Raw genomic sequence first — 523914 nt, forward strand, 5'->3', positions numbered from 1 at the left:
AAGATTGGGAAAATTGTGTTTATGGATTTTTGCTAAAAGAATGTATAGACCTTGGATTGGGCGACATAATTTCATTTTAAAATAAGTTAAGACTGGATTCCAGCGTTTCCCTTGTTCCTGATAAGTTTATGAGAAGATCCAGAATTTCTATAAGAGAAGTCCGACGATTGGACGCCAAAATTAGTCTATTGACAGATGCACGATTTGGCGACAGAATTTGTCATTTACATAACCGCGATTAGGTGCTAGAATTTCTTGATGGATAGCCTAACTATTGCTCAGCATTAGTTCTCGGCCTTCAGAAATTCTTTGTGATAAGTAGACATCGGATTTTTGCTTATTTTCGGAAATTATAATGTTAAGATATTTGAAAATTAAATGTTATGATATTTCTAAGGTTTTCCATTGTATTCGATTTCTTTTGGTCTTACCGAAGGTTTACATCTTTGCTAAATAAGACATTTTCGCTAACATGAACTTTCAAAATTTTGGTCAGGTGGCCCCCCCGAAATGAAATCCTGGCTACGTCCCTGAGCATGTGCAGCAAATTGAAATAGCTAAAAGTGTTTATGACCTCTTCATAAGATTTATTTTGCTTTCGATTACGTGATTGCAAAGTAGACCTATATATCGAATTCTTTTCGTTGGTAGCAGCACGAAACTCCTGAGCATGGGTATACCTAACCGAAAACAGAAGTCGAAATTTGTTTTTTGCCAACCGAATGGAATGCAGGACCAGGCGCTCAATTCTTGTACTATGAAAATTTGAAATGACAAATTAGGTAGAATAGTCGGACTAACTCCTGTACATCTTGATCTTTTTTATTTCCCTCCTTTTCTTTCGGAAACGTGATTTCTTCTCTCTTTTATTTTTCCGACACCTTTTAATTTTAAGCATTGTTTTTAATTGCAAAGTAACCCAATATGTGGATGACATTGCTGCTCCAAGCATAATTTCTTGACTGATCCTATGTTATCTGGAAGAGGAGTCTGTTAAGTACATATTAGCTGTGTCGCTTTACTTACCTGAGGTTACCATTTTTAACCTGCAAAGCGTTCCTTAACCCCAAAAAGTGGTTAAACTGGCAGCAATTTTTAAGAGAGAGGAGAGAGAGCATATGCCTTTCTTTTCTACCACAGGCTACCAGACAAATTTCTTCGTGTAAAAAATGGTAGATCTGATTTTTCGACATTTGTTTGACGATTATTTGACAATGAAGAAAAAATGAACGAAAAACAGAAGAAAAAGTCGAACGCTGACAAAACAAAATTAAAAACTGTGAAATGAAAGAAGAAAATCGCTTTTTATGTTTCTTTTTGACATTGCTACCAGATCTACCATTTTTTCGTTCCCTTACTTTTGTGGTAAAAATTTTCATGAGAGCAATTTTGACACTTTTCTCTTTTACCATTAAAAAAGTAAAGGAACAAAGCTATTGATGATAAATATTTGGTATTTCCATATCAAACATGGCAACCCTTTTTCAACTTACTTCTTGTTTGAATATCTGGGGTTGATACTTAAGAGACTTTCATAAATTTTGGAGACTTAGGTAGTCTCCACTTTTGCGCCACAATAATATTTGCCAGATAAAAACAATAACATTGACCAAGCAACAGTTTTGTTTTGTTTAGAGAGGAATTCTCTTAACTTGTTTGTGGATTAAAAAGAGTAACATGTGTATAAGAGACAATGAAAGAAAGAGAATATAACTGTTACCATATAACGGGGGTAACTGTTTTTTGGGAAAAATCATTTATGTCCGTAGTATGGGTATTAGGGAGAGGGTGTGTCTTGTTAAAAAAATATTTTAAGAGAGTGGGGTTTGTAAAAGAGGAACAATTTTCTCTTTTCTTGTATTGGGGGGTTTTGGGTGGTATTATATTGTTGTTGCATGCTTTTCTGGTCAAACGATTAACCATGTGTTTTCTGATTGTTAACGTATAAGAGTTTTGGGAGTGTTTCCTCTCTTTTGGGGGTTAATAAAGAGCAATTGGGTGCATGAGTGAGTGTTGGCCATTTGATGTGTTGTCAAAAAGGTTCTTTTTTCTCGTGTTCATAGCACAAACTTCGTTGTTGTTCGTTGTCTTTTCTTTTCATCATCATTATCGTTGGCCCTCTTGTTGTTGTTGCTTTTGCCCGCATCGTCGTGTATTTCTTTTTTGTTTGTTGTGTGCGTTTTCCGTTTATCTTTGTCGGGCTATGACTTCAGTTCGCGATGGAACTTTGAACATTACGGTTCATGGGAAAAATTATTTGTTTATTATCCGAAAAAATTTAAAGAATTGAAAAGAAAAATAAAAACAAACCACACACATTTTATTCTCGTTAATAATTCGCGCATACCTAACTAATACACGTTTTCGGTGAATAATAATAGCAAACAAAAATACCAAATATTTATTATTTGTGCAGACGACTACCGACCAACTAAACCAACCTGGTGGCCAAGCATCTGTGTGTGTTTCAAATTGCAAAATAAAAATTCAAAATATTTTTTGGATAAATACAAATTAAAGAAGAAGAAGAAAAAGTGCAATAAAATTTCCACAATTACAAAATTAATTTGTTTTTAATTTATTTCGCCCCCCTCAAAAAAATTCTATTTTTTGTGAGTCAGAAATTAATGAAAATTTTGTGCCTAAATTCCATGTAAATGTCTAAACAAGAAAAAAATATCTAAACCAAGTTTAAGAAAGAATAAAATTATATTATATCTACAAATATTTTGTTGTGGCAAAACCTTGATTTCCCCAAGAAAATTAAATAAATATAAAATAAAAATTATAAAAACAAACTTAAAAGTGGGCTTATTTGTGTATTGGCTCCTAAAAGTATACTTTGAGTTTAGTGAAATTTGCAATTTCAAATAAATTTGAAATAAAATCGTAACAAAACCCAGCTTAAAAGTGTGCTTTAATAAATTGCAGAGCCTAAAAGTATACTCTACATTACCATAAAAACTCAAAATTCAAGTTAAGGTTTCAAGTGAAGAATTATTAAAAAATACAATATATTTTCACTTCATTACGCACAAATCCCTCAAAAAGCGCACAAAAATTAAACCGCTAAATGTGAAACATTTCAAAATTTCGAAAGATTTAATTCACTGCAAAAATATCACGTTACCAACAAAATATCCATAACTCCACTTACTGCAGTATCATCTCAACGTAAATTTTGTGTTTCTGGGCAAAAAAGAAAAAGAGAAATATTAAAATTTAATTAAAAATCCTTGTGTTTGTTATTTGGACAAGAAACGTGCTGGAAAGCCATTTCAAAGGATTTTTCAAAAAACCAAACGGGAAAAAGTTTTACTCCCGCCATACACACAATTCTGGAGAACCATAGTAAAGTGTTTTCCGAACACTAAATGCAGACGACGATGATGATGATGATAGTGGCAGAAGAGTAAAGTTGATTTCACTTCTGTGTTTGCATTGTACACGACGTGTCACATTTCCGTACAATATAACGTAACGAGATCCAACAGCAGCAGCAACAACAACAATTACAAACAAAAAGAATCATCTTTCGTCTATCCAAAAAAAAATTATATTCATCCTTGTATCTGAAAAAAAGGATAACAAACCAAACAACCAACACAAACAAATGAAAATTGGATTAAAATCCGATTATAACACCCAACAAAAATTTACAGAAAATAACAGAAAAAATAATTCAAAGAAGAATAAAAAATACAAAAAATAACAAATTAAATTCTGAAATATTTATTAAATCATCACACATTGAAATACATATAATTGTGTTAAGAAAAAAATCATTGAATATAAAAAATATTACAAATCGTGACAAAATCAAATAACCAAAAATTCTATTTGAAATAACTCTTCCCAAATTGTCTCCATATTGAAATAGTGACACGTTTCTGTTTATTATTTTTTTATTGTTGTTAAGTATAACAACAAGATTTTCCACTTAAAAAAAAACACACAACAACAACTCTTCAAACAAAAACATAAACAATGGTGGTTTTAGAAACAACCAGCGCCCTATTGGGCGGACCGTATGCTCAAGGAGCACCGGCATTAAAATTAGTACAAAAACGCTATATTGGATTACATCAATGGCTGGGACCACTTACACGCACCAAGGATCTTAAGGAACAAATTGTAAGTTTAGAACACAAAAATAAATAAATTAAATTTTGCAGCAGAGAAATTTTGAAAAATGTTGCAAATTATTTTTCTAATATCAGTTATGAGAGTGGTATTGGCTGGACATCAATATAAGCTCGAGTTATGGAATTGCAATAATCTAAACCAGCTGTGATACGAGTTTTTAAGTCGCGTTAATTGTCTTGTATGGTAAATTATGAGTATGCAATTTATGTACCGTGTCTTAAAATTTAATACTACGAAATCTCTTGAAAAAGTCGCAAAATATGCGACGAAACGTCGGAATGAAAATCTCTGGTTTATTTGCTCCTTCCTACATATCTAAGTTTTTTTTCGAAAATTTTGCCTATTAGGGCGAAGTTTATTATACCCTCAGCATTTATGCTAACGAGGGTATATACACTTTCATACGGGCAAAATGTGCCTCATCGAAATAATGGCTTAAGAACCCAAGCATGTTTGGGCGAAATCCGTTTCATACAATTTGGAGTTGATTTAGCCATGTCCGTCTGTCTGGCTCGAACGGACCAACCGATTCGGCCCAAAATTTGGCTTTCGTAATGTTTTGTCCAAACTTAGTTTAAGTTCGAAGACAGGTATATCGGTTCACTCCTTCCCACAAAAGTTCGGAAATGCTGGGAAATTTTGTGCACACGATAACTCTTGAAGGAAGTAACCGATTTGTAACCATACTTTGCACATCGTGAAACTTTTACCAGACTTAGATGGGTTCCAACATGGACTCAATCGATCCACTCGTTCGGGTACCTACCGCACAAAATTTCGGAAAAGTTCTGTTTTGCACCTGTTCTCGAATCGCTTTGATTTTTGTTGTAACAACTTGTATTCACCGCTCCCATACAACGGTACAAGTCTGGGGCAAGTCCATATTTCCTGAGAAGGTGCAAAAACCCCTATGACACCGTGTGTAGTGGTTGGAGCGCAAGATAACTCTCGAACGGATCTGCCGATTCGGTCCAAAGTTTGGCCTTCGCAATATTTTGTCCAAACTTAGTATAAGATCGAAGATGAGCCATATCGGTCCAATCCATCGAGTACCTCCCCCACAAAAATTCAAAAATATTCGGAAAAATTGTGCCCACGATAACTCTTGAAGGGAGTGACCGATTTGGTCCATACTTTTCACATCCTAATATATCTATCAAATACACATCAGTTTTGAATATGGACTATATCTGTCCACACCTTCGGGTACCTCCAAAACAAAATTTCGCTCTCGAATCACTTTGATTTCTGTTTTTCAGTCCATACTTCTTGAGAAAACAGACCGAAAGGTGTAAAAACCCATATGGCACCATATGTAGTCACTGGACAGTACGAGAACTATCGAAGACAATGGGGACGAAAGAGGGAAACGAATCAGTTTCAAATTTAATCCAAGCGTGGCAAATTTAAAAATCGAAATACTTCTATTCCACTTCTGTTCATTCTATCGATAGCTATCGAAATACTTTAACCGATGTAAAAGCTATACCAATTGTAAATAGAACATTAGTGGCGTTATTTATTTTATTGGGATATCTGTTACAATTTTGTTTTTTTTTTTTGTCAAAGTAGTCTGGCTTAACCCATTGTTGTTGTTTTAGTATTTTAAAACAACTAATTTATTAGTGGAGAAAAATTGGCAATGTTCGCCTAGGGGTAAGGCAGGGAAGACTAGTTTCGATCCACGCCATTGGATCTCATCAGTTCCTTTGTGTGTTGTTTGTGGATATTCTGCACCGAAGTTATTTTTCAGAGAATATCCATACACAAGAAACAAGGCAACTGATGAGATCCTGTGGCGAGGATCAAAACTGCCTTACCCCTTGGCGAACAATGCCAAACTTTCGCCATTAATAAATTAGTTGTTTTAAAAGATTAAAACAAAAACAATGGGATTAAGCCAGATTATTATAAAAATAACTATTTTGTAAAAAATCCACGATTGTTATAAAAATAAATGTGTTTTAAAAAATCCACGATTGTTACAAAAATAAATACTTTTTAAAAAATCCACGATTATTAAAAAAAATAATATTTTTTAAAAATCCACGATTTTTATAAAAATAATATTTTTTAAAAAATCCACGATAGTTATAAAAATAAATATTTTTTAAAAAATCCACGATTATTAAAAAATAATATTTTTTAAAAATCCACAATTTTTATAAAAATAATATTTTTTTAAAAAATCCACAATTTTTATAAAAATAATATTTTTTTAAAAAATCCACGATTATTATAAAAAAATATTTCTAAAAAATCCACGATTTTTATAAAAATATTTTTTTTGTAAAATCTACTATTATTACAAAAATAAATATTTAAAAAAAAAATCCACGATTATTATAAAAAAAATATTTTTAAAAAATCCACGATTATTATAAAAATAATTATTTTTGAAAAATGCACTATTAATTTAAAAATAAATATTTGTTTTTTTTTAAACAAAAAAAAAAAAACAAAATTGTATTAGTTCGAAAAATAAATATTTTTAAAAAAATCCACGATTACTGATCATATATTAAAAACTTCTAACGCTGGATTAAGCCAGACTATTTTGAAAAACAACAAAACAAGTGCATATACTTTAAAAAGGAAATGAATAGATCAAAAACTCCGTCCATTGGCCGGACTGGAGCGCACGCATGATAACTTTCCAACGGATCTGGCTCAAACTTTGGTTCTCGTAATATTTTGTCTAATGTTAGATAAATTTCGAAATACTATTTCGGGTATCTCTCCTCAAATGTTCAAAATATTTCGATAAAATTGTGAACACAATAATTCGCGAAGCGAGCAACCGATTTGCACATGGTATTATTTCTTACAGACATTGATCAGGTTTGAAGTAGTACGTAATCAGCGCCCTTCTTCGGCTACTTTCCACACAAAACGTTGTCGTAGAAAAGCAGTTAATAATCTGCTTCGGATTGTTCGGATGTCTTGCGGCCTCTATTAGGACGGTTAATTTTTATTTTTTGTGGGCAAGTCCATACTTTCTGCCATAACGGTCCAAAAGCTCTAAAATCCCCTGCGGACACCAACTAAAAAGAACGATGAGCATAGTAACATACGAATTGAGTAATTACCGGAATGCACATCGTAAAATTTCTTCCAAAAGTACACTAGGTTCCATGACGGTATATATCGGACAACACCTTAAGGGGCTGTTCGAGGATTGTTTTGAAGGTGGTCCTTGGCACTTCCAGGACCGTTTTGAAATTTTAATAGCTGGTAGTCATTGTGCTCATGTCTAGAACATATATTTTTTTTTTTTTTTTTTTTTTTTTGTTAGCCAAAGACAATGCTTTCTTAGATGTGGGCACTGAAATGTTCCAATACTTAGAGCCACTCCTTCATAAACTTTCGCAATAAAGTTTTTAGTAGGGGCAGGTTCCGAATCGTCAGTTGCTTTGTATTCGTGCATAAAACTAGGTGTTCTTAAATCGAATTCCATACTAGAGTAATTTTATGAATTTGCAGTAGTGGGGAACTCGATCTAATAACCCCTAGTTTCATGCACGAATACAATATGGTTCTATCCGTGTATTTTATATTTCCTTTTAAACAAGTATGTGATTATTTCCTCAACTTCAAATAAAAACCTGCCTATAAGAGGTTTTTACAATTTCGTAGCCGTTTTGAATAATGCCTCCTAATTTAATTCAATGCAATGAAAATATAAAAATTCCATTTCACATTTTCCACTCGATCATTGTAAAAGATATCCGCTTGCTTTGTTGCATTTTAGGTTTATTTTTTGTCACACAATAAAAATATTTTAAATAATTTATTGGTCAATTAACCTCAAAGACATTCACATGAACGTTGAAAACGTTTGGGTGTTGTTTGTGCTGTGTTTGATGCTCAAAAATTTGAACGTTAGTCACCTTTTTTCTAGTCAGCTAAACATTTGTTCGTAATATTTTTTGCTTTTCAAATGCAATAAATTATTGGTGGTCATGTTCGAAGAGAGAGAGAGAGAGAGAAATATTAAATAAAAAATATTTGAGAGAAGAAAATTTTGTATATAAAATGAAAAAATACTGTGTTATATGGCATCTGATATTACTTTGAACCTTGCATTCAGGAATATTCGTATTGAGAATTACAAAAAGTTGTAACATTAAAATAATCGGATAGTTTATGATACAATTAATCCTGTACTGTAATTATAAGATCTAAATAAATAAATAACAAGTAAAACAGTATCAGTCGGCTTTGCCGACAGAGATATACCCTAGACACTTGAACTTGCGGACAAAAATGTTGATTAGGATTGAAGTTAAAAAGTGTTGCGGAGAAGGTACTTGAAGGAATGGACCGACATAATCCATTATGGAAGTGGATCTTATTTAGGGAGTCATATCTTTTCGATAGATAACGTCATTTCACACGCAGAGAAAAAATATTTTTCGCTTTTGTTGGAACAAAAATATCTGTTTTGGTTCCAAAAATGTATTTGTTTTGTTCAAACATTGTAATCCAAATCCAAAAATACCATCTTTTGTTCCAAACATAGAAAACAAAAACAACTTTCGAATATCCGCAATATTGTAAAAATCGTTAACAATACCGATTGTAGGAACTATCATAATCTAATTTTGTTTACAAAAAGTATTGTCAACCCAGAAAACCAGCCCAGAAATTTTTGATTTGAGTGCATATACTTCTCATATACACTTTTCGCATAACTTTGAATAAATGTCGCGTATAATATTGCAATCATTGATGAACACAATACATAGTTTCCTGCATTGGCTGACAACAAAGACAAACAAAAAGCCACAAGCACCCACCACAACATAAGGAATAATTAAACACCATAACAAACTCCGGTATAACAGCAAATCTCAAAGCACAATGAAGATAGAAGAATGAAACAAAACAGAAACAAATAAAAACAAGAGTCTCCTTGTTGGTATACATACACACAAAAACAAATATAAAGGCATCATGTCATACAAAAAAAACTCACCATAATTGTTTTTTTCAACACGGCATCGAATAGCGAGAGAAGAGAAACAATTGTCGAAGAAAAGAGAGAACTATTGTCCAGTTGACAAAAACAATTTTTGGATTTAACAAAACCCAATTGTTGGAATCACAATACTACATTTGGAATTTAACAATATCTTTAGAATACATATTTTGCTCTTCGAATATTGTTGGATCAATCATATTTTTTTCTCTGCGTGCAGTGGGCCATTGTATCAATTTTGGACCAGTATGCCAGGAAGCATGGATTTGTCCACGGAAAACATAATATCGTTCTAAATAGGACCACAACGAACACAATCGGTATACATTTACAAACGATCTTCAAACAGAGCCTTAGCTGCACTTAGGCACAAAGGTTGAACTTTTGCGGGAGAGGTACCCTAAGAAGAGAACCTATATGGGCCATTTTAGAAGTTAAAATAAATTTGGACAAAATATTAGGAGATCCAAAGTTTGGACCAAATTGGATGATCGGTTCGGGAGTTATCGTGCTCTCCAGCCACTGCATATGGTGTCATAGGGGCTTTTTATCCCTTTCGGGCTGTTTTCTAAAGAGGTATGGACTTGCCTCTGAAAAAAACTTTAAACGTCGTAATTGAGGCAGCAAATTCAAGTTGCTTCAACAAAAATCACAGTGATTCGAGAGCAGGTCTTAAAGTGAACTTAACCGAAATTGTGTGTGGAAGGTACCCAATTGAGTAGACAAATATAGTCCATATTCAAACCTGACATATATCTGTTAAATATATTAGGATGTGTAAAGTATGGACCAAATCGGCCACTCCCTTCAAGAGTTATCGTGGCCACAATTTTTTCGAACATTTTTGAATTTTTGTGGGGGAGGTACCTGAAATAGTGGACTGATATGGCTTATCTTTGAACTTAAACTAAGTTCGAACAAAATATTATTAAGCCGAAATTTTGGACCGAATTGGCAAATCCGTTCGAGAGTTATCTTGCTCTCCAACCTCTACATACGGGTTTTTGCGCCTTTCAGGCTATTTTCTCAGGAAGTATGGACCTGCTCCTGATGAAACTTATATCGTCGTATGGTGGGCAGTGAATACAAGTTGCTACAACAAAAATCAAAGCGATTCGAGAACAGGTCCTAAAATTAACTTTTCCGAAATTTTGTGTGGACCGATTGAGTCCATTTTGGAACTTCATCTAAGTCTGGTAGAAATTTCACGATGTGCAAAATTATATAAATTATCTAGGTATGAAATAAACGTTACAAATTATAAATCATCGATTTCTGTATTATACATTTTTAATAATTATTAAGTTAATTAATATTAAATTAATTAATATTTAATTATTAAATAAATTTTATAAGTATGATTTTGTTAATAACTTAGTCCCAGAACAATATTATTTAAGGTTATGACAGTCACACCTCTTCCCTCTGTAATTATCGGTCTATTTAAAAGTGTTCCAAAAAAAACAAAAAGGAAATAACAATTATTTCTATTTGAATATTTTGTTCTACTTGAACAGTCAACCCTTTTGTTAAGAGGTAAGCAAGCACCTCTTGACACCTTCCTCCCCGCCCACATAAAAATTGTTTTGACAAGTGTTTAACGCGCTCATACAACAACAACAAGTGTTCATTTATTTTTGTTGTTTCTGTTTTTGTTTCATAAAATAATTTACACGAGCATTTACTTCTCCCCAAGATTCCATTCATGAAAGTTTTCATTTACGTTTTGGTTGTTTTTTTTTTTTTTGTTTGCGCCGTTTAAAGTGTTACCACTACCGCCGCCGTTGCTGCCTGTCTCCACTTTTGGGCTCTGCCTCAGTTACTGCCACTTCCCATACAAATTGCTGTTGAAAATGACGTATGAAGTGCATGACACTTGTTACGTGTGTTTCTTTCGACTCTCTATGACAATTCCTACGCATGGCTGCACATCTAAATTACATTGTCGCGTTGGGGAAGGGATGCCGGCGGTGGCGGCGTCAATGTTCTGCCGTTTAAACAGTCGTTGCCTTCATCATCATCGGTATCATTATAGTGGCTTGCCACCAACATCATTATTATCCTCTTCATTCGTCATCATCGTGGAAATGTAAATATAACCAAAATCCGCTTAAAAGTCTAAACAAATATACAATGTTTACAAAACAAATAGGTACCATACTAATTCATCAATTGGATAATAATGAGAGGGGGTGAAAGGTGGCTTGGATGGGTGGTAGTAGGTGGTGGAAATTGTTGAGGTTTAGCGCCGCGATCCTTTTGGTATGAAACGTGTACTTTTCACATCTGTGTTTTATTTTATTTTTTTTTTCTTTAGTTTTCAAGACTTACACAATGTCTATAGATTTGTGATAGGTTTCTTCTTAGGTTGTAGTTCACCCTGGAGCAGATGGAAATTAAATAAATATTTAAACATTTGAAACAAAGAAGACATTTCTATTTTAAATATAGAAGCACATGGTGTTAGATTTGGTGTATAAGGTCCTAATTTGAGATGACCCTTGCCCCAATAAATAAATGTTATTCAACAGTTTATAAATTAAAGGAATAGCCTTATGGTGGGAATTTATAAAAGTCTCTCAAGCGACAAAAAAAGGAAAAAAATGTTTTAAAAACATTTCCATACAATAGTCTTAGAAACGGTGTCTCAATACATTCTTGGAAAATCATATTATTAATTTAAAACAAAAAAAAAATTTAAAAATATTTCCATAGAATAGTCTTAGAGTTTCCTATTTGAGCTCTAATAGTCCTTCAAGGAATACATTCTCATTATTTATTTTATCTTTTTTTTTCATTAAATCTTTTATCATCATCACAACCATCATCATTAACATCTCCAGCTGTCATTACAATTTTAATTAAGAATCTATACAAAATATCCTCATCATTAACTCTTGTCTTCGCTAAATATATTTTTCCTTAAATGGCAAACAAAAATTCCACACAAATCAATAAAAAAGACAAATTGCCTCCGATCATTAAGTAACCGAGGAAAGGCTGAAAAACCCCATTAATTTTCTTATGAAACAGATAAAACAAACTTGTAAGAATTCATAAAGTCAAAGTTAGTTTGCCTGACAATCATCCAACCAACCTACCCGTCATAAGAAACGTTAAAGGTCAATAGCAGCATTTAACATAAAATAACAGCAAATCATCAATCACTTTTTGAAACGACACCAACAAAAAAAGTGTGCGCTAAAGAAATATTTATTTTAATATATGATGACCAATTATCAGCAACTACAGCAACAACAACAATAAAGAGGCCTGGTGTCCAGCACCATTTTTCCACCATTTTTTGTTCTTGATTTTTTTATTTATTACTTTTGTATGTCGCCACAACGAAATTGATAAGAAATATTCCGCTCTGCAGGCCACACAACAAGTGGATTGGATGGCAAGCTAATTGTCCGGCAAACCAAGTAGCCAACCAACAATCCCACCAGCCATCACTTTATTGGACATGGAGGAGGAGCATATTGTTCTAAAGTGATAAGAATTTTGTTATACAGGGTGGAAGAATTTTTTTCAGTTGGAGTGCGATAAATATAATTGAGAAACAAATTAATTAATCATCTAATAACATAAATAATGAAAATAACAAAATTTTATTGTGGAATGCATACTTTTAGGTGGTACAAAACACAATATTGTGGACCACCTTTAAGAGGTTAGGAAGAAAGTAAACAAAATTACGTGTTAGAATTCGGCGATGTGAACCCAACAAGCGTATAAGGTTTTCTATTAGAAATAACACATGTTTTCATATGTCGGGTGCATACTTTTAGGCGATAGATATGATAGTGAAATGACTTGACAATCTAAATCCACGATATTATTTTAAAAAATCTACGATTATGAGCCTGAAATTTCTTCAAAAATATTATTTAAACAAATCCACGATTATGAACCTTAAATTCATTCAAAAATATTATTAAAAAACCCAATATTGTGGACCACCTTTAAGAGGTTAGGAAGAAAGTAAACAAAATTACGTATTAGAATTCGGCGATGTGAACCCAACAAACGTATAAGGTTTTCTATTGGAATTATGAGCCTGAAATTTCTTCAAAAATATTATTTAAACAAATCCACGATTATGAACCTTAAATTCATTCAAAAATATTATTAAAAAAAATCCACGATTATAAACCTGAAACTCCTTCAAAAATATTGAAAATCCACGATTATGAACCTGAAATTCCTTCAAAAATATTATTTAATTTGATTTTGATTCAATTTTTTTTTAAAAAATATCCTCGATTATGAAAATCATTCAAAATATTTTTTTAAATCCAAGATTATGAAAATCATTCAAACTTTTTTCTTTTTAAATTCACGATTATGAAAATCATTAAATTTTTTTTTTTAAATCCACGATTCTAAAAATCATTCATTTTTTTAACTTCACGGTTATGAAAGATCATTCAATTTTTTTTTTTAAATCCAGTATTATGAAAATCATTCGAACTTTTTTTCTTAAAAAAATCCATGTTGATGAAAAATTATTAATTTTTTTAAATCTACGATTATGAAAATCATTAAATTTTTTTTAAAAAAAATCCAAGATTATGGAAATCCTGCAAACTTTTTTTTAAATCCACGATTAAACTGTTTAAAAAAATCCACGATTATGGAAATCATTCAAATTTTTTTTGTAAAAAAATCCACGATTATGAAAATCATGCAAACTTTTTTTGTTTAAATCCACGATTATGACAATCATTCAAACTTTTTTTTTTTTTAAATTCACGATTCATGATATCATTCAAACTTAAAAAAAAATCTACGATTATGAAAATCATTCAAACAAATTTTTATCTCAACGATTATGAAAATCATTCAAACAATTTTTTAAATCCTCGATTATAAAAATCAGTCAAACAATTTTTTTAAGAATCCACGATTATCGGCCTGAAAATCCATGAAAAATCTTTTTCAAAAATTCCACACGGTTAGCCCCTCCTTCCATGATTAAGAAAATCATTCAAACTTGTTTTTAAAAAATCCACGATTATGAAAATCATTCAAACTTTTTTCTTTTTAAATTCACGATTATGAAAATCATTCAATTTTTTTTTTAAATCCACGATTCTAAAAATCATTCATTTTTTTTTAACTTCACGGTTATGAGAAATCATTCAATTTTTTTTTAAATCCAGGATTATGAAAATCCTTCAAACTTTTTTTTTTAAATCTACGTTTATGAAAAATCATTAAATTTTTTAATCCACGATTATGAAAATCAGTCAAACTTTAAAAAAAAATCCCCGATTATGAAAATCATTCAAATTTTTTTGTAAAAAAATCCACGATTATGGATATCATGCAAACTTTTTTTTTAAATCCACGATCATGACAATCATTCAAACTTTTTTCTTTTTAAATTCACGATTATGAAAATCATTCAAACTTAACAAAAATCCACGATTATGAAAATCATTCAAACAATTTTTTTAAATCCTCGATTATAAAAATCAGTCAACATTTTTTTAAAGTCCACGATTATGAATATCATTCAAACACTTTTTTTAAGAATCCACTATGATCGGCCTGAAAATCCATGAAAACTCTTTTTCAAAAATTCCACACGGTTAGGCGTTCCTTCATAACTATTTTTTAAAATCCACAATTCAATTCCATAAATCAGGTCCGTGAAAATCCTTCATAGCTATTTTTTTTAAACCACGTTTTGGTCCTGAAATTCCTTCATAAGTATTTTTTAAAAATACACGGCTTAAAATTTCTTTAAAAATATTATTTAAAAAAAATCACGATTATGAGCCAGAAATTCCTTCAAAAATATTATTTTAAAAATTCACGATTGGCATTCGGTTATCTGAATTCGGTTCTATTGGAAGTAACATATGTTTTCATATGTTGCGTGCATACTTTTAGGCGATAGATATGATGGTGACATGACTTAGCAATCTAAATTTCTTTATATTTCATAGACTTTTAACAGATAACCCTGATCTAATTTATATAAAAAAATAAAATGTTGAATTAGGTGCATATTTTTAGGCTTTTCTAATAAAGCAATAATTTTCATAAATTATATTTATTATTTTCTAAAATAACGTTATTTCTTCGTGACATTTTCAATGCTATTATTAAAAAAAAAGGAAAACACAAAACATCTACAAAAAATAGACAAATTGAAACTGATTTCTGTTTTGATATCTGATATTTTGCCTCCTCTGCTCGTTGAGCCGCATCCGAGAACAGTTTTTTCAACAGTTGCTGACGTCTGTTCTTTGATTTGAAAGAAAAACAATAACAACAAAATTAAATGCAACAACCACCGAAAACAACAAAAACAACCATTTTTGTTGTTTTTTGATATTGTTATTAAAAACAACGAAAAAAAATAATTTCATTTTGTGTTATTTATTCCATATCTTTCCAAATGAATGAATATGCCGCTGCAATGAATGCGCTTAACAAGCTGACAAACAACAGTCAGACGGACAGACAGACAAACAATCAGAGATGAATTGAACAAACGTTGCACTAATTTTTTGACGGGTTGCAAAATAAGGAGAAAAATTACAAAAAAATACGAAATTAAACAACAACATCAAACAAAATGCAAAGCAATGAGGGCGATGACGTTAAATGAATTTGATGGAATGAGTTTTGAAAATAAAATAACAAAAGTAAATACTTAAAGGTGAATTATGTGTGTTTTCTAGAAGTGTTTCTTAAGTGTGTGTACAAAATAACACTGGGGAACAAATTAATTTAGGCACTTTTTTAGGTAATAAGGTATCAAAATAATAAGAATAATCAAAATAATAAGATATAAAAAATAATAAGAAAAATAAAACTTAACAAAATTAAACTTAAACACATTATATTTGTATATTTAATATTTTAATATATTTTTTATAATTAAAGGGCAAAATTTCAAAACCTATGATTTTAATAAAAAAAATATTAAAGAGAAACCAACATATTTGAAAAAAACTCAATATTAAGTCCGAAAGCTGTTTAAAAATTCTTCAAAAACCAGAATGAGCCTTAGAAAATATTTCATTGCTCTTAATAATTTTAAATATTTTTTTGATTCTAATTTTGAAAATAATTTTTTTTCTTTTAACTTCAAAAAAATTTTTAAAAAGAAACTATTTTCGTTTTCAGTTGTCTTATTATTGCATTTTGCTTATTATTTTGCATACTTTGAGGCGATGATGTTAAGTAAATATAATTTACTGTGGATGAAAGTGAAATTTATAGAAAAAAAATATAGAATAGTACAGTAGTACCGCGATAATTCGTACTTCGATAAATCGAAAATCTCGATAATTCGTATAAGCTGTCGGCCCCTTCAAGCCATTTCCTTCGCATTTTAACTGTATGTACAGTAGAACCTCGATAATTCGTAATCCAAGAGAGTTTTATACGAATTATCGAGGATTTCGATTTAACAAGGTTAAAATGCGAAGGAAATGGCTTGAAGGGGCCGACAGCTTATACGAATTATCGAGATTTTCGATTTATCGAAGTACGAATTATCGCGGTTCTACTGTATATTATAAAAGATATTCTTTCATTTATTTCAAATAGGAAGATAGGATTCAAAAAGCTTGAATAGAATACCATAATGATTACGAGGGTTCATTAGGCTTAGTGTCGCATAGCAATGTTTACTTTTTGGGGACTCAGAAAACATACCACGTTTATTTAATAAATAATAAAAATATACCATATATGGTAACATGGGGCGCCTTCGCCACGTTTTTGTTCAAACTGTTCTCATATCGACACCGTTTAAGTTTTTTCAAATATTGTTTTTGGTAAAAATATAATCATATCTTGGCTATAAATTTTGATATATAAATGGTTACAATTTTGTTTATCAAATATTATTTTTGAGAATTTACAAAATGTCTAAAAAGTGGCGAAGCCTCCCCATCCATGGGGCAGCTTCGCCATCGATATGGAACATTCTTCAACGGACTCTAAAACTGTAATTTACGATACTTCTCGCTGTAATATCAACATTAGGAGAAAGAGGAACATGTTTTCTATTGAATTATTTAAAAAAATCTAAAATTCACAAAAACAACCAGATTCTAGTACTAAATTTAAATATGTACCTTGAATTTAGGTACACCAATCATAATATTACTAAAACAAGATACGTTTAGGATATTATTTGATTTAAACTTCACATTATAGTGTGCTATATCTATGGCATAAAGAATTTAAGTTAAACATGTCAAATTTCTAACATTAACCCACCACACCCCTATAATGGCGTAGGCGCCCCACCCCTTACATATTTCATAATATTAACATATTGACATTTGTAATTGCTTTTTACATGCGAATTATTGGGATTTGTATTCTTCAGTAGTTGTCTTCTAACGGTACAAAATATGTTTTTGATATCACAAAAGGTAAAGAAGATATCGCAAAACATACCTACAATAATTATTTTTTCCAATACCCTGAAAACACAAACCAGCGTGCGTCCGCTATCATACCTATGACTCAACTGATAACTTTTGGGAGATGATAGATCTTCATTAAAATCACAATTTTGCCTTTAACGGATTTTTTCTAGCACTTGTAGTTTGCGAGAAAATCGGCACTGGCGTAGCCGCCCCAGTGGCGAAGGCGCCCCATGTTACCATATTTTAAATTTAAATTTAATTTAAAAAAATCCACGATTATAGGGCTTCAAAAATATTTTTTAAAAAAATCCACGATTATAGGGCTTCAAAAATATTTTTTAAAAAAATCCACGATTATAGGGCTTCAAAAATATTTTTTAAAAAAATCCACGATTATAGGGCTATAAAAATATTTTTTAAAAAAATCCACGATTATAGGGCTTCAAAAATATTTTTTAAAAAAATCCACGATTATAGGGCTTCAAAAATATTTTTTAAAAAAATCCACGATTATAGGGCTTCAAAAATATTTTTTAAAAAAATCCACGATTATAGGGCTTCAAAAATTTTTTAAAAAAAAAAAAAAATCCACGATTGTAGGGCTTCAAAAATATTTTTTAAAAAAATCCACGATTATAGGGCTATAAAAATATTTTTTAAAAGATCCACGATTATAGGGCTTCAAAAATATTTTTTAAAAAAATTCACGATTATAGGTCTTCAAAAATATTTTTTAAAAAAATCCACGATTATAGGGCTTCAAAAATATTTTTTAAAAAATCCACGATTATAGGGCTTCAAAATATTTTTTAAAAAAATCCACGATTATAGGGCTTCAAAAATATTTTGTAAAAAAATCCACGATTATAGGGCTTCAAAAATATTTTTTAAAAAAATCCACGATTATAGGGCTTCAAAAATATTTTTTAAACAAATCCACGATTATAGGGCTTCAAAAATATTTTTTAAAAAAATCCACGATTATAGGGCTTCAAAAATATTTTTTAAAAAAAATCCACGATTATGAGCCTGAAATTCCTTCAACAATATTTTTTAATAAAATCCACGATTATGAGCCTGAAATTCCTTCAAAAATATTTTTTAATAAAATCCACGATTATGAGCCTGAAATTCCTTCAAAAATATTTTTTAATAAAATCCACGATTATGAGCCTGAAATTCCTTCATAAATTTTTCTTAATAAAATCAACGATTATGAGCCTGAAATTCCGTCAAAAATATTTTTTAATAATATCCACGATTATGAGCCCACAATTGTGGGCCTTAAATTCCTTTAAAAATATTATTTAAAAACAAAATCCACGGTTATGAGCCGGAAATTCCTTCAAAAATATTTATAAAAAATCCTCGATTACGAGCCTGAAATTCCTTCTAAAATATTATTTAAAAAATCCACGATTACGAGCCTGAAATTCCTTTAAAAATATTATTTAAAAATCCACGTTTATGAGCCTGGAATTCCTTCAAAAATATTATTTAAAAAATCCACAATTATGAGCCTGAAATTCCTTCAAAAATATTCTTTTAAAAGTCCACAATTACGGGCCTAAAATCCTAAAATCCTGAAAATATTTCAAAAATATTTTAAACAAAATCCACAATATTGGGCCTGAAATCCTTCAAAATAATTTTAAAAATCCACTATTATGGGATTGAAAATCCTTCAAAAATAATTTTAAAAATCCACGATTATGGGACTGAAAATCCTTCAAAAATAATTTTAAAAAAATCCACGATTGTGGGAATGAAAATTCTATAATTTTTTTTATATCCTCGATTATGGGCACTAAAAGTACTTCAAAATGATTTTATTATGGGCCAGAAAATTTTTGTTCTTATAAAACCATATTATTAACAGTTAACATTTACTGTGACCTTATGCTCCCAACTCACACCACCATGGTGACATCTTTCATTTTAGTATAATTTAAATACTATTACGCACACACATGCACCGTATTCAATATAATTTTCATGCTTTTCATCGGAAGCATTTTTGTTTTTTTCCTTCTTTGGCCACTCACACCCTCATTTTCAATTCCATTCCATTCCAATGTTTTTTTCAATGGTAACTTGATATCCATATAGGAGAAAAATAGAAATCAATAAGGAGTTAAGGGAGAAAGAAGCAAAGAAAAAAAAAAAGAAAGCAACAAAATTCGATCAAAGCAAAATCAAATCTATTGATGGACGGGGATTTTTGTTTGCTTTAGTTTACTGTGAAGGGGTCAATAGCCCCCCGTTTGACATCATCACATTATAATAAGAAGACATTGACATGAGACATGAGATGAGTCTGACTGGGTCTGTCTATTTAAATGTCCAGTCACGATGATGCTTGTCATGATGAGTATTTCCCTCCCTCTGATAGACATTACTGGACTTGTGGGACTTCTTTGCATGTTGAAGTTTCCCTTGTTTCTTTCTTTTTTCTTCTTCTTCTTGAGATTTTAGGAGAAAGGGTATTAAAGTTGTGGGGGCGGGAGGGAGGAATATTTAAAATTGTGTCAAATATTTCGATTATTTTTTATTTCTTTGTTATTTCATGTTGTTCTTGTGTTTTCCACTTTATCCACTCGCCTTGTTTGTAGGTGGACCAAAATGATTGAATTGAAATCAACAGCATCAACACAGCAGCAACAGCAGTAGCATATGTCAACATATGGTGCTTGAAGTATTTGATGTTTTTTCTGATTGGTTGTTTGTGGGAGGGGGTTGTGAAGAAGAAGAAAACGTAGGAAAAAATGTGACACAGCCTTTATGACCTGGTGTGTTGAATGTTAATGTCTGGTTTGTCCATTGGGATATAGGCAGCTTTTTATTTCAAAGCCTCCACCTCCCCAGAGAGATTTACAAGAAATTTGCCCCCAAAGTGACGAAAAGCTTATATTTTTGAATTTTAATGATGTTTTTTCGGCTTGTATATTTTTACATTCCAAACATATTTAAATCGATAATTCTTTTGTTAACAAACAAAATTTGTCTCATGGTTTGTAATGGGGATTTTGGGATTTTAGCGGTGATTGAAAACTAAAATGACCCATCGAAATTTATGTATATTTGGTATAAAACCATAAAAATTTTTAATTTATGTTTCATTTAAAACAAAAATCAATTTATTAGAAATTCTTCTAAAACAAAAGATTTGTCTTATGGAAGCCTCTGACACCCACCTTAAAATACCGCACCTTCCATTTATTGCTGCTAGTTTATTTCTTTATTTTTTATTGTAGACAAATTTCATAAATCTTTCCCAATTTCCATCATTACACCTTTCAAACACATTGTAAGCACTTTGTGCACACCTCGCCGACGTGTCGGTGTGTGTGTGTGCGTGTCTAAATCTTTATGCAAATGATTTTTTTCTGTTTTCTTTTTTAGAAGACCAAACACAAAGTACACTTTTTTAATGTACATGTGAAGCTATTTCCGTTCCGTTGAAAAACGTGTACTGTTGACGGCCTCCTCTAGGTGCTCGAAACAAAAATTAACACTTACAGAATTCATGCTCACGTTGCAAAAATACACACGAAGCAAAAAAAAAGCACACCGAGCATAGTACTTTAGACAAATTGGGTCAATTAAAAAATCATAAAAATAAAGAAAACAACAACAACAAAAACAGCAGTGGCAGCAGCTCATTTTTGCATATTTTTTGTTTTCAAAAAGAAAAAAACTTAGTTTTGTGTCTGAAGTCGTCTTCGAATGTGTTGATGAGGCGGCAGGGAGGCAGCCAGACAGACTCATCAGACAGATGAATAGACTTGTGTCAGTATAACGGTGTAGCAGCACTCACTATCAGAGATGACCTGTCTACAATGATGACGTATATGACATACATTTCTGACGTATATTACATACGTCGGAAACGTCGTAAACCTAGCCAAACAAACAAGGTTTTTGACAGAATAAACAAACGAATTTTATATCCTAAAAATCGATGGTTTTCCATAATAATAAAACTCATTTTATTATTTTTTGAGATCCTATTTTATTACAAAACAGGCATAAAAAGATTTCCCTTTAAAATGTACATTTTATATATATATATTTTATATTATATGGGCATTATACATATGTTTGTTTAATAGTCCCAATTTACATTGGGCGAGTTTACTTGCGGCAATTGTCATTTTGTTGGAGAGAGAGGTGAGGCATATGGAAACCCTTTGCCTCTCAGCACCCTCTCTCACCTACAAACTGACAGTTGCCGCAAGTAAACTCGCCCAATGTAAATTGGGACTTACTTCACTCGCAAATTCTTTGAATCTACGTAAAGTAGTGGTAGTGTTCGGAATATATTGTAGATGGCGTACTAAGTGCGTAATCCAATTTATCGTTCAATTATTTCAGTTATTTTAAAAATTAAAATATTAATAAAAATATGCTGTTATTTTCAAAAAGGGTACGGACTCTCTTCAATAACAAAGACAGGCTTGCAGAATTAATATTAAATGAAAAATATGATGGTAACATAAATTTTTTGAGGTTTATGACATTTACTACTTTTTATACGTTTTCTACGGGTATATGACGTTTTCGACGTTTACAACTTTCTTACAGTCGAAAACCTAAAAAATCGTCATACAGACCATCTCTGCTCACTATAGACAGCCATTATACACTTTACGCTTTTGCCTTATACTCCTCCCTCTCCATCTCCGCGATGCAGGCGCGGCACTTCATTCACTCACTTATTTAACACTTAAAGTCTACTTTAAGTAGCAATTTGCTGCTGCCACTACCGTTGCCATAGCTTTGGTTGCAGCAGCAGCAAATTTATCAAAAGACCAACTACAGAAGTACCCAAAGCGAAGAAGCTTCACTGCACACACACACTCCACATTCTCACTACTTGGGTGATGGAGAAAAGTATGAGAAGAAGAAAAGTTTTTCAATTAAACTTTATTTTTGTATAAGTTTCACTCAATGCAATTTTTTGTTGTTTTTTGGTATTTATTGAATGAAAAAAAAAAAAAAAAACGAAAAAAAAAACTGAGGTGAATGTTTGGCGAGTTGTTGCTGTCTTTGTTCTTTGTTTCCGGTTGCTTTTTTTGCCATATTTGTCAATTTGTCTAAATAAAACGTGTGTCTTATGACAATAAAATAAAATTTGTAACGTGATCGAAAAAGGTAAAGCAAAAAAATAGAAGCAAAAAAAAAAAAACAGACAATGAGACCCAATCTTTTTTTTTTCTTTTTTTTGTTGAATGGAGTTGAATTGAAAATATTTTTATTTTCATAATGTGAAAGTATTTACGGAAAGAGGTAATCAATAGACGACAGTATTTTTTTAGAAATTATCAGTAACTATGTTACACTGTAAAAAAATTGTTAATTGTTAATTGTTTAAAGTAAATGATAATTTTTTTTTTAATTTTTATTGGTTGGATGTGTGTGGACTTCGCTAGATATCACTTTTTTAATACAAAACTCCTTAGGTCATGATAGCTCAATTAATTCAATAAAATAAATACTACTTTTTTAATTTAAAATCTTGGGAAATATTGGCTTTCTCCAGCAAAAATGTAAAGTTAAAGACAAGATCTCAACGAATACTCTCTATTAAGATTTCAGTACGCTTTGAGAAGATGCCTTAAACTGAATTAAGGCATAGAAATATTGAACTTTTACGGAAGAGGTACCTTAAGAAATGGATAGACCGATGGACATAATCCATTCTGGAACTGAATATAATTGTCGGCATCTTTTAGGCATAAGCGAAACGATTTTCGGTTAGTCGACTCTTTGGTTTGAAAGTCCAAAAATCGAAGTTGACTTTTGTTTATTGAGAAAATCAACTTTTCATGGTCGACTTTCAATTTTCCTAGCTCCGATTTTTCATGTGCCAAACTTGGAATTTTCACTCTTTGTTGTTCTAAAATTTATCGAAAGTCGATTGTAGACGACTTTTGAAAGATCGGTTTTTCGACTTTTTTTTAGTTATTCCGCCATTAAGCAATTTTGGTTGGCTACCGTAACACTTTTTTTTAGAACTTTTGGGTCATTATGTCAAGAAGCATGGACTTGCCCACGTAAGACGTTATAAAAAATTTTTTATCAGAATCACAAGGACACTTACAGCAATCCTCGAACAGTACCTAAACTGTATTTAAGAGAAAATTTTGAAGGGCATGCCGAAGTAGTTATCCAATATGCTCTTAATCTTTGAACATATGGTCATATAAGTTACAATATTTATGGCCACCATTGTGCCTAGCTAGACATGATCAGCTCAAAAGTTTCGATACTTTGGTCAAACATAATCAGATTTTACAGCCCCCCGCTGCAGAACTATCTATGGTATTAGGAGGTCGTCTTCTTCTAGAGGACTTCATTAGAGAACATTTTTAGCAAGTCTTCTATTGAGGTAGATAACAGGACTTCTATCTACAGAAGACCAGTATGCGGGTCGTCTGTCTGTAGAAAACCCCTTCTGAGGTCTTCTATATATAGGAGGTCTCTTTCTATCCAAAGAAAGGGAAATATGTTATTTATAGAAGACCCATTTAGGAGATGCTCTATCCACAGAGGACACCTTTTGGAGGTGTTCTATTCATTGAAGACCCCTTTAGGAGATGTTCTAACCATAAAATATCTCTTTCGGAAATCTTCTATTCACAGAAGACCCCTTTAAAAGGTCTTATATTTATGGGTCTTCCATTTAGAATGCCTTCTATCTATAGAAGACCACTTTAGGATTCAATTAATCTATAGAAGACACCTTAAGAAGGTATTCTGTCTATCCATAGAAGACCCCTTTAGGAGGGCTTCTATCTATTGAATACTTCTTTAGGGGGTCTTGTTTGTATAGCAGACCCTTTAGGAGGTCTGTGTCTATAGAATATCCCTCTAGAAAGTCTTTTACCTGAAGAAGACTCCTTTATGAGATCTTCTATAGTTAGAATATCCTTTTAGTAGATCTTCTATAGTTAGAATACCCCTTTAGAAAGTCTTCTATCTAAAGAAGAACCCTTTCGGAGGTCTTCTATCTTTGAATACCCCTTTAGGAGGTCTTCTATCTATAGAAGTTCCCGTTAGGAGTTCTTGTATCTATAGAAGTCCCCTTTAGGAGGTCTTCTATCTATAGAAGTCCCCTTTAGGAGGTCTTCTATCTATAGAAGTCCCCTTTAAGAGGTCTTGTATCTATAGAAGTCCCCTTTAGGAGGTCTTCTGTCTATAGAAGACTCCTTTATCTATAGAAGGTTCATTTAAGAGGTCTTCCGTTTATAGAAGAACCCTTTAAGACGTATTTTTAAAAATGTCTACGCCTATGGAAAATATTTTTAAAAATATCCACGCCTATGGAAAATATTTTTAAAAATATCCACGCCTATGGAAAATATTTTTAAAAATATCCACGCCTATGGAAAATATTTTTAAAAATATCCACGCCTATGGAAAATATTTTTAAAAATATCCACGCCTATGGAAAACAATAAAAAACGCCAACAACGAAAATATTTTTAAACATATCCACGCCTATGGAACATATTTTTAAAAATATCCACGCCTATGGAAAATATTTTTAAAAATATCCACGCCTATGGAAAATATTTTTAAAAATATCCACGCCTATGGAAAATATTTTTAAAAATATCCACCGCCTATGGAAAATATTTTTAAAAATATCCACGCCTATGGAAAATATTTTTAAAAATATCCACGCCTATGGAAAATATTTTTAAAAATATCCACGCCTATGGAAAATATTTTTAAAAATATCCACGCCTATGGAAAATATTTTTAAAAATATCCACGCCTATGGAAAATATTTTTAAAAATATCCACGCCTATGGAAAATATTTTTAAAAATATCCACGCCTATGGAAAATATTTTTAAAAATATCCGTTTATAGAAGACCCCTTTAGGACGTATTTTTAAAAATATCCACGCCTATGGAAAATATTTTTAAAAATATCCACGCCTATGGAAAATATTTTTAAAAATATCCACGCCTATGGAAAATATTTTTAAAAATATCCACGCCTATGGAAAATATTTTTAAAAATATCCACGCCTATGGAAAATATTTTTAAAAATATCCGTTTATAGAAGACCCCTTTAGGACGTATTTTTAAAAATATCCACGCCTATGGAAAACAATAAAAAACGCCAACAACGAAAATATTTTTAAAAATATCCACGCCTATGGAACATATTTTTAAAAATATCCACGCCTATGGAAAAGATTTTTAAAAATATCCACGCCTATGGAAAATATTTTTAAAAATATCCACGCCTATGGAAAATATTTTTAAAAATATCCACGCCTATGGAAAATATTTTAAAAAATATCCACGCCTATGGAAAATATTTTTAAAAATATCCGTTTATAGAAGACCCCTTTAGGACGTATTTTTAAAAATATCCACGCCGTTGGAAAATATTTTTAAAAATATCCACGCCTTTGGAAAATATTTTTAAAAATATCCGTTTATAGAAGACCCCTTTAGGACGTATTTTTAAAAATATCCACGCCGTTGGAAAATATTTTTAAAAATATCCACGCCTTTGGAAAATATTTTTAAAAATATCCACGCCTATGGAAAATATTTTTAAAAATATCCACGCCTATGGAAAATATTTTTAAAAATATCCACGCCTATGGAAAATATTTTTAAAAATATCCACGCCTATGGAAAATATTTTTAAAAATATCCACGCCTATGGAAAATATTTTTAAAAATATCCACGCCTATGGAACATATTTTTAAAAATATCCACGCCTATGGAAAAGATTTTTAAAAATATCCACGCCTATGGAAAATATTTTTAAAAATATCCACGCCTATGGAAAATATTTTTAAAAATATCCACGCCTATGGAAAATATTTTTAAAAATATCCACGCCTATGGAAATTATTTTTAAAAATATCCACGCCTATGGAAAATAAATATTAATTGTTAAATATTTTATTTTAGTTAAGATACTAAGGTTGATAGTTAGTTAAGTTCCTAAGCGTGAATTGTACGTGACTTTGTAATGTAGATAGTAATGAGATGTCATTACCTTGTAATGTGTTTAGAAAATTAAGCTACCAATTTTTCTATTTTATTTTTTGTTCGTAGCCATGACTGTCTACAGAATACCCTTTTAGGAGGTCTTCTATCTATGAAAGACCCCTTTTGGAAGTCTATAAAATACCCCTTTAGGAGATTTTCCATCTATAAAATACCTCTTTATGGGGTCTTCTATCTATAGAAGACTTCTTTAGGACGCTTTTTATCCATAGAGAACACCCATTCTTCTATCAAAGACACCTTTAAGAGGTGTTGCATCTTTTGAAGACCCCTTTATGAGATCTTCCGTCTATAGAATACCGCATTATTTCGTTGATCACATCAACGTGTATATAACCTCGTTAGCCTATATGTTAAGGTTATAATGAAAGCCAATACATTTCACATAACAAACTCAAAGTGTGAAAACTTCTAATTAACACCAAAGCCCATGTAAAATTCTTATAATTTGCTCATTGTGGCTTTGTATTGGTCTTGCATTTTTCATCTTCTTGGCAACATATGTTGCTCTAAATGTTAGCAAATTACCACAAAGAAAATTGCAAAGAACTTTGTTGATGGCCAAAAGAACAAACTCAAAAAAGAAATCACCACCGCCACCAACTTGGCAAGATTAATTTTGTCATCATCATTGTTGGCTCGAGTAGTTTTGATGAAAAACGTTTTCAAAGGCAAGGATGAAGAGGACAACAAATTTGATGACAACATTTCCATGACATTTGTGGGTCTCTTTTTATTTTAATTTTAAGAAGAATTAACATTGTTACATTGCAATTTAAATTGGGATTTATAGAAATATCTAACACAGTGATTGTCCCAGGGACTCAAAGACTTTCTAGCTACTGATAATTCAAATTTCCAAATGACAACCAAATATTAAATGTAGTCAAAATCATCCTTTAATATAGTTACACGAAGACATCCTTTATTGGCAACAGGAGTGCCCATATGCGGAAAACAAATATGGGGAGCGCAAACATATTTATTTCAAAATCATTTTGTTAATTTGTGGCACTAAATCTGTTTGGAAATTAGCAGTAACTCATATAGCTATCTACTTCTTTTTGCCAGATGGCACACCTCATTAACTTTTCCCAGAAACTATGTGCATTATGAGATTACTACAAAGATTAGGCCACAGAAAAAATCTAAGGATCATGTTTCACTCCAACCCAGCAGCATTGCAAATTACAAGGAAATCTAACAAAAAAAAAATGAATTGCATCACGTGACCTCTAACATGCAGCAGAGATAGTAATTATCTTAGATGGGAAATCACCCAAAATCCAGGCAAAAGCCGAGGAAAAAAAAAATTTTTGGTTGATTCTTTTTTCAAAATGCCAACACAAAATGAAACCCAAAAGAACTCTTATTTAATTTCATTTTTTTTACTTATGGATTTCAGCTAACCATTTTGGCGTTCTTGTTTCGCCCCATTCGTGCTTGACTTCTCATCTTTAGCCAAGAAAAAAAATAGCCAACTTGATAATTTGTAGTTTGGCAAAACTCATACGAACATCACGAAAAAAATGGTTTCCAGTAGTGACAAAAATGTTGGCCAAGAAATGTGTAATTAAGCTACAGAAGAGAGAAAGAATGGAAAACGAAAAATAAAGCAATATAACAATAATAGAATTGACAATTTTTAGGAGCTATGTTGTAGGAAAAATTGCTTTATTCCAGCTAAAATTAATTAAATTTCGTGCCGGGCATTTTTAATAAGGTCGTTCTTTTTTCCTCTACTTCTGCAACATTTTCCCATGAGGGACGTTAAATGAGAGTAATGAAAGGACAAGAAGAAGAATGGGGGGAAATAAAATAATTAAGTAATTTAATAACTATTGGGAAGAAAGCAAGGAGACTTTGATAAATGTTGTCTAACATTTTGGGAAGTAAGGAAAGAAAATCGAAAATTTAGTTGGGCTGGTGAATCATGGCTACGGACAAAAAATAGAGAAGAAGACAGATTGGTAGCTTAATTTTCTTAACGCATTACAAGGTAATGACAACTCGTTACTATCTACATTACAAAGTCACGTACAATTCACGTTTAGCATCTTAACTATCAACCTTACTATCTTAACTAAAATAAAATCTTTAAAATATTTTCCATATGCGTGGATATTTTTACAAATCAATTCCATAGGCGTGGATATTTTTAAAAATATTTTCCATAGTCGTGGATATTTTTAAAAATATATCCCATAGCCGTGGATATTTTTAAAAATATTTTCCATAGGCGTGGATATTTTTCAAAATATTTTTCATAGGCGTGGATATTTTTAAAAATATTTTCCATAGGCGTGGATATTTTTAAAAATATTTTTCACAGGCTTGGATATTTTTAAAACTATATTCCAAAGGCGTGGATATTTTTAAAAATATATTCATAAGGCGTGGACATTTTTAAAAATATTTTTCATAGGCGTGGATATTTTTAAAAATATTTTTCACAGGCTTGGATATTTTTAAAAATATTTTCCAAAGGCGTGGATATTTTTTAAAATATTTTCCTAAGGCGTGGACATTTTTAAAAATATTTTTCATTGGCGTGTATATTTTTAAAACTATTTTCCATGGACGTGGATATTTTTAAAAATATTTTTCACAGGCGTGGATATTTTTTAAAATATTTTCTTAGGCGTGGATATTTTTTAAAATATTTTCTTAGGCGTGGATATTTTTTAAAATATTTTCTTAGGCGTGGATATTTTTTAAAATATTTTTAAAAATATTTTCCAAAGGTGTGGATATTTTTAAAAATATTTTCCATAGGCGTAGATATTTTTAAAAATATTTTCCATAGTCGTGGATATTTTTAAAAATATATCCCATAGGCGTGGATATTTTTAAAAATATTTTCCTAAGGCGTGGACATTTTTCAAAATATTTTTCATAGGCGTGGATATTTTTAAAAATATTTTCCATAGGCGTGGATATTTTTAAAAATATTTTTCACAGGCTTGGATATTTTTAAAAATATATACCTTAGGCGTGGATATTTTTAAAAATATTTTCCTAAGGCGTGGACATTTTTAAAAATATTTTTCATAGGCGTGTATATTTTTAAAACTATTTTCCATGGACGTGGATATTTTTAAAAATATTTTTCACAGGCTTGGATATTTTTAAAAATATCTTCGATTGACGTGGATGTTTTTAAAAACATTTTTCACAGGCGTGGATATTTTTTAAAATATTTTCTTAGGCGTGGATATTTTTTAAAATATTTTCTTAGGCGTGGATAGTATTAAAATATTTTCTTAGGCGTGGATGTTTTTTAAAATATTTTCTTAGGCGTGGATATTTTTTAAAATATTTTCTTAGGCGTGGATATTTTTTAAAATATTTTCTTAGGCGTGGATATTTTTTAAAACATTTAAAATATTTTTAAAAATATTTTCCAAAGGCGTGGATATTTTTAAAAATATTTTCCATAGGCGCAGATATTTTTAAAAATATTTTCCATAGTCGTGGATATTTTTAAAAATATATCCCATAGCCGTGGATATTTTTAAAAATATTTTCCTAAGGCGTGGACATTTTTAAAAATATTTTTCACAGGCTTGGATATTTTTAAAAATATTTTCCAAAGGCGTGGATTTTTTTAAAAATATTTTCCTTATGCGTGGACATTTTTAAAAATATTTTTCATAGGCGTGTATATTTTTAAAACTATTTATACAAATATTTTTCACAGGCTTGGATATTTTTTTAAAAATATTTTCGATTGACGTGGATGTTTTTAAAAAGATTTTTCACAGGCGTGGATATTTTTTAAAATATTTTTTAGGCGTGGATATTTTTTAAAATATTTTCTTAGGCGTGGATATTTTTTATTGTTTTCCATAGGCGTGGATATTTTTTAAAATATTTTCTTAGGCGTGGATATTTTTTAAAATATTTTCTTAGGCGTGGATATTTTTTAAAATATTTTCTTAGGCGTGGATATTTTTTAAAATATTTTCTTAGGCGTGGATATTTTTTAAAATATTTTCTTAGGCGTGGATATTTTTTAAAATATGTTCTTAGGCGTGGATATTTATTAAAATATTTTCTTAGGCGTGGATATTTTTTAAAACATTTAAAATATTTTTAAAAATATTTTCCAAAAGCGTGGATATTTTTAAAAATATTTTCTTAGGCGTGGATATTTTTAAAAATGTTTCCAAAGGCGTGGATATTTTTAAAAATATGTTCGATAGGCGTGGAAATTTTAAAAAATATTTTCTATAGGCGTGGATATTTTTAAAAATATTTTCCAAAGGCGTGGATATTTTTAAAAATATTTTCCATAGGTGTAGATATTTTTAAAAATATTTCCATAGTCGTGGATATTTTTAAAAATATATTCCATAGTCGTGGATATTTTTAAAAATATTTTCCAAAGGCAGGGATATTTTTAAAAATATTTTTCATAGGCGTGGATATTTTTTAAAAAGTTTTCCATAGGCTTGGTTATTTTTAAAAATTATTTCCATAGACGTGGATATTTTTAAAAATATTTTCCAAAGGCGTGGACATTTTTCAAAATATAAATATAAAATATTTTGCAAAGGCGTGGATATTTTTTAAAATATAAATATAAAATATTTTCCATAAGCTTGGATATTTTTAAAAATATTTTGCATAGTCGTGGATATTTTTAAAAAATAGTTTCCATGGTGGTTGGTATTTTTACAAATATTTTCCATAGGCGTGGATATTTTTACAAATATTTTCCATAGGCGTGGATATTTTTAGAAATATTTTGCATATCCCTTCTGACAACAACAACATTTCATGAAAAAGGATTTCGTATTACCCATTAAATCCGCTGAAATGGCAACTATTCATTTATGTGTATGTGCTAAGAGCTCTCCCTCTCTCTCTTTGAATTTCCAATAATCTCAACCGCGTAAATTGCCAAACAAAAAATCAAAATTAAACCAAATCACATTACCCATTTTTTACGTTCCAAACAATTTCCTATTTATGAAAAATAAAAATGTATATTACTGAACCCTATTGTTGTGACATGGTTTTTAATATCACAACAATCAATTTTGAATGAAATCAAATTATTTTCTTTTCTATAAGAGTAAAAATTACTATGTTAATGGGCGAAAAATTATAATCTAAAATTTTTGCATTTTATTACATTTAATAATAATCACAATTGCAAAAGAGAGTGCAACAAAAATAAATGTATTTTGTTAGCAATGGAAAATGCAATTGAGTTGGGCGTTAGCGCAGAGACTGACGACATAACACTTTACAAAGTGAAAGTAAATATTTTCCATTGAGTGATGGTTAATTAATTAAATAGCAACAAATAATAAACACAGTTGTTAAACACATTTGCAAATAAAGAGATTGTAACAAAAATATTGAAATTATTTAATATGTATTATTACATTATTGAATTAAGTTTGAAATTGTTGAATTAATTTTTGAAAATAGTGCTAATTTTTAAATGAAATTGTTAATGGGTAGCAACAGGGAAAATTTATGTAAACTTATTTTATGCTCTTCTAAAAATAATGGGTGACAATGTTTTGTATGCTTTCGACATATGTTTTACTATTTGGGCCTTCGAATAAATTTTAATAAGTTTTTTGTATTTTTCAAAAATATTTTCTTAAACGTAATTAAATGTAATGACCGTTTAAAAAATTCTATTATGAACATACATTTTTTTATTTTGAACTAATTTTATTTTAATTTTTTTTATTCTCTCTTTTTAGGTAAGTTTTGGGGAAAAATCAATAACAATTCAAACTCATTTGGGTAATGTATTAAAATATATAAATTTAACTCTAATTAAACTAAACAGAAATTTTTATTAAAAAAAATGAAGAAGTTTGGACCTTCGACCTCTCACAAAAATTAAATATAGCCACAGAAAATTCGAAATATATATTGCTATTTCTGCGACTAGAATTCTTTAATTCGTGAATTAACTAGTTCAAGTGTACGATCCTTTGAAAATAGCACATGCACTATGTTGGTCTGTATGGTTCATTTATGCTCGTGGAACTAAGATCAAAAAAAGCAAAATGATCATTACATGTAGTTCAGAATTAAATTTATATGTAAATAACATCTTTAATAAAAAAATACTTTCTATTTCATTTAGCTGATTGCTCCTTTTAGTTAAGTTCTTTTAATTGAAATTGATCTCTCTGTTAGTTCAAGAGTTTATTTCAATAGTTCATTTTAAAGTTCTATTTTATATTTTGGTCCTTCGGGCAATTAAAATTTGAAAAAATCTGAAAGCACTAATATTATCAATAACTGTTTAAGAATATTTTTTTTTAAATTTTTAAAAATATTTCTAATACGTTTTTTTCCGTAAAGAAAAATCTTTAAAATATATTGGGTTCAAAAATGTTAAATCGAGCAAATAGAATTTTATAAAAAAATAAAAGTAATATTTTTAACAGTAATATAATAACATATTTAAGACATTTTACAATCTGCTACTGACGAATAATTAAGAGCCGAAAATAAAAATAGCAAATATTTATTGGTCCTTCGATGTTCGCAGAACTGAACCACAACATAATTGGGGTCATTCTGAACGAAAATTCCCAGTGAGTTTTTTCACTTTCTCCCTTAAGTTGAAACGGCGGAAAGACAAAACTCATGGGGAATTTTCGTTCAGAATACCACCCGATGAGAAGAAACCCATATTTTGTTCCTTCGAGCTACATAAATTTTATAAAAAATTTAAAAGAAATAGTTTTAATAGATATTAAAAAAAATTTGTTTTATTTTTGTCCTTCGAGCAACTAAAATTTGATAAAAAAAATTAAAAACAATAATATTTTTAGCACATTTTTAAGAGTATTTTTTAGTTTTTTAAATAACTTTTTATACCCTCAGCCTTTAGGCAAGAGAGGGTATTTACACTTTGATACGACCAAAAATGTGTCTCATCGGAATAAAAGTTTTAGACCCCAAGTATGTTTGGATGAAATTCGTTTCAGACAATTTGGAGTCGATTTAGCCATGTTCGTCCGTCTGCCTGGCTGGCTGGTGCGCACGATAATTCTCCAACGGATCTACCGATTCGATTCGTAATATTTTGACCAAACTTAGTTTAAGTTCGAAGATGGGCCACATCGGTCCACTCCTTCGGGTTCAAAATTTTTTCTGTATATTGGTGTGAACGATAACTCTCGAAGGGAGCATTCGATTTGGTCCAAACTTTGCACATCATATTATTCCTTCTAGATATAGATCGGGTACCTCCCACACAAAATTCAGATAAAGTGAGTCCTCTCGTTTTGAATTTTTTTCAGTAAGTTGTCTTTGCGGCTGCCTTTGCGACCGCACAATTTTTTGTTTGCGCAAGTCCATACATCCTGAGATATTGGCCTAAAAGTTCCAAGAAACCCTGACGGCACCAACCAAAATGGCAAATCCGCAAGATAATTCTCGCAGTGAGTTTCTTATTGGTGCACATCGTATTATTTCATCCAGTCAGGTCCACTCCTTCGGGTTCCTCCCACACAAAATTCGGATAAAGTGAAGTTTAAGAGCTCCTCTCGCATCGTTTTGATTCTTTTTTCAGTAGTCTGTTCTAGCGGCCTCATTTACAACGGTACATTTTTTCGGAGTAAGTCATACTTCCTGAGATAGAAAGCTCCAAAACTTTGCCGGTACATACTAAAATGGCTATTGCGCAAATAACTCTTAAACTTTTTCAAACATTTTTTTTCAAATTTAGTTTAACGTAATTTAATATTTCGAGTCCTTTATGAAAAAGTCCGCCTTGTACTCACGTCCGCCTTGCACTCATAAGGTCTGCGGTTCAATCTCTGACCAGAACATCACAATTTTTGAAGGTGGCCTCAGTGTAATGTCGGCTTATGTTTCTTGAGCATTTTAGTCATGAAAAACTTCCCTGCAAGTGGTGTGGTAAGACACGCCGTTAGGACTTGGCGATAAAAGTAGGTCCCATATCATTCTGCCAATATGAATCGGCACGCCCTCACTGATAGAAAAATGATTCAACTAAAATAATAATTAATGGAAATTCCTCTCACCTATGCTTATTCCGAATTTGCAATCCTGTTTCACTGAGCTAAAATTCGAGCGTCAGTTTTCTCCATGACCAAAGTTTATTGAGTGATGATTTTTGCAATTAAAAAAAATGAAAGCCGAAGATTCGGACCCACACAATCAACATTATGTGACCGGGTTCGCCGTTGGTAACGCTCATCAGATGTATTATTTTTTATTTTTATATTATTTTTTATGTAGGTTTTTTTATTCAAAATGATTTGTTCTAGTGACTCTGAAAAGTCTCCTAAAGGCTCCTCAAATAAAATGCTTTTTTGATGACGAAATTTTTCTATAAACTTTATTTTTTATTTCTTTATAAATGTCTGCAAGTTTTTATTTTAACTAAAATGTTCAAATTTCATTATTTGTGAGATATTTTGAACATGGCCTTTTGTTTCCATTGGGCGTGTGGGGGCTATTCATCTTTAAATTCTTGATCCCCACAAAACGTAGATAACACTAGGAATAATCTCGGCTACCACCTCATTATGGCTAATGTCGCAAAAGAAAAAAAAAACAAGAAAACCAAAAAAAAAATTAACAAGCATTTTTAGCAGTTGCGTGTGTTTACCCTTCTGGCTATGCATTTTTCAGTACGAAATTTATTTGAATAAAGACTTTTTCCCATTTTTTGAGGAAATTCTATTTCGTTGTTTTTGCGGGGTTCATCAACTAAAATGTTTACTTTTATTTTTGCTTTTATCTATCACAACAATCCCAAACTTCTTCCTCCTGACAAAACGATGAATTATTTTTGTTTGAAAAATATTCTCATATTACATTCGTTCTCGTTCTTTTCTTCCTTCCTGCCAGCAATTGTCCAGTTAGCAGAGTTCAGTTTTGATGTATGTTGTGTTCCCTTTAACCTTTGGCTTGTAAACATGATGACGATGGTGATGATGATGTTGTTGTACTGCTCAGTTTTCAATGCGGAAAATTTTATTTGTTTTTGTAATGAAAACTTTTTATTACATTAAAATATACAAGTGTGCTAAGGGAGTGGAGGCGGGGGTAAATTGTTAGATGAGCCGCCGTGAGTCTGTTCATAAAATATCAATTACAAATGTTCCCTTTCCTCTTTCCCTTTCCCTTCTGCTCTCACACCCCTTTTTTGCATTTCACATGTTGGACATTTTAAGTTTTTTCTTGTTTTTCTGTTCATCACTGTGACAACCATGCTGCTCCTGTCAAATGATACGAGCTATCTTTGTACGCTTGTCATACAGGATTCTTTTTTTGTGTTCAATTTTGATGTCCTTACTCAAGTTGTCTATCGATTCTCTTTCGTTCACCCTTTGCAATGAATGTACTCTTCAAGGACCGACACGTGTCATTAACATGATTTTATGGCTGAATTGGGAAAATATGGTGGAAAATGTTTTTCCTAGCCTAAATAAACATTGCCGAGAAGGAAAGGATGTAAGGGAAACTAAAGGGTGTTTTGGGTTACTTATGCTGCCAACGGCAACCCTTTTTGTCCGATCGTGTTTTTCATTACGATTCCATTGTTGGAAAAAGCTGGATTCATCATTAAACCGCTGACATAAGTGCCAGGACATTTAGCATCCCCCCTCCCACACTCCCCTTTGGTTTCCTTTGTCCACCACTTAGTATACTTTTATTTGCTGTGCGTGATATTTGGTACTTGAAAAGCCATCAACATTTATGCACGTTTGCACCCAACCAACCGACAATGAGCGTCGTCATCAGCAAACAAACAGGCAAGCAACCAAACAAGCAACTTCGACATCAAATGTACCTACTACACATGTTGCTATTGTTGTGACCATTACCATCCATACATCCATCCACTTCATCATCATCATCCACTTTATCCTTTTATTTCACATCTAGCCTTTCCATCATCAATAAAACTAACATATAGACACGACGACACACACACGCACATATCAATTTTCAATTTAATGCATTTTTTCTCCCGTTATCAGTGGGAAACAAGTTTTCATTTTGTTCGCTCGGTCGCTCATTCATTCTTTCATTTGGTTAGTTGGCATATTTGTGGTCTCTTATCATGTTTTACGTGAGGTTATGATTTTTCCTCTTTCCATTTGGTGAGTTTTTTTTCACGTCGGAGGGAGGGGTATCAAAGGGTTGGTATTGCTTCTATGCATTAGCAGTTTATTACAAACAGTGGCACAGTGTTCCGAAGAAACACATTCAATTTCATTATGTTGGCTAAACCATTTCCAAATGTCATGATTTTTTTAGATCACCAGTCACTACCCTGACGACGTTTGGTATCCACAGGAACCGAATAACCCATTACAAAGTAATGTATGCAATCTTTTGGTTCTCAAAAATATATTTTGTAAGAAATCAAGGATTACTGGTCTTTTGTTTTGGTCCTTAAAAATATACATACATATTTCTTAAAAGATCAAAAATATTCAGAAAATATTTTTAGAAAATCCACTAGTCTCGTTGGGCATCAAAAAATATTCTTTGAAAATCGACGGTCTCGTAGGGCATCAAAAAATATTCTTTAAATATCCACGAGTCTCGTAGGGCTTCAAAAATAGTCTTTAAAAATACACTCGTTGGCCATCAAAAAATATTCTTGGAAAATCCCCGGTCTTGTAGGGCATCAAAAAATATTCTTGGAAAATAAGGGGTCTCGTAGGGCATCAAAAAATATTCTTTAATCCACGCGTCTCCTAGGGTATCAAAAAATGTTTTTTGAAAATCCACGAGTCTTCTAGAGCTTCAATAACTATTCTTTGAAAATCCACGAGTCTTCTAGGGTTCAAAAACTATTCTTTGAAAATCCACGAGTCTTCTAGGACTTCAAAAACATTCCTTGAAAATCCACGTGCCTTCTAGGTCTTTAAAAAATATTCATTTAAAATCCACCCACGAGTTTTCTAGGGCTTCAAAGAATATTCCTTGAAAATCCACGAGTCTTCTAGGGCTTCAAAAAAATTCTTTGGAAATCCCCGAGCCTTCTAGGGCTTCAAAAAATATTCTTTGAAAATCCAGGGGTCTTCTAGGGCTTCAAAAATATTCCTTGAAAATTCTCGAGTCCTCTAGGGCTTCTCTTTAAAATTCCACTAGTCTTCTAGGGTTTCGAAAATATTCTATAAAAATCCACGAGTCTCCTAGGGCTTCAAAAAAAATTCTTTAAAATCCACGAGTCTTAAAAATATTCTGAATATTCTGCTCCAAAGGTCCTTCTAGAATATTCATTAAAAATTCACGTTTTTACATCAGAAAGTCCTTCTAAAATATTATTTAAAAAATCCACGTTTTTACATCAGAAAGTCCTTCTAAAATATTATTTAAAAAATCCACGTTTTTACATCAGAAAGTCCTTCTAAAATATTATTTAAAAAATCCACGTTTTTACACCAGAAAGTCCTTCCAAACTATTCTTTAAAAAAATCCACGTTTTTACACCAGAAAGTCCTTCCAAAATATTCTTCAAAAAAATCCACGTTTCTGCTTCAAAAAGTCGCTTCAAAAAAAGTGTTTAAAAAATCCACGTTTTTACTTCAAATATTCCCAAATAGTCTTTAAAAATCCACGAGTCTTCTAGGGCTTCAAAAAATATTCTTTGCAAATCCGTGAGTCTTAAAAAATATTCAGAAAACCGCGACTTCTGCCCTTAGGGTCCTTCCAAAATGTTTAAAAATCCACGTTTTTACATCAGAAGGACCTTCTTTAAAAAATCCACGTTCTGCTTCAAAAAGTCCTTCAAAAATATTCTTTAAAAATCCCCGTTTCTGCTTCAAAAAGTCCTTGCAAAATATTCTTTAAAGAATTCAAGTTTCTGCTCCAAAAAGTCCTTCCAAAATATTCTTTAAAAATCCAAGTTTCTGCTTTAAAAAGTCCTTCCAAAATATTCTTTAAAAAATCCACGTTTCTGCTCCAAAAATTCCTTCCAAAATATTCTTTAAAAAATCCACGTTTCTGCTTCAAAATGTCCTTCCAAAATATTCTAAAAAATCCACTTTTTACATCAGAATATTCTTTAAAAAACACGTTTCTGCTTCAAAAAGTCCTTCCAAAATATTCTTTAAAAAATCCACGTTTCTGCTTCAAAAAGTCCTTCCAAAATATTCTTTAAAAAATCCACGTTTCTGCTTCAAAAAGTCCTTCCAAAATATTCTTTAAAAAATCCACGTTCCTGCTTCAAAAAGTCCTTCAAAAATATTCTTTAAAAAATCCACGTTTCTGCTTCAAAAAGTCCTTCCAAAATATTCTTTAAAAAATCCACGTTCCTGCTTCAAAAAGTCCTTCAAAAATATTCTTTAAAAAATCCAAGTTTTTACATCAGAAAGTCCTTCCAAAATATCCTTTAAAAATCCATGTTTTTACCTCAAAACGTCCTTCAAAACTATTCTAAAAAAATCCACGTTTCTGCTTCAGAAAGTCCTTCCAAATTATTCTTTAAAAATCCACGTTTCTGCTTCAAAAGGTCCTTCCAAAATATTCTTTAAAAAATCCACGTTTTACATCAGAAAGTCCTTCCAAAATATTCTTTAAGAAGCCACGTTTCTGCTTCAGAAAGTCCTTCCAAATTATTCTTTAAAAAATCCACGTTTCCGCTTCAAAAAGTCCTTCCAAAATATTCTTTAAAAAATCCACGTTTTTACTTCAAAAATTACTTCCAAAATATTAATTTTAAAATCCACGTTTCTGCTTCAAAGAGTCCTTCCAAAGTATTCTTAAAAAAATCCACGTTATTACCACAGAAAGTCCTTCCAAAATATTTTTTTAAAAAATGCTCGTTTTTACATCAAAACGTCCTCCCAAAATATTTTTACATCAGAAAATCCTCGTTTTTACTTCAAAAAGTCCTTCCAAAATATTCTTTAAAAAATTACGTTTCTGCTTCAGAAAGTCCTTCCAAAATATTCTTTAAAAAATCCACGAGTCTTCTAGGGCTTCAAAAAATATTCTTCGAAAATCCGCGAGTCTTAAAAAATATTCAGAAAAACGCGACTTCTGCCATTAGGGTCCTTCCAAAATGCTCTTTAAAAAATCCACTTTTTTACATCAGAAAGACCTTCTTTAAAAAATCCACGTTTCTGCTTCAAAAATATTCTTTAAAAATTCCCGTTTCTGCTTCAAAAAGTCCTTGCAAAATATTCTTTAAAAATCCACGTTTCTGCTTTTAAAATTCCTTCCAAAATATTCCTTAAAAAATCCACGTCCCTGCTTCAAAAATTCCTTTTAAAATAATCTTTAAAAAATCCACGTTCCTGCTTCAAAAGGTCCTTCCAAAATATTCTGTTTTAAAAAGTCCTTCCAAAATATTCTTTAAAAATCCACGTTTCTGCTTCAAAAGTTCCTTCCAAAATATTCTTTAAAAATCAACGTTTTTACATCAGAAAGTCTTTCCAAAATATTCTTTAAAAATCCATGTTTTTACCTCAAAAAGTCCTTTAAAAATATTCTTTAAAAAATCCACGTTTCTGCTTTAAAAAGTCCTTCCAAAATATTCTTTAAAAATCCACGTTTCTGCTTCAAAAAGTCCTTCCAAAATATTCTTTAAAAAATCTACGTTTTTACTTCAAAAAGTCCTTCCAAAATATTCTTCTGCTTCAAAAAGTCCTTCAAAAATATTCTTTAAAAAATCCACGTTACTGCTTCAAAAAGTCCTTCCAAAATATTCTTTTAAAAATCCACGTTTCTGCTTCAAAAGGTCCTTCCAAAATATTCTTTAAAAAAATCCACGTTTCTGCTTCAAACAGTCCTTCCAAAATATTCTTTAAAAAAATCCACGTTTCTACCTCAAAACGATTTCTCTCTTATAGTCCTTAAAATATCATTTTAGAAAATCCACATTAATATTTTTGAATAAAAAAATTAAAATTGTTTCGCACCACTGTTGCAATTTATTTAGTTTAAACGGAAACCCTTGTTGTTGTCGCTGTTATTTTATTATTTTTTCTATTGTTTTTTTTCTGGTGGCTGTGATTGTTTTTCTCGTTTTTTTAGTTTTGCGATAAAATTTTTATTTGTTTTAGTGAAAATAGAAAAACCTCAGCTCTTGTTATCGCCCTAGCAAACCTAACGACGGAATATCACTTGTGGGTCAAACCAACATACTAGCGGTCCGGCATAACTTCCTTTACTCAAGGGTAAAGAGGCGCAAACCGTATGTTATACAGAAGGAAGGAGTAGTCCAAGCAATCACTAGAGTGTCATGAATTTTATTTATGAGCATTTTTGTGGTTGTCAATAACTTATGGTCACTTCTCTGTGTTTGCTGTTGTTGTTATTGTTTTAATGTATTTCACTGTGTTTTTGTTTTTTTTTTCGATAATTTTTTATCGCCTAAAACATATGGGGGTAACCCCAATCCTTTCAAAAAATGCGTATATATTTTTGGGTTCTCTTTGTTCTTACAAATCCCAGCAAGAGGCTAAACGGTTTAGATAATGATTTAGCTTTTTGGTTCTTGCTATCGGAACATTGTTTTGTTTTTCGAATTGACCATAACCGCAGTGTTCTTCCGTTCCTTAAGGGATTTGTTTTGGTTTAGTGCTGCAACAACTATATTTTCTTTCATTTTTTCAACTGCATTTTCTTTCTTTTAGAAGGAACAATGGCAAGGAAATTGGGAATAGCTAATATCCTCTTTTGTACTTGTTTGCCTTTTTTTGCAACAGCAAGAAAAATGGGGTTTCCTGCTAGCCCTGGAAATACATGTTCCTACATTTATAAATGTCAGCAATTTTGTTTTCATGATGCCTTTTTTTTGTTTGCTTCTCTGTGTTAAACAAGCATTTTTTATGACCATTTGATAATATCAAATTCATGTTGTTGCTGTTGTTATTCTTATATTCATGTATGTCGTGTTTCGTTCCGTTATAAAACGGTAGCAGCAGCTACTACTGTTTTAAATTCATAATCTTTATGCATGGTGGTCGTGACCATATTTGTGGGTGATATTTGTACTAATGTTTGTATATTGTTTAAACATCTGTGTGAAGCTACAGTGGTGCGAAGAATGTAGGCTAAAGTAGAGGAAATAAATTGATATATATTATCCGAAAATTTGTTTCAAGAACCAGTTATTTAAAATTGAAAGATGTGTTTTATTTCCTTCAGACTCTCCAAAATATTTCAAAATCGTCCAGCTCTTTTGATCTTAAAAAATATTGATGCAATATATTTATGTATACGAAGTTCTTTCATGACTGAATTTTTACTAGTCCACGGTAATTACACGTCCATAAAATTGCAGGATTTGCCCTTCAGAATAATCTATGAATAATTATTTTGTTATTGCTCGACAAGTTTTTCGAAACAATTCTTCAAAAGTCCACTGAAAAAGTCCTTACAACAAGTTCTTTAAAAATCTACATATTTTTTCCTCTAAAAACCTTCCGGAATATTCTTTGCAAAGCTACATTTCTTCGTCCAAAGGTCTTTCCAAAATATTCCACGTTTCTACCTCTAAAACGCCCTCCAAAATATTATTTTAAAAAATCCACGTTTCTACATCTAAAATTGCTTCCAAAATATTCTTTAAAAATCCATGAGTGTTCTAGGACTTCAAAAAATGTTTTTAAAAATTATTGATAATGTCATTTTCAGCAATTCTTCGTTCTTCGATAAGAAGCAGCAATTTTTAGCGCTTAGAAACAGCAATTCTTAGGACCAAAGTATCAATTTAAAGAAGGACTAAAACTTTTATATAATTTTAATTTCAATCTTATCGTTATTTACCCCAACCACTGTTCGTTCTCACGAAACTCCTCGTTTCATTCCATTCATTGTTACACTAGTAGTTTTAGCTTCTATGGAATACCATGATGCTGTGATGAAGTGTCAATTCATATTTTGTTTTTATGTTACCTTTAAACGAATTTCGAAGTCTTTTTTCTGCTTCCTATGAATTTATCGGCAATAAATGTGAATTGTGAACTACTCTGCCTATCATCTTACTGCACTGTTTCTCAAAATTTGTTTCTGATCAACATCAAATTTCATTTTCAATTCATGTTACAGTCAAAAAACTCACAGGGAATTTGTTGTCTGTCCATTGAAATGATGACAAGTTTTTTGGGGCTCGCTCTACTGCCTGCCCGAAATGTTGAGAAAATTAATGGTTTTTTGGATATTTCACATGTTTCTGTTCACACTTTTCACACATAAGGCTGTGGAACAGAGGTCTGCAAGAATGGCTAGAAAATTCACTTTTAGTCTAGTTTTCCAGAATGGTTTACTCTAGAAAATGATTCGTTTTGAGAGCTCCACGTTGCTTACTTGGTGCTGGTCATTGACATCATTCGGATATGAAACCAATGTTATGAATACACAATACAATTCCTTAAAAATACACGAGTCTTCTTGGGCATCAAACAAATTCTTTAAAAATCCACGAGTCTTTTAGGGTATCAAAACAAATGCTTTAAAAATCCACGAGTCTTTTAGGGTATCAAAACAAATTCTTTAAAAATCCACGAGTCTTTTAGATCATCAAAATATATTCTCTAAAAATCCACGAGACACTTCGCCTTGCAAAAATGTTCTTTAAAAATCCATGAGACAGCTTCGCCTTGCAAAACTATTCTTTAAAAATCCACGAGTCTTCAAATAATACTCTTAAAAAATCTACGAGTCTTCTAGGGAATCAAAAAATATTTTTATACCATCCACCATAGGATGGAGTCACTACGTTTGTAACTACTCGAAATAATCATTGTAGACCCCACAAAGTATATATATTCTTGATCGGCGTGCAATTCTACATCGATATAGCCATGTCCGTCCGTCTGTCCGTCTGTGGAAATCACTCTAGCGTCCGAACGGATTGACGTAGGTTGATGAAAATATGTTATATTTACGTAGGACTTTTGGTATTGAAAGCGGGCTATGTAGGTCCACGCTTTCGTATAGCCCCCATACAAAATGACGCGTGACGCGTCGTCGTTTTAAGGAATTTTTAAGATATTTGGCCCATTTTACCACCGAATTGGTTGTAATTTGGTACTTTGTGTCTCCAGAGGCCAAAAAATTTCCTACTAAAGTTGGGTTATATAGGTCCACGTTTTGGTATAGCCCCCATATAAGGCCCCATATAAAGTACGCGTCATTTTAATATATTTTGAATGTATTAGACCCATTTGACCACAGAATTGCTTGTAATTTGGTATTTTGTGTCTTCAGAGGCCAGAAAACATTCCTACCAAAGTTGGGTTATATAGGTCCACGATTTGGTATAGCCCCCACATAAGGCCCCTTATAAAGTACGCGTCATTTTAATATATTTTGAATCTATTAGACCCATTTGACCAAAGAATCGGTTGTAACTTTGTATTTTGTGTTTCCAGAGGCTTAGAAACATTTCTACCATAAAATGTTTATATAGGTCCACGTGTTGATATAGCCCCCATAATACAATATCTCCCGATTTTCGATATTTTGAACGTTTTAGCCTCATTATCACACCGAGATGGCTGAAATTTGTTATTTAGTCTTCTTTAGGCGTATAAAACTTTCCCCCAGAAATTTGTAGGTATAGGTCCACGCCATCATATAGCCCCCATAGAACGGTACCTTCCGAATTTCGGTATTTTGAAGGTTGTGGCCACATTAATCCACCGAAATGGCTGAAATTTGTGGTGGAGGGTATAAAAAGTTCGGCCCGACCGAACTTAACGCTTTTCTTACCTGTTAAAAATCGACGAGTCTTCAAATGATACTCTTCTAAGGAATCAAACAATATTTTTAAAAAATCCACGAGTCTTCTGCATTCAAAAAATATTTTAAAAAATCAACGAGACTTCTTGGAATTCAAAAAATATTTTTTAACAATCCACGAGCCTTCTAGGAATTCAAAAAATATTTTAAAAAAATCGACGAGTCTTCTAAGGCTTGAAAAAATATTTTTAAAAAATTCACTAGGGATTCACAAAATACTTTTGAAAAGTCCACAAGTCTTCTAGAGATTCCAAAAATATTTTTAAAAAAATCCACGAGTCTTCTAGGGATGCAAAAAATATTTTTACAAAATCTACGAGTCTTCTAGGGATTCAAAAAATATTTTTAAAAAATCTACGAGTCTTCTAGGGATTCAAAAAACTATTTTTAAACAATCCGCGAGTCTTCTAAGGATTCAAAAAATATTTTTAAAAAAATGCAAGAGTCTTCTGAGGATTCAAAAAATATTATTGAAAAATCCAGGAGTCTTCTAGGGATTCAAAAAATATTTTTGAAAAATCCACGAGTCTTCTAGGGATTCAAAAAATATTTTAAAAAATCCACGAGTCTTCTAGGGATTCAAAAAATATTTTAAAAAATCAACGAGTCTTCAAGGATTCAAAAAATATTTTTGAGAAATCCACGAGTATTCTAGAGATTCAAAAAATATTTTTAAAAAAATGCACGGGTCTTCTAAGGATTGAAAAAAGAATTTTAAAAAATCCTCGGATCTTCTAGGGATTTAAAAAATATTTTTGAAAAATCTACGAGTTTTCTAGAGATTCAAAAAATATTTTTACAAAATCCAGGAGTCATCTAAGGATTGAAAAAAAAAAAATTAAAAATTCCGCGGATCTTCTAGGGATTCAAAAAATATTTTGAAAAATCCACGAGTCTTCTAGAGATTAAAAAAAAAAATTATAAAAAAACCACGAGTCTTCTAGGGATTCAAAAAATATTTTTGAAAAATCCACAACGAGTCTTCTAGGGATTCAAAAAATATTTTTTAAAAATCCACGAGTCTTCTAAGGATAGAAAAAATATTTTTAAAAAATTCACGAGTCTTCTAGGAATTCAAAAAATATTTTTAAAAAACCCACGAGACTTCTGAGGTTCAAAAAATATTTTTTAAAAAACCCACGAGACTTCTGAGGTTCAAAAATATTTTTAAAAATCAATGAGTCTTCTAAAGATTCAATAAATATTTTTAAAAAATCCACGAGTCTTCAAAAAATATTTTTAAAAAATCCACGAGTCTTCTAAGGATTAAAAAAAATATTTTTAAAAATTCCACGAGTCTTCTAGGGATTCAAAAAATACTTTTGAAAAAGCCACGAGTCTTTAAGGGCTTTAAAAAAATATTTAATATTTTTAAAAAAGCCACGAGTTTTCTTGGGATTCAAGAAATATTTCTAAAAAAATCCACGAGTCTTCTATGGATTCAAAAAATATTTTTAAAAAACTTACGAATCTCGTAAGACTTCAAAACATGTTTGCTAGGATTTTTTTTAATCCACGAGGCTTCTGGACCTTAAAACATATTCTTAACAAAACATGAGTCTGTTGTGTTCTAAATAAATGTTCTTAAAAAATTCCTTTTGCACAGAGAAATGAAACTAAACGAATGATTTGCTCTAGAAAATGATTCGCTGCTTATAACTCCATCCACTGCTTGCTTGATGGTGCTTATTCTCATTGCAAATGCAACGAGTACAAAAGTTCTCTGCTCACACTTTTCGCCATAAAACTGTTCATGGCTGTTAAAGAAAAGTTCGAATCCGCCTTTTTCCCAAAAACAAATGGTAACGTGTTATGCAAAAAAAAAAAAAACAATCGAATGACTCATTTTAGAATACTATTCGCTGCTTACAGCTTTTTATTGCTAGATTGTTCGTGGTTATTCGAATCATTCATACATCCAACGAATGGTATGAATATCCTCCTCTGCTAAGCTAGGAATACCACGTTTGGAGGGCATTTTATTAAGATTTTTTTGTTATATTTTTTTTTTTTTAGAACTGCATACATTCCAACAAATAGGTTTACTATATTACTTAGTGCAGTGACCTTATGAATACACACCGATTGCAATGCATATTTTTATTGTTATTATTGCTTATGACAACAAATGAGGCAAGCAATGAAGGCAATTGAGCGAATGATATAAAGCAAGTAATACACCTTTAAAAGGGATGGTAAGCAATGAATTATCAACAAATGCGGTAATATACATTGAAAGAGAATCAGCTCTTGCAGATCTCTGCTGTAGAGTGTAAATATTAGTATGGTCAAAGGAAAGCACTCTTCATAGATTATGCAAGAATATCATATTTTATTTTATTTATTTTTATCATATTAACGTGTTTCGGGGATATCAAAACATGCAATTTGTATTTGAGATATTTTTGGATCACAGGAATTTCCTCTAGTTATCAATTCAAAGAAATTTTAATTAATTAACTTGAATATAATCCGTAGATTTTCCACCAATCTTTTTTGATTAAAGATCTTCTTGTTAAGTTTCTTTTGATGTTATTAATTTTGGTAGTTCTAATTTTACTCAAGGGACATAACCTTGAATCATGGATGATCAGTGCTAAACCCAACCCTGTGCGAAAAGATATCTGTGCATCAGTTATAGAGTCCTCTCAATATTATTTATTTTAAATTTATTTAAAATGGTTTAACATATTTCTCAAACATTTTCGCAACAAAATACCTAATCTTCCAACAAATAATCATTAGTTTTTATGATGCTTTCTATATCACAGGACCATTTACAATGCATAATAATAAAACGAAGAGGAAAAAAATATTGAAAATGAACCATCAAGTTCCTTAACCTTCAAGTCCTTCTTCTTTTTTCTCCCATTCTTCTTCTTACTACATAGAGTCCTTAGAATTTTTCTGCTGCCGTCTACAGCAAAAACCACCAAAAAAAATGTAAAAGACGAGAAACAAGGAGAATATGACAAAAGCCATCATAATTTCCACTTTTTGTTTGGAGAGTCCTTTGTTCTAAAACTTAACAAACCTAAGTAGAGTACGGAACTCCAAGGCAATTTGCTTTCATGTCATTACTACACGTTAATAGAGTTTCTAGCAACAAGAAAAAAAAATCATTTCGTTACAACGTTGTGGTGTTCTGTGCAGAAATTTGTATTTTTGGAAGAGAGAAGGTATTGTTCAAAGTCAAAATGGAAACTTTCAAGAGGAAAGTGAGGACTAAGAGGCTATTATGCTAGATGAAGAGGTGACAGTTGCAATGAAGTTTAAGATACAAAGTAACATGAAAAATATTTCAAAGAAATTAGTGAAGGACTCTTCTAAACATTATCTATTGGTAGTGGACCTTACTGGCTGCATTTATTTAAATATTTAATATATTAATAAATTAAATTAGGGAGAAAATCATTTTTTATTAATTTTATTTTTTGCCTTGAAAATGCGTAGCCACCTATGTATTCCACTTTGGTAGCCAATAAAATTATCCTAGATATGTATGTTGGTTTGTGATGAGAGAAAAAGTAAAAAAAAAAAACAAAGTATGGAAATGGTGAAAAATCCAATTGCAAGTCCTTTAAAATATGTTGAAGCACGCACTGCAAATGAAATTCTGAAGTGGCTCATAACACTTCAAATAACAAATATGTATGTTAGCCAGATAGGGGGCAGAGGTCTGGGATGAATGAAATTAAAAAAAAGAGTAGATAGGGTGATTATGACCAAAAGGCCTGGCAAAAGGAAAAAAACAAAAATGCTGTTTTTACAAAACTACAACAAAATTTTTTGTTTATAATTTCTAATTTTATTTTTTTCAATGGCCCTTTTTAGCCAAAAAGGCCCCTTTCAAATTAAAAAAATTAAATTGGTCAAGAGTTTTTCAGTCTTTATTTTTGCAAAACCTTTTTTGGAATGCAAATGTATTGCAGCTACTTTGTATATCCTTTACATGTAAATATCGTGTGTTTGTGTAAATTTGTGTACGACTGCATTGTGAGTATTTGTGCATTGGTGTGAACAGAACTCAACTCTTAACACTATAAAAGTGTTCAGAGTCTGTTACAAAAAATACAAATATCTGAAAAAAAGGAAATGCTTGAATGAGTCTACAAAATATACAACAAAAACTTTTGTGTGTGTGTGTTATTTCTTTTTTCATTCATTTCTGGGCCATTTTCAAAAACACTTGCATTTTACAACTATGATCCGTTAACGGCTTGACTGGCTGGCTGGGCTTATTTTGAAAATGTATTTTTGTAGTAGTTGTTTTTATTTTTAAAACAGACATTTCAAGTGTTGTCAAAGCAATAAAAACAACGGCGAAGAGGTTTTGTAAAATATCTGTTGATGATGTGTAGCCAGGATAACATTTAAATTTAAATGGGAAATTGAAACATAACATATTTTATGCTAAAAAATGGTAGAAATATTTTTTATTTTTTCGAATGTAAAGCTGACAAATATTTTTTACGGTTTTAAAAAATATTTTCCAGCTTGAATTTAAATATTTTTGAATTCATTTTTTATTTTTAGTATCATTAAAACCCCTCTTTGATCCTTTTAAATTGTTTCTTAAAAATAGTTTTATATAAATTCGATCGATTATTCTTATTCATCAAAAAATATTAAGTGGTATTTTGAATCAATTATTTTTCTTTTTCTATTGTTATAATTTTTTCTTATTTTTGAACATTGATTTCAACACTATTTGTTCGATCTAATATTTTCCTTCACATTTTTTCCTATTTTTATCTATATTTAGCTTTCAGGCAATTTTTTACAATCAGTGTTTATTGATACGTTTATTGTAAGGATTTCAAAGGACTTCGCCTTAAACCTTTTGGGTGTCGTTCTTGTTATTTAGACACAAAAAGAGTTTGGCAATTGTGGTGCAGGCATCAGCTATTTTTTTTGTTTTGTTTTTGGAAGTTATCTGGAAAACAAAGCAAAACTACATCCTTGGTTATTTAACAAAATATCCAAGTAAAATTTTTTTCACTAGCATATCCTTTTTGTGCTAAATTTCTATGTTTTTATAGTTTCTACTGCATTGCCGGCCGCACCACCAATACAATGTTGAAATAAAAATCAACAAAGCATAGATGGTCAGAAACGACAAAAGAATTAAAACAAAAAAGCATAAAAAGAAAAGAAAAACTAAAAATACAAAGGAAAAAAAACCAACGAGAACATAAAATGAACAATCTGCAACAACCAAAACAGCAGCAAACTCTAAAGCTTTGGTAAACATCAGAGAACCTTTTCTGCTTTACTATTCATATGGCCACAGCAAGCAAACACATCGACCTAGAACACGCTCTTCCCAAGCAAAGAAGTAATGGCACAGCAGCAAAGGATAACAAAAAAACCTATGAAAGCATGAACGTCGTAAATGTCATATATTGCTATGCCGGCGAAACACCGTATCCAAAGAGGTAGGCAAGCAGGCGGAGGCAAAAATATCCTCTGAGCAAAAAAAAATGGAAAAAAATCTGCATGTGAATTAATAAATCATATCGGCAAACAAAGGAGCTTTGACGTGTATTATGTTTGTGTTGTCGGCCATGTTGACACTTTCCCTTTTTGTGGCGTAGCCAGCCAACCAAGCAACCAACTAACAACGACGTCATTGCGCCAATACCTTTTCACTCTGCCCGAGAATAGCCCCGCTGACTGGCAGAATAAAGTAGTTTGGCTGTCACCCTCCATACTACTACAACAATAACTACTACTAACACTAAAATATCGCAAATGAAGGACATTTGTGGTCAGTGTAAATGCCAGAAGATTTTATGAGTTGGACAAAATTTTTGAGAGGTCTATTTTTTAAAGAAACGGAGGCAAAGGGTGGTAGCAAAGTTGAAGAAAATAAGATGGGTGAATTCTTTAAAGAATATCATCCGTCTCAAGCGTAGATTGGATTTTTGGATTTTGGATTTTTCGAAGAACTTTTTTCAAACCTGGATTTTTTTAAGTTTTTTTCTAACGTGGATATTGTAAGAATCTTTTTTCTAACGTGGATTCTTTTAAGATTTTTTCCAACGTGGATTTTTAAGAATATTTTTTCAAGCTTGGATTTTTTAAAAACTTTTTTCAAGCGTGGATTTTTTTAAGAATTTTTTCTAAGGTAGATTTTTTAAGAAACCTTTTTCTAACGTAGATTTTTTAAGGATTTTTCAAGCGTGGATTTTTGGTTACGAATTTTGAAACGTGTATTTTGTAAGAATTTTTTTCTAACGTGGATTTTTTAAGAATCCTTTTTCTAACGTGTTTTTTTTTTTTGTTAAGCGGATTTTTGTTGTCTTTTTTCAAACGTGGATTTTTTAAGCATTTTTTTCCACAGTGGATTTTTTGAAGAGTTTTTTCAAACGAGGATTTTTTAAGAACCTTTTTTCAAACTTGGATTTTTTAAGAACTTTTTTTGGAACGTGGATTTTTTAAGAATCTTTTTTCTAACGTGGATTTTTTGTTGAGACTTTTTTCAAGAATCTTTTTTCTAACGTGGATTTTTTGTTGAGACTTTTTTCAAGAATCTTTTTTCTAACGTCGATTCTTTTAAGATTTTTTTCCAACGTGGATTTTTAAGAATATTTTTTCAAGGTTGGACTTTTTAAAAACTTTTTTCAAGCGTGGATTTTTTTAAGAATTTTTTTCTAACGTAGATTTTTTAAGAAACTTTTTTCTAACGTAGATTTTTTAAGGATTTTTCAAGCGTGGATTTTTGGTTACGAATTTTGAAACGTGTATTTTTTAAGAATTTTTTTCTAACGTGGTTTTTTTATGAATCCTTTTTCTAACGTGTTTTTTTTTTTTTTTTTGTTAAGCGGATTTTTTTTGACTTTTTGCAAACGTGGATTTTTTAAGAATTTTTGCCACAGTGGATTTTTTGAAGAGTTTTTTCAAACGAGGATTTTTTAAGAACCTTTTTTCAAACTTGGATTTTTTTGGAACGTGGATTTTTTAAGAATCTTTTTTCTAACTTGGATTTTTTGTTGAGACTTTTTTCAAGAATCTTTTTTCTAACGTGGATTCTTTTAAGATTTTTTCCAACGTGGATTTTTAAGAATATTTTTTCAAGCTTGGATTTTTTAAAAACTTTTTTCAAGCGTGGATTTTTTTAAGAATTTTTTTCTAACGTAGATTTTTTAAGAAACTTTTTTCTAACGTAGATTTTTTAAGGATTTTTCAAGCGTGGATTTTTGGTTACGAATTTTGAAACGTGTATTTTTTAAGAATTTTTTTCTAACGTGTATTTTTTTAATATTTTGTTTCAAATGTGGATTTTTTAAACGTGGATTTTTAATTTTTTTTGAAAAGTGGATTTTTTTTAAACATCTATTTTTTAAATATTTTTTTTTCAAACGTGGAGTTTTTTTTTAAATTTTTTTCAAACGTGGATTTTTTGTTAAGATTTTGTTTCCAAGCCTGGATTTTTTAAGATTTTTTTTTTTTTTTTGAAACGTGGATGATTTTTTTAAGTCATATTTTTAAGATTTAAGAATTTTCTTTCAACGGGTTTTTTTTGAGAATTTTTGATTCAAAACAAAATGAAAGTTTTTTTAAAAAATATTAAATTTCAATGACCGCAGATCCATTAAAAATTACTGGAAACAGAATCCTCTTTAAGTCCTCTTAAATAATTATCTTTTTCCCCCAACCTCAATTCTTTTACTATAATTGTTTTCCTTGCTTTCACCCTTCTATACCCCAATGCCTCAGTCATCTTTCAAGAATTACTGGGAAATCTACTATGAGAGCTCGCGCGATTGGTCCTCTTGAATAATCAACTTTATTTCCAAAACCTCAAATTTTTTGCTGTGATTGTTTTCCCCGCTTTCACCCCTCTTTTCTCATGATATGCATACTTACAAATATGGACATACCCAGGGCAATCTCCGTCCACCTCACCTCAGACGATTTTTTTCAAACAAAATAAAATGTGTTGAAAAAAAATAGCATTACGATTTCGAATGCAAGCCAATATGTTTGACTGGGAATGTGAAACCAAATGCTTGTTTCCGTTTCCGCTATGGTAATCTTTTACTTTACTCAAAAATACATACTTGCTTTTATGGGCCCCAAGCTATGCACACTTGTGCATACATACATACAAAAGTCGTATCTCGCGCATATTCTCCCTATTATGTCGTTGAAAAAAATCACCCACAAACCCTTTCTCCCCCACCTTTCTCGTCCCTGGTTCAATTTGTTTTTTTATTTAAGTAACAGAATTAAGAGTTGAAAGCGGAAAAATGGAAATTGTATCTTCAAACGAGCGAAAGAGTGAGTTACAAAACCAACAAAAATTGTTGGCAGCAAAATTGTGTTAATGTTTAAACATATGTTTGCAGTGCCTTCAAAATACGCAGACAACAATCCTTAAAAATTGAGCCAAATGGAGGAGAGAAATGCAGGCAGTCAGTACTAGCATTTTTATGGCAAGCATTTTCCCCACTTTTGTGAGGTTGCGGAATGGTGGGCTGTTTGTTGTTGTTTTTTTAGGTTTGTTAACATGTCCTGAATATTGTTTTTTTGTTTTGCTTTTTTACATTTTATCATCGAGCCGCCGCCGACTATGTGTGTTAGTGATGCGTACGACTGTAGCCAAGTGGTGTTGAGTTTATGATGAAGCTTTTTGCAGATTTTCACACCAACAGACTACACACTCACACAAATAAATAACACGGCAAAAGGACCCAAACAACATCAAAAAGTGTTGAAGGTTTTATTTATGTTATTTACCACCAAGGAAACAAATGGATAAGTATGTGTGCATATGTGTGTGTGTGCCATATAATATAATATCCGTCGCTTATGTCTGGATATCAGACTCTGCCGCCTTGTTATATCTGGAAACTCCAGCAACCAACCAACATTTATGGTCAAGTGGAAATTTAATTCAATTTTGTTGTTCATTTCTGCTTCTTCTTTTTATGGTCTATTTCCACCTCAAGATGGTTGCTGTTGTCGCTGTACAACATATGCCGTGTGGTTCATTTACATCCCAACAGGATTTCTCATATTCCGTGTTTTTGCTTCATCATATTTCTCTTTATGATGGTTGTTGTTGTTTTTCTTTTTTTCTGGAAAATGCATTTTTTTCTCGGCCATGCATAGTTTAATATTTTGTTGTAGTTCTTCTTGTTGTTTTTATCGCCCACATCCTTTATTGTGTCCACATCATAAAAATACTGGCATATGAATGTCCTTCCTTCCGCTTACTTGCTTCCTTGCTATTTTGCATTGCATACTCATGCATGATGATATGCTGCTGCTACTGCTGCCATGTGATTGGTTATGTATTTATGTATGTATGTTTGGCAAGTCATGTGGCCAATCCATGTGAAAATTGTGCCACCTAAATAGAGGGTAATCAAATTGGATTGTTCATTACAAAATAATCTTAAAAACGGCTCCTTTTGTTGATCACAAAAAATTCTTAAAATCTAGACGTTTAGTTCACCAAAAAATATTCCTAAACACACGTTTTTTCATTAAAAATATTCTTAACAACTCCACGTTTTGTTCATCAAAAATATTCCTAAAACCTGCACATTTTGTTCATTACAAAATATTCATAACAACTCCACATTTTGGTCATCAGCCAATATTCCTAAACACTACACTTTTTGTTTATGAAAAAAATATTCTTAAAAACTACACGCTTTGTCGTCAAAAAATATGCTTAAAACATTTTGTTCATCATAAAAATATTTTTAAAAATCATATTCTGTTTACCAAAAAAAAAAAATAGTCTTAAATACTTCACCTTTTGTTTATCAAAAAATATTCTTAAAAAGTCCACGTTTTGATCATCAAAAATATGCTTAAAAATAATCTTAAAAAACTCCCCGTTTTGTCGTCAAAAATATTCTTAAAAACCACACGTTTTGTTCATAAAAGAATATTCTAATAACTGCAGGTTTTTTTCGCCAAAAAATATTCTTAAAAACTCCACAAAGTTGTTCATCAAAGAATATTCATAAAAACTGTAAAAATTTGTTCATCAAAAATATTCCTAAAAATACCACATTTTGTTCATCAACAATTATTTTTAATAATTCCATATTTTGTTCATCAAAAAATTTTCTTAAAAATTCAGTATTTTGTTCATAAAAAATGTTCTTAAAAATTCAGTATTTTGTTCATAAAAAATATTCCTAAAACTCCACGTTTGGTTCATCAAAAAATATTCTAAAAAACTGCACTTTTGTTTATCAAAAAATATTTTTAAAAACCACAGGGTTTGTGCATCAAAAAATATTCTCAAAAACTCAACATTTTGTTCATCAAAAAATATTCTTAAAAACTCCACATTTTGTTCATCAAAAAATATTCTTAAAAACTCCACATTTTGTTCATCAAAAAATATTTATAACAACTGCACGTTTTGGTCAAAATATATTCTTGAAATCTACACATTTTGTTCATAAAAAAATATTCCTTAAAACACCACAAAACTCCACAAATTTGTTCATCAAAAATATTCCTAAAACACCACATTCTGTTCATCAACAATTATTCTTAATAATTCCATATTTTGTTCATCAAAAAATGTTCTTAAAAATGCAATATTTTGTTCATCAAAAAAATTCCTTTAGAATTCCAAAAGTTTGAATTTTCGTCAAAAATATTCCCAAAACTCCACGTTTTGTTCATCAAAATGTATTTAAAAAAAGTCTCGCTTTGCTTGTGAAAATTTTTCTTTAACACTTCAAGTTTTGTTAACCAAAATATTTTAAACACTCTACCATTTGTTAACCAACAAATATTCTTAAAAACATTTTGTTTGTCAATAAATATTCCTGAAAACTGCACATTTTGTTTATCAAAATGTTCTTAAAAACTCCACGATTTGTTCATCAAAAAGTATTCTTAAAACTTCAAGTTTTGTTCATCAGAAAATATTCGTAAAAACTTAACGTGTTGTTCATAATAAAATATTCTTATAAACTGCAAATTTTGTTCATGAAAAGCATTCCTAAAAGCTCCAAGTTTTGTTCATCAAAAACATTCGTAAAAACTCCGCACTTTGTTCATCAGGAAATATTTATAAAAGCTACACATTTTGTTCATCAAAAATATTCTTCAAAACTCCGCGTTTCGTTCATCAGAAAAAAAATCCTAGGAAACACAGAATTTGTTCATCAAAACATATTCTAAAAAATTTTAAAAACTCCACATTTTGTTTGTAAGAATTTTTTTGATGAACTCAGCGTTTTGTTTATCAAAAAATATTCTTAAAAACTCAAATTTTTGTTCAGCAAAAAATTCAGAAATATTATTTTATTTCATAACCCTTTAGCTGTCGTTCGTTTGCTTCCTTCCTATATCAATTTAGCATATATATGCTTAAGGGATTGGCGAGTCTTTCGTCAATATACGCTTCAGTGATGCAGAAATATTGCAATGGATGCATAACAACAGAAACAGCAGCAGCAACAAGAACAACAACAACAAACCATAGTTTAATTCCTCGTGCAGCGATTATCCTTTCATCACTTGATATTCCAGAAAGAAAACAAACAATTTTTAGAATTTTTTTCAAACAAAATTTAATAAATATAAATAAATACTGCATTTTTGGGGTATTGTAAGGAGTTTATTTTATTAGTTTACATTTATAGACTCTACTTGGGCGCCAATTTTAATGGATCATATAATATCAATCGGAACTTCCTAATAGTTCCAATATTAATATCCTATAATAAATGGTAAATTTGGGAATTTTCTGGATTTAATATTAATAAAATTTAGATGAACCCTATTTGGACGCCAATCGTTGACCGATCCATCTATCACTAGATATTCCAGCGAAAATCACACTTTTTGAATTTTTTTAAACAATAAGGGAATTTATTTTATGGGTATATTGTTTTGACTCTACTTGGGCGCCAATATTACATTTTTATTATATTTAAAATTTACAATTCTGTTCTAAATTGTTATCCAGTTTGGACATATATTTTATAAACATATTATTTTTTATTTATTCCTACATTATTATTTTCTCTTGTCATCATTTAATTAACTTTCAATTTTTCTTTTCTTTTTTATTCTCTTTACAGGTAGGTGACAATGTATGTATTATTCCATTGTATTTATTTCAAGTTTCTTTGTGAATAAAACACGTAGGTAAATACATATTTATTTTCAAGTGTATACACTATTTTCTTAGGTGACAGAACCCACTCAACCTATCTTTAAGGATGCTTTTGGAAACAATGTTTCCATTCCCCCTCCACAGATTTTTCCAAATAAAATTGCTTTATGACTAAAGATTACCCATAATCCACTTGAATGAATTTATGTTGAAAATTTCACATATGTTCCTATCCACTTCTACTAAATCCAAGAACGCCAAATATTAACCGTGCAATATTTTTAGGTGACCACAAAATATCACCATAAAGAAAAATACTCACAGAAATTGTAATGATTCATCGAATATTAGCCATGAAGAAAGTTTGTTGGCTGTTTATTGTATAAATCCATAAATAATAATAAAAACCAAAGAGTGAAAAATAGAAAAATTAAATTGTTGTTCATTTTCTGCATTAGATGATGAGTAAATTGTTGAAAAAGCAATAACACTAGCAGCAACAACAACAGCAACAAAATCAAATGATTCACATTATATATTTTTGAATTTCTATTTTTCATTTCGTTTGCTTCGTTCGAACGTACATCAATGAAAAGGTGAAATATGGAAAAGTGAATATATAATTTTTCCAAATGGACAGTGGGTCAGAATGTCAGTAAAACTATAATTTTGGATTTCTTCGATCCATATTAAAGCAAAAATTCTCATTACCAAATATCAAGCTTATATAATACTCTTTGGTTGTCGTAAGTGCTTACAAATAAACCTCCTAACCCATTATTTTGACAAGGACTTGACGCATCAAATAATTAGTTATTCAAAATAATTTTTTAAAATTTATTTTTTAAAAAAAAAGTAAAAAAATCATTTTTTAAAATTTAATTAAAAATGTATCACATTTTTAACAATTAATTACAAAATATTATTTAATTGGCACAATAATAAATAAAAAAATAAGCAATTTTTAAATTTTAATTTCAAAAGTTATTTAGCTTTTAAAAAATAAAATTAAAAAATTAATTTTTGATAATTAATTTAAAGAAATCAACTTTCATAGTTAACAATAACAAATTCGTTCAAAAAATACTAAATTCTAAAAAATTTATTAAAATATATTGTTTTATTTTTATGAAATATTTAATTTTTAACATCTAAATTATAAAATATTTAATTTTTAAAATTTAAGTTCAAAAATTAAATTTTATAAATTTAAATTTGAAAATCGATTTAGTTTTTTAAAATAATAAATTTCTGAAAATAATAAAAAAAATAGTTATGATTTTTAAATTATTAAAATTAAATTAAAAAATATTAAATTTTAAAAAATTAATTAAAGAATATTTACTTTTTAAAATATGAATTTAAAAATATTTATATTATTTAATTCTTTAAAATTATATTAATAAATATTTAATTTTTTTAAATTTAAAAGAAAGGTAATTTTAAATTAAATTTAAAAAGTGTATAATATTTTTTAGTTGTTCAGATATAAAATTAAAAAAATTAACTTTTCAAAATTTACGTTAAAAATTTTGTCAATTTTTAAATACAAAATAATTAATTAAATTAAATCTGAAAGAATAAAAAATCAAAAATATCAAATAATTTTATTATTTTAATTAACTTAATTTTGAACTTAAATGTACATTTTTAATATTGAATTTTTCACTTTTAAATCTGAAAAACTGAATCATTTTAATTATATATTTGTTAAATTTAATTTAAAAGTATGTTTTTTTTTTCAATTTAAAATAAAAAACTACCTTTTTAATTTAAATTTGAAAAATCGAATTTAATAAATAGTTTTAAAAATTAAATTAAAATTAATTAATTTTTTAAATTAAAAAAATTAAATTATTTTTTAATTTATATTTTAAAAATCAAACAATAGTTTCCAACAAACTTTTAAGAATTAATTATATTTTTTATTATTGAAATTTAAAAAAATTAAATAATTTTAAAAAATTACATTTTTTTAATTTGATTTTTAATGAAGAAATAGTTTTTTAAATTTTAATTTTTTAATTTAAATTTTAAAAATTAAATATTCTTTAAAACAATTATTTGAATTTTTAAAATTAATTGTATAAAATATTTTTAAAGATACAATCTAAAAACCTGAATAATTTAATTATATATTTTTTAAATGTAATTTAAAACAATTTTTTGTTTTTTTTTTAATAAAAATAACTTTTTAATTTAAATTTGAAAAATCAAATTAAGTAAATAGCTTTAATAATTAAATAATTAAATTAAAATTAATTAATTTTTTAAATTTAAAAAATTGAATTATTTTTTAATTTATATTTTAAAAATTAAGCAATAGTTTCCATTAAACATTTAATAATTATATATATTTTTTATTAAAATTTAAAAAAAGAAAAAATTTAAGTTTATTTTAAAAATTTGATATTTCTAATTTGATTTTTAAAACGAAATAGTTTTTAAATTTTAATTTTAAAAATTAAAAATTCTTTAAAAAAAAGTTATTTGAGTTTTTAAAATTAAATTTATAAAATATTTTTAAAGATACAATATATTTATTTAAAATCTAACAAATAAGTAACTTTTTGAATTTGAAAAATAAATTGTTAGTATAAGTTCGGTATTTTGGCGGTTTTAGCTTCATTATCCCACCAAAATGGCTGAAATTTGGTATTTAGTTATCGTTGGGTGTATAGAACTTTCCACTTGAAATTTGTTGGTATAGGTCCACGCCTTCATATAGCCCCCATAGAACGCCACCTCCCGATATTCGGTATTTTGAAGGTTTTAGTTTCATTATCCCACCAAAATGGTTGAAATTTGTTAATTAGTATTCGTTGAGGATATAAAACAGTTCCACCTGAAATTTGTTGGTATAGGTCCCCCCATAGCCCCCATAGAACGGTACATCCCGATATTCGGCATTTTGAAGGTTTTAGCTTCTGTATCCCACCAAAATGGTTGAAATTTGGTAATTAGGCGGAGCTAAGTACTTTCGTAGATGAAAGGAAACTAATTATTCCATTCTCTTTCAATTTAATTTTGGTGGAGGGTATAAAAAGTTCGGTCCGGCCGAACTTAACGTTTTCTTACTTGTTTTTAGTTATTTTTCTATAAATTTTGAAAAATTTAACAAATCTGTAATTTTTTAATGTTAATTTTTAAAAACTAAATATGTTTTTAAATTTAAATTAAAAATTAATTTTTTAATTTAAATTTTAAAAATTTATTTAATTTAATTTTAAATATTAAAAAAAATATTTAAATTTTAAAAATTAAATTTGTAAAATAGTTTTAAATATTAAATATATTTTGAAACTTAAATTTTAAAAATTAAATATTTTTTTAATTTTTTTGAAATTTTAATAATATTTTTAGATAGAACTATTATTTTAAATAATTTTAAAAATATATATATATTTTTAAATGTAATTTTTAACAACTAAATAATTTTTCAACTTTAAATTGATAAAGTGAAATTTTTTAACTTAAAATTTAATTTTTTTATTTAAATTTTGAAAATTAAATAGTACTTATTTTTAATAATTTTTCTAAAATTTCAATATATAATTTTGTTTCCTATTTCAACTCACTGTCCTAAACAATAAAGTAGCGACATTTGTGTAAGAAGCATCACCAAATTTTCTTGAGTGCTTGGGGCTGGGGGGGATCTTCCTCACAGCGATACACCTCATCCGAAGGAATGTTTTATTTGGCTCCTAGCCAAAAATCTGTTAGCGTTGATAATGATAATTATGCGAGAACGCAAACAATTTTTGTCAAAATGACAACAGGTTCCCACGTCTCAAAAGTTACCTAAGCAAGAGGGCAGCCGCCGAATGGATTTGATTAACATTGCGGCAAAGGTATCTAAAAACAAATTCATTAGAAAAACAGGTAATATAAAAATTAAGGGTAATTAAATTATGTTTTCAAAATAGAACTTCTTTTAAATAAAAATAAAATTAAAAAAGAGAAAATTTAAATTTTGTTGCTCTCATCATATTAAAACTGCCATTAAAATGTTATAATGAAATTTTATTAAAAATTTAATTATGCACACAACGAATTTTATTATGAAAACAGCCTTGAAATTTGTAAGCGATGCTTTTAAAGTGATGCAATTTTTTCCATTATCAAAGCTGGTTTATGAATTTGTTGTTGAGTTAATAACAAGTTTTAGGCCTAAATGTCATCTCAAATATAGTGGCTATGGGCAAACCGAAACGAATTGCAAATTATTATTTTTCTTTTAATATTTCTGTGGGAAAATAATATATTGTCACGTCAAAGAGCCTAAACTATTTTGATGGATTCATTTGCATTCCATTTCCAACATATTTTAAGTTTTTAAAAGTCTATTTTTCATATGTTAAAAAAAACTTGTTGGCTTTTTATATATTTTTATAATTAAATTTTAGTCGCTCTTCTTAAGTCAACTCAAGATTATAAAAAATGCAGCATTGAAAAATATATATAAAAGTAAACAAAACAGCGCCATAAAATTGTATGCATATATTATCAGAAATGCTATAGTTTTGTTATCACAGCTCGACTTTGATTTGTTTTATTTTCTTTCTTATTTTGTTTTTTTTTTTAATTTTTTTATTTATTTTTTCTCTTTGCTTATTTAGTTGTGGCTTTAATTTGCGTTGTTATTTTTTTCTTCGGTTTGGTTTTGGTTGCGGTTTCCTTATTAATTAAATATTAAATGGCTAGAGTTATATCTAGCTATATCTGCAGTGAAAGGTTACTTGCTAAAGGAAAAAATAATATTTTTTTCTTGAACTAAAATAACGAAATTATCCCCAATGTGCCATTAGCCGAGTACAATAGCGTAGTTGGAATACTCAATAAACTTCTAGCAGAAATATTCTGCAATTAAAATAATAAAATAATAATCCGAAACATTAAAACATTTTCTTTTGGTCCATAGTGAAACCACAGCTACTATTTGTAACCACCTATTATGGATTTTCCATCTAAATTATTTTATTTCATACCTCTAATTCCCATTTCTCATACCAATGATTTAGTGCCTACTGCAAATATTTTTGAATTGCTTAAACAAAATGTTTCCCAATTGTTTTGTTTTGTGAAATGATCAATACGAAATTGCTGGCTCCTGCTGTTCATTATTTCACTGAAAATAATTTACGAAATAGAGCAGCCAGCGTTTATACATACCAGCGACCCATTAAATTGTTATAGACTCTGTAGTACATTCGATTAGAGCGAAGCGAGAAAAAACACATTCGAATTGCTCCCAAAAATGTGTTAGTAAATTAAACACACAGCTAAAAAATATAAACAAAACAAATTTTAAATTTGTTGCGAAGTGTTTTACAGATGTTCGACGTCAAAATATTAACTTATTAAATATGCCATCATCAAAATCAAAGGGTCCATTCAAACAATGGATTATTTTTTGTGGATGATATCCAAACAATTCTTTTGAAGATGATCTCTCTACCAGAATTAGTATGCGTATTTTGCTGTGTGCATTGATTATCTTTCGGGGTAATTTGTTGACGTAAACCTCAAAAGAAATAGCCACAAATGCCGCCGGACAAAAGCACCACACAACAACTGCGGGTGAACTGATGATTTCCCTATTTGAAATATATCTATCTTTTAACAAAATGTCATTTAGAAGACAGACATACTGTCAAAGGTATTGAGTTATTATTTGTTTGGATTTTCATTTCGTATAACAGATGTTTTTTCGGGATTTAACAAGAAAAATAAACAATTACCCTTAATAATATTTGTTCTAATTTTGAATTTTAAGTCATTTGCATTCATATTTGACAGTTAATCTTGTTTGATGACAATGAATATTAATTAAGGAAAATATCTATTTATATGTATAATGGAATATATATACAGACATTGGCAAAATGAAATTAAAGGATCGATTATGGAAAGCAACTCTACTGTAGCCGCGTTGCCAGAAGAAAGAAAGTCATATAATTAAAATAAGTGAAACAGCAGAAATTTTTGTCAAATTCATTCAATGCCAGTGTTTTGAGCTTGTAGCTATTAATTTAATTGTAAAAATTTATAAAATTCGATTCGGAAAAGAAAATTTCTAGTAGTAAATTTATTCTCGGTAACGCATCTGAAGTTGGGTTGCTATCCATAATCGACCCCTATGTGAAAATCAGTAGTAGGCACCTACTGATGAAACGTCTGAAGCTACAATTCGAATATTTTTCATGAGAGAGTTATTATTGCGTACAAAGTTTGCAAAACTAAACTGAAATTATGAATATTCTCCCCCAGAAGTTACGAAATTTGCAAATTATCATCTATATTAAAAATATATGATTACGCCATCTATATTTCAAATTCTATGTTTATTATTAAAATAACTTTTCGATGAAGACCAGTGATGCAGATTTATCGTCATTTTGACGACATTTAGACTAAAAAAGCAGAAATGCCGATTTTTACCCCTAAAATGCCGATTTTAAATTATGGCAACTTTTTCACATAAAATTAGCGTTTTGTGTGAATATTGTGAAAAAAACTATACCTAAATCTATCACCTTATTATAGTACGTTTATATATAACCTAATTTAATAAAGCCATTAGGTTTTAAATGTCAATATCTTAAAACTATATTTGTATTAGTTTTTTCTAAAGGGTCTCACCTATGTAGTCGTGCAGCTCAAAAACATAATTTTATGATTTTTTTGTTTCTAAGAAAAGTTCCAGACTTTTTTAACAGATATTTTTTCATGAAGAAAGACCCATTTTGATCTACCTTCCGCAATTTTTTGTTGAAAAATATTGCATAGTTTTGTAGAAAATTACCAGCTACGACACACTGTTAAAAAAAGACAAACGTCTTGCGGTGTCTTCTCTATCTTGAAAACGACTGGACGGATCATAACATATTTTTATTGGCTTATTTATTAAGTATCAATAATCTTGTCTTTAGACGAGGGAATTTGAAAAATATTAATTTAAAAAAAAATTAAAAATTGGGTTGTCTTTTGTTGGCCAGAAGATGTTCCAAATTTTAAAAAATCTCTTCTTCGTTTATGTATTGGTAATTGTTTTCTTTACATAACATTTTATTTGTTATCTTAAATAGTAATAATTAGAACTGGAATACATGTAATTGTATTTGCCGATTTTTTGACGATTTGAAAACTGACGATTGTCGAACAAACTTATCTGGCATCACTGATGAAGACGTATTTATTAACATAAGCGAAACGTCTGAAGCTACAATCCGAGAATTTTGCATCCAACGAGATTTACTATTGGTGGCAGTTTGCGAGATTACATAAGCTACGAAACTTGCAAAATGATCTTCTAAAGCAAATATGTACTGATACGCCATCTATACTTCAAATTTATTATTTAAATGGGCACATTTATTAGCATGCATTTAGGAGCAATAAGAAAATCGTTGTATAGACCCAAATCAGATCAACTGTAACATAAAAACATTTATAAATGACTTAAATGTGGCCAATTGTTTTATGAAATCCGAAATGTGTACAAATATGTTACAACGCCACCTATATTTCGAATTTAAGCGCAATTGCAAATTTATAATAATGTTGCTCATATTGGTCTGTTTGTGAACTTAAAATTGTCACAATTGTCAAGCACGTTACGGAGAGTAAAAAAGACGTTTCTTGTACAAAATGATGCTCTAAATTAAATATATCCTACTACGCCATCTATATTTCGAATATAGCTGCAAAAACATTTGTATTTATTAGCCTAGTTCTAGGCGGAATAACGAAATAATTAAATAAAGGGCTCAAGTCAGATTAATGGTGACCTTAATATATATATATATATATATATATATATATATATATATATATATATCACGAATATTGTCAATTATTTCATATTCCATTTCAGAAAAAAAGGATAATTTTTTTTCGGTCGCGAGCCAATTTTTGGTTGTTGCGGACAAAAGTTATGGCGGTTTTATTTCGCTTTTTAAGATAGAAAATATTATAAAAACGCTAATTATTTTAATGAGCACAATTGTTACAAAAAAGTTCTCTCGAAGTGACTTCAGCGAGTAGATTGCATAATACCTGAAAAATGTTACACAGAATTCGCGGAATGTACATAAAATTGATAAATTATTGAATATAAGTCTACTTTTTTTCAAAATTAAGGCCCATTTAGTGGTCATAAAATTACATAAAAAATTTTTGTGGATCCAAACTTCACGGCAAATCAAATGAGACTACAATCATACAGATTGGTGTTATAGTTTGGATGTTACAGCCAAAATAAGCACATATTTTGGTAAAAAAAATAATTTTTTGTTTAAAAAAATATTCTTTCACATGCATTATGTAGTAGAAAATATTGTAAAAATTTATAGGAATACTTCCTTCATTTTGCTTAAATCTCCCAACAAAATAGACGGATTTTGCTTTATTGACATTCATATTAAAGTTTTCCCATTAGGGAAGCTAATTGGGTTGATGCGGATATATGTCAAAGCTTCTGAAATGGAAATAGAGGTCAAATAACCCATTTTTATTTATATGCATTTTAAAATACGTGTAAATCGCGTAATTATCAAAATCATTTTGTCCGCATGTGATTTTCATGTACAGCAAGACTATATCTTTTAATTTATATATATTTTTCGAAATTTACATTGGAGGCTAAGGTGTAGCATCGGCTGCATCCTATCATTAAAAAACCTATAAAATATCGCTATTTTGCGCAAAGTGCATACAATTTTTGTCCGCATCCGATTTCAGTGTTCACCATGAAAATCTATATCGATATATATCTATTTCAAGGCGATCAATCAAGAACCGTGGATGTAGCATCACACACTATTTTTTGGGATAAAATGAATGTAGCTCCATTAACAGTGAAGTTTTCAAATCTCTGTTTCCGCTAAAACGAAGATGCTGTATTAGTTGTTTTATTGCAGTAGAAACGAACCGCAGAAAACGCGATAAAATACGCGATATTTCCAAAAACAATTTTATGTGATTTTTCTACTTTGGACTTTCTTGTAACTCGCGTTTTAGTAGATGGATTTTTACGGGGAATTATTTATTAGATCCGGAACGTAAAAAACTAAAATATGCAATCAAGTACGAGGAAATCGAATGACAATTGTAAAAATTAGGCCCAAAAAATATGTTTTTTACAAAAATGTTCACACAAAATTTCCGTATTTGGATGTAGATTTCTATGAAGCTGTGCAGACTACATTCACATTATTCGTATCAAATAACTCAGAATCGCAAGTACTACAATCCTATATATAATTTTTTGAAAAACCTGTTTGCGGAATGAAATTAGAAGAAAATTTCAAAAAACACTGTAAATCTGGCTTCAAAATGTCAGCATCATTTAATGGTAGAAGCAGTTCAAATTTTGAAAAGTAATACATAAGTGAGATGATCCTTATTTAGTTTGTTCTACTTTTACTTTGACAGGAAAATCGAGAGAAGTGTGGTTTACTCACAAATCGAGAGAAAACAAAAAAAGACATGTTGGCTTCAACCCATTTTTACCCATTTTTTAACATAAATATAGCCACAGCTTCCACGCAAATTATCTTTTAAGGCCAATATTTTTTGCCACGTCCAAAACATTTCATTTTATCCAAAAATATTTAATTTGTATAATATAGAATCACAAGTCGCGTGTTCTAAAAGGGTAAACCTTGGCTTCAGCTATGTTAAATTTTCAAAAATATTGGTGATATATATATATATATATATATATATATATATGAATTAATTCATCATCAACAAGTAAAACTGTTTTCTGAAAAAAACTCAATCGTATGATCATACTAAAATCGGACTAGGTGCTCAACTCGGTCCATCGTAATATTGACCTTTGTCCTCAACTGTTTTGATTTTTACCACCAATGGTTTTTTTAGAAATACACCCTTGCTAAGTTACAAAATGTGAAAAGAAGAAGTTTCAACTCCAACGAGAAATTAATCAGCCCAATCAAGAATATTCCTGCGGAATTCAATTCCCATGGAATTAATTTTTCTCGAAAAAACATTCCTCCAATCAGAAATTAATCAGCCCAATCAAGAATATTCCTGCGGAATTCAATTCCCACGGAATAATTTTTTTCGAAAAAATATTCCTCCAATTATTGAATTTGAAAGCACTGATAAAAAAGTGAAATGAATTGTGAAATCGAACCCTCGGCTTTCTTCCGTAAAAAGCTACGGCTATGTTTTCCGTAAAAAGCTACGAAAATTTACAACAGAAATTTCTACCGAAGCTAACTTAGTGCGAATGTCTTTCTGCAAGACAAATGCAATTACAATTTCGATTTTAAAATAGTATTGTTTAGGAGAATCAGAAGACCATGCATGTTCTATTAATTAATTAAATAAATAATACCAGAAAATCATTTCATTACTTTTGTGAAGATTTTACTTCATTCTGCAGGAATTTAACACTCGCCAAAAACATTTTAATTTTATTTCTTATTTGTTTTTTTTTTTCATATACTATATGAAATCATCTATGATTTTATCTTAAAAAAGTGTGAATATTTACAAATACAATTTTCAATACAACCATTGGATTTTTTTTGGCATTTTGTGATTCATATGTTTTGGATTTTTTGCGTTTTTGAAACAATCCATTGTCACCTTTGTGATTTTGTGAAAATTAAGTCATCGTCTAGTGAGTTATCTCAAAAAACCGTATCTATGTATTTCTGCTAATGACTTAGGCAAAACAGAATTTGAATGTTTTTTTTTTTTTTTTTTTTTGTATGGAACAAAAACTTGAACGGTTATGCATTCATGTGATTTTGCTGCTAAGTTGTTGAGGTCAGTTTGTTGTTTGTTACTAATTATTATACAAACGTTAAACAAATTAAAACAAAAATATGCTTATTTGAAAAATCATATGGTCAATATACACATATACATATACATTTGCATACACATATGTATATGATTATTATTCATTAACTTTTGGAAATTTTCTTAAAAAGCCGTCGTGGTTATTAGTAGTTATAGTCTATTGGTTTTCTAAGTGATCTCAATTTAAACTTTAAGTCATGATTTTACATACATACATTTGAATACGGAAGTAATACGATTAATCAACATATTTAAGATTTTTTTAAATTATATTATTTGCCTTACTTTACCTTGAACTTTCTCGATTCTGTAAAAAATGACAATATCTTGTCACTCACTGCTGTTGTCTATATCTATAAAATACCAATGTGATGAGTAACTCAGAGACTAACCAGGTAGAATCTTTATCATTTTTCGTGATTGGAACTGGGTATTGAAAATTATCATGGAAAGTTACCAAATGACCAAAATAGAAAATATTTCCCGCTTGGATTTTTTGATTTGGTAAAATAGCAATTTTCCCTTTCTGCTTACTAAGAAGCGGTGTTTGCTAGATCCATATTTATTTCTAAACTAGGGATTGGTAATGGAAAGCAATAATCGATTTTTCGACTTTTCGATTTTAGTCTTAAACTAGAAATGCGATTTTTCGGTCTGGCAATTATTGCATTTGTCCTAAAATTCGCTTTCGACTTTTTCATAACCGCAGAAAATCTTTTATAATCGACTATTCGTCGAGTTTTCTTTTGAAACTGTAAAACCGCCAAAAGTGTAAAACCACCAAGTCAACAATCTATGGGCAAACTCGAAAATCGATCACAAGATAATCGATTATGCGATTTTCCCTCCAGACAAAAGTCGACTACGATTTTTAGACTTTTTACTTCAAAAAGTCGACTAATCGAAAGTCGACTTACCTATCTCTATACTAAACTACTTGTTGTCGTGTGCATCAAATAAATTTTAATAAATTCAGATTTAAAAAATTCGGTTTGCTTTGTTCCGCAGTTTGACTTATTTTAAAACACCTGCAATATAAATCCAAAAATTGATTAGGTTTTTATGCAAATTGGGAGGTGTCAATGAAATTGCCATAATGCTATTATATGCAATTTTTTTATTAATATATTTTTTTATTAACAAAAGTGTAGGTGTGGAATATCACCAAAAAAAATTATTAGACTTTGCATGACAATGGCATTCGAAATCTAAAAAACAGGTTAGAATTTAGTCGCAACCATGAGAAAACCCCCCAACTTCTCAAAAATGGACAATAGTGCTTTATTAAGAATATATCAGAAAGTGGAACTATATTGAGGTTCTACCAGAAATTTCTCTTCTCTATAGAAATCTTAAAACACAAATTAGGATTCGTTCCCTTTAAAAATTTAAGCACAGTCCGGTAAATTTTTTTATCATCAATCTGCCTACACCATTATATGGAAACTATAGCAAAATGTAAACACATAAGCTTTGTTCCTTTATTTTTTTAATGGTAAAAGTGGGAAAATAGAAAACTGTCAAAATTTTACCAGAAAAGTAAAGGAACGAAAACATGGTAGATCTGGTAGCAATGTCAAAAAGAAACATACAACTTCACTTTTTTCTTTTATTTCACAGTTTTTAATTTTGTTTTTTTTTCAGCATTCGCTTTTTTCTTCTGTTTTTGTTAATTTTTTTCTTCATTGTCAAATAATCGTCAAACAAATGTCGAAAAATCAGATCTACCATTTTTTACAAGAAGAAATTTGTATGGTAGCCTATGGTAGAAGATATAGGCATTTCCGCCCTCTCTGCTCTCCCTCTCTGTAAAAAGTTGCTTCCAGTTTTACCACTTTTTGGGCTTAAGGGACGATTTGCAGGTTAAAAATGGTAAAAATGGTAACCTCAGTTAAGTAAAGGAACACAACTATATTTGCACTTTTCAGCATAAATGCCCCTTGTGCATTAAAAAATTCTCAATTAAGGATATTTAAGTCGACTTTCGATAAATCGATTTGTGACCTTTTTGGGTTGAGATATCTTTAAATCAAACATTTTTATAATCGACTATTTATTTTACCATGATTTTTCGCTAGATAGGTTTTGCAATAGCTCCCTCTGTTGACGAACAATTTGAAATCGACATTCTTACTGAAACATTACAATCGAAAGATTGAAAAGTACCTTTTAATTCGGTTTGGAAATGTAGCAAAAAAATCAAAAATTCTTCAAAATGGAAGGAAAAAAAAAAATTCTTCGAAAGATCTACGGACCAATCTGCGTTGACGGTGAATATCGACGTCGCATGAACCACGAGCTGTATCTGCTATACAACGACATCAATATTGTTAAACGTATCGAGATGCAGCGATTGCGTTGGCTAGGCCATATCAAAAGAATGAGCGATGATGAACCCACTAAAAAGGCGTATGAATACATGCCACATGGCGGTGCACGCAGAATTGGCAGGCCAAGGAATAGATGGCGCAAACAAGTGGATGATGAGATGACAAGGCGCGGTATTCCAGAGAGCAAAGCAACAAATAGAGAGGAATGGAGATCTCTTCTTAGTTCGGCCTATAGAACAAATGTTCTGTAATGGGCCAGCTAAGTAAGTAAGTAAGGAAGGAAAAATATAAATGTCAGGAAATGTCATTTATTCTGCACTTTGTTGTGTAAACAATTCTTAAAAAACGGTAAGAAAATACATATTAGTTTTTGAAGAAAAATTCTCCAATACACCAATTGTTACATCTTTTTTTGATTTCCGTTTCACAACATCATACATAATTTGTAACAATTTATTGTGGGTCTAGGTCAAAAATTTACATTTTCATATCCCTTCGAGTTTTTGTGTTTGTTTTCAAAATAAACATTTCCTCCTTGGTCAGCATGCTAACCAAACGAATAAGTGTCTTGTAACTAACATTCCCATGAAAACCCAACCAGGTGTTACAAATCCCCTGTTGATATTTATAGGGCAGCGAGCTTTGTTCTTGTTTCCGTTTTCAAAACAATTGTAAAAAGAACATGTAAATTAATTTCCATTAAGAATATACTGTTGTAAAATGGCTGGATGGCGGGCTGACTGGATGTTTGGGTCAACAATGTTCTTCCACACCAAAAAAAAAAAAAAAACAACAACATTAACAACAATAGGAGGGCAGGTATGGAAGACGACTTCCATGTCTATTTTTGTCCTACATTAGTATGCTATGGTTTGTAGGTTGAATGGTGACGACGACAAGCTTAACCTAAAATATTCAATGGGAAGAACTTGGTCGTATTTGTTGTTGTTGTTATTTTTCTATTTTGCTGCTTGTTGTCATTACCCCCTAAAATCTACAACGAAATTGTAAAAATTAATTCAATGCACGCTCCAGACATTAAGTAAGAGATATTCAAATGAAGCATAGAAAGCAAGTCACACAAAAACAACTTAGACGGGGCTAGTAAAGCTAGCAAAAAATATGTATCCGACGACACTCAATGCCCCCTCAAATACTCAATGCTCTGTCTTAGCCATAACATCATTAACTTAACTTACCTTACTAAGTTGCCTTTAGAATTCATTCATGTTTGTGCTTTTTGTGACTGTCCCGCGCTCTTCTTTCTTATGTGGTTTATGGCCTGGTCCGCTTTGCCTGTTGCCTCTACAAGAAAATTGCATTAATAAATACCGCGAACGAACACCATCATTATTTTTCATTGTGTGTGCTGCTGTTCTAAAAGAAGACAACAAAAAGTAGAAGAAGTTGTTTGAAGAGAAGAATACTAATAAAATAAACTGGTAACATGTTATGTGGCCGCCACCGCCAATGAAGTTTAAGAACAAGGCAAGAACAAACTGAAAGAAATACCGTTAAAATAATCGGTCAACATAACGGTATTTCATACAACACGTACAAACATATACACATAGTTACATTCATATCAGCATTTCATAATCAAGTCAAACATTCTCCAACGAAAGAGAACAGTGGGCCTTAACAAATGAATAAAAACCGAAGTTTTACAAAAGGTAATTTTTAAGGAAAAAATATGGGCTATTAATAATTGTTACAATATATTTCACTGCCTTGATTCGATGCGCTTAACCCTTTGGTCTAAAGAAGAATATTCTCTTATAAGCATACCACGAAATTTCATTCCAAAATTGGACCATATCGCGCCTTTGTTCGCAACGAATCTCCTACGACGAAATTTCTGCATTGATCCTCAGAGATATTTCAAGTCCCAGCCTTCCAAGTTGATCCTCATGAGATAATTCAAGTCGCAGCTTTTCTAGTTGTTTCTAGGTGTTCAGGATCTGAGGATCATCACCAAAGAATTTTTCAACATTTCGAGATCTTAGCTTTTGGAGTTTTTCTTAGACGTTGATTGTCATGCAGTCACTCATCATCCAAGAATTTAATATACATACATATATTTTTATTGTTTAGTTTCGTACATTTCCAGAATGAATTCGCACCAACAGTAACCCTTATGATTCCGACATCATCCGTTTTTCCTACTCGTTGGTGATTAAGACTGTCACTCATCACCAAAGAATTTTATAGATATTTTTGGTTTTTTCGTATCCTTCCAAGTTGAATTTCCCAGATTTATTTAGAATCTTCGCCCTGATATTTACCCTCATAAGAAGTTTTAAAATCCCAACTTCTGTAGTTTTTCCTGGACATTTTTGTTCAGTCAGTCATTCATCACTAAATAATTTTATAGATATTTTTGGTCATTTCCCACCCCACTATGATGAATTTTTCAAAACCCAGTGTTATAAAGCCCCTTGGCACCAACATTGACCGTCATGAAAAGTTTCAAGGACCTAGCTTCAGCAGTTTTTTCTGATCGTTGATGATCAGGTAGTCACTCATAATCAAAGATATAGATATATTCCAGTATGAATTTCTACAAACGCAGTCCTATTTATCACCTTTACGCCAACATTGACCTTATAAGAATTTAGAAGATCCTAGCTTCAGTCGTGTTTCCTGAGCTCAAAAGAAATTTGATGATCCATGGATCTGCAGAATTTCCTATATGTTGACGGCTTGTCAGTCACTCATAATCATAGAATTTTATATATATTTTGGACATTTTATTGAGGACAAAATTGCCAAAACTTAGTCTTATCTAGCACTTTTGCACCAACCGTGATGCTCAAGAATAATTTGAAAATCTTATCTTCAACCCTTTTACATGGCCGTTGAAGATCAGTCTGTCATTCATCGCTATAGAATTTTGTAGATATAGATATGTTTGGTCAAATCATACCCAGGGTGAATGTCCCTAAACCCAATCTTCTTTAGTCTCTTTGAAGGAAACGGTGAGTGTCACTCTTAAAAAATGAAGGTCATAACTTCGGCCGTTTTTTCTGAGCGTTGATCTGCCAGTAAGTCATTCATCACTAAAGACTTTTATAGATATAAACAAAATTTTATTCATTGTGGCATCTTTAACGGTTTTTTACTTTGTAATCAATGTGTTCATCCGCTCATGTGACTCCTAGTATTATTTTGCACTGAAAAAACCATAAAATTAATGGACATAAGGTGTGTGTCCATTTTATGTTTTTTTTTTTACACAAAAAAATATATATGAAAAATTCGAAGCCTCAAAGAATTGATTCATCTTCTTCCTATCTCTACAAATAGCTATCTCCAAACAATTGGCCTCATATTGCTTTTTTTTGGACTACTTAAGTCTGGAGTATTCCCCCAATACCTTAACGTTATATTACTCTCTATTACAAAAAAAAAAAAAAAAAAAAAACAAAACTGCCCCACTGTGCCCGTATTACCTTTCTATTCCGACAATTTCGCCATGATTGTCATGTTATTGTTGTAAATCTCTTTGACAGTGACCGCTGGTTATTACCTTTCTCCAAAGGCCAGTCACAAGACAGTCGTAGCTGTGTTCATTCTTGTCTTCAATATGGAAATGCTTCGCAATTCCTATATTTCATTTGTTTTTTTTTTTTCTTGTTTTTTATGGAGCATTTCCTTCCTTGGCAATTCTTCGACTTTAACAAATTGATTTTTGCCATTAGCTGTTTTTTGGTTATGTACTTTCTTTCTCTTTACATTCTAATGAGAATTCATTGGGGTTTTATTAAGCAAAACTGGTTCTTATGTTCGGCTTTGTTCTTGCCATTTCTCTAACAAATGAAGATAAATTTTATGCCGGATAGGAAAATAATAAAGCTCCTGAACCTGAAGAGGGCCTAGCGAAAGTTCTCAAGGAGATAGCTGATGCCCGTCCAAGCATATTATTGGACATGTATAACCACTATTTACTAGAGGAAATACTTCCAAAGCAGATGAAATATCTAACTGAAAAAGCTACGCATATCACAGCCCAACTCAGCAAATTGATGACAAATGTCGGAGGACTTCTCCCCTATAAAAGGAATCTACTGATGGAGCTGTGGATCAGTATACTCCTCAATGGATGCGAAATCTGGGCACGGAGTCTGTCAACTGTACAAAAATCCATCAAATTACTAGCAGTACAAAGAACAGCGGCATTGCTAGTTGCTTCTGCATACCGCACGGTATCAGGACCAGCTGTTCAAATAATAGCGGTTATAATACCCAACCACGCGAAATGGCAAAGGCGCTTATTCCGAACATAAGAAGATGGGTGAATAGAAGACATGGATATGTAAACTATTACATCACACAGATGCTCTCCGGTCATGGATATTTCCGGAAGTATTTGTTTAAACGAGGAAAGTTCAATTCGCCATTCTGCCTACACGAGGAAGAAGAAACATACGTTCTTTTCGTGCAACCGATGGCTCGAACTCCGAGCGATATTACGGCCGAAAATATTGTGGAAAAAATGCTAACAGATCAAGAACGCTGGAATGCAATCGGAAAGTACTGCGAAAAGTTGCTGAAAAAGAAAAAGGTAGACCTAGATAACGCTAAAAGTAAGCAAACCTAAAAGGCAAAAGTTTTAAATAAATAAAATCAGCTGAGCCAGGCTGGGGTTTGAACCCACGTCCTTGAAAAACACAAAAAAAAGTTTTGTCACGGCGTGTTAGCGTTCAAAGGTAGCGCTGCGTTTGTCATGAAAGCACAACTAAATGGGCAAATATCCATTTTTGTTGTAAAAAACAAACAAAAAATGCATTTGAAAGAAGTAAAGTTCGATGACAGAGAAGCCGCTCCACGGGCGATATGTCTGAAGAGCCTCTGCCAAAGGCGAAACATGCATGTCACATAGTGGTGATTGTGTGGTTTCGAATGTTCGGCTTTCCTTTTTCACATGCATCATTGGCCATTAAGCTCGATTCCAACAAGAAATGAATACAAATTTATATTAAAAATGATCTTCTCCCTAAAAAGCAAAATTGTTAAATAAGAAAACAGCGGAGCTTTGACGCAAGCAAAAAGGAGAAGAAGGCCGCTCGCCTGGGAGCTACCTCGAAGTAATACGAAAGTGGTACCGAGGTAGACGTAGCTCACAGAGGTGATCGGATGGGTTTTTAGACGGTATAACGATCGAGCCAGACATACCACGATGATTCACCGTGAATGCGTAAAAGCATTTTCCCACCTTAGCCGAAAAATATTATTTTAATTATTATTATTATTATTATTATTATAACTATTATTTTATTTCATTATCTTCCAAAAAGTTCATTTGTGTCGCAATTCTGTCGTTACACGATCCTTGAATTTACAATGTGAACAAATTGCCTACATTTGGGCGTCAGCATATAATTAGAAAAAACATAACCTACTCTAAGGAACCTTATACCAAAAATGTTCGTAAAGTGACGATATCGGTCAATTTTCTCCTTTAAAAGTTCTTAAATTCACGTACAAATAATTGCAATATTTTGTGTGCCTTCCACTTTGAAGCATGTTAACAATGTTCAATGAATTGCCTACTTTTAGGGCGTCAACAAACAATTACAAAACCATTGCCTACTTTCCTTTTAAGGAAAGTTAAAAAGTATATCACAACATGTTGCCTAGCCCACAATCACCATAACTCCCATTACTATTTCTACGCGATTTTACGCATTAGCTGACAGCTGTCAACAGTTTGATGTTAATATAACAGAGAAAAAGCTTAACATTTTTCCCCATAGATATTCCACAAACAACTAAACAACGAAAAAGAGTGAGGGAGAGAGAGAGAGTAAAAAAGAAATATTTATAATCTCCATTTTTAGAAAATTGCAAAACGAGTGAATGTTGACAACGACACTTTTGTCACTTTTCAAAATGACTTTTATTACTTGATAATATTTCCAGCATATTGTGACATTTCGTTGAAATATGTATGTATGTGTTTGGTTGTTGAATGCAACAAACAATTCAGGACATTATAAAAACGAAACTGAAACATGAAGCGTGGAAAAGATAAGACAAGAATTGTTGCATTAATCAAAAAAAGCAAAACAAAAAAACTGGAAATCTTGGTGGCCCAAGAAAAACCAAGAGACGGGTTGGTCCTTTTGATGAGGGTGGAAAAACACTTTAAGCTTTATCAAATCCTGTCTTGGCACTCTTCAATGTCCTTTTTTTTTGAGGTATCCTTAGTATTTCTTGTTTTTGCCATGCCTTGCCTTGAGAGTGTCTTAACGCTTGTCGCTTTTTCTTCTTCATTGTACTCCCTCTCTTGTCCTTAACAACTTAGGTGTGTTTTTATTATAACAATCTTTGGCTGTGAAAACCATTTTATATGGATGATGGCCATAATAAATATACACACATACAAAATAGACAGTGAGACATATACATACATATAAGCAATGACATTGATTGATGATGATTAATAATGTTGCATTTTTATTGCTTTAATTTTATTTCGAAACAAAATATACCACCACTATCTTTGTTCTGATGATGCTGAGGCTGTTCCTTTCTTCTCCTGCTTCCATAAACATGATTTGCTTTTCATTTACTTGAGCAGCAAAATAAAATATACATCATAAGAGAATGAAAGCTTTTCACTTTTGTGTATTTTTTCTTTGCCTTTGAAATGTTTGTGTTTTTCTTTGCCAAGTGATAGATTGACGTTAATAGTTTTTAGATTGGAAGGTGTTCTCTGAATTCTGGGAGAATTGAAATTGAAATATGAAGATACAAAAAAGCAGGTTTTAAATTCTAAATGTGCAAAGGGTCATTTAATGAGATTTAACAAATCGATACTCCTTAAAGTATGCACAAAATATACTTGAACCTAAAAGTGCACTATGATTTTCATAACACGTGAAAGAGTGATCGTAAATATGGCGACATTTCGTAGTCCATATCTCAGGAGGAATTCACTTCCTTTGTCAAAAAAAAAAAAAAAATAAATTAAATTAAATGTGATGTTGTAGTCAAATTAAGTCGCAGTTTCCATAGCATGTGGAGCCATTCCGACAATTCCTTTGAGTTTCAGCTTTGCAACCATACTTCCCCTGGAGCCTAAAAGCTTTGGTTTCCCAGACATGGACTGAGAGAGACATAGCAACCAATTGCTAGCTGGTATCGTTTATGTTTAGAACGTGGACGGTATCTGATCGTCTTCGAACCTCCAACTTTCGTTCTTGATTAATGAAAACATCTTTGGCAAATTCTTTCGATAAAATTAGTCTTACGGTGGTCCAACAATATTACCTCTCAAGTTGTGATACTCGTAGCAATGCCCCCAAATGCTTTCGCTTATGTTAGTCTAACAAGAATTTCGCTCCTCGCGTCTTAATACTTATGGCTCTAAACTGCTTCTATTAACCATTGCCTCTTGATCTTGAAGCCAATGAAAATACAACAAAAATTTTATTTCATTATTCCATGTACAAAATATTAAGCACTCTAATTTGTCACAGTAATTGTACTGCCTCACCAAAGCACTCAATGAAGAGCACTGACGGAGGTTTATATAGGAGGAATATACATAAATACAAGAACCTATGCATGTAAAAACTTCACCGGTAATACGCTTACATACTAGCCGCTGCAAAAATAGCCATACAATTCGAGAGCTTGGGATTCTCTGTATTAAATCGCTAGTATTGAATTTTAGCGGAGGAGGTTCCTAAATGGATTGACATAGACCATCTTCGAACTGGATCTAATTTTTTTGAAAGTCATTCCCTTCTACAGCTATCGTGTCAATCAGACGTTTTAGTTGTTCACCACAGTTTTTAGAACTTTTGGTCATGGACTTGCCCACAAAAAATCATATGATTGTAATCGGGTTTACTCGATTAAAAATTTCAAAACAATCCTCCTACAGCCCACTTCAGAAACGTTTAAACTTTTGTGAGGGATGTACGGGAAGGAGTCCATCTTCGAGCTTACCTGATTTAATATTTGACAGAAATATTTCGATATCAGCCATCCTTTCGATAGTTCAGGTGCATACCAGTCATTTTAGTTAGTCACCGTAAACGTTTTAGAACTTTTGGTCCATTAGGTTGGGGAGCAAGAACTTGTCCACGAAAAAAATTATATCGAATCACCAGGAGTACCTTCGATACGATCCTCGAAAGTGCACTTAAGTGAAAAATTTTAAATTTTGTGCGGGCGGTACCTGAAGGTGTTCTCCGAAATAGACCTTTTCAGATCCTAATGTATGTTGGGAAGAAATTTTACGATGTGCAAAGTTTCGACCAAATCGGATACTCGATTCCCAGCTTTTAAATTGCAGTTAGCGAAAATTGTGAATATTTGTGAGGGAAGAAACTGAAGGTGGTGTCCGGTAAAGGCCTTCTCGAAAACACGATAAACGCTAGGAAGACATTTTTCGAAGTGCAAAGTTTCGTCTAAATTGAATATTCCATTCGTCTTGCCCGTCAGCCAGTTCCGTTGGTGTCGGTAAGAGTTCATAGAGCTTTCGTCATCTCAGAAAGTATGGACTTGCGCCGGAACAAAATATTACCATTGTTGTATGTTGTACTTATACAACGATTCTAGATGTGATCTTAAACTGCAAGCGAAAATGTTGAAATTTTATGAGAGAGATATGTACCTAAAGTTTGTGTCCGATATAATCCTTAATGGGTCTTAATGTACATTTAAAAAAGTTTTGACAAAATCGACCACTCAGTTCGTAAGTCATGGTGCTCAAAGGTAATTTTAGTTGGCGCCAGGAAAATATTTTGTAAAAATTTCAATTTCAAAATGATTCGAGAGATGACCTCCAACTATACGTTTGCCATTTTGTTATCGTATTCGGAAGTTGTCGTTTCCATCAGTTATTTTAGTTTATGCCGAGCTTTTAGACCATTCTCTCAAGAAATATGAATTCGCTGCCGAAAAACTTCTGCCCTGCCCGATAGGGACCGACAACTTCCACAACTATCCGAGACTTGCCTTTAAACTGCATTTTTGCGAAAAATTTAAAAATGTAAGTTGTGGTGCTCAAAGGTAATTTTAATTGGCGCCAGGAAAATCTTTGCTAAAAATTTCAATTTCAAAACGATTCGTGAGTTGGCCTCAAACTATACGTTTGAGAAAAATTTTTGCCATTTTGTTATCCTATTCGGAAGTTATCGTTCCCATCAGTTATTTTAGTTTATACCGAGCTTTTAGACCATTCTCTCAAGAAATGTGAATTCGCTGTCGAAAAAATTCTGCCCTACCCATGGGACCGCGAAACAACATTCTACGAAAAATTCCACAACTATTCGAGACTTGCCTTAAAACTGCGAAAATGTTAAATAAATAAATATAACCGAGTTCTGATGGGGCGCCTTAAGGCCAGAGCTTCGAAATACTCGCTCGTATTCGAGTAGATAGTGAAACTTGCTCGAATTCGAGGGGTAGTCCTCCAGCGAGTAGAAAAAAAGAAATCGAGTATACTGCATTTTTCTATGCCTTTCGGATAAGAGTTGTCCTTTGTTGTTTGATCGCTACATGTAGCTCCCTCACGTATGCATACCTCTTGTTCATTGATCCTAAAAGTAGCCTATAATTTTCTTTGGTGTTTATGTAGCCTTTTCTGGCATTCTTTTTCAGATAAAATTGTTTCATAATCCCATAGTCTGTTAAGTATGTTTTAACATACAGCATTATCCTGTTTATCCTCTATTTGTTGCCTTTCTCCCCTTTTTGTATATTTTTTCTTTCTACAAAATTGCACTTAACACTTCATTGGATATTTTCCCCTTTTATTTTCATCCTTTGACTTTCATCTCTAAATCATCTCTTAATCAATGGACTATAAACGATTTTGTTATGGCACTTGATTAAATTCCAACAACAAAAACACTCTTCCACATATATCCTCATAAAATGTTTGTGACAGGCAGCCAGGCAGGCAGTCAGCCAGCCGCCTGTAAGTATGCTTTAGAACTAAATGTTTATGGACTGCTGCATCAATATTGTGTTGCAATTTCTAGTAATTATTTTCAACTTGTCTATAACTTAATTAATATTTTTTATTGTTGTTGTTGTTGCCATATATTTTGTTCATTATTGTTTGTGTTCTTTTGTGTATGGAGAAAGAACAAGTATAAATATGTTCTTCTACGGTCAAGTTATTTTCATCTCAATGAACTTTTCTCTGGTGTAATAATTTCTGTTTGTCTTTATTTCTATATTTTCTTTCCTTTGCTTTGCTTTCCTTTTCGTTTTTCTTTTTTGTATTTTTTCGAAAGGGATTGTGAAAATACCAAAACCTGTAAGATTGTTTAATTACAAATTGACCATTTATATCCCAGCCATGAAGGTAGTTTCGTAGCTTTTGCAATACACATATCTCTTTGTAGATATATATGTATGTTTCTTCTGTTCATTGAACAATGAGTTTATAATTAAATTTCTTTTTCTCTTGGTTTTTCTTCCCCTTCTTCTTGTCTACCATCATCTTTTATGTAATAACGACATCAAAATGTAAGGAATTAATCACATGGAAAGATATGGATGAATGATATCCTGTCACATACTCGGAGATCAATTAAAAGCTATAATGTGTGTCATAAGACAAGATATTGGCGTTGTTGGATATTTATTTCATAATGGAAATTTCTTTGGAAATGATTTTAAGGACATACCATCAAAGTTATTCTGTGATTAATTTAAGGGCAAAGGGAGATGACTGACAAATGTCAAGGTTCACATTTTTTAATTAAAAAATAAATGATAAAATTGATTTCAAGGCTTCGTATATTATTTAAACATTCTCATAGCACATATTTAGGGGTTGATTGGCATATTGTCATTTCCTACTAAATTTAATAAATTTTTTCCTCCTGAAAGTATGCATTATTATTTAAAAATGAAATAGCTTACATAACCTAAAAGTCAATACAAAATAATGGCTAAACTAAAGCTGTTTTTCACAGCAGGTCTCAATTTCTTGTCTTCATATTTGATTAAAATATTCCAGGGGCATACATTTAGGGGTTTATTGCCAGTATTTTTAGTATTTTTATTATAATTTTTATGTAGTATTTTTACTATTTTCCAGCCTTAATAATTTTATTATTATTATTATTATTATTGTTATTATTATTGTTATTATTATTATATTATTATTATTATTATTATTATTATTATTATTATTATTATTATTATTATTATTATTATTATTATTATTATTATTATTATTATTATTATTATTATTATCGTTATTATTGTTATTATTATTATTATTATTATTATTATTATTATTATTATTATTATTATTATTATTATTATTATTATTATTATTATTATTATTATTATTATCGTTATTATTGTTATTATTATTATTATTATTATTATTATTATTATTATTATTATTATTATTATTATTGTTATTATTATAAATATAATTATTATTATTGTTATTATAATTATTATTATTACTATTATTATTGTTATTACTATTATGAAAAATAATAAATTATTATAATTTTTATGTTTAATTTAAGAACGTTTCTTTTCACAGTATGTGTAGGCTTTAGTATTTTTTATAATTTTTTATGTTATATTATTCCATTTTCCAGCCTTCAGATTTTATTAAAAAATTCCAGTAGCGTACATTTGGGGGTTGATTTTCAAATTTTTTAGTTTTCTGTTAAATTAAAAAAATTCTATCCTAAAATTATGATTTGTTATTTAAAAATAAATATATGACCTAACACAGAAGTCATCAAATAATGGTTATCTAAAACAGTTCTTGACAGCCGTCACTACGTCCAAACCAAACTACCAATACATAAGTTTATTTAGAGGATTTTGTAGATGGTTTTTTTCTGCCAAAAAATCAATTTCTTTTGAAATTTTGTAATATTCTCCCTCAAAAAAATATGCCCTAATATATTTTAAATAGTTTGCCTAAAAGTATGTTCATTTTTTCTTAAATTTATTAAAATTACTGGTTTTTCCAATTAATACAAAATACCAATGATTTGTGCATATAGTGTCCAATACAAATAAAAGGCTAATGAATTCAGTTTGTGTCAATAAAAATAAATTCGATTGATAAAATAAAATTTATGTTGGATGCCATTAGTCATGTGGCTGGGCGAAAATTTTGCACCCTCGTGCAACACCCAATATTCTACAACTATGTATTTGTAATACCACCAACAATTTGGCAATGATCAGGATTTTGTATTTTAAAGCTTTATCTCTAAGCCATATAAAGAAAATATCCCCTTTGTATTTTGGTGTCTGTTTTTGGCCATCATAAATCATTGCAATACCGGCCGCAAAACTAGTTTAAATAATAAACTGTTATAAACGAGCATGTTCAAAATTCAAATTGCTGATGATGATTGTTGTTGTTGCTCCCGAATTTTAATCTGATTTTTATTTAACAGGAGTTTGTTCTACATTTTCGTGTTTGTTTGCCAAACAAAAGTGGCATTGCAAAGGAAGAAATAGAACAAAATGGAAAGAGAAATTTAAAATGCAAACAAGTGCTAATGAATTCTGTTTCCTTTTCTTACATTTGTTGTTTTTTTGTATTTTGCTCTCTTTACTGGTGACGATAACACCAACCACAACACAACAATGTTCCTCATCTTGTTGTTGTAAGCCATAAAACAGGAAAATAATATATATGCACCAAATTTGCCAAGATTCACATTTTGTGTCGCTACTCATTCAAGTTGTATTCCATGTTGTTTTTCTTATTTTTTGGTTAATGGCTTTGTAACTTGTTTTTGTTGAGGTTTGTTTTGCTGTTATGCCTAAGAAAAAGTAAGTCAAAGTTGTGAAGAACAACGAAAAAAAAAACAAGTCGAATGCAATTAAGGTCAACAGCAAAGTGAAAAAAAAACACATAAACTGTTATGACCACAGGAAAACCGTAGGATGTACCAAATCTCTGGATAAAATGTTATCAGTTGAAATTAAAAAAAAAAACAATTAAAATAACAAGTAAAAAGGAATCAGTCGAACAGCATGAGCGGTATAGGTCTAATATGAACAGATCCCTAATTAATGCCTTATATTTTCAGTTGCCTAAAAGTATACACCACTTCAGTAATACAGAAATAAACTAGATACAAAATCATTGTGAGAGGTTAGAGGTGCTCAATAAAACCACTAGGAATTTCGTCTCAAATGATTCTGGTTTCTGCGAAAATTTGTCAAACGACTCTACATCGAATACGACTGTTCTATTTTCTAGAAAAATTTGTTAAGGGTTTCTTACCAATTGATTCACCTAAAAGTATACACCATACAACAACAAATTAAAATATCCCCGTGCGAGACAATAAAACCTCTAGTAGTTCAATCTCAGGCGCTTCGTTTGCAGAAACAAAAAATAAAGACTTTACAACAGCTGATCGAATGCATGGTCAAAATAAATTGTCATTCCAAATTTAAATGATAATTTCCCCTGGTATTTAGTTCAGAAATTTCAAATTGAAATATTACCGATTATTGTAAAGTCGTTTAAAAATTCAAGAGAACAATTTACTACAAAATGCGTATAAATGCGTATATATTTAAAATGTTTGATGCATACTTTTAGGGATATCAATTAGGTATAGTAATATATATATTAGCAATGAATATGAACTATTAACAAAATAATCAAGAAATGGAATTTTTAGACGATTTGAAATGGAATTTGGAAAATGTATGCAAATATAATTTTACAAATTTGCGAATATAAATTTACAATTTAAACACAAAAATATTGCCTGTGAGCTATTTACAAAAGTTGAATAAAAGTTGTGCTCATTTTCTTGCCAGAAGTTACCATTTTTCCCAATTTCTTAGCAATTTTAATTTGCAAATCGTTCCTTAACCCCAAAAAGTGGTAAAAATGTAAGCAATTTTTAAGAGAGAGAGAACGAAAATTGCGTTCTCTTCTACCGCATGCTACCAGACAAATTTATTTGGGTAAAAATGGTAGAATTGATTTTTCGACATTAGTTTGGCGATTATTTGGCAATGAACAAAAAATTAACAGAAGCAAAAAGCGAATGCTGATAAAACAAAATTAAAAACGGAGAAACAAAACAAGAAAATGGAATTTTTACTTTTTTTACTTTTCCGGTAAAACTGGTCACGAGAGAGCAATTTTTAAAATTTTTTCTTTTAGCACTTTTACCATTAAAAAAGTAAAAGAACAAAGCTATAAATACTATTCAGGCGATATGAAACGAAATTTGGAAAAACTATGCAAATAAAATTTTATAAAACTGTATTAATATTGTTATTATTATTACTATTAAGTAAATATTATTATTATAATTATTATTTTTTGTTGTTGTTTAATTTTTTTACTTCCGCCTAGGAAATATTAAAATAGAGGCGTACTGCTTTTACTTAAAAAATCCCAGGCCCTTCTCTTATTTCTTGGACTAGTATTTATTTATTTTTCAAACTAATAATTAATTTTGCTTAAACATAAATAGCAACAATTCATTAATGCTCATTTCAAGCTAATTAGCCATTCTCCAAAAGCTTGGGTCAATAACACACCTCAAAATAACAACATAACTTCCAACATCTCCCAACAATGTGTGAAGCAAAGGCAATAACTATGGAAACAACTTTAACAGAAAGTTCAATGAACTTTGTGTAAAATTGTTAAAAATTTTAAATATTGGTAAAAGCTTGTTGAAGAAGACGCACAAGAACTTTTACCAACAACAACAACATTTATGGATTTTGATGACTACAAGTTGATGGTAGCAGAACTATGGGTTTATAGATTTATGGATTCTACCATGGATTTGCCAACAAAAAGTCTTCATTAAATGAAGCTTTGGACATTATAATTTCCAGAAGAATGGTAAAATGCCCAATGGCAATGACCACCGCTAAGAGAAAAAACTTGATGATTATGTTAATTAGGGTTTCATGGAGTATGTATTTGCTGTTTACCTTTGCCAAACGGGTTTGTTCCAAAAGCTTAGAAGTTGGGTTAGTTTGAAAGTTACATCATCCCTAGATATTAGTTTATTTAGCAATTTGTTGTTAATTTAATTTAAAAAAAGGAATAGAACATGTTTTTTATATAACAGAAAAAAACTGGATTTATTATTTTTATTATTGAATAGCCGTTGTATTTTATAATTCCTTAATTTTCTTATTTACTTTAATTTTTTGGTTTTTTTAAGTATAATTCATAGTGTTAATTTTTGGATTTTTTTTTCGTTTTTATTTTTATTTATTTGCTTATTTTTTGCCAACAGCTTGTGTATTCCCCTTGTGCTGCTGTACTAATTCTTTGCACGTTTGACAAACAGTAATTTATAAGGTGTTGCTGTTGTTTGCTCTCTGTCTGTCTGGCTCAATGAAGCTTGAACCAGTTTTGGAGATGTTAAAGACAAGCACAATAAAACCAAAATCCCACGAAATTGGGTCATTGCTTTAGAATGTGCGCACATTCTGGAATATGTTTACGTACATATGTATGTACATGAGAATCATGTGGAAAGTGTACAAGCCTTGAATACGTAAATATTATTTGGAAAGTCTCCTTTTTTGAAATATTATTCTTGAATATTGGCACATTACTTTTACATTCACTTAATTGGCGCAGAAATGGGACATCTTAGTCATATAAAATTTAAGAATATTTACTGACCCCTTAAACTAGGCAACAGACATGCCCAAGGGATCAGACATTTTGTATCTACTCAATAGCCAGCCCAAGGGATAGTCAAGACAATTTATCTGAAGAATAACAGTTATTTATCAATATATTCGAACTTTTGAGGTCTCCTACCAATTTTTTTAAATATAAAAATATTTCCGTTACCATCAGTACTTCATTTAATTCTGCAATATCTACTGTAAATAAATGTTCCTGATTTTTAATTAACATTGAAGCACAAGAGAAAACTAGAAAATTACTTTCAACAACTTTTGTAGTATTTTTTGATGATAAGAACTCCTTAAATATTTACTCTGCCATCAAGTGGAGTATCATGTCAACTAATTGATTTCGTGCAATAACAACAACAACCAAACACACACTCCAAAAACACCTCAATTTCATTGTCTGTTCAAAATGATGTTTTTTTCTTCGATTGACATTGTCTTAATTCAATTAGAATTGTTGTCGTGAATAAGTGTTACAACAACAACAACAAATACGACAACGAAATTTTGAAGTTCATTCAACCCATATTACAATCACGATTGTGTAAAAGCAGCTCGAAAACAATTTTAGCAATGAGTTTTGATTGACATACCTAGAGTGGAGAGTAGTTGAGGACTGTCTTTCTCTCAGGACTGTCTTATCAACAAGTTGAAATCCAAATTCATTTAACAGCAGATTCTTGCATACCGCTTTTTCTTTTCTCATTGTGTGCTTTGTTTGAGGAAACTCAATTAAAAATTCAATTGTCTACATTGATTTGGTTTCCGAGATATTGGTTTTGTCGCTTTATTCTCTTTCGCTATTGGGTTTGATATTCCTCTTCCTATTTGGTGGTTAAAAGTAGTCACTTTTAGACATTCGATAAGCATACATACTTTCACAGATTCCCAGACAAAATGGTTGTCATTTGTCATTTGGAAATGTCATAGTGAGGGAAAGACGTGGAGAGCAAAATGGGCCCTGGGATCTGACTGTGAAATGGATGAGCAAATATGTCAATAGATGTCATTTAATTTTGATTTTTATCTTATTTATTTCTTGTTCACTTTATCTCAGTTGTTTTTTGTTGCTGTTGTTGTTGTCTGTTTCCTGTAAATAACATGGTGTGATAATTTTTTAAAAAGTATTCATGTCTTGGTTTGTAATTTTGTTTTGTTTAGAAGTTCTTTTTTTAAATCAATTAGAACTTGTAAACTTAATTTGAAATATGTCACCAGAAGTTTGTCTTTAGGGTTTTCATTGTTGAAACAAATCGAAGAAGAAATTTGTTTTTCAATTATATGAATTTGCAGTTTAAAGGTGGGGGTTCTCAAGTGTTCAAATACCTCGTTCATTTACACAATAGAAATTCTATTCGAAGTTTGCAAATGCTATTCATTTGCATCTCAAAATAAAAATGGTAGAGCATAACCTACTTATACTGTCCTACGGTTCGAGAATTGTTTTGAAATTATGATGACCAAAAACTTCCAGAAGCTCAAAAAAATCCTACAGAGAACAAATAACATGGTTATTTTGTATTATAACTGTCGACAGGAATGACTCCAAAAATTAGTTCCACTTATAAAGATGGATCATGCCGGTTCAATATTCCTTCAGGTACCTCCTCCTCAAAAGTTCAACACTTTTCTGAGATTGCCTTTAAGCCCACTTCTTCTCGGATTATGTTGACATTTTAATAGCGAATAGTAGTGTTGGGTAATCTTGTTTATTAAATTGGTCGCTCATTTGCATTGCGTTCACCATAAGAAACCAGGTCGTTCATTTCGCTCCTTGGCTCATTTTCGTTCAATATTACATTTCGCTGACCTAAAAGAATTATATTTACTCGTTTAACCTAATAAACTAGAAGAGCTGTATGAACAAGTGGAGCTAAAGGAACGATATAAGCGAATGAGATAAATATGGTTCCATTCGTTCATTTCCCGGAATTGTTCCGTTGAACTAGTTAATCTCATTAATTGGGCAAATCGAGCTCGTTGGCTCATTTTCGCTCTATATTACATTTCACTAATAAACTAGAAGAGCTATAAGAACGAAAGATGTTAAATGAACAATATAAACGAATGAGCAGGTTATGGTTCTGTTCGTGCATTTCCTGGAATCAATTTTTTTTCAAATCCACGATTATTTGAAAATATATTGTTTTATACAAAATCCGCAATTATATTGTAAAAATATATTTTTTTACACTATTAAAAATATATTTTTTAAAAAATCCAAGAGTGTTTTGAAAAAAATCATTTTTGAACAAAAATTCACGATTATTTTGTAAAAATATATTTTTTTATAGAATCCACTACTATTAAAACATATTTTTTAAAAAATCCAAGATAATATTGAAAAAAAAATCTTTTTTAAAAAAATCCAAGATTATTTTGAAAAAATATTTCTTTAAAAAATCCAAGATTATTTTGAAAAAATATTTTTTTAAAAAATCCAAGATTATTTTGAAAAAATATTTCTTTAAAAAATCCAATATTATTTTGAAAAAAATATTTTTTAAAAAACACGATTACTTTGAAAAAAAAAAATAAATCCACGATTGTTTTGAAAAAAAAAATACGTTAAAAAAATCCACGATTATTTTGAAAAAATATTTTTTAAACAAACCATGATTACTTTAAAAAAATATTTTTTTTTTTTAAATCCACTAGTATTTTGAAAAAAAATATTTTTTAAAAAAATACTCGATTATTTTGAAAAATATTTTTAAAAAATTCTCGTTAAGTATAAAAAATCTACGTTTATGTGAAAAGTATTTTTGTAACAATCCACTATTATTGAAAAAACCCTTAAAAAAATCAACGATTATTGAAAAAATATTTAAAAAAAATATCCGCGATATTTAAAGAAATGTTTTTTGAAATATCCACGATTATTGAAAAAATATTTTTGATGAACCTCCCCGATTATTCAAAAAATATTTTTTATATAAACACAAAAATTGTGAAAATAATTTTTACAAAATTAAGATAATTAAAAGAATATTTAGTAAAGAATTTACAAATATTGAAAAAATATATATTTTTTAAAATTTACGGTTATTGAAAAAATATTTATTAAAGAATTTACAATAATTGAAAAAAAAAATATTTTTTAAAATTTACAGTTATTGAAAAAATATTTATTAAAAAATTTACAATTATTGAAAAAATATTTTTTTGAAATTTACAATAATTGAAAAAAAATTTAAAAATCTACAATTTTGAAAAATGTTTTTTTAATCTAGAATTATTGATAAAATGTTTTTTTTTTTTTTTTAATTTACAATTATTGAAAAAATATTAAAAAAATACTTTTATTGAAAAAATATTTTTTAAACTATGATTATTAAAAACATGTTTTTTTAAAAAAATTCACCATTATTGAAAAAATATTTAAAATAAAAAACTATTAAAAAATATTTTTTAAAAAATCCAGGATTATTTTGAAAATTTTTTTTTTAAATGCACTGTTATTGTGAAAAAAATATTTCTTACAAAATCCAATATTATTTTGAAAAAATATTTTTAAAAAATCCACGATTATTTTAAAAAAAAATTAAACAAATCCACGATTATTTTTTTTTAATCCACTAGTACTTTGAAAAAATATTTTTTTAAAAATTCCACAATTATTTTGAAAAATATTTTTAAAAAATTCTCATTATATTTAAAAAAATCCACGTGTATATTAAAAGTATTTTTTAACAATCCAAGATTATTGAAAGTCTTTAAAAAAATCAACGATTATTGAAAATATATTTAAAAAATATCCACGATATTTAAAAGAATGTTTTTTGAAAGATCCACGATTATTGAAAAAAAAATATTTTTGAAGCACCTCCCCGATAATTCAAAAAATATTTTTTATGCAAACCCAAAAATAGTGAAAATAATTTTAAAAAAATTAAGATTATTAAAAGAATATTTAGTAAAGAATTTACAATTATTGAAAAAAAAAATATTTTTTAAAATTTACGGTTATTGAAAAAATATTTATTAAAGAATTTACAATTATTGACAAAAAAAATATTTTTTAAAATTTACAATTATTAAAAAAATATTTTTTAAAATTTACAATTATTAAAATAAAATTTTTTGAAATTTACAATTATTGAAAAAAATTTAAAAATCTACAATTTTGAGAAATGTTTTTTTTTAATCTAGTTTACAATTATTGAAAAAATATTAAAAAAAATACTTTTATTGAAAAAATATTTTTTAAAAATTCTATGATTATTAAAAACATGTTTTTTAAAAAAATCCACCATTATTGTAAAAATATTTAAAAAAAAAATTAAAATAAAAAAACTATTAAAAATACTTTTTAATAAATCCATGATTATAGGAAAAGCCTTTAAAAAACAACGACCACCTATTTTTTGCTATGTATTTCCTGAGATATAGACAACGAAATTTCCCAATATTTAGGGGCACACCTTTATTCCACAATGTCAACTAAAAAAAGTTGCGATAGAAGTTTTTAGTAACATTGTCTTCTTTGTTAAGATGCTATAATTTTGATATTCATACTTCGCTCGGTAATGGCCCGAAGGTTTCAAAAACCCCGCCCAAGTGCTAATCTTGCAATATAGAAATATTAGATTGTGTGGATTGGATCTGAACGCCCAAATATCTACACTTTCAAATCTTATTCTTTCACCTAAGAATATGGTACGCATATAGCTAGAAATCTTTTCATAGTACATTTAGGTCCACCATTGTTATTGCTTTTTTTTACTGATTCTCTTTCAGTTTTTTTTTGTGTACATTTTTCATAACGATGACCATTTGTTATTGTTAATTTCGTTAAAAAATATAATTTTAAAATTTGGTGCACACATTTCGGCTCTTAATATTTTAATAATATTTCGTACATATTTGACACATTTTGCATCTCAGAAACTTATTATCTCTTCCTTTCGTTTTAAATATTCGACTTCAAGAGATACTGAATAAAATATCAACCCATTAATGCCGTTGATGAAACCGTTATTGTCTTTGTAAAAAATTACTTTTTTACCGCACAAAAAAATAAATGCGCTACTCAAAAGTAACCTTCAGCAGTTTTGCACCTTTTGTTGTTCACTTGTAGTGCAAGAGATATTTGTGTGCTTGTTGCATGTTGAAATCAAACAAAGAAAGTAAAAACCTTGCCTTGAATTATCACTCACTTTGTGTGCCTGCGTGTGTGTTGTATACTTTTGGGCATATGTGACACCATGTGATAACAGCCAGCCTATAAGTATGCTATGTATTTCACTTTGGGAAATATTTTCCTCTGTTTGTCAACATTTTTATGGCATATCTCTTTTCTCCACCTGTTTTTTTTTTCGTTTTGAATAGGCTCGTTTGCGTATGCTGCCATTTAATATTTCATATTAATTATTTACAAGAATTTTGATTAAAAATTCTCGCTTGCATTTCAAAAACAGAAAAAAGAAGAAAAATATGCAAAATAAACCTACCGTTTCAGCATATCTTTTCCGTTTACGGAAAAAGAGTTAATCCTTGTCACGCATTCATATGCGGCATATCTTTGGGATTGTTTGACATCACTCAATGGCTAAAGGGACCACTTTTTTATCACAACAACGGCTGGTTGGCTGCTGGGCTAATGGTCAAAGAAAAACAAAAATTTTACATACCTTTTGAAAAAAGTGGATTGACATTTGAAGGGATGGATCCCACCACTGAACGCAAACAATTTTTTCCATTTTTTTCTGTGCAAAGGTAAAGTGAAGTATTTGAAGAATTGATCGTCCATGAAATATAATATTTATGAAATTAATTTCAACTTTAATTAAAAAGGATTAAAACACGTTACAACGATGTGATTAAAATTGTACATACACCAGTTTTTTTCTTGTGTGCAAATAATGGCATGTGTCACAGAGGGATTTATATTTTGAGTAATTATTTTTGCTATTTGGTTTTTAATGGCTGGAATTTATGGAAATCATGTATGAAGGCATACATTTTACAAAAACTTGTTGTATAAGAACATTTGGGGGGAAACAGCTGACATAAACATTGCATTAATATGGCCTAAAAGTATGCATCACTCATTGACGCACATACAGGTTATTATATTAGGCTTTTATAATCAGCTCAGTTTTTCTTGAAATTTTGCAGCGAATTTATTTTTATAAAAAAACAACAAATTTAAATAAATTTCTAATATTATATTTCATCGCCATTATATAATATCACCAAAATTGCTTACTAATTATTGTATTTCTTTTTTCTCTTTCCAGGTAAGTTTACTTGACTTGACGAATGGTAGTCCAACGAAGAATAATTCTTCGAAAAACTAAAAAAATATATTTATGGAACCATAACAAAGGCGTAAATATATCAAACTATAGTCATGTTAATATATTTAGATGTGTTTCGGTTTCTAGGTTAATAGCAGTTTTTTATTATGTTATTTTTTTCTTGTTTCTATATTAATTTATGAGGTCTGTTAATGATTCACCTAATGTTGAAAAAATCATTTCAAAATGTTAAAATACTCAAAAAACAACGCATTAAATTTATCTGTTCTGCTAATTAGGCAAAGCCATTAAAAATGCATTCAAAAAAACGGACAAGAACACGTGGGTCCACATTCACATGCATGCGTGTGTAGATGTAAATGTCAAATGGAATTTTTTTATACATTTCACCTCATCAGAGAAATTAATAAAAATCAACATTAAGTCACCTTAAAATGGGAGAGAGAAAGTTACAAAGTATTTCGACTAGACAACATTTATCGGTAACATTCTTTAAAAATCCAAGTTTTCTTGTCTAGGGATTGCTCAAAAAAAGTCTTTAAAAATCCACGTTTTGTTGTGTAAAGATGTCTCAAAAAATATTCTTTAGAAATCCACGTTTTGTAGTGTAAAGATGCCTCAAAAAATATTCTTTAAAATTCCACGTTTTGTGGTCTAGAGATGGCTCGGAAAAATATTTCTTAAAAATGTTTTGTGGCCTTCTGAGGGTTCAAAAATATTTTATAAAAATCCACATTTTGTGGCCTTTAGATGGTTCAAAAATATTCTTAAAAATCCACATTTTGTGGTCTAGAGATGCCTCAAAAAATATTCTCTAAAAATCCCCATTTTGTGGCTTTTAGAGGGTTCAAAAATATTCTTTAAAAATCCACGTTTAGTGGTCTAGAGATGGCTCAAAAAATATTCTTTAAAAATCCATATTTTGTGTCCTTTAGAGGGTTCAAAGATATTCTTAAAAAATCTACATTTTGTGGCCTTTAGAGGCTAAATATTCTTTAAAAATTCACTTTTTGTGGTCTAGATATTCCTCTACAAATAGTCTTTAAAAATTCACTTTTTATGGTCTAGATATTCCTCTACAAATAGTCTTTAAAAATCCACATTTTGTGATCTAGATATGCCTCAAACAATATTCTTTAAAAATCCACATTTTGTAGTCTATATATGACTCTAAAAATATTCTTAAAAAATCCACATTTTGTGGTCTAGAGATGCCTCCGAAAATATTTTTTAAAACTCCATGTTTTGTGGTGTAGAGATGCCTCCGAAAATATTTTTTATAACTCTATGTTTTGTGGTATAGAGATGCCTCCGAAAATATTTTTTAAAAATCCATGTTTTGTGACTTGGGATGCCTCCGAAAATATTTTTTAAAAATCCATGTTTTGTGGCTTGGGATGCCTCCGAAAATATTTTTTAAAAATCCACGTTTTGTGGCCTGGGATGCCTCCGAAAATATTTTTTAAAAATTCACGTTTTGCGGCTTGGGATGCCTCTGAAAATAATTTTTAAAAATCCACGTTTTGTAGTATAGATATGACTCTAAAAATATTCTTAAAAAATTTACATTTTGTGGTCTAGAGATGCCTCCGAAAGTATTTTTTTAAATCCACGTTTTGTGGTCTAGAGATGCCTCAAAAATATTCTTTAAAAATCCATGTTTTGTGGCTTTTAGATGGCTTAGAAATATTGTTTAAAAATCCACATTTTGTGGCCTTTAGAGGGTTCAAAAATATTATTTTAAAATTCACTTTTTGGGGTCTAGAGATGCCTCAAAAAATATTCTTTAAAAAACCACGTTTTGTGGTTTATAGCTGGTGGTTTAGAGATGCCTTAAAAGTCCACGTTTTGTTGTCATAGCTTGGGTTTAGAGGTGCCTTAAAAGTCCACGTTTTGTGGTCTAGCGATGGCTCAAAAAATATTCTTAAAAGATTTACGTTTTGTCGTCTAGAGTGCCTCAACAAAATTCGTTAAAAACCTACGTTTTGTAGAATATAAATCCTTTTAAAAATGTTGTTCTAATCAAACTATTTTCTAAAATACATTTAATTAGAAAATACTTTTCTTTAATATAAAATAGCATTATCTTATCATTCCTCTTTCAGCATCTACATCCCACATTAGAAAACCTCATATTTCTGTGTCATAATTTTTCTTCTTATATGCAGCCGTCCTCTAATTCTCTATGAGAAAATATAACAAACTAAAAAGAAAATATTATACTTTAATAATTCTAAAATAAATATTTATTTTTACAACGGCCAAAAACAACAGCAACAAAAACGAAAAATACTGCATTGTGTCCACTCCTTCCTCCTCCCCCCACCTACAGCAACCCACCTTCCTTGCAATACCTCCCGCATCACATCAGACTGTTGATTTGTCGCTCAAAATTTCACTTTGCGTCATTCTTATCATAATCTGCTACTTCGTCATATTAATTTTTGCTACCACTTACATTTGCCGTATCCTCACCCCCGTCTGCACCCCAAAAAATAACAAAACTTTGGTGGGCGCCCTCTTCCAACTACTACCTCTTGTCTATGCAAACAAATAATTCAGGTGTGTTTATAGTTTTTTTTTTTTGGTTTGTTTTGTTTTTCTAATTTTATCTTTCTTAATTTTCCTTCTGTCGTTTTCTTAGTAAGAAAAAATTATTTTTAAAAAACAAACTCAATTTGATGTGAGTAATTTATGGATTTTTTCAAAATTATTTTATTGTAGTTGTGTGGGTGGTTGGCTGATGTGGGATAAATATATTTTTGAAAGAATGAGAAGATAGATGATGATGTTTTCGTTACGAAAAGGTGAAAAGAATTAGTCTGGATAAAAGTTTTTTTGTTTAATGGCAGTGGGGAATTGCAATAGAATGGACATAAACATGCTATAGAGGAAAAATACGATTTCGTTGAAAATCGGTTTGACAGAAAATAAAATAATTTTAGAGAAAAATGTTCATAAATTTAAATTTAAAAAATAACAACAGTATTGCATACAAAAAAAGCAGTAAATAAAATTCAAAACCTGCAGTTATATTTCAAATTTACAACAATTATAGATGCGATAAATAAGTCCCTTCAAAATTTTACCTAAAAATCCACAATTTAAGATCCGATAAAAATCCACGTTTTGTGGTGTATAGCTGCCTTAAAAAATATTCTTTAAAAATCCACGTTTTGTGGTGTATGGCTGCCTTAAAAATATTCTTTAAAAATCCACGTTTTGTGGTGTATGGCTGCCTTAAAAAATATTCTTAAAAAATCCACGTTTTGTGGGTTATGGCTGCCTTAAAAAATATTCTTTAAAAATCCACGTTTTGTGGTGTATGGCTGCCTTAAAAATTATTCTTTAAAAATCCACGTTTTGTGGTGTATGGCTGCCTTAAAAAATATTCTTTAAAAAACCAGGTTTTTGGACTACGTCTGCATTAACAAATATTCTTTAAAAATCCATGTTGTCTAAAAAAATGTTCTTTAAAAATTCAAGTAAAACCACGGTTGTCTTAAAAAATATTTTTTTAAAAATCCACGTTGTGTGGTCTACGGCTGCATTTAAGATAATCTTTAAAAATCCAGGTTTTTTGCTGCCCTAAAAAATATTTTTTAAAAATCCAGATTTTGAGGACTAACAAAAATAATCCTTAAAATCCACACATTTAAAGATCAGATAAATCTCTTCAAAAATATTCCTAAAAATCTACAATTAAACATAAAATAAGGCCTTACTAAAATATTCCTAAAATTTCTTAATTGAAGTTCAAAAAATCATCAAAAATATTTCTAAAATGCATTATTAAAAAAAAATATGGAAAACCCTTAAAAATCAATCTCTTTCGTTTAATGACTTTGTCATCATCATATTATCTCTCCCTCCCACTATTTAACCATAAGCATAGCCTTCATTTAACAAATTTAATTTAATAAGAGAGCAAAAAAGTCGTCACAGCACTTTTATTCAATTTCGAAAATAAATCTTCATCAATATGCGTCAGCACACACATACATATGTATTTTATGCATCTATCTGACTGACCTTTCTTCTTGGAATGGCAAAACGAGGTTCATCCCGTTTGTTTTGTTGCTTTTGTTGTTTTGTATTTCACGCCGTCATACAAAAATGCCACTCCAAATATAAGCGGTAATTGAAACTTATTGCCCGCCAACTGTTCAGTTCGCTTATAGACGATTTATACTATTGACCAATGGTCATGGTCTGTTCTGCAAGTTGTCCACAGGGTTTAACCCGGGTCAGACACACACACACACACTCATAACATATGAGAAATGTTGCATGCAACATTATTACCCTAGACAGAAAACGCAGCATCACTTAAAATTCAATTTCTCACAAAAGAGCCAACAGCTATTCAGTCATCCGCCAGCCAGTCTTTTAGCCTGCCTGCATGCCATACAAACGCAAATAAAAACGTTGATTTATAAAATGAAAATCCTGGAGAAATAATAACAACAACAGTAACATAAATATACAACATATAATTGAAATTAAGTAAAACCCAAAGAATGGGGATGATCCGACGAATTTGTTGTTTGGGAGACTGGTTGTCCTCAGCAGAGCCTAGGCTAGCCTAGCTTGCAGCTGGAAAAGCATACATGCCGGGCTGTCAAGCAAGCAAAATAGTAATGATTTCACAGAGCAAACGGAAAAAAGCTTCATGAAAAAATCACTGGCATAATCTGTTTAAAATCATTTAAAGTGGCAAAGACACAGTGACTGGCCGGTCGTATTCGACTGATGGCTGGAAACAACGATCTGCTCTCCATAATATCTGTGAGTGAGTAAGGAACTATATTATTGTGCCTGCCTGCCTCAGGGTCGGTCGGTCTTCCCTACATAATAACACCGCTGATTGCAAACTGACTGCTGCGCTACATATTCCGTTGTCTCCATTCACATTCTTCATTCATTCATTGAGTGAGTGAGGAGTCTGTGATCTGTGCTCTGGTGGTTTGCAATGACATATAAATTGACTGTTTGATACAGATTCTGCCGTAGATGCTGATGAGGAGAGGGTAAACAATAACAGAATCAAAATCACCACTATCTTATTGGCAAATGACTGGACGGACTCAGCTGACTGACTGATGGGGTGACTGATTTGCCTCAAATAATGGTCTGACAGTATAAGTATGGGGATTTGCAATTTCAGTTTACTACCTACCTACCAATTTTTTCCCTCTTCTTCTTTACAATTACATTGTATGTTGGATAAATTAAATTAAGTTTACATGCCAGTGTTTGTGTGTGTGCGTGTAAATGAATCTGTGAGTGCCCGTTTGTATCAGTGCAATTTGTGTGTTAAAGGTCCATTCCAGAATAAACTATATTAAGAGAGGATGTTGTTGCATTATTAATTTTCGTTCTGTGTTGCAGTCATCGTTACTGTGATAATAAACAGTGAAAATGAAAAATACAAACAACAACAAATGCCGGATATTAATAAGATTTTGTTGCACATTTATCTGTGCAGTATTGTAAGGGAAATATGTTGAATTTTTTAATTAATGAATTAATGAAAGTCCCTAACTATAAACTTGTTTTTTAATAAGCATTAAGGCCATATTGAGATTTATAAGGACCGATTTAAAAAAAAAATGGTCTTATTCTGACCTAAAAACGTAGATTTGAAAAATATTTTTGGTCATATACTGACCTATAAAATTTGATTTTAAAAACAATTTTAGATTATATTCCGACGGGTGCTATAAAATAAATTTTTAAAGCCATTTCAGTATAGGAAGTCTGTAACTTTTATCGATTAAAAAGTTGTTAAAATTTATTTTGTTTTTGTAACAACTACAAAACAAACAAATGCAATTGTTGTAAAATAAAAAATGAGTAAAGTTGTTAAAAGGTTACTGAATAGGGGCGCTGCACGGTGGTCGAAAGCACTGATCTAGCGGCGCGAAATTAATAACTTGCAAACGAATTGAGATACGTCACTGAAATTTGGCACAAACTCAGTTTGTACCTGTGGGTAATAATGGGCCAAATATGAACAATATCGGTTTTAGTATAGCCCCCATATAACGGTACATTAAGATTTTCGGTATTTTGAGGATTGAAGCCACAATTTCGTAGCAAATTAACTGTAATTTGGTACTTAGGGTTCCTAGTGGTCACAAAATATTTTCACCAAAAATTATGGACATAGGTGCACGTTTTGATATAGCCCCCATGTAACCGTACCTCCCAATTTAAGGTATTTTGAATATCGTGATCACATTTTTAAACCAACTTGGCTGTAATTTTGCATTCCGTGTTCTCAGTGCATATAAAATCTTCTTACAAAACATTTTCAACACGGATTTATGTTTCGATGTAGCTTATTTTATGGTTGAATTTTTACTTGTTATCCCATATTTAATAACATATTTTGCTATAATATGGTATTATAGTGTCTCCGGGGGTAGAACTCCTCCCTGCAAACATTTCTCAAGATAGGTCCATATTTTGATTTAGGTCCCATACAAATGTATGAATTTCATGCAAAATCCCTTATTTTAAAAGTGCAGTCATCAAAAGATTTGCAAATATTTGCAGCCCTAATGTGGTTATTCCGTATCCAGAGAGTCCAATTTCATTCCCCAAAAAATAATCGAACCTAAGTTCGGCCAAGTTTACAAGATGCACTCTATGGAACAAGCGCGTACAACTCATAAAAACACTAAAAAATTGATTTTTTTGAAAATTTATTGCTCCAGACCTCCAGACCCCAAACTAATTTTTATAATTCAAATCACACCCTCTGCTATTAATAAAAAATAAATCTTGTCAAGTTTCATTACGAATTTATATAACATTCAAACAAAATATGAAGTTAATTTTATTGCAACAGTTTTTTAAAATCTGATGCAGCAAAAACTCTTGTATTTGATAGTGAATAACTGAGTGAATATTTACAACAACAAAACTAAAAAAACAAAATCTTTGTCTGCAAAGTGTCTGTAATCGATACAATGGAAAATATTTCGCAATTTTATAGTTCGATTTTTTGACTTTCGCGCCGCTAGATCAGTGGTTTCGAACAGTGTGCGCTGGCCCCATTCTATCAATTAATTTTTAGGCTTTACTCCGACCTATAAAAGTGGAATTTGAAAATTTTTAAAAATAATTTTTTAGACCACATTCCGAGCTAAAAACGTGGAATTTTTAAAAAATATTTTTTAGACCTCATTCCGACCTATAAATGTACATTTATAAAAATAATTTTTTAGACCACATTCCGACCAATAAACTTGGATTTTTAAAAATAATTTTTTAGGCTACATTCCGACCAATAAACGTGGATTTTTAAAAATAATTTGTTATACCCTATTCCGAACTATAAACGTGGATTTTTAAAACTAATTTTTTAGACCACATTCCGACCAATAAACTTGGATTTTTAAAAATAATTTTTTAGGCCACATTCCGACCAATAATCGCGGATTTTTAAAAATAATTTTTATACCCCATTCCGAACTATAAACGTGGATTTTTAAAAATAATTTTTTAGACCACATTCCGAGCTAAAAACGTGGAATCTTAAAATAATATTTTTAAACCACATTCCGAGGTATAAACGTGGAATCTTAAAAAAAAATTTTGGACCACATTCCGACCAATAAACTTGGATTTTTAAAAATAATTTGTTATTCCCCATTCCGAACAATAAACCTGGATTTTTAAAACTAATTTTTTAGACCACATTCCGACCAATAAACTTGGATTTTTAAAAATAATTTTTTAGGCCACATTCCGACCAAAAACGTGGATTTTAAATTAATTTTTTAGACCTCATTCCGACCTATTATTTTTAAATATAATTTTTAGACCACATTCCGACCCATAAACATAGATCTTAAATTAATTTTTTAGACCTCATTCCGACCTATTATTTTTTTTAGACAACATTCCGACCAATAATCGCCGATTTTTAAAAATAATTTTTATACCCCATTCCGAACTATAAACGTGGATTTTTAAAAATATTTTTTTAGACCACATTCCGAGCTATAAACGTGGAATCTTAAAATAATTTTTTTATACCACATTCCGAGGTATAAACGTGGAATCTTAAAAAAAAATTTAGACCACATTCCGACCAATAAACTTGGATTTTTAAAAATAATTTTTTAGACCCAATTCCGGCCAATAAACTTGGATTTTTAAAAATAACTTTTTAGACCCAATTCCGGCCAATAATCGTGGATTTTTTTAAATAATTTTTTAGACCACATTCCGACCTATTAACGTGGATTTAAAAATAATTTGGACCACATTCCGACCTATAAACGTGGATTTTTAAAAATAAGTTTTAGACCACATTCCGACCTATTAACTTGGATTTTTGAAAATACATTTTTAGACCACATTCCGACCTATTAAGATGGATTTTTAAAAATTACTTTTTTAGAACACATTCTTACCTATAAACGTGAATTTTTAAAACTAATTTTTTAGACAACATTCCGAACTATAAAAGTGGATTTTTAAAAATAATTGTTTAGACCACATTCCGACCAATGAACGTTTATTTTTAAAAATAATTTTTTAGGCCTCATTCCGACCTATAAACGTACATTTTTAAAAATATTTTTTTAGACCACATTCCGATCCATAAACGTGGATTTTAAATTATTTTTTTAGACCACATTCCGAAATGGGGTATAACAATTATTTTTAAAAATCCACGTTTGTAGCTCGGAATGTGGTCTAAAAAAAATATTTTTAAAAATCCACGTTTATTGTTCGGAATGTTGACTAAAAAAGTATTTTTAAAATCCTTGTTTATTGGTCGGAATGTGGTCTAAAAAATAATTTTTAAAAATAATAGGTCGGAATGAGGTCTAAGAATTAATTTATGGCCTGTTTCTCTAAGACGATTCGAATTCAATTCGTTGGAAGTACTACCAAACTTCTGTTGCTATAGAAAAATTTTCTTTGATTGAAAACAAAAATAAATCAAATATTTTTCAAAAAACATAAGTTTGGTAGCATTTCGAACGAATTTGTATTCGAATCGTCTTAGTGAAACAGATCATCAAGATCTTTGTTTATGGGTCCGAATGTGGTCTAAAAAATTATTTTAAAAATCCTCGGAAAAATCTATGTTTATAGTTCGGAATGGGGTATAAAAAATTTTTTTTAAAAATTCACAAGGGCGACCAAAAACCTTTTTTTAAAAATTAACGTTAATAGGTCTGAATGTGATCTAAAAAATTAATTTAAAATCCACGTTTATGGGTCGGAATGTTGCCTAGAAAATATGTTTAAAAATCCTCGTTTATAGGTCGGAATGAGGTTTAAAAAATTATTTAGGCAACATTCCGACCCATAAACGAGGATTTTAAATTATTTTTTTAGATCACATTCCGACCTATTAACGTGGATTTTTTAAAATAATTTTGTAGACAACATTCCGACCAATAATCGTGAATTTTTAAAAATAATTTGTTATACCCCATTCCGAACTACAAAACGTGGATTTTTTAAAATATGTAATCATCACATTACATTATCATTGATCAGAGTAACCTATTTTGAGTGCAACCTTGACAAAATATTTTTAAGAATCTATTTAACCTGAAAGCCTTTAAAAAAATTGGTTAAAAAAAGAATTTTAAAAATTCAGCATCAGATATTGGTCACATGGGCATATTCCTTGTTGGAGCAACCATATTTTGAGAGCAAAAGAAGTTACAATATTCTAATTATGTAAAAATAAATATTGCTGTCAAATAATAATTCGCATATACATTTTCTTAATTAATAATTGTTCCACAAATTCTTCTGCCACAATAAAATACTGGACCCCTAAAATTATACACCACAGACAGAGTAATCTCTCTTTTGGAATAACTTTATATTATATAATAACTTTATATAAATTGCATTATATTTTTGCACTAGCTATTTCATGGCATTATCAAGAACATGCAAACAATATTAAAAAATATTTTTTTGCCTCTTATAAAACTTATAACTGCTGCACCATTAACAACAGGATAGTGTGGTGGCTTTTCACATGCATCGTTGTTGTCATCATATTAAATATATTGTTTTTTTCTGATTATAAATTGTTGCTAACACCACACTTCCTCCTCATCATTCACAATATGTGCCATCCGTATACATTGTTTTTTCTTCGCCCAGACAACGTTCGTTCATTTGGATGTTGGTACTTTTATCATATTAAAAACTCATTTTTGTAAAATGTCAACTATTATTTGTAAAATAATCAACAACATTTTGTCGTTGTCGTGGTGCAACAATATTAAGTTGATGGCAGTGTTGTTTATGGATGTCAGGGAATGGTTTGCATTTTGAGTTTGTCTAGAACACCCAATACAACAACTTATCTCTGTCACTTGAGCAGCAGCATCTTCAGTTTATTGTTCTTAAGACAGCCACAATGAATGAGAAGAATGATGAATCTCGATAATAGGAGATCACAACAAAGTTGATGGCTTTCCATGACGACATTGATGATATGTGAAGTGTTTTGATTCTATATTAATTTTATAAATATTATTTTAGATTTATTCTTTTTTTTCATTTTTCGACATTTTCTTTAAACTTCAAGAATAAAACTATTAATAAAGAGCAAAATTAATTAAACTCCAGCAAATCATAATATTATTCCTTCATAATGAATGGACTGCCAAAGTAAATCAAGACCGGCACTCCATAGAAAAAAGCTTCCATCAAGAGTTTAACACATATTTATAAGATTTAATGCTGGGACCTCGTAATGAAACAAGATGTTTTGAACATTTCCATTAACAAAAATGGATAATATTTACTTTTAAACTCTGAACTATTTTCCCGTTTAGCACATCATTTTCACAAAAATATTCTTTTGTAGATGATTTAGAATACATCTTTCTTCTTCGAGGTGGCAACCCCTCTATCGCGTTCTTAAATAAGTATGTACTAAAGACATTTCATTCTACAATCTTGTTCTTGATTGACACAAATTCAATTTAGAGATTGACCTTACAATTGTGTTATACATCATGTATCTTTATTGTTCGTTCATTCAATTTATCATTTATACACACATTGCCTAGGTTAAGAGGTCCATTTGTGTAGACAATTATAAATTGAATTTAAATGTTGGATGCACTTTGAAACACACAAAAAAAATTAGAATATTTTTATTACGAATTGGTTTAAAATTTAATAAAAATACTTCTTTACCATATAGCAACATTTAGTATTTATATTTTAAACCTAGAAACGCACAAGACTATTTTTGGCCAAGTGAATTGAGAATCTAGTATGCGATAACTCACGAAAAGAACCCGTGAAATCATAGCTTCATATGAAAAAACTTATATTTAATGTTGCTGGGGATTACTCTCTTCTCCAAACTAAACAATAACAAATACACATCCTGTCTCTAGGTTGGTATTAATAAAAAAGTAGAATAAAATGCACCCTTGTCATGAAATAAAATTCAGCATTTTTTTAATATATCCTAACATAAATCCCTATTTTTCGCCTTGGAAACGGCGCACAGTGGTTCAGTATCGTTTTTTCCTGGTCAAAATTCTGTAACTTTTGAACGGATAGAGATATATTCATAATTCTTTTTTTGTTACACAGATAACACAATCAGCCTTTAAACGAATTATAAGCGGTCACGTTCGGTCTAGTAGTTGCAGAGTTTTTTAACTATTTTTCATCAAAATATGAGTGTTTTTGTGGTTTTTATATCTTCCTATGTATTAAAGATGGTCAAACACCAACAAATAAACAAAATAATTACCAGAAAAACTAAAAAAAAAATTCGAAAAAATGTCGAAAAAAAGTTTTTCAAAAATTTGTAAAAAAAAATTTACAAAAAAATTAAATTTTTTTCAAAAATTAAAAAAATGGGTTTTAATAAAACTTATATAACTCGTATAAAAACTCATATACTCAAAAAAGATGTAATTTGTGCCAAAAACTGTAATTCATATGGAAACAGTATAGAAAAACACACATTTTTACCCATGTAATTTCAATAAATTGAAAAAAGTGTTAAACGGACGGAACGGGACGGGTACAAAAGTATATATGGGCTGGAAGAGGAGACTTTCGGGCATCTTTCTGTGAAAACAGAACTTTGTTCCATGTTGTTTCACAAAAGTTCTAGTCCACTAAATTTGGAATTTCATAAAATTTAGTACCTGAGGAAAAATAAAATAGATCATGTTGTGTAAACGCTACGGTAATTTACTAAAACAATTTTTAAAGGCCACAATCCTACCCACCTTACAAAAAAAACAATGAACACAATAACTGTTATACTTTCAGAGAAATAGCTTCGTCTTTCTCCAGAAATTTACAAAAATGACGTATTTCCCAAAAATGGGGAAAATGCTCGTTTTTAGGGGCACGCCACGCCCACACCTTCCAATATTTGGACCTAATTTTTTGGTATCCTTAGTTTCAATATGTTTACGATCGAATCCCATATAGAAATTAAATATCTTTGACAAAAAAAAGAGTATTCCATTGCAATTAAATGAAAACAGTTCTGTGATATAGTATAAGTTTAAACTTTTAATTATTAGTGCAATTATTTTTTATTATTTTTTTATTATTAAATGTGCGTGATGTCCCGTTTTTTAATATATTAAGTAAATAAAAATAATATGATCTAATCAATATTCCCCATAAATAAAACAAATCCCTTGAAAAAGTTGGAAAAAAGCCAACGAAACGTCGGGAAAAAATGAAATAAAACTTGTTTTTATTATCATAAAATTATAAAATGACCAAAAAAAGCCCAACAACAAACAAACAAAATTTTGATTTTTGGCCAGGAAAATCGATTCCTGAACCATTGTGCGGCGTTCATAATATGCATGAATATGAACAGAATTTTCAACACTGTGTTAACACTACTCATGATAGAACAATCTTGTATCTGGGTTGGTATCAATAAAAAGGTGGAGGTAAAATTCTCCCTCGAAAAAAAAAAAATAAAGATTGCCTCAACTGCTAATATAATTTATATTTGGACATTTTTATATATGAAAAAATATCTCAAAACAGCTAAAAAGATATTTGGTCATTCGAGTAGATCAAGAACGTGCTATAATGCCTCAACTGCTGATATAATTATACCTTCAGTCTTTAGGCTAACTAGGGTATATATAGATTTTGATACGATCAAAATTGTGCCTCACCGAAGTAACGGTTTAAGACCCCAAGTATGTTTGGACGAAATTCGTTTACATGTCAGTTCGTCTGTCTGTCCGTCTGGCTGGCTGGTGCACATGATAACTCTCGAACGGATCAACAGATTCGAACCAAATTTTGGTTTTCGTAATATTTTGTCCAAACTTAGTTTAAGTTCGAAGATGGCCCATATCGATCCACTCCTTCGGGTACCTTCCCCACAAAAGTTCAAACATTTTCTGTAAAATGGTGTGAATGATAACTGTCGAAGGGAGCAATCGATTTGGTCCAAACTTTTTACATCGTATTATTCCTTCCAGGTACAGATCGGTTTTGAATATAGACTTTATCGGTCCGCCTTTCGGATCGTTTTAAAATTTTTTTTTAGCAGGCTGTCCCTGTGATCCCCTTTACGATGGTACAATTTTTTTCGGGGGCAAGTCCATACTTCCTGAGATAATGACCTAAGATCTCCAAGAAACCCTGACGGCATCAACTAAAATGGCAAATCCGCAAAATAACTCGCGCAGGGAGTTTCTGATTGGTCCAAACTTTGTTCATCGTATTATTTCATTCTGTCATGTATAAGGTTGAAATATAGACTATATCGGTCCGGTCCTTCTGGTACCTTCCACATACAATTTGGGAAAAGTGCAGTTTGAGGACATGTCTCCGATATATTTAAAATTTTCTGCTGTTTTCACTGTGCCTATGACAACGGTACATTTTTTTCGGACTAAGTCCAAACTTCCTGAGATTATGACCCAAAAGTTAACAAAAAATCCTGCCGACACATACAAAAATGGCTGCAAGATAACTTTCAAACTTTTTCATTAATTTTTTCCAAATTTAGTTTAACATAATTTAATATTTGGAGTTGTCTATGAATCAGAACTCAATGTGTTGGTATAACCCCACACTGCGGTAACTTTAGATTATATTTTGGTCAGAGGCTGAGAGTATATCTTCTTCAACACAGCTCCCTGATACTTTCTTACTTGTTTTTATTTGAAAATTGTTATTTATATTTTCACAAAGATTAGATTTTTTTAGGCTTTATATAAAAATGTTGGTCCTTTGAGCAGAAATAGAAGATGACTTTTGCAGCAGATAGTTTCTCTTTAAGAAATTCTCTTTAGAATTTTTTTTTATATGGTCAACAGAATAATCCAATTTTTAACAACTCACAACGATTGGAGAATGTTGTTGATTTATTATCAAACTGTTTGAATGCTGTAAATTCATTTAAAATAAATACGTAATTTATAAAAATATATGGGTGTAGCCGACATTTTTATGTAAAATTGTTTCCTTTATCATCATCATCGTTATCCATTTCCATATCCTGATGTGATAACATAAGTTGTGTTCCAGAACCTGCAAATTAGTACTATTTAGTACTATTTTTTCAAGTTTGTGCTAGAAATGCGTTCCTGTACACAAAAAAGTAGCAAAACTTGCAGTTCTCTTTGAACAAATATGGCGCTGAATTGAGCTCTCTTCTGCAATTTGCTACTACACAAATTTGGCTGTATAGAAACTTGCAAATCTAGCAAATTGTAAATTTGACATTTAATTGCCAGGGATAACTACGTAGGAAAAAGATTCAATGATGAATACACACAAAAGGAAAACAACCAAGTAGTCGGAAAAGAAAAAAAACAAAAACAATCGGAAAGGACAAAATAAAAAGTTAAATTGTAAAACAAACAAGAAGTCAGAAAAGAAAAAAATAAAACAAAAACAATTGTAAAGGAAAAAATAAAAAGTTAAACTTAAAATTGTGATAAAATGCATAATAAATTGATATAGAGAAGGAGTTGTTTTACCATTTATTGGAGGAATCCAAAAATGTTTAATTTTTGTTGAAGTCATGTTTAGCTAGGTTCCCCTAGTGCGATTATGACACAAAGTGGCAACATTATAGATTTTGACATTTTTTCACATTTTTAGCACTTTTCCCTTCCCGTACATTATGAAAAAAGTTGCACATAATAGAAATTTTTGAGAGTTCTCTCTTTTGCAACTTCTGCCACTAAAAAAGTATGGGAACGAAGCTATTGTTCTCATTTGTTGTACAGTATCCCAAATAGCTAACAACTTCCGTACATTGCTGCCCAAATATTCAGCTCGCTGACTGGTCATTTCCAAATAATCTCCAAAGTGTGTAGCTGTCATTTCTGGGGTTTCTGTGGGACGCCCAGCATCAGACATGCTCATCAACTGTATAAATTTATCAACTATTTTTGTTAGATCGTTTATCGTTTTCTTGTTGTAATTGTATGGCTCTGTTTTTTCATAACTTTGTATTGGTTTAATTGTGCGTGAAGCTTCGATTTGCAGCAACAGATTGTTGGATTTTTGTAGGACGTCTGCCAAATGTTGAGACTGCAATTCCATGGAAGTACGACTTGTTTTTAATTCTTCCCAGCAAAAATCCTCATTACAAACCTCCTTTCCCACCCATTATTTTAACAAGGGCATATCGCGCGAAATATCTGGTTATTTTGTAACCACATCTGGTTATTTTGTAACTACATGAAATCGGCCGAAAATATATATATGGGCGCTATATCCAAATCTGAACCGATTTCAATATAATTTGGCAAATTTAGTTCTAGACCAAATTCCTTCACACATCAAAAATGTTGGAGACATTATCTGTTACCATTCTATAGATATTTGCATAAAAAATCTAAATTTTTTGGAGGTTCATCCGATTCTGATGCTATAACTCCGGATCAACGCGGAATTTCAGAAATAGTTATAGCCTATGTTACTTTCGGGCCACTTTTCTTAGAAGCTTTGGTACCCTTCCGAGGCTTTCGATGAATCTATTGGCGGACTTTTTTTTGTTAAAAAGTCTAAATATAGAAGCAAAAAAAAAGAAAAGTAGCCTTTTGATGATCAAAAATCGATTTTTAACTGATGTCACAAAATCAAAAAATGAAAAAATCGTGTTTGTAGCTAAAGCTTAAAATCGTTTAACATAGTAGCGATCCACTCGTCGGTTTTTGTTATGACGTATAAAAATGTCGATTTGTGAAATCGAGAAAATCGACTTACAGTTTCTGTGCATGTGATAGAACTTTGGATTACATTCTAATGTTGCAGTAAAAAGTTCTAAAATCGAAAATCGATTTTTAATTAATTTTACAAAATCGAAGTATAGACACTTTTACTCACAAGTGGACTTTCGATTAGGTGTCCCTGAATCACAAATAAAATTTGATTAGCATTACTATATGTATTTTTGGACCATTTCTCTAAGACGATCCGGAAACAAATTCATTCGAATAACTACAAATTTCAATTAAACAAAAATATTGTACAATATCATAAATTTGGTAGTAATTTCAACTAGGGATACGTAAAATCGATTTCGGTTAATCGATTAATCGATTATTAGCCGCAAAATGTCTGAAAGTCGTAGTCGACTATTGACTGTGCGAAAACCGGATAATCGATTATTCTTAATCCACTTTCGAAAGACGGAGTCAACTATTATTCGTAATCGACCATTAGTCGTAGTCTATTATTATTCGTAGTCGACTATTAATCGTGGACAATTATTAGTCGTAGTTGACTATTGGGTGTGCTAAAACCGCGTAATGGACGGTACTTTTTTATACATATATACATACATCACGGATCGCATCAATGGAAATGGTCGATTATAATCGGTTTTCGGCGGTTAAGGAATAATGGATAGTCGACGTTTAGTACATTCTCAAATAATCGACTAACCGAAAATCGAGTTTTAAGTTTTTCACGAAAACCGTATAATCGAAAAACCGATTACTGCATTCCACTGCGTATCCCTAATTTGAACGAATTCAGTTTCGAATCGTCATAGAGGGAGGAACACGCCATACATTTCGAATGCCAACCTTCTTATCTTGTTTCAAAGTTAAATGAAATTTTTTAATTTACTTTAACTATTACTTGGATCACCAACAATGTATGTAGTCATTTTATAAAATATGCTCACCAGATAGTCCCACATAAATAAAACAATGTCGTTTTTTAATTTATTTTTCTTTTGTGTCTCTCATCTTTAACTTGATCTTGTTGCAGATTGAAAAAAATGGCAAAAAATTACTGCATTTTATTAATTGGCAACATGACGGTTGATGTGTAATTTGTTTATTTGCCGTTTAAATCATTAACTTTTAAATGCAACCCCATGAAGACCTCCCGATGCTTAGTACTTGTAGTCGAAATTATTCATCTGTTTAATGAATAAAAACAAGCACAGGCAGACAGGCGAGTGAGCGAGCGAGCTAGCGAACGACCGACTAATCTGCATCTGCATAAAAATGATGCATTTCTTGTATGAGGAGTAGACATTTTGTCATACTCATCAACACATTGTTTAATTCATCAAATAAAGCTGGCAGATACTCGGTAAAACAAGTGGTCCCCCATGAAAAAAAAAAACAAGCATTGGCGTAGGTTTTCAAATTCTCACGAATTTTATTTTTAAGTTTTTTTCTGAAGGGAAATACAATTTATAAGTCCAATTTAGCCCTTCCACTTCCCATCAAGCGAAACAATAGGTAGCCCCATAACATTATGCATACATTACAAGATAATGACAACTCCTTATTCTCTGGAGTAATGTAAAGATCATACATAACGATGTACTTGGTCAAACGATTTCTAAAGAGAAATACATTTATTTCCTCTATCTTTCTATCCAGCGAAAAAGTGGCAGGCACAAATCATGATGTATGCATTACAAGGTAATGAGAACTACTTACTTTCTATATACCTTAAGAGATCATACAAAATGGCGTACTCATAAAAACCTATAAAATATACTCAATTAATAGTTGTTGTACTGACAAGGAAGTACTTTCTTTGTATAACATGCCTACCTTAAAGTCGGATTATTAGGTAGTTATTGCTGTTTTTCTTGCTAAGATTTTCCCCATGATACCCACCGACGCCCTTAAATATGATACCCTCATTAGACAGCAACATAATACACTTCCACTACCCCACTAAAACTAATTTTCCTTAAAATTTAATTGTTACAATAAAAATGTTGTTTACATATGGCTATATGGTTCATTGTTGAAAAATTGTAGGTTGCCATTTAGTTTTTTTTCTGCTTGTTTTTTGCTAAATAAATGTTTTAATTATACACTCATTTGTTAAACATTATGCAGAAAATGACAAAAAATTATACAGCGTGCCGAAAAATCACACAAATTCAACTCGCTATCTCATAGTTACTGCATATGTGCGTGTGTGCGATTTGTATTTTATAAGATAAATGACGTATTTATGTCAAAATTTAGTTAAATATTTAATGTAAATTATAATTGGCATTTAAAATGTGTTTGTTTTTAATTTTATTCGTTGTTTTTCTTTTAAATTTATGGCTCTACTATTTTGATTTGTTGTAGATTTGACTTTTTGAGTCATGCAGATTTTGTGTTTGTGCAGGCATGTGTGAATTATGATTATTATTCTTTGAATTATTTAGTATTTAGATTTTATGTCTCTTTGAGGAATTCAATACAAAGAAAATCAATTTTTTTTCCTGGCTTAATTTGATGATTTTGAGAACTTAACATATGTTTTCTTTAGGGAAGCCTTTTTTGGTGAACATCACCTAAAAGTATGCACCACACATTAAAAGGTTTTCAGAGTTGCGTTTGCTTGTCCTTGAATATGAGAAGGTGAAAACTGATTTAAATTCATTTATAGCCCTCGGACACATTTTCATCATGGCGCTTAAATCATCTTTTATAGAAAAGCCTTCAGGCATTTCATTTCCTTGCTAACAAAAATTCCCAGCCTATAATAAATCAAAAATTTTCGCTTTATTTAATTTGCACCCTTAAACGAAATTTATTTACTTTTTTCGAAACAACATAAAAATAACACCCAATCTATGATTATAAATCACCTGAAATCTTTTCTTTCATACAATGTATTCAAAATTCTGTGACCAATAATCAATAATTCTTCTTTTCTACTTAATGAGACAACACCAACAACAAGAAACACACATTTTTGTCTTCTATATGTCGGTCAGTTGGTTTTGGTTGTTCATTATTGCGAAAATAATAAGAAAATATTTCGATCAGTATTTGTGATTTGTGCTGTCTCATTATACCACCACCACCACCAGCTGAAGAAAATAAGTGGGACAAGCAAAAATATTTTCAGTTGCTCGAAGCTGTAACCAGCAACAGCAAGCAATCATATTTACGCAAATATGACATTCAGCATTTTTTAATTGAATCGATAAGTTGTAGTTGTTTTTTATTTTTTCCTAGATGGCTGGGAGCTTCTGTCTAGAGGCTGGCTGAATTTGTGGTCTTTATGATTTTTTTTTCTTATAAAAAAAGAGATCGACATCGAAATGTTACAAAGATTTTTATAAGATGGGAAAAAATAACTACAGTGCTGCAAATATTTGAGGAATGCCGTATATTAGAAACTAAAAAATAAATTTACAACAGCTTTAGTCGTGAGAACTCAATTAATTAAATTAATTCAAAAAAAAGATCAAAAATAATGATCTTCGTCCTAATATGAAAAAAATTATGTAATGATTTTAATCAATTTTTCGTTGGAGTCGTGCTTAATGACGGACGATTTTTTTGTAAGGAACTGCACCTGAAAAGGAAAGCTGAAGATTTAGACCCACACATTGAACTTTTTCTCATTCAAATGCAAATGTTTTTACAGTGGTGGATATTTGTCCACTCAATCTAATGATTTGTTTGGATTTCTAGTTCATTTTAAAGAACCCACTTTTCTAGTCCAAAGCATTTGCCAGGACTAAATATTTCACTATACACTAATACTTTGATTTGCGTTAATGTTTGTTTCCGACGCAAATCGAAACAACGCAAATCAAAACACATCTTTCCACATGTTTTGAATAATCTCTTCACAAAATTCAAAGCCACAAATATAAGTTTTAAATAACGCAAATCGATTCAGCAGCGCAAATCAAAAAAAAAATGTACTATTTTTTGCTTAACAAAAATCGAAACAACGCAATTCGAGGTATTAGTGTATTCAAAAATTGTGGGTTTTCTGTAGAACATATTTATTATTTTCATCGATCAATTTGGTATAGTTCTTCCGAATGTGAACCATGGAACTAGTTTTATTAATATCACAGACCTAAATATTTCAGTATTTAGATTCTATTTTTTCTATAGCGACAATATTTTTCAATTTCTTCAATTTATTGAAGCATAGCTGACATAGTTAAAAATTGGAATATATATTCCTTATGGAAACCATGGAACTGGTTTCATAAAATCACTCTTGTATTGTTCAAGGCATTTGTCAGTCCTAAATATTTAACCAAGTTCTTTATTACAATATTCTTAAGTTTCGAATATAGCCAGCCACAGCAAAGATGATCAATTTCTTCAAATGTATTAAAGCACAGTTGTTATACATATTTTCATCTCGTAGAGTTCTTACCAATGTACACCATGGAACTAGTTTCATAAAATCATTTTTAGTTCAAGGCATTTTGGGAGACCTAAATATTCCCATTAATTTATCTATTCCAAAATTCTAAATGTTCAGCAAAGCCAGGGCAATAATATTGTTCAATTTCTTCAGTTCCAAAGGTGAATTATGGAACTAGTTTAATAAGATCATCATTCAAGGTGTTTTGGGAGACCTAAATATTTCATTAAAATCTGTATTACTAAATTTCTAAGTTTTAAGTCGGGTCAGAGCAATCATATTGTAACCTTTCTTTAGTTTCTTTTTTCAAGGCATTTTTAGAGACCTAAATATTCACATTCAGTTATCTATTCCGAAATTCCAAGTGCTCAGCAGAGTCAGGGCAATAATATTGTTCAATTTCTTCAATTCATTGGTCATATATCAATAAAGTAAAGTAGTTCCAAAGGTGAACAATGGAACTAGTTTCATAAAATCATAATTCAAGGCATTTTGTAAGGCCTAAATATATCGCTAAATTCTGTATTACAAATTTCTAAGTTTTAAGTCGGGTCTGAGCGATCGTCTTGTAAAATTTCTTTTGTTCATTCTTTTCATTCTGCACAATGTGAACCATGGAACTAATTTAAAAAATTACTTTTATAGGTCGAGGACTTTTGGGAGACCTAAATATATTTAAGTTCTCTATTCTAAAAATCTAAGTGTTCAGCAGAGCCAGGTCTATAATATTTCTTTAATTCATTGGCCACGTAGCAATTTCGTAGCGTTTTCTTGAGTTGTGTAGTTCCGGAACGAACTAGTTCCAAGGAACTATTCCGGACAAGGAACTGTTGGAACTACTGCATTTATATAGTTCTTTCGTTTATATAATTCATTTTCTTAATTTAATTCCACGCTCATTTCAATCTTTCAAATTCGATTCGTTCTTCATTCAAATATGGTCACATTGTTAAATAAAAGTAAATCACATCATCGTTACATCAACGCAATTTATTTATTTTTATGTCAATTCATCCACCAAAAGATGAAAACACAAAATAAGAGAAAGATTCGTTAATATACTTCATACTCTCGGAACTATTTGGAACGAAGGAAATAAAAAGAACGACGAAAGATCCATTGAACTGTATCGGTCTTGGAACTATTCAAGACGAAGCAAACAGAAAGAACGATGAAAGAGAAAGATTCATTGAACTATATCGCTCTCGGAACACTTTGGAACTATTTTAAGGAACTAGTTACTTTTGGGAAAAGGAACTAGAAAGATCGATCCGCTCCAGGAACTATATTGTCCAACTCTAGAGTTTTCCAATGGAGAACCATGGAACTAGTTTCATAAAATCATCATTCAAGGTTTTTTAGGAAACATACATATTTCACTAAATTCAGAACTACAAATATCTAATTTTTAAATAAGATCAGAGTTAATTTTTCAGGTCCGTTCTTTTCATTAAATCAATGTTGAATCCGTAGAGTTTTTCCTAATTTAAACCATGAAACTAGTTTCATAAAATCGACCTAGTTAACATGTCTTCTTCTCTTTTCTTCATAATGTGTCAAAATTTGATGTCGGTATCTTGAAAACTCCATGAAATTGTAGGTGTTTATTTACATAAAGTTCATAATAAACCAGCAAACCAGATTTTTGAGTTTACGAAACACTACGGCACGTTACACTGTGCATGATCTTGCATCTAAATTTCGTTTTGATATTTGAGTATTTTATTTTTCGTAAATGAATGTTTTAAAGTTGCGAAGTAAAAATGTAATGGCCAACTTAAGCGTTTTCTGCAAAATCGATTTTTTTTTAATTTTTTTGTGGTTGCTATTTTTATTCAATAATCCATTCGATTAGTTATTTTTATTAAAACTCGTTTCATGTCTATTCATCCCTGTAGATTCTCTGAATCTTGTATTGGGTACATTAGTTAAAAAAGTTACGTACGTCATTTGGTTCCATACGATGAACATATTCAGTTCAACTCAATCGGTTATTTATCCTCTTATTGAAGTAAAGGAAACTACCAATATAAAGTTGAATGCATTAATCTATATACTGGAAAGAGTTCATTTAAGTTCAGGGGATTTCTGTGACATAAACACTTTACTTAGTTCCGTAGTTCAGTTAGTTCGATAGTTCCTCCTTCTGACATTTGGTTCACTATAATGAACACATTCAGTTAGCCCCTTTCGAACATTTATCTATCATTTAATTAACAATTTTAATTGAATTAAACACTGAAGAGGGTTCTTTTAAGATCAAGCGATTTTAGTCACCTGAATACTTAGTTCCGTACTTCGTTATTAACTGTGTTCGGTTGTTCCTTTATTTGAAAATTTTGCCTATTAGAGCGAAGATCATTTTAATATTAATTTTAATTAAGTTTAATGACCGAAGATTTTTTGCAAGTGAAAAAGGAAAGCCGAAGATTCGAACCAATACAAGCACCATTATTTAATCGTTTTCGCTGTTGGTAGCAGCTCATCAAACATATTGGCTGTGGCTTCTCTATCATCGAACTTTTCATTTTTCACATCACTTTTCAATTGCAAAAAATCTTCGGTCAGTAAGCTCGACTACAACGTTAAATTAATTAAAACTTTTTCCAGGCTTATCTGAGCCTGATATCAGCTACATTAGTTCAATATTTGATTCAGTTATGTTCATTACGTGAAACATGGGACTAATTCTCTTTTTCAAAAAAATCACATTTGAATGTTCTGATCTTTTTTTTATTTTATTGCAGTAATTCATTCGTTAGGTAGTTTTGATTCAAACATTCTTAATTATTAGGAATATTAGTACAACACTTCCTTCGGAAATGTCTTTTATATCTTATCAAACTGGTTATCTATATAGAGGTTCACTTGTTCCTCTTTTGCATTTTATTTACTTCTGCACTTCATTTGATGGGGCTTTAGTTCAAGCATTCGTCATTTCTATAGATCCCGGTAAGTTTTTCCTAAGCTCCTTCCTTCGTTAGTTACTTAGTTCCTTCATGAACGTGGTTCCATACGGTGAACGCATTCAGACCTCAGTCGGTATTTTATTCTTAATTCATTATTGTGTTTTTTATAATGAACTAAAGGAACTTGCTCTATAATACATTGTATTGATTTGTTAATCGTGATTTAAAATTTGAATACAACAAATCTGTGATTAAGCTGTGCCTACTTTAAAAATAAAAAGTAAACACACATCACAACAAAACTGCCAAAGTGAATCTGTAATGCTGAATATTTTCTATATACAAATTTTTATATAATAACTGAATTCCACTGTAGTTTATTATTAAAAGAAATATTCGCCATGTTTGACATTTTAATTTCATACGATTTATGAAATCCTCAAAATAGCTTTCTATAATAAAAAAGTAGGACTGTTATACTTTATGAAAGCAGGTGCTGCTGCAGCTTTCTGTGCTGACTAAAGCATTTCGGAATCCATTGCATTCATCATACCATTGGCGGCGGCGATGGCATTGCCAGTCATTCTGATGATTTTTTTTCTTGTAAAATCTATTCATTCTTGCATTATGACATCCAATTAGATTATACTTAAAAATGAACAGGTGTATATACAAGCATAGCAGATTTTATTATGAGATAAAATGGTATGATGCCTTGATATGAAATCATAATTTAATTTAAACGGGAAAATTATAATTAAGTTTTTTTCTTCTATTTCTGCATGACGATATTGTCATTTATAAGATCATAGTTTTTTAAAAATTTAAAAATGCTGAGCAGATTATTTTAGAAGTGATTTATTTCTGAATCACTATTAAATATTGTCATTTCGGGGTATGTGTGGTGCATACTTTTAGGCAAAATTATAATTTGGTTTTTCTTCTTCCTCTGCATAACGATATTGTCATTTGTAAAATCATAATTTTTCTATTTATAACAATTCTGCGCAATTTCTTTTAGGCGTGGTTTAATTCTGAATGAGAATTATACATTTTTAATTTTAGGTAATGTGTGTTGCATACTTTTAGGCAAGCAGATAAGGTATATGATTTTTGTTTACTCAGAGGTGGAAAACTTGCTTAAAAATTTGTTTTAGTGCTGATATGAGAAAAATCTCCCCTTGTCTCTTAGGGGAAGTTCGTCGTAAATTGTTTTGTTGTGTACTGCTAATCTATGGGCATATTTTTAGCCAGTTGAAGAAAATGTTTAAAATTACTTACTGCTGTCGTTGTATCTTCAATATTTTACATAAATATATTTAATTTTTAATATTTTAATCATCATCCTGGAAAAAAACAAACATTTTAATGACCTCATTAGACACTCCATGTTGTTTCTGATGTGTTTTTCCTTAATCAACAAAATTATCCCCCCAAAAAAAGCGTTGATGTCTTCAATGAACTTTTAACGAGAGTTATAACACACCTCCTTATAAAACTCAGGATTTAGGTTAAAGAGGGTTTTGTATATTTATAGCTTCAAGTTCTCAAACAACAACAAAAAAGTGCAAAGCAAAGCCAAAGGACAAACACACAACCAGTTTTTCATCAACTGTCAAATAAGTGTTAAAACATTACCTCAGACACGGCAATATATGATGGCAGGCCAAAAGGACAACATATCAGAGAAGTGTTGTGAAAACAAAAACACAACTCTTTGGTTTGTTGTGACAAAGTTTTCACATAAAATTTAACGTTGCCGCAATTTTTGTTGCTCCCTCTAACACCAAAAATGACAAGCAGCAACATAAAAATTTGGCGGATTTAGAAGACGACGAAGAAGAGGAGGGGGAGGGCAGGAGACTTTTGGCGTTTGGAAAATGTGAACATATTAAGAACTCTTTTTTTTTTTTTTGACAATCTTTACCTCTAAGCGTAAAATATGTGTGGTTTTGTGTGTGTGTGTGTTTGGATTCTGTTTTCACACATCAGCAGCATCATCAACTGAAAACCACCAACAAAATACAAACGAGAAAAAAAGTTTTACGACCTGCAATTTTATACAAATTTAAGCTCTTAAAGATGACATTTGAATCTGTCAGTTGTTTAATGCGGCATCTAACGTTGATTTCCCCAGGGAGAAGTTTACCATGGCAGCATCGTGGTATGCTCTTGTTATTCACGAAAATCAGGGGTATTTTTGGAATGTTTTTAAAAGATATTTTCTCTTCTTGGTATGAGTTTGTTTTATTTCATCCATTATATTATCCTTTATATGCCATATAAAGTCAAAAAGCATGAGTTCAAATTTTTCAAAGGCGTGAGGTGTGGAGTGGTGTTTGGTTACAGGAGGGGAGTTAACAAATCTGTTGTCAAGCTTCAACCAAAGTGCAAAACTGTGGCTGTTATCTGTTGTTTTGCCCTCGCCTTGGCATGATTTGATGCTTATGTTAACATATTCACGCCTGGCTTACGGCAAAAAAGAAAGATACGCTGTGTTTGTTTATTGGTCGTGGGGGAAAGGTGGACTTTAATGTGGCAGATTTGTTTAGAGTTGTTTGTCTTTGCATATTTAGATTTAGAGATTTATTGTTTGTAGGGAAATTGTTTTAATAAAACAAAGGAAAGGTAAGAGATTTGGAAATAATATATACTTTCAATTTGAGTCAAACTTTGATATGCAGTTCATAGTTTTGGGATACTGTTTAATAAAGAATATAAGAGGTCAGCTCATTTTTGAAAACTAATCTTTGGTCCATAAAGCTTATTTTAAAAACTCAGCTTTGTTGATGGTCGAATAGAAATTATTTTATATTTTTTATTCACATGGAAAAAATGTCTTAAAAGTCCTTGAATCGAAAAAAATTTTTTAAAATCCTCGATTCAAAAATAATATTTAAAAGCCCTCTATTCAAAAATAATTATTAAAAATCCTCTACTCAAAAAAAAAAATATTTAAGACTCCTCGATTCAAAAATACTATTTCAAAAATCTACGTTTCGAAAAAAATATTTTTTAATTCCACGTTTCCAAAAAATATTTTAAAAAATCCTGGTTTGGAAAAATATTTTAAAAATCCACTTCAAAAGCTATATTTAAAAAAAATCCACGTTTAAAAAAATGTTTTAAAAATCCACGAAAAAATAATAAAAATCGATTATATTTCCAAAATTTAAAAATATTTTAAAAATCGGAAAAAGTATTTTGAAAATATTAAATCAAATATGGAAAAAATCCAAGTTAAAAAAAATAATTTAAAAATCCACGCTTCAAAAAAGAATTGTCTTAAAAAAATTAAAAAATGTTTTAAACATCTTATAAAATATTTTAAAAATCGGAAATAAATGTTCAAATTTAGGTTTCAAAAAAAAAAGTATTGAAAAGTTCAGGTTTTGACAAAATATTTTTCAAAATTTACGTTAAAAAATATTTGAAAAGTCAGAAATAAATATTTTAAAAGTCAACGTTCCAAAAAATATATTTGAAAAATTCACGTTTCGACAATAATATTTTTAAAATATAAGTTAAATAAAATATTTTTAAAATCGGAAATAAATATTTTAAAAATCAACGTCTAAAAATCGTATAAAATATTTTAAAAATCGGAAATAATTGTTTTAAAAAATCAACGTTTCAAAACAAAAAATGTTTAAACAATTCACGTTTTGACAATAATATTTTTAAAATGCACGTTTAGAAGAAACATTTTGAAAAACCCACGTATCGAAAAATATTTAAAAAATCCAGGTTTCGAAAGAAATATTTTAAAAATTCATTTTTCGAAAAACAAAATGTTTTAAAAATCCACGTTAAATATTTTTTAAAAATCTATGTTTCGAACAGAATTCTTTAAATCAAGAAAACATTAAATGAAAACCATGTTTAAAAATCGACTTTTAAAAATTTTATAAAATATTTTAAAAATACGTTTAATATTTTAAAATTGTACGTATTTTAAAATTGGAAATAAATATTTTACAAATCAACGATTAAAAATCGTATAATAAAATATTTTAAAAATCCGAAATAAATATTTTAAAAATCAACGTTTAAAAATCGTATAAAATATTTTAAAAATAAGGAAATAATTGTTTTAAAAAATCAACGTTTCAAAACAAAAAAATATTTAAACAATTTACGCTTTGACAATAATATTTTTAAAATGCACGTTTAGAAGAAACATTTTGAAAAATTCACGTTTTGACAATAATATTTTTAAAAATCCCCGTTTAGAAAAAAATTTTAAAGATCCAAAATTTTAAAAAAAATATTCTAAAAATCCACGTTTGGAAAAAAAAATATTTCAAAAATCGTGGATTAAAAACAATATAAAAATTAAAGAAATATATTTTGAAATCCACGTTTGGAAAAAGTATTTAAAAGTCATTTCGACAAACAAAATTATATATCAAATTATATATATAAAGTTATAATCCATTTCTCAAAAAAAATTTTAAGAATCCATGGTTGCATTTTTTGTAAATCCACGTTAGTATTTTTTTAAATCGTTATTTAAAGTTTTTTTTAAATCACATTTGGATTTTTTATACTTGACGTAATTTTTTTTTTGTTTTTATATCCATGTTAAACCACGTTTGAAAAAAAAAATATATTCAAAACCACATTTGAAAAAAATTTGAACTACGTTTTAAAACCACATTTGAAAAATATTTTTAAAATCACGTTTTTAAAACACTTTTGGGAAAAATTAAATCTCGTTCCGATAAACAGTATTCTAAGAATCAAAAAGATTTTAAAAATCCAGGTTACAAAAATATTTTAATGATCCACGTTTTGAAGAAAAAACATTTTACGAAGCTAAAAAAATATTTTAAAATTCAAGTTAAAAAATGTGTTGAAAATACACGTTTCAAAAAAATATTTTAAAAATCCACGTTTTGAAAAAATATTTTAAACGTTTCGAAAAAAAATTAAAAATATTTATATTTTATTTTTAAAAATCGATAAAGTGTACATTAAAAAATTACAAACAAAAATCGAAGTTTGGAAAAATAAAATATTTTAAATATTAAAAAAAAATATATTTAAAAAGCCGAATAAAAATTAAATATTTTTAAAATCCTTTTTCAAAAAATGTTTACGTTTTAAACGTTTTAAAAAGTTTTCAGAGAATTTTAAAAATACCTAACCTCTTGTCTATATATATTATATTCTAATACGTATTAATATTACACGCAATAAAGAAAGAATTGAAAAAAAGAAAAAATAAAAATACTTGAAAAAACTCATGTCAATTAGCTCTGAGGTTCTCCACAAAAACCTTCAATTCTGAATATTCCCAAATACATTTTCAGCTTATAAATCTCAAGTGATGGCTTTATAATATTTTAATTTTTTATTGCCCTCTTATAAAACTCCTCGTCGTTATGAGATTAATTTTTACAATCCCCTTCAATAAATTTTATTATTTACTGCCAAAATGTAAATACAAAAAAAGGTACCCAAAAAAAAAAGTTTTATGACAATTGTTCTGTCTACCGGTAATTAACACAGTTTTTTAACATTTCAAAAAAAGTTAAACAAAGTGGAAAAAGGCAGAAAAATATTAACATTGAAAAAAAAAAAAAGAAAATATTAAAAACTTGTTTTCGAGGTAACACAACACAGACGAGGGGAACACTGAGACAGAAAAAGAGCGGCGCAAAAAAGACAATCACAAAACAAAACAAACAATGTCATTGTTATCAGAGGCTCGCTCCCCCAACCTACCTAACTGTCTACTTTGCAGGCTATAATTTATGGCCCACTGATGGATAGATGGTTGAATGTTTGTTGAGAGTATGAAGATAAAATGTAACACCCTCTACCGCTGGACATTTGTATTGGAGTTCGAGAAAAAAAATATTTGATTTCTTAATTGTTTTGTTAAAACAAATACACGAAATCTTATGTAGGTCGGCAAAAGTTCTTAAGAGAAATTGTAGGAAACTCGTTCCGTATTTCTTGTTAAATAAATATAAAATTTACAATCATTGAAAACCATTGACTTTCATCAATATTTAACAGGAAATAAAATCATGTTTTACGTTTTTGTGAGAATTGTTTAATCAAAAATTGTCATGATGATGTCTACTGCTGTTATCTTATGAATTTTGATTTCTGAGATTTTAAAATCAAAAAATAATTAAAAGTTTTTTAATGTCAAAATTGTTATCATTATCAGATCGAAGTGATAGATAACAGCAATAGAACAAAATGTTTTTAAAATTCACGTAAGAAGAAAAAAAAAACAACACAAAATGAATGATAACAGCTGAACAAGTTTTATCAATACAACAAGGTTGTTCAAAATAAAATCACTTCTTTTTAGTTTTGATGATAACTTATAGGCCTCGAGATATTATGGCATTCTTTCTGGCCAGACCACGTTTTCTTATAGCAGAACACAGAAATCACATAGCAACTACAATAAACAAGCTCTATCCATTGAAAGCCACAAAATCTTCCTAGGGAATACCACGGGAATTTCTTTCAGAAAGGCTCTCTACAATCATTTATTCTTTCAGAAAGGCTCTCTAGAAGTACCCTTTATTTCAGAAAGGCTCTCCTTGAGTAAGGTTCTCTAGAAGCGCTTGAAAAAATATTAAAAATCCACGTTTAAAAAAAATATTTTAAAAATGCGCGCTTCGTTGTTTTTAAAAGCATCCTTAGACAAAATCCACGCGTCAAAAAAAAAAATTTTAAAAGTTTCAAAACTAAAACATTTTAATTTTAAAAATCCAAGTTTTGAAAATTAAAAAAAATAGAAATCGGAAAAAATTCTAAAATCATTAAATATTTTAAAAATCGATGTTTCGAAAATAATTTTTTAAAATTAAAATCCAAGTATTACAGAAATGTTTTAAAATTTAAATTCACATTTTAAAAATATATTCTAAAAATACATGTTAAAAAAACACCTTTTAAAAAATATTTTAAAAATCCACGTTTCGAAAAAAATATTTTAAAAATCCACGTTTCGAAAAAAATATTAAAAATCCACGTTTCGAAAAAAAATATTAAAATCCACGTTTCGAAAAAATATTTTAAAAATCCACGTTTCGAAAAAATATTAAAAATCCACGTTTCGAAAAAAATATTAAAAATCCACGTTTCGAAAAAATATTAAAATCCACGTTTCGAAAAAATATTTTAAAAATCCACGTTTCGAAAACAATAATAAAAATCCACGTTTCGAAAAAAATAATAAAAATCCACGTTTCGAAAAAAATATTAAAATCCACGTTTCGAAAAAATATTTTAAAAATCCACGTTTCGAAAAAATATTAAAAATCCACGTTTCGAAAAAAATATTGAAATCCACGTTTCGAAAAAATATTTTAAAAATCCACGTTTCGAAAAAATATTTTAAAAATCCACGTTTCGAAAAAATATTAAAAATGCACGTTTCGAAAAAAATATTAAAATCCACGTTTCAAAAAAAATATTTTAAAAATCCACGTTTCGAAAAAATATTTTAAAAATCCACGTTTCGAAAACATTTTTTAAAAATCCACGTTTCGAAAAAATTTTTTAAAAATCTACGTTTCGAAAACATGTTTTAAAAATCCACCTTTCGAAAAAATATTTTAAAAATCCACGTTTCGAAAAAAAATTTAAAAATCCAAGTTTCGAAAAAATATATTAAAATTCACGTTTCGAAAAAAATATTAAAATTCACGTTTCGAAAAAGTATTTTAAAAATCCACGTTTCGAAAAAATTTATAAAATCCGCGTTCTAAAAATCCACGTTTAAAAAAAATATTCGAAAAATCCACGTTTCAAAAAAAATATTTTAAAAAGCAGCGTTTCGCACTACGAGCACTGCTCCTTTCAGAAAAGGTCTCTAGAAGCACCCATTCTTTCAGAAAGGGTCTCTAGAAGTACCCATTCTTTCAGAAAGGGTCTCTAGAAACACCCTTTCTTTCCGAAAAGATATCTAGAAGCACCCTTTCATTCAGAAAGGCTCTCTAGAAGCAATCTTACTTTCAGAAAGGCTCTCTAGATGCACCCTTTCGTTCGGAAAAGGTCTCTAGAAGCACGCTTTCTTTCAGAAGGGCTCTCTAGAAGCACCCTTTCATTCAGAAGGCTTTCTAGAAGCACGCTCTCTTTCAGAAATGCTCCCTAGATGCACCCTATCTTTCAGAAAAGGTCTCTAGAAGCACGCTTTCACTCCGAAAGATTCTCTAGAAGCACACTTTCTCTCAGTAAGGCTCTCTTGAAGCAACCTTTCTTTCAGAAAGGCTCTCTAGAAGAACGCTTTCTTTCAGAAAGGCTCTCTAGAAGCATCCTTTCCTTCAGAAAGATTCTCTAGTACCACACTTTCTTTCAGTAAGGTTGTCTATAGAAGCACCATTTCTTCCAGAAATTGGAGACCTTTGCTCTCCATTAATCCATTAATGTTTGGCCACACTTCATAATGGAATTACTCCACATTAACTAATCCCTTTTATGGCTTCATAATATATTCTGCATGCCAAAACATTTGTTTGATGTCCAAACTTCTTTTGCACTTAGTTTAGTGGCCAAATCGAAATAACAGGCCATCAAAATATCAACATGGGCATAATTATCACTCAACACCTTCACACAGTTTATTGTTTTCTTCTTCTTAACAATGAAACAACAACAAGAAAATTTACCACAAAGTTTTAATAGATTTCTTGTTTTACTTTGTTGGCCTTCATTAGGACATTATTTTTTTTTTTTTTTTGTTATGGCGGCGGCGGCAGCTACAATGCCTTTTCAATACCATTTCCTTTATGGTTTTTTGTTTTTCTTTTCAACTTTATCTAAGTGTTTTCTGTTTGTTGTTTTTTTTATCAACGTCAATGAAAAGTTTTTCTTTAAGTTTCGGAACATGTTTGTAATTAAATTCGTAATACTAACAACAACAACAACAACTCGAAGAACGGAAATGTTTTTGTAATCAAAATGATTTGATATCAATAAAATAAATTATTGAGTAATTCAATTTTAAAGAGAGTGTTAAATAAACAAGGAGAATTTTGAGGAATTTGGGTACCCTACAATTGGTGTCAAATAATTTCCCAACTCGAAAAAGGAGTCAGTTTTAAGGGACTTCAAATTCAGAGGGGAAAATACGAGAAAATACGAAAGACCATTTTTAACGGAATTGAAGGAATCAAAGATGTGAAAATCATTTCCTGATTTTAAGGTAACAATTGCTAAAGTAACCACGTACTTCGTGCGACTTGTCCTTATTAAAATAATGGGTTAGTAAGGGGTTTTGTAATGAGTGCTTTTCTTCGGATTTAATGGTCTAAACTATTTGACGGCGACGCTCCCCTATAACCCTTTCTTTCTTCTTTATGTGCCAATATTTCAAGTCATGTTCATTCGTATTTGATAGCTACCCCTCTTTGTTTTACCACTACATAAACCAACTGTGTGTTGGTTATATTTATTGGCCATTCTAATACTTGGAATTTAAGTGCCTGTTAATGGATGTTATAAGAACTTTGCCGCCTACATATGCTGCTAGGTCGGCCTTTCATCACTAACATCGCCCTGCCATGTTTGTTAGACAGTAATGGCTAAGTTCAAAGTTCAAAAAGAATGGCATTATATATAAATAATCATTGGCCACTTTATTAATAGCATGCCACTCATCATAGCTAAGGCATTACAAGACCTTTACATGTATGTGTGTCTGTATGAATTTGGCTACTTATTATTATTCCGCTAACCATGTTGTTTTGCATTTGTGTTGTTAAGTTGACCTGCCAATCTCTTACTAAGAAGCAATTGTATTGAAAGAAATTTCTATGAAATTGCTTTCAGATAATTGCTACGTGTCTAGAAGGGATCTTTTGGTAACTAATTAATCATTAATTCTTGCAAAAAGAGCAACACATGGATTTTTATTTCATTATTTTCTGAGGAAGAGTCTCCGTGACTTCTTTAGTTACCGCGATATTCCCTTATTTATTTTGTTTGAAATTTTGTTATGTTATTAATAAATGTATTGTTTTCAAAATTAGTACATAATTTGATGTTTGTTTTTAGAAAGACCCCTTGGAAGTTCTGATGGTATATTCCAATGAATTGGAGAATGATTCTAGACAACATCCAATTAATTTGGTTATTGTCTTTTATTCTTCATGGAAATTTTATAAATTAAGAATAAACACAGCTGTTAATGATGTTGCAGTGAGAAAAGCATTTGTCTTTTGTGTCGCCTCCTAAAAGTAGACAATAAAATGAAAATGAACTTCAACACTAAATTAAAGATCGAGTTTAAAGCCACTTCTCGGCAACATGAGCGACCCTAATGATATGTTTCGAAGTCCTAGCTTCAATCTTTCTTCCTATACCTTGATGATCAGTCAGTATCACCTATGAAATTTATATATATACACAACATAAACAACATATTAAGAGATCGGTAAAATGTTAACCACCACATTTTGTCCAATTTTCACACCAACCTGGGACCATATTTCCTGGGCGTTTATCAATCTGTCGCAAAATCAGCTGAAATACTAATGAAACTTTTTAAAAGTCTAGCTTTTGCGGATTTTCCTACCCTCCGATCGTCAGTCACTTATCACCAAAGAAATGTATATATATGGCTACGTACATGAAACATAATAATCGATAGCAGTACTACTCCCCAACTATTTCTCTCAATTTCGGACCAAAAGTGGCTCTAAGTTTGTAGAATACATGCTTAGTCAGTCTTTAAGTCAGAAGAAATTTATAGATATAGATACAAACATAAAACATATCAAGAGTTCGCTGAATAACTTAACCACCAAACTTACTTGGACCAACAGTGAGACTGATGAACAATTACATGCGCTCAGATTCCATGGCTTTTTATGGAGTCAGTCATTCATCAGGAAAGAAATTTATAGCTATAGATACATTCCAAAAATTTATTAAAAGATTCATAAACTACTCACCAAATATTTCTCACAATTTCGCAACAAAAGTGACGCTAAGTTTTTAGAATTCATGCTTAGTCAGTCTCTAAGCCATCCGGTCACTCATTACTGAATAAATTTATAGATATAGATACAAACAAACATATATAAAAAGATCAGTGAACTAGCTGAAAAACTTAACCACCAAATATACTCAGACCAACAGTGGCACTGATGGAAAATTTTATGCGCCCAGGTTCAATCGTTTTTATGGAGTTAGTGATCATTTAGTCAGTCATTCATCACGAAAGAAATTTATAGCTATAGATATATTCCTAAAATGTACCAATCTTTTATTAAATTTTAGGAATATATCAGCAAAATAAAATATTGAACTAAAATCGTGGTAGCACTTCTTGCCACTACTTTTTTGGTGTAATATTTTATTAAGTTCCGTCTGGGTTTGCAGCCTTGATATCCTATGAGTACGGCGGTCATACTATGCATTGCATATTTACAGGCATAATTTTTATTTTCTTAACATATTTTTTTTTTAGTTTTGATTTTTTTTTTTTTTTTTGTAGAGACATTTAATATGATAATCGCAAATATTAAAAAAAAAATATCACAACAAATTATATAATTATATAATAGTTATTAGCAAAATGTTAAATTAAATTTTCTCTCTCTCTTCTTTTTTCATTTTAGGTAAGTTTCCATGGATTTTAAATTTGGATATTAACTATTTGTGGTAATGTATGCGATTTTCAATGTATACTCAGATTTTTAAACAGATGCTAAGCATTTAGATAGTCATTTTAAATTAATTAGATTTTCTAACATATATTGTTATTTATTTCCTTTTTACCTAAAATTACCTCCAAATTCTTGTGTAGACAATTTATTTGTTGTTGTTATTATTATTATCACAGCTAATTGGCTTTTCGCCAATAATATTTCCACTCTCTTGATAATTTTCACAATAAATTTTCTTCACATGATACTTGAAACAATTAGCAGTTGATATCCATCCATACAAAGCAATTGAATGCTTAAGAGGAAGAAGATGATGATGACGCTGCGGATAACGCTGCCTGCTAATGCTCCACATGAAATTCTTTGCTGAATTTTCTGCTTGTTGTTGTTTATTTTACAAATCCGAAATGTACTATTTTTTTCTATGGCAATATTTATGGTTGTTGTTGCTATTATTCTTTGCTTATAAACAAAAAGCAAAGCAAAAAATCACCATTCATTTAGAAAATTTCTTAATATTTTTAATTATGCAAAGAAATAACAAATACCTACCCCCCAAAAAAATTGTGTGTGTGTAATTTTATTTTGAGTGGTCTTCAAGGGTTCCGAAATTTTTGTTTGTGTACGGATTTCGAAATATAAATTCAAAGAAAAAAATATTTATGTGAATATATATCAAAGATATGATATATTTATTAATGAACTAATCAAAAACACCTGAGAATTTTCTTTATTTTACCTTGAGAGATCACTAAGAGGCAACAAATAATATTTTTTTCGTTCGATAAATAAAAATTGGTACTTAATTGGGAGGAAAAATATTTGTGAGAAAATTCAATTTTACATATTTTTTAATATAAATAAAATTTTTTAATTGGTTGAGAACTCAAAAATTTTGAGGAAAATATTTTAAATATTGTGATTTTCACAATTTATATTTCCAAATTTGAATTGTGCAGACATAAAAGTATACAAAGAAATTGGAGAGACGAATATATTTGTAAAATATTTAAATAATATGAATATTACTTAGCATTAAAAAAATATTTAAATATACATATTTAAAACAAAATTTAAATATTATTTTCTGAAAACATTTTTAATATTCTTCTAATTAATTTTAACAATATTACAAATATTTAAAAAACAAAAAATAAAAAAAAATAAACGCTTAAACTATATTTAAAAATTATTTAAATCTATTTTTAATTTTTTTGTATTTACTTACTTACTCAGTTGGCCCATTACAGAACATTTGTTCCATAGACCGAACTAAGAAAAGATCTCCATTCCTCTCTGTTTTTCGTTTGACTTTTTGGAATACCGCGCCTTTTCATTTCTTCATCCACTTGTATGCTCCATCGAAGCTTAGGCCTGCCGATTCTGCGTGCACCGCCATGTGGCATGTATTCATACGCCTTTTTAGCGGTTTCATCATCGCTCATTCTCATGATATGGCCTAGCCAACGCAATCTTTGCATCTCGATACGTTTAACTGTATTCATGTCTTTGTATAGCTTATATAGCTCGTGGTTCATACGACGTCGATATTCACCGTCAACGCAAATCTTTCGAAGAATTTTCCTGTCAAACACACCAAGCACTGCCTTATCTGCTTGCGCACGTACCCATGCTTCGGAGCCATACATTAGCACGGGTAGTATCAGCGTTTTGTATAGTGTTATTTTTGTTTGACGAGATGTGGCTTTGTTTTTAAATTGCTTACTTAAACCATAGTAGCATCTGTTGGCCAATACAATTCTTCTTCTTATTTCACAACTGATGTTGTTTGTTGTGTTTATGGCAGTGCCGGGGTAGACGAAGTCTTTAACTACCTCAAAATTGTAGGTACCAACTTACACAGTTGGTCCGAGCTCTATGGACGCTTTGCGCGTCGACACCATCAATTTGGTCTTTTCGCCTTTTACCGCCAGACCCACTTTCGCAGATTCTGCTTCGACCTTCCAAAAGGTATCAGTTACTTCCTCTACTGATCATCCCATGATGTCTATGTCATCAGCATAGGCAAGTAACATGTGGCTATTGGTGTAAATTGTGCCATTTCTTTTGACATTTGCATCTCGTATTACCTTTTCCAGCAAAATGTTGAATAGGTCACACGAAAGGCTGTCTCCTTGTCTGAAACCTCTTTTGGTACAAAATTCTTCGGAGATGTTCTATCCAATTTTAACTGAGAACCTAGTATCAGTTAAAGTCATCTTACAAAGCCGGATAAGCTTTGCGGGGATACCAAATTCAGACATTGCATGGAATACCTTTGATCGGAGGGGACTGTCGAATGCTGCTTTATAATCGACAAAAAGGTGAAATGTGTCGATCTGCATCTCTTGCGTCTTCTCTAGGATTTGCCGCAGGGTAAATATCTGGTCAATGGTGGACTTGCCAGGTCTAAAGCCACATTGGTATGGTCCAATTATTTCGTTGACCATTGGCTTTAGTCGTTCGCACAATATCCCTGACACTATCTTATAGGCAATAGGGAGAAGACTTATGCCCCAAAAGTTGGAGCATACAGTCTTATCTCCTTTCTTGTGGACGGGACAAAGGATGCTCAGGTTCCAATCGTCGGGTACGCGTTCTTCCTGCCAGATGGTGCTAACTAGCTGAGGCATACACCTTATCAGCGCGTCGCCTCCGGTTTTAAACAGCTCGGCTAGTAAGCCATCAGCTCCTGCTGCCTTATTATTCTTCAGCCGTTTGATTGCTGTTTTTACCTCATCTTGGCCGGGCGGTATACATTCTATACCATCTTCTGGGATTGGATCTGTGGTATCATCGTCATCGCTACTATTGGATACCAGCAGATTGGAGAAATGTTCCTTCCATATCCTGAGCACGCTATCTGTATCTGTTACCAGATTACCTTACTGGTCTCTACAGGAGGATGTGCCTGTACCAAAGCCATCTGTTTGATGTTTTAATCTTTGGTAGAATTTTCGGACTTCATTCTGGCTCCTGTACATCTCGATTTTTTCACACTCCCGCTTTTCCATTTCTCTCTTTTTCTTGCGGAAAAGACGTTTCTCTTCTCTCCTTTTCTCCCGATATCTCTCTCGCGCGCTACGCGTTGCTACTGATTGTAAAGTAGCTCTATATGCCGCATTTTTTTCTTCGGTAGCAGCACGACACTCCTGGTCATACCATGAATTCCTTTGTGGAGGTCTCTGGAATCCAAGTATGCATTTTGCGGCTGTTTGCATGGAGTGGGCAATATTTTGCCATTGTGTTGTTATGCTATCGGGACAAGGAGTGCTCGCGTTAAGCAATTGGGCTAGTTGAGTGGAATATGCTGTGGCTATCTGTTGTGTTTGCAGCCTATCGATGTCCAACTTCCGCGTTGTGACTGTTCGTGCTTTATTTGCAACGTTTAGACGGGTACGTACCTTTGCTGCAACAAGGTAGTGGTCCGAATCAATGTTTGCGCCTCGGAACGATCGTACATCCAACACGCTGGATGAATGTCTTCCATCTATCACAAGATAATCAATTAGATTACTTGTTCTTTGATCTGGAGACAGCCAGATGCCCTTATGAATATCGAGATGATTAAATCTGGTACTGCTAACTACCATGTTTTTTTCAGCTGCAAAGCCTATCAGCCTCATACCATTGTTAGATGTTTCACTGTGGAGACTGAATTTCCCGACTGTTGGGCCAAAGATATTCTCCTTTCCAATTTTGGCATTAAAATCGCCTAGAATGATTTTAATGTCATGGGCAGGGCAACGGTCATATGTTTCTTCTAAGCGCTCGTAAAATATATCTTTGGTCTGCTCGTCCTTTTCTTCAGTAGGAGCATGAGCGCAAATAAAGCTGACGTTAAAGAATTTAGCTTTTATTCGAATTGCAGCAAGTCTTCCATTCACTGGGGTGAAGCTGGATACCAGATGTTTTAGTCTCAGACTAACTACAAATCCGCAACCAAACTCATGCTTTACGTCATGGCAGCTATAATACAGTGCGTCACCTTTAGGTGTTGTTGTGACGCCTTTCCCAATCTATCGTATTTCCTGTAATATCGGCCTTGTACTTTTCAAGTACGTCTGCCAATGCGAAGACTGCATCTTCTCTATAGAGAGTGCGAACATTCCAGGTGCAGATTCGCAGATCATGGTCCTTAAAACGTTTGCGGTGTTCGTCAACTTTAGAGGTGTTTGTTTTTCTTTTCTTTCGTTTTTTCATAGTAGGCTGTTTTTTCAGGTGACACCACGGGGAGGTCAGTGTCCACTTGAGATGAAAGAGGGACCAAGATAAATCCTGGGCTTTGCCATGTTAAAACCGATCAGGACCGTTCCTTGGTATCTTCCATCCCCTACGTCACTATATATAAAATTGAAAAAATATTAAAAATAATTGTAGATTTTTTTAAATATAAAACCCATTAAAAATAGTTTAAAATATATATAAAAAATATTAAAATATTGCAGCCTCAAAATATTTGGAACATTCTTTCAAATAAAAATATTATTAAAAGGAAAATTTTAAATATTTTTCAAAATAGATGTAGTTATAAAATATTCTCTTTATTTTTTGTTAATTAGAAGAATTAATTTTAATTATTAATTTTTGTTAATGAGAATTCATTTTTGTTAATGAGAGAAGTCTCCCTTGTTCCTTCCGGGATGTTTGTGCAACAATTATTATTAGAAGAATGATTAAAATTTGTTTATATTATAAAATTATATTACTGAAAATAACTAGAATCATAAAAGTTTTCTCTACAGTTATTTTTCTTTAAATATGGCCTAAAGTATCCGTATTTTATTTATTAAAATTGTTAAACTTTTAATTTATTTTAATAACAAAATAATATTATAACATACGAAATATTTCGTGATTGAAAGAATATTACAAATCTTATGAGGACATATTTTTTTACGAAAAAATATTTATAACAAATATTTTGAGAAAATTATTTTAAAGAATATTTTTGATATAAAAAAAATTAAAAATTTATATTTGATTAATATGTTTTAACAAAATTGTTAAAATATTAGTGCATTCTGGACGTCCAATTGTTGGAGCACTGCTGGCCGTATATCACGAATAACACGAACAATGCTGGCCACCAAGGCATCAATTGTTGCTGGTTTATCAGCATAAAATCAGAAAATCATTGATCATGGTGCGGTAACGATCTCCATTGACCGTAACGCGATCTCCGGCCTCATTTTTGAAGAAATAAGGTCCGATGATGCCACCAGCGTGAAAACCGCACCATACGTTGCATTTTTCTGGATGTAATGGAGTCTGTAGGGTCTCTTGTGGAATGGTCTCACTCCATATGCGGCAATTTTGCTTATTAACAAACCCGTTAAGCCAAAAATGCGCCTCATCGCTGAACACAATTTTGCGATAAAACAACGGGTCATTTGCCAACTGCTCTAGAGCCCAATCGGCGAAAGAACGACGCATATAATGGTCTCGTGGCTTCAATTCCTGCACCAGCTGTATCTTATACGGGTGTAGGCCGAGATCTTTGCGCAAAATTTTCCACGTAGTGGACGGACAGAGCCCCAATTCCTGCGACCGACGACGAATCGATAAATTTGGATTTTCTTCCACACTTTCGTTTAAAGCGGCGATATTGTCTTCAGTAAGCACATTCCTTCGACGTGCTGGTGTTATTGCATCCTCTAGAGAGTATGTGGTACGAAATCTATCCACAGTTCGACGAATGGCTTGTTCAGATGGACGATTATGTACGCCATACAAATGACGAAGTCGTCTATAAGTTGCGCGAATCGACGACTGATTTTCAAAGTAAATTTGGATAATTTCGTAGCGTTGTTCAAGCGTGAGTCTATTCATGATGATTTGTCAGAGTATACTGAAACAAATAAAAAAAAAAGTTTCATCAAAATTTAATTTTTTGTGTTACTTTTTACAATTTAAAGTTCTATCTAGCTTAAAAAAGCACCCTTTAGATATAAAAACAATAAATAAAATATTTCAGAAATTTTATTAAATAATAATTTCTAATAAAATATATTTCAATTATAATATATAATATTTTTATTAAAATAACTTATAATAAAAATATTATTTTTAATTGTTAAAAATATTAAAAATATTTTAAGGAAATAATATTTAAAAATATATATTTAATTTATTAGTTTTAATTCTTCGACCTTTTTATTCCCAAAATTAAATATATATTAAAAAAATATTTTGAGGAAACTTTGTTAAATATATTGAAAAAGTACTTTAAGTTATGCACATTGAAAAATTGTTTTATGAAAGTTTTTAGGAAAAATATTGACAAAATATATTTTGAGGAAATTATTTTGTAAAATATTTTAGATATAAAAATATTAAATAAATTTTTTGAGACATTATATTGAATAATAATTTCTAATAATAAAATACATTTCAATTACAGTATATAATATTTTTACTAAAATAATAATTCATAATTAAAATATTATAAAATATTACAATTAAAATATTATTATTTTTATTTTATTTTTATTAAAAATAGTTGAGGAAGTAATATTTACAAATATAAATTTAAAAAAATATTTTGGGAAAACTTTCTCAAATATATTAAAAACGTATTTTAAATTATGCATATTGAAACATTATTTTAAGAATTATAACTCTGCAAAAATTCTCACATTTTTTGAGAACCGAAATTGTAACAAATTGCATATTAATTGTTCATTTATGGTAACTTAGTATATTATGACGGAATATTGTTTTGAGGACCAATAGCAAGAGATTTGCACAAAAAAAACCTATACAGGTTTATCATGAATAAAAATTCCGTGCGGAATTTTTCCCTTTCCCCAATTTTATAATTTTTTATTTCCATATTTATGTCCAAAAAAGGAATATTTTTGTCGATTCATCAAGAATATTCCATAATTAAGTGATTCTAGTAGTTTTTAATTTTTTAAAATATTGATTTTAAATTAATTTCACTTTTTAAAATTATTTTCCGTGCGGAAAATTCCGAGGGAAATATTCATGATAACCCTAATAGTTTTTATATAATTTGTTGCCTTAAATAAACAATTAATATGCAATTTGTTACAATGTTTTTGCAATTCATTACTTGGCAAACTGTATTTATTCCATTGTATCCTTTTCTTATGTTGTTATACCCTTCCTAAAGGTATGCTACACATTAAGCTCTTATCATTTTTGCTGTGGGAATTTAAATTTTAAATTATATTTGCATTACTCTGTGAGTAATAATTTATTATGAGCACAATAAACGCCACTAATCATAAATTTTAAACCAGCTTTCAATCTTATTAATTATGAGGATTACGCATACAAATGCACACACACACACATACAAACAATCATAAATAATTGATTGAATGTAAGTAGATGAGATGAATCCTTTGGAAAATAGTTGGTTTATATTGGAAAATAATACTCAAATCAACAAGACAGACTTCTTGTTTCATCGCCATTTAATATATTTTGTTTTTTATTGGAAGAATGATTTTCACAATAGATTTTTGGCTCTGATGTTTGAATTCAGCGCTTATGTGCGTGCATCTAGAAATATGGTCCATTTAAAAACGACCAAAAAACACATCACAAAAGGGTCTGCTGTATGGTAACACACACACTGCTTAGTTGGTGGTAGGTTGCTTGCTTGCTAACAACCAATAAACCATACGTTTTATAGTATTAACGTTGACATTATGGGACATTATGCCAACAGTTGTCATAATTTATGACAATTATGATGGTGGCAAGTGTGTGGCCCCAAACAAACAAAAACAAAAATTGAATGAAATGCAAAAAATAAAACAAGCCACCAAAAATTTTAGTAAAAACAAAAAAGAGTCATACAAAAAGGTAAACCTCCACTGGCCGGCATCCATCATATGAAGAGCACATGAAGCATAACATAGCAGAGATTTTGATTGCAACTTTTTTGTTGCTGTTATTGTTTATGCATGTGTTGCATGCCGCCAGCTCATATAAAATACCTTAACAACAGCTTTTGTTGTTATTCTCTCTACTTGCAAAGAAATAAAATCATATTCATGAAAATGTGTTTTTGTGATCAGAGCAAAAATAATAGCAGCAACAACAATCTGCTGACCAACAAAACAAGAAGTACACAATTTTCTTTTTTGTTTTGGTTTTTCTCGGGTTTTTTCATGCTTCGAATTATGAATTATTATTAGCATTAGCATATTTATTGCAAATGCTTTGTGGTTTTATTTCAACGTAGTCAATGCAATGTTTATAGCTTGCTATTTTCAGCAGTAGCTTGCTCTCTCACTGCTTGCTATTAAATGTTAAACATATGCTTAAGATATTAATTATAAATATTTACTTGTTAAAAGTAGCAGCGGCTGGCTGCCTGGCAAGCTATTATTCTTTGCTCGTAGACTAAACATGGGAAAATCAAAACAAATACATATTAAGAGGTTTTGAATAGGGGAGATAATTGAAATTTTATTTATTCAGAAATATTTGGGATGCTATGTAACGTAATTTGGAATGCTATGTAACGTAATTTGGAATATTGAGTAGTGGGGGGAGGGCGATTTGTTCGGAAGGAAAGCATCTAATTGGGCCCACCGCGTTTCTGATTCCTTCAAAAAAAGTCAACTAGACCATATGTCTACGGTAAAAATCAAGCCTCCCAATTTTGACTTGAAGTTTTGTTTTATCCACGAGGCCAAAACTGCCTGAAGGAGCGTTCCAATGCTTTTGCGATGTGCTAGAGGGTTCTCAATTATTGTCTTGGCTACAATTTTTGTCTGTCAATTAAAAATTATAATAAACTTATAGCTAAAAGCACTAGCGACTACGCCTATAGGCTTTAAAAAATCTCAATGATCCAATGATCCAAAAATGGTCGATAAAAAACTTCAAAATCGGGAGCCTCGATTTTCACTGTGGACATAGGGTCTAGTGGAGTTTTTTGCTCAGTTCAATACCAGGAATCGGAAACGCAAAGGACCCAATACTGTGTTCAAATTCGGACCCTAATATAGAGGCACTAAGCTGAGAGGTTTCACTTTAAAAAATTTGCTATTTGCGTTGTCGCCCTAAAAGAAGGTGGCAACAAATAAGAATGGCGTTTCTTTCGGCCAGGCCGAACTTCTTATACCCTCCACCACGAATTGTATTGAAGTGAAATGGATCAATTAGTTTCGTTTCGTTTACGAAGAAGGCTTAATACCACATTTCAGCAAGTTCGGAAAAACAATGTGGATAACCTCCAAAATACCGAAATTCGGGAGCTACCGTTCCATGGGGGCTATATCCAAACGTCGATCTATGCATACAAATTTCTGGCCGAATGTTTTTAGACGCAAAGAAGACTTAATGCCAAATTTCCGATATTTAGGTACAACCTATACCGAAATCAAGAGGTACGGTTTTATGGGGGATATAGGAACCCGTGGACCAATACTGATAATTTTCTTCTGGAAGACTAAATAACAAATGTCAGTCTTTCGGTGGGATATTGACGTAACAACGTTCAGGTACCGTTCTATGGGGGACTATTTCGAAACGTGGACCCATACGACGAATTTCAGTCAGAAAGGCTTTTACCGCCAACAAAGACTAAATACCAAATTTCAACCAAAATACCGAATATCGTGAGGTACCGTTCTATGGGGGCTATATGAAGGCGTGCACCTATACCGAAAAATTTCTGGGGGAAAGTTTTGTACCCCAACGAAGGCTAAGATCCAAATTTCAGCCATTTCGGTATGATAATGAGGCTAAAACCTTCAAAATAACGAAAATCGGGTGGTACCGTTCTATGGGGCTATATAAAGGCGTGGACATATACCGACAAATTTCATATGGAACGTTTAATAACCCAAACGAAGACCAAATACCAAATTTCAGCCATTTCGGTGGAATATTAAGACTACAACCTTCAAAATACCGGAATTAGGGAGATACCGCTATATGTGGACTATACTTAGGCGTGGACCTCTACCGACAAATTTCATATGGAACGTTAAATACCACAAATGAAGACAAAATACCAAATTTCAGCCATTTCGGTGGATAATTGTGGCCACAACCATCAAAACACCGAAAATCGTGAGGTGCCGTTCTATGGGGGCTATATGAAGGGGGGACCCGTACCGAAAAGTTTCGGTAGGAATGTTTTATACCTCCAAAGAAGACTAAATACCAAATTTCAGTCATTTCTGAGGAATATTGAGGCCACAACCTTCAAAATGCCGAAAATCGGGAGGTACGTTCTGTGAGGGCTATATGAAGTCGTGGACCTATACCGACAAATTTCAGAGGGGAAAGTTTTGTACCCCCCACGAAGACTAAGATCCAAATTTCAGCAATTTCGGTGTGATAATGAGGCTAAAACTTTCAAAATACCAAAAATTGGGTGGTACATTTCTATGGGAGCTATATCAAAATGTGGACCGATATAGCCCATTTGCAACACCAAACATCCTAGGATTAATAGAAGCTTCTATACCAAATTACAAAGATCAATCTTAAAAATTGCCAGTTGTATCTTGATTTCAACAGACGGGCGAACGGACGGACAGACGGACATAGTTATATCGACTTAGAATTTTACCCTGATCAAGAATACTTAATTTACTCACTGTATATACTTTATAGGCTTTCCGATGTGTTACAAACGGAATGACAAATTTACCATATTATGGTGGAGGGTATAAAAATAATATGTTTCCACCACCATACTTCCATGAAAATATTTGAAATTGACTTTTGAAAAAGCCTCTCAATTCTTTCTGATTAAAAAATTTACGCCCGGAAACTTCCAATTTTTATTTAATATTTGCCATGTTTATTGTTACTGTAGACAGTATATAGTTGCCACAAGTATGCAATGGTCTTGACCAAAATAGTATCGTTATACAAAGTATTTACAATAAAGATATTTTGTCATATTCTTATATTTTTTGCTTGATAATTGAATTAAAAGATATCTTTGCAATGTTTAGTTAACGTAAACATCTACTCCCCACAAGTATGCAATGGTCTTGACCAAAATAATATGGTTAATCAACCTATTATGATATCTCTAAACTCAATTTCCAAAATAAATGAGATCTCAATTTGAATTCAAATTTAATAATTATTTTAACTATTTTTAGGAGACATTTACGACTTATGTCTTAAAAAAATTCCTGTGGCCTAATTTCGCGCTATTGTTTGCCAAAAATGTGTGGCATATTTTTAGGAAAACTATTTTTATATATTATTTTCCTAAGAAAATTTCCTTTCATATCAAAACAATACCCAACCCATCACAAAACACCATCATACCGCCAATCCCCATAATATTAATTAAATTTAGACAACAAACAGCAGTGAGTGAGTGACATAATGACATTGATGTCAAGATGGCTGGCTAGAAGGCAATAATGGAGAACGTACCATCATTAGACAATATAAAATAATTCCAATAAAATAAATTCCTTACGCTTTTGTCGAAGAAGAAGCAGAAAAGGCAAAAAATGTGCATATAATTATTAGATTTTCTTGTTTTTGCTGTCTGTCCACCGCTGCTGCTATGCTGAAACAACAGCAACGTGATGGCGCGTAATGTCATATTAAATGTCATTTTCTCCCTCTACATATTGGATCCATGTATCATCTGACATGTCACACTCACACACACAATGCAAATACTCACCAACGAAATGAAAATATTCCTTGGCATATCGGAGAATCTTCAATTTCTTCGTGTTAATATAATTAAAATGCAAAACGTGTTTTTGTATTAAAGAATAATACATAATAAACAAGAAGAGACAACAAGCAGCAACGAATAAAAACTGAAATGGCTCATCATATTGTCAGAATCCCAAGAAATGAATTGTAATGAAATAATTGAGATATGGATTATAATAAGGTATGGGTGTGGGGGCACAGAAGGAGGGGGAGGTTTGGTTGCGATGGTGATGGAATTCATTTGGCGTATTGTAGTTGAAAAACTGAATGAAGAAGAATGTTTACAGTCATGTTTTTGGGTGATGTACTAAATATGATTAATTCCATTTTATAAATAAAATACATATTTCGTAAATTGTGCATACATTTAGGCGTGCTAAAAAAAAACAAGTCGATCTCAAATCGAAATAAATTGTTGTTGGCCAGTTTTAAACAGCTGTTGAATGATCTTAAAGTAAAAAAATAAATCTTACAACATATTTTTTTTAAAGTGTCTTTGGAAAAATTATTTCTGAAGTTGAATCATTCATACCCAAAAATATATTCCCTGGGCTTCCCAGAAAATATGCTTGTTCGGAAAAGTCTTAATATCCAAGTTTACTTTTGATATTTCTATTTTTTATTTACGATTCTCCTACTAACGATTTTCCATAGAACACGTTTTGGAAGAGCGCCATCTGATGCCAACAATATTTATATTTGGAAAATCGTGCATACATATGGCCGTTCTAAAAACAAGAAAATCTTAAACCAAAATAGTTCCGATGTTCGTCAGCTCTAAACAGCTGTTGAATAATTGAAAATACCTATTAATTAAAGATTTGTAAAAGGCACATCAAAAAGTAATCCCTAATCATAAAAACAAAATATTTTTTAAAGCTTTTAAGGGCCTGATTCGAATACAAATTCGTTCGAACAATTACCAAACTTCTGTTATTTTTGAAAAACATTTGATTCATTTTTATTTTCAATCAAACAAAAATGTTCAACAACAACAGAAGTTTCGTAGTAATTCCAACAATATTTATCAAATTAGTCAACTTTAATTTGAGGGCAAAAAATCGAAGGTAATTTTTTAACTGATTAGTTTTGTTATTATTAGACTTAAGATATGGTTCCCATTAACAGAGAATATTTCATACTAATTAAACGTTTTCCACATTATCCTCTATATACATGCCCAGGTTATTTTATTATGGAACTTTTGCGGAATTCCATTCTAATGTTTTCTGATCATAGCTTTCTCAATTACAACTTGACCCTTATCAAAGCTTAAATCATCATGGCTCATTTACCTTCTATATTATCTCTCATAAACTTCCCCATACTTTTCCAAATACCTTATTAAGTTTTTTTTTTTTAAAATACCGAAAATATTTCCTTGAAAATTTTCTTTGACATTTTTAGGTTATTAGGTGGCTTGGTTGCCAGTGTGTTAGTAGTGTGAGCTATTTATGCTATCTATCCGATGAGACTACACTTTACCTATAAATTTTATGTGCTTTCCCCAAAAATATGACAAACCAGTAAAAATTATGTACGCTGAAACAACAAAACAAATTATGTCTTAACAAATTTAGCATAATTAATCATCACGACTAAAAATATTCTCTACAAAAATAATGATAGACAGTAAATGTCAACATAAATCACCTCCGACAATGAAGAAAGTTGTGGTATGGTGTGGTGATAATGTGAGTGGAGAAGAATTATGGGGTTATATTTTGGTATAAGATATATTTTTTGGGGAACATTTTTTGAATTAGAAAATATAGATAAAAATTATATATAAAATTAAATTCAACACATAAATTCGATTTTATTGATATTCTGATAAAAGTTTTAACCAAAATACACCTAAAACTATGCCCAAAAATATTTGTAGACTTAAAATGTTAAGTAAATGTTTGTGGTACAATACATAAACAAAACTTATATGTATATCAAATTTAACATAAATCAAAACTTTTAGTAGGAAATGCTTTAAAATGGAATTTAAATCAGGCCTGCTCAAGGTGCGCACCTGAGCTGTCCGTGTGTGTCAATTTTCTCACACACACAATTTAAAAAGAGAGCTTTTGTTTTTGTTTTGAATATTTTCAAAATTAAAAATCAGTCTCTATTGAACATTCAATGAGGAAGGTTCTGTTTTCGAATTTGTCTATGAATTTATATGCGTACACTGAAAAAATGAATGAAGATACTGAATACGAATTTTTATTTGCCTAAAATTTTTACGGCAAATTAGAGTGTTTGGTTTGTCAACGCACTTTGGTTTGTCACGAACTTGATTTGCAACAAATTATAACATCAACAGTCACATTTGGTCAAAATAAAATAATTATTCTACTCTATATTTTGAAATATAAAATAAAAAAAAAACTGTTACGATATTTCTCACAGTATACAGAGAGACAAAGGAAAATTGAAATTTGTGTATTTCAAAACCAACACAATTACAAAATGTGTTTGTATGTGTCTGAGCAGGCCTGATTTAAATAAATAGGTAATAAAAAAGATGTCCCTAACAATAGACCCAAAATATTTAACTAGTTCAAATACTAAATAAAGAAAGTTTTGTGGTGGAAACTATAAATAAAAACTGTAATTGAAATGATATCTAACACAAAATGTAAAAATTCTCTAAAAGTAGGCCCAAAAATATTGAAGTTGTTCAAATTATAAGAGAAGAATATTTTGTATTAGAAGAAATAAACAAAACTAATATTTCAAATTAAAATTTGTATTAGAAAATTTTTTAAATATAGAACACAAAAGAAATTAAAAAAAAGTAGTACTACTAACTAAAATGCCCAAAATGTTTAAATAGTTTAAATTGTTATTGAAGATTGTTTTGCGGTTGAGAGCATAAGAAAAATTTATATTTAAAATGAAATTTAATAAAAAAATCAAAGTTCCTAATACTCTGATGAGAGCATTGTAAACAAACATACTCCTAAAAGTAGGCCCAAAAATATTTAAGGAGTTCAAATTATAAGTGAAACTGTTTTTCATATTTAAAATGAAATTGCGTTAAACTTCATTAAAATAAATTGACATTCCGATAGGAGCAGTATAAGTAAACTACTCCTAAAACTATGCCAAAAGTATATAATGTAAAATAATATTAATTGACCAAATATTTGGGAATTTTTCCCAAATTAATAGTAATAAAGCAAAGAGCACTGAATAACGAAAATCCAATCCATTTTTAAAATAGTAGAAATGAGGTACACATAAAATGTAGGCACAACTGTTTACTATTATTGCCTCCGGCTAGCAAAAAGCTTAGCTTGCCAAGAATTATGTGACGTTCTGAAGTAATATTTTTCCACGGTTTCAAAATTGCGAAATTTTGAATAAAATATTTTAAATTTGAATTCGACAGAAATTCACTTTTATAGTCATTTAAGTTGGGTCATAATAGGCAAAGTGTCCCTAAAAGTATAGATATTTTTATTTTATTTTTTCTAAATCACGTAAAACGATAAAATAAGCCAAATAAATTTTCAAAAATAGAAGCTGAAAAACGTCATCTTGTGGTACTTTTATAGCGGCTCTTAAGATAAAGGACGAAAAGGACATTGAAGAAAGCGAGTAAGAAGGTTGAAGTGCTCTACGAAAATAATCCTCATTCGATTCGACTGAAGACATGTCATCTCAAAAATAAGCTAAAGCAACAGTGAACAAAGATATAACGCTAATTCATGACGGCTTACAGGGTCTCTAAAAGTTCATCACGCCATAACGCGGAAGTTCGACTCACGGCGGATCTGTCCGTCGGGGTTCTTAATACACCACCAAGGTCTTTCATCTCCAAAACTTTACAAACACAGTACCTGAAACTCAAACTGCAGTGATAGCAAATTTTTTTAAAAAAAAAGTTATTAATAGTTACACCTAAAAATAGGCACCACTTTTACGAATTACTGCCTCAAACTATGCAAAAAGCTTAGCTCAGCGAATAATCGTATCATATGCAGCACTAATATTCATCGATGAATGGCATCGATTACTGTAAAACGAATTTTCACGCAGTAGTTTTTATACCCTCAGCATTTATGCTAACGAGGGTATATACACTTTCATACGGGCAAAATGTGCCTCATCGAAATAATGGTTTTAGACCCCAAGTATGTTTGGACGAAATGTGTTTCAGACAATTTGGAGTCGATTGAGCAATGTCCGTCCGTCTGTCTGTCTGGCTGGTGCGCACAATAACTCTCCAACGGATGAACCGATTCGGTTCAAATTTTGGCTTTCGTAATATTTTGTCCAAACTTAGTTTAAGTTCGAAGATGGGCTATATCGGTCCACTCCTTCCGGTACCTCCCCCACAAAAGTTCGAAAATGTTCGGAAAATTTGTGCGCACGATAACTCTTGCAGGGAGTAACCGATTTGGTCCATACTTTGCCCATCGTAAAATGTGTACCAAACTTAGATAATGTTTCAAGAAAGACTCAATCGGCCCACTCCTTCGGGTAGCTCCCACACAAAATTTCGGGAAAGTTCAGTTTAGGGCCATCTCTCGAATCGCTCTGATTTTTGTTCTAGCAACTTGTATTCACCGCCCTCCATACGACGGTACAAGTTTCCTTTGGGGATGGTCCATACTTCCTGAGAAAATAGCCTGAAAGTTGCAAAAAAAAAACCCTATGACACCATGTGAGGTGGTTGGAGCGCAAGATAACTCTGGAACATAGTTTAAGTTTGAAGATAAGACATATCGGTCCACTCCTTCGGGTACCTCCCCCACAAAAGTTCAAAAATGTTCGGAAAATTGGTTCATACGGTAACTCTTGAAGGGAGTGGCCGAATTGGTCCATAATTTACACATCCTAATATATCTACTAGATGTAGATCAGGTTCAAATATGGACTATATTTGTCCACTCCATCCGGTACCTCCCACATAAAATTTCGGATACATGTTCACTTTAAGACCTGCTTTCGAATCACTTTGATTTTTGTTGAAACAACTTGCATTCGCTGCCTCAATTACGATGGTAAACGTTTTTTTAGGGGTAAGTCCATACTTCTTGAGCAAAAATCCAGAAGGGCGTAAAACCCCCTATGGCACCATATGTAGTGGCTGGAGATCCACTTTCATAATGGCTGAGGGCTGAGGGTAGTTAGGGGTTAGTCGACTTTACTTTCGGCAATTTTTCCCGTTTCTTTTTAAACTTGCCTCTTACGTTTATAAAAGGCAATTCTGTTCCGGCAAGTTTTGTTTTCAAAGCAATGAAAATAATGTCAAATACGAAAAATATAAAAGGAATTGCCTGAAAATTGCCGGTACGAGCAATTTTTTTCCATTTCCATTCCCCTTACGTGTCTCTCCTACAAAAAGGGACTTGCTGCAAGTAAACTTGCCTAATGTAAAATGGGACTAAGCAAAATGTCCCTAGAAGATTACCCAAATAATGTCTAATTAGATAATAAATATTTATTCTAATAAATATTATCTTAAAAATCATTCATCCTTTTAAAATAAATTTGTAATATATTCTGGTTTTAAAATAAAACTATTTTCCACCGGAACTTTACAAACACAGTACCTGAAATACAAACTGTAGTGATAGCAAATTATTTAAAATAAAAATTATTATTAATTACACCTAAAAATAGGCACCACTTTTACGAATTACTGCCTCAAACTATTGGCTTGGCTCAACGAATAATAGTATCGTATTCAGTACTAATATTCATCAATGACCGTCATCGATTACTGTAACTCGAATTTTCACGCTGCAGTGTTTTATTGACCTAAAAATATGCTCCCCTTTTTACATTTATAAAAAATAGTTTTCTATATTAATTATTTACGATTAAAAATATGCACCATTTTCTACTATTTCTGCCTCAAACTATGCTAAAAGCTCAGCATAGCGGGTAACCCATTTAATATTCAGGACTAATATTCATAATTGAATACCAAGGATTACCCCGAAACTAGTTTTTTCGGTATACCTTTGTATACACCCAAAAATAGGTACCCTCTTTTACATTTAGAGTGCCTCAAACTGATATTCATTTCTTCCTTTGAATTAAGCAAAAAAATATTTGTTTAATTCATTAAATTAACATAAACAGCTGTAGTACCAAGTTATTTCCAAATAAAGAAAATTATTTACACCAAAAAATAGGCACCAGTTTTTCTAATTAAAACTTAGAACTAAGTTCCTAATTACTTCTTAGACCTGATATTCGTAAATTAACTCCAAAGATCATTGTAAAACTAACTTCCATGTTGTCAGTTTTTTTCTTACCCCTAAAAATAGGCACGCATTTTTTCAACTACTGCTTCAAACTATGCAAACTGATAATCATACTACAATACCAAAAATTGAAGAAACACTCACGTTCCGTCTTAAATACATGATGGGAAAAAATTGCACTAATTATGAGAAAAATTAATTATTTCTAGACATAGAAAAGCGACGAAAAAAATTAATTAACTTCCATCTAAAATAATTTTCCACCAACCATTTAGACACTAACGATGGCATGTAAACCTGAGCCTAATAAACCAAGAGAAGGAAGACCGGAAAAATGATGAATGTTTACAACACACACAAAATATTAACAAGAACAACAACAACAATATCTACAATAGACATGTGTTTTCCATCAAACAAAATTGTGTTCACATCATTTGCAGTGCAGTGAATCAAAAAATAAAATAAACTAAACAGACGAAGGAAAGGAAAAATAATATAGAACATGATGGACAAAAAAAATTTACATGTTAGCCATCATCATAGAACATGTAGTACAGAAAGAACATAAATGATGGCTAGCCATACACACCTCCATCCCACAAGACCCCACCGCTCTTTCACAACCGCCACTAGCTTGCCCCTCCGACCAACAATAAGTCACTTGAGGACCAACAACAGATAAAAACAAAACAAGAAAAAAATAAAATAAACCAAAAATTCCAAATGCTAGAATGACAGTCAGTCAGTGAGGCCAGCCAGTCAGTCAGTCACTCATTCGTACACGTCTCCAACATTTCAATTTACGCACCAAAAAATGACATTTTCCTGACTGGTAGCAGAGATGTGACACTATGTTGTGGCCTGATGACAACAAGCCCTGGCCACCCACCAATCCTTGTTGGCTTTTTTCCTCTTTTTTTTTGCTCAAGTAATAAGATTCACGCATGACAAATTTGCATAGCATGCTTTTAGGATATATTCTGTAACAAGGATATACATTTTTGTTGGAATATTAAAGTTGGGCGGCGTATTGTTGTAAAATTGTTGTAGAAGAAACATGAGTGGATGACTGAGCTGGGGTAATAAAATTAATAATAGTATAACGTGACAAATATCACAAGAAAACTGGCACTAATGCTTATTTCCTCTATTCCTCTGCTCGTCTGTTTCTCACAACTTTATGTTTACAATGCCTCGAATTTGTAAAATGAAATTTGTTTGACAATTCTAGGTAAGGGTCCCCCACTTACCAACTTTAGTTGCCAAAGCAACACGTATTTCTTAAAAAGAAAAAAGAAAGACCACCAGCTCCATAGTTGTGGAACTGGAAGGAGAAAGTGGGGAGGGTGCCTTACAAAGAGATGAAAAGTAATAAATAATGTCTGTCATGGTAAAGGCAATGGTATTTCCATTTATCCCATCTCCTTCCCTCCCTCCCTTTAAATAACAAAAAATTTTTCAAGGATACTATTTGGTAATCTTTAAATTTACTACCACGCACTTCTCCTTTGTCTAGAGTCCTTCGTATCGTATGCCAAAAAATGCCCCGTTCCATAGTGAAAAATATAATAAACTCTATTAAGTTGTTAAATGAAGAATAGCTCTTTTCGCAGAGAGCACAACATAGAGTAGTTGTCTTCATCTTTGTCATCGATACGTGACTGGCATTTTTGTGATGGTCTAAGTAGGAACCCCAACAGGTTTTCGTCTTTTTTTTCTACTGCTTCTTGTCTTCTATTAACACTTAAATAAAGATATTTTATTGAAGGCCAAGAGAAGGTAGGATAACGGAGGGGGATGGAGTAGAAGAGACAAAGAAAGACCTTGTGAAATTTTAGTGGTGCTAATGACTGAAGAGGATGTGAAATAAAGAAACCTTAAAGCATGCTATCATTGCTGCGGCAGATATTAAGATAGAATTTAATGAATTTTAAAATAGGCATGCCAAAAAATAGGCAATAATTTGGTGAACATAAAGAAAATGCCTAGATATAGGCATTAAACTGTGGTTTAGAATTCAGTAAATATGTGATGCGTCAAATTTTTTTATTACGCCAACAACGTTTTGATAAGATTAAAATGTGCCGCATCAGAATATTGGGTTTAGGCAGACGCCACATATGTTAAAGCCAAATCTGTTTTAGGCAATTTGGAGCCGATTTTATATGAACGTCCGGCTGGTACTCACGATAACTCTCGAAGGCGGTAGCCTATTTGGGAGCAGCCAAAAAGCTTTATAAACGTTGATTTTTAAAGATTTTTTTTCGAAAATCTCAAGAGCTTTATAAACTTGGATTTCTACGTGGACTTTTTGAGTCTCCAAAGAGCTTTATAAACATGGATTTTTCCGATTCTCCAAAGGGCTTTACAAACGGGGATTCTTAAAGACTCCAAAGCATCCAAAAGCTTTATAATCCTGGATTTTGAAATACTCTTCGGGATTCCAAAGAGCTTTATATACTTAGATTTTTTAAAGACTTTTCGCACATCCAACAACTTTTATAAAAGTTGAATTCTTAAAGATTTCTTCTAGCAACCAAAAAGGCTTTATAAACTTGGTCTTTATAATGATTTTTTCGAGTAACCAAAGAGCTTTATAAGATTTATTCGAGCAACGAAAGGGCTTTATAAACGTGGACTTTTTAACGATTTTTTTCAGCAACCAACGACCTTTATAAACGTGGACATTTTAAAGATTTTTTTCAGCAACCAACGACCTTTATAAACGTGGACATTTTAAAGACTTTTTTCAGCAACCAACGACCTTCATAAATGTGGACTTCTTTCGAGTCTCCAAAGAGCTTTATAAAGATGAACTTTTAAAGACTTTTCGGGATTCCAAAGAGCTTTATAAACCTGGATTTTATAACGATTTTTCGAGTAACCTAAGAGCTTTAGAAACGTGTAATTTTTAATGCATTTTTCGAGCATCTAAAGAGCTTTATAAACTTGGATTTTCTAAAGATTTTTTCGGGCATCCAAAAAGCTTTATAGACATGGATTTTTAAAGAGCTTTAAAAACCTGGATTTTTTAAAAGTTTTTTTTTTTGGATCATCTAAAGAGCTTTATAAACGTGGAATTTTTAAAAAAATTTTTCGGGCATCTAAAGAGCTTTATAAACGTGGATTTTTAAATTTTTTCTTGCATGCAAAAAGCTTCATAAACGAAGTTTTTTTAAAGATATTTTGTAGCTTCCAAATAGCTTTATAAACGTGGCTTTTTAAAGTTTTTTTTCGAGCATCCGCAGAAAGCTTTATAAACGTGGATTTTTTAAAGATTTGTTGGATCATCCACAAAGCTTTTAAAACGTGGATTTTTTAACGATTTGTTGGATCATCCACAAAGCTTTTAAAACGTGGATTTTCTAAAGCTGTTTTTTTTAATTTTTTTTATCATCCAAATAGCTTTATAAACGTGGAATTTTTTTTAAGATTTTTTATTTATTTATTTATTTTTTTTTTTTTGATTATCCATAGAGCTGTCTAAACGTGGAATTTTTAAAGATTTTTTCGGGCATTTAAAGAGCTGTATAAAGAGCTTTATAAACGAGGATTTTCTATGGATTTTTTTCTAGCTTCCCAAGAGCTTTATAAGCACGGATTTTTTCCTACATCCAAAGAGCTTTATATACGAAGATTTTTTAAGAATTTTTAAGCCGTCCAAGAGCTTTATAAGCACAGATTTTGTAAAAGTTTTTAGAGCTTCCAATAGCTTTACAAACTCCCAACTTTTTTACGAATTGTTGTTGTTTATCGTTGACCTGGTAAATTTTTAATTGTGATTTTGTTGTTTCGGCTTAAGGTCATTAAAAGAATTGCTGAAACATCCAAAGATCTTTTCCGTTTAAATTTGAAACTTAGAACGATTTTTTTTTCGAGTAACCAAGGACCTTTGGAAACATGGAATTTTTAACGAATTTTTCGACCATCCACGAGTTTTGGAAACATGGATTTTCTAAAGATTTTTTTCGGGCATCCAAAAAGCTTTATAGACATGGATTTTTTAATGAGCTTTAACATCCTGAATTTTTAAAGATTTCTTTGGAGCTTTATACACGTGTATTTTTTTATTCTTTCAAAGAGCTGAATAAGATTTTTTCGGGCCTCTAAAGAGCTTTTTAAACGTGGATATTTAATTTTTTTCTGCATCTCAAGAGCTTTATCAACAAGGATTTGTTATAGATTTTTTCTAGCTTCCCAAGAGCTTTATAAGCACGGATTTTTTCCTACATCCAAATAGCTTAATAAACGAGGATTTTTTATAGATGTTTTGTAGCTTCCCAAGAGTTTTATAAGCACGAATTTTTGCACGAGTTTTTGGAGCTTCTCAAGAGCTTTAAAAACGGTGATTTTTGTAAGAGTTTGTAGAGCTTGCAAAAGCTTTATAAACTCGCAGTTTTTTAAGAATTGCTGAAACATCCAAAGATCTTTTCCCGCCTTTATTTACCTTAACATTTTCATCTCCTCCAAAAATCCTCCAATCATCTCCCCCAAAAATATCCATTTGAAAAAACAACAACAAAATGTCTATGATCAATTTCAATATGTTCGTATGCGACTTGTTGTTGCTGCTCCTTTTCGATTTTCTTAAGTGTATTCCATCATCAATGAATAAATAAAGAAAAAAAAGGTTTCAATAGAGAGCGATACTAAGTTGTTTTATTGACAAACGATTTTATTTTTGTTTTCAAAGTCTTGCACATCTCAAAGAAACTTTACACTGAGGACATTTTGTATTTGCTGTGGTGTGTTGTAGTGTCAACAACAAAGTTGAAACCTCTAAAGTCAATAAACGAAAAATTCAATTTTACTTCTCATGTTGTCGTCTGTGCTTCTTCTTGTTACTGTTGTTGTATTGGTTATTCATTTGTTTATTTGTTGTTGTCCTTATCTTTTTAAGTTGTAGCTGAAAGTTTTCTTTGTTTGTAGTTCATTTTTTTTTTTTATTTTGCCATCCTTCCTTCATTTCCCTTTGATGTATGGAGGAATTCTAAATGTTGTTTAGTGTTACACTTTAAGTGGTATTAGTAAACATGTCTTCGAATACATACGTATGTACGTATGTATGCAAGTTCAGACATGTGTAAAAGTAAATTGATTGCTGCATATTTTATATATATGAGAAGGACAAATATCATATTCACCAAAATGCTCCCAAATGGACGTGAGCAAATTTCATTAGAATGTAAATTTTATTAGGGAACTTTTGTATTGTGTGTTTGAGTGTATAAAAAATGACTCACGTAGAAAGCGTTTTTTTTTTTTTAAATGACAACTATTTAACAACATGGGTTATAAATAATTGAAGTAAGAACATTTCATTTATATCCAAGCCTAAATATAGGCTATAAAATGTCAAATAGTTAAGGGATAAAATTATGAGATCACAATTTACATACATATATTTCTAAATGATTTCATTTATTTGTTTTATGATTTTTTGCAAATTAAGTTGAATTATAAATTGTTGTTTTTAATTATATTATTTTACAAAAATAAATATAAAAACTAAATATAATTATGCTCCTAGATGTATGCTTCACATTATTTGGCATATTACATTTTATTAATTCTAATCCTAAATGAATGCTAAAATAAAATATTAATAAAAATAAACAATGCTAATTTATTTATACAATTCTGATTTTATAATTTTATAGGGCGATAGTTACTTCAGTGTTTGTTTTATCATTGAAATTCTCCAAGAAGAATTTCATTCCACAAATTCTCTATTGACATTTAAATACGAGAAGTTGCAAAAAAAAAACAACAAACTATTTCCCAACCAATATTTCAATATCCTTAATCGCCAATTCACTCATCACTGGCACTTTGAGTTATTGAATTGCCAAGAAATGGGGAAAAGAATAAACAGAAAAGAAAAAAATTATTTGACACAGAAAATACCATGAAAAATAAGAAATAAGAAAAATTGAAAACCGAGAAAAACAACCTCGTCGCTTTTTACTCAATTTCAATTCAGCAAATAAAATTACAATTTTCTACTTTTTTCTTTCTGTTATTTTTTTTTTCATTCTGCTTTGACCGACGGATTCGATTGGACATGCATATTTGTAGATATGTCAGCAGTAGTGGCAGCTGAAACATAATTCGATTGCGCTTGAAACCAATTCGTTGTGGAGTGGCCAGTAGTCGTGTGTTATCACATTTTCATTGGAACGCTGTGCTCAACAGCCAACCCCCTATCCTTTTTGATGTTGATTCTGTACAATGACATGCACTTGAATTGTAGAATACTTGCTAGCTAACATTACTAGCTAAGTGAGAGAGGAGGGTCAAAGGTTCATTTTGTTCTTTAAAATGGCAACAAAGTGGACAAATTTAAAAATACTATTGAATAAATCGGATATATTTTAGAAACGAATAAAAATTATTTGGTAGGAATATACACAAATCTATATACTATTCTTTAATAAAACAAACACAAACAGCAATAAAAAAGAAATCTTCTCCAACCATCCGTAAAAGATAATTCTCAGTAATAATGGGTTTTAAATTATTTTCAATTTAAAGAAGTTGGCTCATATTTCTCTACATCTATAAATGGTTCCTTAAAGTATGCAACTTTTAAGACACAGAAAATAAGAACTCAACGGTGCCATATATTGCCAACATTTTAGAGAACCCTTAAATATTCTATGGATGATTTTTGAGAAATTTTTTTAAGGGTCAACATTCAACAAAAACCAAGTTTTTGTATATTTTTAAAGTTCCAATGGCAACATATCAAAGAAGCCGATTTCTTAGAAATATTTCTTCAAAGACACATAATTCATTAATGGAATATTTTTCAGACAATTTGGTGCGCACGTTAACTATTTAAAAAAACATGTTTATGCAAGTTTAAAAAGCTCCTTGAATACTCCAAAAATTCTTTAATAACAAATCCAATTTCAAAAAGCTCTTTAGATCCTCCAAAAAATAAAAACTCATTAGTTCAAGTTCCAAACTTTTATAAAGCTTTTTGGATGCTGCTAACAATTTTTTAAAAATTCTCGTCTATAAACCTTTGGATGTTTCAAAAAATCTACGTTTAAACCGATTTGTGGACATGAAGCTTTTTGGATGCTCCAAAAAATCTTTAAAAATCCACGTTTAGTAATCTCTTTGGATACCCAAAAAAACTTTAAAAAAAGCCACGTTTATAAAGCTCTTTGGATGCTGCAAAATAGCTTAAAACTAATCCACGTTTATAAAGCTTATTGGAAGCTGCAAAAAATCTTAAAACAAATCCACGTTTATAAAGCTTATCGGAAGCTGCAAAATATTCTAAAACTAATCCGAGTTTATAATGCTTATCGGAAGACGCAAAAAATATTAAAACAAATCCACGTTTATAAAACTTTTTGGATGATCCGAAAAAAATTTAAAAAAAGCAAGCTACGAACCTTTTTTTGGGTGCTCCAAAAATCTTAAAAAAATATAAGTTTACGATGCTTTTTGGATGCTCCGAAAATCTTAAAAAATCCACGGTACAGAGCTTTTTGGATAATCAATAACTTTACATTTATAAAGTTCTTTGGGTGCTTCAATAAACTCTAAAAACTCTACATTTATAAAGCTCTTCGGATTCTCCAAAAAATTATTACAAAAACAATATTTATAAAGCGCTTTGTATCCTACAAGAAACGTTGAGAAATACGTTCATAAAAATTTTATAAAATCATTGGATGCTGCAAAAATCTTAAAAAAATCACGTTAATAAAGCTCCATGGATCATGCAAAAAATCTTTAAAAAATCCCCGTTTATAAAGATCATTGAGAGATGCAAAAATCTTAAAAAAATCACGTTTATAAAGCTTCTTGGATCATGCAACAAATCTTTAAAAAAGCCACGTATATAAAGCTCTTTGAGATCTGCAAAAATCTTAAAAAAAATCACGTTTATAAAACTCCTTGGATCATGCAAAAAATCTTTAAAAAAATCCACGTTTGTAAAGCTTTTTGCGTATGCTCAAGAAAATCTTTAAAAACCAAGTTTAGAAAGCTTTTGGGTGCGCAAAAAGCTTTAAAAAGCCACGTTTATAAAGCTCCTTGGATCATGCAAAAAATCTTTAAAAAATCCACGTTTGTGAAGCTCTCTGGATGCTGCAAAATATCTTTAAAAAAATCCACGTTTTTAAAGCACTTTGGATGCTGCAAAAATCTTTAAAAAATCCACGTTTTAAAGCTCTGTGTATGCTGCACACAATCTTTAAAAAAATCCACGTTTTAAAGCTCTGTGTATGCTGCAAACAATCTTTAAAAAATCCACGTTTATGAAGCTTTTTGCAGATGCTCCAAAAAAACTTTAAACAACTAGTTTAGAAAGCTTTTTTGGGTGCACAAAAAAAAACTAAAGCCACGTTTATAAAGCTCTTTGGATGCTGCAAAATATCTTTAAAAAATCCAAATTTTTAATGCTGCAAAAAATCTTTAAAAAATCCACGTTACGAAGCTTTTTGGATGATCAAAAATCCTTAAAAACTTTAAAGTTATAAAGCTTTTTGCAGATGCTTCAAAAAATCTTTAAACAACAAGTTTAGAAAGCTCTTTTGGTTGCACAAAAAAATACTAAAGCCACGTTTATAAAGCTCATTGGATGCTGCAAAAAATCTTTAAAAAATCCAAGTTTATAAAGCTCTTTGGATGCAGCAAAAAATGTTTAAAAAATCCACGTTTAAAAAGATCTTTAGATGCAGCAAAACTGTTTAAAAAAATCCACGTTTATAAAGATCTTTGGATGCTGCAAAAAAATGTTTAAAAAATCCAAGTTTATAAGGCTCTTTGGATGCTGCAAAAAAATGTTTAAAAATCCACGTTTATAAAGCTCTTTGGATGCTGCAAAAAAACTTTAAAAAATCCACGTTACGAAGCTTTTTGGATGATCAAAAAATGTTTAAAAAATCCACGTTTATAAAGCTCTTTGGATGCTGCAAAAAAATGTTTAAAAAATCCACGTTTATAAAGCTCTTTGGATGCTGCAAAAAAATGTTTAAAATATCCACATTTATAAAGCTCTTTGGATGCTGCAAAAAATGTTTAAAAAATCCACGTTTATAAAGCTCTTTGGATGCTGCAAAAATGTTTAAAAAATCCACGTTTATGAAGCTTTTTGCTGATGCTCCAAAAAATCCTTAAACAACAAGTTCAGAAAGCTTTTTTGGGTGCGCAAAAAAAACTAAAGCCACGTTTATAAAGCTATTTGGATGCTGCAAAATATCTTTAAAAAATCCACATTTCCACGTTACGAAGTTTTTGGATGATCAAAAATCCTTAAAAACTTTAAAGTTATAAATCTCTTTGGACGCTTTAAAAATCCCTAAAAAACTACATTTATAAAGCTCTTTGGTCCCTCCAAAAATATTATAAAATCCATGTTGATATAGCACTTTGTATCCAGCATGAAACGTAAAAAACACGTTTATAAAGCTTTTTGGATGCTGCAAAAACACCTTAATAACCAAGTTTATCTTTGTATGCTGCAAAAAAACTTTAAAAAATCCACGTTTATGGAGCTTTTTGCGAATGCTCCAAAAAATATTAAAAAAGTTCACGTTTATGAAGCTTTCTGCGGATGTTCCAAAAATCTTTAAAAACTAAGTTTAGAAAGGTTTTTGGATGCACAAAAAATCTTTAAAAACTCCACGTTTATAGAGCACTTTGGATGCTGCAAAAATCTTTAAGAAATCCACGTTATAAAGCTTTGTGGATGCTTCAAAAAATCTTTACAAAACCCATGTTTATGAAGCTTTTTGGATTTTTTAAATCAATGTTTAGAAAACTTTTGGATGTTCAAAAAATTTTTTAAAAATCCACGTTTAGAATCTTTTGGGTGCACCAAAAAATCTTTAAAAACGTGGATTTTGAAAGATTTTTGTAGCATCCAAACAGAGTTATGTATATAAACGTGAGTTTTTAATGATGTTATGGAATTCGGTTTCCTTGAAATTTATTTGTGAATTTCTTTAAAAACATGTTACTTTTTCCAACATATTCCACACATTTCCAATTAAAAAATGTCTTTACATAATAATAAACCCGATTTCAATATACTCTATATACCCAACATTTCCCTCTTTACCCAATTCAAATGAAACTAATTTGCATAAAATTTATTTGAATATATTTGTTCATAAATCCCACCCATCAGTCGTTTTGTCTATGGCTAAAGCTGCTCAATAAAGCTGTTAGCAACAAAATTGAGCATATTTCATAAAGCAATTACAGTTCAATATGTAACAACAGCTATCCTCATACTTTCTCCATCTTCCCCCATGAAACAGCAACCATATCCTTTATTTTATATTTTATATTTTTTAAAACTCCAACAAGTATTACAATATTCTCATCATGTTTCAGGGAATTTGTTTTTCAGTTTTTTCTTTCTTTACACCCTTCCCATATGTGTGTTTTAAAGGGATTTTTGCTATAAAATAAAAAAAGAAGAAGATCCAACTCAACACTGAATTTGCATCAAATCAATTAATTTTAATAAAAATGCAAATTTTCCACAATTCTGACAACACAACACAGCAAACAGCCAGGGAACAGATCGACCTTATGAATATAGTCACTTATTTTTGTTGTTGCAATTCGATTTTATTTCTTGCCCCCTTTCCAATATTTTGTATATATAAAAACTGGGGGTTGGCATCTCGTATCGTTACAAGTTATTTTTTTAACAGCTAGGAAATAGATGCAGCATTCATGATGTCATGAAAAGTGGCAACAACAAAAAAAGTAGCTTAATTTTATTTTGATTATGATTTTAATCCTATATGTGTTGTAAGGATATGAGTCATATGTTGTGAGTATGTTTGCTTGTTTCCCAACTCCCCCAACCACCTGTTTCGATTCCACATGTAGTGTGTGTGTGTGGTAGGGGTAAATTGAAATTGATGTTTAATTTAAATGCATATTTACGGTGTTGTGATGTTACGGTGTATAGCTTTAGTAATGGAATATGCAACATATTGTTGTTTGCCTAAAAATAGGCTTTACATTTTAAGTACTTCCTTAGCTAGAGATTGGATAGAAGATAGAAAGGAGGAATTGCCAATTTAGCAATATTTTACGAGTATATTTTTACACAATTTCTACAGATTTTTAAAAATCTGCATACGTGGAGTTTTGAAGTATTTTTGGGGCACCCAAAGACCTTTATAAGCGTGGATTTATTAGAGCATCCAAAGAACTTTATAAGCGTGGAGTTATTAGAGCATTTAAAGAGCTTTATAACCGTGGATTTTTTAATAATTTGTTGGAGCATCCATAACGCTTTATAAACGTGGATTATTTAAAGATGAGTAATATGGATTTTTTAAAGATTTGTTGGAGCATAAAGCTTTATAAACGTGGATTTTTTTTAAAGATTTGTTGGAGCATCCATAAAGCTTTATAAACGTGGATTTTTTAAAGATTTGTTGGAGCATCCATAAAGCTTTATAAACGCGGATTTTTTAAAGATTTGTTGGAGCATCCATAAAGCTTTATAAACGTGGATTTTTTAAAGATTTGTTGGAGCATCCATAAAGCTTTATAAACGTGGATTTTTTAAAGATTTGTTGGAGCATCCATAAAGCTTTATAAACGTGGATTTTTTAAAGATTTGTTGGAGCATCCATAAAGCTTTATAAACGTGGATTTTTTAAAGATTTGTTGGAGCATCCATAAAGCTTTATAAACGTGGATTTTTAAAGATTTGTTGGAGCATCCATAAAGCTTTATAAACGTGGATTTTTAAAGATTTGTTGGAGCATCCATAACGCTTTATAAACGTGGATTATTTAAAGATGAGTAATATGGATTTTTTAAAGATTTGTTGGAGCATAAAGCTTTATAAACGTGGATTTTTTAAAGATTTGTTGGAGCATCCATAAAGCTTTATAAACATGGATTTTTTAAAGATTTGTTGGAGCATCCATAAAGCTTTATAAACGTGGATTATTTAAGGATGAGTCATATGGATTTTTTTAAAGATTTGTTGGAGCATCCAAAAAGCTTTATAAACGTGAATTTTTAAAGATTTGTTGGAGCTTCCAAAAGCTTTATAAACTTAAAATTTTTAAAAATTTATTTAAAAGTTTTACTGGAGCATTCAAAAAGCTTTAAAAACTTGAATTTTTTAAAAGATTTGTTGGAGCATTTTTTAAAAAGTGGAGACGAAATAATTTGATTGGGCCTTGAAAATTTGCTCCAAAATCCTACTATGTTTTTAAGTTAAGTTTTCCGCCAATATTTAAAAAAGCTCAATTAAATCTCTCCTTAAATTAATGGTTCTGACTTTTCTCTTCTTCTGTTTCTGTTGTCCATTCATTATTTGGTGATCTAATTAATTTTATCATTCTGCCTCTTTGAAAACCAAATCAACTCCTCCCCAATTTTGTTGTTTTTTTTTCGTATAACAAACCAACAAAATAATTCTTTAATTATTATAGACTTCCTTATTATTCTGGTACATATTTTGTTTCTCTCTGCATTCCTTTTGTGGTTCATATTTCACAAAACAAAAAAACGCACACACAAAGAAAAAAAAAACATAAAATGGTTACTCGCCCAGTAGAGCGCACATCCCTCCACACAGACACAGAAAACAAAAAGCTGTCATAACTTATGTAGTATTAAGCGGATTTTTATTAAGTTTATAATTTATGAACTACAAAGGATTCCGCAGGATTTTAACAACGGTTTTGGATTTGTTGGCAGACCAGAGTCGTTGTTTTCTTTTTGGGTGTTTCACAACAGTTTATTTTTTGGTTTGCTTTTAAAAAATGTTCCACCTTGTGTATTTTTTTTGTTTGAGAAGAAGAAGATATGTTTTCGTTGTTGTTTCCCATTTTCGCGTTGAGTTGTAGTCGTCCTCGTCCTGGGTGTAGGAAATGGAATTTTTATTGTTTACTTTATTAATTTAAGTGGTTCCGTTTGAGCCTTTGTGTTTTGTTTTCTTTTTTTTTGTTTTTTTTCTGTTATATTTTTGTGTATTTTCATATCCTATTTCCGGGTTTTAGCTCATCGCTAAAGTATTTCATTATGGCTGGCTTGTCATGGCGTTATGTGTTTTTTTTTTGTTCAGTTTGCTCTTCTCATTTATGTTTGCATTGTGTTCTGCAAACAGAACAAATTTTAATGGGTTTTGTTTTATCAGGAGAACGCCAGTGTGTGAATGTTTTAAATTATAAAGTATAGTGAAAAAATCTGTTGGCATCTATGTAATTTGAGGAGTTCGACTAAAAGTATGCAATATTTGATTGCTTTAAAAAAGTTTTTAAAATACATGTCCATAAAGTTTTATAGATGCTCCAAAAAGACTTTTAAAAATCGCATTTTTTAAAGCTCTATAGATGCTCTAAGAAATTTAAAAAATCCACGTTTTGTAAAGCTTATTGAAGGCACTACAAATATTTAAAAAATCCACGTTTTGTAAAGCTTATTGAAGGCACTAAAAATATTTAAAAAATCCACGTTTTGTAAAGCTTTTTGAAGGCACTAAAAATATTAAAAAAATCCACGTTTTGTAAAGCTTTTTGAATGCGATAAAAAATCTTTAAAAAATCCACGTTTTGTAAAGCTTTTTGAATGCGCTAAACAAAAATCTTTACAAAGCTCTTTGGATGCTGCAAAAATCTTAAAAGATCCACGTTTATAAATCTTATTGGATGCTGTAAAAAATCGTTTAAAATTCCACGTCTATAAAACTTTTTGGATGCTGCAAAGAATACATTAAAAATTCACGTTCATAAAGCTATTTGGATGCTGCAAAAAAATCTTTAAAAAATTCAGGTTTATGAAGCTTTTTGAATGCTCCAAAAAATCGTTAAAAAATCGATGTTTATAAAGCTTTTTGGATGCTGCAAAAAATATGTTAAAAATCCACGTTTATAAAGCTCTTTGGATGCTGCAAAAAATTCAGGTTTATGAAGCTTTTTGAGTGCTCCGAAAAATCGTTTAAAAATCGAAGTTTAGAAAGCTTTTTGGATGCTCCAAACAATCTCTTAAAAATCCACTTTTATAAAACTTTTTGGATGCTGCAAAAAAGTCTTAAACAATCCAGGTTTATAAAACTTTTTGGATGCTGCAAAATATCTTTAAAAAATCCACGTTTATAAAGCTATTGGATGATGCAAAATATCTTTAAAAAATCCATGTTTCTAAAGCTCTTTGGATGCTGCAAAATATCTTTAAAAAATCCACGTTTATAAAGCATGGTGCAAAAAAATCTATTAAACATCAACGTTTATAAAGCTTTTTGGATACTACAAAAACTCTTTTAAAATCCATGTTTATAAAACTATTTGGATGCTGCAAAATATCTTTAAAAAATCCACGTTTATAAAGCTCTTTGGATGCAACAAAAAATTTAAAAAAAAAATCCAGGTTTATGAAGCTCTTTGAATGCTCCAAAAATCGTTTAAAAATTAACGTTTATAAAGCTTTTTGGATGCTGCAAAAAATCTTTTAAAACTCCACGTTTATAAAACTTTTTTGGATGCTGCAAAAAATCGTTTAAAAATCCACGTTTATAAAGCTTTTTAGATGCTCCAAAAATCTTTTAATAATCCACGTTTATAAAGCTCTATAGATGCTCCACAAAGTCTCTAAAAATGCTTTAAAAATCCATGTTTATGAAGCTCTATAGATGTTCTAAAAATCTTCTAAAAATCCATGTTTATGAAGCTCTATAGATTCTCCAAAAATCTTTTACAAATACACGTCTATAAAGCTTTATCTTTTAAAAATCCATAAACGTGGAGCACTGTAGATGCTCTAACAAATCTTTTAAAAAACCACGCTCATAAAGCTCTATTGATGCTCCAAAAAATCTTTAAAAAATCCACGTTTATAATGCTCTATAGATGCTTTAAAAATCTTTTAAAATCCGCGTTTATAAAGCTCTATAGGTGCTCAAAAAAATCTTTTAAAAAATCCTTGTTCGGAGGCCTTTGTAGATGCTCCAAAAATCGTTTAAAAATCCTCGTTTATAAAGCTCTATAGATGCTCCACAAAGTCTTTTAAAAATCCATGTTTATAAAGCTCTATAGATGTTTCAAAAAATCTTTTAAAAATCCAAGTTTATAAAGGTCTATAGATGCCCTAAAAATCTTTTAAAAATCCATATTTATAAAGCTCTATAATTACTCCCAAAAAGATGCTCCAAAAATATTTAATAAAATCCATGTTTATAAAGCTCTTTGTATTTTTTTAATAAAAAAGCGCTTTGGATCCTGCAAAAAATCTTCCAAAAATCCAAGTTTATAAAGCTCTTTGGATGCTGCAAAAAATCCACCATTAAAAGCTCCATTGATGCTCCAAAAATTTTTAAAAATCCACTTTTATAAAATTCTATAGATCAGAAAAATCCACGATTGTAAAGCTTATGGAAATTCCAACAAATTCTTTAAAAGGTCTACATTTAAAAAGGCTTTTTGCTGTTCCAAAAAAATATTTTAAAATTTTGCACATTTTTGTTTTTGCATACTTTTAGGTGTTCCTCCAATTTAACTAAATAAAATTGGCATACATCTTCAATTTTATTTTTTTCCTTTGAAAATGTCCATCATTTCTTAATATTTTTTATCTATTAACAAGAAGAATTTTGTTCTTTGCCATTTCCGCTTCTGTATTCATTTCCTTTTAGAGAAAATTAAGTTTTTCTTTTCATTCCATTTCTTTTTTTGTTCTTTATATTCCGGCCAAGAAAAACTAACATTAGAACTCTGATGTTTTTCATATCAAATGCCGCCAACAAAAAGAAACTTAAACGAAGAAAAAGTAACAGATCACCCACATCATAGAAAGAAAATCTTACATTTAAACTTTTTAAATGTAAAAGTAACTACAACGACAACAATTTCCGGTCATATATACATACGTTTGTATTGGTGTGTCTGTGTGTGTGGGAGCTACTTCCGTTTTATTTCATTTATCTGCAATTTCATCTATGAAGTTCATGTTGGCGCTTATCTCTTTGAGCCCCCCCAAACCTATCCTCCTTAAAAAACATCTTTTATGTGATGTGTTTTAGCTCCACCTTAACCTTGAGAGAAAATATGAATGGGTTCTTCGTGTTTTTTTTTTTCTTCCTTATTTATACAAATCACTGCCAGACTTTTAACCTGAAGACTTGTACATGGTCGGGGCATGGCAAACGCCTTGTTCTTTTTCCATATTTGTTTTCTTTGTTAAATATCGCAATAGTAGTAAATGCTCATTTATGTTTTCTAGGAATCACAGATTTTTCTCCACCCCATCTATGTTCGCCTAAAAGTGTGCTTAAATAATTTTCCATACATTTGTCATTCATAAGATATTTATTTGAGAAATCATGCTGGTATTGAATTTATCTTTTTCTTTCATATGAAAAAGAAAGACATACATCATCATACTCATCCTTAACAGGTACTTTAGTAACCAAAGATAAAAAGTCCTCTGAAACCGACTCCATATCTTAGGAATGTTGACAACATAAAGCCTCACATTTCTTTTGATTACTTCTAGTCGTACCATTTGCTGTCTTGGAGAGAGGGTACTTGGCAAAAGTAGAAACCCCTTAGGCCATATTCATCTTATTTTGTTACAAAACTTATGAAACAGTGGAACCATTTACTAATAAATACTGGCGCAAAACATAGTACCCCTAAATAAACTTATAGCTCTTCTAGCAGCTATAGGCGCCAACAAATAGCTTTCGGGCCGTCACTAGTAAACAATATAATTCTTTTTTAATTCAATTCAAAAACTATTGTCGCGTTTGTGGTGTACTCATTGCTGTCCTATAGAAACTTTATAATGCAAAATGAATTTTAATTAAATTCTCCTTTGTTATAAGGTTTCACTGTACCATTTCACTGTAAATTCCCCACTGCCTGAATTTTCTACACTTTAGAAATGTAGCATTGATGCTTTATGGTTTTTAAGTATTTGCTGGAGCTGCTGCGACCCCCTTCTTTCCCCATCGTCTTATCATCATAAGTTCATGGTACTTACCAACGAAGCAACGAAGTTAAGTCAGTAGTAGCCGGGTTCTTGGTATGTGAGATGATGTTAATCCGACATTTAAATATTTACTTGCGTACAATTTATTTGACATTTGTAACGCGTTTTTCTATTTAGCAGCCAGTCATTTGCTGGCTTTTTTCTTCTTTTTTATAATGGTTAAGTAAGTATTTTATTACAAGCATCTACGCTGGTGGAGTGGGTAAGCTGGGTGTTAGGTACATAGTTGCAATACCCAATAGCATTTTGTTTGTAAGAGTTACTTCTACGTCTCCTTGGTAAATATGATTATGATTATAATCGTTTTGTTGTTACTTCTTCTTTTTCTTTTTCTCGTCGTAGTAGTCGTCTGTTGTGTAAATAACCAGCAGCAGTTATTTTTTTATTTAAATATCAATTGAGCAATGAAAAAGTTTTACAAGATGTCATAAATTTTATGTGATTTTTAATTTGGGGAAAGGGAAAATTAGGTTTTTATATTTTTTTAAATAATTTACACGATTATTTAATGAAATATAAAATCTTTTGAATAAATTGCCGAGAAGTATGCAACGTTTTTTTAAGAAACCTTTTTCATGGTAAAATATCAATTTTTTACCCATAAAAAATCGAACATTTATTAATCTAAAAGATTTATGAGGCACTCTTTTTGAGCCTTGTGGAAAAGCTTTTGTTTTAAATGTTTCGTTAAAATCTATCACAGATTTGCGTTTATGAAGCTCTTTGGATGCTCCAAAATATACATGTTTACGAAGCTCTATTTAATTATTTGAAAGCTCAAAAAATCTTAACAAATACACGTTTATAAAGCTTTATTAATGCTTCAAAAATCCCGAATTTATAGATTTATTTGAATGTTTCAAATATTTTAAAAAGTTCACGTTTATAAAAAATCCATGTTTATAAAGCTCTTTCGATGTCCAAAGAAATCTTTTAAAAATCCATGTTTATAAAGCTCTTTCGATATCCCAAGAAATCTTTTAAAAATCCAATATTATAAACTTCTTTGCTTGCTTTTAAAAATCTTTTGAAAATCGACGTTTAAAAATCCACTTTTATAAAGCTCTATAGATGCTCCAAAAATCGTTTAAAAATCCACTTTTATAAAGCTCTATAGATGCTCCAAAATTTAAAATTTAAAAATCCACTTTTATAAGGCCTTTTCGATGTCCCAGACATGGTTTAAAAATCCATGTTTAACATGCTCGTTTGATGCCGCAAAAAATCTTTTAAAAATCTACGTTTAACATGCTCTTCGGATGCTCCCAATTTTTTTTTAATCCGCGTTTAAAATGCTCTTTGGATGCTCCCACAAATCTTTAAAAAATCCCCTTTTATAAATCTCTTTGGCTGCTTTACAAAATATTTTAAAAATCCAGATTTATAAAGCTCCCGGGCTGCTTTAAAAAATATTTAAAAAAATCCAATTCTATAAAGCTCTTTGGCTGCTCTAAAAATATTTTAAAAACTACGACTATAAAGCTCTTTTGCTGTTTTAAACAATAATTTAAAACTCCACTTTCATTATGCTCTTTGGCTGCTTATATATTTATATTTAAAAAATCCACGTTTATAAAGCTCTTATTTTAAAAATCAAAGATAATAAAGCACGTTAGCTGCTTTAAAAAATATTTTAAAAATCCACGTTTATGAAGCTCTTTGTCTGCTTTAAAAAATATTTTAAAAATCCAAACATATAAAGTTCTTTGGCTGCTTAAGAAATATTTTAAAAATCCACGTTTATAAAGCTCTTATAAATTCACATTCATAAAGCTCTTTGGTTGCTTTAAAAAATCTTTTAAAAATCCATGTTTATAGAGTTCTTTGGTTGCTTCTAAAAATCTTTTGAGCGTGGAGCGTAAGCCCACAGATGCGCCAAAAATCGTTTAAAAATCTACTTTTATAACGCTCTATAGATGCTCCAAAAATCGTTTAGTAATCTACGTTTATAAAGCCTTGTAGATGTTCCAAAAATCTTTTAAAAATCCATGTTTATAAAGCTCTTTGGATGCTCGCAAAAATCTTTAAAAAAAAAAATCCACGTTTAAAAAGCTCTTTGGATGCTCCCAAAAAATATTTTAAAATATCCACGTTTATAAAGCTTTTTTGTATGCTACCAAAAATCTCTTTGGATACTACAAAAAAATCTTTTAAAAAATCCACGTTAAAAAACTCTTTGAATGCTCCCAAAAATCTCGTAGAAAATCCCCGTTTATAAATCTTTTTAAAAACCCCAAAATACCTTTCAAAGCCCCACTTTAAAAAGCTCTTTGGATGCTTCCAAAAAATAATCTAAAAAGCCATATTTAAAAAGCTCTGTGGATGCCATCAAAAAATCCAAGTTTATGAAGCTCTTTGCTCCCAAAAAATTTTTAAAAATCTACGTTAATAAAGCTATTTGGATGCTCCCAAAAATCTGTTAAAACATCCAAAAATTTAAAGCTCTTTTGTCGCATCTAAAAAATTTTAAAAACTCCACGTCTAGAAAGTTTTTTGGAAGCTCCAACAAATCTTTAAAAAATCCACGTTAATAAACCTCCTTTGGTTGGTTCTAAATATCCTTAAAACTCTAGGTTTAGCAATTCCCAGCAAAAGCTTCGATGCCTAAGAATAAGTGTTGCCATCGGTGTATGTAATCTGAAATAAAATGTCTGGCATAAAGTTCCACCTTTTCTTTGGAATGGAAATTTCTGCGGAGGGCATTAATGCCAATGACGTTTTCGCTAATTATTTGGAATGCCATTCTGTCAAATCTTTGAAATTACAAATTCATGATTTCAGTTGAAAACATGCCAAAGTATGACTAATAGCTCTTTTTTCTCTTTTGAAGCTAGATAATGTAATTTATGCTATTCTTTGGAATGGAAATTTCACAAATTCGTTTTAATGGTATTTTCAGCAATAAATTGTGAATGACATCTCCACCAAATGCCTCGGAATCGCTTCTTCTGAAGTGTAATTCCTTTGGAATGACATTTTCATGAAATTCTTTGAATACATTCCAAAGAATGAGTAAAAACTGCAGCTTATAATAATAGAGGGAACCCACTATCTATCATATAAGTATTCTTTGGAATGGAAAGAAAAAAATTTAGAAAATTTTCGGAATCACAATTTCTGGAATTTCAATTCTTTAGAATACAATTTTCATGAATTCGTTTGAACTCATTCCAAAGAATAAAATAAAATCAACAATTTTTTTCACATAGGCTTCTCAATGGAAATTTCAAGAAATATTTGTACAATTGTTTTTGTTTTTTTTTTTCACCACAGGATACAGGATTAGGGTTAAAGAATGTTCCGCCCCTTTGGTATGATTTGCATTCCAGATATCGTATTTTTCATTCAAATATCTTGTTTACGGTTTATTTATAATTTATATAAACAGAATCCCTTGAAGTATACTTGCAATTCTATGTATTTTTAATTTGAAACCTAAAAGTATGCATACATTTCCATGGAATAGTTGAATATCACTCCCTACAAATGATTAAATTGCAATAAATAAGTAAAGAAACTAAATCACTTCAAAAAATAGGCAATGCTATAAATAAATAGCCCTCTTCAAGTAGTCTTTAATTTGTTGGGAATCTATAACCCCTTGAAATAGTCTTTAATTTGTTGGGAATCTATAACCCCTTGAAGTAGTCTTTAGTTTTAATTTTTACACATTTTTCCTCCCTGTACTAATTAACATTTCATTTTCTCGTTTTCCTCTTTTATTTTCAGGTAAGTCGATTAAAACCTAAAGAAGAGTATTTTTAATTGGTAAGCAAAAGAAGCTCTGCATAATTCCATTGCATACTTTATGCCCATGGAAGGAAAACACATTCATGTTTGTAAAACCTACATATAGGCATAACATTTGATTTCTCTCTCTCTCTAGTTTTGTGGTTATAATCAGATTTTCATATTTTCTTCTTCACATATGTATTGTGCAAAGCAAAAACATAATTAGAAATCTTGCTCTGAAAGATTTTTAAAGTTTTACCCCAGAAAATATGGACCACAAAACTGAGATTTTTGTTTTGCCACAAATGCCGAAACAATTAGTTCAAAACATTAGCAAACCACCAACGTATCATACAAACATCATCGGTATTGCTAACTTAATTGGATGCTATTCAATTATATTCGAAAGGAAATATTTTAAGGAAAGAAAATTTAAAGAAGGCTTGAAAAATTGGGAGAGAGTGCACTAAATTAAAATCATTTAGCCTTGTATGAGATTTTTATGGGTTTATGCGAAATTATTTTGCAAGAATCAATACATGTATGAAGGTCGAAAAATGTTCTCCCATCCGATTTCAGCACATTCCAAAGGAGGCTTTTGAATGATTCGAAAGCTTTAAATTGGGATTTTTGTTCGGGCTGACTTATATAAGCTATTCCTAAAATGTAGAGTAGTGGAAGAACGTGGATCTCAAAAATATGTTAAAATACATATTGTTGTCTTAGCTCATTATATGTTCTTTGACATAATATATATCGTTGCTGCAGCAATGTATATTTTTTTTTTTAAATCCATGATCATATTTTATTTTAAAATAAATATTTTCAAAAATCCACGATTATATTTTATTTTAAAATAAATATTTTTAAAAATCCACGATTATATTTTATTTTAAAATATATTTTTGTTAAAATCCACGATTATATTTTATTTTAAAATATTTTTTTTTTAAATCCACGATTATATTTTATTTTATTTTAAAATATTTTTTTTTTAAATCCACGATTATATTTTATTTTATTTTAAAATATTTTTTTAAAAAATCCACGATTATATTTTATTTTAAAATATTTTTTTTTTTAAATCCACGATTATATTTTATTTTATTTTATTTTAAAATATTTTTTTAAAAAATCCACGAGTATATTTTATTTTAAAATATATATATATTTTTTTATAAATCCACGATCATATTTTATTTTAAAATAAATATTTTTAAAAATCCACGATCATATTTTATTTTAAAATAAATATTTTTAAAAATCCACGATTATATTTTATTTTAAAATAAATATTTTTAAAAATCCACGATTATATTTTATTTTAAAATATTTTTTTTTTAAATCCACGAGTATATTTTATTTTAAAATATTTTTTTTTTTTTTAAATCCACGAGTATATTTTATTTTAAAATATTTTTTTTTTTTTAAATCCACGAGTATATTTTTTTAAATATATTTTTTACAAATCCACGATTATATTTTATTTTATTTTAAAATATTTTTTACAAATCCACGATTATATTTTATTTTATTTTAAAATATTTTTTTAAAAAATCCACGAGTATATTTTATTTTATAATATTTAAAATAACATAAAAAAAACAGGTTTATTAAAATCTATTTTTTAAAAAAATCACAATATATGTAAAAATATTATTAAATAAATCTAAGTTTTTTGTAAAAATATCCACGATTTTTGTAACAATATTATTTAAAAAAACACGATGTTCGTAAAATTTTTTTTATATAATCCACGATTTCTGTAGAAATATTTTTTAAAAAATCTACGATTTTTGTAAAAATATTTTTTAAAAAATCCATGATTTTTATAAAAAAATTTTTAAAAAATCCATAATTTTTGTTAAAATAAATTTTAAAAAGTACACGATTTTTGTAAATATAAATTATAAATAATCGACGATGTTTATAAAAATATTTTTTTAAAAAAATCCACAATTTTTATAAAAATAAATATTAAAAAAAAACATTTTGTAAAAATAAATTTTGAAAAATCCACGAATTTTGTTAATGATATTTTTTAAAGAATCCACGAATTTCCTTAAATATATATATTTTTAAATAATCCAAGAATTTTGATAAAAACTATTTTTTAAATCCACGAATTTTCTTAAAAATATTTTTTAAAGAATCCACGAATTTTGTTAAAAGTAATTTTTTAAGAATCCCTGACTTTTTAAACAAAATTTTTAAAGAATCCACGAATTTTCTTAAAAATAATTTTTAAAAAATCCAATAACTAAAAAATCCCCGATTTTTCCAAAAGTGATTTTTAAAGAATTTAACATTTTTGTAAAAATATTTTTACAAAATCCACTATTATTAAAAATATTCTCACAAAATTCACGATTATTATAAAAATATTTTTACAAAATCCACGTTTTTTGTAAAAATATTTTAACAATAATTCACGATTATTATAAAAATATTTTTTTTTTTTTAATTATTATATATTTTTTTTTAAATCCATGATTGTTAGAAAGAAATTTTTTTAAAAAATCCAGGATTATTGAAAATCTCTTTCTTTTAAATCCAAGATTATTGAAAAAATATTCTTTAATAAAGATTGTTGGAAACATATTTTTTAAAAATTCACTATTTTTGGTAAAAATATTTTTTAAAAATCAACGATTTTTCGTAAAAATATTTAAAAAAAGCCACGATTTTTGTAAAAATACATTTTTTAAACAAATTCACTACTTTTGTAAAAATATTTTTAAAAAAATCCACGATTTTTGTAAAAATATTTTTAAAAAATCCAAGATTTTTATAAAACGATTTTTTTGTAAAAATATTTAAAAAAACACGATTTCTATAAAAATATTTTTTAAAAATCCAAGATTTTTGTAATTTTTTTTTAAAAAAATCCAATATTTTTGTAAAAGTTTTTCTTAAAAAATCCACGATTATTGAATTTTGCTCTCAAAATATGTTTTCTTTAGCACGTTCCCCTCCGAGTAAGAAAGGCATCAATAAATTTTAAAATTACCATTATTGAATAATTACCAATTAAAGCCCTGATTGCCCTGGTCTTCTCCTCCCTCACTGATCACCAAAAAAAAATAATCTTTTACCAGCTTTTAAAAATTGTGGTCTATCCTCCAGACGCACAAACAGCTTTCAACAATATATTTCCGTTAGTATTTACTATATAAATGTACGTACATACTGCTACATATGTGTATTTATGCTCCCACACCAGGCTCGGCACATTAACCACCTAACATCACGAACAGCACATACAGCATTCATTGTAACCACAATAGATTATGCATTATCATATTTCCGCTACAAACCGGAAACTATTAAAAACAATACATGTCCGTTATACAATTGTCTAGATAAACATAGCAGAGAATACAAATATACACACATACATACAGACACACACACATATGAACACAACATTTAACTTTTAGGTTAGGTCACCCACTCATCACCCTTCCCGTTGGTGCTAAAAGGGAAAGGAATGGGCACAATAAATAAACACCCACTCAGCAGTTTTGATTCAAAACCGAGAACTTTTCAAAGATGGAGTGGAATAGAAAGCTTCCTCTCGGCTAAGTAGCTTTGTGGTTGGGTATATTAGTATTAAGTCTGGATCTTTGTTAAGTAGAATTTTCCCCCATCTCCCACTCGTATTGGGCCTTTGGGAGGAAGTTTTAACAGATACATGTACATACCTCATGATGATGGTGATGATGTAGATGATGATACGCTAACTGACCACTGAACCACCACTCACTTTTAAATCACTTTAGGCTTGTCGAAATGTTAATATTTTTCCTATGTGTGCCGTAGGATGGATAGAAGAGGGTCGGTCATATAGCTTTCTAGCAGCTGCAAGAGATTTTTATAGCATATGTACAGGCTCTTGATTTTTTGTTCCTTTGGTGGTCTCCATTTGCAACTACTACTGACTCAAAACATTTCGTTGTGTGGATACTTCACATGGCCATCGTTTCACAGTTAGCAACAACGGCGGCTACATATTGTGGTTTTGTCCGAAAACGTTTGCCATTTTGTTTGAGGTTTACTGCCTGGCTGTTTTCAATGAAAATTGTTGTTTTGTTAAGTTTTGGTAGAAGTGGTGTTGTGTTTTTTGGCCAGCCTTGTTGCTGATGTTTTAGTGTTGTTGGTCTCTCTCTCTCTCTTAGAAGTGGTTACTTAAAATCATTAACTGCAATAAAAATAAAGTTTGTTTTTGATTTTTGCTGTTCACCCCCTCCTCTTCATCTCCCTCTTCTTCTTTGGCCAGTGAAGGATGCGGTTAACTGTTGCAAATAAGGTTTATACATTTGACCATCGACGTGTGTTGTTGAGAGGATTTGTTGTTTGTTAGGAAACTAAAATTGGCTGGCATACTGTTTTGGTTGTTAGATGCAATTGTATGTGTGTATGTATTTTTGGTATTGTGTTGTTGTTGTTAATATCAGCTACAATGTTTACACAGCAGCAACAGCAACCCAGACTCTTATCACATTTGCAGTTTTGGGGGTTTTGTGAAACATTTTGACCATTCCCCTCACTGTTGTTGTTTGAGATATTGGGACTCTTGTTCAGAACTTACAGTATTTTTGTGGAAGAGAAGTCTAACAGAAAAAATAGGAAAAAAACGCCCCGGATGTTGGTTCTTGAAAATATTCTTTAAAAAATCCATGGATATATTGAAAATTATTATTTTAAAAATTTACATTAACAAACATCATTTAAAAAATTTTTCGGGTATTGTAAAATTTTTGTATTGTTTTTTTTTTCAATAATAAATAATATATAAAATTGAAATTTGTTTGTACGTTTGTTTGTTTGTTTGTTTGTGCCTTATAGACTCGAAAACCGCTGAACAGATCTTACTGAAATGTTTAGGGTACATTGTTACATGGCCTGGAATGAAAATAGGCTATATCATTTTTTGAAATTTCGCGTTGATCTGGTGATATAGCATCAAAACCGGAGGTACCTCCAAAAAATTTAGATTTTGTATGCAAATATCTTTAGAACTATTACAGATACAATAATAAATAATATTGAAAACATATTTTTTTAAAAAATACAATATTGGTTTAAAAATATTATAAAAATATTTTTTAAAAAAATCCACTATTATCATAAAAACATTTTCTAAAAAAATCCACTATTATCTAAATCTTTTTTTTTAAAACCACTATTATTATATAAATATTTTTTATAAAATCCACGATTATTGCAAAAATATTTTTTTATAAAATCCACGATTATTATAACAATATCTTGTTTATAATATCCACGATTATTATAAAAATATTTTTTATAAAATCCACTATTATCATAAATAATAATTTTGTAAAAAATCCACGATTATTATAAATAATAATTTTGTAAAAAATCCACGATTATTATTAAATAACTATTTTTTTAAAAATTCACGATTATTATTAAATAACTATTTTTTTAAAAATCCACGATTATTATTAAATAACTATTTTTTAAAAAAATCCACGATTGTTGTAAAAATATTTTTTAAAAAATCCACGATTATTATAAAAATATTTATTAAAAAATCCACGAATATTGTAAAAATATTTTTTAAAATATCCATGATTATTATAAAAATATTTTTTGAAAAAATCCGCGATTTTTATAAAAATAATTTAAAAAAAAACACGATTATTTTAAAATATCCACGATTATTATAAAACTATTTTTTTTAAAATCCACAATTTTTGTAAAAGTATTTTTTAAAAAAAAAAATCCACAATTTTTGTAACAATAATTTTTAAAAAATCCATTATTATTCTAAAAATAGTGTTTATAAATCCACGATTATTGTAAAAATAGTAATTAAAAAATTCACGATTATTGTAAAAATATTTTTTAAAAAATCCAAGATTATCATAAAAAAAAAATTTGTAAAAGTCTAAGATTATCATAAAAATATTTTTTTAAAAAAATCCACGAATTTTGTAAAAATATTTTTTAAAAGATCCAGTATTATCATAAAATATTTCTTAAAAAATCCACGATTATTATAAAAATAACAAAAAAAACAAAAACATTGTTCCACAACATCCCATACGGGACAAGGGAGACTTCTCTCATATCAATGAGTGCACCCCAATTCATATTTAACTCAATGCCATTGGACTTACTGTTTATCGCCGAGTCCGAACGGCGTGTCATAAGACACCACTTGTGGAGAAGTTTTCCAAGGCTAAAATACTCAGGAAATGTCGCCAACATTACTGAGGGGTATTTTGCCACCGTTGAAAAAATGTTTGATGTTGCCTGGCCGGGGAATCGAACCACCGACCTTCTGCGTGCAAGGCGGGCGTGCATACCATTGCACCACGGTGGCAATGGTAAAAAATACACGATTACTATAAAAATATTTTTTAAAAAATCCAAGATTACTTTTAAGATATTTTTAAATTAATTAATTGTTTTTTTTAAAGTCCACAATTTTTGTACAAATATTTTTTTAAAAAATTCACAATTGTTGTAAAAATATTTTTTAAAAAATCCAGAGTTTTTGTAAAAATGTTTTTTTTTTAATCCAGGATTTTTGTGAAAATGTTTTTTAAAATATTCATAATTTTTGTAAAAAGATTTTTTTTAAAAATCCCGGATTTTTGTAAATATATTTTTGAAAAAATGTACGATTATTGTAAAAATAGGGTTTAAAAAATCCATGATTATTGTAAAAATGGTGTTTAAAAAATCCACGATTATTATAAAAATATTTTTTTAAAAATCCAGGATTTTTGTAAAAATATTTTTTGACAAATCCACAATTATTGTAAACATATTTTTTAAAAACTCCAAGATTATCATAAAAATATTTTTTAAAAATCCACGATTATTAAAAAAATATTTTTTAAAATATCCATGATTAGTATTATATATTTTTTAAATCCAACGTTATTATAAAAATATTTTTTAAATTAATTAATTATTTTTTTAAAAGTCCAAAATTTTTGTAAAAATATTTTTTTTTAAAAAATCCACAATTGTTGTAAAAATCTTTTAAAATCTCTAAAATATCCAGGATTATCGTAGATATTTTTTTAAATACAGGATTTTTATAAAATTATGTTTTAAAAAATGCGCGATTATTGTAAAAATGTTGTTTAAAAAAATCCATGATTATTGTAGAAATATTGTTTAAAATAATCCACGATTATTATAAAAATATTTTTTTAAAATCAATAATTTTTGTAAAAATATTTTTTAAAAAAAATCCATGATTATCATGAAAGTATTTTTTTTTTTTAAAAATACACAATTATTATAATTTTTTTTTTAATACACCATTATTAAAAAAATATTTTTAAAAAAATCACTAATATTTTAAAAATATTTGTTTAAAAAATCCACGTTTTTTGTAATTTTTTTTTAGTCCACGATTTTTGGAAAATATTTTTTAAAAACCCCGGATTTTTGCAAAAATATTTTTTAAAAAATCCACGTTTTTTAAAAACCCACGTTTTTAATAATACGTTTTAAAAAATCCAAGTTTTTTTTAAATACCTTTTAAAAAGTCCACAATTATAGAAAAAAAATTAACAAATCCACGATTATAGAAAAATATTTTTTTAAATCCACGATTATTGAAAAATATTTTTTTAAAAACAATCCACAATTTATATATATATTTTTTTTTTTAATTTTTTGATTATTTAAAAAATATTTTTTTAAATTCCATGAATTCACTGTCCTACACGAGCTATGTTTTCTTCATACCCCTTCCAGAATATTCCACATTCCCATGTTATTCTCTCAGTTTACAAGGGTAAACGATGTTGTTATTCCTCTGTGTAGTTATTAAAAAAGTTTTATGATACATTTTGTATGAACTACCAAAAAACAATAACAAAAACAACATTTACATGACGCTTAAAGTAAAATTCTACTTCTTCATATTTCGTACCAAAGAAAGTTTATATGTGTATGTATGCATAAATAGTAATATTAAACTGTTTGGTTATGGAAAACAGCTGCAGGACCAAAACTAGGCAGCAAAGAAAACTGGTTATGAACTTTTTGTCAACGCTATGGCATAGCTTTTAATATAGCTATTTTTGGAGGCATAATGAAAATATTTTTCATTTTGCAGAAAAGAAGTTAAATAAACTTCTGCGCTATAGAGTAGAAGTAAACTATAATTTTTGGATGAAACTTAATAAATTTTAAATGTAAATTTAAACTTTTAACATAACAAGCTATCGTAAGAGAGGTTTCCAATGGCCAAATATTTGAAAAATAAAATAATTTAAAAATATATTAATTGCACAGAAATATAAAATTTATTAAATTTCTTTTTAATTCATCTTAAACGAAAGTTGAAGCATACATTTAGGGTTTTGTTTAGAACCATATGTCTAATTTTAGCAGTCCTCGTTTTCTGTCTACTGCCATTTTCATGAATTTTCTCAGGTTCCCATTCCACATTTTCTTCTCTATCTTCATAAATTTAGTATGATTTTTGACTCGTTAAACAATATTTTGCTGTTTGTGTTTTCTACATATATTTACGAAAGCAAGGAAGCAAACAAACAAAACAAAATTCATAATTGCATGGTTATGTAAACATGACCGTTTACACAAAGACCCAAAAAGGACCGACTGACAGGATAAAATGAGAATAAAATACAAACAAAAGTTGATGTATAAAACTGACATCCTTATTGTAAATGATATGAATATATATTTGTGTTGATATATAGTCTCTCTGTTTTTTTCCTACTAAATGTTATGATTTATAAACTAAACGTTCCGGAGTAAATGTAAATGACAGTTAACATGACATTTGCAATGTGTTGATAGTAGAACAAATATATATGCATATTAACTTGTATAAAAAATAAAAAAAGTAAATAAAAATAAAAATGAAAAAGAAAAATCTGTTCACAACATCGGTGGCAGATGGACAATTAAAAACAATTCAAAAAAGACAAATGAAAACATATAATAAAAATTGTTTCAGAATTTATTCAAATGGAAATGCAATGTTATGATATTCATTCCAGTGGTTTATATTAAAAATTAAGTTATAGTATTTTTAATAATTTATGGGAAATTGTTTTAAATGATTTTTCCCCAAATTCCTTTGGTATGCTTTCTCAATTTGTCATTGTGTTGGGTTTAGAAAAGCAACTGCTTTTGTTTGGTGAGGTTTTTGGGGGTATGCTACTTTATATTCATGGAGTCAAGTAATCCTTAAAGTATGCAAAAGATTTATGAATGAATTGTGTGTGTGTGTGTGCAATTCCTCATTGTTTTCCATCTCTCCATCATCTATGCTGATGCTTGAAAATAATTAGAAAAGATTTAAGGATTACATGCTTTATTATTCTCAAGTTAGTTTTTTGTCTGTTTGTTTGTTTGTTTGTTTCTTGCACGTTGCCAAATGATGTTGACATTTATTTTTTGTTTATAAGGGTTGGAGGAGGTGGCTGCAGTGTAGAGTATGCTTCAAGCATAATTCACATTTTATAAATAATATATTTTGTTTTACAAATCCCAGGATTTCATAGACAACAAGGGATTTGTGCAAGATTTCTAAAAACACATGTTTCCTGCTACAATATTTATGACAAGGCAAATCGAGAAAGGGAATGAGAGAAAAATGAACATAAATACTATTTAGAAGTTTATTCAATTTTAGGGTAAATGTTATTTCCAAAAATTTATTAAATAAAACATATTTTTCCTTACAATTTTTTTCGTTTACATAACTTTAGGCTACATGGCAAAGGAGAAGAAATTAACTTAGAGTTGCATACTTTTAGTATAAAGTCTTGTTTATTTTTTAAAATACATTACATTGCTTTCGGCAATACTTTGATGATCGTAGAAATATGTTTAAAAATGAAGCTTTTGAAAAAAAAAAACAAATAACAAGCATATTTTTGTAGCATAATGCTGCTCTGCTACAGCTTTAGAGTTAACACAAAATATTCAAGCATAATTTGTTATTTTACTTTACTTTTGTCCTCTTCAACTATCTCTAGTAAATATAAACAGCAACCACACCATAAACTAGTACAGAACTAGTGCAAAACACAACGGCAACAACAACAACAATAGCAACACCAGTAAAATTAAAATGCTTAAGGGCTTAGTAAACAATGAAACAGTTTAACACAAAATTTGCACCATGTCATAAGGACCAGGACTCTTCTTGTGGAAGAGTGTTTATGAAGAGGAAGTTTTGTTGTTGTTGTTGCTGTTATTCTTGTATATTTTCCGGTTTCTGTGGTTGGCCATCATACATAGTTTTTGTTGTTGTGATGAATGTATCCCAGTACAATGCCATTGTTAAAAATATAATTTTAAACAAGCTTTGCAATTTTTTGGCAACTTAAATAAAATCGGAAAGGGTCTATATAAGCACCCTCGCATTCAGAAAGGGTCATTATAAGCATCCTTTTTTTAAGAAAGGGTCATTATAAGCATCCTTTCTTTAAGAAAGGGTCACTATAAGCATCCTTTCTTTCAGAAAGGGTCACTATAAGCATCCTTTCTTTCAGAAAGGGTCTATATAATCACCCTTTCCTTCAGAAAGGTTCTATATAAGCACCCCTTCTCTCAAAAGGATCTATGTAAGCACACTTTCTTTTAGAAAGGGTCTATATAAGCATCCTTTATTTCAGAAAGGTTCTGTATAAGCACCCTTTCTTATAGAGAGGGGTCTATATAAGCACCCCTTCTTTCAGAAAGGGTCTATATAAGCACCCTTTCTTTTAGAAAGGGTCTATATAAGCACCCTTTCTTTTAGAAAGGGTCTATATAAGCACCCTTTTTTTAGAAAGGGTCTATAAGAAAGGGTGCTTATATAGACCCCTCTCTATAAGAAAGGGTGCTTATATAGAACCTTTCTGAAATAAAGGATGCTTATATAGAAGCACCCTTTCGTTTCGGCAAGGGTCTATGTATAGAAGCACCCTTTCGTTTCGGCAAGGGTCTATGTATAGAAGCACCCTTTCGTTTCGGCAAGGGTCTATGTATAGAAGCACCCTTTCGTTTCTGAAAGGGTCTATCTATAGAAGCACCCTTTCGTTTCTGAAAGGGTCTATCTATAGAAGCACCCTCTTGTTTCGGCAAGGGTCTATGTATGATGCACCCTTTCGTTTCTGAAAGGGTCTATCTATAGAAGCACCCTCTTGTTTCGGCAAGGGTCTATGTATAGAAGCACCCTTTTGTTTCGGCAAGGGTCTATGTATAGAAGCACCCTTTTGTTTCGGCAAGGGTCTATGTATAGAAGCACCCTTTTGTTCCGGCAAGGGTCTATATATAGAAGCACCCTTTTGTTCCGGCAAGGGTCTATATATAGAAGCACCCTTTTGTTTCGTCAAAGTTCTGTCTATAGAAGCACCCTTTTGTTTCGTCAAAGTTCTGTCTATAGAAGCACCCTTTTGTTTCGGCAAGGGTCTATCTATAGAAGCACCCTTTCGTTTCAGAAAGGGTCTATCTATAGAAGCACCCTTTCGTTTCTGAAAGGGTCTATCTATAGAAGCACCCTCTTGTTTCGGCAAGGGTCTATGTATAGAAGCACCCTTTTGTTTCGGCAAGGGTCTATGTATAGAAGCAACCTTTCGTTTCTGAAAGTGTCCATCTATAGAAGCACCCTTTTGTTCCGGCAAGGGTCTATATATAGAAGCACCCTTTTGTTCCGGCAAGGGTCTATATATAGAAGCACCCTTTTGTTTCGGCAAGGGTCTATCTATAGAAGCACCCTTTTGTTTCGGCAAGGGTCTATCTATAGAAGCACCCTCTTGTTTCGGCAAGGGTCTATGTATAGAAGCACCCTTTTGTTTCGGCAAGGGTCTATGTATAGAAGCACCCTTTTGTTTCGGCAAGGGTCTATGTATAGAAGCACCCTTTCGTTCCGGCAAGGGTCTATATATAGAAGCACCCTTTTGTTCCGGCAAGGGTCTATATATAGAAGCACCCTTTTGTTTCGGCAAGGGTCTATCTATAGAAGCACCCTTTTGTTTCGGCAAGGGTCTATCTATAGAAGCACCCTTTTGTTTCGGCAAGGGTCTATCTATAGAAGCACCCTTTCGTTTCAGAAAGGGTCTATCTATAGAAGCATCCTTTCGGTTCAGAAAGGGCCCTATCTATAGAAGTACCCTTTCGTTTCAGAAAGGGTGTATAAAAGTGCCCTTTCGTTTAAGAAAGGGTGTATAAAAGTGACCTTTCGTTTAAGAAAGGGTCTATCTATAGAAGCACCCTTTCGTTTCAGAAAGGGTCTTTCCATAGAAGCACCCTTTCGTTTCTGAATGGGTCTATCTATAGAAGCACCCTTTTCGTTTCAGAAAGTTTCTATCTATAGAAACACCCTTTCATTTCAGAAAGGGTTCTTTCGGTTCTTGGAAAAAGGGTGTCTATAAGCACCCTTTCTTTGTTACGACAATGTTTATTGGGATATGTGTGACCATTTAAAACTTATTGTTCATTTTTCCAAACACAAAATGGACAGAATATTCGTGAGCCCTCATGACCCTAATAACTTTGTAAAAACAAATTCTAAACTATTTCCAATTATCCTCAAAAAAATAAATTTGTGAATTTTATTTCGACATGGAAAATTGAAAAAGAAATAGTTTGGCTTTATTGTCAAAGGCTAAAATGTGAAAAAACGAAATATTTATTTAAAAAATATATAAAATGGCAACAAAATATTACGAAAATTGTACGTTGGAATTTGAATTAACGTTACTCTTTCATTAATTAAAAAACATTTTAACTTTTTTTTCTTTTTGGAAAAGATATCTAAACTTCCGCAAAAAATGTGATAATATATTTTTTTCAACTAAATTTCAAGCATGCTTTTAGGAAGCTTTAAAAATGTAGGCAGACTTTAAGGCTTAGTTACAGTTTTTTTTTTTCTCAAGTGTTTAAACATTTTTAAATACAAATTATATGCTATAATATTTTATAACAAATATAAAAAAATCTATCCAACCAACCATATGGTCAAATGAAGTGAAGTGTATTATAAAGGCAGACTGATTCTCAAACGCGCATTTTATAAGCCAGTCAGTCAGTGATGCATTTAAATAGCCATGTATTAACTGCCATTGGATGAATGAAAACGATGCCGTTGACCAGAGGACAACAAAATGCCTTCTCCCACTCGTGGCATTGCCGAGCGCCATTTTAATCTATGCCACATAGTTGTGCTATAACATAAATCTTCAATATGCTATGATGGCGGAGGCTGTGGCGGCAAATGCCAAGCCAACTACGATATGCCTTTGCCTTCAAATGCATTCTTATCCCACACATATTTAACGACCTACTTGTCCATTATATATGTATGTATGTGGATCAGGCGTACACCACACATCGTACACTTTATATCGATGATATATTTTTTGACCAAGGACATTTTCATTCATACCACATCAGAGGGAAAATTGCTGCTATCCAAGACCAAGGGAAATTTGTGATAGCATGAGAAAGGTTCTTTTTTTCTACTGCTGTAATCATCGTTGGGAATCGACCCCTGCTTTACAATTTTGCTTTTAATTTTTTTCTTTGCTTTGTCCACGATTTACGTTTTTGTCATTTTGCGCTTTCATAGCCATTTGTTCAACTGTGACCACAATGAATGTGTAAGCGGAAGTTGTGCTTAATGGAATGCATTCGGAAATCATCATCAACTCAATGTGGCAAGCACAAAAGACAAATAAATATGGAAGGCGAGGAGGGAGGAAGATTGAGAGGCAGATTGAATCGGCGGGCATAACCAACCACTCAAGCCATAATATGTCATCCCATGCATAGGTACATATTGGTGTAAAGAGCCATAATTTAAATTATTTCATCCCCACCCACAAATGTTTTGGCTGCCAGATATTAAAATGATGCGCACTCAGGATGGTAGGTCGCCCCCTAAAATTAAGCCATATATACAATGTCACCATAAACTGTGATTGCAACAAAATATAGTCATAATACCTTTACAAAGAAGGCAAAGAATTTCAAGCAAATTGCCAATTGTTATCTATGACCGTGGGAAAATCGGAAATTTGAAGCATGTGAAATGTTGGAGGCAAGCGAAATATGTATATCAAATTTGTTTATATTCACATTTACAGCTTTGAAAGTCCTTCACAATGATATCTCTGATATGACCTTCGGACACAAGAGGCCCCTTACCCGTAAAAAAATGATTAGTATAATTTTATGAAATCATCCACTTAAACATCCTTGGTTTAGTAACAACAATCTACGGAGGTGGTTTTTGGCGTTAGCCAAAAAAAGAGAACCATCCACTTCCACATTTTCATATGGATTTATGGTTGGTTATATGGTCAAGTCTATAAGATAAAATGCACCCACCCCCACACACTCACACACAGAAACCGAAAACATGGCCAATGAACAAAAATATTTTCGTAACCATAAATGTTGGCAACTTCCGCTGCATCATGACCTTCAATATACTACATTGGAAGCGACATATCTATGTATGTGTGTGTGTACACAACATCCGAAAGATAACAGATACCCAGGCAAAAACCCCGCAATACCGACCGAACTATCAACAAAGCCTGTACAACGGTAGCAATCAGAAACAGGAGCAACAAAACGAACAACTACAACAGTGGTAGTTGTTGTAGCATCATCATCATCAGCGGATATGTTGCAAAATGCATTTTTCATTTATTTGCTTACTGCAGAGAAAAAGCAACAACAACAGACAAACATGGCTTGAAAAGAAATGAAAAACTTTTTGTTGTTTTTGAAGTAAAAAAACATAATATTTTTTTTATTGAAAATAAAATAGAGATCCTTTCACTTTTTTCTTGCTCTCCTACTCATGCTTGCATGTAACAAACATTACAGTGGGTTTGTGAGCTTTTTTGTGTTGCCTTTTTTGGATCACTTACACTTTGCTACACACACATTTAAACAATGGAAAAGGATATGTTGTTATAGCCATTCACCGAGCACATAGATATTTTTTATGCTTTTGTACAAGGCTAACGAACACTCGGCTTTTAGTAAAATACATACATACATCCACATGTATGCTTAAACATAACCATGATGTATGATGACTAACGACTACTGCTCCATACACAGCCAACTAAAACAAAAAAAAGTACTTTTACATGATACCTTGTGATGATAGTATATGGTAGAGCATCAAACATGTAAAGTGTTAACGTTTTGATATTACTTTTTCTGTTAGTTTTATATCGTGATGGTTATTTGGTCGCTGCAAAAAGAATGAATGTGGGAGGTTAACTACAAACATCTATGTGTATGTGTGTGTGTGTTACGAAACAACTATTTTCACAAGTTTGGCTAATAAAATAACATCGCTGAACTTTGATGATATTTTTGTGAAAAATATCAAATTGTAAAATTCTATTTTGTAGTCAAATTTTTGGAATGTCATTTTATAAAAACAATAAAGCATACTTTTAGTACAGAGGTATTTAAATATATTTTGAAGTTTTAGATTTTTTTTAATAATGTTCCGTCGAATGTAGCTCGAAAACTGATGATCCGATCTTCATATATTTTTGTGGGATATTTATACATATACACGGGTGCGCCTTAACTAAATTTAAATGAAAGGTGCTTACACCTGGAAAGTTTTTGCAGATTCTGAAACTACAATGTGCAGAGATGAGAATAATCAAAAAACAAAAAAAAAATCGCCGGAGGGATTTTCAAATAAATCGCGATCAAAGTTCACATTTTTAGGGGTTTCTTATGCTTTCACGGTTTTACTTGGAAACCGCAAGTCCTATCGCAATGGGAAAATTTTGTTGCAGTGAAAATCCTCTGCAACATTTTCTTTAGTCCCATTTCGACAGGACTTGCCGTTTCCAAGCAAAATCCTGAAAACCTAAAATAAACCAAAAATTGGAAAATTTGTCCGCGAATTTTTGAAAAATCCCTTTAGCGATTTTTTCTTCTTTTTGATTTTTCTCATCTATTAACGTTGCTGTTTCTGAATCCACAAACATTTTCCAGATATAAGTGATTTTCGTGTAATGTTAATCAAGGCGCATCGTGGAAGGTCAATCTTGTAGAGAATTTTCACTGCTACAAAATTTGAACTTTGATCGCGATTTATTTGAAAATCCCTCCGACGATTTTTTTGTTTTTTCTTTTTTATTTTTCTCATCTCTGAACAGGTGTAAGCACCTTTCATTTAAATTTAGTTAAAGCGCAGCTTGTATCAAAAGCGTGTACATAAGCGATACTTTAAAAAAAAATTTTTTGACGAATTTATGGCGAAAAAACTATCAAGTTTTTTAGTTAAAATCGAAATTTTGACTTTGACAGCTGACATTTTTTTTAATTGATATTTTTTAATTCCGTTTCGCTGAAGTGCAAGATTATTAGGCTCTTAATGATCCCACGAAAGCATATGCTGATTGGTTTATTCGTTTTCGAGCTACAGTGGGCACCGCAAACTGCTTTAGTAAAAACAGTGTATCGTAGGCGGCCATTTGTCAGAACAATGTGCAATGTTTTTCAAAAAAAAAATATCAGAAAATAGCTCAATGTGTGATCTATCAGATAAAACCAAAATCTTTTTGTAAAATACTCATGAAAAATTTAATTTTTCGTGTTCAACAAGTGGCCGAGTGGTGGACGATTTCAAAAAAAAAAAAAAATTCAAAATCATATTTTTCTCCCCTTTTTATACGTGTGTGTGTTAGTGCATGTGTATCATAGACTAATGCAGTATCCGGCAAAAAGGGGCACACGTGCCCTTGATGAGAATAACAACAGAACAAACACCACTCAGTCTCGTTCAGAAGTCAATGAAGAAGGTTCTGCTGTCGCTTGTTTCAATGATTTTTAATTTATCAGTGCATTAAAGCGCACGCTGTTTGTGGAGAGAGCAAGAGAGAGCCGTATGCGTGTGACCGCACATAATTCATTTGTATTGGTGCCGATACCACATATACTTTCGGCCGATTTGAAGCATTTGATGCATCAAACACGCTATATCTGTCCAATTTTGATGCAATTAGGAATGTGTGACGAAATTCGTTTTAGGCCATTTGGATTCGATTTAGCCCTGTCCGTTCGTCTTTATTGCTGGAAGGAATGCACATAATACATTTTTCCAATCTTTGTTCAAGTTCGAAGATATGTCGCGGGGTTCCTCTGATAATGACCCATTAGCGCTAAAAACCTTGCCCTCGTTAACTTACAATTTATGTATGCATATTAGCCGTAACCTTGCACATCGTAAAATTTCTTCCAAACGTACATCAAATTCCAGGAAGGTCTATACTGAACAGCTTATTGGGATAACTACCTCACAAATTTTGTTGCTTAAGTGCAGTTTAATATCTGTTTGAAAATCATTTATTTTACTGAAGGTACCCCTTGTGGTCATCTTTACACCGATATATATTTTTCGTGGGCAAGTCCATGGTTTCGGACATTTTTGTATAAAGGCTTTTAAAAATTCTACTGTGATCAAAAATGGCTGGTGGTTACGATAATGTGTGGCTGACATTGGTCCGACCTTTGCACAACGTAATATTTCTCTGAAACTTAAATCAAGTTCAAAGGTACCTTATCCGCAAAAATTTAACACTGTTACTCTTCAATCCAGTTTATGGGCACTTCTTTGCATTGATTTTTTTTTTTTTTTGCAAACCTGATATATGGGCCCGTCCAAGTGGTATTCTTACAATAACGGATTTTGTTTTTGTATAGACTTTGTTTATTGGGGCTGTCAGTTGAATAAATAGGGCCACACTTATCCACAAACATTCAAAAACATACGTTGTAAACTTCCAAAACTTCTTTTGCCATCTGATTCTCTTTTATTTGTTTTGACGTAGTGTCGTATAAATATTGTCAAAATATATACGACTTCTAGTAGTTACATAGAATTTGAAAATTTTAAAAACATATTTTTTTTCCAAACAGAATGTAATATTTGTAAACTGACAATAAATTTTCACTTAACTGTGTAATAATTTAATATATATATTTATAATACAATATTTGGTCATAATTTTTAATAACACAAAATACCCATATTTTTTTACTGCATACTTTAAGGATGAACTGATATTAGCAAATAGTCGTCAAACGTTTCTTTAAGCCAGACCCCCTCTCCAAAACATACATATCTATCAAGAATTATTAATTTTGTCATGATTTGTGACCTCAAACCCCAAATTTGGCTGGCATTGTTTTGCTTTTTTTTTGTCTCTCACCAAAAAAATACAAATAATTATTTGAAGATTGAGAGCCCTCAAGTAACAAAGACAAAACAAACACATGATATTTTCTCACATAGGCAGAAGGGAGGCTGGTCAGGATGTTGATTGAACCTAACACTTCATTGTTCATTCAATCAAAGCCACAATAACGCAACAAAAAGATCCTTATAACAAAATATAAGCCCTTATAATTGAACTGAATAGTCGAGTCACCACCACCACCCCTGTGCGTGTGTGTGTTGTGCCTTATAAGGGTCATGAAATATTTATAAGAACATTGGACTCTCTACCACATTGTTAAACATCAACACAACACAAGCACGCACGCACAATTTTTTCGCATCTTAATGAAAGGACATGAAATGTCCTTCTTCCGTGTAGTTGTTGTTGTGTTGTTATGTATGGTGCTTAGCTTTTGTTTATAAGATTAATTGGAAATTATGGTTTATTTTGTGTGATATATAATGTTGCTTTTGTGTGTGTTCGTGTGACAATATTGTTTGTTGATGTATAATTTTTCAATCTTATAAGTAATCAATTATTTGGGAAAAGATTTTTGAGCATGGTAATGCCTAGCACGGAATATTTTCTTTTTTATAAGAATTTATGAAATTACATACATTCATATGTTCCCACAACTTCACCGAAGGGACAAGGGAGACTGCTCTCATATCAGTGAGTGCATGCCGATTCATATTGGTACAATCGGACTTTGCTATAAAAAGTAGGTCCCATACTTTTTATCGCAAAGTCTGAAAGGAAAGTGTTACGACACCACTTGTTAAAAAAATCTTCATGCCTGAGATTCTCTGGAAATTTAAGCCGACATTACGCCGAGAAGATTTGCCGCCACTGAAAATGTTGATGTTCTGGCCTAAACCACAGGCCTTCTGAGTGCAAGACGGTAGCAATGCTTAACATGCCCCACTTAAATCCCGAAGTCTAGTGAATGGAAAGCTGACATTGCATTTTTCGTCGGCAACTATGCGCCCCTCAGCGCACCATTTCCTAAGTATTTCTGCCAAATAAAACTTCTCTACAAGAGGTTGGAAAAAAAATTAGTTCCCATATCATTGGGCGAATATTAATCGGGGTGTATTCATTGATATGGCAGAAGACTTTCTTGTCCCTACGGGGATGTTTGTCAGAAAATATATATAATTATATAGCGATCAGAAAAATTTTGCAACACTGTCAGTTCGTTTTGAAAAACATTACTCTCTGTAATAGAGGGTAATAAATGAAGTTGAGCCAATGGGGGAATACTCCACTCAAACAATCGACAATGAGATTGAACTTCAACAATAAACAAAACAAACAAAAAAACAGCCTAGGCACGGGCGAATTGGAGCTTTGTTAAAAACAAAAAAACAAAATTCCAATAAACAACCTCACAGGCAACTGTGTTGGTGTTCTTTTCAACTCACAGAATTCGAAGAATTCTTAGTTGATACGTGCTGACATGTTGCAAAATATTTTGATTTTGGTGTTTCTTTGGAAAAGCCGAAAAGTGAGTGTGATTCTCATTCATATGAGAATACTAGACACTTAAAGAGTTCGGTTTTTCGCTAAAAAGGCATCATTTCAAAAACTGAGAAGCCAATTGATAATTCCCTTCGCCGGGATGAAATCATGATATTGGTAGCGATCAGAAAAATTTTGCAACACTGTCAGTTCGTTTTGAAAAACATTACTCTCTGTAATAGAGGGTAATAAATGAAGTTGAGCCAATGGGGGAATACTCCACTCAAACAATCGACAATGAGATTGAACTTCAACAATAAACAAAACAAACAAAAAAACAGCCTAGGCACGGGCGAATTGGAGCTTTGTTAAAAACAAAAAAACAAAATTCCAATAAACAACCTCACAGGCAACTGTGTTGGTGTTCTTTTCAACTCACAGAATTCGAAGAATTCTTAGTTGATACGTGCTGACATGTTGCAAAATATTTTGATTTTGGTGTTTCTTTGGAAAAGCCGAAAAGTGAGTGTGATTCTCATTCATATGAGAATACTAGACACTTAAAGAGTTCGGTTTTTCGCTAAAAAGGCATCATTTCAAAAACTGAGAAGCCAATTGATAATTCCCTTCGCCGGGATGAAATCATGATATTGGTAGCGATCAGAAAAATTTTGCAACACTGTCAGTTCGTTTTGAAAAACATTACTCTCTGTAATAGAGGGTAATAAATGAAGTTGAGCCAATGGGGGAATACTCCACTCAAACAATCGACAATGAGATTGAACTTCAACAATAAACAAAACAAACAAAAAAACAGCCTAGGCACGGGCGAATTGGAGCTTTGTTAAAAACAAAAAAAACAAAATTCCAATAAACAACCTCACAGGCAACTGTGTTGGTGTTCTTTTCAACTCACAGAATTCGAAGAATTCTTAGTTGATACGTGCTGACATGTTGCAAAATATTTTGATTTTGGTGTTTCTTTGGAAAAGCCGAAAAGTGAGTGTGATTCTCATTCATATGAGAATACTAGACACTTAAAGAGTTCGGTTTTTCGCTAAAAAGGCATCATTTCAAAAACTGAGAAGCCAATTGATAATTCCCTTCGCCGGGATGAAATCATGATATTGGTAGCGATCAGAAAAATTTTGCAACACTGTCAGTTCGTTTTGAAAAACATTACTCTCTGTAATAGAGGGTAATAAATGAAGTTGAGCCAATGGGGGAATACACCACTCAAACAATCGACAATGAGATTGAACTTCAACAATAAACAAAACAAACATAATTAATTCCCTGAATAAAAGTTATCTTCCATGAAAAACTTCTGGAACACTTCCGATCGTATTCGAAATGCTCTTATATCCAATATCAACGTATATGTATTGACAACAAATCATACGCCTAGGTCACAGCGAGAGTCGTATACATATTGACGACACTAATACGCCTTCAGTATAACGAATCAGCTAACTTTCACCCTTAGCCTACGACTCTACAAAAAAGTAACAAAAGTGGTGAACCAAAATTTTCAGAGATTACAAAAGAAGCCTTGGAAGTTTCCAGTGTACATTTTTAGTCGTTTGTGAGGTAGGTATCATAAACTGTGGGTCTATTTAATCGACTGACAGACCTAATAAACTTATTGTATTGTAGAATAACAACTTAGTATCTGGGGTTTTACAACATTCGCACCCTTATCGAGAGAAGTATTGAGAATAAAATCATAGCGTTGAAAACAATAATAAAACCTTTAGCGCGATATGTGTATGAAAGAGACCTTTTCATATTAATTTCGCATGTTTTCATATGCAGTTTTTATACGTATAACTGACAGATTAAATTGCAATAGAAAGGCTCGGAGATGTTTTTGACTATCATTTTTGCTCAAATAAACGGTTGCTTGCCAGTGTGGCTGGACAGTAATCGATAATTCCGAAAAATCGACCGTCAAAACTGATCGTGTGTACCCCGCTTAAGAGCACCCTCATTTTGTTCATACGCTTAGGTCGGAGCGATAGTCGTATACGTATTGGCAACACTTATACGCCACTAAGTACTCAGGCAAATGCTAGTCTTTTCAATTTTCCCGAGTATTTCGACTATGCAAATCTGCGCTGTGAGGGCTGTCTTTCTTTTGTTGAAGTTCCGATCGGTGATTTTCTAATTTGATCTTACTTTGTATGTCATCAACGATTTGTAAAATATATACCAATTTTATATCCTACCCTCATTTTGTTCATAGGCTTAGGTCAGAGCGAGTCGTATACGTATTGACAACACTAAGTCTTGCGGTAAATGCTAGTATTTTCAATTTTCTGGGTAGCTCATCTATGTAAATCTGCGCTATTATGACCGTACTTCTATGTTCGGCTATTTTTCTATGTTCGAATTGCCGATCGGTCATTTAGAATTTGATCTTTCGGCCAAAGTGTCCATTATATGTCATCACCAATTTTTTAAATATACATTATTCTCATATCCTGTCCTTATTTTGATAACATGTTTATTTAATTTACATAACATAACCTAACTATCTTATGGACTCCTATTATTCGTTCCTTCCTTCGATTTGTATGAATTTCTCCTTAAAGTATGCTTTAACATTTATCCTCCTTATGTTATTACCAACCAATTAAAGGCTCAAAAACTTATCGAAGGCTAATGTCAAACACATTTACAAAGAACAACAACAGATAAACATGAAAACTTTCATGTTGTAATAACCAAACTTTTGTCAAAGCTTTTTGTCAAAACCACAAATCCCCATCCTCAACATTGTAACCCAACCAAACAAACTTTAATGTCTAATGGACATCACAGAAATCCTAATGTAGACAATAAATGCGAATGACATATTTTGTGGTGTATTAAAAATCATTTATCTATGTAATGGTTCTTAGAAGAAAAACGGTACAGTGGAATCAAAGGGAAAAATCACCATTTAAGAACTACCTCTGACATGGAAGGCCATTTCTTTTGTGGCCAAAAATGTGGGAATTTTTTCCTAAGAGGCTTTCTGGTCAATTTTGATATAATTAGTATTTGGATTTGTTTCCATTGTGAAATTTGATGATTTTAAGTGGTCATCTTTAAAGATGGTTTACTGTTTATATAATTTGTATTTATTTTCATTACGATGTCCCTGTTTTTTCTGTAATAACGCTTAGAACATTTTTGATTTTTAACAAAAGAAATGTTAAGAGTAGGCATCATGGGGTAAGTATTGCTATGTGTATATGTATGTGTGTGGTGTAGAAAGAGATAAATATTTTTCATGTCAAATTCAGGTATTACATTTTAATAAGTTTTTCATTCATCTATGCATTCATTGTTTAAGGCCACATATTATACGCCCATGTCCCCATGCATCAAGTAAGGGTAAGGGTTTTCTTCCATTCTTCCATATGTCATCACAGCACCATTGCTAAGAACTTGATAATCTTTCTACCATTTTATATATCATAATGTCATATCACAGAGTCCCTGTCCTTTTTGTTTGTGTGTTTTTTTAATAATTTAGCAACAGAGAATTTTTTAATACACCACTCCTGCTGCTGTTCCAAATTTGCCAAACAATAAAGAAAGGCTTACTCCAGCTGCTGGGTTTCCAATAGATTTATTTGTAGTTGACAGTTATTTTCTTCTTTATTTAATATGTCCTTGTTTGATAGGGGTTGAGATGAGCCTTTAGAATTTTCTCACTTTTTTGGAATTTTATTTTTTATATTTCTTATTCCAATAGTACATATATGGCCAAGTCAGCATGCAAATATTCTTCTGCATTTAATGTAAGCCATTGTCTAATAGATTTTTTATGGTTATTCTTATAAGCATAAAATCAGCATCATCATCGCCATTATCATTTGTCAGTTGGTTTGCCATTTAGATGTGAAATTACTCCCACGCATTTCTTCCTTCTTCTTCTCCTTATATGACACATCATCATTAATATCTTCAGCTGAATCTTCATATGAATATGCGGGGCTCAGCTTTATATTGTCATCATTGTTGTCTTATCGTGGTAGTCTTTGGTTTGGTTCGTTATTGTTTCTCCTTTTGATGTGGCATTACGCCTTCTATTCCCTCTTTTTGTTGTTGATTGCATTCTGTTTAAGTATCACTGTCATAAAGTAAATGAACTGTTCAAATTGAAGCAGAAAAGAGCGAAGAAAAGAAATGAAAGCCTGACAGACGGACGGACAGAAACAATTGTTAAGAAGGCGAATAATTATCAACAACATCAAAAGAGCTCTCATTCTCTCTCGGTATCTCTCTGAAACAAAGCGAAAACAATTCAGTTCATATTTCATTTGTTTGCAACTGATGTTGCATGTTTTGTTGTACAATAAGAAACTGCAGGCAAAGAAGGCTAGAAGAAAGCAAATATATGCATTTTATTTTCCGCAAGCCTATAAGTAGGCAATATTCCTTAATAAATAGATATTAAAATTTTGGACGAATAAAAAATATATTAAAACATGGGTTTTTATGAATCTTGAAGCACACGGAGAACAATCATCATAAAGACTGTCAACAATTATAGATTTTTATTAATATTTCGGCTTATCAAACAAGGAGGTCTTTCGATATTAATTTTATTTTCAATTTTTATATGCAATTGTAATATGACATACATATGTGTGAATCGGTATTCCAGAAATTTTTCTCTTAATTGTCGTATTAATTTCGCAGCTATATCAGGCTCAGGCTGCACCTTCCATCATATTCGAATGCACCGCCTGTCTTTAAGTCAGCAGTAGTGTTTTCGTTTTTTATTTTTTTAACATCCTGCACAAACATAAACCCAGCATCAACGAATACGTATTGACAACAAGTCATACGTGTAGGTGACTGCCAACACTTATACGACACAAAGCCTAAACAATAACAGAAAAATACACTCAGCCTACACCGGCAACGACAGAAGTGGTGAACCTAAATATGCTATAAACAAATTATTAATTTTAAAAATAAATGGAATTTCCGTATGTGACTTATTACATTACAAAAATACCACGTGCTCAGGGGTTTTGGAATATTCAGATACTTATCGAGGGAAGTATTGAGAATAAAATTAAGACACGCCCTTCAGACTCAGCTATAAAATGCAGGTCTCATATCACTCAGCTAATATGAATGAGGGTGTATTCATTGATATGATGGAAGTCAGGGCAAGGGCTTCGTAGGTATTTGTGGCAACATCTCAGGCATTGTGTGGAACACGTTCGAATGTATTTGACTGTCATAAGCTACAAATTAGCTAAATTTTCATTACATCCCGCAAATACAACACAAATCCAACATCAACGTATACGTTTTTAAAAACAACTCATACACCTCATAGGTGACTTGTAAAGTCGTATACATATTGACAACACTTATACGCCACAAAGTTTAAGCGATTAAAACACAATCAGTCAGCTAAACAAAAACAGTAACAGGAGTTGGACTCCTAAATAATGTAACATTAACAGTGCCTCTGTATCCAGACTTAAAAATTCTGTAACCTGGACTGGTTGCTACCATAAGGAATCAGGAGACAGGCGAGTAAAGTTAGCTGGGCAGCTAAACAAATGAGCGTGTCCTGTGGTTCCAATCCAGTCTTCAAGTAGTCTTCAAGTACGGCATTCACACTGAATCTCTGTACTGCTTGCGCGACTGCATCACTGTGAATGCTATCCAAGCCTGCCTGATAGGCTCGTTGGTCTAGAGGTTCTCGTTTATGTTCGAATCATTGCTCGGTGATTTAGAATTTGATCTTTCTGGCCAAGTGCCCCGTTATATGTTATCACCGATTTGTAAACTATATAGTATTCTCCTAACATACACTCATTTTGATCATACGCCTAGATTACAGCTCTAGAGTCGTATACGTTTTGACAACACTTATACGCCACAAAGTCTTAAGGAAAATGCTTATATTTATACCCTCAGCCTTTAGGCTAGAAAGGGTATATCAGCAAAAATGTCTAAAATCGTCTTTTCCATTTCAAAAAAAATAAAAAGAAATTTTGATACTACATCTATGATTTTTGGTACATAGATTAAGAAAAAAATCGTCATTCCAAATCTGTTTTCGTTACCAACTTTGATTGTTGCGCGCAAAAGATATGACCGTTTTAATTATGCTAATTAGAAAAAATTCTAAAAAAATCGCGGCTTAATATAGTAAGCTGTTATATCCAATTGTCGTTAACTGAATTCGCACCCTTTGAGAATATGCAAAAAAAATTCAAAAAGTTTCAATGGATTCGCGAAAAATTAAATTTATTAAATAATTTCACGTATTTACAAACATATTTTTGAAACAATAGCGCTTATACTTACAAAAAAATATATAAAAAAATTATAGCAGCATCCAGACATTGTGAGGAATAAAATGAAACCTAAGTCGTGAAGTTTGGAGCTATAGTATTCGTGTTATTTGCAAAAATGCAATGAAAATGTGACGAAAAAAATAAAAATTATGTTATTATAATTTTATTTTTTTATGGTTTTATAGGAAATGTTGAAGAAAAAATGATTGAGTTCTTCGTCATTTTCGTCCAAATTTCACGCAATAATGAAGATATTCCGTTGCAACAACTTTTTCACTTATAGTTTTCCTATTGGCGAATATTTTTAGAACATTATATTAAATCACAAGGAATTCCAATTGTGGCATAACATTAAAATAATGTTATATTGAATATTACAACATTTGAAACGCATATAAACCGCGTAGTAGTGAAAATGACATGATGCGCATCCGATTTTCCAAAACAGCGAATCAATCCCTCTTATTTGATATACACTTTGTGAAATTCCATTTGACGACCACGATGTAGCATCAGTTGCATGTTAGGGTGCAAAAAACAGTAAAATGCCCATAATTTCCACGAAGTACATTTGCATTTTATGCGCACCCGATTTCAATGATCACCATTAAAAAATACATCATCCTATGTCATTTCAATGCGATCCATCAAGAACCGTGGATGTAGCATCGCACTCAGTTTTTAGAAAAAATCTATTATATCTCCGGATTCGCGAACGTTTTTCAATATCTGTTTTCGCACATTTTAAATATGCGTTTCGCTCTATTTATCTAAGTAGGAATCACACATCTAAAACGCGTCTAAATACGCGATATTTTCAAAAATATTTTTTGCATATTTTCGAAATTTGAGGGGTATCATATCCGCCGATCTAGTGGATGGATTTAGACGCGCAAAGGCTTGTTAGATTCAGAACGTAAAAAAACTAAGTTCACGCTGGTTTCCACTGAAATCGAAAGGCATTTGTAAGTTTTGAATCCAAAAAACTGGTTTTTTAAAAAAAAATACGCACAAAAATTTCGACTTTAAGCTGAGATTGTTGTGAACCTTTGAAGGCTACACGCCCTAGTTATACATCAAAAAATGCGTAATCGCGAGTACTACAATCTCATAATCAGTTTTTAAACGAGTACAGTTGCGCGTTCCGATTAGAGCAAAAATTAAAAAAAACCCAATTTTTCAGTCCTCAAAATGTCACCATCCGTTTGAGATTGATGCGGTGGTTATATTAAAAAATCATACATTAGAAACTTCATCTCTGAAGTGTATTCTTTAACTTCTTCTTTGAACATTATACTCTACATTGTATTGTACAGCCACTAATTGAAAACTGACTTAAAAAAACTCGTTTCCTTCAACGATTTTTTTCTATTTTTTTACATTAATATGACCACAGCTTCCGCTCAAATTATAATTTTAAGAAATCCATCGGTGAATCGTGCTAAAACAGTTTATTTTACCTAAATGCGTTCAAAAGTTATGCTATATTACAACAATTCGCGAGATACAATACCCCATACCTCAGTTTCAACAGAAGTAAATTTTCTACGAAAAGGCCGATATACACTTTCATACGGGCAAAATGTGCCTCATCGAAATAATGGTTTTTGACCCCAAGTATGTTTGGACGAAATGTGTTTCAGACAATTTGGAGTTGATTTAGCAATGTCCGTCCGTCTGTCTGGCTGGTCTTCGTAATATTTTATCAAAGCATAGTTTAAATTCGAAGATGGGCTATATCGGTCCACTCCTTCAGGTACCTCCCCCACAAAACTTCAGAAATGTTCGGAAAAATTTTGCGCACGATAACTCTTGAAGGGAGTGACCGATATAATCTATACTTTGCACATCCTAATATATCTACCAGATATAGATATTGGAAAACAGCCCGAAAGTTGTAAAAAAACCCTATGTCACCATATGTGGCGGCCGAGATAACTCTCGAACTGTTCAACCGATTTGGTCCAACATTTGGTCTTCGTCATATTATATCCAAATTTAGTTTCATGGGCAATACCGGTCCTCAACTTTCGGTACTTCTCCCCAATATGTCACTAAAATGCTAGGACGATATCACTTAAATGGGGCAACCAATTTGGTCCAAACTTTGGATCTCCTAATATTTTATCAAAATTTAGTATAACTTCCAAAATGGCCCATATCGGTCCTCCCTAAGGGTACCTGCAGGGCCACAAAATTCTAATGAGACCTTAAATACATTCGATCTGTCCGGAGGTGAAAGTTTCGCTTCACATTGGCTGAGGGTATATATCTGTCGGCAAAGCCGACTGACACTTTTTTACTTGTTTTATTTTCTGAATATTTCGACTATGTGCAAATCTACGCAATATACTTATTATATATTATCACCTATTTGTAAAATATATTTTATCTCGCATTCTACCCTCATTTTCATCATACGCCTGGGTCAGAGCGAGTCTCGTATGCGTATTGACAACACTTATACACCACTAAGTCTCAGCAAAATGCTAGTCTTTAAATTTTCTGAGCATTTCGCATTTCTCGTTTATACCTATGGACCTCTCTCTCCCAGCAAAAATGCTCATTACAAAACCATTTTTCTCATCTATGAACTTGTAGTTTCAGAATCCGCTAAAACATGCCCGACATGCCCTTGTTAAAATAATGGATTAGTAGGGGGTTTTGTAATGAGTATTTTTGCTGGGCGAGAGAGAGGACCAAAGGTATAAAAGAAAAATGCGAAATGCTCAGAAAATTAATAGACTTAATTTGGATTGGCTTTGTAATGAGTAATTTTGCTGGACTTGATCATGGAGAGATCTCCTGACGTGCTCATCTGCCATTTGAGTTGGTGTCGGCAGGGTTCTTTTAGTCCAAAATCTCAGGAAGTCCCCGAAAAAATATGCCGTCATAAAAAACGCCACGAGGAAAATCTTTTTTATTTATTATTTTATTTAAAATCATTTATTATTAAAAAAAACAGTCGACTAATATATTTTTACAAAGAGTACATCCTAAAAATATGCTGTACATAATTTGCCTAGCCTATAAATATGCCACATAATGTGACAACATTTTCCCCGAAAACAAATCACAAAAAACATCACACACCTCCACAAGCCCACAGTCAGCGCAATTCCGTCAAATCCGTGATTCTCTATTCATCTTAACCTAATAATTTTTCCAAGAAAGAAAAAGAAAACAGCTTCAAATAAGAACACATGTTGATGAAACCGCCAAACCGCATTGCAAATTAGTTTATGTTCTTGACAACATAATTCTACTTTGGAGGAAGAAAAAAAAAACACAGACAAATGGAAAAGAACACCCACGATCCTAAGGCAAAAAAGAAATGTAAGTAGAACAAGCATCAAGTGAACTGGCAAACGAAAAGATGTATCCTTGGTGTAAGAGAAACTAGAAAAAAACATTGCATATTTTAAGGCGTTCATTTTTTATTCACAACATACATTTTTTTACTTCAAGAAGAAGAAAAAGGAAAACGACAAATCAAATGAAATGACACACCTAAATTTTTGGGTTTCCTGCTGCACTTGATTCAAGTTCCCAAAAGAAAAAAAGAACTACACGAGCAACAAAACCCAATTTGACTTTCAAAGTGAATTACAGAAAATAAAAAAGAAAAGTAGTACAAACTATAAATTTCCCAATTTTAAAAAAGAGTATCACTTCTTTGGAGTCAAGTAAAGAATTAAGACTTACATTTTTTTAGTTTTTTTCTTTTATTTTTTTTTCACCTCCTCCTTCAGGCGGCTTACAATTTAAATATGTATTTTCTGTTTGCAATGTAAAACCCAACGAAGATAGCCTCAACAAAAAAAGAGAACATGACATGGACAGTTTAGTTTGAATTACAAGCACCACCCACCCTCTAGATAAAATAAAAAAACTGTTAGCTTGTCCAAACCATGCCATGAAGTAGAGAGATTTGGTTTGGTTTCCATTTTATGCCTTCAAGTTATAAAACATAATTTTCTATCATGGCTTTTATTTTAAAGGGAAATGCCTTTAAGGTATGTTTTTTTTATCTGCCTAAGGTTTGTGGTTTTGCTCTCCATTTTTTGTTAGCTTGGTATCGTTTTCGTTTTTGATTTTATTTTTTCTTTATTTCACTGTTTTGCATCTCCGCTAAATAGAAAATGACAAGTACATAAGTACCGTAAAATTGGTAAATTTTCGATTTCAAACGGATGTACAAAAGGCAGCGAAAGTTGAAATTTTAATTATTGAAAGTGATGAGCGGAAGTTAATTCTTTGAAAAAAATTTTCAAATATTTAGGTGTTCTTTTTAAGTAGAGAGACCAAAAGAAAAAATATTAAATAAAATTCTATCACTTATAACATTTTGTCTCTGCCTATCATGATAGGGGAATATGTTGGTAAATTTTGTTATGTTTTAACCAATTTTGTATTGTATAACAGTTTTGTATAGCAGTTTCAAAACTATTATACAACTTGATTTCTTTGTTTTTAACAAAATTTTTCAACTGCAAATAACTTTGTCTTCTCTACTTTTCAGCACATTTCTTTTAAATATGTGACCCTTAAAGAAGATTAAATACAAAATCGGCAATAAGTGTTGTTATTTGGTGAATTTATCTCTAAAATATGACTTGTAAAATTTGAAAACGTTTATGCACATTGAAAAAATTTACATTTAAGAGGCTATATAAATCTACTATATGGCTATTTCTCCTCAAATTAAGCTTCATATCACATATAACTCATGTTTTGTCAGTTTTTTCGTTGTCCTTTACCTTATAACACTTTTTTCCTACTTATGACTTATACAACATTTCTTGTGATTTTAAACCAATTTTGGGTTGTATAACAGTTTGGTATAACAATTTCTTTAACACTATTTTTCAACTCCAAATATTTTGTTTTCAAAATCGACTATTCAGTAAATTTGTTTTAAATGTGTGACCCTTAAAGAAGACTAAAGCCAAAATAGGCAATAAGCATGTTATACTCGGAATTTATCTCTGAAATATGACTAACATATCTTTGGAAAGTTTGAAAACTGTTACGCACATTGAAAAACAAAAAAAAAAACACATACATATGAGAGGCTATATAAATCTATATTAAGTTTCATATCACATACAACTCATAGTTATCAATTTCTTTCTTTGGTTATAACACTTTTTTCTTCCAGCCTACCAGTGACGAATGTGTTGATAAATCTACTAATTATGACTTATACAAGATTTATTATCATTTTAAACAGAGTTTTGGTTGTATAACAGTTTGATATAACAGTTTCAAAACTGTTATACAACTCAAAATTTTTCCTTTTAACACAATTGTTCAACTGCAAATCAATTTTTATCTAAAACAAACTTCTTATACAACATTTATTATGATTTTGAACTATTTTTCGGACGTATAACAGTTTTGTATAACAGTTTCAAAACTGTTACACAACTCAAACTTTTTGTTATTCGCCTAATTTTTCAACTGAAAAACAATTTATATCTAAATCAACTTCTTAGGTAATTTTTTTTTTTTAAAAAAGTTTCCCCTAAAAAAGATTTAAGCAAACTTTAGTAATAAATTAGCCGAAGTTATGTCTGAAATAAGCTTGGAATTTCTTTATACGTACTTGGGACTTCATTTTTGTCAATATAAAAACATTTTTGTTTTTATATTCAAACTTATTCGCTTTAGAGCGAATGTAGGACAACACTTATATAGCAATTTTAAAACTGTTATACAACTGTTTTTGTATTTTGGATTAAGTATATATACACTTATATAGCAATTTTAAACGTGTTATACAACTGTTTTTATATTCTGGATTAAGTATATTAATGGTCTTAAGCTTATTAATAATTGTATAACAGTTTTTTTTTGTAACATTTTGAAGACTGTAGTACAGCCAGTAAGGTAGTTTTTTCATTTGAAATTGTAATTAAAACTCCAAGTTTTCTTTATTATTCATTAATTATTTATTTCTATTTATTAATTTATTTATTATTTATCGTTAAACTTCATGTGGACTCCTGTTAATGAAAAGCACATTAAATATGTTTAAGCCGACTTCGGTTGCAATTTAGCCCTTGTTTTACAGTTTAGTATAACAGTTTGAAAACTGTTATACAACTAATTTTCTTTTATTTTAAAGGCTAATATTAATATTAAAAGAAGTTTGGATACCAAATGTTGTGATTGCAATGTCCTGAAAATGACTCATTTTCTCTTATCCTTGATTGTTTTACGTATCTATGAGGCATCATCTGGACTATTGTTAAAGAAAATCGTATTAAATAACTTTAATACGACTTCTATTACATTTTAAGCTAATTTGCGGTTGTATAACGGTTTAGTATAACACTTGGCAAACTGTTATACAACTAATTTATTGTTATTTTCAAAACTAAATTGAATATCTAAAATCACATTAAAGCTCAAACAAGGCAATGTATTGTTAACTATTGCAAAATATACAAAATATTGTATTGTCCTGAAAATAACTCAGTTTTCCTTATCCTTGAATGTGGAAATCTTTTTTAGTATTCACGAAGGACCGCATGACTTTTTATTAAAGAAAAGCGTAATAACTATATTTTAGCCGACTTATATTTCGATATAATTATAGGCACTATAACAGTTTAGTATAACAATTGGCAAACTGTTATACAACTAATTTATTGCTATTTTTTTAAAGCTAAATTGAATATCAATAATAAATTTTAAGCACAAAAACGACAATGTATTGTTAATTATTGCAAAGTGTACACTATTTAGCATATTTCTGTGATTTTTATCCGTAGATTTAGACATATTTTTTAAGACTGAGGGCACGCCATACTAGAACTTCATAAAATTCTCTGTTTGAATTCAAAGGAAATATATTTCCTGTTTGTTGTTTTATAAACCATACAAATAGCTAACCTTCACTTACCAACTTTTCCCTTGCTTGTCCCTTTTTTCAAAATAAATCCTTTTTGTTATTTTATTAGTATTTTATGTAATTATTTTCACATAATTTTCATGGAATCCCCACTTGTTGACCTCTTGGCAGAGATTAAGGGACCCTTTTTGCGAATACCATCCAATTCTATTTGAATCCCAGAAAATCAAGTGAAATGAACCTCAAAATTAGCCACAATAAAATAAATAGTTTTTCCCGGGCCTCATTCCCATCACATAATTCCAAATGGACCCCAATTGGCCTAACAATTTTTTGCCGGCTATAATTTATATCCTTTTTAAAAGTCAATATGTACTTTCATTATTGTCTTACCCTTAAAAGGCAACAGAGAAGAATTTATGTTTCCCTTTTCATGTGAAAATAACGTTTTTTGTAGCAATTTGCTTTTTTATTTAATGTAGCATCTTTTTTCTTACAACAAATCCCCTTGGTATTTTATCTTTATGTTGTGTTTTTGTGTTTCTTATGGTGTTTATAATCGTACTTCAATACAAGGTGTGTTTTTAGCTTTCCTTACAATATAAAGGATAATCCTTGCGATCAATAAGAAATTACCAATATTTATTTTTCATATACTTCATCCACCGCCCATTTTTTGTTTCTTTCTTTTTGTGTTCTTCCTTGGTTTTACCTTTTAAGCCATAGTGTTGTTGACAACATTTGAAGGGACTAGTAACACAAAATCCCTACGCAATAGTAAATAAAATATAAGCATCCAGATGTGCCATCCTCTCTCTAGTGTGGCTTTTAGAGTATATCATAAAGTCATTGTAGTGGAAAAAAGGCTTCCTCACTGGCAACCATTGATTCTTGTATTTATGTGTTTTTTACAGTGTTTTATTTAACTTGCTTTTTTCTTTCTTAAGGATGGTTGGGTATTTTTAGTTTCTCTTGTCGTCTATTTCTTCTGAAAGCTAGCAATTTTCTTAAAATGTTTGAATAAGAAATAATTGTCATGGGACTAGTTCCTAGTTTCCAGGATGTTTTGTTGTCTCTTAACTTACCTCCTTTTTAGATAGATGACATCCACATATCTATCCTTTTTCTTGTTAAAAATTGAAACATCTTCATTTGTTGTATTAATATAAAAGAAATGCTGTTGTTGTATTGGTAATAAAAAATGTAAATTTCTTTTTGATAGATATTGTCAGTTTCTTTTTACAATATGATGGCTGGTAAGGGTATGGTTTGGGTAAAGCGGTATTTGGGGAGGATCTCAGTCAACTAGTAATGGTGTTTTTATAGGCACAGATGATATTTTTGATTGACAAGGGTGACGTATCGACACATTTAAAAGTAAATTTATTATAGACATAAAAAGCAAAATGCCGAAATGATCTTTTCTGCAGTTTTCTTAAAAAAATATATTAAAATGTGTGGAGACCATTGAAAATTAAGTTTCTTGTTTGGAAATCGAATCAAATTTATGTTATAATGATTTGTTTCCTGATTCTATGCCAATTTTAGCTTGTATAACAGTTTCGTATAACAGTTTCAAAACTGTTATACAACTCAAAATCTTGTTCCTTTTCGTGCATCAATCATATTTGTGTTGAATTCAAATTATTTCACTGCCATTAATGAAATGAGTATAATACATTTGTATAACAGTCTGAAAGACTTGAACGAACAATGCCGTAATATTTAAAGGTCTTCGAAAGTTAATTACTTTGTTTCTAAACACTGAAATATTTTAAAGGGTTAGTATTACATGATATCCGTTTCTATGTCAGTTTTTGGGAGAATAACAGTTTCGTATAACAGTTCAAAAAGTGTAATACAACTGAAAAAATTGTGGTTTTTCATCTGTAATTCACTTTTATGTTTTATCCAATTAACTTCAAGTTTCTAAATTAATTTAAATGTGTATAAATCTTTTGTATAACAGTCTCAGGTCGTTGGGCCAATGCCGTACTATTTTAATGTCTGCTCTAATATTATTAAACGTAATATGCCGAAGTCTCCCTTGTCCCGTATGGGATGTTTGTGGAACAATTATAATATGCCGATAATCGGTTATCTGCATTTTTTCCATAAAATATATTCATATTATTAAGATATATTTATTTTTTGTTCGAAAACTATATCAAATTTATGTAATTAAAACTTATTTCATGATTTTATGTTAATTTAAATTTGTATAGCAGTCTACAACTCCAACAATTATTCAAATTTATATTTAATTTACTTTATTCCAATGTCCTCAATTAATTTAAGTGTGTACCTATAATACATTCGTATAACAGTCGGAAAGTCTCGAACGAACAAGGTCGTAATATGTTAATGTCCGAAAAAAATTTTTATAAACATTTGTGTGTATAATAGTTTAAAAAGAGTTATACGCTTGAATTAAAACTTATTTTATGTTAATTTAAGTTTGTATAACAGTATAAAAACTGTTATACAACTCCAAAAATTATGTTTTTTCGTGTATCATTCAAATATATATTTACTTTACTTTATTTCAATGTCCTAAATTGATTCTATTGTGTATAATACATTTGTATAACAGTTTGAAAGTCTCGAACGAAGAATGTTGTAATATTTTAATGTCTGCGACCTTTGTGTGTATAGCAGTTTATAAAGTGTTATATACTCGGAAAAATAATGTGGTTTACTTTTCCTTTAAATGTAGGCTCTATTCAATTCATTTTTCGGTCCCCAAACTAACAGTAATGTGTATAACACTTTTGTATAACATTTTGAAAAGTCTTAGACAACACCAAAATGTATGCCTTATCAATTTATTTCGTATTTGAAGTTAATTGCTATGTATAAAAGTTTCAGTATAACAGTTTGAAAAGTGGTATACAACTGAAAATTATGTATTTCAGCTTTAATTAATTTTTAACAAGGTCCAAACGAGTGTTTGACATTCCAACATAAATAATTTGGCATAATTTTGTGTAATTTTCTGTGTCCCTTGTTTCCAAACTTTTTAGGGGGGCTTGTTTTACGAGTATGTCAGATGAATTTCATCAACCCTTCTGCTGCTTATTATGCATCTTGTTGTTTTGTATGACCAACATTTAGTGATTTTTCTTTTAATCCTTTTGTTAGAATTCTTTTACATACACACACAAAGTTAACCAAGGCATGTCATTTGTATTTTGAAATTTTATTTTAGGGGAAATTTACATAGAAATACTTTCCCTTCTCTTGACGAAAAAGGTAAAAACAATACATGTTTGTTAAGACACACACACATACTAAAAATACAACATTTAGTAGTTATCCAATAATTGATGTTCTTTTAATTAGGGGTTGTTGCAAAAACAATACAAAAATAAGGTCATCTTCGATATTCACGTCCTTTTACTCAATCGACCTTTTTTGAAATCCTCTTTTCGTTAGGGTTGCAGGGGGGAAACTTTTTAACCATGCCAAATTCTATTATAATTACCATGTTATTGTACATATTTTCTAGGACTAATTTATAATTAATTTGTTATGTTTTTAATGAACTGTATTAATTACATTATTTGTGTTTTTCTTCTCTTCTTTTTTCATTTTAGGTAAGTGGTGTCAATGATGTGCTGACAAATGCCCTGAATCAAAACAATGTAAGATTTTCTTTTTCATTTTTATTTTTAATTAATTTTTATGGGAAATTAAATAAATGTAATTATAAGCAAAAGTTTAATTGTGGTTTGTTTGTCATACGAATAGATTATTTAAAATTTGATTATAAAACAAATAATATTTGAGGTTTTTTAATAGAACAAAGAAAATAAATAAAATAATTGAATAAAGTTAGCTCTATAATGTAACAAATCGTAACAAACAATCTTGAATTATTTGAAATGTCTTTATTTAAATTTTTAAACATTTTTGTGCGTATAACAGTTTCAGTATAACAGTTTAGAAACTGTTATACAGATCTAAAATTCCAGTTTTAGATAGATTTTAATATGTATTGCATTGAAACAGTTTGTTTTTACGGGACAAAAAAAATATCTTAAAAAAAAACTGAGTAAATTAAACTCTGACATTTATTAAATCGTTAAAATAACAATTTTGTATTATTTGGAGTGTTTTTATTTAAATGTTAATAAATTTTTTGTGTGTATAACAGTATCAGTATAACAGTGCGGAAACTGTTATACAGCTTAGAAAGGCCAGTTTTCAATAGATTTTCAAATGTATTACATTTTTCACATAGTAAAATTGCAAATGAATAGGTTTTATTATTATAAGACTCTACAATGTATTGAATCGGTCAAAGTAACAATTTTGTATTATTTTAAATGACAATTTCAATTATAGGACATTTTTTGTGTATAAAAGTTTCATTATAACAGTTTTGAAACTGTATACCGCTTAAAAAGTCCCGTTTTGAATAGATTTTCTAATAATTGAAATTCGAACAGATTTTTTATTACAAGACAAATAAATTTTGTTTTTAAAATAAAAAATTTAAAAATATTTTAAAATAATTATAAAGGAAATATTTCGTTAAAATAACAATTTCGTATAACATAACATTATTTTCATTCGATTTGAAGACATGTTTGTGTGTATAACAGTTTCAGTATAGCTGTTATATAGCTTAAAAATATCGATTTTGACTAAATTTTCAATAGCCTGCATTTTTGAGTTAATAAAATTAGGTTTATATGGCGATCAAAGAGATTGTTCATCACAGGAGAAACAATTTTATTTATTTATTATTTTTTTACAAAAAATTGATTTTTGTTTAACTCGAAGAGATTTTTCACATAAACTTACTACTAATGTGAACTTAAATATTTAAAATAATTTTTATTTAATTTTCAGGCCATTTTTGGGTGTATAACAGTTTCGTTATAACAGTTATAAACTGTTATACAACCTAAAATTACTTGTTTCGAATATGGTTACAACATTATATCATTCTTTTTCTTTATAACGATTACAGTATAACAGTTTGGAAACTGTTATACAAAGTATTTTTTTGATTTTTGTGGCATTTTTTATTCTTTCACAAATTATAATTCAGCTTAAAACCAAATTTTTGTAAAACCTTTTGGCTGTTAAATAAAATTATTATTTCCTTTTGCCACAGCGCCACCACAAATGAGTCCCACTCCCCACTACTGCTGCATTACATATCCATATTTACATTTTAATTTAGTTTTATCTGCGTCAAACAAAGTGTAACAACAATTCTGTTGAAGTAGTTTTTTTCTTTGTTTTTCACCACTCATACCGCAATAACTCTACATGTCATTGCCTTGTGATGCAGAGAGGTGACAACATGAAATACTGCAGCAGCAGCAGGAGCACAAAGTTTACTACTCTTGCAGAAAACAAAAAACTTTCATAACAACTTGTTGTCCGAACCCCTTTACACATGGTTAATGCCTTTTTGATGGTTACCTAAATATGTACCAAAAGGGCTAACATAACCAAACCACCACCATAGCCAAAGAGAAATGCTTTCCACGCAGACCAAACAAAGTCGTTGTCGTCGCGATGTTATGCATTTTTAAATAGTCTAGGCTAGGTAGCCAGCCAGCCTTGTATCCATTTGAAAAGTAAGTAAACATGCTGTGTTCCCAGGTTTTTGTCCCCGACTCACAAGAGACCGGAATGAAGGAATGAATGATGGAAGCGAAGGGCAAAAAATGCATCACAAATGCAGAGAAATGAAAGACAAATCTACCCATAGAAAGGAAATATTTTGCAGAATAGGAAAATTTATGTATGTCCCCGTAAATATGTGTCTGTGTGTGTGTGAGTTTTGCCGTGAGTGTGGCGGTAAACATTTGCATGTGTGTTGTTAACAAAGGAATCTACTCTACAAAACCTGGCACAAAGACTAGAACTAGCGGCTGGCTGTTTGGTTGGTTGGCTTCAGGTATCCAAACGCAATATGGAAAATATGTATTTTCTGTAACAAATTTTTTCTTTTGCTTCTCCTTTATCTTCCGTGGCATCCAGCTCTGATGTGGTATACATTTCAAAGAACTTTCATATCCATAGATTGCTGCTTGCTCGCTATACATGGCATTCTTTACTTAGCATTAAGTGTATTTCCCTACTTTCGTTGCCGGCTTTGGCGACGATAACTGATGGAGGGTTCAGCCTTATACTCTGATAATGATTTGCATGCAAACACGCTGCAATTATCATTTGTCACCAATCTTTGGCACAGAAGATGGTGATAATCAGGTTGCAGTTACACAGCTACAATTGTAGTCGTAAGCCATGGTGCTGCTGCACTCAAAGAATTAAAAGGAAGAACGGAGAGACAGAGGCATTCCTTGAAGCGCTAACATTCGTTAGACGTTTAAACATAAACATCCATTAGACTCATGTTTCCGTTTGCCTGCCGCTGCTTGATGCCTGCCATTTACGTTCGTTCGTTTTTCAAGTGGTCTAAAGTATGCTTAAATAACGTTGCAAAATTAGCCTGAAATTGCTTGTTGACACATGTTCTATAAGCGCAGCAAAACGACAACGGCTCTAATAACAACACACACATACACGCACACACACAAAGTTCAACAATGCCAATTTCAGATTTTTTCCTTTTCTTCGTCGTCTTCTTGCTTGTTTTGCAACAGAGTAGCCTTTTAGGTTGTTTGTTGTTCGCAGAGTAGCTAACTTGATCCCCAACAAGTATGCAATAAATTTTGTTGATTACAAAAGCCTAAAATGTATTCACACAATGCCTTCTTCTTTATGTTATTGCACATAGCTGACTCTTGTGATGTGTGAAATCTTGATTTCATGTAATTTAAATGGGAAATAGTATTTCTTGATTAGAGAGAGGTGTGATTTATGGGCAGTATGAAATCAGCATAGGACGCTTTGTGGCTCATGGCGCAGGGGATATATTTAGTAGAAACAAATTTTCGTTGTGTATGTGGTATTATAACATTTCTAGTACTTGCAAATTTTGCAAGTATAACAGTTTCGGTATAACAGTTTTAAAACTGTTATACAGAAGGAAAGTTACATATTTTTGCATAAAACTCGTATTTAACTTATTGCCCCTAAAAGATATGCACTAGATTTTATTAGAAAATCATATAAAAGGGGATATTGAAATTGAAACTTTTTCAAGTTTTCATTTTGATATCATTTGTAATATTTTAAGTATGTAGTAAAGCCCTTGCGCTTTCATGATATTAATTGATTAATAAAAGCTTTTTTTTGCCATTTAAATGGAATATATTTCCCATTTGTAGATTAGAGAGGTGTGATTTATAGAAGTCTTACATTACGCTGGCATATTTTTAGGCTAGAGGAGATAACTTATCTTCAGTAGAACACATTTTTTCGTTGAGTATGTTGTTATATGGGACTTGTAGTTAATTTCTATGCCAAATTTGATAGTATAACAGTTTTAGTATAACAGTTTTGAAACTGGTATACACTTTCAAAATTACATAGTTTTGCATAAAACACCCTTTTAACTTGGTAACTAAAATGTTTTCACTTTATTTTGTTAGAATTTAAAAAAAAATGAATTTTTGTTCTATTAAAGGGGGGATATTCATTCAAAAGAGACTTTTTCATTTATTTATTTTTTAATGTCTTAAGAATGTGGTAAAGATCCAAGTCTTTAATGTTTTATGAGCATATTTCCGCAAATATAATATGTTAAATAAAGTTACTTTTTGGTATATATCCAACGTTTTTAAGGTCCATCGGATGAATTTTCTTCGATGCTTATCATTTATGAATTAAATTTCCCATTTTTAATATGTTCTTCAGCGAACTATTGAATATCACATATTCGTAATTTCTTGTGAAATTTGTGATTATAACAGTGTTAGAACTGTTGTTAAACGAAACTGTATACATATGTCTTTCATTGAAACGGTTAAAGATCGTAAGATAACTATCATATTCATTTTAAAGTTTTTGTTTTGACATTTTAGCCTCTGCCATATGTCTAATATTTGTTAAAATATATATTTCATTGCAAGTATGGTGTTTTATAATACTTGTAGTTTATTTTTATGAAAATTTCCGTGTATAACAGTTTCAGTATAACACTTTCAAAACTGTTATAAAATGGAAAAATTCATATTTTTAGCTATGATAGATATTTATAAAGGTGTTTATTAAATACGATTTATTTGTAGTTAAATGTTGGACCTAAATGCTGAAAAATGTCATACGAAATTTGACGAAGTAAAAGGGCAAATATATATTTGGAAAAATTTGTTCATTATCAATATATTGGTTTACAAAAACTTATAGTTACTTTTATGCAAAATTTGCTAATATAACAGTTTTAAAACTATTATACGCATGAAAAAATTCATAATTATTACTATAACATATTTTTAAAATGGTATTTAACAAATATAATATTTATATTTGTTAAAAAAATATGTTCATTATCACTATATTGTTTTATAACAACTTTTAGTTACTTTTATGCAAAATTTGCTAATATAACAGTTTTAATACTATTATACGCATGAAAAGATTCATAATTGTTACTATAACACATATTGTTAATATGGTATTTAATGTAATATAAATATTACTAATTAAAATGAAGGTGAATATTAAACTTAAATTATAAAAAGGATAGAAATACAAGGAATATTATCCCCGTTGAAAGTGTAAATATTTAGAAAAAATATTTGCATTGTCATTGTGTTGCTCTGTGACACTTTACGATAATTTTATGGAAATTTTCCGTGTATAACAGTTTCAGTATAACAGTTTTAAAACTGTTATACACATGTGAAAATTTCTAATTTTACTTAAAATGGATATTTATAAGGGTATTTAAACAAATCGTTACAAAATATTGCATAATACGAGACTTTAATAACTTAAAGGATAATAAAATAGAAATTGGTCCCCAAGATTTAATTTAGCCTTCAAATTAAAAATATTCCACCTTTACTCTATTGTCGCAGACACATTCAAGTTAATTATTTATTGTTCACTTCAATCTGCGAGTATAATAGTTTAAGTATAACAGTTTGGAAACTGTTATGCACTTGAAAAATATATAAAAAATATATAATTTTTCCTATAACGGATATTCCAAAAAGTATTTAATAAATACAACCCAAAAATATAACAGCTTAATACACCAAATGTTAAATTTTCCAAACTTAAAACTTTATTGTCGCATACAAACAAATTCCATTTAAAAATTGCTGTTTTTAATTTTTCACATAACTCATTTTATCTGCTGTTGCTGCCAAATCCTTTGATTTTTTTCGTGTAAAACTCTAAAGCCAATTAAATCAACTCTCATTGCTAATAATTTACATAATGTTTACTGTCATTACACCACATTCAATTTATTCAATCCCAAATGAAGTTTTTTTTTTGCCTCGTTCTTGTTGTTATTGCCTGCCTACACCATTGACCATTAAAAGTGTTTATTTGTATAACTGCTAATGACATATATCATTGATGGATGGACGACTATTTGTTAATGGTTGAATGAAGCCGTAGTAAAACCTATCTCCTACAAATCAATACCAAATTAGCCATATCAAATATTACATACACTTCAATATGGTCATTATTATACATATAATGAATGAACAGCATTATGGGTTCTACTACCAAAAATTAAGATCATTATCATCCACATTGAAATTGGTGTTTGCTGCAATCTCCCCGGCTTTTGATGTGATTTTTTTTTGGGCAGTAAATCCTGGATAGCTCCCCACTTTTGTATAACACAGAGTTGCAATTATTTTACATACCATGCTGTGAACAGTCAACTGTCTCACTGGTTGACTGGATGGCTGGATGAATACGAATGCATGCATAAATGCGTAAGCAATTTTCAATGTATATGCAAATTTTTCCTCTTGTTTGTGTCCACACAGACCACAGGGTCCATCAGCCAGCCAACCATCCAACAACATGAAAATTGACAGAGGGCAAATTTGAAAATCCATAGGGGTTGACTTTATTACATTGCACCAAAATTTTACCTTGTTATGATAGATTGTCTATACGGCTGATTGTCACTCAGCCATTCATCCACTTTGACAGCCCCACTCACTCTCATCTTTCGCCAGCCATATGGGTTATGTTTGGTAATGTAAATGAAAAAAGTGTATCCTTGTATTTTTAGTCCTTTTGCTTTAGGCTGATTTAATATCGATGCTAATGCTGTTGTCATCACTAACCACCACACACACACACTACACTGCTTGCCTGGTGGTTTCTTTCTTTGTTTTGTGCATAGACAAACTATGCTGTTTCGTCGGGGCATTTTTGATACATATGTACATAGTTTGTGTGTTATGTATATTTTGAGCTGAACTCATTTTGTAGCATTATCACATCTAATCAGAGAACCATAAACAAACAATAACCCCAGTCACAGCATTTAGAAAAACGCTCTTTCTAAATATTTACACAAATACATGCATACAATGCAATTTTGTATGCATGTCATTGATATATTTTTTGTACAGCAGAAGGTAGAATAAATTTCAAAATGAAATTACCAATATCATGTAATAATGTATTTCCAAAGTCTCATTAGTCAGTCCATACTGTATGTATGCTTATTTAGTGGTTTAGATAAACAAAAAGTGATTTGTTGTCGATTTTTTGTTTTCGCTGTTGAAAGGATATTGGGAATTTAATTTTATCGCATATTCCAATGTACAATATTCGATGAAATGAAATACAAATAATATTGTGTTATTACTCACATTATTTATTTGTTTTGACCTCTTAATAATGTGTGTGATATGGAATTAATTTTAAGTAGATACTCATGCTGATTTTTGTGTTGTATTTGCAATCATGGGATTAACAAAAATTTGTTTAAATATTTATTTAAAACTTGAAAATTGCAAATTTTTCATGAAAATCGCGTTTCAGTTTAAAATCACTAATATTAAGAAATTGTTTGCTATTTAAATGTTTAAATTTGAAAATTTATTATGTTAGCCAAATTTCTTTCATGCAAATTATTTCAGTATAACAGTTTCAAAATATTTTAAGTTATTTACTGTAGTAAGCTTAACATTTTTGAGTTTGTCAGCAAAACACATTTCATAAAATATATTTCCTGTATAACACTTTCAGCATGACATTTCTCAAACTGTTATTCAGTTGATTTTTGGCATTTTGATATGCTCTTCAAGTAATATTTTCTAATTTCTGCAGTATTTGGTCACTTTAAAGCACGGCCGCTCAGACCGGATACTCAGCGCTCCCACTGAGTTGTCTTTGCATTTGCTTTCTCCCTCACGTACGCTATGCGTGAACAAAAAACAAACAAAAAAAATCATTTGGTTGTTGCTTTTTTCACTCATACATTCACACATGCATTTATTTTGTTTGTATTCCTAAAGTCGGCGCTGCTTTAAAACCAAATTTCATTTACTTAAATTGAACAGTTTTTCAGTATAACAGTTTTAAAACTGGTAATATCGGGAGTTATTTACTGTAGTAAATAACTACACATTTTCCACTTTACCTGCAGAACACATTTCATAAAAAAAATCCAGTATAACAGTTTCAGTATGACAGTTTTTAGACCGTTATACACGTGATTTTTAATTTTTTGATTTAAGTATAAAGCAATGTTTTCTAATATTCCAATTATTGGTCACTTTAAAGCAAATCAGTCAGGCATTTTAATGCAAAATATTCCAGTATAACAGTTTCGAAATTCTTAATATAGTAATATAGAATAGTATAATTTACTAAAGAAAATTATATAATTTTTAATTTTACCTGCAAAACGTATTTCATTCTACTATATAGATAGAGTATGGCTGTTTTGAAACTGTTATACGAGTGATTTTTTCATATTAATATTAAGCAATGATTATTTTAAAACTTTTATTATTTATTTAGCGTATGACAAATACATTTCCTGGATTTTTGTGAAATTTTTTCGAGTATAACAGTTTGAATATAGAGATGCTTTCCCGAAAGCTCCACGACGTACATAAATAGGTCCGTATTTTAAACGTTTTCAGCATTTATACGGTTCATATTATGCTATAATCCTCATAAGAAGTTTATTAAAAAAATGTCATGCATTTTTATGCAATTTTCGCGTATAACAGTTTCAGTATAACAGTTTTTAAACTGTTATACACACGGAAAAATCTTCTTTTTGATTTATTACAATAATTTCTATTAATCTAAAATAATTTCTATTAATATAAATTAATTTTTAGGCTAATATAAAACTGACAATTATGTACCTGAAAAGCTCTAGATCTTTAAAAATGTCATATTTTAAATTTCTTGTTTCTATAAACTTATCAAAAGCATGGGAACAAAATTTCATGCATTTTTATGCAACTTTTTCAAGTATAACAGTTTCAGAATAACAGTTTAAAACTGTTATACATAACAAAAATATTTTATTTTTATTCGTTTTAATAATTTTTTTGATTTTCAATTAATTCGAATCAATAATTATACAAGACATTAATATTAATTATTTATTACTGAGATGGATTATGTTTGCAGTATATTTAATGAAAACCCTTTAGTTTTGGTATGATTAAAACTTTATATAATACTTTATAAATTAAAAAAAGCTTTATAATAGAAAGTTTCCAAAAAAATCTTCACAAAAACAAATATAAAAATATCATGCATTTAAGTGCAATTTTTGAGAGTGTAACAGTTTCAGTATAACAGTTTCATAACTGTTATACACCTTCCAAAATGTAAATTTATACCAACTGAAACCATTTGTAACATTATTTATAACATAATATGTTTTTTAAATGGATATATTCTTACGGAATTAGGGTTTAACTTGTTGACGTTGTTTTATTCCCCGATACGATTTTTTGTACGAGGGTTCGTTTTAGATTACGATTCCACAATTCTTTATTGAAGTTATTCACGCAAGACTTTATTTCTCTAATAGCACACAGCTAACTCCAGTAACTAGTAAGCACACAGCTTTACTCTATTCAGGTTACGGTTTTAAGTCGCGGTGGAAATTACCACTCAACTCCCCACGCTATGCAGCCGCATTTATACTCGTCTGCGAATGCATAGCATGTTCCAGCATGTTCTAGCATCCTTCATCTGGAAGGTTTTCCAAAATTCAAATGAGTTTCAGATGCACATTCACACATACTCATATACAAACAGATTAATTATTGTAAACAACTAATGTGACAAAGGTAACAAATACGAGAGAGTAGGAGGGGTTACAGTGAATGACGTCCCAATGCAAAAGCATAATTAAATAGTCAAAATAAATGAGAGAGGGAGTGAGAGTACAAAAGCAGTTAGCTTAGCAAACAGTATAAATCAAACCTAACGATAATTTCATGATTGCAGTAAACTCCATACAGTAGTTGTTGTTGCAAAACTGATAAAAATAAACTAAATGCTGAATAAAAATTTACGTTACAATTCAAGTTCTTAAATTAACAGATATCCATCTAAACTAACATAAATCTACCAGTTACATACAGTCGTAACAATATGTTACCAAATGTGGCTATAAAGTAGGGACGAGCTTCTTTGCTTAGATCGTATAGTGAGGGCGCCCACTGAGTTGTTTTTGCATTTGCTTCTCTCTCTCACGTACAGTGTAAATGAATGAAAACAAACAAAAACATAATGTGGTTGTTGCTTTTTTCACTCATACGTTCATACATGTCTTCGCTTTGGTTGTATTTCTGTGGTCGTCGCTGCTATAAAGGGACCAAAGATCTCTAGAAATTGTTCGAAGGCTTAAGATCAATTTTCTTTAAAAAAGTTTCACACTTTTTTCAGAATTCTAAGAACTATCAATTCACATAATTGTTATAAGAATATAATTTCATGCATCTCTTGCAATTTTTCAGAGTATAACAGTTTCAGTATAACAGTTAAAAACTGTTATACGCTTGAAAAGTGGCAAATTTTCACAAACTAATCCTTTTGTGACCTTATTTATAAAACATTATGGTTTTCTCATTAATATATACTACCTAATGTGGTCATGAGGTTATCGAATGTTCCTACAAATTATTCAAATGCTTAAGATTTGTATTTAAATTAAATCTATTTATTTATTTAAAAGCTTTTTAATAACATTGGAAATTGGATTTAAGCTTCGAAAATGTAGGAAAAACAAATTTGTTTACCTTCTTCTTTACTTACCCTCCAGAATGCTGACATTAGTCATACATGTGTACGTTGTACGTGACCATCTACGTATGTTATTGTCATCATCGTCATTTTCTAGGAACAAGTTTAAGCTTTTCAAAAAGGACAACTACACAAAATAGTGAAGGTGGAAACTAACTGGTTCGGTTTGGCTATGACATACAATATGAAATGTTTGTGTGTATGTATGCCATATACATATGTAAATGTATGACAATGCTCGTAAATACCTTGTTGACCTACTTTAATGACACTTGGCGCATGTAGTTTCTACCTTTAGGGTTTTTATTTGTCTTTTTTTTTTGTTAAATTAATGCCCACGTGTTGGATATTGTGTGTTGTTGGATATTAGGTGGGAGAGTTTGAAACTTGTTTTCTTTTTCAATAAAAACATTTAAAAGTATTTTAAGACTCAAAGTTCTCTTCAATTGTTTTTATTAAAAAGTGTTGTTATTTTAATAAATCTTATATGTTAAGAGTTAGATTTCTCCATACCCCATTGTACTCACTCTCTTTTGGCATTTAATTCCAAGTCATAATAACTGAATTGTTTTTTGCCCACTGCTCTTTTATTATCTTTTCTCTCCCTCTATAATGTACTTCCTGTAAAGCTTTTTCGTCTATGTATGCTGTCGTCTATTGAAGTGACCTTTTTTTCTATTGTCCGGAGACGGAAACATGAAAAAAAACACAATTGGAAAACAATGGCCTATACATGGAAAAGCTTGTTACATGACATATATATGTGACTCTTTTAAGGCTTAGTTTACCTAGGTAGTATTTCAACTAAGATCATTATTTGTGATATTCGTTAACATAATAAAAAAATGTCGGTGAGATTTGGAATGAAATTCTAAAGAAACCAGGGGTAATGGAAGATTGTAGGTTAATTAATTTTTCGACGAATCACTTATTTTCTGCAAAACGTTTCAAATTTAACAACGATTTTTTTCCATTTAATTAGACATATAATTTTAGAACATTTTAGGATAACAACAAATAATTTTAAAGCACACTTTTAGGTAAAATTTTTCGACGTAAAGCCTTATAGATTGTTATTAAATTGAGTGTTAAGGAATACTAGCCTTTAAGGTCGTTTCTTTAAAATTATTACCTAAAAGTATGTTATAAAATAATTATTTGTAATTAATTTTCTTAATTTATTTCATTGTTATTTTAAGGCAGATGGCCATGAAAAATAATTTAAGTTTCTTGGCTATTTATATTTAATTAAAAAATTTAAATATTCATGACTTTCGAATACCTTGTCACATAAATACCTTTTATTCCCCTTATTGGTTTCGAAAGAATTGAAATTTACATAACAAACATAAATCCAATATATACCTATATACATATATTAAGCAAATAATATACATAGTATATGAGCAGCTCTTTACTTTCCGTCAACACATAAGTATAACTATGTATGTGTTTATGATACTTAAGTCTTGTGACATATTGTCTGGTCCTGTCTGTCTTACATATACTTGACTAGTATAACACTTTTATGCTAAGCATGATATTTAACAAATAGTTAAATGTATTGGTAAATATTGATTTTTGCCTTTGATAAATGATTGGTGCCGGGTTGTGTAGCTGCCAGTGTTTTTGTGTAGGTGTGTATATACACTTAAATGAAATAGGATTTTATCTAATGTCAATAGCATCCATCCATCACCCACTCTCACCCCATTCGCCATTCCCATAATATCAAAACGTGTGTAAACACTATTTGTTTGTAATACATTTATAATTTAAATCTTGTCTCTGTCTTTGAGTGGAAATTTATGAGAGAAGTTTAGTCGGAACGGAAATCTTTTCAACAGAAAAAAATAGGAAGACTGCAATATTTAACAAAATCGTCATTTTCAATGCAAATTTTGTAAGTATAACAGTTTAAAACCTGTTATACATCATGAACAACTATTTTTTCAATAGCTAATCTTATTCCATGACTTGCTGTATACATTTCACGAGTATAACAGTTTCAGTATAACAGTTTCAAAACTGTTATACCCCTACCAAAATGTCATTTCAATGAAATTTAGTTATTTCCAAGAATTAAAAAATATTTCGGTTGATTTTAACCAAGTTTGAGTTGAGAAAAACGTACATATTTTTGAAAATGTGTTAGTTCCGGCTAACTGCAAAGCGACGAGCAAATTCGTGTCTAGTTTTAAAGTAGCTATAATACAGTTCGTCGCCTTTAAACGTTGTTGTGAGGAATTATGTAAAGTCTAGCATTTTTATAAAAATTTTGTGAGTATAACAGTTTGGTATAAGAGTTTTAAAATTGTTATAAACTACGAATATCTACTTTTCAATGGCGTATCTCATTACATGTCTTACTATATATATCTTTCACGAGTATAACAGGTTAAGTACAACAGTTTAAAAACTGTTATACCCCTACCAAAATGCCACTTCAATTAAATAAACATATTTGCAAAAATTAAAAAATATTTCAGTTGATTTTAAACTAGTTTAAGTTGAGATATTATATTAGATATGATTGAGTTATTTCCAAGAATTAAACATATATTTCAGTTAATTTTAAACTAGTTTAAGTTGAGAAAATTTTATATATTTTTGAAAATATTTTAGCTCAGGCCAACTGCAAAGCAGCGAGCAAATTCATGTCTAGTTTTTTGTTAACTATAATGCAGTTCGTCAGCTTAAGGCATTGTTGTGAGAATTTTTTTTTTGAATCTGCCGTTATTTTCTGAATATAACAGTTTAGTATAACAATTTTCAAACTGTAATACACTGCGAATATCCATATCTCCTATAGCTAATCTTTTCCTATTACTTTCCATACATATTTCACGAGTATAACAGTTTCAGTATACCAGTTGCAAAACTGTTATACACCTAAAAATATCATTGAAATGTTTAATTAAGTGATTTCCAACAACAACAAAATATTTTCGTGGATCTCAAACTAATTAAGGCGAGGAAAAATAAGATAATTTATCCGTAAAATGTAAATTAAAATAAAATTTTTCCAAATTATATTTTCAAGGCTCCGTTTTTCATACCTTATATTATATTATTTCCAACTGTAATAATAAATTTTAAATGTAAATTTAAACACGATGTTGTAAGAAATTCTTTAAAATTTTCAAATAGTTTTTATGCGAATTTTGTGGGTATAACAGTTAGGTGTAATAGTTTTAAAACTGTTATACACTGAAAATACGTATTTTTTCATCATCTTAACTCTTTCTATTACTTGCTGTATGCATTTCACGATTATAACATTTTCAAAACTGTTATACTCCTATCAAAATCCTATTTTAATGAAATTAAATGATTTCCTTTTTATACCCTATACCACAATGTGGAAAAGGGTATTATAAGTTTGTTTTGGTAAAAATTCATGTAACACCGCGAAATATTCGTCGGAGACCCCCAATGTGGTATACCATTCTTCATATCTCGACGAGATAAAGCGATTTTGAGATGTGTGTCCGTCCGTCCGTCCGTCCGTCCGTCTGTCCATTATAAATTGTAAACACGCTCCAGGCCGCAATTATGGACCGATCGTCACGAAATTTTGTATGGAGGTCGGGTTCAGATCAGAATAGATCCCTAATCTTATTGGTGATGATCGTGAAATATTTAGCGGGTGAAATGGACCAAAAACATAATATTTATCTAATTTTGTAGCGGCTCTGTACACAGAAAAAACAAAAGTATGAATTTTTTTACTAATTCCGTTCATAATTTTTTTGTCCATAATTTGAACGCACCTCTTTTAAGGTGAATGAACAAATTTTTGTATTCATGTACACAATACTATTTTTGCAAAAGTATGAATGCTTTTCTAAAATACAAAAATAAATTTTTTAGTTTCCCCGACATTCACCATTATTTTTTTTTTTTTTTTGCAAAAACCAGTTTCTATTCTTTGCCTATAAAGATGTGGTGGTTTTGCTTCTATTGTTTTTATCTTTCCTCCCCTCCATCGTATCTACACGCACATTGACTTCAACAGACTAAAAAACCACCACTAACAAATCAAACCTACCACAATAACAAAGCCACCACGTATAGATTTCGTTTGTTGTCGGAAAACACTCATTATAGTAATAGCATTATTTCGCATATACATTTTTTGAATTTCTTTAATAAAAATGCAATATCTAATAAATCAAGCTAGTGCTGATGGACTCAATATGTAGGTACATATGATTCACATTGTTCTGATTTACAAGACAACATAATTCATTAGGAACAATCAATTAGAAGAGACACGTTTAAAGAACAATAATATAAATACACATAATACAAAATTAAATAAAAGAGTAGAAAAAAACTAAAAAAGCGAATTTCAATATAAAATAAAAAACAAATTTTATATAGAAAAAATAAATTTATAAAAAATATAAACAGAGTTTTGAATATTAGTAACTTTTTCTTGCTTTAAAGAAGATTATTTTGAAATGAATGAATTGGTTCATATTTTGAAAAAAAAAAAAATATACATATATCCCATGTTTATGTTTCATTCAAAAAAGAAACCAGTATTTATTGCTTTATGAACTAGGTTCATAAAATACAAAAATCTGAACATTGGAAAATTTTTTTGAACACTATTCATATATTGAATGAATTTTTTTTTTTCTGTGTAGGTCTCAATAATAGTCCGATCAACGCGTAATTTTAAATAAGTTAAGAGTATATCACAAATGAGAAGCTTGCAATTTGAGATGGCGATCGGATAATATTTAGAGGGTTAAATGGACCAAAACTTTTGTGTGAAAATTGTAAAAATTTTAATATACAGCTTATATCTTAATTCCTGGAAGTGACATTCCGGACAAGTGAGATATACTTGAAAGTGGAACGCTTGAACTTTCAATTGATGCCAATTATGTTGGTGTGCATGATCAGATAACAGAGTTACAGCCTAATATATCCCGTTATTTGTTTGTAGTTTAATAATAAACCCGCTAGAAGTCGCAATTATACATCAATAGTCACGAAATTGTGCACCGGGTAAGAGTATAGGTCGAAAAAGATGCCTACAATTTTGAATGATGATCTGATATTCTTTAGCGGGTGAAATGGACTTTTGTATGAAAAATATAAAAATTTTATTTTTGGTCGATATTTGAATTCCTTGAGGACATATATATTTCTCAAAGTAGCTTACATATGGAAAAAACTACTGACCTTTCCTCTGATGTAAATTGCAATAAAGTGTTTGCCAGATAACGGGCCTACTGCCTAATATATAATGGGTTCTGTGTAGAGAACCACATTTTTATACCATGCTACATATTGTCACTCCAAAAGTTTATGTAACACCACGAAATATTCGTCCTAGACCCCTTATTTGGTATGCCAAAATGCATATCTCTACGAGATGAAGCGATTTAGTGATGTGTGTCCGTCCATTAAAAATTGTAAACAAGCTTTTAAGGCCGCAATTATGGACCGATTGTAACAAATTTTTTAAGGAGATTGGGTTCGGGCCAGAATAGAAATGATTAGTTTTTGGTGATGTTCGAGAAATGTTCACGGGATGAAATGGACCAAAAACAAAATTTTAACCAATTTTGTAGCGGCTCTGTAGGTCAAAATAATAACCCGCAAAATATAAACAAAGTTATAATGAAGAAGAAGCGTACAAACCAACGTGAAGATCAGATAATAAAAATGTCTTTGTCATGCTAGACAACTTTTTGGTTTTGGTCATAAGTATAATACATTACATCTCTGGTGTTTGATAATTAAATTTTCACAATCATTGAAAAGAAGTTCCGTGGAGAGCGTTTGTCCAGGGATAGTGGTATAGGGTATCCCATGGTCGGCTCCGTCCGACTATAAATTTTCTTACTTGTTTGTTTTTCAAAATAGTCTGGCTTAATCCCTTTGTTGTTGTTTTATTATTTTAAAGCAACTAATTTATTAGTGGTTTTCCACAAATCACAAAATATTCCACTTGAATTTAAATTTAAGCGAAAAATAATTAAGATTCTTTGAAATTTTTCCCCAATGAATTTTCAAAATTTCTTCTCCCATACCTCGTATTATTTCTAACCACACAACCAAAAAAAATTAAATGTAAATTTACACATAATAAATTATTCAGGTCTCACAATAGACATCCATAGAAAGAGAGAGACACACTTTAGAATACATTCACTTTTCAACTGAACTCTCAGAAACCCTCCGCCCACTTTCAACTCTTTTGTAGGTATTAAAAATGTTTATAGATTTAAATGATAGTTTTGAAAAATACAATTTTGCCCATAAGTACACACAAAATCTATAACAATTGAGTTATGCAAAAACTCACACTCTTTTCGAAATCTCATTATTTTTAAAATTGCATCAATATTCATAATGAGATTTCTTTTATGTATGTATGTGTCTGTCTCAATATGTATGTATATTGAACAAATACAATTTTTTTTGTTTGTTTGTAATGTAAATACATAGAATATGCGTTTAGTGACTTGGGCTTTTGTTATGTTTCGAAAGTGTTAGAATATATTATGCGTGTGTTTATATAATTGAGTAATGAAATAATCCTTTTGAAAATAAAATGGTTAGAAAATTTCTGAAATAAATACAAAATATTTTAAATATTAGTTGGAGTATCAGAATGTAAGCCAAGGAAGGAGAAAATGTTTAGTAGTTGATTTTTCTAATTTAGGAATTAAGTAAATTTAGATGAATTTCTGTTAATTTAAGAATTTGAATAATAACGTAAATTCTAATATTTCATTAAGCATTTAGTTTATTTAAATCAAATTTACAACAACAATTGCTGTATAGAATTCCAATCACTACTTTTCTATGTTTGTTTTGCTATTGTTCTTGTTGTACGCTTTCAGTTATCTGTTTCTCTCTTTCAGTTTTGAAATTATCGCTTAGTCTTAATTTACACTGTTTACTTAGCTATTGTTGTTGTACCCTTTATTTCTATTTTTTATGACTATTCAATTATGTTTCTGCATTGTGACATTGTAACCCCTTCTCCTCTCCCTTGTTTACTACCACAGCCCCATTAGTGCTAACACTCACCGGTCTGTTTATATGTTCATACATGTGTGTATTTGCCAATCGGTTAGCATTGACCTGAACATTGTAGAATCTCCCAGATTAAACGAACTAGAACAGTCTATGTTGCAGCGGGCGCATATAAATACGGGTACAAATCGTATCGGGAAATAAAACAACAATAGATTTTACTATGAAACTATAGGTCATAAGTTTTTTATCGTGGTAACCACAGTGGTACAAGGATTTGGCCTAATTGGGTATTTGACCCCCAATCAAAAACATGATCTCATATTAGGTTTGTCCTCGTACTTACGAAATGTTGCTGAGACACATCCTTCAGAAACTTTTTTTATACAACTGTCAGTTTTAAAAAAACATATGTGATAATTATTACAAATTATCGAGTACACAGACAGGCATATTTAAAAATTTTTATGTCAATCATTAATCTGGTATGCATTTCTGAGTATTTCAATCGTAGAGATTCTTATAGAAAAAACAGATATTATCCTTGATATGAGAGAATGTCCTCCTTATATCAGACTGTGTTTGGCTGATTTCTATTATCTGCAGATGCTCTCATGATCTTCATGTCCCTATTTTCAATTACAAATTAATTTCTCAATTGTATACTTTTGGGAGGAAATATTTATTAGGAAAATTGTACATACTTTTACATACTTTTATATTAGTTAAAGTTTTCTATATATTTTTACTTTTCTTAGTTCACATTTTTATATAAATTTTTATTTCAAGTTCTCCCCCTTCGGCTTTTTTTTTTATAAAATATGTAATTCGTATTATTTGGCTTATATTACAAGTAATTTCCTTTATTTCCCCTTAGATTTTTCCTCCCCCAAAAGTATGCCATATAAAATACCTCATTAGATATGAATATATAATGACATCAATTATAATAAATAACAATGCATACCTTTTTTGGCTCCGGAATAAAATAACTTGTTGGCTTCAAATTTGTTTCTAATTTCCTTTCAAATTACCACTACAACAACAAAAAAGAGAAAATTTATTCATTTTCTCTGCCAGGAAAATTGGCTTCGTTTCAATAATCTTTAAAAGAAATCAAAAGAAAATTTGTTGTTTGCTTCTTCTGTTTCATTATCTAAAGTAAATCATTAAATAAGCTGCTTAACAAATGGCCACTGACCATTTGAGTAAGTAAGACAAAATAATATAGTCCATCAAATATTTACTTGAGAAAATGTTCTTAAGTATTGACATTAAGCGTGAAAAAAAAGATAGCTATAAAAAGAAGCCAAAGAAAATTTCAAGTGCTGAAGCAAAAAAAAAATGCCCACTTAGGATAACCTTGAAATGTTTGCCCCATAAGTAGGAGTATGAAACATTGTTGCTCCACTTCTCCTCTAACTGGGCCTTAATGTAATGTAAATCTCTTACTCCATGCCCCCACGCCCGTTGCCCGCTTTAGGTGACATTTAAGTAATGCCTGCGTGACGCATGTGGTTTAGTGACATTATAACGGATGTTTATATTACCACTTGGTCAATATCGTCGTTTTCCATTTGCTGTTTTTTTTTTTCTACAATGTTGTTGAACAAGAATCTTATTTTTGCAACTACATGTTGTGTCGTCCGGTTGAAGGTCATTTCCTGCAAGTATGCCACCACAACAGAACACAGTGTGAAATTTCAATAAACAACAACAAAACTGTGATGATGATTATGGCCTTATTTGTTATGTGCTGTGGTGTGGTAAAGCGGGAGGGAGCTGGGTTCTCAAGTTAATAAAATATTTAAGTTTATTTAAGTCATACTTATTGCGGTTATTTATGATTGTTTTGGCGCTTTCTTTCACGGTAGTCCACTTGTAATCCAGTTTTAAAGTAAGTAAAATGAAGACAAGACAGCATACTTTTAGGATTTAAAAGAAAATGGAAAAATTATACATACATTAAGGGATTACTAAAGGAAATTACTGTTTACAGAAGGAATTATGGAGGAGGGAATTTCGTTAAAGTGAAATTAATATTCCGGGAATGTATTTGAGAATATAGCAAAAAAAAACAAATAATTATAATATTTGAAAAAGTCGTTTCAAATATTACAAATAAAGAAAAAGATTAAAATTTGCATGTCATTTTCATTGTCATATAACAAATATAACGGTTTTAAAACTGTTATTCAACAACAATAGCTTACAGTTTTAATTACGTATGATTTTTTTAGCATTTTTGTGTCAAATCGAGGAGTATAAGAGTTATAGTATAACACTTTCGAAACTGTTATATACCTACAAAAACTCTATTTTTATGAAATATTGTTATTCGTAATGGCCGAAGAGCAGTACAACGACTGCAAATACTAGAGTTGCTGTAAGAGGATTCAATATTTATATACATACATATATAACAGATTTAAAACGGAAACGCTATGGTCAGTAAAGTTGCTGTTGCACTTTAGGTTTTGAATATTTAACATCTGATTTCTTCTTAATCGATATATAGCGTTGAAATTATACCTACAAAAACACTATTTTTATGAAATATTGTTATTCGTAATAGCCGAAGAGCAGTATAACAAAAAACATTGTTCCACAACATCCCATACGGGACAAGGGAGACTTCTCTCATACCAATGAGTGCACCCCGATTCATATTAGCTCAATGATATGGGACCTACTGTTTATCGCAGAGTCCGAACGACGTGTCTTAAGACACCACTTGTAGAGAAGTTTTTCAAGGCTGAAATACTCAGGAAATGTCGCCAACATTACTGAGGGGTATAACGACTACAAATACTAGAGTTGCTGTTAGAGGATTCAATATTTATATACATATAACATATATAACAGATTTAAAACGCAAACACAATGGTCAGTTAAGGTGCAGTTGCACTTTAGGTTTTGATATTTAACATCTGATTTCTTCTTAATCGATATATAGCGTTGAAATAATAAACATTTCACTTCCTCTACAAATTGTTAAGAACTAAGGTTACACTCCCGACAAAAAAAAAACTTCTAGTAACTAGTATATGTATATTCATGAACATTTCTTATTAAAAGAACGATTATAACAGTTTTTAAAGTGTTATGTACTAACAGTAGCAAGAGTTTACAATTGCCCATAAATTCGTAAGCATTTATGTGCAAATTTAAGAGTATAACAGTTATAGTATAACAGTTTAAAAACTGTTATACAGCTACAAAATTTTTCATTCTATGAAATTTAGTCATTCCCATGCGTTGACGTACTTTAGTGGAGATTTAAAATCACCCTACTGGCAAATAACTCGTAATTTCATTTAGAAACCTAAAAAATACTGGTTTAAGGCTTAGGCTCCGGCGTTAAACATTAAAATATTGAAAATATTGAACAGTTCAAAGGGAGGGGCGTGTGTACGAACTGCCCTTGTCTTTTTAACAATTTTTGTGCGAATTTGAGTAGTATAACAGTTATAGTATAACAGTTTCAAAACTGTTATACACCTACAAAAATGTTCATTTTATAAAATTTAGTAATTCTCATTAGTTGAAAATGCGGTTACGAAAATTTAAAAGCACTATTTTGACTAATGTTCGCAGAATTTCACTTAGGAAACCCAAAAGTTGAGGATTCGAAGGTGTAGGCAGCTATTAAATATTAAAAATTTTGAAACATATTGATTGCCTTACGTACTAACAGTTGCTTGGGTTTCTATGACATGTTTAGGCATTTTTGGGGAGTTTTCAGTAGGATAACAGTTATAGTATAACTGTTTCAAAACTATTATACACATACAAAAATGTTATTTTTATGAAATTTAGTGATTCCCATACGTTGAAATTATTTTCTCATGATTTATAAGCACTTTACTGGCTAACAATCTCAGAATTTCACTAAGGACGCCCAAAATTTGAGGGTTTGAAGGCTTAGACATCGATATTAAGCCTTAAATATTGAACATTTCAAAATATATAACTGATGGTCTTACGTAATAATAGTACCGTGAGTTTCTAGGACATTTGTGACATTCTTATACAAGTTTTAGGAGTATAACAGTTTCATTATAACAGTTTCGAAACTGTTATACACTAGAAAAAGATCGTATTTTTGCGAAATTGGACCATTCCATTTAGTTGAAAAGGGGTTTAGATGATTTTAAAACTAAACATTGGCTAATACTCTCAAAACTTCACTTGGAAAACCCAAAAATTATCTTTGAACTCTCTTTGATTCTCTCTGAAGACTAATTTAATTTTAATATTTTACTGTTTAATATTGATATCATTAAAATATTAAAATAGTTTGCTATATACATATAACTAGACATCAGAATTTTAATATTTTCAAAATTTTCAAATACAAAAATTCTGGAATTTTTGGAGCATTTAAAATGATTTAAAATAGGTTTGTCATTTTTGTATGTAATAATATTAGAATTTTTTCTATTTTGTCTATTGAATGTACTGATACGCTTTTTGTCCCTTTTGGGTTTTTCTTGGGAAAAAGTCAGCTATCCGACTTCAGTAGAATCTTGCAACACTTTGCATACTTTTTGCCTTCACTTACAATCCACATAAATGTGTGCCTACTTTTAGCTTTCAATATTAAAATTCATAATACATTTACGAACTTTTCATAAATTTTAGCAAAAATTCTTATCGCTTCTGGTTTATTCTTGGAAATAGATTTTGTCATAATTGCATACATTTCGGGCTTCAATTGTAACTTACTTGAATTTTTGCATACTTTTAGGTTGTGTATAATAAAGTTCTCTATTTATCGCAATACAAATAAATTGGTGTCTACTTCTAGTTTCTAATGGTAGAATATCGCGTTTCATAAATTATAACTAGCTAATTACAAATATGTTGAAAAAAGTCCCCATTTGAATGTCCTTGTCATAATTGCATACTTTTTGGGTTTCAATTGTAACCTACTTAAGTTTTTGCATAATTTTAGGTTGTTCATTATAAATTCCTCAATATATTTAGAAACTTTTTATGGTTTGTTAAAAAAAAATCTATTCATTTCTTGTTGTTGTTATTTACCTCTCCATCTAATTAAATTGTTCTTTTGTATTCATCCAAAAAACCAATGACCGACCAATACAAACAAAATCCTGCCATAAATCATTGTAGCAGATATTTGTTTTTGTTTCCTTCTTATTTTTTTTAGTTTATGTGTGTTATTTTTTTATCCACTTGCAAGTATATTGGGCCAACTCGAAACAAAGGCAAAAAGTTCAAGAATTTTTGTGTAACAATTTAGTTGTTGTTGTAGTGGGCAATTGTTTTATGGTAATGCGGCAAATAATTGGGATAAATTACAATGGCATATTACAATGGGTAGGATATACTTCATAATGTTATATTGTATTGCGAAACAATAGTAGCAATACTTTGCATTTGAGGGCATTAGAAATCAACTTATTTTCTATTTGAAAGGAGAGTAATAAAAACAGTATTAAAGTTCTACTGATCCCTAAAAAAATATTTAAAATCCTTCTGAATAATATTCTTAAGAAATCAACATTTCTAAATCTGTTGCATATTCAATAAAGTATTGTAAAGAAATCCGTACCTCTACTAGTTTCGAAAAAATATTCCTTAAAAGACGATGAATCTCGGTGGCTGAATACTATTGTGAAAATCCTCTTATAAATGGAATAGAGACTCGAATATACAAATATTTGTTTCTCATTGAAGTTCAACCGTGGTTTTTAAACATTTATAATAAGGCTATCAGACTTTTATAAATATATAAAGTAAAAAAAATCATTTTTAATGATTCGTTGGTCAGTGGAAAAGTATTTGAAATCCACGCTTGATAACATTTTGGGTCATAACAAAACAATGTTAAGCAATATATCGATGTGAAATAAACTTTAAATATCACCGAGAAATAATTTTTATATATCCACGAGAAATAATAGTTACATCTTTAGGAGAAAAATTCTTAACATATCCACGAGATAAAGGCTTGAAATATCCAGACTTGAAACATCCGGACTTTTCAAGAAAATTATTGGCCACTGATCGCTATGATCGCGGACTTTTCAAGAATATTTTTGGACACTGATCGGGGACTTTTCTAAAATATTTTTAGGCCAATTATCGTTGACTTTTCACGAAAATTTGTGTGCCAATGATCCCGGACTTTTCAATAATATTTTTGGGTCAATGTTGCGCAATTTTCAAGAATAGTCTTGGCCAACGATCGATCGCGGACTTTTAAGAATATTTTTAGGCCAATAATGGCGGACTTTTTAAAGATTATTTTTTATGCCAAAAGATGGCAGATTCTTCAATAATATTTTAGGCGGATTTTTAAAAAAATATTTTTTCGGTCTATGATGCCAGTGATGGAATATATATATATATATTTTTTTTTTTTGCCAAAAGATCGCGGACTTTAAAAGGATATTTTCCATCCAATGATGGCGGACTTTTCAAGAATATTTGAAAGGTAAATACGGTGGACCATCCGAGATTATTTTTAGGCCACGGACTATTCAAGAATATTATTGGCCACTGATCGCGGACTTTTCAAGAATACTTTTGGTCATTGATTGAGGACTTTTCTAAAACATTTTAAGGCCAATGATCGTTCAAGAATATATTTGAGCCAATGATACCGGACTTTTCAATAATATTTTTGGGTCAATGATCGCGGACTTTTCAAGAATATTTTGATGGCGGACTTCTAAGGAATATTTTTCGGCCAAAAGACCGCAAACTATTCAATAATATTTTTAGGCCATTGATGGCATACTTTAAAAAATAATATATTTTTTAATATTGATTTTTCAAGATAGTCTGGCTAACTTTTCAAATTCCCAGGAACATCCCAGAAGTGATAAGGGTTTATGGTCTACGTAATGGAAATCATGAAAATAGATTATATATTTTATGAAAAAATATTACAAATTTTATTTGTTGAAACCACCTAAAAGTAGGCACTAATTTATGTTGATTGTAGTTGAAGACAGAGATTATTGTCCAGTGCCACTAAGACGATTCGAATACAAATCAGTTCGAAGTATTACCTAACTTATGTTTTTGTTTTGAGTCAAACAACAATTTTCTGCAACAACATGAGGCCATATAAAAAAGGTCTACCTCAATACACCGTTACACATACAACATTAAACTTTATTTAGAATCAGGGCATTATTGATATGAGAGAAGCCTCACCTTGTCCTTTAAATGGTGAGATCAATAAGTTCGCAATGATGCTTAATAGTCAGCTGATCTTAAATTGTTTTTAAATTATGTTATTTGTGGTATTTAAAAATATTCTTTAACCCAGATAAAGCCACTGGTCGTTTAAACGCCACAAAAAATGGTTGCAAAAATTGACGTAAAACTCTGGTTTTTCGAATATTTTTGTGGCGGTTTTTGCATTTTATTGTCTGTTGTCTGTCATTTCACGCTTATAAAGCTTCATTTGACCTATGCATTTCCACGCAATAGTCCTAAAACCCAATCCATTAAAAAATCAACTTTTTTGTAATTTTCGACTTTTGATGAAAAATTTAAATATGCGATAATCATAAATATTATATTCATATAAAGTCAGGGATTTGTTAGGAATATAGTAAGAGTTCTCAATCTCTCAATCAAAAACCAAGAGATTGACATGTAAAAATACACCTCTATTACCCTCCAACGTTTTCGGCACTTTTAAAACAAGGCCCGATTGCAGGAAAACTATACGTTTTAGAGATAAAAGTTATTTCTAAAAATATACTTAAAAAGTCTCCAAAATATCATTTTCATACACAATTTTAAGTTTTCTCGAAAACCAATTTTCGTGGGTTAAGGTGTCTATGCCTCAGAACCCATTTTTTATTAAAAAATATATATCTTCAAAAAAATCCACGTTTCGCTGTTCTTAAAAATGATTTTCCTTAAAAAAAAAACAAATCCTTGAAAAATATTTGTCAAAAATCCACTGCCCCACTTGGGCTGCCTTTTCACTTTGTCTTTTTCGTGTTATTGCTGAGTGTGTGTATGTGCGTTTGCATAACCTCTATAAATTAGAAAATTAATTGACCTTTTTAAAGGGTGGGAGGGGGTCATTTTCCATGACTTCATATACATAATTAATGCATAATTATGGTTACCTATTAAATATTATAATTTATTGCATACTTTTGGGGCTGGCACAAGCACACACATAAATTTCTTTATTTTTATGTGGAAAGGCAACGAAATTAAAACATTGCTTTGTTGTTGCTGTTTTTTTCTTTCAAGTCATAATTAAATACTTAGCTTTGAATTATAATTTGGTTTGCAAAGAAGCCAGCCAGTCAAGCCATAGACTTTCGTTCCTTGGTCACAGGGTTTTGTGTTATGGTTGTTGTTGTTGCAGTTTATTGTTCTTTTGCTGTTGGTGCTTATTAAAATTCATGTTCATTTTGTTGGTCTTTTGTTTTTGGTTATTTTGCTTTTTTTTGGTCTAGTGTAAATTACTAAAAGACTTTAATGGCGTTGAATGGATAATAATAGACCAACTTAGAGGTGGCGGATTTTCGTTTGGGATTTCTTTGTGTCCCTTTAAATGTGCGTGTTGGTGAGATATAACGTTTTTAGTTTTGTATACCATGCACATTAGTAGTTGGTTAAAAGTTCATTTTGTTTAAGAAATCACGTAATTTCCCGGGTTGTTTGTTTTTTTTTTTTTTTTTTTTGTGCACAGGACTCAGAATACACATTTGAGTAATTTGCAGGAAAAGCATTTCAACAAAAAATGCGGAAAACCCCCAACAATATGGAGAGACATTGCAACAATTGTGGAAATTTTCCTTGAGGACTTAATTTCTTTTCATGGCTCTCTCAAATTTGAGCAAACGAAGGCATAGTTTTTTTGTTTAACAACAACAACAAAAGTCCTGCCATTATTACATGGAATAACCTTTTGTATTATTTTATTTGTTTTTTTTTCTAGACTTCACGAAATCATCAGCCATATATGACATTTATATTTATTTAAATTACTTTTACTTAATGGCATATCTGGTGTTCTGTTACTCAGTGTTGAAACACCAACCAGCAACAACAACGACAAAAATAATCATTACCTTGCAAAAGCTTTTACCTTAGTGAATATGATTTGCGTGTCATTTCACTTTTATTTGCTACCATATTCTACTGTAGCCTTAAATCCTTGCCAAATTGCTACTTTTCGCCAAAAAAAAACAAAGTTTTTTGTTTTTCTTGTTGTTGTGCTGGGTATGTGTCAAGTGTTGAATATCCACCTCGAAAAGTGCAAAACACTTTATTGTTTTCGTTTTTTATAATAGTTACCTTCTTCTTCTCGTTGTTGTTGTTGTTGTTGACGCCTGGGGCGCCTTTATGTCACCAACTTTATTTGTAGTTATTGCAGCTACAAAATGGGGTTTTAACTTTATTGTGCAGAACTTTTACTTTTATTTGTTTTGGGGGGCAATATTAAAGAAAGTGCAAAGATGAGGATGGGGTCAGGTCAGATTATCTTGGCTGGAACTTATATGGACGAAACTATGGAGGAAGCTTTATGCAAGCTTTATCGTCGAGTCCGAACGATGTACAGCTGGAAATAGCACCAGTTTATATATTTTAATTATTAATTAATCTATTTTCCATGACATCATTTAAAGAACAGAGGGAGGATTCTGGGATGTTCTAGGGAAATAAGTTGAAAAGTCTCCATTTGAATATCCTTGTCATAATTGCGGACTTTTCAGGCTTCAATTGTAACCTAGTTAAGTTTTGGCATACCCTTAGGTAGTGCATAAGAAAATTCTGAATATATTTGGAAACTTTTTATAATTTATACCCATCGAATCTAGACATTTAAAGTACAAGGAGAACATGCTAACTTCTGCAACACGGCACAAATTATTAATTAAAGTTTTTTATGTTATATTCACTGGTGAAATTGAGTCACGACTTCCCGTAGCCCCTACTATTTTTAATTTTTTGCGTATTTTTCTATTTTTTCAATCATTTTTGCTGTGATTTTCTAGTTTTGGAATTTCAGTGAATTGAAAACATTATTCGTCATATTAATATTCTTAGAAATTCTTCTACATTGTCCTAAATGATGGCCTATGAAATATTCTTAAAAATCCACAATAATTGTCCTTAATATTTGTCTGAAGAATATGTTTTAATATTCACGAGAAATATGCTTTAAATATCCACGGGAAATATTTTTTATATATCCACCCGAACAAATCATAAAATATCCACGAGAAATAGGCTCTAAATATGGAAGAGGAGTGCTCTTTGAATATCCACAAAAAATAGTGTTTAATGCATGCAATCATTGTCCAACAAATATCCTTTAAAAGATTGCGATCATTGGCCTAAAAATATACTTTAAAAGTCTAATATTCTTTAATTGTCTTCGATCATTGTCAAAAGATATTTTTTAATGTCTTTAAAAATCTGTAATCTTTTTGCCAAAAAAATATTCCATCATTGGCCTAAAAATATTCATTGACCTATTGTGATCTTTTCGTCTAAAAAATATCGATGGTCTAAAAATATTATTGAATTTTGTGTATTTATGAATTTTGTAAATTTTAAAAATATCTTTTCTTATTCTTATAAATGGTTCCCCACCATAACTACGCCAATTACTTTTGATGTCTTTTGATGCAAATTTTGGGCCAGGGCAAGCAACAATGTTTATATTAGATCTGTTTTAGGATCATGTAGTAACAAGTTCAATATTGCACACATAAACTGTCGTAGTATAAAACCATCCACTAATTCCGTGAAGTTTTGTGAACTTAGATCCATTTTATCAGGATCTGGTTTAGATATTATTGGTATCTCCGAAACGTGGTTGAAACCTAATATTTCTACTCGTATGGTAAATGTGCCTGGGTATAAGTTTGTTAGGAGTGATCGCATTAGCTCTAGAGGTGGTGGTGTTGGAGCATACATTGCGAATGGCGTTTCTTATAAAGTTGTCTTTAAATCGTTTGTTTTAGGAAAATGTGAATCGCTCTTTATTGAAATTATGGCTGGTGATGTTAAGGTCTTGTTTGGGGTAGTTTATTTGCCTCCTCCAGGTGACTTTATGGCCTTTGAAGATAAGCATACTAACTTACTGTTGGAATATTCTAAAATAATAATAGTGGGTGATTTTAACTTGAATATGTTCGATCTTCAAAAAGCCATGTCTGTGCGATCATCTTGCTTCCGTTTGAACTTGACAGTTTTGCATAATTCCAAGCCTACTCATTATGATGCTTCACATCACTCGTCATCGTTAATTAATTTTATGTTAATTAGTGATTTTTCTATGGTTCACTTGTCAGATCAAGTCATTTGTCCTTCTATATCCGACCACTCGCTCATTTTTGCCTCATGTAATATTGCCGTTAACACATTTTGTGACTTTATTGAGTATCGTGATTATGTGAATATTGACTGGCCCGGATTTTTTTCATATTTATCAAATTTTAATATTGATATAGTGAACGTCTCTGATATAGACATTAAGTGTTCTATACTATCAAAACTTATTACTCGGTTGTTTGACTTTGTTCCTGTAGTGCGCAGAAGAATACGTACTGATGAGAAATGGATAAATGCGAACCATATAAGTCTTGCTCAGTCGCTTGCAAGATTTGGCTTTTAGGACATACCAGTGTAACAAAACTAATGCTAATTGGAAAGTGTTCTCTAAATATCGTAATAAAGCAAAGTCCGTCATTCGGCGAGAGCGTCGGAACTTTTATTCTAAAAAGTTTAGAGCTATGGGTTCAACTGCCTTATGGCGCTTTATAAGGACGTCAGGTTGTATGGGTGGAGAAGATGTGATTTCTGATATCGATGTTAATGTTTTAAATAATTCATTTCAATGTAGGAATTCACAAATGCTTAATATTGATCTCCAATTTCTCGATGTGCCTGACAATGGGTTTTCTTTTCATTGTGTTGATGTTGATGACGTTATATTGGCTCTCGGTAGGATTAAATCGAAATCTATCGGAATTGATGGTATACCAGTGGATTTTTTGAAATTGATTTTTCCATATATTTCGTATGGTGTTTTAGATTTAATTAATTCTATTTTAACATCTTCTTCTTTCCCCCTTATGTGGAAGAAGGCCCGAATTGTTCCAATACCTAAGGTAAATGTAGTTCATGGTCCTGAAGATCTCAGGCCCATATCTATTCTCCCTGTTTTGTCGAAGGTGTGCGAACATGTCATGAAGAACCAGATACTTTTGCATGTGGATAGATACATATATAATGGTCAATTTGCATTCCGTAAAAATCACAACACGACTGGTTTGCTACTTTACTTAACTGACATGGTGCGGCATAATGCAAATCGGAATAGTAATACTGTAGTTATATCATTGGATTTGACTAAGGCCTTTCTATTTCGCATCCAATACTAATAAGAAAACTAATGAATGAATTCAGTTTTTCAGCGACAGCATGCAAACTCATCCTATCTTATCTATCTGGCAGGTCTCAGTTTGTTGTTTATAAAGGCAACTCTTCAGAAACTAATTTACTTACGTGTGGTGTACCACAGGGCTCTGTATTGGGGCCGTTACTTTTTATCCTATATGTTAATAGCCTCACGGAGTGTTGTCGTGGTGTCGACTGTACCCCACTTTTATTTGCTGATGATGTGTTTCTTGTATTTTCGGACTCTTATGCAAGTCCTGTTACTTTTGAAGTGAAATAAATAACTGTCTTACACGTTTTAAACAATGGTCTACAGACAACTTTTTGACTTTCAATCCCTCCAAAACAAAAGCTATTAACTTCGGCTGTCGTGATTATAATATAAATATTTATCTAGATGGTAATCTAATTAGTTTTGTAAACTGCCATAAAATATTGGGTGTTTTGGTAGACAACAAACTTTCATTTGAAATGCATGTTGATTCAATTCAAAGAAAAGTGTTTTCTGTGATTCGTAGACTTTACTCGACTAATTTGTTTCTTCCGTCATGGGTTAAAAGACGTATGGCCTATGCTCTTCTGATGCCTCAAGTTAATTATGGATTAGAACTTGTGTCTGGTACGATTAATGCAATTTTTTTAAGATATAAGCGGATAGTTAATTCTATTGTTCGTTTTACCTATGGTATTAGAACTCGTGAACATATCTCTGATTATGTCGTGAGTTTTCTGGGATCTAGTTTTGAGCAATATGTTTCTCTTAGAATTGTGTGTTCTTTTCATAAGATTATTAAGGAGGGTGTGCCTGCTTTTTAGCTAATATGTTTAGTTTTTCTATGTTTAGGAGGAATACGCAGATAACCATACCCAGGATAAACAATGCTACCTTTGAAAACTCATTTGTCATACGCGTTGCTAGATTGTGGAACTATCTACCTATTGAATTGAAGGTATTTTCTCAATCTAATAATGCTTTTAGGTTAAAACTTTTGCACCATTTTCGGAATCCTAATAATAATCACACATTATGATCCCGTTATCATATCGATTTCCTGTAGTTTGTAGTCTTTACTTACTGTTATGATGCTGGCATGCAATATCTCATAGAGATACTTGCATTTTAGTTAATTGCTATGTTTTTTGACTATGTTTGATTTATGGAGATTGGTTTTGGACATACTACTGTCGACAGTTTTGTAACTTGCTTATTGTTGCTTGTTATGGTCTTCCATTCCTTATGATTTTTGTAGTTTTGGTTGGGGAGCCATTTATTACTGTTTTTATTGAGATTTGCTCTTAATTATTATAAGATTCTACTTAGGTTGTAAAAATTTTTGTTAATACTATTTATTGGCCTTGGAGGCTTTAGTATTAAAAATGAATTGAATAAATAAATAAATAAAAGTTTGCGGTCTTTTGGCCTAAAAAATATTCTTTAAAAGTCCGCATTCAAAATATTCTTGAAAAGTCCGCGATCATTGACCCAAAAATATTCTTGAAAAGTCCGCGATCATTGACCCAACAATATTATTGAAAAGTCAACGATCATTGGCCTAAAAATGTTTAGAAAAGTCCCCAATCAATGACCAAAACTATTCTTGAAAAGCCCGTGATCATAGCGATCAGTGGCCAATAATATTTTTGAAAAGTCCGCGATCATAGCGATCAGTGGCCAATAAAAATTCCGCCATCGTTATTTTTCAAATATTCATAAAAAGTCCGCCATCATTGGATGGAAAATATTCTTTAAATCATTGGCTAAAAAAATTGCACAAGAAATATTCTTTAAAAACGCACTAATGCAATCTTCTAAGTTCAGGAGCATTGCGATTATTTTTCAAAAGTCCACGATCATTCTTCAAAAGTCCACGATCATTGCCATCATTCTTCAAAAGTCCACGGTCATTTCAATAATTTTTCAACATCTTGTTTAAAAAGTAATCTTGTTTTAAAAGATTGTGCTTTACCCATATAGTGGTACCACACGATTTCAAGCGTGCTTTAAAAGATTGTGCTTTAAAAGTCTACAATCATTGCGATTATTATTTCAAATTCTACGACCATTCTTTAAAAGCCCACGATCATTTTGATCATTTTTCTATTCTTTAAAATCCTACGATCATTCTTTAAAAGTCCACGATCATTTTGATCATTTTTCTATTCTTTAAAATCCTACGATCATTCTTTAAAAGTACACGATCATTTTGATCATTTTTCTATTCTTTAAAAATCCACAAACATTCTTTAAAAGTCCACGATCATTTTGATCATTTTTCTATTCTTTAAAAGTCCACGATCATTTTGATCATTTTTCTATTCTTTAAAAGCCCAAGATCATTTTGATCATTTTTCTATTCTTTAAATGTCCACGATCATTTTGATTATTTTTCTATTCTTTAAAAGTCCACGATCATTTTGATCATTTTTCTATTCTTTAAAAGTCCAAGATCATTTTGATCATTTTTCTATTCTTTAAAAGTCCACGATCATTCTTTAAAAGTCCACCATCATTTTGATCATTTTTCTATTCTTTAAAAGTCCACGATCATTTTGATCATTTTTCTATTCTTTAAAAGTCCACCATCATTTTGATCATTTTTCTATTCTTTAAAAGTCCACGATCATTTTGATCATTTTTCTATTCTTTAAAAGTCCACCATCATTTTTATAATTTTTCTATTCTTTAAAAGCCCACGATCATTTTGATCATTCTTCTATTCTTTCAAAATCCACGATCAATTGACTGGAAAATATTCTTTAAAAATCTACGATCAATTGACTGGAAAATATTCTTCAGAAATCCGTGATCAATGGATTACAAAATATTCTTTAAAAATACACCATCAATTGACTGGAAAATATTCATTAAGAATCCACGATCAATGGATTAGAAAATATTCTTTAAAAATCTACAATCAATGGATTGGGAAATATTCTTTAAAAATCCGCGATCAATTGAGTGGAAAATATTCTTTAAAAATCTGCAATCAATGGATTGGGAAATATTCTTTAAAAATCTGCGATCAATTGACTGGAAAATATTCTTTAAAAATCCAACATCAATTGACTGGAAATTTTTTTTTTTTTAAAAAATCCACCATCAATTGGCTGCAAAATATTCTTTAAGTATCCACAATCAATGGATTAGGAAATATTGTTTAAAAATCTACGATAAATGGATTGGTAAATATTCTTTAAAAACCTACGATCAACTGACTGGAAAATATTCTGTAAAAATCCACCATCAATTGACTGGAAAGTATTCATTAAGAATCCACGATCAATGGATTAGAAAATATTATTTAAAAATCTACGTTCAATGGATTGGGAAATGTTCTTTAAAAATCTACGATCAACTGACTGGAAAATATTCTGTAAAAATCCACCATCAATTGACTGGAAAATATTATTTAATCATCCACAACCAATTGACTGAAACCCCACTATCAATGGACTAGGAAATACTCTTAAAAAAATCCACGATCAATAGATTGGAAAGCATTCTTTAAAAATCCACTATCAATTGGCTGGAAAATATTCTTTAGAAATCCGTGATCAATGGATTAGAAAATATGCATTAATAATCTACGATCAATTGACTGGAAAATATTCTTTAAAAATCCACTATCAGATGGCTGGGAAATAATCTAAAAAAAATCGAAGATCAATGGATTGGAAAACATTCTTCAAAATTCACTATCATTCTTCAAAAATTCAATATCAAATTCTTGTAAAATCCAGTATCGTTAGCCTTAGAAACATTTTTAACATATCCAGGAATATTGGTCCGAGAAATAACCTTAAAAAATCGCCGATTTCGGTGCTTATATTCCTTTGATTGCTTGTTACTTCTTGTCTCCATCCGCTTGTTTCAGAATATATGAAAATGCAAACAAAACGATCCTCTATTCTCTTCTATATCTTGGCGCCATCTATACTTCATATTTAACATTATTGTGAAAAGGGATAAATTAATGCGTATATTTTTAGGCAGACTCTTAAAATAATAATAAATATCGATATACCTCTCTATAATATTATCAATTCTCTTAGAGCAACGTTTTGGTATATGTTAGATTATATTCGACAAGAATATATGTACATTAAAATGTTCCCACAAATATGTTAGTTCCCTCGCTCTCTCTCTCTCTCTCTCTCTCTCTCTATGCTTCCTTTATTTCCCTTAAAACATTTATTTTTATATTTTCACTTTTAATATTTTGCCAACTAAACCTTTAAATTAAATACAAATTATGCCTTGAGCCCCAAAGTAGACCTTGACATTTTGATAAACATACAAAGTATGCTTTAATAATATGTACACCAAGCGTTGTCATAATAAATTTGTATAGTGAACAAAAACTTATGACATTTTGTGTGGGGCTAAATGGTTGAAAGCTTTTGAAACTTTGTTGATAGTTTTTCACTGCTATGCGAACTTCTTTCTTGTTAAGGTAATTATGGAAATTGCTTTTAAATAAATTCATTGATTTTTTTTGTCCTGCTTTGAGAAAGAGACAAAGCACAGGCAAAAACTCTATTTTAAAACAATAACTTGGAAACAAATATCGTTTTTGCTTCGAACACAAAAACATTTTTTTTGTAATATTAAAACATACATTTAGGAGCTGCAAAACCTAAAGACAACTTTTAGTGTTGTGGTTATACTGTTTTTTGTTAACATGGACAAATTATTGTCTGAGTTAGTTTTTGTTTCTTAACTTTAAAAAACCCTACAAAACACTATGACCACATATTGTAAATTGCAAGCAATATTTTTCTAATTTAGCCTCCTGCCTCTACACCTAACAATATGCCATTGTTTGTGACAAAAAAAACGTATTTATAATTTGATTTCATGTTTGCGTGGCTTAATGCATTTTCTAACTAAATTATAGTCTATTTTGGCTCTCTCTCTACAGAACAAAAAATGACAAAAACATGACATTTAATCATACACCGCACCGTAAGTACGTACACTGACAAAGGATAGATAGTAATGGACAAAGAGTAGCAGCAACAACAAAAGAAAAAACCTATGAATATAAAACATGTCACAACACACAAAGAATTGGCTATATGTCGGACAACAAAACATGAACTGATGATAAACTACTACTACATTTACTTGAAGGCAAAAGGGACAAACAGACACATACTATATATAAAAGAAGACAAAAAGCTTGACAAATTTCAAGCATGTTAGTAGTTATAGGTGAATTGATTGTAGATTGTAAAAAGGGTTTTTATGTGAGGCATTGATTATAAATAATATAATAAATCTTATTGTTTACATTTTTGAATGTCCCACATTCCATATTGGCTTCTTTTTTCGACATAGAAGGCTAAGAAAACTAAAAATATTCTAGATTCTCAATTATTAAAATGCGCCATCTATACGTCATATATTTTCAATGGACGAGTTACCTGATTATAGCTAAATTACTGAGCATATTTTTAGGCAGACAATAATGAATATTATGGAAATAAGTAAATACAATATAATATTTAATTATTAATGAGCTAGATGGCGCTGAACGTTTCTGCTGTGTTATCGTTGCAACAGAGTTGTCACTGCTATAAGTATCGAGAAATGTTTAAAGTCCCGCATTCCATATTTGTTTCTTTTTTCGGCATATAATGGTAAGAAAATATTAATGATATTCTAGACTCTCTAATATGGTATAGCGCCATCTATACATCATATATTTATTATATTTTCAATGGACGAGCAGTCTGTTTGTAGCTAAATGACTGAGCATATTTTTAGGCAAAAGTTGTCACTGTTATACGAATTTAGATGATTTTAATAATTTTTTTGGTACAAAGAACTGCTATGGAATGGAAACTTGAGTTTAAATCTGTTCTTATCTATTAACCCTTTAGTTGAGTTCCCAATAAATTTAACCTGAATAGATAGCTACTATACGAACTAACGACAAAAAATCAATATATTTCTTTTGACACTCATGCTATTGTCAACAACATGTACTAACAAAAAAAAAAAAAATAAAGGATTCGATGACATTCTTTGTGTCAACGATATCTATTTTCTTGGGTTGTCTATCTTTTGCTTGGCCATTATTTTTTTTTGGAGACAGTGAGAGAGTATGTGTGGGAAGGACTTTATGCGACCCTTTACATGTTAATTATATTTACCTTTCAATCAAATACTACTACACACAGGCAAAGAAAATTGGGGAGCGATATGCAGAAATTACATACAAGAAGTTCCATTTATATTGATGGAAATTCCAGCACAACAAAGGGATCAATAATGGAAATTGGGACAAACTTTCTTTTAAAAAAACGCCAACCCTCCTAAGATTTCTCTACCTAAAATTTTTACTTACATACGATTTTTCTTTTTTTCTCTTTTTAGGTAAGTTCATCATCAAACGAAATTTGGAATCCAGCGGTAAAGTATTTAAAAAGAATGTAAAGAAAAAATAAATAAAAAAATTCTCCTAGTTTGAACTGACTCAATTAGAAATTTAAATTTCTTTTGCCTTGTTTTATAGCCAAGCTATTTAACCACAAATTCGGTTTCAGTTTCAATTGGTTTTTGTGCCAGTTCTCTCTCTCTCTCTCCCTTTGGAATCCATACATCATAAAATATTCAAATAATTGAGCCTTCATGAAACTTAAAATACTTTTAAAGTATGCTTAAGATTCAAGCATATCATCTTATACATCAGCCCTAAACTATGCTATCAAAATTTAGAACCATTTTTCGGTTTTGTTTTATTCACAAGAAGCCATTTTCATTTTCAGAGTTTCCTTTTAACACAAATAATTTGAAGAATTTTTTTAGCATATTTTTTCTTTAGTTTTGCATTGCATACTTTTTGGGTTAGCTTATATTATATTGAAAAGTAAGAAAAAGTTGAGTGCTTGTGTGTGTGCGGGTGGGTGATTGTTGTTTTCCATTACTTGTGAACTTGTAAAACAGAAGGCCACTACTGCTGCCACTTGCAAAAACAACTACAACTGCTACTTTTCTTTCATTCATTCAAGTCGCTCAACTCACTTTGCCTGACTCACTTACGAGTGACTATCAAGTGGAACTAACACAACAAGTACTTTTTATGACTTTCTAAACCATTTACAATTACAAGAACGTAAGACACACGGGGACTTTCCTTTTTTTTCTTGCTCTCCTTTTCCTCCCATGCCTTTTTGTTTTGTTCATTCCTTATATTGAAGAAAAGATGACTTTGTTGAAGTGCATATTTTTCGCATGGAATTTCTTACTCTCTGGAAAAAAACAAATATATTCCAAGAACAAAAACAAAACAAAAAATATTATGAAACTACGAAAGTTAAACTTTTAGCTTGGGAACGAAAAAAGTTTCAATAGAATTTTCTCACTTTATTCAAAGCAGTATACTGGGAAAAACGAACTGAAAAGAACTCTACTGAACACAATTAGAATTTTTTATTCTTCGCCTTCATTCTTCTTCAGCTTCTTTTTATCATATTTGATGGCTATTAAGTTTTGTGTGTTACTTAAAAGAAAAACTATGTAAAGCAGGCCAATAGAATTTAATAAAAGGAAACCATTTTGCCTCCACCCACCAAAAAAGTTGTTCAGCTTGTTCGAAATATCCATGGTTTTTTCCTGTTTTTTTTCGGAAAATATTAATTTAATCGTTTTGCAATTAAGAATTATTTTCTTAAATAATCGTTGGAATTTTTTATTAATAGCAAAGAGAAAAGTTAGTTATTTTTTTGATGTACATGAGTTTGGACGGAAATTTTGGGAGATTCTTAAAAAACATTGCCTACTTTTAGGATTCAATGTTAAGTTTGTTTTTTATTTTGGACATTATAAAGAGCAAACTGGTCCAGTGGCTTGTATAGATAATGATTTTAGGCGAAATTGTTTGTTAATTGGAAAAACACTGCCTATTTTTTGGAGTCAATGTGGGATTTATTTAAAATTTTAGACATTATAAGGAGTTAAGTGGTCCATAATTCTACCAAAACTTATAATTTTTCCACACAAACAATACAGATTTTTAAAGACTTCAATAACAAACTATTCACGATTTTAGGGTATTTTTAAAAAACGTTGCCTAGTTTTAGGTGTGTTCTCTATATTTTAACGTATAAAAGAATTATAAGAGAGCGACAATTATAACATAATTTCCTAAAATTTTGCATTTTTTCATACAAACAATATATTGATTTTAAAAGACTTCAATCACAAACTTTGTTCGATTTTGGGGTATCTTAAAAATATGTTGCCTACTTTTAGGTGAGTTTTTTAATTTTAATTTTTAGACGAATTATGAGAGCGACTATATGAACGTAATTTACTAAAACTGTATACTTTGTCCACAAAAAAGATACCACGAACTATTTTTTTAATTTGGGGTATTTTTTTAGGTAAATACTCTATAATGTGACCTATAGATACGGTGACCAATATTTTTGAATGAAAATAGAGTACATATACAATACACTGGATTTTACTCAAACGGAGAAATCGATGTCGGATTTTTTATGCGATTTATATGTCAATTCCACAAAATATCCCTACTATACATAGATCCGGTCAGAATACGGACTTATATGTCAACTCCTTCGGGTATCTCCCACACAAAATTTCGGAAAAGTTTAGCCGATAGCTTTTATTGCTAGTGCTTTTTGTAATTTTTCTTTAAAATAATTTATAATTATAATAAATATCTTTAAATAAATAATAAATAACTACATTTCGGAAAAGTGCAGTTTATGACCTCCTCCCGAATCGTTTTGATTTTTCTTGCAACAGTTGCACTCAAGGCCCCAATTACGGTGGTACAAGTTTTTTGAGTAGCTTGAGAAAATGACTCGAAATCTATAAAAAAAAAACCCTACGGTCAGCAAGCACCACCTTCGAATTTCACTACCAGCCACGCACCAGTTTTGCATATCGTAATATTTCTTCGAATATTAAATAAAATTTGAAGGTGGTGCTTATAGGTCCCCTCCTTCCGGTGCCTCCCCCACAAAAGTTCGAAAATATTCGTAAAATGGTACGCGCGATATCTCATAAACGGAATAACCGATTTGGTCCAAACTTTGGATTTCGAAATATTTTGTCCAAACTTAGTTTGTGTTCAAAAGTGGACCTATCGATTCACTCCTTGGTGTGAAATCCACACAAATGTTCTAAATTTTTGGGCGCTTAAGGGTCTGTTCGAGGGTTCTTTGGAAATTTTTACCGAAGGTACTCCTTGTGGCACTGTTTACAGCGATATTATGTTTTTCGTGGGTAAGTCCATGTTTCCTGATATAATGCTCGAAAAGCTCTAAATTATATGGTGACCAATTGAAATGATTGGTTTTGATTTTTGGCGATATATATCTATATTTTTAGGTATCCCCTACAAACCTTTTGAGCTTTAATCCAAATCCATATTTTTGTCGGCAAGTTCATACACCCAATTCTGCAATACGGAAAAAATTCCTTGTTGGTGGGTCATATGTGATTTATTTTGAATTATTTACTTGATCTGTTTCATTTTTGAGGCGTGCCGGTTTTTACAGGGTAATGTCTGTTTAAATTTTACAGTTTTCCAGAGAATTAAATTACCTTCCTCTCTGAGAAAGCACTTACTGAACAATTCTTGCTGGAATAGTAACAGACATACCTAATTTTTTAAATGTCTACCTACACGCAGAGAAAAAAATATGATTGATCCAACAATATTCGAAGAGCAAAATATGTATTGTAAAGATATTGTTAAATTCCAAATGTAGTATTGTGATTCCAACAATTGGGTTTTGTTAAATCCAAAAATTGTTTTTGTCAACTGGACAATAGTTCTCTCTTTTCTTCGACAATTTTTTCTCTTCTCTCGCTATTCGATGCCGTGTTGAAAAAAAACAATTATGGTGAGTTTTGTTTGTATGACATGATGCCTTTATCTTTGTTTTTGTGTGTATGTATACCAACAAGGAGACTCTTGTTTTTATTTGTTTCTGTTTTGTTTCATTCTTCTATCTTCATTGTGCTTTGAGGTTTGGTGTTATACCGGAGTTTGTTATTGTGTTTAATTATTCCTTATGCTGTGGTGGGTGCTTGTGGCTTTTTGTTTGTCATTGTTGTGAGCCAATGCAGCAAACCATGTATTGTGTTCATCAATGATTGCAATATTATACGCGACATTTATATCCAAGTTATGCGAAAAGTGTATATGAGAAGTATATATACTCATATCAAAAAATTCTGGGCTGGTTTTCTGGGTTGACAATACTTTTTGTAAACAAAATTAGATTATGATAGTTCCTACAATCGGTATTGTTAACGATTTTTACAATATTGCGGAAATTCGAAAGTTGTTTTTGTTTTCTATGTTTGGAACAAAAGATGGTATTTTTGGATTTGGATTACAATGTTTGAACAAAACAAATACATTTTTGGAACCAAAACAGATATTTTTGTTTCAACAAAAGCGAAAAATATTTTTTCTCTGCGTGTACGATTCTCTGATTTGATTACGTATGTGTTACACATGTATTCGTAAAGTAAATCCAAAATAGAGGACATAGAGTACGTCCAATGGAAATAGAGGACAAATAGAGTACGCTAAAAAAATAGAGTACGGACACCTAAAATAGAGTACTGTACTGTAAATAGAGTGCGGTTGGTCACCGTACCTATAGAAGAATTATAAGAGTGGCAATTTTAATATAATTTACTAAAATTGGAGATTTTTTTCCACAAAAAACGATACGGATTGTAAAAGGCTTCAACCCTAAACTCACCTTTTGGTTGTTTTAAAAATATGTATGTTTCGTACAATTTGGTTCAATCCGCAACATCAATATCACATTTTTCACCGTTGGAAGATCCCCTCTGCAATATGTAATCGACATATTCTGAGTATTTAGGCTATAAAACTTCTCTAAGTGATATCAACTTGGATTACCACAAAAATAGTAAGTGCATATAGTGCAATCTCACGGTAGCGGGTTCTTTCGTACCGTATTGACCCGAAACCGTAGTGTTTCGGCCAGCGGTTGCCAACCCAGCGTCAAATCTATGCTTCTACGCAGGTAACATGCAATAACAACAACAAAAATAGTATTTAACAACCCCATTTCTTCCTCTTCCTCCCTCTCAACTTAAACTTGTTCCATTTATTGCATGCCTACTTTTAGGCTACTTTAAATTTCTTTTTCATAGATTTTTATTTTCTTTTGAAAAGAAATGTGCCCATTAAATGCCAGTTGACAGTTATTTCCTTTAACAAAAGAAAATGTTTCCTTTGAGCCTTTTTCGTCACTCGCTACAATTGCTGTAATTAATTACATTTAACATTACAACAATGTGGTAGCCATCATTCCACAGTCTACTGCTTCTCCCAAGTAGGCATATCGAGAGTGTGCCAATATTTGTTGGCGGTTTGATGTCATTCATTTTGTGGGCTCTGATGCCATTCAGCCACCCACAATAAGTCTTGTGTTTTCTCTCTCTCTTTCATTCTCGGCTTGAAGCCTTTGCTTATCATGGTTTTCCGTTCAATGTCTACTTTTTCTTGTTTCTTGTTGTAGTATATCCTGTACTATCTTCCAGCTATCTCTTTATATTGCCTACATCTTTTGTCCATTTCGTTCATTTGTCCTTTTTATTATCACCGTCCTTTCCGTTGGTTGCCTCGGTGTTTTTATCTCTTTCTATGCTATGCCTTTTTTATGCTCTTGACACTCTGATAAATGTCTTTCTGCACATAATTTAGCGTTTTTCCCATTTTTGGGCGAATTGCTTTTTTTGTTGTGAAACACAACAACACAGACAATGAAAATAAAAATTGCATGGAAATCTCTTTATTGAAGCAAACGACCAGACTGTGATTGCTCACAGGATCCACAGCAAAGAATTGTGCAGCAGCAGCAGGAGGGACATTAGCTATTTTGTCACCCCCTTCCCCTTGTCGTGTAAGTTGCCTTCTTGGGGGTCGAAATGCGTTAAAGTTTATAGTTAAACTTTGTGGTAATTATTTTTCTACGCAATTAATTTCGTATTGATATTAAGTGTTATACTACTTTGGCAGCATGACTAACTGATGCAGGGAGGTAGGTCCTTGCCTTGACTGAGGGAACATAAAAATGTAAATGAGTTTGTTGTTTTTTCTTTTTTCGTTTCTCTTGGTGTTTTTGTGTGCTGGCTTAACTCATCGTTTCTTTGGCATTTTTAACATTAAAAGTTTATAGAACCTTAGCTCTTTGCCTGCTGCAGGAGATGTCTACTGTGTCTAATAGCGGTAATTCTGGCTTTGTGAAATGTCTGGAAACAGTTTAAACTTAAACAAAAGTAATTAAAATGTGTTTAGGAATTTTAATTTGAAAAAAATAAATAAATTAGTTTTTAGTAGAGATTATGGTTACACACCTAAAAGTAGGCAACATATTTTAAAAAAAACCCAAAATTGAGAAATGTTTGAGATACCTTTTTTGTGTAGGAAAATTTATAAATTGTAGTAAAATTATGTATAGTTTATAGTTTAAATTATAGGTAAGACATGTAAACATATCACGGTGCTCTTGAATCAAATTTAAATGGAAGGTGCTTACACCTGGGAAGTTTTTGCGGATTCTGAAACTACAATGTCCATAGATGAGAAAAATCAAAAAACAAAAAAATCGTCGGAGCGCTTTTTAAATAAATCGCGATTTAAGTTGAAATTTTTAGGGGTTGTTTAGGTTTTTGCGATTTTGCTTGGAAACCGCAAGTCCTATCAAAATGGGGATAAAGAAAATGTTGTAGCTATCAAAATTCTCTACAAGATTGGCCTTAATGATATTTTCGTAGGTTTTACAACTTTTGAGATATAGAAGTTGAAATTGGGACAATTCAAATTCAATTCAATTCTGTATCGTCTCCTTATAAAACAATGTCATGACAGCAATTTCCCAACTTAAACTTATATATCTAAAAAAAATGGTACAACCTAGGAAAAATTACAAGACCCAGTCTTGTAGAGAATTTTCACAGCTATAAGATTTTCTCAGGTCCCATGCCGATAAGACTTGCCGTATTCAAGCAAAATCGCGAAACCCTAACAAAAAAACCTAAAAATGTAAACTGAACTTCTTTATCTCAAAAATGGTACATCCTGAAAACAAATCATAAATGTTAATCCTGAAGAGAATTTTCACAGCTACAACATTTTCTTAAGCTCCATTTCGATTAGACTTGCGGTTTCCAAGCAAAATCGTGAAAACCTAAAAAACACCTAAAAATTTGAATTTTGACCGCGATTTATTTAAAAATCCCTGCAGCGATTTTTTTCTTGTTTTTGGATTTTTCTCATCTATGAACATTGCTGTTTCAGAATTCACAAAAACGTCGCCTGTGTAAGCGGTTTTCGATTGCTTGAGTGGACAAAATATTTTTAGAATACCCACAAATTGAGAAGTTTGTAATTGAAGTCATTTAAAATCCGTATCATTTGTTGTGTTGGAAAAAATTTAAAATTAATTAATTTCTCGTTGGAGTCGAGCTTTACGACCTACGATTTTTTGCCAGTGAAAAAGGAAAGCCGAAGATTCGAACCCACACAACCACCATTATGTGACCGGTTTCTCTATCATCGAACTTTTTATTTCTCAAATCCAAGTTTGTTTTCACATTCCACTTGTGTGGCTTCCACGACAAACGCTTTTAACGCAGCCTTCGGAAGTTATGAGTTTGGCTCTGAACGCTAACACACCGTGATAACACCTTTTTTGTATGTTTTTCAAGGACGTGGGTTCAAACCCCAGCCTGGCTCATCCTGATTGTTATTTATTTGAAAATTTTGGGCGAAAATAATTTTATTATTAATTTTAATTATTTTCTCGTTTGAGTCGAGATTTATTACCTAAGATTTCTTGCAAGTGAAAAATTAATTAAAATTTATATTAAAATGATCTTTGTCCTAAAAGGAAAAATGTTCAAATAAAACACAAAATTTTTGTAAAATTATATTCAGTGCAATCATTAATAAAAATTCCGTGCGGAATTTGTTCCCTTTCCTCAATTTCGGAATATTTAATTTCCATATTTATTTCCCCAATTTCAGAATATTTAATTTCGATATTTATTTCCAAAAAGGAAATATTTTTGTCGATTCGGCGAGAATATTCCATAATTAGGTGATTCTAGTACTTTTCGTTACGTTTTAAAATATTGACTTTAATAGAATATCACTTTTTAAAATTATTTTCCGTGCGGAAAATTCCGAGGAAAATATTCATGATTGCCCTTATTTAAATTATCGCTGTGATAGTTCGTCTATAGCTTACTTTATAGATAAACCACCTAAAAATAGGCAAAATATTTTTAAAATCCCGCAAAATAGTTATATTCTGTTGATTGAAGTCCTTTTAAATCGGCATCTTTTGTGGAAAAAATTTACAACTACAGTAAATTATTTTATACAACCTAAAAGTAGGCAACATATTTTTAAAATTCCGATCATCTTCTTTCCCAGTGTTCGATGACGCCTTAATCGTTGTCCATAATTTACTACTAACGCTTCCCATGTTGCAGCACTTCATATGCTCTAGACATTTTCCATTCATGTTTACCGACTACGTTTTAACCCCAGTTTCATCTTCCTGACTCTAGGGTTGTTGTGGTTGATATGAATGGAAGTCTAGAAAAAATTTCCATTGTGTAAGAAGAGGTAGAAATCAGTTGTCCCTATAAATGACTTTCTTGAAATAATTTCCGTATTAAACTCCTTAAAGTATATTTTTCTAATAGAATCAAATGTATATTTAATAATCTTCCCTCAACTAATCCGTGGAAGTTCTAAGTCGATTTTAACTCTTCAGTATTGCATACTATTTGGAACCAATTAGAGGAATTAACATTTTCGTTTCTTTGTTTATTTTAAAGTTGTCACCAGGAGTAGTAGAGAAAACTTCTTGGCTGTTTTTTGGCCGCTATACCGCCACCACAAAAACAAACAGCAAAAAATTGCAGAAACACGTTAGACAGTAAATTAAATTTTCTTAATGGCAAGATGTTTAAATTGATGACATTTTAGAATAGAGAATTTTGGCTTGTTGTCCTCAAACAAAGTTTGTATGGAAATCATAAAATTAGGCCCAAATTTGGAAAATTCATGGAGGTTTACCAAAATGCTAAGACTAAATCAGTTACAGCCATAATTTGTCTTTATAAAAGGCTTTCTTCAAATAATTTTCTTATTCCACACCTAATAGTAGACACTAATTTTGAAAAAATAACTGTGGTGTACTGGTTTTTAAATTTATTTCTACTAAAATAAAATTAGTTTCTAATAATCTTTCCTTAAATAAGTCCATGGAATTTATTAGTCAGTTTTTACTCCAAGGTATTGCATACTGTTAGGATGTAATTAAATTAATTAACATTTCTTTACTTTAATGCTTTTCAACAAACCATTAAACAGCGGAAATTTTAGAAAAACACATTACCCATTTACATTTGCTTAATGAAAACAAATTTCAATTGATGCATATTTCAGGGAGGTAAGCAGCAAAATATGCTAAATTCCTTCTAAGGAATTTTAGCACTATATTATGTGGTGGTGTACCCAGAAGTTTAATTGTATAAATTATACTTGTGTTTTGTGTTCCATTTATTTTTTTTTTTCTCCATTGACATGTAATTTGAAAGTGAATTTTTATGACTCTTCTTGGGCTTATTCCTTGTTTTATTACTTTTCTGTATTTAAGTGGTTTTTCCATTACCTCGGGACATGCTTGACTGGAATGAAAAAATAATTTACTGACTGATTTCCATTCAAATGTGAGAGAGGGGTTGAACAAACGCTCCATTGGTGTAGTATAAAAGGGAGTGTTATTAGCAACACATGCCTAATTGCCAAGGCATTTCGTATAAATAATACGAAATAACAAAATTACTAGGGGCGCATATCCGTCACTCAGCCAGCATGTCAGCCGTGTAGTTTTATTGCTGTGGAAAACCACAAGAATGGAAGGAAGGATAGGAAATCATTGATTATTATAATGACTTGCATTTTATGATAATCCAGGGGGGAAAGGAAAGAAACTAAATAGCAATGACCCAATCGACACCTTATGGTGACAACAAATTCATTAGCCAGCGTTTTGAATTTTGTATTCCTATAATGTGTTTGCTGCTGGGGCGGGAAGTGTTGCATATTTTATGGCTCTTATACAATTTCTTATTCCAATTTCAGCTGCTAATAGTTTATTTATTTACTTTTTTTGCCAGAAATCCACCAGAAATTTATTAACCTAAATTTTACATCCTCTTTTGTTGGGGTGTAAAATTTTGTTGATGCATAAAATTGATTGTTCGCATTGTTCACATTTAGGGTGGGGTGATATTTGAGGGTTCTAGATTTTGTTATGAAAATATAATTTGTTTTGGAAAATTTATGTTTGTGTTTTGCTTATAAATTGATATCTCCTAAAAGTGTTTGATTTTTATTGTTATTTGAAAAACTATTAGCATAAAACACCACACGCACGCAAAGAAAATTAATTGTTTTGTTTAAAGATTACGATAAATCATTTGTAAAGCAAATAGACAAAAACGACGGACAGGTGACTGAAGAACTTAAGCAAAATGATATGATAACTATTTATCATGTGTGTAAACAAACATTGGAAAAATGAAATAGAAAATAAAAACTGATTTTAGTAAGGCCTAAAAGTAGGCAACACCTTCCCTGTTGAAATCTGGTTAAAAATGCTTATTAATGAAGGTACTGGAAGAAAAAAATCCTCATAAGCTGAGGACCGCCTTTTTTCTATAGAAAAATCCTCAGAATCTGAGCACCGATTTTTTTATAGAAGAAATTCCTCAGTAGCTAAAGAGCAATTTTTTTCTATAGAAAAAGCCTCAGAAGCCGAGGACCAATTTTTTGCTTTAGAAATAAATCATCTGGAGCTGAGGACCAATTTTTTATCGGAAAATAAAATCCTCAGTAGCTGAAGAGCAATAACTTTTTTCTATTGAAAAAAACCTCAAAAGCTGAGGACCAATTTTTTTTCTATAGAAAAAATCCTCAGAAGCTGAGGACCAATTTTTTTCTATAGAAAAAAATCCTCAGAAGCTTAGTTCCATTTTTTTCAATAGAAAAAAATCCTCAGTTGCTGAGGACCAATTTTTTTTATAGAAAAAAATCCTCAGAAACTGAGAACCACTTTTTTTTGTAGAAAAAATCCTCCGGAGCTAAGTTCCATTTTTTCAATAGAAAAAAATCCTCAGAAGCTGAGGACCAACTTTTTGCTTTAGAAAAAAATCATCTGGAGCTGAGGACCAATTTTAAAAAAAAAAAAATCCTCAGAAGCTGAGGATCAATTTTTTTCTATAGAAAAAAATCCTCAGAAGCTGAGGACCAATTTTTTTCTATAGAAAAAAACCCTCAGAAGCTGAGGACCAATTTTTTTCTATAGAAAAAAATCCTCAGAAGCTGAGGACCAATTTTTTTCTATAGAAAAAAATCCTCAGAAGCTGAGGACCAATTTTTTTCTATAGAAAAAAATCCTCAGAAGCTGAGGACCAATTTTTTTCTATAGAAAAAAATCCTCAGAAGCTGAGAACCAATTTTTTTTCTATAGAAAAAAATCCTCAGAAGCTGAGGACCAATTTTTTTCTATAGAAAAAAATCCTCAGAAGCTGAGGACCAATTTTTTTCTATAGAAAAAAATCCTCAGAAGCTGAGGACCAATTTTTTTCTATAGAAAAAAATCCTCAGAAGCTGAGGACCAATTTTTTTCTATAGAAAAAAATCCTTAGAAGCTAAGGACCAATTTTTTTCTATAGAAAAAAATCCTCAGAAGCTGAGGACCAATTTTTTTCTATAGAAAAAAATCCTCAGAAGCTGAGGACCAATTTTTTTCTATAGAAAAAAATCCTCAGAAGCTGAGGACCAATTTTTTTCTATAGAAAAAAATCCTCAGAAGCTGAGGACCAATTTTTTTCTATAGAAAAAAATCCTCAGAAGCTGAGGACCAATTTTTTTCTATAGAAAAAAATCCTCAGAAGCTGAGGACCAATTTTTTTCTATAGAAAAAAATCCTCAGAAGCTGAGGACCAATTTTTTTCTATAGAAAAAAATCCTCAGAAGCTGAGGACCAATTTTTTTCTATAGAAAAAAATCCTCAGAAGCTGAGGACCAATTTTTTTCTATAGAAAAAAATCCTCAGAAGCTGAGGACCAATTTTTTTCTATAGAAAAAAATCCTCAGAAGCTGAGGACCAATTTTTTTCTATAGAAAAAAATCCTCAGAAGCTGAGGACCAATTTTTTTCTATAGAAAAAAATCCTCAGAAGCTGAGGACCAATTTTTTTCTATAGAAAAAAATCCTCAGAAGCTGAGGACCAATTTTTTTCTATAGAAAAAAATCCTCAGAAGCTGAGGACCAATTTTTTTCTATAGAAAAAAATCCTCAGAAGCTGAGGACCAATTTTTTTCTATAGAAAAAAATCCTCAGAAGCTGAGGACCAATTTTTTTCTATAGAAAAAAATCCTCAGAAGCTGAGGACCAATTTTTTTCTATAGAAAAAAATCCTCAGAAGCTGAGGACCAATTTTTTTCTATAGAAAAAAATCCTCAGAAGCTGAGGACCAATTTTTTTCTATAGAAAAAAATCCTCAGAAGCTGAGGACCAATTTTTTTCTATAGAAAAAAATCCTCAGAAGCTGAGGACCAATTTTTTTCTATAGAAAAAAATCCTCAGAAGCTGAGGACCAATTTTTTTCTATAGAAAAAAATCCTCAGAAGCTGAGGACCAATTTTTTTCTATAGAAAAAAATCCTCAGAAGCTGAGGACCAATTTTTTTCTATAGAAAAAAATCCTCAGAAGCTGAGGACCAATTTTTTTCTATAGAAAAAAATCCTCAGAAGCTTAGGACCAATTTTTTTCTATAGAAAAAAATCCTCAGAAGCTGAGGACCAATTTTTTTCTATAGAAAAAAATCCTCAGAAGCTGAGGACCAATTTTTTCTATAGAAAAAAATCCTCAGAAGCTGATGATCGATTTTTTTCTATAGAAGAAATTTCTCCGTAGCTGAAGAGCGATTTTTTTCTATAGAAAAAAATCTTCAGAAGCTGAGGACCAATTTTTTTCTTATAGAAAAAATCCTGAGAAGCTGAGAATGAATTTTTTTCTTATAGAAAAATCCTCGGAAGCTGAGGACAAATTTTTTTCTATAAAAAAAATCCTCAGAAGCTGAGGACCAATTTTTTCTCTAGAAAAAAATCCTCAGAAGCTGAAGACCAATTTTTTTGTATACAGAAAAAAATCCTGAGGACCAATTGTTTTCATATAGCACAAAAACCTCAGAATCTGAGGACCATTTTTTTCTATAGAAAAAATCCTCAGAAGCTGAGGAGCAATTTTTTTCTATAGAAAAAAATCCTCAGAAGCAGAGGACCAATTTTTTTCTATAGAAAAAAATCCTCAAAAGCTGAGGATAATTTCTTTTTCTATAGAAAAAATCCTCAGAAGCTGAAGACAATTTTTTTCTATAGAAACAAATCCTCAGAAGCTGAGGATAATTTCTTTTTCTATAGAAAAAATCCTCAGAAGCTGAGGACAATTTTTTCTATAGGAAAAATCCTCAGAAGCTGCCAAAAATATGTTTAAAAGTCAAATTGTTTAATTGTTTTATTGTTTAAAAAAATAATAGTGATCGATTGTTTAATAGTTCATTCATTCTTCAAAAATATTCTTTTAGTTTATATTATTTCTTCCCTAATACCTTAATGGAAATTTTATTTTCTTAGATTTCCCTTTATAACAATTTACTTTAAGACTTAATATCAATTAACAGGTTTATGACTCAATTTACAAAAAATAAATAAATTGAAATTAAGAAGGGCAGAGATACATATGATATAAAGATCAGCTATTATCCTTCACACATGCTGTGCACACGGGGGGATAATCTCATTTTGGTTATGTAGTCATTCAAGAAGAAACCACACACACAAATAGGATAATGCCATACAATTTTGTATTTAGTAAAATACATTTTGTCAGCTGTATATAACAACACATTTTATTTCTTTCCATTAGTTAGTTGTACCTTAGTCACAGACCAATAGCAGCAGCAGTACATTTGCGAGGGTCTGTTTTTGGCATTAATAAAAATTACTTACTTAATTGCCACAGAGAAGGTTGACTCTGCCGTTCCCCTCACATAAAAATGGCAAATTATATTCCCCCTAGAAGAAAAACAGTAGCAACTAAACAGCTATCAAAACAATGGCAATAGATGAACAAAAAAACAGTAAGGTCTTCTGAATACATTGACATTTGCAATGACTCCAAACACACACACACCGAACATATCCACGACGTGTGCCCACAATGATATGTGTCCTTCTCATCTATCTCTCTTTTCAGACTCTTCTACAACAAATGTAGAAACCATAGTTTCAAATTATGTCACTACACTAAAAAGGACACGTGTGGGGTTTTGTGACAAACATTATTGTTACAGAGAGTTTAACTATCTTAATCCTGTTTTGGGGGGTTTTGTTAACCTCCTGTACGTGCATAACTATCTACATATTCTTGTTGCGACTTACACATATATGTGCGTACATATGTAATGTAATACAATTGTACAATTATGTCCATTTGTGTGTGTCCTATGGTTTTTTGGCTTTGTGTTTAACACACTTACACAGTTGTTCGTATGTAGTTGCTCATTTGATTGTGTACCTCTGTCTCTGAACATGTAAATATGGTCAACTTGTGAAATATAAATGAGGTCATCCTTTATGGCTACTACAACTACTACTGACTGCCTGCCACATGACCACTATTACACTCCACCATCATTACAATGACTTTTGCCACAACTTTGCATACACATACACAGGAACTAATGATAGAGACTTAACCAATATTATCATATATGCAATGCATTTGTATATTTGCCCCAATACAATGCGGGTTGGACGGACAGTAGTCGGTCAAAGCTATTATAACTTACGGAGCAACAAAACTAAAATCATAAAGAATTGCTCAAACGGAGCACGATTTTTTTTCTATTGGAAAAAATCCTCAGGAGGACCATTTTTTACTATGGAAAATCATTCTAAAAACCATAGAAAGAGAAAAATCCTCTAAAGCTGAGGACCAATTTTTTTCTATGCAAAAAATTCTCAGAAGCCGAGGACCATTAGTTTCTATAGAAAAAATCCTCAAAGTCTGATGACCGTTTTTTTTTCGAAAATTCACAGAAGCTGAGAACCGATTTCTTCTATATTTTTGGTCCTCAGCTTCTGAGGTTTTTTTTTATAGAAAAAATTGGTCCTCAGCTTCTGAGGATTTTTTCTATAGAAAAATTTGGTCCTCAGCTTTTGAGGATAGTTTTCTACAGACAAAATGGTCCTCAGATACTGAGGTTTTTTTATAGAAAAAAATTTATCCTCAACTTCTAAGAATTTTTTCTATAGAAAAATTTGGTCCTCAGCTTTTGAGGATTTTTTTCTATACAAAAAAAAATTCGTCCTCAGCTTCTGAGGATAGTTTTCTATAGACAAAATGGTCCTCAGATACTGACGTTTTTCTAGAGAAAAAAATGTATCCTCAACGTCTAAGGATTTTTTCTATAGAAAAAAAAATTGGTCCTCAGCTTTTGAGGATTTTTTCCTATAGAAAAATTTGGTCCTCAGCTTTTGAGGATTTTTTTCTATACAAAAAAAATTCGTCTTCAGCTTCTGAGGATAGTTTTCTATAGAAAAACCTCAGTTTTCTGAGAATTTTTTTCTATAAAAAAATGGGTCCTCAGCTTCTGAGGATTTGTTCTATAGAAAAAATGGGTCCTTAGCTTCTGAGGATTTGTTCTATAGAAAAAAATGGGTCCTGAAAATTTTTCTTTAAATCTGAAAAGCTAAGCAATTTTGTCCTTATAGTTCTTTTAACAGAACTCCATACTGTCGGCCCTTTTTTGTTATTTCTTTCTTTTTGTAGGCAATAGTTGCTTTTAGTATATTTGTTTTTTCTTTTTAGTTTTGTCATTTTATTTTCCATTCTTCTGTTTCTCTTCTTATATGGGCAGCAGGGTTTTTGCCTTCTTATGTTTTACAATATGACCACGAAATGTTCTCTTAAAGTTCATGTTCTTTGTAAACCCAAGCCTTGTCTGGTGTTTTTTTTTTCTACGATTCTTCTTCCCTGAATGCGTTCATTATTTGTCGAGCCCCAGCATATCTCACTTGTTTTCTGTTGTACTTTTTTGTTCCTTTCGCTGTGTACAATTTCGTTTATATTTAATTCATTCAATTAAATCTTATATGCCGCATCTTTTAGTGTGTTCGGCATTAATGGGTGGGGTACTAGGGGGAAGATATAATTGTTTTATTTTGTTTTTGTCTTCTTCCTTTCTTGGTTTGAATTAATGGCAATTTTATACAGTGTCCTTGTCTTAAGTATGGTTTTTATAGCATATTTTTGGGGGTATTATTGTAGCTGTAACAACAGCTTTCTTTCCCCGCCATGTATCATCGTCCAATTACCATTGGCTGGCCTTTGGGAGGATACATTTTTGGTATCATAAAAGAAAAATTAAATTTTTGTCCACTTCATTTCCCAGGAAAAAAGGAAAACAAAAATATGGTCATGAGGGGGGAAACAAATTAATTCAATTAGTGGTAAATAAGAATTTAAGATTTATAAAAAACACAAATTATATTTTTAGGGAAAAGCTAAAAGCCTGAAAGTATGCCATAACATTACGACTCTTTTCAAATCAAGTCAATACTGAAAAAGCCTGAAATTTATTTGAAATTAAGAGACATATAAGAAGCTAAAAAATTGTTAGCATGCCCTCCTTGTACGTTGAGTGACTGGTTTCCAATCTCTTACAATACTGCATCACAAGTGTTTAATGGCAACAAAAATAATAGATTTACTGAATTTGTACAGTACAATTTAATTTTTCATTATAGCTATATAATATATACAAGCAAAGACTGTACAATTTCAAAATCAATCAGTAATTACTCCTGTGCGATATCTTTCGATTAGTCAAATTATACAGAACAATTAAAATTTTCGGTATTACTATAAACAAAAAATACTGTACAAATTCAACATCAATCAGTCGGTCACTCATCACTCAGCTCTTTTATTAATATAGATTAGAACTGAAAAAAAGTCTGAATAGGATTTATCGCCATTTCGTAGCTTTTCAACAAGAATACAACCGCCCACTATATTCGCACTGTTTTCATTACATCCCATACCATTTTTATTATATGTTTAAAATATTTAATACAATTCCCCACTTTGAATATTCAAATAAAATTTATGGCTCAGCTTTAATCCTTCTTTGCAATAGCACTTTTCTCTTCCTTGCCATTTACATTTACACACACACATCTTATTTTTCCTTTCTTTTGCTATATTACCATGTCAAAGTGCTTGTCAATATGTCAGTAACAAAATAAAAACTTTTTGACATTTTTTGTTTTTTTGTTTTTTGGTAATAAACACTACCAGTAGGTCCTTAAAGTTTACAGCAATTACAATATAACAAAAATGTTGATAAGACAAATTGATATGCAGTATTAGAGCAAAAGTGAAACAAAAAAGGATACTATTGAACTTTTATTGTCCTTAAAGGGTTGAAATCGAAAACACAAAACAAAACTGTTAATAGCTTGGATAACAAGTCATTAATAACAAATAAACAACAAAAGAATATCTCGATCTTCCAATAAGTGCCATAACAAAAGCTCTCGTCTTTTGTAATTTGTTGTAGTTTCTTATCTTTTGTGTGTGTGTGTGGGTGTATGATAAATAACATTGGAGAAATATTTAAAAAAGGATTTGTGAGATAAATTGTTAGGTTGGCTTAACAATTTATATTTAACTTATATTTATGAATTTATTGGATAAGAGCAAATGGTAGCTATATTTATGCTCCGAGCAAACATATTTGCAAATGGTAGCTATATTTATGCTCCGAGCAAACATATTTTTAAAGCAAATTAGCAACATGTCAATTGTTGCTGCAATCATATATTTTCTGTCAGACGTCATAATATGGGTTACGGGGTTTTCTATAGAAAAAAATTGATCCCCGAAATTTGAGGATTTTTTCTTTAGAAAAAAATTGTTCGTCAGCCTCTGAGGATTTTTTTATTAAAAAAAATTGGTCCTCTGCCTCTGAAGATTTTTTCTTATAGAAAAAATTTTGTTTTTTATAGAAAAAAATTGATACCGGTAATCTGACACGGTGTGCCTTAACCAAAATAAATGGATGGTGCTTACACCAGGGAAATTTTTGCAGATTCTGAAACTAAAATGCTCATAGATGAGAAATATCAAGAAACCAAAAAAATCGCCGGAGGGGTTTGCAAATAAATCGCGATTTAAGTTCACATTTTTAGGGGTTCTTTAGGTTTTAATGATTTTGCTTGGAAACCGCGATTCCTATGTAAATGGGCCTAAAAAAAGTATTGTAGCTGTGAAAATTCTCCAAAAGAATGACCTTTATGATATTTTCGTAGGGTTTACCGTTTTTGAGATACAGAAGTTCAAATTGAGACAGTGCACTGACTGTTTCGCCTCCTTATAAAACAATATCATGCTCAGTGCGTTTTAACTAACTTTTGATAAAAGCCGCTTACACATGGCAAGATTTCGCGGATTCTGAAACAGCAATGTTCATAGATAAGAAAAAATTAAAAAATTATAAAAAATCGCCGGAGGGATTTTTAAATAAACCGCGATCAATATTCACAATTTTAGGGTTTTTTTAGATTTTCACGATTTTGCTTGGAAACCGCAAGTCGTATCGAAATGAGTCTAAGGAAAATGTTGTAGCTGTGAAAATTCTCTACAAAACTGTCCTTTAAGTTTTTTTCGTAGGTTTTACCATTTTTGAGATATAGAGGTTCAGTTCACATTTTTAGGTTTTTATCATAAGTCTTCAAGATTTTGCTTGGAAACCGCAAGTCCTACCAAAATGGAACTAAAGAAAATTTTGAAGCTGTGAAAATTCACTCCAAGATTGGATTTTTTATTTTTTCCTAGGTTGTACCATTTTCAAGATATATAAATTTAATTTGGGAAATTGCAGTAATGACATTGTTTTATAAGGAGGCGAAACAGTCAGTGCATTGTCTCAATTTGAACGTCTGTATCTCAAAAACGGTATAACCTACGAAATATTATAAAGGTCGATCTTGTGGAGAATTTTCACAGCTACAATACTTTTTTAGGCCCATTTACATAGGAATCGCGGTTTCCAAGCAAAATCATTAAAACCTAAAGAACACCTAAAAATGTGAACTTAAATCGCGATTTATTTGCAAACCCCTCCGCCGATTTTTTTTTTTTTTTTGGTTTCTTGATATTTCTCATCTATGAGCATTTTAGTTTCAGAATCTGCAAAAACTTCCCAGGTGTAAGCATCTTCCATTTAAATTTGGTTAAGAAAAAATCGGTCCTCAGTTTCTAAGGATTGTTTTTATAAAAAAATTTTTTTTTCTTATTAAAAAATACATATAAAAAATTCGGAAAATTTTTCAATAGAAAAAAATTTTTTCGTATAGGAAAAAATTGATCCTCGCAATCTGAGGATTTTTTTTTTGTAGAAAAAAAGGGTCACTCCTTCCGAGGATTTTTTCTATAGAAAAAAAAAATTATCCAGGCAATCTGAGGATTTTTTCCTACAGAACTGAATTGGTCATCTGCATCTAAGGATTTTTTGTATTAAAAAAATTTCGGTCCTCTGCTTCCGAGGATTTTTATCTTTTAGAAAGAATTTGGTACTCTACACAATAGTGAAGATTATTGTCAAATTTCATATGTAATGTTGGCAAATTTCATATGTAGACATTTCGCCCTTAAAATATTGTTACCTCAGTCATAATTCTTTTTCCGTGTATGGGGGTACCTTCCCAGCTAACCGTTTTTTCCGAGGGCTCTGAATTCCGATTTTTTCTTTAATATTTTCCTTGAAGTTGTGCCGATTTTCTAAGGTTTTTTTAACAATTTCTGCACATTTTCTAAAGAGTTCGTTCCGATTTCTAATCGATTTTCTGAGGGATTTTGTTGTAATTTGTTTTTTAATATAAATGTGCTACATCATACCAAAGGAATCAGCGTACAAAATTTTTTTTAAGAAAATCTAAACTTTTCTTCGAATTTTCCAGAATTTCTTTCCAAATTTTCCAGAATTTTTTTCCCCGAATACGAACCGATTTATGTCAGAAAATCTAAATTTGTCACCGAATTTTTTATTTATTTTAAGGCAGGTGTAAATCCACCTAACATTTGTTTACGAATTCGTTTCGAATTCCGACTGAATTTCTCAACAAATTTCCGATTCTGATGCCGAAGTCGTCACGAAACTCCAATATTTTTTAAAATATCGTTAGAAAATTCTCTCCGAATTCGGTGACCCCTCCCACACAAGTTTCGTTTCGAATTCGACAAGAATTCGGCATCAGTATCGGAAATTTGTTCAGAGATTCAGTCGGAATTCGGAACCAATTCATAAACAATTGTTATCTGGATTTACACCTGCACTAAAATAAATAAAAATAAAATCGCACCTTAATATAATTTATCCAAATAATAAATATAATATATTTACGTGGCTTATACAATTCACACTATTTATTAGGGGTTAAAGCAAAAATGCATAAAAATGAAACCTTTTAAATTATCATTTAGCAATTTCATTATTTCTATTTACGCCTTGATGTATTTCATATAAACCGTGTGTGCGTAAAAGTGTCACATAAATATCAGTAAAAACACTTTGCTAGTTTCATATTTTATGCCGTAAGCTACTAACATTACCAGTCACCGTATACAAACCTAAAAACGTGCACACCCTTTTTTGTCACGCACCAACATTTTTTTCCTTCATAACTTTTCATTTAACAATCCATTCGTCGTCTGTCTGCTCTAGTCAATGTCGAGCGACTTGTTCTCATTTCATCATATTAAAAAATGTTTATTTGCTATGTGGTTAGTCCTGGAAAAACAACAGCACAAAAACAATATAGGATAGGTACTACTGAGCGTGGTGCATTACAATGTTCTTGGAGTGCTGTATTTGAACCACACTTTAGGTAAATAATCATAACACCGTGTTTTTATTCACATTTTGTTTTCAAACCCCTCTCTCTCTCTCCTCCTCCCTTTCTACCGGTTTCTGCAGCTATGAAATGTAATAAACTTTAATAATAATGTGGAACCGAGAGAGTAAATAAACACGCAACCGGTAAATAAAATTGGTATAAGGACATAAAACGTAGTTGTAGTGGTGATGACTGGGGCAAAATTATAAAATATCCTTTTGCGGCTTTTATGCCGCCGTTATAGTGTGGCGTTGCTGTATTCATATTGACATTTATGCTAGTTTTTGTTGTTTTAATGAAAAACAATAAATTCCAGACTATAAACAATAATAGTTGAACATTTTTATTGTCTTAAGGTAAACATTATTAAGGTAGATGATAGACAGCAAAAGGAAGATAGAAAGACGATGGTTTTTATAGCATTACGATACAAGTGAATTAATGTGTGTATGCGTAACATAAGCGTAATTCGTAAATAAATATTGTCTCTCGAAAAGTTCAAGGAAAAAAATGGAAATGGATAATGTAGGTTAAGTTTGGAAAATAAAGAATCTCTTCGGAAAATAAAGAATCTGGGGAAGTGGAATTAAAAAATGCTTCCAATGAATTTTATGGTTCCAGCATTAAAAAAAACATAAAATATTTTTAGTTTTTATATCGGATTAGCTTACTGACCTTTGGTTTGTTTTTGCAAATAAAAATATATGTTTTTTTATTGCATTTTTCCCGACGTTTCGTCGATGTTATGTCGACTTCTTCTGGGGAATTTTGTCTATTTAAATGAATTGAAATTACATTGTTCATAAGAAAATTTTAACATTTCACCTTTAAACTGCCTGTATCTTTTGGTCACTCGCTCTATGCTTCCAAGAAAAGAAAGTTAATATCCAGTTGTTTTACTACATTCAATTATTGCAAAAAAGTAGATTAACTTGACCATACTTTAAACTCAGTTAAATGGAAAAAATAGATATAAAGCCATAATTACATATATGTCATTTTAAACAACAAATAATGGAGTTTCTCGGACGATGTTTCTTTTCTATTCACTCCCCTCTCAATATATTCCATTGCCATAAGAAAGCACACTTTTCGAATTGTTTTCAAACTTGGGAACAAAAAAAAGCGAACTTGCAACAAACCAGTGAGTAGAAAATTGGATTATTGGTGGAACACTAACAACAACAACACATTGATTTGAAAATGAAACGAAAAACCAGTTAGCCTAAGCTAACTGAATGAATGCCTCACCAACTAAATAGCCAGATAGCTAGCTAAGTTGTCTTGTCAGTAGATGACCGACTAACTGTCATCTTAATTGGTGAAATTGTGAACAGCAAGATTGCATTTGCGAGAAAAAAAAAACACACACACTACTAGCCAATCAATGTGATGGCCTGGGAATCTTATAAGGAAAACTCACAAATCCGGTCATGACTACATTTTTTCCATATTTTGTAGTTGTGTGACACCGTTTTATTTTTCTTTTCTGTCTTTTCTTCGTAACATCTCTGGCCGACAGGTTTTCTTTTTGTTATTGTTCACAATTTCATTGCTAGGCCTTGAAATGTGGGTTGACACATGTAGAGGAGGTTTAAATGATGATAGACGATGGTTGTTGCATGCACATAAAGGTGGATTAGGGTGGATCTGCAAAACTTTGTTCGTATTGGGTCACCGTAGGAATTTTTAGACCTAACGGTCTTTTTGTCTTTGAAGTCAGAATTATAAAAAGGATATGAAATAAAAAATTTCAAAACAGCAAAAAATTTCAAAAAACTTGTTTGAGCAAGTGTCTGAAAGTTTTCTACGATAATGACCCTCAGCTAATTTCGTGTAGGCTTGGAAGAAATTTTACGATATGTGGGCTTGTCAGTCAGTTTAAACCAATCAGAAACTCCCTGCGAGAGTTATCTTGCAGAGTTGCCATTTTAGTTGGTGCTGGCAGTGGTTTTAAAGCTGTTTGGCCAATATCCTAGGAGGTATGGACTTTCCACCCAAAAAATATGCGTTCTACAAAAGAAACAAATAAGTCTAAAAGATACGCGAAATTTTTTAGGAAAATTATGAAATTTTGTTTGGAAGGTACCGAAATATATTCCACATTCTAACCTGAACTAGGTATGTCTCAAAAAAAGTGTTACGATTTGTCAAACTTTGATCAATTGGTAACTCTTCTCGGGATTTGCGGTGAGCAACATGTTAGCCAATTAACCGATATTTAAGCGAAAAATCTTAAACATTTATGTGGTGGCATCCGAACTTGATGTACGCTTTGAACATACTTTACTATATGCACAGTAATTAAAACGTTACTTATCGTACTCATCAGTTATTTTATTGGTGCCGGCAGGTCTTACCGCAGTAAACAGGACCATAAGCAGTATATTCGGTAAAAGTTTGAAAGAAACACATGACTTTAAAAAAAATGAATAATAAAATATCAGTATTCTGAAAAAAAATTTCTTTAAAAAATCCAGGAACTTGAGAAAATATTCTGTATAATCCGCGATATTAATAAAAAAATATTCCTTAAAAATTCGAGATCTTGAAAAAATATTCTGTAAATTCCGCGACATTGAAAAAACATTCTTTAAAAAATCCGCGATATTGAACAAATATTATTTTAAAAAAAATCCGCAATTAAAAAATCTTAAAAAATCAACGACTTAAAAATTCTTAAAAATAAAGAAAATAAAAATAATAAAACATTCTTACAAAAATATTCATTAAAAAATCCACGAATTATTAAAAGTGCAAAAAATATTCTTTAAAAAATCCACGATTTATTAAAAATGCAAAAAATATTCTTTAAAAAATCCACGATTTATTAAAAATGCAAAAAATATTCTTTAAAAAATCCACGATTTATTAAAAATGTAAAAAATATTCTTCAAAAAATCCACGATTTATTAAAAATTAAAAAAAAAAATATTCTTTAAAAAATCCACGATTTATAAAAGATGATAATAAATATTCTTTAAAAAATCCACAATTTATAAAAAATGTAAAAAATATTCTTTAAGAAAATCCACGATTTATAAAAAACGTAAAAAAATATACTTTAAAACATCCACGATTTATAAAAGATGATAAAAAATATTCTTTAAAAAATCCACAATTTATAAAAAATGTAAAAAATATTCTTTAAGAAAATCCACGATTTATAAAAAATTCTTTAAACAAATCTACGATTTTAAAAATATACTTTAAAAAAATCTACGATTTAAAAAATATTTTTAAAGAATCCACGATTTATAAAAAAATATTCTTTAAAAAATCCACGATTTTAAATAAATATTGTTTAAAAAATCCCCGATTTATAAAAAATATTCTTTTAAAAACTACGATTTAAACAAAATAATCTTTAAACAATTCACGATCAAAAAATTTCTTAAAAAAATCGACAATTTAAAAAATATTCTTTAAAAAACTACGATTTAAAAAAATTTAAAAAGTTCACGATTTAAAAAATTTCTTAAAAAAATCCACAATTTAAAAATTATTCTTTAAAAAATCCACGATTTAAGAAAAATTCTTTAAAAAATTCACGATTTAAAAAAATATTCTTTAAAAATCCAAGATTTAAAAAATATTCCTTAAAAAAATCCAAGATTTAAAAAATATACTTTAAAAAATCTACGATTTAAGAAATGTTTTTAAAGAATCTACGATTTGTAAAAAAACTATTCTTTAAAAAATCCACGATTTAAAAAAAATATTCTTTAAAAAGTCCACGATTTAAAAATCCTTAAAAATTCACGAATAAAAAAATCTAAAAAAGGCACAATTTAGAAAATATTCTTTAATTCTTCTTTAGAAATATTATACTTTTCACAATTCTTAACGATTTAAAAAACTATTCTTTAAAAAAATATTCTTTAAAAAATCCTCTTGCGAACAATTTTCAAACTTTGTGAAGGATGTACCCGAAAAAGTGAACTAATATAGGAAATATTTAAACCTAATCCATGTCAGGAAAAATATTGCTATGTGCAATCACCAATTTGAACCAAATAAAAAGTTATCCTGCGTACCATTATAACGAAAAAATTTTTAACTTTTCTGGAGAATAAAACTTAAGAAGGTGATCAATATGGTCCATATTCTAACTTTTTCTAAGTATGGGCAGAATATTGCGAGGCATAATGTTTGGATCAAACGTGCGACGTACAGGTATACATCTTATCAAAGGGTATATACCCAACGTTAGCCTAAATCTAACGTTTCAACTTCCCCAAGATGCGTGGATTAATATTGCAAAGAAAGTGTTGGAATTAATAGATAATTTTCCATCTTGTTTTTGCAGTTGTGATAAATCAAAATATTTTACATCTATTTTTTCTTTATAAGAATATCTCAAAACACTCAACACATTTAAAACTCAATCTACATTCTACTATTAAATTTCAATTTCAACTATATCTCTCTATATACATTATGGTATATGTATACCCTCAAAAGTATACTACAAATTGTTTCACATTAAAATAACACTTATTCCCCACAGAATAACAGCGCATACAGCATTTACCCAGAGTATTTTAATGGTAAATGTTGAAAATTTCAGCGAAAAAATAACATACTCGCACTCACACACACCCACCCTCCCGTACTACATGCGAAGGAGAGACCCTGCTGCCGTCATACTAATAAAAATTCCTTTTTACAAAATTAAAACAAAACAAATGTAAATTATTAATGAGATGAAGAATAAAACGACGAGCATGACTGGCTATGAAATAACAAACCAACCGGAGGAAATCATAATAACTAAACAAATACTTTTTTGCTGTTTTTTTATTTTCTCATTTAATGAAAGGAACACACAAGTAAAGGAGCAAACTCGCAAAAAAAACAACAAACGAATCGATAAACATTAAAAATTAATTTTTCTTGCAAAAAGCTTTATAGAATTGTTGCAGGAGGGGAGGGGTAAAAACGAGCAAATGAAACCTAAAAATATATATGTTGAAATTGTTTGTGTGCGCCCCCTAACAATATGCTTTGGGGAGCAAATGCGTTAAAAAAGAAATACATGTAACGCTTGACTACATACAATCTTAAGAGGAATATAGTAGTATACCTTAAGGCAGGCGAAATATAGAGAGGGGCGAAATATATGAGCTTGCCAAGTGATTTGAACTGTGAAATGGAATCATATCAACATGTGTTTCTTCTTGTTCGGTATTTTATAAACTCATATATAAAGAAAAACTTTGATTTAGATTTCAACAAAATGATTAGGTGGTGATGATGCTTGGCAACAGTTTGAGTTGAGTGGGGGTGGGTCGTTTCTAGGACGAGTTTTAAATATTCTTCACGAAAAATATCTAGGCAGGTGCTGCAGATATTTTTCATTGGTATTTTATAGAAATTACCTTTTATAGATGTTTCCTTGACAATGTCGCCTATATTGAATTTCATACCTAAAAATATGCTTCAAAGACAACGTTTATTTTATTTATTTATTTTTTTATTTGTAACCAAGCGTGAAGGTAATACCATTATTGTCATCATTTCCATTTTTATGTTACCTTAACATGAGACAAACGATAAATTTAGTAGCAAAACAAAAGTATACTTTTAGGCAATAGCAACACAATATTATTAATAAAAGAATACATTAAGGCTTCGAAGTAGAATAAATTAAGGAAGAAAATACAATCTTTTCGAGGTGAAATTACTTCCTTGCCATTTCCAACCACCACGACTTCCAATAATCGTTAATCTTGGCTCAATATTTAACAAATGACGTGAAAGTAAGGAGCGAAGGAACATGCGTGTGTCAGTTCATATGTTTCCATATGCGTACCTCCAATTCCCTGTTAATAAAAATCAGCTAACCACAAGTGATATGTTGGCACTTGAAGAAATACGCGTATCCATATGAAATGAAGGAATAAAAAGCACTGCCTACTTTTAGACTGAAATGTGTTAAAGTGCCATTAAACAAATCTCGCGGGTAAGATTATTGCTTTCTTAGTAGTACACACACGCGTGTAGCTTTCCTTTATGTGTTTTTGGGAATTATATATGTAATTTTGTGAGGTCTTGCGCTAACGTAGAAGGTTGGGGAATTTTGGGGAATAGAGATTTCATTAGGTTTTAGGCCCATACTTAAACAATTTTTGGCCCGACAGACGTTTCTAATGCTCAAAATATGTCATAAAAATGTAACATACCTACCTCACACCTATTCGTACAAAATCCATAATTACGGGCGAATGGTTTTGAAAAAAATATGTTCTAAAAATAAAAACTCCATGAATTTAACTTTTTTAATACGAGAATTTTAGAATAAACATAAACTTGAAAGATTTTTGTAAACCGACAAATTTTAAAAAATATGATAAAGCAATTATTTAAAAATCTCCATGAATTTAAAAATATATACATAGTTTTAAAATCCCGATTTTAAAAATATTTTTAATAAAATCCATGAATGAAAAACCAATATTTTTATTTTTTAAAATTCTTTTTTTATATCTACAAACTAAATAATATATATGTTCTTTTTATTTTTATTTATTTATTTATTTTTTTTTTTTTTGAACCCAAGAATTAAAAAATTATTTTTAAATCAACGAATTTTAAAAACATTTTTTAGATTCAAAATACATTTATTATTAATTCCATGAATTTGAAAAAATAATTATTTTAAATCCAAATATTTTTTTAAAAAATGTCAACAAATTTAAAATTTTTTTTTAGAAAACCTACGAATTCAGAACATGTTTTATGTTTAAAAAAATTAAAGAACCTGCGAACTAAAAAAATATGCAAAAAAAAATACATTTTTTGAATCCGAAATATTTTTCTAAAAATCCGTGTATGTGAAACAAATATTTTTTTAAATCCAAAATATTTTTATAAATATCCATGAAATTAAAAAAAATATATATATATATATTTTTTGTAAATCCACAAATTTAAAAAAGTTTTTTGTAATTATTATTCAAAAACCAAAGATTTTTGAAAAAGACTATTTATAAAATCTACGATTTTTTAAAAATCCCCGATATTCTTTAAAAAATTCACGTTTTTAAAAAATATTCTTTAAAAAAACTAAGATTTTTGAAAAAAAAAAAATATTCTTAAAAAAATATTCTTTAAAAACTTAAGATAATTGAAAAAATATTCTTTAAAAATTCTAAGGTTTTTGAAAAAATATTCTTTAAAAAATCTACGATTAAAAAGATATTATTTTCAAAATCCACGATTATAGAAAATTCTTATAAAATTTCCACGATCTTGAAAAAACATATTACTGAAAAAAATATTCTGTAAAAACATATTTTGCAAAACAAAAATATTTAAATCCACAATTTAAAAACAAAACATTTTTTAAAATCCACTATTAAAAAAATAAAAAATATTTTTTAAAAATTCATTTATTGAATATTTAAAAATGCACTATTTAAAAATATTATTTTAAAAACAACGGCCCTAAAAAATATTTTTAAAACTATTTACGATTTAAAAAATATTAGAATATTTTAAAATATATTCTCAAAATTAGGTGATGGATGTGTGTCTAACAGTCCCTTTGGCACAACAATTCTAAAACCAGTACAAAAAATATTGAAGGTATACACGATTTTAGCTGTAAAATGTCTTAAAAAATTCCTGAAATTTCAAGCGGAATGAACCTCCATGCCACTTCCTTTTAACCCAACAACATAATTTCTAAACATATTTCCCTTGCCGTTCATTCCTGCCTCCATTTCCCAGCATTTCCCACCTTCAAACAAAAAATAATTGCATACTTTTGTGCGTATTGCTGCTTGAATTATACAATCAGAATATTGTACCTTGTACCAATTATTGTGTTATATGATCTTGGGTAGTAGTCACATTTTGTACAATAACAACAATGTCTCAATGACGACGACAATGTTCTTTCTCTTTGAGCCATGAAATAAGGCATAGAAATAATGGCAAAAAATATGGTACACAGAAATAAAAGAACCACCCACCCACATTCTTCCTCGCCATTATAGTTCTGTGTCACATTTCATACGCAACTAAGCTTGAAATTATGCCAAAGACCCCACCCACATTTATGTGCGAGTTACAGGTATACCCACAACTTGCTCCTTCATCGCGAGCTCACTCACACACCCGTACCCCCATAACATTATAATTTATTAAGGCGCTTGCAAACAATGGGCACACAAGTAATTGAATATTTAAGTACACAAGAGGCCGCCGCACACAGGCACAAAATCATTGAAACCAAAGCAAAAAAGCAGACAGCCAAACGAAATCAAGAAAAATGTAAATGAGCAAAGCCGGTGAAAGAACAAGTAGGGAAAAAAATATTCACAACTTATGAAATCATTGTCGAGTTTAACCCATGGGGTAAAAAAATACGAAAAAAGAAAATGAGAATAAAATATACGTTGCATACTTTGGGGAGCACATTATTAAATAATATCAAAAAGAAAGGGGGAGAGAGAATGAAATAAGAACGGAAATTGAAAATTCAAACATTAAGCCTTGTCGACAAATCTTTATCGTTTTGCCGCCGACTTGTCATTACAAAAATATGATTTCCTTTACAAAAAAACACAACTTCTTTGGTCGTCTTTCGCTGGTTTTGTTATAAAGTCGACAAAAAAAACATATTTAACTCAAATAATTATAAAACTTTAAGGAAACATCTGACAATAAGTACCCATTTGCCCGGTGTGGGGAAATTGTGTAGTGCAAAAATTCTTCTTTAGAAACTAGTTTTCTCCTCTGTTGCCTTGACATCGTGACAATAACACATAGCGACAGCTAACTAACTAATGCTGTGTGCCATTTTCGCCCGGCCCAGCCCAACCTAGTCGTTTGAGCTAGACCACCAGCAGCAACAGATGTCAAATGTCATGACCTACATTCATGCCAAAAAGGATTATGGTGAAAAAAAAAAAAACAGAAAAGCACCAACAACAACAGCTTCTCTTCGTATAAATAAAAGTGACAGGATTTCATTGGAGCGATAATAATCGACAAGGGCGTTTTATTACACAATAAGTGTGGTGGGATTTTAGGGGTAAAAAGGGCTTATATCAAATGCTCACACTCTTTATTAAAATATTCTTAAAAAAATCGAAAATTACGATTAAAAAAACAACATTTTTAAAAAATCTACGATTTAAAAAAATATATTTTAAAAAATCCTCGATTTAAAAAATCCACGATATAAAAACACATTTTTTAAAAAAATACAAGATTAAAAATAATTTTTAAAAAATCTACGAATAAAAATATTTAAGAAAAAATCAAAAATTTAAGAAAAAATATTTTTAAAAAAAAACGGGATTTGAAAAAAACCCCCATTTGAAAAAATAATCCACCATTAAAAATAATATTTTAAAAAAATTTATGATAAAAAAATATTTAAAAAAAAAATTTACGATAAAAAAAATATTTTTAAACAAATCCACGATAAAAAAATTTATGTAATGTTCGATTTAAAAAAATCCACGATTTTAACAAATATTAAAAAAAATCCACGATTTAAACAAATATTAAAAAAAAAATCGACGATTTAAACAAATATTAAAAAAAATCCACGATTTAAACAAATATTTAAAAAAAAATCCACGATTAAAAATAATATTTTTAAAGAAATCTACGATAGAAAAAAATACTTTTAAACAAATCTACGATTTAAACAAATATTTTTTAAATAATCCTCGATTTAAAAAAAAACACGAATTAAAAAAAATATTTTTTTTAAAAAAATCGCGATTAAAAATAATATTTAAAAAAATCTACGATTAAGACATTTAAAAAAACTACGATTTAAGAAAAAATTATTTTTAAAAAAGCCGCGGTATGAAAAAATTCCGAAATTGAAAAAATCCTCGATTAAAAAAAAACATTTTCAAAAAATCTACGAATTAAAAATTTTAACTAATCTACGACATTTTTAACTAAACCTCGATTTAAAAAATCCACGATTTAAAAAAATATTTTTCTAAATAATTCTGGACTTAAAAAAAACACGATTTATAAAAATATTTTTTTAAACAAATCACGATTGAAAATAATATTTAAAAAATCTACGATTAAACAAATCCACGATTAAAAAAAATATTTTTTTTAAATAATCCTAGACTTAATAAATCCACGATTTAAAAAAATATTTTTAAAAAAATCCACGATTAAAAAATATTTATATATTTTTTAAATAATCATCGATTTAAAAATAATCAAAGATTTAAAAAAATTACGATGAAAAATAATATTTAAAAAAATCTACGATTAAAAAAATATTTTTAAAAAATCTACCATTTAAATAAAAAATCCAAGATTTAAAAAAAATATTTTTTGAAAAAATCCACGATTAAAAATATTTTGAAAAAATCTACGATTTAGAATTTTAAAAAAAAATCTACGATTTAAGAAAAAAATATTTTTAAAAAAGCCGCTATGTGAAAAAATCCGCTATTCGAAAAAAATCCACGATTAAAAATAATATTTAAAAAAAAAATCTACGATTAAAAAATATTTTTATACAACTCTACGATTTAAAAAATATTTTTTAAGTAATCCCCGATTTCAAAAAAAATCCACCATTTAAAAAAATATTTTTTAAAAAATCCACGATTAAAAATAAGAAAACTACGGCTAAAAAATTATTTTTAAAAATATCTACTTTTTAAAAAAGGTGCTATGTGAAAAAATCCACTATTTGAAAAAAAAAACACGATTACAAATAATATTTAAAAAAAAAATATACGATTAAAAAATATTTTTAAACAACTCTACGATTTAAAAAAATGTTTTTTAGGTAATCCACGATTTCGAAAAAAATCCACCATTAATATTTTTAAAAAATCCACGATTAAAAATAAAAAACTACGACTAAAAAATTATTTTTAAAAATATCTACTATTTAAAAAAATATTTTTTAAAAAATCCACGATTTAAAAAAATATTTTTTAAAAAACCCACGATTTAAAAAAAATAATTTCTTTAAAAATCCACGATTTAAAAATATATTTTTTTAAAATCCACGATTAGAAATAGTATTTTAAAAAATATACGATTAAAAAATATTTTTTAAAAAATCTACGCTATTTTAAATAGCCGCGATTTGAAAAAATATTTGTTAAAAATTCCACAATTTGAAAAAATGTTTTTTTAATGCTTTTGAAAATAGTAAGGCTTAATCCCATAGTCGTTGTGTTAATATTTTATTAAAACAACTTTAATTTATTAGTGGTTTTTTAAAAATCCACGACTTAAAAAAATATATATTTTTTTAAATTCCACGAATTGAAAATATATTTAAAAAATCAATAATTAAATATTTTTCAAAAAAAAAATCACAATTTGAAAAAAATGTTTTTCTTAAAAATTCAAGACATAAAAAATATTTTTTAAAAAAAACTCGATTTAAAATATTATTTTTTTTAAATCAAAAATTATTGAAAAATGTTTGTTAAATAAAAATCCACGAATTAAAAAAACTTAAAATCAAAAATTATTGAAAAAACGAATTTTTAAAAATCCACGATTTGAAAAATATTTTTTTTAAAAATCAAAGACTAATAAAAGACTAAAAGACTAAAAATATATTTTTTTAAAATTCGCGACTTGAGAAAACATAAAAAAATAACGACTAGAGAAAAATATTTTTATAAAATCCACGAATTAAAAAAATATTTAAAAAAGTCAATATTTAATGAAAAACATTTTTTGAACTAATAGCAGACTAGAAAAAGTACCTCTTAAAAAATCCACTATTTGTAAATGTGTAGTAACACGAGTTGAAAAACTACTTTTAAAAAATCTACGACTTGAAAAAATATTATTACAAAATCTACGACTACTAAGTTTTTTAAAAAATCAATATTTGAAAAAATTACTTTTTTTTAAAAAATAAACAATTTGTTATTTGTTAAAAAGTCCACAGCTTGATATTTAAAAAATCCAAGATTTAAAAAGAAAATATTTTTTAAAAAATCCGCGATATGAAAAAGATATTTTTTAAAAATCCGCGATATGAAAAAGATATTTTTTAAAAAATCCGCGATATGAAAAAGATATTTTTTAAAAAATCCACGATTTGAAAACCTATATTTTAAATATTCCACGAGCTAAAAAATACTTTTTAAAAAATCTATAACTTGGAAAAATATTTTTAAAAGAATCCATGATTTGAAAACTTATATTTTAAATATTTCACGAGTAGAAAAAATACTTTTTGAAAAATGTATCGACTGCGAAGTTTTAAAAAAACACGATTTAAAAAATATTTTTTTTAAAAAATCCATAATTTGATATTTTTACAAAATCTACAATTTGATGATTTGAAAAAACAAAATATTTTTTAAAACATGCACGATTGAAAAACTTCAAAAAACTACTTTTCAAAATTCTCGATTTGTAGTCCTTGAAAAATATTATAGAAAAATCGAAATTTTGTCTCCTCGAAAAATTTTTCTTTGAAAATTTATTATTTTATAATATTTGTCCTAGTTTGCGAATCAAAAATATATTTTTAAAAATTGCCAACTAAAAATAATTCCAAAACATTAACACGTTCCCTTTTTTTCTTGCTTGCAGCAACTTTTCCGCTCACAAAATCCCGGTCTTGCTGCTGCCACAAATGCTGCTGCCGCGGCTGCAGCCGCTGCGGCGGCCACATCAGCTGCCCAACCTGGGGCACCAAATGGCACAATGCAACCGCAACAGATGCAAATGGCTGCTGCCTCCCAGCAATTTTTGGCTGCCCAACAAAATGCTGCCTATGCGGCCCAGCAAGCGGCACCCTATGTCATTAATCCAGGACAGGATGCAGCACCCTATATGGGTTTGATAGCAGCACAAATGCCCCAATATTATGGTGTGGCACCATGGGGCATGTATCCGGGAAATTTGATACCACAACAGGGCACACAACCAAGAAGGCCACTGACACCCTCGCAACAGGGAGCTGAAAATCAATCTTATCAGGTGAGATAGCAAAATTGTATTAAATAAAATTGTACAAATTTTGTAAATTTATTTAATTTAAAATAAAAAAATATGTAAAATATTGTATACTTGGCAATATTTTGTATATAATAAAAATAATATACAAAAATATATATCCTATATTAAGAATATATATTTTTTCTCTCCTCCCCCCTTAACCCCCTATACGCTTTCCTTGCTTCCCATTATCTATAAAAAATAACCTTAAATAATAACTTTGTATAAAACATAAACAATCTAACGCAAACTATTTTTGTACAAAAAAATATCAATTGCCCACCACAACAACCTTGATGTTGTGCTACCACATCATTATCCTCATTATCATCGCCATGATTATCGGAATGCTTAACATATGGATCAGGTTATACCGGCATTCTTTGATCAAAGCGGTTCGCTTGTTATGGGACCACGTACTGGAACACCAATGCGCCTTGTTAGCCCCGCTCCGGTCTTAGTGCCTCCGGGCGCTGCCCGTGCTGGGCCACCACCACAAGGTCCACCCCAATTGTATCCACCTCAACCACAGACAGCACAACAGAATTTGTATTCACAACAGAATGGTTCAAGTGTTGGAGGTAAGATTGCCAAACTTTTTTTACATATAAATAAACAATTATATAAAATGTATATTTATTGTTATATAAAAAAAAAACATATATATTTACATGTAGTTTTTTGTATATTTGAAATTAACATTTAACCAAAAAAAAAACATTTATTAAAATTTATTGCAGACGCAATAAAAATCCATAAAATTTTAGAATTTTTAGAAAGTATAAATGCAGTAAATAAAAAAAACATGCGTATGTCATTTTCATAATGCTGAATAATATAACCGGTTATTAACAAAATTACGATAAAGCTAAAGGGTCATCATCTCATATTTGTCGCTTGTGAGTGTGTAAATTTATAACTGTCAATAAAACAAACGTTCCGCCCAGACAATTACAATGTTGAAAATTAAAATTAAAAACAATCACTTTGCTTTTTCGATGGCTATGACTATATGCAGTAAAAAAACGAAAACATGAGGTAGTTGACCTAGATGTCGCCTTAAACAAATCCGACACCGATGAAGTCCTTCTTAGAAGCATTAGAAGCTTGGGATCTTCTTGGTTTTATAGTAGAAAATTATATCTTTCAAATCAGAACCACAACGAATATCTGTGGTAAAAATTTCGACCAAAAAAGGACGTTTATATAGGAAAAAATTAAATACAACTAAGATAACTGATTTTAGCGTCCTTTTGCTTTAAAATTCTTTTTGTTTTAAAAACTTAAAAGAAAAAATCTGAAATATAACGATCCAATATCGGGCCTTATACTGAATTTAACTACCGGCAATACTTTTTAAAATTCGAAATTAAAGCTCCATTTCCAGCCCCTTAAAAATTATCTTAACAATTCACTTCCCGAATCACATCACCCCCCTAATATAACTTAAAATAATCCCTTATGAAAATATAATTTATTTAATACTCCAAATATTCCCATACCCCCACTTTAGCTTTTATAAAGAAAACACTTGTGTTGACCCCCACTTTCATTCAATTATATTTATTTCAAACGTCAAACGCCAACATGCCATTGCCTGCCTTTTATACAAGAACCTTACGTGTTCTCCAAGCTCTCTTGCTGCAAATGCACTAAAAGCTACAATTTCAACTGACAATTACCTGTCTGACATATTCAATATTGTTTGTAAACAAAATCGATTTTATAGCATGAAACAAAATACAATAACAACTACAAATCCAAAATAACTGGATTCAAGTGTACCACGAGAAGATAAATTGAAATAAAATATTAAAAGTAATTTAAGAAAAATGGTTTTTATTTTATTTCTAGAATCATGGGATAATATTTTCATGAATTCATAAGGCAATACGATTTTAAAGCATACATTTAGGCAAAATGTTTAAAATTTAATTTTTTATCAAAAGAAGAAATTCATGAAATACAAAATAATGAGCACAAATTTAAAACATTTGCTCTGTTCCAGAACCTGCAAGAAGCTACTATTTTTTACTACGATAACATTTTTTCCTTTGCGTTATCGGAAAAAATAGTAAAAATTAGTAGATTCTTGCAGTACTGGAACAAACCAATTGTTAGATTATTTTTATAAAGTAAGGAAAGGTTACATAATACATTATCAGAATAAAGTATAATTTTAGGCTCTAAATATTTTAAAATATTAAAAATAATTTAAAGAAATTTACAAAACGGTTGTTTATTTTATCGCTGAATCACAACAAAATATTTGTATGTAATTGCGAAATTAAAGGCCTACACAAAAAAGTTGAAAACTTAACAAAAATCATTAGATTCTATTTATAAAATAAAGAAAATTGATTTAGTTTGAAGACAAAGGACATTACCAAAACAAAGCCTACTTTTAGGCTTTAATTATTTACAAATAACCATGGCTGCTTTTTTTGCGACCTGACATAACACACAACGAAAATAAGGCTCAAAATGAATCTTGGGAATTGTGACCGTCCTTACTGCGGTTATAAGACCCAATTTAGTTGTAGCCTTTATGACCGTCACAAGGTCATTCGAAAGCCGATTTGGAGCTGATTCCATTTTTAATAAAAATGTTACTGAGGTAAGGAGTATTTCGATTGCAAAACCAGCTTTAAGTCTGTCAAAGGGTGAAGGTCTTATGTTCCGGTCGAATTTAAAGATGATCGTAAGGTCATTAAGAATTCAACAGCGGATCAAGTCCAAGTATGTTTGCACTAAATCCGGTGCAGACAATTTGAAGTCGATTTAGCCTATCTATCGACTATCGAAGAGAGTACATATCTGATTTGGTCCAAACTTTGAAGATCGTAATATTTCTTTCTGAAATATATCAGGATCAAGTATGGGCTATATCGGTCCACTACTTCCGGAACAAATTTCACAAATTTTCTCAAAAGGGCAATTTAACATCGACTTTCGGATCGCTTTGATATTTTACAGTAGGTAGCCCTCGCGACCCCCAATACGACAGTATATATTTTATCTGAGGCGAGTCCATACTTCCTAAGATACTGATTCAAAAGCTCCAAAACACCCTGCCAGCACCAAGTTGAATTCTGTAGCTTACGAATTGTCTCTCCGATTCGGCCAAAACTTTGCACATCATAAAAAATTTTCCAAACGTGCATCAGGTTCCAAGATGGTCTATATAGGACAAGGTGTTGTCCTAACCTAATAACAACTAGTAACGCCTAGGGTACCCTCAAAAAAAGTTCAAAAATGTTTCGCTAAAATTGTACGCGCCATAACTCTGGTAGCGAGTAACCGATATTTCAGGAACATCCCGCACAACATTTTTCGCAGAATTACAGTTTATGTTCATGTCTCGGATCGGCTCCTATTACGAAGGTACATTTTTTTCGGGAGAAAGTTCATACGTCCTAAGATAATGGTCCAAAAGCTCTAACAAAACGCTGCCATCACCAACTAAAGTGAAGTGAGTATCCGATTTGGCCAAAAATGTGCACATTGTGAGTTTCTTCAAGTTCCATGAAGGTCTATATCGGACAACACCTTCGGCTACCTCCTTCGCTAAAATTGGGGGGTACCATAGCTCTCGAAGCGAGTAAACGATATTTCGGGAACATCCCACACACAATTTTTCGCAGAATTACAGTTTAAGGTCAAGTCTCGGATCGGCTCCAATTACGACGGTACAATTTTTTTCCGGGGAAAGTTCATATTTCCTAAGATAATGGCCAAAAATGTTTGATGATCAGCACAACTTAAGAAGTGAGTATCTGATTTGGCCGACAATTTGCAAGTGTAGAATTTCTTCCTAATACAGTTCAAAGAATGTCTATATCGGACAACACATTCGGCCAACTTCTTCCAAAAAGTTCAAAATTTTCGCTTAAATCTACTTTTTTTTACCAAAGGCAAACCTTGTGTACCTGATTACAGCGCGACAATGTATTTCTTGGACAAGTTCATGCATCTTGACTAATGGTCCAAAAGCTTTACAAAATCCTACGGTGACCGACTAAAATGTGTGGTTGATACGATAAATATAACAGTAGGCCTATTCTGTAACTTTTATCGATAGAAAAGCTGTTAAAATTTCTTTTGTTTTTGTAACAACTACAAAACAAACAAATGAAATTGTTGTAAAATAAATAATGAGTAAAGTTGTTAAAAAGTTACGGAATAGGGGGGCAGGGCACCTATTCTGTAACTTTTTAACAACTTTACTCATTGTTTATTTTACAACAATTTCATTGTTTGTTTTGTAGTTGTTACAAAAACAAAAGAAATTTTAAAAGCTTTTCTATCGATAAAAGTTACAGAATAGGCCTACAGGTGACTAGTATTGCTTCAATCTTTTTTATCGTAATATTTCTGAAGGAGTACCGGACGGAGATGTCGATATAATTTTTCTGTGAGCAAGTCCATGCTTCCCCACACAGACCTAGGGGGACAAACTGAGATGGAAAGGAATAAATTAGACCCAGTTCTAAAATGGACTATGTCTGTCTATTCCTTCACTTCTGGGCAGTTTAAGGCTACTTCTCACATGGTGTTGAAATTTTAATAGCGGATAGTCATTATGGTAATGACTACAACAGTAAAAAGCTTGTCTAGGGAAAATCATTACATCACGAGATATGGTCACCGAAATTTCCCAACTTCTTTTATACCTCTCGCACTATTGTTTTTAGTAGTCCTTGGGGTCTTTGTTACAACGCTATAATTTTATTCTCCATACTTCTATATAATATAATATATAATAGGCCTAATGTTCCAAAAACCCCGGCCAAGTAGTATCCTTTTAACATAAGAAGATTGAAGTTCTTTGGTGTAGATTGTTTGGTTAGGTCTTTCAGGGAAATAATTAGGCCCACTATTTATGATACCTAGCCAACAAACGCCTAAAAATGTATGGTGGAAACTTCCAATACTTCTCTTGTTACCTATGAAAATACTATTTATTTTTAAAATTAGGGATCTGTTCATAGGACACGCAAGTCCACCACTCTTCTTAATTATTGTTGTATTGTCATATGCTGAGGTTATTACTGATTCTTCTTTACTCGTTTTTAAAAGTGTTTTTTTTACAATACATTTTTGCACAAAGTGGAAAAATTATTATTTAAAATATTTATAATTAATTTATAAACAAAAAAATATTTATAGTTATTATATAAATTTACTTTAAATCTGGCTGGAAAACTTTATAACAATTTATAAAGTTATGTTTTACTTAATTAAATGTAAATAATAAAAACAACATGTTCTATGATAAATTACATCTACTTCATTAAAATAGGCAACAAACAAAAAAAAATCAAACAAAACTTCATTAACATGTCTGTCTCTGTCTCTCCGTCTGTTATCAATTATTTCATTATGTCAAATGTGTTTAAAAATATAAATAATTTTTGTTATCTTACCATACTTTGATATGATTTATATCTGTAAATCTTCCCCCCAAAGTATGCAGCATAACAACAAACAATAAAAAATAATACATTTTTGCCATTTTATTAATGACAATGGGAATGCATTTTTCCACTAATTTGTCCAACTAATTAATGATCGTCTATAATTAAAAATAAATATATAATGTTTATTTCTTTTTTTTTATGGCGATGGCGATTATAATTATTACAGTTGTTGGCGTGTTTATTATATAAAATATTTATAAAAATAACAATATCGACAACAACAACAGCCAACAACCAACAACTGCATAAGAATGTTATTAATATTGGGGATATTAATTAACCACATTTTATGCTATTTAATGTTAAAATTTAAACTATTTATTATTAACAATTGTGCAACAATAGCTGTCACCGGCATTTTGTGGTAATCTTTTATAGAGTGGTTGGTATATGATGGTGTTTTTTAGTTTCAATTATACGTATGGATGGCTTATAGCTTTGATTGTTGGTTAGCGGTATGATGGTGATAAACCAAAAATAAAAATTACAAATAAATCACACAATATATATAATATAAAAATAAAGAGAATGAGCGAAAAGTAAGGCAGAAGTATATTGATTGCAATTTAATGTATTACATTAAGCCTGAAAGTACGTTGTAATATATTGCTCTCTTAATGCTCACAACATTAATTTTCCAAATATTTCAAATTTGTTTTATCGTTCCACATTTAATTCTTGTATTCCCCCGACGCATTGTTTTACATGCCAAACAATTTGCCATAGTTTCTAAACTTTCTAATTTATCCGCCCTCTGAAGAATATGTAATTTTGTATAATTACATAATGTTCAAATAACATTGTGTAATGAATTGCTGGTGACATTTACATAAAACAAACTTCATATCACCTTACCTTAAACTTAAAACTTATTTATCTATTGAATGAAATGCCATAGACCCTGGAAACATAAGCTTTTTGTAACCCTAGGGTTATGTGATGGACATAAAACTCTTCATTAGTTATAATTGTGTCCTTTAAGTTCTAAACTCTACAACAGCAACAATTTATGCAATAATAACATAGACATTAAAGCAATAGGAAGTGTGTGTGTGTGTGTATACAGGTGTTTATATTGTAATTTATGAAAATCTTAAAACTAACATGGACATTAATTTTAAGGATTCAACTCCTTCGTCTCAAGGGAGTTTTAAGTGTAGTGTAAGTGTCTAACATGAATGACAAGTGATTTCAATTGCATATATTATCCTTTAGAAACGGGGTTTTATAGTGTGGGGGAACATTTCAAATATTTAAAACTATTAAAAATAACTTAGTTTTAAATTTGGAATTTCGAAATATTTTTCCGTTTTTTACTAAAAAATTTTGAAAAATATTAATTTATGCTAAGCAAATTCAACTTAAAGTATGCTACGACAAAAGATCGCTCCTTTGCTCTCAATGTACGTTAATCAAAAAGTTCTTCTAAAATATATAAACCTGGAGTAAGTCGCGCCATCTCTCATTAATAACATTGCAAGCTCCCTAAAGTATGCTTTGATTATTAATCAATAAACTCTTTGTGACTAAAATCGTCTAACTTAAGTTGACACTAAAGCAGGGTTGCACAAGAGAGTGCACACACACACAATTCAACCCTTTAAAAAAGCATGCACTCACACAATGGCACCCCGTAAAGTATGCAATCGAAAACTGTCGTGGTCATCGCTGGATTAAAATATAGATTGGTAAGAGTCGAAGTCGGAATTTGATTATGGAAAACTGGAAAAGTCGCCTTTCATGATCGGTGATTCCTGGAACATATTTCTGATTGATGACCCCTGTTGGCAACGATATTTATTAGCCCTTATTTGCACCGAAATTGTTCTGTAAAAGTCAAAAGCCAAAAATTTTAAAGTCTAAATATCGAATTCTCCTTTTGTTTACGTATCCCTACTTTCTATTCATAAGATATTCGAACACTGGTCTTTGATATGACCAAAAAAGTGCCTCATCGAAATAATGATTTTAGACTCAAATTATGTTTGGACGATATTTGTTTCATGTTTTTCTATGAAAAATCCAAAATATCTAAAATTGGATAAAATCTTGTGCACGATAATTCTCGAAGATTCGAATACTTGCCACTCCAAATTTTATGAATATTATGTCCTTTTTTCGCAAAAGTGCTGTTTAAGCCCAGCTCTCGGATCATTTTGAAATTTGTTGCAGCCGGTTGTCATCGCGGCCCATATTGCGACGGTACAATTTTTCTCGGGAGCAAGTCAATACTTTCTGTTATAATGGCCCAAAAGCTCCGATTTGAGTATCCGGTTTGCCAAAAACTACACACCTTAAAATTACTTCCAAATGTATATCAAGTTCTTCTTCAGGAACAAAAGTTCGACGGTCGTTTTGAAATTTTTTACAGAAGATACTCCTCGAGGTCCTGTTTACAGCGAGTCGTCAAGTCAATGCCTCCTAGCATAAATGTCAAAAAACCATAAAAAATCTCTGCAGCTTTCCGATGTATTGTGTTACTTTGTACACAACTACTCTTTACATGCCATCGACTGAGAATCTTTCTGAGCGGATGTTTACTCTTCAAATCGATCGTATATCCTGTACAATCTATGAGCGAATTGAATCTATCACATCATTATCATGCTGTTTTGTTGTTGTAGCAACATAGGTTTGATGCTGGGTTGGCAGCCACTCGCCGAAATGTCCTTGAAAGTTTGCTCCCGGCATCAGTCATATCGTTGGTCTGTTGAACCATGTCTTTCCTCGGAATAGGGGCACAGCTAAGTCTTATGTTATCCTGTCGCCAGTCTTTCAAATCTGGGAATGCAAGGTATAAGTAAATATCGAAAACCATACCTTGTTTTTGGCAGTTTAGATATTGTCTTGACTACTTTCTCCTTCTTCCAGTTCAAGTTCATTTTCATATATTTTAGGGGAGCCTAAAGATCATCATGCTAATTTATCCGGGGCTGTTTATTTGATTTCCGAATACTCAATATTTCTACTGCTAACCGCAGCCTATGGATACGTTCGGCAACACTCACTACTAATTTATGTCACTGCAATTATTCAAGAATTGAGCTGATATGATTTTCAAATATATAATTTTTCTGGAACAGTTTCCTATTAAATATTGAATTATATTTCTTAAGAACCTAAAAGTATGCAACGGTTGTTTATGTACTTACTTTCAAATATTCAACTATATTTTTAAGGGAACCTAAAAGTATGCAACAATTTTTATATACTTAATTTGAACGAGCATAATGAAGCGGTTTTAAAATTACCAACTATTTAAGAATTTACCAAAAAATTGATTTGATTTTTAAAAATATATTTTTTTCAAACAGTAACATTTTTCTGGAGCCTAAAAGTATGCAACCGTTTTCATGTACTTAATTTTGCCTCAATTTATATGATTTTTAAATATACCATTTTCTTATTAAATGTTCAATTATATATTTTTTGCAAAAACAAAATTTTTGTGGAAACCTAAAAGTATGCTATAGTTTTTGTTTATTTAATTTTTAGCGACCAAAATAGAGGTGATTTTAAAATATCCAATATTTGTGAAACGACTATTAAATATTTAATAGTAATTTTCTGATAACCCAAAAGTATGCAACAGTTTTAATATATCTCATTTTTAACTTAACTTCATAAAGTATTATCTGTCTTATTTTATAACTTAATCCTATTTATATTCTAATTAGAATATATTTTTCACTCTTCTTCTATCGCCATTTATTAAAAGTGTTTTATTTTTACCCAAGGCAAATATAATGTCATTATCTCTGACATTAATAATTTATAAGATATTTTCTCAATTTCGTAGACTTTGTCAAAATGAAATTCTAATTAAATGTGTGTGGACATACATAAGTAAAATGTCCATTTCGTGTAAATGGGATGGATAGATGCTCAGTAAATGCTCCTACGAATTTAAATATGTATGTATTTATACAATTGTGACAACAATTGTAAATGATGTCCTTACAACAACACACTTTTGCTCTGTTAACAAATAAACACACATATATATGGATGTATATATTTATATATTTGCTCAAATTCGATAAAACGTGTACTTGCCTTTCCTAAAGAAGGTTTCCAATATCAAATATTCATGGCTAGTACTAGAAAGAAGGACACTGGACTATAATAGGTACCAGGACAATGTAAACAATTTTGTAACATTTTTAAAATTTATAAAGACCATTTGATATATGTGTACATATAAATGGTCATCACTTATGTACATATAAAATGGATCTACATACATTTGTACTTACAAACGAAAATTTCAACATTTATATTCATCTGCATTGCTATGACATTTGCAACCTTGTAACGAACATCGACTACTACTACTGAGCATGAACTGAACATTACGAAATAATATTTAAGTAAATTTACACTACCTCTAGCCGGAAAGTTCATGTGTTCATTCAAACAGCAAGAACAACCAACCAACGAAAGAAGGACAACAATAAATGACAGGACATAATTATGTTCGAATACTTATAATGGGTAGGATATAGACAGTCACACGCACACACCTACATTAATGTGTATTTAAGGAGTAAAAGCATGACAAGTAAGAATGGAAATTACATACTACATCTGTGTGTTGGGAGTGAAAAACAAGCCTTATCACACCATTATCCATGCTGTGATACATTCATACATACATATGTAAATGTCGTGTCGTTTCGTTTCGTGTGTAAATAGTCGGTGTTAAAATGATTGGACGACTTAATGTAATGTCCAGCATGTTTAAGCTTTTGTCAAAAGTATGAAATTCTTCTTAATCATTATAGATTAAAATGTAAAAGGGGGGCATTACTATGTCATGGGCATTAATGTTCATTAAGAAATACTAAAAAAACTATATTTGTTTAAGTTTTTTATTGTTAATTTTGGGATATATAATTTCAATAATTTTCATTATTAAAGACATACAAAAGGCAAACATAGGTAGTGTTTTCAAATTGTTCGAAGATATTTGTAAATGTCAACTTTAATGCAAATTACCGGTCTTGCTTTTAGAAGTATTTTGTTGTGTATAAACAAAAAAATTGTGTATATTTTTAGGCTTAACAAATATAAATACGAAAATCTATGCTTTTAGTTCTTTATAAAACCTATCATGAAATCGGTGTTTTATAACTTTAACCACAATCTGTTGGAATGGGAATTTGTTGCATATTGAATTAAATATACCTAAAATGTTGCATAATTTTAGGTAATTAAAAAATAAAAATATCCCTATTTTAATTATTTCATATTCACAATCGAGACTTTTAAGAAGTATCGTAAAGTTAATACAATATTCATTAATTTTTTTAAAGTGTAAATTGTGGTGTTGCGCTGAAATTTACAGATTTTATGTCTATTCTTGCCACTTTGAAATTTGTTTTTTAGCCTAGCCCTAAATATTATTTTTTAAAGGACATAAATTGTATTGAAATTTACAGATTTTGATAAAAAGTACATTTTCGTTTAGAATATTATTTAGTTTAAATATTAGTTTTAAGTTAAGTATGCCATAGTCTGGCTCTTAATATTCTCTATAAAATTATTCCTCGCAAATTTAAATTAAATTTAAATTTAAAAAATGTTGCGTATTTTTAGGCAATTTTTAATATCCCTATTTTTAATTTTTTTTATAACCACAATCAATCCGAATTTGACAATTATTAAAATATTCATTGATTTTTAAAGCATACTTTAACGAGTTGCATTGCGATTTACAGATTTTATTAAACATATATTGTCCATTTGTTTTTTTATATAGAAATTTGAATGCTAAGTTGGTCCAGAATATTATTTCTAAAGTATACTTTTAGGAAATAATTTGTGTTGAAATTTACAAATTTTGATAAACATTTTTTTTCACTAAGAAATTTATTTGTCAAATATAAATTTTAATGTTAAATTCACAATAATCTAGCCCCGTTAATATTGTCTATGAAATTAACCTTTGCAAATTTATTAAATTTCAATTGCAATTTTTTTATATTTATTTTTCACAATATTCTCTCCTCCTGCACTGATAATTACAAATACAAACTATAGCGTTTTATTTTAATTGTTACGACAAATAATTAAAAATTAAATCAATGGAAACAAATGTTGTGTACTTATGCACATTAATGGACAATTGTTTTCCACTAAATTAATTAACAATTACCTAAAAATATGCTACAAATTGTTTAAGCACACAAATTATATAATTTTGTTAATGTGTTTGCTTTTGCAATTAAACAATTTCAAATTAAAACACAAATAAAATAGAACGTTTAAAGAAAAAATAACAAATAAATTATTTATTTGGAATGTAAAGTATATTTTTAGGAGTGAAATACATTAATTAGATTTGACCTTTATCATGTATACATATTTTGATTTTAAATAAAATTTAATGAAAAAAATAATCAGGTATGTGATGGAAAACGATTCGACTCGTTTTGCCATAAATTGAAATCGTATATCTCCAATTTTGATGAATATTTTAATGAAATTGAAAATGGATTTTAAAAATATTATTCAAATAAGGGGCGTTTGCGAAACAAAACTATATATATCATCAACGGCACTCCGATTATATAGCATTTCGATTCTGCAAATCGAGTCGATTCGGTTTTCATCACATACCAGAATAATTTTATTTGAAATCTAAAGTATACATTTAGGAGTAAAATACATAAATTATATATAAATATATTCTCAAATATAAATATATTGATTTAAATTAAAATTTAATGTAAAACAAATAAATTATTTATGTGAAATTTAAAGTATACTTTTAGGAGGACAATATACATTATTTCTAAATAAAATTTGGCCATTTACAAATATAAATAACTTGAAATAATTTAAATTATCTATTTGAAATTTAAAATATACCTTTATGAGTGAAATACATTAATTAGATTTTGCCATTTTCAAATAAAAATATTTTGATTTTAAATACAATTTAATGAAAAAACAAATAAAACAATTTATTTGAAATTTAAATTATACTTTTAGGAATAAAATACATCAATTAAATTCTCAAACATAAATAATTTGATTTAAATTAAAATTTAATGAAAAACAAATAAATTATGTATGTGAAATTTAAAGTATACCTTTAGGAGGATATATAATTATTTATAAATTAAATTTGTCAATTTTCAAAGATAAACAATTTGATTTTAAATTAATTTTGACAATTTAAATCTTTTTTCATATATCATTCTTTATTTAACATATCCCTTGATATTTTATGCTTTAATGTTTTGTTCCACTTTCATATATCAGGTATATGTTTCCAAAGATGACACATTGCCTTTATGGAAATATTTCTTTTACAAAGAAACTAAGCTGCATCACTCTTGCTATATGCATATACATATATGACCCAACTATATATGGCTTTGACCTAAAAAAATGCAAAAGGAACAAAAACAACAAACAAACAAATTGTATATAAAACATTTAACACTTATCTATTCAAATTATATGTTTGTACTCAAAAGAGTATATAAAACGGCGACACGGCGAAGAAGACGAATAGGCCCCCTGATATTGCAGTATACGATGTTTTTCCTTCTGTACTGCTGTCTGTATTGTTTTGTTTTGATATATTATTTATGGTTCCCCATAATAAAGGAGAAAAGCACGAAAAGAAAAAAAACAGAACCTACATATTTCTGTCACCACAGCCTGCATTGGATTATTTCATTTTTTGCCCTCTCCCCTTTGAGGCCTCAGAAAAACAATAGAAACTGCGACAGTATTTGTTTGTTGTCTTATTTTTCTATCAACAGTTTTCTGTTGTTTTATAGACAATTGGATGCTGTTGGTTTGGTTTCATTTGTAACAAATAATAACGATGCATTGCGACAGGGACACATGAAAGGCCTATTATAATTAGATCAATTTTAAATAGAGGAAATTGAGAGGATATTTGACTCTTCTGAGAGATAAAATTAAATAAATTATTAGTTTGTGCTTTGTTTTATAAACAGCTTAGAAGTAAATTCAATTATTTTGCAGTATTCATTTATTTATTTTGCACACTTTTATTTCATATATTATATAATTATATGTTTTTAGTTTTCATATTTAAAGCTGCATACTTTTAAGGATCTATATTCCTAGTTGCTATTTTATCAAAATTGTATGACATCTTGCAAAAGAAAAATTGTTTTGAAACTTTATAATATGTATTTTCTTCTCATTATATATTCTGTAAGAATATGTTTAGAAAGTATGCATACTTTTAGGCGAGTAGTATGCTGCTTTTCAATAGATTTGTAAGCTAATTGTCCTATCAAGCCCCCATTTTTCAATAGCTTTCCGTTGAGTTTCTCTAAACAGCTGTTTTGCAAAACTGCATACTTTTAGCCGAGGCCTTCACTGCTTTCCATAAATATAAGTTTAGATACGATGCATGCTTTTAGGCGAGTTTCTCAATAAAATGCAGTTTCAATGGATTTATAAATTAATTAACCTGACAAGTCGCTTTCCCAAATCTGTTGCTTTGCATTGAGTTGAAGTAATTTTCTCTAAACAGATATTTACAAAATTGCATTCTTTTAGGAGAAACCTCATAATATAGAAACCATAAATACTATTTTTTGCTTAAAAGGTGATTGAAATACAACCTAAGTTAGTATATATTTGTTAATATTTCCCAACGATTTAACACTCGTATTCTGATCCTTTAAATGTAATCAGCTTTATTTCTCCTTCCGCGCCACTAATAATTCAGCTACTTTAAACTTTTGTCCATTGAATGAGGCAACAAACACCATATGTTTCTTGTCTGGTGCTGCTACAATGTCCTGATGCATTCAAAGTGTTGCATTCAATGGCTTTGTATTCCTTTTGTCTTCTAATCGCCTACACACAGACTCATTCACCTAAAGAGACATTGCTATTATTTTGCCCATGGAACTGCATGCCTGCTGCTTCTGTTGCAGTATTATTTCTTTCTTTCATTCGTTTTTTCTTCATCTGTCTAAATGCATTCATTTAAGGGTGAGGGAAATCATTTTTATAAAGCTTCTTGATTACTTTACCTGCCAACCAGCCATTCATGAGGGTAAAAATTTTATTGCTGGTGACGTGTTGCACAAGAGCACAAAGCTTTAGAACGAACACATTTCAGATGCAAGTGAAAAAAAAATTGAAGAGAAAAAAATAAATCTCATCATTCTATTCAGGTGCTGTTGCTGAATTCAAAGACAGCATATTTTATGAGTATGTGTGTATAGGTAGGTTTTGTTTATGTGTTTGTATGGGTGTGCTTTATGGTCCTAATAGCCTTCCTTTGTATGGGTAATTTTTATATTGCCATCATAGTCATTCCAGCTTGTTGCCTGCTTACCCTAGTGGCTGGCTGACTGGCTAGCCATGTTGTTACTACCATACTTCGTGTAGTAGTTGTTGTTATTTATGTCTGCATCATGTTTAGCTTCAATTTTGTTTTCATATTACCCACACTCCAGCGAATCAACTCAGCCAGCCTCCGTGTGTTGTTTTTTGGTTAGAATTTAGTATTTTTATGTTTTGTTGATCAAGATACAACTGCTGGCGAGTAGAGAAATGTCTGGCTAGCCTTTGTATCCCCTGTGGCATTTTGTATACACAATACAAATACTAAATTTTTAGATATACACACATGTGTATGTGTGTGTCTGTTTTTTGTTTGAGTTTGTCTGCATTTTGTTAAGTTTGTTTTGTTTACATTGCGACAGAAGAATATGAAGAAAAAGCTTGCAGTAAACCCACCTGCTGCTATAGTCATTCAACCGTATACCTCTACCCATTCAGTGTAAATAGTATTGCATACCTTCAAGGGTTGCTGTTGCTTTGTTTTCTCCCATGTTTACAAAAGAAAACAGCAAAACTTTCTACAGAAGCAACAGCAGTCAGTCAAGCATCCAGCCAGTTAGTAGTTAGATATGTCTGTCCACAATTCAACCATTCTTCATTCATCCGTTTCGTTTGTTTATCTATGCATTTTGTTTAGATTGTATATTTAAACACACATTTGTATGTGTATGTAAATAAAGAGACGAAGTATCCATGTTTGAAAGTGATACAATTATTGTTGTTGTCAAATGCATTCAATTGTTAGATTTGTTGGCTCTTTTGCCCCACTACTTTTTCTCATTTACTTTTATTGTATAGAATTCAATTGTAAATTTAGACATTTTACGAATACGTTTTTTTGTGAAAATTTCTTTCTCAATAGAATAAAATTTAATTGTATAGAAAAATAAAAATTTGTAGTCTGTCATAGTTTCATATTTAGTTTTTCAATTAATGATTTTATGCTTTCCACACTTAGTGGCCTAAAAGTAGGCTCTAAAGTATATTTTAAATTTGTAAAAATAAAAATTGTTGCCCCTAACAATGAAAAATTTAAATTATTTCATGTTTGTGAAGATCGAAGCCAGCATGTTGGAATGGCTTACACATGAAGAAATACACGATTTTTTGTCTCAAAAAATTCTTAAAAACTTACTTTCGATTTCCTTAAAATTTCACAATTTGTGCGTTTAAAAATTTTATAAAAACTCACGACTTTGTTAAAAAATTCACAATTTGTAGTTTTAAACATTTTCTAAATAACACGGCTTCCTTAAAAAATCCACGAGTTGTGGTTTTAATTTCGAGATTTCCTTAAAAATCCTCGATTTGTGGTTCTGAAAATTGTCTAAAAAATCCACAATTTCGTTAAAAATTCGCGATTTCCTTAAAAATGCACGATTTCCTTAAAAATTCGCGATTTCCTTAAAAATGCACGATTTCCTTAAAAATTCGCGATTTCCTTAAAAATGCACGATCTCCTTAAAAATCCACGAGTTTCTCAAAAATCCACGATTTCCTTAAAAATCCACAATTTCCTTAAAAATCCACGATTACCTAAAAAATCCACGATTTGTTGTTCTGAAAATTTTCCACAAATCCTTAAAAATCCACTATTTGCTTTAAAATCCACGATTTGTGGTTTTGAAAATTTTCTAAAAATCCACAATATCCTTCTTAAAAACCCACGATTTCCTTAAAAATCCACGATTTGTGGTTATAAAAATTTTCTAAAAAAAACACAATATCATTAAAAATCCATGATTTCCTTAAAAAATCCACGATTTGTGGTTCTGAAAATTTTCCAAAAAAATCCACAATATCCTTAAAAATTCACAATATCCTTACAAATCCACGATTTCCTTAAAAATCCACAATTTCCTTTAAAATCCACAATTTCTTTAAAAATCCACGATTTCCTCAAAAATCCACGATTTCCTTAAAAATTGTGTATCCTTTAAAATCCACGATTTCTTTACAAAATGCACGATTTGTGCTTTTGAATATTTTTTAAAAAATCCACAATTTCCTTAAAAATCAAAGATTTCCTTAAAAATCCACGATTTTCTTAAAAAATGGTCTCAAAAATATTCTTAAAAAAAATGTCATGATTTGTAGCCTCAAAAATATTTTTAAATAATCCACGATTTATATTGTCAAAACTATTTTTAACAAATTCACGATTTGTGCTGTCAAAACTATTCTTAAAAAATCCACGATTTGTGGTTTGAATTTTTTTCATAAAAATCCGCGATTTGTGTTTTAATTTTTTCTTATAAAATCCACGATTTGTGGTTTAATTTTTTTTAAATCCACCATTTGTGGTTTGATTTTTTTCATAAAAAAATCCGCTATTTGTGGTTTAATTTTTTTATAAAATGTTTTTTTCTTAAAAAATCCAACAACAAAATTTAAAAAATTCACGTGGTTTTATCTTTAAAAATCCACAATTTCTTTAAAAAATCTACTAATTTTGGTTTTGAAATTCTTCAAAAATATCCACGATTTGTGGTTCTGAAAATTGTCTAAAAAATCGACAATATCCTTAAAAATCCAAGATTTGCTTAAAAATTCTCGATTTCCTCAAAAAGCCCCGTTTTGTGGTTTTGAAATTTTTCTAAAAAATACACAATTTCCTCAAAAGTTCACGATTTCTTAAAACAAATCAGCATTTCTCTAAAAAATGGTCTCAAAAATATTCTTAAAAAATTCAGGATTTATGTTGTCAAAACTATTCTTAAAAAATTTCACGATTTGAGGTCTCAAAAATATTCTTAAAAAGTCCCCGATTTGTGGTTTGAATTTTTTTCATAAAAAATCCGCGATTTATAGATTAATTTTTTCTTATAAAATCCACGATTTGTGGTTTAAATTTTTTTTAAAAATCCACCTTTTGTGGTTAAATTTTGTTTCGTAAAAAAATCCGCGTTTTTTGGTTTAAATTTTTTTATAAAATCCACGATTTTTTTTTTTTTTTAATTTTTTTCTTAAAGAATCCGAAAAAAAATCTAGAAAATACACGAGGTTTCAAAAATTTTTTTAAAATTCCACGTGGTGTCAAAATAGTTTTTAAAATTCCACGTGGTCTCCAAAATAGTTTTTAAAATTCCACGTGGTCTCAAAAATATTCTTAAAAAATCCACGTGGTCTCAAAAATATTCTTGAAAAATCCACGTGGTGTCCAAAAAATCTTAAAAAATCCAAATGGTCCCAAAAAAGTTCTTAAAAAATCCACGTGGTGTCAAAAAAAATCTTAAAAAATCCAAATGGTCTCAAAAATGTTCCTAAAATGTTTATGGTCTGAAAAAAATTCGTAAAAATCCACAAATATTCTAAAATCTCCACGATTTTTGTTGTCAACAAAATATTCTTAAAAAATTCACGATTTTTGTTGTCAAAAATATTCTTAAAAAATTCATGATTTGTGATCTTAAATATTGTTTCGAATACCTAAAACTATGCAATACATTTTTCATTGGATTCTTTTGCTTTTTTGCTTTTTGCCTATGGCCAAATTTATTGAGGATCAATCTTACAACTAAACAGGTTGGCTTACTGTTATAACAATATAAATAAACATGTGGCTTTTCGCCTCCTTCTTAACATCCGATTAATTTGCTGCAGGAACACTGCTAGCACTTGTCTAAATGAGCATAATTGTTTAACAATAGAACTGTGTGCATGTAAAGCCCAAAAAAAATACAATATTAAAAACGGGCATAATCATAGAAAATGGAACATAAAACTAAAAAATTAAAGTAAAAACAATGTATGGACTAAAACTAATTATTACAACTATTTACAAATGTGTAAGATTTTGTTACTGGGAAGTTATATAAACTGTGTCAGTAGTATTTAGTGTATTAAACCTTCTGTGGTAAAAAAGTAATTTATCATTACTGTATAAAATACCTTCATTATTTAGATTGGGTATTGCTGCGGGTGGTAAATGCTTGCGTGAGAGCGATGCATCAATATCAAGAGAATATTGTAGGGATCTCTGAACCAGTGAATTATCGAGGTTTTCTGCCGCCTCTATAAAGTTAAGGGCCCCTCTCATGAGGAAATTATCTATCCTTTCAATGCCGGCGTTGTCGTAAATGGCCCTACAAGAAGGTCGTTTATATGTCCCATCTTCCGTTATTGTTGGCCACATACCCAAGCAATATGTCAGGATTGACCTCTCCCATCTCCTAAGCCTTTCCATTTGGCTTGACGATATGAAGAACCATACCGGGAAGGCGTATGAGACTACGGGTCTTATAATTTGTTTGTATATCAGAAGTTTGATTCTATTTGATAAGCCACAATTGTGACGTAGAATCCCTTGATACCCAAAGTAAATTTTGTTGGCCCTACTAAGGATAAAATCAACGTGTCTTATGAATTCTAATTTTTCGCAAAATATGACACCAAGGTATCTGATTTTGTCGGACACTGATATCACCTCATCTCCGATTTTTAAATTTGGCCTATAGGACCTAAAGTTAGGGAACACAACTTTCGACTTACCCCGGAAAACAATCGCCGAGCATTTGCCCACGTTTAGTTGAGGTCCCACATAGTAAAGTACCTATGTAATGTCTCAAGGTAAACATTAAGGTGGCGACACAGAGTGTTTGCTCTGGGGCCTGACATAGCCAGTATGACATCGTCAGCATACGATAGTAACAAGCCCCCTTGAGGAGGCTCGGGCATGTCACTTACGAAAATATTGTAGAGCAGGGGGCCTAAAAGTGACCCCTGAGGTACCCCTGCTTGAATTGACCTGCGGCTTGAAAGCCGATCGCCCACTTTTACTTTAAAGTGTGTGTCCTCTAGGAAACTTGCCACCAGTCTGCAGGTTTGCTGGTCGAATCCATACTGTTTCAATTTATATAGAATTCCCGAGTGCCAGACCGAGTCAAAGGCTTTAGCAACGTCAAGGCTTACAGCTATTGTACCATATTTCTTTTCGAAGCCCTTCACAATATATGTCGAAAAGACAGACAAGGCGTGAGACGTTGAGTGCCCCCATCTGAAACCAAATTGGTTATCTTTAAGCACCCTTTTGTCCTCGACCAGAATTCTTAAACGCTTCAATATGAAGTATTCGTATAATTTACCAAAAGCCGAGAGCAGTGAAATGGGCCGATAGCTCCCACATTCATCTGACGGTGCACCCCGTTCCAATATGGGCACAACCATTGCCTCCTTCCATGCTTTAGGGAAGTAACCTAAGTTGAAGCAATGATTAAAAAGGATGGACAAGAATCCAAAAATCACCGACCCGGCATTTTTCAATGCAGCATGAGGGATTCCGTCCAACCCACTAGATTTTTTGTTCGGCCTGTGGGCAATTGCTTTGCTTATGCAGCTGGGTTTGATGAAACCTGCAACATTCCACCTTTCGACGCTCTCAACTGTTGAACCATCTGCTTTAAATCCATCGGAGAATGTTTCCAATGGTGACCTATCGCACAATCCCTCGACAGCTAGACCGATCGAGCTATGGAAAGACTGGTCCACGTGTGCATTCATGGGTCGTAACATACCTTGGACGTGATCGGCTAATACCTCCACCTTCACACCATCATCACTTATACGCTCACCATCAGCATTCTTCAAGACTCCAATTGGCTCTTTGGAGGCAAGACCTGCAGCTACTTTAACTTGCCCAAAGGTTTTGTTATTAACGGTTATACCCTCCAAGAACCCCTGGTAACGTTCCTGTTCATATATTTGTATGGCATCAGCTATGATCCTATCCAAATTACGTATATCAGCTCTTAGAGCCGAGAATCTTGTCGGATCCATTGACCTACGTAATGTACGCGCAATTCTTCTTCTTTCACGTATGAACCTCAAAATCCTGGGAGGTAGGTCTCCTAACGTCTTATTACATGGCCTTCTTTTTGGCACAGAAAGCTGAATTGCATTGCGGAAAACTGATTCCAGGTTTTCCACCGTGGTGTCAACTTCCTCGACAGAAACATTTCTATCTACTGGCAAGCAACAATCAGATAGTCCTTGACGTAATAGACGTCTAAATCGACCTAAATTAGTCAACTCGTAATTATGGAATGTTTTGGGCTCCACCTGTGAAAAACCAGCGGTACTCAAAATTATTTCTAGTGCCATATGATCGGACTCAAATTCGTGGGCAGTTGCGCATGCCCTCCCGCCAAGCAAAGACAGGCCAGGAGTACGAAAAAATATATCGATAAATGACCCCGAGTCTCCATTTGGTCTAGTAGGTATGTTTGAAGAAAAGATTTCAAAATTTGGAACATCCATCATGTGAGAAGCCAACACTCTACCTCTAGTATTGGTTTCGGCAAATTGGATTCTATTATTTACGTTTCATTGAAATGCAATGCTATATTTAAGAAAATATGTATTCGTTATAATTTACAACATTTTAAATGTAAAGTTTAATAAATATCCCGTAAGGTATGTTATATTGCTCATACAGCTTCTTCTGGTATTCAAATAATATTCAAGTTCAATAAATTCTTTTTATTAGACCTGTTTCCATTATAACTTAAAATATACCATATATTACATGGGGAACCTTCTAATCCTAAAGTCATGCTATGAATTTTAAATATTATGTATGCAAAATTGCATATACCTATAGCGTTTCCTGACATTGTAATTATATTCATGTTCAATAAATTCCTGTTAATAGACTGGTCTCACTATAATATACCGTACTATATATTACAAGAGGAGGGGACTCCCAAATGTATGCTCTAAAATTTCAATATTAATGGTAATAAAAATATCATTCCATTAAAACTATCTACATATTTTCTTTTAATTATATCTTTAGAAATAAAATATTACATAGAGAAACCTCCTAAATGTATGCTCTAAAATTTGAATATTAACGGTAATGGGGAGATGGCATTCCATTTGAAAATATGTACCAACATATTTTCTTTTAATTAAAATTAAAATGAAAAAACAAATAGCATTATTTAACAATTACAAAAATAATATTTTCTATTCACGCATAGACACACACACATAAATACAAAACCAATACACGTGGATTTCGACACATTTGCAATAATTTACAATTAAATCATCATGTATGCATCAGAAAGGGTGTAAGTGAGTGTGTGGGATGGCGGTGTTTGGGAATCTGTGAAATGCAAATGTTGTTAGCACGTGATTCCTCTTTTCGTTCGTTCGTTCGTTCCTTCTCCATGTTAAACTAAGTGTGTGGCACATGTTAATGTTCCCACCACCAATTGCCGGGAAAGAGAGATGGCAAACTCCAGTTCTAGTATGGATGTTTAATAATAAAAACACCATAACTCTTTTTGGCATACAAGGCAGATATTTTGCAACTAGTTCAGGTTTCTGGTGTTCCTCTCTACACTCACGCACGATGTTCGTTCATTCGTTTGTTCGCTATAACGCTCAATATAAAAAATTCTAAGCACGTTTCATTTTGGTTATGCATATGAGGTATCATCACACATCACAGTTTCTAGCTCTACTCCACTTCTTGTTCTTCTTCTCGTCTCCCTCTGTTTCGGGTCTTGCCGGGTCATATGCATATGGAATATTATAACGTTTTTCGCATTTAACAATGAATATATATTTTGCCACGTTTATATATTTATATTTTTTTCGCTTGCTTTTTTTGGTTTTTGTAAAGCATTCAAGCGCGCCGAGCAATGCATTAAAATAACCGCACAATGTAACATGAATGCATTACTGTTTTCCCTATAACCTGTTCGCTCCTCCTGCTCCTGCCTTTAGATAGGCATATGTATGTGTATATGGCAAAAGGCTTTGAGTGAGAGTCACGTTGTTGCGTGCATGCCTGCCTTGTAGTTCACTATTAGCTCCGCATATGGATAAATATTTTTACAAAATGTAACGAAAATTTTTGTTGCTGTTGCGCTATTATTAAAAAATAACTTTGACTACATTTAAAAGTTAAATAATATTCACGTGTTATGTGTGGTGGTGGTGGTACTCAACAACATGTTCAACAATGTGCATGTTAGGAGGATCTACCACCCACCATCAACCATTTGATTTGATGCTATAGCGTAAGCAATCGTGTGTAATATGAAAGAGGAAATTCCATTTAAAATGTTATAAATTTCATTAAAATTTTATACTAAGTATTTTTAAACAGAAAAATCAATAACAACAAATAGGAACCTCGGTGTGAATAATATGTACTTTAGGAGAGCCGGCAGAGGCGTAGTGAGAATTTTTTAATAAAGAGGGAAGTACCCTTTTTGGACAAAGTTTGAAGAGCTCTTGCTTCCAAATGTAGAAAAATGAATGTTTTATGGATCTAAAGAACCCTTCTCTTGTCTTTATTGACCTTGGTGAAGATTTGCAACATTTTATAGAAAATCCAACAATTATGGAAAAGTTACCCTTTATTTTCGTCAAAATATTAATAAGAAACCTAGGGGTTTCGAGATGTTTTGGAACATTTTATAAAAAAAAATCCAATATTAATGAGAAGTTTCAATTGGATTATCAGCTGTGCTTCCTGATTGCACCAATCCTGATTGATTGGTTGACCTATCAACATGGTAGTAGTATCTAAAGCACCCTTGTGGATGCCCCCTCTCTGCCCTCCAGCTCATCCATCTACCTTTTGACATTGTGTTTTTATGCAGTTTTTACCATGGGTAATTGTTAACAATATAATTGTTTTGTTTATGCATACAATTTGCAGATTTTCTTTTTTTCTATTGCCTTTAATCATTTTGCATTACAACATGTTGTTGTTGTTGTTGTAAACTAGTAATTGTTTGCAATTGTTAAACATTTTAGGAAATGTTTTTAATGTGTGTAATTTTTGTAATGCACCAGCGGTGATAAGAAGGTACATGGCAACACACCATCAGGAAAAAAATTAAATTTAAACATATTTTCAGGCGTCCGTTGTACGATGTATTTACAATTGTAATTACACATCGAAACAATTTTGCACAGCATACATTTAGCAGCAGCTGTGTGTGTGTGATCATCAGCGAAAGCAAACAATTTCAATTAAATTAAATATGCAACAAATAACAAGTGTGGTTTTGTTTATTTAATTGGGGAACACTGGTGTTAGTGTTAGGAGTAGGCGGATTGGTGGTCATCATTTTTAGTACAATTTTGGTAATTTAATTTAAATACAAAATAAAAGTGTACACATTTTTTGATAATTTAAATTTTACTTACTTGATTATCAATTATCAAAGGCTTCATCGTTAAGGATGAGCTTAAGGTCGTCTTTATAGGCGAGCTTAAGGTCGTCTCTATAGGCGAGCTTAAGGTCGTCTCTATAGGCGAGCTTAAGGTCGTCTCTATAGGCGAGCTTAAGGTCGTCTCTATAGGCGAGCTTAAGGTCGTCTCTATAGGCGAGCTTAAGGTCGTCTCTATAGGCGAGCTTAAGGTCGTCTCTATAGGCGAGCTTAAGGTCGTCTCTATAGGCGAGCTTAAGGTCGTCTCTATAGGCGAGCTTAAGGTCGTCTCTATAGGCGAGCTTAAGGTCGTCTCTATAGGCGAGCTTAAGGTCGTCTCTATAGGCGAGCTTAAGGTCGTCTCTATAGGCGAGCTTAAGGTCGTCTCTATAGGCGAGCTTAAGGTCGTCTCTATAGGCGAGCTTAAGGTCGTCTCTATAGGCGAGCTTAAGGTCGTCTCTATAGGCGAGCTTAAGGTCGTCTCTATAGGCGAGCTTAAGGTCGTCTCTATAGGCGAGCTTAAGGTCGTCTCTATAGGCGAGCTTAAGGTCGTCTCTATAGGCGAGCTTAAGGTCGTCTCTATAGGCGAGCTTAAGGTCGTCTTTATAGGCAAGCTTAAGCTGTATGGACGAGCTACAGCTTGTCTTTATAGACGAGCTAAAGCTTGTCTTTATTGGCGAGCTAAATCTTGTCTTTATAGACGAACTAAAGCTTGTCTTTATAGACGAGCTAAATCTTGTCTTTATAAACGAGCTAAATCTTGTCTTTAGAAACGAGCTAAAGCTTGCCTTCTTTATTGACGAACTAAAGCGTTTGTTTCCAGGCGAGTTAAAGTTTGTCTTTATAGACGAGCTAAAACTTTTCTTTATAGACGAGCTAAATCTTGTTTTATAGCTCTAAAGATTGTCTTTGTAGAGGTCGTCTTTATAGACGAGCTAAAGCTTGTCTTTATAGACGAGCTAAATCTTGTCTTTATAGACGAACTAAAGCTTGTCTTTATAGACGAGCTAAAGCTTCTCTTTATAGGCGAGCTAAAGCTTGTGTTTATAGACGAGCTAAATCTTGTCTTTAGAAACGAGCTAAAGCTTGCCTTCTTTATTGACGAACTAAAGCGTTTGTTTTCAGGCGAGCTAAAGTTTGTCTTTATAGACGAGCTAAAACTTTTCTTTATAGACGAGCTAAATCTTGTTTTATAGCTCTAAAGATTGTCTTTGTAGAGGTCGTCTTTATAGACGAGCTCAAGCTTGTCTTTACAGACCAGCTATAGCTTGTCTTATAGACCAGCTAAAGCTTGTTTTATAGCTCTAAAGATTGTCTTTATAAACGAGCTCAAAAACGTGTCTATTGACGAGCTTTAAAGGTCGTCTTTATAGACGAGCTAAAGTTCGTCTTTACAGACGAGCTAAAGTTCGTCTTTATAGACGAGCTAAAGTTTGTATTTATAGACGAGCTTTAGCTCGCTTTATAAACGAGCTACATCTTGTCTTTATAGATGAGCTAAAGCTTGTCTTTATACACGAGCGAATGCTTGTCTCTATCAACGACCTAAAGCTTGTCTTTATAGAAAAACTAAAGCTTTTCATTATAGACGATCTAAAGTTGTCTTTGTTGACAAGCTAAAGCATTTCTTTATAGACGAGCGAATGCTTGTCTTTATATACAAGTTTTAAAAGTCGTCTTTATAGACGATCTCTAAAGTTCGTCTTTATAGACAAGCTCCAAAGATCATCTTGGTCTTCTTCCTTGGCAGAAGCGCCTCTCATACCCAAAAATAAATTTTCCGGCTATAAAAGGTTTTGCACAAAAAAGAAACATACATATGTTTAATTTCAATTTTTATTTCAGATTTCTCCCCGATTTTCCTCTCCCTCTCTCCCCCTTGGAACTTTTATTAAAAACCAATCTTTCGAACAAATTCCACCTTTTGATTTTCGCACATTCATGTCAATAACTCTGAAAGAAGAAGAAAATGGAACTTCAAATGCATAGAAAAGACAGGAAAAGTGATGGCTTGCCAAAGAAATAAGAAGTAAAAAATCACCTAGACAACACACACACACATAGAAACCAAAAGGGAATACTACGACACTAAATATAGAAAACAAAATAAAACTTTTAAATTGCATTTTGAGTCTTTGGGGATTTTTAAGCACAAACACTCACTTACTTAGCCAGGCAGGAAGCTTTGGCAAACAGCAGAGCAGCAGCATCATACAATCCACTAATAGACACTGACATGGTAGCGGACGGACAGACAGACGGACGGGATAGTCTCAAAGTTACACTGTGTATACGGAAACGGATACTTTACTTTGCAAACGGATGCTTGGACAGACAGACTAACAGACACAACGGACGGATGGATGGATGAAACTGAATGAACGAATGAATCCATTGCACCTGTGAACGGTCACGTTTGTGAAATGTTATTTTTTTCTCGGTTTACCAAGCAAAGAGAAGTGTAGAGATTCTTATTCGTTTTTTGTTGTTTGGTTTCTTTTGCCGCTGACACATACACAAATGCCAGGATAAAATTTCACCCAAAACCTTACCAAACAATTTTGTAACCTCAGCAAGGGTCGTGGTGGTGATGCGATGGTAATGGTGGTAGTACGTGGATATTTGAAATTGAAATAGCCGAGATTTTAATGCAGTCGTAATGTTCACACACTGACTGCTTGCCATTTTATAGAGAGTGGAAGAATGGAAGGGCCATAACAAGATTCTCTGGTTAGTCATGGGTACTCTAAACTCTGGGGCACACATAAAGGTGGCCTAAAGAACAAAGTTTATTTAAGTAGTATTAGCGTACGATTTGTTTTACAACCACGTACATAATCAAAGAAGAGTAAAACATTTCGTTTTATTTGTTTGTGTTTTTGTTTCACTCTTTAATTTTTCTTCATTATTGTGGTTATGGAAGTTACAGCTGGATGATTGTCTGTCCGTCTGTTTGTTTGTAACAATTGCCGACTAGTCTCTACCTGGTCTGGTCTGTAATAAACTAATGGTGTTTTAATATTGTATGGATCTGTGGTTTAGTTACATGCATCACTTACCCAGCTAACAGCTTTGGGGGGCCTTGGCAGATAAGACACTTCTTGCTACTGGCCGTTGGCATAGATGTCGTGCGAGGTTAACAAAGTTTGTCCATTGCAAAAATGTTCTAACAATTGTGTATAAAAATAATTGAATTAATGTTGATGAAAATTTAATTATTAAAAAAGACAAATAAACAAAAAATTTTGTTTTACTTTAGGGCATCTAAAAGTATGCAATGGATTTTTTCGAACAATTTAAATTTGGCAATGCTTTTTAGAGAGACATTTTTTGAATTGTGTTTTTAATATTAAATTTGATTACAAAACAAACAAAAAACGGCCAATTAACTACAAAATGTATGTAATGGAAATGTGCGACAACTAAAAGCAGACAATGCTTTTAGGGGTTTTGCTAATTGCTATAGGGAATAATAAAAAAGCATTGCTTACATTTACGTTAATTACAAAATGCAAAATAATGCCTTAAAATAGGCAATGAAATATGGTAAAATGAGGAAAAAATAGTATGGGATTATGGAAGCTAGAATCAATTTCCCACGAGAAGGTATTCAATGTAAATGACGTCTTTATAGGCGAGTTTAAATTCGTATTTATGGACGAGCTAATAGCCGTCTTTATAGACGAGCTAATGGTCGTATTTATGGACGAGTTAAAGATCGTCTTTATAGACCAGTTAAAGATCGTCTTTATATACGAGTTAAAGGTCGTCTTTATAGACGAGTTAAAGCTTGTCTTTATAGACGAGCTAAAGCTTGTCTTCATAGTCAAGCTAAATCTTGCCTTTATAGACGAGCTAAAGCTTGTCTTTATAGACGAGCTAAAGCTTGTCTTTATAGACGAGTTAAAGCTTGTTTTATAGACGAGCTAAAGCTTGTCTTTATATGCGAGCTAAAGCTTGTCTTTATAGGCGACGAGCAAAAACTTGTCTTTATAGACAAGCTAAAGCTTGTCTTTATAGAAGAGCTTAAGCCTGTCTTTATAGGCGAGCTAAAGGTCGTCTTTATGGACAGAAAAATTCGTTTCCTTAATGTGTTTTGAATTGTGACCAGTTTTTTTTTTTTTAATATTACAACACCACCAAATATGCTTCAAATTCAATTCAATGATGCCTAAATGTGGGCAATGTTGAATATTTGCTATAATTTTATTGTTATAATGTAAAATTATTGTAGTTTAGATAAATTGTACTTAAGATATTAGTATTAAGTCACAACATAATTAATATCCCCAAAACCATGCTTTACATTTAACACATGATATTAGTTCCTTAAGATATGCAACTTTTTATTATATGTCTTAATCACAAATTATTTTTTTTAATATCTCACCCTAATCCATTTTTTCTCTTTTTCAACTCTTTCCAACCTTCTCCTTGTTTAGGCCTTGCATTGAACACATCCTCATTGACCGGTCGCCGTGACTCATTCGATCGCACCACTTCTGCCTTCAGTCCCTCTGCCATGGATTATACCAATAGCAATGCGGCCGCGGCCAATGCTGTCTCCTCCACAGTGGCTCAGGCGGCTGCAGCTGCTGCCGCCGCCGCTGCTGCACGCGGCAAATGGCCAGGTGCCGTTACCAATACCTATGGTGCATTGGGTGCCACAGCATCGGCCAGCCCCATTGGCGCAGCCATTACACCACCTCCGCCACCACAATCGTGCCTAATGAATAATCGTGCTCCAGGAGCTGAATCGAAATATCGTCAACAAATGGCTGTGGGCTTACCGCCAGCTGCTGCCGCTGCCCAAGCTGCTGCAGTGGCTGCTGCCGCCAACAATATGTTTGGCTCCAATAGTTCTTTGTTCTCCAAACATTTGGCCATACCCGGTGCAACACCAGCTGCTGCTGCCGCTGCGGCCGCCGCTGCTGCTGCAGCAGCTGCCACTCGTCAAGCTGCCGCCGGTGTAGGTGGTGTGGGTGCGGCTGCAGCTGCTGCCGCCGCTGCTGCTGCTGCTGCAGGTGCCGCTGGGGCTCCCCAACCGGGTCGCTCCCGCCTATTGGAAGATTTCCGCAACCAACGTTATCCAAATCTACAATTGCGTGATTTAGCCAATCACATTGTGGAATTCTCACAGGACCAACATGGCTCACGCTTTATACAACAAAAACTGGAACGTGCCACAGCTGCTGAGAAACAAATGGTTTTCAATGAAATCCTTGGTGCCGCCTATAGTCTAATGACCGATGTCTTTGGCAATTATGTTATTCAAAAATTCTTTGAATTTGGTACTCCCGAGCAGAAGAACACCCTCGGCATGCAGGTTAAGGGCCATGTCTTGCAATTGGCTCTACAAATGTACGGTTGCCGTGTCATACAAAAAGCTTTGGAAAGCATTTCAGCTGAACAACAACAGGAAATTGTACGTGAGCTGGATGGTAATGTTCTCAAATGTGTCAAAGATCAGAATGGCAATCATGTCGTTCAGAAATGTATCGAATGTGTCGATCCCACAGCATTGCAATTCATCATCAATGCCTTTAAGGGACAGGTGTATTCACTGAGCACACATCCCTATGGCTGTCGTGTGATACAACGTATCTTAGAACACTGCACTGCTGAGCAGACACAGCCCATATTGGACGAATTGCATGAACATACGGAACAATTGATACAGGACCAATATGGCAATTATGTTATACAACATGTTTTGGGTAAGTTGTTGGGGGATGAAGTTTGAGTTGTTGATGCTACCGTTTGTCAAATGAATTGTTATTAACTGTCTATTTGTTTCCGCTCCCTCTTTCTGTTTTTAGAACATGGCAAACCCGAAGACAAATCAATTTTGATTAATAGCGTACGGGGCAAAGTTTTGGTTTTGTCACAACACAAATTCGCTTCCAATGTGGTGGAGAAATGTGTCACACATGCTACACGGGCCGAGCGTACAGCTTTGATTGATGAAGTCTGCACATTCAATGACAAGTAAGTAGAACGTGTCAACGTGTGTGTGTTTTTGGGATATATCAAGAAATTGTCTGTATCCTTGTTTTTGTTTGTTTTTTTTTTTATAAAAAATGTTATAAATTGTCAAATATAGTTTTTTTATGGTTACACTTCACCCCGGTTAATTACCTCTCATAAAATTCCAAAAAAATGAGGCAGTTATGCGGGAAAGGCAGTTACGAAAATCCCGCATAGCTACCTCATATGGGTAGTTATAAAAATCTCATCTTAACCTTACAAAAAATGACAACAATTAGAACATAATCGTCAAAAAACTAAACGGTGTATAGTAAAATAGTTAATTTCAAGTCTAAAAATATATAAGTTACTAGCAAAGTGCCCGCTACTTCGTATGCGGAAAGGATATAAAAAACAAATAAACAATATAAAATTAAAAATGGTGAACACTGAAAATTTTATTGCACTAATACCAATTTTAATCAATATTTATTGTTATTTTAGTACTGTTCGTACCTCTTTAGTTCGATTTTCAAAAAGATAAGCAGTATCTCACCCTTACATATTCACAGCGAGACCAACTTTGCACACCAATATTCACCCTAAATCCAAAGAATACTGATTCCAGCACTGTCTCTACACCCAACAACAAATTGAGTGCCATTAAGTACTCTTCGCACCCATAAGTGCGATTTTCCAAAACTACCTTAATCTTTCACTTCAACAGTAACCTAAATTCCAAAAAACAGGATTCCAGGGCAATCGGTGCACTCAAATCCAAATTCTACCATTTGGTATATTTCGTGTCCATAAGTACGAATTTCAAAAACTACCTCCACGTATCAATACTACACTCCAACCGTAGTAATACCAAATTCCAGTATTCAAGCTCTATCCGCTCCCTCAAAAACCCACTGTACCAAATTTAGTACTTTTCGTACCAATAAATACGAATTTCAAAAACTACCTTAATCCTATACTCCAACAGTAATCTCAATTCCAAATTTAAGGATTCCATGTCTATTCGTTCACTCAAATCCAAATTGTAAAAAATTTAATACCATTTAGTACTTTTCGTAAACATAAGTACGAATTTCCAAAACTACCTCAATTCTACAACAATAATAATTCCAAATTTCAGGATTCCAGATTCCAAATCCGAATTGTACCAAATTTAGTACTTTTTGTACTCTAAGTACGAATTTCCAAAACTCCTTAGTTCTACACTCCAACAGTAATGTCAATTCCCAATTTCAGGATTCCAGCTCTATCCGTTCACCCAAATTGTACCAAATTTAGTACCATTTATTACTTTTCGTACCCATAAGTACGAATTTTCAAAACTACTTTCGTTCTACTCTCCAAAAGTAGCCTAAGTTCAAAATTTCAGGATTCCAGCTCCATCCGTGCGCCCAAATCGTAATTGTACCAAATTTAATACAATTTAGTACTTTTCGTATCCATAAGTACGAATTTTCAAAACTACTTTCATGCTACCCTCCAAATGTAGCCTTAATGCAAAATTTCAGAGTTCTAGCTCTACCGGTTCGCCCAAATGCAAATTGTACCAAATTTAGTACCATTTAGTACTTTTCGCACACAAGAGTACACATTTCCAAAACCACCGCCTTGTATCAACACATCTTCTAAACCTTGATGTTTATTCCAAATTTCAAGATTATAGCTCTATCCGTTCACATAATACCAAATGGTACTAAATTTGGTAACTTTTAGTACTTTTCGTACACTTATAGTCCGAATTTCCAAAAACCCTTTGGTATACCTTTCTATCTTTTCATCAGCGACCCTCATTCCAAATTTCAGAATTCTAGCTCTTCGCGTTTGGCTAATACTAATGGTACCATATTTAGTACCTTTTGGTACTTTTCGTACCGTTCTAGTACGAATTTCCAAAAACCAAGCCTTATCTGTCACCTTCGGACCAAGAGTGACCCTCACCCAAAATTTCATGATTCTAGCTTCAGCCGTTTCGTCTGGGCGTTGATGAATCAATCAGTCAGTCAGTGAATCAGTCACTCTACTCTTTTATTAATATAGATATATAGAAATTTAGTCATCAGTGAGCATAACATATCACTGGACATCTTCATCACAATTCAGGTAGATATCGAAATTGATTATCTCAGAAATACACCAGCGTGGGTAATAAACCGATAAAAGTATTAGTGTATGTTCCTTTTGGGGAAAATATTTGACGGGCAAATATCCGAATTGGGTACTTATAGAAAAGTAGTTAACCGGGAAAGTTTGAACTCATTTATATGAAAAAACTTTGGGGATTTAAGTTGTGAGGCAATTAAACGGGAAAGGCAGTTAAGCAGAGAGGTAGATAACCGGGGTGCAGTGTAGTTAGTTACTGAACCACCTTTGTTGGCCAGGAAACTTACTGTCTTTGATATAATTTCCATCGTTAGAGGAACTCATTTCTCATGAATTTCAAATTTATTGCAAAGACATAAATACAACAAGATAAGACATTTTGTTTGCTATCATTCTTCAGTGAATGGCTTTTGAATTTAACATAATATTACATGGTAGAACAAATACAAGGTAAAGTTAATACTACAACAAATACAACTCGAACAACAACCACAAAGGAATTTGTTTTTGTTTGTAACGTTACTGCCAGTTGTATTTGTAAACAAAACAAGGAAATGTCTATAAATTATTGGAATTTAAAAAACTAATAATTTTTCACATTTGGTTGAATATTTTGGAAAACATGAATGAAAATTCGTTATATTTTCAATTTTTATGGTTCCACATCATTTCACTAAATGCATAAATTCTCGCAGAAAGTAGAATTCTTGCAGAAAAGTTTGGAGTCGCTGGAAATTCATAGAAAAAGGAGAATATGTTTCAATGTTTTGTTTTAAAAATCAAAGAAGCACATGTTTATTAGGGCTTTATTTTTTTAAATTTTAACAAAATACCTCACATATTAACAAACGTTGTATCGCCTCTACAAGCGGTGATTTACTGCGCAGCTTATCGTTCGAACTTGGAGGAGGTTACATATCATTGATATGAAGAAGTCTTTCTGGGAAATGGTTTTTTCCGAATGATATATTTTTTTTCTCAAAAAATATATGTCCCTAATGTACATCGAAATATAAATGAATGTATAAAATGTCATATGAAATTTGACACTAACACTACAACCCAGTTCAGTCAGCTGGGTATTGCTGCTACCTTTTCTTGTTCTACCATGATAATATTATATCACCATATGGTGATATAACATTTTTTTCTTTTATACATTTTTACGTATTTAACCGAATTTAACGATCCAATTGACATAGAATTATTCTTGAATAGATCCTTGAATTCATAAATTTCGTTTCTGATACCATTACATGAAATGTTCCTCCTTGGTTGCGATTTTGAATTAACTGCAACCTGTTAAGGGTAATGTTTCTATACAAAGTTTCGTAAACATTTTTTTGTTGCATGCATTTTGTCAAGTCTTAGTTGTATTTATGTCTTTGTTTATTGCTTCTAAGTTTAGAACCCAAAAGAGGAGAAGAAAATATTTCAGAGGTGATAGAAAACTATGGCAAATCTTTGATTTCGGATTTCACAGTACTTCTGAAAATGTTCTTAAAACACTTGGCACTGTTAGGGTTTCTCATTGAAGACCATTTTATCTTCTAATAACACATTTAGGTCCTCCCAAAGAGAGGTTCTTGAGATTTCCTCGCAGAAGACTTTCTCATAGAAAACGTTTTGGTGTTTTTATAGAAGACAATTAAGTTTTAGGTCTTCTCATAGCTCCATTAGCTTTCTGGTACGAGACCATAATTTTTTATGGAACTTCATAAGGTATTCTCATAGAAAGTCATTAGGTCTACTCAAAGGAAGTCATTAGAGTTCTCATAAAAGACCATTAGGTCTTCTTATAGAGAACCATTAGGTCTTGTCATAGAAGATCATTTGGTCTTCTCATAGAAGCCAATTTGTCTTCTCATTGAAGACCATCCTAGAAGTCCATTTGGTATTCTCATAAGAAAGACGCCATTTTGTCTCCTCATTCTCATTCTATAAAAAGATCATTAAGTCTTCCCATAGAAGACGATTAGGTCTTTTCACAGAAGGCCATTTGGTTTTTCGTAGAAAATAATTTGGACGTCTCACAGAAGACCATTTTGCCTCCTAATTCAAGGTCATTTGGTCTCCTCATAGAAGACCATTATGTCTTCTCATAGAAAACCATTAGGTCTTCTCTTAGAAGACCAGTAGGTCTTCATTTAGAAGACCATTTGGTCTTCTCATAGAAAACCAGTAGGTCTTCACTTAGAAGACCATTTGGTCTTCTCATAGATGACCATTTTGTCTTCTCCTACAAGGCCATTAAGTCTTCTCATAGAAGTCCATTGGGTATTCTCATAAGAAAGACGCCATTTTGTCTCCTCATTCTCATTCTATGAGAACACCATTAAGCCTTCCCATAGAAGACGATTAAGTATTTTCTCTGAAGACCATTTGTCTTCTCATAGACGACAGTTTGGTCTCCTCACAGAAAACCATTTTGACTTCTCATAGAATGTATTCTCATAGAAAACCAGTAGGTCATCTCTTAGAAGACCATTTTGTCTTCTCCTACAAGGCCATTAAGTCTTCTCATAGAAGTCCATTGGGTATTCTCATATAAGACAATTTTGCCTTCTCATACAGTCTTCTCATTCAAGATCATTTGAAGACCATAAAGTCTTCCCATTGAAGACGAGAAAATCTTTTCACAGAGGACCATTTTGCCTTTTCATTGAAGACCATTTTGTCTTCTCATAGAAGACCATTTAGTCTTCTCATAGAAAAACATTAAGTCTTCTCTTAGAAGACCGTTTGGTCTTCAATTAAGTCTTCCCATAGAAGATGATTAAGTCTTATCACAGAAGACCATTTGTCTTCTCATAGAAGACCATTTGGACTTCTCACAAAAAACCATTTTGTCTTCTCATAGAAGACCTTATAGAGGATTGATAGAATAACAGTTTGTATTCTCTTTGAAGACCCTCTGATCTTCTCCTAGAAGACCAGTTTAAATTCTCATTGGAGACCATTTGGTCTTCTTCTAGAAGACCATTAAGTCTTCCCACAGAAGACCATTCAGTCTTCTCATAGAAGACCATTAGGTCTCCTCATAGAATACCAGTAGGTCTGCTTATAGAAGACCATTAGGTCTCCACATAGAAGACCATTAAGCCTTCGCATAGAAGAGCATTAACTTTTCTCATTGAAGGCCATTAGGTCTCCTCATAGAACACAATTACGGCTTCTCATGGATGGCCAGTAGGTCTTCCCATAGAAAGCCATTAGGTCTTCTCATAGAAGGCAATAAAGGTCTCAATAGTTTACTCCATTAGGACTTCTTTAGTCACTTAGTTTCTTTTAAGTGGTTCCTTAACAAACTTCTCAAACCCCGTTTTAAAGCTCTACTGATTCTGGAAGGAAAAGCTGTATAAAAAGCTTTAAGGGAAACTTGAAAACTATCCCATAACATTTTCTATTAATTTTTTTATTAATCCATCTCCCATTCCCTCCCCCTCTAGCGCCTTACATGTTATGATGAAAGATCAATATGCCAATTATGTGGTCCAAAAAATGATTGATGTCTCCGAACCGACACAATTGAAGAAGTTAATGAATAAAATACGCCCCCATATGGCTGCCTTGCGTAAATACACCTATGGCAAACACATCAATGCCAAATTGGAGAAATATTTCATGAAGACCTCAAATCCCATCACCTCAACAACAGCAGCAGCCGGTACAACATCAATAACGGGTGTTGTCAATTCGGCGGTATCATCTGCTGCTGGGTTAAATCAAGCCTCCGGTTTAAGTGCTGTTACAACAACTGCAGCCATTAATGCTAGTTCCATGTCCTCGGCAAATACCAATACAACCACGGTGGTAACAGCCGCCAGCAATAATAATAACGCTGCAGCTGTACAGGCTATGGAAAATGGTATTATGGCAGCCGCCTCATCAATGGCCCAATCAATGGTGGGTGTCTCCTCAGCATCAGCAGTATCGACCAGCAGCAACAGCAGTACAACACAATTGACATCGGTTACAGCGGCCAGTAATTTGGGACCCATTGGTCCACCAACAACTACCAATGGGGTATTGTAAATTTATATACGATGAATGACAGAGTAATTTTTGTATGTATTCAGCAAAGAAAAAATATGAGAGAAAGGAATTTCTCTTGCAAATAAGTTTTACTAGAATAACAACAAGAAGAAGCAGAATAATAAAAATTTTGAAAACAACAACCAGCAACTAATGAAAGGAGTTAAGATGTTGATGGCTACCAATCTCATAAAACGGAGTTCTTTCTTAGATTATAAGTGCATGAAACAAAAAACAAACAGAAAAACAACAGAATATTAACTTGAAAAAAAAGTAATAAATTGTCAAAATGTCCCTCTCTCTAGTAAACACCACAAAAAAGAGGGCTAAGGCAATTTTCGCAATTAAACGAAGCATTCGCTTTGTCCAAACAAACAAAACCCCTTGGCATCAGAATTTTTTACATAAATACATATATTTTGGGAGACACTAGAATATACAAACATACATATATGAAAATGAGAATATTTTGCAAAAAATTAAAAATTGTATAAAGTATCAAAACAAACAAACAATCGATGATGAAGAAGAATAAAAAAAGAAAAAACTGGATTTTTTACTAAAACCACACACTTACCACGTAAATAATAACAACAACAAGAACACCCATGAATTTAAGTAACTTTGTACTCTAAGCAGAGTTCTAAAAAATATGAAAAAAGTAACCAAGTTTTTTTAAATACTTTGAGAGAACACACACACAAATGTTTAGGTTAGGTTTGTAATTGTATTTTTTTTTTTTTAATTTCATTTCTTTTCATTCTATTTGATGAGCCACTTTTCCTATTATTCCTATTATTTTTTATTTTATTATGTTACTTTATAACTACTTATTACTATGATGATATGAAAAAATGTAATTTCGATATTAGGACCATACCACATAATTTTGTTTTATTATTATTTTTTTTAATGATAACATGAAACTGTCTATACATTGTACGTTTTAATGTGTTTTTTTTTTCTTGGAAATTTTGTTTTTTATAAAGACGAGATTTTGGGATAAACCAATTTTTTTAATTATGTTAGTATTTTTGGGTTAAAGCGAGAAAAAGAGAGAGCGAGAGAGTTTAAGATTTCTAACTTTTGTAAATTTTTCTTAAACAACAAAAATCTAGTTATGTTCCTATGTGCCTCTAAATAAAAAAAAAATATCCTTTAATCCTTTCTGTGGAAATAAATTGAGTTTAATATGTGAAAGAATTTTAAATTAGAACTTTTCGGATCGAACTCAGATTTCTATTGTGAAATGCATAAATATCAACCTTTAATTCTGAAATATGTTGTTATCAAATCCAAAATTAGGTTGGTCATTCTATACAAGTTCGTTAAAATAGTCTCTAAGTTCAAATAACGTTTGGAAGTATTTCTAAACTGTAATCTACTTCAATCCTAAGATTACAATATAAGTACCACTTTACCTTCAAAATGTTTATGTTAACATGAGTAAAGTTCAACGTTACTATGGTTTCCACAAATACATTGACTGTCATTACCATCAGTATCAATAGTAACAATTAAGGCTGCACTTGTTCATTTTGGTTAAGCTGACTGATTCATTAATCTTTGTCTTCCTAGTTCACAGATTCAATAGTTCACCTCAAATTCGTTCAGTTGAACTCCAAGGTTCATTCGTAATTCCGTTCCTTTGTATGATGTCAAAAAGACTGGTACCAAACTGAAGACCTTCGTAATGCCTTTATGGAAGGCTTCAAAAAGGAAATTAAAATGTTTGTGATAACATCAGTAATGTTTAACTTGACTATGGTGTCCAATTACAAATCAGTGACTCTGATTACCATCAACATCAATAGGGCCTACATGGGATAAACTCCCCCGTCTTTTTCTAAGTATTTGGAGTTCTTTAAGTTAACATTACATTTGTCATTTTCATGGCGGGTTTCTGACATTACCATCAAGACCATGACATCACTTTATATCACCACTTTCTGATTTATATTGGAAATTGGCCCTTCAATATTCCTAGTTCGGTTGACTATACTGAACATAAGATATAAGTTTCTTCATGTGAACTACTTCACTCGTGAACTGAACAATATGGTTTCCAATATATCCTTTCAGTAGTTCTGCAAGGTCACCTAAAAGACTGGAAGAAGATAAAGTGCTTCGTAATGTCGTCACTAAAGACGTCAGAAATCAAAAAGGTTCAATTGCCACTTTACCTTTCAATAACTTTACCTTACATGTCAGTTTTTTGGCGTTTTAATCAAGACGATGGTATCACTTTATGGGACAAAAAAGTGCTGATATAGGTTGGAAATTGTTCGTCCACTGATAATTTTTCTGTGGACTATAATGAACATAAGATTTGAACTAATTCATTCGTAAACTGAACAACTTTGAGACACAACGTAGACATTTTCCTCGGTTTGGAGAATTTCAATCAGTCTTGGAGAATTTCAATGACATATTTTCGTTGCTGCCAATATGTCGATATAAAAAGATTCATGGTTTCCATTTTTTTTCGAACAGATAGAAATTCTGAATGCATTTGAGTTTTAAAATTTGATTCCATGCAAAGGCGAGAAGGGCTTTAGTTACAAAATGAAATATATACTAAGTTGAGATAAGTTATAAAATTTAGTACTCTTTCAAGAATTTATACAAAACAATTCCGAACAAAAACCCTCTTTTATTTATATAGAAAAATGTTCCACTTTAAGAATAAACAAATTTTAAAGGTCCACTGGTAACAAGATGTTCTTTATATTCTAATGGGCTTTTGTAGTTTCAGAATAAACCGAGTTTATTTTGAAAGAAGCCGTTCACTATTCACGTTTCTAGGTTATACTTTTTCATATCATTCTTCTTATCCCTATTCATATATCGGATATATATTGATCTTCTCCAACTTGGTTCTGGGTTCTATTTCCCAATTGAAGATTTTCTCCTGGTTGGTTGTATGAATAGAGACAGATTTTGATAACATTAAAGATTAAATCCAGTTCATTTGAATATTCTGAATTAAAATAAGTTCTACAATTTAGTTCACCTTTAAGAAATGATATATACACAACCCTATTTTGTTTGTATCAAATACGAGTATTTTGTTAATATTTTTAATCGTTTTTAAAATAAAGAAATTTCGCGAACCATTTCATAATATTTTTAATTTCAGATTTTTTGCATAATACCTTTCTGAAAATGCATTTCAATAAAAACTCAAATTTAGTACTCTCGCCTTCTTGCTGTCGAAAAATATGGTACTGTAAAAAAGTTTAAGAAATCACTTCAAAAAACTTTATTGGGCATATACACAGCTCATTCCTCTCGAATAAACACTTCAGTGTATTTTTTTTTAAATCTAAAAATTTTGAAATTCGTTCCTCAAAGTCAATGAAATTTATTTCCACTATGGCTATTTTCTTTGGAGGGCACTTGTATTTTGTGTTTATGTAAATTATAAATATGTATGTATGTGTAAAAATGTATTAAAAACAAAATTTTCAAAGCTAACCTTTAAATAGATACTTCAGGCAAATAACGGCAAACAAAGTCCTTAAAAACTAACCACACACATTGTCCTAGAAGCTTTTTTTGTAAACAAAATATTAGCCTGCTTTTAAAGGCAAAAAAATTGTAAATTTTCTAAGCCTAGATCTAGGCGTTCATTATACATATGTACATCATCCCATTTTAGAGAGGCCTACGCCAAGGCATTCGCTGCAACAAATTTTCTGTACAATATTTAAATTTTGCTTTTAAATTGTAAATAAACAAAACTCGAATTGATTATTTATGTTCGCTTTGCTAAAACCTTTAACCCAAAAGAAAAAATCTAAAATCTAAACAACAGAACTGAATGCATAAAAAATCTCAAATGTAATGGAAAAAAGAAGAATTAAAATCTCTTTCTTTTCCCTTTTATTGTTTAATTTTTCTTTAGTTTAATATTTTTTTTAATAAATAATGAGTAAATATTTTTTGTACGTAATAATTCTAGTAGTTTTTAATAAGTAGAACAAAACTGAAAACGTAAGAGAAATTCCTAAGAAAAACTATTACACACACGACTTTAGGTTTAAAGAAAAAGAAATAAAAACATGTTATCTTATTATTATTTTTAAAATTGTCTCGCCCTCTCATAAAAAAACAAAAACTAAACTATTATAAATGTCATGCTAAAACTGTAACAACAACAAGAAGAACTCTTTCTATGAATGTAAAACTTGATTTCTTTATGTAAATGTCTATTTTATAATTACTATTATTATTATTAATTTTATTATTATTAATTATTAAATATTATTTTGTGTTAATGTGTAAGTGTAAAAGTGTAGATTATGTTAATTCTCGTTTTCTTGAAAATAATAACTAAAACATCATTAATTTCTTTCTTTAATTTTAAGCCTTACTTAACTTTAAACAACAACAAACCAAACAACAACTCTTTATATATTGCAAAAATAAAAAAAAGAAAAAACAAAAATTGTGTTGAATGTATTTGTATAAACAGAAAACAAAAATGTGTAATGTTTAATAAAAAATAAAAATATGTAAACTTTTGTGTAAAGAAAAAGGAAAATAATATCGACAATGAGAACTTATAATGTGAAACCCAGACAGAGATAAGCAAAAAGAAGCCATTTAAAAAAACACAACCAAATAAATGAGATTTTCAAAAGGAAGCAACATAGATACGTAACATGGCAAGGCACTATTGTCTAAGTTTAAGTGGGACCTACTGTATTTTCCCAAATTGCAAATTTTAAGAATGCTACCGTGAATGGATTTAGAAATTTATCATTTGTAGACTTTGCACTTCTTCTGGTAATATGAAAAATGTAAACATTAGGTTAACGTATCTGCAATATCACGATTCCTAAGGCCTTTTTCGTTTGATATTTTTTAAGGTTATGTTTGAACTTTACTAAACAAGACTTACAATTGAGTTGAGGACACACTCACATGTACACAATAAGCCTGATCGTCAAGATAATTGTTCTATTTTGATTTATGTGACATAAGTTTTAAATAATTTTACACCAGTTACGACGAGATAAAAGAACACATCATGATGATAAGCTATAATGTAAATGTCGATTATTCACTCTTTATATGAGTTGAGGTTATATTTCATTCATAGTGTGTGTGTTGGCTTCACAGTCTTGGTAATTATAACAAACATTTAAATATATTCAGCCTTATTCGTGCGTTTTCTCACTCTCTGCTTTAAGATGAAATGACAGAGAGAAAAGCCCACGAGGAGTTTACATTTAGAATAAGCCTAAATATTCGCCTAAAATAAATATAGTGAATATTCCCACAAACATCTCTGAAGTAACAAGTGAGGCTATAGTCCACTCCCATATTCTCATTATTTATCATATTCCAAAGTTATGTGGATATATGCCTAATAGTTTACATTCTGTTTGCTTAAATTGAAGTGCATAAAATCTTCTGCTAATGCCTTCCAAAAATCCCATTTTATAACACAAATTCGGGTAGCCTTTGCTGTTGCGGAAATATCTCATTTAGGTGTACTATTTTTTGTACGCCCCAAAAGATTTCTGATCGAAAAACATATAAACCACATTTTCCCGGTTAATTGGTAGTAAATTCCACAAAGATTAGAATCTTTGAACACATCATTGAACTAAGACATTTTTTTATCATTAGGATATGGGCTGAAGCTTAAGAAAGCTGATATTTCAACAAGTTATTAGGATAACGTCTAAGTTTTGGAAGCAGTTACAGCAATTTTAAAACAGAATGGTTCCAATTAAAAAAAAATGGGGCCATATATTCGAAGAAAAACATTTGGGTAAAAATTCTAATATTCTGGTTTCGTTCAATCCTGGAAATGGGCTGTCTCTTCTGGTTCCCTTGCAGCCTGTTGCACTATGTCGATCGAAAATTAAAACGAAAGAAAAAATGTTTAACTTGTGTATGATTTTCAAATGTTGTTATTGTTTCAAAGCAAAAGCAAAATCAATATTACCATGAAAAGCAAAGTTTAGGCGTTATTCGTTCGCATTCATTTTCTTTCGACATAGTGAAACAGACCCTTAGTTTTGTTCTAATTCTAGGAATTTTAATCCTCATAATTTGATATTGACCATAAACATGAAGGATTTTGACTTTTAGTTTAGGACTGAAAGTTGAATATATGTTGGGTATTGTGGGGAACTTGGTGGCAGAAAGCTCAAGCGGGAACAATATATTTTCTATTTTTATAATGGACTTTTGTAACTCCAGAATAGTGCGAAGTTTATTTTGGGAGTAGCTTTTCACTATACGTAGTTTGTTTGGTTTTTTTCACAAATTTCCTTAAGTATTTAACATACGCAAACATATTGATCTTCTCCAACTTAATATTGGATTCTTGGGTTCATTTCAGATCATCATTTCTGAACATCAGGTTCTCTTTGGCATTTGTTTATCCAGAATGGAAGGGGGTTTGTCTTGGAAATATTTGCTGAGCATGCCATTGCGTTTTCCCTAAATCTTCATTCATCTCCTGCCTTTATAATAATGTTGTCGAGCTTAATACGCCGAGGAGTTTGTCTTGGACGTATCAGGTCTGAGGCTGCACATGATTTTGCATTATCCCTGAATATTCATTCATCTCTTTGCAGTCTCTTTCCGAAAATTGTTTGCAATAATGTACTCAATTTTGTAAATCAAGTTTTGCATCAGATATCCTGATGCGTTTTGAAGTCGAGATTTAGGAGATATGTACCTATTTAAAATAAACGGGCTGAAATTTCCACTTTCACAGTCGAATCCATTCGCAGGAAGGTCTGTGTCGATCATTTTTGATTGATGAAATAAAGTGTCTTTTGTTATTTAATGAGGATTAGATAAAAGTAGTGACATAAGTCGGCAGATACATCTTCTGTGCTATAGCTTTATCCATTTGTAGTTTAAAGAGCAGGAGAGGCAGTCGAGCCGATCGTTTTCGACTAATTTGCAAACCACCTGAACGGCTATTGTATACTGCACCTTTAATGTAAACGATTGAGCATTTCTTTTGTCTTGCTTTGCCCTAGATGGAAACGTCGTGGGCTGCTATGAGATGCCAACCCTTACCTGTCTCTCTTCATTGGATCCTATGGTTCTTGTCCACTTCTTTAGGCGTTAGTAAGATATTTCAGAACAATCCAGGATATAAAATAAATCATCTTCGGGTCCATTGTGTCCATCGCCGAATTGAAAAGTAGGAGAAGATATGCCCAGATATTTATTTTGTACTGATGAGCAACCCATTTGAACTGTTAATGATAAATCTACTCCTTGGATTGGAAATAATTGAGTACCTGTTATGTCTAGTGGCTTGCTTTGCCAACACTTATCTGCCTCACTTTATTAGACCTTCAGATACCTTACAGTTTCTATTGCCTCTTGATGTTCAAGAAATTCCTAGAATTAACTGTAACTATAGGCCTAGGCACATTTAGTGTCACGCGTTGAGCCAAAAAAGTTAAATTATGTTTAATTTTGAAGCCCAAATTGTTGCTGTCAAACATACACCTTTTTATGTGATTACTGTTTCAACTCTCAACGCGTCACTCAACGAAATCATTGTGCCCAGCGCTTAACTCCGAATCTGAGCAAACGACGTTAGATTGATGAAGATTGTGGTGCTGCTAGAACCGATTGACCATCGTTGAATCTTAGACCTTTATGGCAATGTCTCTTATTGGGTCTATTGTCATAGTTGAGGTTAGGTTGAAGAATGTGTGACAGTCATACTTGAAATGTCACTCGACTGTGTAGAAGTTTTAGAAATGACGTCTAATGATGAAAAATGAAAAACCGCCTGTAGTCGCTAGTACTTCGAACGAATTTAAATTCGAATCGTCTTAGAGAAACAGGCCATTAGTCATAATAACAATGTTGGTGTCATTTTATTACACTTCTTTCCAAATTCTTTGAATATTTGTTAAGTATTTAAGAGATCCTAACCTGTAAGAATAGATCCTCCAGAAACCAAAAACAATTAATGTAGCCAAGTCATCTATCTGATGATTCTATACTGTTTCCAGAATGGACAAAGGAAACTATGCTGCCCTTCAGTAATGCCAAAAAATGTTTAAAATTTCTAAATTTGTTTAAAGGTCATAATTTCTATTTTTGGAATCCTATAAGACCTACAACAGGAACTTGTTAAATAGATCAGAAATCCACACATAATTTCATATTGATAAATATATATAAATACATATATGGATATATACATAAAAATACATACATTACATTATGAATACATTTGCATTGAATGATACATATATCATCATAAAAACACATACATACAACATATAAATATATAAATATTATAAAATATAATCTCTTATAAATATCTCTCTACTCTTATATAAATATAGAAATTAAATTTAGTAAAAACAACAACTTTAAAAGTAGCTTTAGATTTTTAACAATTTAACAAACAACAAAAAGAAGAAGACACACTCAAAGTATAACAAATAATAAAAAAAAAATCAAACACACACATACACCAACATAACTAAGAAATAGAGTTACACAAATTTGTAGAATTAAACAAAATTTTGAAGCTCTCAAATGGACCTTTTTTAACTTATGTTGGTGATGTGTGTGCGTATTAATTTTAGTTTTATAAAATTTTGCAAAACAAAAATTATAATTGCCACACACACACAAAACCACTTAAAACCCCCACTTTTGATAAGATAAAAACAATTCCTTAAAAATTATAAAAGAAAAACTTTGATATTTGAAAATTCATAACACATGAAAACAATATTCATTTTGTGTTTCATATTTTTTGCTTTTTTTTTATAAAATTCTCACCATTTTATGCCGCTAAGCACCCCTTTATTACTCATCTAAAATCTTAAAATTTGTTAAAAAGAAATGTGAAAATTGTAAATTTTTGTGTTTTATAAAAAGAAAACTTTTTTATATGGAAAAGAAACAAACAAACCCAACATTGTATATCTCTGTAATAATTACATTTATTTAAAACCACACATATTTTCATCCTAGAACTCGTAATGAAAAAATTGTTAATATTTTTGTAATTTTTTGTAAAGAAAATAAATTAAACGCCCCTCTTTTTGTTTTCAAGTTCCTACTGTCTCTTTAAACAGAACGATTATATAAATTTCAATATTTACAAGATTTTCAAATGGTATTAGAAACACATTATTTTGACAAGCAAAATATGCCAATAGGAATTTTAATAACATTTCTAATGCCATTTGCAACAAATAAATTTAACCACCCATGTATGTTTTGTAAAATTTTGCTATAATTGTTAAAAACGATTTCCAAAACCAAACTTCGCTTGTCAATCTCTCTAAAATGCTAAGAAATTTTGTCGTTTAGTTTTTTAAATGGTCCTCGCTTTAAAAAGATCATCTGTAACAATACCAATTCTATTTAAAAAGTCACTATTAATTTTTTTTGTTTAATTTATTTTAACCTAGAATTCAATGAAACTCATTTTTAATATTAAAATAGATTTGTTTATATGTCAAATCGAAAGAAACAAATCTTAGAACTGCTCTATTTTTAATGATTTTTAATTTCTAAAATTAAGTTTTAATTTATAATATTTTTTTCTTTATGTCATGTCAAGATTTTGATTTTTTTGTAATTTAAGTTCAACCAACAAAAGAAAGAGAGAGGGTATAAGAAGTTTTGCGCTTTGTTAATTTTAAATAAATAAAAAATAATTAATTATAAAACATTGTGTATTGTAAAACTTTTTATTATTATTTAATTTTAACCATTATATTTAGATTACAGAATCATTAAAAGCTTATAAGAAAAAACACACACGATGAATGGATGTATAACCAATCACACACAACGTCTCTATATATTTTTGTCTATTTTGTAAATCGTCATTGTAGTTGTCGTCATCGCTCGCTTTTTATTATTATTATTATTATTATTAATTAATATTATTTTTATTTTACATTTATATATGATTAGTGACGACTCTTTATAATTAATAATTAATTTAAATTCTATGTTTGTAAATTCTATTACTTTGAAACATGATTATAAATATATAAATAAACAAAAGAAAGAAATTATTATAATATAATTTTTAATTTTAAAGAATCTGCAACAGAAAAACAAAAACAACAAATATATTATATGCAAAAATAAAACAAAAACATTCTGACTTTCTTTTCATTGTTGTCAAAATTTTTTTATAGAATTTTGATTTTCTGCTAGTTTTGTTTTGAATGAACAATTTCATTGGCATTAGAGGTTATTGCAATTTTTTATAGGAAAACGGTTGAAACATTCACAGTAATTAAAGAATTAAAAAAAAACATATTTCAGAAGTATGAGACTTGTGAATTCGAAGTTAGTTGATTTTTAATTTTCTTAATAAAGTTGGCTTAATAATGGACATACCTATGTATGTATGTACATTTATTCTAAATATATTCCTCATACATTATAACTTTCGTAAAATAGATAAAATCCTAATCATACGTTTTCTCATACATATATACCATGGATTTTGATACCTTCAGTAACATTTTCCAACAAAACGAAAATGTTTGCAGTTTCATCCTATTTTCTTATCAGTTTCTTACTCAAGTTGGTATACTATTTTTAAATTCGGAAGCAGTTTTCTCCATCAGCTCTTGTTTTTTACTATTACGATTTTTAACCAGATTTTCGCAAAATACGCAATTTTTACAAAGTGAGCACGATTTACCAAACCAATTGTTGAAGCACTTTTTCCACTCCGAATGGTTTTTGGTCGCTTCAACATAGTTTTTTCTTCCTGTGCTGGAATAAAGAAGTCATTTGGTGCCTAGGAGCATTAATTCCACTTTTGTTCGGTCAAAAGGCGGTGCTTTGAATCGATGTGTGAGAGATCGCATTGTGATGGTGCACAATGAATCTTCTTCGTGTTTCGAATTTCTCCGAAGACTTCAGGCAAACAAATTGTCCTGTACCACTCAGAATTGACCGCCCTACGTTTTGCCGAAGAAACAGGCGATCATTTGCTTCGAAGTGCTTCTTCCATGAACAACTTTCGTTGTGTTTGGCTCGTCTTCGAAGACTCAACCGTTCGATTACTGTTTTGTTTCGGGCTCATTAAATTAAAAATTAAAATTATAAACGCCTGTTAAAGCACCACGATCGTATTTTTTCAAAATTTCTTTGCACCCATCGACAAGAGCCTTTTTTGAGCGATAGTCAACGAGAAAAATGTCTTTACTAACAGGTGGTCATGTAATATCTAATGTATGTTGGCGGAAGAAATGCCACGAATCCCATTATCTAACGGTATGCCACATGACGATCTTGCATTATCAGTTCAGGCAGGGATGCCAAGTTGGTGTTTTTTTGTTTAATCGGCTGTTTAAGGTAGCGGTTGTAGCGATTTTTACACAACATTGTTTATAGTCATAACTTTTAAAGCAAACGAAAAAGAGTATTGGTTGTTGTTGTAACATTGTTTATTGTTATGTTTGTATGTTCGTTCTTCTGTTCAATCTGGCTGTGGGTCTAACTCCAGTTCCAGGATAGTGGCTGCTTCGATGGTATGCAAGATCTATTTAACAGGTCACGTAAGTAGGACAACAACAACTCTATTTTGGCCGAAAATTCTTCAATATGTCAAAATGTTTGTTTACGTTTTCATACAATTTATTCACAATAACAAAATATTTGACGGATTGAAACCAATCAACTGGCCGTTTTACGCCACCTTATAATTTCATCATGATGGTATGTAACCACAGATCCACTGGAGTTAGATGACTAGATTTGAACTGTTGCTGTTCTCAGTGCGGTATTCTGTACCTCATAATCCTGGGGAACAAACTGGAGCCGCATAGCTTACCACAGACAGACCTATCGCGTTATATGTGGTCAACAAGGTTTCTTTATCGCAGATAGCTGTGGCGTGCGCGCACCACTCGTAAGTAGTGTCGAATGTAACCCCTATAATTTTGGGGCAGTTTGTGGTCGGAAGTCTCCTACCGTCGACCACGACATTCAATTCTTTTCCAAACTGCGCTGTCCATGTGGTGTGGCTGTAGACTTTGTGGCGGAAATCTGCATATTCCTCGCGTGAATTCCACGTACTACTGGCGTCCACACATATAGTTGACTATCCAACGTTTCAAGCTAGGCCGGAGGGTTGTCTGTTCAATGTCCTCACACAGCGTGGAGTGCCTGACTGCACCAAAGGCTTTTGAAAAGTCAAGCGCCACTATCACTGTTCTATCGCACGGCGGTCTCTGGTTGAGTCCTTGACAAATAGTATATGTGGTGATGGCGTGCAGCGCTGTTGTCGTGCTGCCCTGCTTACGGAATCCATGCTGATGATCGGCAACTTAATAGCTATTTCTAATGCTGGGGAGGACTAAAGCCTCATGGGTCTTTGCTACGGGCGACAAAAGAGAAGTCGGGCTGCACGATTCACTGTCTGGCTTCTGTAGCGGGACCACACTACCTATTTTCCAGGCCTCGGAAACAATGAGGGTGGCTAGCGAAAAGTTGAGAACTTTAGTGAAATACTCCACTCCCGGCTCATCCAGCTGCTTCAGTATTACCATGGAAATTCCAACAGAGCCGAACGCTCCGGATGACTTAGCGTTCCTGATGGCATTCGCAACATCATCCATTGTAAACTGTGGTGGTTCATCCTCGGTAGAAAGAGATCTGATGCGACGTAATACTCTCCTCTTCTTCTTGTTGTTGTTGTTGTAACAGTGTTTTATTATTATGTTTGTATGTTCGTTCTCCTGTTCAATCTGGCTCTGGGTCTATCTCCAGTTCCAGGAAGGTGGCTACTTCGATGGGATGTAACCACAGATCCACTGGAGTCAGATGAGTAGGCTTGGCGAGGCAGTTGAATAGGTGCTTAGTATCGTGCGGGCCCATGCCGCATACTGGGCAGATGTCTTGCAGGGTGCGATCGATTCCCGCCAAATAGGAATTTGGCGACTGCAATATCCCGAGCATAATTGAGCCAAAACTAATCTGGTTTGGTATGTACTCCGATGACTGCATTCACACAATAATTGCTTATGGTCTTAGCAACTGTGTCCGTGTGAATGCTGTTCAAACCTGCCTGATATGCCTGTTGATCTAGAAGTTCTCTCCTATATTGTTGGACCGCCGTCTATAGAGCATGAATATCGGTGTATCGGTGGCCAGCAGATGGTGATTGGGATGGCTCTCACGGTAACACCCGAGCAAGTACTGCAACGATAGCATCTCATTATGTTGTCGTACTGGAAGAGTCTTTGCCTCCTCATTTAGATGGTCCACTGTAGATTGGAGGAGGCACCCTGTTGCTGTTCTCAGGGCGGCGTTCTGACAAATTTGAATCTTATCCCACTGCGTGTCACATAAATTCGGGGACCAAACTGGCGCCGCATAGCTTACTACAGACCGACCTATCGCTTTATACATGGTCAACAAGGTTTCCTTATCTGCACCCCAAGTGCTGCCGGCTAGGGACTTGAGGACCTTGTTCCTACATTTCAGTTTATCGCAGATATCTGTGGCATTCGAGGACGACGTGAAAGTGGTGCTGAATGTAACCCCTAGAATTTTGGGGCAGTTTGTGGCCGGAATTCTGCTACCATCGACCCTGATATTTAACTCTCTTCTATACTGCGCCGTCCATGTGGTGAACAGAGGGGCCGTCGATTTAGTGGCGGATATCTGCATATTCCTCGCGTGGAAAAAGGTGGTAAGATCAGGGTAGGTACCTGACGTCAGGATCGTACAATCATCCGCATACGTTACGATCTCAATGCCGTCTGGAGGGGCCCTAATACAGGAAAGGTAGATGTTAAACAGTTCCGGAGATATCACCTTTCCTTGGAGAACTCCCTGTTTCACTCTACGTGGCTTGGATTTCTTGTTCCTGAATTCCACATACGACTGGCGACCACACATACAGTTGATTATCCAACTTTTCAGACTTGGCCGGAGAGTTGCCTGCTCGATGTCATCTAACAGCGTGGAGTGCTTGACAGTATCAAAGGCTTTTGATAAGTCAAGCGCCACTATCACTGATGTATCACACGGTCGCTCCTGGTTGAGTCCTCGACAAATATGTGTGGAGATGGCATGCAGCGCTGTTGTCGTGCTGTGCTGCTTACGGAATCCATGCTGATTATCGGCAGCTTGATAGCTATTTCTAATGCTGGGGAGGACTAAGGCCTCAAGGGTCTTTGCTACGGGCGACAAGAGTGAAATCGGCCTGTACGATTCACTTTTACTGGCATCCATGCTGGCTTCCGTAGCCGGACCACACTGCCCATTTTTCAGACTTCGGGAACAACGATAGTGGCTAGTGACAAGTTCAGAACTTTATTGAGATACTCCACTCCCGGCTCATCCAGCTGCTTCAGCATTACCAAGGAGATTCCATCAAATCCGAACGCTTTGGATGAGTTAGCGTTCCTGATGGCATTCGCAACATCATTCATTATTAACTGTGGTGATTCATCCTCGGCAGGAAGAGATCTGATGGGACGTAATACTCTCCTCCTCGCCCTGTCGCTCTCGGGGTGCTCGACAAACTGTCGATTGAAATAACATGCGCACCTCTTCGAGTCAGTCAACTTAACGTCACCAAACGTGACGGAGGTCCTATCTGCCATCCTTCCACGGTTCGAGAGTGACTTAGCCGTTGCCCACAATTCACTTATGTATGTCCGCTCCAATGTTGCAACTCTTCAGATGATGTAACGACTTGTTCCGCTTATTTTCGCCGAACAGACTGTTAACTTCCAGTGTCAGCTCCCTGACTCTGGGGTCATTGCTCTGCTGGGAAATTTGGTATTACTTCGGGTATTCGACCAGCAAGGATATGGCGAGCGGCTGCAGCAGTGATAATGTCTCGGAACGTCCTTTCCGCTACCCGAACATCGGTGGTTGGTGAACTCTCTGAAACTCGGCCAATCAGCTTTCCTATGATTAACGAACGTGCGGCGGTCGGGTGGTCTGCTAATGAAGACAATTATTGGGATATGGTCTAATCCAAGGGAAATGACGGGTTGCCATGTAACAGTATTGGTCTGTTCCTGTACTTCAAGAAACTACTAGTTTTTTTAAATATTTTTTTCGATATAATAAAGACAAAATTTTATCGTAGTAAAAAATAGTAGCTTCTTGCAGGTTCTGGAACTGGCATTATATTGTGAAATATTCATACATTTAGATGGCAGATCGTGTTCAAAAATATAGAAAAGGATGGGAATCGGATATTTTATTGAAGAAATGGATAAAAACGTGAATGTGCACTTTTTAAGTTTCTCTTTCTGTGTAACAATTGATAATTTCTTCCGTTTTTACACATTTTCGTGGTGTTTTTTGTTCTTAGTCAGAAGAGATTTGTGGTGGTTTTTAACACAACTTGTCTGTAGCGAACAGTTGGCATCCCTGAGTTCACGTCCCAGCAAAATGTTTGATGCCATTCAATCATGGGTGTAAGTGATCTGGCATGTCATCTTTTTAGAATCTTCATCGATGAATTTTATATGAGCGTGGAGCCCAAAAGATGCTGTTTAATTTTTGGATCCAAAGAATGTCATTTACGCCAATGCTTTGACATCTCATTTTTACCAATGCTTTGGAATGTCATTTTTACCAACCCTTTACAATGACATTATCATTACGACGATAGTTTTAACAACGTTGGTTGTGATTTCGAGTCTCCGACATCATCAAGCCTATTGTAAATATTTACTCTTATATATTTAGAAAAATGTGTATAAATAAAAACACAAAATTCATCTCTATTGGATCAATGGAATGGGTTCAAATGCTGATGAAAAGATCGGATCTTTCACGACTTCCTTTGTATTGCTTCAAATGCTAATGGAAAGATCGGATCTTTCACGACTTCGTTTGAACCAATGCAAAAGATGCCATGAAATCACGTCATCGCATGGAACCCTTTCCTTGAAATTTTGCTGGGGTACTACATCAATGCCGCTTTTGCACAAACTTCGCTCTTGAGCGAGTGACGTCCACGAGTTTTTCATAGAGCTATGTAGGGGACGATTATGGATATCAACTCAACTGCAGTTGCGTTGCCAGAAGAGAAAATCATACAATTAAAATAAAAAAATAAGTCAAACGACAGAAATTTTTGTGAAATTCATTCAATATCAGTGTTTTGAACCTTTATCTATTAATTTAGTTGTAAAAGGTACGAATTTCAATACTGAAATGGAAATTTTTATTATTTAGTTTGTTGTCGGCAATGCAACTGGGGTTGAGTTGCTATCCATCGAAGCACTCTTGCCATGAAAATTATAAAAAAAGGCTTGAAAAATCTGTGATCTAATTGGGCTGATCAAAGCGGCCTTATAGTCGACGAACAGATGGTATATATCGATCTGGCTTTCGTGGGCTTTCTCCAGTATTTGACGCAGTGTGAAGATTTGGTCAAATGTCGATTTGCCAGGTCTAAATCACAGCCGACCAAGAAGAGGGAACACAAAATTCTCAATATTTGCAACTTTTGACAGTGTGTTAGTAACGTTGTATGCACGTATGCTGCAAAACAAAAACAAATCAAAACATTTGTGTGCTCTTTCGTTGCGTTCGGGTCGTGTGTGTGTGAATTTCCGAAAAACTTCGTAACTTTAACAATACCAAAGCACGATATTGGTCTAAATCCGCATTGGTGCGACCCGATTATTTTATTGACCCTATGTTTTGGACGTTCACACAGTACCCTCGATAGCACTTTACTTGCGATGACTTATGCATTTGTAATTGGCACATACCGTCTTATCTCCTTTTTTAGGTACGAGATATAGTAAGTTGAGTTTAGAATCATTGAGTATGCTTTCTTCCTGTCAAATTTCGCTAATTGACTGATGCATACTCCTTATCAGCAATTCGCCACCGGTCTTGAACAGTTCAGCCGGAAGCCCATCAGCTCCTGCTCCTTTATTGTTTTTTAGCCGATTAATTGCTGTAATGACCTCGATTGGCTCGTCGTTTGCTAATAGTTGAAATGCTCTTTGCAGATCCTCAGTACGCTATCTGTAGCAGTTACCAGATTTCCTTCATCTTCTTCTTTGTTGCATCTTAATGCAGGATTGCTCCTGATCGTACGATGGATTTTTAGGTGGTGGTGTTTGGTACCTAACTACACTATTGGGACAAGAAGTGCCATTCTCGAGCATTTGGGTCAGTTGAGCAAAGTAGGCTTGTGTTATCTATAGTGGGATCCTCTAACGCATTTTTTGGCTACCGACAAAAATCGGTAAAATTAAAACGCAAAATTATGAATGAAAAATATGAATAAAATTGGCAACATTGTTGATCTCGGTAGGACTTACCGACAAATTTATTTTGGTTGCTAACTTACCGACGAATTTCGTTAATTACCGAAATAATAAGCATTTTAATTTTACCGAATGTTGTCGGTAACCAAAAAATGCGTTAGGGAATCCTACTACTGTTTGCAGCTTCTCGACATTCATGGGGAAATTCCCCTAGAGTTTTTCTTTCCGCCGTTTCAACTTAAGGAAGAAAGTGAAAAAACTCTGTTTCCGTCCTGTGTTAGATTGCACTTTTGATGCAAATTAAAACAAGTGCATACCATGAAGGCTACAAGAATCGATGTTCGCTCCTTAAATCGATCAAACATCTAACACACTGGAAGAGTGTCTTCCGTCCATCACAACATGATCTCATTTTCCCATATGTGGATATCCACGTGGCCTTTTGTAAGTCGAGGTGTTGGAACCTGGTGCTGCAGACTACCATGTTTTTTTACAAAATTGGTCCTGCTCATTCCGAAATCGGATGTTACCTCATGAAGGCTGAACTTGCCGACCGTGGGATAGATAGAGCATTCACGTTTGGTTTGAAACTTTATATTACTTCTAAGATGTTCTATAGCCTAAGATGTACCATATGTTCTATAGCCACCATAGGAGGATATTTTGTAAGTTTCAGTCACATCTAATCGATTCGGCTGAAATTTGGCATTTGATCTTTCATGTGGGTAAAAATCAGCGAAATAGGTTTACTGTTTTATGTACCCCCATACAACGATATCGCTCAATTTTTTGTATTAAAAGGCGGGTGGCAATATTGTTGGCTCATATATTACATACATATAGTATTATCTAAAAATAGAAAATCTCCTTTCAGAAAATTATCTATACTCGTATATGTCCAATCGAAGTGGGTGACATTTTGCATTTGGCCTTAGCTTGGATCAATAAACCTCCCTGCAGAAAATAGGCAAAATAAGTACTCGTATTGTTATGGCTTGACGGGGGAGCTAAGTGTTTTCAAAAAAGAAAGTAAACTTTTTATTTCACTATACTTTTAACATAATTTGTGGTGGAGGGAGTAAAATGTTCGACCTGGCTGAACTAAACGCCTTCTTATTTATACCTTCAGCCTTTAAGCTAATGATATGATCAAAAATGTGCCTCATCAAAATAACAGTTTTAGGCCCCAAGTATGCTGGAGTCAATTTAGCTCTGTCCGTCTGTCTGGTCCAAACTAGATTAATTATGAACATGGGTCTATCGGTCCACTCTTTCTGTTACCTTCCCTACAGAAGTTGGGAATTTTTCTATAAAATGGAGCGAAGAATAACTCCTGATTTGGCATAAGCATGGACTATATTGTGTTGATATTTTTGCAGCAGGCCGTATTCGCGGCCCCTATTACACTACAAAAAATAAACTGGGGATATTTTTGTTCATAATTGAGTACAACATTTCAGGTATGGAGACTTGGGGATTTTATGGGGGAAAATATACACTCGAAATAAGTTTTCTTAAATTGATATAATTATTGCGTTCAGATGGGATATTCTCTTTACTTTATTCGATATTTTCAGCCCTTTAAAACTAATTTGAATTTAAGAGGCCTTGGAAATAATTTCTGAATGCGCAGGTGATGATATGGTTGAACTTATTTGAAAAGTTTGATTCTTTATTTCTTTTACAGCATTCCAGAATACTACCAAACGTGGTGTATCGTATTTAAAAAAAATCTGTTTATAATATTGAGGCCTACACTAAAGTTTAAAGTAATAGCTCCTGGTATTTGCAATATAGCGAATAATCTCCATTACTTTGGGAATTTTATTATTCATTTATTTTTTTATATAATGAAAACTTTCGGTATTTTAGTATGTCACATACATATAACAAGATTTAATTTTGGTGCCAACACATTCACTCATTTTCTTTCAACTTTACGACTGCATCAAAAAAGATAATGCATAATTTATCCTCCATATGAAATAAGTATGTATGCTACGAAATTACTTACTCATTATAACATTTGTAAAAATCATCCACAAAATTAAATTTTGTTTATATAATTTATGCAAAAAAATCACACCGCTAATTAAGGTCCAGTTTTAATAAATAGTTGAATTGAAAAATACCTAAATAGAGCAAAATCATTATTTTTTTAATTGTTATAATAAATAATTTTAATGGAAATAAATTTTCTAAAATTGCAACTTTGTACAAAATAGTAAATATATGATTGTATAAAACAGAATTTTTGTAAGCGACAGGAACCATGTTCCAACCACCAAAACATAATCGCGATTTTGCACAATAAAGTTGTTACGATATTTTTGTAAGTCTTTTTTATATTTCTTGTAAATTATGTATTGAATACCTACAGAACCAATGCCGATTAAATAACAGTTTATTGATATTACAAAATCTTGTAAATTTTTATTATTTATACTATTGTATACATATGTATTTGTAATTGGAGTATATAAATATAAAATAAATCAACGCAATCCGATCAACAATATTTTGTGTAAATCAATATATAATCTAGAGAGGACGACGCACTATGTCGCGAGTTCATATTAACTGTGGCCAAAAATAGAAGGAGTTGTCGTAGGTGCATCAATTTTTGGACACTTACCTATTATTGACTTACAATCTTCAGGACAAAAATTTGGGTTGGTCGGTCCACGTTTTGATATAGCCCCCATAGAACCGTACCTCCCGATTTTCGGTATTTGGAATGTTTAAGACACAAAGACCAACCGAAAGTATTCAAATTTTGTGGTTAGTCTTCGGCAGAGGTATCAAACATTCCAACAGAGAATTGTGGGCTTAGGTCCACGTTTCGATATAGCTCCCATATAACGGTACCTCCCGATTATCGGTATTTTGAAGATTTTAGCCTCATTATTACACCGAAATTGCTGAAATTTGGTATTTAGTCTTCGCAGGGGGCATTATACCTTCACCATGAAATTTGTCTGCATAGGTCCACGCCTTCATATAGCCCCCAAAGGACGGTACCTCCCGATTTTCGGTATTTTGGAGGTTTTAGCCTGATTATCACACCGAAATGGCTGAAAATTGGTATTAAGTCTCCGTTGGGGGACCTATAACCTTCCACCAGAAATATGTCGGTATAGGTCCTCGTCTTCCTATAGCCCCCATAGAACCGTGCCTCCTCATTTTCGGTGTTTTGAGTGTTGTGGCCTCAATATCCACCCGATATGACTGAAATTTGGTGTTTAGTCTTCATATTGTTTGTGAGCATATTGAATATATAAAACTCCTGTATTTATATAAGAGAAATTACCTTAAAAAAATTTTTTGACCGATTAGTGGTCAAAAAACGGTCAATTTTTTGTAAAAAATTGAATTTTTATTTTCGCTTTTCACAATTTTTTTAAAAATTTATATTTTTAAAAATTCTCTCGTTTTAAAGCAAGACTATTAGGTACTTAATAAGCCCACAAAAATATATGATGATCGGTTCATTCGTTTTCGGGCTATAGCCAACACCGCAAAACGATTTGTTAAAAAAAGGGGTATACTCTCAGTGAGGTGGTCGCTGAAAAAGAGATGTGACACATTCGTATGCAAACCTCTGCAGCTGGGACCTTTATATATTTGAAGTACTCACTTTTTACTACTCATACAGCAAAAAATATCGATATACACTTTTATACAATTTTTTTCCCACTCCACTCAATTTAAAATTTGCTTCAGAAAATTAATAAACTTAGTAATACATGTTTGGGTAAATGTAAACACCATATGATTAATATTTACATGCAAACAAAAGTGTAGCCAAGTTTATTACATCCCAAGAGAACTTAGGAACCATTTTTGCAACGACAGTTACTTTTAAATTTTAAATATTAACGCATAATATAATTTATTAATTTTAGAAAAAAACACAGAAAAATACGTATTAACTATAATTGTCGGATTTAAATCCTCATATAGCAAAAACTACTTCACGTATCAGTACCAAAATTCAGATTCTTCTTAATTAATATGTTCTCTATCACTCCCCATCAATAAATTTGTTCAACGAAGTATTTAGTTTTTACCATTTTTGGCCACGGTCTTGACACTGTGCGACGAGTTCAATATTTATGTACGTCCATTAGGGTTATGACTTTTTGACCTTTTTTATCAAAAATGATTAGCTGTAGCGGAAATGAATGATTCCTTGTCTAAGTAGTAAAAACGTCACTTTGAAACCACTTTGACTTTTTTTTTTAAAAAATATTTTCCTGTTGCACGAAAGAATGACCTTGGGAATATTATTGACTATAATAACTTTTATTCCATTTAAATATTGAAAAAGGTCTTGCTCAGACCACTTGTAATTGATATGATATATGCAATAGAATTATATGATATAAAATGATATACAAAGGTTATGTCATTTTGGTTATTAAGCTTTCAGTTATATAGGGTGATCCAACAAGAAGTACTTTTTTCAATAGTCTTTTTTGACTGATCACGTGTGAGTCGTGTCATGCTATCATATTATTTTTGTTTAGTATTGTTTGGCATTTAATTGTGGAAAGACTTACGATTGAACCATTTTTGCAAATCGTTCAACTTTGTTACGAAAATTCACTTTCATTGAGGAATGTGTTTAGAGCCAAATATTTTCAGCGATGAGACCGATGATAATGTGTATGTAAACAAGGAAAGTAGCCGAATTTGGGTTAAGAGCAGTCTAGAGAGATTCAAGAGGTGTCTCTTCATCCAGAAAAACAACCGTTTTGTGTGGTTTTCCGCTGGTAGAATCATCAGTCCATATTTCTTCAAAAATGATATCGGTGAGAACGTAACCTTCAATGGCGACCATGATAGCCGACTATTTGATGCCTGAAAATTAAGCTCGTGATTTCGGCGACATTTTGGTTTCAACAATATGACGTTACTTCCCCACATGACATTTATCAATGAATCTTCAAAGAGAACACTTCGATGAGCAGACAATTTCAGGTTTTGAGACGATCAATTGGCCGTCAAGATCGTATGATATCACACCGTTAGGCTTTTTCATGTGCGGATATGTAAAGTCTAAAGTGTATGCGGACAATCCAGCTTCAATTCAGGCTTTGGGGCAAAAAATCACGCGTGTCATTTATCAGTCACCAGTCGAAATATTTGAACGATTCAGCCAAAATTGGACTCTACGGACAGACTGTGTAAGGCGTAGACGCGGCAATATTTGATAGACATTTAAAAAAGTTAGGAACCTCTAGTTGGATCACCCTATATATCTGCTTACAGTGACTTCAAAAGTTTCTCAAAAAATGCTCATATATGCAAATTTTCAAATGAATTTGTGCGTGAGCTTATAATTAAGATTTTGTCTAATCTTAGGTAAAAACTCATCAGAGTTTGATACAGGGATACACGATTGTAAGAAAGTCATAACCCTGATGTTCATACATAAAAATTATCAATTTTTTTTCCAAATTATTTTTGAATTAAATTAAAAATTTGAATAAATAAATTTATTTTTTTATTTAAAAATTCAAAAAATATTAAAATTTTTATATAATAAATGTATAGTTATTTTTTTTATTTTCTCTATTGATTTTATTAAAATAATTCTCACATAAATGTAATAGCCTGTTTATATTATAGCTTTTTGCAGGGTTAACCTTCTTTATGAGGATTTATTTGAAATATAGCCAATGTAATTGACATTTGATACCCAGTGGGTTTGTTGAATACGGTTATATATAAACGTACTATAAAGGTATAATTTTTAATAATGCTTTTAAATATTTACTTATATAAGTAAAATAACCCATTCGCCATATAAAATCAGTTGTAAATTGTATAAATGTTAAATATTAAATTATAAGATTTTTCTCTGTATACATACATAAATCAAATCCTGGAGGAGGCCATAATTTTATGAGAAGATTGATTATATATAAATATTCATTAAAAAGTTCATTTGAAATGCTAATAATTATTTTTATAATAATTTTCAAGATGAGTGAAAGGGGTGTAAGTTTTATTTATTTTTTTTTCTTTTTCTTTTTTCATCACATAACTCCATACATACATATTCATAACAATATATCGTATATTTGTATTAAATGTAGTATATAAACATATTTATAATATATTATAAATTATTAAAACACAATAATTCAACACATACATACATTTATACAAAAACGTATAAATATGAATATAATGGAATCAAAGTTTTTTAAATGACAAACAATTTTTTAAACAAGCATTATATAAATAGCTTAAAGGAGATAAAATTTAAAACAAAAGGAATAACAACACATAAACCAAAACACACAAAAGTTTACAACATTTATAAGAGATTATAACCAAAACAAGAATTGAATGAAAAAATAATAACTAGAAGAGAAAAAGTAAAAACCAAAACAATTTGTTTGCAGCAAACAAATTAATTAATTTCAAAATAAAGAGAGATAATTAAAAAACAATATTTAAAACAGGCACAGCAATATTTGCAATTATTAACAATAGTGCAGGGACTGAGAAGCCTAGGGTGCAATTTCTTTTGGTTTTAAAATTTGCGACAAGATTTGAGGTTAAATACGCGTATGCCAAATGTGGAAATATTACCATAAATTACAAACAAAATTTTGACATTTAACCTAAAAAATTATCAGCTGTTTTGGCTGTTAGGACTGTCATGAAAACTGTTCGACTTTTTAGGATAGAGAGAGGAGATATAGGAGGCCTTTTATCTCCCTTCTCATCCATGAATTCATGGCCCAATTAACAGGTTCCATAGCCAAAAATCACTCCCCGAACTTCTTAGTCCATGTGTTATGTTTTTATAGAAATCTACCCAAAACATAGTTAATTAAATTCGTTTGAGAAATAGAAAATGAAAACAATAGAAATTTTGTTTACAATTCAGCAAAAGCCACAAACAAAACAAAAATAAATAAATAAAATAAAACGTATTGATTAAAAAAACCAAGAAAATAAATATTGTAAATTTTCATTTTTTAGAATGAGGCAAAATTAAATAAACTAAAATTTAATAATGATGTAAAAACAACAAAAAGCAAACAATTTATAAATATGCATAACATATAAATAATGAATATACATATACAAATATGAATATTTAAATATATAAAAAACAACTCCCTTATGTAATTTTTTGTAAAAAACCAAAATCATATGATGAAACAATATGAAGAAAAATGAAAATTATACCACACATTTTTTAACAAAAAGAAAAACAAAAAACGTGAAACTGAAATTTACATACAATTTGCTAATGGAATGAAATATAAAAATTAAAAAAAGAAAACTAATGAAACCCGAAAAAAAAACAACGTAACAAAATCAAATTTTACCACAACACTTTTTTCTTCCCGATATTTCCAAAAAAGACACTCAACAAACACTGACACACAACCCAACAAACAAATCACTTTTAATAAAGAACAAAATTTCTAATAACACACCAAGCAATTTCTATGAATCACACTTACGAAAATCAGAAAACTGTCTCGAATTCCAAATCCCATAACAGATTTACCACAATAGGAATTTTTGTTTTATTCCAGTTTTATTACTTTGTATATTTTTTGAGTATGCTGAACATGAAACACATGGGAAATACCTATTTTAGGTTAAATTCGATTATCAGATTTCAACCTAATTTACAATTGCACCTGAGTATTAGGAGCAAATACGTAATTTTTGACGCACTTTTTAAAACCTGTTAGATGTAAATGCAGCTCTTCTCCTTATTATCTGGCCATCATATTAACTTTCAAAAAAAAAAAATAAAATCGCATAAAGTCAGCAACCACAATAATAGGTGTGTTCGATAACTTCGCAAGTAAAAAGTATTTGCAAGTTCTTGCAAGTACTCCTCATTTCTCTTTTATTGAACAAGTTCGTTATCGAACAGCATTTTGTAAAAGTTTGTACAAACTTTTTGGTTATTGAATAGACCTAATAGAAAGTAGAAATTTTCGCTTCCCCTTATGTATTGCACCCAAGGTGGAGTAAAACGTTCGTATCGCTAAAGAAGGCACCGACCAAAATTGTTGAAATAACACATTTTTGGGCAAAATTCTAGCCTCCTTTATAGATCCAGTGAATCTCTTTTCAAAAATTCCCCTATAGGTTCACGTTTCGATGTAGCACATAAGGGTTCACGCTAAATTGAAGGGTTCAGCTACACATTTAACCGAGTCGTCAGATTTCTTATAAGGTAGAAAACCTGAACATAAAACATAGGCCATCTGTAAATTTTTGATCGAAACACTTCAAAATTTATATTTTATAATATTTATTATAAATAATAATCAATTTCAATACAAAAAGGAAGTTGAAGCAGTTGAAAGTAAATATTCTCTTGTCTTCATTTTATATTTCCCATGATACATACATATGTATGTATTTCATGATCGGGGGGTCGTATACTCAACCCCCCCTTGGTAAAATTCTTAATTATATTAAACTATTATTGGTGATACAGATGCGTATATATTTTTGTAGAATTTGGTTTCATTACAGTATATATATAAATTCGTGCATATATATAAATATAAATAAATCTAGTTTAACATTTGTAATTTGTCTCTAAGTTATGTACTTCACAAACAACAAACACAATACACTATAAATATATATAAAAATAAATTAATTATAATTATTATGATTACAACTATTATGTTTCTCATTACAATTATTATTAATATTTATTATTATAAAATACAACAGAAACAAAACAACAAGAAAACTAAAAACATTAAAATGAAAATTTAAACAAACAGAAACAAAAACAAAACAAATAAATTTATTATGTAGCAAAAAAATGTGATATTTGTTTTATTTTTAAATATGTATAATCCAAGTGTGTTTCATGTATACAACCGGTGATAACAAATACTTAGATCCTCAAATTAAGCTACATCATCGATATTAATTTGAGTATCTTTTATACCCCGGTTACACATAACCGGATTAACCCAGTGGGTTTGGGTTTCAAATGTCAATTCCATAGCGCAAACGTCAAATAAATCTTCATGAAGTAGGTTAACCTGGCAAAAAAAGCTCTAATGTAACCGTAATATTTGCTTTCGATATGATCGCACTATTTATCAGGTTATCCGACCAACTGGTCACCTTTCTTTCATTAATGCAGAGGAAAACTCTTCAATTTTATAATTCTAACTGAAAAATATTCTGAAGAAATTGCAAAATCGTACAACAACTCAATTTCTTTACCGCACATTTTGCGCGTGTGACTAATGGTTAGGATGGTCGTAGAGAAAATCTGATTAGACAGAAACTCGTTTTATCACAAAATAAAACAAATTAGGCCCAGAAATTTTTACATATTTTGCATATCGTGCATGTTTTGACATATTTTTACATATTTGTATAAAATGAGCATATGCAAAAATATATACAAGAATTTGTGGTCTAAAAAATCCACTGAAATGGCTGAAATGGGGCATTATCTTCGTTAGGGATATGAAACTTTACATTTGAAATTTGTCCGCATGGATCCTCGTCTTCATATAGCCCCCATAGAACGGTACCTCCCGATTTCCGATATTTTGAAGGTTGTGGCCTCAACATCATATTTTAATGGCTGACATTTTGTACAAAGTCTTCGTTGGAAGTATAAAACTTTCCACCCGAAATTTGTCAGTATAGGTCCACGTCTTCATATAGCCCCCATAGAACGGTACCTCCCGATTTTCGGTATTTGGGAAGTTGTAGCCTCAATACCCCTCCTAAATGGCTGAAATTTGGTATTAAGTCTTCCTTGGGGGTATAAAACATTCCACCTGAAATTTCTCAGTATAGGTTCACGTCTTCATATAGCCCCCATAGAACGGTACCTCCGGATGTCTGGTATTTTAAAGGTTGTGGCCTCAATATCCCTCGAAAATGGCTGAAATTTGGTATTAAGTCTTCCTTGGGGGTATAAAACTTTCCACCTGAAATTTCTCAGTATATGTTCACGTCTTCATATAGCCCCCATAGAACGGTACCTCCGGATGTCTGGTATTTTGAAGGTTGTGGCCTCAATATCCCTCGAAAATGGCTGAAATTTGGTATTAAGTCTTCCTTGGGGGTATAAAACTTTCCACCTGAAATTTGTCGGTATAGGTCCACGTCTTCATATAGCCCCCATAGTACGGTACCCCCCATTTCCGGTAGTTTGAAGGTTGTGGCCTCAATATCCCGCCAAAATGGCTGAAATTTGGTATTAAGTCTTCCTTGGGGTTAAGAAACTTTCCACCTAAAATTTGTCGGTTTAGGTTCAGGCCTTCATATAGCCCCCATAGAACTATACCTCCTGAGTTTCCGTATTTTAAAGGTTGAACCTTTGGTTATACATTTCTCTATTTTATTGACTTGTATGAAAAGAATTTTAAACAGAAAAATTTCACATACAACCATGGTATAAGTAAAGAGGCATGGTATAAGTAAAGAGGTAGATTTAAATGAAAAAAATCTATAGAACCCTTGTTTTTCTTGAATTCCTAAAACTTCAAAATAAAAGCAACAAGTGGGTTTGTTTACAATGCATTTTTTGAGCATTTTATAAAAAACGCGAAAAATGAATGAAGAGTTAAGTTTTCTCCACATAATCGAGTTGTGAATATGATAAACTGATTGTTTCAATGCAAATCTCACCAATTTCTTCCATACAAATGGTCTAAAACAATTTTAAACATCATTGAATTCGAATGTTTTTAAAATTGTTTGGCATATTATTCAAACACCGCACACACATACACAGTTTGTTTATATTGTTTTGAAGTTTTAGGCATACTCGAATGAAAAAATTTAAATTGACATAAAGCTTTGGCTAACCTTTCTTATTAAACCATGTAAAGAGGTAGATTTAAATGAAAAAAATCTATAGAACCCTTGTTTTTCTTGAATTCCTAAAACTTCAAAATAAAAGCAACAAGTGGGTTTGTTTACAATGCATTTTTTGAGCATTTTATAAAAAACGCGAAAAATGAATGAAGAGTTAAGTTTTCTCCACATAATCGAGTTGTGAATATGATAAACTGATTGTTTCAATGCAAATCTCACCAATTTCTTCCATACAAATGGTCTAAAACAATTTTAAACATCATTGAATTCGAATGTTTTTAAAATTGTTTGGCATATTATTCAAACACCGCACACACATACACAGTTTGTTTATATTGTTTTGAAGTTTTAGGCATACTCGAATGAAAAAATTTAAATTGACATAAAGCTTTGGCTAACCTTTCTTATTAAACCATGCATACAACTATTTTTTTTTTTTGTATTATGAATTGGGAATTAGGGAACGCTCTATTTGATACGGCATTCTCGTATGTAAACATAAATTTATCAGCTGTTTTGTTTGGCATACACAAATAAATAACACTGCGACACAAAATGGAACTCAAAGTCTGAGGGGTGAAAAATTCTTTTTGGCGATGATATTCAATGAAGTAATTAATGGGTACTTTACACAATATGTTTTTTACATATGAGCTGTCACTTTGCATATATACTTTGTATGGGAGAAGTGACAACTCATATGTAAAAAACATATCGTGTAAAGTACCCATAAATGTTTTTTATTGTAGAGTTGGGCAATCTAGTTCCTGAAGCGGATCGATCTTCCTAGTTTCTTTTCGCAAAAGGAACTAGTTCCTTAATATAGTTCCATAGTTCCAAATAGATCCGAGAGCGATATAGTTCAATGAATCGTTCTCTTTCATCGTTCTTTCTGTTTCCTCCGTTACAAATAATTCCGAGACCGTCGTATTTGCTTCGCTCCAAATAGATCCGAGAGTGAAGTAGTTTAAGGAATCTTTCTCTTTCCTTTTTGTTTTCATCTTATGGTAGATGAATTGACATACAAATAAATAAATTGCAGCGCGACCGCATCTGAATGATGAACAAACCGAACGAGAAGATCGAAACGAGTGTGGAATTAAAGAAAGAAAATGAACTATACAAGTGAAAGGAATTATATGCTCGACTGAAACTATATCAACTAAAGGAACTATATAAATACAGAGCAGGATATATGTAGTTCCAATAGTTCCTTATCCGGAATAGTTCCTTGGAACTAGTTCGTTCCGGAACTACACAACTCTATTTTATTGTGTTATTTTCAGATGGATTCAATTTATTTTGTTGTTTACTCTTTTTTATTGAAGACATCATTAAAATAGTAGTGGACACAGCTATTTCTTTATTAGCGATTATTAAAATCATTTTTCTTCAGCGAAAATTAAAATTTGCAACTCAACAATAAATGTAAACAATGACACAAAACATCTGTTTTTATATGTATTTGTAGGTTATGTCATATGAAAATAACATTTGCAGGTGTAAACGCACAAATTGAAAGTTGTATGGGTGACGCCAATTTTGACAAACATAGAGAATGTCGAATGGATAAAAGAAGTGACAGCTCATATGACCACTTAACGTATTGGAACACTGTATCGACTAATGAAATTCTGGTGAATCATGCTGCTGCTTTTTTTAATTTGGTTAATTTAATTAAATTAATTAAATTAATTTGGTTTGTTTGTGGGTTTAAAGTGGTGTTTTATACGTCGCCACAACAAGCAGTAACTAGGCGTTTACACCAGGCAGTTTGTCTTCAAATACAACTCCGATTTACTAACACATACATCCATTTTTTTCGGTTGTCTTCCAGCTGTCCATCATATTTTCACAGACAGTCGGGTTAACAAATTTTTGACATTTTTGTGAAAAAGAAGTGATACGATAATTCCGATGCGTTGAAAACAAAAGAACATGAACAAAAACAAAATATGTGAACGGAACACAAAAAGAAATCGACGATTTTTATTCATAATTTTACAACTGTTTTTGCAGTTGTCTGGACGCCTACGTCACACAGGCAAGTTTTGGATTTTTGACAATCAATACATGAACTGTACTGTCCTGTCATATGTAAACGCAGGGTAAGTATTATTAAATTTATGTTGAAACCCGTAGGCGTAATCTCTAATGGGTATTTTACACGATATGTTTTTTTACATATGGATTGTCACTTTTTATATACCCCGCTTCGCTACCCCGACTAAGATAATATATAAAGCAATAACTACAGTTATATTAACTTTAAGTGCTACAATTTGTAATAATTTAATGAACAAATAAGCAAAATATTATAATTTTAACTCATAGGTAACGTTACCGAGTCAAAAAAGGCCGTGTTACATACGTACCTTGATAACTTTGAAACCAGTTGAGACTTAGGTCTGTACGATAACTTCGCAAGTAAAAAGTACTTGCAAGTACTCAGTAACTTCTCTCCACTAATTTTAGTCTACCGAAGCTAAAAATTTGCAGAATGTTATCTATCGAACAAGAATTTGCAAAAACTTGCAAGAAGTCAGCTGATTTGAAAAATAAGTTTGGCGGATTAGATTTAATTTAACAATTTTTTAACATTTTTACAAAAATTATTTTATTATTAATAACTACAAAAATAATTGTCTTTCCATATTGTTACGGAATTAGGTTTAACTAATCTCCGTGTAGACGTTGTTTTATTCCCCGATACAATTTGTACCAAATAAAACAGGGTTCGTTTTAGATTACGTTTCTACAATGCTTTATTTACTTTATTACACTTATTCGGAACTGACTGTTATAGCTAAGTACACAACTTTACTTCTTTACTAGTCGATGCTTACACTTCGGTATAAAGTTCACAACTGCTCACTGTTTGGCCGGCATCTCATATTTATACCCAAAATCTCCTTGGTCTAGAATTATCCACAAAATCTGGCAACATCTCGAATCTGTGCAACGAACACACAGACGCACATTCGCAATAAGCAAACAACCACATTCACATACACACATGGGTGAAATACGAGTGACGTAATTACAACAACAAACAAATGCAAGAAATAAAGAAGTAACAAACTAAACAATAATTACATGATTCTTGCAAAACAAAACAAACGCACATTAATAAAAGGTAAAGTAACATCCAGAATAATGAAGAGAGTTCTACATGGTAGTTGTTGTTGCTTAAATAAAGTAACTGCGTAATAAAACTTTACGTTACAATTCAAATTTTTAAATTAATGGAAATTAAACTATACTAACTTAAACCTATCAGTTACATTCGTAACATTGCCTCCCGCTTAAGCCTGTTCGTCCCGAATAGGCACAGTTCCTCCTCTGTAGTATGGGCATTGGTAACACACTGCCTCCCGCTTAAGCCTGTTCCTCATGACCTGGCACAGTTCTCGTTCCATAGCGGGCTAACCGTTCTAGATGTACCACCTTCATCTTTGATCTAGGGCTGTCGCTCTTCTGTATGCGATACACGACGTCATTTATTTTTGTGACTACCTTGTAGGGGCCTTCCCAGTGCGTTTGTAATTTGGGGCATAGCCCTTTTTTCCGTTGTGGGTTGAACAATAGTACCAGTTGCCCTTCTTGGAACCCATCAGTATTTGCCGCTCGATCGTACCTCGCCTTCATGCGATTGCTGACCATTTTTATCCGATGGCGTACTGCATCGTGGACTTCACTGAAAGAGTTTTGACTGTTTTCATCGTTATCAATTTCGGGGTTTGGTGTGGCACCGAAGATCAGGTCACCAGGCAGCTTCAATTCATTCCCGAACAAAATTTTGGCTGGGGTTCGAGATGTGGAGTCATGAATGGCCGACCTATAGGCTAGTAGGAATTTTGGAATATGCTCATCCCAGTCTCTTTGGCCGCTATCTACCACCTTTCGTAGATGCTTTTCCAGGGTGCGATTAAATCTTTCCACCATGCCATCTGATTGTGGATGCAGGGGCGTTGTCCTCGTTTTCTTGATTCCGTAGGTGTCACACATTTCTTTGAAGATCGCTGACTCAAAATTTCTTCCTTGATCGGAATGAACCTCGGATGGGACACCATAGCGACAAATCCAATTCTTGCTGAACACATCTTGGCTTCCTGGTTGGGAATGGCATAAACCTCTGGCCATTTGCTGAAGTAATCCATAACCACTAAGACATACCGGTTCCCAGAGTCGCTTATTGGAAACGGTCCAGCCACATCCATTGCGATTCTTTCAAATGGAGCTCCTGAATTATACTGTTGCATGTGGCCTCGACTCTTCCGGGTTGGACCTTTAGCTCTTATACACCTCTCACAGTTGGCAATCCAGTCTGCGATGGATTTCTGACAGCCGACCCAGTAGAACCTGTGCTTTATCTTTTCAGCAGTCTTTGTCACACCAAGGTGTCCTCCACTTGGCCCATCGTGAAACTCTGACAAGACATCTTTTATTTTGGAGTCTGGTACGACAATCAAGTTACGGTGAGTTTTTCCATCGTCACTCTCACACTTACGATGTAGGCACCCATCTATTAGAAGTAGACTGTTCCACTGGGCCCAATAAGATTTCAAAAGGGGGCTTTCGGGCGCTATTTCTTTGCGTCTAGGGCGTTCGCCCATTTCCATGGCAGAAATTATTTTGCCTAGGGTGCGATCTTTTCTTTGTTCCGCTGACCAATCCTCGCCGGGCTCAACCTGCAGTAGCCGGACATCGACGATACTTGCTTTGCCTTCAGCCTTCGAGCAATGTCTGCATTCAATTTTGCATGGCCGACGAGACAGGGCATCAGCATTACCGTGTTTTCCACCTTTTCTGTGCTCGATACTTAGGTCATAACTCTGAAGCCTCTCGATCCAGCGGGCCAATTGACCTTCCGGGTTCTTAAACTGGAGCAGCCATCGCAGAGCGGAATGATCGGTTCTTAGCAGGAAGGGCTGTCCATACAGGTATTTGTGATAGTGTTTGATGCTCTCCACAACTGCCAGCAGCTCTCTCCTCGTCACACAGTAATTCCTCTCAGGCTTTGACAATGTTCGGCTGTAGTACCCGATGACTTTTTCTTGGCCGTCTATTTCCTGGGAAAGGACACCACCGATCCCGTATGCACTGGTGTCAGTGTCCAACACAAACTTACCGCCGGGTACAGGGTACGCCAAAAAAGGGGCTGTGCAGAGCATGTCTTTGAGTTTTTGGAATGCCTCTTCCTGATCGTTGCTCCACAGAAATTTCTGCCCTTTTTGAGTCAATCGGTGTAAGCTTGCGGCAATGCTGGCAAAATTGGGCACAAACCGACGGTAATAGGTGCGTTTTCCTCGTAGCCCATATTTAATGGAATTTCCACATTGGACCATGTCATCACGCGTTCTTTCATATCCAGATTAAGACCAAAGGCAATCATAAAATCTGCGCCTATGATAACTTCGTCTACGATATCTGCCACTATAAACTCGTAATCGACCGATTTATTGGCAATAGTAAGTCTTACGGTTATCTTTCCATGTACTGCCGCAGGCTCCCCCGTTGCTGTGCGCAGTCTGACTCCATTTAGTGGCGTTATCTTTCCTTTTGCCAGATCTGATCTGATGATTGACTTTGATGCGCCTGTATCCAAGGTCAGAATTCGCTTGTCGCCATTGATGTAACCAGTTGTTGTAAGGTTGTGGTTTTTCTGCTGTACAATCGCTATGGATATTGTGGGGCCGTCGTCGATGGGAGCCAGTTCACGCCCCGCTGGACTGGCTCGATTTAGTTTAACGGTGACTCATTTGCAGAACTTTGAACCACTCTTTTACTTTCCCTTGACGGGGGTGGTGACGATGACCTCGATCGCTTGCGCTTCGCTCTACAATCACGCGCAAAATGACCCATTTTGTCGCAATTGTGACACCTACCCCTGGCCTTAGTTGGTGCTGCCGTATAACGTTCTTCTTTTAATGCTTGCTTCAATGCTGCCACGATCTCGTTAGTAAGAGATTTGGGTTCACGAACTCGGTATCCAGTTTGCGGACCTTGTGAGTCTGGGGATTGGTGATTATTCTTGCCGTCTCTTGTGTAAGGGCGTACGACACGGTTTCAGCAAATGACGATTTTGGTGACGCATACGTTGCACGTTTGATCTCGGCGTCACGTATACCATTCACAAATGTTTCGATTTTCATACGGTCCAACAATGGATGGTTTTCTCCTGGATACGTCATTAGCACCAAACGTTCTACTTCCGTTGCGAAGTCCTGTAAGGTCTCATTTGGCTTCTGTACTCTTCCCCTTAATTCCATTAGGTAGATGTTTTGCTTATGTTCGCCACCGTACTTGCGTTCAAGAGCAGCCATTATATCTCCATAACTGTTTCTAGAAGCGGCGGGAATAGTCTGTATTACCTCAGCAGCACCGCCCTGCAATGCCATAAGTAGTGATACAGCCTTGTCGTTGTCGTTCCAAGAATCTCTAGCAGCCACGGTCTCGAACTGTAATTTGAACACATTGAAAGAGGTTGAGCCGTCGAACACTGGAGGCTTAATTTTTAACGTGTTATGAATAGCTCTCACTGGGCCACCTTTGATTTCCAGTTCCGACATTTTCTTTTCTATGCCCAGAATCTTCTCATCTTGAGCCAGAAATTTCTCGTCAACAGACAAAATCTTTTTATCCAACTCTTTAATTTGTACCTCCACGTTTTCTACTCTCTTTTCAATCACCATCGTGATGTTCTCGAGTTTCTCGTTAATTGTTCTAGAATTTACCTCTAATTTCTCTTCCATGCCCTTAGCGATTTTTCTAGAGTTCTCTTCTAACTTTTCCTCTAAGTTGTCGTCGAATTTGGCAAATCTTTCCTCCAATTTTCTGGAATTTTCTTCACTCTTTCTGGACATCTCTTCCAACATCTTACAGTTGTCAGATTTCATTTCCGCCATAAGTCTGGAAGTTTCTTCATTTTTCTTATTCATTTCCATGGAGCTTCCTTCTATTTTCTTAATTTCCAGCATCATCATAGCCAGCATTGATTTCAAATCGTCACCTCTGGCAGCTACCGACGAAACTTCCTCACGCTGGATTCGCCCTCTGCCGATAACTCGACTTCCTCCTTACTGTCGAATTCATATGCGTCGATGTTCATTCCACGGCGCTCGAACTCTTCCAACAAGCGTTTTTGTAGTTCGGTCTTGTTGCCAGTAGACGACAACTCCAACTTACTTAGCTCCTTCTTCAAGTCTTCCACTCGTAGATCCTTAAACTCCATTGTAGGATGATCGTAATCTCACTGCTGACACCAATTGTTACGGAATTAGGTTTAACTAATCTCCGTGTAGACGTTGTTTTATTCCCCGATACGATTTGTACCAAATAAAACAGGTTCGTTTTAGATTACGTTTCTACAATGCTTTATTTACTTTATTACACTTATTCGGAACTGACTGTTATAGCTAAGTACACAACTTTACTTCTTTACTAGTCGATGTTTACACTTCGGTATAAAGTTCACAACTGCTCACTGTTTGGCCGGCATCTCATATTTATACCCAAAATCTCCTTGGTCTAGAATTATCCACAAAATCTAGCAACATCTCGAATCTGTGCAACGAACACACAGACGCACATTCGCAATAAGCGAACAACCACATTCACATACACACATGGGTGAAATACGAGTGACGTAATTACAACAACAAACAAATGCAAGAAATAAAGAAGTAACAAACTAAACAATAATTACATGATTCTTGCAAAACAAAACAAACGCACATTAATAAAAGGTAAAGTAACATCCAGAATAATGAAGAGAGTTCTACATGGTAGTTGTTGTTGCTTAAATAAAGTAACTGCGTAATAAAACTTTACGTTACAATTCAAATTTTTAAATTAACGGAAATTAAACTAAACTAACTTAAACCTATCAGTTACATTCGTAACAATATAAAAAATTAACGGCTGGCCGTCCACAATGCCACATTGTGGCAATGCGACAGTTAAAAAATGTCATTTCATAGCGCGGACCTTCTTTGTATGTTAAAAGGGATGAAATTTCATAGCGCGGCCCTTCTTTGTATGTTAAACATATACAGTAATTTCTGATTACCTGCATCATTCATAGCTGCATTTTGGCGTTACCCGACCAAAAATCTGTTTATAGGCAACTATTCTCTAGATTCCGTTCAAGATATTATATTTTAGTGCACATTCAATAGCTGCATCAAAATTTTGGTGATTTTACTTCAATTTGGTTGTAAGATTTACATTATTTTTAATTTACAAATTTAAAATTTACATATATCTGCACAAGAAAAAATTTGAATTTTTTTGCGAACTCAAAACAAGGATAAAATTCGACCACTCTGATTTTGTATTTATAAGAAGTGTGCAAAACAAATAAAACACAAGAAAAGATAATGAATTGTAAAAAATTTTAACGTTTTCTCTCCTGAAATTGAAATGTCTCTCACTTTATTATTTCAACATTGCTTATAGCTAAACATTATATGCACGTAAGTGATATTGAAGATGTCGGCCTTGTTGGGTAGGAAAGCGAATTTAAGCTTCCTGCATTTTGGGGATTGCTGCACAAGAAGTCGTACAATTTTTGATTGTGCAGGTAAGCAAAAAATACTGTAACAACAAACATTCATATGTTCATTTTTTATCATTGTTTTTTTGTCCCTTATGGCTATATTACACCATATGTGAAAAAGCACATATATATATGTTGTCACTCTGGCTATATTAATATACAGACCAGCTGATGTCATACATGTGAAAAAGCTCATGGTGTAATATAGCCATTACAAAACATCAACAAGTATATTGACGCCAACATGACGTCGTTTTGTTTTTTTAAGTCCGTAGGCATAGTCTCTAATTAAAATATACAACGTCTTCGGTTTCAGCTACCCGAAGATGAAATGTTTTTATATTTATATACATTGCAAAACTATTAAGGTAGAAACATAATCAATCGTTGCTTGCTTCCCAAATGTAAAATTATAAAGAAATGCCAGAGCCTCTTTGCAATTCCGCCGGCGTTCCCCCATATAATTTGACATTTGAAATGAAGCAACGTGCTGATTCTGTCACTGCCTTTAAGCGCTCGACACATACGATGCGCTTAAGGCCCCGGCACATACGGTCCGTTTAGCGCCGCGTTACAACAACCACATGAAAACTTCAAGAACAAACTTGGCATCACTTACACATTTTTCATATGGTTGTTGTTTTTAACGCATGACGCGTCGCACAACGGACCGTATGTGCCGGGGCCATTAGCGTCGCGGTACAACAACCACATGAAAAAAGTGTACGTGATGCCAAGTTTTTTTTTTTGAAAAACAACAACCGTTGTCCCAAAAAAGTTAAATTACTCGTTAAATTATTCGTTTACTCAATAATTTGTACAAATTTGTATAAGTCCAGTAACTTCTTGTAAATGACTAAGGTCTTTTGCATTGTACTGGAGAGTAAAGGAACAACATCCAGTAACAATTTGTACAAATTTTGAGTAAACGAACACACATTATGTTTAACTTTAATGCATCAGCCATTGTTGTTTTTTTTAGAAAACTTGGCATCACTTACACTTTTTTCATGTGGTTGTTGTACCGCAACGCTCATTTTTCATTTTTGAATCACCCGTTTAATTCGATTCATATTTATGAGTCTTCCACACAAAGTAGCCATAGCGACATCTTGTGGGAAATAGTACGGAACAGAAATGCACTATACATACAAAGACATAAAATATAAGAAGATGGGACATTTAAATTGCTACTATACATCGGCAGATGGTGCTGGAGGTCTAACATAATGTTATGTTCCAATATGGTGACATAAAATTATGTTATACTTGTTTTTGTTGCCGTCGTGTTCTGTTAGTTGTATGTTATACACAAACACCCTCTATGGTTTAATAGCAAAATTGAACTGCATTATGCACTATGTCCAATCTTTACAGTTCTATGTCTTTGATACATACCTGGTTAACAGGGTGCTTATGATTGTTTATTTATTCGAATAAAAGACGAAGGCGTACTTCTGGTTTATCGGTGGTTTCAGCTACATTGTTGTATTGTATTTCACTAAATGGTCGAATAGCATGAAATTTGTTGGTTTAACTAAAACTAACGTGTATACATACACTGAAATTCCAATAATAGAACTTATCACGTTACAACAAATTAACAATACGGCAAAAATAAAAAATAATTTCAGCATGAGCCAGGCTGGGATTCGAACCTGGGTCTCCGACAACTGAGTATCAAAGTTGCCGGCGTCTTAGCGTTCTGAGCCACCATCAACTTGTCAAAACTTTAGTAGACAATAATTGATGATCAAAAATCTTCTGATAAAGGAGAGCAATAGTAATGACGTAGGAATAAAACTTACCATAGTATTTGTGAACATTGAAAAATGGGATTACCAAGCAGGACTATAGGAAAAGTTTGGAGTTTCAATTAACTGACATAATTTCGCATATGCATTTATCTAATGAAGTGCGATATATATACTAGTTCCCAAGCTTTGCCTTCGTCTGTCACAAAAACAACATTCAATACGCCTGAAGATCGGCTTAACCACCCGTGAAACGTAGCGTAATGGTTGAATGCGTGGGACTTCGGTAGACTCCTAATTTTTCGATGTATATAATAGGTCTAATAAGCTCAACTCGAAAGAGAATTAATTAAATTAACAAACTGTTTCTGTAAAATTCTATCCGAACGAATTATGTAGTTTAAGTTAAATCGAGTTAATGGTTAACAAAAAAAAAACATGAATTTGTTTTTCAAAAACATACGTTTGCTAGCAGTTTACTGCATGTTCCTTGAAAGACATTTTGGGGTGTTCATGTCTGCTATTCTGCAACCTCACTTAAATTCCAAGATTTGTTTTTATAGACTCCTTAAAAATTTATAAAACATAGTTTACAAAGTATTCTAAGTGGCCAAGATGGTTAAAGAAAGTATGATCAAATAACATACGAAAATCGTATTGATCACACTTTAGACATTAGGATCTAAAGATGGACATAGATCCACGCCTCATTCCACATATTCCTATTGGCTTAAAACGATTTCTAGAAACCTGCATTTCATTACCCTACCACAACCAATCGCACAGGAATCCCTAGGTTTTGATTTAGAGATTCATATTCATTGCTATAATATAATATAACGATTTTAGACCATGATTACATACTAGATCTATTGGTAATAGTTATAATTATTTTTAGAAATAGGTTGATAAATTTCACTTTTGATAATTAGAAAAATATCTAAACACTAATAATAATGATGTAGCTTTAAACAGTGTTTGAATTTGCTACTAGTTTTTCACAGCACAGCACAAGGTCTATGCTGGTTCTGTGAAAGTGACGCAACATAGCACATAGCCACAGCATCAAAATCAAAAACGAATGCTATTGCTACGCTGTGCTGTTTTCAAAAACAAAAACGAAAACTGTTGCTGTGCTATGCTACGAACATAAAAGTAGCATAGCACATAGCATAGTCATGAAATCGAAAAACGATTGCTGTGCTCTGCTATGCTGTAAACATTTCTACATAGCATAGCATAATTAATGTTAACCCAGCAAACTCACTAACCCCCATTATTATAAAGCCTTCTTTGGTTATAGTTTGGATTTTTCTATCAGATTTTTTTAGCGTTCCGGTTAAAATAATATTAAAAGGCATCATTCAATTTCAAGGAGAACTTTCTTGGCATTAACTTATAATGAGAAAATTATATTTTTAATGTCTTCAAATTCATTTATTTTGCGTTTTCAAATACATCCACTAGTAAAAGAGAACTTATAATAATGGCCCTAGGAGTTGTTCAGTGTTGTTTATTGCTTACAAGGTACATACATGGTACTTTTTTCATCGATTAGATAATAAGTGTTGTTTATAGAGTGATTTTGTGAAAATTCGCCTTTGGCCCTATAAAATGGGGACCATATTTAATTTTAATTTGTATTGGCGAATTTTCACAAAATCACTTTACAGATCACAATTATTGTCCAATCGATGAAAACAGTTTACAAGTTGCTAAACATGTAATCCCACAAACATTTTTGAAAATCGGGTCAGATTTTAATTTTGGCTATATAAAGGGCCCATGGAAACTTTGAGGCCCCAGTGGCACGTGTTAACATACTCCGATTGAGCTCAAACTCTGACAATCTTAATTTTTAACAAAACTAAAAGTTTTAGGAGATGCTGGATAAAAAATCCGACATCGATTTTTAAAACCACTCTAGTACATATATTAAACCAGTAAGGAAAGGATCAAAGTCGGGCGGGGCCGACTATATAATACCCTACAACACTGTGAATATGTAAAAATATATATGGGAGCTAAATCCGAATCAGAACAGATTTTGACATAATTTTTCACATTTATTTGTAGACCAAATTCCGTCACATAGTCCAAATTTCATCAAAATTGGACATATATAGCGTGTTTCGTGCATCAAATACCTATATCGGTCGAAGATATATATGGGAGCTATATCCAAATCTGAACCGATTTCGATATGATTTGCCACAGTTATTTCTAGACTAAATACCGTCGCACATTCCAAATTTAATTGAAAGCGGACATATATAGCGTGTTTCGTGCACCAAATTCCTTAAATCGGGCGAAAATATATATATGGGCTATATCCAAATATGAACCGATTTCTATATAATTTGGCACACTTATTTCTAGACTAAATTCCGTCGCACATTCCACATTTAATTGAAATCGGACATATATAGCATGTTTCGTTTACCAAATTCCTTAAATCGGGCGAAAATATATATATATGGGCTATATCCAAATATGAACCGATTTCTATATAATTTGGCACACTTATTTCTAGACTAAATTCCGTCGCACATTCCAAATTTCATTGAAATCGGACATATATAGCGTGTTTCGTGCACCAAATACCTTAAATCGGGCGAAGACATATACGGGGGCTATATCCAAATCTGAACCGATTTTTAGCAAAACAAATAGCGATCGTCCTTTGGCCGAAAAAACTATCTTCCCCAATTTTCATGCGAATCGGACAATAAATGCGACCTGTACTTTGTTTACAAAAATACATGGACAGACGGTTAGACGGACAGACAGACGGACATGCGTAAATCGACTCAGAAAGTGATTCTATGTATATCCCTAAAAGGAACTGTGGGTCTATCTCGTTTCCTTTTGCATGTTACAAACTAATACACAAAGACATAATACCCCTTACCACATGGTGGTGTAGGGTATAAAAAGATACAAGTGGCAATAACATGCATTTAGAAACTCGAAATTCGCTTTATAAAGGAAAAGTGTCACAATTTCAAAAATAGTAGACTGTTGCAGGTTCTGGAACAGAGCAATAGTTGCGGTCAAAATAATAGTAGTGTGTTAAAAATATCGAAATGTGCAATTAGTAATGGTTTCACAGATCAATAGCAAATTCTGTTATATTTCAAAAACATACTTCTTTGCCATCAAATATTTTTCTGGGTTATGTTTGATGCTATGCTGTTGATTTTGTTAATAGCACAGTATAGCAATAGTTTTCGTTTTTGTTTTCTTGACTGCGGCTGTTTACTATGCTGCTAAAATGTCTGCAGCACAGCATAGCAATAGCATTCGTTTTTGATTTTGATGGCTATGCTATGTGGTTCGCAGATTTCAGAAGCACAGCATAGACCATGTGCTATGCTACTTTTATGTTCGAAGCATAGCACAGCAACAGTTTTCGTTTTTATTTTGGATGACTATGCTATGTGCTGTGAAGATTTCAGAAGCACAGCATAGACCATGTGCTGTGCTACTTTTATGTTCGCAGCATAGCACAGCAACAGTTTTCGATTTTGTTTTTGATAACAGCACAGCAAAGCAATAGCATATTTTTAGTGATTTCAGTTCTGTGCTGGTAGCAAATTCAAACACTGGCTTTAAATATGGACGACTATTCTAAATTAGAAAAGATTCATTATGCAGTAAATTTACTAATCACTAATTTAGTTGTTTTTTCACTTCGTATCGTTTTACATTAATATTCATATGTAATAATCATGAACTTGTGTTTCGTTTTTATATTGAGAGATTTGATATTCCGTTTGTAACACATCGAAATGTTCGTTGGAGACCCTATAAAGTATATATTCTTGATCAGCATAAAATTCTAGCCATGTCCGTCTGTCCGTCCGTCTGTTGAAATCAAGATTCAGCTCGCAATTTTTAAGATATATCTTTAAAATTTCATATCGAAGTTTCTATTACTCCTATTATGTTTGATATTGAAAATGGGCTATATTGGTCCATGTTTTGATATAGCCCCCATAGAACGTACCTCCCGTTATGACCTCAATATCGCTGAAATTTGGTATTTAATCTTTCATGGGGTATAAAATTTTCCACCTGAAATTTGTCGGTATAGGCCCACGTCTTCATATAGCCCCCGCAGAAAAGTATATCACGATTTTCGGTATTTTGAAGGTATAAAACTTTCTACCTGAATTTTGTCGGTATAGGTCCACATCTATCTATAGCCCCGTATAACAATATATAACGATTTTCGGTATTTTGAAGGTATAAAACTATCTACCTGAAATTTGCCGGCATAGGTCCACGTCTTCATATAGCCCCCGTAGAATGATATCTCCAGACTTCCAGTGTTTTGAAGGTTTTAGTCTTATTATCTCAACGAAATGGCTAAAATTTCGTATTTAGTCTTCTTTAGTTTTATACTCTTAAACTTTCCACCTGAAATTAGTCGGTATAGGTCCACGTCTTCATATAGTATCCATAGAACGGTACCTCCAGATTTTCGGTATTTTGAAGGATGTGGCCTCGTTGGGGATATGCAACTTTCCACATGAAATTTGTCGGAATAGGTCCACATTTTCATGTAGCCCCCATGGAACGGCTTCTCCCGATTTATGGTATTTTGAACGTTGTGGCCTCAATATACCCCCGTAATGACAGAAATTTGATATTTAGTCCTCCATAGGGTATAAAAAATTCCCGAAGAGAATTATCAGTAGAAGCTTGCCTCCCGATTTTCGCTATTTTGAAGGTTGTGCCTTCAATATCGCAACAAAACGGCTTAAATTTTGTATTTAGTCTTCGTTAGGGGTATAAAACTATCAGTATTACTTCATCTTCATATAGCCTTCATAGAACGGTCCCTTCTATTTTTCGGTATTTTGAAGGTTTTGGCTCCAAGACCCCACCTAATCGGCTGAAATTTAGTATTTAGTCTTCTTTAGTTGTCGGTATAGGTCCACGTCTGATTTTTGGTATTTGGAATGTTTTATGCACATTGTTTAACCGAAATGACTGAAATTTGATATGTAGTCTTCGTTTGAGTTATTAAACTTCTCTCCAGAAATTTCTCGGTACAGGTCAACGTTTTATACAGCCTCCATAGAACGGTACTTCCGATTTTCTATTTTTGAAAGTTTTATCCACATTATTAAACTGGAATAATTGAAATTTTGTGTTTTGTCTTAGGATCTTAGCCACATTTTCTACTGAAACGGTCTTTATTTGAATTTTTTGTTCTTAGAAGATAGAAAACTTGCTCGCAAAAAAAAAAACTATTCATATATATTTAGGTTGGAGTCTAGCCGGCATTGCCCATTTTTATGTATGTACATATTTCGAGGTTTTTTTGTAAACCCTCAGCATTTATGCTAACGAGGGTATATTTACTATCATACGGGCAAAATGTGCCTCATCGAAATAATCGTTTTAGACGAAATCCGTTTCAGACAATTTGGAGACGATTTAGCAATGTCTTTCTGTCTGTCTGGCTGGCTGGAGCGCACGATAACTCTCGAACGGATTAACCGATTTGGTCCAAAATTTGGCTTCCGCAATATTTTGTCCATACTTAGTTTAAGTTCGAAGATGGGTCATATTCAATTTGGTCCAAAATTTGGCTTTCGCAATATTTTGTCCATACTTAGTTTAAGTTCGAAGATGAGCCATTTCGGTCCACTCCTTCAGATACCTCCCCCACAAAAGTTCGAAATTGTGCGCACCATAACTCTTGAAGGGATTAACCGAATTGGTCCATACTTTGCGTACTCGTATCTACCAGACATAGATGAGGTTCCAATATGGACTCTATCGGTCCACTCCATCGGGTACCACCCACACAAATTTTCGGAAAAGTTCAGTTTAAGACCTCCTCTTGAATCGCTTTGATTTTTTTTTCGACCAGTAGTGTGTGCTGCCCCCATTACGACGATATAAGTTCACTACTTTGGGTACCTCCCCCACAAAAGTTCAAAACGCGCGATAACTCTCGAAGGCAGTAATCAATTTGGTCCATACTTCGCACATCGTAATATTTCTACGAGGCATTGATCAAGTTTGAGTATGGATTACATATGTCAACTCTTTGGGGTACCTCCCACACAAAATTTCGGAAAAGTGCAGTTTAGGACCCCTTCTCGCATCTGGTCTGTTCCTTTATTTTTGAAAATGGTGAAACCGGCAAAAGTAGTAAAAGTTGTAAACTGATCCCATATGAATTGTATTGTGTCTGAAGTCAGGGAACGCTTTTCGAGCAAAAAGTGATAAAACCTGCACGTAAAGGAACAGAGCTATCGTTTTGATTTTTCTTGCAACAGGTTGCGATCGAAGCCCCTATTACGATGGTACAAGTTTTTTGAGCTGTAAAAAACGCCCAACAACTCTCGATCCGAATACTGCGTCGGTCCACACTTTAGATATCGTAATATTTCTTTTAATATTAGATGAAATTCGAAGGTGGTGCTTATAGGTCCACTTCTTCTGGTACCTCCCCCATAAAAGTTCGAAAATATTCGCTAATATGGTACGCGCGATATATCATAAACAGAGCAACAGATTTGGTCCAAACTTTGGATTTCGAAATATTTTGTCCAAACTTAGTTTATGTTCGAAAGTGGGCCCTATCGGTTCACTCCTTGGGGTACCACCCACACAAATGTTCAACATGTATGTTAAAGTGCGGTTAAGGGTCTCTTTGTGGGTCCTTTGGAAATCTTTATCGATAGCGATATTATGTTTTTCGTGGGAACCTAGTCCATGTTTACTGATATAGGTCCACTTCTTCCGGTACCTCCACCACAAAAGTTCGAAAATATTCTCTAAAATGATACGTGCGATATATCATAAACAGAGCAACAGATTTGGTCCAAACTTTGGATTTCGAAATATTTTGTCCCAAATTAGTTTATGTTCAAAAGTGGAAACTATCGGTTCACTCCTAGGGGTACCATCCATACAAATGCTCAACATTTTTGTTAAAGTGCGGTTAAGGGTCTCTTCGAGGGTCCTTTGGACATTTTTATCGATAGCGATATTATATTTTCCGTGGGAACCTAGTCCATGTTTACTGATATAATATATAATGGTCCAAAAGCTCTAAATTATATGGTGACCAAGTAAAATGACTGGTAGGCGCGATATCTATCGAGAGGAATGACTCACAAAATAAGACCCACTTCTAAAATGGACTATGTCGGTCCATACCTTTAGGTACCTCACTGCAAAACTTTTGAGCTTTAAACTAAGTCCATGTTTTTTTTTCGCAAATCCATTCGCCCAAAATTCTCAAAAACCCCCTAAATACATAAGTTTTTTTTTTTGGAAAAGAAGAGTTTCACTGATGCTTTATAACTTCTTTACTTGTTCTATTTTTCTATCCCACAAATCACAATTTTTAAATATTCTTTTTAATGTTTATTTGGGAATTTTATTGAATTTAAATATTTCATGTTTAAATACAATTGAATATTATCATTTTTACATACTCGTACATACATATCATAAACTTACAAACCCTACAATTATAATATATACAGGCTGAGTTCATAAATCCATTAATGGAATGCATTTGGCCGGATAACTATTATTCTACTTGTTAATAAGAATATAGAAAATAGTACAACCATGAGATAAGAAGGATCCAGGTTTTGGAAATAGAGTACTCGATACATTGCAACACTGAATTTATGAACTCAGCAACACTTATTACAATTTAAAATATAAAAAGGTGATCGATATAATATACCTACATACTTAAAACTATAACTGGTACTGTGAGAATTTCGAATTCGGGTTGTTTTTTATATACAAATGAAACGTTTTTTTATAACAAATTACTTATAATACTATTTTTTTAGATATAGAACCAGTCGCGGGGCACATGTTTTAGGAACTGATTGGCCAATTTGCCAAATTCCATGGCTAGTTTTTTATGCAGCTGAGGTTGCATAGCTTCCAAGACTATGCGGGCATTTTCACGCAAGAACAAATTGGTGGCTTCAACTGAAAAAATAATAAACATATTTTTAAAACAAAGTAAAAAAAATTGAAATGTTCTATACTCACGTAAAATACGATTATTGTTGAAAGCATTGGAAATTGACATAGTGGCCTTTTCTACATCAAGTGTCATGCTAAACGCATCCAAATGCATGAAAGTCATGCCTTTGCGTACTGGTGTTGAAACTTTACCGGTGAGATTGGCAACACAACCCTCTGTAATAGATTATTATGTATGTAAGAAATTATGTCTTTTTAAAATTCAATCAGTAATCGATTTCACACTTACCAAACACAGCATGGAAATCACCACCACCCGAAGCGGGAATAATCAACAAAACTCCCGAACTTTTATATTTTGATTCGATTTTCAGCTTTGGCATTACAATCTGAGCTGTGAAGGGTTCACCATTTTCACTCAATTTCATTGATTTCACATCGAAGTTACTGGCACCAAAGACTTCCATATCTTTAAGGTTGATTTTATAACCTTGTGGTCCATCGGTCAACTGCAGTGACAATTCATTCATGTGGAAGGGTTCCACTGAAGGTACCTGCAAGTAAATGTCAAGCAAAGATAAGTTTTAAATAATATTATTAATTCTAAAGAGCGTCTGATGATAATAAAGTTAATTTGAGAACATCTGTCTTGCAAATCAAGATAGAGCTGTTGTCATGGTAATACACGCAATTATAACTGCACTCTAAGTCAACAGTAACTTGATGTCAGATGGCCTTATGCCAAACAACCAAGGAATATGTTGTTCCGCCTCCTATCTCAACAAGAGAAACACATAAACATGAAGTCGCATCGGCCCTTGAATCACAGTTGGAAAAGGCCTTTTTCATCTGTTCCATCCATACCCTCAGCATTTATGCTAACGAGTGTATATATACACTTTCATACGGGCAAAATGTGCCTCATCGAAATAATGGTTTCAGACCCCAGGTATGTTTGGACGAAATCCGTTTCAGACAATTTGAAGTCAATTTAGCAATGTCAGACCAAAATCCTTTTGACTTTTGTTATAACAACTTGTATTCGCTGCCCCCAAGGTGCAAATTTTTTCGGGGGCATGTCCGTACTTTCTGAGAAAATGGCCTGAAAGCTGTAAAAAACCCGCTATGGCACCATGTATTGTGCGTTAACTCTCGAACGGATAAACCGATTCGATCCAAAATTTGGCTATCGTTATATTTAGCCTTATTTAGGCCTTATCGGTCCACTCCTTTATGTACCTACCCCATAAAAGTTCTAAACTTTTCGCTAAAGTAACTCTCGAAGGCAGTAGCCGATTTGGGCCATACTTGGACATCGTAATTTTTCTACGAGACATAGATCAGGTTAGAATATGGAGTATATATGTCAACTCCTTCGGATACCTTCCACATAAAATTTAGGAAAAGTGCAGGTTAGGACCTCCTCTCGAATAGTTTTGATTTTTCTTGCAACAGGTTGTACGATGGTAAAAGTTTTTTCAGTGGCAAGTACATACTTCTTCAGAAAATGTTCCGAAAACTGTAAAAAACCCCTACGGCCAGCATGTGTAGTGGCTGGTGCTCACAACAACTCCCGAACTGAATACTGCGTTGGTCAACACTTTGCATATCGTAATATTTCTTCGAATGTTATATGAAATTCAAAGATGGTGCTTATGGGTCCACTCCTTAGGTACCTCCTATACAAAAGTTTGAAAATATTCGCTAAAATGGTAAGGGCAATATCTCATAAACAGAGCAACCGATTTTATCCAAACTTTGGACTCGAAAAATTTTGGCCAAACTTAGTTTATGTTCAAAAGTGGGCCCTTAGGTCCATTCCTTAGGGTACCACCCACATAAATTATCAACATTTTTGTTTAAGTGCGGTTAAGGGTCTGTCCGAAAATCCTTTGGAAATTTTTACCGAAGGTACTTCTAGCAGCCCCCCATACAGCGATATGATGTTTTTCGTGGGCAATTCCATGCTTCCTGATATAATGGACCTATCGAGAGGAATGATAATAAGATACACTTCCAAAATGGCCCAGCAAAATTTTAAGGAAGGGGTTCCATGCGATGACGTGATTTCATGGAATCTTTTGCATTGGATCAAACGAAGTCGTGAAAGATCCGATATTTTCATTAGCATTTGAACCAATGCCAAGGAAGTCGTAAAGATCCAATCTTTTCATCAACATTTGAACCCATGCAAAGAAAGTTGTGAAAGATCCGATCTTTTCATCCGTATTTGAACCCATTCCATCGATCCAATACAGATGAATTTTGTGTTTTTATTTATACACATTTTTCTAAATATGTATATTATTTACAATAGACTTGATGTTGTTGGAGACTCGAAATCACAACCAACGTTGTTAAAACTCTTGTCGTAATGATAATGTCATTGGAAAGGGTTGGTGAAAATGACATGCCAAAGCATTGGTGGAAATGACATGCCAAAGCATTGGTGAAAATGACATGCATTGGATCCAAAAATGAATAGCATCTTTTGGGGTCCACGCTTATATAAAATTCATCGATGAAGATGCTAAAAAGATGACATGCCAGATCACTTTCACCCATGATTGAATGGCATCTTTGGCATCGAACATTTTGCTGGGGGTATATGTCGGTCCATTCCTTTAGGTACCTCCCCCGCAAAACTTTTGAAATTTTATCCTAATCCATTTGTCGGCAAGTTCATAAGCCCAAAATTCTAAAGACCCACTAAATACATACTTTTTTGGGGAACAGGTGTTTCAATTCACACGGGCTGTAGGCAAAGCCGACTAATACTTTTTTATTTGTTTTAAGTGTCAATTTATCCATCTGAAAGGGTTGTTGAACTAGAGGCTCACTCTTGCACCTCTTTCTCTAGGTAATGAAGATTCTCCCTGACACGCCCGGAGTTTTACTAATCATCATAGGAATAACTGTCCAGGTTCATTTTTGCAGTTGATTGTTTCTTTGAATTTTGAACTGTTTAATATGTACAAACCAAAACCAGACCAATAATTATAAAAGTAATTTGAACTTTACGTTTTTGGTCTAAAAGATGAAGTTTGGTTAATTTTTTCGTGTCGTACAGTGTTATTTTTTTCCTTCTAAATGCTTCGCTTACATATCGTCGGTGTCATGCTTAAGTGTTCCATACGCCATTTTTGACTTTTTGAGATACAGGTGGTTTCTAGGGTTTTCCGGTATGCTCTTTCTGAATTTCTAGTCGGCTTTCTCCTATCTGCTCTAGTTTCCGAGATATCCATGCATCGACGCGAAAGCTTAAACTTTTTTCAGTTATGAAATTAATATTTCAAAAATTTATAAGTTTAAAAACACATTTCAAAAATCAGAACTTGAATTTTCGCTTTAGAAGTATTTAATTTGTTGAGACAAAGATGGAATTTTTTTTGTCACTTTGTTCCATGTGCTTTACAATATTTCACATTTGTGTCATAAGTGTGGATATGGAACAAATCGACAAAAATTCTTTTTTTTTAAATCTGTATAACTTTTGTATTCCAATACATATTCCCCTATATTTTTGCAAATATGTTCTATATACTATTATTAATATTTCAAGTCAAAAATATAAATATTTTCTTTATTCAGATCCACGCAGTTATTACGCAAAAAATTAAAATGCGATTATCTCAAAACGGGCAAATGGCGTATGGAACACTTAAGCATGACACCGACGATATGTACATAAGTAAGCTTCACATTATGTCAAATATATTGATCAACAAGATTATCATACATTACATAGTCTAACCTTTGAGTATATTTTAGTTTTTGCCGGTTCGTAAACATACATACATATGTTCATAACGAACAACGTTCAGAATTATTCTCAAAAGTAACAATAACAACAAAAACCTTCATAGGTCTTTAAACTCATAAAATTTGTAGATTTTAGCAATTCGGTATTTTTTAACAACCATGTGCTAAAACAAGTCAAGTTACAAAAGTTGATTTTCGTTTTGTCTTCAGGTAGGTTATGGCCAAATAATTATAACTTTATTTATGTACATATGTATGTTATTACATGTTGAGTCATGTTTCAAGTTTTATTGTAAAAATATTATTGGTTGTATAAAGAAACTTGAATTTGGAAGATTAAAATTATTATTTAAAGAATAATTAATCCAAATATCCTCTTCTTGTGGTACTTATAATCACGTGGTATTTTCCAACATGCATGCATATACATATGTATGTAATTTAATGTTTAGGTTATACACTTAAATATAAAACATAACCAACGTAACTTCCCATAATTCTAATAACTTCTCTCTACCAATCAAATATCGCAAACATGTTTAACCAATCTGCTTAAAATATAGTTTGAAAGTAAATGTTAGATTTATGGATGCACAACCACTCCACAAGGAGATTTTTATCCTGGATAGATTTGTAAAGATGATGATGGTGAGAAAATTTAATGGTTGTCGTTTGTTGAATTTGATATTGCTGTATTATTTTGGATCGATGGTGTGCCAATCAATGAAAGTGTTTGTAGCGATTTCGTTGCAATTCCGGAGCGAATGCCGAAAATAGATTTCACTTCCGAATTTCCAAAGGATTTTATTTCGACTTCTTTGCCAAATCGGACTCAAATCGATCCGATTTTGTTCCAAAATTATGCCAACCACTTCATAAAACTTTTTTTAAGAAATTGTTACGATTTCGGATCCGACATCGGACGTAGCATCCGAATTTTGTTCCGATTTCGTTATGATGTCGCACAGTGCCACGACCGTGGCCAAAAATGCTCAAAACCAAGTACATAGGAATGCAAATTTATTGACGAGAAAAATATGAAGACTGAACACCAAATTTCAGACATTTCGGATGGATATTGAGGACACGACCTTCAAAATACCGAAATCGGTAGTTTTTTGTCCTCGAGATTAGAATATATTGATTGACCTAAGTCAACCCGATCTAGTTCATCAGCTAATAATTTCCCATTACATGTGTGACAATATCCTTAAATCCAGAAAAGTTAATTGATATTGGATGCATTATGCAAACTTTATGGTTTATGCCTTGACACCCTCCAGTAGTGCGATTCTCTACAGACAAAAATCGGTTAAATTAAAATACTTATAATTTCGGTAATTAACGATATTATTCGGTAAGTTAGCGACCAATAAAAAGGAGTCGCAAAGTTCTACCGATAGCAACAGTTCATAATTTTGCAACAGTTTTTAATTTTTTAATGTTACCGATTTTTGTCGGTAACTCAAAAAATTGGTTAAAAAGTCGCACTACTGGGCTGCCTGACTATCGAAGTATATAATCACGGATCCCATAAGACTGGGTTCAAGACCTCTAAACCATTCTTCTGCTTTCCTAATAGCTAGAATCTGTGATTGGAAGACGTTGCAGCTATCGTTAGCTTATATGAGCGTTTGATGATGATATAACGGTACCTCCCGATTTTCGGTATTTTGAGGATTTTAGCTACATTTTTTGACCGAACTACCTGTAGTTTGACGGTTGAGGTTCCTAGTTTTCACAAAACTACTCTTCCAAAAAATTTCAACATAGGTCCACGTTTTGGTATAGCCTCTATATAACGGTACCTCCCGATTTACGGTATTTTAGGGATTTTAGCTGACGTTCCCAAAACTCATAAAACATCTCCACCAAAAAATTTTAACATAGGTCCATGTTTTGGTATAGCCTCTAATAACGGTACCTCTCTATTTTCGGTATTTTGATGGATTGAGCAATTTTTTTATCGAACTACCTGTAATTTGACCTTTAAGGTTCCCAGAGGCCACAAAACATCTTTACCAAAATTTATCAACATAGGTCCAAGTTTTGGAATAGCCCCTATATAGCGGCACCTCCCGATTTTCGGTATTTTGAGGATTTTAGCTTACTTTTTTAGCAGAAGTATCTGCAAAATTTTTTGAACGAACTACCTGTAATTTGACTTTTAAGGTACCTAGAGGTCGCAAAACATCTCCCCCAAAAATTGTCAACATAGGTCCATATTTTGGTATAGTCTCCATATAACAGTACCTCCCAATTTTGAGGATTTTAGTTACCTTTTTGACAACAGGGAGCCTCAAGCGTCACAAGCAATAAGACGCTTGAGGCTCCCTGTTGTCACAAAACTACTCTACCAAAACTTTTCAACATGGGTCTAGGTTTTGGTATAGCTCCATTATAACGGTACCTCTCGATTTTCAGTGTTTTGAGGATTTTAGCTACATTTGTTCACCGAGCTACCTGTTATTTGACATTTGAGGTTCCGAGTGGTCACAAAACTTTTCCGCCAAAAATTGTTAACACAGCCACGGCTTCCGTGGTTTTTTGGGCCACAGAATTTATCACAGACCTTATTCACCAAAAATTGTCAACATAGGTCCATGTTTTGGTATAACGGTACCTCCCGATTTTCGGTGTTTTGAGGATTTTAGCTACAATTTTTAACCAAACTTGGCGTAATTTGCCATTTGAGAAATTTGTCAATATAGGTCCATGTTCTGGTATAGCCCCCATAACTACTTTTTGACCGAACTAAGAGTTATTGACATTTGACGTTCAACGTGGTCACAAAACTTCTCCACCAAAAATTTTCAATTGTTAGGAATTTAGCTACATGTGCTGACCAAACTATCTGTAATATGATATTTGTGGTTCCCAGTGGTCACAAAATTTCTCCACCACAAAATTGGTCTACAATTTGATATGTGCCCTATATAAAGGTGGCGCCCGATTAAAGAATTTTTTGATACATTTTCTGACCTTATTTGACCCATTTGGGTTTCCGTGGTCAGAAAATATATCCACTTAAAATTGCGAACAAGAAGGAAAATTAACTAATATGTATTTCATTGCGGAGGGTATAAAAAGTTCAGTCCGGCCGAACTTATAACTTCCCATATGTTTTGACTTCGATTTTAACCGCTGTTTTTGAATATTTTTGAAAACACATTGCATATCCCTATAATTTGGCATGATCTTTCTTCTATGGCTTAATATTAAAATTAATATAAAAAAATGCATACAGTTTAATCTTTACAACATTATGTCTTTAGTTTTTGTTTCGGAATTTTCGAATATAATACACGTACTCAACTGGATGTAAATTACTTGCAATTGTAACTTCAGGATTAAATTTATTGGTATGTATCCAAAAAATCATTAAAATTCAAATAAACATCACACCACAATGCTCAACATCTATACTTGAACTTCTCCTTTATACCTCGTCATATAAATACTAACAAATATTTTCTTCCAAAATATACCGACTACAGGAAAACTAACAAATAAAAATTTCACAGTCATTAAAACAGCAATTTCTGGAAATTTGACATGTAATCGATTACAAAACACATTGCAAATCATGGTGGGACGAATGAATGCGGCGTTTTGTAAAACTGCACCTTGCACCAGAGCTCTATGTTACTGAGTCATTGTGCTAGTGTTGCATTTTGAAAACTTTTTGTTGCACATAACAACATTTATAGCTTACAACAATTGGACACGATTTGGAAGCATGAAATCTTCAGCAATAAAAATATATACAATCCACAACACTCATATAGGTTTGCTGAATGTTGAACTCCATTGCGGTAAAAGGAAGCTAGGAAAATGTGTGGTGGAAGTGAAATGGTAGAAATAATTGGTATACATTTTGACAAATTCAAATGTATTGCGTCATAATGGGAAAAGAGAATAATATTAAAAGAAATTATTTTTTTTTTATAACATTACATCATAACATTAAGGGCCTGTTTATGTATGTCGATAAGAAAATAAATGCGTAAGAAACACTACCAAATCTGAGTATGTTTGTCAAATTTGTTTTTTGTTTTGAAGCAAAAGCAAAGGAAATAATATTTCCAAAACAAAAGTTTGGGTGTGTTTCTTGCGCACACATTTTCGTTTTGAAATACATAAACAGGCTGTAAGTCTCCATGAATATATTAATATTCAAAGTTGTTTATCTACACAAATTCTACAATAAAAGTGAACTTCTTTTTCACGGCATCTTTCAAAGCCATCATAGACAGGCACATTGCAAAAATCTAGTTTCATTAACAACAAACAGCAAAAGACACCATCGCCAGTATTTAATAACTTAAAAAATCAATTTTCGTTTGGTTTCTATGTCAAAACAATCGATTGGCTCTAACACATTTGATGATCATTTTGTGGTTTACAGTAAACTTGGATATAAATAAACTATCTAACGTAAATAAACCAACCGTATGTCCGCAAGACTAATTCTTGTCAACCAGAATAAAAAGAAATCGTTTTTTTTTTTCAAACATGAAATTATCTAAACGACCTTTGTGGGATCCGCGGATTTTGATTTTCGCATTCTCATTAATAAACATTAATCAATATTCACGGCACCGGTAGAAGGGCATAACTTTAAAATATAAACGTCATATGCTGTTTAATGATAATATTAAATGTCTTTAAAGCGTGAAATTGCAAAATATAATATTTCTGAAAATGACATTGTCATGCGACTTAAACATTATACATATACATATGTACATAGAATAATTTTACATACGTTCACGTGATGTTCGTACCCTCAGTCATAGGCTAACGATAAAGTCTATACTTCTATACCAATAACCAGGATTTCATTTCGAGTGCCCACCTTGACCAAAAATCATGAAATTTTAAAATATTGTGCAGCGTTTCCTAAATATATTTTAATGGTTTTTGTTTGTTGATTTTATATGAAATATTGACACAAAGTATATGAATTCAATAGAGTGTTCACAATATTTAAGATACAACTTTGAAATTTGGAGCAGAATATAATATTTTAGTACTTGGATATTTAGACCTGAAAATGAATAAAATCGGGTCATGTGCAGTATATTCCCCATACAAATTTTCAACAGAGTTGAGGAAGACTTGGGTGCCACCGTGGTGCAATGGAATGCACACCCGCCTTGCACACATAAGGTCGTGGGTTCGATTCCCCGGCGAGGCAACATCAAAACACTTTTCAACGGTGGCAAAATACCCCTCAGTAATGTTGGCGACATTTCCTGAGTATTTCAGCCATGTAAATAAAACTTCTCTACAAAAGTGGTGTCTTAGACACGCCGTTCGGACTCGGCGATAAACTGTAGGTCCCATATCATTGAGCTAATATGAATCGGGGTGCACTCATTGATATTAGAGAAGTTTCCCTTGTCCCAATGGGATGTTGTGGAACAATTATATTATTATTATGTTGAGGAAGACTTAGCTAAAAAATCTTTCAAATGAAAATTACTCACACAAGTTTAAGTTTTGGTATATCCCAGTGTTTAAGTTAGAATTGATCATATAATTTGAATTGGCCCTATGAATTGCATAGGTGTATTCGTTGAAATCTCCTCATGCCCATGTATTACACCCCTGTAATAGTATGAGAGACTTCAACGAATATGCACTTGACAACCGCCCTCTTGAAGCATCCATGCAGATGTCAACAAAACATAAACATAAATAAACGACAAAAAACAAAGAAGATCGATCAGCTTGAATCGCAAGCAACACCCGCGCTTTATCGTAAGCTCTTGGTACATATCGTTGTACATAATTATTCGAAAGGTAATATTGTTTACCAATAATAAACACACGGCAATCGAGCCAAACCTTTTATTAAAACTATTGTGTTTTATTTCTTATTCTATTTTCATTGTTACCGACGGCCAGTCGTACGCATTGGGCGTACTGGCTCCATTGGGGAGCCTCGATAACACTTGTTCCCCCCAGTCCCTATAGTGCGGACTAAACATTTGGTCAATTCGAGCCAGATTGGATCATCGCTTCATCTTTGGGAAAGCTAAATAAATATACAGTCCATCATCACACCTTCCTTACAAGGTACGTATAGTGCATTGTGAGCAAAAAATAAAAACAAGTGTTCGTTTGTTTGTTTGGCCGTCTTACAACGTCATCGATTCCTTTTTTGTCGATCGGTCAAAGTCCAAATCGTGGACAGACGTGCATACATACGGGAATAGAAAAATTAAAACAAAAATAATAAATATTTCGTATTATTTTTCGTTCAATTTCTTCTAAATTGTCCTTTACCTACTTTATATTGTTGTTGCAAAAAGTGTTGAAAATATTCCCAAAAATATTTCTATTTTGCATTGATTTGTTTTCGCTAGCATTAGCAGTGTAAATATACAAACGTATATTCATCAATACTAGGGATAGGCAAGTCGACTTTCGATTAATCGATTAGTCGACTTTTTGGTTTGAAAAGTCTAAAAATCGAAGTCGACCTTTGGTTATAGAGAAATCGAAAAGTCGACCGTTCATGGTCGACTTTCGATTTTCTTACCCAACATATTTTATATGACAAATATTGTAAGAACACCCTCTGTTGACAGCCATATGTATCAAAAAAGGTATAAAATCGATCAAAAATCGATTTTAGTCGACTTTGATCATAATCGAAAGATCGAAAAATCGACGTTTTTGTTGAAGGTGAAAATCGAATGATCAAAAAGTCGACTGTTCCGTTGAAGGTAAAAATCGAAAGATCGAATAGTCGATTTTTGACGTCGATTACGTATCCCTAATCAATACATCAATTACATATTTACACTGCACGGCCTATTCGTGGTCCCTTCTGTTTGATACACACACGCTTGTATAGCTACATACTCCAGCATCGTCGCTCTGTCGTACCGTCTAGTCGGTCAGTAAGTGGCTTGCATGCAAATATATACACACACGCATGTACGCATAAATATTGCATTTTTGGACATTCCTCTTTCTGTCGTGTCCGTTTTTATTGCACAGTCTCCCGCCGGTGTATTATTACACAGTACCCGGACAGTAAATTAGTACTGTGACACATATTATTATATTTTATAGTAAATATAATAAATCGGTGTCAGGGAACTTTTTAATAATATTTGTGGACATTTTGGAATTGCGTGCACCCTACAATCGGTCGATTGGACGTTTTCTTGTGTAGGGCGTTATTTAAAAATATTTATTACGATTTGTATATATTTTGGAATTTCAATATAGTTTGAAATTTTCGTGGAATTTTTGGGCACAAATACGCTACATTCGGTAGCTACTTGCACAAATTTAATATTGCATGCACCCTACAGTCGGTCAATTGGAGTTTAAACAGAATTTTGTGTATTTTATTGGAATTTCAACATATTTTGAAATTGTTGCATTTTTTTTGGACACAAATACACTACATTCGGTGGTTATTTGTAAATATTTGATATTGGATACATCCTATAACTGGACTTTTTCTTGTGTAGAGCGTATATTACTCATACTTTTGTGAATTTTGCATTTTTTTTCTGGAATTTTGATATTATTCGAATTTTCTGTTGCATTTTTTGGACAAATATACACTACAATTGGTAGTTATTGGTGAACTTTTGGTTGACATTAGACATTTATGGTCGATTTATTCTAAAATAATACCGCCTAGTGCCGTTTTAGGTAATAATTTTGTAAATTAAATGGTAGTTTACAAATTTTACCTACATTTTGGAATTTAAATATTGTTTTAAATTTCTCATTGCAAATTCTCAGCAAATAGGTTGCCGACATGGTTTTTGTTTGCTTTTCGTTTGCAAAATATAGTGAATTTTTGGGATTTTGAATATTGTTTCAGATTTCCGATTTTAAATCAGCACGCTACAATTGGTAGTTTGAGAATTCTTCCTTTTGTGGAAAGTAAATTAGTTTATTGGCATTATTCTTTGTGGCTACAAATTTGCTAGCTTTGTTTTATCCTGTGGTTACCATATTGTTGGTTTGATCTCTCTTTGTTTTTCGTTAATATGGCTTTCACCCCTAAAGAAAAGATCCTCAGAGCTTCCAACTCTATAGTGAGATTCACTGCACATTTCGGTGCTATGAAGGAAGACGAACTTGACATTTATGCTCTCGAAGTTAGGAGTGAGGAAATTGAGAAATTGTGGAAAAGCTTTCAGGAAACTTTTAGTAAATGCCTCTCTTCAGTAGAAAATCCTGAAAATCTTAATTCCATATATGAGGAGTCGCATAAGAAATACGTAAGTTGTTCTTCAATAATAAATAGTTTGTTGTCCAAATTTAGTAGTTCATCTAAAATATCCCCGAATACATTGGGCAGTTCGGAAGACTTCTTAACAAAACATCCAGGCGACATTTCTGTGGAAAAACAGTCCTGTGATGTGAATGTTAAAAACGTGAGTTTGTCGTCCCATCTCTCTCGTGATGTGGGCACGCAAGCGACTAGTTCCACAATATTTGGTATTGGGAATCCTAGAATAGGCACAAACTTCGTTGATGATCTCCCAGAATTTGATAACATGCACAATCTTGCGTTACCTCCATGTGATATTGAGGTTTTCGATGGAAACATTTTAAATTGGCCCACTTTCAGAGATTTGTTCAGTGCGGTTTATATAAATAACTCCCAGTTGACAGATATTGAGCGTTTGTGTCATCTGGTGAGTAGAACTAGTGGTGAGGCTCGAGAAATCGTCTTGAAGTTTCCTCTGACTCATAGGAGTTTCGACCTTGCGTGGAATGCATTGAATTCCACATTTGATAATCCACGGTTGCTTGTCCACAATCAATTGAAATCGTTGTTTTCACTTCCTGTTTTGGATCAGGAAACCAGTTCGGGACTAAAATCAATACAGCGTGGAATAAATAGTTGTCTTTCGGCCATGGCAATTTATGAAATACCTACGGATAGTTGGGATCCGATTGTGGTTTTCATTTGTTTGCAAAAATTGCCTCAGATCACTCATGCTTTGTGGGAGCAGAGTGTGAAAAATAAGTCTCGTCTTTCAACTTGGAAAGAATTAGATGCATTCTTGACAGAGAGAATTCGTACTCTTCTGTGTTTGCACGAGATGAGAAATGTTGGCACGTGCTATCTATCGAATTGTAAAGTGTCTTCTAAATCTTGTACTTCTTCTCCTCACTCTTCTCCCAGTCCCAAACTATTCTCGACACCTATTCCATCGTCGCCCAAGACTTGTTGCGTTCTTTGTGCAGAGCAACAACACAAATTAAATGTTTGCCAGCGGTTCGTAAATTCTACGCCGTTGGAAAGATATAAATTGGTCAAAAGGCATCGTTTGTGTGTGAATTGCCTTCAGAAGGGACACGAGGTCAAAAATTGTAAAAGTCGTTCTTGTCGCAAGTGCAATCAGAGGCATAACACTCTATTGCACAGAGATCGCTCTATGGTGAGCAGTCCGAGTCAAATTGTGACTCCCAGAAGTTCGAAGTTGTCAGCTACAGCTTCCACCTTTCGGCCTAGAACCTTAAATTGTAGCACAAGTTCGTCTACATCTAGCGCTCCGTCGACATCGGTCGATAATTTAGTTCGAAAATCATTCCACGTTACGCAGGAAAGAAAAGTTCTATTGGGAACAGCGCTGGTGAATATCGTTCATCAGGGAGCTTCTTTTCCTGCTAGGGCGCTGATCGATCCCGCTTCTGAGTCGTCTCTCATTTCGGAAAGACTTCAGAAGGATCTGAAACTCCAGGTTCAATCCACGAAATCGACAATCATTGGAGTTAATAGTACTGTCGCAGCTACATGTCGTAAAAGCTGCTCATTGAAACTTTGTAGTCGTAGTGACAGGTCGTCTACTTTTGAGACTTCGGCGTTGGTAGTAGGTTCCATATCGGGAAATCTTCCAACCTTTTCGGTCACTTCGGACCTTAAGTCGGATTTGTCGAATATAGTTTTGGCAGATCCTCAATTCGGCGAATCGCGCTCAGTAGATATTTTGATAGGAGCAGACTTGTACCCGAAAATAATTAAAAATCATTCTCTTCGACTTTCGTCTGGTTCGCTGCTCGCTCAAAATACATCGTTTGGGTGGATCATTACTGGCCCTGTCACATAAATTGTCGTTTTCGTAAATGGTACGGAAAATCGTTGTAAAGCGGCCCAACCAAACAAGGCGAACGTTAGCTCACGTTGCACTATCGTTCGCAGGGTCCCTAATGGCCCTTTCGTTAGCCAGGTCTATAGTGATCTGCACAACAGCTGGGTCCCTAATGGCCCAGTCGCATGAATGGTCCCTTATGACCATATTTACCGCGGGGTCCCTAATGGCCCGGGGTCCCTAATGGCCCAATCGTTTAGTTTGTAAGACTATCACATGGTCCCTAATGGCCATAATTACCGCGGGGTCCCTAATGGCCCGGGGTCCCTCATGGCCCATCGTTTAGCACGTAAGAATGTTTTTGAAAAAATTATATGCTAAAAAAAAAAAAAAAAATCAAAAATGTTTGAAAGACAAAATGTAAAAGGTTAATGCTCACGCCTGCACTGTACTAATACTTAATTACATACATCTAATTTACCATTGCACTGTTCATTCTTTGTATATCGAATCTGTTAAAACATTTGGATGTTTCAAGGGAGGCGGCAAATGTTTAAGTTAGAATTGATCATATAATTTGAATTGGCCCTATGAATTGCATAGGTGTATTCGTTGAAATCTCCTCATGCCCATGTATTACACCCCTGTAATAGTATGAGAGACTTCAACGAATATGCACTTGACAACCGCCCTCTTGAAGCATCCATGCAGATGTCAACAAAACATAAACATAAATAAACGACAAAAAACAAAGAAGATCGATCAGCTTGAATCGCAAGCAACACCCGCGCTTTATCGTAAGCTCTTGGTACATATCGTTGTACATAATTATTCGAAAGGTAATATTGTTTACCAATAATAAACACACGGCAATCGAGCCAAACCTTTTATTAAAACTATTGTGTTTTATTTCTTATTCTATTTTCATTGTTACCGACGGCCAGTCGTACGCATTGGGCGTACTGGCTCCATTGGGGAGCCTCGATAACACTTGTTCCCCCCAGTCCCTATAGTGCGGACTAAACATTTGTGGTCCTTCGAGCCGGATGTGAACCAGCGACCTATGGTTCATTCTTTGTATATCGAATCTGTTAAAACATTTGGATGTTTCAAGGGAGGCGGCAAATGTTTAAGTTAGAATTGATCATATAATTTGAATTGGCCCTATGAATTGCATAGGTGTATTCGTTGAAATCTCCTCATGCCCATGTATTACACCCCTGTAATAGTATGAGAGACTTCAACGAATATGCACTTGACAACCGCCCTCTTGAAGCATCCATGCAGATGTCAACAAAACATAAACATAAATAAACGACAAAAAACAAAGAAGATCGATCAGCTTGAATCGCAAGCAACACCCGCGCTTTATCGTAAGCTCTTGGTACATATCGTTGTACATAATTATTCGAAAGGTAATATTGTTTACCAATAATAAACACACGGCAATCGAGCCAAACCTTTTATTAAAACTATTGTGTTTTATTTCTTATTCTATTTTCATTGTTACTGACGGCCACTCGTACGCACTTGGCGTACTGGCTCCATTGGGGAGTCTTGCTACACTTGTTCCCCCCAGTCCCTATAGTGCGAACTAAACACCCAGAATTTGTCAACCACATTAGCTCTTATTTGGCATTTGGGTTCTAATTCCTGCAGAGAATTGCCAATATTTAAAAATTGAATTGCCAATTTTTAAAAATATCGGCATCAGTATGGATTTTGGAAATCCTTTTTTATTGGAGGACCTCAATGCAGAAAGTGGCCAAAACCGATCCACGTTTTAATACAATCCCTATGTAACTCTATTCGCGAATATGCCGAATAAAGTAAATAGTTTTTAAATAATTCCCCACAGATAATCCAAACAAAATACATAGTGGCCGACGTAACCTTTGTTTTACGAGAGCAACCAAAACGATAGTCCGACTATCGATAGTTTGCCGGCTAAACTCTAGTACTTCAGTCCTATTTTTCAAAATGTTTTCAATTGAAGAAATCTTAAAACCTTTTAATGGAATTTGATATATAGTATAATTAAAAACGAAAAAAGTTTTTGGCCGAAGTCGGGCGATACAGACAACGACTAGTAGTGTTTGGGCTTTGTCAAAACAAGATCAAACAAATATCTCAGAAACAAATTATGCATTCAGGAATTTTTCAGAATTGTGTGGCCTTTTTGAACGTATGAACTTGCCTTAAAATATATCGACACTAAGAGCCAAACGGCCTAAACGTCATTTTCAAAAATAAAAAAATCATACTGACTATGTTACTGGAACCGGAACGTTTTAAAATATATACTAAAAAACCCTAGGTGCTACTACATGCGGCAAACGGGTTTTCGTCTACGAAAAGTTCGAAAAACTTGGATGCAAAAACGACCTAAACCGCTTAGGTCAAATCAAATACATTAAATTAACAAGTGAGCCAAGGCTATGGTCGGGTCGGAGCCGACTATGTGATACCCTACACCACTACCCCTGTGCATAAGCTTTTGACTGGTAAAATTCAAAATATTAAATTCAAAATATTGTTCTGAATGTCTTCATTAATACAGGTCAATTTTGTTGAAACGGATTTAAGTGCATCGTCAGTACAGCTCAAATAAAAAAAAAAAATGGAAAAAGTGGGATGCACGCCGAACATCAATAGGCCACTTTCTCAACCCCCAAAATTTCGTGAGGATCCGATCAAAATTCCGACCTGTAGTGTGATTGCACAAAAAATGGAAATAGGGATGCATTACTGACTATTGCGATATCTCTGTTGTTTGACCACCTATGACAACTTACTTCACATCGTTGTAAAGGTGATATTTTCTACCAGCCAGGTTTTGCATTCGATATACCTCTTACAGAAGAGAGATATTCGCTTTGAAATAAAACGTTGGCCTTTTCTTCAAATATGTTTTTTTTTTTTACATTCCGACCCCTGAATAACATCCGACCATTACCAAAATCAAGAGGCTTCTTCATCTGTAGGACCCCCATTAACCCACAAAATTTCGTAACGATCCGATCAAAATTGCGACCTGTAGCGTGATAACAAAAAAATTGAAAAAATGGGATGTATTACCGACTATTGCGATATCTCCGTTATTTGGCAACCTAAGCCAACCTACTTTGCATTATTGTAAAGATGGGATTTTTCACTTTCATAGTCAGGTTTTGTTTTTGGAAGGTCACCAACCAAAGCTGTGATATTCGTCATTATTATTAAAATCGCAAAAATGAAAAGTTGGGTTCTATTAGCGGCTATTGCGATATCTTCCTTGGTTTTTGACAATCTACGACAACCTACGTTGCATGCCATCGTTGCAAAGGTGACATTTTCTACTTTCATGAGCAGGTTTTGCTTTTGATATACCCCATATAAAAGCGGAGATATTTGCTTTGAAATAAAATGTTGACTTTTTCCCCAAATAAGTTTATTGCCCATTCCGATCCCTGGACCTTCATCAACACCCAAAATTTGGTGACGATCGGATTAAAATTGCGACCTGTAGCGCGATTACAAGGTTTAGATGGACAGACGGACGGACGGACACACATAGGCAGATCGACTCAGCTCAGGTCAGACATTCATTTTGGTATATATATGTATGGGTCTACGACCATTATTTCGATGCGTTACGAACTTTTTGGCCAAAACCAACTTATAATACCCTTCCCACAGAGTGGTGTAGGGTATAAAATATGTGTGGGTTAGGCCAACAAAGCACGTTACGTTTAAATCAAGAGTATATTTGAAAAATAAATCAAGATAACAATGGGTGTTTAAATTTAATTTTCCTGAAGCGAAAAGTTGGGCCAGCTAAAACTGGGATGCAATTGGACTTAACAAGGAAGAACATGCAGTTATAGCATTAGATTTTATAAAATCTCTGTCGACACCAGTCAAGCTACAAAAGACAGCAATGGACCTATTGTCTTAGTACTCATGACCTTATCACTAACAAGCAAGGAACGTAAACAAACAAAACGTACCAATCACACAAAGCCACAAACTTTTCAGCTTCTCTGAATCGTTTCATTCTCACAACCAAAACAAAACCACAAACTTTTCAATGTAAAAAGATGACAACCGTACGATTGCTCAAATGCACTTCGGCTATGCTTTGCCGAGTTGTTTCATTCACCACCGGAACAAAAAGAATTTTTGGCAAACGTTTGCCGTGCGTTATGGTCAATAACACACTCAGGCACACACACACATGTGATTGCTTAACAACCCTATAAACTAACATCAACATACCACAGTGAATATTTTATCAACCACCAAACGTTTTTGATTTATTCACATGTGTTTAGTACTATTTAGTTTTCTATCTGCTCTTGTGGAGTTGAGTACTTTTCGCTTATCGTTTTGTTCGCACTCACGAATGTAAACAAAACGAAACTAAACAGCGAACTCCACCAGCTTGGGTTATGTTTCGTTTTGTATTGTTCCTATGGAAAATACGAAACGATTGGAAATGTTAATTAAAGTATTTTTACGTTACGCTGCTAACAAGTCATTCATGTATACCTAGAATGAGGGAAAAGCTTCACGTGACGCACAGGAAATATGGTCAAGTATTCATAATGCATCACGTGAAATCCAATGTCACATACACAGTCAATAATCCGCCCTTCCCAGTGGAACGGATAGGCAAAAAATGTTTGCTATCTGCACTGGAATTCTCTAACAGACTCACTACCTCCAATGTCTATACTGACTCACAACCTCCAATGTCAACACATGGTCCCTCAGCAATTACTGACTTACTACTAACATACTATAGGAAATTACATAAGTTGTCTACAGTTTGTCAGTAGTACTGTTGACAATGTCAGTAGTAAGTTAGTATAGATTCACTATTGACATTTCCTACAGGGTATGTAACATGCATAAAGAAACGAGACAGACCCATAGTTCATTTTAGGATGTACTCGTATGCACATAGAATCACTTTCTAAGTCGATTTATGCATGTCCTTCCGTCCGTCAATCTATGTATTTTTGTTCGCTACGTATACGATTCGGCTAAAAATTGAAGATAATTTTTTAGCCATAGGAAGAACGCTATAGCTTTGGTTCAGATTTGGATATAGCTCTCATATATATTTTCAGCCGATTTCATGTATTTGATGCACCAAAAACACTATATATGTCCGATTTCAATGATATTTGGAATGTGTGACAGAATTTGGTCCAGAAATAATGTGTCAAATTATATAAAAATCGCTTCAGATTTAGATATAATAATAGCTTTCATATATATTTTCGGCCGATTTAGGTGGTTGCCAAGAGAAGACGCCGTTCTAAAAGATAATATATGTAAGTATACATATGTAAGTATAGATAAATCGAGGGCAGATTTCTATTTTTTTTTTTTGTTTTTCAATCCAAAGCAAAATTCTGATTCAATTTTAGATTTTTCAACCCAAAAAGTTTGAGAAAATATATTTGTCCAAGTAATGATTTCAAACAAAAAACGAAGTATTTCAAAAATTCTTCAAAATATTTGAGGTTCTGGGCCTGGATTCTTGTTCTATGAAAATTTGAAATAAAAAATATTTCCTTTATAATTTTTTTCGTTTGACAGTTTTTCCTTTATAAAAGTTTTCATTTAACATTTTCATAGAAACAGAATTGAGCCCCTGCTGAGGAAGTTTGGAAGGATTATTACGGTATGTAGAAAATCTAGTATGTCCTTTAAGACAGACATTTTTGTTGGTGGTCGTAATTTTGTAGACCTTTCCTATGAAAAAAATATATCATTGCAAACATGATCTCGAGCACAACCCCATATGCAATGCAAAATGTAACTCATTGTTTTTGATTCCGACAGGTACTTATCCGAAATTAAATCAATGTTAACTGCACCCAATTAAAAAGCTTTGTTGTTGTTTTTTTAAAATTTAAAAACAACAAAATTGAGATTAAGCTGCATTATTTTAGAATAATAAAGTAATACACATCTCCACAAAACTGTCAAAGTGAATCTAAAATATTTTCAACATACCTCAATTTCTGGTATACCCTTTGCCAGATAAGGTTTTAAATGTTCCAAAGAATTCATAAAACATTTCAGTAATTCCGGATCATCTCGTCTGCATGGTTTGATGTATTCAGCTGAAAATATAAGAAGAGACAAAAATAAATGAAATGTTCCATAGAAAAAGAAAAGAGATACTCAAACGGCTGGATCTATCATGTGATTATACCCTCAGCATTTATGCTAACGAGGAGTGTATATACCATACGGGCAAAATGTGTCCGTACATTACCCTTAACAGGTTGCAGTTAATTCAAAATCGCAACCAAGGAGGAACATTTCATGTAATGGTATCAGAAACGAAATTTATGAATTCAAGGATCTACTCAAGAATAATTCTATGTCAATTGGATCGGTAAATTCGGTTAAATACGTAAAAATGTATAAAAGAAACAAATGTTATATCACCATATCGTATTATAACATTATGTTAAATTCAAAGTTATATAAAGTTATCTTTTGAAAAAACCACATAAGAAAAACTCCATGTAGGGCATCAAAATCTATAAAATATAGAAAATTTTACATAATTGCTGAAATTCTGGTCAGTATCGGCGAAATTATTGGGAGTTGAACCAAGTAACCCTTTGCAAAAATCTTCCAAATAAAGTTCTCAACAATTCTTTAGAACATTCTGAAACTCTAAAATGCTTACTTCATGTTGTTTCAGCGGTATTTTGCATCATAACTTTTACAACACGGATTTCAAACACAGTTCACACCAACAGTTTATTATCGCATTTCGGATTTCACTACTTTATTGACATTTTTATTAAATCGTCGTTGAAAAATGTACTGAAAACAACGAGATAGAGGCATTTTACAACAATGACATGTTCTGAAGAGTTGTGTATTACACTCCAGGGAATATTTTTCCAAAAAAAAAAAAAATATTCAGAAAAAATTAACGGTTTTGGAGATACGGTTCGAAATATATAAAAATTGTTTCATTTTTGCACATATTTTGAAATTTTAGGCAATAAATGTAGTTTTTCGAGTTCATTATTTCTCTAAATATTTTATTCTTGTCCTTATCTACAAATTTGCTGCAGAGGTTAGAAGAAGATTAGCATTGGTTTCAGAGATATGGCCCCGAGTTGCTTCAGAGGTTAGAAGAAGATTAGCATTGGTTTCAGAGATATAGACCCGAATTTCTTCAAAAAGTCAATATTTAACCATGTTTATATGGGGCTATAAAATCCAAGCTGGATCCGACACAACAAAACCCAACTAGGGTTTCTTGTCGTTTGGGTCTGTACTTTCAAAAAATCCTCAGTTCGAATTGTTTGCACAAGATCACCAAAATGTTGCACAGTGTAATTAAAGAAACACATTTTAGCCAAAAAACAAAAGCGATTTACATTGCTGTTATCTATTCCAGTAAATTGTTTAGCCGTCTATAAGCAAAATTTCACACTATTATTTTATGTTTTTGGAAAATGCATTTGTGAGACATAAAAACGTACATCTATAACATAGATGAAAACGATGAGCACTCGCTTTTACGTTTTCGTACGATTCACTACACAAATGCTCTCTTCGTGTTCATCATTGATCTATAACGACAATTCTTTGTCGAAATGTCGGTGAGATGATGAGGGTAAAACCTTCAAAAAACGGGAAATCTAGAAGTACCGCTTTATGGGGGCTATATCAAAACGCGGTTTATACCAATAATTCTCTGCAGAAATGTTTTAAGCCTCCAACACAGACTAAAAACGAAATTATAGTCATTTAAATAATCCCAAAATCGGGATTTACGTTTCTATGGGGCTACATCAAAATGGCGACTGATATAACCCATTTTCAGTTTCAAACATCCTAGGAGTAATAGAAACATCTCAGCGTATTAAAATAGCGGTGGTTTTCATATCAAATTACCTTTCTCTATATGCATATTTCCAAACCTTTAAACGGCAGACTTGCTCGCAAATTTTGACGGTTTTCATAGTTTTTTTTAATTTTCCATTTTATCGGCATCCGTTGAGGTTGTCTGTGTCATATTTTATCTTATTGTAAAGAAATATGACATAACTGCGCGACTACTACTGATATTCTGAGATGTTTCAGTTATCTATCAATTTAAGCCCTCGGTGCCCGCGAAAATATTTGGAGGTTTTCTTTGGTGGAAATTATTAAAAAACCTTCCTTGATCGACTGAAAGAAAATCGGCTTTAATATCTTCAACAATTTGCGAAAATCAAATTTCTGTTCTATCTTGATGACCCAAAATAAAAGCCTATTTTTCATAGTACTATCGGAAAAAGGATCAGAAAATCATTTCGCAAAAAGCTAGAAAAATATTTTTTGTGTGCTTTAAGTCTGGAGTATTTTTTTGTGTTTAAAACGGAACATCATAGACTTTAAATAGACATCCTAGCTGCATATGATTTCAGCAGCACTGTATGTAAATAATGATTAATTTCACTTTCAATCAACCTCGATTAGCACTTTTAACAGCAGAAACATTACACTAAACCTCAAACACCAAATATATAGAAAGTCAGAAGTGTTGAAGTAAACAATTTCGTAAATATTTAGTTAATAATAGTGGAAATCCCAACAAGATTATCTGTTAATTTTCTTAATAAATTGTAATAATAAAAAACTTAAATAAATAAATTCCCGTAAGGTTAGGTTAAATAATGGAATCAGTTGTTCGGCCAAGATTTAAATGTTGACATAAATGTATCATCAGCATTCAATCAAGTCATTAGTTCAGATGTGTTTGTTTCATTTTAGGCTGTTTTAACGTAAAATAACAACACTGTTAATGAGCGAAGGTTAAAAACAACACTTTATAAAGATATTGCCTTGGACAAATTAGCAAAATTTTGAAGAATGCTAAATTTCGAACACAATTTATGACATAAAACGTAATTTACGAAATTTTTAAATGTTTTATTGATATCGTTAACTTTTACAATGAAGAGTACAGATAATTTGTTCAATGGACCAATAGTACGAATTATAAGGTGTCTATAGACACCTCTAATTAACACTGGCACCTAAATGTATGACAGTTATAGGTATTGTATATAATAAATCACGAATAGAGCTTACAAGGAGTAGACCGGGTTTCTTCTACATGATAATTATTAATGTTTGTAGGTTACTAAAAGCATAGATGTGCAAAATGACGAAAAAAAGTACATTAGCGTGTTTCAATGTTTCACATTAGTTATTTGAAGTCAGCAAAAAAATATGTATTGTTTTTACTTTGTTTTCTTTAAATAACCCTGTGACACAAAATGGAGGTGAAAATCTGGGACAGAGATAATTTCTCTTGGGGATGAAAGCCCTTGGTGAGTATATTAAGAATCCCGAAGGACAGATCCGACGTGAGTCGAACTTCTGAGTTATGGCGTTATGAAGTTTCTGTTGAAGACTCTGTAAGGCATCTGAAATTAAATTGTAAAAATAAAAAAGACTTTGAATTAAGCGAGATAGAACATCGAAATGCTCTAGATTCCTGGCAGGGTCTTCAGCAGAAATTTCATCACGCCATAACTTGGAAGTTCTACTCACGGCGGATCTGTCCCTCGGGATTCTTAATACACTCACCAAGCGCTTTCATTCCCAAAAGGAATTATCTCTGACCCAAATTTTCGGTTCACAGTGTAATAATATCAAAATACATTAATGTATGAAAAACATAAAAAACAAGTAAAAAAGTATCAGCCAGCTGTGCTGACGGAGATCCAAACCAAGCACAATAATTATGCCGTACATAAAATATATTTAATTTGTATCCCGAGTTTGCTTTAAAATATGTATGTACCGTAATGTGGGGCTATAACAAATCATTGACATATACCAAACATTTTTAGTAACCAAACTTCTTCATAAAGGACTCGAAACATAAAATTACGTTATTTTGCACAATAGCCATTTTTGTATATGCCGGTAGGGTTTTGGAGCTTTTGGGTCATTATCTCAGGACGTATTAACTTACTCTGGAAAAAATTGTACCGTTGTAAATGCGGCCGCTAGAACAACCAACTGAAAAATAATTGTAACGATGCGGGAGGAGCTCTTAAACTTCACTTTATCCGAATTTTGTGTGGGAGGTACCCGAAGGAGTGGACCGAAATAGTCCATATTCGAACACGATGTATATACATATGGAAGGAATAATACGATGTGCAAAATTTGCACCAATCCGTAACTCAACCAGATATAGGACAGTGTTGGTGCCGCTCGACTTATAAAAAGCTTTTGATACTATCAAGCACTCCACGCTGTTTGAGGACATCGAACAGACAACCCTCCTGCTAAGTTTGAAACGTTGGATAATCAATTATATGTGTGGACGTCAGTCGTACGTTTAATTCAGGAACAAGAATTCCAAGTCCGTAGAGTGAACTAGGGTGTTCCCTAAGGTGGGATGAAATCTCCGCAACTGTTTAAGCTCTTCCTGTATTCCGCCCACTCCAGACGGCATTGATATCGCAAAATTCCCTGATGTCATTTGTGAAAGGCTAAATTTCTATTTGACTGATATCACCACCATTTTCCTTGAGAGGAATATGCAAATATACGCTACTAAATCGACGGCCACTCTGTTCACCACAGGGACGCAGAGATGAGAATATTGAATGTCATGGTCGATGGTAGCAGAATTCCGGCCACAAACGACCCCAAAACTCTAAAAGTAACATTCGACAGCATGTTGATGTTGTCCGCGCATGCCACAGCTATCTACGACAAGCTGAGATGTAGGAACAAGGTCCTCAAGTCCCTAGCTGACAGCACTTGGGGTACAGATAAAGAAACCTTGTCGATGGCCGTGGCGCCGTGAGAACTGCCTCCTCATGTCTTCAGTAGAGTTGTGTCGTTCATGAACGAACCGGCTCAAAGGAACGATTCCGTGAAAAGAACGAACGGATTTGTATCCAGCTCATTCTTTTATATCGTTCATTAGATCCCCGATGGACGAGTCAATGCTGCTTACAAAATTAACAGCATTGGTTTTGCAGTCAAACTCAAAACAAACGCTGCGTTAGCGCAATCAGCATAAATTTCCACACAAAACAAACAATGATTCAGAGAGCTACTCTCGCTCAGTAACTCACCTCATTCAGTAGCACATATCGACAGGGATGCCAGATAAGTTTGGTCGAAAATCGGCACTTTTCGGGTGCCAAAATCGGCAAAATCGGCAAAAAAATTTTCAAAATGGGCAAAAAATCGGCAAATTAAAAAACATTTATTTCAGTTCAAATTATCGCTTTATTTAATAAGTATAAGTTAAAAACATAACATTTTAAGTACAATAAACAATTAAAAAATCATAAAACAAGGCAACAATTCAAAATATGCATGAATATACATAAATGGTTTTACCAAATACATATGTAGTATATATTTATAAGTACGCGAGATCAATATATATTCAATTCAGTCAAGCTAAACAAAACTTATACAAAAATTGTCTTAAGAGGTTAATTAATAAGGTGATTGTTTCTGTATTGGAATTTTGAAATGTTGCTTTACAAATAAATTCAATTCCGTTAATAAATATTTCTATATTCTTTCCATCGAGTCCCTAAGTAATCGATTACGACATTTGTTTTTATTTAAATTCACTTGGCTAAAAACTCTTTCCACATTTTCTGAAGAATGTGGCAAGACTAAAATATGTTTAATAAATTTGGACAAAATAGGAAAAAATGGTTCAGAATTGTCACATAATGTTTTCCAAAACTCTAGCAACTCTAATTTTTTATCTTTAAACAAATTTTGGAAAATCAAGAGTTGAAAGTTCGTGTAATTCTGAGTCCAAGTCTTGGTTTTCTTTATGTTTATAAAGCTTTCGTCCTTTATAATGTCGAAATGAATCATCTGTGCCATTTATTATAAAACTTGGATTTGTGGGAGCTAGGCGCATAAATTTGTTTTCAAAATCAAAGGGCTTCAAAATCTGACCACAAAGTTCAATGTAAAAGTTTGTGCAGTTTTTAATTATTTCTACTAACTCACTTTTCGACAATTTCGTTTTTTGAACAATTTCCCTGACGTATATACCCAAGTACACGTTTGGGCAATCAAGGAAATTCAAACTGTTTTTATAATCTGTTAAAAAATGTTATCATTATTAATCAAACTACTCTTGACAAAATTACTCATAATCAGTTTAAGTAATCTTTCCATTTCCATGTACAGAATATCTAGTTCAGTAGATTCACTTTGAAACATTTTATCTATATCTATGTATCTATCTCTCTTACTCATTAAGACAATATAGATTTATGTATAGTTGTCTTTGTTATTGTACCAAATCACAATTTTCATAAAAAACGCAAATTTTATGTGCCTTAAGTAAAAATCGGCATTTTAGGGGTAAAAATCGGCAAATCGGCATTTCTATTTTTTTGGACTAAAAATCGGCAAAATGCCGATAAATCGGCAAATCTGGCATCCCTGCATATCGATCATATCTTTCTTTTGCATCATTCGTTCATCTGGTTCTTTCATATCAAAACCACCACCACTACGTTCAGAAACAAAACCACCCCCATTAGCACACAAACAAGCAAGTAACACAACAGTTGTGTCATTCGTGAACGAACATTTTCAAAAGAACGATTCGGTAAAAAGAACGACGGAGTCATATGCAACAGAGAACGAACGACTTCAAAAGAAAATAATACAGTCAAATGTATTGTTGAACGAAAAAGAGAGCCAACGAACGAAGTTAACGACCCGGATCTTTTTGGTGAACGGAATGAAAAAGATCGATCCGCTCAATGAACGAGATTGCCCAACACTAGTCTTCAGTGGACCATCTACATAAGGAGACAAAGATTCTTCCAGTACAGCAACACAATGACATGCTTTCGTTGCAGTACTTGCTCCGGTGTTACGGTGAGAGCCATACTAATCACCATATAGTGGATAGAACCCCCTATCCAGGCATATCAGATGGGATCTTCATGATCTAGAAAGAAAGGTTAAACGTTTCAAGAGAGAACCCCTACAACAACAAGCCGATCAAGAACAACAAGCCGACCGTAAACAACTATCGTGTGAATGCGGTCCTCGGAGAACATACACTATCTATCGCAGCTGAGGAGCGTCAGCTACCACGACAAACCAGAGTAGATTGGCTCAAGTATGCTTGGGATTGTGCCGCCGTCTGAATTCCTACAGGCAATGATCGATGACACCGTGTAAAACATCTGCCCAGCATGCGGCACAGCTCAGCCACACACGACACACTGCATACAAACATATCAAATAGTACCCAGCAAAAAGTTTGCATCCGCGGATGCAGTTAAATCACTAGAACAATTGCCCCTGGAGTACATCTTTTCCTATGAATTTTACAAGAGAGCGCGCAGCTAGGATGCACTCCATTTTGCTTCCACGGCACACAGCTAGGATGCACTCCATTTTCGATCCAAATCACAGCCTTTGATGTAGTGTTTTGGATTGAATTTAAATGTAGTCTAAAGATGCTATAAAATGCAAGCCATTGCAAATATCCCGAAATAAATAAAATACATTGCTTATTCGTGTAAACAAGAATATTAACTTTATTACTCTAATACAAATTATAAAAACTCTCCATTAAATTTGATCATAACTGAGTTTACTTCCTCTGACACCGCAACTGATATTGCTTCATGATCCAAATGGTTTTTCATTTTTCCTCCGACTCCAGTTCAGATTTCCACAAAGACTAACTGCACTTCAAAAATAATTTGTGTCTCGTGAATTACAGCAATGTTCGTATCTTTAGTTTGTATTTAATTTTTTTTAAACAAATTCTTATAATTTTAGACACTCTCTGTTGTGTTCAGAAAAAAAGACTGCGACTGTAGGGATCAAAAACTTGGCTTGCTCGGCTAGGGATCTATAAGCGAGTGCTTCTAAAATGTATCGAGTGCATTTTTCAAAACTCCGTGTGGACTGCATCGAAGAATGTATTGAAATCATAATTCTGCACTGCACTACTTCCAAACTTTTTTGCTGGGTAGCTTCGTTCCAGAACTAAAAAGTTTTTACGATTTTTAGCACTTTTACACATTTTACCCGAAAAAACCGATCTCGTACACAAAAAAGTTTTAAAACGTTCACTTCTCTTTAAACAACAAGCAAGAACGGCGTTAAGTTCGACCGGGCCGAACTTTTTATATCCTCCCCCACGAGTTATATTGAAGTAAAATTAACCTTTTGTTTATGATAATTCGGTCAAACAATGGGACTAACCTTCAAAATACCAAAAATCAAGCAGTACGCGGATGTAGGGAGACGTATACCTATACTGATAATTCATTTCTGGAATACTTTATAACCCCATGGAAGACTAAATAACAAATTTCAGTCATTTCGGTGGGATATGGACGTCACAACCTTCAGAATTACGAAAATCGTGAGGTACCGTTCTATGGGGGCTATGTGAAGCCGTGGACCTTTACCTACAAAATTAGGGGGGAAATTTGAATACCCCCAACAAAGACGAAATACCAAATTTAAGCCATTTCGGTGGTTTATTGTGGCCACAACCCTCAAAATACCGAAAATCGGGAGGGACCGTTCTATGGGGGCTATATGAAGACGTAGGCCTATACCGACAAATTTAGAGGGGAGAGTTGAATACCCACAACGAAGACGAAATACCGAATTTCTGCCATTTCGGAGAAAAATTGGCACTACCTTCAAAATACTGAAATTCGGAAGATAACGTTCTATGGGGGCTATATGAAGGCGTGGACCCATACCGACATACGTAAAATTTTATACCCCAAATGAAGACTAAATACCAAATTTGACCCATTTCGGAGGAATATTGAGAGCACAAATTTCAAAATACTGAAAATCTGGAGATATCGTCCTATGGGGGCTGTATTAAGACGTGGACCTCTACCGACAAATTTCATGTGTAAAGTTTTATACTCCAAATGAAGTTTAAATACCAAATTTCAGCTATTTTGGTGGATTATAGTGGCCACAACCATAAAAATACCGAAAATCGGGAGGCACCGTTCTATAGTGGCTGTGTTAAGGCTTGGACCTGTACCGACAAATATCTGGGGGGAGGTTTTATACCCCCAACGAAGACTAAATATCAGTTTTCAGACATTTCGGAGGAATATTGGAGCCACAATTATCAAAATACCGTTCTATACGCCCAACGAAGACTAACTACCAAATTCTAGCTGTTTCGATATGGTAATGAGGCTAAAACCCTCAAAAAACCGAAAATCTGGCGGTACCGTTATATGGGGACTATAACAAAACGATATAGCCCATTTGCATTACTAAACATAATAGGAGTAATAGAAACTTCGATACCAAATTACAAAGCTCTATCTTCAAAAATGCGAGCTGTATCTTGATTTCAACAGACGGACGGACGGACAGACGGACATGGTTATATCAACTATATTTCGAATTGTTACAAACGGAATGACAAATTTAATTATACATTTGTTCCAGTTTTCTTTACGATTTGTCCATTTTTCCGTTTCCGTACCATTAAAAAAGTGCGAAACACACATAATTGGTCTGTTCCTTTACTTTTAAGAATGTTAACAATGGCAAAAAGTGGTAAAAGTGGTGAACTGCTCTCATATAAATTGTATGCTTTTTAAAGTAAAGGAACGCTTTACAGGTTAAACATGGTAAGAAATGGTAACCTCAGGTACGTAAAGGAACAGAGCAAATGTTGCAACAACAAAAACTTATAACTTGTGCGATAGATTCCAAACAAAAGAAAGCCGTTTACTAATTGGTGGACACGATAACTCTCGAAGGATTAATTTCATTTTTGATCATTGTGCAAGATGTTGCTCAATTTCTCAATTTATTTTCAAAAATAATGTATTATTTTTTATTCACATTTATGCATTCTACCCTAATGTATTCAATTGAACATTTGAAATTGTAAATCACTACCATGCGGAAGTTGTTTCTTCGTCACACATTTGGTCCAAAATAAATAAACTTCGGCTAATTAATTAGCAGTAGCAAACAGATCGATTCGTACTTTGAGACATTGGCTAGACTACACCAGTTAAGCAAATATGTATCTACATACATATCACTCATTCACATCATAGTGCATACAAACGAAACGTTTTTCATTATTTGTTTTGATTTTGATTTGTGTTTCGTGGCTTCTTCTCACTTTTGTTTTCTTTTTACTTCATACCCCTTTATTTTGTTAACATTTGGTATAACACAAACAGCCAAAGGCATTAGAAAGACACAGCGAGTAAATATACAGTTCAAAGTCGCTTTTAGCCAAAGACAAAGTCAAGGTCAAGTTCATCAAAGATGCGGACTTAAACAGAAGCGAACGAAAGAAAAAAGTAAAGCAAAATGTGTAGTAGCAGCATACGCTGTTGGTATTGTAGGTGGCCGGTCCTGCTGCATGTGTAGTGTCATTATGAATGGAATGTTTTTGTCTAAAAACCGGTAGGTCAGCCGTGGGTAAATCAAAAAAATACCGTAATATTGCAAATTAGTTTTGTTATGCGTTTTCGTACTTCTTCTCAAAATATGCGGAAATGAAATGTTTTTTTTTTTTTTTTTAATTAAAGCTAATTATTTTGGTCCATGACAATGTACCGAGAGACCTAGACCAACAATTTGTATTAATTATTTCATTAAATCGTGTTAGGTATTGATTAAGAATATGATTTATGATTGATAATTTGTAAATCTTTTACTGATGGCGCCGATGGATTCATTGACTAAAAGGTGCTTCCGCTCAAATATATACATATACAAATTATGTTACATTTACACCAGCGTTTTTACATAATGATAGCTTATAAGTTTATGAATGATCAGGAAGCTGCATGGAAGCAGTGGGTAATAAAAAGACACAGTTTGTAATGACAAATCGTCGAACTTATCGACCGACTGAACTACGTCAACATCTAAATTAACGCACAACAAGAAAAATAAAGTGTACAATATGGTTATGAAGTCAATTGATGGAAGAAACGCTGACATGCATTTCTTGACAATTATACCACGATACGAAGCTATCGATGAGATCAATGCATGCCTGAAATTACCCTGTAGGAAGCATGGGATCATGTGTCGACATGTCAACATTTTGTCTACTATTATGGTGACAAAGTCAACACTTTGTCAACAACTGATACTTTTACCTTAATAAGAAGAAGCATTGTTTATAATAACAGCTGATAGTCCAACTAATGGGTACTTTACACGGTATGTTTTTTACATATGAGTTGTCACTTCTCCCATACATAATGTATATGCAAACTGACAACTCATATGAAAAAAACATATCGTGTAAAGTACGCATAAGCATCTATCTCATTTTCTTATTTGTTTGATGTAAACAAATTATGACGGTTCATGAAAAAGTGTTTTTGTTATGAATTCATAAAATGTCGTGAATTTAACGAGTGATTAAACTTATAGGGTATATAATTTTAACAACAACAAGTATGAGCAAAAGGGATTATAAAAGACACGTGAAAAATAGACAATTCTATATCAAAATACAATTTCTGAGGCGGCTGACATTTGTTAAACTTCGACAATTAGACATTTTGTGGAACCTTTGGTGTCGGCTTGTTAGAAGTTTTGAGCGACTATCTCAGGAAACATGAACTTGCCAACGAAAAACATAATATCCCTGTCAACCGGACCACAAGGTAGAAATTTCCAAAAGATCTGTGTGCAGACCCTAAACTGCACCTAAACAAATATTTTGAACTTCGATGGGGGAGGTAACCTAAGGAGAAGACCGACATTTGGATAAAATATTAGGAGATACAAAGTTTGGAAAAAATCTGTTGCTCCGTTCAACAGATATAGGGGAGATACCCTCCAACATAAAATATTCTGAACTAAAATGTAATAATTATTTTCTATCATGTCCACAATCTTAGGAGGTACCGTTATATAGAGGCTATACCAAAACATGTCGACAGTTTTCGGTGGAGATGTCTTGTTATCACTTGGAACCACTATTGTCAAATTACAGGTAGTTCGGTAACAAAATGCAGCTAAAATCCTCAAAATACCGATAATCAGGAGATACCGTTATATGGGGGCTATAGTAAAACATTGGCCTATGTTGACAGTTTTTGGCGGAGATGTTTTATAACCACTGGGAACGAATTACAAATAGTTCGGTTGAAATTATTACTAAAATCCTCAAAATACCGAAAATCAAGAGGTACTATTATATGGGTGCTATACCAAAAGATGGACATATGTTGACAGTTTTTGGTGGAGTTGTTTTGTTATCACTAGGAACCTCGACTATCAAATTACAGGTAGTTCGGTCACAAAATGTAGCAGCAATCCTCAAAATGGCGGAAATCGGAAGGGACCGTTATATGGAGGCGGTACCAAAACGTGGACCTATGTTGACGGTTTTTGGTGCAGATGTATTGTAACCACTGGGAACCCCAAACGTGAAAATAAAAGTAGTTTGGTCAACAAACATAGCTAAAATCCAATCAATTTCCACCGTTTTCACGTTTTTTATTGTTCTTAATCATTTTTATTAGAAACATTTTGTCCCTGCAGAACTATTTCAGGACATTGTAGACATGCTATTTTTTTAGTTTAAACAAACAGGATGATGACAGCGTAATATACGCTATTTTCATAGGTAATTCGAAAACTTTCAGTTTTTCACTTAACATTAGAGAATCTCCTTTTTAATGCAAAGTTTTTCAATAATAATCTGAAATACGCTACAACCATATATTATTAACTGAAAATATTATGCAGTCACCATATACAGTAAATTTTTCTGTAAAACAACAATTTTCACTTTGAGTTTAGCGTTACCATGTTTTAGACACTTTTTTGTTTTTATAGTGCCAGGCTAGTCATCTATTTTTTTTAATACACTTCCTTCTCTTATCACATTTATAACAACAACACTTACGAATTTCTCCAGCTTCTTGGGCCAAGATCACTTGAAAAGCAACTAAACACAATGCAATTTTCCACATTTTGCTGTTGATTTTATTTATTTTCAATATTTTTAATTCGAAAAATATTTTTAATATCGCAAATATCACAGTTTTTTTATCCTTTTTATTATTTTAAATTATTTGATTTTTTTGTATTTATTTATTTGATAATTTTTGTGCGTTAATTTTCACAACCGTTCGCATTGAGCCGAGATTGATATCTGTCTTAAACGTTCAACATTGCCTAATATTTAAAACCTATGAAAGTATTAGCCACAAAATCCAGCAACAGCGATCGATTATGGTTAACAAAAAGCTTATTTACTTATTGTTGGGGCAACAACAAAGCCATCATTCAGCAACACAAAGCTAAGCAACAAGCTTTTTATTGGTCCAATAACAAAGGTAAATCTCCAGGTTTGCGAATATTTGTGTAGAAAAGGCTGAAAACTGTTAAACGTTTCTCATTTGCGTTATGTTTATTCAGCAAACGTAGTTTGTATTATACTCGTAAATATAAGAGAGATTTAAGCGGGATAGTAAATAAATAAAAAAAATGTAAATAAATAAAAAAATAAATAAATAATAACCCGAAGATGCTGCTCCAACAAAAATGGAAGAAATGATTCGATGTTACTATGTGGCATCGAAGTAATGATTTTAGATTCCAAGATCCCGTCTGTCTGGCTGGCGCGCATTATATATTCGGACAATAACTAAGATAGAGACACAACCACCGTTGCTTCGCAAATTCAATTGCAAACCGATGCGTTCATGAGCATACACGGATTTTAAAACAATAGAGCCCTCCGAAATTCAACAACAAAGATAGAGAGCGTTTTCACTATAGAACATTCCTGGACATTTTCTGAAAATTTCATGAAATTAAGTTCAGTAGTGTTGAAAGTATAATGTATTGAAAAGAGTGGGCGTGATCATCAGTTTGCAGGATATATCATATTTAAAAAAGTGGTTGGGTATTTTAGCTTAAAATAAATATGTATATAGGGTCGGAACACAACCCCATTGTTTCCCAAAATTAATGCTCAAACCGATATGATTTTATTTGCTCTGTTCCAAAACCTGCAAGAAGCTACTATTTTTTACTACGATAACATTATTTTCTTTATGTTATCGGAAAAAATAGTAAAAATTAGTAGATTCTTGCAGTTCTGGAACAGACCAATTGTTTTTATTTTCAATCAAACAAACATTTCCTGCAACAACAGGAGTTGGGTAGTAATTCGAACGAATTTGAATTCGAATCGTCTTAGAGAAATAGGCCATGAATTTAAGAATTTCAATAAATTAAAAAAAAAAATCATATGACCCCTTTTATTTTCTTTATTTGGCATTAAAAATCACCAATAACTAAGTATTGCTATATTGCATTCTCGTAATCATGCAACCAATATATTTAAATTTTATTATTACAAATGGCTAAAGATTCACCATAATGAGATGAGTGCAATTGAATTCTGAAGTTCTATCGCAAGTCATAAGAGGCTACGTTGTTTATGTCATTAAAAAAACTATGAATAAACATACACTAGTTGTAGAGAAGTTTTAGATGACAAAAATACTCAGCAAATGTCACCTAAATTACGCTGGAGTAATATTAGAAGTAAATTTGGTAGCCAGGGAAGCTGCACCCGGTCTTAAAGTGGTCGCAACCCGTGATATTTGCTTAATATGAATTTGTTTAATTTATATGTCAGGTTATAACCTAGTAAAAGTCCGTTATTAATAGACATCGGATTTTTGCATGTTTTTTATTTCTTATCCGATTTGACTCAAAATTTGGATCTAGGCGTTTTAAGGGTCAATTTTTCGATATTTAGGGTCATATCAAAAACATGCAAAATATATGCAAAAAATATGCAAACAGTTTCTGGCCGAAAATCGTCATAGAAATCGTAAAATTCTCAATTAAAGTTGAATAAATCATCAAAAATCGTCAAAGTGTACGGAAATGCACAGTAGCTCTCTCTCTGGATGTTGAAAAGGCATTCGATCACGCATCACACATAGGAATTTTGTATAAAATGGTCCAAATTCGCTTTGACCCATTTATTATTAAATTATTTAACAGTTTTTTCTCAAATAGAAAGTTTTGCGTGCAATTTCATCAACTGACATCTGAATTAGAGGACGTTAACTGTGGTGTTCCCCAAGGATCTATCTTGGCACCACATTTATATAGTATATTTATGTATGATTTCCCTCATACAGATACGGATTCTTGTGGGATCCTATATGCCGATGATTCCCTGCTATATGCTCACGATGAGTCACCCAATATGGCATTGTGTAAAGTTAAACATCACTTAGATAAAGTATCAAAATATTACCATGACTGGGGCATCAAAATTAATCCTGCCAAAACCGAGGCCATATGCATTAGGAATGCTTCCGGGAAATGCAAAAGATTTGTGGTTCCCGAAAGTAAAACTTTAAAACTATCCCTCAATAGTGTTGACATTTCTGTTGGAAATACTATGTAGTATTTAGGGATTACATTTAATAATTTATTAAAATTTAATAAACATGCCAGACAGGTATTAGGAAGGGCATATAATATACTTGGGTCTTTTTCTAGAATACTGGCAAATAAAGATCTTCCAACTAAGACAAAATTAATGTTATATAAAACAAGTATAAGACCGGTATTTATGTATGCTTTTCCCATATGGTTTAACATACCCATGTAAAATAATTATATGTGCAAACTAATATTGTGATATTTATTATCGAAAACAAAATATATTTCCAATATTATTTTTACATTGTAGTTAGTGCTTACGATTGCTTTTAAAATATAAAAGAAAATTGCGTTCTTATTAATTTCATATTAGAGAAAAATAATTTATAAAAAATTTGTCATAGAAAATAATTATATGTGCAATAACGAAAATTTTTAAAAAATTCATATTAATGAACAAAATTGTTGTACATTTAACATGATATTGTATTGTCCTTGTGGATTAGGACTTGTTGTAGCCTTCGTCTCATAGAACCGACTAGGTTTCTTAAGGTGTTAGTGGTGATATACTTCCATTCCGCCAATAATGCACATTTCAATGCTTTCAGCTTCGAGCACTCCTTTGACTTCGCGAAAACTTTGGCGGATAGTATGCCCCGAAGGTCTTCAATGGGTTTGTGGCCATGAGTCATAGCTGGCTCATTTTTGTCGGAAAAAAACTTAAAGTAGACTTTCGTCGATGTTAAGGGTTCCCTATATGACGTGACAGACGCGAATGTTTTATAATTCTCATATAATTATTTTTTATTGGTTTGTAAATTAAAATCGAATGTCTCAACTAACGGGATTTCAAATTAAATGCAATTGAGGTATTACCACTAAGCAAAAAGTGAGAGGACATAAGCAAAATGTAGGAAAAAAATTAAAATTTAATACCGTTAGAATTTATTTGAGAATTGGGAAGTTTTCGAGGAGGATCTCTTATGGTATGCGCTGCATTCAGAGCTGGACGAAAGCATAATTTAAGTTTTGTTCCGACAAAAATAAATGCCGAAACATATGTTGAGTTGTTAGAGAACAACTTAATAGATATTGCTGGAGAACTGTATGGATATAATTGGCCTTTCCAGCAGGCTATTGCCCTGAATCACCCTGTTGGACCTACAAAGGAGTTTTTAAAAGCACGAAATGTACGGTTATTGTAGTGGCCAGCTATAACTCATGGCCACAAAACCATTGAAGACCTTCGGGGCATACTATCCGCCAAAGTTTTCGCGAAGTCAAAGGAGTGCCCGAAGCTGAAAGCATTGAAATGTGCATTATTGGCGGAATGGGAGTATATCACCACTAACACCTTAAGAAACCTAGTCGGTTCTATGAGATGAAGGCTACAACAAGTCCTAATCCACAAGGACAATACAATATCATGTTAAATGTACAACAATTTTGTTCATTATTATGATTTTTTTAAAAATTTTCGTTATTGCACATATAATTATTTTCTATGACAAATTTTTTATAAATTATTTTTCTCTAATATGAAATTAATAAGAACGCAATTTTCTTTTATATTTTAAAAGCAATCGTAAGCACTAACTACAATGTAAAAATAATATTGGAAATATATTTTGTTTTCGACGATAAATATCACAATATTAGTTTGCACATATAATTATTTTACATAGGTATCTCCGGTAGTTATCGGTGAAATGGAAATTTTGGAACGAAAAGTTCTTAGACATTGTATTGGTAAATATTTTGAATCAAGCAATAAACGTTATTCTAATAGGGTTATTTATGATGAATCCAAAATAACACCTATTGGTTTATACGTTTGTGACATTATTTCTAAATTTATTCAGAGAACTCGCTATCATGAAAACAGCTACATATCTTTCATATATGACACACAGAAACACTATAGCTGGTCTAATGTAAATTATTTGTCTCCAATTGGATATATAAATGAAATGCCTCCGAACTTTGACATTAATGCCAATATTCGGTACACATTTTACACAAAATCTCTTTCTGGTACACACAGGGGGTAATATGCAGGTTCTTTATCTTCATATATATTCCCTTTTCCTTTGATTTTGTTTAGTTTTTTTATTTTAGTTTGTAAGTTTAATTTAGTTTCAACACTTAAAACAACTGTATTCCCGGGAGCAAGGAATTTTAAACTTCATCATGATATACTAATGTATTTTTTAACATATTCAGTTAAAGCACGGTGCTGTATACACAACATATTGTAAATTTTGATCATACATTATAATCTTAAGTCTTACATAATATCATAATAACTCTATTTTATTATAATGTTTTTGAAAGAAAGGCTCAATAAATTAAAATCTTAAATCTTAAATCTTGTTAAACTATGCAAAAACATAAAATTTGATAAAATATCAAACATTTTATGTAAAATTCAATATTTTCTTCGTCTTTATTTGTAGCATTAGGCTGGTTTTAATTCATAGGGAACAAATCGATATCGGATTTTTAGGCGGGGCGTGCTGCCTAAACTGTTTAGTTTTGTTAGATTTTAATATGTATTGCCAAAATTTGAGCACAATTGGAATATGTTAACACGTGCTACTGGGGCCTCGAAGTTATGAAAGTCTCGATTTTTTGGCTATTTGGCGATTTCGGCGACCCATATCTGTGGAACGGTTAAAGCTATTTGCCCGTATTATGCATTAGATCAAAGGTCATTCTGTTCATTTTCAAAAATAAAATATGTAAGTATTACTGAATTCGAGATAATAAAGCCAATGTCCCGAAAAACGTGCCTTGGTACGCCTTAGGGCGAAAATGGAGCATACGAGGGCTCAACGATAACCATCTGGCCTAACAATGAAAACGCGAATAATTACCATCAAAAATAGTTTTATTGTTTTCTTAAGTAGTCTCCAGCATGATTTATACGCATTTTCATGCGCTCATACCAATTACACTATGCAACACTGAAAATGCAAAGAACTTCTAGTATGCATTTTTTGAAAGTACATATTTAGACCACAAAAAACCCTAGTAGGGTTTTGTCCTGTCAGATCCAGTTCGGATTTTATGGCCTCATCTAAACCGGGCTAAATCTACACTTTTTTGCATTTATCAGGACTTTATAGGAATTTGGCCTTGCTGTCTTTAGCAATATTATAGCCCTAAACTAGTAGAACTTATCTTTAAAAAAAAAAACACACACACACACATAAGAAAAACTCCATCTAGGGCATTAATATCTATAAAATATAGAACATTTTATATAATTGCTGAAATTCTGGTCAGTATCGGCTAAACTATTGGGAGTTGAACCAAGTAAAAATCTTCCAAATAAAGTTCTCAAAAATTCTTTAGAACATTCTGAAACTCTAAAATGCTTACTTCATATTAGCTGTGTCTTTTTATGTGATAATTAGTAATAATTATTACTAATGTTGCAGATTTTGACAGTTGTGTAAAGGAAAAGTTGCAGAAAAAATGTTGCTGAAACATATTTTTCAGCAACTTTTCCTTTAGGCAACTGCCAAAATCTGCAACATTAGTAATAATTATTACTAATTATGACGTAAAAAGACACAGCTATTAGTAATAGTTATTACAAATTATCACGTAAAAAGACACAGCTATTGTTTCAGCTGTATTTTGCATCATATCTTTTACAACACGTATTTCAAACACAGTTCACACCAACAGTTTATTCTCGCATTTCGGATTTCACTACATTATTGACATTTTTATTAAATCGTCGTTGAAAAATGTACTGAAAACAACGGCATAGAGGCATTTTACAACAATGACATGTTCTGTGTATTACATTCCAGGGAATATTTTTCCAAAAAAAAGTTATTCAGAAAAAATTAACGGTTTTGGAGATACGGTGCGAAATGTATAAAAATTGTGGCATTTTTGCATATATTTTCAAATTTGAGGCAATAAATGTAGTTGTTTGAGTTCATTTTTCCCCAAATATTTTATTCTTGTCCTTATCTACAAATTTGCTTCAGAGGTCAGAAGAAGATTCGCATTGGTTTCAGAGATATAGCCCCGAATTTCTTTAAAAACTCAATATTTAACCATGTTTAGGGTTTCTTGTCGTTTGGGTCTGTACTTTCAAAAAATCCTCAGTTCGTATTGTTTGCACAAGATCACCTTAAAAATGTTGCACAGTGTAATCGATTAATTATTTTCACATTTTTCGCTTTTTATGCCATTTTAGTGATCAGAAAGGCAGAATAATTGGTTTCCTATAGTTTTCAGTAGTTTTGTCATTGATTCCGATAGAAAAAATGATGTTCCTGACGTAATACCCCGGTTACACTTAACCGGATTACCCCAGTGGGTTTGGATTTCAAATGTCAATTCCATAGCGCAAACGTCAAATAAATCCTCTCGAAATGGGTTAACCCGGCAAAAAACTCTGGTGTAGCCGTACTATAAGTTCGGCATGATTGTAATTAATGTCCCTTTGTAGGCAATTTGACTAGAAATTTCTAGATTTTGGAGTTATTTTCCAAAAAAAAAAATGACTATGGAAAATCATTAAGGGTTATGCCCAGAGTACGTACAAACAATCTGATGGTACATATATGGAAAGTCCTGTATTAGCCAGGCTACTAGTCTTTAACGGCGTTGCCCTGATAAAGGTAAAAATCAGGACTGGAACAAAATTTTTTGCACTTTTCTCTGAAAATAGTTTTTAGAAAATAGTTAGTTTTCTGTTTAAAACGTTGGGTCCCCTCTTAAAATGCAATAGGTCGGTTGTGCAAGATCGTGTAAAGAAAACAAATAGCAATGTAAACAAATTGTTTTGGGTCCATATTTGACAATCGAATAGTCGTTTGTATGCGACTAAGTCAATAGTGGGCAATGGTGCTCCCATTTGTAATTGTGTGTGTAAAACTGTGGAAGGCATTGTGACTCACAAGAGAGCCCATGTGCTCTAAGAGAGCGTAATTCGCTTGCAACGAAAATTCCAATGGTCGCAATTGAACTAGTTCTAATCCGTACTAGTACAAATATTGACCCCTAAGTAATGCGAAGGGAACCAATTGACACCTTTTTATCCCCAAGTAAACGAGGAGGCGTCAGTTGCGACTAAATTAACTTAAACGACGAGTTGTATAAATAATTCACTTTTACATTTTCTTAATAACACTGTGCAACAAAATTCAATTTTTTTCAAAATGATGGGAAAAATCGCGTAGATTATGAAAGTAGAGCTAAAAATAGGAGACACGTGTATCGGCGTTTTAAAAGTTTACGTCGGAAAGTAACCGAAATAGGCGGGGCAAGTTCCGCCCATTTTAAAATTTTTCGAAATATTCAAGTTAAGATATCTTTGAATCCTTCATTTTAGGTATATAGTGTCTTTGGCAAATTTACGGAGGAGGGTGTGGGAAATATATTTGTTAAAAATTTTAACCCTCATGCGGTTCATCAAAGGGGTCTTTTTTGTCCTTTTTTCAAAAATCTTTCAAAAACTCCTTAAAAATGTGATTGTATCAAATCCAAATATTGTACAAAATTGTTCGCCATAAAATTTTACTATAGGTCTCAGAATACACCAGCATCCAATAACAGAAGCTAGTGTTGATGGACTGAACATATTCGTACATATTATTCATATTGTTCTTGTATAAAAAAGGAATACTAATGAAATATGCAAATTGCCCTCTTCTTCTCTCTACCCGCTAGCAATTCCAATTGTCACAATTTAAATAGACCTAAACTAGAGTTAAGTGGTACTAGTACAAAACTGACCCCTAAGTAACGCGAAGGGAACCAATTGACAAATGTTTATCCCCGAGTAAACGACGAGGAGACAGTTGCGACTATTTACTCTTAAATAAAATCTACCACTTTTTTACTGGTAGTGGTATATGACTGTAAACTTGGAACTAGTACAATACCACCAACAGGTAATGCATAGAGGGTCAATTGGTTACCTCCTATGACATACACATGTCATTGCTGCACTGTGAGGGGTCTTAAGTGGAACTAGTTACTGTAACCCAGAGAATCGACGAGTTTCCGATGCCGAACTAGTCCATTGTGCAAGCGGGTGCTAACACGTTGTGAGCATCAACAAATTTACGCTCATTGAGAGCACAAGGGAAATCCAAAAAATTTCTCTGCCTCACTCTGGTGTAAAATTTTCTCACACACACAATTTAACAAATTGAAAAACATAGTTAGTACTCACTAGGGTTATGACTTTTTGACATTTTTCCTCAAAAATGATTTCCTGTAGTGGTATATGACTGTAAACTTGGAACTAGTGCAATACCACCAACAGGTAATGCATAGAGGGTCAATTGGTTACCTCCTATGACATACACATGTCATTGCTGCACTGTGAGGGGTCTTAAGTGGAACTAGTTACTGTAACCCAGAGAATCGACGAGTTTCCGATGCCGAGCTAGTCCATTGTGCAAGCGGGTGCTAACACGTTGTGAGCATCAACAAATTTACGCTCATTGAGAGCACAAGGGAAATCCAAAAAATTTCTCTGCCTCACTCCGGTGTAAAATTTTCTCACACACACAATTTAACAAATTGAAAAACATAGTACTCACTAGGGTTATGACTTTTTGACATTTTTCCTCAAAAATGATTTCCTGTAGCAGGGATGAATGAACTTTTGCCTATTAATCACTATGCTATCGTTTATTCCATTGAGATATAAAAAAAGTTCACGCACAAATCGATTTTAAAAAAATAATTTTTTGAAAAAATATATGAAATGAAAAAAAAATTTTTTCAAAAAATTATTTTTTTTTGCACGAATGAATAAATATAAGCCTACTAATAACTACAATAACGTTTATTTCATTCAAATATTAAAAAAGTCGCGAAAAAAGTCACTTTGAAAAAATTTTAAATTTTTTGTTTTCGTTAAAAAATTATACTTTTGAATAAAAGCGTTTACGACATTTTTACGATTCTCAGAATTGAAGAAAAATAGTGAGAAATAAATTTTATGTCATTTTAATTATCTCATGTGGCTCTAGAGTTTATTTTCAATTATATATCTGTTTTCAGTGACTTCAAAAAATTGTCCATAATTTTGATAAATTCAAATTTTAAAATCATTTTGTGCGTGAGGTTTTTTCACCGAATCACCTTATAATTAAGATTTTATGTAATCTTATGGCAAAACTCATCACGCTATGATACAGGGATATGAGGTTGTAATAAAGTCATAACCCTAGTACTCACACAATGACACCCCGTAAAGCACCCAGTTGTTCGGGTAACTAGGGAATAACTAGCAATATTGCTGGCTACTGGTAAACACCCCTAGTTACCACCCAATCTACTCTCAGTGTTATAGCCTGGTGAATTTAACATGGGGATGTCATAGGAAGGGGTCTATTGTCTCCTCACTGCATTACCAGTAACCACCCAATTCGATAGTCGTGTGAAGGCAATAGTCTCTTCATTGCATTACCAGTAACCAGTTAATTCGGTAGTCAGAAATTATAGACAAAATCACTAGTAAGTTCCCGCTTGGGCGATGGGCTAGATCGGCATCGGAAACTCGTCGATTCTCAGCGTTACAGTAACTAGTTCCACTTCTGACCCCTCACCAGGGACGTACGCAGGATTTCATTTCGGGGGGGGCCCAACTTGACCAAAAATCATGAAAAATTCAAATGTTGTGTAGCGTTACGTAAAGCTATTTTAAGGGGTTATGGCCACTTATAAGTATCAGAAAAGCCATTTTCATGAATTTTTTATAAGAAATCTATTTTTTTCTGACAAATGTCCGACTATAAAGCACTGTTTTACTAAAGCAGTTTGCGGTACCCACTGTTGTTTAAAAAAGAATAAACCGATCAGAATATATTTTTGTGGGATCATTACGAACCTAATAATCTTGTCCATTATCGAAACGGAATTAAAAAATCAAATTTTAAAAACTTTGAACAGTTAAAATCAAAATTTCGATTTAAAAAAACACACTGTAAAAAATTGAAATTTTTCGGACTCCGTCAGTAGTTTTTTAAGGTAAGCACATGATTTATGTGTATAATAGTCCCACAAAAACATATAAAGACCGAAGCATCCGTTTTCGAGCTACAGTGCACCGCTTTCAAAAGTGCCATTTCGAGGAAAATACGTTTTTAGATTCTATGCTACATACAGAACACAGTAAATTTTTGTCCGATGGACTGAACATTTTGGCACATATTCTATTCTACGTGAGCCAAAAAAATTTCGATTTTTCGAATTTTATATGAAATATTGGTACAAAGTATATAAAATCAATAGAAAGAATTCATAATATTTAGGATACAATTTTAAAGTTAACAGAGTATTCAGAATTGAAAATAGACGAACGTGGCCCGGTTCGGTAAAGTCGCCATGTAAAATTTAAGCCCCGTTTTCAGTATATTGAAGTTTTTAATCATACGGGCTCACGTTATAGTTTATCGCAGCAAGATTTTTACTATTTCGATGATCTTATGCTAATTTTTAAGAATATCGGCTGCCGTTGTCGTTGATATGTTTCCAAATGAAAACATAAAGAAAAATTTAACAGTTTTGGAGATATGGTGAGAAATCTATACAAATTATGGAATTTTTAGATATATTATAAAATTTGAGGTAATAAATGTAGTTTTTCCAGTTCAATATTTGTCCAAATATTTTATTCTGACCCTTATCTAAAAATTTGCTTCAGAGGTCAGAAGAAGATTTGCATTGGTTTCAGAGATATAGCCCCAAGTTGCTTTAAAAAGTCGATAATTAGCAATGTTTAGAGGGGGCCATAAAAGCCAAGCTGGATCTGACTCAACAAAACGCAACTAGGGCTTTTGTACTTTGGGTCTGTACTTTCAAAAATCCTCACTTCAAATTTTTTGCACAAGAATACCTTAAAAATGCTGCACAGTGTTATTTACCGGAAGAAATAGAGTCTGATTCAAAATTATTTTTTACTTTTATTAAAATGTTAAAGAAGAAGCATTATAATTTTTTTTATTTTGACTCGACACTTTGATAAACACTTTGATGGACTTTGGACAAACACTTTGATGAACTTAGTTCTATTTATATAGTTTTGACAAATAACAATCGATCCTTATTGAACCCCACTTAATTATTCGGTTATAATAACCTAAATAAATTTAGAAATGGATCTTATTTTGAAAGACGCTCCTCTCGATAGTTACCGCGCCCATAAGCTATTTTAGTTGGTTACCGTAGCATTTAGAGCTTTGTCAGGAAGCATGAACTTGTCCACGAAAAATAGGATATCGCTGTAAACAAGACTACAAAATGTCCAAAGGATCCTCAAACAGTCATTAAACTGCGGTTATGTTAGACTTGTATGAGTGACCTGAAGATGTTGTCCAAACATATTCTCTTGGAACTTGATGTACTTTTGGAAGTAATTTTGCGAGTGGACCAAGATAGTCCATATTAGGTTCGATTTTGGACCGAATCGGTTAGTCCCTTCGACCATTTTAGTGAAAATTGTGAACTTTTATGGCGGAGGTACCGATATGACTTAAATTTAATTTGGACAAAACATTACGAGATCCATAACTTGGACCAAATCGGTTGATCCGTTCGAGAGCACGGTGTGCCTTAACCAAATTTAAATGGAAGGTGCTTACACCTGGGAAGTTTTCGCAGATTCTGAAACTACAAGACTCATAGATGAGAAATATCAAGAAACAAAAAAAAAAAATCGCCGGAGGGATTTTCAAATAAATTGCGATTTAAGTTCACATTTTTAGGGGTTTTTTAGGTTTTCACGATTCTGCTTGGAAACCGCTAGTCCTATATAAATGGGCCTAAAGAAAATGTTAATGCTGTGAATTCTCTACAAGACTGGGTGATTTATTTTGTCCTAGGTTGTACCATTTTCAAGATATAAAAGTTTTATTTGGGAAATTGCAATAATGACATTGTTTTATAAGGAGGCGATACAGTCAGTGCATTGTCTCAATTTGATCTTCTATAACTCAAAAACAGTGAAGCCTACGAAAGTATCATAAAAATCAATCTTATGGAGAATTTTCACAGCTACAACATTTTCTTTAGGCCCATTTACATAGGACTCGCGGTTTCCAAGCAAAATCGTGAAAAACTAAAGAACCCATAAAAATGCGAATTTAAATCGCGATTTATTTTAAAATCCCTCCGGCGATTTTTTGTTTCTTGATATTTCTCATCTATGAGCATTGTAGTTTCAGAAACAGCAAAAACTTTCTAAGTGTAAGCACCTTCCATTTAAATTTGGTTAAGGCACACCGTGAGAGTTATCATGAGTTCCAACCTGCCAGACAAACAGAGATACAGAATGGACGGTGGTAAGTACTTCCACCATGTCTGAAACGGATTTTGTCCCAACATATTTATGTGGGGTCTAAAAACATTATTTTGATGAGTCCTACATATTAGTATCGTATCCTAGTGTATATAATCTCGTAACCTTAAAGTCTGAGGCTACAAATATACTTCGGTGATGATAAAGAAACAAATCAAGTGACACACAAAAATTCATTTGTCTTCATTATTTTCTCATACTGTTTAGCAGCAAATTTGTCTAAAATAGAATAACAAAATTTTGGCGATGGCAGTAAAACAAATTTCTAATTGGTTTTCAAGATGTAGTCCACGAAGGACCGACCCTCATACATTGTATCCAATAGACATTTTTCATATACTTCCATTCCCACAATACTGAACTCGTTATTTTTGTTGTTACAGGATGAGTTTTAAGCCTCGATAGCTTTATATAGTTCGAATATGACATAAACTTGGAGTACATTCATTAAGGATTCGCATTTGATAGTGGAATGATATGACATGAAGAAGTAATTCAGATTTCATTGGAAGTTTCTCTCAAAAACAGCTAATAAAAATTTTTTTCAAAATATTTTCTTACAAAACTTGGTTATGATGTACATTTTCTGTTCAGAAACTTAAGAAAATATAAGCTGTAATTTGAAATTTTCAAACATACAAACATTTTTATGAGAAAAAAATATAATAACTAGTTACAGCAACTTAACAAATTTTGTTCGACCAAACCATTTCGGGGGGGCCCGGGCCCCCTGTGCCCCCCCCCCTGCGTACGTCCCTGCCCCTCACAGTGCAATCAACTGTAAACTTTAACATGGGGATGTCATAGGAGGTAACCAATTGACACTCTATGCATTACCTGTAGGTGGTATTGTACTAGTTCCAGGTTTACAGTCATATACCAGTTTATTTATAAAAAAAGGTGGGAAATAGTAACAACTGACGCTTCGTCGTTTACTTGGGGATATATAGGTGTCAATTGGTTCCCTTCGCATTACTTATGGGTCAATTGTGAACTAGTACCACTTACCTCTAGTATAGGACTATTTTATTTAAATTGCGACAATTGGAATTGCTAGCGGGTAGAGAGAAGAAGAGGGCGATTATACCAGAACAATATGTACGAAGATATTCAGTCCATCAACACTAGCTTCTGTTATTGGATGCTTCATTTATATTAAAGTTATGAAGAAAATGTAAATGTGAATTATTTATACAACTCGTCGTTTAAGTTAAGTTAATTAAGTCGCAATTGACGCCCTTTCGTTTACTTGGGGACAAAAAGGTGTCAATTGGTTTTCTTCGCATTACTTAGGGGTCAATATTTGTACTAGTACTGATTAGAACTAGTTCTGGACTACTTAAATTGCGACAATTGGAATTTTCGTCCCCACAGGGTTGTAATCAGTATACCGGTTTAAACAATATAAGTATAATAGTTAATCTGTATATATTGTATATGTACTAACCACGCTTTATTTAATTACATATATGATGTGTATATACATACATATGGTAATATTCAAAAAAGTTTTACAATCGTTGAAGTTGAGGTTCACCATTTAATAAATCGCGAACTGTTAATATATTTTATAAAATATGAATATATTTTTTTTTAATTGAAGTGTTTAAGTCAATATCTCATAATATAAACCATAACAAATAATTTTCGTGGAAGCTGCGTTGGTGGTAATATAAAAAAAATGGGAAAAATGTGTTGAAGTAAACAAGTTTTTTTGTGTTCTTTCTTGATTTCTGGCCAAACCACGCAAAATTCAAACCTGTGCTCAAAGAAAGAACTAAAGAATACCCCTTGGGCAACATGGTTCCAGTGTATGACTTTTGGATGTATACACTGCATCCCCCTAAAATCGATGCTGACATTTTGAAGTTTTGATTTCAGTGCTTTTCGAATTTTTCTTATAATTATAGGGTGCAACTAGATAATAAATCCAAACTAGTTATATGATTGTAGAACTCGCGATTCCACGTCGTCTGATGTATATCTCATGAGTGTGCTCCGCACAGCTTCCTAGTAATAGGAGTCCAAAGGCGAAAATTTGGTGCGTAAATTTTCTGAAAAAACCTATTTTTTGGCTTTAAAATTTACAACTGTCGTACAGGTACCCCTGAACCCCGCGTGATTTTAGTTTTTTTACGTGCCGGATCTAATAAGCTCTTCCGCGTTCGAATCCGTCCACTAAAACGCCGGATATAGATACCTTGAAAGTAGGAAAATCTGCAAAAATCTATTTTGACAATTCCGCGAATTGAACCGCGATTTTCTTTGATTTTTTTTTACATAAATGTAATCCTTTATACGCGATTATAATATTTGCCAAAAAGGTGTGTCACAAATTACAAAGATTCGGGAGTAATATCCCTATTTATCCCAAAATAGAATGTGGTGGCACATCCGCAGTTCTTGACGAATCTGTCTAAAAAAATTTATATTGACGTATTTTTAATAGGCGGCCATTGAAATCGGATGCACCTTATAATCATATGGACATCGCGTAATTATACCCTCAGCCTTTAGGCTAAAGAGGGTATTTACACTTTGATACGACCAAAAATGTGCCTCATCGAAATATCCGTTTCAGACAATTTTGAGTAGATCTAGCAATGTCCGTCCGTCTATCTGTCTGTCTGTCCGTCTGTCTGTCTGTCTGGCTGGCTGGTGCGCACGATAACTCTCGAACGGATCAATCGATTCGGTTCAAGTTTTGGGTATCGAAATATTTTGTCCAGATTCGATTTAAGTTCGAAGATGGGCCATATAGGTCCACTCCTTCAGGTACCTCCCCCAAAAATCGTCAAAAATTGTCGCAAAACTTGTGTGCACGATAACTCTTGTAGGGAATAACCGATTTGGTCCATACTTTGCACATCGTGTAACTTCTACAAAACTTAGATGAGGTTCCAATATGGACTCAATCGGTCCACTCCTTCGGGTAGCTCCCACACAAAATTTCGGAAAAGTTCAGTTTAGGACCTGGTCTCGAATCGCTTTGATTTTTGTTTACGCAAGTTGTATTCGCTGTCATCTATACGACGCTGTAGGTTTTATTAGGGGCAAGTCCATACTTCCTGAGAAAATAGCCTGAAAGTTACAAAAAACTCTATGACACCGTGTGTGGTGGTTGGAGCGCAAGATAACTTTCGAACGGATCTGCCGATTCGGTCTAAAAATTGGCTTTCGTAATATTTTGTCCAAACTTAGTTCAAGTTCAAAGATGGATTATATCGGTCCACTCCTTCCGGTACCTCCCCCACAAAAGTTCGAAAATGTTCGGAAAATTTGTGCGTACGATAACTCTTGAAGGGAGTAACCGATTTGGTCCATACTTTGTACATTATGAAATTTCTACCAGACTTAGATGAGGTTCCAATATGGACTCAATCGGTAAACTCCTTCGAGTACCTCCGACACAAAACTTCGGAAAAGTTCAGTTTAGGAAGGTACAAGTTTCCACAGGGGCAAGTCCATACTTCCTGAAAAAATAGCCTGAAAGTTGAAAAACAAACCCTATGACACCATGTTTATTGGTGGAAGCGCAAGATAATTCTCGAACGGATATGCCGAATCCGGCCAAAATTTGGCATTCGTAATATTATTTCCAAACTTAGTTTAAGTTCGTAGATAAGCCCACAAAAGTTCAAAAATATTCGGAAAAATTGTGCGCACGATAACTCTTTATGGGAGTGACCGATTTGGTCCATACTTTACACATTCTCATAATATCTACCAGATATAGATCAGGTTCGAATATGGACTATATTTGTCCACTCCATCCCGTACTTCCCACACAAAATTTTGGATAAGTTCACTTTAAGACCTGCTATTGAATCACTTTGATTTTTGTTGAAGCAACTTACATTCGCTGCCTCTATTACGATGGTAAAAGTTGTTTCAGGGGCAAGTCCATACTTCTTGAGAAAACAGCCCGAAGGGTGTAAAAACCCCCTATGACACACCAATGGACTATGTCGGTCCATTCCTTAAGTACCTTCTCCGCAAAATTTTTGAAATTTTTGAACTTTAATCCTAATCAACAATTTTGTCGGTTCATACGACCAAAATTTTGAATAAGTTTTTTGTGAAAAAGTGTTTCAATTTGCACAGGCTGAGGGTATATCTCTGTCGGCAAAGCCGACTGATACTTTTTTACTTGTTTTTGCCTACTTGAAGGTTTTTTGAATAGGACACTTTGGCCGCTGAATGAAACATGGGAAAATCCATGCATATTGATAGAGATGGACTCCCTGTATCCGAGTCCAACTGATTTAAACGGATTCGCGAATTATACGGTCTTTAATTTCTATGTTTTTTCTTTGATTGTAATTTGAATATTACTCTCTACTTCTTATTTTGCTTATTACAGAAATCAAATATACTTTCACGATGACTAATTACTTTTCTTGTAGAAATTTAAACAAAATACTTCAGGATTTGTATGGAAATTTAGCGAAATAAAAGAATAACTCCCAACATTTTTTTTTCAAATTTTTCGTATTTAACCAAAAAAATATATTTTTGAAATAACTTCCAACAATAAGTTTCCGTTCTTTGTTGTTGCTGTAATATGCAAGTTATAAACGCGATCTTTATAATTTTCACTCACATTTTTCTATGCGTTGTCTAGATTCTGCACGTTGTTTTAAATTATATTTTTTTTTGACATTTTTATGGACTCTGAGTTAGAATAAATAAAATTTATTCCAAGATTTCTTCAATATTTTTTGATTTTCCGCGAAAATAAAAATAAATTTAGCAACTATTTTAGCATCTACGGATAGATATCAAATGCTGTTAACGATTTATATATACATACATGTTCTTATTACAACACAATAGGAATTTTTAAATATTTTTTCTTTAAAAGAGAGTAAAACCCTTTTGAGTGCAGCATCCAATTTTGTGAACGCGAACAGATTTGAAACCACGATTGTTTTCGTAACCCATGTATCAAAAATGGCGGATGTGCTCGCCAAAAAAATTTTTAATTTTTTTCTATAGAATTGTAAAGGAAATTTGAAATTTACCATATATTACAAAGGAAAATTTAATGTTCATCTTTAAGTTCCTTGATATTGAAGCTTGTGTGTGAATTCTTGATACTAGAGCTAATGTTTATTTGGTCCTCGGAATGTGCATCTCAAGTGTGCTTTAGATTCAGAATTCAGAAGTACCTGAAATAAAATGTATAAAAGTTTAATGACATAATGAAAAATATATTGTCCCAGAAAAGTTTCTATACTTACCAAAATTCTTCTGAAAATATTCATCATTTCATAATTTAGCCCAAAAACACGTTTCTTGCTTCTTTGTATAACAATACGTTTTTGCACATCAAACGCATAAATTTTTTTATATTCCGAATAAAAAATGAATTTTAAACAAAATGACAAAACATTTATTCTATTTTGTTTTCAAAAAGAGAAATTATATTGGAAAGAGATTTCGAGAGAGAAACATTGTATATTCCGCTATCCATCAGTAGTCTATAAAATAGTCAATATATTTCATGCCGCATTACCTGTAACTAGAGAATTGACATGATTGGCAGGGAAGCCCATTTCAAGTGACAAAAGCAAGCTATAGGCTATTTTGTGTGGCATTTTTGGGTGTAAAGTAACTAGGATCAATGAGTAACTAGTTACATAACTATGTCAGAGTAGACTATTGCTATTTATTGAACAACTGGGCAGGTATCGGCACCAATACAAATGAAGCATGTGCGGTTACACGCATACGACATCAAGAGCGTAAATTTCGCTCTCTCCACAAACATCGTGTGGGTTATTGCATTGCTAAAATTAAAAATCATTGAAAAAAGCGACGACACAACATCCTTCATTGACTTCTGAGTGAAGACTAAATGGTGGTTGTTTCGTTGCTACTCTCATTAACGGCACATGTGCCCCTTTTTGCCGGATGCTGCCGTAAAGTATGCAATAGAAAAATATGTTGCCTCCCTGCAAACATTTTCTATCGCCTAAGAATAATTCGCGATTCTCCTGGGCGATAAATTTGTCGCAGGCGATATCGCCTAAAAATCTTCCGCGTATCACCAACCTAAAGTAAGTGTTTATGCAATGCGAATCCCGACCAAGATTCGATTTGATTAATCATATGGAAGATCTTAAGAAGAAGAAAATAAAAAGAAAAAATTAAAAGGAAATGTATTTTTCATTCTTCTTTGTTTTTTGTTTCTTTCAATTGTTGTCTTTGATTTTTACCCTTTCCGTTTTCTTTTCCGATTTGTTATAACTTTAAATTATTCCTTATGTTGTAATGGTTGTATACTGGTTCCATTCACTTTCTTCATTTCACTTGGCAAAACCCGGACATGTGTTTGTAGTGTATTTTTCTCAGTGCTGTATATAACGTAACCTTTTAAATATTTTTTTTTTATCTCACTAAATTTTAGTATTATTTTTAGTAATAAATATAGGATTATTTTTTTCCCCCGATTTTGGAGTAGTGAATTTCTCAATGTTATGCATAATGTAATCATCTCTTTTGGCCGTATGGCTTTGTTTACATGAAAGAATTTTAAATAAAATAATAAATAAAATAAATATTATACGTTCCATTTATATCAAAGTTATGTAAAATGTGTATATGAAAATTATATGAAACCAAATCAAAAATGTTAGTAACAATCTCGGTATCGGGGTTCGGAAGAATAATATATTATTCGCCTGCACTAACAACAAGCGAAACATAATACAAATTCGCGAAAAGATCGCCGAGATGCATAGCAGAAGATTCGTTGTAGCGATTGATAACAAACAATAATTGTAGAGAATCGTCTACGAATGGCAAATTACTCGCGTGGGTGAATTTTATATAAAAATTCGCTAAAAGATCGCCGGAAAGAAGCGCAGAAGAATAATCTGATCAAAAAATCGTCCAATAATCTTCTAAATGTTTGCAGGGTTACCACTTAGTCACTAAGTGGATAGGTGTTGTTCTCACCTTTGCTCCCTTGTTACAAAGTCTATTACAACAAACTGTAATCTAAATGTAATAATAATATTTACAGTTATTACATGTTTCAGTTTCAATTTGAATGGTCACAACAACCTTTTCAATTCACGTGTCTTTAATTTATTGTAACACAACAACAAAGTGTCAATGATTTGAATTGACTATTTTTATCATATTTAATTATTTAATATATGATCAATTAGTAACAAATTGTAAAGTGTACCTATTTTATTTTCATTTAAAGAAATTGTATAATAACTTGATTGTGATAAGTGTAGTTACGAATTTAACTGATAGGTATAAGTTACTTTAGACGAATTTCCGTTAGTATGAAAATTTAAATTGTAACGTAAATTTTTATTGAGCAGTTACTTTGTTTAAATTGCGTTTAAAACAGCGATAGGCACCATATTTTCTATTGCATACTTTACGGGTTGTCATTGTGTGAGTGCAATCTTTTTCAATAGTTGCATTGTGTGTGTGGAGAGAGAAACTTTAACTGAGAGCACATGTGAACTCTCTTGCCTAACAATGTTTTAAAACAACAATTATTGTCTAGATCAGAGTGAGGCAGAAAACATTTTTGGGTCTCTCTTGTGCTCTCAATGAGCGTAAATTTGTTGTTGTTCACAACGTGTTAGCATCTACACAGGCTGTGAGCGATAAGAAATTTACGCTCACTTAGAGCACATGGGCTCTCTTGTGAGTCACAATGCCTCCTCCTGGTCTAGATTTTTCCAATCCTTCCAATCTCACTTTCCATGTTATTGATGTTCCTTCGATTCTCTTGTATTTATTGCCATCTCGCCCGTATACGTGTGTGTTGTTGTTCGCTTAGGCGAGTTGTGCGTCTGTGTATTTGTTGCATAGTTGGTTTCGAGGTGTTACCAGATTTTCTAGAAAACTCGACAACGAGAGGCGATTACATAAATACCGTGGGATTTAGGGACAGTCAGTCAGTTGTAAATCTACTCGCGAACTAGACAGTCAGTTAAAGAAGAAGAAGAAGTAAAGGAAAGCTGTGTGTTTACTAGAATTAAGCTGTGTGCTTAGTAATTAAAGTCGGTTGGGAATAAGTGTAATAAAGTAAATAAAGCATTGTAGAAACGTAACCTGAAACGAACCCTGTTTTATTTGGTACAAATCGTGTCGGGGAATAAAACAACGTCTACACGGAGATTAGTTAAACCTAATTCTGTAACAGTATTTTTAGTATTTTATACTCTCAGTTAATTTCCGAAAAGGATTGTCACATTAAATAGGAATGAAAACAAAACTAAAGACAAGACATATTTACATGTGATATGTTTTTTCTATGGGCTCATAAGGGCAGATAATACTTATTTTAATTTAGTTTTTATTCGAATTATAGTCTTTCAATTACAGCACAGTGGTCGTAATCAAAACTCAAAGTATCAAACTGCTAATTAAGAAAGGTTTTTCATTACTTTCCTAAATTAAAAAATAAAATTTGTCTCATCGAAAGTTTATGTGTTCGAATTTACATATATTATAAATTCGACCACATGAACTTTCGATTGAGAAGCAGTTATTTCTGGAATATTAAAACATAATCCCAGCCATTATTTGGAAGTGATGATTATATGACTGATGTTTATATGACTCGGTGGTGCAGTGGTAAGCATCCTCGCTTTGCACTCTGAAGGTCCGGGTTCGATTCCCAAGCCAGACAACAATACAAAATCACATTTTTAGAATGACAAAATTAATATAGGCAGAAATTCTTAATTGTCTATAAACGTACAGTGTTGCGCATATCAAAAGCAACAAATTGAACTTTAAAAAATATATTTTTTGAATGTTGTTCCATACTTTTTGTTATGCATTATTTACTTTTATTTGTACTCAATATTGTAGAGAATGCTACTGTTACGCTATTTTTATGGTTTAGAGAAGATAATAATTACAACAACAATACTGATTGGACTTAGGAAATGCGGAATGCAAAACAAGAGCAACATTTTTGTTTTTGTAGAAATATATCACAATAAGTTAAAGTTAACGGGATTTTTTTCTGTAAATTATTGGCTTTCATACATTTTAAGAGGAATTTAGAAGAACTAGCATCAGTTTTAGTCAGCCCTGTTGATATCGGTTTAAGGTTAATGGCTCGTGACAAAATTTGTAGTTCAAGAAAATTACAAATAATTTCCGAATATAAAAATGGAAATTCACAAAGCTCTATAGCAAGAAAATTAACCGATCAATTGTTTGCCGATTAATAAAAAAGTATAATACAACAAAAAGCGTGAACCCGGTGCATGCCGGTGGAAGACTTCGCAAGACAACCGCACGGGAAGGCAGACAAATTTGCGGATATTTAAAAAAAAAAATCCATTTGCATCCTCGCAGGAAGTGGTATCGGCTCTAGGATTAAATGTACACCACAGTACTATTCGCAGGCGAGCTGTGGAAAACAATTTTAAAAGTTACAGACCAGCTGTAAAGCCTTTATTGACTGCTACGCATAGACTTAAAAGGTGAAAATTACTTAATTTTTCAAAAGTGGTGTCTTATACAATACGAACCTGTTTTTTCTGCATTTTTAGACTTAATTTTGCGCGATCCCACATGGATTGGACGATTGAAAAGGGGAAAACAGTTTGATATGATCAATTCTGACGGAATGTGTATTGTACGGTGACAACCACATATACGCTTGGAACCACAGAACTGTAAAATAAATTTTAAGCATGGAGGTGGAAGTATAATGGTTTGGACATGTTTTTCGCACAGTGGAGTAGGCCCTTTTATCAGAATTGATGGAGTTATGGACCGCTTCAAGTATAAAAATATTTTTGAAACTCATATGCTTCCACATGGGGAGTGGAATATGTCGCTTCGGTGGGTCTTTCAGCACGATAACGACCCGAAACACACTTCAAAACTCGTAAAAGATGTTTTAAGCCATAATGGAGTTCAAGTTCTTGACTGGCCTTCACAATCACCGGACTTAAACCCCATAGAAAATCTGTTTGCGATTTTGAAAAGACGTGTTTCCGGACAACGGGTTTCGAATAAGAATATGCTATTTGAAGCAATAAAATATAATTGGGAACAAATTCCACATGCTATAATAACCAACCTTATTGAGTTTATGCCCAAGAGATGCGCAGCGGTGATAAAAAATAGGGGTTCCTATACAAAATATTGAAATGTTGCTATTGTTTTGCACACAGCGAAATCGGTATTTTATACAAAAAATATTTTTTTCTTATAAAAAGTATACATAAAACTGAATATTTTTTTATTTTTATATAGTACATGGAAACATCTATCGAATACTGAAATAAATTTTGTTACTACCATACACTTTGAAAAAAGTACAGGTTTTTTTTTTAAATACGGATTTTGTTGCTTTTGATATGCGCAACACTGTACTTTGAAAAAAAAAAAAATAAAAATAAATAGAAAAAAAATAAACTGAAAAAATAAGTAGAAAAAATATGTTTTTATTAATTCCAAGAACTATCGCGGAAATGATCATCTAGAAGCGTTGCCGAGGTGTATTCCAAGAAGTGACGCGGGTGTTCATTTCTTCACAACTGAGGTCACTTCAGGGGGACTTTTGCAACTATCGCCGCGAATTTTTTCATAACCTATGCGACACGCTTAAGCCACTTCTACGTCAATTTTTTTTAAATATTAAAATTTTTAATTAATAGATCATTTTTTTTGTTTACAAGCAAATCAGCTGTGAGAGACCATTGACCTTAGTCGATTTTATCACTAAGCACATTCACGCAGTAGTATCCTGCAAACATTTTCTATCGCCTAAGAATAATTCGTGATTAATTTGTCGCAGGCGATATCGCCTAAAATTCTTCCGCGTATTACCAGCCTAAAGTAAGTGTTTATGCAATGCGAATCGCGACCAAGATTCGCTGACGAATCATATGGAAGATCTTAAGAAGAGGAAAATATAAAGAAAAAAATCAAAGGAAATGTATTTTTCGTTCTTCTTTGTTTTTGTTCCTTTCATTTGTTCATTCACTTTCTTCATTTCACTTGGCAAAACTTGGACATATTTGTGTTTGTCAATACTCATTATACGTGCCATTTGTATCAAAGTTATGTAGAATATGTATATGAGAATTATAAATTATCAAAAATTTTAGTAACAATCGCGTGATCGGGATTTGGAAGAATACTATATTATTCGCCTGCACTAACAACAAGCGAAGCATAATACAAATTCGCGGAAAGATCGCCGAGATGCATAGCAGAAGATTCGTTGTAGTAATAAACAATAATTGTGGTAATAAACAATAATTGTAGAGAATCGTCTACGAATGGCAAATTACTCGCGTGGGTGAATTTTATATAAAAATTCGCTAAAAGGTCGCCGCAAAGAAGCGCAGAAGAATAATCTGATCAAAAAATCGCCCAACAATCTTCCAAATGTTTGCAGGGTATAGTTCAAAGGTAATCAATTAACTCTCTCTCTCTCTCTGCATAACCCGTAGACAAGATTCAGGTTTACAGTCATATTCCAGAATATTGTACGAATATATATATGAGAATTATAAATTATCAAAAATTTTAGTATCAATCGCGTGATCGGGGTTCGGAAGAATACTATATTATTCGCCTGCACTAACAACAAGCGAAGCACAATACAAATTCGCGGAAAGATCGCCGAGATGCATAGCAGAAGATTCGTTGTAGCGATTGGTAATAAACAATAATTGTAGAGAATCGTCTACGAATGGCAAATTACTCGCGTGGGTGAATTTTATATAAAAATTCGCTAAAAGGTCGCCGGAAAGAAGCGCAGAAGAATAATTTGATCAAAAAATCGTCCAACAATCTTCCAAATGTTTGCAGGGTATAGTTCAAAGGTAACCAATTGACTCTCTCTCTCTCTCTCTCTCTGCATAACCCGTAGACCAGTGATGCCAGATTTGCCGATTTATCGGCATTTTGCCGATTTTTAGTCCAAAAAATAGAAATGCCGATTTTTACCCCTAAAATGCCGATTTTTAGTTATGGCAACTTGTTCACATAACATTTCCGTTTTGTATGAAAATTGTGGTTGATAGAACTAATTTGGTACAATAACAAAGTCAACTATATCGTCAAGAGTAGTTTGATCTATATATATAAAATTGAAATTTGTTTGTCTGTCTGTTTGTTTGTTTGTGCCTTATAGACTCGAAAACCGCTGAACAGATCTTACTGACATGTTTAGGGTACATTGCTACATGGCCTGGAATGAAAATAGGCTATATCATTTTTTGAAATTTCGCGTTGATCTGGAGATATAGCATCAAATTCGGAGGTATCTCCAAAAAATTTAGATTTTGTATGCAAATATCTTTAGAACTATTACAGATACAATCTCCAAATTTTGCATGTGTGACGGAATTTGGTGTAGAAATAAATTTACTAAATTTTATTCAAATCGGTTCAGATTTGGATATAGCTCCCACATACATATATTTTCGGCCGATTTCCTTATTTTATGTACCAAACATGCTATTTATGTCCAATTTCAATGAAATTTGGAATTTGTGGCGGAATTTGTTTTAGAAATAAATGTGCCAAATTATATCGAGTTTGGTTCAGATTTGGATATAGCTCCCATCTACATATATTTTCGGCCGATTTCCTTATTTTATGCACCAAACACGCTATATATGTCCAATTTCGCTGAAATTTAGAATGTGTGATGGATATTGGCCTAGAAATATATGTGCAAATTTATTTTGAAATCGGTTCAGATTTGGATATAGCTCCTATATATATTTTTTGCCGATTTCATGTATTTGATGCACCAAACACACTATATATGTCCAAATTCACTGAAATTTGGAATGTGTTACAGAACTTGGTCTAGAAATAAATGTGCCAAATTATATTGAAATCTGTTCAGATTTGGATATAGCTCCCATATATATTTTCGGCAGATTTTCCGCATTTGATGCACCAAACACGATATATATGTCCAATTAGCTGAAATTTGGAGGGTCTGACGGAATTTGTTCTAGAAATAAATGTGCTAAATTATATCGAGATCGGTTCAGATTTGAATATAGTCCCATATATATTTTCGGCCGATTTCCTGTATTTTATGCACCAAGCACGCTATATATATATATCCAATTGCGCTGAAATTTGAAATGTGTGATGGATATTGGCCTAGAAATATATGTGCCAATTTATATCGAAATCGGTTCAGATTTGGATATAGCTCATATATATATTTTCTGCCGATTTCATGTATTTGAGGCACCAAACTCGGTATTTATGTTTATCCAATTTCAATAAAATTTGGAACGTGTGACTGAACTTGGTCCAGAAATACATGTGCCAAATTATATCGAAATCGGTTCAGATTTGGATATTGCTCCTATATATATTTTCGGCCGATTTCCTTATTTTATGTACCAAACATGCTATTTATGTCCAATTTCAATGAAATTTGGAATATGTGTCGGAATTTGTTTTAGAAATAAATGTGCCAAATTATATCAAGTTTGGTTCAGATTTGGATATAGCTCCCATATACCTACATTTTCGGCCGATTTCTTTATTTTATTCACCAAACACGCTATATATGTCTAATTTCGCTGAAATTTAGAATGTGTCATGGATATTGGCCTAGAAATATATGTGCCAATTTAGCTCCTATATATATTTTCTACCGATTTCATGTGTTTGCGGCACCAAACACGCTATTTATATCCAATCTCAATAACATACGGAACGTGTGACTGAACTTGGAATGTGCCAAATTATATCGAAATCGGTTCAGATATGGATATAGCTTCCATATATATTTTCGGCCGATTTCATGTATTTGATGCTCCAAACACGCTATATATGTCTGTTTAGGTATAGCTCCCATATATATTTTCGTCCGATTTGATGAACTTAATGCACTAAAAACGCTGTATATGTACGATTTCAATGACATTTGGAATTTATGACGAAATAGATGTTCAAAATAGATGTTCAAAATTATATCGAAATCAGTTCAGATTTGGATATAGCGCCTATATATATTTTCGGCCGATTTCATTTATTTGATGCTGACATTCGTAATGTGCGACGGAATTTGTCCTAGAAATAATTGTGCCGAAATATTTCGAAATCGGTTCAGATTTAGATATAGCTCCCATGTATATTTTCTGCCGATTTCATGTATTTGATTTGATATATACGTCCCATTCCAATGAAATTTGTATCATTATTGACATATCTATATCAGTATTGGAGTAAAAATTATCAATAACAGAATCAGTTATCCTAAGAGTAATTTAAGATGTCCCAATGGGCTGAATAAATTACAAGTATCCTTAAACTCAAGGTACTCAATTTTAGTGTTGTTCCTAATTTAATTATCTTCTTTAAAGGAGAGACTGGACTCACGAGTGTTAGAGTATATAAAATTTGTAAATGTGACCTACGTTGGACTCATTCATTTATTTTTCACTTAGTCGGGGTAGCGAAGCGCACCGGGTTAAGCTAGTTAATAATAATAATAAAATTGTTGTACATATTATAAAAACAGTTTGTACTTCAGTATATACGACAAGGAAATTGTTCAAAAAACGAAATTGTCGAAAAGTGGGTTAGTGGAAATAATTAAAAACTGCACAAACTTTTACATTGAACTTTGTTGTCAGATTTTGAAGCGGTTCAATTTAGAAAATAAATTTAAGTGTCTAGCTTCAATAAATCAAAGTCTTATAATAAATGGCACAAAAGATTAATTTTTCGACATTATTAAGGAACACGAATACTTTATAAACTTAAACGAGAAGCAAGAATCACGCGAACTTTCACGTTTATATTTAAGAAATTTGTTTAAAGATAAAAACGTAGAGTTGCTAGAATTTTGAAAAACAGTGTGTGAATTAATATTTGCAAATTCTGAACCATTATTTCCTATTTTGTCCAAATTTATTAAACATATTTTAGTCTTGCCACATTCTTCAGCAAATGTGAAAAGAGTTTATAGCCAAGTAAATTTAAATACAAACAAGTGCCGAAATCGACTAGTTAGGGACTCGATGGATGGAATTCTCTTTACTAAAGATTACTTAAAATTAAATAAGTCTAGCTGTTATAATGTTGTCATTAAAATGATTTGTTACAAATATTTATTACAGAAATTGAATTTAATTGTAAACCAACATTTCAAAATTCCAATACAACTAGTAAGAAAGTGTCAGTCGGCTTTGCTGACAGAGGTATACCCTCAGCCTATGTGAATTGAAACTTTCTTCTACGGACAGATCGAATGTTTTTAAGGTCTTTTCAGAATTTTGTGGCCATTTTTAGACATTTGAACTTGCCGAAAAATGTGGATTAAAATTTAAATTCAAAAGTGTTGTGGAGGTGATACTTAAAGGAATGGACCGACATGAGAGTTATATCTTTTCGATAGATATCGCGCCCACTAGTCATTTCAGTGGGTCATCGTATAACTTTTGGAATCGGTTGATCAGTTCGAGAATTATCGTGCTCTACATCCAGTACATTTGGTGCCATAGGGGTTGTTACAACTCTCGGGCTATATTCTCAAGAGGTATGGAAAAAGCTTTTACCGTCATAATGGAGGCAGCGTATACAAATTGTTGCAACAAAAACCAAAACGATTCGAGAGCAGGCCCTAAACTGAACTTATCCGAAATTTTGTGTGGAAGATTCCCGAAGGAGTGGACCGATTGAGTGCGTATTGGAACCTCATCTAAGTCTGGGAGACATTTCACGATGTGCAAAGTATGGACCAAATAGGTTACTCTCTTCAAGAGTTATCGTACGCAAAAATTTTCCGAACTTTTTTTTCGAACTTTTGTGGGAGAGGTACCTGAAGGAGTGGACCGATATTGCCCATCTTCGAACTTAAACTAAGTTTGGACAAAATATTACGAAAGCCAAACTTTGGGAAAAAATCGGCTCATCCGTTCGAGAGTTATCGTGCGCACCAGTCAGCCAGACAGATAGACGATGAGGCACATTTTGCCCGTATGAAAGTTTATGTACCCTCGTTAGCATAAATGCTGAGGGTATAAAAACAATCCCCTTATTAATTAACCTCTTAAGACAATATTTGTATACGTTTTGTTTAGCTTGACTGAATTGAAAATATATTGATCTCATATATACACGTACTTATAAATATATACTACATATGCATATGGTAAAACCATTTATTTTCATACATATTTTGAATTATTGCCTTGGTTTATGAATTGTTAATTATTTTGTTGCACTTAAAATGTTATTTTTTAACTTATGTTTATTAAATATACCAATAATTTGAACTGAAATAAGCGTTATTTAATTTGCCGATTTTTTGCCGATTTCGAAAATTATTTTGGCGATTTGACGATTTTGGCACCCGAGAATTGCCGATTTTCGACCAAACTTATCTGGCATCACTGCCGTAGACAAGATTCAGGTTTACAGTCATATTCCAGAATATTGAACCGTTCCTCTCTTCGGGCTTACTTAAATTACTGAAAATTTGTATTGCTGGCTCAGTGGCTTCGGAAAATGTTAAATATAAGTCCAACGATACAGCCCTATGTGAAGTATTTGTATTTCCGATTCTCAATGGCTACAAAATTATCAATATATGTCCATCTTTATGTATACTCTTATACTCCATATGACAGTACCTCCCGAATTTAATGACATGTTTCAGTAAGACCATTCATTTGTTTGTTCGTTCCATGGTACAATAATACAGGTAGCATTATCAAGCCAGCTGATGGTAACATAATGTGTCAATTGCATTGAATTGATGTCAAATTTTGACATCTTATGTTACCAACAATTGTCGATGCGGCTACCTGTGTATTTGTACCATGGTTCGTTCGAACGACTACCAAACTCCTGTTGTTGTAGAAAATGTTTGTTTGATTTAAAGCAAAAACAAGTAAAAAAGCATCAGTCGGCTTTGCCCACAGAGATATACAACCAGCCTGTGTAGATTGAAAACTTTGTTCCAAAAAAAAAAAACAAGTAAAAATGTATCAGTCGGCTTTGCCGACAGAGATATACCCTCAGCCTGTGTATATTGAAACATTTTTTTTCCCAAAATACGTATATATTTAGGGGGGTTTAAAACTTTTGGTCGTTTGAACCGACAAAAATGTTGATTAGGATTAACGATCAAAAGTTTTGCGGAGGAGATACTAGCAGGAATGGATCGACATTGACCGTTATGGAAGTGGATCTCCAGATCTCCACTCTTCGGGCTGTTTGCTCAAGAAGTATGTACATGCCCTTAAAAAAAATTTTACCGTCGTAATTGAGGCAGCGAATGCAAGTTGCTTCAACAAAAATCAAAGTGATTCGATATTAGGTCTTAAAGTGAACTTGTCCGGAATTTTGTGTCGGAGGTACCGGATGGAGTGGACAAATATAGTCTATATTTGAACCTGATTTATATCTGCTAGATATATTAGGATGTGTAAAGTATAGACCAATTCGGCCACTCCTTTCAAGAGTTACCGTACGAACAATTTTTCCGAACATTTTTGAACTTTTGTGGGGGAGGTACTTGAAGGAGTGGACCGATATGGCTTATCATCAAACATAAACTATGTTTGGACAAAATATTACTAAGGCCACATTTTGGACCGAATCGGCAGATCTGTTCGAGAGTTATCTTGCGCTCCAACCACTACACACGATGTCAGAGGGATTTTTTGTACATTTCAGGCTATTTTCTCAGGAAGTTTGGACTTTACCCTGATGAAACTTATATAAATACAAGTTGCTACAACAAAAATCAAAGCGATTCGAGAGCAGGTCCTAAACTGAACTTTTCCGAAATTTTGTGGGGGAGGTACCCGAATTAGTGGACCGATTGAGTCCATATTCGAACCTCATCTAAGTCCGGTAAAAATTTCAGGATATGCAAATTACGGACTAAATCGGTTACTTCCTTTAAGAGTTATCGTGCGCACAAATTTTCCGAACTTTTGTGGGGGAGGTACCTGAAGGAGTGGACCGATATAACCCATCTTCGAACTTAAACTAAGTTTGGACAAAATATCACGAAAGCCAAATTTTGGACAGAATCGGTTGATCCGTTCGAGAGTTAACGTGCGCACCAGCCAGCCAGACAGACGGACGGACATTGCTGAATCTACTCCAAATTGTCTGAAAGACATTTCGTCCAAACATACTTGGTGTCTAAAACCATTATTTCGATGAGGCACATTTTTTCCGTATGAAAGTGTATATCCTCGTTAGCAGAAATGCTGAGGGTATAATGAATCAAAAAATGTTCAAAAAAACAGAAGATTGGTAGTAGTTCGAACGACCGAACAAATGAATCGTCTTACTGAAACAGGCCATAAGTATTTTGAATGTCTACCCTGTAAAATACTATCATCCGAGAAGCATCAAGCTGACTGCTGCAAACTCTAACATTACACGAACTCGATTGCTTGCGAATATAGTTGAAACGACACTATCAGAGAATAACACCATATCACACGCATAAACCGGTTAGGACTGTTGTTTAATATCTATCATCCCCTGCCTAACCACAACACGGAAGATGACCATATACAACTTACAGCACTACAACTTTCCTAATAGTTTAATGAAAACCATATTCGTTTTTTTATTAATTTTCTCGTTTAGAGTTAAGCTTGATGATCGGAAATTACTTGCAAGTGAAAAAGGAAAGCCAAGGACTCGAACCCACATAGTCACCAAATTACGTTACCTGGTTTCACTGGTGGTGAAGGAGATCTTCGGACGTATCGACTATGTAGTGGCTTCTCTGTCTTATTATTCGTTATATAAGCGCAATGACAAAATATTGTCCACTTCAGTTAAACCAAGTAAAAATCGTAAAGCTCTATACCCTCCGCCATAAAATGTTCTGAACTAAAATGGAATCATCATTACCACGTTCGGCAATCGTATATGGGCGGCAACTTTATATGAGGGCTATATCAAAGTGTGGACCTATGCTGACAAATTATTGTGGAGAAGTTTTATGACCACTGGGAACCTCAAATGTCAAATTCTAGCTGTAATGTAATGCCAATCAAAAATGTAGCTAAAATCGTCAAAATAACGAAAATCGGAAGGTACAGTTATATGGGGGCTAAACCAAAACATGGACTTATGTTGACAATTTGAAAACGTCAAACTACTTCAATCCGGTTGAAAATTGTAGCTAAAATTCTCAAAACGGCGAAAATCGGGAGGTACCGCTATATAAGAGATATACCAAAACATGGATCAAGGTTGACATATTCTGTGAACACTGGTGACCGTAAATGTTAAATTACAGGTTGTTCGGTCATAATATGTAGCTAAAGTCTTCAAAATACCGAGTTGTACCGTTATATGGAGTCTATACTAAAACATGGACCTATTTTGACAATTCCTTGGTGGAGATATTGTGTTATCACAAGAAAAATTAACTGTTAAATAACAGGTAGTTCTATTAAATATTGTAGCTAAAATCCTCTAAATACCGAAAATCGAAAGGTACCGTTATATGGAGACTATACCAAAACATGGACCTATTTTAACAATTTTTGTTGGAGATGTTTTGTGGCCACTAGATACTTTAGTGTTAAATTACAGGTAGTTTGATAAAAAATGTAGCTAAAATTCTGAAATCCTATTTTGACAATTATTTGTGGAGATATTTTATGATCTCTAGGAACCTCAAATGTTAAAATGCAGGTAGTTTGGTCAAAATATATAGCTAAAATCCTCAAAATACCAAAAATCGGGAGGTACCGTTATACCGCTATACCAAAACGTGGGTCGATATAGCCCTTCTTCGAACTTGACCTGCCTATGAAAAAAAATGCACCCGGGTGCAAAAATGTAGCGCCCTTGCTAATTTTTTAAGGACGGACAGACAAACATGGCTATATCGACTCAGATTTTTATAAAGTTATATTTCAATGCGTTACAGATGGAAAAACAAACTTAATATACCCTCCGTACTATGGTGGAAGGTATAAAAACCGTTCAATATATTCTTTGGATGAAAAAGTGTCAGAGATACAACTTGATATCGAATGGAAGAATTAGGCCCCTGATTCCCTATGTATGTATTTCTTTTCATGTCTCACAGACTATAGACAAATGACAATATTGGTAAAGTAATACATATGTCATTGAAGTCATTAACATCTTTGACGCTCAAAATTGTTCTAGATGACGTCACAATACACAAATTATTAATTCTTATTCCAAATTACACCTATAATAGAACAACTAGTCAGTAAGCGTCAATCAGACACACTGATGATTGAAGCCTAGTGAACTTACCTACCTACCAAACTAGATGTATAAAATGTAATTAGATAAACATCAATAAAACCTAAGCTAAAAGTTTTTTTATTATTAAATTATTTTTGTAAAATTCTTAGAAGATAAAAACATTAAAACCTTTCATTTACTTTACAACGCCAGAACCAAATCAATAACAAATGCCACATCATTATTGTTCTAGACAAACAAAAAAGATATAGAAAGAAAAAAACAAAACAACAACAATAAATCAATTGGACTTCCGCCCTTAAACAAATACTAAACAATGATTTTTGTTAAACAAAATAATTCTAAAGTAATTAAATATTATTTTATGTAAATAGATAGAAAATCAACATGGGCACGTACACACGGAAAATGATTGTCTTTTTATTTAGAAAAGGCAGCAGCATCTCAATAGGCCCGGCAACATAGAAGAGAATAATGTTCAATAATGATGAACAATGTGACTTATAAACAATAATAAAAATATGTTTTGAAAAAAAAAATAAATAAATAAACCATAACAAGTATGAAAGCAGTTAATTTCGACAGGGCCGAACTTCTTATACCCTCCACTACCGGTTGTATTGAAGTAAAATTGAACAATTAGTTTCCTTTCCTTTATGAAAGTACTACCCTCTTCTGCCACACTAACTGAAAGATATCACTTTTTTAACCAAGATTTAATAACAATGAGACATTGATATATTCTACCCATTCATAATGCGAAATACCATGTTACAGTCATTCCATTTGGACGATGCGTGTACAATAGGGTGGTTTTAAAAAAACGATGTTGAATTTTTAATGCGGCACCCCCTAAAGTGTTTAGTTTTGTTAGCTCTTAAAATTGCCAAAGTTTGAGCACAATCGGAATATGTTAACACGTGCCACTGGGGCCTCAAAGTTTCCATAGTAATTTTTATGGGGCCAAGGGTTTATTTTCACGAAATTGCTCTGAAGGCCACATTTATTGTCCAATCAAAGATACAATTTTACTAGTTCATTTCAGTGGCTAAACATGAAATCCTACAAAAATGTATGTAAATCGGGTAAGATTTTGATATTGCTCCAATAGTATATTTAGCCAATTAGGGCTCTATAATATGGCCTTATATTAAAATCCAGCCGATTTTCACAATTTTTTGTAGGATTACTTGTTTATGAACTGGTAACATTTTCTTTTCGATTGGACAATAAATGTGGCCTTTAGAGAAATTTCGTGAAATTTCACCTTTGCACAATGGTTTCAATCTTGAAATTTTTGGCCAAACTATTTTTTGGAAATTTCAAAATTTTATTTTTTGGCGCAGTATAAAAAACACTCCAATTCAACCGATTATAATTAGTTGTTGTTAATACTGATAGATACCGTTAGTAGGTGCAGTGTCAAAGTTGACACTTTTTTGTATGTGTTGTGCCCTAAATATACAGAAGTTATTATGAATCGGGAAGCTGATGGTGAGTACTTTCGTAATATTTAAAAAAAATTAACGAAGACATTTTTAAAATTAGCATAGTAAAATCAATGTTTCATGTGTATTGAAAATTATTGATTACAAATATGTATATAATGAAACTTAAACAAGTAAGAAAAGCGTTAAGTTCGGTCGGGCCGAACTTTTTATACCCTCCACCACAAATTTCAGCCATTTCGATGGATTAATGTGGCCACAACCTTCAAAATACCGAAATTCGGAAGTTACCGATCTATGGGGGCTATATGATGGCGTGGACCTATACCTACAAATTTCTGGGGGAATGTTTTATACGCCTAAAGAAGACTAAATACCAAATGTCAGCCATATCGGTGTAATAATGAGGCTAAAACGTTCAAAATATCGAAAATCGGGAGATATTGTATAATGGGGGCTATGTTAACACGTGGACCTATATAAACATTTTATGGTAGAAATGTTTCTTAGCCTCTGGAAACACAAAATACAAAGTAACAACCGATTCTTTGGTCAAATGGGTCTAATACATTCAAAATATATTAAAATGACGCGTACTTTATATGGGGCCTTATATGGGGGCTATACCAAAACGTGGACCTATATAACCCAACTTTGGTAGGAATGTTGTCTGGCCTCTGAAGACACAAAATACCAAATTACAACCAATTCTGTGGTCAAATGGGTCTAATACATTCAAAATATATTAAAATGACGCGTACTTTATATGGGGCCTTATATGGGGGCTATACCAAAACGTGGACCTATATAACCCAACTTTGGTAGGAATATTTGTTGGCCTCTGGAGACACAAAGTACCAAATTACAACCAATTCGGTCGTAAAATGGGCCAAATATCTTAAAAATTCCTTAAAACGACGACGCGTCACGCGTCATTTTGTATAGGGGCTACACGAAAGCGTGGACCTACATAGCCCGCTTTCAATACCAAAAGTCCTACGTAAATATAACATATTTTCCCAAAATTTCATCAACCTACGTCAATCCGTTCGGACGCTAGAGTGATTTCCACAGACGGACAGACAGACAGACGGACAGACGGACATGGCTATATCGATGTAGAATTGCACGCTGATCAAGAATATATATACTTTGTGGGGTCTACAATGATTATTTCGAGTAGTTACAAACGTAGTGACAAACTTAATATACCCCCATCCTATGGTGGAGGGTATAAAAAATGTCCAAATATGACCTCCGCCAAATCGGAATTTTTGGAAGATAGCAGGGGGTCTGTACTAACAAATCAGTAGTCATTTCTTGCCACTTTAAGCCCCTTTTGTATATTAAAAATTTTTGTATAAATACCTGTTATGACTCTATGTAGTATCCAATTGAAATTGATCGGTCGTAGTTACATTTTTCAACCGAATTCCCTAAAATTCATATTTAGAGGTTTGTAAACTATTTTCAAAATATTTCCAAATTTTGTCATAGTCCCCATATAACGACACCGCCCGATTTTAGATATATTGGGGGTTTTAGTGATATTTTATAACCGATGAGGCTTTGATACTTCGACTTATTGGAAGATAAGAGTCCTTCTAACCAAAATATGTTAACATATGTCAATGTTTTGGTGGCGGTGCGAAATAAGTCCCCAAACTGAAAATAAAATAAGTCCCCAAAATTTTATACACAAAACAACAACAACTATAATTTTATTTTTGTGGGGACTTATTTCATTTTTTGGGGATTTAATTCGTGTACAAATTTTGGGACTTATTTCATAATGAAATAACTCCCCAATTTTTAATATGAAATAAGTCCCCAAAAATAAGCTTGGGGACTTATTTCATTTTTCTAAAATTGAAAATTATTTCGAAACTAGTAAGAATATCCCGTTATATTTACTGGACAGCCGTTGTGATATTTCATGTAGTTATTGTTTATCAATCAGTTTGCTGAAGACCGTCTAGTGAGCGATAAGCATAGAATTCGAAATTATTGCCGATCAAAGAAAAAATTCGGAGTTATTATATATATATATGTTCCTGAACAAAAAATGATATATATATATGAAAAATCTGCTTATAAAAGTGTGCTTAAATATGTATGCCGAATTAAAAGTTGCAAAGCAAGAGTGAATGTGGAAAATGGAAAGTGTTTTTGGCAAAAAGGTTCATCGAACATAGTCACGAGAATGAAGACAAACATTATTTGTAACTAAAAGCGTTGAACAAAATTAAGTCGGATTGTAATGAAATTGGGAGTGTATTAGGAGGCAATCGAACATCTATTAGCACTATACGTTCATCTTTTCGGAATACATGCGAAAAGTAAGTAAAAAATTAAACTAGAATAAATATAGATATATAAATATATATGTATAATTTTGATTTAATATTCGAAATGATTCGAAAAATATATCGTTTCAAAAGATACGGAGAGGACTGCAATATATTGTCAGCAGAAAGATGGTAATTTCTTCGAAAAATGCAACTCATGTTATTGAGTCTTTTAATTCCGAGTCAGTGTAGACTCAATTTGGGTTGACAAAAGATGAAAATAACCCAGACACTTTTTCACTGCCTGCATACAGGAAGAAACCCATTCATTCTGTTTGTTTTCATCTTTAAAATCAATTGATTTAATACAGGAAAATATTCAGCCATCCCAAAGGACATATCTGATGGATGCCACTTATAAAGTGGTCCCACATGGATGCTTCAAGCAGTTATTTATAATATACATAGCGTGTTTTGACGAAGTAAGTACCAACCCGGGAACCTATGTAAATATCACCATTTCATTGTATGATTCATTAATGACCGTAAAACGAAGGACGCTTATAATGCAGTCCTCAGGTATATAACCAGTAGGAAAAGACCAAAGTCGGGCGGGGCCGACTATGTAATACCCTACACCAGTCGAAATATGTAAAAATGGAATAATTAGTTTTTAATTAATATGGAAGCTATACCAAATTCGGGGCTATATCAAAACTTGGACATATGTATGTCCATAATTCTTGGTGGAGAAGTTTTTTAATAACCCAAAACAAACATTAAAGTAAACTTTTTGAACTCATTAAACTCCAAATGGAGCCATATTTGGGGAAAATCGTTAAAATACCTAAAATCGGGAGGTACCGTTATATGGGGGCTACAAAAAAACATGGACCTATCTTAACAATTTTAAGTGGCGAAATTTCACGGCCACTGGGAGCCACATATGTAAAATTTCAGCTAGTTCAAGCAAAAAATGTGGCTAAGATCCCTAAAATACCTTAAATCGGGAGGTATCGTTATATGGGGACTATACCGAACCGTGGACCTATCTTGACAATTTTTAGTGGAGCAATTTCGCGGCCATTGGGAACCTCAAATGTAAAATTTATGCTTCATTCGGGAGGCCCTTTTTTATGGTGCCTATATCTAACTATGTATGTTGACAATTTTTGGTGGGCTAGAAATTGGGAGGTACTGTTATATAGGGGTTATAATAAAACATGGGCCTATGTTGACAGTTTTTGATGGGAGCCTTTAATGTCAAATAACTCCTAATTCGGTTAAAAAATTTAGCTAGAATCTTCAAAATATCGAAAATCGGTACATAACGTGGGAACTTCAAATGTCATTAACAGCTAGTTCGGAGGTATCTGGGCTATACGAAAATATGAACTTTAATGGACCGTTATATGGGGGCTATACCAAAACGTGGACCTATGTCCACAACTTTTGTCATATAAGTTTATTGACATTTAAGAACTTAAAATGTCAAATTATAGCTATATCGGTCTGAAAATGTAGCTACAAACGTCAAAACACCGCAAATCGGACGTACCGTTATATGGGGGCTATACCAAAACGTGGACCTATGTCCACAAGTTTTGTTATATAAGTTTATTGACACTTAAGAACCCTAAGTGTCAAAATATAGCTAAATCGGTGTGAAAATGTAGCTAAAACTGTCAGAATACCGTAAATCGGGGGGTACCGTTATATGGGGGCTATACCGAAACGTGGACCTATGTCCACAACTTTTGTTATATAAGTTTATTGACATTTAAGAACCCTAAATGTCAAATTATAGCTACATCGGTCTGAAAATGTAGCTAAAAACGTCAAAATACCGCAAATCGGAGGGTACCGTTATATGGGGGCTATACCAAAACGTGGACCTATGTCCACAACTTTTGTTATATAAGTTTATTGACACTTAAGAACCCTAAATGTTAAATTATAGCTACATCGGTCTGAAAATGTAGCTAAAAACATCAAAACACCGTAAATCGGGGGGCACCGTTATATGGGGGCTATACCAAAACGGGGACCTATGTCCACAACTTTTGTTATATAAGTTTATTGACACTTAAGAACCCTAAATGTTAAATTATAGCTACATCGGTCTAAAAATGTAGCTAAAAACGTCAAAATACCGCAAATCGGAGGGTACCGTTATAAGGGGGCTATACCAAAACGTGGACCTATGTCCACAACTCTTGTTATATAAGTTTATTGACACTTAAGAACCCTAATGTTAAATTATAGCTACATCGGTCTGAAAATGTAGCTAAAAACGTCAAAATACCTTAAATTGGGGGGTACCGTTATAAGGGGGCTATACCAAAACGTGGACCTATGTCCACAACTTTTGTTATAAAAGTTTATTGATACTTAAGAACCCTAAATGTCAAGTTATAGCTAAATCGGTCTGAAAATGTAGCTAAAAACGTCAAAATACCGCAAATCGGGGGGTGCCGTTATATGGGGGCTATACCAAAACGTGGACCGATATATCCCATCTTCGAACTTGATCTTCCAACGGCTAAAAAAATGGTATTCCCCAATTTTCAGCGAAATCGGTCAACAAATGCGACCTGTATGTTGCGAACGGACGGACGGACGGACGGACGGACATGCATAAATCGACTCAGAAAGTGATTCTATGTATATCCCTAGAAGGAACTATGGGTCTATCTCGCTTCCTTTTGTATGTTACATACAAATGCACTAACACATAATACCCCTTACCACATAGTGGTGTAGGGTATAAAAATAAAATGAGGCAGGCTGTAAATTTGATTTACATGAATTCAAAAACATTAGGCTTATGGTAAGTAGGAAATATGATTTGGATACTAACAGCCTGTTTCACTATGTCGAACGAAAATGAAAACGAAAGAAAAACTACTTAACTCGTGTATGATTTTCAAAATTTGTAGTTGTTTCGAAGCGAAAACAAAGACAATATTACCATGAAAAGCAAAGTTTAGGTGTTTTTCGTTCGCATTCATTTTCTTTCGACATAGTGAAACAGGCCCTAAAACTTTTAGCTGATTGAAGGGAATAGTAATAAAAAAGTACGTATGTATATAACATTTTAAGTGAATGATAGTGATTGTTCGCGTGAATTTTTTTCTTGATACCAAGAATCGTCCTTTACCTTATTTCATTATGAAATAAAGCCCCAAATTTGGGGACTTATTTCATTTTCAGTTTGGGGACTTATTTCGCACCGCCTGTTTTGGTTTAGACCTCTTACAACGGGACCACCCTGTTCAATGAATTTTGGGCGAAAACACGTAGTAATTATTGCTTTTACACATATTGTAAATAACAATCAATTGCAATAAAAAATGGACGTTGAAATAGTTGGGGTCCCACCAGACCAAAATTTTTAAAGTTAATGTTAGCGAAAATTTATTATTTAGCAATGATTTAAACTATTTTTTAATTAAAATGGCGTAAGATTTCTTGGCCAATTTCCCCTTGTTTCAGGCTTCAATTTTCCACTCCTAGCACCAGAAAAAACTTCAGAAAACTTGAAGTCGACTTAGCTATGTTCGTCTTTCTTGGTGGAGGACACGATGATTCTCGAACAGATCGGTCCAAAATTTGGCCTTCGTTTTATTTTGTCCAAATTTTGATCAACTTCGAAGATGGACCATATCAATCCATTCTTTCGGTAACCTTCCACAGAGTATTTCGAAAATGTTCAGAGATGTACAGTTTAAGACCTCTCTCGACAATAAATAAGTGGATAAGTGTAAGCTGAAGACCTAAGTAGTCATGGCTTCACTTCCTTTTTGCTTATAATTTAGTTATAAGTAAAAATATGATATAAATAAAGTAATAAATAAAAAGACGTCTCTGGAAACGCTTTCCTTTTTTGCAACAAGTGTTCTCGGGGCCACTATTACTACAGTACAAGTTTTTCAGGGGCAAGTCCATACTTTCAGAGAAAATGGCCCGAAAGCTGTAAAGAACACCTACGGTCGTCACGTGTAGTGACTGGTGCGCACGACACGGTACATCCTTCAAAAAACATCAAAATAGTTGCTAAATGCAGTTTAAGGTCTGTTCGAGGATCCTTAGAAATGTTTACTGAAGGTATTCCTTGTGTTTAGAACGGTATTGTATTTTTCGTGGGCAAGTCCATATTTCCTGAAAAAAAAACTGAAAAATATTCTGTGACGAACTGAAATGACTGGTGGGAGCAAAATCTTTTAAAAGGAATGACTTCCAAAATGAACTATGTCGGTCCGGTCCATTTCTTCAGGTACCTTCTCCGCAACACTTGTGATCAATGATATAATCCACATTTGGTCGCCAAGTTCATACGTCCGAAAATGGCTACACAATTCTGAAAATCTCCTAATACATAGCTTTGGGTTAAAGGATTTTGGTTGTGTGGCCCCTATTTGATCTGTCCATAGATGAAAATTTCAGTTCACACAGATTCAGGTTATATTCCAATCCGCAAAGCCGACTGATTCTTGTTGAGATTTTGACGAAGAAGAGAATCTGTTTCCGATCAGTTTTTTTTATACCCTCCACTATAGTATGGAGGGTATATTAAGTTTGTCATTCTGTTTGTAACACATGGAACTATTCATTTGCGACCCTATAAAGTATATATATTCTTGATCAGGATAAAATTCTAAGACGATCTAGCCATGTCCGTCTGTCTGTCCGTCTGTTGTAATCACTCTAGCGCCCGCAATAATTGAGATAGAGTGCTGAAATTTTGCACCCGAGGGTCTTTTTTCCATAGGCAGGTCAAGTTCGAAGATGGGCTATATCGGTCCACTCTTTGGTATAGCCCCATATAACGGTACCTCCGGATTTGAGGTATTTTGACGTTTTTCGCCAAATTTGCAGACCGAATTAACTATAATTTGGCACTTAGGGTTCCTAGTGATCAACAAACTTATATCCCAAAGGATATGGGCATAGGTCCATGTTTTGGTATAGTCCCCATATAACGGCACCTCCCGATTTTCGGTATTTTGAGAATTTTAGCCACAATTTTTAACCGAACTATCTGCAATTTGACATTTGAGGTTCTCAGTGGTCATGAAATATCTCCACGAAACATCGTCAACATAGGTCCATGTTTTGGTATAACCCCCATATATCGGTACCTCCCAATTTTCGGTATTTTGAGAATTTTAGCTACAATTTTTAAATGAACTAGCTGTAATTTGCCATTTGAGGTTCTCAGTGGTCATGAAATATCTCCACCAAACATCGTCAACATAGGTCCATGTTTTGGTATAGCCCCCATATAACGGTACATCCCGATTTTCGGTATTTTGAGAATTTTAGCCACAATTTGTAACCGAACTATCTGCAATTTGACATTTGAGGTTCTCAGTGGTCATGAAACATCTCCACCAAACATCGTCAACATAGGTCCATGTTTTGGTATGGCCCCCTTATAACCGTACCTCCCGATATTCGGTATTTTTAGCATTTTAGTTACAATATTTAACCGAACTAGCTGTAATTTTCCATTTGAGGTTCTCAGCGGTCATGAAACATCTCCACCAAACATCGTCAACATAGGTCCATGTTTTGGTATAGCCCCCATATAACGGTACCTCCCAATTTTCGGTATTATGAGAATTTTAGCTACAGTTTTAAAAACCCCGAAGGACAGATCCGCCGTGAGTCGAACTTCCGCGTTATGGCGTGATGAAATTTTTGTTAGAGATCCTGTGGGCCATGAGGAATTAGCGTTGTATCTTTGTTCACTGTTGCTTAAGTGCTCTACAAACACAACAAACAAAGATATAATGCTAATTCATGAAGGCTTACAGGGTCTCTTGCAAAAACTTCATTACGCCATAACGCGGAAGTTCGACTCACGGCGCATCTGTCCTTCGGGGTTTTTAATATACACACACCAAGGGCTTTCATCTCCAAAAGGAATTATCTCTGCCCCAACATTTGTGTTCACGGTGTAATTTAAGCAATAGTGGGAGGCAGTAGGAGTCTATCCATTGTCGAAATATTGTTCCACCTAAAATTGTGAAAGGACCCTAATTATTCCATTTCAATTAAGACTATTTTATGGTGGAGGGTATAAAAAGTTCGGCCCGGCCGAGCTTAACGACTTTTTACTTGTTTTTTTTTATTTCGTTTGTCGTCACAAAGTCCTTTGTCAAAGCAGGAAAAAGAACATATCTACAAATGTGCATCCATAATTCGCAAAATACAATTCAAAGAGTAACACTATGCAACACTGAAAATGCAAAACACTTCTGATATGAATTTTTTGAAAATACATATTTAGACTACAAAAACCCTAGTAGGGTTTCGTCCTGTCAGATCCAGTTCGGATTTTAAGGCCTCATCTAAACGGGGCTAAATCTACACGTTTTTGCATTTATCAGGCCTTTATCTCAGAAACGAATAGATATTTGGCCTTACTGTCTTTAGCAATATTGTAGCCCTAAACTAGTAGAGCTTATCTTTTGAAAAAAAAAACACATGAGAAAAACTCCATCTAGGGCATCAAAATATAAAATATAGAAAATTTTACATAATTGCTGAAATTCTGGTCAGTATCGGTATATCCAAGTAACCCTTTGCAACAATCTTCCAAATAAAGTTCTAAAAAATTCTTTATTCTCGCATTTCGGATTTCGGCATAAATAGAATACTCTCCCACCTGGCGGAAAAATCTGGAAAAATTACCACAGTAGATCTTGTTGTCCTGATCACAAATATATAAACTTTTCCGAGGGGAAGTCCATACTTCCCGAGATATGAGCCCCTGAAATTCCGAAAATTCCCTTGTTAAAGTAAGAAAAAAAAATAAATTAAAAAAATGTTGTTTTCGTGCCCTAAATTGGCGCCTGTCCATAGGAGAAAGTCTTAAATCCTCGGCCGAAGGCCGACTATTAGAAAAAACTTACAATTTAAAAAAAAAAAATTCAGATTTTTTCCGTCAGCTGGTAGAGTATTCAATTTGTTCCCGAATTTCACAACATTATTGATATTTTTATTAAATCGTCGTTGAAAAATGTACTGAAAACAACAGCATAGAGGCATTTTACAACAATGACATGTTCTGAAGAGTTGTGTATTACATTCCAGGGAATATTTTTCCAAAAAAATATTCAGAAAAAATTAACGGTTGTGGAGATACGGTGCGAAATGTATAAAAATTGTGGAATTTTTGCATATATTTTTAAATTTGAGGCAATAAATGCAGTTTTTCGAATTCATTATTTCTCCAAATATTTATTCTTGTCCTTATCTACAAATTTGCTTCAGAGGTCAGAAGAAGATTCGCATTGGTTTCAGAGATAGAGCGCCGAATTTCTTTAAAAACTTAATATTTAACCATGTTTAGATGAGGCCATAAAATCCGAGCTGATCTCGCACAACAAAACCCAACTAACGTTTCTTGTCGTTTGGGTCTGTACTTTCAAAAAATCAGTTCGAATTGTTTGCACAAGATCACATTAAAAATGTTGCACAGAAAAAAATCCCTGAATTTGAAATTCAATGTAATTTCGAAATATTGGAAATAATATGCAATAAATAAAATATAAATATTGATCTCAAGCTCGTTAATCTTGGTTTTATTAACATTCGAAAGGTAGAACAAAACATAAAAGTACGACAGAAAAAGCCTTTTTTGTACAATAGACATTTACTAATTTGTAACAAGTGTCCAGTTTCTAATAATCTCAACGAACGAGACTGCGGTGGAACAGAAGTTTTATCATAAAAAATGGTTGGTATAGTTCTATTTTTGCAAATTTGAAACATAATAAAGAATAAGGACCACAAGAATGTTTTTTTTCTAGATATTGTTTACAAGCCAGTAAACATCTTGTTCTGAACTCAACAACACTTAGAGTCAGCCTAAAATTACTATTAAACGCTTAAACAACAACACAACACCGACCCCCCCCCCCCCCCCCCTGGCTACGTCGGTGATTTCGGTATGAAAATGAAGCTAAAAACTTTAAAATACCGAAAATCGGGAGGTGCCGTTCTATTGGGTTATATTTAAACGTGGAGCGATTCCGACAAATTTCTGTGAGAGAGTTTTGTAGTCCCAAAGAAGACAGTTCAGTGTAATAATGAGGATAAAACCTTAAAAATACCGAAAATCGGGAGGTACCGTTCTATGGCGGATATATCAAAGCGTGGACCTATGTATATAATCCATTCTTGGTAAAAATGTTTTTAAGCCTCTAGAAACACAAAATACCAAATTACAACCAATTCGGTGGTCAAATGGGACAAATATCTTAAATTGGCACGTACTTAATATGGGACGTTATATGGGGCTATACCAAAATGTGGACCTATATAAACAATTTTTGATAGAAATGTTTGTTACTTATGGAAACACAAAATACCAAATTACAACCAATTCGGTGGTCGAATGGGTCAAAAATCTACAAAATTGCTTAAAACGTCGACGCGTCTCTTTGTATGGTGGCTATACCAAAACGAGGAAATATATAGCCGATTTTTAATACCAAGAGTTCTACGTACCTACAATATATATTATCAAAAATGTATCCACCTATTTCATCCGTTCGGACGCTATAGTGATTTCTACAGACGGACTGACATGACTATATCGATGTAGAATTCCACACTGATCAAGAATGTATATAGTTTGCGGGGTCTAAAATGATTATTTCGATGAGTTACAAACGGAGGTGATCTTTTCTTTTTCCATTGACGGGCTTTGCTTTTGGAATACCCCTATTAGAACCGGAGATATTTGCTATACTTATGCAAACGTTGAATTTTACTCTACATATGTAAGTTTTTTGCCAATTCTGAATGTACCCGACCATCACAAAAATCAATAGTCTTCTTCCTCTCTAGGACCCCCAACAATGCCTAAAATGGGAAAACTGGATGTATTATCGATTATTGTGATATATCCATTGCTTGACCACCTACGTCAATCTACTTTGCGTCTTTGTAAAGGTGAACTTTTCTTCTTCCACTGACATGCTTTTCTCCACATTAATATTTTGCCCATTCCGATCCCTAAATATTACCGGACTATCACCAAAATCTATAGCCTTCTTCTTCTCTGGGACTTTCATCGGCCCCACATATTCGGCCATCCAATACAAATTGCGACCTATAGCGAGATTACAAAAAAATTTAAAAAATGGGATGAATTACCAACTATTGCGATATCTCCGTCGTTTGACCAGTTAACAATTTTTTCCGAGAGCTCTGATTTCCGATTTTTTCTAGAAATTTACTAGAAATTGGACAATTTTTTAAAGTTTCTTTTTATACCCTCAGCATTTATGCTAACGAGGGTATGTATATACTAGGGTTATGACTTTTTTACAACCTCATATCCCTGTATCATAGCGTGATGAGTTTTGCCATAAGATTACATAAAATCTTAATTATAAGGTGATTCGGTGAAAAAACCTCACGCACAAAATGATTTTAAAATTTGAATTTTTCAAAATTATGGACAATTTCTTGAAGTCACTGAAAACAGATATATAATTGAAAATAAGTTTTAGAGCCACATGAGATAATTAAAATGACATAAAATTTATTTCTCACTATTTTTCTTTGATTCTGAGGATCGTAAAAATGTCGTAAACGCTTTTATTCAAAAATATAATTTAAAAAAAAAAAACAAAAAATTTAAAATTTTTTCAAAGTGACTTTTTTCGCGACTTTTTTAAAATTTGAATGAAATAAACGTTATTATAGTTATTAGTAGGCTTATATTTATTCATTCGTGCAACAAAAAATAATTTTTTGAAAAAAAAAATTTTTTTTCATTTCATATATTTTTTCAAAAAATTATTTTTTTAAAATCGATTTGTGCGTGAACTTTTTTTATATTTCAATGGAATAAACGATAGCATAGTGATTAATAGGCAAAAGTTCATTCATCCCTGCTACAGGAAATCATTTTTGAGGAAAAATGTCAAAAAGTCATAACCCTAGTATATACACTTTAATAGGGGCAAAATGTGACTCATCGAAATAATTATATTAGACCCTAAATATGTTTGGACGAAATCCGTTTAAGACAATTTGGAGTCAATTTAGCAATGTCCGTCCGTCTGTCTGGCTGGCTGGTTCGCACGATAACTCTTGAACGGAGGATTCGATTTGGTCCAAAAATTGGCCTTCGTAATATTTTGGCCTTATTTTAACTTCGAAGAAGGGCCATATCGGTCCACTCCTTTTGAAGATTCTTTGGAAATGTATACGACAACGAGGTCCTGTTTACAGCGATATTATGTTTTCCATGGACAAGTCTATGCTTCCTGGCATACCGGTCTAAAAGTTATACGAGTACATCCTCCGCAACACTTTTGAACTTAAAGATTAAATGTCCAGGAAATTCTGAAGAGGCTCTAAATATAATCGATCTGTACGTAGATGAAAGTTTCAATTAACATAGGCAGAGGGTATATCTCTGTCGGCAAAACCGACTGATTATTTTTTCCTAATTTTTTTTTTTAAATCTGTATACATTTTCTGAAGAATCTTAAGAATCATAACGATTTCTAATCGATTTTCTAAGGGATGTTTTTGTTCGGTTGTTATCGAAATACAAAGTGGTTGGCTAAAAAATTCGCATATACAATTTTCTACACCACTATGTTGGGAAGGTATTATAAGTTGGTTTTGACCAAATAGTTTGTAACGCATCGAAATAATGGTCGTAGACCCATACTTATATATACCAAAATGAATGTCTCTTGTAATCACGCTAAAGGTCGCAATTTTGTTCGGACCGTCATTTATTTTAGGGTGTTGGTGGGGTCCCGGAGGGGAAGAAGCCTATTGATTTTGGTGATAGTCGGATAAAAATGGGTCCACAATGTGAAAAAGATTATTTGGAGAAAAAGTCAACGTTATTTTCCAAAGCGAATATCTCAGCTTCTATAAGGGGTATACCAAAAGCAAAACCTAACAATGAAAGTATCAAATACCAAATTTCTAACGATGTAAAGTAGGTTGTCGTAATTAGTCAAACAACGAATATATCGCAATAGTCCCTAATGAAACCCAACTTTTAATTTTTTTTAGGAATTTAATTATAATAACAGCTTTGGTTGGGGACTTTCCAAAAGCAAAGCCTGACTATGAAAGTAGAAAATCCCATATTTACATTGATGCAAAGTAGGTTGGCGTAGGTGGCCAAATAACGGAGATATTGCAATAGTCGGTACAGGTCGCAATTTTGATCGGATCGAAATTTTGAGGGTTAATGGGGGTCCCATAGAGGAAGAAGCCTATTGATTTTGGTGATGGTTGGATAATATTTAGGGTTCGGAATGGACAAAAAGCGTATGTGGACAAAAATTCAAAGTTTTATTCTCATGTGAAAATCTCCGCTTTTAGTAGTCGCATTCCAAAATGAAAGCCCGTCAATGGATGAGGAAAATATCACATTTATTATGATGCTAAAAAGGTTGCGCACATCCCACTTTACCATTTTTTTTTGAATTGTACGGACGAGTATCTCAGCTTTGGTTGGATGCGTTTCAACAATAAAGACATTCTGAGCTTTAAAATGTTCCCAATTGCGTCACCAAATTGGTGGAAAAAGACGCTGGGATATACCAATTTCCAATTTATGAAATTTTATTTCCATCTCAGATATGTCTGCTTCTGTTGGATATATTCCAAGGAGAGAGCTTGATAATGAAACTAAACCATTTGAGTTTTATATTAATACAAAATGTGGCATTTATGGTAAAATATCAGATTTATTGCAGAAGGCGTTAAGCTATCAAAATGTTAATATTTTGAAGTTTTTACTTTAATGCTTCTATTTAGTGTATTAAAGACATGTAAAATGCTAATCAATAAAACCAACAAAGCTTTCAATCAGAACCAAGTAGACAGTAGACAAATATAACACTAAATATTAATTATTTTGGTTCAGTTTGGTTATTTTGGTTAAGTCATTTGGTAAAAAAACCAGAAAGGTGAAAACTTTAGTATCTCCCAAAAAGAAATGTTTACGGATGAAAAGCTTATGCACAGGGGTAGTTGTGTAGGGTATCACATAGTCGGCCTCGTCCCGACTATAGCCTTTGCTCACTTGTTTTTTTAATATAAATGCAACATATAATTTTTAAAGCTAGTGTTGGTAGCTTCAACATGGCACATAGTTTCACTATTAATCACAAAATGATAACAACAGGAAATCATTTTGGAATGCGATTAGAACGTCTGAAATTAGAATCTTCCATAAATAGTGCATTAAAAGAAAATGGTCTCTGAGTGGGGTTTGTTCTATGTTTTGCCAACATCAAATGCATCAGCGTCCAAGAATTTTTACAGAAAATCTAAACTTTTCTTAAAATTTTTCAGAATTTCTTTCCGAATTCGGACCGATTTCCTCCAAAAAGTCTTAATTTTCCAGAATTTTTTTCCGAATTCGTAAAATTTTCGAACCGAGATTGCTGTAGTTTGGTATTGTGATTATCCAGAGGATAAAAATAACAATGGTGAGCTCTTTCAAAAAGTGTTACTACATTTTCCTCCTGAAATGGACGTAACTTGGTATTTTTGAATCTCAATGGAAAATTGTCAGTATAAAGTGATTATCATCAGTTATGATATTATTCACATCCAAGGAATTATACTTAACGTAGAGAAAGAGCTTAGTAGTTACTAATTGTTGATATTTACTTCAATACAGTGGTAATGGAGGGTATAAAAACTTCGGCCCGTCCGAACTTAACGCCGTTCTTTCATGTTTTTTTTTTTTAATTTATTAATTCTAGGTTTTTCCATTAGTGAGTTGAGAATACATGGCCATGGTTTGCTAGCATATACTAGTTTTTCACTGCACAAAAAAAAAAAAAAAATACAGATAAAATCGGGCAGATTATGAAAGGGGACCAAAAAATAGAACCCACGGTTTCAGAATACACCAAAACTGAAAAATCTAAACTAAGGGTGGAAAATGTCAAAAAATAAAAACTCATTTTAGGGTTAAAGACGCATTTTTTCGGAATTGTCTCCATGTTTTCTCACAAAACATCATTTTAGAAGAAAAAAATTACCAAAATATTCTACATCAAATTTTAATATAAGTTACCGAAGACATGAAATCTGTATACATATATAATATTTAATATTTAGATATCGGAATCAATTTTAGTAAAAACCCCCGAAATTTGTTGTTGAATTTTTTGCTTGCAATTATTTTGCACGTTTTTTTTGAGTTGGCGCATGAAAGTAACATGAAACTGCTAGACATATGGTGTCAAAGAATGAAATATTCTACGTCAAACTTTATATGTAGACGTCACGAATTTTATGAAAATCACAACAATAATTGTGGTATGAAATTTTTATTTTGGTTTCCTTTTTTGATAATTTCAAATGTTTCAGATTTGAACAAAAATCTTCCATAAAACGTCATTTTTTGAGGTGAACGTGAGAGAAAAAAGTGTTCCGCACTAAATATTAATTATATCGGGTTAATTCTTGTAGGTGTAAAAAGTTATATAACTCAATTTCAACCCGCCATAATTAAAAAGTTCGACTCACGGCGGATCTGTCCTTCTGGCTTCTAATGTCATGTTCACACGAGCGTTTCAATTACTTTGTTCGCCTGTCGAACGACGTACACGAATTAACCCGTTTCCACGACACTATTCGTAATTAAGAGAAACATAAACAAAATTTCCTTCATTTTTGTGTCCTTGTTTTCACGAAAATATGAACCGAAAACACATAAAATATACATTAAATGAATAGGAAAAGCAATAGACTTTCCTTTAAATGTATCTTCTAAATTTAACTACGCACATTTCATTCATTTTTTCCATAAATTCCGAATAATTTTGTATTTTCAATATATTTTTTTATGTTTCTGTTTTCAAAATTAAAGAGAGAGAGACATGTCAAAACAATGTTTGTGTATACAGACTTTCAGTTATTTGTTTCCTTTTTGTTTCTAATTTTTTACGCGATTTTGAACTAATGGACAAGAAATGTGTTTGGAATTAAGAAGGAAACACAACCATCTTCCTTCTGTATCTATATAAAATGTTAAGTTCATTAATTTTCATTCATCTTTTTCCTTTTTTCCAAAAATTTTTGTGTTTTCAACAAATTTTTCATCTTTGAATTTAGACATGTCATAATTAATTTTTTCGATAAATTCTCTCATTTGTTAGGGATGGGACATACTTATTCGTCGTTCAGAGAGTATTTCTAATCGAACAACGTAGAAAAATCGTCGTTCGTTCATAGATTTTTGTGTGAGGAAATAAGTAATTTATTCGTAGTTATGGGTCGAACAACGAATAGAGAACGAACGACGTACCGTGGAAAAGGGCTATAAATATACTCAAGATTTTCTCTGAACCTCAAAAGGAATTGTTCGCCCCCCCAGACCTAGATCATAATTTTTTCGCGTAGTGAAAAGTATCCTCCTATGCATTTCAACAATACGGGTATCTTGTTCCAGCACCATAACCACGCATGTTAATCGTATCTGATTGACAATTTTAATAGTTTTCTAATGATATGCATATACGGTTAATCGGTTCATAAAAAACAAACAAAAATTTGGTTTTAGTATCAAAATAACTGGTTCCAAAATTCGGATATCCGGATCTGTATTCCAAAAAATAATGATATTAACTTGCTCGGCAAAGCGAGATCCAATTGCGTTAAATATTTGTAATGACTCCGAGAATTCTAGATCATCAATAGGCTAAAATTAATATATTGAAATAAATAGATATAGGGTTGCCTTAGCCAGATTCGGATAAAAGTGGAAAAGGACCGCTTAAACAAAATGGTTTCGATTTCATGTCTTTAGGAGCCGTACCTAAAATCTTCCGAGCGACATTTTTGCAGAACATTCCCTAGCTGTAAAATGTCATCTTGTACTTTTATTATTCTTTTATTGCGGTTCTTGAAATAAAGGACGAAAAAGACATTGAAGGAAGCGAGTAAGAAGACCGAAATGCTCGATGAAAAAACTCCTCATTTGATTTGACTGCAGACATGTCACCTTAAAAATAAGCTTAAACAGCAGCGAACAAAGATATAACGCTGGTTCCAGACGGGTCTCAAGCAAAATATTCATCACGCCATAACTCAGAAGTTCGACTCACGGCGAATCTGTCTTTCGGTGTTCTATATGTACTCACCAGGGGCTTTCATCCCCAAAAGGAATTTTCCACCCCAAGACTTTGAGCTCCATTTTGTTGCACAGTGTAATCTGCACGGGGTCTCTTGTAATTTTAAAAACAGTTTAATTTTGTTATACAGTGTTTTTAAACTCCGAATGGGAATAATTTAGTAATATTCCTTGCGGTCAAATATGAAGACTATTCCAAAGACTTTTGTATATATGTAGGTTAAGTAGTGTAGGGTATCGCATGGTAGTCTACGTCATACCCTTATTTAATTTTTTGGGGTTACTAACAAACGCTGCATCTGTATTATTTCCAAACGAAGAATCTGTATTACTTGCAGATAAGGAAATACAGTTATGTTTACTCAATATCATTCTTTGTTTAATCATCCTTAAAAACTACAAACTGCTAACCTACATTAAACATTTAATAACATGTTCCATTTTCCACTCAGTTTATCAATGAATTGTTCTTCCTGTTTAAGACTACTTTCAAAAAGATCCATTGTGTTCCTTGAAGGTGAAGGCAACCACAAAAATGATCATTAAATGTCATTTGTACCTTTAAACGTGTGATCTGTAAACCATGAACTTTACAATACACCAAAATAAAAGTTCATCTGATTGCCATGAATTGGAACTTCAAGTTTCATTTTGCGACAACCGCGACGATGGCATCGATTTTAGTTGGACCAGTTTCATTTGTTTGGCGATTTTTTTTTTGGCACATACAATGAAAACCGGTAACAATTGTAAACAAATCTCATACACATGCTGTGTTGATATTAAAAAAGAAGAAACCATAATAATTGATGTAGGGTCAACTAATATTAGTGACACCCTACAACATTTCAATGTTGAGAGAAAAAAGGTTCGAAGAGTGACAAATGCAATACAGTAATGCATACCCCGGAACAATCATTTGTATAAAATTGGCAAGTCCTCGTTAAATCGAAAATCTGGGTATTAGAATGATTGATCTATCCATTACAAGTTATACAGATTCCACTGTAAAATAATTTTTCAATAATTTTAATTCTTTTAATTCCTTCCTCATTAAAATAAAAAAACTTTTATTGTTCTTCCCTTGTAGTAAAAACTATTGAATATAAATGTTGTTATTCATTAAATGCCTAAAAGTATGCTTTAAATTTAATGCAAAACATCTAATTTCACAGTAACTGCCTAACAAAATAAATACCTTTTAGCTTAATAATGGTGTATTTAACCTGAGTTCATTGTTTTGAAATCACATTTTGACATTTTTGTTTCATTCTTTTGAACAATATTTAAAATTCATCTCACTCACTTTTACAATTTATAACAGCACCAGCACCATTTTTTGTCAAAATATATTTTATGAAGTAATAAATATTTCAAAATCTGAAAAATGGCATATCATCACTCACTCATTTTTTGTAATGAAAGGTTCTTCCATATTTGAGCGAATACAAAAAAATAAACAAAATTTTAATACCATAATTTTTTGGCAGCACAATTTGTCAAGACCCATAACATTCAATTGTCTTTTGTCAGTGTTCAGGAAAGGATTTGTTTTGTGAGCTTTCTTGTCATTTCGATATTTTTAACATAGAAGTATCGCCCACAATAATCACGAAATTTGTATTCTAACAATGCGTTTTATAACGTTATTGTTTTCTTGTTAACAAATTTATGGATAGCTAACGAGGTTTGGGTTATAAAGGTTAAGAATTAATGCACCACGAGTTGCATTGAACAATTGTATTGACGGAACAACTAGTTTCCCTTTTTTATGAAAGTACTGTGCTATTCCGCAGCGATAAGGCGTATTTCTAGAAGATGTAAAAATGCTAACTGAAGAATATAACTCTCATGAAAACATCAAAGTTTTAGATCCATTCGGAATCCGAAATACCATGTTACAGTTTACTCCATTTTGCCGATGCGTGTACAATAGAGTGACCAAAAAAGCAAACATTTTGGAACTCCTATACCCTAAATTTTCAATTGATCCAAAATCCCTACGCAGCAAAAAAATCCTCCCAAAATAATAAAAACCCATTTTTACTTTTGGTAGTCGTAACTACTTACAAAACCCCCTACTAACCCATTATTTTATCAAGGGCATGTCGCACTGAATAACTAGTTATTCTATGGCCACTAGAAATTGAAAAATAAACCAAAAAAGATATGTTATATTTTTAGAATATTTTATTTTATTCTGCTGGATTTGATCTTGTGAATTTCTGATTTGTAGCCGAACACACCACACACTAGGCCACGCGTACAAACATTAGGGGTTGTTTAAACGCTTACATGTATGTGCTTGCATGTGCACCACCAACTGTTCTTTGTTTTGTTTAACAAGAAGTACCCGGCCGGCGGTGAGCGTTGAACACACAAACCTCTGATTTGTAGTCGGACACACACGCTCTATGTCACCTTACTCATAACTTAGTAAGGAGTAACACAAGTAGTTAATTTTGTTTACATTACTTTTTAATGGGTTATATAATGACTAGACAGCGGAATTTTATGCAATCCCTATTTTTGGTCCGATTCATGTCAAATTTTGGGACTGGGCATATTTGTGGCTTCTGATTCAATTGCAACCGAAACATATGACATATGCAACAAATATTTCAATAATAGGTACAAACATTTTTGTATGTACAATTTTTCTGTTTAGAGAAATGTATAACCACAGCCTCAACCTTCAAAATACCGAAAATTGGGAGATATCGTTCAATGGGGGCTATATGAAGGCCTGAACCTAAACCGACAAATTTTAGGTGGAAAGTTGTTTACCATCAAAGAAGACTTAATACCAAATTTTAGCCATTTTTGCGGGATATTGAGGCCACAACCTGCAAAATACCGGAAATCGAGAGGTACCGTAGTATGGGGGCTATATGAAGACGACAAATTTCAGGTGGAAAGTTTTAGACCCCCAAAGAAGACTTAATACCAAATTTCACCCATTTCGGAAAGAGATTGAGGCCACTACCTTCTAAATACCAGAAATCCGGAGGTACCGTTCTTTGGGGCTATATGAAGACGTGGACCTATACCGACAAATTTCAGATGGAAAGTTTTAGACCCCCAAAGAAGACTTAATATCAAATTTCACCCATTTCGGAGGGATATTGAGGCCACATCCTTCTAAATACCAGAAATCTGGAGGTAACGTTCTATGGGGTCTATATGAAGACGTGGACCTATACCGACAAATTTCATGTGGAAAGTTTTATACCCCCAATGAAGACAAAATACCAAATTTCTGTCATTTCGGTGGAATATTGAGTCTACAGCTTTCAAAATATCGACAATCGGGAGGTGCCGTTCTATGGGGGCTGTATAAAGAGGTGAACCTATACCAAGAAATTTCTGGTGGAAATTTGTATACCCCCAACGAAGACTAAATACCAAATTTCAGTCATTTCGGTGGGATATTGAGGCTACAACTTTTAAAATACCGAAAATTGGGAGATACCGTTCTATGGGGGCTATTTGAAGACGTGGACCTATATTGACAAATTTCAGGTGGAAAGTTTTATACTCCCAACGAAGACTTTATACAAAATGTCAGCCATTTAATAGTGATTTTGAGGCCACAACCTTCAAAATATCGGAAATCGGGAGTTGGACCCATGGGGACAAATTTCAGGTGTAAAGTTTCATACCCCTAAAAAAACTTCATACCACATTTTAGCCATTTCGGTGGTATTTCTAGACCACAAATCCTTGTATATATTTTTGCATATGGATTTGCATATGTTCATTTTATGCAAATATGTAAAAATATGTCAAAATAGACACGATATGCAAACATTTCTGGGCCTAATTCATTTTATTTTGTGATAAAACGAATTTCTGTGTAATCAGATTTTCTCTACGATCATCCCAACCATATATGCATTTACATAGAATTCCCCTGTTTACTAATGACTAACGGATCCGAATTTTTGTTGGGTATATATGAAATTTTATGGCGATCGGTTAACGTTAACCCGTGCCAACCTAGCGATCATTGTTTCCATAGTATATAGTATGTATGGGGCCGAAAATTCACTTCAGCCTACATTTATGGTCCAATCGATACAAAAATATTTACCAGTAGTGCGATTCTCTAAGTCATTTGTGGAGTTACCGACAACAATCGTTAAAATTAAAACGCAAAATTATGAATGAAAAGTTCAAATAAAAGTTGACAGCAATCTTTCTATCGGTAGCGATTAGCGATTAGCGACTAAAAATAAGTAGACGTAAAGTTGTCTACTTATTTTTAGTCGCTAATTTACCGAAAAATATCGTTAATTAACGAAATTATAAGAATTTTAATTTTAGCGATTTCTGTCGGTAACTCAAAAAATAGGCGAAGGGTGAATTTTCAGGAATTCGATCCGAGCCGATTTTCACAAACTTTTTTAGGATTTGTTTTTTTCGTCACAACAATAAAAGGTAAGATTTGTTCGCCGATTGGAAAATAATTGTTGCCTTAAAGCGATTTCCGGAAAATTCGCCTCAGAGGGCACGGGTTATCGTTAACCGATTATAATAAATTGCGGCCTTTAGAGAATTTTCGTGAAAATGTATCTTTGGGCCCGGCCCATACAAATTACTATGAAAACAATGATCGCTAGGTTGGCACGGGTAAACGTTAACCGATCGCCATTAAATTTCATATATAAGGTTTTTGGATCAAATGGAAAAAATTAGGGGGTAGTTCAAAAAAAAATTTGTTTTTTTTTTGTCAATCTAGTGTACAATCTTCAAAATGCAGAAAAAAAAACTTAATATTGTGTGTATAATTTGGGGTCGCTGGTAATTCATTGAAAAAAGAGAAGCTGTTTCAATCGTTTGCTTTTGAAAACAAAAAAGCACATGTTTATTAGGGCTTTATTCTTTTTAAGTTTAACAAAATACCACACATATTAACAAATATTGTATCGCCTCTATAAGCGGTGTTTTAGTGTGCGGCATGTCGTTCAGACCTGGAGGAGGTTACATGTCAATGATATGAAGGAGTCTTTATGGGAAATAGTTTTTTCTGATAAATAAATCGAATATAGAAATAAATATATAAAATTTCGTATGGAATTTGACACAAACATTACAGCCCATTTCAGTCAGCTGGGTATTGCTGCTACCTTTTCTTGTTCTACCATGATTGATCATATTCTTCGAAATACCAAGTTACAATCGTTAGAGTAGACAAAACCTTTCAATTCGAATTTACAGCAGTTTCGTTCGGGAGGAACCTTTATATAGGGGTTATAACAAAATGTGGCCTAGGTATGTCTACAATTTTTGTGGATAAGTTTTTTAACCACTAGCAATCCTAAGTGGCAAATTGAAGATTTTTTGGTAAAAAACATTAAGTTCCTCTACCATAAACTTTTCTGAACTAAAATGGAATAATTAGTTTCCTGTTAGGTGCAAAAATTGTTCGATCACGGATACCCCAAATGCCTAAATTTGGTCACAAAATGTATCAACAATTTCTACAATCTGTTGATACCTTTTTGTGGGGAATATGCCAAAAATTGACTTATGTGGAAAATTTTTGGTGGGGAACTTTCGAGACCGCTGAGAAACTCAAATGCCAAATTACAGCTAGTTCGGTCAAAAAACTTTAGCTAAAATCCTCAAAATAACGAAAAACAAGGGTTCCGTAATATGGGTGCTAAGCCAAATCATGTACCTATGTTAACGTTTTTTAATGTAGAAGTTGCGTGAAAAAGTCAAGTGTCAAATTACAGCCTGTTCAGTTAAAAATTGTAGCTAAAATCCTCAAAATACCGAAAATTGAGAGGTATCGTTATATGGAGGCTATATCCAAACGTGAACTTATCTTGGTAATTTTTAGTGGAGAAGTTTCTTGGTCATTGGGAACCTCAAATGTCAAATTTTAACTAATTCGGTCAGAAAATTTAGCTTAAATCCTCAAAATACTTTAAATCGGGAGGTACCGTTATAAGGGAGCTATAGGAAAACGTGGATCAATCTTGGCAATTTTTAGTAGAGAAGTTTTTTGGTCATTGAGAACCTCAAATATCAAATTTCAGCTAGTTCGGTCAAAAAATGTAGCAAAAATACTTTAAATCAGGAGGTACCGTTATATGGGGCCTATACCAAAAAGTGGATCTATCTCCACCATTTTTGGTGCAGAAGTTTTTTGACTCCAAGTGCCAAATTGGAGCCAATTTGGGCGGAAAATGTGTCCTCAAATTACCTTAAATCGGGAGTTACCGTTATATGGGGGCTATACCAAAACGTGGTCCTATAGAGCCCATCTTCGAAAAAGGACATTTGGGTGCAACATTTTAGCGTTCTATCTCAATTATTGCGGACGCTAGTGTGATTAACCCAGATAAAGACACACTTCATCTCTCACTTCACGCCTCAAGCATTTTGTTCACCACATTTACTTCTATTTATTCCGAATTTTTTGGGGCTAAAATTCATAAGGGTATTTAAAAAGAAGAGTACACCCTAGTCTGTCCATAAAAGTGTGTCTCAGAACATACCCGTATATCTCTTCTTTCGATATTTTTCCTTGACACTTCCAGTTGCTACTGACTGCAGGGTTGCCCTGTATGTCGGATTCTTCTCTTCTGTAGACTTACGACACTTCTGATCGTACCATAAATTTTTAGGTGGTACCCAGGTAGCAGTTTGAAAAGAGTGGGCTAAGCTAAGCTTCCACATTATCGGGTCTTCCAGCATGGGGATAAGACAAACGGAAGCATCTCGACATCCAGCTTCCGTCCAGCATTAAGTCGAATGCTTACCTGACTGCTATAAAAAATGCTTCGAATTTGGGTTTTACATCTACGGACATCCGCGTGGCCTTGTGTATTTCGAGGTGTTAGAATCTTGTGCTGCTCACTAATAATTTTGGGCCACTGCAAAATCGATCAGCCCCATTTTGTTGTCGGATGAAAGCTGAAATTGTCGACTGTAAGACCAAAAATATTTTAATGATTAAATACATTAAAATCTCCTAGGCGCTCGTAGAATATATCCTTGGTCTGCTCATATTTCTCTTCGGTCGTAGCATGGGCGCAGGTAAGACTGATATAAAAGGATTTTGTTTTGTACGGATTGTGGCAATTCTCTCATCAAAAGAAATAAATCTGGAGACCAGGTTTTTATACCCTCAGCTTTTAGGCTAACGAGAGAATATACACTTTGATACGACCAAAAATGTGCCTCATCAAAATAACGGTTTTAGACCCCAATTTGGAGTCGATTTAGCAATGTACTTTGCCCAAAACTTTGTTTAAGTTCAATGATGGGCAATACCGTTCCACTCCTTCGGATACCTTCTCCACAAAAGTTCAAAATTTTTCTGTAAAATGGTGTGAACGATAACTCTCGAACGGAGCAATCGATTTGGTCCAAATTTTGCACATCGTATTATTCCGTTCAGATGTGGATCGGTTTCGAATATGGGTTGTTCTTGCATCCCCCTTTACGAAGGTACAAACTTTGCGCATCGTATTATTTCAGACTGCCATGAATCAGGTCGGAACATACTATATGCTCTCTCCAGGCGCTCGCAGAATATATCCTTGGTCTGTTCATCTTTCTCTTCGGTCATAAGGTGGGCGCAGATAAGACTGATGTTAAAGATATTTGCTTTTATGCGGATTGTCGCAATTCTCAAAATGTGCCTCATCGAAATAACGGTTTTAGACCCCAAGTATATTTCGACGAAATCTGTTTCAGACAATTTGGAGTCGATTTAGCCATGTCCGTCCGCCTGTCTGGCTGGTGCGCTATAACTCTCGAACGGATCAACCGATTCGAACTAAATTTTAGTTTCGAACTAAATTTTAGTTTAAGTTCGATGATTGGCAATATCGTTGCACTTCTTCGGGTACCTTCCCCATAAAAGTTCAACATTTTTCTGTGAAATGCACAGTGGATCCACTTGTATGGAGAAAGTGGCCAAAAATATTTAGAGTATAAAAGTCAAGCCAATGCTCCGGTTACAGCTTTGTGCTGCTGCGAAGAGTGTTTTAAGAAACCACGAGCGTAACATTCTCCCCCCTTTCCCCTCTGGAGGGGGTATACGGTAAGAATTGTTTTATGCTGTTAATACAAAATGACATGAACAAAGGTCCCGATTATCTTATGATGCAAAAATAGGCTTGGGGAAACAAAACAATCTTCAAAACAACATAAAATCCAACCAATTTAGCGGATTAAAAAAATCAAAATTTTTGTCTGAAAATTTATAAAATTTTTAATATAGATCTTATAGCGTTCTTCCTGGAAGACACGTACCGCCAACGTAAGATAAATTTGAAAGAAGATTTCTTCATCTGATGCCAATTATGTCAATGTACGTGGTCAGATAACAGAGTTATACGCTAATATATCCGTAGAAACCCTATTCTAGGGCAGCTTTAGTCAGCTACCCAACATTTATAGTCTGGTACTAGCTGGCAGCTGATTTTAATACTGAATAATCTTAAAGCCATGACCTACTTTGGAAAATTATTCCAGAGGTGGGCACTGGTGGGCATTATGACTAAAACCTTAGGTCAAATTTAAGTATATAATCGAATTGGCATTACAAAATACACTAAGAAAATATGCAGTTAACTAGAATTCCACAACACGCTGAAACACTATTTTTAATGAGAATTAAGCTATTACCTCCTCCTTCGAAATCCCCTATAATATTTTGCTATACGTATTAGTTTCGCGATATTTTGAATATAATTACTTGCACTTAAAATATAGGTTGTACTGACAACAAAAAATAGTAGTCAAATGTTCCGACTTTTGAGGCTATTCTTAAGAAGATCGCGATCGAATGAAACAAAAACTAATATATTTTTAAAAAGGTCCATGTCATAGCTGTCAGAGTTGCCAGATGTTGTACCAAAATGTTGACATTAATTTTTTTTTATTTTTGGCCAATGGGTGGATCCACTGTGAAATGGTGTGAACGATAACTCTCGAACGGAGCAATCGATTTGGTCCAAATTTTGCACATCGTATTATTCCGTCCAGATGTAGATCAGTTTCGAATATGGGTTGTTCTTTACGAAGGTACAATTTTTTCGGGTACAAGTCCATACTTCCTGAGATATTGGCCAAACAGCTCCTAGAAACCTTGACGTCAAAAACTAAAATGGCAAATCCGCAGGTCGGAATATACTATATCAGTCCCGTCCTTCAGATACCTCTCACACAAAATTTGGGAAAGGTACAGTTTGAGGACTGGTCTCAGATCTATTTGAAAATGTTTGTTATTTGTTTTTACGGTCCTTATTACAACGGTACAAATTTTTCCAGAGTAAGTCCATACTTCCTGAAATAATGTGCCTCCCGGCGCATCCTAAAATGGCTAGAATACAAGATAACTCTCAAACTTTTTTAAAAATGTCTTCCTTTCTGAAAGAAAGGATGCTTCCATAGATCCTTTTTGGTATATGTCAATGCTTTGGCATAGTCCCCCCACACATTACGGCATGGATAGGCAATGTGCGCTTACTGAGAGCAAGTGAGCATACATTTCAATGCATTTTACATTGAAGTTTTCGCTCACTTGCTCTCACCAAGCGCACATTGCCTGACCTGGCATTACGGTACCTATAGATTCCACGTGATTTGAAGCAAACTCGTGATCTTTTTTGGTCAAAGGCTGAGAGTATATTTCAGGCATGACCAAAAAGAGAACGGAGAAAATGTGAATGTATTCAAAATATTGACAACTTATAACAGTGTGTTAGTAAGTTTGTATTCACGCAAGCTATAAAACAATAACAAATCAAAACATTTATTCTCTTTTGTACGCTCTTTCTGTGGATTCGGGTTGTGTGTGTGTAAATTGCCGAAAATCATCGGCACCGCCGCACAGTGGTCGGAATCACTGATCTAGCGGCGCGAAATTAATAACTTGGAAACGAATGATAATATCTTTATCAAACTCAGTCTGTGTCCGTGGGTAATAATGTACTAAATATGACCAACATCGGCTAATATTTTGGTATAGCCCCCATATAACGGTACCTCTTGATATTCGGTATTTTGAGGATTTAAGCCACCCTTTCCTTCCAAATTAGTTGTAATTTGGTACTTAGGGTTTCTAATGGTCTCTTAACCTTTCCACCAAAAATTGTGGACATAAGTCCACGTTTGAATATAGGCCCCTTTTAAGGTACCTCCGATTTTCAGTATTTTGGGGGTTTTAAAGCTACATTTGCCGGCCAAATTAGGTGTAATTTGGTATTTGGGATTCCCAGTAGACACAAAATTGTAGACATAGGTCTACTTTTTGATATTGTCCCCATATAACGGTACCTCCCAATATTCGGTATTGTTAGGATTTTGTCTACATTTTCAGACCAAATAAGCTGAATTTTGGCATAGGAGGTTCTCGTTGATTATACATCTTCTCCACCAAAAATTGTGAGCATAGGTCTACATTTTGATATAGCCCCCAGATTTTGGCTATTTTGAGGATTTAGGCTATTTTTCAAGACCATTTATCAGCAAGATTTGCATCTATTTGCAGCTAAATTGGGGTCATTCGGAATCTAGAAAGCCCAAATTAATTAGTAAAACCAAAATTGGACTGGACCTTAGAGGACCTTTGTACTTACGCTCCATTCAACAAAAGTATATTGTTCTAAAAACATAAAAAAATAGTAATTTTTGAAAATTTATTTCTATAAAACTATGTAACTTTAGGCCCCAAACATTTTTTAAATTTAACTTACACCCTCATCTATCAATAAAAAATAAACTTTGTTTAATTTTATTACGAATTTATTTAACAAATAAACAAATATGAAACCAGGTTTTTAGCAACAATTTTGTTAAAATCTGATGCATCGGTGCTGTATACACAATATATTGTAAATTTTGATCATACATTATAATCTTATGTTTTACATAATATTATAACAACTCTGTCTAATTATAACGTTTGTAAAAGAAAGGCTCAATAAATTTAATCTTAATCTTAATCTGATGCATCAAAATTTCTTGCACTTGACAGTGAGTAACTGAGTGAATATTTACAACAATAAAAAAGTAAAAACAATTTTTTAGTCAGCAGAGTGGCTGTAATCGATACAAGGGAAAACATTTCGCAATTTTATATTTTGATTTTTGACTTTCGCGCCGCTAGATAAATGGTTTGGACCAGTGTGCGCCGTGCCATATTATTTGCTGTAAGGCGATAATATCCGTGAACATCCGACAGTGCATAAATTAATCTTACTCTCTAACATCCTAGGAATATTAAAACGTTTGTGGAGTCGTCAATTTAGAGGGGTTTTCCGTTTTCTCTGTTTTTTTCCATAGAAGGTGGTTTACTAACCCGACGACCAACCCAAGTTTTTATCGATCTTTTGGGTGAACGCGCTGTACATGTTAGCGCACTACCTTCACCAAAGTTGACACCTCCCCATGATGGCAATGTCCACTTAAGATGAAAGGGGCCAGATTCACTTCTGAGCTTTGCTATGTTTAAGCTGTACTTAACCATTGCTTGGTATTTTCCACGTCCTAAGTAACCCACTTTTCAGATATACGTATTTAAAAAATCTCTTTTGTAATTTAGCATTTTGAGTCCAAATAAATGGAATTTTAATACCATACCACAATTTGGTTTCTAGCATCATTTTATAAAATATCAGGAATTAAGATGTTCGTGTTACGATTATAAATTGTTGGGTTTAAATTACAAGGCATTGTTTGTTACTTCGTTTAATCACCGGTTACCAAAAATTACGGCAAACATTTTTAAAGCCTCTACTACTACTGATCATGCGATGTAATTTTTTGTCTTAACCATGCAATGCAAAATGTTCATTAATCATATTCTCCGTATGTATGGACATCGTCGGGTAATGAAGCGTTAAAAATGTTGTCATCATATGTCCCATTAAATAGCCGAAGCCTAGTTACTTACACGCTAACAAAAGCAACAACAACAAAGTGCATATAAAATAATTGCAAGTTTTAATTGATACTCAAACTTCTAACTGCCAAAACGACTGCAACAATTCCTAAGGGCAGAAGGTTGGTGCCCTGATTGCTCAGATGACATTGAAATTCACGTGCACGGCTGACACTGGTACGGCGTAGCGTTTGCTTTCCGAATAACGAACAACACAAAGACATAAAGTGAAGTGACAGCCAGCAATGTTTTTACAACAACAACAAAAACGAAAAAATTACATTGTTGTTGAAGAAAACTAAATGAGCATGACATGAAAAAAGTAAAAGAATGAATAAAAAGTAAGTAAAAGAAACATTACAAAAAAACTTTAAATTGTTAATACAAATGGCAAACATGTGCAATAGGCTGTTCCGAAATGTTTTAACGTTTTTTAGAATAGGGTACGAATTGCACTTTGAGTGAGAGGATACGGTACCGTTCGTTGTGCATAATAAAGTGAGGCTCGGTATTCAAAATTAGGCATAGATACGTTTGTAGTATATGTATGTATATGGTAAATTTCAAATTTCCTTTACAATTCCAAAAAAAAAAATAAAATTTTTTTGCGAGCACATCCGCCTGTTCGCGTTCACAAAATTGGATGCTGCACTCAAAAGTTATGGGGGGTTTTACTCTCTTATAAAGAAAAAATATTTAAAAATTCCTATTGTGTTGTAATAAGAACATGTATATATGAATCGTTAACAGCATTTGATATCTATCCGTAGATGCTAAAATAGTTGCTAAATTTATTTTTATTTTCGCGAAAAATCAAAAAGTATTGAAGAAATCTTGGAGTAAACTTTATTTATTCTAACTTAGAGTCCATAAAATCTCTAAAAAAAAAAATTAAAAATACGTACAGAATCTAGACAACGCGTAGAAAAATGTGTGACCAAAATTATAAAGATCGCGTTTATAATTTGCATATTACAGCAGCAACAAAGAACGGAAACTTATTGTTGGAAATTATTTCAAAAATATATTTTTGGTTAAATACGAAAAATTTGAAAAAAAAATGTTAGAAGTTATTCTATTATTTCGCTAAATTTCCATACAAATGATGAAGTATTTTGCTTAAACTTCTATAAGAAAAGTAATTAGTCATCGTGAACGTATATTTGCTTTCTATGATAAGCAATAAAAATAAGAAGTAGAGAGTAATATTTGGCCTGTTCCCGTACTTTATAAAGTGGTAAAAGTCGTAAAAGTTGTAAAAGTCGTAAACGATTTTCATATAAATTTTGTGTACGGGAACGCAAAATGTGTAAAAGTGGTAAAAACTGTAAAAAGTTTTTAGTTCTGGAACAGAGCTATTGAAATTACAATCAAAGAAAAAACATAGAAGTTAAAAACCGTATAATTTGCGAATCCGTTTAAATCAGTTGAGGTGCATGTGCTTTTCGGATACAGGGAGTCCATGTCTATCAATATGCATGGATTTTCCCATCTTTCATTCAGCGGCCAAAGTGTCCCATCAGTTGCATCTTACTATTCAAAAAACCTTCAAGTGGGCATCCGATTTCAATGGCATTCGGTGCATCCGATTTCAATAGCCGCCTATTAAAAATACGTTAATATAAATTATTTTAGACAGATTCGTCAAGAACTGCGGATGTGCCACCACATTCTATTTTGGGATAAATAGGGATAATACTCCCGAATCTTTGTAATTTGTGACACACCTTTTTGCCAAATATTATAATCGCGTATAAAGAATTACATTTATGTAAAAATAATCAAAGAAAATCGCGGTTCAATTCGCGGAATTGTCAAAATATTTTTTTGCAGATTTTCCTACTTTCAAGGTATCTATATCCGGCGTTTTAGTGGATGGATTCGAACGCGGACGGGCTTATTAGATCCGGCACGTAAAAAAAACTAAAATCACGCGGGGTTCAGGGGTACCTGTACGACAGTTGTAAATTTTAAAGCCAAAAACTGCTATTACTAGGAAGCTGTACGGAGCACACTCATGAGATATACATCGAAGGTCGTGGAATCGCGAGTTCTACATGGATTATTATCTAGATGCACCCTCTAATTATAAGAAAAATTCGAAAAACACTGAAATCAAAACTTCAAAATGTCAGCATCGATTTTAGGGGGATGCAGTGTATATATCGAAAAGTCATACACTAGAACCATGTTGCCCAAGGGGTATTATTTAGTTCTTTCTTTGAGCACAGGTTTGAATTTTGCGTGGTTTGGCCAGAAATCAAGAAAGAACACAAAAAACTTGTTTACTTCAACACATTTTTCCCATTTTTTATATTACCACCAACGCAGCTTCCACGAAAATTATTTGTTATGGTCCAAATTATGAGATCGTGGCTAAAACACTTCAATTAATATTAATATTCAATATAAAAGTGGGCTACGTCAAATTTTCTTTATGACAAACATTTCAAAAATATTTATATATCCAAATCGGTCCAGCCGTTCTGAACTGATTCAATTACCAACGAACTACATTTGATTTCTATTCATAAAGATTTGCCTGACAAAAATTTCGCTCTAATCTTTAACCAGCAAAGCAACTGTCTGATATCCGCCATTTTACTCAAGTTCTGAATTTTAGGAAATTGTTCCAAAAACTCTTATTTCCCTTCCGAATTTACCTTAAATACTCTTCAGAGTTCGGTCTCCAAATCGACGCAAACTTCAGATTTACTCCGGCTCCGTTACATCGGTATAGGAATGTTTAATACCCCTAGCGAAGACTAAATTCGAAATTTCAGCCATTTCGGTGTGATAATGAGATTAAAAGCCCCAAAAAAGACTAAATACTACATTTCAAACATCCTAGGAGCAATAGAAAGTTCTGTGCTATGCTATAAAACTCTATATTAAATATTGCCAGTTTTATCTTGGCGTATGCACAAACGGACATAGTTATATCGACATAGAATTTTATGCTGATCAAGAATTTATTTTATAAACGAAATGACAAAGGTAATTATATTCTCCATATTTTGGTGGAGGTGTTGTTCTAAACATTATCCATAATTTTAACAATTTTTTTAATTGTTCGAGTTGAAGCTTTTAGACTCCGTTGCTGGACACCGTTTTTGTTATTTATTGGAACTTAAGTATTTCTAAAACAAAATTCAAGGGCTCGAAAGGCTGGCTTTCTTAAATTGTCATGATACACCCCCTAATATATTATTTTTTTGGAAAAAAGTGTTTCAATTCACACAGGCTGAGGGTATATCTCTGTTGGCAAAGCCGACTGATACCACTGTGCAACAAAATGGAGCTCAAAGTCTGGGGAGTGGAAAATTCCTTTTGGGGTTGAAAGCTCTTGGTGAGTATATACAGAACCCAGAAGGACAGATCCGCCGTGAGTCGAACTTTAGAGATATGGCGTGATGAATATTTTGCTGGAGACCCTATAAGACCTCAGATATTAGCGTTATATCTTTGTCCGCTGTTGTTTTAGCTTATTTTTGAGATCACATTTCTTCAGCCAAATCAAATGAGGATTATTTTCGTAGAGCATTTTGACCTTCTATCTCGCTTCCTTCAATGTCCTTTTCGTCCTTTATCGATCGATTTTGTCGCGTTTTCGTGGTCGTTTTGTGCATTTACCCTGTTTTTGTTCAGAAAAATACTATATTTTGTTTTTTGTATATTCGTTACAGAACATACAAAAACATAAAACACAGTTTTTTCTGAGCAAACAGGGGTAAATTTAAAAAATGACTATGAAAACGCGACAAAATCGATTAGTTGTCAATGAGAGCCGTACCTAAAATTTTCTGAGCGACATTTTTGTAACGTCATCGTGTGGTACTTTTATAGTCGCTCTTAAAATAAAGGACGAAAAGGACATTGAAGGAAGCGAGATAGAAGGTCAAAATGCTCTACGAAAATAATCCTCATTTGATTTGGCTGAAGAAATGTGATCTCAAAAATAAGCTTAAACAACAGCGGACAAAGATATAACGCTAATATCTGAGGTCTTATAGGGTCTCCAGCAAAATATTCATCACGCCATATCTCAAAAGTTCGACTCACGGCGGATCTGTCCTTCTGGGTTCTGTATATACTCACTAAGAGCTTTCATCCCCAAAAGGAATTTTCCACCCCCAAAGTTTCGGTTCACAGTGTACTTTCTTAATTGTTCCTTTTTGTTTATATAATTCCTTTTTATACCCCGAACCTTTAGACTGATACGATGAAAATGTGCGTCATCGAAATAATGGTTTTAGATCTCAGTTCGAACGAAACCCGTTGGAGTCGATTTAGCCCTGTCCGTTCGTCTGGCTGGATGGAGTGCACGATAGCACTCGAACGGATCAACCGATTCGATCAGGGGCAAGTCCATACTTCCTGAGAAAATGGTAGTTGCTGGTGCGCCCGACAACTTTCGAACCGTAATATTTCAGCGAATCTTAGATAAGGTTCGTAGATGGCGATTATCGGTCCACTCCATCCAGTACTTTCCCCTCAAAAGTTAAAAAATATTCGCTTAAATGATACGCATGATATATCTCACCGATTTGGCCCAAACTTCACATCTCATAATATTTTATCCAGACTTAGTTTAAGTTCGAAAATAGGTCCTTAGTGCAGTTTAAGGTCTTGTCAACGATCCTTTGGACATATTTACCGAAGGTACTCCTTGTGGTGCTGTTTACAGCAATATTATGTTTTTCGTGGGCAAGTCTATGTTTACCTGATATAATGGTCCAAAAGTTCTAAATTACAAGTTGACCAATCGAAATGACTTCTAGGAGTGAGAGTGGAGAAATGGCTACCAAATAAACATCCGCTTCCCAAAGTGGATATTGCGGTCCACTCCTTCAGGTGCCTACTACGCAACACTTTTGATATTTCTTACAAATCCATACGTCTAAAAAAGGCTAATAAATTCTGTAACCTCCTAAATACATAAATTTTGGGTAAAAGGACTCTGGTTGTGCGCCGGTATTCAACCTGTCCACATATGAACATTTCAATTCACACAGACAAAGCCGACGATACTTTTTTTACTTGGTATTTGTTTTTTAATTGCCCTTTGTTGCATTTCAGAATTTGCTTAACAAACTTCGAAAATCATTAGCACACAATGGGTTAAACAAAGATTCCCCTCCATAGGCATTCTTAAAAATTTTCTTTCGAACAAAGCACAGCACAACGATACCAACCAACACATTCTTCTCACATCAAACATTCATGCAATTAAAATCTTGGCTTGGCTATGTTTTGTTTACCTTTCCACGACTGGGCTGGATGACTGGCTGACGGATTCGTTGGCTGGCTGGCTGGCTGGCTTGTGTCGATGATATTGGCCAAGAAAGCTAAAGAAGAAAGAAAGAAAAACAACAACATGCCGAGGAAAATATTAAACAAAACATTTCTTGTATTTCGAAGATGGTTAAAATGCTGAACCCATTCACATTTCAAGTCATTTGTAAAGTGAATCGCGTGAAAGTTGTACAACGCTACCGCTCGTAGTATATCGTCGTTGGTCTGTTGGTCTGCCTACCTTCAATCAAACAAGAATACCTACCAACCAAGTGATCTCAGAGAAAAAAGAAATAAGAATATTATACAAGAAATTAATTTTTAATCAAGAAAAAGAAACAAAAAAAAAACAATAAAAATTATTAATTAAAAATTCCAAAAGAGTTCTTAAGAAGAGTCTTTGTTGATGATATAAAAAACCTCCGCACACGCATACACCCAAAACATTTTTGAATTTCATTAACGACATTACAATAACAATTCCAACTAATCGGGTCATGACCTAATTTTTTTGGTTCGACCAGTCATTGACCACCAACCGAAGACAAAGTGAAATTACCATTAAACAAACCACATAAAAAACGTGGTCAATACAAGGTTTACATACTTAATCGATCGTATTGAAGTAAGGAATAACATTAAAAGAAAACTTTCGCTATTTGTCACTCGGTTCCGATTCATTGATGGTGAAGAGCTGTTAATTGATTTTTACTCGTGTGCAACAAAAGAAGTGTTAACTCTGGAATACGTAGATACGACCACTTTTACTTTCATAGACAAACTTTAGAGAAAAAAGTTGTAGCAAAAATGTTCAAAATTGTTCTAATTGTTTTGACGTCATTATTGGCGTCCAGCATCACAGTAGGGGCCCAGCAACGTAAGTTTTTATATATTTTATTTTTACTTTAGAAAGAAATAAAAAAACTGTATAAAGTAAATTATTATAATGTTGAACATTTCATTTGTAATTAAAAAAAAAACAAATGAAAAAAATTATTTTATTTTTTGAAATGTTTCGATTTACAAATGGAATACTTCGAATTTAAAAATAAATAATTCGAATTTAAATTAAAAACAGAATTCTACGTATTACAATTGGAGTTCTTGTGTACAAATCAAATGTTGCGAATTATGTATATACTAGCAAAGTGCCCGCTACTTCGTATGCGGAAAGGATATAAAAACAAATAGACAAATAGAAATGGCGAACACTGAAAATTTTGTTGTGCTAATACCAATTTTAATCAGTATTTATTTTTATTAAAACAAGTAAAAAAGTATCAGTCGGCTTTGCTGACAGAGATATACCCTCAGCCTGGGTATATTGAAACAAATTTTTCCCAAAATACGTATGTATTTAGGGGGTTTTAAAAATTTTGGGCGTTTGAACCAACGAAAATGTTGATTAGGACTAAAGATCAAAAGTTTTGCGGAGGAGATAGTAAAAGGAATGGATCGACATTGACCGTTATGGAAGTGGATCTCCAGCCACAACATATGGTGCCATAGGGGGTTTTTACACTCTTCGGGCTGTTTGCTCAAGAAGTATGGACATGCCACTAAAAAACTTTTGCAATCGTAATTGAGGCAGCGAATGCAAGTTGCATGAACAAAAATTGACTGATTCGATATCAGGTCTTAAAGTGAACTTATCCGAAATTATGTGTGGGAGGTAACGGATGGAGTGGATAAATATAGCCCATATTTCAACCTGATCTATATCTGGTAGATATATTAGGATGTGTAAAGTATAGACCAATTCGACCACTCCCTTCAAGAGTTACCGTACGAACAATTTTTCCGAGCATGTTTGAAATGTTGTGGGGGAGGTACCTGAAGGAGTGGACCGATATGAGTTATGTTCAAACTTAAACTATGTTTGGACAAAATATTACTAAGGCCATATTTTGGACCGAATCGGCAGATCCGTTCGAGAGTTATCTTGGGCTCCAACCACCTCACACGGTGTCATAAGGGTTTTTTGCAACTTTCCGGCTATTTTCTCAGGAAGTGTGGACTTGCCCCTGATGAAACTTCTACCGTCGTATGAAGGGCAGTGAATACAAGTTGCTGAAACAAAAATCAAAGCGAGAGATGGCCCTAAACTGAACTTTTCCGAAATTTTGTGTGGGAGATACCCGAAGGAGTGGACCTATTGAGACCATATTGGAACCTCATATTACTCTGGTAGAAAGTTTACGCTGTACAAAGTATGGACCAAATCGGTCACTCCCTTCAAGAGTTATCGTGCGAACAAACTTTCCGAACATTTTCGAACTTTTGTGGGGGAGGTACCGGAAGGAGTGGACCGATGTAGGTCATCTTCGAACTTAAACTAAGTTTGGGCAAAATATTACGAAAGCCAAAATTTTAACCGAATCGGTTCATCCGTTCGAGAGTTATCGTGCGCTCCAGCCAGCAGGACAGACAGACAGACAGACGGACTGACATGGCTAGAAATTGTCTGAAACACATTTCGTCCAAACATACTTGGGGTCTAAAACCATTATTTCGATGAGACACATTTTCATCGTATCAAAGTGTATATACCCTCCTTAGCCTAAAGGCTGAGGGTATAAAAAATCAGCCGTATCTCACTCTTACACATCAAAAGAGAGCCACATTTGTGAGGCATTATAATAGAGAAATTGCGGCCCTCAGAAAGTAAAATATTCGTGTAAAAAATAAACCCAAGACCAATTTTAGCGCCATTTCGTAGCCTTTAGTAGGTATTTCCAATACCATTTCAGCCATTGTACGCATTTCAAAAAAAAAACTCCTTATATACCTTATATACACCTGGTAATAACCTTAAACAAGTGAGTAATGGTTATAGTCGGGACGGGGCCGACTATGTGATACCCTACACTACTACGCCAGTGCATCTACCCCGACATCTACTTGGTACTGATTGAAAGCATTGCTGGTCTTCTTGATTAGTATTTTACATGTCTTTAATACACTGAATCGAGAAAAATTATTAAAAAATAAAGAAAATCTATTAGAAACAAAATTTTTAAATTTTGTGCTCAATCGGAGAGTAAATTTGGTACTCTTACCACTACAGTCACGCATACTGTTTTGTGCATCCCTGCTAGAGTTGGGCAATCTAGTTCCCGGAGCGGATCGATCTTTCTAGTTCCTTTTCCCAAAAAGGAACAAGTTCCTTAATATAGTTCCATAGTTCCAAATAGTTCCGAGACCGATATAGTTCAAAGAATCTTTCTCTTTCATCGTTCCTTTCATTCCAAATAGTTCCGAGACCGAAATGGTTCAACGATTTTTTCTTTTTGTTTCCTTCGTTCCAAATAGTTCCGAGACTGAAATGTTTTCATGGTTTGGTGGATGAATTGACATAAAAATAAATAAATTGCAGCGAACAAACATTGAAGGAACCAGAAAAACGAAAGGAACTATATGAACTAAAGGAACTATATAAAAGCAAGAACTGGATATAGTTCCAATAGTTCCTTGGAACTAGTTCGTTCCGAAACTACACAAATCTAATCCCTGCTTTAAAAGCTCAGTTTTACTTACCTAAACTGTCAGGAGTTTCTTTTAGTGAAATATCTGGGATAGTCCATACCATTTTCACATGTAATTCGAAGAATTTCAGTTGTAATTTGATTATTTCATTTGAAATTCGGAAATGAATTTCGAATTATTTCATTTGTAATTTGAGAATTCCATTTGAAATTCGAATTATTTCATTTGTAATTCGAATTATTTAATTTGTAAATCTAATTTTTCCATTTGTAATTTGAATTTTTATATTTCTAAAATGAAGTTTTTCATTTGGAATTTCAAATGAAAAAATCAAATTACAAATGGAAAAATTAGAATTACGAATGAAATTATTCGAATTACAAATGAAACAATTTAAATTACATAATTTCGAATTCGAATTTCAAATGTAATTCTTAAATTACAAATGAAATAATTCGAATTTCAAATGAAATTCACAAATTACAAATCAAATAATTCGAAATTCAATTGGAATTATCAAATTGCAAGTGAAATGTTTCGAATTACAACTGAAATTATTCGAATTACATGTGAAAATGGTGTAGAAGTTATGGCCAATTTTTATAATTGCAAAAAGTTGCTGAATTGTTCCATGGTATTTTTTTCATGTTTTTGTCAGTTTGTGTCACATGGAACACGTTTCGTCACATTTAACAAAACCACTTTTTATCAGCTGTGTTCCTTATGTGAAGTGCTACTGTGGAGTTGAAATGAAACATTTATATGAGAATTTGAATACGTTAAGGACCATTATTATAGGTCTCCTTAACATTTATTTAAGGGGTTGCCTCCACTTATCACTATTCTGTTACTTACTTTGAAATATAGAAGTAGCGTACAATATGTGGTAAACATTTCGATGGGGCGGATTTTTTGCATTTCTAATGTAACATAAAAATGTTAAACACGTTTTTCTGAAAATACAATTTTTGTAGTCGGTGTCCACACTAGCGTCAAGATGAATGAACGCATCTGCGTATATTTTTGTGGACTTACATCAAAATCTTGTCTTTAAACGAGGGAGTTTAACCGATTTTTTTGGGCTGGGGTATTAAGTAGGAGCGAAAATAAATTGTTTTCATATAATAATACAATATTCAAAAATATTTTGATTTACAAACTATTATTCTTCAGTTTTTAACCCCAGTCCTTTAAAACAATCTGTTCCATACGCCACATTGTTTGCAACATGACAAAATTGGAAAAATTTTTGTTCCAAACGCCACACGGCATGGATATGGAACAAAAAAGTTCAAAGTTGTTTGTTAGGCATTATTGATATGTAGACATCGGATTTTTGCATGTTTTATATTTATCATCCGATTGGACTCAAATTTTGGATCTAGGCGTTTTAAGGGTAAATTTTTCGATATTTGGGGTCATATCAAAAACATGCAAAAAATATGCCAAAAAATATGCAAAATATGCAAAAAATATGCAAAATATGCCAAATATGCAAAAAATATGCAGAATATGCAAAAAATATGCAAAATATGCAAACAGATTTTGGCCGAAAATCGTCATAAAAGTCGTCAAATTGTCATTTAAAGTTGGAAAAAACATCAACAAATACATAACAGTGTTCTAAACTAAGACTGTTGACCGTTTAACGTCGATTTTTTCAGAAGATTATTATGTTATTGAAACTCTTTACGACAGTGTGGTGTAGGGTATAAAAATATGGTAACGTAATACCATTTTTTTATTATTGAACTATGTAAAAATAGAATATTTGATAAAATATCAAACGTTCTATGCAAAATTCAATATTTTCTTTGTCTTAATTTTCAACATTGGGCTGGTTATTGTTCAAAGGGAACAAATCGATGTCGGATTTTTAGGGCGGCACACGCATAAAGTTTTTAGTTTGGTCAGATTTTAAGATTGCCAAAGTTTGAGCACAATTGGAATATGTTAACATGTGCCACTGGGGCCCAGAAGTTATGAAAATCTCGATTTTTTGGCTATTGAGCTACTTCGGCGACCCATTTCTCTGGAATGGCTTTTTGTCCATATTAAGCATTAAATTAAAGGCCATTCTGTTCTTAACATTTCTTGCTGAACAACAAACTACGTAAGTATTACTGAATTCGAGATAATAAAGCCAATGCCCCGGAAAACGTGACTATGTAAGCCTTTGTGCGAAAATGGAGTCTATTAAAAAAAACATCTTCCTTTTTATCAATTTTTCGAATGAAAACAAATGTCTTTTACATTTTGTTCTAAATTAAATTTATTCAAGAGTCAGACATCATGTGGTTTTCGAACCTATCTGGGTACAGCTGACTACTTGAAGAACGCTCTGCAATGTACTTCGCAACTTTCGAGTTGTTTAGCGTCCTTTGCGCCTCCTGGAAATTCGGTTTAATCTCTTGAACAACAAGATTTATGACAGACCTTTTTCTAGGAATTTCGGCAGTTGCTCTTTTCGAAGTTTGGATCGAATATTTCTGAACAAATTGCACGCAGAGAAAAAAATATGTTTGATCCAACAATATTCCAAGAGCAAAATATGTATTGTTAACATATTGTTGGATTCCTCATGTAGTATTGTAAATCCAAAAATAGTTTGTGTCAACTGAACAATATTCCTCTCTTTTCTTCGAAAATTTGTTTCTCTACTCTCGCTATTCGATGCCGTGTTGAAAAAACAATTTTGGTGAGTTGTGGTGTGTTTGTATGACATGCTGCTTTTACCTTTGTTTTTGTGTGTATGTACTTGTGAGACTCTTGTTTTTATTTGTTTCTGTTTTGTTTCATTCTTCTTTCCTTTTCATGTTTGTTATGGTGTTTAATTATTCCTTATGTTGTGGTGGGTTCTTGTGGCTTTTTGTTTGTCTTTGTTGTCAGCCAATGCAGCAAACCATGTATTGTGTTCATCAATGATTGCAATATTATACGCGACATTTATATCCAAGTTATGCGAAAAGTGTATATGAGAAGTATATGCACTCAAATCAAAAATTTCTGGGCTGGTTTTCTGTATTGACAATACTTTTTGTAAACAAAATTAGATTATGATAGTTCCTACAATCGGTATTGTTAACGATTTTAACAATATTGCGGAAATTCGAAAGTTGTTTTTGTTTTCTATGTTTGGAACAAAAGATGGTATTTTTGGATTTGGATTACAATGTTTGAACAAAACAAATACATTTTTGGAACCAAAACATATATTTTTGTTCCAACAAAAGCGAAAAATATTTTTTCTCTGCGTGTACTCATTAAGACAATATAGATTTATGTATAGTTGTCTTTGTCATTGTACCAAATCACAATTTTCATAAAAAACGCAAATTTTATGTGCCTTAAGTAAAAAATCGGCATTTTAGGGGTAAAAATCGGCAAATCGGCATTTCTACTTTTTTGGACTAAAAATCGGCAAAATGCCGATAAATCGGCAAATCTGGCATCCCTGATTTCAATAGATTTTCAATGAGGTCTATGTCTTGTTTTGATGCTAAACGTATCGTAGAATCTGAAGAACCATCTGTACCGAAAACAATCAAGCGTGGCTTCAAGAAAATTGTAACTATGAAATTGTCATTGGTGCTGGACTCCTGTAAGGTGTATAGGAACGTTACTAGTATCATTTTGGCTACAGTAGAAGCTATCGGAGAGGATTCCTACAAATATAAGATCTCTAGAAGCTTTATCCGTGAACAGCGGAGAGTAAACGGGGAAAAATACACGCAACAGCTTCAAGGAACGAGGGTATTTGCGTGCACTGGCATGGAAAACTATTACCAGATGTTCTCAAAACAGGGAAGAAAAAACGGGTTGCTGTTCTGGTATCACATGGAGGTAAAGAACAACTCCTAGGCGTTCCTGAAACCGACAGTAGCTCATGGGAGAAACAAAAAACTAGCAGTGTACAAATGCCTAGAATAATGGGGTCTCGCCAGCTCGAGCAGATATTAGGTCGAGAGCTTCTGTACCACTGTACAAACTTGTTAGAAAAATTGTTGAGAGGAATTTTTGACTGAAAGTTTGGAAGCACATCCGGACATCAACCAAACATATTCAAGAGATTTCTATAAGTATAGTCGGCGAGTGACAGATCCAAGTTCGAAGTAGGCGAGAGTGTTTTAAAACTACTGCCCAGCTCACTTTCCAAGAACAAGAGGCCGTAGAAGCACCTTGCGTTTAAATCGTTCGAGACTGGTTTAACGCCCCCAGAATGTTTTTTCTATTTTATTTATTGATTTGGTATCCCACACGATAACAACTGAGTGTTATAAGTGAGAGTTTCGGTTATTGATTTTACAAAACGTATAATGAACAAGATAATGTTTATATAGATACATATAATACATATAGGATATATTGGGTAAACATTATCAATAGGTTGAAAAGTAATAGAGACAATATATTGAGTTTAATATTTCTTGAAAAAGATCCTGCAACTTGACCACAGAACATCAATTACCAGGAGGGGTAAAGGATGGTAAACAACTTGAAAATTGTGAGCGACATAGCAAGGAGTCGAGTTCATCACCAAGTTGTCATCTGTACACAGATGGCTCCAAAACCACAAAATAAGCGTTTGTCATTGAAGCCATACAATCAATGTACAAATGTACATCTTTGTAAAAACAAAATTGCATTTGGAAAAGGAAATGTTTGATGGATAGCGAAGCCATTCCACGGCCGATATGTCTGATGAGTCTCTTCGGCTTTCCTTCGGCTTTCCTTTTTCACTTGCAAACATCATCGGTCATTAAGCTCGACTCCAACGAGAAATTTATTAAAATTAAAATAGATCTTCGGGTACCTCCCACACAAAATTTCGGATGAGTTCAGTTTAGGACCTGCTCTCGAATCGCTTTGATTTTGTTGTAATAACTTGTATTCACTGTGCTCCATACGACGGTACAAGTTTTATCAGGGGCATGTCCATACTTCCTGAGAAAATAGCCTGAAAGTTGCAAAAAAAAAAATCCCTATGACACCGTGTGAGGTGTTTGGAGCGCAAGGTAACTCTCGCACGGATCTGCCGATTCGGTCCAAAAATTTTCCTTCGTAATATTTTGTCCAAACTTAATTTAAGTTCGAAGATAAGCCATATCGGTACACTCCTTAGGTACCTTCCCCCCAAAAGTTCAAAAATGTTCGGAAAAATTGTGCGCACGATAACTCTTGAAGATAGTGACCGATGTGGTCTATACATTGCACATCCTAATATATCTACAATATATAGATTATGTTCAAATATGGACTATATTTATCCACTCCTGCGGGTACCTCCCCCAAAAAATTTTGGATAAGTTCACTTTAAGACTTGCTCTTGAAACTTGCTGTCGCTTCCTCCATTACGACGGTAAAAGTTTTTTTCAGAGGCAAGTCCATACTTCTTGAGAAAACAGCCCGAGAAGTGTAAAAAACCTCTATGTCACCATACGTAGCGGCCGTAAAGCACGATAACTCTCGAACTGTTCAACCGATTCGGTCCAAAACTTTTGTCATATTTTGTCCAAACTTAGTTTCTGTTCCAAACTTAGTTTCAAATGTCCAAAGGGGGCCACAAAATTCTGAAAAGACACTCCATTTTTGCCCTAAGGCCTTTTTCGGGACATTGGCTTTATTATCTCGAAGTCAATAACACTTACGTACTTTGTTGTTCAGCAAGAAATGTTAAGAACAGAATGGCCTTTAATTGAATGCATAATACGGGCAAATAGCTTTAACCGTTCCACATATATGGGACGTCTAAGTCGGCAAATAGCAAAAAATCTAGATTTTCATAACTTCGAGGCCCCAGTAGCACGTGTTAACATATTCTAATTGTTCTTAAACTTTGGCAATCTTAAAATCTAACAATACTAAAAGGTTAAGGCGGCTCCCCGGCTAAAAAAAAAAAATCCGACTTCGATTTGTTCCCTTTGAACAATAACCAGCCCAATGTTGAAAATTAAGACAAAGAAAATATTGAATTTTACATAGAACGTTTGATATTTTATCAAATATTCTATTTTTACATAGTTTAATAATAAAAAAATTGGTATTACGATACCATATTTTTATACCCTACACCACACTGTCGTAAAGAGTTTCAATAACATAATAATCTTCTGAAAAAATCGACGTTAAACGGTCAACAGTCTTAGTTTAGAACACTGTTATGTATTTTTTGATGTTTTTTCTAACTTTAAATGGCAACTTTACGACTTTTATGACGATTTTCGGCCAAAATCTGTTTGCATATTTTGCATATTTTTTGCATATTCTGCAAAATCCGATGTCTATTGATATGGTACTAAACGACAAGATTTTTGAGCCACAAATCGGATGTGGAATATACTGACATCTGAATATATCAAGAACTATAGGATATAGAAGAAAACCAATTTAAAAATCTGAAAGAGCATGGTTTAAAACCTAGTAAGGTACCTTGGGGGGCCACCGTGGTGCAATGGTTAGCACGTCCGCCTTGCACTCAGAAGGTCTGCGGTTCGAATCCCAGGCCAAGCAACATCAAATTTTCAACGGTGGCAAAATTCCCCCTCAGTAATGCCGGCGACATTTCCTGAGTATTTAAGCCATGAAAAACTTCTCTACAAGTGGTGTCGTAAGACACGCCGTTCGGACTCGGCAATAAAAAGTAGGTCCCATATCATTGAGCCAATATGAATCGGCGTGCACTCATTGATATGAGAGAAGTCTCCCTTGTCCTGTATGGGATGTTAGTGGAACAATTATTATTATTATTAAGGTACCTTTATCTCAAAATGGAACATTTTTGCATGAGACGGACAATATGTTACCCAAACTTAGTTTAACTTCGAAAAGGATCCATAGAGTACCTCCCCCACAAAAGTGCAACATTTTTGTTTTAGGACAACTTAGGGTCTGTTCAAAGATCCTTTTGAAAGCTATTCCGTTGCCTTTCATTAATTATGGTCCTGTTTACAGCAATATTATGTGATCAACCAAAGTGACTCTTGGCCGCGATATCTATCGAAAAGAAATGACTCCACTTCCTCCGCAACACTTTTGAGACTTTGTCCAAATATATTTTTGTCGTTAAGTTCATAAAGGGAAACAAAATCTGAAAACCCCATAATACATAATTATGGGGGGAAATGATTTTGGTGGAGTAGCCGGTATTCGATGACAAGATGAAGATGACACATAGTCTTAGGGCACATCTCTGCCGGCAAAGCCGACTGTGGTAAGGGGCATTATGTCTTTGTGCAATTGTATGCATCATGCATAAGGAAACGAGATACACCCATAGTTCCTTTTGGGGATATACATAGAAACACTTTCTGAGTCGATTTATGCATGTCCGTCCGTCTGTCCATGTATTTTTGTGATCAAAGTACAGGTCGCATTTATTACCCGATTCAGCTGAAAATTGGGGAATATCATTTGTTTACCCATAGGAAGAAAGCTATTGCTTTTGGTGAAAAGCGATTTAAATTTGGATATATCTCCCATATATATTTTCGGCAGATTTCACATATTTGCTGCACCAAACATGCTATACATATATGTCAGATTTCGATCAAATTTGGAATGTGTGATTGAATTCTGTCTAGAAAAACATATGCCAAATTTTAACGAAATCGGTCCAGATTTAGATAAAGCTCCCATATATAATTTCGGCCGATTTCTCGTATTTTATGCACCAAACACGCTATATACATATGTCCGATTTCGATGAAATTTGGAATGTGTTACTGAACTCGGCCAAGAAATAAATGTGCCAAATTATATCAAAATCGGTACAGATTTAGATATAACTCCCATATATATTTTCGGACGATTTGACGTATTTGCTGCACCAAACACGCTATATACGTCCGATTTTGATGAAATTTGGAATGTTTGACTGAATTCGGTCTAGAAATAAGTATGCCAAATTATATCGAAATCGGTTCAGATTTGGATATAGCTCCCATATACTATATTTTCGCCTGATCTATCTAATTTTGATGAAATTTGGAATGTGTGACGGAATTTGGTCTAGTAATAACTGTACCATATAATATAGAAATTAGTTCAAATTGACTTATATATCTTGTATATTTTACATATTCAGAGTGGTGTAAGGTATCATATAGTCGGCCCCGCCCTACTTAGATCCTTTCCCTCCACCATAATATGGAGGGTATAATTAATTTTCTTGATCAGGATAAAATTCTAAGTCGATATAACCATGTCCGTCTGTCCGACCGTCCGTCTGTTGAAATCAATTTACAGCTCGCAATTTTTAAGATACAGCTTTGTAATTTGGTATAGAAGTTTATATTACTCCTAGGATGTTTGGTATTGCAAATGGGATATATCGGTCCACTTTTGATATTTTCCCCATATAATGGTACCACCCGATTTTCGGTATTTTTAAGGTTTTAGCTTCATTATCACACCGAAATGGCTAAATTTTGGTATTTAGTCGTCGCTGGGGGTATAAAACTTTCCCCCAGAATTTTGCCGGATTTTCGCTTTATGAAGGTTGTGGCCTCAATATTTCTCCGAAATGGCTAAAATTCGGTATTTAGTCTTCCTGGGGGTATAAAACTTTCCATATGAAATTTGTTGGTATAAGTCCACGCCTTAATATAGCCCCCATAGAACGGTACCCCCGATTTTCGGTATTTTGAAGGTTGTGGCCTCAATATTCCTCCGAAATGGCTATCATTTGGTATTTAGTCTTCGCTGGGGGTATACAACTTTCCATATGAAATTTGTCGGTATAGGTCTACGCCTTCATATAGCCCCCATAAAACGGTACCTCCGGATTTTCGTTATTTTGAAGGTTGTGGCCTCAATATTCCTCCGAAATGGCTAAAATTCGGTATTTAGTAGTCACTGGGGGTATAAAACTTTCCCCCAGAATTTTGTTGGTATAGCCCCACGCCTTCATATTGCCCCCATAGAACGGTACCTTCTGATTTTCGATATTTTGAAGGTTGTTGCCTCAATATTCCTCCGAATTGGCTGAAATTTGGTGTTTAGTCATCATTTGGGATATAAAACTTCCAATATGAAATTTGTCGGTATAGGTCAACGAATTTATATAGCCCCCATAGAACGGTACCTCCCGATTTTCGATATTTTAAAGATTGTGGCCTCAATAATCCTCCGAAATGGCTAAAATTTGGTATTTGGTCTTCGCTTGGAGTATAAAACTTCCACCCAGAAATTTGTCGGTACAGGTACACGCCTTAATATAGCCCCATATAACGGTAGCTCCCGAATTTCGGTATTGTGAATGAATGGCCACAATAAACAATCGAAGTGGCTGAAATTTAGTATTTAGTGTTCGTTGGGGGTAAAAAACTTTCCCCCAGAATTTTGTTGGTATAGTCCCACGCCTTCATATTGCCCCCATAGAACGGTACCTTCCGATTTTCGGTATTTTGAAAGTTGTTGCCTCAATATTCCTCCGAATTGTCTGAAATTTGGTGTTTAGTCATCATTTGGGATATAAAACTTCCCATTTGAAAATTGTCGGTATAGTTCAACGAGTTTATACATCCCCATAGAACTGTACCTCCCGATTTTCGATATTTTGATGATTGTGGCCTCAATATAAAACTTCCCCCGAGAAATTTGTCGGTACAGGTACACGCCTTAATATAGCCCCATATAACGGTACCTCCCGAATTTCGGTATTTTGAATGTATGGCCACAATAATCCATCGAAAGGGCTGATTTTTGGTATATAGTTCTCGTTTGGGGGTATTTAACTTTTCCCTCTTATTTTGTCGGTATAGGTCCCCGCTTGCATATAGCCCCCATTGAACGGTACCTCCCGATTTTCGGTGTTTAGTCTTTATTTGGGGTATAAAACTTTCCATATGGAATTTGTCGGTATAGGCCCACGCCTTTATATAACCCCCATAGAACGGTACCTCTCGATTTTCGTAATTCTAACGGTTGTGGCGTCAATATCCCACCGAAATGACTGAAATTTGTCATTTAGTATTCCAGGGGGTTATAAAGTATTCCTGAAAAGAATTATTAGTATAGGTCCACGTCTTTCTTTATCCCCCATAGAAGCATACCTCTTGATTTTTGGTATTTTTTAGGTTTTAACCACATTATCTTACCGAAATATAGAAAATTTGGCAATTAATCTTCTTTGATTCTAAAAATTTTCCGCAGGAATTTGTCGGTATAGATCAACGAAATGTGCTGAAATTTGGTAATTAGTCTTCTTCATTAACGAAAAGAAACTAATTGTTCCATTTTACTTCAATATAACTTTTGGTAGAGGGTATAACAAGTTCGGCCCGACCGAACTTAACGCCGTTCTTACTTGTTTTCCTTTCTTTTGTATTCCATAATTGGATGTTTTTTTTAAGTTGTTGGGTTATTAACCCTACGCCCAACCCAATTTTTTATAGTTCCTATTAATTGCAATTCTATTGCATCTTAAATTACCTTGACGGCTTTTTTTATTATCTGATGATTTTTTTAAGTTTATTGTTATTGTTTATTACATTTTCTTTTACAAAGTTGTTCAAAGAAGTCATAAGTGCATAATTTTTATCGATGCATAAAATTATTTAATGCCAAAAAAATGTTTAATGTTTAATCACAAAAAGGCGTTTTGTTCCAGTGAATGACCTGATGAATAGTTTTTTTTCGTTTTCTTTAAATTATTTTTTTTTAATTTTTCCTTTCCTCTATTTTGTTTTGTTGGATTGCTTCCAAAAGTATTCGTGTTATAGTCGTTTCATGTAAATCATACACTTTCTTATGGAGTGAAAAATAGTATAATTATTTTTGAAGGTTGCAATTAATTGAAGCACATTAGCATGGTTGCAAGTGATGATGGTATGGGTATGGGTAACGAAGTGTAAACGGCACAAGGAAGTGTAATTGTCATGACTTTTGAGAAATTGAATATATGTATTAATATTATATGAATGAAGAGAATATTTTACAAGATATTACCAAAATTTATAAGGATTTCCTTTGCGGCTTTAGTCGCAATTATATCAAACACGTTAAAAAACGTGTCGATTAAATTGTCAATGCCATTGAATATCTATCAAACAAAATACGTATTTGCCCAAAATACTTGTATAACAGTTGTTAGTTTAACATTAAAAATAATATTTATTTTTTTGTTCTATTTTATTATGGACCATTAAAAATGTTTAATAACAACCATTTTTTTAAACTTATTTTTACAGCTTACTACCTACAGCAATGTCCACGTGATGAGCAATACATTAATGAATGTTTACGTGACAGTGGCAACAAATTGGTCCATTATCTGCGGCAAGGTATTCCCGAGCTGGAGATGTATGAGGTGCGTACAATTGAATTTTGAAATTACGCAGTGATGGTGGTGGATGGGCATAATAATGGCAATAAAGATTTGTTAATTTTGTTGTTTATTACACGTTTTAGATTGAACCCGTTGATATTGATGAAATTGGCATTTCTTTGGGTTCTGGACCAGATGGTTATAGGGCATTGTTCCGTAATATTCAAGCATTTGGTGTTAGTAATTTAACCATTACAAATGTGAGGTAAGTTGATACCTTTTTGATACTTTGATATTTATATAAAGACATCAAAAAGCATAGGGATATTGAAGATCGGTTTTTGTAATTATGGGCATGTGCCATTATTCGAATACCAAAACATTGTTTTGTTTTTTATTGTCCACTGATGATGTTAGAACTTTCTCTTAACTTTCCAAAGTAACTAATCCAATGTACCACAATGTTTTCAATATTCTCAAAAAAAATTCGTAAAAAAATCCTGCTTCGTATTACACATTGCCACCCAAAATTTGCATATTCATAACCTCCTCCCATGAGGTCGCCACCTCCAAGAAATTCACATTTGTTTAGCCATGTACGTTTAGCACGGCACGTAACATCATCCGCAATTGTAATGCGCCAGTAAGCGGCGCGGCGTCATTCATGTCACTAGACCGCCAAAATTAATGTTCTCAAAACGAGACTAGTTAAACTTGTTCCTCCAAATCCACCATACTCAGAGTCAGACATATCGATTCTTTTGCAACGACCTTGACGGCTTTTGGTCATTTTGTTGCATGTAAACTAGCCAAACAACCAAGAACTAGTGGCATGCAATCAATAGCTGGCCACAGAATTGTAATTTATAGGTTCCACAAATATACACATGCTTGTTTTCAAGTTGTTTATGCTTCAATTGGGTTCGTTCACCAACACCTTAAATGCCGACATAGCTTTGTGCAATGGCGTGATATGGAAATTTATGGAAAAATTGAAATGAAAAGAAACGATATTAGCTTGGAACTAATGTGCGTGAGAATTGTATATTCTTCTTCACATACATTTATAATGGCTCATTTTAAAGTACAGGTAGAATAGAATTTGTTGCAAAAATTTCGAGTCGATCGGACAAAAATTAGCTGAGATATGAGCGTTAGAAAGACAAAATTCATTGTGATTTGTAAGTAACATCGAAGTTTTAAACGAGGTTTTCTCGAAATTGCATTTTTGAATGCGGTGTCCACTGTAGCTCGAAAACAGATGATCCGATCATTATTCATATGATTTTGTGGGATTATTATACATATAAAAAGCTTGTACTTAAGCGAAAGATATTTTTTTATTTTTTTTATTTTATTATTATTTTTACGGATTTATGGCGAAAAAACTATGCATTTTTTAGTTAAAATCCAAATTTTGCTTTTGACAGTTCACTATTTTTTTAAAAATGGATTTTTTTAATTCTGTTTCGCTTAAGTGCAAGACTATTAGGTTCTTATTGATTCTACAAAAACATATGTTGATCGGTTTATTCGTTTTTGAGCTACAGTGGGCACCGCCAACTGCTTTAGTAAAAACAGTGTTTCGTAGGCGGCCATTTGTCCGAAAATAGTGCAATATTCTTAAAAAAAATCCGAAAGTAGCTCAAGGTGTGATCTATTAGATGAGAACACAAAAAATTTGGTAGATTTCTTTTAAAAAATGCATGAAAAGAGACATCGAGCTCAATAAATGGCCATAACCCCTTAATTGAGTTTTTCCTAATTCGTTTATTTGTCGTTCATAGCCTATTTTTTCTTAATAATAATTGTTCCCCAAACATCCCCGATTCCGAACGGCATGTCTTGAGGCACCACTTGCAGAGAAGTTTTACATGGGTGAAATACTCAGGAAATGTCACCAATATTACACTGAGGGGTATTTTTCCATCGTTAAAAATTGTATGTTGCGTGTCTGGGAAAAGAACCTGCGCATTCTGCGTGCAACATTACATTGGATTCCATTACATCACGGTGGCACCCATATTATGTATATTAGAGTGGTTTTAAAAAATCTATGTCGGATTTTTTTATGTGGCACACTCCTAAAATGTTTCGTTTTGTTAAAAATTAAGATTGCCAAAGTGTGAGCTTAATCGGAATATGTTAACACGTGCAACTTGGGCCTCAAAGTTTCCATGGACCCTTTATATAACTAAAATTAAAATATGACCCGATTTTCAAAATTTTTTGTAGGATTACTGGTTTAGCCACTACAAAGAACTGGTAAACTGTTTTCAACGATTGGACAATAAATGTGTGTGGTTTGGTTCGAAGACACAAACTTTCAACAATTTTCGCTACAATTGTGCGCACAATAACTCTCGAAGCGAGTAAACGAAGCTTTGCACTTAGGAATATTTCTTTCCAATATAGATCAGGTTCAAAAATGGCTTATATTGGTCCACACCTTCCATATAAAATTAAAAAAAAATGCAAAAATGCTGGTTTAGGAAATGTATCGAATAGTTTTGAATTTTTCGAAGTATGTTGTGCCTGCAGCCCCTTTTACGATCGTACATTTTACGGGGTTTATACTTCCTGAGTTATGGACGACAAGTTAAAAAGTATCAATCGGTTTTGCCAACAGATATATACCCTCAGCCTCTGTGCATAGAAACTCGTTTTGCAGAGGAGGTACCTGAATGAATGAACCGTATAATTTAAAGCTTTTGGGCCATTATATCAGGAGGCATGGACTTGCCCAAGAAAAACATAATATAATTGTAAACAGGACCACAAGGAGTACCTTCTGTAAAAATTCCCGAACATACCTTAAACTGCACTTAAACAAAAGTATTGAACTTTTGTGAGGGATGTATCTTAAGGATTGGACCGATATGATACATTTTGGAACTTAAATTAAGTTTGCACAAAATACTACGAAATTTAAAGTTTGGACCATATCAGTGGCTCCGCTTATGAGACATCGCACGTGCAATGTTAGCGGATATTTTTGAACTTTAGTGAGAGAGTTAACTGTAGGAGTGGACCTATACGTACAATCATCAAACTTTATCTGAGATTTGCAGAAATATTACGATATGCACACGCAGAGAAAAAATATTTTTCGCTTTTGTTGGAACAGCAATATCTATTTTTGTTCCAACAATTCATTTGTTTTGTTCAAGCATTGCAATTGCAAATCCAAACATACCATCGTTTGCCCCAAACATACAAAACAAAAACAACTTGCGAAATTTCTCAATACTGTAAAAATCATTGGCAATACCTATCAGGGACGTACGCAGGGGGGGGCACAGGGTCGAACTAAAATGGTCGAAGGGACTAACCGATTCGGTCCAAAATCGAACCTAATATAGACTATCTTGGTCCACTTGCAAAATTACTTCCAAAGGTCATGTTCCAAGAGAATATGTTTGGACAACATCTTCAGATCACTCTTACAAGTCTAACATAAACGCAGTTTAAAGACTGTTTGAGAATCCTTTGGACATTTTGTTTACAGCGATATCCTATTTTTCGTGGACAAGTTCATGCTTCCTGACAAAGCTCTAAATGCTACGGTAACCAACTAAAATAGCTTATGGGCGCGGTAACTATCGAGAGGAGCGTCTCTCAAAATAAGATCCATTTCTAAAATTATTTAGCTTATTATAACCGAATAATTATGTGGGGTTCAATAAGGATCGATTGTTATTTGTCTAAACTATATAGAACTAAGTCCATCAAAGTGTTTGTCAAAGTGTCGAATCCAATTAAAAAAAAAATATAATGCTTCTTCTTTAACATTATAATAAAAGTAAAAAATAATCCTGAATCAGACTCTATCTCTTCCGGTAAATAACACTGTGCAGCATTTTTAAGGTATTCTTGTGCAAAAGATTTAAAGTGAGGAATTTTGAACGTACAGATCCAAAGTACAAAAGCCCTAATTGCGTTTTGTTGAGTCAGATCCACACGGTGTGCCTTAACCAATTTTAAATGGAAGGTGCTTACACCTGGGAAGTTTTTGCAGATTCTGAAACTAGAATGCCCATGAGAAATCTCAAGAAACAAAAAAAAATCGCCGGAGGGATTTTCAAATAAATCGCGATTTAAGTTCACATTTTTAGGGGTTTTTTAGGTTTTCACTATTTTGCTTGGAATCCGCGAGTTCTATGTAAATGGGCCTAGGAAAAATATTGTAGCTGTGAAAATTCTCCACAAGATTGACTTTTATGATATTTTCGTAGGTTTTACCGTTTTTGAGATATAGAAGTTCAAATTGAGACAATACACTGACTGTATCCCCTCTTTATCAAACAATATCATGCTCAGTGCGCCTTAACTAACTTTTGATGAAAACCGCTTACACATGGGAAGATTTCGCTGATTCTGAAACAGCAATGTTCATAGATAAGAAAAATAAAAAAATCAGAAAAAATCGCCGGAGGGATTTTTAAATAAATCGCGATCAAAATTCACAATTTTAGGGGGTTTTTAGATTTTCAAGATTGTGCTTGGAAACCGCAAGTCGTATCGAAATGAGTCTAAAGAAAATGTTGTGGCTATGAAAATTCTCTACAAGACGGACCTTTAGGTTTTTTCGTAGGTTTTACCATTTTTGATATATAGAGGATCAGTTCGAATTTTTAGGTTTTTATCTTAAGTCTTCAAGATTTTGCTTGGAAACCGCAAGCATATCAAAATGGGACTAAATAAAATGTTGAAGCTCTGAAAATTCTCTACAAGATTGGATGATTTATTTTTTCCTAGGTTTTACCATTTTCAAGGTATATAAGTTTAATTTGGGAAATTGCAGTAATGAAATTACAGTCAGTGCATTGTCTCAATTTGAACTTCTATATCTCAAAAACGGTAAAACCTACGAAAATATTATAAAGGTCAATCTTATGGAGAATTTTCACAGCTACAAAATGTTTTTTAGGCTAATTTACATAGGACTCGCGGTTTCCAAGCAAAATCGTGAAAACATAAAGAACCCCTAAAAATGTGAACTTAAATCGCGATTTATTTGAAAATCCCTCCGGCGATTTTTTTTTCTTGATATGTCTCATCTATGAACATTCTAGTTTCAGAATCTGCAAAAACTTCCCAGGTGTAAGCCCTTCCATTTAAATTTAGTTAAGGCACACTGTGTCCAGCTTGGATTTTATGGTCCCCTCTAAACATTGCTAATTATCGACTTTTTACAGCAACTCGGGGATATATCTCTGAAACCAATGCAAATCTTCTTCTGACCTCTGAAGCAAATTTGTAGATAAGGGTCAGAATAAAATATTTGTACAAATATTGAACTGGAAAAACTACATTTATTACCTCAAATTTTATAATATATCTAAAATTTCCATAATTTTTATAGATTTCGCACTATATCTCCAAAACTGTTAAATTTTTCTTAATGTTTTCATTTGGAAACATATCAACGACAACGGCAGCCGATATTCTTAAAAATTAGGCTAAGATCATCGAAATAGTTAAAATCTTGCTATAGCAAAGACAACGGCAATTCTTTGTGGTTTTAAAATTCTGCGATAAACTATAACGTGAGCCCGTATGATTAAAAACTTCAATATACTGAAAACGGGGCTTAAATTTTACATGGCGACTTTACCGAACTGGGCCACGTTCGTCTATTTTCAATTCTAAATATCCTACTCTGTAAATTTTAAAATTGTATCCTAAATATTATGAATTCTTTCTATTGAATTTATATACTTTGTACCAATATTTCATATAAAATTCGAAAAATTTAAATTTTTTGGCTCATTTTAAAAAACTGCTGACGGAGTCCGAAAAATAGCAATTTTTTACAGTGTGTTTTTTTTAATCGAAATTTTGATTTTAACTGTTCAACATTTTTAAAATTTGATTTTTTAATTCCGTTTCTATAATGGAAAGATTATTAGGTTTGTAATGATCCAACAAAAATATATGCTGATCGGTTTATTCATTTTTAAACAACAGTGTAGTAAAACAGTGCTTTATAGTCGGGCATTTGTCAGAAAGATTATTCAAAAGATAAAAATAGATTTCTTATAAAAAATGCATAAAAATGGCTTTTCTAGTACTTATAAGTAGCCATAACCCCTTAAAATAGCTTTACGTAACGCTACCCAACATTTGAATTTTTCATGATTTTTGGTCAAGTTGGGCCCCCCCCCGAAATGAAATCCTGCGTACGTCCCTGATACCTATGATAGGAACTATCATAATCTAGAATTTTTACAAAAACTATTGTCAGCCCAGAAAACCTGTTACGAAAAAACAATCGACTTAGAGCAACACCGAGATAGTTCATCTACGAATTGCCAATTATGTTGCCAAATGTTATTGATATATTTTGCGTATTTCATGCAAAACCCTTCTGCAATAATGGATGGTTCGCATGTTTATGGTACATGATTTGAGAGCCTTTAGGGCTGCCCGACCTGTGAGAGGGGGGGGGAGGGGGGTTTTAAGTCCTCAAACAAACTCTGCTGCTTTCCTGATTGCAACAATCATGCATGAACCACGCTACAGGTAATGTTAAGCTTATATGAGTATTGTCCGAGTAGATTTTCGCAGTAGACATCTATATGGGGAATTCCAAGTGAAATCGGACAGTTGGAGAAAAGTAATTTTTGATTTCAATTGTTTTTGGTTCAATTTATGCTTCTAGCCAACAGAACATTTTAGTACATTTAAAAATTATTTTTTGACCAACGGTACAGAGATATCGCCTATTGAAATTATCGCATTTTTAAAGAACTATGTTCAAATAAATACTCATAACTTCTTTAATATTGGTCCAAATGGGACCATCTTTTTTTGATTTGTTTGTTTTTTTATCAGCTATCGAAAGAAATATTTAAAAGAAAAATGGACAGTGGGCATCAATGCAATTTTCGGGATTTAATATTTAAAATCAATTTTTAAACATGATTGCACCCTTCGATTTTTTCAAAAAACTTTATGTTAAACTACGTTCAATTACAACAATTTTAAGCCCTATGTGGTAATGGGATTAGGACGATTACTATTTCTTCTGAATTTTTTAAAATTTGTCAATACAATCTTTCCTTTATACCTTTGTCTAAAATTTGTATTTCCTGTATTTTTGAAGCTAAGAGTACATATTTATCATTATATATTATATATTTATCATAAAAAATAGAAAAAAATCCACAGTGGACTTTAATGGAATTTTCGCTGATGCATTTTCAAAATCGAAAAATGACGCAGTTTTTAAGATGTTTGAGATAAATTCATACATATAAAATCAAAACAAATATTTATAAATGAAACTTTTAATTTTTTTAATAAAATAATAAATTTTGGACAAAGGTATAAAGGAAAAATTGTATTGACAAATTTTAAAAAATTAAAAAAAATAGTAATCGTCCGAATCCCATTACCACATAGGGCTTAAAATTTTTGTAATTGAACGTAGTTTAACATAAAATTTTTTTGAAAAAATCGAAGGGTGCAATCATGTTTAAAAATTGATTTAAATATTAAATCCCGAAAATTGCATTGAAGCCCACTGTGCATTTTTCTTTCAAATATTTTTTTTCGATAGCTGATAAAAAAACAAACAAATCAAAAAAAAGATGGTCCCATTTGGACCAATATTAAAGAAGTTATGAGTATTTCTTTGCATGTAGTTTTTACAGAATTTGACTTTTTCAAGGTGCGATATCTCTGGAACCGTAAGTAAAAAAAAAAAAATTTGAAAATATACTAAAATGTTTTGTTAATCAGCAGCATCGCCACAGCAAAAAATAAAGGAAATCAAAAACCTCATCTTGAAAAAGTGTCCGATTTCACTCAGAAATCGCCATATATATGGCTAGACATTCCAAAATGTGTATATTTGTAATAATTACTGAAGGTGATTCAAAATTCAAAGAGATGGGTAAATAATTGCTTCTGTGATTACCGACACCAAGCTCAAACTGACTATCAGTTAAATTTAGCACCTTCGCCTGTCAAAACTGTGAAACTAGCCACGTTCCTGACTCTCGAAGTCAATAAGCCGTCCTGGCAGCTTGAAACTGAACCTTGATACGGTGATCTGTAGTGCGATTCTCTAACTCATTTTTTGAGTTTCCGACAGAAATTGGTAAAGTTGAAATGCTTAAAATTTATGTAATTAACGATATATTTTGGTAATTTGGCGATGAATAAAAAGTAGTAGTAAAGTTCTACTGATAGCAACAGTGTTGTCAACTTTTATATGAACATTTCATTCATAATTTTGCGTTTAAACGTGACAGAAATCCGATCGACCCGTTTCCAAGGAACTTGCCCGCTTTCCCTAACTGACTAAACTTTCCACTTCTGTTGTCAAATTTTGTGATTCTGGGGTCACTTGGGCTCATGAAAAATATTCTTTAAAATCTACAATTTATTGACAAAAATGTTCTTTAGAAAAACCACGTTTGCTGATTACCAGGACCAAGAAAAAAATTTATTTAGAAAATCCACGTTTGAAAAAAACATTCTTTAGAAAATCTACGTTTAGTGGACTTTTTGAACCTTGAAAAATATTAAGTAAAAATTTCAGGTCAATGACTTTTGGACCTTTAAAAATTATGCTTTAGAAACTCCACGTTTTATAGATCTTCTGAAATAAAATATTCCTTAAAAAATTTCATGTCAATGACTTTTGAACTATTATTAAAGTAGTTTTTAGAAAGTCCATGTTTTGTCGAACTTTTGTCGACGTGGAAAAATATTTCTTAAAAATTCCACGTATTAAGACTTTGGACCTTGAAAAATATTTTTAAAAATTTCACGTCTTATGACTTTTAGGCCTCGAAAAATATTTCTTAAAAATTCCACCTCTTTTTACTTGTGGACCTTCAAAAATATTCTTTAGAAAATCCACTTTTTATGGACCTTCTGCACTTTGAAAAAATTTTTTTAAAAATTCCACCTTCTTTAGAAAATCCACGTTTTATGAAAATTAAATAATATTTCATAAAATTAAAAAAAATATGTTTTTAAATTTCCACGTCCACCCTCTTTAGGGACTCCGCGTTTTATGGACATTTTGGACCTTAAAAATTCCAAGTCTTATGAATTTTTGACCTCGAAAAATATTCTTTATAAAATCCACGCTTAATAAATTTTCTGAACCTTGAAAAATTTTCCTAAAAAATTCCAAGTCTTATGACTTTTAGACCTTGAAAAATATTCGTTAGAAAATCCACATTTAATGAACTTTCCGAACCTTTAAAAATATTCTTAAAAAATTCCACGTCTATGACTTTTAGACTCTGAAAAATATTCTTCTGGACCTTGCAAACAATTTTTTTGAAAGTTCCACGTCCACTTTTTTTAGAAAATCCACGTTTATACATCTTCTAGACCTTGAAAAATATTCTTTAGAAAGTCCCCGTTTTATGGATCTTTTGGACTTTGTCCACCTTCTTTAGAAAATCCAAGTGAAACTTATGGACCTTAAAAAATAATTCTTAAAAATTCCACGTCCACCTTCTACAGAAACTTAATTTTTGATAGACCTTCTGAACCTTAGAAAATATTCTTAAACAAATTCCACGTCTTATGCCTTCTAGACCTTGAATAATATTCTTTAGAAAACCCACGCTTTATACACCTTCTAGACCTTGGAAAAATTCCTTAAAAATTCACATCATATGACTTTTGGGCCTTGAATAACATTCTTTAGAAAATCCACGTTTTATGGACCTTTAACAATTTTATTTAGAAAATCCACGTTTTATGGACCTTCAACAATTTTATTTAGAAAATCCACGTTTTATGGACCTTTAACAATTTTATTTAGAAAATCCACGTTTTATGGACCTTCTTTCTGGTCCTTGAAAAATATTTTTTTAAAAGTTCCACGTACATCTTCAGTAGAAACCCCACGTTTTATACACATTCGAGACCTTGGAAAATATTCCTTAAAAATTCACATCTTATGACTTTTGGGCCTTGAATAATATTCTTTTGAAAATCCACGTTTTATGGATCTTCTGGACCTTGAAAAACATTCTGGTTTTATCAAACCTTGAAAAATCCAAGTTATATGAACGTTCTTTGAAAACTCCAATTTCAACACCCTTTCTCACCATCACTTCACAATTCAAAATCATGGCTTATGTTTGACAACATACTGTCTGTCGCATTCTCAACATGAACATAATACTTATACCGGAAAGTTGACTCTGAGGCTAACGAAAACTTGAAGAAAATTGCGCAACGTCTTAGATTCTAATCGTATATTTGTGTGAAACAAGATTTGAAATCATTCGCAATCGATTCATTCAATCATTCGAAAAGAAAAACATATTATCGCCAAATTAAGTTGTGACACTCATTTATCTTCTCTATCTCTTTACAGATCCGATTTGGAATCATTGCAATTTCAATTGACCTGTGAGATACCACGCATCAAGGTTAGAGCCCAATATCGTTCAAGCGGTGTTTTAATTTTGGTCAAAGCATCTGGTGCCGGAGAATATTGGGGTGAATATGGTAAGTGTATGCTGCTACCTGGCGGTTGTTATGGCTGCGGAATTGACAAAACTAGTTTTGTGTTTGGAGTGTTGCCTGTTGCGTGTTGGGTCAAACAATTTACACTGACAGCAAGAACAACAAAATACATCTCTCATAAATATAATCTACTTATGCAGCCATCATAATTTTGCTAATTGTTCTCCTCGTCAATTACAGAGGGTGTCAAGTCAAAAATGTATTTCAAGGCTGCACCACATGAGGGACCAGATGGCCGTACATATTTGACAACCGAACAAGTGAAAATGGATTTCAATGTGAAGGACATACAGATGGGTGTAGATAACATTGCCAATGGCAATTCGGTTATACGTAAGTAGCGAATCTATGACAACGAGTCATGGAAACCCTAACTAAATGTCGGCACAATTTTTTTATCTCTTCCACAGAGGCCGCATTGAATTTATTCATCAACTCCAATGCCCAGGAATTGTTGAAAGAAATGAAACCCGCTTTACGCACAAAACTCACATTGGTCATGCGTAACTTTATGGATCGTTTGTTTGCCCGAATTCCCCTGGAGGAATGGATTAATTTGGATTAAATAGTTAATTGGCCGAGTGATAGTAATCAACGAATGAATGAACGTCACATCACATAGCTTTAAGTTAATTTGTAATCGTTTTCTCTATAATACTTAGTAATACTGCTGTGTTGAACAGTGTTCGTAGAAATTTATATCAATTCTCTTTAATATAAGTATATCCCCGAGTTCTTAAATATTTTAAATAATAATTAAGTTGAAGATGATAAATATGAATACATATTTATTCTTAAATGTAATATTAAAACTTATCGCATTAGTCATTAAGGAATTCAATAAAAAATATTAGAAACAAATATGTTACTAACCCCTTAAGGGGTAAGTTTTACTTTTCGGTAAGTATTGAACAAAAAACTTTTGGGGTGCTAATGGCCATTGGCCATGGAAAGTATTCTTTACAAAATTCAAGTCATTGCGCTTTGGATGCTTAAAAATATTGTTTACAATATTCACGTTTTTGAGCCTTCGACCTTGACAAATATCGTTTACAAAATCCACGTTTTTGAGCCTTCGACCTTGACAAATATCGTTTACAAAATCAACGTCTTTGAGCTTTGGACTTTGAAAAATATTGTTTACAAAATCCATGTCTTTGAGCTTTGGACCTTGAAAAATGTTCTATAAAAAAATCCACGTCTTTGGACCTCGAAAAATGTTCTTTAAAAAATCCACGTCTTTGAGCTTTGGACTTTAAAAAATATTCTTTGAAAAATCCACGACTTTGAGCTTTGGACCTTGAAAAATATTCTTTAAAAATCCACGTCTTCAGCTTTGGACCTTGAAAAATATTCTTTAAAAAATCCACCTCTTTGAGCTTTGGACGTTGAAAATATTCTTTAAAAAATCCACCTCTTTGAGCTTTGGAGGTTGAAAATATTCTTTAAAAACTCCACGTCTTTGAGGTTTTGACCTTGAAAAATATTCTTTAAAAAATCCACCTCTTTGAGCTTTGGACGTTGAAAATATTCTTTAAAAACTCCACGTCTTTGAGGTTTTGACCTTGAAAAATATTCTTTAAAAAAAATCCACGTCTTTGAGCTTTGGTTCTTCACAAATTCCACGTCTTTGAGGTTTTGACCTTGAAAAATATTCTTTAAAAAATCCACCTCTTTGAGCGTTGGACGTTGAAAATATTCTTTTAAAAATCCACGTCTTTGAGGTTTTGACCTTGAAAAATATTCTTTAAAAAAATCCACGTCTTTGAGCTTTGGTTCTTCACAAATTCCACGTCTTTGAGGTTTTGACCTTGAAAAATATTCTTTAAAAAAATCCACGTCTTTGAGCTTTGGTTCTTCACAAATTCCACGTCTTTGAACTTTTGACCTTGAAAGTACTCTTTGGAAAATCCACGTCTTTGAGCTTTGGACCTTCAAAAATATTCTTTGAAAAATCCACGTATTTGAGCTTCGAACCTTGAAAAATATTCTTTGGAAAATCCACGTCTTTGAGCTTTGGACCTTCAAAAATATCCTTTGAAAAATCCACGTATTTGAGCTTCGAACCTTGAAAAATATTCTTTAAAAAATCCACTTTTTTGAGCTTTGGATCTTGACAAATATTCTTTGGAAAATCTACGTCTTTGAGCTTTGGACCTTCAAAAATATTCTTTGAAAAATACACGTCTTTGAACTTCGAACCTTAAAAAATATTCTTTAAAAAATCCACTTCTTTGAGCTTTGGATCTTGACAAATATTCTTTAAAAAATCCACTTCTTTGAGCTTGGGATCTTGACAAATATTCTTTAAAAAATCCACGTCTTTGAGCTTTAGACCTTGAAAAGTACTCTTTACAAAATCCACGTCTTTGCGCTTTGGACCTTGAAAAATATTCTCTAAAAAATCCAAGTCTTTGAGCTTTGGACCTTGAAACATATTGTTTAGAAAATCAACGTCTTTGAGCTTTGGACCTTGAAAAATATTCTTTAACAAATTCACGTCTTTGAGCTTTGGACCTTGAAAAATATTCTTAAAAAATCCAGGTTTTCGAGCTTTGGACCTTGAAAAATATTCTTAAAAAATCCATGTCTTTGAGCTTTTCACCTTGAAAAATGTTCTTTAAAAAATCCACGTCTTTGACCTTTGGACCTTAAACAGCCATCAAACAGCCTACCCTCCTGCTAGGTTTTTAACTTTGAATAATGAATTATATTTGTCGACGCCAGTCGTACGGGAAATTCAGGGACAAAAAGTCGAAGATCCGTCGAGTGTTCCACAAGGTGGGGCAATATCAGTATCCCCCCATTCCAGACGACATTGAGATCGCTGCATACGGTTGTACTAATTTCGATTATGAATGCCCTTAACTCCAGTTTAATCGATATTGCTACTTATTTCGCGAGAGGAATATTCAAATATCCGCCACTCAATCTACGGCCGCTCGTTTCATGTAGGAATTTGATCCTCAAGTCCCTAACCGACATCACTTTTGGGTGCAGATAAAGAACTTTGTTGTCCATATAAGCTTTGCGACTTCATCCTGTTCCGCCATATAAGTGCAACACCTCATTCCTAGACCTGGTGATAGAGCCGTAGCCAGATTAAGCAGAAAATGTGACATACAAACGTATCTCACATGCTGTTACAACAACAACATTATCAAACACTATACCTATCTGGCTAACAATGAAAATGCGAATACTTACCATCAAAAATAGTTTGCTATGGTTTTAGGATGCGCAGCTGCTTTGATGGCAGCCACTTCACTCGGAGACCATGAGGTCCATTGTGGTCATCTAGAATATTTTAGAGTATATGTTAGTTGTAAAGATGATTATTGATGTAGTTTTATGGAGCTTGGGAATTAATTAGTTGAGGAGTTAAAAAAATATTCCTAGTCCTAGTCTATGTTGACCCTAACCATAGCCATTTAAGGCTCCTGCAGTGGGCTATCAAGACTGTAGGATCAATGGAGGAAAAATAAGAGAGGGATTCGATCACATATACACCGAACATTCTGTGTCTTTTGGTCAACAATCTAGGACACCGACAAAGTAGGTGCTCGATCGTTTCCGTCCCCTCTTCGTCCTCCCATAACCTACAATACTCAATGGTGTTGTCATCCCACTTGCTTGTCATAGATCTGATGCCGCAGTGGCCATCGATGACCCCTATACCGATTCTGATTAACGTAGTGGGAGATGTGACGCAGGTCTACGCCATGAGATTGCCGGCCAGCTTGACTTCGATACCTTACAACCAGGTACGTCTTGCTCTGCGTAGAGTTTGTTGAGGAAAAAACAGAGCGGTGGTTTGACACAGTCCTCTACCCTTAGGTCCGAGGATTGGGAGCCTCGCCCTGCCAATTCATCAACTATCTCATTACCTTCAACATCGCAGTGCCCATCAAAAGTTGACGTCTAAGTTACCTGCTTTTATGATAGACCTACAATTTTGAACAGTCCTAGATTTAATAGTGTAGGATCCGATGGTCCAGGACCAATCCCAGGTACTTCGCCTCAGTAGGGAGATTCAACTGCACCCCTTCCAGTGTGGGCAGTGTAAAATCATCGAACAAACAGGCGACCATTTACTTTTGCGGCCAGGTGTTCATTCAATATCAAATGTTAGTTGGTGGAAGAAATGCCGAAGGATGCCTTTATCTCAAGGTATATAACATAGCGATCTTGCATTATCCGTTCACGCACGGCTTAATTTTTTCTGGCACAACGGCCGATTTTGGGCGACCCTGACGATCTTCGTTTTTGGCGAGTGTCGGCCACGATTGAATTAATTATACCGGTTTTTCATAGTCGACATACAAAAATTTAATTTGATCGATGCACTTTTGCCGTGATTATCCACGTTGGGATACTTAGTGAAATGCAATAATCGGTTTTTCGATTATTCGGGTTTCATCTAAAACTTAAAACTCGATTTTCGGTTAATTGGTTTTATAAAGTCGACTTTCCCCAGCAAAAATCCTCACTACAAACCTCCTTTCATACCCATTATTATAACAAGGGCATGTCGCGCGAAATATCTGGTTATTTTGTAACCACTGAAATAAGTAGATAATGAGTAGATTCTGACTACTTATTTCAGTGGTTACAAAATAACCAGATATTTCGCGCGACATGCCCTTGTTAAAATAATGGGTGGGAAAGGAGGTTTGTAATGAGGATTTTTGCTGGGTCGAGCTTTCATTTACAAGTAAAAATTGGTTATAATCGACCGCGTTCATTGGTGCGATCATGTTGACTATGATTAATGGTCGGCTACGACTAATAATAGACTACCACTAGTCGTCGGCTCCGTCTTTCGAAAGTCGTTTAATAATCGATAATGCGGTTTTCGCATAGTCAATAGGTCTGTACGATAACTTCACAAGTAAAAAGTACTTGCAAGTACTCAGCAAGTTCTCAGTAACTTCTCTCCACTAATTTTTCTATCTCGAATCTAAAAATTTGCCGAATGTTATCGAACAACAATTTGCAAAAACATGCAAGAAGTCAGCTGATTACAAACAAGAAGTTTGGCGGATACGATTTAATTTAACAATTGAAGATTGTTCCTCCTACCCCATGGATGCGCCGCTGTTTGCTGGAATTTTATACCTTATGCATAGTACACAGCGACCAACAAAACTGACAGTCATCGAGGTCTATTTCGTTAATATCAAAGTCTAGCTGAATAATTACTTTCCAAATCTCTAAATAATACTTTACATATTGTATTTCAAACATTTTTAGCTAAACAAAAGTTTTTATTTGCAAGAAAACTGTCGTTAAAGTATGTTGACTGTCAGTTTTGATTGATGGTGTGTACTCTCCTTTAGAAATAAAACAATCACCATAAACTACAAAATAAGTTATTTTACAAAATAAGTCGTGTTCCAAAATTTTTAGTTATCTCTTCTCTTTTTTATCTTGTTTTTATTTTAATAACCAACTGTTTGTTTATGTTTTTGCCAAGAATTGCAAAGTCCGCCACAAAACATTCGAATTTAAATCAGCTGATCAAACTTGCAAATTCTTACAAAGAAAATTTTGCTTGCAAAAATTTGTAAGTTCTCAGTCACAAAACTCTCCAAAATTCTCTCACGATTCTGTCCAAATTCGCTCTCTTTTAAATTACAAGTTTGTTATCGAACAGCATTTTGTAAAAGTTTGTATAAAAATTTGAACAAACTTAAAAGTCGACTGAGGTTTTTTTTTCAAATTTTACGACTTAAAAATCGATTAACATAAATCGACTTTACTTATCCTTATATCCACGTCGAAAGTCGTGAATAATGATCGGACGAAAATGTGCGAAAGTAAATTCACTGTAAACAACACATGGTCGTGTAACAAACTGTCCTGATTACGTTTAGCTAAAAACTGTGAAACTTTTAAAAAGTTTTCGTGCAGCCATCGTATGTATAGTATTTTTTGGAAGCCGTAACTACTTACAAAACAAAAAAATTTGTTCTCACACACAAGTTTTTTGAAATAGTTCGGGAACGGAAAAATGGAAAATACGTAAAAAAAAACTGGAACAAATGTCAAAGTCGGCGTATCATCCAATCAGACGTCGTCAACCATGTTACGCGTTTTGGGTAAAATGTGTAAAAGTGGTGAAAATTGTAAAAATTTTTAGTTCTTAAGCGAACAATTAAAGCGGGCTACACACGATAAGTTTTGCGCAAATAATCGGTTGCTTGTCAGTGTGGCCGTTCATTTTAGTCAGTCATCAGGCAATCACAATATACAGTCGAAATCGCTTATAACGTCGTCGTTTATAACGTCATATCGCTTATAACGACGAAATCCAAAAGTCCCGAATTTCTGCCCTTTATATTCCACACAAATAAATATCGCCTATAACGTCATCGCTTATAGCGTCATATCGGTTGTAACGTCGGATTTTTGTGAAATATTTGAATTTTGCTATCGGTTATAACATCGAACCATACCAGGAAGAACAATTTTTCTCAATATTTTGTTGTATGTATTTTTTTAACTCAAACAACCACGAACCACCAAACATATTCACAACATGTTCGCAGATGGGGTTAGACAAATGAATTACGGCTGCCATGTTGGCGGTCTCAAGTCAATTATGCTTGACTTTTTGCCACCCAGTGTCTCATCTGTTTTACAACCCATAGACCAAGGAGTAATAAAATCATTAAAATTGCATTACCGGGATCGACAAATATCCACTATCCTGGCAAGAATAGAAAAGGATGAAAGTACGAAATTGAATGCGTTGGATGCAGTGTTATTGTTAGATGAAGGCTTGAAAAATTTAGCGTCTTCTGTTATTGCTAATTGTTTTCATTATGCGGGATTGATTGCCCTTTGAACGATTCTGAAGACATTTGTCTCTATTCTCATTTCTCCCAACACGTAGAAGATATTGATGAGTTAGTTGCCATCGATGCCATCTATAATGACAACATAATATTGGAAGTCTTAGATGAAGGCAAATAATCTAACGAAGAAATTGAGGATACTACAGAACCAGAATTTCAATTACGCCAGTGTCAGAGGCATACCTAGCAGTAGAAACTCTTTAAAAAATTATTTACTCAGAAGATGTTACAACAAAGAAAGTGTTTTGGAACCCCTTTCAAAACTCAGATCTGCATTAAATTTAAAGTTATGAATTCCAAAAAAGCCGAAACTAAAACAGGCTATTTTAAATAAAATCCTATATTAACGTAATATATATGCAGAAGAATGAATTTAATGTCCTTATTTTTTATTATTTTGTTTTTAAGTCTTTTATAAGTACGCATATATAATGAAAAAAGTAAAAAAAAAATGAATTGAATTTATTGATTTACATAATAAAACAACGTATTTATACCCAAAAGTCACTATACATAATATAATTTGACCTCTTTTATTAATATCGTTTATAACGACTATCGCTTATAGCGTCCGAATTTGGTCCGTCCCTTGACCGACGTTATAAGCGATTTCGACTGTATTTTGTGGTTGCTGGACAGTTTGACATTTATCGATATTTCCGAAAAATCGACAGTCCAAACTGATCGTTTGTACCCCGCTTAAAGCTGGGTACACATTGTCAGTTTTGAATGTCGATATTTCGCAATTATCGATAACTGTCAAACCGTCCAGCAACCACAAAACATTTTGCGGTGGCATGATGAATGACAAAAATGAACGGCCACAATAGCAAGCAACAACAAAGCTGTCATTCAAAACTGACAATGTGTACCCAGCTTAATGGATAGTGAGCTATGAACTAGATTACTGATCTAGTTTAGTTAAAAGATCTGAATATTGAACTAGACCTTTCAAATGAACTAGATTATACAACTCTATTGCGAAGTGTATTATTTATTACAATGTTTTATTTATGTTTATTATTTAAATAGCTAATAAAATTCAATCCCATCAATTAAAGACATTTATAGGAAAATGAACTGATTATATCGATTCTTAATTGGAATTGGGAGACTGTGTGAAACACAAAGTTATGAAAGTGACAATCAAACGACAAATCAAACAAATCTCTGAGCAATTCGAAGAAAATAAACCTGTACCTCGTAATTACATAGGAAATTATCAGAAAAGTTTAAAATAAATATTAAAATAAAAAGTTCATAAATTAAATTTTAAAATTATTTCTAACGAAAAAAGGAAAATACAAAATTATAAAAGTCATCGCTTGACGTTGTCTCCCCTAGATAATGTAATGCCCATTTTCAGAGATGTTTCATCTTTCATTATGACATTTTTTTTGCGTTTTGTTCTATAACAATGGAAACAACAACAACGCGCAACATGTATAAATTTTGTTTCATGAATATCAAATGTCTGAAATGAAAATCTTACATTCAATTTTTTTATAGACTTATTTAATGATGATGTTCGCAGCAAGTAATCTCAGGTCTATTTTGCTATTATTTTTTTTAAACATTTATTAACTGCACGTCATTTTGTTTGGCCAGACAGACGATAGGCACAAGGGTTGTTCTTTTTACATGATTTGAATAACAAAAATACATAAAGATAATACAGAGAACTAGATTAATTATTATACAGCTAACCATTTGAAAATAATAGTAGACAACAGCAGTAGCAAATCCTAAATCTTTTTTTTACAGTTTGTTTAGTACAATTTGATTTGTACTGGTTTTCAATATTTTTATCTTTCCAAAATCGTATATAAGTAATAAACTCCCAGCAAAAACTAAAGACAGAGATGCATAAGCGGAAATTCTGCCAGAAACGTGCTCACGTTGACCACGGTACGTTGTCAATTCTCGAAAACCTTGACAACATCACATTTTCAAATTGACAACGGTGGCGTTGATGTACTATCGACAACGGATTTGGTCAGTTTGACCGCGTTTGGTGTCCATTTTTCTCTAGGTGTATATCTCGGCATGTTTGGCTTCCTCTAGAAAAAAATCTATTGAAGTCATGATAACAATTATTAAAACTTGAACACCATCCGATATGTGGCCTTAGACTAGATTAAATCGCAAAAGTTTGAGGACGTGTCTGAAGAAATGGAGCGACATGAACTGTCTTAGAACTTGATAAAAGTTTGCGGGTTCTACGTTTCGGTAGTAATAATGCCCACAGGCCTTTTTTTATTAGTCACCATATCATTTTTAGAGCTTTCAGGTTATGATATCAGGAAGTATGAACATGCTCACGAAAAAACATTATGTCACTGTTATTAATATGACCACAAAGAGTACCTTCGGTAAACATTTCAAAACTATCCTCGAACAGCCCTTCACCTGCACTTAAGCGAAAAATTTGTAATTTTTATGTATGACATACCCTAAAAAGTTGTCCGATATAGTCCAACTAGGAACTTTATTTAAATTTAAAAAAAAATATTACGTTGTGCAAAGGTTGGACCAATGTCACTCACTTCTTTCAATAGCACTGTGCTACATCAAAATTAGTCAGGGATTCTGGAGTAACAATTCGGTTTTATTGGAGTCTATGGAAGACGAAAATACCTTTGGTTTTTGTAGGTCACTTCATAATGTGATTTTATAACGGTAAATAAGAGAAAAACGGCTTTCTTAGGTTTTCAATTTTAAGATTCTATGGTTATAGATAATTTTAGTGGTCCCGATTACAATGATATAATATATTACGAGGCCATGGCTATTCATCTTGAGTTAATGGTCCAAAAGTTATGAACACGGTTCGGGCACCAACTAAAATGACTAACGTGCACCATTCCCACGACAATCGGATCTGCGCTCCGGATCGACCCGAGTCATTCTCTGCCAGGGGTTGTCAACTTATTGCCAGCTGTACATACAATAAATTTTCTTGTGGCAAATTGTTGCGGCGCATCATCTTCTGACCCAACAACATCCAGAGGCCGAACATGGACAAATCCTAGGGACTGGCGTTGCTTTATTGGCTACACCACCATAAGGGGAACATGCAACAATAAATGGTGCCACATGCAATGCAACAATAACTGGTGCCACATGAGACGATGCACTAACCTGCGCTCGCACAGAAACGTGTTTACTAATTTCGTGGCGGACTATTACACGAACAAAACCTTAGCAACCTCTTCACCAAACTCTGTGACGAATACCAACAACACCCCCTACGTAGATCAATATCCTCACCTAAATGGTCTTCCACAGGAACGGACAACAATTAAACTCCGCCATAATTCCCATTCGTTCCTTATAATCCTACCCTTTTGTCACATCACCAGAGCATTCCTCCACAGCATCGTGTTGTGGATGATGTCCTTGAAGATCTTGTAACCAAACTGCAATGGGCTTAGGAATAACTTAGTAGAGATCACAAATGCATGCAAATAAACAAGATCTTGATAGCTGCAATACAGGAGACCAAACTGACAACTGATATCAGGCTTAACTCCCATACGAACTTCGCCATTTCACATCAAGACATGCGAACTCCGTCATTGTAAATCAGGACAGGCAACGCAACCATAGTAGAGGATTAGTTTTCGGCTAACCCATCTACCCAATATCGGTTCAAACAGGAGGCACTGAACTAAAGTCGTGAATATTTATATCCAAACCGTAAACAGCATTGGACCTAGTTATCAACCGGACAATCGCACATTCGTGAATTACAATAAAGCGGCATGGCTTCACGAATCATATTGAGAACACACTTAGCCAATATCATTCCCTCTTGTGCCATAAATGGTGAGAATATACTGAGGAATACTATTCTCAAGTCGGCTAAACGACCAGGTTATCCTTCAACCAATTGTGTCAAATTTAACCGAATCCTTAACGGCCAAACTCGATACCTTAATAAACCAGTACCGTTGAGAAACGTGGATAAATCATCTGGACAATTACGAAGCTGGTTCGCACAAGCCAGCTCAACTCTTCCGAAATTTCGGAAACTCCAACGCCAGCCAAATCCACGCTGCTTCACAAGTTCTGAAGTCGAAGCAATCATTTCCTAGACAAATACATACAAAGCTCATGGTCAGATGGCATCTCCATGGTCATGGTGAAGAAGCACCTTGGTCCAATAGTCCAAGGATATCCCACGCAACTTCTCTCCCTCTCGATTTACCAACTTGTGATTCCATAGGTCTGGAAAGTTGCACGAGTCATCTGGCACCCAAAGCCAGCCAGCACGTACGTTGATCACTAGATTGATTCTGCTTGGTGGCATATTACACTCCTTGGTAAATATCTCAATGGAAGACAAGACTTCAGAGGACGCAAATAAAAATACAGTCTCTATAACGTAGCAGTTGGGGACCGACGAATTACTACGTTATAGAGAAAATTATTTATAGAGAAAACGGAGCAAAATGGTAAACCAGCAATTTTAAAGCAATAAAATGAAACTATGCATAGTAGTAATTGGAAATTTAACGTAATTAGAATAAATTTTTAAGAGCGTTGATAAATGAGTTTTGCTTCTCCTTTTTAGTGTGAACTTCAATAAAAAAGACCTTTGATGAATGTGTTTTATTTCACAATTCAAAATTCGTTGTAGAGGGATTATTTCGTGTGAGAATTTCCCCTTGTGCATTAAAAAAGCTTCGTGCATAGGGAAGTTCGCCATAAAGAGGTTAAAATATGTGAAAATGGGTGGGAAAAAGTTGTGATTTAAAATTTTATTCGTTATACTGAAAAATTCGTAATACAGAAGTTCGTTGTACAGAAAGAAGTTCGACTGTATCACAAGCTAAACATGGGCAAGGAGGAGTTTTGTAGCCACTTATATATAATTTATACCTTTCGAAGCTTCCTGCCGCACAAGACGTTAATTTCAGCCATCATGGTATCGGGCGTCAATATAGAGGAAATAAGTGCTAAAACGAATATAGAATATAATATTGCTAAAACGAATATCGAAGTCTACTGTTACCCCGTTTTCATCCTGGATCCGTGAATTAAGAACAGAACTAGAAAGCGCAGTCGAAGATAGAACAATCCCAATCGTTCAACACCCAAATATCTTCAGTGTTGTGTTCGACAACCTTCTTAATTTCAGGAGAAATACCGCCTACATCCAAAGAAAAGTTCATTTAACGAACCAGGTAATCAAAGCTCTTACGGGAACCTCCTAGGCAAAGGTAAAGAAACACTCAAAGTCATGTAGAAAGCCATTAGTAGCTCCATGTTGAGCTATACAGCTTCAGTCTGGATATATTTCTTGAGTGACACCCAATGGCGTGGCGCTTATATAAGGAGACAAAGACACTGTCAGTAAGATAACATACCCGGTGTTTACAATTGACAGTTTAGAGTAGACAATAGCAAAAACACAAAGAGGAAAAGTTAGATGATAGGGAAGCCGCTCCACAACCGATATGTCAGACGTGCCTCTACCAAAGGCGAAACATGCCACATGGTGGTGCTTGTGTTGGTATATGTCAGACGTGTCTCTACCAAAGGCGAAACATGCCACATAGTGGTGCTTGTGTTGGTTGAATCTTCGGCTTTCCTTTTTCACTTGCAAAAAGCATCGGTAATAAAGCTCACCTCCAACGAGAAATGAATTAAAAAAACAAAGCTTTTTCACCAATGCATTTATAAATTTTTAAATACATATATGTATACCCACCATACCAGTTGCTGATATTTAAAGAATGTCTGCCACAAGTTTCGAAAGCGACTATCGCTGTCGAAGGTTTGGCAAATGTTTTTCTTGTGTTTTTTTAACTTATGTAGCTTGCATAAAATTCCCATTTGCATTTTTCAAATAATTTCGGTTGATAAACACTAGATATGGGTAGGTTACCAAATACAAGACAACAATGTTTATCAACAGTTACATATCAAATCGCAAACATAACAAAGAAATAAAGACAAAAACGGTACATAACAGAAACAAGAAGAAACTGTTTTTCGCCACTATCGTTAAAACTATCGTCATTTACCGATATTCAAAATCGAAGGTCTTTCTGCGACACACTGAGCGACGAATCGCTTGCTTTAAATTCATTCTCGTGTGTCGTTCTCGAACAAAATATTCGCAAAACTATCGAGAGAAAACGATATCGTTTTCGATAGCAATGGTATTAATATATATTGAGAAATAAATATAAATAATTATATTAATCGAGCTTTATGACCTATGACCTAAGGAGATTACATTGAAAACTATAATCGCCCCTAAAAAGGCAAAAACTTAAAAATAAAAATTCAGCTGAGCCCGGCTGGGATTCGAACCTGGGTCGTCGCCTACTAACAGACAATGTTGCTCATGTCTCAGCGTTCTGAATCACAATCCACTTAAAATCTTTCGATGTGAAAGACATATACAGTCTACGATGGAAAAAAACCATTGGCTGTAATATGAATGTAATATTGAAAAATTGATTCTTGGAATAGAAGGGGGACAAATGAGTCGTCTTTGGAAATAAATAACTTCAATTTGAAATTCACAAATGCGATCTTGGATGTATAAATAGGGGCTCCAAATGGCGAAAATTGTCTAGCAGCAACAACATCTAATATGCCTGAGGATGTTAGCCTAACCAGCTAACGAAACGATCGTCGCATAGCGGATATCAAATTTTCAATGTAATCTCCTTAGGTCATAAAGCTCGATTAATTAAATTAATTAAAATCTCACAAATAATGGCCTTCGCCACAGCCAGTGTAAGTTGAAACTTTCATCTACGGACAGATCGAAAAGCGGCTACGCAATCAATATCCTGTTCCCTAAAAGTTATGCATTTAGAGGGCGCTCTGAATTTTGTGGACTTTTTTTAAAGTATGAAGTTGAGACGGTACCATTTTGGAAGTGGATTTTATATCAGGAAGTCATTTCTTTTCGATAGATAGCGTGCTCACAAGTCATTTCAGTTGGTCACCGTATTCCTTAGAGCTTTTGGACTACTACGCCAGGATGCATGGACTTGCGCACAAAAAACATAATATCGCTGTAAAGAGGACCAAAAGTAGTAGTTTCGTAATAATTTCCAACGGATCTTCCAGCAGATCCTAAACTGCACTTAAACAAAATGTTGAAATATTTGTGGGGGAGGTACCCTAAGTTAAACCAAATTCGGACAAAATATTACGAAGTAGCTTCAGCCACTACACATGGTGCCATAGGGGTTTTTACAGTTTTCGGGCCATTTTCTCAGGAGGTATGGACTTGCCCCTGAAAAAACTTATACCGCCGTAATGGGGGCAGTGAATACAAGTTTTTACAACAAAAATCAAAGCGATTCGTGTGGAGGTCTTAAACTGCATTTTGTGTGGGAGGTACCCGAAGCAGTGGACCTATATAGATCAAATTTAAACCTGATCTATGCAATGATCTGTGCAAAGTACGGACCACATCGGTTGCTACCTTCGAGAGTTATCGTACGCACCATTTTAGTGAAAACAAGTAAAAAAGTATCAGTCGGCTTGGCCGACAGAGATATACATACCCTCAGCCTGTGTATATTGAAACAATTTTTATACCCTCAGCCTTTAGGCTATGAAGGGTATATACACTTTCATACGGGCAAAATGTGCCTCATCGAAATAATGGTTTTAGACCCCAAGTATGTTTGGACGAAATGTGTTTCAGACAATTTGGAGTCGATTGAGCAATGTCCGTCCGTCTGTCTGTCTGTCTGGTTGGCTGGAGCGCACGATAACTCTCGAACGGATGAACCGATTCGGTTCCAATTTTGGCTTTCGTAATATTTTACCCAAACTTAGTTTAAGTTCGAAGATGAGCTATATCGGTCCACTCCTTCCGGTACCTCCCCCACAAAAGTTCGGAAATGTTCGGAAAATTTGTGCGCACGATAACTCTTGAAGGGAGTAACCGATTTGGTCCATACTTTGCCCATCGTGGAGCGTGTACCAGACTTAGATCAGGTTTTAATATGGACTCAATCGGTCCACTCCGTCGGGTACCTCCCACACAAAAATTTGGAAAAGTTCAGTTTAGGACCATCTCTCGAATCGCTTTGATTTTTGCTTTAGCTACTTGTATTCACTGCCCTCCATACGACGGTAAAAGTTTCATCAGGGGCAAGTCCATACTTCCTGAGAAAATAGCCTGAAAGTTGCAAAAAACCCCTATGACACCGTGTGAGGAGGTTGGAGGGCAAAATAACTCTCGAACAGGTCTGCCGATTCGGTCCAAAGTTTGGCCTTAGTAATATTTTGTCCAAACATAGTTTAAGTTCGATGATAAGCCATATCGGTCCACTCCTTCAGGTACCTCCCCCACAAAAGTTAAAAAATGTTCGGAAAAATTGTGCTTACGATAACTCTTTAAGAGAGTGGCCGAATTGGACCATACTTTACACATCCTAATATATCTACCAGATATAGATCAGGTTCAAATATGGACTATATTTGTCCACTCCATCCGGTACCTCCCACACAAAATTTCGGATAAGTTCACTTTAAGACCTGCTTTCGAATCACTTTGATTTTTGTTGAAGCAACTTGCATTCGCTGCCTCAATTGCGATGGTAAAAGTTGTTTCAGGGGCAAGTCCATACTTCTTGAGCAAACAGCCCGAAGGGTGTAAAAACCCCCTATGGCACCATATGTAGTGGCTGGAGATCCACTTCCATAATGGTCAATGTCGATCCATTCCTTTTTGTATCTCCTCCGCAAAACGTTTGATATTTAATCATAATCAACATTTTTGTCGGTTCAAACGCCCAAAATTTTTAAAACCCCCTAAATACATACGTTTTTTGGGAAAAAAAAGTTTCAATATATTGAGGCTGTGGGTATATCTCTGTCGGCAAAGCCGACTGATACTTTTTTACTTGTTTCCCAAAAAACGTATGTATTTAGAGAGATTTAAAAATTTTGGGCGTATGAACCGCCAAAAATGTTGATTTGGATTAAAGAGCAAAAGTTTTGCGCAGAAAATACTTAAAGGAATGGATCGACATTGACCATTATGGAAGTGGATCTCCAGCCACTACATATGGTGCCATAGGGGGTTCTTACATCCTTCGGGCTGTTTTCTCAAGAAGTGTGGATTTTCCCCTGAAAAAACTTTTACCATCGTAATTGAGGCAGCGAATGCAAGTTGCTTCAACAAAAATCAAAGTGATTCGATAGCAGGTCTTAAAGTGAACTTATCCGAAATTTTGTTTAAGAGGTACTGGATGAAGTGGACAAATATAGTCCATATTTGGTCTATATTTGGTAGATATATTAGGATGTGTAAAGTATGGACTAATTCGGCCACTCCCTTCAAAAGTTACCGTACGAACAATTTTTCCGAACATTTGTGAAATTTTGTGGGGGAGGTACCTGAAGGTGTGGACCGATATGGCTTATCTTCGAACTTAAACTATGTTTGGACAAAATATTTCTAAGGCCATATTTTGGACCCAATCGGCATATCCATTCGGGAGTTATCTTGCGCTCCAAACACCTCACACCGTGTCATAGGGGTTTTGTGCAACTTTCAGGCTATTTGCTTACGAAGTATGGACTTGCGCCTGATGAAACTTGTACCGTCGTATGGGGGCAGTGAATACAAGTTGCTAAAACAAAAATCAAAGCGATTCGAGAGCAGGTCCTAAACTGAACTTTTCCGAAATTTTGTGTGGGAGGTACCCGAAGGAGTGGACCGATTGCGTCCATATTGGAACCTCATCTAAGTCTGGTAGACATTTCACGATTTGCAAAGTATGGACCAAATCGGTTACTTACTTCAAGAGTTATCGTACGTACAAATTTTCCGAACATTTTCGAACTTTTGTGGGGGAGGTAACTGAAGGAGTGGACCGATATAACCCACCTTCGAACTTAAACTAAGTTTGGACAAAATATTACGAAAGCCAAATCGAATCGAGCCGAATCGGTTGATCCCTTCGAGAGTTATCGTGCGCTCCAGCCAGCCAGACAGACAGACAGACGGACGGACATTGCTCAATCGACTCCAAATTGTCTGAAACACATTTCGTCCAAACATACATGGGGTCTAAAACCATTATTTCGATGAGGCACATTTTGACCGTATGAAAGTGTATATACCCTCGTTAGCATAAATGCTGAGGGTATAAAAATTCGAACCTAAAGGAGTAGACCGATATGGCTCATCTTCAAACTTAAACTCAGTTCGGACAAAATATTACGATTGTCAAATTTTGTACCGAATCGGTGGTTCCGTTCGAGAGGTTTAGTGCGCTCCACCCACTATACATGGTACCATATGGTTTTTTTTACAGCTTTCGGGCTATTTTCTCAGGAAGTATGGACTTGCCCTTGATAAAACTGGCACCGTCGTAATGGGGCGGCGAATACAATTTGTTACAACAAAAATCAAAGCGATTCGAGATCAGTTCCTAAACTGAACTTTTCCGAAATGTTGTGTGGGAGGTACCGAAGAAGTGGAAAGACAGGATCCATATTGGAACCTCATCGATGTCCAGCAGAAATTTCATGATGTGCAAAGTATGGACCAAATCTGTTACTCCATTCGAGAGTTATCGGCAGTACAATTTTTCCGAACATTTTCGAACTTTTGTGTGGGAGGTACCTGAAGGTGTGGACCGATATGGCCCATCTTCGACCTTAAACTAAATTTGGAAAAGTATTACGAATGCCAAATTTTGGACCCGAACGGTTGCTTCGTCCGAGAGTTATCGTGCGTACCAGCCAGACAGACGGACGGACATGATTTAGCCATCCAAACTGTCTGAAACACATTTCGTCCAAACATACTTGGGGTGTAAAACCGTTATTTCGATGAGGCACATTTTGCCCGTATGAAAGTGTATATACCCTCGTTAGCATAAATGCTGAGGGTATAACAAGTAAAAAGGTATCAGTCAGCTTGGCCAACGGAGACATACCCTCAGCCTCGGACCTAAAGAAAAGAAGTAACACATAATACTTCTGATGTATATATAAAACGATGTACAACGTTTGGACCAAATCAATTTCTCCCTTCGAGGGTTATCAGTTTAGTTGGAGCCAGCAGGCTTTTTCGTAGCTTTTGGGCTAATATCTTAAGAAGTAAGGACTTGCCCCTGAAAAAAAATATACCGCCGTAATGGGGAAAGCGAATACAAGAGGTTACAACAACAATTAAAGGATTCGAAGGCAATTTTGCCCGTATGTTAGCATAAATGCTGAGGGTATAATTATCAAAATATTATTTCTTGTTGCACGAGCCGAGAATGTCGCAACATGTCCTAGTGAGTGAACATTAGGATTATACTTTTGCCTATATATGTGGCGATATTCTCGGCTCTCTTTTAACCTATTGTATTTTTATACCCTCAGCCTTTAGGCTAAAGAGGGTATTTACAGTTTGATACGACCAAAAATGTGCCTCATCGAAATAATGGTTTTAGACCCCAAGTATGTTTGTACGATATCCGTTTCAGACAATTTTGAGTAGATCTAGCAATGTCCGTCCGTCTGTCTGTCTGTCTGGCTGGTGCGCACGATAACTCTCGAACGGATCAATCGATTCGGTTAAAATTTTGGGTATCGGAATATTTTGTCCAGATTCGATTTAAGTTCGAAGATGGGCCATATAGGTCCACACCTTCAGGTACCTCCACCACAAATGTTCAAAAATTGTCGCAAAACTTGTGCGAACGCTAACTCTTGTATGGAATAACCGATTTGGTACATACTTTGCACATCGTGTAATTTCTACCAAACTTAGATGAGGTTCCAATATGGACTCAATCGGTCCACTCCTTCGGGTACCTACCACACAAAATTTCGGAAAAGTTCAGTTTAGGACCTGGTCTCGAATCGCTTTGATTTTTGTTTACGCAAGTTGTATTCGCTGTCCTCTATACGACGCTGTAAGTTTCATTAGGGGCAAGTCCATACTTCCTGAGAAAATAGCCTGAAAGTTACAAAAAAACCCTATGACACCGTGTGTAGTGGGTGGAGAGCAAGATAACTTTCGAACGGATCTACCGATTCGGTCCAAAATTAGGCTTTCGTAATATATTTTCCAAACTTAGTTCAAGTTCAAAGATCAATTATATCGGTCCACTCCTTCCGGTACCTCCCCCACAAAAGTTCGAAAATGTTCGGAAAATTTGTGCGTATGATAACTCTTGAAGAGAGTAACTGATTTGGTCCATACTTTGCACATTATGAAATTTCTACCAGACTAAGATGTGGTTCCAATATGGACTCAATCGGTAAACTCCTTCGAGTACCTCCCACACAAAATTTCGGAAAAGTTCAGTTTAGGACCTGCTCTCGAATCGCCTTGATTTTTGTTGTAACATCTTGTATTCACTGTCCCCTATACGAAGGTACAAGTTTCCTCAGGCGCAAGTCCATACTTGCTGAAAAAATAGCCTGAAAGTTGAAAAACAAACCCTATGACACCATGTTTATGGGTGGAAGCGCAAGATAATTCTCGAACGGATATGCCGATTCAGGCCAAAATTTGGGCGTCGTAATATTGTTTCCAAACTTAGTTTAAGTTCGTAGATAAGCCATATCGGTCCACTCCTTCAAGTACCTACCCAACAAAAATAATCGGAAAAATTGTGCGCACGATAACTCTTGATGGGAGTGACCGATTTGGTCCATACTTCACACATTCTCATAATATCTACCAGATATAGATCAGGTTCGAATATGGACTATATTTGTTCACTCCATCCCGTACCTCCCACACAAAATTTTGGATAAGTTCACTTTAAGACCTGCTATTGAATCACTTTGATTTTTGTTCAAGCAACTTACATTCAATTACTATGGTAAAAGTTGTTTCAGTGGAAAGTCCATACTTCTTGAGAAAACAGCCCGAAGAGTGTAAAAACGACCTTTGGCACCCCCATGGTCTATGTCGGTCCATTCCTTTAAGTACCTTTTCCGCACAATTTTTTAACTTTAATCCTAATCAACATTTTTGTCGGTTGATAAGACCAAAGTTTTGAAACCCCCTAAATAAATAAGTCTTTTGTGAAAAAAGTGTTTCAATTTGCACAGGCTGAGGGTATATCTCTGTCGACAAAGCCGACTGATTCTTTTTTACTTGTTAATGTTTCAAGATATTATTATATGGTCATACACTGTTCAATTTTTAAACAACGCATTTTTCTTTTGATAATACTCATCTTAATACTGCAAATATAGGATGATTTGCGTGTTTTGTGTTTTGATTTGTAACGATTTATTAACGTTTTAGTGTGTAAAGTGCGGATACAACTAACTTTGTACGATGAATGTGTTTTGTCTATTAGTCACAATGTTCTGATGAAAACTTCACCGGTATTTACCCAAAATGAAGTCAATTGTTTTAACCTTTGTCAAACATATTATCTAAAAAGTGATAGAATTAAACAACGAAGAAATTTATTTTAAAGCAAAATTGCACAATATGTTTTTATTTCGATGTTGTAGGTCTTAACCTGGCGTTTGGACGTGAAATAAAATTGTGGTCTCCAAATGGTTTCAGTGTTTTGAGCTTGTAATCACTTAATCACATCACGATATGCCAGTTCGGTTAAATGACTAACTTATGTGGCCCGCTATGAAACATTTGTCCCACAAGATGGTTATAATATTTGTTTGCATTTTTGAAAACATGAAAGTGGTATCGGCATGACAACAACATCTGTATTTTGGTGCTAACTTACCGACAAATGCATAGGCAATTTTTTTAATTATTCGGTAATTTCTCTTGGTATTTTCAAGGCCCTCGCCAATATCACGGATGCTACCCTCCATCTGACTTCATTATTTTTCAATGGACGATAGTCGTAGACATTTAGACATACAATATGAGGCACCTGATAACTAGTTTAAAGTACTCAAAATAAGTTTTATTGAGTCCGATATGGGTCTTCTTTGTTTCTCCATATATATTCCTAGGAATAAAGCAAAAGCTGTTTAGTTTGATTACACGACATCTACGTAACAAACTCATGTTAAAAAAAACACTGAAGAAAAAATTTTTTTTTATTACATAATTGACCTAAGGAGTTTTGTATTGAAAAAGTGAATTCTAGCGTAGCCCCACACACCCAACCAATATTCTACGATCGCTGGTGGTTTAATTCAGCTCATCAGGCACATCGGATGTGAATGGCTAGAAGACAAAAGCTGATTTTGATAACTTGTCTTTATACAAACATTATTGCAAATTTGCAGATATGAAGTATTTTTGAAGCCTTTTTCTTATCAAGTCAACCAAGTGTCCTTGTCTAGAATCAATATAAATATCAACAAGTAAAAAAGTATCAGTCAGCTGTGCTGGCAGAGATACACCCTCAGCCAATGGCAAAAAACAGCGTCGAAATCAAACTAAACACAATAATTATGCCGTATATAAAATATATTGATTTTGTATCTCTATTTTGCTTCAAAATCTGTAGGTACCGTAATGTGGGGCTATACCAAATCATTGCCATATACCAAGCATGTTTATTAACCAAACTTATTCATAAGTTTGGAAGAAATTTTTGAAAAAGTTTTTGAGTTATCTTGCACAATGGCCGAATTTTGTGTGGGAGGTATTCAAAGAAGTAGACAGATATAGTCTGTATTCCAACCTGATAATAAAATAATACGATGTGCAAAGTTTAGACTAATCAGAAACTACCTACGACAATTATCTTGCCGATTTGCCATTTTGGTCGGTGCCGTCGGGGTTTCTTGGAGCTTATCTCAGAAAGTATGGACATGCGCAAGAAAAAGGTTGTACCGTCGTAAAGGGAGCCGCATGGACAACCTGCTGAAGAAAATTTCACAACGATCCGAGAGTTGCTCTTAAACTTCACTTTATCCTAATTTTTGAGTGGGAGGTACCCGAAGGAGTGGACCGATATAGTCCATATTCGAACCCGATCTATATCTGGAAGGAAAAATATGATGTGCAACGTTTGGACCAAATCGATTGCTCCCTTCTGGAGTTATCGTTCACACAATTTTACAGAAAAATTTTGAACTTTTGTGGGGAGGTACCGGAAGGAGTGGACCGATAGGGCACATCTTCGAACTTAAGCTAAGTTTGGACAAAATATTACGATGCCGGTTCGAATCAGTTGATCCGTTCGAGAGTTATCGTGCGCACCAGCCATCAGCCTAAAGGCTGAGGGTATAAAAATATCAAAATATTTTTGGTGACCAAGGATAACGAAAATAATGGTACAAGTCGTAAAATAGGGCCCTGTACTATATCTCGAAAACATCAAGTTTGAATTATTATTTATTATTAGCGTGCCCTTGGTGCAGTCGCCCTTTATTCAGGTATTGTTTTTACTGCTGTTTGAGTGAATTGAGGGAAGATTAATCTTCGAATTGGATTCGAGTTGTTCATACGTCCAACTCACTCGAGGAGTGTGAACGTGATCGATTAGTATAATTTTGACTCGATCTCCTAACAGCAAATTGGCTTTATGTTTGAATCTGGTGCCGCAAAAAATTCACAACTAGTCTGTGAAAGGTAGCATGAGTTGCGCGAATAGTTTTAAACGGCGGTTATAGACGACCGCGAGAGTGATATATCTGAGAGGAGTATGCTACGTTGTATGAGGGCCCTCTCAGTCGAAGAGATACGATAAGCAATGTTGCTGATGTCATCCGAAACGCGAAATCATCCAAAACGTTGGGAACACACGGTATATTAATTGTAATGCTAAAAGATCTCTATGGGGCGTCAAATGTATCGTTAGCCAACCATATTGTACCAAGAGCCTCGAAAGTTGGCAAGGTTGTCACGCTACTGAAGCCAGGCAAGAATGTCAGCAGATACGAATTGTGCAGTTCGATTTCCTTCGATTTCTCCTCCCCATGATGAGAATCTAGTTGCCCGTTGTCCAACATCAGCATGGATTACGGAATATCCATACGACATAGATTTAGGCGACCTAGTAGAATTCTTCCATTTGAAGAATACGAAAATAGATCTGCTCCCCCAGAACATATGGGGCCTAACGTTCAATAACACGTGGAGTGCTGATAAAGAAATGGAGTGCTGATAGTGAAATGCCAGAATGCCGAACCGCAAGTGGGTGCCTCCTCATAACATCAGTGGACCATCTTCATGAGGAGGCAAATATTTTACCGGTGCATTAGCACAACAAGATGTTGCCGATTCAGTATTTTCTTGGGTGTTATCACAGTGAGCATCCCTGCCACAATCTTGTGGATAGCCTTTCCACCCAGACACTCACAAAAGATCATCCTGATCTAGAGAGAGTAATATACAAACAAGAAATCTATATGCAATTGCACATGCAGTTCAAATGTCATATTCGGATAACACACCCCTCATCCATCGTAAATCTCAATATGTTCACTAGAGTGGCCCAAAAAAACAATACAAGTAAAAAAACGTTAATTTCGGCCGGGTCGAACATTTCATACCCTCCACCACAAACTATTCTGAACTAAAACGGAATAATAATTTTCTTTCCTGTTCACAATTTAGGCGGAGATATTTTGTGACCACTGATACCTAAATAAGGTAAATATGCATATAGAAATCGATCGGCACCACTATATGGGGCTATATCAAAGTGTGGATTTATGTTGACAATTTTTGATGGAGACGTTTTGTGACCACTGGGAACCTCAAATGTCGAATTACAGATAGATCGGTCAAATATTATATATAATATACTCAAAATACCGAAAATCGATAGATACCGATATTGGGGGCTATACTAAAACATGGACCTATGTTAACAGTTTTTGGTGGAGATGTTTGGTGCACACTGGGAACTTCAAATGTTAAATTACATATAGTTCGGCTACAAATTGTAGCTGAAGTCCTCAAAATACCGAAAATCGGGAAGTACCGAAATGGATATGGAGATGTTTTGTGATCATTAAAAATTTTAGCTAAAATCCACAAAATACCAAAATTCGGGAGGTAACGATATAGGGGGCTATACTAAAACATGGACCTATGTTATCAGTTTTTGGTGGAGATGTTTTATCATCATTAGGAACCTCAACTGTCCAATTACAGGTAGTTCGGTTAACAATTCTAGCTAAAATCCACAAAATACTGAAAATCGGGAGGTACCCTTATATGGGGGCTATACCAAAACATAGTCCTATCTATGTTCACAGTTTTTGGCTTAAATGTTTTGTTATCACTAGGAACCTCAACTGTAAAATTACAGATAGTTCGTTTAAACATTTTAACTAAAATCCTCAAAATATGGAACGAACACAACGAAGACTTTATAGCAAATTCAGCCATTTTGATGGATTATTGTGGCCATAACCTTCAAAAATTTGAAAATCGGGAGGTACCTTTCTATGGGGCTATATTAAGGCGTTTTATACCACCATCGAAGACTAAATAGCAAATTTCAGCCATTTCGGTGGAATACTTAAGCCACAACCTTCAAAATGCCGAAAATCGGGAGGTACACTTCTATGGGGGGAACCATGAAGGCGTGGACCTATACCTATAAATTTCAGGCGGAAAGTTTTGCACTCCCAACGAAGACAAAATACCAAATTTCAGCCATTTCGGAGAAATAATGAGGCCTCAATCTACAAAATGCGCAAAATCGAAAAGTCTTATACCCCCAACGCAGACTAAGTACCAAATTTCGGTGTGATAATGAAGCAAAATCCTTCAAAATATCGAAAATCAGGTGGTACCGTTCTATGGGGGCTATATCAAAACGTGGACCGATGTAGCCCATTTGCAATACCAAACATCCTTGGAGTAATAGAAACTTCTATACCAATTTTTAAAACTCTATCTTTAAAATTTCGAGCTGTATCTTGATTTCAACAGACGGACGGACGGACATGGTTATATTGACTCAGAATTTTACCCTGGCCAAGAATATATACTTTATATGGTCTCAGATAAATATTTTTTTGTTACAAACGCAATGACAAATTTTATTAAACCCTCCACGTTATGGTGGAGGACACAAAATCGAATTTATCCATAGTAAGAAATATTTTGATGGTTTATTACGTTTATACTTGTTTGTGCAAGAATATGACGTTTTCTACGTTTACAAGTCTTCGACAGTCGGAAACCTAAGATATCTTCATACGGAAGGTGAAACGACGGTCATTCCGGGATACTTTCCTGTAAACATCCCTTGCCCAGTAGCGTTAAAATGCTTTTGCTTTGTCTGAAACTACCTATTTTTCTATCATTTTATTTTTGTCAGAAATCTATTTGGTTTGGTACAACATACACTTCCATTCATCTTTGGTCTGAAAATTACACCTTGTATTGAAAAAATCTATTAAAGAATTACGCCTAATCAATCATGAATGTGCTCTACAATACATTTTCGTTTCAAAATACATTTTTTCCAATTATTCTCTTTCTATAGAACTTTGTCAACAAATTACATTTTGTGGTGGTTAGAGTTTTCTTTATCATTGTTGTATTTGTTACCGATTTATGAATAGAGAAACCGAACAAAAATTTAATTTTGTCAAGAAGAACGTAAAACCTGTAATAGGCTTCATTATAAAAATGGCACGCGATTCATCTCCATATTTGTTTGCGTTCTTTGTCTTACAATGTTGTAACTGTATAGGGGTTTTGTTATTTAAAGGTATTCAAAACAAAAAAAAAACATGAAATTTTAATTCTATGTAATTTTGAATATATGTGCGTAGGCTTATCTAAGCCATCGATACCACATATTTAGCTCGTTGTAAACGTAAGCACTATTTATAGTTTTTTTAGTCTGAAATTTCTATTCTAAAGAATCTCAAATAGTTTTTGTTATAATAAATTTAACTATGCGTTCAAAAAATATAATAAACGTCACATGTATAGTTATACCCTCAGCATTTATGCTAACGAGGCTGTATATACACTTTAATACGGGCAAAACGTGACTCATCGAAATAATGGTTTTAGATCCCAAGTATGTTTGGACAAAATCCGTTTTAGACAATTTGGAGTTGATTTAGCCATGTCCGTCCGTCTGTCTGTTTAGCTGGAGCGAACGATAAATCTCGAACGGATCAACCGATAGTCCAAAATTTGACTTTTGTAATATTTTGTCCAAACTTAGTTTAAGTTGGAAGATGGGTTATACCAGTCCACTCCTCCGAGTAGTTCCCCCACAAAAGTTCGGAAATGTTCGGAAATGTTATGCGCACCACAATTCATGAAGAAAGTAATTTGGCTCATACTTTGCACATCGTGAAATTTCAAATAGGCTTAGATGAGATTCCAATATGGACTCAATCGGTCCACTCCTTCGGGTTATATTTTGTGTGCAGTGGTTGGAGCGCAAGATAACTCTCGAACGGATCTGCCGATTCAGTCCAAAATATAGCCTTCGTAATATTTTGTCCAAACTTATACGGCGTTTATATTATAGTTTTTTGCAGGGTTAACCTTCTTTATGAGGATTTATTTGAAGTATACACAATGGAAATGGCATTTGAAACCCAGACCCACTGGGTTAACCCGGTTATATGTAAACGGCCTATTAGTTTAAGTTCGAAGATAAACCATATCGTTCCACTACTCCAGGTACCTCCCCCACAAAAGTTTAAAAATGTTCGGAAAAATTGTGCGCACGATAACTCTTGATGGTCCATACTGACCGATTTGGTCCATACTTTACACATCCTAACATGTCTAGCAGATATTGATCAGATTCGAATATAGAATATATTTGTCCACTCCTTCGGGTACCTCCTACACAAAATTTTGGATAAGTTCACTTTAAGACCTGTTTTCGAATCGCTTTGATTTTGGTCGTAACAACTTGTATTCACTGCGTCCATACGACTGTACAAGTTTTTCAGGGCCAAGTCCTTACTTCTCGAGAAAACAGCCCGAAAGGTGTAAAAAACCCTATGACACCATATGTGGTGGCTGGAGAGCACGACAACTCTTGAATTGATCAACCGATTTGGTCCAAAATTTGGCCTTCGTCATATTTTCTACAAACTTAGTTTCAGTTCGAAGATGAGCAATACCGGTCCACAACTTCCGGTACTTCCCACTAATATTTAAAAACGTCAATAAAATGGCCTAGAACGGGGCAACCAATTTGGTCCAAACTTTGGATCTCCTAATATTTTGTCCAAATTTAGTTCAACTTCTAAAATGGCCCATATCGGTCCTCTCCTTAGGGTACCTCCCCCACAAAAGTTCAACATGTGTGTGCAGTGCACTTGTTCGTTGTGGTCCTGTTTACAGTGATATTATGTTTTCCGTGGAAAAATCCATGCTTCTTGACTCCTAAAATAAGATCCACTTCCATAATGGAATATGTTGGTACATTCCTTTAAGTACCACCTTCGCAACACTTTTGACCTTTAGTCTTAATCCACTTTTTTGTCTGCAAGTTCAAATGTCCAAAAAGGGCCAAAAATTCTGAAAATAACCTAAATACATTCGATCTGTCGGTAGATGAAAGTTTCAATTCATATAGGCTGAGGGTATAACTCTGTCGGCAAAGCCGAATGATACTTTTTTACTTGTTCTTTTCTGACCATCGCCATATAGGTTTAAATGAACACAGCCATCGGAGAGACTATGCCAAGAAAACATAGAATGCCTAAATAATAAACTAACGGAGGTACTAGTGAAGTCATTCAAAGACAGTTGTCCTGGTCTTATAAACTCATAGAGGAGGGGGATTCCTAACAAAGATAAAAAGTACAACGGCTTTGCTATAGGCTCGGACCTAGTAATCTGACACGTTTACCACAATAAGCTGAACGAATAGATTGTTTCAAACATAAAGAATTTTCTATCATAAATCCTGGTACGTAAGAACAGATGTAGTGGATAATAGGTACGATAACGATCTTGATCGGTTTTAACATAACAAAATCTAAGATTTAAGCTCATGGGCTTTAAACAGCCAGTGCCTTTGGTCGGATTCTTCCTTGGTTTCTTTACAGCGCCTGCAGTAGTCAATAGTGCTTCCCTCCCACTTCCTGGTCACACATATATCTCATACAGCAGTGACCAGTGATGTCCCCTACAGCAATTCTGATCTCTGACCTGCTAACGTTAAAAACTTGGGTTTGGGCGCCGGGTTAGTAACCCTCCCCTAGAAAAAAACAGCATACTATTAAAAAACGAAAGAAAATAAAAACAAAAACCACGATATAACTGTCATACCGAAAATACGATGGATTGGGAAAGACGTCACAACAACACCTTAAGGTAACGCACTGTATTATAGCTGCCATGACACAAATCATTTATCTGGTTGCGGTTTTATAGTTGGTCGTAGGTTAAAACATCTGGGACTCAATTCTCTTTCTATGAAAATGTGAAAGAAAACTTTTATAAAGGAAAAAACTGTCAAATGAAAAAAAATTATAAAGAAAATATTTTTTATTTCAAATTTTCATAGAACAAGAATCCAGCAGCTTCACCCCAGTTAATGAAATACTTGCTACAATACGGATAAAAGCAAAATACTTTAACATTAGCCTTGTTGCCTAATGAATATACCTTAAAATTTGTAACAAATAATGATATATAATTGTATTGGTCGCTTATATTCGAGATCGAATATGCAAATAGAGAAGAAGAAGACTTATTGCAATGAAATGAAGCTGATAGACTTCGAGCGACAAAAATATGGCAGTTAGCAGTACCAGATTTAATCATCTCGATATTCATAAGGGCACCTGGCTGTCTCCAGATCAAAGAAAAACAAATCAAATTGATCACGCTGTGATAGATGGAAGACATTCATCGAGCGTGTAGGATGTATGATCGTTCCGAGGAGCAAACATAGACTCGGACCACTACTTTGCTGCATCAAAGGTACGTACCAGATTAAACGTAGCAAACAAAGTGCAAACAGACACAACACGGAAGTTGGACATCGGTAAGCTGCAATCACAACAGATAGCCACAGCATATTCCACTCAACTACCCCAATTGCTTAATGAAAGCACTTCTCGTCCCGATAACATATCAGCACAATGCCAAAGTATTGCCCACTCCATGCAAACAGCCGCAAAATCCATACTTGGATACCAGAGACCTCCACCAAGGAGTTCTTGGTATGACCAGTAGTGTCGTGCTGCTACCGAAGAGAAAAGTGCGGTATATAGGGCTACCCTACAATCAGTACGACTCGACTCCACCATAGACACCAATGGTGTTCGCAAGGGACTCTAGCAACTTGAAGCCAAGGGTTTACATTCTTCCGCTCTATTAGGAGAAATTTTTTCTCACCTTGAAAATGTTCGTTCTAAACGACTCTCGAAACGAAGTTCAGCCGAACCTCACAGATTTCCGCTTCCGAAATATCATCGGGGGTTCTGCCATCATTATTGCTGTTGCAATAATGTCCTGCGCTTCTTATCGTGCGTGCTAATCCTTGGTCTTGTTACTTTTACTGATTGGGTAGGTGAGGGGTGTGCATCTCCCCCCTTCACCACAGGTTTATCCACCAGAGCATCCTGCATTGGAAGAATGAGTCTAAGAGCTACGTCCGATTTTTCATCCCCTAAGCGAGTTGCACTCTGGCTGCCATGGTTGGTCCCTTGAGCAACTGATCCTTGTTCGATTGAGATAGGTTAACCGTGGTATCATGTAGATGGTTTCCCCGTTGCTCACGGGAGAATATTCCCAACCTAGACCTAGGGTTGTACTCTCCTTTAGAAGACCGAGCAACCAAGACTATTGTCGGAATAGAATTGTCATCTCCGAACGGACATGTGTCCCTTTTAGCATTGAGAGTACTTTTTCTTGTTTTTGATTTTTATCATCCATGAGGGCTGTGTATCTAGGGGAACTAAGGACAGCCGTGTTATGCATGAGAGGGACTTAGCTACTAATCCTGTTACTCGTTGTGACGCCCAGGTATCTCCGCTCTAATACAATCGGTAATAATAAACCTAGGGTCACTGCACTTTAGGCCCAATGGCAAGTTTCTGAGGCAAAAAGCCTATTTTTCAAGTCATATATTTGAATAAAGTAGTAACGGGATTAGATTCTTGACACTTTGGACCACTTAATAAGAAAAATATTTCAACCTGAAAACGTTTCATGATCACATACCGAGCTGTCAAAGATATTACATCTAGCATTGTAACATTTTATAATATTAGATCAAAAGAAGAACAAATCGACAATTAAACACAGTTAACATAATTAACGCTTTTTTTAAAATGGAAAATACGTGGAAAAGTATGCTTAGTAAGATTGTGATTAAGAATTAAAAAAAATTAGACGCGATAAAGAATTGTTGGCGTAGACATGTGATGAGTTTTTTGTGTAGTTTTTATTGTAGTTTATATGTTCTTTGGAGTAGAACTCTCGGTACCGGTACTTGGTTGTAACATACATACATATATATATGAAAGCGCTATCTATATCAGCAGCTTCCAGTGTCTTGTTGCCTCAAAAACCTGTCATTGGGCCCATAGTGCACTGTTAGGGGATCTCTAATTGAAGGGAGAGCGTTATCTGAATAACCTTTGGTCCAGTTACAATTCTCCCCATTCTACAAAAAGGTTAAATGAAGGGAAGTGTGATCTTAAGACCACGCATCGGATGATAATCTTTATCAAAGGGGAGAGTGAATTATTGTGCTAAGCAGTCATTTTAGTCGGTGCCGTCGAATTTTTTTTAGATCTTTCGATGCATTATCTCAGGATATATGGACTTACGGATATTGAAATAGGGGCCCAAGAACAATATACTGTGAAAATTGTCAAAAATTTCAGGGATTAAACTGGACTTTTTCGAATAATTGTGTAATTTTGTAGGGGAGATGTCTGAAGGAGTGGACCGATATAGTCCATAATTGGATTAAAAGTTGAACTTGTACCTTAAATTCTTCATAAATCACGGCACAGCCGTCGTACTTGCATGGAGGGTGTAACAAAAATATGTATGCTAGAGGTATTGTTTGGCTATAGGCTTTTCACATCCAACTACCAGATCAAAATGAAACCACATTTATGTATGTATAGTCCCATATAACTGCACCCCGTGAAAATGCTTTTCCTAGTGCTCTAGGCTGTTTAGAAGATACCAAACAATATAATTTATTTCTTATTTTATAATATTTAATTTGTTATTTGTTAGTAAGCTTGAAAAACCAATGAATTCGGTTGAAAAATATATGAGATATGCACCGACGTAGCTAGGGGGTGGGCCCGAAAATACTCTTACTATATTCCTAACAAATCCCTGACTTTATATGATTCAAACATTTATGATTAAATTTTTATCGCATATTTAAATATTTCATCAAAAGTAGAAAATTAAAAAAAAATCGATTTTTTTGAATAGCTTGGGTTTTAGGCCAATTGCGTGGAAATGCGTAGATCAAATGAAGCGTTATAAGCGTGAAATGACAGATAACAGACAATACTATAACAAAATGCAAAAAAAACCCACAAAAATATTTGAAAAAACCAGAGTTTTATGTCAATTTTTGCAACCATTTTTTGTGGCGTTTAAACGACCAGTGGCTTTATCTGGGTTAACCGTTTATAGGCTGACTGTAAGTGTTACTGATTTCAGAACAAGATGTTTATTTGTATTTGTTGAACGTTTGTTGCATATTACATCCAATACTTTGGCTTATAAACAACATCTAGAAAAAACATTCCTGCGATCTTTTGTTTTTGAAATTTTTGATAAGAGCAATTCAACAATAAAAGATAGAATCGTTGCTTAATTTTGTGGTTTTAAATTTTTGTATATAGGTTCTAACACGTTTTTGTAATGAACTATTTTGAACATCATAACAATTACAAATTCTTTATTATGTTTGAAATTTGCAAAAAAAACTATATCAACCATTTTCTTATGATATAATTCTTTTTCACCGCAGTGTCGCCCGTTGAGATTATTTGAAACTGGTCTCTTGCTAAACATTAGTAAATGCCTATTGTACAAAAAGGATTTTCTGTCCTATTTTTCAGGGTGATTATGAATGTAAACTCCTGTTGATATTCATAATTGGGCTGTTTATGTTTGGTTCGTGAGTTTTCTCACGGGGAGTTGATATTCATAATTGGGCTGTTTATGTTTGGTTCGACCTTTCGAATGATAATAAAATCAAGATTATTGAGGTTAAAGTTTATATTTTATTTATTGCATATTTTTTCTAATATTTCAAAATTACATTGAATTGAATTTTATTTTGGGACGTACTTTCAATGGATACACATTTCTAGAAATGTTCCTTTTTCCTTCTTCGGCAAAGGACTTTGTGACGACAAACGAAATCAAACAAGTGAGCAAAGGCTATAGTCGGGACGGGGCCGACCATGTGATAGCCTACACCACTACCCCTGCGCATAAGCTTTTCACTGGTAAACATTTCTTTTAGGGAATATAATCCGACTACCACCAAACATAATATTCTTCTTTCTCTCTGGGACCCCCATAAGCAACCAAAATTTCGAGACTATCCGATTAAAATTACGACCTGTAGCGTAATTAAAAGGTTTAGATGGACAGACAGACGGTCGGACACACATAGCCAGATCAACTCAGCTCGTCGAGACCAAGTGGTGTAGGGTAGGCTAGAGGTGTAGGGTATAAAAAACTGGTCGGAAACAGATTCTTCTTCGTCAAAATCTCAACAAGTATCAGTCGGCTTTGCGGACAGGAATATACCCTGAGCCTGTGTGAACTGAAACTTTCATCTGTGGAGAGATTGAATAGCGGCTTCATAACCAAAATCCTTTAACCCGAAGCTATGTATTAGGAGACTTTCAGAATTGTGTAGCCATTTGCGGACGTATGAACTTGCCAACAAAATATAGATTTTATCATTGATCACAAGTGTTGCGAAGAAAGTACCTGAAGGAATGGACCGGACCAACATTGTTTATGTTGGAAGTAGATATTATTTTGGGGGTCATTTCTTTTAAAAGATATGGCGCCCACCAGTAATTTCAGTTCTTCACCAATTTCATTTTCGAGCTAAAACTAAGTTTGGACAAAATATTACTAAATCCAAAGTTTGGTCCAAATCTGTTGTTCCATTCAAGAAAAATCGCACATAACGCTTTAGCTAAAATTCTTGAAATTTGAGGGGAAATACCAGAAGGAGTAGACCGAAAATCACCATCTTCGAACTTTATATAAGGCTCGCAGAAATATGGCGCTAAACAAAGTTTGAACAAACGTAATATCCGGTTCGAAAATTGTTGTGCGCACATGGTAGGTGCCGTAGGTGTTCTTAACAGCTTTCGAGCCATTTTCTCTGGAAGTATGGACTTCCCCTGAAAAAACATCTACTGTAGTAATAGCGGACCCGAGAACGCTTGTTGCAAAAAAGCAAAGCGTATATTTATTTCATGTTTTTACTTATAACTAAATTATTAGCATAAAGGAAGTGAAACCATATTTACTAATTATCCAGAGAGGTCTTAAACTGCACTTTTTTGAAAATTTTAGAAATACTCTGTGGAAGGATATCGAAAGAGTGGATCGATATTGTCCATATACGAAGTTGATCGAAATTTGGACAAAATATCACAAAGGCCAAATTTTGGACAGAATCGGTTGATCTGTTCGAGAATTATCGTGTTCTCCAGGCAGCCACCCAGATGGACGAACATATATAAGTGGACTCCAAATTTTCTGAAACACATTTCTTCCAAACACTCTTTGCCCTTAAAAACATTATTTCGATGAGGCACATTTTTACCAAATGCTAAGAGTATAAAAAATGTAGGTTGGGGAAAATTGTGTTCATGGATTTGTATACATGTATAGACCTTGGATTGGCGCCAGAATTTCATTTTAAACGAATTCAAGACTGGTTGCCAGAGTTTTCCTAGTTCCTAATCAACTTATGAGAAGATCCACGATAGGAAACCAGAATTTCTATAAGAGAAGCCCGACGATTGTCCCGCGATTGGGTGATAGAATTTCATCATGGATAGACTCACTATTGCTCAGCATTAGTTCTCTATCAAGAAAACCACTATCAGCCTTCAGAAATTCTTTGCGATAAGACCTACGATTGAACACCAAAATATACTTAGGGAAATAACTACAATTGGTTTCTTTATGACAATAGCAACGATTGAATTTCCGAAATTGACCATATTCTGATACGGCAGCGTGATAAAAGACAAAAAAGAAGACGCGTGTCTCGGCGTTTTTTCCTTTATTTATATAACTGCTAAATATACCTGTAAATATAAAAAATACTACTGGATAACGTCATGATATCCGAACGTTCCCTCTGCATAAATCAATTCTCTACTAATCCCATTTTCCTTCCACAAATTACTCAATAAAATTGGAGTGGAAAATTAAATTTTGAACTTTTGTGAAGTAGGAAACAAAGGAAAGGTCCTCAATATTCCATGTAAACAAAAAAGTTAAATCTTAAGATATTTCTAAGGGTTTCCGATTGTATACCCCTTATTTTGATCTTACCGAAGTGATATCACTGAATTACATAACATTCACTGTTGTTGTGAGTTATTTGATAAATGAAACACCCAAAAATATGTGCGATGATTAATATATCTATTGTTTTGAACATATATTAACTCTGATATATTGTCAAAAAGACAAGGGACATTGGCCAAGAAGACTTACGTCATTTTATTTAAATTATAGTAATGAACATCAGTAATATAAGTCTAAAATAAGGTTTACGTCTTTGCTAAATAAGAAATTTTCGCTAACATGAACTTTCAAAATTTTGGTCAGGTGGGCCCCCCTCCCCGAAATGAAATCCTGGCTACGTCCCTGGAGATATGCAATTTTCATCCCCTTCACCATAGTATGGAGGGTATGTTAAGTTGTTTTTATTTTTTTGTAACGCATTGAAATACTTATTTGGAACCCTATAAAGTATACATATTTTTGATCAGGATAAAATTCTGAGTCGATATAGTCATGTCAGTCAGTCTGTCGAAATCAAGATACAGTTTAATTTTTAAGATAGAACTTTTTAATTTGGTATAGAAGTTTTTATTATATCGGTCCAAACATAGTTTAAGCTCGAAGAGGGCCATATCGGTCCACCTCTTAATTATTGGTGATGTCAAAATGTGTTGTACCAGTTTCAAATAGATATTTTGGTTTAATCATTGAAAACGGTTTTATTCAAGAACGCATAGATGAAATTCTTTAAGTATGTTTGGACTATCTATATCTCGTAGAAATATTGCGATGTGCAAAGTATGAACCAGAGTTGTCATGCGAGCCATTTTAGCGAAAAGTTTAGAATGTTTATGGGGGAGGTACCTGAAGGAGTGGACCGATATGGCTCATCATCGACCTTAAGCTAAGTTTGTACAAACTATTACGAAGGCCAAATTTTGGATCGAATCGGTTGATCCTTTCGAGAGTTATTGTGCGTCCAGCCAGCCAGACGGAAGGAGATGGCTAAAACGACTCCAAATCGTCTGAAACAGATTTCGTCCAAACATAATTGGGGTCTAAAATAATTATGTCGACAAGGCACATTTTGATCGTATGAAAGTGTATATAACCTCATTAGCCTAAAGGCTGAGGGTATAAAAATACCATACCAAAGCGTGGACCTACGTTCGCAATTTTGAGGGGACTATTGGCTTTTTGGTGGATACATTTTTTGACCACCTTGAACTTAAAATGCCAAATTTCAGGCAATTTAGGCCGAAATTTTTGGTAATAACTTCCAAATACCTTAACCCTATATTCAAAATTAAAGCAAATATTGATGTAGGTAAAATTTAAATAATAACTGCACCACAATTTTGGTGCAGATTTGATTACCCAAAATGCCAAATAATGCTAATTCGGTACTTCCAAAACTTCAGTGTTCTATCTTAATTTTTGTGGATGATCAATTTTACCATAGTATTGAGAGTATAAAATGGTAGACCTTAACCCATTTCGTCCCGAGCAGGGTTTCGGAGTCGAGGTATTTTTGGCTCGACTCCGACTCCAGGCGAATTTTTTTCACGACTCCGGCTCCGACTCCGACTCCGGGTCGACTCCGAGAGTGAATTCCTATACCACTGAAAATTAATAAAATGTGCAAAATTAGAAAGGACATTCGATCGAATACATTCGATCTATCAATATCGTTTCGACCGAATCTTACGAAAGTTTCTTTCGGTTTTCCTTTTTTTGGACGAGTATTTTAGACGGAATTCTTCCGCGTGAGAAAATCTTAAAGCTTTCAAAATATGTGAAAATGAAGGGACAATACAAATCATAAGGACTATGTACATGCAACAAAAATTATAAGCAATTCATGACCAAGTTTCAAACTGGATGCAAACCAAAATTTTAGTGTGCTTAGTCTTAAAAGGAGAACCCCAGTTGTAAAGCTCAATAAAAGCAATTTTTATGATTTTTTTCCGAGAACACTACGTAACTTTTTGGCAGATTTTTTTTCTCCATCTGAAAGAGAAAAATATGACGAAGTTTTGAGGCAGTCTACGAAACCCAGCTTTTATTAAAGCATTTTTCGGTGCCAACTCTAGCTCGAAAACTAATAAACCAATTGTCATATTTTTTTGTGGCCGATTTCGAGAAAAACAGTTTATATGCTGCATACAAAATAAAATAAGTTGTTCCCATCCAACTCTCATACTAAGGCAATATTGTTCCGATCGACTTAAAAATTTGACCACATATTCTATGCTATTTATACTTTCTACTTTTTTCTGACATTTATAAGTAGGGATCACCCCTTAAACTAAAGTTCAGCGCTCACATTTTGAACTTTGGTGTGGAGTGGATAATTTTATTGAAATATGTCAGATATATTGTGGACACCACCCAGCACGTAGGCAGATGGATGTCTTCTGGAACTGAAAAATTAGCACACTGAGATTTCGTGCATGAAAATATTCTACAAAAATGTTGCTAGTAAAATTTTATGTATGGTCGGTCCACTAAGACAAGTAATCGATATTTTCATATTTTCATTGTATTTTATCACTTTTACCCGATCCTTTTTTCATGAAAAACTATATGATTATGTATTTTATTGAATTTCGTATAAGCTATTGATTGTGTAGAAAACTCGGATACACATGAACTATATCTGTTCCTGGCGGACGGATCCGGTTATTTGAATGTCAACATCTAAAGCCCTCATTGAGTAAATAATGAATCCTAGAAGATTCGCCGTTTGTCAGACATCTGAGTTATGGCGGAATGAATCTATCCTTGACCAACAACGAATTTATGATGTCCTGATTCAGAAGCGTAACCCTCCGAATTTTATATATAGTTAATAGATTATGCGAACTTTACCGAAATACATGAATACGATTTTTTTGAGAAAGTAGTGGGTAAAACTGATAAAGGACAATGAGAACGTGACAATATGGATTTCTTTGATATGGGAAACCTACATATAATTTTCGATGGAACATTTTTGTCAAAAATTTCATTTTGTTTTACTTTTTGAGTTCATGAACAAAAAGGACATCAAAGGAACTGAGGTAGAAGGGCAGCATATTCGACAGAAAGGTTCCTCATTCTATTTAACTGAAAACATGACATCTAACAATGATGAAACAATATCTCGAAACAGAGATAAAAAGCTATTTTCTCAATGATCAAAAAATTCATTATGTAATAACTCAGAAATTTCAGCTATGGGATACTTTGGGGTTTTCATCCCAAAAAGAATTTTTCCACCCCCAGATCTTGACTTCCATTTTGTGTCATAGGGTATTCAGTAAGATTTCCCATAGAGACCACAATGTCTTTAATAGAAGACAAGGATAACTTCTCATAAAAACAAAATGAGAATACCAATAGAACTTTGTGAGAATACCAGTAAGACTTCTGACGAAAGAAGTCAAAGGCCCAATCATGGTAGAACAAATATAAGGTAAAGTTAATACTACAACAAATGCAACTCGAACAACAACCACAAAGGAATATGTTTTTGTTTGTAACGTTACTGCCAGTTGTATTTGTAAACAAAACAAGGAAATGTCTATAAATTATTGGAATTTAAAAAACTAATAATTTTTCACATTTGGTTGAATATTTTGGAAAACATGAATGAAAGTTCGTTACATTTTCAATTTTTATGTTTCCACATCATTCCAATAAATGCATAAATTCTCGCAGAAAGTAGAATTCTTGCAGAAAAGTTTGGGGTCGCTGGAAATCCATAGAAAAATGAGAAGCTGTTTCAATGTTTTGTTTTAGAAATCAAAGAAGCACATGTTTATTAGGGCTTTATTTTCTTAAATTTTAACAAAATACCTCACATATTAACAAACGTTGTATCGCCTCTACAAGCGGGGATTTACTGCGCGGCTTATCGTTCGTACTTGGAGGAGGTTACATATCATTGATATGAAGAAGTCTTTCTGGGAAATGGTTTTTTTCCGAATGATATATTTTTTTTCTCAAAAAATATATGTCCCTAATGTACATCGAAATAGAAATAAATGTATAAAATGTCATATGAAATTTGACACTAACGTTACAACCCAGTTCAGTCAGCTGTGTATTGCTGCTACCTTTTCTTATTCTACCATGAGGCCCAATCTTAATTCGATTGTCATAGAACTTTACTTTTGTTTGCAAAAATGTAAAAAATCAATTGGATCAACAAAATAGGGATGAATATACTACACTTCAGAGGATAGTAAATATCCTGTGAATTTTCCTTTAACTTAGTATAATATACCGTTTGTATATATACCTTCATTTTAAAAAATAATAATTTTAAAAAAATGTTCTTATTCCAAATTTAATGTTATATTTCTATGGAAAAAATTTTGCCCGGTCTGAGTAGTCTGAGTAGAAAAAAATAACTCGACTCCGACTCCAGTAAAATTGCTCGACTCCGACTCCGAAACCCTGGTCCCGAGACAACTTTTTTAATTATTTTTTAAGAAAAAAGTACTTTTTTAGATTGTACTTTGTATGCGTGTTATTTAATACATATATAGTCTTCTTTGGTCTTCCTTCAGAAATTTGACAGGACTGGTCCAAGTTTTAATAGCCTCAGAAGAACGGTACCTCTCGATTTTAGGGGTTTTTTCAGGATTTTAACCGTACAATCCTACAGAAATGGCTTAAATTTAGTGTTTAGTCTTCTATGGGGCTACAATAACTTTTCCTTCTAATTTGTCAGTTTAAAAAGTATCCAAAAATATATGTATGTTTCAAAAATGTACCCCTAACATCGAGGAGGAGGGGGAGTTTTCAAGGGAAGAATTTTTAATTTGCTGACAGATGAGACTTAATATACATACTAAAACTTGTTTAAAATTTTACCTATTTTTATTTATCCATAACTTTGTTTTTTTTTTTTTTTTTTTTTGAAAAAAATTTGATTTAACTGTTCGAAAAATCGAACACCAAGAACGCATTCATAGGGAATTCCGCAAGAGGATGTGTATTTAATGTCATTAGCTGTATATTTCGCTTGTTTCGGAATATATGCTGTAAAATTTGGACATCGTATTATTTCATCCAGTCATGTATCAAGTCGGATATAGTCCATATCAATCCCGTCCTTCGGGTACCTCCCATTAAAAATTTTTATTTTTATTTACATGTTCTCTCTAAATTGGGTGCATTTTGGAATTAAAGGTTAGTAGTGATCGAAAGACTCTTCCGCCAATAGTTGTGGACATAGGTCCAAGTTTTGGTACAGCCCAATTTCAAGTATTGTACAAAATTTTTGACCAGATAAGGTTAGGTGATAGATAATTAGTTCACGCAGTGATCAAGAAAATTCACCTAAAATTGTGGGCAATGGTTCCATATTAGTTCAAAATATTTCATGGTGGACGTTTTTTACTTGTTTTTCATTAGGCAAGTACCAAACTAAAGATTTTAAAATTTTGTATGTTGCCCTCCCCTAGATTTGATCTTGCCTACGCCATTGAGTGAGTATATATCACCACAATTACACTTCGACGAGTTTGATGCTCGGACACCCAACAGAGAGACCAACAACTCCCCACCTCTACCCGGTATATAAAGTATATACCGATAGCTCCAAGATGGAAAAAGAAAGAGGAGCAGGCGTCTACAGCGTTACCCTCAATCTACGGCCCTCGTACAGGTTGAACGAAAATAGTGGTGTCGTCCAAGTCGAAATCTTTGCGGTCATGAAAGCAGCAGAGAGAATAGTCAAGCGGGTTGGGTCCCGGGGCATTGCAACATCGAGGGAAATTAAAAAGCGGATGGACTGGCACGTTGCGGATCTAAGCCAACCGACACTGAAATCGACAACTTAATAAAGCCACCCTTGTGCCATTTTATGCGGCAGTTAGAGCAAAGATACCAGGAAAGGGCTGGTCAGATTTGGCACAACGAACCCGGCTGTAGGGTGTCCAAGGCAATCTGGCCATCCTCTCCAATCGAAGGACAAAACCTCTGCTTTCCATGGGAAAATCCGACCTGAAACTAACTGTTGGAGTAATCACGGATCAATGTAGAGTAAGGGCAATGTCCTGCAAACGGGAAGGATATGATGATGTTGACTACTACAGATTGTGCGAGGATGAGACGATCGAACACCTATTATGCCGATGTCCAATGCGCGTGACCCTTATGAGAATGAGAATCATGGGGGAACACACGATCCAATCTCTTACAACCTTCGCCCAAACCGAGCCAACAACCCTGCTTCTACTCGCCAAAGGTTTGAGATGGCTTCAGCGAGAAGGAACTAACCATAACATGCCTCTCTCTATCTTCCATAAACCTAAATCGTATATAATGTTTCGATATCTCTCAATTTTTACTTTATATACCTTTCTTCTTCTTCCTATTACACCTATTTTATTCTCTACAACTTAATCTTTCAGTACTTTTAGAGGATGAACACAATGGACCACAGAGTCTCCGAGTGGAGTGGTTGTCTGTATGGCAGCTGTGCGTCCTTTAACCTAACCTAGCTCCCATACAGCGTTAGACTCCAATTTCTTGTAGTTTTTACCCAATTTTTAGGGCCACTTCTTTATACACCTGTCATACAGCTATCCGGCAAATCCGATTTCAGTATATTTTCAGATTTTTTCCAAAGGCATGTCAAGTTCAAAGATGGGCTATATCGGTCCACATTTTGGTCTAGCCCCCATTTAGGTTTTAGCTACATTTTTTGACAGAATTACTTGTAATTTGACAGTGGTCACCAAATTGTCAACATAGGTCAACGAGGGTCCATGTTTTTGTATAGACCCAATAAACGGTACCTCACGATATTCGGTATTTTGAGGATTTTAGCTACATTTGTTGACCGAACTTCCTGTAATTTGGCATTTCCAGTGGTCACAAAACTTTTCCACCAAAAATTGTCAACGTGAATCTAACTAGGCGTTTACACCAGACAGTTTGTCTTCAAATACAACTCTGATTTACTAACACATACATACATTTCTCGGTTGTCTTCCAGCTGTCCTTCATTTTTCCACAGACAGCCGGGTTAACAAATTTTTGACATTTTCGTGAAAAAGAAGTGAGATGATAATTCAAATGTGCTGAAAACAAAAGAATATGTAAAAAAACAAAACGTGTGAACGGAAAACGAAAAGAAATCGATGATTTTCATTCATAATTTTACAACTGTTTTTGCAGTTGTCTGGACGCCTACGTCACACAGGGAAGTTTTGGGCTTTTGACAATCAATACATGAACTCAACTGTCTTTTCATTTGTAAACGCAGGATATGTGTTGATATAGCCCCTTATACCGGTACCTACCGATTTTAGCTATATTGAGGGTTTTCGTTACATTTTTTACCAAACTCTCTATAATTTGTTATTTCAGGTTGCCTGCGATACTGAAACTGAAATTGTCAACATAGGTCCACGTTTTTGTATAGCCCCCCCATATACCTCCTGATTTTCGGTATTTTGAGGATTTTAGCAACATTTTTAACAGAACTAGCCTAGTGGTTACAACACTTCTCCACCACGTTCACGTTTTTGTATGCACCCATAGAGCGGTACTAACTATTTAAGTTTTTTTATTTTCAGGGAAAATTGGATTTCCTTTGGCATTTATGGTTCCGAGTGGTTAAAAACTTCTCCATCAAAAATTGTTTACATAGGTCCACGTTAGCCCCATATAAGGTTAATCCCCCATATAATGGTGCGGTATTTTCAAATTTGTGGGCATTGTTACTTTCCTAACAGAAAGAAAATTAATCTATATATATAAAAATGGTGTAAAAAATGTATAGTAATTCATAAAATGAGAACGGCTAGGCCGATTTCTGTAAAATTTTTTGTCAGTTATTCGCATTTTAGAGGAGAAGGTCTTTACGGAAGAAAATTTTGGAAAATCCCTCTGGAAAAGTCGGAAAATTGGAAAAATGGAAAATTGAGTTTTTGTATGAAATTTTATTCCTTAATAGCGAGACGAAGTTCGCCGGGTCCGCTAGTTATTCTATATAAGTTTACATTATTTCATGGTGGAGGGTAGAAAGAATTAAATGAAAAGAAAGCTTACAATCAACATGTGTATGTCAAAAAATGCTCGTCACTGTGCATAAACAATTATATCATTATCTAACATTTGTTTCTGGAAGAAGCTTTTAATAT

At 32.6% G+C, this 523914-nt stretch overlaps 3 protein-coding genes across 5 annotated transcripts; 2 read left to right on the plus strand and 1 right to left on the minus strand.

The window, feature by feature from the left end:
* The first annotated feature begins 1878 nt into the window (after positions 1-1878).
* pum (pumilio) lies at positions 1879-308186 on the plus strand. Of its 3 annotated transcripts, none has more exons than XM_073988296.1 (7): positions 1879-4134; positions 56380-56391; positions 271405-271794; positions 272180-272393; positions 300259-301533; positions 301636-301804; positions 307354-308186. In XM_073988296.1, exons 1-7 carry the CDS (start codon positions 3988-3990, stop codon positions 307937-307939), a joined length of 2793 nt encoding a protein of 930 aa, XP_073844397.1. In that variant the 5' UTR covers positions 1879-3987; the 3' UTR covers positions 307940-308186. The 3 variants fall into 3 exon arrangements, with proteins under 3 accessions (XP_073844397.1, XP_073844395.1, XP_073844405.1); XM_073988294.1 differs by lacking the exon at positions 56380-56391 and adding an exon at positions 201791-201838; XM_073988304.1 differs by lacking the exon at positions 56380-56391.
* Positions 308187-353744: 45558 nt separating this feature from the next.
* Jhbp1 (Juvenile hormone binding protein 1) lies at positions 353745-387418 on the minus strand. Its single transcript, XM_073988436.1, has 5 exons — positions 387121-387418; positions 374193-374302; positions 354629-354893; positions 354406-354555; positions 353745-354342 (listed from the first exon to the last, which is right to left on the minus strand). Exons 1-5 carry the CDS (start codon positions 387185-387187, stop codon positions 354194-354196), a joined length of 741 nt encoding a protein of 246 aa, XP_073844537.1. The 5' UTR covers positions 387188-387418; the 3' UTR covers positions 353745-354193.
* A 68713-nt stretch (positions 387419-456131) lies between these two features.
* Positions 456132-482401, plus strand: Jhbp2 (Juvenile hormone binding protein 2). Its single transcript, XM_073988445.1, has 6 exons — positions 456132-457156; positions 470955-471073; positions 471175-471296; positions 481389-481522; positions 481721-481873; positions 481951-482401. Exons 1-6 carry the CDS (start codon positions 457087-457089, stop codon positions 482103-482105), a joined length of 753 nt encoding a protein of 250 aa, XP_073844546.1. The 5' UTR covers positions 456132-457086; the 3' UTR covers positions 482106-482401.
* The last annotated feature ends 41513 nt before the right edge of the window (positions 482402-523914 follow it).

This window comes from Musca autumnalis, unplaced genomic scaffold (assembly GCF_047663935.1).
Source record: "Musca autumnalis isolate F117 unplaced genomic scaffold, ASM4766393v1 scaffold_1, whole genome shotgun sequence".
Lineage (NCBI taxonomy): Eukaryota > Metazoa > Arthropoda > Insecta > Diptera > Muscidae > Musca > Musca autumnalis.

Bases quoted from the DNA above. Each gene is read 5' to 3' on its own strand.
- pum (XM_073988294.1), top strand. From the start codon at position 3,988: ATGGTGGTTTTAGAAACAACCAGCGCCCTATTGGGCGGACCGTATGCT. The intron at 4,135-201,790 runs GTAAGTTTAGAA...TTTTCATTTTAG, and splicing joins AGGATCTTAAGGAACAAATT to GTAAGTGGTGTCAATGATGT. The intron at 301,805-307,353 runs GTAAGTAGAACG...CTCCCCCTCTAG, and splicing joins GTCTGCACATTCAATGACAA to CGCCTTACATGTTATGATGA.
- Jhbp1 (XM_073988436.1), bottom strand. From the start codon at position 387,187: ATGTGGAAAATTGCATTGTGTTTAGTTGCTTTTCAAGTGATCTTGGCC. The intron at 354,894-374,192 runs GTATGTTGAAAA...ATTTACTTGCAG, and splicing joins AGGGTATACCAGAAATTGAG to GTACCTTCAGTGGAACCCTT. The intron at 354,556-354,628 runs GTAAGTGTGAAA...AATCTATTACAG, and splicing joins TGATTTCCATGCTGTGTTTG to AGGGTTGTGTTGCCAATCTC.
- Jhbp2 (XM_073988445.1), top strand. From the start codon at position 457,087: ATGTTCAAAATTGTTCTAATTGTTTTGACGTCATTATTGGCGTCCAGC. The intron at 471,074-471,174 runs GTGCGTACAATT...TACACGTTTTAG, and splicing joins CCGAGCTGGAGATGTATGAG to ATTGAACCCGTTGATATTGA. The intron at 471,297-481,388 runs GTAAGTTGATAC...ATCTCTTTACAG, and splicing joins TTAACCATTACAAATGTGAG to ATCCGATTTGGAATCATTGC.